The following is a 576,716-nucleotide window of genomic DNA, read 5'->3' on the forward strand; positions in this document are numbered from 1 at the left end:
AGTGGTTAGTATGTCTGCCTTGCAGTAAATGGGTCATGGGTTCGATTCCTGACCATGGCGCCTCCTGTATGGAGTTTGCATGTTCTCCCTTGCTTGCGTGGGTTTCCTCCATGTGCTCCGGTTTCCTCCCACACTCCAAAGACATGCTAGTAGGTTAATTGGATCCTGTCTAAATTGGCCCTAATATGTGTATGTATGAATGTGAGTTAGGGACCTTAGATTGTACACCCCTTGAGGGTTAGGGATTGATGTGAATGTTCAATATATATGTGTTAAGCGCTGTGTAAATTGAGAGCGCTATATAAGTACCTGAAATAAATAAATAGACAAAATATGCCCTTTTGTTGAATGAATGTGAAAATCTAAAATAAGGAAAGCACAGTAAGGAAAGCACAGCTCATATTTAGAGTAGTAATATATTTTCCAAAATATATCCGGCTTGCACACAGGCGGTTGGACTCATTCAGCATAAACCGATCTGGAGACACAAAAGACATACTCAAAATAGGAAAAACCAAACAATCAGGGTGAGCATCAGTCCTCCTGCATTGTGCAGTGTGTGATGGTAAGAGAAGGATGCCTATCTGTTGCAGAATAAAATACAGATAGGGATGATGATTGAAGTTATTGCATAGAAACAATCATCCTTCCTGTACTGCAAAGACTTAAGATTTACAATCATGGCAAAGAATCAGGGCTATCTTAATGAGTGGGCACTGCCCAGGGGCCCCATGTGCGCATGGGGCCCCAGCAGGGCCAGACAAATACGTAACAGAAGTGGGGCTCAGGAGTCAGGCTGAGTAGGCACTGGCAAGTAGCAGCATCTTCTGTTCCACCTGCTAGCTGGGCTGTCACCTGTCCTGAGCCTCCCTCAGTGAGTCACTGTGTCTGTGATCAATCATTGCCAAATGTCAGTGGCTCTGCCTCCAGGCTTCACCCACTGCTCAGCCGGTACTTCGTGGCTGGGAATGGGTTGGGTGCACAGTGAACTATGCTGTCTGTGGCTGTGCTGGTCCTGTCACTCAATATCTCACACAAATCCTGTGAGTGAGATATTGAGAGACAGAATTCAGAATGAACAGCTACAGGGGTACTGAGTAAAGAGAGCCCTTGTAAAGTAGCCAATCCCTGGTGTGCCTGTGTTAGCAGCCCCTCCCTCATGTGCACAGACACACAAAACATGGTAATAGCTGGTGTCTGTGTGCAGCTGCAGCGGCAAAAAAATCAGTTGGAGGATATTAGTAGATGCAAAATGGGTGAGTCCATAGTTCAAACAGGCTGACACACCCACCCTGTGCCCTACTGCACCCTATCTTGTGCCCTTCTGACTCAACCGAACAGTGCCTCCTAACCCACCCACACTGTGCCCTCTTGACCCACCCACACTGCGCCCTCCTGAACCACATACTCTGTTCCCTGCTGCCCCCTGTACTGTGCCCTCCTGACCTACCCACACTGTGCCCTGTACTGTGCCCCCTGAACCACCCAAACTATTCCCTACTGTGCCCTCCTATCCCACCCACACTGTGCCCTACTGGCCCCTGTACTGTGCCCACCTGACTTACCCACACTGTGCTCCCCTGAACCCCATACTGTGACCCACCAACCTACCGTGCTCTCCTGAGTCACCCACACTATGTCCTACTGATCCCCGTACTGTGCCCTACTTACTCACATACTGTGCCTCCTTGGCTCACCGACACTGTTCCCTACTGACCCCCGTACTGTGCATTCCTGACCCATCCACACTGTGCCCTAAAGACCCCCATACTCTCATGACCCACCCACAGTGTGCCATATTGACCCCTATACTGTGCCATCCTGATCCACCCACACTGTGCCCTTCCGAGTCACCCACACTGTACCCTCCTGAGTCACCCACACTGTGCCATGCTGACCCACTCACATTGTGTCCTACTGACCCACCCAAACTGTGTCCTACTTACCTATGTACTGTGCCCTCTTGCGTCACCCACACTGTGCCCTACTGACCCTTATACTGTGCCCTCATGACCCACCCACATTGTACCCCATGATCCGCATACTATGCTAGCCCACCCACACTGTGCCCCTAACCTACCCATACTTTGCCTTTCTGACCCATCCACACTTTGCCTTCTCTATCCTACTGACCCCCGTGCTGTGCCCTCCCAACCCACCCACACTGTGCCTTCCTGACCCCATATACTGTGCCATCCTGACTCCCTGTACTGCACCTAACTGACCCTCCCGCACTCTCGCCTCCTGACCCCTTGCACTGTGCACTCCTGATCCACCCACACTGTGCCCTACTGACCCCCCGGCACTGTGCCCTACTGACCTCTCGTACTGTGCCCTCTTGGCCTCTGTACTAGGCCTATACTGTGCTATACCGATCCCCCTGTACTGTGCCATGCTATGCTTTTATTCCTGAAAGTAGGTGCATAAATTGGGGTAGGCTGGTAGGGGCATTACTTTGCCCAGGGGTCCATTATTCTATTAAGAAGGCCCTGCGAACAATATTGGCACTTCTGCATTTTTGTCAGATAATGCATCACTTCACTTAAATTGAATGTGTCAGATTTGGCTCCTTGTTTCTCCACTTTTTTGTGTCATACCAATACTAACAAAAGAAATAAGAATACTTGAGGAAACATACACTATAAAGATGATATCTTCCCCACTTAACCACTTCAGGTCCGGACACTTTCACCCTTTTCCAGTCTTGAAGGACAATTGCGTGGTCATGCAACACTGTACCCATATGAATTTTTTTAGCATTTTTTTTAGACAGATAAAACTTTGTTTTGGTGGTATTTATTCACCACTGGGATTTTTTTTTTGCTATATAAATGGAAAAAGTCCAAAATGTTTTTTTAAAAAGTGTGTTTAAAATTTTGCAAATAAATAATCTTTCTTCATAAATCTTGGCCAAAATGTATGTATATCTTTTTAGAAAAAAAAATAACCCAAATTAGTTAATAACCAAAAATTATAATTTTTTAAAAATTGTTTTTACATTTTTATTTTATTTTTTTATTATTATTTATGTTTTTTTTTTAAACTTTAATAGCATCCCAGTCTTAGTCCGTTGGGTTCAGTATTGAGTTGGCCCACCCTTTGCAGCTATAAAAGCTTCAAATCTTCTGGAAAGGCTTTCCGCAAGGTTTAGGAGTGTGTCTATGGGAATGTTTGACCATTCTCCCAAAAGCACAATTGTGAGGTCAGGCACTGATGTTGAATGAGAAGACCTGGCTCACAGTCTCTGCTCTAGTTCATCCCAAAGGTGTTTTGTCAGCTATAACAGCTTCAACTCTTCTGTGAAGACTGTCCATACGTTTTAGGAGTGTGTCTATGGGAATTAGACAAAATAAAATAATGTATGTGTTGCGCTCCTCAAAATATTGTTTGGTGATATACAATATAATATATTATGACGTATGTTTGAGATAAATTAAATAAATAAATAAAATAAATATAATCTCATAATACTGTAATGTGGATTATCCACATTACAGTATTATGAGATTATATTTATTTTATTTATTTATTTAATTTATCTCAAACATACGTCATAATATATTATATTGTATATCACCAAACAATATTTTGAGGAGCGCAACACATACATTATTTTATTTTGTCTAATTTTCACACAATGTTTTGAGTATGTGTTTTATGTGTTGATGCACCACTTTATTTAAAATAATTAACCGAAAGCACCTTTTTTACACCATAGTAGCTCACAAGTATACACCTTTATAAAATTAGTGTCTATGGGAATGTTTGACCATTCTTCTAGTAGTGCATTTGTGAGATCAGGCACTGATGTAGGACAAGAAGGCCTGGCTTGCAGTCTCCACTCGAATTCACCCCAAAGGTGTTCTATAGGGTTAAGGTCAGAACTCTGTGCAGGACAGTCAAGTTCCTCCACCACAAACTCGCTCATCCATGTCTTTATGGACCTTACTTTGTGTACTGGTGCGCAATCATGTTGGAACAGGAAGGGGCCATCCCCAAACTGTTCCCACAAAGTTGGGGGCATTAAATTGTCCGAAATGTCTTGGTATGCTGACGCCTTAAGAGTTCTCTTCACTGGAACTAAGGGGCCGAGCCCAACCCCTGAAAAACAACTCCACACCATAACCCCCCAAGTACCGTTCTCATGGCAATTGCCAGACACGTCCATCTGATTGTCAGACAGAGAAGTGTGATTCATCACTCCAGAGAACATGTCTCCACTGCTCTAGAGTCTACTGGCGGCTTGCTTTATGCCACTGCATCCAACGCTTTGCATTCCACTTAGGGATGTAAGACTTGAATGCAGCTGCTCGGCCATGGAAACAAATTCCATGAAGCTCTCTACGCACTGTTGTTGTTCTAATCTGAAGGCCACATGAAGTTTGGAGGTCTTTAGCTATTGACTTTGCAGACAGTTGGCGACTTTTGCACACTGTATGTTTCAGCATGCGCTGACCCCACTCTGTCATTTTATGTGGCCACTTTGTGGCTGAGTTGCTGTTGTTCCCAGTTGTTTCCACTTTGTTATAATACCACTAACAGTTGACTGTGGAATTTTTAGTAGCAAGAAAATTTTATGGAAGGACTTATTGCATAAGTGGCAACCTATCATGGTACTACAATCCAAAAGACAAACAAACGAAACCAGCGCTCCAATCCTCATGCAGACTAAAAGAAATTAAAAATGCCAGACGAAGAGGTGCTGCCCTTCAAAGATCGGGAAATCTGAACACTGGTGAAAAAAAAGCAGACAAGGGCGCACTTTCATCGTGCATTACCGTGCTACACCACGTATTTATTGAATAGACAAATGGATATATACTCACAAACCAACGTAGATAAAGGCAGAATATGTGGTATAACAGTCACACAAATGCTGTGCCCTAAATAGGGATAATCTAACGCGTTTTGGGAGATGAACCCCCTTCCTCAGAGCTCTGCTTTTTTTTTTATAATGGCACTATGCTTGAATTCACCGAGTTCCAGAGAGCGACCCATTCTTTCACAAATGTTTGTAGAAGCAGTTTGCATGCCTAGGTGCTTGATTTTATACACCTATTGGCCATGGAGGTGATTGGAACACCTGAATTCAATGATTTGGAGAGGTGTCCCAATATTTTTAGCATTATTGTGTATATACATAAGAGCCTTCCTCCTTCCCACATCTGCAGCAAAATTTCAATGTATGTGGGAAGATCTTAGGCAGAGTGGTGGGGACCCTGTACCCTCGGGACAGAATTTTGTAGCCTTGCTGCTGGAACTTGTTGGCAATGGAAGACTTTTGGGCAAATAAAATTTCTTGTTCCACCTGGGCTGGCGTGAAGGTTAACTGTAGGTCGTCCTCCCATGTACGTATGTAAGACAGGAAAAAAACATCCCGAGGTGCAATCAATAGTTTATAAATTTGAGACAGGAGGTGTGCAATGTATTAGGTAGCTAGACACAAAATCTCTGTCATGCAATGCCTCATATTTGGGGAGAGAGGACTTCAAAAAGTGATATATCCGGTATGCAGACCAAGTATCTATAGAAGGGTTGAAGGAATACTGAATCTCCACTAGAGAAGAGCAGCAGGAAGACAGAGTCAGATGTAGGAGGCGAAATTGGCTCCCATCTAAAAGGAGGTCAAGCTTTTTATTGATATTAGCCACCACAAAGTCCAAGTCCCATTATTTTTTTTTTCTAACTTAAGATTGTATACCAGTATGCCTGATACATCAAATGAGTACACCACATCAAATAAATGCATACACTGCATCAATGAAATGCTGCAAGATATAGCAACACTTGACTGATTGCAACAACTGGATACGTGAGCATGCTGTCTATTAACAACTGATAAAGTGGGATCATAAGGTTTTAAGTATGTGTAATCTTCAGCACCTGTCACGATACCTCACAGTGCATGATCCAGGATCATAGTCAATATTCCACTGTAGGCTGATGTAGCATTGCATAACCAGAAGGAACCTAAAAAAAAAAAATAAGAGAAGAGAAAGCAGAGGAAAGGCCAGAGAGTTTGAATGAAATGGCTCTAGGTCAGCTCAAGAACTGCCTACTGCTATTCCTATCAATACTTATAGAAACAGAAGAAGAGGAACATGCAGAAGTTAGAAATCTGTATTTGAAGCCTGCCACAAGTTACACGGAGAGCAGTGCATCAATTCAATAAGAATCAATGATTTACCCACTGTAATCAGCAAAAAGAGAACAGGGCATGTATCTGTAGAATTTGTGCATTATAACTATGATTAATGTTATGGAGACTTAGATTTCCACTAAAGAATGGAAACAACTAATTTGACTTGATTAGCCAAATGAGCGAATGGCCTTTATGTTTGTGTACAAAAGAAAACAATTCAATAGGACAAGGAGCTGAAAAAGGATTTGCCCACAATTATCTTATTCATTAAAGTCTCACTAAACCCACATGATCAAAGAAATCAAAATTAGTGCATTGCATGCTATTCAGGCTCACTCATTCATTGTGGAATTAATTTTCTCTGATTTGCAAAAAACGTAGTTGATCCTGCTGTTCTCTATTTCCCCATTCTGTCCAAATGCGGTTGGGGATTTTGCAGAGCAGTGTTGGCAGCTACAGCACATGCTCAGTTTTCACTGAATTTTTATGCTGTGTATTTCCACTTTATTACATCTGAGCAGACCATGCGACTTACACCGTGGTAAATGACAGCCCACACCCTCCCTCTTCCTCCATGTCGACTAAACAACTGAACACAATGGGTGTGGGATATTACATCTTGATTGATGGAGGCTTCACCTTCCTGTTATTCTAAGACACAGGCTGGAGGGGCGTGGCATAGCCTGTGACTGGCAGAAATTCACCCACACCATGTTACTGCCAAAAATAAAGATTTTATTTAAAAAATATATTATTTAAAATATTTTATTGATATTAATCATTTATTTTTACTCTGTATCCCAAAGGCTGTTTTTTGAATATGTAACCAGCAGCAGGGGGCAAAGCCTCTAGTGTTTATGTTTCCCTGCAGACAGGCTGGGAAAGAGCTGGATCATGGGACAGCTGTATATCAATTAGGAAAAAGGTACTTAGATATTTTTTCTAAATAATTACAGTACCATGATCCATATAAAGAAAGGGATAATGTAATTTAAAACAGTGTGAGTTTAGTATCACTTTAAGGGACAAAGGATTTAGTTAATCTGAGACAACTGGGTTTCAGTGCTACCTATAGGAGGAGGATTTGTACACTGGCAATGAAAAGAGCCATTGCGCAACCATAGATATGTACACCCACTTTTAGCATGATTCTAAGATATCGAATATCAGTACCAAGGTGAAAAGCAAAAATTCTTTATCACATGCAAATAAACAATGAAAAAAAAAAAAGTTCAACAGAACTGAAATTTGCAGGTCATTGTATTAAAATGTATGTAAATGTAAGTTAAATTAAACAAAATTAACAAGAAAAAAAAAGTAATATGCTGCATAGAACGATAAACGCTAATGTTTTTCAGTCAAAAAAAGATAGTATTCTTACAAGAAAACTAAGACAATATATAGCAGTTCACCAACCCTACACACCCCTCCCATCAATAGCAAAAATTAACACACCTGCTAGGTATCTTAAGGTGGTATCTTAAGGTATCTTAGGTGGAAATGATCTGTGAGCTGCTATACTTTGGACACAAAACAAAATAAAAACTGACATCCACATTACCCACAAAAATACATATTAAAAAAATAAAAATATACTATAATACAGTGGAATTTGTATATGGGATGGTGGAAGGAGCATTTTCTTTTTACACACCAAACATGCTAAACATATTGATATGACCTTAAAACAATAAAGTGCAGCGCTTAACCAGGTGAGGAAGACAATAAGTAAGTAACCACAGTGAGTGCTTAACCAAGTAAAAAAGTCAATGTGTAGGTATCTGCAGTAAATCACTGCATGGATGCGAATTCCCACGGCCTCCACTCTGTCAAAATAGTAGAAATGCGCACTCACCGGAAACGCATAGGATATGCGCATGTGTGATTATGCATCACAGGCAATGGGAACATCAGAGGTTAGGCAGCCAGGCATCTCCCTCATGGTGGGTCATCACAGACTCTTTGATAAGGTCCAGGGGTCCCCTTAAGGTCAGCCAGGTGTAGTAAAGGAATCTCCTCTCAGGATGGCAAAAGTGTTTTCACTGTGGGAATGAAAGCTCCAATAGGAGCCCCAGAGACAGATGCCAGAAATAGTGTAGTATGTCCAAAAATCAGTGCTTTATTGAAAAAGGTAACAGGGCAGTAACAGGGCAGTATGCATGTAAATCATATATTAACATAGATATGCAGCAGTACTGACCCTTGATAGTGATGACCGCCGGGCCTCCTCGTGGCTCCGGCGGTGGAATGACGTCACGCTCTGCACAGCTCCTCCTAAGGCCTTTCGTGCTACAGGCACATCATCAGAGGGGAGGCTGTACAGGAGCGTGACCGACGTCAGTGTTAAAATAGAAAAAATAGAAAAAACGGCACATGCGCAGTTAGCCGCGGCCATTTTCCCGGAGAAAGCATCTACTGCGCATGCGCATCGACTACGTGAACACGTCTCAAACATTAAGAAGGGGTTTAGGGAGCACTCATTATCGAACCATTACCGCCTTCACCATAATAATGACCCATCTTCACTGAAATTCATTGGTATCGATGTGATCAATAACCATTGGAGGGGTATTAACAAAACTAGGGCGGTTTCCCAAGCCGAGACTAAATGGGTGTTTGAGCTCCAAACTTTACACCCTTTAGGCCATAACATTGAGGTAGACTTAAACTGCTTCATTGCTAACAGCTGAGTGGTTTATGTCTTTTTTCCATTTCTGCTTTATGTATTTTGAGCCTATTTTTATCTGACATGTATTGCTGATTAATCCTATTCCCTGCATTTAGTTGCACTCTTAGCGTGCTTCTTCTCCATGTGTTGGAACACCGTTTCATTTTATTCGGACATTCATTCAGCCTGACTGACTAATATTTATTGGTCTTATTTGTATTATGATCATTGCTTCTGCCCCGTTTGACTTCCTAATTTTTATGACGGTTGCAGGAATGATCACGACGGCCTTTTCTATGGGCTATTTTTAGGGTCTTTTTTATCTCTTTTTATTCCTTATTTGTTTTATATACACTTATCATGATTATTTGTTATGTATATAATTATTACATTTACCCCGGTTTGATTGGGCAGTATATCACTAAATATGTTATTTACTGCCCAGATCTTATACCTTGTTTTTATCTCCATTGCTTTTATATAAGTCTTAGTATGATTTCATTCATTATATTCATTATGTTGTTCTTCATCTTGCCGTGGTCCGTTATTGCAATCTTATGCCAATCACTGAAGGGGATTTCTGTACCCCATACATCATGCGCACAGGTACTGCTATTTTAGTTTCACTGTCACTGTCTTAAGGGTAATAATATCTGACATAGAGTCCCTGGGGTCTGCGGCATAACTAGCATACGGCACTGGGATCCTGTGTTATGAGACTTCTGTGTCTCCCCCTCGCTTTCTGTACGATCGCGGATCCACGGCAAAATGGCGCTGCCGTGCTCGCGCATGCGCAGTAGATGCTTTCTCCGGGAAAATGGCCGCGGCTAACTGCGCATGTGCCATTTTTTCTATTTTAACACTGACGTCGGTCACGCTCCTGTACAGCCTCCCCTCTGATGATGTGCCTGTAGCACGTAAGGCCTTAGGAGGAGCTGTGCAGAGCGTGACGTCATTCCACCGCCGGAGCCACGAGGAGGCCCGGCGGTCATCACTATCAAGGGTCAGTACTGCTGCATATCTATGTTAATATATGATTTACATGCATACTGCCCTGTTACTGCCCTGTTACCTTTTTCAATAAAGCACTGATTTTTGGACATACTACACTATTTCTGGCATCTGTCTCTGGGGCTCCTATTGGAGCTTTCATTCCCACAGTGAAAACACTTTTGCCATCCTGAGAGGAGATTCCTTTACTACACCTGGCTGACCTTAAGGGGACCCCTGGACCTTATCAAAGAGTCTGTGATGACCCACCATGAGGGAGATGCCTGGCTGCCTAACCTCTGATGTTCCCATTGCCTGTGATGCATAATCACACATGCGCATATCCTATGCGTTTCCGGTGAGTGCGCATTTCTACTATTTTGACAGAGTGGAGGCCGTGGGAATTCGCATCCATGCAGTGATTTACTGCAGATACCTACACATTGACTTTTTTACTTGGTTAAGCACTCACTGTGGTTACTTACTTATTGTCTTCCTCACCTGGTTAAGCGCTGCACTTTATTGTTTTAAGGTCATATTGATATATTTCTGAGGCACTGTGGTTGCCTATAGTGTTCTAGCTGCTGACATTGTTAGAGAGCGCTCGCTATCTTGTATACCAGTTTCATTGCACCATTTCCAGTTTGTAGCCGCTCTTAGATTACTTATTATCCTTCTGTAATATGGGGGATATCTTCGACCTCAGATCCTCCAGGTGTGCTATCCCTGAGGATTTTTTTACACTAGAGAACGAGGATAATGATGACTTAAAGGGACTGTTTGTACATTTGAAGAATTTAACTACTGCTGAAATAAAAACTTTATGGGATGTATCATTCTTGGATAAGTATATTAAGGAACAAATGGTTCCCAGATCACTCCGGTGGGATGTACGCCCAGATTCGGAAGATCCGAGTAGTCACCTTGAGTGGTATCAATTTTTTAATAATGCAGGTATTGATCTTTTAAGGTTTCTCATTATACGTAAAAAGAAAAAATTAGCCCACTTGGATAAAGAAATTAATTTAGTACGGGAGAAACTAACCCCTTTTAGAGATAATGAGAAATATAAATTTGAATCTGATAAATTGAAAGTTCATATGGAAGGGGTGGAAAAGGAACAAAAAATTAAAAAGAGGAAAAAAAAAAAATTTAATAGGGATTATAAGGATTATTCGGAAAAAATGGTCTTTGATTGGCAGAAACATAATGATCCTGTTAACCCACTGACCTCTAATCATGTACCCCCGTTGATGGGACATAATACAAACACAGGTAGATCCAATATGAGAGAATGTGACTATCAGCATTATGATCTACCAATCTCTAACAGGTTTGAGCCTTTGCAAAACATTCATGATGGCAATGTTGGATCACGAGATATGCGTTGGTATCCTAATACTACCAACACCCCAGCTAGAAGTCATCATCCTTACCCTTATAATGAGCGTGATAGGCCGTATGGGAATAATTACCACCCTGACTATTATGATCAATATCAATCCCAACAATACAGAGGACAAACCAAGAGACAATATTCATCTCCCAGGAATAATAAAGCGGTTAAGCATTCCACTAAAGGTACTCACCAGCAATCCAAACAGGACAATTCGAGGTCAAGGTCAAACAATCAAAATAACAATAAGAATAGTTATCAACCTCACAATGACAATTTTAGAGCACCACCTAATTCAGATTATTACTATAACCAGCAACAAAATTCGGATTATTATCAGCAAACTACAAATTATCAGCAAACTACAAATTATCCCCGGCAGCCTTTTTTAGGGGTAAGTGCCACACGAAAAAGAAGGGACACCGGAGGGGAAAGAGAGGAGGGAAGAGATCAAATGGACACACCCAAGAAAAGGAGGGTATAAAGGCACAAGGTATTTTCAACCTTAGTGGGATTAACCTTACAGAGAAAGAGCTTCACTTATTGGATAAAGGATTGAAATATGCGCCATCGAAAAAACTCAACAAATTTGAAACCTATATGGACATACATAAATTTGCACGACAATTATCCTTGAAAAGGTATTTCACCACTAATCCTATCACTAAGGATGCCCCAACTGATAGATATACTCATTCCAACTTACACAATGCATCCACTTATAACCCTCCTCCGCAAACCCACACTTACGTGAATTTATTCAGGGATAAAGTCCTGAAAGAGTTAACATTACTACCAGATAAGAGAACATTTGATAGATCAGGTGACTCTAAAGCTATCAAATTATTATTAGAAAGGAACAATCTGGTGATCAGGCCAGCTGACAAGGGTGGCGGCGTGGTTGTTCTCAATAAGGAGGACTACATTAGTGAAGTCAACCATATCCTGAGTGACAACACTGCATATGTCCGTTTACTTAAGGATCCCAAGATTGAATACAAACGGTCTCTTAAAATGATCATCAACAAGGGTTATGAAAAAGGCATTTTGAATAAAAAGGAAAAAGCCTTCTTAGTTCCAACAGCACCGAAACTACCAGTCCTATACATACTGCCGAAGGTCCACAAAGACCCCGTAAAACCACCGGGGAGGCCAATAATAAGCGGTATTGGCTCACTTTGCTCCAGGATTGGCGAATATGTGGACTTTTTTCTACAACCGCTTGTCTTGCAAACTGCAGCATACCTAAGAGACACTAAACAGGTTCTTAATGAGGTTAGCACCATTGTCACTTCACCTGATACGTTTTTAGTAACAGCCGATGTTGCTTCTTTGTACTCGAACATCGATCATAATGATGGTATGGAGGCAGCTGATTTCTTCTTGACGCAATACAGCTCCCTACATACCACCCAGAAGGATTTCATTTTAGAATTATTGGAATTCGCGATGTTCAAGAACTATTTCTGGTTCAATAAAGAGTACTTTTTGCAGATTAGAGGTGTGGCTATGGGGGCTAAGTTTGCCCCCAGCCTGGCTAACTTGTTCATGGCCCGGTGGGAGGAGGACCTCATTTTTTCCAGAGATTGGCCTGAGTTGTTGTTTTATAAAAGATATATTGACGATATCTTGCTTTTATGGAATGGGGAGGAGGAGTCTCTTAAGAACTTTTTTAATACATTGAATTATAATAGCCTTAATATTAAGCTCTCATATGTCTATAGTCAGGAAGAAATTAATTTTTTAGATTTGACACTTGTTAACCACATGGGTAGAATCATTACTAAGTCATTCTTCAAAACAACAGATCGCAATAGTTTCATCCCTCTTGGGAGTTGTCATCACCCTAAATGGCTGTCCAATATCCCTAAAGGACAGATGATGAGAATTAGGCGTAATTGTACAGAGGATGATACTTACCATATTCAGGCCGACATTTTAAAGCAGAGGTTTTTAGAGAAGGGATACAATGGGACAACCCTTGATCACACTATACGGACAATAGCGCAGATGGATAGAAACACCATGCTGATGGATAAATCAAAGAGTAATCAAAGGAAAATATGCCCCTTCATCACATCCTTCTCAACTCATTATAAGAAGATTAATAAGATAATGAATGATAATTGGGGCATTCTAAAAATGGACCCAGTTTTAACAACAATTTTACCGGATAAGCCTGAAATTGTATTTCGGAAGGCAACGGCTGTTAGGCATATGATTGCACCAAATGTCGTCGACCCTCCTCAAAACATATCTCTGTTTAATGATTTGAAAGGGTTTCACCCCTGTAACAAGTGCATTATTTGTAAGTGTGACAATACTAGAAAAAGGAGAGTCAGCACATTTCAATCTTTTATCACGGGTAGAACATATAACATTAAGCATTTTATCTCTTGTTATAGTAAATTTGTAGTGTATTTGTTGCAGTGTCCCTGCCGCAAACAATATATTGGCAGGACAACAAGACGCTTACGAGATCGACTACGTGAACACGTCTCAAACATTAAGAAGGGGTTTAGGGAGCACTCATTATCGAACCATTACCGCCTTCACCATAATAATGACCCATCTTCACTGAAATTCATTGGTATCGATGTGATCAATAACCATTGGAGGGGTATTAACAAAACTAGGGCGGTTTCCCAAGCCGAGACTAAATGGGTGTTTGAGCTCCAAACTTTACACCCTTTAGGCCATAACATTGAGGTAGACGTAAACTGCTTCATTGCTAACAGCTGAGTGGTTTATGTCTTTTTTCCATTTCTGCTTTATGTATTTTGAGCCTATTTTTATCTGACATGTATTGCTGATTAATCCTATTCCCTGCATTTAGTTGCACTCTTAGCGTGCTTCTTCTCCATGTGTTGGAACACCGTTTCATTTTATTCGGACATTCATTCAGCCTGACTGACTAATATTTATTGGTCTTATTTGTATTATGATCATTGCTTCTGCCCCGTTTGACTTCCTAATTTTTATGACGGTTGCAGGAATGATCACGACGGCCTTTTCTATGGGCTATTTTTAGGGTCTTTTTTATCTCTTTTTATTCCTTATTTGTTTTATATACACTTATCATGATTATTTGTTATGTATATAATTATTACATTTACCCCGGTTTGATTGGGCAGTATATCACTAAATATGTTATTTACTGCCCAGATCTTATACCTTGTTTTTATCTCCATTGCTTTTATATAAGTCTTAGTATGATTTCATTCATTATATTCATTATGTTGTTCTTCATCTTGCCGTGGTCCGTTATTGCAATCTTATGCCAATCACTGAAGGGGATTTCTGTACCCCATACATCATGCGCACAGGTACTGCTATTTTAGTTTCACTGTCACTGTCTTAAGGGTAATAATATCTGACATAGAGTCCCTGGGGTCTGCGGCATAACTAGCATACGGCACTGGGATCCTGTGTTATGAGACTTCTGTGTCTCCCCCTCGCTTTCTGTACGATCGCGGATCCACGGCAAAATGGCGCTGCCGTGCTCGCGCATGCGCAGTAGATGCTTTCTCCGGGAAAATGGCCGCGGCTAACTGCGCATGTGCCGTTTTTTCTATTTTAACACTGACGTCGGTCACGCTCCTGTACAGCCTCCCCTCTGATGATGTGCCTGTAGCACGAAAGGCCTTAGGAGGAGCTGTGCAGAGCGTGACGTCATTCCACCGCCGGAGCCACGAGGAGGCCCGGCGGTCATCACTATCAAGGGTCAGTACTGCTGCATATCTATGTTAATATATGATTTACATGCATACTGCCCTGTTACTGCCCTGTTACCTTTTTCAATAAAGCACTGATTTTTGGACATACTACACTATTTCTGGCATCTGTCTCTGGGGCTCCTATTGGAGCTTTCATTCCCACAGTGAAAACACTTTTGCCATCCTGAGAGGAGATTCCTTTACTACACCTGGCTGACCTTAAGGGGACCCCTGGACCTTATCAAAGAGTCTGTGATGACCCACCATGAGGGAGATGCCTGGCTGCCTAACCTCTGATGTTCCCATTGCCTGTGATGCATAATCACACATGCGCATATCCTATGCGTTTCCGGTGAGTGCGCATTTCTACTATTTTGACAGAGTGGAGGCCGTGGGAATTCGCATCCATGCAGTGATTTACTGCAGATACCTACACATTGACTTTTTTACTTGGTTAAGCACTCACTGTGGTTACTTACTTATTGTCTTCCTCACCTGGTTAAGCGCTGCACTTTATTGTTTTAAGGTCATATTGATATATTTCTGAGGCACTGTGGTTGCCTATAGTGTTCTAGCTGCTGACATTGTTAGAGAGCGCTCGCTATCTTGTATACCATGCTAAACATATTGGTTTGGTCACTATATAGACGACTTGCTGTTATGGTGGGAGGGTGACACTATTGTACTTAAAGCAGAGCTCCACCCAAAAGGGGAAGGTCCGCTTTAAGGACTGGTCCCCCGCTCAACATTAAGAATTGGCACCTTTGGGGAGCGGGCACCCGAAATTGACATGTACCCGCTCTAGGGTTGCCACCTCAGCCCTTTAAAACCGAGCACATATTAATTACATAGGTTCTGCGGCTGATTACGGTGGTAATTAAACTCACTTAGTGTCTTATCTGCATTAACCTCCCTGGCGGTATTCCCGAGTGTAGCTCGGGGTAAAGTTTCAGTACCACAAGCGGTAACCCCGAGCTATATTCGGGCTTACCATGCGGCGCTGCTCCGCGATCCCTCAATCACTTACCTTGTCCTGCATTCCCGCGATGTCCCTCCTGCAGTGTCCCCGGCAATGTAATCCGACATCTGTCATCTGGGTTCTGTCCACTGCGAGCGTCGGGACGTACGGGCGATGGAACGGCGGGAAATTTGAAAATGACTAAAAGTGACATTCACTAAAATCACTAAGTAAAACATTAGTGTATCAAACCATTTCACATACATTTTGTCCCTAGTGCTTTGTCCTGTGCCCTGCCTGCATTTTTACTGTTCTTTCTGCCTGGAAACTGAGAAATGTCCATGGCGTCCAAAAAATGTCCCTTTAGGTCAAAAGCGGTTTTAGACCAGCTAGAGAACAGCGATAGTAAATTAGAACCACTTGCAGAATTGAGTGATGATTCGTGGGGAAATTCATCATCAGACACTGAAAACGATTCTGCGACTTTGCTCAGTGATGTGCGAACTTGGTGCTATATTTCAAATTTCAGTGTTTTTGGTTTGATTATAGTATTGAATTAAATTTATTATTATTATATTATTTTTTATTATTATTTATTAAATTATAATTTATGATTTTGTGTTTCAAATTTTATCATACCCGGGATGTTTACTAGACTCTTGTTCGGACAGATTTCAGTGAGTTATTCCTAAAAATTATAGGCCTATAATAAAAAAACAACATATTTCCATGCAAAAAAATGTACCGCTTTGAGCACAGAAATATGGACATAATCAGACCGCTAGGGAGGTTAAATCAGCTTCAGAACCTGTTTAATTAATATGTGTTCGGTTTTAAAGGGATGAGGTGGCAACCCTAACCCGCTCCCACTTCTGCTGCAATCGTGTAGGCGATCGGAAGCGGAGGTTGTGCTCCCCCTCCCTCCATTCACAAAGCGGAACAGTAGTTGCACATATGCAGTGAGCACCCAGCTGTGAAGCCACAAGTTGTCACAGCTGGGCGCCCACACCGCAGATGCAGGGGCCGGGGACACAGGGTGGCCAGTGAAACGGGCTGCGGGGAAGACACCGTGGGATCGAGGGACAGGTAAGTGTCCGTTTTTTAAAAGTCAGCAGCTACAGTTTTTTAGCTGCTTTTATTTTTTTTTTTATTTTCACTGGGACTCTGCTTTAAGAAATTTGCAGAGTACCTAAATAATAATGATTGTAATCTCCAGTTTACATGTAACTATCATGCTGCTTCCATATATTTCTTGGATGTCACCCTCCAAAACAATTTAGAGATGCATTTGGTTACTTCCCCAACATTTTGTAAATCCTGCACAGGGAATATCACTTTGACACTAGTTGCCACCCTCTCATACTATCAAGGCAATACTGGTAGGAGAGTTTATCCAAGCGTGTAGAAATTGCTCAACAGAAGAACTCTGATAGAGAATGTGAAAAACCAGACTTTCGGACAGAGGTTGAAGAATTGATAAAGAGAAGGATCAGTATTATCTTTTTGGGAAGAGCAGCATTCAAGGAAAGGGTAGAGAAGGTTGTAATAGGAAGAAGAGTTATGAAAAGAATAGTTAGATATGTGACTGCTTTTTCAAAGGCGTACCATCATGTTATTAATATTGTAAAAATAAACTTTCCTATATTACATAAGGAATTGCATGCTGTATTAGAACAAGGATGTAGATTTTCAAGCTGTAGAGCACCAACTTGGGGCTCTTCTCCGAGCCTGTTTAATTCTAGAGAGAAGTCTTCCACTTGGTTGTCCTGTACAGGCTCTTATGCCTGCGGTGTTAAGACATGCAGATATTGCCGCTTGAACCTGCATATAAAAACCTTTGAATCTTCTCTAACAAACCTGAGGGCTTCGCAGAACAGCTATATTTATACTGAGATTAAATTACACACAGGGGGATTCTATTAACTAATTAGGTGACTTCTGAAGACAGTTGGTTCCACTATATTTTAGTTAGGGGTATCAGAGAAAAGGGGGCTGAATACAAATTCATGCCACACTTTTCAGATATTTATTTGTAAAATAATTTTAAAACCATTTATCATTTTCCTTCTATTTAGTCTACAGTCGCCTGAGCTTCCACCTCACCGACAACAACCTTCTTGACCCATTACAGTCTGGCTTTCGCTCACTACACTCCACTGAAACTGCCCTAATAAAATTCAGTAATGATCTACTAACAGCTAAAACCAATGGCCACTACTCTTTACTCTTTCTACTTGACTTCTCTGCGGCTTTTGATAGGGTTGACCATCCCCTCCTCCTCAAAAAACTCCACTCTCTTGGCTTCAGAGACTCTGCTCATGCCAGGGTACTAGGTGTAATCCTAGACTCCCATCTGTCCTTTCACCCCCAAATCCAATCACTGTCAAAATCTTGTAGACTTCACCTCCGCAACATCTCCAAGATACGCCCGTTCCTAACCACGGAAACCACTAAGCAACTTATTCACTCCCTTGTTATATCTCGCCTTGAAAATTGTAACTCCCTCCTCATTGGCCTACCTAATCGCAGGCTATCCCCTCTTCAGTCTATCATGAACGCTGCTGCCAGACTTATCCACCTTACTAACCGTTCTGTATCTGCCACCCTTCTCTGCCACTCCCTCCACTGGCTTCCCATTGCCCAACGGATAAAATTCAAAACATTAACAATAACGTATAAAGCCATTTATAACTCTGCCCCAAATTACATCAACGATCTTGTCTCCAAATATCACCCAAACCGTCCTCTCCGCTCCTCGCTAGACCTCTTGCTCTCTAGCTCCCTTGTCTCCTCCTCCCATGCTCGTCTCCAGGACTTTTCCAGAGCTTCCCCCATCCTCTGGAACTCTCTACCCAAATTTATCAGACTATCGCCTACTCTGCTCACTTTTAGGCGATCTCTGAAAACCTATCTGTCAGGAATGGACTCACCACTGGTGGTGCTGTGGCTCACTTGATCTGTGGGCTGCAGTACCAGCTCCTACCAGAGGGTGCTTTCAGCAGCCAGGGTCTCACTCCTGCAATCAAGCCATCACCTGAGGTTGATTGCAGGAGGTCTATTTAAGCAGGACCAGGCCTGCAATCAGTGCCTTGGTGTTTGTTTCCCATGAGCCCCTGTACCTGGTATCCTGTGAATCTTCTGTTGCCGACCTCTGCATTGTTCCTGACCCTCCTGAACGTCTCCTGTATAACCCCTGGCTTGCCTGACCATCCTTCTGCCTGATCCTCTGTACCGCGCTGCTCGTGAGTTACTGAACCCGGGTTGTGACCCTGACCATTCTCTGCCTGCTCCTCTGGTACCTTGCTACCCGCACGTTGCTGACCTGGCCTGCCTGACTACGCCTTATGCTACCCAGACGATACATCCATCCATCCCGCACGGATCTGTCCCTGTTACCAGGTCTGCCAGCCTCTTCATGTCAGGCTCCTTTCCCCGCACACCTCTGAAGACGCTCTCTACCATTGCCGGACGTACTCAGGGATCGCGACCTGGTCTCAGTCTGCTCCAAGTCCATCCCCACCATCAGGGGCCCTGGTGAATAAGCAGATTGGGACTTAGACCCCGCGCCCTGAGGAACCCCGTGCTGTGGGCTGCTAGAGACGCCGCCAGGCTGTGCTTAACATCACCAATCAGCCTGCCTGACCATTCCACCTCTCCAGCCCTAAATACACCTGTGTTCCCACACATTTCTGGTCATACCCGGATCCCTAACACTATCTCTTCAAGGAAGCCTATCCTGCCCTCAGCTAATAATGGAATCTTCTACTCTTCCAACCAGTCCATCCCCCACAGTTACTACCTTTTGTACCACTAGCCCCTCCCTCCTAGATTGTAAGTTCCAAGGAGTAGGGCCCTCCTAACCCTCTTGTATTGAACTGTATTGTTGCTGTATTGTCTCCCGTTATATTGTAAAGCGCTGAGCAAACTGTTGGTGCTATATAAATCCTGTATAATAATAATATTTCACAATTATGTGCCGCTTTGTGTTGGTCTATCACACAAAATCCCAATAAAATACATTTATGTTTTTGGTTGTAACAGGACAAAATGTGGAAAATTTCAAGGGGAATGAATACTTTTTCAAGCCACTGTACAGACTGATTTTACTGTTGTAGGTTTAGTAACACTTTAAACCACAAGTGGGACCTGAACTTACATTTAGGTTATCTTTTTATTTTTTCTTGTGACCGTCAATGTTTCTTATGTATACTATGGTCCTGCACAGTATTTGCTTGTCCTCCCAGTCATAACAACGTTATAATACATTTTTTTTAATGTATTGTTTTGGGTAATGTGGATGTCAGCTTTTATTTTGTTTTGTGTCTTAAGTATAGCATCTCACAGACCATTTCTGCCTTCATTGAGATACCTATCAGGTATGTTAATTTATGTTAATGATGGGGGGAGTGTGTAAGGTAGTTGAACTGCTATACAGTATATTGTTGTACTAGTTTTCATGTAACTAGACTATGAATAAGGTCTTTTTCAGACTGAAACTCGTTACCGTTTATTGCTCTATAGAACATTTTACTCTTTGCATATAATCTTTACTTTTCACCTTGTTGCCGACATTCGATATCTTGGATGGTATGCATGAGCAGGTGGAGACTGCTGGTCTGGCACAGTCAGTGAATTGAGCTTTAGCCTGAGACCTGCATGATCAGGTTGCAGCACCTCTCGTTTTGAAACTACACTTAGTATCAGTGCTGGGACAAGGTCATCCAGTGCCCAGGGCAAAGATGGCAAACTGCGCCGCCCCCATCATAATGTATACTTACATTTCACACCCACTGAGAATGGTGGAAGCTTTGTCTTCCCCTCTCTGAATATGTGATATGCCACATGACAAGGGGAGACAAGAAGGGCAGCCTGCACCCCCACTGCCTAGCGGCACTGTGCTGAGACTGAGGTATGCAGCTCATGGTATAAGGTGTACATGCAGGTAAGGAATTTTATTGTAGAATAGACACAGTATGCATCTTCTGCATTAAAAATCCTGCCTGTCTTGATGATTTTTTTCCCTAAAGTTGCCTTATAATTTAACTAAAACGGCATATAAAAAACCTATAAAAATCTGTGTTCCTATATTTTAAAATAACTCATAGCTGTTATCTAAAAAACACAAATGTTACAGACTACATAAAAAAAATAAAGAGCTTAAACACTAACACATTAAGGCCTTGATTGTATGGTGTACAGTGTAGTACCCCCTGTGTGCAAAGACTGTGTTTACTGGTATGGGAATGAACAGGTGTTGAGTGCACCCCTTAGCAGGCAGTCCCATTGATGTCATCTGGAATGCAGTGGATGCAAGGACACAGCCACTGCTCCCAAATTGTTATGGGTACGGGAGCATGGCCCCAAATGCAGTGAGCAGTACGCCCTGTATAAATGAGGCCTAATAGTGATAACAGAATGCTTTGTATATACAGTCTGTTAAAAGACATCATGATTAATAAAAGTTAATACTATATGTTTTAAATATTGTCAAGTACAACTTAATCAGCAGTAAGAGCTCGTTTACACACGTGGCAAAGACTGCTGCTCCTCTGAAAAGTGATCTGTGTTCAAATTGCTTTTAAGAGGTGTTTGCCAGGCAATAAGGAGGTGATATATCACCTCCTCACCACCTGCTTTAGCCCCTAAATGCTGCACTATTGTACTGCAAATGCAGGCATTGCTCGCATTTGCGCAGAGGTTTCAGCGTGGCCCCCATTCACTTGAATGGGTTGCATTTGGCAGGTGTATGTGCACGCGAAAAGTGGCAGAGGGTAAAATTCCTGCTGCAGGCTCAAATCAAAGTATTGAGGCCATGGTATCTGTACACCCCCCAGCTGCTGCCTAAATAGTCTGGTATAAGAAAATGCATAAAGCACATAGTCTCCAATATAACTAAGCAAAAAGCACAAAGTCACTTTAGGCACTATAAAAAGTCCACTGAGTACTCCTTGATTTAGCAATTAAATCCACAGTGCTCATTCATCAGATGAAAAGAGCAGAACACAATTGCACTATGCCTGTAACACTTCAGTGTTCCTAGATCTGCCCAGCTTTAGTTCCAGCATGCTGACTTGTGTCCCCAACTGCTGGCCCGCCTCCCATCTCTAATACGTATTCTTTCATCTGTTCAGGTGTAGTCCCAGCATCTTCTGGTGGCTCGTGTCCCCGCCTGCCGGCCCACCCGCCACCTTTAATGTTTCTGCATTCTTTCATATGCCAGTCTAGTCCCGGCATCTTCGGACAGCTTGTGTTCCACCCACCGGCTTTGTGCTACAGGTCCGATAGGTGGTGGGTGGACACAAGCCGTCAGAAGACTCCAGCATATGAAAGAATACAGAAACATTAGAGGTGGTGGGCGGGCTGGCAGGTGGGGACACAAGCCGCCAGATGATGCTGGGACTACACCCGAACAGATGAAAGAATACTGAAGTATTATCAGTGGTGGGCAGGCCGGCGACAGATGGCGACAACCATGGTGGAAGCATTGAGGTGACAGCCGTGAGAGGGATGTAGGAGGAGCTAAAGCTCCTGAGCCCTCCTCAACACTGCGCACGGTGCACAAGCCCCCTTGGCCCCCCCTTGTCCCAGCCCTGCTTAGCATGCTTATATTTTGCTAGTGTCCTAGATGAGTGGACCTCCCCTCTATTAAGAAAAGACTACCTCTTTTTTTTCTTTTAAACTAGTCATATTATATTGTTAATCAAGATGGCTTTTTTTCAGTTAAGATAACTACATGCTGAGCTGAGCTGTTTATGCCAGTAAATCCTTGGAAGCTGTACCTGGTTCCTACTAGACCAAAATTGTGGGGCTTGCCTAGAATGTGCCCTCCGGGCACTGTGCTCTGCCAATGGCTCTGTCCAGACCACTTGGTGATGTACTGGGTAATGAATATTGCAGACCAATATTCACTTAATGAGGATTTTCACTAGCAGGTCCTGCTATAGCCAACATGGCAGTCTGTCAGACTTTAGAGAAATGTTGAAAAAAAAAAAAAACATTACTAGTTGCGTTTATTGAAATCGTATAAAAGTATAAACAAACCAAGGTACATGAGAACAATCAAGCTTGTGGCATACAGTAGAAACACAATACACAAAGTTCCAATGCTGAAAAACATAAAGATTTAACCTGTCATCCTGAGCAAAGTCAGGAAAAGCATACATATTACAATTTAGATGGTCATTACCCACCAGATAGGAGTTGAGAAAAAGATCTCAGGGCATGAGCTGGAGCATAAAAAGAAAAGAGCAGATAGGACAAGATGGGGAACGGGGGGGGAGGGGTAAAGAAGGAGGAAGGCAGATCACAAACATTAGCCTGTCAGACAAATACTAAAAACTTCACACGCCCACAAAGGTAAAAACCACCAAGTATTATACCGTAAGGCCCTGTGCCTCCACCCACCCAGCCCATATTCTATCAAATTTAGCTGGACAGTTACGGCTCATACAAGTAAGTTTATACCAAGGAAGCGCATCGTTGATTGCCGTCTTCCAGCCTGAGATCGCCATCGAGGTAGACAGCTTCCATTTCAATAAAATTTCTCTTCTAGCATAAGAGAGAGAATAGAAGCCAATTTATTAAGCTTAGACGTCTCCACAAGGTCCAGGAGACCCAACAACATAATCAGCAGATCTATGGTAATAGACAGTTTACCAACAGCGTTAATAGTATCTAGTACCCCGGTCCAAAAGGGATGTAACTTTGTACATTCCCAAAACATAAGGTGAAACGTGCCTACCGCCAAAACACAATGAGTACATGTTGCCGATCTATCACGATATATCGCAGCCAACCGCTGCGGGGTGTAATATACTCTATGGATACATTTTAGATGTATGAAGTGGTCCCTGGCTGAGATCATGGTAGGGAGGCACTGTAAAAGACAATTCTCCCAAGCATCCCCCGTTAGAGATGGGAGGTCTGTGTGCCATTTATCGTAAAGCAAGTGCATTCTAGGGGTAGATAGAGGTAGCAACAGGGAATGAAGAGAGGATAACGGTTTAGGCAAGTCCTCCATTAACAACAACTTTTCTAAAGGGTCAGTCTGGATGGTAGGGGGAGAAGGAATTGAGCGGCCACCACATGTCGCAATTGTAAAAACCGGAAAAACATCCGGTTAGGCAGGCCATGATTGCATTTGAGTTCATCAAAGGAGAGCAGGACGCCACAAGGTATAATATGGTGCAACGTTTTAATGCCATACCGAGCCCACACCACAGGATCGGGTATCATGTGCAGATGGGGGAGGGCAGGATTGCCCCAGAGCGGTGTGCAAGGGGAGTAGGAGTTATTTACACTAAATTGAACTCTAGCCTGTCTCCACACCCTCAGAGTCATCAGCATCGGAAGAGTGATGGCCAAGTTAGATTTTGGACCTCTATGAACTAGGTTACGAACTTCTGCATACAAGCCCAATATTGCCGCCTCCAGGATCACCACAGCATTATCCCTAGGCCGGGAGAGCCACCAGCGCACCGTGACCAGAACAGCTGCCCAGTAATATAAAGCAATTTAGGAAGTGCCAGGCCGCCACGATTAATAGGTAAGTGCAGAGTAGATCGGGAAAGTCTAGGCCAAATAAACACAGAGACAACACCATCCACGTGATGGAAAAAAGGATTGCAGGATTTGTACCGGCATATGTAAAAAAAAATAGATAAACTTAGGTAGGAATGTAATTTTAAAAAGATTAACCTAGCCTATGGTGCTAATAGGATGGGAAGACCAAGCAATACATTTAGTCTGCAACTGTTGTAGGAGGGGATGAAGATTGTCCGCTAGATACTTCATCAAGTCACGCTGCACCGTCACACCAAAGTATTTAAATTGAGAGACCGAACTAATAGGGGCAAAGGAAATCTCAGGCAAGGGTCCCGGCACAAGAGGAAACAATATTGACTTCTCCCAATTTATGCATATCCCAGAGTATCTACCGAAGCTATCGATAAGACTCAGCGCCACGCTAAGAGACGAATTATAGTCCTTCAAATATAAAAAGTGTCTACCGCATACAGGGAAACTCTATCCTCCCAGTCGCCCACGGGTAGCCCATGCAAAGAATTGGAAGAACGGATCATGCAGGCCAAAGGCTCGTTCGCCAGGGCAAACAGGCCCGGCGAAAGCAGAAAGCCCTGCCGAGTGCCCCTAAGGTGAGCAAAAGGGGGGGAAAGGATATTAATATGTACTCTCGCAAGTGGCACACTATACAGGCATCTGATCCAAGATATGAAATTGTGGCCAAATTCGAAACGTCACAGAGTCTCCCATGGATATTGCCACTCGACTGAATTAAAGGCCTTTTTAGCATCCATGGACAGTACCACTCCAGGGTCGTTGCTGTCACGAGCCGCAGAAATGTGGGTGAACAATCTCTATATGTTGTCAGTGCCCTTAGCTGGCATAAAACTCATCTGGTCATGGTGTACCACCGTAGAGATAACCGAGCACAGTCTCCTAGCAAACACCTTAGCGAGTATTTTCGCATCAGTGTTCAACAGGGATATCGGCCAATAGGAGGATCAGTGGGTCGGGTCCATCCCTGGCTTCAAAATCACCACTATCACCGCTTGGAGCATATTAGATGGCAAGATTCCTGTCTCAAGTAGTGCATTAAAAAGTGTTTGAAAGCAGGGAGCCATTTTTTCAATGTATATTTTATAGAACGCAATTGGAAAGCCATCCGGACCTGGCATTTTGCTAGATTGGAGAGTGCCAATCGCCTGTTGGATCTCCTCCAAGGAAATTGGTGCCTTAAACTGCTCCTTGTGGAACAGGGAGAGAGATGGTAGGTCAACATGATCCAAATAATGGGACAAATCCTGTGACGTGAAGACAGCTTTGGAGGAGTATAAACTCGGGTGATAGTCGGCAAAACGACGGTTGATTGAGATTGGATCAAGGATCCTGGAACCGTCCTCAGCCTGTATAAGGAGAATATTGGATAGGGCAAATTGTTCCCTAGCCAACCAAGCCAACAGGCGGCCTGCTTTATCTCCCTGTTCAAAAATATGCTTTTTTTGATGGAGCATTGCCTTCCTGGAGGCCTCCGTGCTCAACAATAAAGCTTCCCTAGTAGCTAGTTGTAAGTCATGGTGAATAACAGGATCCGGGTTGAGCACATAATTGGATTCAGCTTCCTGCACCCTCCGGTCCACCAAGTCCACTTCCGCCCACCGTCTAACCTGCAGTCCACCAAAAGGAGTCCGATACTGTCCTCTAAGGGTAGTCTTAGAAGCCTCCCAGGTAGTAGTAGGCGTTCCAGTGCCTTCCCTTTAGGGGGTTCTACATCAGGATCAGTAATCCAATACCAAGAAAACCTCTAAATTGTTTCCTCCGGTGTATCATTAATACTTAAGCTAAGAAGAAGTACAGCGTGATCAGAAATCCCTCTTGGAAGAATAGAAATCTTCTGAACCCTCGCTAAAAGTGCATGTGTAACATAACAAAGATCAATTCTTTGTTGACATTGTTCGGTGTGATGTCAAGTGACAGGTATAGGCCATGGTCTCTGGATTTTTCCACCTCCATACATTAATGAACTGGTAAAGCCCCAACCACTTGGCCAACTCCAACTCCCCGTTGGCGTCAGGATATAATTTGTCAACACTAGGGTCTGGAGTAAGATTAAATCACCAGCAAGAAGAACATGGGATGTGGAATATCAGGCCAGGAGCGGGTCCAAGGCAGCAAACGAGCACGAGGAAGCAGGAGGCGGAAAATAGAGCTCAACAATTACCATTTCAAAGCAGTTGATCATCACATGAATCATAACGTATTTACCCTCGGGATCCAGCCTGAGATGGAGGAGAGTGAACGGCAACGATTTGTGTATAAGGACACTAACACCTTGAGCATAAGAAGAGTATGTGGCATAATAGTGACCAACCCAAGCTCTCTATAGGCCCAGTAGCCTACGGCCTGTTAGGTGGGTTTCTTGCAAAATACAAATATGTGGAGTATAGGATTTGAGAAATTGGAAGACCGAGGAGTGTTTCACAGGAGAGTTGAGGCCCCGCATGTTCCAGGAGATACATTTCAAATCAGGGGGTGCCATAAAATAAGTATTTGAAAACAAAGTTGTTCCAACTCAGACTGTACCCCGAGAAGAAAACATAGAACTGTAAAATTGGCATCAGAAGAATCAGTGTATTAGCTTGATACCATACACAGACTGAACCACCGAAGAAATCAAATGTACCTTGCAACAGAGAAAAAGGACTAAAAATTCCCAAAAAACATAACCCCCTCCAAAACCGGGAGAGTCATACTTCCCTGAACAACAGGCAACAGGCCAAAGGGATGTCCATGGAGCGAGCACAAAGAGCAAGTCAGAAGAGCTCACATGTCATAGAGATGCCACCTCATAGTTATTGGGGCAGGTCACTCGGCCATCGCCAAGGGCGCTAGCTTAAATTATAACTTGAGAAACGGATGATCTGGGAGTCCCGATTCAATATATAGACTGGGACAAAGGTAGCAAAAGGACTAATCTTCCAATGGTAAAACAAGATCAGCGCTGTGGTCGTAGGGTTTCCAGCCTTAACAGCATCAAAGGATCAGCATTGTCATTGGGTATCCACCGAGTAGTCAGGAAACAACATCAAATTGTGGTTTTCATAGCGCAGTTCCCCCTGGGCCATAGCCGCCCATAGCGCCAGATCTCGATCATGGTAGTTAAACAGCTTAAGAATAAAGATGCGGGGCGGCAAACCAGGTGGCCCCTGGCTGCTGGCATTCGATGGGCTCTCTCAACCATAAAGAAGCTGCAGAATGTGCCTCGAGGCAGCAAGGAGCAAAGGAAGATCATTACCGTCTGCCCACTCAGGAAGACCCACCACACGGAGGTTGTTACGCCTACTGCGGTTCTTTGCATCCTCTGTTCTGGTCTCAAGATTTTTGACCTTAACCCGCACTGTATGTATCTCTGCCGAATGGTGGCGGATGGTGTTTTCTGCATCGCTGGCGTGTTGCTCAACCACTGTCACTCGGCCCTGGAATGTGTCAAGATCTCTCTGGATCAGTCTGCAGGTGTTCTATTTTCATGGTGAGTACCGCCTGACAATTGGTAATTGCCGTCATGAGAGAATTAAGATCCGCAGGTGCAGCAGGTGGGTTGGGCTCCTGGGAAGGGGATGTGGCCGTGGTGGCACCTGCTTTAGCCCCCGAGGGCCGACTGGTTTTTGCAGCTTTTGTGGTTTCAGTTCTTCTGCTAGCGGTGGAAGGCTTTCCTCTAGTTATCCTCAATAGTCATTCGCACTGACAGAAAAAATGGTTACTATAACAATTGGCGCAGAATATGGGTATTTGACCCCCCCGGTCCACACATATGACTTAATAAGTATAAACGAAGCTGAACACATGCAGAAGATAAGCAACTCTGTCCGTGGTATTTCAGGACACTATCACTTCAAGGGGGAAGGGAAATATGATCTGTGGCAGGTTTTGGAGCCCCTCACGCAGACCGGAGACTCAGACCCCACAGGTGTGGAACCCAGCCGAATCCCAAGCCTGATACAGGAGCCGTGTGGAGGCTGCGGCAGGCCATGTAGGCCTCAGTAGGCAGCGAACCTCCGTCACTCAGATCAAACCGACCAGATTCCCCTCTCCAGGCATCAGGCCAAGTCCGTGAGGATCTCTGGTGCTGGTAGGAGTCCGCTACCCCTAGGAAGGACATGGATAGATGCTCTGAGGCTGCAAAGCTCTCTCTTATGCGGCTGCTCCAGTCACCATCTTGGACACACCCCCAACTAGTAATGTCTTTACTGATTCCTTTAAAGCACATTATTTTGTTCATGACATTATCCATTTTATCTCCTGCCAGAGTCTCCTGTTGCTCAAAATACAGAAATTGCAGCAGCTAAATGTTGATCTGCAGAACAGCAGTGTAAAAACACGTTATGCATGCCCTTTACTGATGAACATCTTTTTTGTTGTTTCTCTGGAAAATTGTTGATAATGGTTAGAAAGCATCTTGACTGACTGGGCAAGAGACGTAAGGACTACAAGCTACAGTTCCACGCTATGCCTCCACTGTACTTCATGTGTTCCAACCTTCCCATATCTTTGCAATGGTAAGCAGATCTTGGTTCTACTTGAAGCTCAGTTGAACCAAGAAGTTATTCCATAAGTAATATCACAGAAAACATGTCTTTGTGCTGGGAGCACAGTTCCCGATTGTGGGTCACCTGATCACTGTGAAAGCAACTGACTCTCACAGCAATTTCTGAATGGAGGAGAGAGATACATTGTATCTCCCTCTCTCCTTAGAGAGAGAAAGAAAAAAACAAAACAAAACATAACAGTGCTTAAAAAGAAAAAAAACGCAAAATGTGCATTATTGTTTCTGGGCTCTACTACGGATACAAACAACAAACTAACATACACATAACATACAGTATGTAGTATCGCTGCGGTCATCGGGAGGAGGAAAAAAAAATCAGGAGATATCCATTACCATTTACCACCAAATGAAAACCCTATTTGTCCTGAAAAGAAAAAACAAGGTATAATCCATCTGGATATACAAAGTAGTTGTGATGATGTACGTTTGCGCACGTTGCCTGTGCATCACCAATTGGCAGATGGGCTCTGTGATTGGCCTTTCTGATCACACGATGACTGTGACCAATCACAGCCATCATGTAATGTAAACATTGGGCTTGTCACTTGAGCGACTCTGTTTCTCCTCACACAGATCCTGCATGTGATGGGAAGGAGAGTCAATCTGTGTTTTGAGCCGAGGATCAGTGAATTTTGAAGCATTTTCACTGCTTTACACACTGATCACCCAGCCAATGTCCCCAATGTACATCAACATCTGTTAAAGTGTCCCATTGCCCATCATCTGCAATAGTGTCCCACTGCAACATCAACATCTGTTAGTGTCCGAAGTGGACCGTCAACATCTGATAGTGTCCCAGCTGATCATAAACAATTGTTAAAGTGTCTTAGTGCACAGTCAACATCTGTCAGTGTTCCAGTGGACCATCAAATCTGTTGGTATCCCATCTACATCTGTACCAGTGCACATCACCTGCAATAGTGTTCTATTGCAACATCAACATCTGTCAATGTCCCTAGGGGACCATTAGCATCTGTTGGTGTCCGTAGTGGACCGTCAACATCTGTTGATGTCCGTAGTGGACCGTCAACAGCTGTCAGTGTCCCAGTGACCAAAATCTGTCAGATCAACATCTGTCACAGTGTCAGCAGTGCAGCATCAACATCTGTCATAGCTGAGCAGCATCAACATCTGTCATAGTATCAGCAAGTGCAGCAATAACTATCCAAACATCATGTCTAAAAAATACACCATTGTGGAGGCATTGCAGATGCTGGGTATGACAAACGAGAGTAGTGGGGAACTTTTAATGTCAGACTCAGATTCGAAATATGAGCCATCTAGAAGCAGTGAGTCAGTATCGGATTCTGAAATGCCACCAGGTGATAAAATCTATTGGTAGAAAAAGGTATCCATTTACTTATTTCAGTTATCCCTGTACAATTCTCATGTCATTTTTTTTTAAGTGCACACCAAGACATCTATCCTACCTGAAATACCAACAGAACATTGTTACAGCCCTTCTCTATCTGGATGGCCATGCCCCTGAACAAATTCGCTCCGATTCAGTGAACAGACATCATGAAAGACATTTCCTTCCCTCCTACCCAAACAGGCAGCAAAAAATGCAGTGTATGTTCCAATAACACCCAATACAACTGTCCTCGATGTCTCTCCCAGCCAGCCTGAACTATCGACCATGTTTCTGCCTTCCACCTGATCTGACCTCAGCCTATTAATCGACCACGTTTTTTGCCTGCAGCCTGAACTGATCTTTTGCTCTGCCACTGTATTAGTGAGATTCAAGATAACAGGCGGATCTCACGTATGTGAGGGGCTCCAGCGTAGTTTTTCCAAGAGCAGAAAACTAAGTTTTTTATTTTTCCAGGGTTTGTAAGTCCTGGATTAGGATTGGAGACTTCAGAGAGATTTGGGTGGGAAGAAGCCTTTACCCCTGTTGTCCAGGTTTTACCTGACCAAGTCTCCAAGCCTGATGTTTCTACCTGCTGCCATCTGACCCTGGCCTGTTAATCAATCATGTCCATGCCTGTACTGATCCTGGCCTATTTTAAGACCATGTTCCTGTCTGCTGCCTGGACCAATACTTTGGCTGTGCTAATCATGTCTCTGCCTGCTGCCTGTATTGATCCTCGCCTGTTTATGGACCATGTTCCTGTCTGCTTCATGCATGTCAGCCTGCTGCCTGTACTGATCTTGGCCTGTTTATGGACCATGTTCCTGCTTACTGCTTTGACCAATTCTTTGTACTGACCATGCCAGACATCAGTCACACTCATCCTCTGTCGACAACTGACCTACTAAAACCACATGTGGGTGTTTCTATTGTCGTAGTGCTCCATGGCCATAAAAAATGTGATAGGTAGATGTGTAATTTATGCTGCTAGAATGCCTGAGGGTGATCCTTAGATGTTCAGCCTCTCTATATGGCTAAGCTCTGAAAAGTCTCATACATATGGTATCACCATACTCATGAGAAGTAGCAGAATGTACAGTTGTGTTCAAAATAATAGCAGTCAGACATCACTAACCTGATCAATCACTGTTTTTGGTAGAAATTATATTTCTACATGGCAAATAATTTACTAGCAGGTGTAGTAGAGTAATAGAAATCCAACAGACCCAACCGTCATGACATGCATGCTGCTGATTCTCTGTAATTGAATCACTAATTGAAAGGGGCATGTTCAAAATAATAGCAGTGTGGAGTTCTATTAGTGAGGTCATTCATTCTTTGAAAAACAGGTGGCAATTATTGTCCTTATTTAAGGAAGGAAGGCAGCAAATGTTGTACATGCTGGTTACAGTGCATTTCTCTCTGAAATTCTGAGGAAAATGGGTCGTTCCAGACATTGTTTAGAAGAACAGCGAACCTTGATTAAAAAGTTGATTGGAGAGGGGAAAACATATAAGGAAGTGAAGAAAATGTTAGGCTGCTCAGCTAAAATGATCGCAGATGCTTTAAAATGGCAACCAAAACCTGAAAGATGTGGAAGAAAGTGAAAAACTACCATTTGAATGGATAGAAGAATAGCCAAAATGGCAAGGACTCAGCCAACAATCAGCTCCAGGAAGATCAAAGAAGGTCTAAAGTTACCTGTGAGTACTGTTAAAATTAGAAGACGCCTATGTGAAGCCAAGCTATCTGCAAGAAGCCCCCGCAAAGTCAGAGGTTACAATTTGCCAAAGAGCACATTGACTGGCCTAAAGAGAAATGGCGCAACATTTTGTGGACTGATGAAACTAAGATTGTTCTTTTTGGGTCTAGTGGCTGGAGACAGTTTGTCAGACGACCCCCAAACACTGAATTCAAGCCACAGTACACTGTGAAGACAGTGAAGCATGGTTGCGCAAGCATCATGATATGGGGATGTTTCTCATACTACGGTGTTGGGCCTATTTATCACATACCAGGGATCATGGATCAGTTTGAATACATCAGAATACTTGAAGAGGTCATGCTGCCTTATGCTGAAGAGGAACTGCCCTTGAAATGGGTGTTCCAACAAGACAACGACCCCAAACACACCAGTAAACGTGCAACATCTTGGTTGCAGACCAACAAGATTGAAGTTATGGAGTGGCCAGCCCAATCCCCGGCTCTTAATCCAATAGAAAACTTGTGGGGTGACATCAAAAATGCAGTTTCTGAGGCAAAACCAAGAAATAGAGAACTGTGAAATGTAGTCCAATCATCCTGGGCTGGAATACCTGTTCACAGGTGCCAGAAGTTGGTTGCAACACAGATGTACAGCAGTTCTCAGAAACAGTGGTTATACAACTAAATATTAATTGATTCAAAAGGAAAGCAAAATCTTCAAACATTTTTCAGTTTATATAGTGAATGTTTGAGTTTGTAAAGAAGAATACAAACACTGCTATTTTTTGAACAGTCTAATATTCACTTTTCTTCAATTTTTTTAGAGGAACAACACAAATTTGATATATTTTTCTTCATGTTTTGATTTGGAATAGAATGTGTAGTGTTCCCAATGCATTTTGTATGGAAATAAAAGCTATTAGAAGGATTTTGAGCTTTATTCACTTTTTTCAACACACTGCTATTATTTTGAACAAAACTGTATTTCATGGTGTAATTCTTAGTATGTCCATGCTGTTTGTTAGAAATCCCTCATGTTTTGACAACCGTGTGTACAAAAAATAAGTTTTCATTTTCTTTCAACAAAAACTTGAGTCTTTTAAACAAGTAATTTTTTGCCAAAATATACTGTACATTGGGGTGTTTGCTTTCCAAAATGTGGTCATTTTGTGGATATTTCCATTGTCCTGGTGTTCCAAGGCTTTTAATAATGTGATAGGTAGTCAGAAAATTAAATGTGTAACTTATGCTCCTAATATGCCTGAACGTGCTCCTTGGATATCAGGCCTCTCTATATGGCTAAGGTATGAAAAGGTTTTACATGTGGCATTGCCATACTCAAGAGTGTCAGAATTTGGGGTGTAATTGCAAGTATGCCTATGTCGTATGTGATAAATAACTTCATATAACATTATTAAAGGAAAAAAAATGTCCTCATATTACAAAAAAACTGTGACATACTTACATAGTTAGTCTGGCTGAAAAAAGACAAAAGTCCATCCAGTTCAACCATAGAAAAAAAAAATTATAATCCTATACCCACAGTTGATCCAGAGGAAGGCAAAAAAACCCCCAGCAAAGCAGTTTGCTCCTGCTGAGAAAAAAATTTCTTCCTGATCCCCCGAGAGGCAATCGGATATTATTATTATTATACAGTATTTATAAAGCGCCAATAGTTCGCTCAGCACTGTACATTACAAAGGGGGACAGAACATGTGACAGAACAATACCAATACAATGCAAAACATGAGGGGATTGAGGGCCCTGCTCTTTCGAGCTTACAATCTAGGAGGGAGGGGATGGTGGCACAGGAGGAAATAGCTGTGGGGGATGGAGTGGTAGGAAGTGTGGAGGAAGTCAGCAAGTTAGCAGGGGGTGGGGTAGGCTTCCCTGAAGAGATGGTTTTTCAGGGTGCGCCTAAAGGAGAGGAGAGTAGGTGATAATCTGATGGGTTGGGGCAGGGAGTTCCAGAGGATGGGTGACACCCTGGAGAAGTCCTGGATGCGGGCATGGGAGGAGGAGACCAGGGAACCAGAGAGAAGGAGGTCTTGTGAGGAGCGGAGTGTGCATGCTGGGTGGTACTTGGATATTAGGTCAGTGATGTAGTTCGGGGCAGTGTGGTGGACGGCTGTGTACGTCAGTGTTAGGATTTTGAATTTGATCCATTGCGCAATCAGAAGCCAGTGGAGGGATTGGCAGAGGGGGATGGCAGAAACGGAGCAGTTGGAAAGGTGAATGAGTCTGGCAGCCATATTCAGGATCGACTGAAGCGGGGATAGCCAGCGGCGAGGCATGCAAGTGAGGAGGGAGTTGCAGTAGTCGAGTCGTGATATGATGAGGGAGTGGATGAGCTGTTTAGTGGTTTCTGGGGTTAGGAACGTGCGTATTTTGGCGATGTTGCGGAGGTGGAGTCTGCATGAGTTTGTTAAAAGATTGGACTTGGGGCTGGAAGGATAGGTTGGAGTCCAGAATGACACCAAGTACTCTGGCCTGCGGGGCGGGTTTGATGGTGGCGTTGTTGGATGTGATGGAGAAGTCAATGGGGGGTGGTGTCCGGGCTGGGGGGAAGACAAGAAACTCGGTTTTGGAGAGGTTCAGTTTAAGGAAGTGGAGCGACATCCAGTCTGATATGTCGCTGAGTAGGTGTGTGATTCGGGCGGGGACCGAGGGGGTGAGGTGGGGGGTTGATAGATTTGTGTGTCGTCGGCATAGAGGTGGTAGTTGAAGCCGTGAGAGTGTATGAGTTGGCCAAGGGAGGAGGTGTAGATGGAGAAGATAAGGGGCCCGAGGACAGAGCCTTGAGGGACCCCAACAGAGAGGGGGAGTGAGGGGGAGGTGGTAGCATTATAGGTAACGCTGAAAGAGCGTTGTGACAGGTAGGAGGAGAGCCAGGAGAGAGCAGAATCTCTGAGGCCGAGGGAGTGTAGTTTTTTGAGGAGGAGGGGGTGGTCGACTGTGTCGAAGGCCGCAGAGAGGTCAAGGAGTAGGAGCACTGAATAGTGGCCATTAGCTTTGGCGGTTAGCAGGTCGTTGGGAGAGTTTGAGTAAGGCAGTTTCGGTGGAGTGTAGGGGACAGAAGCCGGACTGTAGGGGATCGAGGAGGTTATTGTCATTGAGGTGAGAGCATAGGCGGGTGTAGACTAGGCGCTCGAGGAGTTTAGATGTAAATGGGAGCAGGGAGATGGGTCTGAGGTTGTTTGGGTCATTGGGGTCCAGGGAGGGCTTTTTAAGTATGGGGGTGACGTGTGCATGTTTCAGAGGGGAGGGGAAAGTGCCGGAGGAGAGGGAGAGATTGAAGATGTGGGTGAGGGAGCGTAGGATGGAGGGGGAGGGAGGTCGTAGGAGTTGTGAGGGGATAGGGTCGAGGGGGCAGGTGATGAGGCGGGCATCAGAGAGGATCTTGGAGACTTCCTCGATGGTAGTAAGGTCAAAGGTGCGGAGTGTTGGGGGAGCTTCAGTATGAGGAATGTAGGGTGGGGTGGAAGTGGAGGTCAGAGCAGTGGTGGGGCCGTGGGAGAGGAGTGATGAGGGGGTAGCTGAGTGAGGGGGAACGGGGTTGGAGGGAGTTTGAGCAGCGACGAAGTCCCTGCGGGTTATTGCGAAGGGGAGGGGGGATGAGGGGGTAGCTGTGTGAGAGGGGATGGGTTGAGAGGGCATGTGAGTTGCGGCGATGTCCTTGCGAATTGTGTCAATCTTGTTTTTGAAGTGATTGGCAATCTCAAGGGCAGTGAGTGAGGTGCTGGGTGGAGGTGGGGGTGGAGAGAGTAGAGAGTTGAAGGTGGAGAAGAGTCAGCGAGGATTGGAGGAGAGGGCCTTGATGAGGGTCAGGAAGTAGGCTTGTTTGGCTGCGTGGAGGGAGGAGGGGTAGGTGTGGAAGGCAGATTTGTAGCGGGTGAAGGCTTGTTGGGATTTGGTTTTGCGCCATAGTCGCTCCAGGGCACGACTGTGTCGTTTGAGGGTTTTGGTGTGATCAGTCTGCCAGGGCTGGAGCGGTTGGGGTCTGATGGTTCGTGTGGTTAAATGCACTAGTGAGTCAAGGGCTGTTGACAGCGCGTTGTTGTAGGCAGTCATAGCCAAGTCGGGGCAGGACAGGGGGAGGATGCTGTCATGGAGTTGATCAGCTGCAGAGTGGAGGGGGCAGGGTTAAGGTTGCGGAGGTTACGGCTGGTAGTAATGTGACATTTGGAGGGGTAGGCGTTGGAGGACGAGGAGATAGAGAAGGTAATCAGGTTGTGGTCAGAGAGAGGGAAGGGGGTGTTAGTGAGGTTGTGGGGAGCACAGTAGTTGAAGAAGACAAAATCAAGGATATTACCGTTGGAGTGGGTGGTGGATTGTATGCACTGTGCAAGTGCAAAGGAGGAGGTTAAGTGGAGGAGATGGGATGTGTCCAGGATATTCCCTGGATCAACTTTACCTATAAATGTTAGTATCCAGTTATATTCTGTGTATCCAAGAAAGAATCCAGACCTTTTTTGAAGCAATCCACTGAGCTGGCCAGAACCAACTCTTGAGGGAGTCTATTCCATATTTTCACAGCTCTCACTGTGAAGAAACCTTTCAGTGTTTGGAGATTAAATTTCTTTTCCTCCAGATGTAAAGCGTCCCCCCTTGTCCTCTGTGATGACTTCAGGGTGAATCGCTCTACACCAAGTTCACTATATGAACCACTGATGTATTTATACATGTTGATCATATCACCCCTTAATCTCCTTAATCAAGAGAGAATAAATTCAGTTCTTCTAATCTTTCCTCATAGCTGATCACCTCCATGCCTCGTATCAGTTTAGTTGCCCTTCTCTGTGAAGTCTTACTAATGATTTGTACAGGGGTAAAATGATATGTCTCTCTATGGAGTCTATTCCTAATACAAGAGAGGATTTTGCTCCCTTTAGAAACCACAGCTTGGCATTGCATGCCATTATTAAGCTTGTGATCTACCAGAACTCCCAGATCCTTCCCCAGCATTGATTCCCCCAGTTGTACCCCCCCCTAGTATGTATGATGCATGCATATTCTTAGCACCCAAGTGCATAACCTTACATTTATCAACATCAAACCTCATTTGCCACATAGTTGCCTAATTAAACAGTGCATTGAGGCCGGCTTGTAAATTGAAGACATTCTGTAAGGACATTATTCCACTGCACAGCTTGGTGTCATCTGCAAAGCCTGAAATTGGAATTTTTAATCCCAGACCCTAGATCATTTATAAATATATTAAAAAGTAAGGGTCTCAACACTGAACCCTGGGGTACACCACTGATGACCCCAGACCATTTAGAGAATGAATCATTAACCACTACTCTTTGAATATGATCTTTTAGCCAGTTTTCTATCCATTTAAATACGGATTTTTCCAAGCCCGTAGACTTTACCTTACACATTAGCCATGTGTGAGGATCGGTGTCAAACACTTTTGCAAAATCCAAGTATATCACATTCACCGCCACCCCTCTGTCCAAGGTTTTGCTCACCCCCTCATAAAAAGAAATCAGATTTGTTTGACAACTTCTGTCTTTCATGAATCCATGCTGTCTGTTGCTTAAAATATTTTTGTTTCCAGCAAGAACTCATCTATGTGGTCTTTTATTAAACTTTCCAACTATAGAAGTTAAACTAACAGGTCTATAATTACTTGGTAAAGATTTTGACACCTTTTTAAATATTGGCACATTGGCAAAAAAGCAAAAAAACAAAAACCACAACTTCCAAAACCCCCCATGCCTCTTACTAAATTCCTTGGACTGTCTACTTTCCAAAAAGGGGTAATTTGGAGGTATTTGTATTGTCCTGGCATGTTAGGGCCTTAAGAAATGATAGGCAGTCAGTTCACCAGGTTTGATCAATTTTCAATGATACATACCATAGCTTGTAGACTTTAGAACTTTCACACAGACCAAATAATATACACCGATTTGGGTTATTTTTACTAAAGAAATGTAGACGTATAACTTTTGGTCAAAATTTATGAAAAACGACTTATTTGCATAATTTAACGGAAACTGACAAATGCATTTTATTTTTCATTTTTGGTCTTTTGTCACTTATTTATCAAAAAATTTAAAAAGAACACTGCTTAAATACCATCAAAAGAAAGGTCTATTTGTCTCAAATGATAAAAAGTTAATTTGGGTACAGTGGTGCATGACCGAGTAACTGTCAAAGTATGACAGCACTGAAAATAGAAAATTGGCCTGGGCAGGAAGGGGGTGAAAGTGTCCAGTATTGAGGTGGTTAAAAAACAGATTTTACAATAAATTATCTTCTGAAGTTGCTTTATGAAATTTGCTGTTGGCCAAGTTATTATGTAACATAACATAATGCCATGTATAATCTAAAAGTAAATGAATGCAACGCAAACAGAAAGAAATTACACATTTTATTATTACCTATTATGTACTTAAAACAATTAAAACACACATTGTTCTGGAATAAAAGTTGTGAGTTAAGAACAGTAAGAACAAAAAATACATCTCATCCAATTTCCAGCATAAAGCCCAATGTTAAATAAATATATCTTGAAAAAAGAACAAATAAAATGTGGCAATGAAAAATAAATCATCTTAGAGTGAAAAAAGCAGATTTGTAAACTGTGTAAGTCATTTGGCAGTATGTTTGTTACCTGTTTCACCAAAATATTTAGTTTAATTATTAGGAACTGCAAGGCACTCTGCATCTCTTGAAAATAGGCTCAGGCCATAACATTGCTGCTTCAATTCTGGGTCATACAATTAAAAATATAAATATAAAAAAGTAAACGCTATCATCACAACACATGCAGCTGTCTGACACTGAAGATGGGGCATCAAATGGCTCAGGTATTGAAAAGTAGCTGTTACACTTTTATCAATTGTGTGTATGGTTGCATATAAGTGTTTATATCTGTAAAAAAATTCTGCTGTTATCAAAAATTTAAGTTATTTTCACAGACATTCACTTGACAATGTTTGAGCTTCTCTTCAGGTGAATTATATAGTGATCTTATAAATTCTCTTTATTATGAACTAGAATAAAATGCAATTTTCATATTCACCGAATCTAATTTTCCATATTTTAATTACAGATAGAGGACCCCCTGGCTACTTTTCACATTTTATTCCGTCTCTTTACAAGCCCATTTGCAGACCTTAATAGCTCAAGCCAAAATTTATGCATACAAGTGCTGCCTCTTTAGTGCAAATTGTTTGTCAGGTATTAAAAGATAACTCTTAAAATATGAAGTCATTTAAAACTACCAAAACAAAAATAACCCAAACCCATTATAGTTTCCCTTTTAGATTTCAACCACAGCCATGTGCCATCTACTTTTCAATTTGTTTCCCTGTTTAGAGCAACCAACAGCCAAAATTGCAATTTAAATCAATTGAAACCACTACAGTGCCAGATGAAAGGTATTGTCTATCAATCAAGCTCCCCACCAATTTCCATTATATGGAAATGATTTTGTCAGTGCAGAAAGCTGCACTGTATATAGAATGTTATGTACTGTACTACGTTATAAATCTTTTTACACAATCATAGGTTAAACAATTGATGGGATTCTTTTATGTTGCCAATTAATACTTCAGTTGTCCCAACTAGAAGCTATGACCTGTTATTGTTAACACAAGCACAATTATTCATAAATTTTCCAAAGAATCTATGCAATGTTCAGTATGAAATCTGTGTACAGGTGTAAGTATGTTTTGAGGCCAGTTCACACCAGAATATGTGCATTCTCGTAGTCTCTTTTGACAGTCCATTTAATTAAATGGGTGACAAAACTCACTGGGACGTGGAAATAGTAGTATAAGCAATACTTTTTCAGAACACACTACACCAAACTGCATGGTACTGTGGTACCATTGAAATTTGGTGCGAGCCAACATGATGCATTTGCAAGGTGAATTTGGGTGTCAATAAAAATTCACTGGCACCAACATGCTCTTGCAAGGGCAGTGCAATTACCTGCAGTGCAGGAAACAAGCATTTCCTGCACTGCGTTTTGGTGTGAACAGGCCCTAAATGGCATTACTACAGCAAATGGTATTGTTAACCATAAAATACTTCATGCTCACAAATCTCAGCTAATGCTTTATTTTGCGACTTTAAAATGATAACCCCAACAAAACAGCAAGATACTGTATATGTATTACATCTATGTATGTACATGGTTTAACTTGACAAACCATTAGTAAATCTGCTCAACCAGTCTTGTGGTTCACACACCTATGCGATATTGCATAACAAAGAACACTACTTCATCCTTGGTTAGCATTACAGCTTCCTAGGTCACCTGCCTTGTGAGTGGACTGAGGTGTTGACGATTTACTATCCAATGAGTGGGCCCAAGGTGAAGAGGTGACAAAGGAAGCTGCAAAGGTGAAAAACAGGGTTGTCACCTGTCTAGCAAATCTGTGGAAACAAAGGACTGGCTAAACAGAATTACAAATCCTTTGCCAAAAAAACAAACAAACACTGAGAATGCATGTATGTAAACTTTTTATTTGGTGGTTTGTAAAATTAAAAATCCCATTTAGAAAAAAAAAATCTACTAAAACACAACTTCATTTCAATCTAATACGTACAACTCACTTTTAGAGAATGCCTTTTTTTGATTTTCAACAATTTATATACATATCTAGGACCTTTTGCCAAACTACCACATACTTAAAGCTGGACACACCTGGTTTAGTTCCTTCATTCATTCAGCGGGCTGAACAAAAAAAAAAAAAAAACTGAACTGATTCCCCATCCACACATTCAAGGTGGATATGGGAATCCTCCCCACTGTGTCATTGTAATCTGACATTAGGAAAACTGCTCCATTCCACAGATCAGCACCTATTGCATGCAGTGCTGATTAAGAGGCTTTTATCCGACAAAGCGGTTGAACAAAAAGTCAACTTTGGTTCAACCAGAGTGGCCAAACTTGAATTGAAATTCGGCTGGTCCCTGCTAAGCCGGCTGAATTTTGATCCATGTATGGCCAGCTTATATGGGAAAAGTGTTACAATGGGTTTCTTAGTAAAGCTATTAACACAAGGATGGTCCACTTATCTGTTATTCATGTTAAGGCCACAGGGAGAAGAGATACCCTAAGCCGCTGTTAAGACTATAAGTCCAGCATAAAAGTTTCAGTAAACATCTTGTGTTGCAAGGATACTGCAATACTGGGACTTCTTCCAAACTGTTTTTACTTTCAATGTGGATCTGATTTGCCAAGTCTGATTGGTTTCTGTGAGCAAAAAGTCATTTTGACCACTCCAGGACAAATGCTTAAAGTAAATGTTTCCTCCTAAACATGTCTTCAACAATAGGTGCCAGCATATGTCGCTTGCCTACACAAGCTCCCTGAAACCTGCAGTGTTCTAACATACAAATCTCAACTTTGCTAAGAAAGTACTGGGCTGTCCCATTCCATAAATCCATAGGACTGGACGTTGAGGCTGTACTTTGAAGAAATATGCGGAGGCAGAGCCCATTCCTTTCTTGGCCAGATTTGTGATGTTTAAATTAGAAGTCCCCAGGTTGGGGAAGAGAAGTATAATAATAATGTTGAGGCATTTGCATGTGTTGTGTCAAGCCTGTTTTCACACGATTGCAGTGCAGTTTTCCAACACTACAGGTTACCTGTGTGTTTGGAGGACAGCTGCGCTTTCCCACAAAGTTATATTGTGTCCTGCATGTTTGGTGCTCATTCTGAAAGCGAACCAAATGTGCAGTGTACAGGAGTTTTGGTGTGCTTTCAGAACACAACATAACTATGGGAAAGCACAGCCAACCTGCTCCAAACATGAGAGTAAGCTGTGCTGCTCCTGTGGCACAGGAAAACCACACCTCATTGGTTTACTGGTCTTCAGTTACTGGTGTGCTTGAAAGTAAGACAGCTTTTTAACCAAGACAATGTAGTTAAAAAAAATTACAAAACACTTAACTACTGTATTGCCGATTACCAAAAGTACACGTCTTTAGGTACCATAGAAATAAATTCAGAATCAGAGCTGGACTCTGAAATAATGAATATAAAAAAAAAAAATTAACATTTCCTTACAGCTCCAAGACAAATCAGACAAGAACATTTTTTTTAAAATGCTTTTACACTTAAACTTCCTTCTTCTTTAAGATGAGTGGACCCACGTTGTCTCCAGTTAGTTCATTGTGCTTGTTATGGGATCCATCGCAAACAGGAAACTGGAAACAAGAGAACAAAGTTCATTAGAAAACACTTAATGTACTCAATTTAACAGTGAAAAAAAAAACACTTAAAATACTGTTAGGCTAAAGTTTGCTACATTTGAAACATTTTAACTGCTATATTGAATGAATCTGTATATGTGCCATTATTAGCTAGCATTGGTCTCAGTTTCAGAAGCTGCTCACAGTATTGACAGGCTATGTATAGTTTGGAGGGTGTTTTGCTTAGTAATCAAGTAAAATGTACTGCTTACAAGGAAAAGGCTTTCCTTGATGAACCAGAGTATTATTACTTTTATGAAGTGTGCCCAGCTGCTAGGACGTGAGCAGTGCATTTTCTCGGCTCTGTCCCTGCCCCCTCATCCTACCGACGCATCACCTTGCTAACTGGCATCCCAGAATTCCCTGGACCCTTATTTAGTCACTGATCCTGCTGAAAATCAAAAAGGTGGCATCCAAGGCTGCAGGAGGGAGGCATGCAAAATAAATCCAGGAGAAGATTCAAGATGGCACTGCCCCCCCAGCACCACAAGGCATGCAGCATCAGGGCACAGAGCGAAGAACCAGGCATGGCAAGTCCTCAAGCTCTGACACTCAGGATCAGCAGTCTCTACCTCAGGGACAGACAAATTATGAAGATACATATGAGGGGGACCAGCATCATATATTGCTCAGGGGGACACAGGGTTAAGTTACACTAAAAGATTTCCTTATTCTCCCAAAATAATCAATACACATCCACTATACAATGGCTCTGTAATTATTTTTCATTAAACCATTTCTTATTCTCTTTTTCTGCATTCTTGTAGCATCCTCGGAGTTCCCGAACCTCTCCTTTTCACTTCTGTTTGTTTGAAACAAGCAGTGCATGTTCTTTCTGGTCATGTGCCCTGCTCCATGCAAACTGCAAACCCCAAAGTCCCTCTTTGAAGCAAGTAAGAGAGGGTGACTACGTTCCTACATACAGCAAGACCATGGAGAATAAACGTAGTCACCCTCTAACAATCAGTTGAATCACAGCAGCAAAAGAAGGAATCTGGAGATTCGGAAGGGGCTGAGAACAACAGAAGGTACGTTCTGAGTTAGGAATACACATTTAAATGGAATTTTCTTTTTATAAAGCCAGAGTTAGTGTCATTTTTAACTTTCAAGCTTTTTTCAGCTGCAGTGCAGTGAAAAGGAGACTTTGGCACAGGTCCACATTGCTCTGTATCCAAAGGCACATTCTAGTGTGTATAAGGCACATAGAAAACAATTGTTTTCTGTGTGCCCTTGCAGAAACTTGCTTTTTTTTCTAATGCATACAGTGTGAACGAGCCCTCAATGTAGAACTACAGATGCAAAAGAAAAGAAAGAAATGGTTACAAAGTTTTGCCACACTGTCACAGCCAGAAAAGGCTAAACGTCTGCCATCACCCTTCTTAAATATGACCAGCAGAGACAGAGCTCTGAGAAAGCCAGATTTGGAGTATCCCTTGTTTGTATATCACTACTTAGATTAAGCCTACACAATATTACAGAAGATATTGAAGCAATCACAAAATGCAGAGTCGAAAGGACTGCCATGTTGCTGAAACTGTATGCATTTATTCTACAGAAAATTCAAGCAGCTTAGAATATCCATAAGGGTGGTTACTAAGGTGTGTAGACTCCACAACTTCCATAAGTTATGGGCCAAATATACATATAGAGTTTATGTCAAAGGCAGAAAGGTCTGGTCACACAACTAGACAAACTCATTTTCAAAATCATTAGAGAACTTATAAGTCAATAATTATTGGCCTTCTTGTAGTAACCCCCCAACCCGGAATAAAGCTTACCATAAATGGAGGAAAAAAATTAAAGATTACTGAAAATGGTGAAAAAATAAAGATTATTATAAATGGGGGGGGGGGGGGGGGGGGAGGAGAAATTAAAGTGAATGTGTTTTAATGCATGCAACTCTTTGCTTAAACAAGTATGTATGTCTTAATTTATCAAGCTGTACTTTTCTCTGCATCATAAAATTATAAAGAATGACTTACTAAGAATAAATTTCTATGCACCATTCTATCTATGGCAGAACAAATGCTGGCTGGTAAAAGAATAACAGCCACAAAAGGCCAGAGGACAAGATAATGTGGTCATGACACTGCAATAATAAATTTGACATTCAAGCTTCAGCTTCTTGATACAGAATGCTACAGCTTAAATTAGATCTTTCTACATGACAGCGGTGGTTCACTACAGTGGAATGCCCAATTACACTTTGATTATGTGTGGTCAGATTTATCAACTAGTCATATACAAAGTACCCACAATCTTTATGTTCTATGACATAGTAATATAGGAAAAGGCATTGTCTTGCCCTCTGTTATCCATGCCATTTCTGAATTAAACCTTTTCAGGGCCAAGAAGTAGAGATGCCCATTTAATGTCTTATAATCAGCAAAGTCCACCAACTGCACTCTCTGAACTACACCAAAATAAGCAACATTTTGCTTATCCCAAGCTCTGTGCTCCACATTCACATATATCATCTGCTGTGCCCAACTTTGCTGTATGTATGGGTATCAGGGAAGCACTATGAAATGTTCATAGACCTGTCAGTATGTTGAGGTGGAAAGCAGGGCACTGAGGAGCCTGTTGAATAGATCAAAATGCCAGTTTTTTTTGCTGCTATTTACACACTATCCAATGACAATTTAGAAGCGGTGTTCCCCAAAACACAACTAATAGCTTTTACTTTTAAATGGCTACTAGAAATCCAATTCCTGCACAGCCACTGCCAGATACTGACAACAACATATGTTGACAGATCATCATCACCCTGTAATCAGTAATCCAAGTGTTTATTTGAAATTTGATCACATAATAATATGGGGTTGATACCCCACCCCATATTATTATGTGATCAAATTTCAAATAAACATCAAAACCAGAAAGTGCAAAATTTGGTGCAGCTCTGCATAGAAACTAACCAGCTTTTTGTGAAAAAGAAAAATTTCACCTTTTGAAAAAAAAATAAATACACTCCCTTTTTTTGCAGGTAAGGAGCCTGCAGAGCATTGCATTCGCGATCAGCATAGCTGTCTGCCTGTAGAACAGTAAGTTACTTGAGAGCAAGAAGAATCAATGGACTATGAGAGCGCTCACCAGCGCCTTTGCAGTTCACAAAGAACTACAAGCTATCGGCCGCAATAATTGTAGGCAATCATTCACAAGAAGCTATGAATTAATGAATGAAGCAGCTGTGGGGAGGAGAAGCTGCAGCTCCTAGAACAAGTTACACCTTCCGGACCATGTAACATGTTCCAAAGAATGAACTTATTCTTTAACAGAGCAAGCTGAAGTTAGAAGCTGATTGGTTTCTATGCACAGCTGCACCATATTTTTTTTTTCAGTAAATCAACCCCTACATGTGCGAGTGCAGCAATTCAAGGCCACGAAGGACTTATTCGTCAGACATGACAACCAGGTCCTGCGCGGCCTCAAAAGGGTTGCAGCTGCACTTATTTTGACGTGATCAGTTTAAATAAACACCTGAACTATTGATTACAAATTCGTGGTGTGCTGACAACAAATATTCTTGTCCTTACTGATTCCATTCAACTTTCTGAAGGAAGCGCTTCAGCAATAGTTCTGATTTCAGGGTCACATAGATATTTTTAAAATAATGAAGAAGCAAACACACAGAATAGCATTAATCATTTTGTTATGCTAGGGTTTTCAGTTTTGTATGCGGTCCATAGTTCTACTTTAAAGCCTCAAATTTAGTATTTTTAAATCAGCACAAGGGACTGTACTTGTATTGAATGAGATGTGTCCCTTGAGCTGGTGGCTGCTCTTAGTTGAAATTTTCCATCCTTTGCCACATTCCCTCTCCCCACCCCATGCCACTGAATCTGTAATTGTACAGTGCTTAAGGGGTTAATACCCATACTCTACATTTGTCTGGGGATCAGGACTGTAGGTCAAGAGTAAGGCTTCATTTACACGGGCGTAGAGCCCCACACAGCACAAATACTCATTTATCTTTTTAAAGTAGCATGGAGCTGTGTGCAGACAAGGTGCATTCAGGGCCATGCATCTGTCCCTGTTTAGCCGTCAAACACAGCTGTGCAGGTGAGCCTGTACTCACTGTATTCAATTATATAGGTGCCTGCACACAGCCCCATGTAACTGCAAACAGATAAACAGCTCTTAACACTGTACAGTGTGCTACACCAAGTCTACAGTTAATGAAGCCTAAACGACAACACAATGCTGCCCAAGCCCATTCCAGTGATTGAGAATTACTGAAAACAAGATACCATACATTACTGCCAGCAGAATAAATTACATTGGAGGACTGCTGTGGATCACTTATTTTATACATCTCTGTGTGTGGGATTATGTTGCATAATGGATTCCCTTCACAGCAAAAAACACTCACCGTTTTAGAGCGCCAGCATCGGCAGTAGGCAACTTTGGCAATATGCAGGTCTTCTATATCAATTTCATTCACAACTTTAGGGTTCTCCTTTTGGATTTTCAGATTAATCAAACTGTCTTTCTGTTGCTTCTTCTTCGGTAGGAATGGTCGGATTGCAAGGTAGCCCAGCAGGGCAAGGACACCCAAGAAAGGCAGTAGTCGTAGCCATTCTGAAACTGAAGACAAGTGTAAGTTTGATTACAAGTGGAAGATGCTTATTATTTAACACTGTTCTTTGGAGATTTTTTTAGTGCAGAGTTCTGGTCATATCTGTACACCAACAACAGCTCTCTGTTGAAGAGGACCTTACATGGAAACGCAGTATCTGCTACTGTTATAGCACCCCCCAATGAGAAACACTGAGTTGAAGAAAAAGCAAAAAAGTCCTTCGGAGACAGCTGAAGAACCCAAATCTCTCAAAAAAAAAAAAAAATCAATCCAGCACCAAGCAAGATGGAGTTCTTATAACAGCTGGCATCCTCAGCTTCCTTGGGATCAAAGAGAAAAAAAAAAAAAAAAAAAAAAAAAAGGCTCAGCAACATCATCCTCACCTAGATGAGATTGTCAGAATACAGGGTGTAGCGGCTTCTATCATAGAGTGATGCAGGGAAGCAGCTGTGATAGTCCTGATTCCAGTGCGGTGTTCCCTGCCAGTCCACTTCTCTCAGGAGAAGAGAAGGGGCCAGCAGAGAACAGCGGTGAAACTTATTGCTTCATTGCGCCTGTTTGCACACGGGGGAGCGGCAGAGGGATAGTGTCAGCAATGGGGATGTGATCGACCTATCAGCTACCTGCAATTAAAGGGTAGATCTCAGCAAAACCCCTGGGTACCTCACATGGAACCTTAGGGTTCTGTGGAACCCCAGTTGAGAAACCCTGTGTTAGAGTAGAAAGCATCTTTCTTTTAGATTTAAAAATAGTTTCCTTTTAGTTTGACAATTTCCACATCCTTGCTGTGCCATTCACCAAAAATAACAGCTCTCAAAACCCTGTAACTGAGGTCTTCAAAACGTAAATGGATCCCAACTATGCACCGAGCTGTGCAAGTCACTCTACATTACAAGGTGTCCTCAGAGAATCAGGCTCTGGATTGCATACAGGGGAACACGTGCTACTGAACATGCACGGGACTGGTTTGCATCAGTTTTTGCAATCTTTCCAGGTCAACTCGACCCTCTGCTATGCCTTTTACCCACCAATATTACCAGATATATTATCAATATTACCAGAAAGCTTCTTAACCTCCCTGGCGGTATTCCCGAGTGTAGCTCGGGGTAACATTTCAGTACCAAAAGCGGTAACCCCGAGCTACACTCGGGAATACCATGCGGCGCTGCTCCGGCATGTGTTCTTCACTTACCTTACCCTGCGCTCCCACGATGTGTCCCCTGCAGCGTCCCCGGCCATCTCCTCCGGCCGATGCCGGCATCCGGCTTCTGTGTCCTGTCCCTGTGACGTCGGGACGTACGGGCGCCGCCGGCGGCGGGAAATTTAAAAATTTTAAAAAATGTCTTTTTTTTTTTTCATTTTACACAGTAAAACATTGCTGTTTCAACCCATTTCACATACATATTGTCCCTAGTGCTTTGTCCTGCGCCCTGCCTGCATTTTGTCTGTTCTTTCTGCCTGGAAACTGAGAAACGTCCATGGCGTCCAAAAAGTGTCCCTTTAGGTCAAAAGCGGTTTAGATCAGCTAGAGAACAGCGATAGTAAATCAGAACCACTTACAGAATTGAGTGATAATGATTCGTGGGGGAAATTCGTCATCAGAAACTGAAAACGATTTTGCGACTGAGCTCAGCAATGTGCGAACTTGGCGCTATATTTCACATTTCAGTGTTTTTGGTTTGATTATATTATTGAATTAAATTTTTTATTATTTTTATGATTATTTATTAAATTATAATTTATGATTTTGTGTTTCAAATTTTATCATACCCGGGATGTTTACTAGACTCTTGTTCGGACAGATTTCAGTGAGTTTTTCCTAAAAATTACAGCCTACAATAAAAAAAATACATATTTCCATGCAAAAAAATGGTACCGCTTTCAGCACCAAAAATCTGAAATAATCATACCGCCAGGGAGGTTAAATATCACCTTCTATTGTCCCAACCAAAATTCTTGTGAGGCTGATATGTGAAGTAGCCAGTACAGCACAGCATACACTGCAGAATTTGTGACTTTAGCATGGGACAGTCATTGAATGTTGTTGTAATGTGCAATAGTTAACCCATCAAGGAGCCAAGGATGCAACAAATGTTAAGGTGGACCTGAATTTTTTATTTTTATCTTAAATATGTTTTTAAAGGTTCCCCTAACTGTCCTGCATTTCTCTCCTAGGCTATAAGAGACATAGCCCGAAACTACCCATAGCCTCCAGGGATTCCCAAGTCACACATCCTAGGCTTCAAGGCAATCTACAGCATATGTGTGGCAGTGTGTCATCAGGAGGCCAGATGCAAGACCCAGAAAGAGATGTCTGAGGATAACTCAGCAAAAAAAGGCAAGAGAGAATTGAAAATAAAATAAAAGGAAAGGGGGTGAAGCTCCTCTTTAATAACCAAACTAGAACAAATGCTAAACAGTGTGGACAGAAGAATCAGCACTGCTTGCTGGTATATCAGACAGCCACAGTACTCAAGGAGCTGTCACAATGCCCGAACAGTGGCTGCATTTGATTTTTAAATCAAAGTTTTTTTAACCACTTGCCCTCCTGAGGATTTACCCCCCTTCCTGACCAGGCCTTTTTTTTGCTATTTGGCACTGCACTATTTCAACTGGTAATTGCGCGGTCATGCAATGCTGTACCCAAACAAAATTTATGTTCTTTTTTTCACACAAATAGAGCTTTCTTTCGGTGGTATTTGATCATCTGTGCGCTTATTATGTTTTGTGCTATAAACCAAAAAAAAAAAAAAAAAAAAAAAAAAGACCAAAAATTTTGAAAAAAAAACCCCGATACTGGCTATGAAAAATGTATAGTAAAGTCAAAGTTAGTCATAAATTTAAGCCAAAATGTATTGTGCTACATGTTTTTGGGGAAACAAAAACCCAATAAGTGTATATTGATTGTTTTGTGTGAGAGTTATAGCGTCTACAAACTATGGTATAGATACTGCAATTTACACCATTATTTGCTATACAGCGCTGCACTAGTTTAACTGACAATTGCACGGTCATGCAATACGCTACATAAATTTCATCATGTCATGTGCCACAGTGACAACTGAACTGTCATGCAACACAAAAAAATAAAATAAAATGAGATGTATATCATTTTTTCCACACAAACAGAGCTTTCTTTTGGTGGTATTTCATCACCAATTTGTTTTATTAAATCAATAAAAAAAAAAAAAAAAATAGAAAAATTTTGAAAAAAAAAACAAAAACATTTTGTACTTTTTGCTATAAAGCATATCTCATAAAAAATAAAATTTCTTCAAAAATTTAGGACAAAATGCATTCTGCTACATGTCCTTGGTAAACAAAAACCCAAAAAGGCTAGGTTCACACCTATGCAGTTTGCTCTTGATCCATTTCTGCAGTGCTTTTTGCGGTGCATTTTTGACAGGGTTTTTCTTCTTCTTGTTGCTAGGCAGATTAAAATACAAAACGCATCAAAAAAACATAAAAAACGTACTACATGCTTTTCTGCAGTGTTTCCATTGAAGTCTATAGAACCAAAAATGCAACTTTTTGCATTTAAAAAAGTCCGACCCTTTCCAAAAAATGCATCGGGTGAAAAACGCGGCGATGTGAACGTGTCCCATAGGAAATCACGTTAAATGGACTGTAGTGCGTTTCTGCAAAACGCTGCGGTGTGAACCTAGGGTAAGTGTATATTAATTGGTTTGCGTGAAAATTATAGTGTCTACAAATGACGGCATATATACTTATAGCAGGATTGCAATAATACAGTGGGCTTTCTGACACTGGCCAACTGTGTGCTGTTTTACTAAGTAATGTGACAGTGTTTGTCTCTCTGCATTTAGTAGAGCGATCTGTGTTGTTTACCAACATAGAGCTCTCCCCTGTCACTAGCTCCGACCCTTGGTGGGTCCCGGCTGTGAATCATCGACCGGAATCTTCTGATCGGCATGTCAGGGAACCAATGACAACGTAGATAGGTGGGCACGTGCCCCCAACTCAGAAAAGAAAAATCACACTATATTTATAAATACACACACACACACGTGATTTTGCACAGCCAGCCCGCACTGTAGCAGTAAAGCTATAGCGCAGTCGGCAAGTGGTTAATGTAGCGCACCTAAATACAAACACAAGATTGTGGCCCTAAAGGGTGCTTTGTATTGAAAGCGATATTGAAAGTTATGTGGATTATTGCCAAGTTACTATTATGTGCTTTGTTTCTGTTTCTCTTTTCTATACTGTTGAGAAAAGTTTGGATATCCAACTTCAGCCAAACTTTTTATTTAATTTTGGATAGAGTTGGGAAGGTTAGAAAAGGTGTCAGGTTTCGATTGCCATGTCCCATGTCAGAACAGGAAGTGAGGAAATTTCTCCAACAGGATGCAAACACTTTAGCAGATTGGGAAGGGTTAGGGTTTCTGACAACACTTTTTGCAGTTCGTGCCTCCCTGTGTCGATAACCCCCATCTCTTGTATGGGTGTCACAGGGACAGGAAGCCTCTGCAATCACCTTTAGATTTACCAAAATTATGTAATAGGAGATCATACAAATGTAATGGTTGTTTAGGTATCTAATCAAGCAGGCCCCTTGCACTATATCAGTGGTCTTCAAACTGCATCCCTTTGCTTACCTTTAAAATCGGTCGTTCAGGCATTATTCCTGCCACCAACAGTGGGACACTATTCCTGGCACTGGCATCAACTATTTCTCCCCCTAATACCAAAGATTTGGTATTGTTTACTCCCACTGGGCACAGCCGGAATTCCTAAAGTCTGAAGGACAGTAAACTGGTCCTTTCTTTGGAAAGTCTGGAGACACCTGCACTATACAGTTGACTGTGGATCCAAAGAAGATTGTACAATCAGTTTGTGTAGTGTTTGTACAGTGTGTTTGCATCATTTTGCATTAACTTTAATCTTGCCTGCATCATTTGGCAGAAGTTAATTTGTAAAGCTTGCAAAATGTCTCTTTTTCAAGTCAATGGAAGCACACAGCAGATGAGTTCTGAACACTCCTAAGGCATCTGGTACGTGCTTTCAGAGTGCTTTAGCAAGGCCCTTTACATTGTATCCTCCACTAAGAAAAACTACTTAAAACAGGCATTTGGAGAGCTTCAGAAATTCTGAAATGATACTGAAATGCATCTGAAAGGCAAACTAATGCTATAGGCATTTTGCAGTGCAGAGATTTGAATAGGGTGAAAAGCTGGACATTCACTAACATATTTGGCCAGTTTGGCTGCGACCAAATGTCAGTGTGAGAACTCCCCTGCTCAACAGAAGTCAAAAAACGACTGCAGTCAACCAGCCACCACTGTGTGAATACAATGTCCTGGCATGGAGGATTCCTCCATCCACCTGATTTGTGTGCATGGTGGAACCTGTTCATTTTTTTTTATTCAGCCTGCTGGAAGAATGAAAAGAAAGTTAACTGTGTATAACCAGCTTAAATTTGAATACTCTCAACACCACAGCCTTTTCACAAAAGAGACAACATTGCACACAAAAAAATGTTTTAGTATTATGTGAAAGTTATAGTGACTTATAGCGGGACTGCGGCAGGCATTCTGACACTGGGTGGGAATTGACTGACACTGATCTAAAGCACTGACACTGTACTAATGACACAGGGCAGGAAGGGTTAACATCTGGGGTGAGCAAAGGGTTAACTGTGTGCGTTTTACTGTGTGCTGCGATTTACTTGGGAGAAATGCGGTTTACAAAACAGCATGCCCATGCTGATAGGAGAGAGACCTGTGATGTTTACACAGGTCTCTCCAGTCAGCTTTCCCTGATGGTTGCTGAGTGATCGATATCCCTAGTCGCCAAAACAGCGTGGGTAGGGTGGCGTGCATGCGCCCACTACCCGGAAATGCAAATCACGCATATATACGCGTGATTTTGCACAGCCCTGCCGCCCTGTAGCAGTACTTCTGCTAAACTGTAATGTCTACCTTAATTTTGTAAAGTGCTACGCAAACTGTTGGTCCTATATCAATTCTGTATAATGATAATATATAGGGCAGCAGTTAACCACTTGCCCTCCTGAAGATTTACCCCCTTCGTGACCAGCCCATTTTTTGCATTACAGTGCTGCGTTACTTTAAATGACAATTGCGCGGTCATGCAACGCTGCACCCAAATTAGATGTATGCCCTTTTTTTCTCACGAATTGAGCTTTCTTTCTGTAGCATTTGATCGCCTGTGCGGTTTTTATTTTTTGCGCTATAAAAAAAATAAGCGACAATTTTGAGAACAAAAAACAATATTTTTGACTTTTTGCTATTAAACATGTCCAATAAAAAAAAAATGTTTTAAATCAAATTTAGGCCAAAATGCATTCTGCTACATGTCTTTGCTAAAACAAAATCCCAGTACGTGTAAATTATTTAGTTTAAGGGAACATTATAGCGTTTACAAGTGGCGATATATACACTGGGCTTTTTTATATATATATATATTTTTTTTTTTACTAGTAATGGCAGCGATCAGCAAGTTATGGAGGGACTGCGACGGATATTCTCGCACTGGGAGAAATGGACTTGGTGTCACTGACATCCCCAGTGACACCAATACAGTGATCAGTGCTATAAAAAAAAAAAAAAAAAAAAGCACTGATACTGTACTAATGGCACTGGGCAGGAGGGGGTTAACGTGAGGGGCAATCAAAGGGTTAACTTTGTGTTGATTCACTATGTGCTGTGTTCGTGTGCTTCACTGTATTCACACTGCACAAAACAGTGTGCAAGAGTAGACAGAGAGAACTGTTTTGTTTACAAACAGTTCTCCCCTTTGCAGATCCTGGAAAATCACCGGGAGCCGGCAAGTTACCCGGTGATTGACAGCCATGGCTCAGGTGCGTGCCCCCTACCCGGAAATGCTAAATCATCTATACATACGTGATTTTGCACACCTGGGCCGCCCTGTAACAGTATTTCTGCTATAGGGCGGTCAGGAAGTGGTTAGTGTTTTTTGGCTGGAAACCCCCCCCAGAACTAGTGGGTTTCGAGAGGAGGTTTTTAGCTGTAAAAACGCACCAACGCTGTAAAATGCAGCAATTCAGCTTTTTTGTTTTGGGGCTTTTTAAGCAAAAATTGTTTTATGTAAAAAAAACACTAAAAACGCAAACATGGCTAAACGCTAATGCAAAAATGCTGCTTTTTTAACGCGACTTTAAACAATTAAACCTACCAGTGTTATTAACCGTTTCCCCGCCGCCCTATAGCAGAATTACTGCTACAGGGCTGTGCAAAAATCACATATATATGTCATTTTGTATTTCCAGGTAGGGTGTGTGCCGCCCTACCTGCGCCGCCATTGGTGGCTACAGCTGTCGATCAACGGGTCCTAGACGGAGATTCCCCGCCGGCACCCGGCGATCGCCGAGGAACAGTGACAGGGGAGTTGTATGTAAACAACACAGATCACTCCTGTCAGAAGTTTACCTAGTAAGCCTCCATGTACACGAGCCTACCCTGACTGCCGGAAAATGCAAACTGTGGCAACTGCGGTACCGCGATTTTGCCACGTTTTACATTTACCCACGGCCGGCGGTCAAAACGTTCCTATCCTGAACATGATTCTTCTGCGCTCAGGAGAGGGAGGTTCAGGGGCGGACTGACCGTTTGGAAACTCGGGCACTGCCTGAGGGCAGTAGGGGGCCCCATGAGATGCCCCTGGTACCTTTTTCATAGGCTTTTTTGAGTTTGGGCAAGGAGATAGGGGCCCCATGATCCCCTATTGCCCGGGGGCCCCATGCGTTGTCAGTCCGACCCTGGGGAGGTTTAACCTCACCAAAATGCGGCAGCTCCTAAACTCTGGTAAAAAGGTACCAGAGACAGGTACATGGACACATAGGCTTTTATAGAGTTGAGTTTAGTAGCTTCGGCAAAAAAAAATGCCCAAAACTCCTCAACTCGAGTTTAGCAGCAGCTCGTGTACATGGAGCCTAAAACACACACAGTAAAACAGCACTTAACCCTTTGATTGCCCCAGATGTTAACCCCTTCCTGCCCAGTGCCATTAGTACAGTGTCAGTGCTTTTTATCGGCACTGATCATTGTGTTAGTGTCACTGGGGATGTCGGTGGCAGTTAGTCCCCCCCCCCGTATCAGAATGCCCACTGCAGTCCTGCTAGAAGTCGCTGATCGCCACCATTACTAGTGTATTAAGAAAAAATCCAGTATATATATTGCCATTTGTAGACGCTATAACCTTCATGTAATCCAATTAATTTACATGTATTTAGATTTTTTTCTTCTTTTTTTAAGCAAAGACATGAAGCAGAATACATTTTGACCTAAATTTATGACGAAATTTGTTTTTTAATTTTTTTTACTGGATATGTTTTATAGCAAAAGTCAAAAATAGTTTTTCTTTTTTTTTTTCAAAATATTGTCGGACTTTTTTTTTGTTTATAGTGCAAAAAATAAAAAAATGCACAGGCAATCAAATACCACTGAAAGAAAGCTCCATTTGTGGGAAAAAAAAGACAAATTTAATTTGGGTGCAGCGTTGAATGACTGCGCAATTGTCAGTTAAAATAACGAAGATGGAAGCCTCTACAGCAGTGACAGCGCGCTGCTGGAGGGCTTCGTTTTAACCTCCCTGGCAGTATTCCCGAGTGTACCTCGGGGTAAAGTTTCAGCACAACAAGTGGTAACCCCGAGCTACACTCGGGAATACCCTGCAGTGTTGCTTCAGGATCTCTTCTTCACTTACCTTGTCCTGCGCTCCCGCGATGTCCCTCCTGCAGTGTCCACTGCAATGTCCTCCGGCGGATGCCAGCATCTGTCTTCTGGGTTCCGTTCCCTGCGACGTCAGGACGTACGGGGACGGAACGGCGGGAAATTTGGAAGTTGTAAAAGTGACATTCACTAAAATCATATAGTAAAACATTACTGTACCAAAGCATTTCACATACATTTTCTCCCTAGTGCTTTGTCCTGTGCCCTGCCTGCATTTTTCTGCCTGGAAACTGAGAAACATCCATGGCGTCCACAAATCGTCCCTTTAGGTCAAAAGCGGTTTTAGACCAGCTAGAGAACAGCGATAGTAAATCAGAACCACTTGCAGAATTGAGTGATAATGATTGGTGGGGAAATTTGTCATCAGACACTGAAAATGATTTTGCGACTTTGCTCAGTGATGTGCGAATTTGGTGCTCTATTTCAAATTTCAGTATTTTTGATTTGATTACATTATTGAATTAAAATTATTCTTATTACTTTTTAATGATTATTAAATAATAATTTATGATTTTGTGTTTCCAATTTTAACATACCCGCAGGGGCAGACTGACCAACTGGAAACTCGGGCACAGTAGGGGGCCCCATGAGATGCCCCTGGTACCTTTCTCATAGGCTTTTTTGAGTTTGGGCAAGGACACAGGGGCCCCATGATCCCCTATTGCCGGGGGCCCCATGAGTTGTCAGTCCGCCCCTGCATACCCGGGATGTTTACTAGACTCTTGGTCGGACAGATTTCAGTGAGTTATTCCTAAAAATTACAGCCTACAATAAACAAAATACACATATCCATGCAAACAAAATGTACCGTTTTGAGCACAGAAATACTGACATAATCAGACCGCTAGGGAGGCTACAGTAAGTTTTATGTAATGTGCTGGTCTGTGATGCACACTAGCACATTATGACAGTACCTTGCAGGGGACTTTTTGTTTTCTGTGGTTTCCTATCGCTTTTACATGCCCAGCCACGTACACCATATCACAATGAAGCACAAAAGTGTGCGTTCAGCCCCTCTATGCAGCTACAGGTCACAGAATGCTAGTTCCCATCTCAGGCTTCCCAGGCAGGTGATGCAAATGCTGAGAGGACAGGTTCCATTTATACATTGCTTCCTATGTTCCCTCCCTCACAACCCACAGATGACCCCTAACTTCTCTGTAAATGTGGCCGGAACGTGCATATGCTCGGTGCTTCAGTAAAGACCTCCAGTCAGCAGAACGTACATTGATGGCAGCCTGTGGCCGCACTACCAAACTTAGTGTGTGAGAGAGAGGCGGGCCTGACTGGGAATCATTGCCGGCTCCGCTTACCTGTGAGCCTGACAAAGCCGGCGATACTGTCTGGGACCGGCAGTCTCTTCAGATAGGCGGGAAGCTGCAACTTGATGACTCGAGCTATGCTGTCCAGGACCATCTTGTTCCCGAGTTAGGAAAGCAGCACTTCACAAGCCAGCTCCGTCCTCCAGGAAGCTGCTTGCGCTGCTGCTTAATCCTCCGTGTTCCTCCTTCTCACAACCCCTCCTCCTGCACCGTCACCATACTGCACGCTGCAGTGGAACCTCAACACGGCTCTTCCCGCACTTTCCACACAGCTGCCAATGTGTGTGTGAGGCAGCTTCCACCTGTATACAAAACAGGAATAACTCCAGGAAAAAATACAAACCACAACTAGAAAACACTACAATGTGACAAATATATAAGAAAATCACATTTTATAGAACATACGGTTTGAAGTTTAACCAATTCAAGTCCGGACCAGGGGGCCTCCGGGCAATAGGGGATCATGGGGCCCCTGTGTCCTTGCCCAAACTAAAAAAAAGCCTATGAAAAAGGTACCAGGGGCATCTCATGGGGCCCCCTACTGACCCCGGGCCCTCGAGCAGTGCCCGAGTTTCCGAATGGTCAGTCCGCCCCTGGGCACTTTCACCCCCTTCCTGTCCAGGCCAATTTTCAGCGCTATCACACTTTGAATGACAATTGCGTGGTCATGCAACACTGTACCCATATTCCTATTTTGGCATTTTTTTGAGACAGATAAAACTTTATTTTGGTGGTATTTATTCACCACTGGGATTTTTATTTTTTTGCTATATAAATGAAAATGTCCACAAATTTTGAAAAAAAGTGTTTTTCTTATAAAATTTTGCAAATAAATAATCTTTCTTCATAAATCTTGGCCAAAATGTATTCAGTTATTTTTTTAGTAAAAAAATAAAAGAACCCAAATTAGTTATAACCAAAAATTATAATTTTTCAAACAATTTATTTACATTTTTATTATAGTTTATTATATTATTTATGTTTTTTTTTTTTTTTTTAACATACTGTCACCCTAGCAGTACAGTTTCGCCATAGTGACACTGTACTACTTGTGGGGGGTGATGAAGATTTTTTTTTTTTTACACTGATTGCTTTTACACCCATAAAGGCTGTAAAAGCAATCATTTCTCTTTCTCTTTGGCTGCATTCTTGCAGTCATTAACAAATACTGTGAGAGCTGTGATTGGTCACAGCTTGTCACATGGTACAAGGCTGTTGTGAATAGCCTTGTACCATGTGATCTTTGTGATTGCTTACTACTATTCATGTGATCACTGATTGGGAGGAAGAAACAGGCTAAAATGGCAGGCACCATTTATGAACGGCAACCCACCCTGGCACTGCTCCCATCTGGCCGTTTATATACATGGGCTGGACGGGGAGTGGTTAAAGCTGAGTTCCACCTGGAAAAAAAAAAAGTCAGCAGCTACACAAACTTAATTAAATCCTGTTGTAAGGAATTGTAACAGCATTGTCTCCCTTTGGTCTAGTTCACATTAGCATTGAAAGCAGGTATTTGATGGGTGTTATTAACGCTCCTCAAACACCTATGCAAATGATACTATGGGCCAGGAGCGGAGTGACAACTCATGGGGCCCCCGGGCAATAGTAAATCATCATCTCCCACATTCAAACCACACCCAAAAAAGACTATGAAAAGTACAAGGGGAATCTCATGGGGCCCCCTACTGACCCCGAGCCCTTGGGCAGTGCCTGAATGCCTAAATGGTCAGTCCGCCCCTGCTATGGGCAGCACACAGTGCTCTGTATATTATCAAAACATGACACCGTGTCGCTTCAATTAAATTAAATGTAGTAGGGGTGACCACTAAGCAGGATGTGTTCTCTCCCCTAGCAACAGTGGTTAAGGTAACCCGTGATAACTATGATGTTGCTCTGGTGGACCAGAGTGTGTCTGAATTGAGTGTTGAGAATTTGTTAGTTCAGTCTGGCAATGGTGAATCTAAAAGGTATGAACGTATTCATAATGATGATGGGTTAATGCAATCCACTAATGCAAAAGTTTTTGTAGTGAATGACACGCCACTAGGTCACGGTGGTGAGAGTAGGAAATTGCAACCTGCTATGCCTAGAAAAGGAGTCTCCCATTGTGATATGGATAATGAAGATATAGGTAATGGGTCTGATACAGAGCCACTCTGTCCCTCTGTGTCTCCTTCAGCGGTTGGAGTGGTACTGCGTAGTACCTCTGATGGGATCACAGGGACGATGGACTGGGACAGATGGGCAACAAGCTTGTTGGCATTAATAAAAGATGCCTGTGTGGGTAACAATGGGGTGGACATGGTTTCTGCTGTGCTGAATAGAGGGACTGTGGAGCAGCTATTAGTCCAGGGCGCTCCTGTCGCTGCTAAAATTAACCCACCACTGGTAAAAGGCACCGTTAAGGATAAACGCTCAGCAGGAGTTTTGCCCACAGCCCATAAAGGAGTTAATGGTTTAGTGTACCAAACTGATATCCATAGAGAAGCCGTGGAAGAGCTCATTGACACTGAGCCTCAGAGCATTTGGGTGAATCCCACACCTGGTTACGCTCTGGGAGAGCCCCAGGTTATTGTATTGGGTACCTCCAGCCGAGAGGAAGCCTCTTTAAGAAGCACCACCTCTGAGGCATCAGTAAATGAGTGTCTCCATGTCTCCAGGAAGGTCTTATGTGTGAAATCAGGCTGTCTTTTTATAACAGACCTGCTGAAGGAAATGTTGGCCTTCTGGAGTGTAGAGCCGGTGTATACCTTGCTGTCTCTTCCATGTTCGGGAGAGCTGGTACAGTGGAGTCCCGCTAATCGGAGCTGGGTATTACAGGCTATACAAAACAAAGAAGGTCAATATAGGAATTCTGTGATGCCATCCTTGTTGGTAATGGTGAAAATTGTCTTTCAGTGCATTGCTGGGTTGCTTCATAGCAGTAATCTGTATGAGAGGCACACCAGAGTATTGTTGGACAGGACAGAGGTTTGGGCAGAAGTGCCGGAAGACACATGTACATGTGATGTGGTTGGGGTTGTTTACCCAAATGCAGACTTATGTAAGGATGGTTTGGCCTCAGGACAGTTGCTGGCAGAGTCTTTTGTGACAGCGAAGTCAATGGGTAGTGACGTTTCCATGGGAGACACCCACTCCGCTGTGGGTGATTCCTCTCCAGAAACTGCCCTGCCAACTACTAGTGAACTGAGTTCTGACAAGAGTCTTTTGGCTAATGAAATGAAAGGGAAATGTGTTGATGAATTTGGATTGTCTGATTACTATGTGTGATAACAAAAAGAATGGTAGACCTGGTGGTGGAGTTGACATGGTAGCTGGTCATCCTGAAAAAGGTAATGAGTGCTTAATAGACACAAGAGAGGTTAAGAGTATAGTAATAGGCCCCCTACAGGTTCAGGAAGGTCACTCTGGAAAAGTTTTCCAAAGGTCCAGTAAACGCCCAAGTTGTAAGAATGAAAGGTCTAAGGGAACTGGCCCAAAGCTTAACAAGGGTATGTTAAAAGAGTTTGATGCCACAATAAAAGAGCCCATGTCTGTTACTAAAGGGTTTAAAAGTATATCTGCTGTAAAATTAAATGAAGCAAAAAGGGATGGTCTAGAGGAATTTGAGGGAGCACGTTGTAATATTACAGGTACCAGGCATTTAAAGCTTAGGTGTCAACCCCAGGTTACAAAGGGTACTGAGATTTGTAAACCCCCTAGTGGTAAAAGGACTAGAATAGTCTTAAGAATAGTCTTAAGGAAATTAGAAAGACCGCGCTTTTGGAAGCGCACTCGTAAAAAGGCACGGGGATGTCGTAGAGCCCAAGTAAGGGGAGACAGGGGAAGTCACCTCTTGGGGCAGGGAGTAGTGTCTCCCTTTGATGAAAATGAAGTCAGCCAGGATTGGACCTTTACAGGTGATAGCCCGCACAGACGGTCTAAAGCAAGGGTTTTAGGTTTGTGTGTTCCGCCCCCTATGGGATCAAAACAAAGGGGGGGATATGTGGCAGTGCTGTGTCCTGCCACGGTCAAAATAAAGCTGAAAACCCTGGATTCTCAACTAGGCAGGTTGAGGGGCTCCAGAGAGTTGATGTATTGCAGAGGAAACTGGCTTTTCAGTTTCCTCATATATTCATTAAGTCTGTTTTGGGATCTGGAGCCTGGAGATTTCAAAGAGATCTGGGAGGGATGAAATCTCCAATCCGGGGTCCGTGTTTTGAGAACCCCCAGCACACTGATTGCACAGGTGTGTGCAGGCCTTTTTATAGAGGCCTACCCATGGTTCTGGGCTCCACCCCGGCAAACGGAGTCAGGAGGGCTCCACCCCGGCAGACAGGAGGTCTCTGCCTTGGAGTCAGGTGGAAGCCAGACTAGCTGTGTGCTAGTGGCCATATTTTGGGAAGAGTCTGCAGGAGGCAGACTTAAAACTGCGTACAAGCCAGGAGGCTGAATACTGTTAATTTGTTTGATGGTGGATACCCCTGCGTGGGGAGCATTTTTGTTGAACTTTGTTCTTTTAAATAAAAGTGGGCAAGAAAGCCCTTAAAGAAGCGAGTTGCTGTGTGCTTTAACGAGACGAGCTCTACCACTTGAAGCGAGTTCCCACAATATATATATCATAAATAAGTACACCCCTTTTGAAAAGTAAGGGGGTAAGTAGGATTTTAATCAATATCTCACTAAACACAAGAATAGTTTCCGAAATTTTTACAAAATTGAGTTTTATAGAACATTTGTTTAGCTCATTACATGAAAGTAAGATTAATAATATAATGTAGATAACAAAATCTCTAGTTTTGCTCAAATTAGTTGATGCAAAAATAAATATACCCCACAAAAAAAACTACTACATCTAGTATTTTGTATGATCTCCATAATTTGTAAAGACAGCACCAAGTCTTCTTGGAATGGCATGAAATGAACAAGCTGGTGACATACTGCAACATCTATCTTTTTCCATTCTTCAAGAACGACCTCTTTTAGAGCCTGGATGCTGGATGGAGAGTGATGCTCAACTTATCTCTTCAAAATACCCCATAGGTGTTTGATTGGGTTCAGATCAGGAGACATACTTGGCCACTGAATCACTTTCACCCTGTTCTTCTTCAGAAATGCAACAGTGGTCTTAGACGTGTGTTTTGGATGATTGTCATGTTGGAAAAGTGCACAGTGACCAAAGGCACGGAGTGCTGGTAGCATCTTCTCTTTCAATACAGAGCAGTACATCTGTGATTTCATGATACCATCAATGAAATGCAGCTCCCTGATATCAGCAGCACTCATGCAGCCCCACAGAAGGACACTGCCACCACGTTTCAATGTAGGCATAATGCATTTTTCTTTGTACTCCTCACCTTTGCGACATCATGCAGTTTTGACACTATCCGTTCCAAAAACATTTATCTTGGTCACATCACTCCAGAGTACAGAGTCCCAATAGTAATCTTCTTTTTCAGTATGGGCCCTGGCAAATTATAAGTGGGTTTTTTTATGCATGGGCTTTAGGAGAGGCTTCCTTCGTGGATGACACCCATGCATGCAATTTCTCTGCAGAATACACTGTATATGTCACAGGAAACAATCACTCCAGTTTGGCTTTCTACTTCTTTAGCTTACTGCAGTGAACTTGCAAGGTGATTTTCTTCAACCCTTCTCATCAAAAGATGCTCCTGTCAAGGTGTTAACTTCAGTGGACGGCCTGGACGTCTCTGTGAGATGATTGCAGTTCCATCTTTGTTAAATTTTTGTATTACTTTTGCTACAGTATTTTGACTGATAAGTAAAGCTTTGCTGATCTTCTTGTAGCTTTCACCTTTCTTGTGTAAAGAAAATACTTTCTTTCTCAGGCTTTGTGACATTTCTCTTCCATGTGGTGCCATGGCTGACAGCAATGAATGAATAATTAGACTCACCTGTAGTTGAATTCTTGTTCATTAGGATTTTGTTGCCTAAAATTTAGCTTTGCTCCTAAGAATTTCATTGGGGTGTATTCATTTTTGCAACATGAACCTGAATGAATTTGTTAGGAAAAATACTTTTGTGTAGGGGAAAACTAACAAATCTTGTTTGCAATTAATGGCCCGCATTTGTGGGAGTATTTTGTAGTATAGTGTCCCATAGAAAATGTTGATTTGTTTTTCAGGAGCTCCCATGATTAAAGTCTATGGCAACAAAAATGCAAGGCCCTGCCCCAATTAATCTCCTATATGGCACATCACCATAAAACGTGCAAATTAGCACAAAGAAAACACCTGTAAAATAACCCGAGTATGCAACGTTGTAGCTTTAGCCCTGGTTCACACTATCACACATACTGTGGGCTGGTTGTGGGTGCAGGAATCATCCCGCAATGTGACCTTGGGTGCAGAAACCGCATGGTCAAAAAGGTCAAGCGGTTTCCTTGCAGATGCATTTTGGAAAAGGTGCATGCACTTTTCTTTGCATGAAAAGCAGGCACAGCAGCCTATTCAAATGAATGAGCTGCATGCCCATGCAAACGTGGGTAGCATAACCAGCACTAGTATGAACTGGGTCTAAGGCCAGGTTCACACTGGAGCGATGCGGTTTGGCCACAGTGCAGAGGTGTATCTGCAGTTTTTGTACATTTTATCCACGGTTTCAGCCATAGACACATAGACTTCTATTGGATCGAGCATTTTTGCCACATTTTCTGAAAGCGCACCAAAGATGCAGCTTGCAGAACGTTTGGTGCTCTTTCCGAAAACACAACAAAAGCACGTGACGTAATAGAAGTCTAAGGGACTGCAGCTAAAACCATGGGTGAAACACATAAAAACCATGGCTACATGTGCGCTGCAGTTAAACCACAGCGCACCAGTCCGAACCCAGCATTACAGTAATCGTATAAAAACATCTGAGCACAAATATGTTTCATAGAGTAAAGTACTGAAACAGTGACAGCCTCTCATGTGCCTTTGCTAGGCCTCATTCGCATGGGTGTAGTAATCTGTACACCTGTGTGAAGGGCCATCTTCACCCAACCAGGACGCACAGGTGTTCCATGCAGCCACATGCAGGAAGCCGTTCTAATCAATGACAGATAGGAAGCTGCACAGATCTCCAAACGCATCCCTGATTGTACATCTGTTTAGGACTGATGCACTGATCAGAATGCAGAGAGATTGGGGATGTACAGTCAGGGATGCGTACCTGTGTGGATTGGTACTCCAGTGTTAATGAGGCCTTACTTACATACATACAGGAAATTCTGGAAACATTGTTAAGAAGAGGCCTCTGTGAACAAGCCCCGGTGGGTGGGACAAAACATATCAGAGGGTGTGGCCAGAACGGCGGCTAAGGCCATTCCTCAACATTGGACTCCTGGGGTCCGTTAAGCAGCGTCCATCCCTTCACTTGTATTGGCTTACACTGTAATCGCTCGGACTCATGCTCCTCCCTTCTCACTTGCCGGTGGCGTGATCCTTTTCCTTCCATCCATAGCTTGGAGCGGTGCCATAACGTATACTTTTCACCATGCAGACATATTACCCTGGAAACAGACAGTTCTTTTATTATAAAAACTCAAAAGTCCAGGTTTAACTTGAACGCTCCTCGTAGATCGAACTGTTGAGTACAGGATCTAAGGTTTTAAAAACAGAACTAAAAGTTGAGCCCAGGATTTAAAATTGATCATATTATTGAGTCCAGGATCTAAACATAGATCAAACAGTTGAGCCCACGATCATAAAATAGATTGAACTGTTGAGCCCAGGATCTAAAAATAGATCAAAGAGTTGATACCAGGATCTAAAAATAGATTGAACTATGGAGCACAAGAGCTCAAAATACAACGAACTGTTGAGTCCGGGATCTAAAAATTCATCAAAAAGTTTAGCCCAGGATCTAAAACTAGAACAAACAGTTGAGCCCAGGATTTAAAAATAGATCAAACAGTTGAGCCCAGGATCTAAAACTAGAACAAACAGTTGAGCCCAGGATTTAAAAATAGATCAAACAGTTGAGCCCAGGATCTAAAGCTAGAACAAATAATTGAGCCCAGGATTTAAAAATAGATTGAACAGTTGAGCACAAGATCTGAAAATAGATTAAACAGTTGAACCCAGGATCTTTAAATAAATTGAACAGTTGAGCCCAGGATCTAAAAATAGATTGAACTGTTGAGCCCAGAATCTAAAAATAGATTGAACAGTTGAGCTCAGGAACTAAAAATAGATCAAACTGTTGAACTCAAGATCTAAAAATAGATTGAAAGTGTTGAGCCCAGGATCTAAAAATAGAACAAACATTTGGGCATAGGATCTAGGGATACAAAAACAAGAATGAACAATTGAGACCAGGATTTAAAATTGATTACAATATTGAGTCCAGGAAGCTGAGAATCAGCAGGACCAGTGGAAATGGTAGGTTGTCTTGAAGGTCCAACTTGTGGTCAGTGCATCTGTCCCCACCACTTGCTGGTGATGGGACCTGGAGAACAATTGTGGCAACTTGGTTACATAGTTAGTCTGGTTGAAAAAAGACACAAGTCCATCTAGTTCAACTAATAAAAGGGAAATCTAAATATTTACAATCCCATATACACAATCCAATACCCACAGTTGATCCAGAGAAAGGCAAAAACCCCAATAAAGCTTGATCCTATATGCTCCAGCGGGGGAAAAAAATCCTTCCTGATCCCCCAAGAGGCAATCCGATATTCTCTGGATCAACTTTACCTATAAATATTAGTATCCAGTTATATTGTGTAAATTTAGGAAAGAATCCAGGTCTTTTTTAAAACAATCTACTGAGCTGGCCAAAACCATCTCTTGAGGAGTCTATTCCACATTTTCACCGCTCTTACTGTGAAAAAGCCTTTCCATATTTCCTTTTTTCCTCCAGATGTAAAGAGAGCCCCCTTGTCCTCTGTGATGACCTAAAAGTGAATAACTCTACGCCGAGTTCACTATATGGACCACCTACAGTATGTATTTATACATGTTCTTGATCATATCCCCCCTTAATCTCCTCTTCTCGAAAGAGAATAAATTCAGTTTCTCAAATCTTTCCTCATAGCTGAGCTCCTCCATGCCTCTATTCATCAGTTTGGTTGCCCTTCTCTGCACTTTCTCCAGTTCCCCAATATCCTATTTGAGAATTGGTGCCCAAATCTGAACTGCATATTTCAGATGAGGTCTTACTAATAATTTGTACAAAATGATCTCTCGATCTCTCTCTCTCTCTCTGGAGTCTATACCTCTCCTATTACAAGATTTTGCTTGCTTTGGAATCCGCAGATTGGCATTGCATGCTATTATTAAACGAATGATCTACCAGAATACCCAGATTCTTCTCCACCATCTATTCCCCCAGATGTACTCCCCTTAATATGCAAGATGCATGCATGTTTATAGCCCCCAAGTGCAAAACTTTACATTTATCAACATTAAACTTCATTTGCCACATAGTTGCCAAATAAAACAGTGTATTGAGGTCGGCTTGTAAATTGGAGATATCCTGTAAAGACGTTATTCCACTGTATAGCTTGGTGTAATCTCAACACTGATATAGTACTTTTAATCCCAGACCCTATATCATTTATAAATATATTTAAAAAGTAAGGGTCCCAACACTGAACCTTGGAGTACACCACTAACAATTCTAGACCATTCGGAGTATGAATCATTAACCACTACTCTCTGAATATGGTCTTTTGGATGAGGAGGCAAGCAGATCCACATCCATTATGAAAGACCAGGCTACTAGGTCCTGAAAGACCTGCGGTAATAGTGAACACTTATTGTTGCTCAGTGTCATCCTGGACAGGTAATCTGCCTGAAGATTCTTCCAACCAGGCAATCAGACTGCTGTTACCAGCTGTAAGTTGACCTGAGCCCTCTATAGGATCGGCGAGACCTCCCTCAAGCGGGAGATGCTACGGGTACCCCCTGTTTAAGCATGTAGGCCACAGCTGTTGTATTGACCAGCTACCTGAGAACACCACCACCCTGGACTGGGTGCTTAAAAGTCAGCAGAGCCTGAAACACTGCCCTCAACTCCAGGGAGTTTGAGAACATCTTGGTGGTTTGAAAGATCCATTGGCCCTGAGCATCTGCAAGGAATGATTGAGCCTGAAACACTGCCCTCAACTCCAGGGAGTTTGAGAACATCTTAGTGGTTTGAAAGATCCATTGGCCCTGAGCATCTGCAAGAGAATTCCTTGGGGCCACCCAGGTCACCAGAACTAGTGTCCCCATTGGAAGATTTCCCCTCTATTACTTTTCTGGGGACAACCCAAAATGTGGGATTTTCTTTTACTTTCAATGATAATGGTAAACAGGACAAATAGAGAGGATGAGTCTCTCTAACAGGGACACAAACAGCAATAAAAACCGAACAGGTGTTTTAAATCCACCTCTACTCTATCCAAAACAAAAAAAAACATTTTTCCTTTAGTTATACTGTTTAAACTACAATAACAATTCACTTAAACATCTGTAGCACTACCCCCTTAGGAATTTCAGAAGTTTTGGGACCCCCTTTTAGTCCTACACAGCCAGGCAGCACACATTTCCACATAGACTTGCATTCAGGAGTCAGTGACCAATCCTTGAGCTTGTTTTGAAGTTTTATTAGGGGATTTAGAACTTGAATGGGGTAAGGGGTGTGCGGGATGCCCAATGGAACTGAGAAACCGAGGACAACTTCCTGAACTATGTACAAGTGGGTATAGTAAACAGTCTCTTCTGGAAAGCTAGCCAGCTTCTCCTGTAGTACCACCCCAGACCCCAGATGCTCCTCTGGATACCTGGAGGAATCCCTGGATAGGGGATCCAGTGCCACATAAAAAAGGGTGAAACAGTTCTGGGTTGCAGGCTTATCCAGTTTCCCACTAGAGTGCTTCCTTCCCCTATCTGGCCCAGGGGGTGCAGGTGTACTCACTTAAGTCTTTCTCCTGTGTTGCTAGTGGGTTGGTGGTTGCTACCAGGCCTTCTAGCTGGGCCACATAGATGCCTGCCACATAGATGGTCCTTTCTCAGGGGGCTGGTGAAGTTCCAAGCTTTCAGCTTTCACAGATCCTTCTGCCTGGAGGTGAGCCCCTCTCCCATCTGGGCCTCCTCTCAGGCTCCCGCTCTTCATCCTCACATCTTCCTCTTCCCCCCGAACTCTCCTGCAGCTGAGCAGGCTCTGTCACTTTAAGTGCAATCCTGACCCCATGTCAAGCCTCCTGTTTGGTTAGGATCCCTCAAGAGTGCAGACCAGCCACTCCTCACCCCTGCCCACTGCCTCTAGAACAGGGGTATTGAATTAAAGTTCAAGGAGGTCCGGTCGCTAAAATGTTCTTCTGGCCGAGGTCCGAATAGGGTGTGCTCATCAGTGTGCCCCCTTACATTAGGTGTCACCATCAGAGTGCAACTTTACATCATGTATTCCTATCACATCAGATGTGTCCTTCAGAGTGCCCCTTTACAGCAGGTATACACATCAGATTGCCCCTTTACATCAGGTATCCCCATCACATTGCCACCTTACATCAGGTATTCCTGTCAGAGTGCCCCCTTACACTCAAACTACCCCTTTCTATCATATTTCACCATCAGAGTGCCCCTTTACATCATATTCCCCATCAGAGTGCCCCTTTCCATCACATGTGCCCATCAGAGTGCTCCTTTCTACAGTATGTGCCCGTATGTGCCCCCTTAACATAAAATGGGCCTGTCAGAGTACCCCTTAATATAAAATGGGCCAGTCAGAGTGCCCCTTTCCATCACATGGGCCAATCAGAGTGCCCCTTAACTTAAAATGGGCCTGTCAGAGTGCCCCTTATCATAAAAGGGGCCTGTCAGAGTGCCCCTTATCATAAAATGGGCCTGTCAGAGTGCCCCTTATCATAAAATGGGCCTGTCAGAGGGGGAAGTCTGCAGAGCCTCTCAGCTCTCACCAGAATTTAACTTCCCTCTGACTGTTGCACCTGGGCTGTTACTCAGCCCCTGTCTAACAATTTGAGTCTAGTTCACCCTAGCTACCTACTAGGGTGCTACATATCCTATTCAAAGAAACAAATGTAAATCAAAATCAGAATTTAAAATCATGAGCTTGTAATGTGTTCTGATGCTCAATCCAAAAAAACTCTCATTTTTTTATGGTCATTTCCCTGTTGTCCCATCTCATGTTTTTAGGTACATAGTCAAGTACCATGAATTTCAAGTGTGCAGTCAAACGTGCATGTTCCACAAAATGTTGAGCAATGGGTAATTTCACAATTCACAGGTTCAGGTCAGGTTTACATCAGGTTCAGGACAGGATTAGAACAGTGCATTGAGGTCGGCTTGCTAGGAGACATCCTGTAAGGATTGTATTTTTAATCCTAGACCCTATATCATTTATAAATGTATTAAAAAGTAAGGGTCCCAGCACTAAACCTTGGGGTACACCACTAACAACCGTAGACCATTCAGAGTATGAATCATTAACCACTACTCTCTGAATATGATCTTTTAGACAGTTTTCTAGCCATTTACATACTGATTTTTCCAAGCCTGTAGACTTTACCTTACACATTAGCTGTGTGTGGGGAATGCTTTTGCAAAATCCAAGTAAACTACGTCCACGGCCACCCCTCTGTCCAAGGTTTTGCTCACCTCCTCATAAAAAGAAATCAGATTTGTTTGACAACTTCTGTCTTTCATGAATCCATGCAGTCTGTTGCTTAAAATATTTTTTTCCAGCAAGAATGTGGTCTTTTATTAAACTCTCCAGTATCTTCCCAACTATAGAAGTTAAACTAACAGGTCTATAATTACTTGGTAAAGATTTTGTTACCTTTTTAAATATAGGCACCACATTGGCCTTACACCAATCTAATGGTACTATGCCAGTCATTAAAGAGTCCCTAAAAATTAGAAACAATGGGTTTGAAATGACAGAGCTCAATTCTTTAAGGATCCATGGGTGTATGCCATTTGGTCCAGGTGCTTTATTCACCTTTATTCTGTCTAAATATTTCTGGATCATATCAGTTGTAAGCTAATGTGGATCATCTGGGGCTGTGTCAATACCATGCCCATTATGGACAAGAGCTCCCCCATGCTCCTTCGTATACACAGAGCTGTAAATTTTCCTTCTCTTTGTCCCCAGTCACCCAATCTAGATTATTTTGTAATGGGCCTATATACAGAAGTGAGTACACCCCTCACATTTTTGTAAATATTTTATTCTATCGTTTCATGTGACAACACTGAAGAAATGACACTTTGCTACAATGTAATGTAGTGAGTGTACAGCTTGTATAACTGTGTAAATTTGCTGTCCCCTCAAAATAACTCAACACACAGCCATTAATGTCTAAACCGCTGGCAACAAAACTGAGTACACCCCTAAGTGAAAATGTCCAAATTGGGCCCAGAGTGTCAATATTTTGTGTGGCCATCATTATTTTCTAGCACTGCCTTAACCCTCTTGGGCATGGAGTTCACCGGAGCTTCACAGGTTGCCACTGGAGTCCACTTTCATTCCTCCATGATGACATCACGGAGCTGGTGGATGTTAGAGACCTTGCGCTTCTCCGCCTTCCGTTTGAGAATGCCCCACAGATGCTCAATAGGGTTTAGGTCTGGTGACATGCTTGGCCAGTCTATCACCTTTACCCTCAGCTTCTTTAGCAAGGCAGTGGTCATCTTGGAGGTGTGTTTGGGGTCATTAACATGTTGGAATACTGCTCTGCGGCCCAGTCTCTGAAGGGAGGGGATCATGTTCGGCTTCAGTATGTCACAGTACATGTTGGCATTCATGGTTCCCTCAATGAACTGTAGCTCCCCAGTGCAGGCAGCACTCATGCAGCCCCAAACCATGACACTCCCATCACCATGCTTGACTGTAGGCAAGACACACTTGTCTTTGTACCCCTCACCTGGTTGCTGCCACACATGCTTGACACCATCTGAACCAAATAAGTTTATCTTGGTCTCATCAGACCACAGGACATGGTTCCAGTAATCCATGTCATTAGTCTGCTTGTCTTCAGAAAACTGTTTGCAAGCTTTCTTGTGCATCATCTTTAGAAGAGGCTTCCTTCTGGGATGACAGCCATGCAGACCAATTTGATGCAATGTGTGGCGTATGGTCTGAGCACTGACAGGCTGACCCCCCACCCCTTCAACCTCTGCAGCAATGCTAGCAGAACTCATACATCTATTTCCCAAAGACAACCTCTGGATGTGACGCTGAGCAACTTCTTTGGTTGACCATGGTGAGGCTTTTCTGAGTGGAACCTGTCCTCTTAAACCGCTGCATGGTCTTGGCCACCGTACTACAGCTCAGTTTCAGGCTCTTGGCAATCTTCTAATAGCCAAGGTCATCTTTATGTAGAGCAACAGTTCTTTTTCCAGATCCTCAGAGAGTTCTTTGCCATGGGTGCCATGTTGAACTTCCATGACCAGTATGAGAGAGTGAGAGCGATAACACCAAATTTAACACACCTGCTCCCCATTCACACCTTAGACCTTGTAACACTAACGAGTCACATGACACCAGGGAGGGAGAAAGGCTAATTGGGCCCAATTTGAACATTTTCAGTTAGGGGTGTACTCACTTTTGTTGCCAGCAGTTTAGACATTAATGGCTGTGTGTTGAGTTTTTTTGAGGGGAAAGCAAATTTACACTGTTATACAAGCTGTACACTCACTACTTTACATTGTAGCAAAGTGTCATTTCTTCAGTGTTGTCACATGAAAAGATATAATAAAATATTTACAAAAATGTGAGGGGTGTACTCACTTCTGTGAGATACTGTATCTGAAGAATTTTTGGGGGTTTGTCCTGCTATCTTTTGCAATCTGTCATTTGTTTTAAATTTTTGCAGCCTTGATTTCCTTTTTACATATTCTGTTATACTCTTTGTAATGTTTAAACAATGATAGCATTCCTTCATTTGTATATTTAATAAAAGCTCTCTTCTTATTATTTATAGTTTTCTTAACTTTGGCCGTAAGCCACAGGTTTGATTTTTAGCCTTTTAAACTTGTTGCCCATGGGAATATGTTTTGCAGTGTGCTCGCATACAGTCTTTTTGAAAAACTCCCATTTCTGTTTTGTGTTCATTGATGCCAATATTCCCTCCCAGTCTAAGTCTTGGAGAGCAGCTCTCAGCCTTGGAAAATTAGCTCTCATAAAGTTGAGCATTTTTATTATTCCCATGTGTGCTTGGTGATTACAGCTAACAATAAATGCTATCATGTCATGGTCACTGCTACCCAAATGTTCTTTTATATGGACATTAGTAACATTGGACAATGACTGTGCAATGCCTGACTTCTTGTAGTCTCCTCTCCAGAAGAATAAGGACCTTTATGTCAGGATCACCTGGTATTACTTAAAGAGGACTTAAATCTGGAAACTGTGCTTGAAGAAGTAGAGGGCAAAGGACTAGTTACCAGTATTGCCTGTGTTCTCCATGCATCTGAACTTTCCCCATTACTGACTTACAATACCTTGATTAACACTGCTTCTCTGTGTTAATGGGGCCATCTAGGTAGAGGCAGTGCTGAACTTCCTCATGGTAGAGCCTCTAGCAAGAACAATGAGCAGCATAGTAGCATTATCAAACCTTACTCCAAATTTCCTGAGACCAACAGTCGTAGGCACAGAGCAATAGATCTCACATAGCAGATATACAGATATATGAACCTTTATGCACAGGAAAATAAACTTCTGGTTCAGTTTTTTTAGAGGCTGACCGTCTCTTTAGGTCAGGTACAGCCAGGCAAGTAGCATTTCATTCAAGAGACCAGCAGTGGCAGACCCCATACTTCTTTCATTATATGCACTTTAAATTACTAAATGACAGCAAAGATAAAATTAAAGATTAGCAAATTGGACAGAAGAATTTCAAGAATCTGGCTTGTATGTCACTTAATGAAAAACCATAAGACCCCAGTCATGCTTATGCATTTTTGCTGTAGTAAAATGCATGATGAGTGCCATTATAATCAGGGCCTGCATGAAGAAACTGCAGAAGACTGTTGTTGACTATGACACAGATCCCATGCCTTTTGCATGCACTTTAATGTGTTTAATTGCACCACTATAATAAGAGTGAACAAAGTCTAATCATTCTTGAGACTATAAAGCTGGCCACACATAATAAATCGTATTGTACAATTTTCCTTTAGATTTACCGAAAACCATATAATATGAGGTCAAATCTAAACACTTTCAATTTGTATCCAATCAGTCAGGCATTTGAACTACATTAGTTGAAGGTAAATCTGAAGGAGATTGTACAGAAATTGTATGAGAAAATTGTATAATGTACGGGCAGCATGTTACAAAATACCCAGTATAGGTTTCTTTTTGTGTGCTACAATGTCTTTATTTGTCAGGTAACAATATACTCATTTTCAGTAAAAACAATTAATTATTATTGGAGAGTTTACCTTAAGGGCTCATGCACACAGGCAGTTTGGCTTGTACAGCATAAAAACGCTATGTGTTCAGACATATGTCCTGAACACAGAATTCTTGCATTTGGGGCACACATCCCTAAAGGCATACGGCTGTACGCTGAAAAAACTGCTGCATTTTATATTGTACAAGCTAAACCGCCTGTGTGCTTGAGCCCTAAAACTATTTTTGATGTGACTTTTTTAATCATTTTTACATGGTTGCATTGATATATTTGAAATTGTATTATATGTACAGACTTGTAGATTAGTTACAGTCAGAGATGCAGTACGTTAAACTAAAGTTTAGCTAAAGAAAGAAAAGTAAAATCTTTACAGCTTTAGTCACATCACTTACCTGAAATGAAGTATGTCCCAAATTGTGCAGGCAGGGATGTGTAGGTGTTGGAATACAATGTTCATGTATTTTTGTACAACTACATTAATCAGTATTCAGTAGAGATATATTCCTTATCTAGTAGGCGGTAGTGTTTATAAATTTTTGCTGCCTCTACAGTTAAACTCTATGTCTTTTCTACAATTAAGTTTCTTGTTTCCTGTTACCAGATAAGCAACAGATAAACACATGTGGACTATGCACTGTCTGTGCTGTAGGGCTATATACAAAATTTCTAACAGGTTGTTGGCCCAGACACCCAGTCATAGCTGACTACATCAAACGAGTGCAAGATACAGCAACAGAAAGCAAAAGAAAAATGGCCAGTAACACAGCTGCAACAAAGCTTTCTTTTGCAAATCTGACAAACCAGAACTACCAATCTTGGAAATTCAAGATGAAAATGCTGCTAATAAGAGAAGGTACATGGACATGTATAACTGACATCAGGCCAGAACACCCTTCAGATGAGTGGATAGAAAAAGATCATAAGGCTCAGAGCACAATCTCTGTTAGGATACAAGGTGATCAAATAATACATTTACACTCACCAGCCACCTTATTAGGTACACCTGTTCAATTGCTTGGTAACACAAAGTGATAATCAGCCACTCACATGGCAGCAACTCAATGCATTTAAGCATCTATATGTAGCGAAGATGACTTGCTGAAGTTCAAACCGAGCATCAGAATGGGGAAGAAAGGGGATTTAACTGACTTTGAATGTGGCATGGTTGTTGGCGCCAGACGGGCTGGTCGGACTATTTAAAAAACTGCTGATCTACTGGGATTTTCACGTACAACCATGTCTAGGGTTTACAGAAAATGGTCCAAAAGAGGTAAAATATCCAGTGAGCGGCAGTTGTGTGGACAAAAATGCCTTGCTGATGTCAGAGGTCTGAGGAGAACGGGCAGCAGTAAAACTCTATTTGATTAGAAGGTGATACCAAACCAAGCTAATGAAAGGCTAAGATATGCAGTATTATACAAAGGCACACAATTGGAAATGGTTAAACACCTGAGAGGTACTGTATAGGAGAAGTAATAGAAGTTTTTCATGTCGCAGCACTATTACTTAGTGGTTTACTAGGAAGGTATGAAACTCTTGTCACAGCACTTGATGCAAGTCCAGATGATGAACTGATATTGGAATATGTTAAGGACAAGTGTCAGGAAGCCACTAGCCAGGGGCGGACTGACCATTTGGAAATTCGGGCACTGCCCAAGGGCCCGGGGTCAGTAGGGGGCCCCATGAGATGCCCCTGGTACCTTTTTCATAGGCTTTTATGAGTTTGGGCAAGGACACAGGGGCCCCATGATCCCCTATTGCCCGGGGGCCCCATGAGTTGTCAGTCCACCCCTGCTACTAGCCATAGTACAGCTGAAGGACATACATGGCTGCACAAGCGCAGATATGCAGGTGCCCATTCTGCTATGCATAATTGTGTGCATTTGCATTCGCACATGCGCGTGTGTGCACCCGCGACTGCTGCTGCTAATGTTGGCGCCAATGGGACTATTTAAACCCAGCAGTTCTGTTAGCCTATGCTGTCTGATCTGCAGCTCCCCCTGTATTCCTGTGCCTGTTCCCGTATGTTATACCTGTGACTGACCTCGGCTTGCTTCTTGGACTCCACCTCTGCCTTTTGTATCTGCTTGATCTGCCCCCACCATTGCTGGCCTTGGCCTGTGACCCGACTATTCTGCCTGCCATTTATGCCTAACCTGCTCATCTGTTGTCTGACTCTGCATCCAGCTCTGCCAGCCTGCCTAGCCATGACGTCTGCCTGCTGCCAGCCTGCTCTACCATCAGCCTGTCCAGTCATGACGTCTGTGTGTGATGGAACGTGGTGCTCGACCCCTGACTTTCTCATCAACTCGTGACCAAAGACCAGCCAATCTCACACCGCGCTGTCACTTGCGTAACAATGCCACTCTCAGCTGCACCCTGCACAAAGCTTTTCCAGCTCGCGGGACGACAATCTATGTGCCAGGAGCCTGAGAGCGATAGTTACTGGGTTAGGTTAATTACTCAATTAAGGAGAAAACTCACAAATCCTAGCAATAACACTATGATTTTAGCATAAGCGTCTGCAACACAGAGGAGTATTATATACAGTAGCACTCTTCAAGAGACAGGATTTCTTTAGTTTGCATTAAAAGATTTAGAGACAGTTTCAACACTTTTCAAAATAGGGTTTATTAATGAAACGGTCAAAATGGTGCAATTAAAATATTTACAGAAAAAGATTTTACAAAGACATAAAGAGAACAATAATGCAACAGAGAAATAAAAGAAAAGAGTTAAGAAGGCTAATACTTGCAAAGTCTTGGTTTAGCAGAGTCCAATTGTCCGAGCACAAATGTTGCCTTGGCTCTCAAGTCTGTTAAGATTCATGTTAAACAAGAGCTCCCCTTCACAAGGCCTGTCAGTCCTTTTCTATGATATCAAAGGGGTGTCGCCTGAGAACAACTGACCACTCATCTGGTTTAGGGGATGGGTGCTAGGAGGTCCCCAAGTTTATGACCAAATCTCAACTACAGTGTCATACTAATATTAATAACTTCCAGTATGTGCAGGTGGTATTCTTGCAACTGGCAGATTAATATTCCAAATTATATTTAAAACCTAGGGATACCAAACACAGCGTACCTTTGTCACCCAGGAGGGAGGAGACTGCTTTCTCCCCTTTCCTATGTCATGTATGACCTTGATTTGTTCGGTATGATATTCCCCATTCAAATATATACCTAATATTAATGTGCCCTGTTCCTGTTGAATTCTAGAATTGTATGTGGAATTGTTACATGTAGAATAGATGTTTTATGGCACGCTCTGCATTCCTAGAGCTCTAATGGCCTAACAGGTCATATATGACGGCTGGACTGAGTTATTGTTTTACGATAGGGCAGAGGAAAGTGGTTTTCATGGTTCCTGAAAAATAGACATCCTGCCAAGACTAATTAGTAGTTTACAGCTCTGGACCTGGCATCTATTTGTGTTTTAATTAAGATAAGAGGCTACTTTGAAGTCCATTACAAGATACAGCTACAAATTTCATAGTTTGCAAAGGGGTAGGGGGGAAGAATAGGAACACTGCTCATGAAACCAAAATGGCTGAGACCTTAACAAGATGGCTGTAGCATACAGCTTCCATGTCTCTGTTGCGCATAATTGTTACACTGGGTACTGCCAGCCTGCCTGCTACCAGCCTGCTTCACTGTACATCCTGCTGCCAGCCTGCTCTACTACGACATCTGCCTGCAGACAGCTGTTCTATCTGCCAGCGAAGTGTCAGCTGTTCTACACAGACTACAGGACTGACAAGGCACTCATACCCCGCTGTGCTATTGTGGTTGCTGTTCCACCTTCATTGGTCCTTGAGCCGGAGCAGTACGAGAGACCTTCCTCTGCCATCAGGCTCACAAACAAGGTATGTGATAGCAAGCGTGTGGATGAATATAAGCATACAACAGAGAGCATTAATAGTGACGGTGCCTCTGTCGCAGAGTCTGCTTTAAGGACATAAATAGGAATAAAAACTCTAATATGCAATAGGAAACACGTGAATGTTTTGTGTGCAAGAACAAGGCCATTTAAAAACAGATTAGATAATATGGAAAGCTAGAATGCAAAACAATCTAAACTACAAAAGGCCAAAAGTGTGAAACTGATTTTTCTTTTTTTTTTTTCAATCCAAAAGTTGCACCTCATCTTTGCAGACATGGCGTGTAGATTTAGGAGCTACAAGTCACATGACAAATGACAGAAATTTCTTTATTCACCTTGACCAGAGTAAAAAAAAATAAATCACCATAGTTAATGGGCAAATGATAGAATCAGAATGAAATGGAGATGGTTTTTTGTACTGTCTTTATTTCCCAGAGTATCACCAGAAAGATACCTATAAAAAATGTCCTGTATGTCCCTGCTCTTGAAACTAATCTTTAGCCAGTGAAGAAGCTCAAAAAACAATGTAGTGATTGTCCAAGATGACAGTTGTACTATCAAAAAAGGAGATATCTTACTTGCAAAGGCTAAAATTACAGATGAACTGTATCAGTTGAACTGCAATGAGGTTGTTAACACTGCCAAGGAAGAAAAACATTCAAACTGCATTTACACATGGCACAGACAACTTGGGCACAGAAGTCCTGACATAATATAGAAACTAACTAAGAATGACTATGCAAGTGGAATAAAAATTTGTTCATGTGATCAAACAATGAAATGTACCAGCTATATAAAAGGAAACATTACAGGAAAATCCTTTCCAAAGCAGATTACTATCAGAGCTTAGAAACCCCTGGACTTAATTAATTCAAATCTTTGCGGTCCAATGGAAAAATTTACTCCAGGAAAGAAAAGGTTTTTCTCACTTTTATAGATGATTACTCCAGGTATACTACACTATATCTGATACACAACAAAAGTGAAGTACCAAAGAAACTTGAACAGTATTTGGCTCAAGAAAGCAACAAATTTAGCTAAATGCCAAGTGTATTGCACACAGACAATGGAACTGAATATACAGGTGATACTACGCAATTCTCAGAAAGCATGGAATAATACTGTATTTCAAGCTACTGTACCATACAATCCAGGAAAAAACAGGATGTGAGAGTGGAAGAACCATGCTTTTTTTTTGCAGATATGCCAACCACCTACTAGGGGGAGGCCGTTATGACTGCATGCTATCTCTAAAATCGACTGAGAAAGCTTCATATGAACTGTGGTATAGAAAAGCCCTGAATTTGAACTATCTAAAAATTTTTGGAAGCAAAGCATATGTGCACATTCCAAAAGAAAAAACCTACAAAATGGGATGCTCGTAGAAAGGAAGGTGTACTTGTGGGGTACAGTGAATCTCAAAATGGATACAGAATTCTACACCAAGACACAGACAAGGTAACCATCAGTAGAAGAGTAATTAACACAGACAACCCAAATATTGTAAAAGAAGAAACCAGGCCACAAGAGGCTTCAATCAGGAAATCCACCAGAAGCAATAAAGGCATTCCAGCCAAGAGTCTGATCTATGTTGCTCCCTTAGCATTAAAACCATAGTCAGATTCATGGGATGAGACTTTCAACTCATGATTGCAGATGCTTTGACAAAACTGATTACAAAAAGCAGATTTATAGAACTGAGATCTGAAATGGGACTACTAAAGGGAGTAGTTGTTGAGTGGGGGTACTGGAGTACATTGTATTTTTGTACAACAACTACATCAGTATTCAGTAGAAATATATTCTTCATCCAGTAGATGGCAGTGTTTATAAATTTGTAGCTGCATCTATGGTTAAACTCTATGTTTTTTTCTCTATAACAATGGTCTTGAACTGTGGCCCGAGGGCTGGATGCGGCCCTTTGTTTGCTTTTGTCTGGACCTTGAGGCACTATTCTTTCTATTGACCCTTTCACTGACACCGACAGTGGGGTATTATTCCTCCCACTGACACCAATGATGGTGCACTGTTTTTGACACTAATACCAAAGATTCTTCCCATTAACACCAATTATGGATCACTATTCCTTCCACTGATATCAATGATGGGGCACCATTTCTCCTCCTACTGACCACATTTTTTTAAATCCCACTGATGACCAAGCCTAAGGCATTGTGGACTACCATTGATGCTGGGGCATTTTCTACTTTCACTGGCCACAGTCCGGCCCCCCTAAAGTCTGAAAAGCAGTAACATGGCCCTTTGTTTAAAAAGGTTCTGAGACCCCTGCTCTGTAATAAAGTTTCCTGTGCACTGTCTCTTACATACAGAATCTCTGACAATAGCGATATATGTCCTTTTACTGTCCCAGATCTTCTAGAACTGTAAAGGTTAACAGCCTTGGGCCATCAAGCAGAACAACAATATACATGGTCTGATAAGGACATGTCCCCTCTTCCCTCCTCTTCTGCTGAATAAAATGATTTCCTTGATTACACTGCCTATAACAGGTTCTAAGAATGGGAGAGAGTCTAACCAATCACAAGATTCCCTCCCCCATCACAGATTGTGTTACAGCCTACCTCCCAACAGTCCCGGATTGTGTGGGACTGTCCTGCATTTTGACCCTGCTCTGTTTCCCTGTGTACAGGGGATGAGTCAACAAAGGCTCTGATCCTGTACACTGTGCCCACAGCTCCTTTGCAAATTTCTGCGGGATTTGCATATGACTGAACTGGCTTATGAATGAGACGTCAATCATATGGAAACTGGGGAAAGCTCCTCTCTGGCTCCAGCCAAGGGAAGGATTTCCTGCTGCCTATGCATCTCTCCATTCTACTACTGCATAAATGTAAGGTTAGGAAGGGGTCTGTACTGGAGGGAGGAGAGCTGTACTGCTGAGGAAGCAGGAGTCTATAGTGGAGAGGGACTCAGTACTGGAGGAAGGAGGTCTGTCCCTCTTTGTTGAGTTTTAAAGTTGGGAGGTATGTTACAGCAGTGAATCAGTTAAATACGTTTTTCTCAATGGAGCAGGAGGAAGAAGGGGTGTTTCCCCATCGGACCATCTGTAATGCTATTCTGCCTGAAGACCCAAAGCTAATACCCATTGTAGCACTGGAAGTTTAGAGACAGGAAGCAGACAGTCATCCAGTATCTAGCTTCCTGCACAACTTTGGACTACTTCAAATGCTTCTAAACATAATTTTTTTCTGTGAAATTACAAACCTGTCATTCTTACCTGCTCAATGCAATGGTTTTGCACAGAGCAACCTTAATCCTCCTCTTCTCGGGTCCCCTGCCAGAGCTCCTGGCTTAACCCCCCTTCTGAGTGTCCGCATAGCAAACTGTTTGGTATGGGGGCTTTTGTGCAAGCTCGCTCCCAAACCTCGCTATCTGTGTCTACTGACACAGACAACAGGACTTGGCCCTGCCACCCACTCCTTCATTACTGGTTGTGATTGACAGCAGCAGGAGCACTTTCTGAGCCAATGAGGAGGGAGAGAGCAAAGAGCCTTTGCAAAGCAAAGAGCAAAGAGCCTTTGCTCTCGTGCACATCGCTGGCTGAAGATCGTGCTCAAGTAAGTATAAGGGGGATTTTGTGGGGCGGGGGGAATTACATGCAGAAGGTTTTTCCTTAATGCATAGAATGCATTAAGGTGATTAAAAAACCTCCTACTTTTAGAACCACACTCATTACAGTTAAGTAATGTTATTAAAGCTATAGGATTTTTTTTTCTTAGCTAAACTTCAGCTTCAAGGTAGAAGAGGACATTTACAAAGCAGCAGCCCACCTTTGAAGATTTAAGCACCTTTCACACGTGCGGACCATGTGTTTCATCAGTTCAGCCACTTTTTTTCAAAGAAAAAATGGATGAAGCTTTTATCCGTTTTTACATACATTTTTTACATCAGCCAGCTAAAGTCCTTTTGTCCATTCTATTTTTTTTCAACAGAACAAAAATAGGGCTTTGATGCATTTCAAAAAATGGATGTTAACGAATGCAGATGTAAATGGATGCAGATGTAAACAAATGATCATCTGTTTACATCAGTTTTTCCATAGAGATGCATTGATATCCGTTTTTTGTCCATCAACAGATGGATGAAAAAAGGACAAACTGTCCCCATGTGTGAAAGGGGCCTTAGACTAGTATTACAACCAGGGGCAGACTGACCATTCAAGAACTCGGGCACTGCCCAAGGGCCCGGAGTTAGTAGGGGGCCCCATGAAATGCCCCTGGTACCTTTTATAGGCTTTTTTTGAGTGTGGGCAAGGACACAGGGGCCCCATGATCCCCTATTGCCCAGGGGCCCCATGAGTTGTCAGTCCGCCCCTGATTACAACCACAATGAAAATGACACTGATAATTTCCTCAGGAATATTCTTGATATGCCAGTGTGTTATCGCTAAAGAGACAACTTGATGCAGGTGTACTGCACTCTGTGAAATTGTGTGTATTCAGTCCTCCCAAATACTTTTTTTAACCTGTTTGTCAATAACAATTTGTGATTATGAACGTGAGTGGCTCTCCTCTACTCACACCTAATATAATGTGAGAAAACTATAACGTCCCTATTAAGTCAATTCCTTTCTGCTGACTTGAAAACTTATATGCAAACAAAAAAAAATCAGGCAGCCTATTTAGACGAGCTTAAAGTGGAACTTTAATCAGAAAATTAAGTCCTGCTAGATCACTTCATGCGGCCCCTGTTGCAGGCATAGTTATGTAAAACATTACAAATAAGTGCCTAAATACTGTTTAAAATCCAGTAATACACTGTCTCATCTTGGTCTGCACATGCTCAGTTCCGCTCTATTTTTTGGCACTGTGCTGACAGCCTAAACATTTACCACTGCTCAGGGGCTCTGGGCTTCAGCAAAATGGCAGCCTCCAGCAAGAAGAAATGGGAACAATGCTGGAGGCAATTTACAGAAAACACTAATTTTGGTAGAATAATTATTAATGTGGAATGTATGTTTCTTGCTAAAAAACATTATTTGTTATCAAGTTGTTATGGGTAAAGTATGGCTTCAAATAACACTGCATATTTATTCTATGAGCTGCCAAAATCCTCTTCAACTCTATCTTATATAGCAAAATCACTTGCTGCTCTTTTCCTGCTTGATAATCTTCTTCATGTTCTGATTTTTTTGCAAATTTTTGTATCCATTGTAGGGTTGCTGATATAGATTCCAGAAAGCAGTATTCTCAGGTATGGGTATTGAAGACTACTGTATATAGTGATATACTGTAAGGTTCTTAGAATTCTTTCAAATAACTGCTGGATTGGTTAATGATCTAGCCTCAGCTACTGGGAGGTGTTGGATATACAGTATCTTAAAGCGGAGCTCCACCCTCCGCCCTCCACTGCCATATTTGGCATTTTTTTAGTTGGAGGGGGGAGCGGATACCTCGTTTTGACAGGTACCCGCTCCCACATCTGGCTCAGTTTGCCACGACAAACTCAGCTGGAAGTCCACCCCCTTCCCCCCCTTAATCTTCTAGGACACTTCACAGGTCCCAGAAGAGTATGGGACCAATCACAAGGCACAGTGCATCTTGCGCATATACAGTAGAAAGCCAGCTGTGAAGCCACAAGGCTTCACATTCAGTTTCCCTTACTTGCAATGCCGGCACCGGGAACCCAGAGGCTAGTGAAGAACAGATGAGTGTCCTTATAATAAAAGTCGGAAGCTACAGTATTTGTGACTGTTGGCTTTTAATTTTTTGGAGGGAGCCTGGAAATCCTCTTTAACACCTTCCCACCTGGCCTATAGCAGATTGACAGCCGGGCGGGACACTCGCCCTTGTGACTGGGCGTCATATAACGTCCTGTCAAAACAAGCCGCGCAGGGGCGCAATCTGTCACCAGCTGTGTCCACGGAACACAGCCGATGACATATCACTACACTGGCCCGTTGCCAGTGTCATGTGACTGCTGTGACCAATAACAGCAGATCACATGTCAATTGTATACAACTGATAGCTTCCAGTCATGCCATCCATTATATACAATTATGTTGTTAGCTGTGACTTGTCAAGCAGTCACATGATACAGACAGGGCCATTCACAGACCATCTGTATCATGTGATCAGCTTTGCCCAGTCACAACTAATCACAACAAAAGACTGAATGAATCAGTTTCATTCAGTAACAATGATTGCAAATATCAATGAAGTACATTGGTATTAGCAATCATAATGTGTTAAAAAAAAAAAAAAAAAAATTCTGATCACTTGCCGAGAGTAGATCAATGTTACTATGGTAACATTATATTGCTTTGGTCACAGTGTGTTGAAAAAAAAAATAGTAAAAAAAAGGAAAAATAATGTAATAAAAAATAAAAAACATTATTGAAAAATTAGAAAAAAATACAAATAAAATTATTATTATTATTTTTATTATTTTCACCAAAGAAATGTAGCAGAATACATTTTGACCTAAATGTATGAAGAAATGTTATTTATTTGCAAAACTTTATAACAGAAACAAAGAAAAGTGCATTTTTTTTCAAAGGTTTCAGTTGTTTTTTGTTTTATTTAGCAAAAAAACAAAAAACGTAGTGGTGATTAAATAACACCAAAAGAAAGCTCTATTTTTGTGAAAAAAAGATAAAAATTTCATATGGGTACAGTGTTGCATGACCGCGCAATTGTTATTCAAAGTGCGACAACGCTAAAAGCTGAAAATTGGCCTGGACAGGATGGTGGCATAAGTGCCCTGTACTGAAGTGGTTAAGTAGTCAGACTCTGTAAGTGCTACATCATGGTTATTCTTACTTCTCACAATTTAATTACATAAGTTGGCTGACGCATTCAAAAATGCACTTCCTGTGTGCCTCATATTTGTATCAAGAGTATTAAAAATCCAACCCTAACCAAAACTTTTGTTTTAGTTTTGGATGGGGGGGGGGGGCTTAAAGCCTTTGTCAAATTTTTTCACATATGTGTCCCAATTGTGAAGATTTACCCTCACTTCCAGTCATGGCAGGAATTAATGAGAGATCTCTCCAGCAGAGCCACAGACAAAAACACATTTTTTTTAGAAAGGTTTTTGTTACTACTCATGGTTTCCTGTCATGGTGACAACCACACCCCTAATTTCATATACCGGCATCACAGGGACAAGATGAGAGGGATAATCTCCTTAGTAAGGTCACAGACAGGAGCAGACAACACTTGAAATAATGTGTAACTGTTCTCTCCAAAACTATATGTCATATGCAAAAATAAATAAATAAATAAAATTGGCTGGAATTAGGCTTTAAAGCAAATCTGTTGCATTGATGAGTTGAAAAAAAGGACCTGGGAAAAAAAGGCATATATAAACCCGTGCCTTGCCATCCATTCCCCCAATCCACTGATACTTTGATCAAGACATTCAACCAGATGAAGTATCTTCATGTTAGACACTTCTGGGAGTGTTAAAGAGTAACATCACTTTTGTTGAGAAAAAAAACTTTCCCCTCTGGGTGAGCAACGTACGTTGCTGGAATTTTAACAACTTTTTTGCACAATCCTTCCTTTTGTTATTCTGAAGAAATAGTTGTGTGTCTTTGTCTGTGTCCATGTGCAGAGTGAACCTAATGGGAGTGATTTTATAATTATCAATCAGCTGCAGTCTGCAGGGCTCTAATGAGGAAATTGGCAGGGTCTGCATCCCTTTAGACGTGATTTCCCTTGGGAGTATCATACCAAAAATTAATTTTTTTTGCAGGAAATGCCATAAATCTGACATATCTTTAAAGCCAATCACAAAAACATGAAATTACATTTTCAGGGGGTGTTCTGTACACCATCTGGGTACAGAACAACCTCCAGGTAGTTATACTGCATTGCATTTTACAGAAATTGAAAAGGAAAGGTTATTTTTAAAGTGGTAGTAAACTCTCGTTATTTTTACCTACAGGTAAGCTTATAATAAAGCTTACCTGTAGGTAAAATTAATATCTCCTAAACGTGCACCGTTTAGGAGATATATTCTCCAGAACTGCAACCGGTGACATCATTGGCTAATGCACTCTGAAGGAACGGCATACCCGTGCCATTCCTTCAGAGTTGTGTGCTGTGGCTAAAACTCCGACGCACATGTGCAGGACTGACGTCATCGGTGGCTCAGCCATTCAAGCACCTGCAGCCCAGGTACCCGGAAAGAACGGGTGAAGGTGGAAGCCCTGTCAGCGGTGACAGTGTGCCGCTGGAGGGTAAGTTTCACATAATGTGCTAGTATCCCATATGGAAGAAAAATATATTTGAAATACATTTTTAAAATATTCTTCCCAAATATATTGATATATATTTGAAATGCTACAATTTTGGCCACATTCAATATATTTTAAAATATATTTCAATATATATATATATATATATATATATATATATATATATACAGTCAGGTCCATAAATATTGGGACATCGACACAATTCTAACATTTTTGGCTCTATACACCACCACAGTGGATTTGAAATGAAACGAACAAGATGTGCTTTAACTGCAGACTGTCAGCTTTAATTTGAGGGTATTTACATCCAAATCAGGTGAACGGTGTAGGAATTACAACAGTTTGCATATGTGCCTCCCACTTGTTAAGGGGCCAAAAGTAATGGGACAGAAAAAGAATCATAAATCAAACTTTCACTTTTTAATACTTGGTTGCAAATCCTTTGCAGTCAATTACAGCCTGAAGTCTGGAACGCATAGACATCACCAGGCGCTGGGTTTCATCCCTGGTGATGCTCTGCCAGGCCTCTACTGCAACTGTCTTCAGTTCCTGCTTGTTCTTGGGGCATTTTCCCTTCAGTTTTGTCTTCAGCAAGTCAAATGCATGCTCAATCGGATTCAGGTCAGGTGATTAACATGGCCATTGCATAACATTCCACTTCTTTCCCTTAAAAAACTCTTTGGTTGCTTTTGAAGTATGCTTTGGGTCATTGTCCATCTGCACTGTGAAGCGGCGTCCAATAAGTTGTGAAGCATTTGGCTGAATATGAGCAGATAATATTGCCCAAAACACTTCAGAATTCATCCTGCTGCTTTTGTCAGCAGTCACATCATCAATAAATACAAGAGAACCAGTTCCATTGGCAGCCATACATGCCCACGCCATGACACTACCACCACCATGCTTCACTTATGAGGTGGTATGCTTATGATCATGAGCAGTTCCTTTCCTTCTCCATACTCTTCTCTTCCCATCACTCTGGTACAAGTAGATCTTGGTCTCATCTGTCCATAGGATGTTGTTCCAGACCTGTGAAGGCTTTTTTGATGTCGTTTGGCAAACTCTAATCTGGCCTTCCTGTTTTTGAGGCTCACCAATGGTTCACATCTTGTGGTGAACCCTCTGTATTCACTCTGGTGAAGTCTTCTCTTGATTGTTGACTTTGACACACATACACCTACCTCCTGGAGAGTGTTCTTGATCTGGCCAACTGTTGTGAAGGGTGTTTTCTTCACCAGGGAAAGAATTCTTAGGTCATCCACCACAGTTGTTTTCCGTGGTCTTCCAGGTCTTTTGGTGTTGCTGAGCTCACCGATGCGTTCCTTCTTTTTAAGAATGTTCCAAACAGTTGTTTTGGCCACGCCTAATGTTTTTGCTATCTCTCTGATGGGTTTGTTTTGTTTTTTCAGCCTAATGATGGCTTGCTTCACTAATAGTGACAGCTCTTTGGATCTCATCCTGAGAGTTGACAGCAACAGATTCCAAATGCAAATAGCACACTTGAAATTAACTCTGGACCTTTTATCTGCTCATTGTAATTGGGATAATGAGGGAATAACATACACCTGGCCATGGAACAGCTGAGAAGCCAATTGTCCCATTACTTTCGGTCCCTTAACAAGTGGGAGGCACATATGCAAACTGTTGTAATTCCTACACCGTTCACCTGATTTGGATGTAAATACTCTCAAATTAAAGCTGACAGTCTGCATTTAAAGCACATCTTGTTCATTTCATTTCAAATCCATTGTGGTGGTGTATAGAGCCAAAAATGTTAGAATTGTGTCGCTGTCCCAATATTTATGGACCTGACTGTATATATATATACTGAATGTTGAAATGTGTTTTTATTACAAAATATATGAAAAATATTTTTAAAAATACATTTCAAATATACTGTATGTCTTTAAAAAAATACAAATCTACATTTTTGGAATGCATTTAAAAATATTTTTAAATATATTCTTAATATTTTTTTTAACATATAAAAAAGTAATGTTAACATATATTTTTACATGTATTTGTAAATGCATTCCAAAAATGTAGATTTGTATTTCTAAAGGCATACAGTATATTTAAAAATGTATTTTTAAAAATATTTTTCATATATTTTGTAATAAAAACGCATTTCAACATACAGTATATATAAATATATATTTATTGAAATATATTGAATATGGCCAAAATTGTAGCATTTCAAATATATGTCAATATATTTGGGAAGAAAATTTTTAAAATATATTTCAAATATATTTTTCTTCCATGTGGGATACAATGCACACTAGCACATTATGATATTACTTTGCAAGGGGAAACTTTTTCTTTTTTCGAAGTTTACTACCTCTCTAACAACATTCAACTACATTATGACTTGAGTTGCAATTGTATAAGATATATATTTGATGCTTGTCAAAGTGTCTAATGCTTCTACAAGCGTTTAGGTGCGTTTACAGGCATCAAGCGCTTGGGCGTTAATTCATTTCATTGGCCAGAATAATAATTTATTCTGGCCATTGAAATGAATTAATGCTCAAGCGTTAAATGTGCCTAGGGTTAACACGCATTTTGACGCGTTTACAAGCATCAAGTGTTTTTTCTGCCAAAATGCTGCTGCTCTTAGACGCACTGGCCCTGGGTTTTTTTTCATGCTGGTAAATGCTACTGCTACTAAAAGCTTTGAAAAGTCTATGTGTACATGGACACATAGGATAACATGGAGGGCTGTTTGGAAGCAGTAAAGAAATGCCTGACACCCCTAAAAGTGGCTGTAAAATGCCCTGTGTGCATGAAGCCTTAAGGTCAGAGAAACAGGTAGTAGTATAGGTTAGTACTTTCTGATATGTTCTAAATCAGCGTAGGTAGACTGAGCCAAATACAGAGCTCTCTCTAGTGGTTAATCTACAAATCTCTACATGAATAAGTGCTGAAGACTAAGCAATTTTTGTTCACAGTGTAGAGGCCCCCCCCACAGGAACCACTGGATATGTTGGGCCCTTTGTTCTTACCTTGACCTTGTTGCCTCAGCAAAACTGACACCTCGGGTATAAGACAGAGATAAATATAGAGATAAATTAGCACGTTTTGTTAAAATGTTGGAGTCACCCTGAAATGAAACTTAAGACACAGCAAATAACAAAGTGTATTGTCAAGTAATTATCAGGTAAACAAGGTATTATAGTGGAAACTTTAGTAGAATAAACAATTTGCTGTGGATTAATTTTTAAACATCACACCAAATCAGCTGGGAGGAGGTGGGGCTAAGTTTCCGATGGGCTCTTGGAATGTGAGAGCTAAGCCAGGGCATTTGTAAAAGATGATTAACGATATACTGAGAACTGTGCTCAACAACAGATGAACTGTGTACAGTCTTTACATTTTGTCTTCTGCCGGCTAGGTTGGATACCTTGAACACGTTGACGCACTTATTATTGGTGGATGTCCCTGCACTAAGAAACAAACTCTTCAAAACACTGACATTGTAGGGGCTAGGTACAGGTTGAGGTTCTGTGGTCTACATACACTCACTGGCTTCTTTATTAGGTACACCTGTCCAATTGCTTGGTAACACAAAGTGATAATCAGCCATTCACATGGCAGCAACTCAATGCATTTAGGCATCTAGACGTGGTGAAGATGACTTGCTGAAGTTCAAGCTGAGCATCACAATGGAGAAGAAAGGGGATTTAAGTTACTTTGAATGTGGCATGGTTGTTGGTGCCAGACGGGCTGGTCTGAGTATTTCAAAAACTGCTGATCTACTGGAATTTTCATTCACAGCCATTTCTAGTGTTTACACAGAGTAATTAAAAAAAGATAAAATATCCAGTGAGTTGTGTGAATGAAAACGCCTTTTGAATGGGCATACTGGTTCAAGATGATTGAAAGGCAACAGTAACTCAAACAACCACTCGCTACAATCAAGGTATGCAGAATACATCTTTGAACGCAAAACACCTTGAACCTTGAATCAGATGGGCTACAGCAGCAAAAGACCACACTGGGTGCCACTCCTGTCAGCTAAGAACAGGAAATGCAGGTTATAATTCACATAAGCTTAGAGCACAATCTCTAGATAGAAGATGATCAAATAATACATATACAGTATTTAAATGTAAAACTGCTAAAGAAATGAGGGAAGGGTTACAAAAGGTGCATGAAAGATAACACGAAACGGAGGCTACAATGTGCACACGCTCACCAAAACTGGACAACAAAAAATTTGAAAAATGTTTGCCTGATCTGACAAGTCTCGATTTCAGCTGCGACATTCAGATAGTAGGGTCAGAATTTGGTGTAAACAACATAAAAGCATGGATCCATCCTGTCTTGTGGTGGTGGTGTAATGGTGTAGGGGATATTTTCTTGGCACACTTTGGGCCGTTAAGTACAATTCGTTTAAACGCTTGAGTATTGTTGCTGACCATGTCCTTCCCTTTATGACTACTGTGTACCCATCTTCTGATGGCTACATCTAGCAGAATAATGCTAATGAATGAACATGATAATGAGTTCACTTTACTCCAATGGCCTCCACAATCACAGGTCTCAATCCAATAGAGCACCTTTGGGATGTGGTGGAACAGGAAATTCGCATCATGGATGTACAGCCGACAAATCTGCAGCAACTGCATGATGCTATCATGTCAATATGGACCAAAATATCTGAGGAATGTTTCCAACACCTTGTTGAATCTATGTCACAAAGAATTAAGGCAGTTCTGAAGGCAAAAGGGGGTCCAACCCAGGATTAGCAAGGTGTACCTAATAAAGTGGCTGGGAGGAGGGAGGGGAGTGGCTGGCAAGGCACTGTGTGTTTTAATGGAGATACACAGCCCTAGCAGGGAGCGTACATGCATGGGTATCTCTTTAGCAGCCAACCAGCTAAAGGAGACACCTGCAAACAAGAGAGGGAAGTGGTTAAGAGAAAAGTTTTCAAGGAAGTAGACTATACACAATATTTAAGTCTGGTCTACCTTGAATGAAATCAAATACTTCTATTTGAGGATGCTACCCCTCCCCTCCAGTCCCTCCAAGCACTTTGCCTTAGGCTAAATTCACATGGCCGTATACCAGCAGAGAGTGGCGGCCATTGACAAGAATTTACTAATAAGTAGGAGAGCTTTTTATCCATTTTTATGTTAAAGCACAACACATATGAAAAAAAGCAGAAATTAACACGATGGCAACATTTTCATAGATGTGTGATCATTAAATTAACACATGACATTATGTTTGCTAATGTGAGCGTTTGACGCTCATGCAGTAAAATCAAATGTTACCCAGAGCATCCAATATATTTTGTGGGACCTGGAGTTTATATGGCAAATCTGATATTTTTTCTTTTTATTGCTTTGCTGATTTTTACCATTAAATTTGTTTTTTATTTAAATTTTTTTTTTAAATGGGAGCTCTGTTATCTGCAAACCATAGGTACTGCATAGCCATATTATCCTGTTCTGCTTTTGCTGAGGTAAGCAGGCTGCACATGCACACTGTAGCGACAGGAAGTATCAAGACATTAAACACTTCCCCATTAAACACAATGAAGAAGCATTGTGTTACCCTGCTTTGCTTCAGAGTGTTCCAATGTAGTGCTGGCATTGCTGGGACTTGCTGTTTACTGCACAGTAGCAGAACTAAAGACCATTGGAATCACTAGGGCTGAGCTGAGGCCCAGAAAAAAATGGGGCCACACACTAAGCACTGGCTGCATGGTGGGCACAGCTAACTCAGTGCAATGACAAATATATAAAACAGCAAGCATTTAAACTTGTGGGTGACAAATCAAATGCTTTCTTTAAGATAAACAATATGTTAATGCAAGATATATGTTTTACATAAATACGCTATAATTTCCCTATAATTGAAGAGACAATGAACTCCTAAGAAGTGAGAGAAAATCTTATCATATTAATATTATCAGTGTGCAAGCATCCACAGAAGATGTAGAAGACAATATCATGGAAGAGGTTATTAGAAGACGGAAGAGAGTTATGAATTTGAATGTGAATGCATTGACTGAACAAGAAGCAATAAACTGAACACACATAGATACACTAACCTAACATGTTTAAAGTAATGATAATGGAACAAGAGCAAATTCATTTGTCCATGAAAATGGAAAGGGTAATAAGTTTCACCTTTGAAAGAGAGAAAAGTTACACAGATTTCCACAGACTAAAGGAATTAAACCAACTAAATGATGATGATGACATATATAAGAACTGTAATGGGGTAAAAGTCAGTTATAAAGGGGTAAACTGTGAGTCATGGTTAGGATAGATGAGAGATGGTGAAAATGTAAAAAAGAAATGGGAAGAATACGTACAACAGAAGAATCAGAGGTAGAGGAACCAAATCATGAAATATTAAGGGGCCATTCACACCAGCATCTATTGGATGCACACTAGTCCGTGTTGCGTTAAGGCTGGTCATACTGTACATTATACAATTTTCCTGTACGATTTTCCTTTAGATTTACCAAAACAATATATGAGGTCGAACCAAAACATTTTCAATTTGTATTAAACAATTTCAGAAGCAAACGGCGAGTGCTATAGAGATGGGAACAGCTAGCACAAGAGATAGTGACATAAATCTCAATAAACAAAATATATAAAAAGTGCAGCGAGTGAAAACATATAAAGTAAATAAAGAAAGAATTCAGTGACAAAAAATATATGAATAAAATATGAATGAATCTCAGTGTAACCAATAAAATGGTTAACAATAAAGTCATTCCAATGTAAATCTGTATGTCGGTGGTGTTTTGAATTCAACCATGGCAAATAGTGTTCAGTCCCACATAGTGCTCTGAAATCCAATGTGCGATCCACCACCACTATGAACTCACCAGGGAGCTACTTGTTCAGTAGCATATATATCATGGGATCTACATCATCCACTCTCCGGTGGCTCTACTAGTCCAGTTCAATCCTAAAGAAAGATGCTCACCACACGGAGATCGATATATAATGTAGTATTTATTTAAAAGTAATCCATAAACACATTCCACGTGTAAAAGTAAAAATATCACATATGCCACATACCAAGATGGCAGCTGCTCCCAAACATGAACACAACCGCGTGACGTCAGCACGTAGGCTCCACCGGGTGGAGATATTTTTAGATGAATCGTTTGTCATGTATCTTGGCCATGCATTATGCTGGCTAAGATACATTGACGATATTTTGGTGATCTGGACTGGATCAGTTCAGCTACTTCATGAATTCATGGTTAAATTGAATTACAATTACAATCTTCATTTTACTTTGAATTATCATACCGATTCTATTTCCTTTCTGGATGTGTCCATATCCAAGGATGCCAATAATAGTTTGGTTACCAAAGTCTATCGGAAGGCCACGGTAAGAAATACTATTTTACACGTCACAAGTTCTCATCCTTCAGCTCTGATTCGGAGCATACCTTATGCACAGTACATTCGGTTAAGGCGGAATTGCACACAATTGGAGGTTTTTAAACGGCAGGCCATGCAATTGCGGGAGCTTCTACTATAGGCCCATAATCGAGCCTTGGGTAAAACACGGACATCCTTACAATCTCGACCCATTCAATCACATTCCTCAACTGTAAAATTTATTACCAAATTTTCAGCCCAGCATTTACAACTACGCTCACTTCTTCAGCAACATTGGCATCTACTCCTCGAGGATCCAGTTCTAACCAAATATGTTAAAAAACAACCAGAGATAGTCTTTAGGAAAACTTCATACATAGGAGATAAAATAACATGCAGTCTATACACACCACAAATTACCCCTAAGGTTTCCCTAAGAGGCACTTTCTAATGTGGCCAATGCTCTTTCTGCCCGTGGATACAGCAGGGTATGCATTTCTATTTATCCAATGGGAAACCTCTCACTCCACATTTTTATGCTGTGATACACAGGGGGTCATTTGTCTTATGCTATGTTCGTGCGGGGCTTTTTATGTTGGGAAAACTATTCGCCAATTTAGACAAAGAATCAAAGATCATATATATTATTCCAGTAAAGGTAAAATCTTAACCCCAGTCAGTAGACATCTAGGATTGTATCATAAATTCGATACCTCACAAATAAGATTTTTGATTTTGGATGTTGTGCCCAAGGACCCACGGGGTGGGAACTGGGATAAAAGAATACTTCAAAAATAAACATTGTTGATTGAACGTTTCAGTGCTACCCATCCCTCAGGTATTAACGAAATGTTATCTTATAAGCCTTTTCTGTGAAATATCGATCGGTGTTTCAAGGTATTAGGCAGAGATATAGGAACCTATTGAGACATTCTGACACATCTACAAACTCTAAATGCTAATAAATAAGTCTTGAACTGTTTGGCACCTCTGGTAAGATTTTGGAAAGGAAAAAAACATTTTCAATGTAAGGTACTGTATATATCAGTGGTTCTTAACCTGGGTTCGATCGAACCCCAGGGGTTCGGTGAGTCAGTCTCGCGGGTTCGGCGGAGGTGAAGACCCACACCCGACTCATATGATTTGTGCAGTAAATATTCATTATTATGTTTTTGTTTTTGTGTGGAAATCATGTTTTAATGGTTTTGTTCTTTGTTCTTAACGGTTTTGTTCATTTTGTGCACCTATGTATAAATATATACCTAAATATATACCTATGTTTTGAATTTTAAAAATCATATTTTATTTTTCCAATTAAGAAGGGTTCGGTGAATGCGCATATGAAACTGGTGGGGTTCAGTACCTCCAACAAGGTTAAGAACCACTGGTATATATATTTAAGACAATACTTGTTTAAATGCCTGAATATATCAAAAGTTGTATTTTGTTTAATCGGTTATTGATCGAAGGAAATAGTTGTGGCGGAGGCGGTTGTTTTGTCCAGGCATGTGGCTGGTGGGTGTACAGACATGTCTTTGAACGTGTTGGTCTTTCCCCTGCCATGCGCTCTGGCCCTCCCATGGAGGGTTGGGGAATGCCATGCCCCACCCTCAAGTGCAAGCACTTTGGTGGGGAGGTCCAGTCTCCAGTCATCCCTCCACGCATGCGCGGCACTTCCCAGAGCCGTGGCAGGCTTCTGGGAAGGCAGCCATCTCAATGCGCCTGCGCTGGCTCTCCCCGCGTGTGCGCAGTCTCTTTGGCTGGATCGTGTGACATCAGGGCCAGGCGGTGCAACGATGCTCATGGAGACACTATTGTGGCCTTATCGTCCAGGGTGGACACAGATTGGAAGTTTGATCCCAGGTAACAGAAATTAAGGCTATTTGCAAGCCTCATCTAGGGGTACAATTTGGATGTTATAGTGGTCTGCTATGCTACAAGGGAGAGACATTGACTCTGGGTCTTGTTCCTTGCAGTGTTGCCCATGCTGAGAGGTGAAGGGTGTGCAGGCTTTACTGGTGTCCATCATGCCCAGCGGGGATTTGGATAGTATGCATATACTGACATTGGGGTCTGTGCTGTTGACGGTCAGACACATATATATATTTTTTTAGCAAATTATCAAATTCATCACATTACTCAAGGTCTGTTTAGAGACCAATTACTACTATTCAATCTATTTGAAGTAGTAAGTACATATTTTTGGTTTATTATGTTTGATTATGCCTCATTTGAATGTGTTTGGTACACATAGTAGAGCATGTCCACATATTGCTGTCATGTTTAGAAATTTGCTAATAACACAATCTTGGTTGGTGATTTCATGATATACAGTGGGGCAAAAAAGTATTTAGTCAGCCACCAATTGTGCAAGTTCTCCCACTTAAAAAGATGAGAGAGGCCTGTAATTGGCATCATAGGTAGACCTCAACTATGAGAGACAAAATGAGAAAAAAAATCCAGACAATCACATTGGATGATTTGGAAACAATTTATTTTCAAATTATGGTGGAAAATAAGTATTTGGTCACCTACAAACAAGCAAGATTTCTGGCTCTCACAGACCTGTACCTTCTTCTTTAAGAGGCTCCTCTGTCCTGCACTCATTACCTGTATCAATGGCACCTGTTTGAACTTGTTATCAGTATAAAAGACACCTGTCCACAACCTCAAACAGTCACACTCCAAACTCCACTATGGTGAAGACCAAAGAGCTGTCGAAGGACACCAGAAACAAAATTGTAGACCTGCACCAGGCTGGGAAGTCTGAATCTGCAATAGGCAAGCAGCTTGGTGTGAACAAATCAACTGTGGGAGCAATAATTAGAAAATGGAAGACATGCAAGACCACTGATAATCTCCCTCAATCTGGGGCTCCACGTAAGATCTCACCCGTGGGGTCAAAATGATCACAAGAACGGTGAGCAAAAATCCCAGGACCACACGGGGGACCTAGTGAATGACCTGCAGAGAGCTGGGACCAACGTAACAAAGGCTACCATCAGTAACACACTACGCCGCCAGGGACTCAGATCCTGCAGTGCAAGATGTGTCCCCCTGCTTAAGCCAGTACATGTCCGGGCCCGTCTGAAGTTTGCTAGAGAGCATTTGGATGATCCAGAAGAGGATTGGGAGAATGTCATATGGTCAGATGAAACCAAAATAGAACTGTTTGGTAGAAACACAACTCATCGTGTTTGGAGGAGAGAGAATGCTGAGTTGCATCCAAAGAACACCATACCTACTGTGAAGAATGGGGGTGGCAACATCATGCTTTGGGGCTGTTTCTCTGCAAAGGGACCAGGACGACTGATCCATGTACAGGACAGAATGAATGGGGCCATGTATCGTGAGATTTTGAGTGCAAACCTCCTTCCATCAGCAAGGGCATTCAAGATGAAACGTGGCTGGGTCTTCCAACATGACAATGATCCCAAACATACCGCCCGGGCAACAAAGGAGTGGCTTCATAAGAAGCATTTCAAGGTCCTGGAGTGGCCTAGCTAGTCTCCAGATCTCAACCCGATAGAAAACCTTTGGAGGGAGTTGAAAGTCCGTGTTGCCCAGTGACAGCCCCAAAACATCACTGCTCTAGAGATCTGCATGGAGGAATGGGCCAACATACCAGCAACAGTGTGTGCCAACCTTGTGAAGACTTACAGGAAACCTTTGACCTCTGTCATTGCCAACAAAGGATATATAACAAAGGATTGAGAAGAACTTTTGATATTGACCAAATACTTATTTTCCACCATAATTTGCAAATAAATTCTTTCCAAATCAGCCAATGTGATTGTCTGGATTTTTTTTTCTCATTTTGTCTCTCATAGTTGAGGTCTACCTATGATGCCAATTACAGGCCTCTCTCATCTTTTAAAGTGGGAGAACTTGCACAATTGGTGGCTGACTAAATACTTTTTTGCCCCACTGTATGATTATATGATGTTACCCTTGTCTCCCTGATGTGCCTCCATGTCTGGATACCCACTTTGACACATTCTGTTCCCTCCAATGACTAACTACAATATGTGTTTTTATTGCAAGCAATTGTAAGTGGATATTTGTTTAATTCATGATTCTGTATGTATACAAGTTAATTTTCACACTTTGTTGATTATATATCTGTATATACAGGTCAACAATCAAATTCTGTTTTATTATAGATGCACCTTCTTCTAGCTCCTGAGGAAGCGACTGAGAGTCGCGAAGTTGAAGATGTACTAGCTCTGTACTATGACAAAATATCTGTGTTTAATCGACAACAATGTCATCCTAACCATCTGTGATCCATTTTGGTACCAATCAGGTTATATGGTCATTTGGAAGCAGTAGGATTTCAAATGATACAATTGTTGAGGTGCAATTTCTTCATGTTGTAATTGTGGTACCTATTTAGTATCATGTTTTAGAAATTATTGTTACTTGTCTTGTTGTAACTATGTGATTTGTCAATAAAGATTTTATAAGATTTTGAAGTTTAAGTGTCTATGAAGTCCATTTAGTTGCAATCACAATTTTGCTAATATTTAAAGCAAATGCACCCATCCATCTATGTCTACATGCTTTATTTTGCTGATAAATCATTTTGAAAAACACCCCCAGGCATTTCTGGCTGTGGCCATCCTGAGTAAGGGCAGATGATTCATGTATGATTTACTTCCTGGAATCCATCTGCCCTTAGCTCAGGCATAGGCTTAACTGAGAACCCTCCCTCCCTTCCTGAAGACTCCTGAGATGTGTGACATCATTTGCCTAGGCATTGGAACCAGGAAAATACATGAGAACTATTATGAATGAAAGTGAATGCCAAGTTTTTGATTGGAGCTAACTTTTAAGATAAGCTAAGTTTATATTTTTACAGTGACATTCGTTTTATTGTATGTAGCGCTTACCCCTGAAGGAGCTGCTTGATGTGTTGGGTCCCCTGTTCCTGAGCCCACGACTCTGCGAACAGCACCACACATACTGAGACTGGCTAAGTGGGGAATGTTTACTCAATGGCTCAAGGTGCATAAACACCAGGAATGACACAGCAACTGGTTCTAGTAATAGCAAGATATAACATTGAAATAAGGTAAATAAAAGAAGAAATATACTGTAATGAATAAAAAGCAACAGAAATACTGTACAGCGTGAATGCTGCAATTTTGTTTTAACAATAAACTTTATTGGAGTTCAATAAGGCATAACACATAGCAGTGGTACATCTTCATCAGTAAGCAATGATTACATAGGATTCAAGATACAAAAGCATACTAGGTTTGCATTACAGAACGGGCAGAATATACAAAATATATTGACTCAACACCGTCTTCACACAATGAGGAAAAGGACAGCAACTCTATTCCCATCTCCGCCTAGTCAGCTGGAGGACAGTCTCAAGGGAACAACCCACATATAGGTTACAGTGCAAACATCCAAAGAAGGGGGAGAGAAAGAGGTGGAGGGTAAGGGGAGCGATAGAGGAAGGGGGGAGGGGGGAAGAAAGAGAGCAGGAGTTACATGACAAGGGGTAAGAAAGAGAATAGGTCTCCTGTAAACCAGAAGAGGGTGCCATTCCTGTCATAGTCCATAGGGTTCAAAATTGAGTTGGCCCACCCTTGCAGCTATAACAGCTTCAACTCTTCTGGGAAGTCTGTCCACAAGGTTTAGGAGTGTGTCTATGGGAATGTTTGATCATTCTTCCAGAAGCACATTTGTGAGGTCAGGCACTGATGTTAGACAAGAAGGCCTGGCTCGAAGTCTCCACTCTAATTCATCCCAAAGGTGTTGTATTGGGTTGAGGTCAGAACTCTGTGCAGGCCAGTCAAGTTTCTCCACCCCAAACTCGCTCATCCATGACTTTATGGACCTTGCTTTATGCACTGGGGCGCAGTCATGTTAGAACAGGAAGGAGCTATCCCCAAACTGTTCCCACAAAGTTGGGAGCATGAAATTGTCCAAAATATCTTGGTATGCTGACACCTTAAGAGTTCCCTTCACTGGAAATAAGGGGCCAAGCCCAACCCGAGAAACAACCCTACACCAATATCCCCCCTCCACTAAACTTTACACTTGTCACAGTGCAATCTGGCAAGTACAGTTCTCCTGGCAACCACCAAACCCAGACATGTCCATCGGATTGCCAGACAGAGAAGCATGATTAGTCAGTCCAGAAAACATCTCCATTGCTCTAGGGTCCAGTGGTGGTGTGCTTTACAGCACTGCATCCAACGTTTGCACTGCACTTAGTGATGTAAGGCATAGATGCAGCTGCTAATCTGAAGGCTACATGAAGTTTAGAGGTCTTTAGCTATTGACTCTGCAAACAGTTGGTGACTTCTGCGCACTGTGCGCTTCAGCATGCGCTGACCCTGCTCTGTCATTTAGTGTGGTCTACCACTTCATGGCTGAGTTTCTGTTGTTCCCAGTTGCTTCCACTTTGTTATAATACCACAAACAGTTGACCATAGAATATTTAGTAGCAAGGAAATTTCACAGATGGACTTATTGCACAGGTTGCAACCTACAGTTGTGGCCAAAATTATTCAACCCCCACTGAAATTGAGTGTTTTGGCCAGTTTGACATTGCTTTTGATCATTCAGTCATCTTGCTTACATTTACATTAAAGAGGCACTTGTAGGTCAGACAAATATAACATAACAGTTATAATGAAATAACCACAAATGTCTTTTCTGTGCTCACAGCATTATCAGTTTTATTCAACCCCCAAGTGACATTCAATCTTAGTACTTAGTACAGCATCCTTTTACAGTTATAACAGCTTTTAAACGTGAAGCATAGCTTGACACAAGTGTCTTGCAGCGATCTACGGGTATCTTCGCCCATTCTTCATGGGCAAAGGCCTCCAGTTCAGTCACATTCTTAGGCTTGCGCACTGCAACTGCTTTCTTTAAGTCCCACCAGAGGTTCTCAATCGGATTTAAGTCTGGTGACTGCGATGGCCACTCCAAAATGTTCCAGCCTTTCCTCTGCAACCATGCTCTAGTGGACTTGGAGGTATGCTTGGGATCATTGTCCTGTTGAAAGGTCCAACGTCTCCCAAGCCTCAGGTGTGTGACGGACTGCATCACGTTTCCATCCAATATCTCCTGGTACTGAAGAGAATTCATGGTACCTTGCACACGCTGAAGCTTCCCTGTACCTGCAGAAGCAAAACAGCCCCAAAGCATGATTGACCCTCCACCATGCTTCACAGTAGGCAAGGTGTTCTTTTCATCATAGGCCTTGTTCTTCCTCCTCCAAACATAGCGTTGATCCATGGGCCCAAACAGTTCTAATTTTGTTTCATCAGTCCACAGAACACTATCCCACAACTTTTGTGGTTTGTCCACATGGCTTTTGGCATACTGCAGTCGACTCTTCTTATTCTTTGGAGACAGCAAGGGGGTACGCCTGGGAGTTCTGGCACGGAGGCCTTCATTACGCAGTGTGCGTCTTATTGTCTGGGCTGAAACTTCTGTACCCACATCTGACAAATCTTTTCTCAGTTCCTCAGCAGTCACACGGGGACTTCTCTCCACTCTACGCTTCAGGTAGCGCACAGCAGTCGAAGTCAGCATCTTCTTTCTGCCACGACCAGGTAGCGTTTCAACAGTGCCCTTTGCCTTGAATTTGCGAATGATGCTTCCTAAGGTGTCTCTTGGTATGTTTAACATCTTTGCAATCTTCTTATAGCCATTGCCCTTCCTGTGAAGAGAAATCACCTCTTCTCTTGTCTTCCTGGACCATTCTCTTGCCTTCACCATGTTTGTAACCACACCAGTAAATGTCTAGAAGGAGCTGAGTATCACAGTCATTTTAAAGCTGCCTAATTGGTGCTTATTATGCTTGATTGCTGCTCGGTGACATCCACAGGTGTTTTCAATACCTGATGGAAAGCACCTGTATGAACCTCTGTTCTTCAGAGTGGTAGTCTTTAAGGGGTTGAATAATTGTGGCAATGAAGAAACCACATAAGAACCATTTACTACTGTATTACATAAACAATTGATGTCATTTTAGTTGCATTTGGGTAGTTACAACGTCCTTGTAGGATTTGATTCTGAATACATTCCAAATGTACACTATAGTCCCTAAACCCCTTTACAGCATTGGGGGTTGAATAATTTTGGCCACAACTGTATCACGGTACCACACTTGAATTCATTGAGCTTCTGAGAACAACCCATTATTTCACAAATGTTTGTAGAAGCAGTCTGCATGCCTAGGTGCTTGATGTTATACGCCAGCGGCGATGAAGGTGATTGGAACACCTGAATCCAATGATTTGGAGGGGTGTCCCAATACTTTTGGCATATGGTTTGTGTGTGTGTATATATACAATTGTGTTCAAAATAATAGCAGTCAGACATCACTAACCTGATCAATCACTGTTTTTGGTAGAAATGATATTTCTACACGGCAAATAATTTACTAGCAGGTGTAGTAGAGTAATAGAAATCCAACAGACCCAACAGTCATGACATGCATGCTGCTGATTCTGGGTAATTGAATCACTAATTGAAAGGGGCATGTTCAAAATTATAGCAGTGTGGAGTTCTATTAGTGAGGTCATTCATTCTTTGAAAAACAGGTGGCAATTATTGCCCTTATTTAATGAAGGAAGGCAGCAAATGTTGCACATGCTGGTTACAGTGCATTTCACTCTGAAATTCTGAGGAAAATGGGTCGTTCCAGACATTGTTCAAAAGAACAGCGTACCTTGATTAAAAAGTTGATTGGAGAGGGGAAAACATATAAAGAAGTGCAAAAAATGATAGGCTGCTCAACTAAAATGATCGCAAATGCTTTAAAATGGCTACCAAAACCTGAAAGACGTGGAAGAAAGCGAAAGACTACCATTCGAATGGATAGAAGAATAGCCAAAATGGCAAGGACTCAGCCAACAATCAGATCAAAGAAGGTCTAAAGTTACCTGTGAGTACTGTTACAATTAGAAGATGCCTATGTGAAGCCAATCTATCTGCAAGAAGCCCCCGCAAAGACTGATGAAAGTAAGATTGTTCTTTATGGGTCTAGTGGCTGGAGACAGTTTGTCAGACGACCCCCAAACACTGAATTCAAGCCACAGTACACTGTGAAGACAGTGAAGCATGGTTGCGCAAGCATCATGATATGGGGATGTTTCTCATACTACGGTGTTGGGCCTATTTATCGCATACCAGGGATCATGGATCAGTTTGAATACATCAGAATACTTGAAGAGGTCATGCTGCCTTATGCTGAAGAGGAAATGCCCTTGAAATGGGTGTTCCAACAAGACAACGACCCCAAACACACCAGTAAACGTGTAACATCTTGGTTCCAGACCATCAAGATTGACGTTATGGAGTGGCCAGCCCAATCCCCGGATCTTAATCCAATAGAAAACTTGTGGGGTGACATAAAAAATGCAGTTTCTGAGGCAAAACCAAGAAATAGAGAAGAACTGTGGAATGTAGTCCAATCATCCTGGGCTGGAATACCTGTTCACAGGTGCCAGAAGTTGGTTGACTCCATGCAACACAGATGTACAGCAGTTCTCAGAAACAGTGCTTATACAACTAAATATTAATTGATTCAAAGAAAAGCAAAATCTTCAAACATTTTTCAGTTTATATAGTGAATGTATGAGTTTGTAAAGAAGAATACAAACACTGCTATTTTTTTTGAACAGTCTAATATTCACTTTTCTTCAATTTTTTTAGAGGAACAACACAAATTTGATATATTTTTCTTCATGTTTTGATTTTGAATAGAATGTGTAGTGTTCCCAATGCATTTGAGTGTATGGAAATAAACGCTATTAGAAAGATTTTGAGCTTTATTCACTTTTTTCAACACACTGCTATTATTTGGAACACAACTGTATATATATAAATATACACACACACACACATATACAGTATCTCACAGAAGTACACCCCTCACTTTTTTGTAAATATTTTATTCTATCTTTCCATGTGACAACACTGAAGAAATTACACTTTACAATGTAAAGTAGTGAGTGTACAGCTTGTATAACAGTGTAAATTTGCTGTCCCCTCAAAATAACTCAACACACAGCCATTAATGTCTAAACTGCTGGCAACAAAAGTGAGTAGCCATTTTCCATCCCTGATGTCATGTGATTCGTTAGTGTTACAAGGTCTCAGGTGTGAATGGGGAGCAGGTGTGTTAAATTTGGTGTTATCGCTCTCATTCATAATGGTCACTGGAAGTTCAACATGGCACCTCATGGCAAAGAACTCTCTGAGGATCTGAAAAAAAGAATTGTTGCTCTACATAAAGATGGCCTAGGCTAATAGAAGACTGCCAAGACCCTGAAACTGAGCTGCAGCACGGTGGCCAAGTCCATACAGCGGTTTAACAGGACAGGTTCCAATGAGAACAGGCCTCGCCATGGTCGACCACAGAAGTTGAGTGCACGAGATCAGCATCATCTCCAGAGGTTGTCTTTAGGAAAGAGATGTATGAGTGCTGCTAGCATTGCTGCAGAGGTTGAAGGGGTGGGGGGTTAGTCTGTCAGTGCTCAGACCATATGCCGCACACTGCATCAAATTGGTCTGCATGGCTGTCATCCCAGAAGGAAGCCTCTTCTAAAGATGATGCACAAGAAAGCCTGCAAACAGTTTGCTGAAGACAAGCAAAGGACATGGATTACTGGAACCATGTCCTGTGGTCTGATGAGACCAAGATAAACTTATTTGGTTCAGATGGTGTCAAGCGTGTGTGGCGGCAACCAGGTGTACAAAGACAAGTGTGTCTTGCCTACAGGCAAGCATGGTGGTGGGAGTGTCATGGTCTGGGGCTGCATGAGTGCTGTCGGCACTGAGGAGCTACAGTTCATTGGAGGGAACCATGGATGCCAACATGTACTGTGACATACTGAAGCAGAGCATGATCCCCACCCTTCAGAGACTGGGCCGCAGGGCAGTATTCCAACATGATAATGACCCCAAACACACCTCCAAGACAACCACTGCCTTACTAAAAAAGCTGAGGGTAAAGGTGATGGACTGGCCAAGCATGTCTCCTGGCCTAAAAACTATTGAGCATCTGTGGGGAATCCTCAAACAGAAGGTGGAGGAGCGCAAGGTCTCTAACATCCACCAGCTGCATGATGTCATCATGGAAGAGGACTCCAGTGGCAACCTGTGAAGCTCTGGTGAACTCCATGCCCAAGAGGTTTAAGGCAGTGCTGGAAAATAATGGTGGCCACACAAAATATTGACACTTTGGGCCCAATTTGGACATTTTCACTTAGGGCTCATTCACACGACTTTATTTCTAACTCTTGCCAAACACCCCTATAGCATTTGACAGGCGTTAGACAGGTGCTTGGGAAGTGTTTTTAACACTCCTCAAACGCCCTATGCGCGGTTTTGAGGCGTTTGCCAACTGTTAAAACCGCACCACAAACGCCTATAATGAAGTTAAATGGTATTAATGCTCCGCAAACGCCTCGCACCTGCACTGCAAACGCCTGCCAGGCATTTGAAGAGTGGCACCATAGACTTGAATGGGAGACTTCAACTCCTCCTGACTCCACAAGAGGCGTCAGTTATGCCGGGATGCAACATTATCGCTTCAGTGTGAACAGCACTGTGTGCTGCCATGTGCAGAATTTTCATAGGCATTTGAGAAGCCTTGAACACGCTTCCGAAATGCCTGATGCCTGCTGACAAAGCTAGCATGAATGTAGCCTTAGGGGTGTACTCACTTTTGTTGCCAGTGGTATTGACATTAATGGCTGTGTGTGGAGTTATTTTGAGGGGACAGAAAATTTACATTGTTATACAAGCTGTACACTCACTACTTTACATTGTAGCAAAGTGTCATTTCTTCAGTGTTGTCACATGAAAATATAGAATTAAATATTTACAAAAATGTGAGGGATGTACTCACTTCTGTGAGATGCTGTACACACACACACCCTTGAAAAAGTATTCATACCCCTTGACATTTTCCACATTTTGTCATGTTACAACCAAAATTGTAAATGTATTTTATTGGGATTTTATGTGACAGACCAACGCAAACTGGCACATAACTGTGAAGTGGAAAGAAAATGATAAATGGGTTTTCAAAATTTTTTACAAATGAATATCTGAAAAGTGTGGCGTGCATTTGTATTCAACTCCCCCGAGTCAGTACTTTGTAGAACCATCTTTCACTGCAATTACAGCTGCAAGTCTTTTTGGGGATGTCTACCAGCTTTGAACAGCTAGAGAATGAAATTGTTTCCCCATTCTTCTTTGCAAAATAGCTCAAGCTCTGTCAGATTGGATGGAAAATGTCTGTGAACAGCAATTTTCAAGTCTTGCCACAGATTCTCAATTGGATTTATGTCTGGACTTTGGCTAGGCCATTCTAACACATGAATATGCTTTGATCTAAACCATTCCATTGTAGATCTGGTTGTACGTTTAGGGTTGTTGTCCTGCTTAAAGGTGAACCTCCGTCCGAGTCTCAAGTCTTTTGCAGACTCTAACAGGTTTTCTTCTAAGATTGCCCTGTATTTGGCTCCATCCATCATCCCATCAACTCTGACCAGCTTCCCTGTCCCTGCTGAAGAAAGCCATCCCAACATGATGCTGCCACCACGTTTCAGTGGGGATGGTGTATTCTGGGTGATGTGCAGTGTTATTTTTCCGCCACTCATAGAGTTTTGCTTTTAGGCCAAAAAATCCAATTTTGGTCTCATCTGACCAGAGCACTTTCTTCCACGTTTGCTGTGTCCCCCACATGGCTTTTCGCAAACTGGACTACTTATGGCTTTCTTTCAACAATGGCTTTCTTCTTGCAACTCTGCCATAAAGGCCAAATTTGTGGAGTGCACGACGAATAGTTGTCCTGTGGACAGATTCTCCCACCTGAGCTGTCAATCCCTGCAGCTCCTCCAGAGTTACCATGGGCCTCTTGGTGGCTTCTCTGATTATTGCTCTCCTTGTCCGTCCTGTCAATTTAGGTGGACGGCCATGTCTTGGTAGGCTTGCAGTTGTGCCATACTCTTTGCATTTTCAGATGACAGATTGAACAGTGCCCTGTGAGATGTTCACAGCTTCAGATATTATTTTTAGAACCTAACCCTGCTTTAAACTTCTCCACAACTTTATCCCTGACCTGTCTGGTGTGTTCTTTGGCCTTCATGATGCTGTTTGTTCACTAATGCTCTCTAACAAACCTTTGACGACTTCACAGAACAGCTGTATTTATACGTAGATTCAATTACACACAGGATTCTGAATTTATACGTGGTTATGCTTTTCCGGGTAGGGGGGCGCATACCCACGCTGTCATTGGCTCCCTTACATGTCAATCATTGGGTCTTGAAAAGCGATTCATGACTGGGATCGGCGATCGCTGGAGCTAGTGATGGGAGAAAGATCTGACCTCTCTGCGGCTTTTGATACGGTTGACCATCCCCTCCTCCTTTAAAAAAAACTCCACTCTCTTGACCTCCGAGACTCTGCTCTCTCCTGGTTCGCCTCCTACCTATCTTAGCGCTCCTTTAGCGTTACTTATAACTCTGCCTCCTCTTCACTCCCTCTTTCTGTAGGGGTCCCTCAGGGTTCTGTCCTTGGACCCCTTCTCTTCTCCATCTACACCTCCTACCTGGGTCACTTGATAAACTCCCATGGCTTTAAGTGCCATCTGTATGCTGATGACACAAATCTATCTTTCTACCCCTCACCTCACCCCTTCAGTCTCCTCTCGCATTACTAACCTACTAAGCGACATATCGGCATTTCTCCAACTTTCTCAAACTCAATCTTTCCAAAACAGAGCTCATACTATTCCCTCCAGCTGGTACCCCCTGCGCTAACGTCTCCATCAAGATCAATAACACAATCATCAGTCCCTCCCCTCATGCCAGGGTACTACGTGTAATCCTAGACTCCCATCTGTCCATTCAGTCCCAAATCCAATCGCTGTCCAAATCTTGTAGATTTCCACAACATCTCCAAGATACGTCCGTTCCTAACCTCAAACTACTAAGCAACTTATTCACTCCCTTGTTATATCTCGCCTTGACTATTGTAACTCCCTCCTCATTGGCCTACCTAATTGCAGGCTATCCCCTCTTCAGTCTAACATGAATGCTGCTGCCAGACTTATCCACCTTATTAACCGTTCTGTATCAGCCACCCCTCTCTGCCAATCCCTCCACTGGCTTCCCATTGCCCAACGAATACAATTCAAAACATTAACAATAACGTATAAAGCCATTTATAACTCTGTCCCAAATTACATCATCAATCTTGTCTCCAAATACCACCCAAACCGTCCTCTCCGCTCCTCGTACGACCTCCTGCTCTCTAGTTCCCTTGTCACCTCCTCCCATACTCGTCTCCAGAGCTTACCCCATCCTCTGGAACTCTCTACCCCAATTTATCAGACTATCACCTACTCTGCTCACTTTTAGGTGATCTCTGACAACCTATCTCTTCAGGGAAGCCTATCCTGCCCTCAGCTAATAATGGAATCTTCTACTCTTCCAACCAGTCCATCCCCCACAGAACTGTATAGAGTCTGTATTGTCTCCCTTTATATTGTAAAGCACTGAGCAAACTGTTGGCGCTATATAAATCCTGTATAATAATAATAACCTGTATTGGTAAACAACACAGAGCTCTCTGCTGACAACAGGGATATGCTGGTTTTTGTCTCCCTCCCAAAGCAGGGAGACAAACTGTCACACCCCCTAGTAAAACAGCAGTCAACACATTACATATACTTAGGCACCCAGTTAACCCTTTGATTGCCCCAGATGTTAATCCATTCCTACCCAGTGTCAGTGCTTTTTATTAGCACTTATCACTGTATTAGTGTCACTGGAGATGTCAGTGACCGCTAGTTAGTTCTCACCCAGTGTCAGTATGCCAGCCTTACTATCACAGTCTCGCTATAAGTCGCTGATTGCAGCCATTACTAGTATATATATATATATATATATATATATAAAAAAAAAAAAATTCCAGTGTCTATACCATTGTTTATAGATGCTTTGATTTTCAAGCAAATAAACAATATAAACATATTGGGATTTTTTTAAAACCAGACATGTCTTATGAAAAAAACATGTTTTTAAAATGTTTATGTTATTATATCAAAAAGTGAAAAATATATTTTTTCACATTTTTGGTATTTTCGTTTATAGCACAAAATTTTTTTAAAAACCTAGTGGCAAACACCAAAAGAAAGCTGTATGTGTTAAAACATGATATAAATGTAATTATGTACAATGTTGCATGACCGCGCAATTGTCAGTAGCACAGCGCCTTCTAGCAAAAACAAAACGCCTGGTCATGAAGGGGAGGAGGGTAAATCTTCCAAAGGGCAATTAAGTAGGTTTTAAATGTGCAAGAGGCCAAAAAGCATATCTACAAGCTGCTGCCTTTTTTTTCCATTTCCAGTTCAAAATGGTATCTCTGGTATTGATGTTGGTGTAACACCTACAAAGCAACCATTGCTGATATTTTGTACATGTACGCCCTATTTACATACATATCTCCCTGACCTTCTGAGGATCGGGTACAAGAAGCACAAACTAGATGAAAGTGTGCAGGTGGCGACCTATTTGGACTCCCGCCACTCCAACTGAAGGCGCCGTCTCCATATCAACCACTGCAAGCGGGATGGAGACGTCACAGGCACTCTACTGAGCCCTTTCACGTGCACGCGCACAGCCGTAACCCGCGCGCTTCTCGACGTTTCTTTCCCTTCGCGCTTTCTTTCTGCAGCCGAGGACGTCATACGCGCTGCCTGCATGTACGCGGGAGCGAGCTTCCCATTCTAGAGCGCGCGGAAAAAAAAATCCGGACACTGGCCCTGCCCACCGGTGTCACATCGTAGCGGAACAGCACATAGACGTCAGTAAAGACCGGTACGGCAGTACTTAGCGTTCTGCTGTGTCACTAGGAGTATAAAACGAGCCTCCTTCCCCTAAGTAAGTGGCGCACTGCCGCACCTCATTGCATAACCGAGTGGGGGAAAAATGGTGTGAGGAACCGCCGCTTCCGCTCGTACACCTAACAAGTGACATCACCCACCACACATCGCCATGTTTTGTTCTTTCCCGCTGTACCAGCGTTAGCTGTCATCCCCTACAAGCCCCTCGGGCACGAGCACGCTCGCTCTTCCCTAGCGGACGCTGTGCGTCCCCGCAGACCACGTGAGGACACCATGGGCGGAGCTTACGTGGAAAGGAAGAGGCAAGAGCGAGCGCTACGCACTCTATAGAAGCCGAGGCGGCTTATCGAGCTGGTGACGTAGAGCGGCGCGTAACGGGGGCCAAACCTGCGAGCGGACTCCGGGAACTGAAACGCAAAAAAAAAAAAAAGCGGCCGCCCGAAAGGCTTGGGGGGAGGGGCGAACAGAGCAAGGAGCCAAACTCGGCCGGGTCACTGAGCTGCGGTCTGAACGCCCGCCTTCAGTCACCTCCCGCCGCGACGTGTGTGGGCGGCTCCTGTTTGTAGCGTGTCCCGGATATTGTAGAGAGGAGAGGGGGGGTATTACCACCGCCTCCTCTATCTCCGCCTCTTCCTCGGCTCTCTCCTCCTCCGCCCAGCTCACCCGAACAACCCGCCCGGCACCGGCAGCAGCGAGAGGCATCATGGCGCTGAAGCGGATCCACAAGGTGAGGCGGCGCCTGGGCTGTGTAGCGGGAGGGGGTCTACACCCGGCGGGGATGGGGAGCGGGGGGACAGTACAGGCCTCTACCGCATATCCTCTCTGCGCAATACTAGGCGCCCGCCCGGCGCTCCCTCTCCGGATTAGCTGAGGCCTCCCCTCAGGGATGAGTGTGAGCTCCTCTCTTCTCCCCCTCTTCGTATGGCCCTTGGTGCGTCCATTAGAACAGCGTGCTGTGTGTGTGGTGAGCTGTTTCTGCTCCCCTCCCCCCATGTCCTTCCGCCATGTATGAGGAGGAGGAGAAGAAGAATGGTGTCGGTGTGACTGAGCGGGAGCTGTGTGTAGTAGTGTGTGGCGTCCATAGCCAGGCTGCTCCCTCCCTCCTCGGCTCCTCATCCTGCAGTATAAGATGGCGGCGACGCTGCCTGTATCACACAGCGCGGTGAGGGGAGAAGGGGAGCACTGCTCCCGCGCCGCCATCCGCCTCACCCGGCTCTCACTGTGTGTGTCATGTGTGCCGGGTGTCCAGCAGTCACATGTGAGGAGGGGGTGGGGGGAGTATTGTCACCTCTACATACACCCAGCTCTATGGTGGCCATTCCATTTCAGGCTGGACTCTGCTGCTTTCACTTTCCCCAGGATGACGAAGGAGCCAACAGAGAACAGGGCTGTCCTCTGTATACCACCTACACAAACACATCCTAATAAAGTCACTTGTTTTCTGAGGGTGGCCCTCTGCCCCTATACCTACCCCTGGATGTGAGGTGTGAACACCTTCTGTACTGCTTACTACACCTGTAGCTTCTCTTGCTACCCCCATCTTGAAGACTTTATTAGAGCAGCATGCCACATCTACTGAGAACGCCTCTTTGTTGTCCATTTTTACCTCCTATTTCCTGGTGAACATGTACCGCCTCTTGATATCTTTTCAGTTATGCCCAGGGGCCACCTATGTTGATGGGTGTTTTCTGCTGTCATGCAGCTTTCGCGCTGCTATACAAGCTAATGGGAATGCCAAGCAGGTGAGATGCACCTGTCTATTTTCAGAAGCATCGCAAACTGACGTCATTGAAACAAACCCAAAGCCTGTCAAAACTGAGGTTGAGTAGCTGTTCTAGGCTATCACACAGAGCCAAAGCACAAAACGTGCTAAAAATGCAGATGGGTTTTTTCCACGTTTGCCATTAATCTTATACAGGACACGTAAGTAAAAAATGCAATGCAGGTGTGTTTTTGCCGCTTTTGCAGTGCATTTTATACAGGTGTTTTTGATGCACTTACCATGTATTTCAATGGGGAGGTGCGTTTTGGGGTTTGTTTTTTGTTAACCACTCAAACCTGCAGTAAAAATGCAGCAGGAAAGATTTTACTAAACACAGATCAGTGTGGAGACTTCCACAGGATTACATGGTCACACTTTTCCTTTTTTTTTCTTTATTGCAATAGCAGAAGAAAACCAAATCAACGTGAAAGCAGCCTAAAGCCTGGTGCACACTCATTTTTTTTTTTTTCCATGCAACCCAGCAGGCTGAATGAAGAAAAAAAAAACTGACAGCACAGGTGGAGCCACTGTACTAACTTATGTTAGTAAAGATCGTCCCTGCTGTGCTATTGTGTTCTGACAAGGTGGTGGTGGTGGGGGGGGGGTCAGCACACTTAGGTCAGTGCTCTCAGCCATTAGCTGGGGACCATTCGGCAGACCTTTCAATGATGCACCTTTGACAGAAACTGGCCAGCTGCCATACACACCAGCCGATGCCACCCGACATTCAGCCTGTGTGTACTTTGCTTAGGAAGGGTAATTGATAGCACTTCTCTTAGGTCTTGTATGTCCTTAGGTTGTATAAGAGCTATGTGTACAGCAGGCTTCTACAGTTGAGCTCTGACGCTTATGATGAGAGGACTGGTTGTTGCTAGCAGGCTTCAGCAAAGTTTCAAGTAGTGCTGAAGCTTTAGTGAGACTGCTAAAACCTGCTAGCAGTTTCTATAATAGGATAAACCGCATATCTAACACAATTAGTATACCTAAAGCTGACCATACATAATAGTTTTCCTATAGATTAACCAAAAACCATATAACAGGAGCACAAACCTAAACAATTTGTATCCAGGCAGGCCCTTGCATTGCATAGTTGAAGGTAAATATAAAGATTGTGCTGAAATTGTATAAGTATGGCCAGTTTGAAAAGTGCTTTAAGGGCATCAAGAATGCTGTTCAAAGCATGCCTTGTGAAAGCTTGCTGTTCAAACGGCTTCCGCAGTGTGAAGCCCAAGGCTTTCGCAATGAATGAGAGCTGACGCGTTTTACTGTTCACTGTTTATAATTAGGGACAAATGCCAAATTAAGCTTACTCTTGTTCAGATTCATTGGGGCATTGCTAGTTGCCCTAGAACGGGGGTCTTTCTGTACTTGCTAAAAAGCAAAAAAAAAAATTTCTTGAATGCAGCTGTGTTCATGACATTTTTCTATTCCATTGAATTTCCTTAAACCCATGGGTATGTGCAAAGTGCAGCGTTTGTAGCAGTGTTGGGTGCTTGTTTATGTTCTGTCCAGCCAGTTCTCCGGTGCTCAGAATTTGGTGCATCAGCATTTGTAAAATAAGTCATCCAGAATGGCCAATTACCACTTTTTCATGTTTTATGGTTGCTTTGCATCACATTTTTATGGAGATACCAGGCATCGCTTTGAAATATGCTCTTGATGGAAACCAAACCATGTTGAGGCCCCTTTCACATGAAGGGTTTGATTAGGTCCACTTATCAGTTTTTCAGGGGGACCAGATCGGACCCTCTATAGTCACCTCTTTGGACCAACCTCCAATCTGGTACGCTAAACACAAGGGGATCAGTCCCCCTCTGTCTACGCAGATCAGATGGCAGTTGGGTGTAAACACAGTGGAGTCCGTTTACACCTGGCTGCCCATGGAGCTCTGTGTCTACTCTGCATAAACTGAGCAGACATGGACCTGTCGTCCATGCACTCTGATCAGCGGACACGTCCTTTGCTGATCAAAATGGAGTCTGCCCCAAGTGAAAGGTGCCAAACACACCACCATAGAGCACACTAGTGCAAATTAACACTGAAACTGTAACTGTGCACAAAAACATTTATTAGCTAAAACATCCTTGAGCATAAAATTCATGTTTCCCCCACATCCAGGGACCCTCAGGTGCCACGTATAGCCACCAACACAAGTGAATGGCGCTACATCTGCGAACTATAGTTTCTACGTCAATGTTTACCTACACATGCATGTACGGCATATTTGCTCAAATGCACAACTTTTGTGCTTGGGAAGGTATGTTGAACACACATAGGTAATCACTGATGCATTCTGAACATTCTTAGGTATATTTAGAGAGTTCATGTGGTGTGCATACTCCGTTTTTTGTTTTTTCCAGTCTACCAATGGACTGCTGTAAAATAACTTAAGATGGTGGAACAAGACAGTGCATGGATGAGCGCATATCCCTTTCCAGGTGTTTAGTACACTTATTTTGTTGGTTGCCAGTATTAGGGATTAGTGTACAGTAGCCTTTCTTTTATGGTATTTTTCTCTTCCTAGTCAGAGGTCTGGAGTATGCAGAATAGTTTTTGTTTTCATAGCCTGTGGGAAGCCAGCCCACTGTGTACCTGGTGTTTTGTAAATGCAGCTTAATGCAAGTGAATAACACCTTGTCCTTATGACTTGCATAGAGCTGTGTTTAGGAATCCTTGTATGTACAGTTGGCTAGCTTCATATAGGCCAAATTGAAACCCATTTAGCAGCTACAGAAAGGTATGTTAAGCCTGCACTAAATGCCTGTCAGAAATCTCTTATGGCCACATAGAGCAGTTCTGTGTACACAGACTTGCATTGGAGTATTTGACTCGGATGTTGTTGGCTGAGTGGCTAGAAGTGGCATAGAATAGTTTACTACTGACATGGCACAGCTTTGGTTTTGAAAATCTTTTAGTTTTTACTTTCAGTGAACCTCTTTACATTGTAGCTAACCTTTTTCTATGCAAGTTATAGGAAAACAAATTTTACCTGACTTTGTTTTGCAAAGTGTAATGTATTTATATACAATATATTTAAATCAGGACTTCACCAAAAAGGGGAAGTTCTGCTTGTTTGCATCCCCCCTCTCCACTGCTACTTTTGGCACTCTTTGGGGAGGAGCAGATGCCTGGATTTGACAGGTTCCCACTTCCAGTCAGATGAGCCTTGGTGATCTGAGCTGTAAGTTCAAACCCCCTTCCCTCCCCCACAACCTTCTGGGACATATCACTGAAGACTGCTGGCCCATTCATAAAGCACAGTGCGCTTCACGCATGCGCAATAGAAACCTGGCTGTGAAGCCACAAGGCTTCACTGCTGGTTTCGCTTACCTAAGGTGCTGGCACCTGAAGCAGATTGAAGAATCGGCACGGGTGAGGACATCTCTGGCTCCTTGGACTGGCAAGTGTCCTTATATTAGAAGTCAGCAGCTACAGTATTTATAGCTGCTGATTTTTTTTTTTTTTTTTTTGAGCTGGGGGGGGGGGGGGGTCTGGAGCTTTAAAAGTGCATCTAAACCCCCCCCCCCCCCCCAGAACAAAAATTTAAAATATTGCGGAATACCACTGCTTAGAGCGAAACAAAGTTCTTCTATCCTTTACAGCCTAGGAAGCTGCCATTCTAGCCTCTTTAATCTGCAGTTGCCATGGTGCTGCACATGTGATCGGTTATGACAACAGCCATTTGATGACCCATCAGTTTGCTTGAGAGCACAAGTAATTGTGACAGTTTGCATTCCTGGCATACATAAAATTTTGGAAAATTGTTAGGTATAATCTGCTTTACGCCTCATGAACACAGGACGTTTTAAAAACGCTCTTCCTCTTGGCAGTAGCATTTTGGCAGAAAACGCCTGGCACTTGTCACTGTCAAACGCTTTTACAAGCATTTAGGCACGTTTATAAGTGGAAAGCATTTGGGCATTAATTCATTTAATTGGCCAGAATGATAATTTATTTGGCCATTGAAATGAATTAACGCTAAGCATGCCTAGCATTCACACGTTTACATTCGTTAAGCGTTTTTCTGCCAAAACGCTGCTGCCAATGGATGCACTGGCCCTGGGTTTTTTTTCCTGCTGGTAAACGCTACTGTTTCTAAAAGTCTGTGTGCATGGACACATAGCCTAACATGGAGGGCCGTTTGGAAGCAATTAAAAAAAAAAAAAAAAAGCCTGACACCCCTAAAAGTGACTGCAAAAACACCTTGTGCATGAGGCCTAAAATGTAGTAGCTGCATTTGCTTTAAAAAAAAAAAAAAAAAAAAAAAAGGTTTTTGGTTCAGCAGCACCTGGTTACCGGTCTAATGGTGGCTCAACTCAGTGTTAGAGTAGCATTGTCAGCATGGGGCAAGAATAGTGTCAAATGTGCGAATTTAGATGACCTTGTCTAACAATTATAGGCAAACTCCAGGTGGCATTCTTTTAAAGCAGTTAAAACATTTCCCCCCTTTTTGTGATTTATTTTACATAAATGAATAAAAACTGTCCGTGTTGAATGGTATCTCGACCCTTTAGCATCTAGATGGATTGGGTTGTTAAAGGAAGTTAAAAATAACGCTGGCAGGATCACCAGCTGAAAATAGGGGGAAAAAAAAACAAATGCAGCTACCACATTAGGCTTCATGGAAATTTAGCCCCTGTGCATGAGATTCTGACATTTTCATGCAGCAGAAGGCACAGGCTCACTGCCCAGCCTCGCTGCTAATAGCTTGTGAAACTCTGTGCATTGTCCAGCTGCCACAGCGTTCAGCCTCTGAGTGGCACTAACAATGATCAGGGACCAACTTATGTGATCAGGGACAAATGCCCAAAATGCAAAAACCCTGTATTATAGGCATATGTCTCTGGGCGCATGTTTTCCCTAAAATGTTTGCACCACTTGGTGCACTGTCCTTCCACAGAAGCTTTCAGCCTCTGTTTTACAGGCTGCTGGCAGCGTAGATGGGTGTTTTACCTGTGCCTTCTGCCTGCACAAATACACTGGAATCTTATAAACAGGTCTAAATATCCAGTGTGCACGAGGCCTTCGTGATATTAACCCTTTTGCTGCCAGGTCCATACGTGTGCGGACCGTCCATACGTGTGCGGACCTGACAGTGCTGGGTGTTATACACAGTGTGGGGCTGCAGGCACTGAGATTGTCTATAAAACTGACAGGCAGACTCCTGCCTGTCAGGTGGAAGCAGTCGGGCATGTTCCGTTCTTTATCTGAGCCTCGCTTGGCCATCTGCGGGCCCGGGAAGCGCAATGGAGGGGACCCGGAAGGCGACGTGTATGTCACTTTCAGGTCATGGCTGTCACTTTTTCGGCTAGCACAGCTGAGAAACAATGCATTGCAATGTGGTCTGCATTGCAATTCATTGGATGGAGGCCAGAAGAGAAATGCAGGGACTTTTAGACCCTGCATGTCCCAGAGAACCTGTCACCTAACAATCATCACAAAGTTACACAAGCCACGTCGATTTCGATACACATTGCATATTGCTGCGCACGTCCGTTTGAGAGACAACCTCGTCTTCTATATTTTACCAAAATTTGGGTCATTTGTGTTTGCCGTAACATTCATGTTTCTTACTGAAATTTTGAATTTCCTAGACCTTTGCAGTAATATCATGTGACATAAAAAATTGGAACTACCACTATTCTCTAGGGTGTCCCACTTCCAGAAAATTTTTTGTGGGTTTTGTGTTATCAGGCCTAAAGTGATTTTTTTTTTTTTTTTTTTTTAAAGAAAAAAAAAATAGCTTTAACTGATTATAAAGCTTTAGCTGGCATTTGGCTTCGGTTCATTATATTCAAATCTGCTAGTATGAGTTGTGTCCCTTGTCCTGAATTCTCTTATGATAGTAGAAACCTTTCTCTGTCCATATGATGCATATTCATTTAAAATACCTGGTGATTTTACAGTTGGTCCTTGTTCAGGTATTTCCAGTTATAAGTTACCCATCAATTCAGGAGGCTGTGGAAGATCAACAGCACAGATGTAGCAAAGGGTTTGTTGGGGGGGTAGTGAAACATACTGTATGCATTGTAATTGTTTGGTACGATGTTATGTAATCTAACCCAGTTGGCATTTAAAACCCAACTACAGGAAAAATAAATATTCTCCCTTGCAACAGGAATGCTGTCGCACTGCCAGTTAGATGCGTTTTTAAGTCTAGGGGAAGGTAAAAGTAGATTTACTTGCCTAATTCTCTGCTCCCTCAGCAGCCGGTGCTCTCCTATGCTCCAGTCGTTGACTGTCATGTGTGTCCTGGCATCCAGTGCAGGACCATGGTCTGTGCATTTGTCTTGAGGTCAGAGGATCTGCGACCGCTGGGGCATGAGGTATAGAAAGCTGCAGGGATCCGTCCTGTCTTTCAGCTCAGAGATGCTAGTGGTGACAGAAGGTGGAGAAAACAGAAAATGCTTTTCTTGATCCTGTATACCTAAATGAGCATTTTATTCCTTTCAGTGTCAGACAGTTTATTACAAAGGAGGATTTCTAGTTTCCTTGGAGTTCAGCTTTAAGAAACCGTGTACGGTTACGGAGCTATAGCTTTAACAGTTAATCGAAAGAGTTTAAAGCAGAGTTCCATCCAAAAGGGGAAGTTCCGCTTTAAAGATTGGTCCCCCACTGCACCTTTGGGGAGCAGGGGGGGAGTGGGTACCCGTAATTGACAGGTACCCACTTCTGCTACGATCACCTAGGCGATCTGAAGCGGAAGTTGTCGTCCTACCCTCCCTCTCTGTAGTCTTTTGGGACACGTGGCAGGTCCCAGAAGACGACGAGGCCATTCATGAAGCACAGCTGGGTGCCCACATTGAAGATGCTGGCACCTGGAACACAGGGCGGCCGGTGAAATGGGCTGGGGGGGGGGGGGGGGGGAGACCGTGGCACAGGCGAGTAGCGTTTTTTTTAAGTCCGCAGCTACTGTTTTTTTTTTTTTTTTTTTTTTTTGTAGCTACTGACTATTTTTTTACAGTGTGAGTGGAATTCCGCTTTAAACAAATTAGGACCTTGTGGCCACTGCAGCTCATTTTTAGTAGCTTAGCAGATTGGAATTGGGAAAATAAAGGCTTGACTGCCATGAACTAGTGATTTCCATCCCGTGCTTCATTAGCATTGATATTAGGTTGGCAGAAATTCTATAGATGCAGTTGGATTTAGCAAGACTTTACAGAGAAACTAAATTCTGCAAATACCTCCACTCTGAAACCTATGTCTGAGAAGTTCCTTGCTGGTCCCATCATTTTCTTCCCAGCTTCTTATGGGTGCTTGGTCTTTCCCATGCAGGAGTGCATTCATCCTGGCACACAGGCACCATGTTTAGGATATAGGCTGATCTGCTAATGCAACTAATGCTGCTACCCTGTCCCCAGACTGACAGTGCTGCTGTTCAAAGCTGTCTCTGTTGCTGCCCCCTCCTGAGTAGACCTCCTAAGACAGGAACTGTGACTGGCCAGATCACCTGGTGAATATAATGGAATAAAAAAGCCCAAAGAAAACTACTGTGGCCACCACATTTAACTGCTTCAGGACCGCCTACTGCAGATTTATGACAGAGCGCTCGCCCCTGCATCGGATCATACATGTACATGATCTGACATTTCCAGGTAGGGGGTGCACCCAACATGTGCTGTCATTCGCTACAGCCAATGGCGGACTGACAACTCATGGGGCCCCCAGACAATTGGGGATCACGGGGCCCGTGTCCTTGCCCACACTCAAAACACACCCAAAAAAGCCTATGAAAGGTACGAGGGGCATTTTATGGGGCCCCCTACTGACACCGGGCCCTCGGGCAGTGCCGAGTGCTCGAATGGTCAATCCGCCCTTGGCTACAGCACCAGCTGATCAGCAGGTCCCAGCCAATTATTTGTGGCTGAGACCTGCTGATTGGTTTAGTGAATGACAGTAAACACAGGGCTCTGAACAGACAGCAGTGATGTGCTTGTGGTGTTTTGTTTAACAAAAAAAAAAACACATTACGCTTACAGAGCAGCCCGGATCCTCCCCTTCTTGGGTCCCTCACCAGTGCTCCATTCACACACACAGCTGTGGCTTGTACCCACCAAATCCCCCACACGATTAGCTCACTTGCTGTGTTTGACAGCAGCACGAGCCAGTGGCTCTTGCTGACACAACCAATCAGGAGTGAGAGTCCCCAGACAACAGAGGCTCTGGTGGATTGGGATGGGGCTCAGGTAAGTGTTGGGGGGCTGCTACATAGAGGTTTGTTTTACCTTCATGCATAGAATGCATGAAGGTAAGAAACCTTGAGCCTTTAAAACCACTTTAAAGTAGTTCATTGCCAAATAGCAAAAAATGGCCTGGTCATAAAAGGAATAAAACCTCCTGGCGCATAAGTGGTTAGATTGGTAAACTGCAATATATTTAATTTGTCTTGCAGTTTAATACTTAGGATGACAGATGACAATTTGAGATTCTGCATTTCTTAAATATGTAAGTACATATTACCCAGCTTTGACAAAAAATGACAATGAAAATTGGTGTTCCCTCCATAACCAATAAATTACAACTTTCAAATGTAGTTTGAGTATCTAGGGCTAATACTTAAGAATTGTAATTCTAAACATGGAAAACATTGTACAAGCCTATAGATGTTTTGTTTAGACTGTAGTTTCATTTAGAGAGCTTACCTTTTTTTACATAGCTGATTATGTAATTCATACATGTATGTTTTAGGGACTGTTGCCCTCATGTGTATCCTTGTTGATAATCCTTTTGATAATATCTGTATTTACAGTGAAGACTGAGAGCCAGTAATAATGGCTTCCTGCTTTTGATCAGTGTCTGCAGGCAGTATACAACTGACAAGTATTTTTCCATTTGATGTTTACTGACATGTTCTGAGGGTTGTAGTTTCAGTAGAGTGCTGCATGGTGCTCCATTTACACCTTAGATTTGCAGAATTAAACAATGTTACACACTATCTTCCTCTGCATCTCACTTTTTCGTACATCTTTTTGGATATACAGCAAATTCTGGTTATCATTTGTTGGTGAGTTGCTGTAGTGATATCATTCTCACAAATGATACATTTGTACTCTCCTTTGTTCAGCTGTGCCTTCTGTATTCTGTTGAAAAACAAACTTCTGCTACAAATGTATTCTCTACCAGTTTTTTTAATTCAGCGGCACACCTTAGATTTGCTCTTGGATAGCTTCTAATTTGGCACATTTTTACTTAGAACCCCAACATGGGGGAGATTTATAATTAAACCACAAGCAGATGTACAGTATATAAAGTGATTTATCAGGATTTTACTTATCACTGGGACAAGTAAAACTATTAAAATTCAATTTTGATGAAAGGGAATTGGTAGTGTTGACTTATAAACTAACTTAAATCTGAACTCCATCCAAGCAGGTGTGTGGGTTCCCCCCCCCCCACCATATGCAGTGGGGCTGTGTCCACACTGCACAGGTCAACTGCTTGTTTTGTCTAGAGGTGGGCTGAAAGCATATACTCACTCAATCCTCCCCTACAGCCCAGCGGTGGACTGTTTCTGGTCTATGGAGCCTTCTGTGTGATGTCAGAAAAAGTCCACTTTTCAAGACCGTTGGAGTACGAGGGTGCCAGACAGGACCTGTGCAGGGAGGTTTGGAGGGTTAGGCAAGTATTATCTCAGCTCTCCTCTCCTTATTCAAAAAAAAAAAAAAAGAAAAGCAAGCAGTTAACCCATACAGGTGAAACTCGAAAAATTAGAATATCGTGCAAAAGTCCATTTATTTCAGAAATACAACTTAAAAGGTGAAACTAATCTATGAGACGCATTACATGCAAAGCAAGATAGTTCAAGCTGTGATTTGTCATAATTGTGATGATTATGGCTTACAGCTCATGAAAACCCCAAATCCACAATCTCAGAAAATTAGAATATTGTGAGAAGGTGCAATATTCTAGGCTCAAAGTGTCCCACTCTAATCGGCTAATTAAGCCATAACACGTGCAAAGGGTTCTTGAGCCTTTAAATGGTCTCTCACAGCTATTGGATCTGCTGCTGTCAATCAAATTCTTTGAGGAGGGGGCGGGGGCAAGGCGAGCCATGTTGTGTTGTCTGTAGACTCATGCACCCCGGTTCAAGAGCGCACTCACACGTGTGTCCCCATAGCATACAGCTTGCTATGGAGGGCACATGCAGAAGAGGTGGGGTGGAGGCAGAGGACTCCAGAACAGGAAGAAAGTCACTTTAAGCTTTATAAATCATCAAAATTTTTTATTAAGGCTCAATAAGCCACAAAAGTGTATTATGTCACAATATAAGCTTTAGATTGTAAGCTCCACGAGCAGGGCCCTCCTATTCCTTCTGTACTGAAATGTATTGTAATTTTACTGTCTTCCTTATATTGGAAAGTAGGAATCACAATCATGGGAAAGACTGCTGACCTGAGAGTTGTGCAGAAAACCATCATTGACACCCTCCATAAGGAGGGAAATCCTCAATAGGTAATTGCAAAAGAAGTTGGATGTTCCCAAAGTGCTGTATCAAAGCACATTAATAGAAAGTTATGTGGAAGGGAAAAGTGTAGAAGAAAAAGGTGCACAAGCGTGAGGAAAGTACTGCCGATAACCGGTAATTGTCAGAAAACAGATCAGCACTGGTTATCAGGGCACTGATGATCAGTGCCATCAGTCGGTGCCACCCATCATTGCTGCATGTCAGTGCAGCATCACCAGTGCCACTTATCAGTGAAGAAGAAAAATTACCTGTTTGAAAATTTTTATAATTGAAACAAACTTTTTTTTTTTTAAATTTGTTGCTTTTTTTTTTTTTTTTTTTTTTATAGTGTAACAAATAAAACACCCAGTGGCGATTAAATACCATTAAAAGAAAGCTCTATTTGTGTGCAAAAATGATAAGAATTTCATATAGGTACAGTGTTGCATGACACCGCAATTGTCATTCAAGTTGCGACAGTGCTGAAAGTTGGCCTGGGCACGAAGGGGGTATAAGTGCCCAGTAGGCAAGTGGTTAAAGCGGAGTTCCACTCACTTTACTTTTACTTGACTTTTAAAAAAAACAGCCACTCATCTGTTCCTTGTTCCCGCGGTGTCCTCCCCGCAGCCCATTTCACTGGCCTTCCGGTGTTCCCAGCGCCGGCATCTTCAGTGTGGGCACCCGGCTGTGACACGTGCGGCTTCACAGCCAGGTGTCCACTGCGCATGTTTGAGTAGCGCTGCACTTTCTGAATGGCCCCGTAGTCTTCTGGGACCTGTCATGTGTCCCAGAAGTTTACGAGGGGGGGATGACAACTTCCGATCGCAGAAGTTGGGAGCAGGTACCTGTCAATTTCGGGTACCTGTTCCCCCAAAGGTGCCAATCCTTATGGGGAGCAGGGAACCAGTCTTTAAAGCGGATCTTCCCCTTTTGGGTGGTGTTCCGCTTTAATAATTTAGACCCTTTACTTGGTACTTTGTTGACTCACTTTTGGCAGCAATTACATCCAAGTCTTTTTGGGTATGATGTGACAAGCTTTTCATACCTGGATTTGGGGATATTCTGCCTTTCTTTGCAAATCCTCTCAAGCTTAGCCAAGTTGGATGGGGGCCGTCAGTGGAAAGATATTTTCAGATCTCGATAGGGTTCAGGTCAGGGTTTTGGCTGGGCCACTCTAGGACAATCAGTTGTCCCAAAGTCACTTCTGTGTTGTCATGGTTATGTGCTTTAGGATCGTTGTCATTTCAGAAGGTGAACCTTCGGCCCAGTTGAGGTCCTGAGTGCTGTGAAACAGGTTTTCCTTGAGAATATCTCTGTACTTTGTCAGAGTTGAGGGAAAGCTGTATGGAGCAGTCTCCCAGTCCCTGCTGCTGAAACCCCTCCACCCCCCAAGCATGATGCTGCCACCATGCTTCAGTGTTTGGATGGTGTTGGGCAGGTGATGAGCGGTGCCAAGTTTCCACCAAACATAATTGAGCCCAACAGATCAATCTTGGTTTCATCAGACCAGATTATCTTGTTCCTCAGTCTGTCCTTCAGGTGCTTTCTTGCAAACTCCAAGTGGGCTTTCATGCACTGAGGACAGGCTTCCATCCAACCACTCTGCCTTAAAGCCCAGATAGGTGGAAGGCTGCAGTGATGATTATCCTAGAACTTTATCCCATCTCCACACAGAATAACTTTGGCCAGGCAGCCAGTTCTTAGATGTTTGGCACAACCAGGACTCTTCCATTTGAAAATTATGAAGGTCACTGTACTCTTGGGAACCTTCGGTGCAGAATTGTTTTAGAAGTCTAAATCTGTGCCTTGCAATAATCTTGTCTGAGCTCTGCAGGCATCTCCTTTAACCTAATGGCTTTTGCCCTGATACAGTTTGCATTGTCAGCTGTGAGGCCTTTTCTAGAGAGGTGTGTGCCTTTCCAAATTGTGTCCAACAAATTGAGTTTACTCCAATCCAGGTGTAAAACCATCTCCGCAACAATCGCGAAATGGGGGGGAACCGGAGCTAAATTTCAAATGTTTTTGCAAAGGACCTGAATGCTTCAGTTTTTCCTTTCATAAATTTGCAAATATTTGTTAGGATGCAATATAACAAAATTTAAAAAAGTGAAGGGGGTCTACGTACTTTATGAATGCACTGTATTGCCACACATGCCAGAGTGTAATAGTTCTAGCACCAAAGCTCCTGCGTAACACTAAACTGGTTACCTGACTGGGGTCTTTTAAAGTGTCGCCTATGGAAAATAGGGTACTGAAGTTTGATCCCATTTCTTGGGTGCAGGGAAATTTAAGGTTTTGACATATCGGGTATCTATAAAAGACATGTTTGCAGCAAGTAAATATTTTACCAAAAACGTGGGTAATTTTATTGCATTTGTGTTCCCAAAATTAACTATAGTGTATTTAACCTATCCATGTCGTTGGTGGTAGCTCGAGTTTTTGGTGTTACACAGTATTACCACAGTTTTATTCTCTAGGAGGTCTGCTTTCAGAAAATGTTTTGGGGTTTTATGCAATCTGTAGGCCTAAAATGATTTTTAACGTGTGCAAGAAACAAACGGCTCTGACTGCAAAAAGGGTTAGTGGTTCTATTCATTCATGTTGTCAATCACAGCCAGTGAGGAGAGGGGGGGGCAGAGCCTAGCTGCTGGTGTATGTGAATGGACATGCAGAGCAGCGGCTTGGGAGTGAGTCTGCTTGAGCGTTCCCATAGCAAGCTGCTTGCTCTGGGGGCATTTGGCAGGATGGAGGGGCCAGGAGCACTGGGCAGGGGGTACCTCAGAAGAGGAGGATCAGGGCTGCTCTGTGCATACAGCAGGTAAGTAGTGGGGTGTGTTAGGTGTGTTTTTATTTATATATTTTTTTCCTTGAGGTTTTCAGCCTTAACGCAAAAAAATGTATTAACAATATGTTCTAGTGTCCTCCTCCTCCCCCCCCCCCCCCCCCCCCCCTCCCATCCGTAAACACTTACCTGAGTCCTGTCACTGATCCTACACTGTCCTGGCTACAGTACCACTCTTTTCCTGGCCAGGACACTGAGGGTAGCAGGAGCCATAGAAAGGAGACTGAGGGAGCGGAGGCACAGCTTAGACACACAGCCTGGCTCTGGAGCACGTGCGCATGGTGCCTCTATAGCACGGAGCTTGCAAAGGGGGCACCCGGCAAAAGGAGCAGTATCATAGATAAGAGGGAGAGAGAGATATATACAAGGGGCATTCCAAGTCAAATCGGGACATTTGAGTTTATATAATAGAGCAAATTTCATGGAATGGAAACTGAATTTATTTTTGGACATACTCCCCTGCTACTATTATACACCTCTGCATTTAACGAATGCCTGGAAAGCTTCGGCATAGAAAGATTTGTCCGTACGCCTGAACCATCCTAGGACATTTGTGAATAATTGTGCTCACCTGTCCCACAGAAAGATTTTATATTTTTGTGCAATTTCACAACAGGTTATGCGTCGATTATCCAAGATCAGGCGTTCCACGCGCTGGATGTTCACACGAATGACTACTGTGGGCTCGGGAATACCACTGCCGGGATCGTCACTGATGGGCATACGGCCATCTTAGAAACATTTACATCATTCACTGCGGCTGAGCGTCTCATCACTGTACTGTGCTTGAGGTCTTCTGTAGATATCGGCAGGTTTTATGCCTTTGTTCACGAGAACCTTCACCACACGCTGTTCCACTGATGTCTGCCATCCTAACGGTCTCTGGACTGGCCCGTGACATGTGCGCCACCTATCAGTAATAGGACACTTTGTGTAGTACCACCACGCTGCATACCTATAAAATTTCAAGTCCTGGTTGGACTTGAAACACCCGGTGTGTGTGTGTGTGTGTGTGTGTGTGTGTGTGTGTGTGTATGTATATATATATATATATATATATGTATATGTATATGTATATGTATATGTATGTGTGTGTGTATATGTAGATAGATAGCTATATAGACCCTGGGTTCCAATTTTAAACTCAAGGGTGACACTACTGTTTTTGCATTTTTTTTTTTATTTTTTTTTCCTACAGCTTTCAGAGTTTGGTGAAGTATCAGGTGTCTGAATGACCCCCTGATGTCTTATGATTGGGTCAGAATGAAATTGAGTACACAGTTCCACAGTCCCCTTCTCTACACTGAAGAAACCATTAAGTGCTCTCGATCCTGTCTTCTCTGATTTTCCCCCCCCCCTTATTCTACTGTCCTCAATTCATCTGCTGATAGTACAGAACTCTAGGAGTCACTATGCACATGCTCAGTTTAGTGTGTATTGCTGGAGTTTTTTTTTTTATGGGGGGGGGGGGGTTGATATGCACAGGGCCAGTCAGCACTGTCCAGAGGGACAAAGGTTATGCGGTCTCAGAGAACGTCAGCGCAGAATGAAAACTTCTAAAAGCTTTAACCAGTGCTTAGATGGGCACCGATGAAGTCACAAGACTACTATATGCTGCTGATGAGTAAAGCTATTTGGCAGTTTATATTTACTAAAATAGCATTTCCATGAGAAGAAAGGAAGTCCGATCAGCTGCACTCCAAACAATCCACTTTATAGAATCAAGATAAAACCAATACAGACAGGCTACCTGCCAGTCCCCCACTGTATTTCCACTGTGTGCATTGGTTTCATTTCGGTTCAGTAAAGTGGGTTGTTTGGAGTGCAGGCGATCGGACCTCCTTTGTTCTCATCTATGCAGTACACGAGCTGGGCTAGCGCAGGAGAAGTTGGGCTTGGAAATTGGGAGTCTCTCTACATATAACTGCATATAAACATATAATTGCATTTCCATGTAGGGTCATGGGTTTATGAACACTAAAATAATATATTGCAGTAGATATCTGCAATATATGCATTTCCCTCTAAAGACCACTCAAGTACAAATAGAAATGTCTTGGGGAGCTTGGTATTGCTGCACATATAGCCCCAACAGTTTGGTGTGAACGATGGTATCTGGCATGAATGACAGCGATTATAAAAGGGTTTTTTTTTTTTTTTTGTAAAATAAACATGTCTATACTTTCCTACTGTGTGCGGTGGTTTTGCACAGAGCAGCCTGGATACTCCTCTTCTTGGTTCCTGCGCAGACTCCTGGCTCCTCTTGTCGGGTGCCCCAACAGCAAGCAGCTTGCTATGGGGGCACCCGCTGCTCCATGTGTCCATTTACACATGGAGCTGCGTCTTTTCCCTGCTCCCCTCTCTCATTGGCTGACTGGCTGTGATTGACCGCAGCGGGAGCCAATGGCTCCCGCTTGCTGTCTCAGCCAGTGAGGAGGCAGAGACCCGGGGCAGCCAAGGGTGTCATTCACAACGCTGGATCGCAAAGAGGCTCAGGTAAGTATTGAGGGGGCTGGGGGAGATGCTGCACACGAGTGTTTTTGTTTTTTTTTTTTTGTTTTTTTTTAACCTTCATGTATAGAATACATGAAGGTAAGAAAAATCCTTCAGCCTTTACAACCACTTGAAGCTAGGATTATGGTCTTACACAGCAGCTAACAGGGCCTAGGATAACCATCACTAGAGGTAATTTCTTTGCATACAAATATTTTTTTCCCCGGAGTTTTGCTTTAACCAACCAAAAGGAAGCAAATAGGTTTGTTAGGGTCAACATGCATGTTAATGGCAGTTAAAGGCTTTTTGCTGTTTTGTATGGGCTTTTATATATATTTCATCATGGTATTGGTGTCAAGGCACCCTTTAAAATTATGCACAATCTCAAGATTTTAATTTTTCTAAACTGTAAAAAAAAAAAAAACCCTAAGCTAATAGTTCTACATAACATTTACACATGTAGGACACACCAATGTTAGAGGTGATTTGTTCTTCCAAAGCAAATACACTTTGTATACTGGTGCTGACTAGTGTTCCAGTGTTTCTCTTCTGCCTTATTTTCTCTCCCTCACTCAGCTAATGGAGAGGAAACGAGGATTGTGCTTTCTCTCTCCATTTGGACCTGTGTATTTGGGGGGGCCAAATAAGAGACTTGTGCTTTGGCTGTAACTTAATTTTTTGCCTTTTTCACTTTGTTCATCACATAGGGGACAAAAAGTCCCCTATGTGCTGGTTTTTAGGTGACAGGTTTTCTTTAGTGAGACATACAGGTAGGGATGTTCAGTTCCTATTGCCTGATGCCCGGGACATTCCGTTCCAGACGCCGGGCAAAAAGTGTTTGGATTTTTTTTTTTTTTTGTTCATTTACAGGCAAGCACTATGGTTTACAGGTCAGGTGACGGTCGTCTCTCTTGTAAAAGTGATCCAAGGCAGCGGGAGGGAATATCGCATAATGCCCCCCCTTCCTGCCTTCCACAGGCTGTTCCAACGTCTGTAATCTCCCCCTGCTTGGTGGAGGCACATGTCTGCAGATTAATGTGTGTTTTTTTAAATTTTATTTACGGGAAGCAATGAGCATGCATTGCTTTCAGTTTCTCCGCGTGCAAACACCACCATTTTTAAAAATGGAAAGCCTTTGATCACACCAATTTTGGGTGTGATTATTTATTTTTTAAGTGTTTTAAGGACAGAGGAAAGATTTGTTGACGAATGCACACATCAGCCCCGCACGCAGACAAGCAACGATTGTCTCTCACATGTGAAGTATCACATAATTCTATCACCAGACCTCCTGTGTAGCTCTAAAGTGGTAACCGGTAAAAGCTATTAAAGCGTTGCCTACAGATAGTAAAATTTACACCATTGCACAGGCGTGCTCTATTTTTAAGCAATACCCGTTTGGTATCCATTTGGCATAATATCCACCCTTAACTTTCCCAAAAAATTTGGTTAAGATTGTGTTTTTCTTTCATTAAAATTAAGAAAAAATTTTTTTAAAACTGCGGCACGAATACCAAGTGACATTAAAAAAATTGCAACACCCACCAATGTATTCACTAGGACTTCCTGCTTTTAAAAAAACAAGTTTGGGAGTTCTAGGAAAAAATAATAAAAAGTTTGTCATCATAAATCGCCGTTCTTTTTTTATAAATCCCCAGACATTCCTAAAAGCACCTCTGCCTAATCAGCCCTTCATATTTTCCATCCTGGGAATTTTTTTTTTTTTTTTAATTTGGACAAGTGGATTGTCATGAGGGACAAATAGGTTGGGACCCTGATTTTTAGTCCTTATGGACAAGTTTTTTTTTTTTTTTTTTTAAATTTCCACACCCTTGTACAGGGTCTAAAAGACTGCATGTCTCCTTTGTGCTCCATTGAATGTAATGCTATACAGATTGCATTGCAACACATTTCTTCTAGGCTATTCTAGTTGGGGAAAGTGACGGGGGACCTGGAAGTGTTGTCATACACCACATTCCAGGTCAGTGCTGTTACCAGAGGTTTGTGGAAGCAATCAGGCGGCAGCAGTCTGCTTGTCAGATTTACACGCAATGTTGGCTGCAGCCACCGGATTGTGTTTTTAAAAACCCCTGCTGTCTGGTCCATATGGGTTAAGCAGGGCGGCACTTGTGGGAGATGAAAGGTGAACACGGTAAGGGTAAATCATGTTGAATAGGAGTCGGTACACACCTGTAATTTTAAAAATGCCTTTTGATTAACCCCAAGTAATGTTCAGCTGTTCTAGTAGGTCTTTCCTGACATTTTCTTAGTCGCATCCTACAGCAAAAGCCATGGTCCACAGAGCTTCCGAAGCATCAGAGGGATCTCATTAAGAGGTATCAGGAGAAGGGTACAAAAGAATTTCCAAGGCATTAGATATATCATGGAACATAGTGAAGACTAGTCATCAAGCTGAGAAAATATGGCGCAACAGTGACATTACCTAGAACTGGACATTCTTCCAAAATTGATGAAAAGACGAGAAGAAAACTGATCTGCAAAGAGGTTACAGCAACATTAAAGGAGCTGCAGGAATATCTGGCAAGGCTTCTGCTAGAAAGCTAAACATGAAGAGGAACTTCATCTTTCAGCATGATGACCCAAAGCATACATCCAAATTAACAAAGGAATGGCTTCACCAGAAAATTAGTCTCTGAATGGCCCAGACCTGAATCCGATCGAACATCTGTGGGGTGATCTGAAGAGGGCTGTGCATAGGAGATGCCCTCCAAATCTGACAGATTTGGAGTGTTTTTGCAAGGAAGAGTGGGCAAATATTGTCAAGTCAAGATGTGCCATGCTGATACTCCTACACAAGACAGAGTGCTGTAATAAACTAATGCTTTGTTGAAGCACCTTTTGATTTTAAGGGTGTGCACACATATGCAACCATATGATTTTAGTTTTTTATTTTTACTTCTCTCCACCTAAAAAGATTTCAGTTTGTTTTTCAACTGAGTTGTACAATTTATAGGTGACCTTAAAAGTTTGTGTGTATAAAATTGGTGTATATTAATTTTCTGTTACATGTGCTTCTATTCACTAGCTGTGGTCTTTTTTGTTTTTTGGAGTGCGAGTTGTCCTTGTCACAAGGCTAATATTACTGCATCAACAACTCTTCTGGAAATTTTAGTACTGATTTGTTGATGTAAATCTTTTTTGTGTCTTTTATGTTAGGGCATTTGAACAGCCTGTCAAAAGCACAATTGCTAGCAAAGCACACATTGTGAAAATGTTCCTTGGAGTCTGAATGCCCTATCTTTATCTGTCTATTTTTAATGCAAGTCAGAATTAAGACTTTTCTGACCTGGTGGTTTTTGGCTATCCATATCCTAGAGTGGCCAGTTTCTTACAGCATGTACAATTAGTCCAACACATCGAGGGCAAAGATGGACAAACTTACAAATCATAGCATTTTACTATCATACTATAATAATACCGTAATAAAGAGGAATTACTCTTAAAGTACCAAGACGGATCTTGGCAAGAAAGAGAGCGCTGGAAAACAAAATTTGTTTTATGAACATTTCTCCCCCCCCCCCCATTTCGCCATACCCGTTGACTACGCACACATGAAAAAAACCTACAAAGCATGGAACTGTTAAAGCACATCCTGTACACAAAGTACAATTGAAATATCTGGAGATCTAAAAGTAGTAGCCCTCCTGCTTGGAATGCTGTTTGGATATGCCAAGTACAGTTATTACATACGCAAATAGGACAGCTATGCAAGAGTCATGTTACATTAAAAATGACCATTCCAAAAGAAATGGATTCCAGGACCGAAATGTGGCACAGGAATCACTTGTTGACCCAATGTAAATATTTTTGCTTCCACTTAACATAAAACCTAGACAGATGAAAATTTTTGTGAAAGTGTTGAACAGAGAAGATGAAGGTTTTTATCATTTGATACAGATTTTTCCAGTAACTGATGCCAAGATTAAAATGGTTGTAAACCTCTGACACGAAAACTGAACAAATCATAGCCTATCCTATAGTGTACTTACCTCAATCCATATCACTGTTTTGTTTTTATTTGCAGTCTTGTTCCTCTATCTGTGTGAATATTTTTTGGCAGAATATGCAGGCTCCAAGGGATCGACAGGGAGGGTGCCTACAGCATGTAATAGCCTCAGTGGTGCATGTTCCCCTATGAGATTAGAGGGCAAAGTTTGTCCCTTCCAGCCACTCAAATTGCACTCCACACTCTCCTCTGAGCTGTGCAGTGTGACATCGGATCCCAAACCCCTTGCCTCTGGAAGCTCAAAAGCTGTGTAAATTCTGGACTCTTATCTGCAGGCATCTCTTCTCTACATCCATTTAAACAGATATAACTAGCAGAATGTTTCTTTTGTGTCTCTCCTGAGGCTGTTCACTTGCAGGGGTTTAAAACCGCTTTAAGGAAGGCATTTTTGTTGATCCACAGATCAGATACATCATCAATAACAAGGGAATGGAAGATCTGTTCGTGGGCTCAGAGAAAACTGTCTGCAAAGCATTCAAGGATGTCGTTGAGAGTTTTCTTGGCAACTAACATCATGTCTGAGGTGATTGTAGCAAGCATTAGCAACAAGAACAATTGGGTAGTGTCCATGATACTTTTGTTTGCCAAATGTTCAGGACACGCTTTTAAGGCTTTTTAGGACCTCTTCAAGGTCCAAACAGTACTAATACAAAGTTTTTTTTTTTTTTTTTTTATCAATGTTAAGACAGCACCAAACTACATTCAGCATTATGCAAGCTGCCCATTCTATACGCTCTAATGCACACCGTACCATCAGAGATGCAGGTTTTTGAACTGAGCACTAAGAAGCCAGAAGGTCCCTTTTCCTCTTTAGATGATGCTGCACCCATGGTTAAATTTCGTCTGACCACAGGACAATTTTCCACTTTGCAGCAAACCAGTTTAAATGCACTTTGGACCAGAAAAGATGGTGGTGTTACTGGACCATGTTCACATATGGCTTCTTTGCATGATAGAGCTTTACTTGCCATTTTTGGGTGGCATGGGGAACTGTATTCACAAACCGTAATTTTTGGAAGTAATCCTGAGCCCATGTAGTGATGTCCAGAATCATGCCTGTTTTTAATTCAGGGCCTGAAGATCATGGGCGTGCAGTAATGCATTTCAGCTTTGACCCTTGTGCACTCAGATTTCTCTGGATTCTCAATCTTTTGATATTATGAAATATATATTTTACAATCTTTGCAGTTTTACTTTGAAGAACATAATTCTGGAATTTTTACAATTTTTAGATGCGTCTTTTCAGATTACTGAACCTCTGCCCATATTTACTTCTGAGATACTACCTCTGTAAGGTGCTCTGTACCCAATCATGTTGCTGACCTGTTGCAAATTGGCCAAATTAGTTGCAAAATATTCTTTCAGTTCCTTGTCGGTATCACCTACTTTGCCAGCTTTTGTTGCCTTGTTACATCTTATGATGATTTGCTGCCATCAATTTCCAAATTACTTACTTTTTCTTCAAATGGTTTTATTTTCTCAGTTTAAACTTTTTTTTAATTTTTTTTATTTTCTATTGTGAATAAAATGAGATTTGCAAATTACTGCGTTCTGTTTTGTAGATTTTACACAGCATCCCAACTTTTTTTGGAGTTTGGGTTTTTAGGTGCAGTCAGTGGAAAAACATGGTGAAAGGTTTCACCTGGACATTGCCACAATTGGGGAAAAGCAAAAACACAGTATTGCGGAAACTGCTGTCCATGAATGCTGGCAAATTTTTAGACACTGCAGTGAGATGCACTGGGGTACAAATGAAAATCTGCAGCAAAACACTTTGATTCCAGTTAAACTCCTGCCATGTTGGAAACATTAACTTAAGATTTCTATGTGATAAGTCTTTCTATTTGTGTTCAATCTGAAGGGGTCTATCATAATCACCAAAAGTTTTCAGGAAGCAAAACTTCTGAAAAATATGGTCCATGTAAATGGGTGAAAGCCTGTTTGGACATTGAACTTAACCAGCCAGATGGAAGACCTCTTTAGGATGGAGAACTTTACTGTGCACCTGGCAAGTTTCAGTGATTGAAATGAATCACAGGTTCAGAATCCTTTCAGTCACAGTTGTGCTCAAAAGTTTACATACCCTGGCAGAAAATGTGAAATTTTGGCATTGATATTGAGAATGTCTGATCATGCCAAAAATGCTTTTATTGATCATATGAAGCCATTTATTATCAAATAGTTGTTTTGGCTCCTTTTTTAAATCATAACAGAAATCACTCAAATGGCCATGATCAAAAGTTAACATACCCTGGAATGTTTGGCCTTGGTACAGACACACAAGGTGACACACACGGGTTAATGTCCCACATGTGTTTTTTTAAATTGCAATTAGTGTCAGTGTATAAATAGTCAATGAGTTTGTTAGCTCTTACATGGAAGCACTGGCTTGTCTTATGTCCTTTTTCCATCTTTATAAAGTTCCATTACCTTGTTGACAGTTCTTTTCTGATCCCCATGGCTCAGTATCCAGCCTAGTCAGTGCTTCCATGTAAGAGCTAACAAACTCATTGACTATTTATACACTGACACTAATTGCAATTTAAAAAACCACAGATGTGGGACATTAACCTCTAATTGGCATTTTAACCCGTGTGTCACCTTGTGTGTCTGTACCAAGGCCAAACATTCCAGGGTATGTAAACTTTTGATCAGGGCCATTTTGGGTGATTTCTGTTATTATGGTTTTAAAAAGGAGCCAAACAACTCTTTGATAATGGCTTCATAGGATCCTCATCCTTCAATAAAAGAGCATTTTTTGGCATTGTCAGTCATATTTTCAATATCCGTGCCAAAATTTCACAATTTCTGCCAGGGTATGTAAACTTTTGAGCACAACTGTAAGTATCTCCTCCTCACCTGGCCATATAAGAAAGATGACTGACTTGTGGGAAGACCCAGGACATCACTGTCTTGCCATAGGATTGAAATATCATGCCAAAATAACCAAGTATTTTGGTGATGCTAATGCATAGGAAATATTGAGATACCTCCATACTGTTAAAAGGAAAAATATTTTGATCAAACTTCATACCAGTATCTCCAATCCCAGGCAGGCCACCTAGTTTCTGTATGGATGTCCAAAGATGCTCTAGGAAAGAGCTTCCAAGTCTGCTGCATCACATTTAGAATTCCCAAGCATTTTGTCAACAAAATGTGAGGTGAATTTGTTTTTTTTTTTTTTTTTGTTTTTTTTTCTCTTCTTCCCTTACTGCATCTGAGTGTGATTAAGTCTAATCATTCTTATCTCACATTTGTGGTAAAGTTTGACCCGTGTCTCCCATAATAGCGTTGCTGGTTTCAGATATGTGAATGATCTTAAAGGTGCAAGCCTTTGCTAAACTTATTAAAATTAGATCAAAAGTCTAACTGGACATTATTTAGTTTGCAATTGCTTATGATGCAGTGCATTAGCAATGTTCTTTCATAATAAAAAAATCCCCCCCCCCTTCACCCTGCTGCATTTTTTTTCCCAACAGTGGGGCCGATGGCCCCCCTGCAAAGTCCCCATTGGGTCTTCTAATTGTTACAGTACTAACTTTAGACCTCCTTTGATCATCCTGGAGCTAATCATTAGCTGAGTCTTTGCCAATCTGGCTGTTCTTTTATCCATTCAAATGGTAGTTTTTGTGTGTGTGTGTGTGTGTGTGTGTGTGTGTGTGTGTGTGTGTGTGTGTGTGTGTGTGTGTGTGTTTCGTCGTGTTTCGTCGTGTTTCTCGTTTTATTTGCGATTTTTTTTTTTTTTTTTTTTTTTTTTTTTTTTTTTTTTTTTTTTTTTTTTAAAAGCATTTGAAATCATTTTAGCTGAGCAGCCTCCTGCACTGTGTTCTCTTCAACTTTTTAATCAACAAAGGCTTTTCTTCTGAACAATATCTTGAATGACCCATTTTACCCAGATTTTCAGACAAATGCACTATACTTGGCATGTACATTTGCTGCCTTTGTCCTTAACCACTTGCCCTCCAGAGGATCCCCCCCCCCCCCCCCCCTCCCTTCCTGACCAGACCATTTTTTGCATTATGGCGATGCATTTCTTTAACTGACAATTGCATGGTCATGCAACGCTGCACCCAAATTAAATTTACATCCTTTTTTTGAACTTTCTTTCGGTGGTATTTGATCGCCTGTATGGTTATTTTTTGCACTATAAAAAAAAAAAAAAACAATTTTGAGAAACAATATTTTTGACTATTAAACATGTCAAGCAAAAAAAAGTTAATCTAATTTCGTCATAAATTTACACCAAAATGTATTCTGCTACATGTCTTTGCTTTAAAAAAAAAAAAAAAAAAATCCCAATTCGTGTAAATTTTGTTTACGTGAAAGTTGTAGCTTTTACAAATGGCGATGTATAGATACTAGATTTTTTTTTTTTACATTTTTACTAATAATGGCGTTGATCAGCGAGTTAGAGGGACTGCGGCGGACATTCTGACACTAGGGGGGAGCTGACTTGGTGTCACTGACATCCCCAGTAGCACCAATACAGTGATCAGTTCTAAAAAAGAAAAAAAAAAAGCACTGACACTGTACTAATGGCACTGGGCAGGAAGGGGTTAACATGAGGGGTGATCAAAGGCTTAACTGTGCAGGGAGTGTTGTACTAGGGGGGCCGTGTCAGTGTTCTTCGTTGTAACCACACTGCCCTGGATGGCTGTGCTGCGCACAACCATCCAGAGCAGTGTGCCCAATCTGACAAGGAGGATGACTGTCTGTCAGTAAACAAAACAGTCGTCCTCCCCATCTGGGATCTTCAGAAATCAGCGGGTGCCAGTGAGTAATTACTGGCTGGGACTCGGTGATTGACAGCCGTGGACGCAAATGGCGACGCGGGTAGTGTGTGTGTGCGCGCGCCCCCAACCCCGGAAATGCAAAATCGTGTATGCGTGAATTTTGCGCACCCGTGCCGCCCTGTAGCACTATTTCTGCTATAGGGCGGATGGGAAACTTAAATAATGGCCCACTGTTTGACACCTGTTTTTTCAGACTGACTTCACTAATTGAACTCCACACTGCTATGTTTAACATGCCCCTTGCAATTAATGATTCAGTTACACAGAATCCGCAGCATGCATATCATGTCTGTTGAGTCTGTTGGTTTTCTATTACTCTGCTACACCTACTAGTAAATTGTTTGCCATGTAGAAATTTAATTTGTACCAAAAACAGTAATTTGATCTGGTTAGTGATGTTGGACTGCTATTATTTTGAACACAACTGAATGCGTAGGCCATTGCCATTTCTTAACTTGTCGGATCACCATAAGCAGAGGTGAGATGTTTTTCTTAGATTGCCTTAACCTCCCTGGCGGTATTCCCAAGTGTAGCTCGGGGTAAACGTTCAGTACCAAAAGCGGTAACCCCGAGCTACACTCGGGATTACCCTGCAGCGTTGCTCAGGGATTCCGTGTTTCACTTGCCTTGTCCTGCGCTCCTGCAATGTCCCCCCCTGCAGCATCCCCGGCCGGTGCCGGCATCCGGGTTCTGGTCCCTGCAAGCGGCGGGGCGTACAGGGGCCGGAACCGGCAGGAAATTAAAAAATGTGAAAAAGTGACATTCACTAAATACACTAAAATCACATAGTAAAATATTACTGTATCAAAGCATTTCACATACATTTTGTCCCTAGTGCTTTGTCCTGTGCCCTGCCTGCATTTTACTGTTCTTTCTGCTTTGAAACTGAGAAACGTCCATGGCGTCCAAAAAACGTCCCTTTTTTATGTCAAAAGCGGTTTTAAACCAGCTAGAAAACAGCGATCGTAAATTAGAACTACTTGCAGAATTGAGTGATAATGATTTGTGGGGAAATTAATCATCAGACACTGAAAATGATTTTGTGACTAAGATTAGTGATGTGCGAACTTGGCGCTCTATTTCAAATTTCAGTGTTTTTGGTTTGATTATATTATTGAATTAAATGTATTATATAATTTTTTATGATTTATATTATAATTTATTATTTCGTGTTTCAAATTTTATCATACCCGGGATGTTTACTAGACTTTTTCGGACAGATTTCAGTGAGTTATTCCTAAAAATTACAGGCCTACAATAAAAATTTCCATGCAAAAAAAGTACCACTTTGAGCACATAAATATTGACATAATCATACCGCTAGGGAGGTGAATAGTTGCGATAACAGACCCACAGATGTTTTTTTTTTTTTTTTTCTTCCCTGTCGCCGACTTAAAAGTAAAGTTTGCGCTTGTGGAGATTAACCATGGGATTGGGTGTTTAACCACTTTCGGGTCTCCCTCCATGTACTGTGGACAGGTGGTAGCCACTGGACCAGAGATGTACCCATACCCTGTTTCCCCTAAAATAAGACCTACCCCGAAAATAAGACCTAGTTGTAATCAGGGCTTTTTTTTTTTTCACCGAACATGGCGGAACGCCATTCCGGCACTGCCCCTGTGCACACCCATATCTACTGTCTCTTATAAATGCAGAAGCGCAGCTGAAGTGACAGCACCATCCGCTCCCACAGAACCTCCCTACCTTTTGTAGTCACTGTGGGACAGGGAAGGAACAGATATCTGCGGGCGCAATATGCAGTGTTTAGGGGCGGGGCATCTCCTTCTGCAGCCTAATGTATGGAAGCCGATGCCCCAGGGGTGATCGCCGGTCAGTGGGGAAGAGCCGGAGCGGTAAGTGCGCTTGGTGCACTGTGTAGGTAGGTAGGACCCGAAGCGGGAGTTACTATAGAGAGGGGCCGGCTGCTGACAGCTGTGTTTTGCAAAACTAGCTAACCATATGAGGCCAGTGGAGGGGGAGGGGATGTGCAACGGTGAGCTGCAGTCAGGTGTTAGAGGTAAATTGAGTCAGGTGAGTTGCAGACGGTGCATAGGCGAGCTGCAGCTGGGGGGTGCAGAGGTTGCAACCTGGACACTTAAAAAATAAGACCTAGTCTGAGGAAGGGGGTTCAGCTCCCGAAACGTGTCAGCTCATTCGCATCATTAGACACAGATGTATTGTGACTGTCTTTGTGGACCACTTATACTGCTTTTAATCACGTTGGTTTGTGAGTGTATATATCCTCTTTTTATTCAATAAATACGTGTTTTACCACAGTAATGCACGATGAGAGTGCGCCCTTGTCCTTTTCCTCTAAGAAATCAGAAGCTACAAGCATTTTATTTCCCTTTTGCAGGATATAAACAGCGCTATTTTAAAACTGGGAAAGCATCTGATCACACTGATTTTGGTGTGATCAGATGCTTTAAGGGCAGAGGTGAGATCTAGAGCAGGGGTGGGCAAACTTTTTGACTTGAGGGCCGCAATGCGTTCATATATTGGACCCGGGGGGCGGACCAAGAGTAGATGAATGATGTGTGTGTTATCCATAGTAAGTATAGTAATATTCCCCCATAGTAAGCATAGTAATTCATCCCCCATATAGTAATTCATCCCCCATATAGTAATTCATCCCCCATATTAAGTGCCCAAGTCCCCCGTGTCAATTCACGTACCTGTGCTCCGCGCGTTCCTCTCGCCGTGTTCCCGCGCCGTTCCGGTGTAGCATGAAAATCTGTCTCCTATGAGGATCTGTCCCCCTCGACGTATCTGCGCATGTGCCAGTTTCAGGCATTAGCAGCCGATCGGCGATCTCCGGCACATGCACAGATACGTCTAGGGGGACAGATCCTCATAGGAGATAGATTATCATGCTACACCGGTCTTCAGGGCGGGCTGTGAGAGGAGCCTAGCGGGAGCCTAGCTCCGCGGGCCGGATTAAAAGGTCCGGCGGGCCATATATGGCCCGCGGGCCGTAGTTTGCCTATTGCTGATCTAGAGTCTAGTAGACCCCATATTTCACAGAAGAGAGTACCTGTTGCTGCTTATTGCTATCATGGGATATTTACATTCTCTGTGATAACAATAAGTGATCAGGGAGGGGAAAAAAAGCAAAATTTAAAACAAATTCACCCCTTTCCATGAGATGAGCCCCGTGCTCGCGCGCAAAGGCAAAAAGCAAGCGTCGCTCCATGGCAGTATGTAAACAGATTGCACCGTGCATGTGAAATATCACTGCGAACGTCCGAGGGCAATGATTCTAGCACTAGACCTGTAAATCTAAAGTGGTGACCTGTAAAGGCTTTTAAAGCATTGCCTATGGGAATTAAAAATGTGCGTTATTTGGTGCCGTTGCACTGGCATGCGCAATTTTGGTATCCATTTACAACGGCGTTACATCTTTTATATTTTATTGAACAATTAGTCATATTTATGTGCTTTTAAATTCTACAAAGTGTATTTTTTCCAAATTTCGAGTTTGAGATATCATTGCGCAAATACTGTGTGACATAAAAAAAATCAACACCCAGTGCTTTATTCTCTAGGTCCTCTGCTTTAAAAAGAAAATGTTTGGGGGTTCAAAGTAACGTTCTAGCAAAAAACTGTGTTTTTTTTTTTTCAAGTAAACAGTGTCAGAAAAGGCTTTGTTTTCAAATGGCTAGAAAAGTGGGTGAGGTGTGGCATAAGCTTCTAATGTTGGCCCTGAAATGCTGGGTTAGTAGAAGCATTCCCCCCCCCTCCAAATGACCCATTTTTGGAAAGTAGACACTCCAAGGTACTTGCTAAGGGCCATGGTATTTTGCAGATCTCATTAGTGCAATACGTTTTTGGAAAACAGAGGAAATTATAAAATGTATTTATTTTTTTTTCTTCTTCAAAACCCTGTGATGAAATTTGGAAAATACTCACCATGCCTGTTATCAAATTACTTTTGGGTGTCTGTTTTCCAAAAAGCGGTAATTTGGGAAGGGGTGTTTGTACTATCCTGGCATTCTAGGGCCTCCGAAACTGTGATAGGTAGTGTAGGTATGAGGAAATATACCCTTTTGAAAGCCTGGAGGTGGTCATTGGATTTTGGGGGTCTGTATGTGGCTAGGCTGCCGAAGTCTCTCACGTGGTATCCCTATACTCTGTAGAAGTTGCAGAACGTGTTTTGGGGTGTTATTCCACACATACCCATGGCATGCGTGAGCAATATATCATTTAACTGACAACTTGTGTGTTTGTGTCCTTTTCCAAAAACTTGTGGAAAAAAATAAAATGTTCCATGGACTCCACATGCCTCTTGGCAAATTCCTTGCAGTGCCTACTTTCCAAAAAAGGGTCATTTGTGGGTTTTTGTTCTGCCCTGGCATTTTAGCACCAAGAAGTGTTATAGGTAGTGAGTAAAAGCTGCGTAAATTCTAATATCTATACCATAGTTTGTAGACACTATAACTTTCACACAAACCAATATATTATTGTGATTTTTCTTACCAAAGACATGTAACGTAATACATTTTGGCCTACATTTTATGACTAACTTTAGGTTTACTATATATTTTTTTTTTTAACCAAAAGTTAAAAAAAAAAATTTTTTCCCCTTCAAAACTTTCGTTTTTTTGTTTTAAATCACAAAAAATAAACCCACAGGTGATCAAATACCACCAAAAGAAAGCTCTTATTTGTGTGAAAATAAGAAAAATTGTGTGGGTACAGCATTGCATGATCGCGCGATTACCAGTTGAAATAGCGCAGTGCTGAATAGCAAAAAATGGGTCTGTTCGTTACGGAGGGTAAATCTTCTGGATGGCAAGTGGTTAAGGATTGCCTTTTTTTATATAATTTTCCATATGGTTTTTATCTCCAGAAGTTAGAAATGGCAAGCTCTAGCTTAGTGGTGAAAAGCAATAAATCCTCTGCCTGTGCAGGCACTTTGTGCAGTGGACCTCTGACGTCCCAGCCCATAACATTAGGAATAGCTCGTATGTTGCCTTTTTAAAAGGGGCTCGAGTGGTGCTATGAAAATGAGGAGAAAGTGATCAGGACCTTTCCATTTCTATCTGCAACTGCTGAAATATTCAATGGGACCTCTCAAACAGGCATGCCCGTTTTATTAGCAGGGAATCTGTGAACAGCTGCCCCACTGAATCGAAGCAAAACTAAGGGTAGGTTTACTGTAGTGCAGATGCGGAAATGTGTGCAAGTGGTGCACACATCCAACACACGAGTGCTGTTAACTCTTAATGGCATCCCCAGTAACTGAAACTCTGCACAGTTTTTGGTACCAGTGAAGTATCCATTCAGCCCCATTCAAGTAAGTAGACTGCTGTGCCCATGCGAACACAGTATACACAACCCCACTAATGTGATCCTAGTCTAAATGGATGTTACTTTTGTGAGTTGTCTTGTTTTTGTTTTGTTTTTTTTTAAGGTTTTTCCTCCAGCCTAAAACCAGCCATATATTGGGCTGATAGGCAGCTGGATCTAATAGGACGTGTTCATTTACATGCTCTTGCCATCAGTCCATCTACATTTTAGATCCAAAGAACTGAAAGGAAGCAAACTCTGTACCATAAGTAAATTTTTTTATGTTTTCTCTCTACAATTGGCGTGGGTTTATGGCTGGCCCCTTTCTAAAGTGAAGCAGACACTGTAACTTGTCATTAGAGCATTAATGTTGCTTTTATTTAAATCCTTTATCAAAAAAGGAAAAAAAAAATGTTGCTGTAACTGAAGTGTGAGCTGGAGTTTGGATTAAATTCCTTAATCTATATCTACTAGTACATCTAACTCCCTCAAATAATAGTCCTGCTGCCCAAATATGTCCTTGTGTACCTTCATCCAGAGTGGTGGCACTGTTACGGCTGCATTCACACTTCAGTGATTTGTAGCTTGAAGCTCCAAAAACGCTCAAAGTTTAAAAAAAAAAAAATAAAAATAAAAAAAAATTCTCTGTCTGTTCACACCTGATCACGTGAACAAGCACCATAGACCGCAATTGATTTTTTTTCAAGTTAGTGTGTTTTCTGAGCTTCGAGCTACAATTCACTTAAGTGTGAATGTCTAGTAATACAGGTGGTGTATTGCTAGCCAGATCACCAGATGAAAATAGAGGGGAAAAAAAAGCCTGAAAAAAATACAAATGCAGCCATCACATTTAAAGTGTTACTAAACCCAGGATCCTACATTCACTATATGTGGTCTCCCACAGAACACAGAAGTGCAATTATTTTAGTAAATATAAACTACTAAATACCTTTTCTCATCAGCAGTTAGAGCAGTCTTGTGACTTCTATCAGTGTTTAGTAGAGCACTGGTCAAAGCTAGTAGTTTTCTTTCTGCTGTAGGAGGATGCGGAACCCCTGACCTCTGAACTGCTCTGATTGGCCCAGTGCTGATCACATGCGCTCCCAAGAAAAACCTCTCTGCACATGCTCCGTTTCATATGTATTGCTAGAGTGTCTTCACAAGATGTCTTATCAGGAGATAAGATGGGGGCACTGGAAGAAGGGGAGGATCAGAGAAGTCAGGATCAAACTGCTTTTTTACACAATGCAGAGGATTAACCTCTTAGGTTTCACAGTGAGTATATCAAGCATCAAAAAATGTATTTAAATGTGTCGCGCTCCACAATATAAATATCAATCATGAACATGTGACTTTAAATAATGCTATCGTGAATAAACCTTGTGCTTCAAACAGTGCAATATCTTGCGCATTCCAATATATACAGTGGGGCAAAAAAGTATTTAGTCAGCCACCAATTGTGCAAATTCTCCCACTTAAAAAGATGAGAGAGGCCTGTAATTGGCATCATAGGTAGACCTCAACTATGAGAGACAAAATGAGAAAAAAAATCCACACAATCGCATTGGCTGATTTGGAAAGAACTTATTTGCAATATATGGTGGAAAATAAGTATTTGGTCAATATGAAAAGTTCATCTCAATACTTTGTTATATATCCTTTGTTGGCAATGACAGAGGTCAAACGTTTCCTGTAAGTCTTCACAAGGTTTGCACACACTGTTGCTGGTATGTTGGCCCATTCCTCCATGCAGATCCCCTCTAGAGCAGTGATGTTTTGGGGCTGTCGCTGGGCAACACAGACTTTCAACTCCCTCCAAAGGTTTTTTATGGGGTTGAGATCTGGAGATTGGCTAGGCCACTCCAGGACCTTGAAATGCTTCTTATGAAGCCACTCCTTCGTTGCCTGGGCGGTATGTTTGGGATCATTGTCATGTTGGAAGACCCAGCCACGTTTCATCTTCAATGCCCTTGCTGATGGAAGGAGGTTTGCACTCAATCTCATGATACATGGCCCCATTCATTCTGTCCTGTACATGGATCAGTCGTCCTGGTCCCTTTTGTGGAGAAACAGCCCCAAAGCATGATGTTGCCACCCCCATGCTTCACAGTAGGTATGGTGTTCTTTGGATGCAACTCAGCATTCTCTCTCCTCCAAACACAACGAGTTGTGTTTCTACCAAACAGTTCTATTTTGGTTTCATCTGACCATATGACATTCTCCCAATCCTCTTCTGGATCATCCAAATGCTCTCTAGCAAACTTCAGACGGGCCCGGACATGTACTGGCTTAAGCAGGGGGACATGTCTGGCACTGCAGGATCTGAGTCCCTGGCGGCGTAGTGTGTTACTGATGGTAGCCTTTGTTACGATGGTCCCAGCTCTCTGCAGGTCATTCACTAGGTCCCCCCATGTGGTCCTGGGATTTTTGCTCACCGTTCTTGTGATCATTTTGACCCCACTGGGTGAGATTTGCGTGGAGCCCCAGATCGAGGGAGATTATCAGTGGTTTTGTATGTCTTCCATTTTCTAATTATTGCTCCCTCAGTTGATTTGTTCACACCAAGCTGCTTGCCTATTGCAGATTCAGTCTTCTCAGCCTGGTGCAGGTCTACAATTTTGTTTTTGGTGTCCTTTGGTCTTCACCATAGTGGAGTTTGGAGTGTGACTGTTTAAGGTTGTGGACAGGTGTCTTTTATACTGATAACAAGTTCAAACAGGTGCCATTGATACAGGTAATGAGTGCAGGACAGAGGAGCCTCTTAAAGAAGAAGGTACAGGTCTGTGAGAGCCAGAAATCATGCTTGTTTGTAGGTGACCAAATACTTATATTCCACCATAATTTGCAAATAAATTCTTTCCAAATCAGCCAATGTGATTGTCTGGATTTGTTTTCTCATTTTGTCTCTCATAGTTGAGGTCTACCTATGATGCCAATTACAGGCCTCTCATCTTTTTAAGTGGGAGAACTTGCGCAATTGGTGGCTGACTAAATACTTTTTTGCCCCACTGTAAATAACGATAAATATATGATCAAAAATTGATATAAAGAGACTGCGGACACAGTACAGGGATGACCAGAGACTGCGGACACAGTACAGGGATGACCAGAGACTGCGGACACAGCACGGGGATGACCAGAGACTGCGGACACAGCACGGGGATGACCAGAGACTGCGGACACAGCACGGGGATGACCAGAGACTGCGGACACAGCACGGGGATGACCAGAGACTGCGGACACAGCACGGGGATGACCAGAGACTGCGGACAGCAAAGGGGATGACTGCTGACCTTTGGGGAGGGGGGGGGGGGGGAGCGGGTACCTGAATTTGACGGGTACCCGCTCACACTTCCGAGTTGTTCTTTGCTATTACCTGTTCCTCTATCCAGCCGTGTGCTCTCTTCCCGGCTTCTGTAATGGCGCTCGGCATGACAGCCGGGTGCCCAGTGCGCATGAGCAAGAAGCACTTGCGCTTTGTGATTGGTCCGGCGGCTTCTGGGATCTGTCATGTGTCCCAGGTGCCGCCTTACCATTCACAAAAAGCACCGCTTCTTGCGCATGCGCACTTGGCACCTGGCTGTCATGCCCACACTACAGAAGCCGGGAAGACCGCGCCGCTGGATAGAGGAACGGGTAAGATGAAAGAACAACTCCACGGAAGTGGGAGTGGGTACCTGTCAAATTCAGGTACCCGCTCCCCCTCCTCCCCAAAGGTCAGCAGTCATCTCTGTAAGGTCCCGCTGTAGAGCTGAGCGGCCGGCCCGGTATTCTGACACGGCGGCAGTGGAAATACCGGACCGCCCGCTCCATATTCGCTCCATAAGACGCACTGACATTTTCCCCCCTTTTTTTGGGGGAAAAAAGTGCGTCTTATGGAGCGAAAAATATGGTACTTATTTCCTTATACAATTGGATAGGCTTGTGCTACCAATTTTCTGCCACCAGGGGTCTCCCTCACTATCCACACTGAGCCTCAGTGGATGGATGGGGTAAACCTGTGTATTACTTCCTCCTCCCGGTATAGTGTGGATATCATAGAAAAAAGGAGCAACAATAGTGCCTTATCCTTTTAAGGTTCAAGTGCTTTTATTAAACAAAAGTAGCACACTCACACTTTTCCAGTGTCGATATTATACAGATGAACTTGTGCCCAGATCCTCAGTTTGTACTTGTGGCTCGTTCACTTCAGCGTCGTGACGTCAGAGCCCCTCCCTCTGGTGGGAACGAGCCGCAAGTACAAACTGAGGATCTGGGCACAAGTTCATCTGTATGATATCGACACTGGAAAGTGTGAGTGCGCTACTTTTGCTTAATAAAAGCACTTGAACCTTAAAAGGATAAGGCACTATTGTTGCTCCTTTTTTCTATGATATCCCACTATACCGGGAGGAGGAAGTAATACACAGGTTTACCCCATCCATCCACTAAGGCTGTGTGGATAGTGAGTGAGGGAGACCCCTGGTGGCAGAAAATTGGTAGCACAAGCCTATCCATTCGTATAAGGAAATAAGTACTCAGCATGGAGATCACTACTTGGTCCTGATGGGACAAAAGCGGTATTAGCCACTTAGTCTGGCTAATTAGTAAGGTGAGCGTACATCTATTTCTTGACCACTGGGAGTGTGGCACGGCACATCAATTGGCACTGGCAAGATCTAAAGCACAAAGAGGACTTTATATCAATTTTTGATCATATATTTATCGTTATTTATATATTGGAATGCACAAGATATTGCACTGTTTGAAGCACAAGGTTTATTCACGATAGCATTATTTAAAGTCACATGTTCATGATTGATATTATTTATATTGTGGAGCACGACACATTTAAATACATTTTTTGATATTTTGATTTTTACACAGATAATGAGTGTGCTTGTTGATGCACCACAATTTTATGTAATAGTTTTATTTTTTATTTTATATTATAAGTTTATTGCACAGGGAGAATATCACATTTTGGCTCACGAGTACTATTAATTTTATTTGAGTATATCAAGCATGTGAGGAGGGGTTGATGCCATTCTACCGATCCCCCAGCAGTCAAATGGAAAGCTATGTAAGCTCTAGCTGGCTTCAGCCGTCACTCCGCCCACGCCCACTGATGCGGTTCACCCTGCCCGTCAGAGGCCTCTGCGACAAAGCTTCTGATGGGCGGGGTGAAACTCAAGAGGGTGTGGCTTGAGTGGCGCCTACCCCATCTCACATATAGCATGTCTCTGTTTTGACTCGGGACGCTGCTCCCCTCTTTCTCTGCCAGTGGGGTGATTAAATTTTTTGTTCAGCTTCGAATGAAAGTTTATCAAGCATGCTTTACTGCATACACAGACTGATTTTACTGTTGTGGGTTTAGTAACCCTTTAAAACTAACAGAAGGCAAATTTCCCATCTCTGTCCCAAGCAGGTCACTTGTTTTACCTCAGGTATTTTTCAGTATTTACATCCTCCGGTTGAAATTCCTCTGCTGGTGTTGCCTGCATCATGAGTTCTCATAAAATTATTTAGGACTATTTCGTGAGACTGAAGATGGTCCTATGCAGCTGACTGTGCAGGCAAGCTTTTGATGGAGTTTTTGGCTGGTGGGTGTGAAGATTTTGAACAGCCTGTGGCTGTCGTCCCTATTAAGGTTAGCAGTTGGGGTTCAGGATTTATAAGATGGTTCATGGAGGAATTGGAAAATATATGCTTGTGGAGGTACACTTGTACTTTTTAAAGTATATGTAAGCCCTCACCTTGTAAAACATTCAGTTTAAAACAGAAATGAAAAGCAAAACATTTGTGTATAGATAAAAACATAAATACTTTTCCCCCCCTTTTTTATAGTGAACACATATACCCTCTGTTCTCAGCTGCATGAGCTAGGGGAGGAGAAAGAGCAGCACAATGATCTTCCCAGTGAATGGCTCTGCAGAGGGGGTTGGGGGGGGGGTGAACAGAAGTCTGACCGTTGGAGGAAAACAGGCAGAGTTCTAAGCACAGCTAGAAAATGGACCATGTTTTGCTGTCCTGCCTAGTTTTGTCCTTTCTTAATAGGAAAGCAGAGGGACTGACAGAACAGAGATTTCACCCAAAGGAAAGCATACAGAGAACAGGGTACTTTTTCATACAAGTACATGGTACAGCAGGCATATAAGGAATATGAAATGTTGGGTTTACATTTTTTTTAACACTTGTCATCTGAGGCAAGAGAGCATTCTAGTGGCAGTGTCATTCAGGTCAGACAAGTTTTACCACAGAAACTCATTCCCAATGAGACCTTATTGTTACCCTAAGAGAAAGTATGCGCACGATTATTTTTTTTTTTAACTGAAGAATTTATAAAAATTGCACTCTTAATGGCAAAGTGATGTGAATTGGGCAGGGAATGTTTGTCTACATTTCTATAACTGGTACAACAAGGACCTTAGCAAGGGTGTTGAAGCCAACCTTCCCCTGAACTGAAGCATTTGCGTCTAGGAATTAACTGCTCTTTGGAAAGGCAGTTCTTCTGGGTAGAGATATTTTTCATATTTTTACTTTCCACCTTTTCGTTGAAATCCTAAAGGGTGTTTTTTAATGTGCTCCCTGTTTGTGTTTATTGCTGATCAATACATTCCCTGTAAGGTGAAGTTCACACTTGGCACTAAAAACAGGTTGCTCTGTGTTCTAACCGCCACTGTATCCACCTGCTTACAATGTAATATGGTGGGCACTCGGGTCTGTTCAGGTTATCCTGGCCACCAAACTTTTGTGTAGTCAACAAATTTGTCCATTGAAGTCAAATTTTAAAAATAAACATGTTCTATTCTCCTTGTTTTTGGTATTGCACAGAGTGGCCCCGACCCTCCTCTTCTGGGGTCCCCCACTGGCAATCTTGGCCAATGGCTCTTGCTGCTGCTCATCCTGTTTGAAGAGTAAGAGAGGGGAGAAGAGATGCAGTTCTGTTCCCCTTCACAGAGGGCATGGAAAGGACAGCCATAACTTTTTTTTTTTTTAACCTCCCATGTAGGGAATGCCTTGAGGTTAAAACATTTTGGCTTTAGAGCTACTTTAATATGTTGTGTATAAATGTAAACCTTTTATGCATTGGCTTTTTTTCTCCTTGTTGGTTATATTGAAAGTTCATTAAAAGTAGGCTTTTTTTTCCCCCTTCCCCTAGGAACTGAACGATTTGGCTCGTGATCCTCCAGCACAATGTTCTGCAGGCCCAGTTGGAGATGACAGTAAGCTTTTACATGTATTCTTTCCTGGAAAACTTAAGCTTGTGTACAGGTTGCTAGAGGCAGAAATGGAAACAAATTGACACAGGCAAGGTGCAATTGATCTGGATTGCTGTAGATCCACCTGACCACTTGTGTGGGCCTGGGATGCTATTCCTTCTGCGGAATGGCATGGGAAGAGAGATTGGCTGATATCCATTCCCTAATCCCACTTTTTGGTTAATGAAGCTGCAAACGAGTTTTTTTGTCACTTCAGGTTTTGGGCTGTGATCAATCCATCTGCTGTGATTGGAGAAGAGGCTGGTGCAGCATGATCTGTGTTTCAGCGGCTTCAGCCTGGTTCATAGGTGACATTAGGGGTCTTGGGTACAGACACTCCACTGGTTTCTAATTCATTATGAAATAGAAACTGGCATGGGTGACGCAGTTAGACCTGAAACAGGTCTATCTGCTTAGGTAATGTTGTGTACTTCACTCCCAGCAGTTTGTGGAACCATTCTAATTATGTGGAAAGCTTGCCTAATTCCCTAGATTGTTGGAAATTTCTGTTTTTAAAAAAAAAATAAAAAAAATAAATCTGAAATGTTGCATGTCATTCTCTGCACCCCTACACACCAGATCTAAAACATAGCCTTTGTTTAAGAATTTGTATGTTTTTATTTGTAATAATTATTGCTCCTCGTTTGCACTTCTAGTGCAAGTTCTAAATTCAAATATTTTTTTACCTACAGTTGGGGGGGGGGGAAAAAATGTATTTTCCAAAAAATTACAACTTCAAAAAACTCGCCATGTGTCTTAGTAAATACCTTGGGCTGTCTACTTTCCAAAAAAGGGGTAATTTAGGAGATATTTATACTGTCCTGACATTTTTGAGGCTCAAGAAATGAGATGCCGCAACATTAATTTATCCTTTTTTTAAGGTTAAACAAAACTTGCCACTACTTGGGAATGTGTAAGGGAAGTAATTTGTGCAAATTTTAGCTTCAAAATGTCTGCTGTAGCTTGTGAAGCTGCATTATAAATGGATAGAGGCTAAGGCACCTCATTGCACAGCCCTCATTCGTTTCACTTGAAGTGCAATTGATGGGCAAAGGTGTGTGTGTGTGTGTGTGTGTGTGTGTGTGTGTGTGTGTGACGCACAGGGAGAATGTCAACGTGTAAGTGGGTGCAGTTTGCTGTTGCAGCCTCTCATTGCTTTCAGTGGGGCTGTCGCAGCTAATTGCAGGAACCCCCATTGGGGCTGTCCAATCTAATTGCCTAGAGGGTGAATGCTCCCTGAAAATTCAGGAACTGACTCGTCCTGCCATACTCATGTGTGGACTGACATTTTAAATATCCTGTTGTGTACCATGAACATTGCTTGAGAAACTGGGATTTTTTGGGTAATGGCATAGTCTAACCTTTTTAATTAACCCCTTTGTAATAGGGTAAAATTCGTACTCTACCTGTGAATGCGTTCGCCTCTGCAGGCTGTCGCTTTTAATTTTTCTTTACTTTTGATCACTTCTATTAAGAAATTTAAACATCCCTTGTGATAATGTTAAAACACAACAGGTCCTCTTTATGGAGAGATCTGGGGTTTGAAATCTCTCTACCCTGGAAAGCATCAAAACAAAATAAAAAATTTGAGCCGATTTGTTTACATCCGCCCTTAACCAGATGCACCCATCCAAAACCATGATTTCGCTGCCAGCCTCCTAGATCTTAGAAGTGATCAGAGACTATCTGGTCTCTCCTCACATCTATGGCCAGCCTCGTGAACTGCCGGATTGTTTCCTGGACTCGCCAGTGAGAACAGTAAGCATGAGAAACACCAGCAAGCGGCCATAGGATGACCCCTCCCGCTACTTCTAAAAGCAGTCCAGTGGTTAATCGGCTACTCTGATCGCTTTTACTGAAACTAGAATCACCGCCTGGAAAAAGTAAACCCTGCTGCTTAACCACAGCAGGGCTAAATGTAAATAAACCCCCACTGCATGTCATCCTGGTCATTAGGGAATAGGATTTGTGCATCCCTGGGCAACAAAAGACTGCTGAAGGGATTGTTTATATTTTATTGTATCCGTAGGGGCTATATATTAATGGGGGTGGCTTAGGTAAGCCTTTTTTCTACCAGGGTGCCCAGGCACCTTTGATCCCATCAAGGAAATCCCTTTAAATCTCTTCTACACAGTGGCCTTCTTGGTTGCTATCACATCTGTCAGATGTTTGTGTTGCAGCTCTGTTAATAAACCATTGTTCATGCTTTGCAAGGACAAGATAGTATGTAGCCCAAGACCATCCTTACTTCCTAATGTGATATCACTCTTCCATCTCGGTGAAGACCTGTTTCCTCCCACTTTGTGCCCTGCTCCAAAGCAAGGATATTGTCCTCCACTGCCTGTGCTTAGAGCCATCAGTCTACCTCAAAGCAACCGCTTCCTTAAGGAACACAGACTCTGTGTTCGTCCCCCTCAGGACCTTGCAAGGGGCATCCTGCTTCCACGCCACAATCATTAGATGGATAAAACGTATTGCCAGAGCTTACTGTCCAAAGGACAAAACTCCTCTTGCGCTTTTAAGATATGAGGAATTTGACTTGTCTGTAATTTCCTAATCTTAATGTGACGTACAGGCCACCCTCCCCTATTCCTGGTTTACTCTGAATTGCTTGTTATAAACCTGAGGACTAACTGCTTGTGGTAGGATTATCAAGGTGTCCTCAAACCTTCCCTGGGTCTAATCAACTGGAGGTGGCCACGTAACCTATAACCCAGGGTTGATAAATATTCAGCCTGTGTTCTGTACTGTACTCGTATATGGAATTTATAGGAAATTCTTAGTGATCAAAAGCTATTACAGGGATCATGTGACTGGATACTATACTCCCGGTTCCCAGTAATTAGTATGAGACTCTAAACTTTCACTGTAAGCTCAGCCTCCATGCATAGGGCGTGCTGTTAAGTTCCCTTAGCATAAACACAGGTGCGTCTATATGCAGCATCATGGAAGAAGGCCCACTTCCTTGGGTGTAGAGAATGTTAAAGCGGAGCTCCACCCAAAAGGGGAAGTTCAGCTTTAAGGATTGCTCCCCATTAAGGATTGGAACCTTTGGGGAGGGGGAGCGGGTACCCGAATTTGACAGGTGCCTGCTCCCACTTCTGGTCCGATCGCTTAGGCGACCGGAAGTGGAAGGTGTCCTCCCTCCCTGTAGTCTTTTGGGACACATGACAGGTCCCAGAAGACTACAGGACCATTCATGAAGGGCAATGCTACTTGCACATGAGCAGTGGGTACCTGGCTGTGAAGCCGCAAGATTCTGGCGCCTGGAACACAGGACGGCCAGTGAAACGGGCTGCAATGGACACACCGCGGGACAGGTAAGTGGCTGTTTTTTTAAAAGTCAGCAGCTACAGTTTTTGTAGCTGCTGACTTTTATTTTTTGACAGGGTGAGTTGAACTCTGCTTTAATCCTGTACTGGAAGAGGTAAACTTGTGAGTGTTGTAATCTGTGATTTATTTATTTAATTTAAACTCTTTTATGCATTTGTTAACTTGTGGTTACCATGTTTTGTTTTCTAACATGCTTGTATGTTTGTTTGTTTTTTTTTTTTTTTTCTTCCCGCAGTGTTTCACTGGCAAGCAACAATTATGGGACCCGTGAGTATTACATGTTTGAAGGATTGAAAATGACCAAGTTCTCAAAATTCTTGCATTTTATGAAATATGTTCAAAGTTGGGTAAATTACAAGTGACAATGTAAACCATAGAGTGGTTATTTGACTTTTTTTTTGTCTGCGCACAGTCAGTGTGCTACACTTGTGTAATATATTTTTTTCATGCACAAGCTAATAAAGTTTGTACGTAAGAGAAAAATGCCTGAATGGATATTGAACCCCTAAAATGTTGACCAAATTCTGTAATAAAGTTTAGGAAAAGTAAATTGGGTAAAAGGGAGTTTCTTTGTCTTTTGAGGGACACGAGAATTCAGGAATTCTGATAGTTAAGTGCCAGGGGGTTGGTCTACTGGTAAACTAAGTTGAAGCATGCCCCTTTTGAAATCCCTGCCTCAATGTTTTGCTGGTGTCCTACCAGATTAGGTGTCTTTTTCCTCAGCTGTGCTGGAAGTTTGGTTTTGCTAGTCCAGCCTGAAATTTAACCTTGCGCTTTACAGACTTTATGTATTTAAGATTTGGCTGCAGTGTGTGTCCAGAGCAGTCTCTAGTGTGACCTTGCTCTAAAGACTTATTGGGTAAACCTGAAACATCGAGAGCTGGCTTAGTTTGCACTTAAAAAAAACAAAAACAAAAACCCTTATCGAGGCTAAGCTTACATCAAACCCCCCCCTTGTGTTTCCTTGATATCATCTGTTTTGGTTCTCTTTGTTTTGCAGAAATCACTCTTTAAATACATCAGTGATATTCCCTTAGATGACTTCACCTGCAAAGTGGCCTTTTTGGTTGCTTTCAAGTTTGTGAGACACGTCTGAGTTGGCAGCTCTATTGTAAGGAGCCTTTTCTCATCCTTCACATTAACAAGGAAGTGTTCTGTGGATTAAGCTTTTGGCCGCCAGCTTCTTGCAGCTGAACTCTGAATTTGGGTCTTTTGACCCTTGTTAGAACCGTGCCAACAGGCCTGCTTGCGTAAATGTTGCCTACCCTTCTCATTCATTGTCTTGGGATATGGATACTTTACCTGCATCCTGTACTGTAGGACTAGTATGAGAGGAAATTTGACTTGACTCTAAATTCCACAACTTGGAGCACAAGCGCCTTAAATTCCTTCATTTACGTTTCTTACCACAAAACGGAGGACTTGCGGAGGCGGGTAGGCTAATGGGAGAGGAGCCCCTTTGCCTGTGTGCAATCACCTGACAATGAGTTAATATAACTCAGGGTCTTGGAATCCTTTGCTTGTGTCCTGTATGGCAAGATATAACATTCACAGGAAGTTTAAAATTTCTGATCCCCAAAACATGTTGGCTGTTCCACAAGAGAGTCCAAATTGATTTGTTTACACTACTGCCCGCAATGTACTGTGGACAGGAGACCGCTGTAAGCAAAGTGGCGTACGGGTACTTCGCTGCCTTCTTCCAGGTTTCGCGCTTTCACTGTTTTGGGGTATCTTTGCTGCTTCAGGCACTGAATGTCTTCACCGTGCACATGGCATTATGAAATCTGAAGACGATCAAAGAATTCTGGGGTTCAATGTAGGGCCCAGTGTCCGAAAGTTGAGTCTACATCGGACATCATGGGTTGTACAGCAGGGCAATTACCCAAACAACGTGGCAAAAAGCACCCAGAAATGGTTTCAGAGAAAGCATTGGAGAGCCAGCAGCAAGTCCAGATCTCAATCCCATAGAGTACCTGTGGAGAGATCTCAAAACAATAGTAGGGAAAAGGAACCCTTCCAATCTGAGAGACCTGGAACAGTTGGCGAAAGAATGGTCCAAAATTCCAGTAGAAAGGTGTAAGAAACACATTGCTGGTTGCAGGAAGTGATTGATTTCAGTTATTTTTTTCCAAGGGGTGTGCTATCAAATATTATTATTCAGGATTTATATAGTGCCAACAGCAACGCTTTACAATATCAAAACACCATACAATTACAATACTTTTCACTACAGAAGGAATACTAGGGTCCTGCTTGTGGAGCTTACAATCTAAAGGAAGGGGGAGGTGATACAAAAGGTGATTGCTGCAGTGGATGATCTGATGGAGGTGGCTCAATTATAGTTCTTAGGTGGAGGTGGGGTAGACTTCCCTGAATAAGTGAGTTTTAAAAGATCGCCTTAAGGCAGGCAGGGTGGGGGCTGACCCTACATACTGGAGTAGGGAGTTCCAGAAGATGGCAGAGGCTCTTAAAGTCCTGGAGGCGAACATGGGAGGAGGTGACGAGAGAGCTAGAGAGCAGGAGCGGGCAATTTAGATAATCTGTGGATGAGGTTGGGGATTGTAGCTAGGGGCAGTGTTGTGGATGGCTTTATGTTGTGCTTAATATTTTGAATTTTATACTTTGGGTTAGTGGAAGCCGGTGATTGGCAGAGAGGGGCAGCAGTTACTGATCGTTTTTGCTGATAGTTTAGTAAGGTGTATATATCTAGCAGCAGCATTCATAGTAGACTGAAGGGGGACAGCCTGTGTAACGGTAGGCCAGTGAGGAGGGAGTTGCAGTATTTAAGGCAGGATATAACCAAGGCGTGGATAATTTTTTTTTTTTTTTTTTTTTTGTGGTGTCAGGCGGTTTTTGGAAATGTTTCGGAGGTTGAGGCTTCAGGATTTAGCCAGTGATTGGATGTGGGGCTCGAAAGAGAGGTCAGGGTCTAGGATTATTCCTGGCATGAGGCAAATATTAAATTGAGGGTTCCAATAATTTTGTCCAGTCCATTTTTGGAGTTTTGCATAGAATGTGTCAGATTTGGCTTTTTGTTTCTCAACTTTTTTTTGTCATACCAATACGAACAAAATAAACATGAGAATGCCTAAACGTTTGTAAGTGCAACAATTTTCTTGGGTGAAGTGGTGCATCGGACAGAAATGCAGGGGTGCCAATGTCTGTTGCCATGACTATTGCTGCTATGTTGAATTGCCAAACTGTTGCTAACTGGGCATGACATACAAATAGAGAACTTGAACTTGTCTTACTGCTATGGCTACTACTTCTCTCAACGAAAGACTTCATTTCACACTCTCCAGTGGTGTAATTCCAAAGACTTGGTACCTCCTTTTGTCACAATCCCTGGTTGTCCAAGTCCATCAAGTCTTTCTGGAAGTCCTACTCAGTGTAGGGGCACCCCCACTTCTAGGGGTTGGGCATCTGTTGCCATTTTTTGATGCAAGACCTCTTAAATCAGATTGGATCCAAAGGGATACAAAATAGCTTCTGTCTCTGCTCCATCTTCACATTTTTGCTTTCCAGTCTACCAGCTTCAAATCAAAATGCATATTTAATGACCACCTTTCACGAATTTCAGGTATAAGGAGTGGTTGTACAAGTTGCTTTAGAAAAATTGTTTAAAGTCAGACCTGTTTATTACCACAACCAAATGTGGGCATCCTCCCAGTGCTAGACTTAAGAGAAGTATTTGTTTTTTTTTCCTAGTTATACTTAAGGCAGATCGGTCCAATGCTGCATCTGTCCCCTGCTGGCTTTCTGCTCTGCTGGGGAATTTCTGGCATGAGTAGACATATCTACACATCCTGGTTGATGCCTCACATCAACACTTTCTGTGTTTGCTGTTGGATGCCGACCTTTCCAGTTTGTAGCTCTACCACTTGTGCTCACGTCTGCATCCCAAGTGTTCACAAAAGTGCTTGCCCTACTTCTGGCTCTTTTGCGAACCCAGGGCATTCATGTACAGATTACATGTATAACCATACACTGAAAGGTTGTTCAGCCCTTGCAACGTCCTGCAATCTTCCACAGCCCAACTCATAATTTTCCTTCCCCAAGAGAAATCTCCTTTACCAAGGTCTTGCACAAGGCCCTCAGGTCAAAATGGCACCACTGAGTTTTCTTCTGCATGAAGATTTGGGGCTTAAGGGTAGGCTCCTTCAAGGCAGTTCCCTTTCAGCCAGTTTCACGCCAGACCTCTTCAATCTAACCTGACCAAATAAAAGCCAATCCAACCTTTGGATTGCACTACGCTTGTGTCCAGCCAGCCACATCGCTTCCTCACTTGGTGTATCTCCACTCCTACCCTGGACTTGAAAGAGTGTTTCCCTCACATTACTTGGAGATTGATAATATCATATGCCAGCCTTTCAGCCCTGACTGTCCAGGGCTCCTGGTACCAACAAAAGTTGAAACTTTCAACATCCTGTAACGGAGAGCCATCAGATTTGTGCCTACAACACCCTTCTGCAAGGTCTCCCAGTCAGGCCGCAGTTGGACAGTGCCACACCAGTCTACATAACCTATCAAGAGAGCACCAGAAACTAGGTTTCCCTAAGAGGGAAAAAAAGTCTCATACACTCCTGGGCATAAATTCACATTCCAGCTCTTTTGGCCGTCCACATTCTTGGAGTGGCAGGTGGGCTTCCTAAGCCATTAACTCCCTGGGGATTAATCTCTGCACCCAACAATTTCCCATTGCACCAAATCGGCCCAGAACAATATGGCACACAGACGTACTCTTGACTTCTTGTGGATTAGCCTTATTCCAGACAGACCAGACCTTCAGGCCCAAGGTACAATTTCTCATCCTGCTTCTCAGTCACTGGCTTTAACAGCATGGCTGTTGAAACTCAAGTCTAAAATATAGAGGTAATTGACTGTTTTTCTCACCGTACTGTGACCAAGAAAATTCTCCACCTGTAAGATTTATCATTGCACATGGAAGAATTACTTTTGCTGGTGCAAGACCAAGGAATAGTTGAACACTCCTATTTTTGCCTTTCTTTAGTCTGGTCTTGGCCAGCATCTGTCCCAGAATACCCTCAAGACTTTGCAATTCCTGAAGACTTTCTTCAGGGAGTTGCTCATGATTCTCCCCCAGTTCAATCTCTTATGTCACCTTTGAATTGGAGTGCACCAGGCTTAGATCCAGGGACCTCTTTGATGCAGTCAGATTTTACATTGGAAGATCTCGCTTGTAATGTTGCCTGTCTGGTAGCTGTTACATCTGTTAGGCATGTTTTTCAGTTGGCAACTCTTTATGGTTTTTCACAAGGACCTTCCTACTGAAGGTGGTCTCCACTCCATTGTGGACATTTGTTCTTCCCTTTTTGTTCTACACCATGACATAAGGAAACTTCTCTGCATTACCTCTATGTGCTCATGGCTTTCAGGGTCTATCTGAAAGTCAGAGCCTTTCTTTGCAAGTTCTTCCTTGTCTTCTCTTGAGCCTGCTTTTTCTTCAACCATTGCTAGCTGGATCATGCTTCTCATTTACAGGGCATACGCCATTAGGGAACAGTTACTCCTTTCCCTATTGGAGCCCATTCCACCAGGGCTGTTGGTCTCCCTGTCAGGCATCGACTTCTCAAATATGCAAGGCTGCCACCTGGTTCTCCATTTTCACAGTTCTTCCAGATGTATGTGGTCAGTCCTCTGTTCATAGATGGCTTGAAGCACGTTGCAGCCGACGCATACAAGTGTGTTTCGGTCTGATTCTTAGAAGTATGCATTTAAAAAAAAAAAAAAAAAAAAAAATTCTATACATCTGTGGATGCAGCATTGATTTGATGCTGCATCTGTCCCCCACAGATTCAAGACTGAGAACTGACTTATCATAAACCAATAACCGCTCAGTTCTAAGTCTTCAGTGACAGTCGCCGACGCTCTGCTCCTCCAGTGCTCACTGGAGCACCAGGCTGTGGAAAGGGTGCAAGCAGCTGGCTCACTCTCGCAGCAGCTTGCTGAGAGGCTGAGCTGGCTACCGGTCCAGTTGGGATTGATCCAGGGCCTGGATGAGTGACGTCAGCTGTGATCCCCAGGAGAACTATATCCAAAATAGCTGTGGCCATACTTCTCTTTTTAAAGATTTGTTTCTTGTTGGCCTGTTGGCAGTTCTGTTTTGGCTATGTTGCACACACCTCAATTTATTGCTTGGGTATGTCCCATGGTCTAAGAAGTCCTTTTACTGTACAATCATCTGAGATGGCAACATATAACCTATATAATACAAGACCTGTACTTTACTAAAACATGAGGTTTACCCTCAGTTGGACCGCTTTTAGACATACTGTTAATTCTGGTGCCCCTTTAATACACAGAGAATTGTACTTTCATAAAGTCTATTGAGGGACAAGGGTCCCTCCCCCTTTTGTGTTTGGCCCTATGTACTGCTGGCTAACAAAACTTAGGAGTGAGGTTTTGTTTGCCAGTGTCTCAACTTCCTGTAGGGTGCAATATAACCCTACTGTTTCAGAATTCCTGTGTCAGTCAGTGGACTTCAAGAAAAGCGTTTGTAAAAGTAATAAAATCGTAAAGCTGATCTCCTTGTTTAATTTTAGATAGTTTGAACCAAGCTATTTCCTTCTAAAAGCTGCTACAGAGGCTGTTGGCACTGTATGAACTGCATGTAGCCTCGGTTATATGCAGTACACAGCACTGTTTCGGCTGGGAGACTAGAACTTCTCATCTCGCAGAACAAAAATTTTAGACTGAGTGGAGCTCAGCCATTCATAAACAGCTTTGTATTCTATGAATACAAGGCTTCCTTTTGGGTGCAGCAGAGTTTGTGAGGTCATCAGCCTGCCTCTCCGCCTTAGCCCATCAGAGGAAACTTTGTAGTCATAGAACAAAAGCCTATGAATGGATCAGCGCCGCTCCGTCTTTCTCCCCCCCTGCGTGAAATGGGAAGTTATCACACAGAACACAGCAATGTCTACTGTGTAGCAGAGGCAGCATACCGTCGATTATAGCACTGAGATTTGCTTCAGCAGTTACGGAAGGAAATGGTTTGTTTGGGCCAACTTGTTCCAAAGGATTTCTTTAAAGTTACAGAAAACATGGGAATCCGCTTCAAAGAAGTGATGAAACACAGAGGCTGAAGGGGCGAGCTGAGGGGTGGGGAGATTTGCATGGTACCAGATTAGGGATAATATTGAAAGTCATTAAGGTTTCAGAGGCTCTGTGCCTTGGTGCACCCCTGCGAAAAGAGGAGATAGATTTTATAGGTGACACTGAAAGCATACTTGGGTAGGAGGAAACCAGGAAAGAGCAATTTTAGGGGGTAATGGAATTGAGTGGAGTTTTTTGAGAATCAGGTAGCCTCTTGTGTCGGAGGCGGAAGAAATGGCTTATAGTTAAGCCTTTCAGTTGCATGGTGAAAGCACAGGTTTACGTACAATATTTTTGGGAGTTAGTGTTACTAAACCCAGGACTTTGCATTCACTATATTTGGTCTCCCACATTACACAGAACATTGAATTGCAATTACTTTAATAAATATAAATAATATAAACTGGTAAATACCTTTTTCTCATCACCAGTATATAGCAAATCTATACCAAAAAAAGAGACCTGAAAATGGGGCTTTTGAGGCACAACATAATCATAAAAACATGATTTATTTTATGTATTCTGTATCAAAATTCAATATATAAAATATTTTATTTCACAACAGCCTAAACTAAACAACTAAAATGGCCCAAGCAGATAAGAATGAACCCAATGTTTACAAAGAATTTTGGATCACATGGAAAGAGATTTGCTGCTCCTTGATATTGTAACCTTTGCATTTTCTACACGTTTTAGTACGGTTGTGAAATAGAATGTTATTTTATATATTGAAGTTTGATATGAAATAAATCATGATTCTGATGTGCCTCAAAAGTCCCCATTTTCAGGTCCTTTTTTGTATTCACAATATTAGGGATGTGGCACTTAAAGACAGATTTTAATATTCATTACAGCTGTATATAGCAGTCTTGTGACTTCTATCTGTGTTCATCAGAGCACAGGTTAAAGCTTGTAGGAGGAGTTTTCTCTAGGAGGATGTAGAACCCCTGACCTCTGTCTGGACAGTGCTGATTGGCTCTGTGCTGATCACATGCACTCTCCCAAGAAATAAAAAACCCTAGCAATACATACTAAATTGAGCATGTGTAGTGTACACACACAATATCAGGAGATAAGAGGGGGGGGACACTGGAAGAAGGGAAGGATCAGAGAAGTCAGGATCAAACAGCCTTTTTACACAATGCAGAGGATTAACCCCTTAGGTTCCACAGTGAGTATAACAAGTATGCTTTTACTGCATATACAGACTGATTTTTACTGTTGTGGGTTTAGTGACACTTTAAATGAGCTGTCTCAGTAACCTAAAACCTGTTTAATTTTCTTGTCTAATTTGGTCTATCTTTTTCTTCTCATAGAATGACAGTCCATATCAAGGCGGTGTATTTTTCTTGACCATTCATTTTCCAACAGACTACCCCTTCAAACCTCCTAAAGTATGTAGATTTCGTAATTTAGTTTATTTTTACAACTTCCTCTAGTTCTGATGCTTTTTTTTTTCAATGTTATGCTGTTTCAGTTAAGAATGTTTTGACAGTCTCACTCTTTCAGATTTGACAATTAACACTTTATTCCTTTTATGAAAAAAGTATATTGAATGTGGCATTTTTATTATGCATTTGATACTTTTTAACCTTTTTTTTTTTTTTTTTTTTGTTTTTTTTCCATCTTCTGTTGGATGATGGCTAGTACTATGGCCAACCACTGATTGAAAGCTTTAGTGTTTTAACTTGGAAGTACACCCCAAAAACAGTACAAATTAAATAGCCAAGTAGTGTTTATATGTGAACGAGTCAGGGCCTGTTCACACTTAAAGGATAAGTTTTTAAAAAAAAAAAAAGCACTTTTGTTTGCAAGTAAAGAGTACATTTAATAAAGCTGGATGTTGGTACTTGTAGTTCATTCACAGAACTCTGTAGATGAATGATGTGGGTGGAACCCCACACGGCCATGCTCTTTTCGAAAAGTGATAGCTGGTGCAGGGAGGTTCTCCCCATACTGCGTTCACACCCGGTGCTCATCTCTCGAAGATGAACTTATCCTTTAAACTTTAGTTTTCTTTTGCGGTTTTCCATTAGTGTATTACGGAGTGAATCACTGTTAATATGCATTTTGATGCATGCTGCTATTCAATACAGAGTGCACTGAAATGTGTAACCTGGCCCTAAATGTATTGAGGTGGCATTTAAATTTGCTCTTGCCATAATGTGTGAGTATGCACAGCCTGCTTGCACATTATTGCACTCTTCAGGCCCCATTCACACTAGAGCAGTGACTGGCATTTTTCTCTGCTGAAAGAATGCCAGTTATGGCTAGGGAGCATAGAAATCTATTGTTTTCTATGTGCCCTGTTCCTCACTACAATGTAGCTTTGAGGAGTGCTAAAATGCATGTGTGCTGCATGATATCACCCACATTGTCACTTTGTACACTTCAAATAAAGTTCTCGAAAAAAGGGAGCTATGTGATGTACGCATCACACCGCATCCTGCTGCACTTCACTGCACTCCAAAGTGGACAGCTGCCTGCACACCAAACGTCTCTGGTTTAGTGTGCAGGCAAGTGCCCTAATGGTTAGTGTGCTCTGACAGGTCTGGACCCAGTGCAGTCACCTGCCACCTTCAGCTAAGTTTCTGTGGCTGGTGTCATTCTTCAGCCATCAGGCAACCACTGATGACACAAGTCCTGTACATGTGAGTTACATTGTCCCTAGTACCCAGCTCCTTTCCCACATCTTAGATGCTGAGAGGCAGTTCACAGCAACTTCCTTTTTGTCCTCAACAGTGGTTTTTCAGTCGTGTTAAAGGGAACAATATTTATACAGGGTGTGCAATTTAATACTTGGCAAGGCATGGTGATAAAAGCATCAGCAGACCTGAGTCTGAGAAGTTTGCTGAAACATCTGTATTCTATCTTTCCAGAATCTTGTCTCCCAAATCAAACGGCATTTGGACACAGGCAATACAAGCATTGCTTGATTTGCAGGCTTTTTTTTTTGGTTTTTTTACAATCACTTTTCTATATACAATTCAAAAGAATCTCTGGCTACTTTTTTTTTTTTTTTTTCTCTCCACCCTTTCACTTTAGCATTTAGACATTTTTGGCAGATGCGGTGTAAAGCTTTGGGTTATGTTCTGCTCTGAAACTTTGGGTCCTGCAGTTCATGAGGATGTTATTTTTGTCAGCAACGATGTTTAGGCAAGTGGTAAGCGTCAAAGTACACCCATTCCTGGAAACGGTATTCCCTGATGACTGTGGCCTCTTTTAGCAGGATAATGTGTCCTGCCACTCTGCAAAAATGGTTCAAGAATGGTTTTCGGAACACGTGTTTGTGGTGTTGCCTTGGACTACATATTGTCAGATCTCAACATCACATCTGTGTGATGTGCTGGGAACAAGTCTGATACATGTATCCTGCACCTCACAACTTGCAGAACTTAAAGGATCTGCTACTAATGGCTTTGTGCCAGATACCACAGCATACCTTCAGAGGTCTATTGAAGTCTGTCTTAATGGGTCAGGGCTTTTTTGGCAGCAAAAGTGTGACCTACTCAACATTAGGTGGGTGGTCATAATGCTATGTTTGATTTTGTTTATCTTAAGGCCTTGTGCTTTACGGCAAAAATCTGGTATCACTGATGCATTGCTTCTGTGTATTGCTCCTGACAGTGGTTTCCGGTCATAAAACCATTGGTTTTTCTATTGTAACAGTGAGCTGGGCTACATCAGTTCTCCCATTTACTTATTGTGAATAGGCTCTAAACTACTTAATCATACATCTTTGCCATTTATCTGAGCAGGTTGCGTTTACAACAAGAATCTACCATCCAAATATCAACAGCAATGGCAGCATTTGTCTTGATATTCTCAGATCACAGTGGTCCCCAGCTTTAACAATTTCTAAGGGTGAGTTGTCATTGACTTAGGCCTGCTTGGTACACAGTTTATTAACTAGCCTTTTTTTGGAAACAATGAGAAAATGTTGAGGTTATAAACTTTCTGCAATCTTTTCTACAAATAAAACTAAACATTGATGCTGTAATATGGAAATCCTGTGAATGAGATGCAAAGCATATTTTATGCTTTGCATAAATTGGGTCATTCAAAAGCTAAAGTCTTCCTTGTATTTCAAGTGTGTTTTTTTTGTTTTTTGTAACATGTTACACCAAAATATTAAAGTGTAACACGTTCCTAAGCACCCACCCCAAGAGTCCTCTTCCTGTGACAGCAAGCAAGGGTTCCTCTCCCACGCAGCTGCTGTCGCATTTAAAATTGGCGCTGTTGTGTGAGGCTCTTGCCCGCACAGCTGTGTCATTCATTCTCAGATCTGTAAATAAATTACAGGGCCTTTCCCAACACAACAGACAAGACTTTACGTTGGACTACCAGTATGGTAATTGGCATGAGTGTCCTTTTTAGTCCTTTGACATTTCCAGCTTTCCAACTATAAGCCCATGCAGGGGTACGGGAAAAGAGCCTGACATTGCACCCATTATCCACAGATCACGGATGCAATGCTTTGCAGACTGCTGAGGGAAAATATAATGCACATTTTTTTCTTGCAAAAATTTTTGCAAGTACTGACAAATACAGTACCTGCTCTCACCAGAAATGTAGTGCCATTGTGCATTCCTAGTAGTTGAACAAGGATGTGGTTTGAAGTCCACTCTGGTTGACAGCCATAGCTTCCATCACAGATATAGTGCAGTGAGTGCCACCAAGGGGCAGGTTGTGTTTCTCACAGACTTACCTGGGAAACTGCAGGTTCCTCATATGACTGGGGATGCGCAGTATATTAAAACCTATGCTTTTTGGTTTTAAAATGCTGTAAAAATTAATATTGGGTTATGCTTAGATACAGCGGGACTGTGTTGGGTGGATAATAAAATAATATTCCAGCACTGTCCCACTGCATGAATAAAGCACAATGCCATTTCCTATGTGTCTGGTTCACACCACTTTTTTTTTATATTGGCACAGCATGGTGAGAGGCAATCCACTACCTTTCACTGGGTGGGGTTGATTTGCTAGAACTGGAGAGTGCAAAATTTGATGCACAGCTGCACCAGATTGGACATGCTTCAGTTTTAGTAAATCAACCACACTGTGGCCAGTAATTTAACTTTGAGATGTCCTTGTGAAATCTCAACGTTTTTTGTTTTTAAAAGGAACCGTCCAATCTGCTAAACACCAGCTGCTGTGCTGCAGTTCAGCAGCTGGTGTGAACCAGGCCTTAAAGCTGATGTATAGTCACTGCAGTTATATTTTTTATTTGATACCAGTTGTGTATTTATGAGCAGCGAATGGCAAAGCTTTAGAACCACACAATTTCCCCTAATGGCAAGTAATGCAAGGCAGCAGGGTAAGGTCTCTTGCCATAGTCCAAAACCAATAAAAATTGCTTTGATTTAAAAATGTTCCTTTTTGCCCAGTCTTGGAATGGAATTGTATAGAAAAAAAAAAAAAAACCTAATTGGGACTATCTAAACAAGGACGCACGCACACACTTCTTCTTCCGCTTTCCTTTCTCTCCACCTCCCACCTCTCACTCTCCCCTTAACCATACTATTACACCCATCTCTCCCCCCTTGTTTTTTTTTTTTTTTTTTTTTTCCATGTTCTTTGACCCTCCTGACCAGCATGTCATGAGTGTAAAATGTGTCCTATATTGACATAATTATGTTACTATTTTGATGCAGTTTTGGCATTTTGATAATGGATTATATTGTCCCCACATTAATTGTTGTGTGTTTTTAAATGTAAGCTTGGAAATAAAGTTGCTATGGACAAACCCTAGTTTCCCCAATCTTTGTTCTCCAAGCTCTTTCGGCTCTTATTTGAATAGGGTTGTATGATGTACAAAATATTTACTACTTTATGATTGATTCTTGCACAACTTTTCTTTCAGTTCTTTTGTCAATTTGTTCACTGTTGTGTGACCCAAACCCAGATGACCCTCTAGTGCCAGAGATTGCACGGATCTACAAAACAGATAGGGAAAAGTGAGTAGTGTGGTGTTTTGGTTTTTTTTTGTTTGTTACTATAAAATCTGACTTTTTTTTTTTTACTTAAATATGTAATATTATGTGCTTTGCCAGCTAGTGTGTGTTTATGTGTGTGTGTGTGTGTGTGTGTATGTATGTGTATGTATGTATATGTATGTGTGTATATATATATATATATATATATATGTGTGTATGTATGTATTTTACACATTGTCATTTTAATATAGAATCGGGCAGGACATTCGCCCTTCTGGGAGGATGTCATATGGGATTAATCACAATAGTAGATGCTGAATGGATTTCATTCTGAAAAAAATGGTTGTTTCTAATAAGGGTCTCCAAACTGCAGCCCGAGGGCCGGATGTGGCCCTTTGCTACCTTTTATCCAGCCCTTGGGGCACTATACCTTCCACGGAGACCAACAATGGGGCTGTACTTCTTCCCATGAAACCAGTGATGGCATACTATTCTTCCCACTAATACCAATGGTGGGGCACTCCGCCTCCTACTGACAATCAACCCTGAGGCCATGGTTATTCTCACTGATGCTGGGGTCAGGACATTTTCTAACCTCACTGGCCCCAATCCGGCCCTCCTAAAGTCCGAAGGACAGTATACTGGCCTTTTGTTTCAAAAGTTTGTATACCCCTGGTTTAAGATTGAAATTAAAAAAATAATCCTGATTACCTCCGCAAAGTAATACAGTAACTAGAGCAATATAGTGTTACCATAATGTTTAAAAAAAAAAAAAAAATTTAAAGAAAAATTTACTTTCTTTTACATATTGTCACCAGTAGGTGTCCCTGATCACCACCACACCAGTTATGATGCTGTAACTGCACTGGTGGCAGTGTTAAAAAAAATAGTTGTTTTTCACAACTTTTTTTTTTTTTTTTATTCCTCGCCATGCCTCTTACTAAATACTTTGGACTGTCTACTTTCCAAAAAGGGGTAATTTTGGGGGATATTTGTACAGTCCTGGCATTTTCAGGCCTTAAGAAATTAGATCGGCTGTCAGTACATCAGGATTGATCTCTAGCTATCTTAGCTATCCAGTGCTCAGCAGAAATGAGTACACCCCTTTTTGAAGAGTAAGATTTTAATCATTAGCTCACTGAACACAAAAGTAATTTCCAAAATTTTTACAAAAGTGAGTTTTATAGAATATTTAGCTCATTACGTGAAAGTAAGATTGATATAACTTGGATTACAAAATCATTTTTGCATCAACTAATTTGAGTAAAGCTGCTGAATACACCCCACAACAAAAACTACTCCCATCTAGTATTTTGTATGATCTTCACGATTTGTAAGGGCAGCACCTAGTCTTCTAGGCATGGAATGAACAAGTTGGTGACATACTGAAAAATCTGTTTTTTGTTGTGTTTTTTTGGGGGTTTTTTTCCTCCATTCTTCAAGAACAACCTCTTTTAGAGCCTGGATGCTGGATGGAGAGTGATGCTCAACTTGTTTATTCAGAACTCCCCATAGGTGTTCGATTGGGTTCAGATCAGGAGACCTACTTGGCCACTGAATCACTTTCACCCTGTTCTTCAGAAATGCACGGCAACCAAGGGCACAGAGTGATTGTAGCATCTTCTTTCAATTTAGAGCAGTACATCTGTGAATTCATGATATCACAAATGAAATGCAGCTCTGATACCAGCAGCACTCATGCTGCCCCACAGAAGGACACTGCCACCACCATGTTTCACTGAAGGCATCATGCATTTTTCTTTGTACTCCTCACCTTTGCGATGCCGTACTGTTTTGATGTCGTCTGTTTCAAATACATTTATCTTGTTCTCATCACTTCAGAGTATAGAGTCCCAGTAGTCTTCTTTTTCATTATGGGCCCTGGCAAATTCTAGATGGGCTTTTTTGTGCATGGGCTTTAGGAGAGGCTTCCTTCATGGATGACACGCTTGCATGCCATTCCTCTGCAGTGTATGCCGTATTGTGCCACTGGAAACAATTACCCCAGTTTCTTTCTACTTGGCTAACTGCAGTGAACTTGCATGGCAATTTTTCTTCACCCCGTCTCGTCAGTAGACACTCCTGTTGAGGTGATAACTTCTGTAGACTGTCTGGACGTCTGTGAGATGGTTGCAGTTCCATCTTTGTTAAATTTTTGTATCACTTTTGCTACAGTATTCTGACTGATAAGTAAAGCTTTGCTGATCATCTTGTAGCTGTCACCTTTTTTGTGTAAAGAAATTTTCTTTCTCAGGCCTTGACACACTTCTCTTCCATGTGGTGCCATTGCTGATGGCATGAAATGGGAAGGGTTTTCTTAAATCACTTGCCTTCCAGAGGATTTACCCCCCGCCCCCCCCTTCCTGACCAGGCCATTTTTTGCGTTATGGCGCTGCATTACTTTACCTAACAATTACTCGGTCATGCAACTCTGCACCAAAATAAAATTTACAAAATTAAACAAAAAGGGAAACTATTTAGTTTTTTGGGTTTTGTTTTTACTTTTTGCTATTACACGTGTCGAAAAAACAAATTTCGTCATAAATTTAAGGCAAAATGTATTTTGCAACATGTATTTGCTAAAAATAAAATCCCACTTTGTGTAAATTGGTTTAAGTGACAGTTATAGTGTTTACAAATGGCGAAATAATAAATACTGGAATTTTTATTTTTTTACTAGTAATGGCGGCGATCAGTGACTTAAAGCGGGACTGTGGCGGGCATTCTGGCACTGGGGGTAACTGACTTGGTGTCACTGACATGCCCTGTGACGCTAATACAGTGATCAGTGCTAGTAAAAAGCACTGACACTGTACTACTGACATTGGGCAGGAAGGGGTTACCATCTGGAGTGATCAAAGGGTTAAGTGTGTGTTACTACGGGGTTGTGTCAGTGCTTTCCACTGTAAGCAGTGTGCTGGAGCCGATAGGGGAGAGAACTTTGTGTACATACAGTTCTTCCCCCCTGTCGGTATTAATTGACAGTGACCAGATAACAGCGAGTAATCACCGGCTGGGACCCGGTGATTTACAGCCGAGGCCGCGAAAGGCGGTGCAGGTACGGTGCACGCGCCCCCTTCCCGGACATGCAAAATCGCGTATATATACCTGATTTTGCACACCCCTACCACCTTGTAGAAGTGTTTCTGCTATAGGGTGGCGGCCAAGTGGTTAACGCCCTTTTATAATCAACTGTCTGCCTGTCACCTGTTTAATAATTAGACTCACCTGAATCTTTTTTTTCCTAAGACTTTCATTGGGATGTATTCATTTTATGCAGCATGGTCTTGAATTCATTTGTTAGGAAATACCTGTGTGTACAAATTAACAAATTTTGTTTGGAATCAATGGCCCGCATTTGTGGTAGTATTTTGTAGTATAGTGTACCATAGAAAATATTGATTCTGAAAGGAAAGGAAAGGTTTTCTGACAAATCTGTTTGGGTGCACTCGCTTATGCTGAGCAATGTGTGTGATGGGTAATACATCTGTCTCTGTTTGGTGAAAGTAACCCAAATCACACAAACAACAAAGAAATTTAACAGTATACAGGGATGTTGAATTTGTATCGCCCGAAACCACGGACATATAGTTCTGGGCACTGGGCAGGTAATTTTTTTTTTTTTGTTTTGTTTTTTTTTTTTTTTTACCTTTTAGCCCTGCTGTGGACAAGCAGCAGGGCTCACCTGTTGGGTGGAAGCATTCAGGCGACTGCGCTGCTGCCCGATTGCTTCTACGCAGCCCACAGTGCCTGCCTCTTCCTTCCCATGTGAACCTCCCCTCTTGTGAAGGCTTCGCTTGCTCATCTGCTGGCCCGGGACCGGTTCACCGCTGTCTGCAAGAGGGGAGGGTGGAGAGCAGACATATCTCCTCCCCTCCCCTTCTCCAGACTCGGAAGTGACGTTATGATGCCACTTCCGGGTCCCCGTTGACAGATTTTTTTCTTGCCATAGAGGCCAGGAAAGAATGTAATGCGGTACGATGTGCACTGCATTATTCAGTGGAGTACAGGGGAGACATGCAGGGTCTTTTAGATCTTTAATGTCTCAATAAAGAGAACCTGTCACCAAAAATCATCACATAGGGGACTTTGTCCCCTATGTGATGGCAAAATTGAGCAAAAATTTTTTTCTTGTTTTTGATTGTAAAAAGTTGGTTACACAAAAGCACATGCGTACATAAAAGCACGCTCTGGGGCGTCTATGCATGAAAACGTAGTTTGCAATACACATATTGCATATCGCCGCACACGCCAGAATGAGCAATAATTCTAGTACGAGACATCCTCCGTAACACTATACTGATGACCTATAAGGGTCTTGAAAAAGTATTGCCTTTAGAAAATATAGGGTACTGAAGTCAGTCGCCATTTCACGAGCACATTCTAATTTAAGGTTTGACATGATGGATATCTATTTACTTGGTTCAACCTCATATTTTACAAAAAATAGGGTAATTTATTTTTTATTTTTATTTTTTTTTTTTTTTGCCCTAAAATGATCAAGTGCATTTTTTACTGAAAATGTGCAGTAATATCATGTGACATTAAATTCAAACTACCACTATGTTATTCTCTAGGGTGTCTGCTTTAAGGAAATGTTTTGCGTAATCTTCAAACCTAAAATTATTTTTTACATTTGTGCAGGAAATGCAAAAATGGCTCTGGCAGTGAACGGGATAAAGGATAAGCCCGACACTGCCCTTTCCTGAGGAACACCCGATCGATGCTCGTTACACTGCAAGTTCTCTTGCCTCCCTGCTAGTCCCTGGGTGCGGTGCTGCAGACAGGCGGGGAGGAGGAGATGAACAGCGTAATGTTAAAAATATTAAATGTGCAAGTCGCCATAAAGCCCCTTTTTTGTTTTAAAAGTCCCACATAATCCTAAAAGCACCTTCAGATTTAAATACGGTTTTGGTTCAAATGTTTTTTCTTATTTTTATCTGGACAAGTAGATTGTCATAATAGAAGTTGATTGGAACCCCAATTTAGTCGCTGGACAAGTGGCTTTTTCAAAAAATTCCACACCCCTGAGAATACTTTTTTTTTTTTTTCTTCAATATAAAATGCTATCACTCCATCTCCCCCACAATTTTTGTTTTTATTGTTTAGCAAAAAAAAAAAAACCCAGTGGTTTAACCTCTTCCCGCCCAGCCTATGGCAAAAACCCCTACCTTTCCGGGTGGATGCCATAGGGCATCCTTTCGGGCATGCGCAGTTTACGTGCCTGCAGAGCCGCGCAGCGGCGCAATCTATCACCGGCTGTGCACCTTGGACACGGCCGATGACAGATCTGAGTACCGGCCCTGTTGCCAGTACCATGTGACCTGCTGTGACCAATCACAGTAGGTCACATGACAGTTGTATACAATGGATGGCTTCATTCATGCCATCCATTGTATACTAGTGTGTCTAGCTGTGAATGGTCATAGCGATCACATGCACAAGCTGGGCCAATCACAGCCCAGCTGTGTCATGTGATTAGCTGTGGCCAAATCACAGCTAAGCACAAAAAACAACTTAAAACCCTGAATGAATCTATGTCATTCAGGTAAATGCTTGCTTATAGCAAAGTAATTCTTTGCCATAAGCAAATTGTGTGGGGGAAAAAAAAAAATTACTGATCACTTCCCCAAAGTAGTACAATGTTACTATGGGAACATTGTACTACTTTGCTCATAGTGAAATATGAAAAAAAACTCGCCATGCCTCTTATGAAGTACGTCGGACTGTCTACTCTGCAAAAAGGGGTCATTTGGGGGATATCTGTACTGTTCTGACATTCTTGGACCTCAAGAAATTAGATTGGCTGTCAGTACTTCAGGATTGATCAATATTCAGATCTATACCATAGTTTGTGAACTCTATAACTTCCCTACACTCTAAATCATAACTACTAATTTGGGATATTTTCACCAAAGACATGTAGCAGAATACATGTCTGCCTAAATTTATGAAGAACAATTTATTTGTAAACTTTTATAACAGAAACAAAGAAAAACGTGTTTTTTCAAAATGTTCTTTTTTTTTTTTTTTTTTTTAGCAGAAAATAAAAACCCCAGTGTTGATTAAATACCACCAAAAGAAAGCTCTAGTTGTGTGAAGAAAATGATAAAATTTTCGTTTGGGTGCAATGTTGTATGACCGCGCAATTGTCATTCAAAGTGTGAGAGCGCTGAAACCTGAAAATTGGCCTGGCAGGAAGGGGGTAAAAATGCCCGGTATGGAAGAGGTTAACTAGTTGCTGACCACAGATAACCAATTGACGGCTGCACTGTGGCCAGCCAGTTCTGGGAGGGCATCATATGACATCCTCCAAGAATGTGCTCTCCTACGCGCCCCCGGCGATCTCTGTGATCGCTGTCCTATGGTCATAGCTGATCACGTGATGTGGTAAAAGTCCAATCACAGCATCCTTTTACCACGTGATCAGCCGTGTCCAATGACACGCTGATCACTGGGAAATGCAATTGCCGTTCTCGGCTGCACTTTCCTCACGCTGTCAGAGCGTGAGGAAAGTACTGCCGAGAACAGGCAGTTGTCAGAGCAAGGATCGGCGCCCAGCAGTGGCGCCAGTCAGTGCCACCAATCAGTGCAGCCTCATCAACGCACATCAGTGAAGGAGAAAAATTACCTGTTTGCAAAATGTTATTATAGAAACAAAGAATTTTTTTTTTTTTAATTTTTTGCTTTTTTTTTTTTGTTTATACTGCAAAAAGTAAAACGCCCATCGGTGAGTAAATACCACCAAAAGAGAGCTCTATTTATGAGAAAGTTAGAAAAATTTTATATGGGTATAATGTTGCATGACCATGCAATTGTCATTCAAAGTGCGACAGCGCTGAAAGCTGAAAATTGGCCTGGTAAGGATGGGGGTTTAAGTGCCCGGTAGGCAAGTGGTTAAATACCACCAAAAGAAAGCTTTTTGTGTGAAAAATAATTTCATTTGGGTACAGTGTTGCATGACCAAGCAATTGTCATTCAGAGTGCAACAGTGCTGAGAGCTATAAATTTGCCTGAGGAGGAAGAGGGTAGAAGTGCCTGGTTTTGAAGTGGTTAATATATTCAAATTTCTTTTTTTTTTTTTTTGGTGACAGTATCAGGTTTTCTAAATGTGATAGTGTTTGTGTGTCTGCATATTTTTTTTTTTATTTTTTTTTTTTTATTTTTTTTTAGGTAGCTTGTTCCAAAAGCTATGTGTTTAAATTGTTAGGTACAATAGGCTAGCAAGAGAATGGACAGAAAAATACGCTATGTCTTAGGGCTCGTTCACACTAGGCTGTTTTGCCAACGCTTGCCAAACGCCCCTATAGCGTTTGGCAAGCGTTGGTCCGGCGTTTGCCGAGCGTTTTTTAACGCTCGGCAAACGCTCCGCAAATGCCGCATGCGCGGTTTAGCGGAGGTTGCTAGGCGTTTGCCGAGCGTTAATAACGCCCCACAAACGCCTATAATGCAGTTTGAGTGGTGTTACCGCTCCGCAAACGCCCCGCAAACGCGTCGCAACCGCACCGCAAACGCCGGCCGGGCGTTTGCGGAGCGGCACCATAGACGAGAATAGGAGGCTTCAAAGCCTCCTGACTCGTCCAGAGGTGTCCGTTTTGCCGCGACGCGACGCAAACGCTCCCGTTAGAACAGCACCATGTGCTGTAATGTGCAGAATTGGCAGAGGCGTTTGGGAAGCGGTAAAAACGCTTCCCAAACGCCTCTCTGCCGCCTGCACACAAGGCTAGTGTGAACGTAGCCTTAGGGTAAGCGTTTTGGAAATCTTGCAATATTGAGTGATGCATGGATTTAGGGAACTTTTTTTTCCCATGCACCTGTGAGGGTCTGTTGGTTTCGTGTCTGTTGGAATTCTATGCTGCTGCATGGCTAATCAGTTAACTGGCAATTTGCAGATGCCTGCAACAAATCAAAAAGCAGCTAATTGACCCGTGTATGGAATTCTTGTTGATGTCTGTAGAACTTATAAAGTGTGTTGTGTTTTTTTTGTTTTGTTTGTACCTGCTGACTTCTGTAGTGTGCACTTTTGTTACTTCAATGTGAATACTAGGGTATAAAATTAACCAGAACTCCCTGTTTGATTTGGATAATGCACAGAAATAATGCTTTTTTTTTTTCTTTGTAAATGCATACACACATTGCTTAACTTCCAGTGTGTATGTACCCTAGGTTCTAAATTATTCAGTATTTATAAAGCGCCAATAGTTTGCTCAGCGCTGTACATTACAAAGGGGGACACAACATGTGACAGAACAATACCAATACAATGCAAAACATGAGGGGATTGAGGGCCCTGCTCTTTCGAGCTTACAATCTAAATGCTGTATCATGATGAACATTGGAGACCACCTAAGAGCATGTGTCAGCAGGCTTCAGTGGGCAAATGCAGCATGTTTCAGCATTTCTGAGAGCGTTCATAATTCCTTTCTTTTGCACTTGACCAGCTTCGGCTGCTTTTTGCACTCTTGTAAGCTTGTATGGGGAAATAGTTCTGAAGTCAACACTGGCCCTGAAACATTGTATGTGGTTCTTATATTATATTAATATATAGCATCTGTTACCTGTGTATCTTAGTGGTTGGAAAGCATGAAGGTTTTTTTACCTTAATGCATTCTCTGCGTTAACATAAAAAAAACCTTCAGTATGCAGCTACCCCTAGCCCCCTCTTATACCTAAATGAGCCTGATCTGGATCCAGCAATGTGTTTGAGCAGAGGCTATCTCTGTGCTACCTTGTCATTGGCTCAAACAGCAGTGGGAGCCATAAAATGACCATTTACAATCACTTTTATTGTACAGTACACAGGCTTGTTCTTTCAGGTGACTGGACACTGGGAAGGTATTTGAGGACACACCCCTGATCACTTGCTCTCTAACCCTTCCCCTTTAAGTTTTCAGTTTTTCACTAGTGTGCCAAGTTGATTGGCCTCTCTTCCTTTACTGAGACACAATTCTTAGCCTAGCTACTTTGTTTTTCTATCTTTTTTTATCTTTGAATTCTTAAAATTCAACTCCTCACTGCCTTGCAATGCCACAAATTGAAGCCGTGCATCTGGATCAGTGCAACCTCTGTAAACCATGGGACCTGTACCCAAACCCGATGATGCAGAGGTGGCCTATAATATTTTGGGCATTTGCTGTGCATGGGTGTTCACCTTGGCAACTTATGTAGTTTGTTGCAGGATCCTTTTCAGGTCCAGGACTGGTCCATTCCTATGGAACCCAGTCCCTAAAGACCACTTCAGGTTTATGACATCCATGACTGGTGAAGCATGGACTTTTTATATACAGTATAGCATCATAAACTGGTAAGAGTCACTCTGTATGCTTCTGACCATTACTGTTTGAAGACTGAGGCGATTTGAAATGGTGCAAATTTTCTGATTTTTATGCTAAAAACATAACCTATCAGAGCTTAGTCTTAGGTGGGTGACCAGGTGTGACATCACACAATAGATTGCAGTTTCCCTGCACTTCTGCCTAGAGCCCTTTATAGGGTACTCGGACACTTCCTACCGCCCTTTTGTAATAAGGATTCGTAACAGGATGGTCTATACCAGGGGTATTGAATTAAAATTCAATGAGGTCCGGTTACTAAAATTTTCTTCTGGCTGAGGTCCAAATAGGGTATGCCCCCTTACATTAGGTGTCGCCATCAGAGTGCAACTTTACATTATATATTCCCATCACATCAGATGTGCCTATCAGCGTGCTCCTTTACATCAGGTATCCCCATCACATTGCCACCTTACATCAGGTATTCCTGTCAGAGTGCCCCTTTACACCCTATTGCCCCCATCAGAGTGCCCCTTTACACCCTATTGCCCCCATCAGAGTGCCCCTTTACACCCTATTGCCCCCATCAGAGTGCCCCTTTACACCCTATTGCCCCCATCAGAGTGCCCCTTTACACCCTATTGCCCCCATCAGAGTGCCCCTTTACACCCTATTGCCCCCATCAGAGTGCCCCTTTACACCCTATTGCCCCCATCAGAGTGCCCCTTTACACGCAAAAGGGGCACTCTGATGGGGGTATCCATCCCCCATCCATACCATGCCAAAATATTTTTTAAAATGCAATCAGGGAGGTCAGGAAGGGGGGGACGAGCGAGTGCCCTTCCCCAAACCATATTAGGCCACGTGCCTTCAACATGGGGGGTTGCTTTGGGGCAGGGGGTGTCTCCCCCTTCCTCCAAAGCACCTTGTTCCCATGTTGTTGGGGACAGGGGCCTCTTCCCTACAACCCTGGTTGGTGGTTGTGGGGGTCTGCGGGCAGGGGGCTTATCAGAATCTAAAAGATCCGTCCCCCCCCATGTGAATGAGTATGGGGTACATGGTTCCGATACTCATTCACAAAAAGTGTACTGTGAAAAAAGACAGGACACTGTTTGACAAGTCCTTTATTAAAAGAACAAACAAAAAATGTCCCCCACAATAGATCCAACGTCAATCACTATGCCCACCGCCGACCCAAAAAAGGCTCCGCCTCCGATGATGGCTCCCGCCGTCTGCCTGCTCCAGTGATTTGACCGTCCTTAAATAGGTAAGGGGCAGGGCCACCTGGGGACATCACCTGAGCGACCCCGCCCCATTGATGTCACATGGGGTGTGGTCACATGGGGTGTGGTCACATGCATGATGTCCCCCGGGTTCCCTGCCCCTTACCTATTTAAGAACTGTCAAACCACTGGAGCAGGCAGACAGCGGGATCCATTGTCTTAAGTGAAGCTTGTTTTTTTTCAGGTCGGAAAACTGTGGGGGACATTCTTTTAGTTTCTTTTAATAAAGGACTTGTCACAGACCGTATCCTGGTTTTTTTTTTTTCACACTACACTGTTTTTTGTGAATGAGTATTGGGACCATGTACATGGGGGGGCTTGGATCTGAGGGCCACCTTGTTAAAGGGGGCTTCCAGATTCTGATAAGCCCCATGCCTCTAGACCCCCACAACCACCAGCCAGAGTTGTGGGTAGGAGGCCCTTGTGGGTAGAGTTGTGGGTAGGAGGCCCCCCTACCCCAAAGCACCCCCCCCATGTTGAGGGCATGTGGCCTTGTACAGTTCGGAGGGGGGGGGATGCCATCTCGTCGTCGTCCCCCCCCCCCCCCCCCCCCACTTTCCTGATCTGCCGGGCTGCATGCTCAGATAAAGGGTATGGTATGGATTTTGGGAGGGACACCCACGTGTTTTTTGTTTAATTTTGACATGGGAGTTCCCCTCAAAATCCATACCAGACTCTAAGAGCTTGGTATGGATGGGAGGGGGGACTCCACACTGTTTTTATATTTTTTTTTTATTGCTGGCAATTTTACATTCAGTTGACCATGGGGAACCCTGCTGACAGCTGAAACATTCATACATGGTTGTCACTACTAAAATACTGCCTGACTTGATGAAAACTCGTGCGGTATTTTGGTAGTGTTTACTTTTTTCTGACCTCAGAAATGGATTAATTGGTTTTCAGTGCATTCCTATGGGAAAAGGCATTTAGGTTTATGAATTTTTCACTATACAAAAAGTCACACAGAGCAAATTAAAATCGTAAACCGAGGTGTGTTTGAAAACACATCGGATCTCAATAGGGAAAAAGATGCTCTCTACACATACAAAGTGTTCCTTTAAATTTTTTTGAGGGTGTGTATGTGTACAATTTTTTTTTTTGCATTACCTATTGTGACTCCATTGGCCCCGAGGGAGCTGATAACTCAACAAGCCTTTTCCTCCCCCTCCTGCTGTTGCAGTTACATTGTACCATTTGTGACCGTATAGTCTGTTCACCGTTGCTATTTGGATATTTCCATTTTCAGTGTTTTGCATTTATGCGTTAACTGGGGATGTACCTCCTAAATCTTCTGTGGTCTACTCTTTTGAATGAGCCTAATATAGTGGTGTTACTAAAGAATCCTGTCTCTTGCATTATTCCATATTGTTGAAATGTGTGAACCCAGTGTGTCAGAAGGCTTGCAAGGTCAGGGCAACATCTGGGGACAAGCATTATCAAGTGGCCCCTGCGGTGGTAGTGCAGCATACATATTCTCATTTATCCTCTATCCTTTTTGGGCTGTGTACTGACAGAAAATCGCTTCCAGTTTGTCGGACTGCCCTTTTTGCAAATCTCCTGAGCTTTTACGCACTCATTCCTCCAGATTGGTGGTAGTTTTCTGGGTTTTTCTGCATCAGGCCTCATTGCCTCAGGTGTGTAAAGCCACCACTTTGCCTGTGCCCTGTACTGGACTCAAGGTAAGGAGTTTACTGCCAAGGCAAAATTCTGTTTTTGTAATCTATACTTTGGAAAGATCATTTTTACTGTACGTGGTTTAAAATAAACTTTTGTGGTGTACTCTAGTGTGCAGCAATTAAATCAGAGCTGAAGACAAAACATTAATTTTAGATAGAGTAAGAGAGGCATATAAACCTCTGTGGGTTTTTTCTTTGGGGGGGGGGAGGGGGGGTCGCCATGTTCCAATGGGGAGATATCCCTTCATTTCCTGTCCTGTTGCCAAAACGGGAAGTGAGGAAATCTTTCCAAAGTGACACACACCTTAAACTAGACATGCTGTCTGAACCCTCTCCACTCTGTCCAAAACTCATGTTTTTCGTGTTATTGTGTATACATTATACAGTGATATGGCATTAGTATTGCTTAAAGACCTGTTAAATTGGACTAATAAAAGCACACTATTTAATATTAACCATTGCGTCCTATCTGCCAGTAATGGGGGGGGGGATTAATTTAGCATCACAGATGCTAATAAAATGTTATGGTGGCTGTACACTAGACAAATCGTTTGAAAATCTGTTGTTTGGACAGTTCATTTTTAATGGGTACAAATCAAAAATCAGTAGTGACGTTTTTGAGCTAATAAAAAAAAATCAAAGGAATAATTTGGAAAACTTGTGCTAAAAAGACTGATAAATGGAAAGGTTAATGGTATCTCGCCCCTTAAAAATCTAACTGTTGGTACTGCGTATGTGGCCCAAAAAAAGAAAAAACTGATGTCCATTGAACGATATTTCTTTTGACATTTGGTCATAATATGGCAATATTGTTTGCTCTCATGACCATTTGTTTATTTTTCAAAAACCCCCTTTTGAATGACTTTTTGACTAGTGTATGGCTTGCATTAAAATGAAGCCAAATGTTTGTCAAAGAAGTTGCCTTGTTTGAAACCTTTTCTTTGGTCTAGACCTGTCGTGTTCAGTCCAGATCCTTTTTGTTTACGTGCTTAGCAAGCTAATTTTGTCAAATTGCCCACCGACTGTTCTCCAGCATCTTTAGGTTATCACCGTGACTGCCAGAGCTAGAGTCCCAGGTTAGACCTTAAAATCCCAGGTGCCTATTTGGAAATGGGAGACGGAAGATGTGAAAGTTATCAATGTATGATACAACTGAGTATGCAACACAGAGTAGAACAAGGAAGAAAAGTACTTATCTGCCCTGTCGGGAGAGATAGGTGATTGGCTGCTTTAGCTTTCATCTTCTCTTGTGTGATAAAAATGACTGTACTGACCTCTAGCGAGAATGCTAGTTTGTTGGTTGCCATACTGTTCTAGTGGTTTTAAAGTGATTCTAAAGGATGAAAAAAAAAGTCTACTTACCTGCTGTGTGCAGTGGTTTTGCACAGAGCAGCTTGAATACTCTTCTCTGGTCCCCCGCCGGTGCTCCTGGCCCCTCCCTCCTGTCGGATGCCCCCTCAGCAAGCAGCTTGCTATGGGGGCAACTGAGCATGCGCAGTCTCCAGCCACAGTTCCGTGTGTACGTTAACACGCGGAGTTGCGGCTCAGCCCTGTCCCCTCTCACCCACACTGTAATTAGCCCTCCACCAAACTTTACACTTGCAATAGAAAAACATATAAGTGGAAAAAGCGCCAAAAGATGTTCTTATATAAACCAGATTAACACAAGCTACTAAACCTTACCCTTAAAACAAAGGTTACAATAATAAAACAGGGTAGCGCTACTATCAAATTAAATGTACAGATTAAATGGTGATAAAAATTAAATGTGATAAAAAATTATATGTGACCAAAAAATGTCTGAGAATATTTTCTTTCCATCAACAGTGAACAATGTCCATCACCACAAAACCAATCTGTGCAAATCCACCACCAACAGAAATGGATAAACTCACCAGAGCAAATTGTAAGTTAAATTATGAACCAGCAATTGCACTTCTTTGCTCAGGGAGCAATACTCTGCAGGCAGACTCAGCGGTGACCAGCTTGTAAAATCATTTCACTCTCAGCTTATTGGTGTAAGACTCTGCAGGCCAGGGAGACCCAGATATCCAGACACTTATTTATATATATTTATATATATATCCTATTTGGGAGCAATACTCTGGAGGATTTCGCTGCTGAGTTCATAGATCTGCAGAGTATTGCTCCCAAATAGGATACATAAAAATAAGTGGATATCTGGGTCTCCCTGGCCTGCAGAGTATTACACAAATAAGCTGAGTGAAATGATTTGACAAGCTGGTCACCGCTGAGTCTGCCTGCAGAGTATTGCTCCCAGAGCAAAGAAGTGCAATTCTATTTTAACTGGCAATTTGCTCTGGTGAATTTATCCATTTCTGTTGGTGGTGGATTTGCACAAATTGGTTTTATGGTGATGGACGTTATTCACTGTCGATGGAAAGAAAATATTCTGACATTTTTTGGTCACATATAATTTTTTATCACTATTTAATTTGTACATTTAATTTGATAGTAGCGCTGCCTTTTCTGTTGTATTATTGTAACCTTTATTTTAAGGGTAATGTTTAGCAGCTTGTGTTAATCTGGTATTTATATAAGAAAAATCTTTTGGTGCTTTTTCCACTTATGTTTTTCTATTTCAAGTAAAAAGTTTGGTGGAGGGGTGATTTATGGTGTGGGGTTGTCTTTGAGGGGTTGGGCTTGGCCCCTTAGTTCCAGTGAAGGGAACTCTTAAGGCATCAGCGTACCAAGACAATTTCATGCTCCCAACTTTGTGGGAACAGTTTTTGGGGATGGCCCGTTCCTGTTACAACATGACTATGCACCAGTGCACAAAGCCAGGTTCATAAAGACATGGATGAGTGGGTTTGGGGTGGAGGAACTTAATTGGCTTGCACAGAATTATGACCTCAACCCAATAGAACACCTTTAAGATGAATAAGAGTGGAGACTGCAAGCCAGACCTTCTTGCCTGACATCAGTGCCTGACCTCACAAATGCGCTTCTGGAAGAATGGTCAAACTTTCCCCATAGACAGTCTCCTAAACCTTGTGGACAGCCTTCCTAGAAGAGTTGAAGCTTATAGCTGCAAAGGGTGGCCAACTCAATATATAACCCTATGGACTAAGACTGGGAAGCCATTAAAGTTAATGTATGTGTAAAGGCAGGCATCCCAATACAATATATTTTTACAATATAGTGTATCCTTTATTTGCTCCTCTGAACTGTGGGCCACACCCACCTCTTTGTTGACATGCTGCAGTGTGGACAATAGCTCATTGGAGTAAAGTTCAGAATTCCACTAGAGATGAGTACATGGACTTTCTGTAACATGCCTTTTTGGCCTTTGCACACTCAGAATGTAATTGAGGGAACATGAAGGTTGGAAATATGCCTTTCTTGTGTATTTTTTACCTTCTGTATTTTCAATATAAAGCTCGTGCACATTTCACATGTAGTGGTCCGCTTTCTTGCACATTGACACGCATTTTGATTGGACGTTAAACCATCAGGTTAATTTTCATAGGTGTTTTTCCAGTCTTGTGTAGAGCATGCTGTTATTGGAGTTTGCCTACACATGAATGTGAAAAAAAAAAAAAAACACTTGGAGGAACTACACTGTATCGGAGCGCCACAAATCAGAAGCGCCGTTCAAGTCCTTTTTAATATTTAAAGCAAACTCACCCATTCATCCATGTCTCGATGCTTTATTTTGCTGAAAAACCACTTAGAAAAACACCACTCTAGCATTTCTTGTGGCCTTCTTGAGTTAGGGCAGATGATTCATATAGCATTTACTTTGTATCAAGGGGACCTAACAGTTATGGTCTCTTTAAGAGCTTTTAATGCCAGGTCTGTTTTTAAAAGAAGTATGGAGTTTAAAAACCAACATACATTATTCTCAACTAGGTTGATGACAGGATCAATTTGGAGCTACATCTGTCCCCTGGTGGCTCTGCACAGAGAACTGAGCAATTAAATTGATGATTGCACAGTTCTCCCCCTCCTTCTCTGAGTAGAGAGCGGTGATTGTCCATCTATGGCTCTCTGCTCTGCCCTTCATGGTCACTGGAGTGCTGGGCTGTGGAGGGAATGGGAGAGGCTGGCTCAAGCTCTGAGCGGATTCTGAGAACCTGAGCCAGGTGTTGGTCCAGGTTTCTACGTGGATCCTGACCATATGACAGTTCTTTCAGAGCCTGAACCAGCTCTGCTGCCAGCCCACAGCAGGCTTTAGCAAAACTATAATTCTCTAATGAACAATGACATTTGCTCATTATACAGTTCTTTTAGTAAGTAAATGCTTTTCGATTAACCTTGTTGTACCTGATACTTCATAGGAATACTTGTATTGTTTGCATTGCTAGCAAAAGTAGTAATTTTTGACCCATGTAAAAAGCAATTGCCAAGCTGTTATTTAGATGTGATTTTTAGGATTGAAATGCATGTGACTTTTTTGATTGTCTTCTTTTTTTTTTTTTTTTTTTTTTTCTTTTGTGTAATTTTTTCCAGGTACAACAGAATAGCCCGGGAATGGACTCAGAAATATGCTATGTGATGCTACCTTCAAGTCTGAATAAACCTGCATTATAGCTGGAATAAACTTTAAATTACTGTTTTCCCCTCCCTTTCAGACCTCATCTACTTACCTTCCCCTCTCTATTTTTTTTTTTTTTTTTTTAATTTTTTTTTTTTTTTCGTGCTGCCTCCCTTCATGCACATGCTCACATGGGAAGACTTTTAGCTCAATATTGGACAGAAACTGCTCTAGACTGTCAAGTAGTTACCAGAATACAATTGCCCAAGATTCATAATTGTATCAAACGGAGCATGTGTTAAAATGTGGCCAATGTCTTCACCGTAACTTGGTTATGAGACTAAATCCATCTTTCATTTCTCACTGAAATGGTGAAGATAGCGCCTCTGTTTGGGCTAGGGAGGGGAAGGTGCTAAGCAGAAATAAATTAAACAAAAACAATGCCCAGTTGTCATTGTAGAATACAGGACCATGGAATTGCTCTGGATATTTTGGTCAAACCCTTCAGCTATTTCAGACTTCATGATGTACTTTATGCTCATAACTGATGTTTGGGTGGCGAGTTGGTGAAATTTATATAGCGGAACAGAAGTAATGTATTTTATGCATGTCAATAAATATGACAAATTGAAATTGGAAGGTGAAACCCCATTTAATAACAGGATCAAAAGTTTTGTAATTTTTCATTGAGAATTTTTTTTTTTTTGGAGGCCGAGCTATTAGTTGATCTATCTTCCAAACACTGTTAATATAGCACTGAATAAAACAATTCAAGCGTCAATGGATGACTGATCAACTAATAGCTCTGTTAGTCTTTATTCTTCAATAAAGTTGCATAAACCAATTTGTTAGCAGCCTGAATTAATCAATGTTTGCAACCTTACTTTCTTTGTAAATTCAAGAAATGTGTGTGTGTGTGTATATAAAGTATGGATTTTGTTCTGTTTGACGTCAAATGATAGTGTAAAGTTCACAAGAACAAAAATATTTTTTTCTCTGTTCTTTTAAAGTTGTTTAAATCGGCGTAGTATCATAAGCAGAATTGGCTTCTGCCCTTCCTGGGTAGAAATTACAACTGGTATTGACTGGCTGAGGAGGGGTTATTGTGATTTAAAGTTTACTGGTCACGTTAACACTCAACGTTCATGGTATCTTATTTAATAGGTTTTTACTGAACTCTGCAACATTCTGCTGGTGACAGCTATCAACCCACTTATAATGTGTGGTTGGCACGATCAGAACTTGGTGAAAGCTCACACGGCCGTACTAATTTTCCACGACAGAATCCTGCTTGGCCATTGGCATGGGGGACTGGTGTCGTGAAGCTTGTTTAAAAGTGATATATTTTTTTTTTTTTTTTTTTTTCTTCCTTGTGGGATGTTCTTTAGATCGAAAGGATTATTTGCTCTGCTGTTTACAAAATACGTATTTTAGTGCAAACGACAAGTTTAATCTCTAGATGACTTATCATGAATGAATAAAAGCAGTACTGTTGTTTTTTCATTTCACAATAAAAAGCTGTCTGTGCCACTTTAGTTCCTCCCTTTTTCTTAAAACTGGAATATCCTTAGCGTATATAAACAGGCCGTAAATGTGACTTAGGGCGCTAAAAATTAGGCGGCATAATGCTGAAAGTAATAGGGTTTGCTTGGTTAGGACAGACACAAGTGAATTTTTAATTGGTTTATCTATATGGTGGCATTGCATGCTGACATGAGGCTCTAGCAGCTTGCAGAGCCGGAGCAATGCCTCCTAATCTATTTTTTTTTTTCTTTTCCCCTAGTTTTCAGATACAAGGATAGGAAAAAAATAACCTTGCTGATTTTATTTGCTCAAAGCTGGAAAGAGTTGACAAAGCAGAACACTTGTCAACATATGACCATCTACTCCCAAACAACCCCCTTCTCCCCCTTGTTTTTTTTTTTTAATTATTTTAAATCTTATTTACACTTCAAAATACTGAGGCATACACCCCCCCATATAATGTTAACGTGAGTTGTTTAATATTTGTTAAAAGTAACGCAAACCTCAAAGGCAGGTTAAAAATGTTCCCCAAGCGCCCTATGCATGTTTGACTAGCATTAAAAATGCACCCCAGATGCCTAGGGTTTTTATTGGCTGCTGTGAACAAGGCCTAACATGCCACAAATGCATCAGAAACTCCTCAAACACATGCCGATGTGTTTATGGTGCATTACCATAGATTTGAATAGGAGTTAATATGCTTCAAAAATGAAGTCTCGTGTGGAGTTTGGAAGAAGTTGAAGTGTAGTGATGAAACGCTTCATGTTGTGATAATGTGAACAACACTATGTGCTGTCCATTTTATCAATTGCAGACTGCTTTACTAGGAGTTTCAGGAGAGTAAAAAATGTGCTCCAAACTCCATTTTTTAATGCTGGTATGAACAAGACCTTAAAGTCAACATAATTATACCTAAAACTGATTTAATTCAAGCATAGTTTTTATTTTGTCACATGGTTATTTGAAGAAACCTTTTCCTAATGCTATACTTTGCCCCTGAGTTTTGTGGTCTATCTTCCATAGTTTTTGCCAGTGTAATGGGATGTGACTTTTTTCATGGTGAAATGCAGAATTCCTGGAAATATGTGCTCTGTGCTAGTATGATAATGTACAGGCCATTTTATTGAGCTACAGAGTGACAGTGTTCTTACAACAAGCCTCCAGGCTAACTGAAACATGGAGAATTGACATTTCTGGTAATAATTTGTTCCCTACACAATGAGTGGTTTTGCTATATTTGCATACATTAAACTCTTAAACATTGACAAATGCATTTTAGTAGCACAAAATATAGGGATATAATACTCGTGCGCTGCCACAAAGCTGCCCTCTAGTGACCAAAGAAATACACAAATGAACACCCTCCTGAGCATCAAACCCTATGTGTAATTGAATAAATCTATGACAGTCAATAGTAAAAAAAAAAAAAAAAAAAACTGGCTGAGCCACTCAATCCAAATTTATATGTGAAACATGTATCAAAAATAAACACTGAAGTAGCAGTAACACCTGGCCAACCTATAAACACCCATCTGAGCTGAAAAATAAAGTATAAAAACCAACAAAACCGTAAATATGTGAAACGTATATCATAAATAAAACATGATCACAGTAGCGGTAAAACCCAGCTGAGCTGAAGCATAAAGTGTGAAAATCAACTAAAACAGTATTAAATAATTGTAAAACGAATGCCCAGCTGAGCAATCAGCCCCCCAGTGAAATAAATGTGACTCCAGTATATGTTCAACTGGGCTTATATATTCACAAAAAGTGTATAATAAAATTGGAAAAGAAAATGTATAAAAAATGCCACTCGCATAGATACAAGGTTCTGTGAACCTTGTATCTATTACAAGTATTTAAGGGAAAAGCAAGGTGAACACAGATGGCAGCTCTCGAATGTACCAAAAAAGACATCGCAAGCTTCCGTCCTACGCGTTACGCCACAATTTCCGTGTCTTCTTCAGGGATCGGAAGCGAGTGACAAATGACTTGTGTAAGCAATAATTGATATGCAAACAAAATTTGCATATCGATTCTCATTGCTTATATAAATCAGCGTTTGTCACTCGTTTTCTATTCCTGAAGAAGCCACGTGACTCGTGGCGTAATGCGTAGAACAGAAGCTTGTGATGTCCTTTCTGGTGCATGTGGGAGCTGCTATCTGTGTTCACCCATTTTTTTTTTTTTCCTTTAAATGCTTGTAATGGGTTCTGTGGACCTTTTGTATCTATGAGAGTAGCATTTTTTAAATACATTTTTATGGTAATAAAGCCTTACTACACTATAGGTAGTTCCTTTTTATCTTTTGAGCACCTATCCATTGGAGTGGGGGTGTAAAGGATTGTTCCTGAGAGTGCCTGGAGAGACCTGTGGAAGCAGAGGATCCAGTTAGGATTAATATTTGGGCGCATGTTAACCTATATTTTCTGTGGGTCAGCTGTTACGGTGAGTGCATGCCTGAAGGTGGAGGAGCGCAATAGATTTGCATACCTGTTGAAGTCGGTGCATTACTTTAATTGTTGAAATACTGTTATGCCACTTTTGGACTGCATTTTGCACTTTAAGTGTTATCTATCATTCACCATTTATGTTTTTAGTATATATTCAGTACAACTTTTTTTTTTTGTTGTTTTACGCCCTTTGTGAATAACTAGCCCAGTTGAACATTTACTTGATTCGTCACATATTTATTCCACTGGGGGTTGATTGCTCTGCCAGGCATTTGTTTTACAGTCTTTTAATACTGGTTTTGGTTTTCACACTTTATGCTTCAGCTTTGCCAAGTGTTTCCTGCTATTGTGATCATGTTTTATTTACGGTTTTTACATTTTTGATTATGGTTTATTTTTGATGTTTCACATATTTGGATTTAGTGGCTCAGTCAGTTTTTTTTTTTTATTCTGTTTCACAGCTTTATTCAATTACACGTTGGGTTTGATGCTCAGGAGGGTGTTAGTGGTTTTTTTTGGGTCACTAGGGGGCAGCACAGCACTATTCTTGGGGAATAATAGCAAAACTGTACTGGTTAAAGAAAATTAAACTCTATTGGAATAAGTATTAAAATGAGCTAATAGCTTATGTAAGGTTTTGCATGCTCTGCCATTCTAGTAATGTTATAAATTTCTCAAGATTTCAATGAAGTCCTGTTCAGTCAACCACAGCCTGCATTGTTTACTGCAATATGTTTGATGCAAAAGGAGAATGTCCTATGATCATAACAAGTAGTACACCAAGCAGGAGCTGACCGTGTGGGACTGCAAAGTACACCTTTTTATACTGTGGAGGGTTGTGTATTAAATGAGCCTGTGTGTGGAGATTAAAAAGCTTTCCTGAACTTCTCCAGCATATGATTCAATGTTGGTGGTATTGGTGATTTTAAGTTGCTTTACATTTGTAAATGTGGCTCTTAGGAGGGTGTATGAGGTGTATTCTATTACCACCTCTCGCCTGTAAACCCTTGACATACATCAAAACATGTAAAAGCCCCTTTAATTATATGAAGTGTCTACTACTTTTTATAGTACAAAAATGCTGTTGATAGGCTGGCGCTGTGAGACTGGTGTTTGTTATCCATGTGAATATTTACAGTACAATTCTTAAACACTACAGGGAAGTGTGGTTTTATTAATCAGATTTTGATGGCCAACTCTGTTACCGCATCCAATCTAAAATGTAAGTTAACAGCTTACAGGTGAAACTTGAAAAATTTGAATATTGTGCAAATGTTCATTTTTATTTCCGTAATGCAACTTAAAAGGTGAAACTAATATACAGTTGCAAGAAAAAGTATGTGAACCTCTTGGGATTACGTGGAGTTTTGCATGAATTGGGCATAAAATGTGCTCTGAACGTCATCTAAGTCACAACAATAGAAGAACACAGTCTGCTGAACATAATACTGCACAAACATTAGATGTTGCCATGGTTTAATTGCACATAACATGTAAACATTCACAGTGCAGGGAGGAAAAAGTATGTGAACCTTTGGACTTAACAACTGGTTGACCCTCCTTTGGCATCAATAACCTCAACCAAACGTTTCCTGGAGTTGCAGATCAGACCTGCACAAAGATCTGGAGTAATTTTGGACCACTCCTCTTCACAAAACTGTTTCAGTGTAGCAATATTCTTGGGATGTCTGGTGTGAATCGCTCTCTTAAGGTCATGCCACAGCATTTCAATCGGGTTGAGGTCAGGACTCTGACTGGGCCACTATTCTGTGCTGTTGCAGCCATTGGTTTGTTGAATTACTTGTATGCTTTGGGTCATTGTCCTGTTGCATCACCCATCCTCTGCGGAGCTTCAGTTGGCAGACAGATGGTCGTACGTTTTCCTGCAAAATGTCTTGATAAACTCTGGAATTCATTTTCCCATCAATGACAACAATCCGTCCAGGCCCTGAGGCAGCAAAGCAGCCCCAAACCATGATGCTCCCTCCGCCATGCTTTACAGTGGGGATGAGGTTTTGATGTTGGTGTGCTGTGCCTTTTTTTCTCCACACATAGTGTTGTGTGTTCTTCCCAAACAACTCAATCTTTGTTTCATCTGTCCACAGTATATTTTTCCAGTAGTGCTGTGGAACATCCAGGTGCTCTTTTGCAAACTTCAAACGTGCTGCAATATTCTTTTTGTACAGCAATGGCTTCCTCTGTGGTGTGCTCCCATGTACTCCATTCTTGTTTAATGTTTTCCTTTATTGTAGATGTGTCAACAAAAATGTTAGCATGTGCCAGAGATTTCTGTAGGTCTTTAGCTGACACTCTGGGATTCTTCTTTACCTCATGCAGCATTCTGCGCTGTGCTCTTGCAGTCATTTTTACAGGACGACCACGCCTAGGGAGAGTAGCAACAGTGCTAAACTTTCTCCATTTGTAGACAGTCTGTCTTACCGTGGACACATGAACATCAAGGCTTTTGGATACTTTTGTAACCCTTTCCATCTTCATGAAAGTCAACAATTCTTGATCGTAGGTCTTCTGAGAGCTCTTTTCTGCGAGGCATGGTTCACATAAGACAGTGCTTCTTGAAACCAGTAAACCCAAAACAGGTGTGTTTAAGGGCAGGACAGCTGTCAGCAACACATCCGATTATCATCACACTGATTGGAGTCAAGGTTGGCTCACTCCTGGCTCCTTTTTAGCTCTGGGAGAAGTCATTAAGCTTGGGCCTCACATACTTTTTCCTCCCTGCACTGTGAATGTTTACATGTTATGTGGAATTAAACCATGGCAATATCTAATGTTTGTGTAGTATTATGTTCAGCAGACTGTGTTCTATTGTTGTGACTTAGATGACGTTCAGAACATATTTTATGCCCAATTCATGCGAAACTCCACGAAATCCCAAGGGGTTCACATACTTTTTCTTGCAACTGTATGAGACTCATTACATGCAAAGCAAGATAGTTCAAGCTGTGATTTGTCATAATTGTGATGATTATGGCTTACAGCTCATGAAAACCCCAAATCCACAATCTCAGAAAATTAGAATATTGTTAAAAGGTGCAATATTTTGGCTCAAAGTGTCCCACTCTAATCAACTCATTAAGCCATCACACCTGCAAAGGGTTCCTGATTCTTTAAAATGGTCTCTCAGTCTGGTTCAGTAGGAATCACAATCATGGGAAAGACTGCTAACCTGACAGTTGTGCAGAAAACCATCATTGACACTCTCCATAAGGAGGGAAAAGCCTCCCAAGGTAATTGCAAAAGAAGTTGGATGTTCTCAAAGTGCACATTAATAGAAAGTTAGGTGGAAGGGAAAAGTGTGGAAGAAAAAGGTGCACAAGCAGCAGGGATGACTGCAGTCTGGAGGGGATTGTCAGGAAAAGGCCATTCAAAAGTGTTGGACTTTCACAAGGAGTGGACTGAGGCTGGAGTCAGTGCATCAAGAGCCACTACACACAGACGGATCCTGGACATGGGCTTCAAATGTCGTTTTCCTCTTGTCAAGCTGCTCCTGAACAGCAAACAATGTCAGAAGCGTCTTACCTGGGCTAAAGAAAAACAGACCTGGTCTGTTGCTCAGTGGTCCAAAGTCCTTTTTTCTGATGAGAGCAACTTTTGCATCTCATTTGGAAACCAAGGACCCAGAGTATGGAGGAGGAATGGAGAGGCACACACTGCAAGATGCTTGAAGTCCAGTGTGAAGTTTCCAGTCTGTTTTGATTTGGGGAGCCATGTCAGCTGCTGGTGTTGGTCCACTGTGCCACAGGCTGATAGCTTCCATGCCACGCCGCATTGAGGCAGTAATTGCTGCAAAAGGGGCCCAAACCAAGTACTGAGTACATATGTATGCTTCTACTTTTCAGAGGTCTGATATTGTTCTATGTAAAATCCTTGTTTTATTGATTGCATGTAATCTAATTTTCTGAGATTGTGGATTTGGGGTTTTCATGAGCTGTAAGCCATAATCATCACAATTATGACAAATCACGGCTTGAACTATCTTGCTTTGCATATATTGAGTCTATCTCGTATATTAGTTTCACCTTTTAAGTTGCATTACTGAAATAAATGAACTTTTGCACGATATTCTAATTTTTTCAAGTTTCACCTGTAGAAAGGACTGACTTTAATGGTACCAGAGTATATCATTTTTATTATTTTGTATAACTTTTAAGAATGCTTTGGTATCTGTAAACCATATATGGTGTTTTTAACAGTTATATTCTAAAAAAAAACTTATCTGATAAACATATATATTGTATCGTTAATGTCTGCTTTCCAGTTTGTTTTAATACTGCATTAAGGGAAAACTACAAATCAAATCAGTGATTCTGTGTTAGAGGTGGGTTGCCAACAAACGGGACTTTTATTTTTCCTTTTAATCAAAGTCCTGATAAGTTTGTAATCTTAGTGTGATTTTGTTAATAGAAGCGGTTTCTTATTCAGACACATTCTAAATATATCCTGTTTTGTGGGTCTCATCTCTAAAAACCTTTTTCTTAGAGTGCATTATGGGGCACAGGAGAAGGCTTCTGGAACATTGTATTATACTGCTGTCTGCAGGAGATTGGACACTGGCAAATGAGCTGTAAGGAAAGTTCAGTATAATCCCTACCAATCCTATTTTATTTTTTTTAATAGCAAGCATAAATAGTTGATGCTTAGGAATGTGGAACAATCAAACTGAGCCTGCTTGTCCCACATTGCCAGAATGTGGAATTGCAGTGGTCTGGAGGGAAGCTGGGCCCAATTTACTGCCTTGACATAGGGCCACTATTAGACCTACTATCAGGTTTGGTATCTCCTGGCATCTAAATGAGACACAGGAGTCTTTCTGGGGGGGAAGAAATACCTAGGATCGTTGGTTATGTCCAAAAACTAGGTTCAATTGCTATTATTAAAAATTCTTCCTGCGCCAAGTGAAACACCCTACTACAGGATCTATCGTGCTGCTGTGCAATGTGGTGAACACAAAATGTGATAAATATAAATAAACAGCGCAAACATAGACCTCTATATCAAATCAATACATAAAGTGCAAACATATATAGAAAATTATATTAATAGTGAAAGTCCATCATAGTTAATAGACAACAAAAGTTCAGAAATCTCAAAAAAAATATTTTTTGTGCAAAAAAATCACAAATTCTTCTTCTAATGTAAAGAAAAAACTTCCACCTTCCACCCGTGCAAACCAACATCAAATGCACTCACCAAATTTAGAGACCAAACATGCACAGATCCCAAAAGATGGCCGCTGGAATGCACCGCTCAGCGTGCGCTCCACTCACCGGAAGTGACGTCAGGTCTTGAGAACGCCCGATGGGAGGGGCGAAACGCGTTGACGCATTTCCGGTTTTTACCCCGTACGTCTGACGTCACTTCCGGTGAGTGGAGCGCATGCTGAGCGGTGCGTTCCAGCGGCCATCTTTTGGGATCTGTGCATGTTTGGTCTCTGTGGAGCTTCTGCTGTATCCTGGAGCTGTGATGTGAGATTCCTGAGGAGGTTGTCTGACATTCATTGTCCATTTGGAAGAAGCTTGTCCTAATAAATATGCCTTTTTAAAGTGATTTAAATGTGAGTGGCCTTAATCCTTGTTTTTATTTAAAAACGGTATTTTGCAATATCACACTATCTGAGATTTTTCTCTCCCCGATTGTATGGTGGAGCCTACACTGAAGGTGAGGATTCCTATAGAGTGGATACGAAAGAGGGTTTAGGATCCCATACAAATTCCTAAAAGGCGTTTCATTCACCTAAATTTGGTGAGTGCATTTGATGTTGGTTTGCACGGGTGGAAGGTGGAAGTTTTTTCTTTACATTAGAAGAATTTGTGATTTTTTTTTTTGCACAAATATTTTTTTTTGAGATTTCTGAACTTTTGTTGTCTATTAACTATGATGGACTTTCACTATTAATATAATTTTCTATATATGTTTGCACTTTATGTATTGATTTGATATAGAGGTCTATGCTTGCGCTGTTTATTTATATTTATCAATTGCTATTATGGATGAGGTGCAATGGGCTGGCCAAAGGGAAAGGTGACAAATTGGGGAAGATGTTGCATGTCCACAACAAAGCACAGTTATTACTGATTTGCTGTGAACGAAGGTCTACCACAAGACAGATATTGAAGCAGAGACTCCTTTCTTGATGAGGGCCAACCCTGAAGTGGTTGAGGGGGAGTAGCAACTCTGAGAATCTGGATTGAGACTAGGAAAAGCTTCAGACAATCCCCTCCCCCTTACAACTTTTAGCTGGCAGGGCCTGCTGACTCACCCCCCGTGTACTTATGAGCTGTCTTTAATATGTGCTGCAGAGCAGGAAAAGTTAAAGGCTAAATTCCCCTTTTAAGAATAAATGTACTTTTGTGCAGGAAACAATAGTGTTACCCCACACACACTTGCCTGCAAAATATTGCACCCATAATCATTGGATTGCTGGTACAATGTCAGGCTCCTGCACACTTTCCCTCCAACTTTCTGCCTGCAACTCTGTATGACCTTTTTAAAAAATCTTTTTTTACATATGCAAATAAAGGGGGAAATTATACAGACACTCCCAAATAAATTACCAGAGTGGTCAACAAAGGCACCATCAAAATAAAACATGGGCAAAAATACACCTTTAGTCTGTCAAGAAAATGCGGAGAGCTCACCGTAAGAGAGTAAGTGTGTTATAGGGAATGTGGGGGATAGAGGGAGTGGGGGCATGACCAAGAAGGGATAACCAAAGGAAGGAGAGGAGGGATCTTATCCTGCTCCAAGGAAGAAGAGAGGGGAAAAAAAAAAAAAGACTATCCACACAATCCACTGACACTGTATTCATGTTGCGTCCTGGTCAACAAACCTCTCTAGGAAGTGTAAAAAAATAAAATAAAACGTCTAAGTACTGTATATTTTATAAGTATGTATGTTGTCATTTCTTCATTTTCCCTTCCCCATGTAGATAATGTGACCCTAGTGCTGACAGAAATTACAGTGGAGAGGTCCTCTTGTTGATGGGACTTTAAAGGCATATCAAATAGTGGATTTACAGTTAAAAGGCAATCAATTTTTATTTATACAATCTTAGAAAAAGACATGGGCTACAGTACAGAATATGGCGGTGTAGTCAAAAGCTCATATTCCAGTAACAATGTAGAGATAGGTCATGCATGTATTGCACTTGATGCGTTCGAGACCAATCACAATCTCCTTCAGAAGTGCTTAAGAGGCACGATGCCTACAATAAACCTACATAATATACATTTCTATACATAGGAATTTTCATTAGTATTGATAATATAATTAGCTTAGAATGTAATTATGCACTTACATAGCCCCATATAGGGGTGGGAGGAATAGAAAACTGCCAAAGGGTTAAAAGACGTTGTTTTCTATAAATACAGCCTTTTCTAGTGCTGACAAAAAGGGGCAGGAGGGGGCTTAAACAAGGATGCGGTGCAGGTGCCTGATGTCCTCCTTATCAACCAATCATGTCAGGACACTGGTGGCTGGCCTGCACAGCACCCAAGGTTATAATGCTGCACAATAAAAACCTGTGGCTTTATCCAAGCATTAGCTTGTACATGGTTTTTGAGAACATTTTTAGACATTTTGCTAATGCATCCACTGAAGAACCCAGAAGGGCACCCTGGTTGAAAAAGGCTGCTCTAGGGAACTAGAGCACAGCACACCCAGACCATTCTGGCTTAGTCCAATGGTGTTTATCCTTTTCCCCGTGGCAGAGGAGTAGGATGTTGGGGGCAAGTCTCGCCCAGTGGTCTTCATCCTCCTGATGGGCATACTCCCTGAAGAGTCTTCAGAGACAGGATTTCAACAGGTAGGTGTACCATGGTCCTGGATCTGTAGAGCAGCTAACTCAGCTTATAGCACCATGTGTCTGTGAGTGCCTAACAGTGAAGTTCCAGAGCAATATTATAGTCCAGTCCTGCATTTTCTTCCAGGCGAGGTCTAGGTAAAGTCCCCCAGGGCAAATTTAAGGAGTAGATCTGGAAGTTTGGCTGCAAAGAAAGCATTACATGACACTTGGGGTATGTACTAAGATCTTGAAAACTGAAGATTTTTCAGTGGGCAGTTCTGGAATCCTGCATTTACCATATAAAAAGGATGAAATGGCTTAAAGCCCTCTTCCTGATTTGGACCAGGACAGCACATAAGACTTTCTCCTGCTCTGAAGTGGTTTAAGACATGGGTAGGAGGATGCAGTTTGACATTGGTTGCACACTGAATTCTGTAGCTGGAGATAGTGCTCTCTTCCAATGTTAAATCCTAACTCCAGTTTTTAGTGAACTTTAAACAGTTTGGACCAAGCTGGTCCAAATGAACTCTTTCCTTGACTAATACATGCAGCGGCGGTCGGCTATGTAGCCTCAGCTTTAAGCAGTATATGGTGCTGTGTTCTGGCAGAAGTATGATGATTTCCTTTCCGGCTCCTGAAACAAAATAGAATTCGGCCGAGCGCTGCTCAGCCATTCATGGAAAGGTTTGTATTTTCTGAATGAATACAAGGGTTTCTCTGGCTGAGGTGGGCAGAAGTGTCATGATCAGAGCAATCTTTTTGTATTCATTCAGAAAATACAAATCTTTCTGTGAATAGCTAAGCAGAGCTAAGCTTAACTATTTTTTCTCGGAAGCAGGATGGGACATGTTCGTATCACTGCAGAAACGCGTTTTATATGGAGTGTAGCTGGTGGTACTGACAACTATTTGTGTTGAAATCATTTTTGGCCAAGCTGCTCCAAACAATTTCCTTCAAGTGCACGAAAATGTGGAGTTAGGCTTTAATTCCCTCGTAATTTCTTGTGTTTGACGGACACAGCCTCTTCTTTGTTATCCATGACCAAACGGTTTTATAGCCCCACATACAGGAATAGGACATTAAGTGGAAAAAACTCAGCACGTGCTATGGGCAGTCTTCTCTGGGCATAAAACCTGTCCCTGCTCTAGGTCTCCAGTCATTCTGCCTAGTATCTTCAGCAGGAGTATGGATACAGTTTTATGCTGGGACTTGTGTTCCCAGCTTGTGGTTTTTTTTTTTTTAACTTTTCATGCTGTGATCTATCAACAGTTAGGCATGACAATGGACTGCATAATCTAGATCCAGTGGTTACCAGCGAGTTTTGTGTAGACCACTAGCTCTGTGCTTGGCTGGCCATGACAGCCCCATTCTGGATTGGGGTGGCCAGCGAGTTAAGTGCCTCGTGGGGACACATGACTGGGCACCTATAGTCTGTCAGTGTTACTCAGGCTGACAGCCCCCTCCCCTCCACACTTTGGTAGAGAGGAGGATCTGTCATGGGAGCCTTATCCACGGACTCCAATGGATCAGTAGATTGCCCCTCTCCGGATGTGGTATGGGGTGCGAGTACTCCCTGGAGTGGTCGGTCCTTTGGGGTAGTCTCTGCAGACCTTCCCCAGACATGGGTTTTGCCTGCCTGTGTTCAGGCTGGCTTACTGTATTGCCCTGGGTTCTAGTGTGAAGGTTTGCTGGGCACCCTTTTAATGTGCTGTACTCCATGTTCATGGGGTGTGTATAGCGTCTGGTTTTCTCCCATGCTCCTGGTGTAAGTCTCAGCCTGTGTCCTGCTGTGTCAGGCTACTTACTAGCTTCTGGTCAGAACTATGCAAGGCGCACCTAAACCCCCCTGTGAGTGAGCGCTCCAGGTGGTTGAGCTACTCATAACTTTGTACCATGGCTTTGCACCCTGCTGGGTGGACTGTTGCACCTGCCTTTTTGCCTTTGGGCATCTGCCCTTCTTTCTTTACCTTCACTCCACCTGTATGGCTGGACTAGGGGGAGGGCCTGGGCACTGCCCTGTTGCCTTTCCCACTTCCCCTCCTGCTATGGCCAGTCTTTGGTGTAGAAGAGTCTGCCGTTGGTGGCCATTATACTGGGGCCCAGCCGGCGATCTTGTATCGATGGCGGCTTACAGTCTGAGTAAGGACAAGGGACACATGCACACATGGGTCCAGATCTCTGCCGGCAGTGCACAGTGGCTACAGGAGCCTAGGACCTTTTATCAGTGGCTGTTTTACTGAAACGCTCCCATACTATGAGTGCAGGTTGGTAAGTGGGGTTCCCCTTCCCCTGTGCTTGTGCCCTGTGGAGACAGAGGACAGCTCAGTGGGGGAATAGGCCATGGCTATTGGTAGAGTTGCTGCAGGTGCCTGCAACCTTTACTGATCCCCACAGATCCTGTTGCCGTATCCTCCCAGTCCTCAGATGGGGCCTCTGCCTCTGATATTGCATTGGGGAAGTTCATAGCCACGCTCACTGCTTGGGGCAAGAGACTCTTCATTTGAGGATTCTGTGGGGGAGGGTGCTGTGTCAGAAGTGGTGCCTGTCCTTTTTGGTACACATAAGCTAGCTCAAGCTACTAATGGTTTCCCTTACCCTGCGTACTTTGTAAAATTGTCTACCAGGATTGGGTCATCTGTATTCTTCTTTTATACTCACTCAGCGCTTCATAGTATGTTACTCCCTTTGAGGAGGCCCTTCTGCAGCAGTGGTCCTGTCCTGTGGTGGATCCTCCTATATCCCAGCTTAACTGGCCACGGTGATCCCTGGGCGTCTGTGACACATTATATTGATGCAGCCCTACTTCTTTCCAGACTTTCCGTTTTAGAGGTGGTTTTGCAACATGTCTTTTGGCTCAAGTGTTGGTCAGCTAACTAGATTTCTAAAATGGCCCTGGTGGATTTGCCCTTCCTGGAAGACTGTTAGGGACCCCTTCCTGGTTCCTTGTTGAAGGACCCCCCCCTTCAAGATTTCCATGGGTGATGTCAAGTGCCCCTGGACCCAGAAACCCTCCAAGCTCATGAATAATTCTGCCTCAGCATGCAGGTTTGCCCCTGCTCGTTTACAAATCTTTGCTAGTTTCTGGGCCTGTGGACTTCTCTCATTCAAACTAGTGGGTCAGTGAATACTTTCCTACTGGCTACAACATTGAATTTCATTCCTTTCTGCTACACTGGTTTGTTTCTTCAATCTGCTGCTCATGTGGGGCTGTGCAGGATGATCTCCTTTGAGAAGTGATTGTTCCCAGTGATTGGAGGAAAATCCCCTTAACCACTCCGACTCAATCTGGTCACAGTTCGAGGCTTGGGTGAATCCCATCCGTCTGGAGAAGCCCTGAATGTCTTCATGCAGATTTTCCAGGTTAAACTGGAATCCATTTCCTTGGTGGTGGTCCTCAATCAACAGGGAATCTTCTGGGCTCCATGGACATTCAGGTTGCTTACCCATCTGCGAGGGACTTCAGCATTTCCTACACTTCACTATCAGGGATGCACATTGTCAATTTGTAGTGCTGCTCTTTGATCTGGCCTCTGTTCCCTGGGTGAACAAGGGAACCAAGGTCTTGGTGCTGGTCCTGGCTTTGCTGCCATAACAAAGGTTTGCTGTGATTGGTTCCCTGGGTATGGCGACCACCATGCGTTCCTTGCAGGACTTTGGGTGGATCCTGATCTTGGGAAGTCAGTGTTGACCCTGCCAAGTGTATCTGGAGCCAATTCTCGATTCTGAGTGGGCCAAAGTTTTCCTCACAGTTGGTTAAATCTCTGCTCTGGCGATTTTCCTTTTGGCATCCTTTCACCACACATTCCATGGTTCACACTTTCTTTTAAGAGGTTTATCGTGTGCTCCATGTTGCCACCGTGGGACTTGAATTTGGTGCTGTTGGCTCTTCAAAAGCCTCCCTTTTGAGAGCATTTGAGATATTTCCTTATTTGTACTTTCACAGTAAGTTGCCTTCCTAGTCGCTATCCCCTCGGTTCGGCAGGTGTGGAGTTTGTCCTGTAAGCTGCCTTTTCTGGTTTACAAAAGGATAAGGTGGTGCTTCGACATTCCCTTCCCCCCCGAAGATGGTGTTGGACTTTCACTTGTATGAGGACATTCTCTGTGTCCTTGGCCATCGCACCCTAAAGTGGTGGCTCTGGACTCCTTGGATGTGGTTTGCGCGATCGTGGGTTTTCTTTCTATGACGGCTGCTTTTCGGAGGTCTAATTTTTCTTTGCTCGCTGACTGAAGAAAGGCTTAGCTGCCTCTTTTGCCACTATTTTCCATTGTATTTGACAGATGATTGTGCAGGCATATGTCATTACAGGTCGGGAACCTCCCTTCCATGTGGTGTTGCAATCCACCAGCATGGCTAGCTCCTCCTCAGCATGCCGACCTCAGGCGTCTGTTTCTCAAGTTTGCAAAATGCTAGTTTTGGCCACAAAGCTTTTCCAGGCGGCTGTTTAGGAATCTCGAGCACTCCTTGGGGTGGGTTGGAGTGGTTTCATGTTGTCCTGGGTTGTTTCTCCAGTAGTTGGTGTGCCCACTCCTGTTTGTGGCACTGCTTGGGGACATCTGTTTGGTCATGGATAACGAAGAAGAGGCTGTGTCAGTCAATGAGCATAAGAGAAAATGGGATTTTGTTTGTTACACACTGTAAAATCCCTTTCTCTGAGTTCATTGATAGACCCAACACCCACCCGTCTATGGTGTTTTCTCCTTTTTTTTGTCACTGTGTGTGACTGACTGGAGACCTATAGCCAAGAGAAGTTTTATACCCAGAGGACTGCCCATAAGAGGTGCTGAGTTTTTTTTTCTGGCTCTAGTGTCCTGCTCCTGAAGGTTGAGTTATAAAACTCTGGTGATGGATACAGAAGAAGAGGTTGTATCAAACTCAGAGAAAGGGATTTTGCAGTAAGTAGAAAATCCTGTTTTTTCAGGGTGTGATTTGTGAATTTTCAGGTATCTGTTACTTTTTTATTAACTAGCAAATCTCTTCAAAACAGATCTTTAAAATGGTGAAGCTTCCAAAAAGTATCCATATCCTTAAATTTTTTAATCTCTTTAAAGAGAATTTTTTTGTCTATTAGCATTGGTATTCTGTTTAGCTTTTTTTCAACATGGGTCTGTTTCTTTCCAGAAATATACAGTGACAATTTGGTTCACGAACGCCTCTGTTCAGGAATAACTCTGTTTGTGAACAGAAGAGTTCACAAAAATTTGCTTTGGTTCGCAAATTCTGCTTCGGTTGACGAACTTGAACCGCTGCTATCTTTCCTGCTCTGACACGTGGTCGTGACTTCCTATAGGTGAGATTGTGGTCACAGACAGACACTGGAAGTGTACTGTGAAGACCCTTACAGTACTGAATAGCTTTGTGATATACTTTTTAGCACATACTGTACAGTACTGTATATGCCTGTGCACACTTGCTGTACAGCTTTGTTGCATGATGTTTAGCACATACTGTACAGGACATCCAGTATGGCTCTAAAGAAAATTCAGCACAAGCATGATGGTAAGAAAGTGTGGATCAGTAATGAAGGGGACAAAAATGTGCAGAGCAAGCATGGTGGTAAAGTGCAGAGCGGTAATGAAGGTGACCAGAACAGGTACAGTGGCAGTGAAGGTGAAAAGAACGTGCAGAGCAAGCATGGTGCTAAAAATCTGCAGAGCGGTAATGAAGGTGACAAGAATGTGCAGAGCAAGAATAGTATGAATAAGGTTGTGAACAAAATAACCATTGAGTGGAAGAAGGAAATTGTAGAAAAGCATGACCGTGATATTCGTGAGACTGATCTGGCCTCGGAGTACAAGATGATGAAAATCTCCATCATTATTATTATACAGTATCGGTAATGAAGTACAGTATGATAATAAAGGAGATCTCCCCAATGTCCTTATGGAGGGTGACTCTCCCTCCGAACAATAACTGCCTCCCACCTGCCTTCCTGTCCTCCTTGCCAGAAGTCGTCTCAAGCAAAGTTAGTGTTCTTTCTTCATACTGTACTTTGTTTCATATTTTTGTGGTTAAAAAACAAAAAAAAAAAAGTTCAGAACAGATTAACCTTATTTACATTGAACCTTATGGGAAAGTTTGATTCATTTGGCAACCGAATTTGGTTCGTGACCACATTCATAGGGGTCAGAACAGATTAGCCTGATTTACCTTGCACCCTGTGGGAAAATTTGCCTCGGTTCGCGATCAACGTTATGGAACGAATTAATTTCGTGAACCGAGGTATCTCTGTATTAAGTTCATTTCAAAATACATCTAGGGCCCCTTTAACCACTTGAAGACTAAGCCTATTACAATCCTTTTGTTTACATGTAAAAATCAGTATTTTAGCTAGAAATTTACTTAGAACCCCCAAATATTTTTATTTTTTTTTTTAAGCAAAGACCGTAGAGAATATAATGGGTTTTTTATCTTGTCACACTATTTGCACACCAGTTTTCAAATGCACTGTTTTTGGAAACAATACACTTTAATGAATTTTAATGCACAAAAACACAATATAATACCCAATTTATGGTAAAATATAAAAGATGTTACTCTGAATACATATGTCACACTTTAAAATCGCACTAGCACACAGTCGGTCTGGTGCTAGAAATATTGCTCTCACTCTGATGTTTGTCGTGATACACAACTCGTGTGGTGTGTTTGCCTTTGTGTGTGAGCATGGTGGGACAGTAACTTTTAAAAGTTTGGGGATTTTTTTTTTTAATTTTTACATGGTCTCTTAAAACTTATTTTTTTAAAATCACTTTTATTGCTGTCACAAGGAACATAAACATCCTTTGTGATTGCAATAAACCATAATCTATTAGACTTCAGGTCTCTCATCTGCCTTTAAAAGCAACTGATCCAAACAAGATCAGTTTGAACCAATGCTTTCCTGATCCAAAAATAGATTGTTTACATTCCGCCCAAACCGGAAGTGACTAAATACTCATCACTTTTGGTTTCTTAGATTAGTGGTCTCCAAATTGCGGGCTGGGAGATGCGAGTCTTAGCTTGCCTTTATCCGGCCCTTAGAGTAACTATTCCTCCCACCGACAATAACAATTCATTCCACTCAAAATCTGAAATATTTTGCTGTAGCAGGAGGCAGTTTGCTGAAGGGTTGGAGAGTGGTACAATCGATGTCTGCAGGCAACAGTGAAGCATGGTGGAGGTTCATTGCAGGTTTGAGGCTGCATTTCTGCAAATGATATTGGAGATTTGGTTAGAATCAGTGGTGTCTTCAATTCTGCGAAATACAGGCAGATGCTTATCCATCATGCCATACTATCAGGGAGGCATGTGATTGGTCCCAAATTTAATCTGCAGCAGATCAATGACCCCAAACATACAGTCAATGTCATTAAGAACTATCTTCAGCGTAAAGAAGAACAAGGAGTCCTGGAAGTGATGGTTGGTTTGTGTTTGGGATTACATGAAGAGACAAGGCTATGAGGCAGCCTACATCCACAGAAGATCAGTGGTTAGTTTTCCAAGATGTTTGGAACAACCTTACCTGCTACGTTCCTTTGAAAACGCTGCAAGTGTACCTAGAAGAATCGATGCTGTTTTTAAGGCAAAGGGTGGTCACACCAAACATTGATTTGGATTTCTGTTCATTTGCTTGTACTACTCCTGTGCTTGTAGTAGAAATTGTGGGCAGTAATACACCTCTATACAGTCCCTATATAAGAGTGTTCTGTGTCCTCTCCTGTGTGCAGACCAGGGGTGTATTTTTTTGTCAGACTAAAAACTAAAAGTGGCTTTTTAGAGCTTATCCTAAAAGACTGGATGGATATTTCTTGTACTAGGCTGCCTTTCCATTTGATAACTATTAAATGAGTGCTAGTTATAAATCCTGTATTATAAAAATGGTCTGTCAGCAAAAATTATCTTTTTTTAATGCAAATATCTTTGGCATGTAACCTTACTTTCAAATGGGATGAGCACTTTTCTAATGTCTAGGGCAGTGATAGGCAACCTTTGAGAGGTGGAACTCTACCTGAACAACATGAAAGAGATCAAAGATCACTGAGCTATAACTAATGCAGGCCATAGACGGTTTGTTTATTGTTGGTTCTGTAAACTGATGTTGCCACCAATGATTACGAAAATCGGCCGTTTTTCACAAATTTTCCAGCATGACCGATAAGCGAAATGAGGAGGAACCGCGAAAATTGGCCAATGCCATTGCCCCACTAGCAGTGTGAAAATCGGACGATTATTCTCTCGGACGAAAAATCGGCAGATAAATGAACCGTCTATGGCCTGCATTAGACAAGAACTTTTTTTTGGAGAGGAATTGGCAGATGGGCTGTCTAGCGTAGCAGTCCTAATCACTGATATTGTACCAGCTATATTGAGGAGGTGGAGATTGAGGCAAGCCAAACCGCACTATTCTTTCGGTCGAAAAATCGGCCAATAAACGAACAGTCTATGGCCTGCCTAAGCCCTGGTGGGTGGGGCAAACTGCTTTAAGGTGTGTGCTTTGGAGGCATGCAAGCTGAGTCTGCTTTTTATCATTCACTGCATTATGATGCATTAAAGCAGACCTTCCTCTGGGTGGATTAGTTTTGGATTGATTGAGTTTTAAGTGAGCCTGTGTTCCAGGCATGCATTGGAAAGCAACAGGTTCACTTTATGGCTGCTCCACTAGCAATTTATTCTACCCTTCACTCTGCTGCTACCCTGTATAAGTTCTAAGCCTGTTCACCGCATTATAATGCATTAAAGCAGACCTTCTCCCGGGCTGTCACAATGGAAGTAAAGCCACTATGCAAACGTTATGAAACCATTATGCCTGGTACACACTGAAAAAAACTGAGGAGCTCGCAAGGAGGTCTCTGTACTATGTGAAGTTAGTACAGCAATCTTCCTGCTGAGCTCTTGTGGTCTCACACAGGGACTGCCCCCAGCCCAAGCATAACGGTCTGCGCTTGCAGTGCTTGGCATAGTATGAGAACAAGACATTTCTCACAAGGTACATAATCGTATGATAAAGAAGATATATACAGTACAAAGTAAATATACAAGCATGGCAGATTATTACAAAATAATTCAGCATGGTTGGGGGAAGGAGTGAGGCTCACAAATGAATGTTTTGGGGTTATTGAACCTTTTCATCAGCAAAGTCTTAGGTAATCTGCCATTATTGCATTGCAGAATGCTGAGTTCCGAGAAAGAACAGTCTGCACATGATTGGGTAGGGAACAAAGCCAATTGCTTGTTTCCAGATCCTCACATTCACTGCTAAGTGTGAAAAACTAACCATTCTATTAGAAAACTGAGAACTGCATGTTAATGTAATGAGAACATTGAAATGCTTGAGATGTTTTTGACAAAAGTCTGTAAAAATGAATTAACCATTTAAATTTGGCTCCATTTATGGCCCATGCACCCCTAATGAGTTTGTGCAGTCTCCCTTCAGGTTGGTTGTACTGCGCATGCTTAGTCATTTTTCCAGAATGTGCATGGACGTGCTCAGCCTTTCCCCATCTCCTTCAGCCACACTGCAATCCTCTAGGATGTTTGGTTGAGCTCCCTGCTGCCTCCATTGACAAGCAGAGACTGCCCCAACAGCGGTTTATTGCGAGTACCTTGTAAGCAATCCCTCTCCTTATACCTACTGTGGTGAATCAGAAGTGTAAAAGCAGTGGGCCTGGGGGCCTTACCAGTTTGTGCTCTGCTAACAGTGCCAGAAGGACTTTCACAGTCCTCCCTAAGGGGCCTGACACAGCTTTCAGGAATAACTCCTTCCTCAATTTTATCTAGGGAGAAGTTCTCAATTACTATAACTGAGATTATGGGAAAAAAATTCAGCCTTGAAATCTGACTCTGAATACAACCACTCCCTCTCCTGAGTCGATCTCTGAATTCTCTAGAGGTGCAATTGCTTTTGAACAGTCAGCTGGGAATGAGGGAGCTTGTTTCTTATTCTTACTAGAGGAGATGGTGTCTCAATTTTCAAACATAACTCCTAAACGCTGCGAACTGTGCAACCTAATTAATCCATCAAAAAGTGTCACACACTCAAAAGGGATCTTCAGTATCTCCGGTTCATACAGCTGCACCTCTAGTAATGTTGTGTACCTTATCCAGTGCAGAAAATGTAACAAAGGATCATATGTTGGTGAAACAGGACAGAAGTTGCAAACAAGGATGAATTTGCACAGACATACCATCAAGGAACATAAAGAAGATAACTTTTGCACACCTGTGGGACACCATTTCGCACAACCGGACCACACTTTGGGAGACCTCAATGTTTTAGTTCTGAAAGGAAATTTAATATCCATTCAGGAAAGAAAAACTTTTGAACTAAGAATGATAATTCTATTTGACACAAGAGATAAGGGCCTTAATTTGGACATGGGATTCCTCAATCATTATCCGACATTTTTATGACTCTCTCTGTGATTGTTGTTCTTTCCCTACTGCAACTGCTGCTGTTTAGTGATTGGCCTAACCCAGATAAAATCTTTGCTCTTCCAAACTGTTTTGCCCTTCAATTCACAATGGGAGGGTTTACTGAAAGAGTGGACCTTATTTTCGCTGCTCTGCAACCTGCTATTGGAACTACAGTTGTGCTCAAATGTTTACATACCCTTGCAGAAATCGTGAAATGTTGGCACTGATATTGAAAATATGTCTAAGCATGCCAAAAAACTGTCTTTTATTTAAGGATAGTGATCATATGAAGCTATTTATTATCACATAGTTGTTTGGCTCCTTTTTAAATTATCGTTACAACAGAAATCTCCCAAATCCTGGCATGTTTGGCGTGGGTGCAGACATACAAGGTGACACACAAAGGTTAAAATGGCAATTATATGTTAATTTCCCACATTTGTAGCTTTTTAAATTGCAATTAGTGTCTGTGTATAAATAGTCAATGAGTTTGTTAGCTCTCACATGAATGCACTGAGCAGGCTAGATACTGTGCCATAGGGAGCAGAAAAAACTGTCAAAAGACCTGTGTAAGAAGGTAATGGAACTTTATGAAGACGGAAAAGGATATAAAAAAATAGCCAGTGCCTTGAATATGCCAGTCGGTACTCTTCAGTTACTTATTAGGATGTGAAAAATTCAGGTATCTCTCGATACCAAGCCAAGGTCAGGTAGACCAAGAAAGATTGCAGCCACAACTGTCAGAATAATTGTTCGGGATGCAAAAACAAAACCTCAGGTAACCTCAGGAGCAATACAGGCTGCTCTGGAAAAAAGACAGTGCGGTAGTTTCAAGGAGGACAATACGATGATACTTGAACAAAAATGAGTTGCGTGGGCGAGTTGCCAGAAAGAAGCCTTTACTGCACCAATGCTACAAAAATGCCCAGTTCCAATATACCCATATTGGAACTGGGCATTTTTGTAGCATTGGTGCAGTAAAGGCTTCTTTCTGGCAACTCGCCCATGCAGCCTTGACAAGCCTCCCAGCTTCTAGCATACTTTAATCTGGAGTGACGAGACCAAAATAGAGCCTAATATCACAACCATAAGGGCTATGTTTGGAGAGGGGTTAACAAGTCCTATAGTGACAAGAATACCATCCCCACTGTGAAGCATGGTGGTGGCTCACTGATTGTTTTGGGGTGTGTGAACTCTAAAGGCACAGGGAATCTTGTGAAAATTGATGGCAAGATGAATCAGCATGTTATCAGAAAATACTGGCAGATAATTTGCATTCTTCTGCAGGAAAGATGCACATGGGACGTTCCTGGACTTTTCAGCACAAGTGACCCTAAGGACAAGACTGTCGACCCTCCAGTGGTTACAGCAGAAAAAGGTGAAGGTTCTGGAGTGACCCTCAGTCTCCTGACCTTGAGATCACCCCAGATTGGCTTGACATTACATGATCTGGAGGCATTTTGCCAAGAAGATTTGGCAACTGTACCACCTGCAAGAATTTGGGGCCTCAGACAACTATTACAAAAGACTGCACTGTCATTGATGCTAAAGGGGGCAATACACAGTACTAAGAACTAAAGGTATACAGACTTTTGCGTGAGATTTCTGGAATAAAATTCAGAGAAAAGAATTTTCAGGTGTTTGCGGATGTAGCTTCCAAGACTATCCAGCAGAAGAAGAGCATTGAAACCGTTATTAGATCAGATGAGAGAGAAAAGAGTTTGGTACAATTGGGGGTTCCCGGCGTGTTTGATTGGGTGGAAATATAGGAAATCAGCAAGATTGAGATTTCCAGAGGAACTAAGACTTTTGTGAAAAATTGGAACTGCAGAATGTTGATATAGTGGAGTGGTCAGAGGGTTCTAATGAGAGAACGGAGTTAAGAAATGAGAAATGACAGCAAGTTAATAAAAGAAGAAGGTAGCTGGAGGTGGGGTCGGGGGGGAGAGGAGGGATGAGGAAGGGGAAGCCAATTTGTAGCATTGTCTTTAGGTCTCCCATGCTAAGTGAGGTTCCCCCCCCCCTTCTTTTTTTTTTTCCTCCTCTCCTCTCCTTTCCTCCCTTCATCTACCTTCCCCTTTGTTCTCCTTCTGGCTCCCTAGAAGTTGCTCGAGTAAGATATTTTAGTAATGGTGGGGTGTCTGGAGGCCTATCAGGTCATGAAGTAGAGGAAAAAGGAAAGGGAAGCCCCATGTTGAGAACAGGGGGGCAGGATTGGTGTGCATGCTCAGAGCCATACCCCAAATTAGGAATCACTAGTGGGGAGTCCCACGTCAGATTCCAGGTTAATATATAGGCCAGGGGGTTCTTATGGGTGGGGTGGGTGAGGGATGGGGAGGGAGAATGTGGGGTAGGGTTGCTGTCCATGAGTGGTATTTTTTAGAAGAGACACATCTTTCTTATGATACCAACGTTAAGTTATATTTGAGGTACCATCCAACCTGGGATTACGTGGATTCACCAATGAACAAGGCTAAAAGGAATCGCAATTGGATTTGCAAAAAATATAGGTTTTGAGGTTGAGGAAAAACTAGAAGATCCAAAAGGGAAAATGCATGGGGTGCAGGGACAAATATACACAGTGGTAAATATTTATTGCCCAAATAAAAATCTAGAGGTTTTCCTTCTAGATGTGCTTGGGAAAATTATGGAATTTAAGATGGGTAGACTGATTGTGGCAGGAGATTTCAATTGTTGTTTGGACCCATGGATGCGTCCTCAAGTGCGCACAGGGAGTAATGTAAAAAAAATTAAGAAGGCTTAAAAGGTGGTTTAATCAAAATCAAATAATAGACACTTGGAGAGTAAACATCCCAGAGAAAAAGATTATACCTACTTCTCTTCTGCCCACAGATCATATTCCCGATTGGACTATGCATTAATAGAGCACAGAAGCTGGAATCCCTGGTTAAATCTGACAAAGAGGTTATGTCTATCTCGAATCATGCCCCTGTCATGGTGAGACTATGGTTGGGAGGCAAAGGAAATATGAGGGCTATGTGGAGACTAAATGAGACACTTATACAAGACCCTGAACAAGAGAAGAGGCTAGAGGAGGAGTTGGAGCAATTTTTTGCTCTGAATGAAACCGAGGAATTATCGGTGGCTACTATATGGGAGGCACATAAAGCCTATATGAGGGGAATCTTGACTGCCACAGGGACAAAAAAAAAAGAGAGAACGAGAGAGGCAATTAAAGGGGGTAATTGAAGAGTTATATAAACTAGAACAGGCACATAAAAAAGCAGGATATAGATTTGCACTGGAAGATTACCCTTAAAAGAGAAGAACTGAAGGACCTATTAAAACAGGAAATGAGGAAAGTCTTTAATAGAGTCTCAAAGGAAAGATACCAGTGTGGGAATAGACCAGGAAAATATATGATGAAAAGATTGAAGGAAAATAAATAAAAAAATGATATAGAAAAAATTAAGGATGACGACAAGGAATTGATCTACTCTACCACTGGTATTGCTAATGTTTCAAAAGTTTTATAGTAGGCTTTATGAGGTGAACCCTATAAATCAAAAAGCAACAGAGGAAGAGAAGAGGAGGAAAAGGCAAGAATTCTTAAAAGTGGCAGACTTACCAAGAATTGCAGAAGATAAATTAGCATTCCTAGAACGAGTAATTTCCCAGGATGAAGTGGCCCTGAAGAGTTCAGCAGGAGGAAAGAGCCCTGGCCCTGATGGTTATATGGTGGGGTATTATAAAAGATTTAAAGAGTTATTGTTCCCTAGACTTTGTAGATATATGAATGCGTTGGGAACGGAAATGAGAGAAAAATCATTGCACGCATATATAACATTTATTCTTAAAGAGGGAAAAGAGAGTTCACAATGCACTAGTTATAGACCTATATCACTATTAAATACTGATACTAAACTGTTCACGAAAGTGCTATCTGCCAGGATGAAAGAGGTTATGCTGGAGTGGATACACCTAGATCAAGTGGGATTTATCCTAGGAAGGGAAGAAAGAGACAATGGTTTAAGATCACGGCTCCTTTTGCAAAAAGAGACAGGCAGCTGACAATTATACTGTCGATTGACGCAGAAAAAGCCTTTGATAGGGTAGATTGCGGATTTATCATAAATACGCTAGAGGCAGTAGAAGTAGGGGAAAAAATGGTGAGGTGGATAAAAGGGCTTTATAATGGCCCTTCAGCAGCTGTGAAGGTCAATGGGTCCCTGTCAGGGACCTTTAGAATGTATAATGGAACTAGACAGGGATGTCCATTATCCCTGTTGCTATTAGTGTTATTCCTGGAATCACTTTTGGCGTTGGTAAGAAAGAGCACAGTTATTAAAGGAATTAAGATGGGAGAAGTAGAACATAAGGTAGCAGCGTACGCAGATGATATGCTGTTTTACATTGTGAATCCTTGATTGACATTGCCTAACTTAATGGCATTATTAAAACACTATGGAGAGTTATGAAATCTGAACATAAACTCCACAAAATCTGAGATCTTAAATATTAACGTGTCAAAGGCCAAGAGGATGATCCTGCAAGAAGAGTTTCCATTTACATGGAGGTAAAAAGAATTAGGCTATTTGGGAATAAAGTTAACATCCTCAATAAATAACTTGCCGTATTTTCCGGCGTATAAGACGACTTTTTGACCCTTGAAAATCTTCTCAAAAGTCGGGGGTCGTCTTATACGCCGGTATACGGCATGCTGACACTTTTTAGGGGGGCGGTGCGGTGCCGCCGCCGCCCCCCCCCCTTCCAACGGAAGTGAAACTAAGTACAGGGGTGGGCAGGGGCTTCTGTTTCTTACCTGGCTCCGGTCCCACGACGATCCGATCCAGGAAGCGCGGCTGCTCCTTCCTTCAGTTCGGCCACTGGATGTTCGTGCGGCTGCTCGGCTCCGCCTCCTCACCGGTGATTGGCCGCCAGAACTGTAGCTCAGGAAAGGCACACAGGCGGCCAATCACCGGGGAGGAGGCGGAGCCGAGCGGCCCCGCGAAAATCAAGTGAAGGTAAATGTGCCGTGCACAGGTGCTGCTGCAACCATATATGCTTGCTGCAGCAGCACCATACTGGACAGGGGTCAGCAAGTGTCAGTGGGAGGAATAGTGCCCCATCATTGGTGTCACTGATACCAATGATGGGGCATTATTCCTCCCACTGACACCGACGATGGGGCACTTTTCCCCCCCCCCACTGACACCAACGATGGGACACTATTCCCCCCCCCCACTGACACCAATGATGGGGCACTATTCCACCCCCCACTGACACCAATGATGGGGCACGATTCCTCACACTGACGCCAATGATGGGGTGCTATTCCTCCCACTGACGCCAATGATGGGGTGCTATTCCTCCCACTGACACCAATGATGGGGTGCTATTCCTCCCACTGACACCAATGATGGGACACTATTCCTCCCACTCACACCAATGATGGGGTGCTATTCCTCCCACTGACACCAATGATGGGACGCTATTCCTCCCACTGACACCAATGATGGGGTGCTATTCCTCCCACTGACACCAATGATGGGACGCTATTCCTCCCACTGACACCAATGATGGGACGCTATTCCTCCCACTGACACCAATGATGGGGTGCTATTCCTCCCACTGACACCAATGATGGGACGCTATTCCTCCCACTGACACCAATGATGGGGTGCTATTCCTCCCACTGACACCAATGACTGGGCACTATTCCTCCCACTGATACTAATGATGGGGCACGATTCTTCCCACTGGTGTGCATTGGAAGAGGAGTAGTCTTATACGGCGAGTATAGCCCAAACACTACATTTTAACAGGAAAAGTAGGGGGGTCGTCTTATACGCCGGAAAATACGGTATATCAAGTTTATATCCCACTAATGAATTAAATTAAAAAGATGAGTTGAGAAGACTCTCAGTGGGGTGGGTCTCATGGATTGGGTGTATAAATCTGGTCAAGATGATAATAGTCCCAAAAACCCTGTATAAATTTCAAATGCTCCCAATATATTTACCTGGATCTTTTTTAGGATAATAAGAAAATTGATACTGAGATTCATATGGGCTAATAAGAAACCAAGAATTAAATATGAAACTTTATGTTACAACAAAGAGGAGGATTAAATCTGCCAAATATGAGGAAGTATTACATGTCGGTGTTATTATCACGGATTGTAGATTGGACACATAATTCACAAGAGAAAGGTTGGGTTAAAATGGAAGGTATATTAACCACTTGCCTACCAGGCACTTATACCCCCTTCCTTACCAGGCCAATTTTCAGCTTTCAGCGCTGCCGCACTTTGATTGACAATTGCGCGGTCATGCAACATTGTACCCATATGAAATTTTGATCATTTTTTTCTCACAAATAGAGCTTTCTTTTGGTGGTATTTAATCGCCACTGGGCGCTTTACTTTTTGCGCTATAAATTAAAAAAAGTGCAAAAAATTTGAAAAAAAAAAAAAAGTTTATTTGTTTCTTTTATAAAATTTTTCAAACAGGTATTTTTTCTCCTTCACTGATTTGCGTTGATGAGGCGGCACTGATGGGCACTGATAGGCGGCACTGATGGGCACTGATAGGCAGCACTAAAGGGCACTGATAGGCAGTACTAATGAGGTGGCACGGATAGGCGGCACTGATAGACAGCACTAATTAGGGGTCACGGATAGGCGGCACTGATATGCAGCACTGATAGGCGGCACTGATAGGTGACACTGATGATGGGTACTGATAGACGGCACTGACTGGCATCACTTCTGGGCACTGACTGGCGGCACTGACTGGCACAACCCCTGGGCACTGACTGGTGGCACTGACTGGCAGCACTGGTGGGTGGCACTGGTGGACAGCACTGGTGGACAGCACTGGTGGGTGGGCACAGGTGGGTGGCGCTGGTGGGCACAGGTGGGTGGGCACAGGTGGGTGGCACTGCTGGGCACAGGTAGGTGGCACTGCTGGGCACAGGTAGGTGGCACTGCAGAGTGGCACAGGTGGGGGCACTGCTGGGCACAGGTGGGGGCACTGCTGGGCACAGGTGGGGGCACTGCTGGGCACAGGTGGGGGCACTGCTGGGAATGGGTGGGCGGGGCTAGTGGGCGCACAGCTGATCGGAACTTGCGGGGGTCACTGCTGGGCACCGATCATCAGGGCACTGATCATCAGTGCCCTGATGATCGGTGCCGATCCCCGCTCTGACAACTGCCGGTTCTCGGCAGTACTTTCCTCACGATCTGACAGCGTGAGGAAAGTGCAGCCGAGAACCGGCACTTGCATTTTCCTGTGATCAGCGTGTCATTGGACACCGCTGATCACGTGGTAAAAGGCCGGTGGGATCGGCCTTTCACCACATCTCGTGATCAGCTGTGTCCGTAGGACACAGCGATCACGGAGATCGCCGGGTGCGCGCCCCCTGGGGCGCGCAGGAGAGCGCGTTCTGGGAGGACGTCATATGACGTCCACTCAGAACTGGCCGGCCGCGGTGAAGCCGTCATTCGGCTATGCGCGGTCGGCAAGTGGTTAAGTTACACACAATTAGAGAGGATCATTTGGATTCCACAAAAGCTTTGGGGTATAGACGAAAATAGTAGCACATTGAGGTGTTGAGAGTTTGGGATGGTTTGCATACGTCAATGGGTTGGAAGTACAATTAATTATTGTTGCCTCTGGTGGACACAGAGTTTTTTCTTCCAGCAAGAGAGAATATTTTAGGGAAATGGCTTAACCACTTGCCTACTGGGCACTTACCCCCCTTCCTGCCCAGGCCAATTTTCAGCTTTCAGCACTGTCGCACTTGACAATTGCACGGTCATGCAACACTGTACCCATATGAAATTTTTATTATTTTTTTACACAAATAGAGCTTTCTTTTGGTGGTATTCACCACTGGAGGTTTTTTTGCGTTATAAACAAAAAAGAGAGCAAAAAAATTGAAAAAAAAATTTTTCTTTGCTTCTATTATAACATTTTGCAAATAGGTAATTTTTCTCCTTCACTGATGTGCATTGATGAGGCTGCACTGATGGGCACTGATAAGGTGGCAAGGATAGGCAGCACTGATGGGCACTGATGAGGTGGCATGGATAGGCAGCACTGATGGGGACTGATAGGAGGCACTGATGAGCTGGCACTGATAGGCAGCACTGATGGATGGCACTGACTGGTGGCACAGGTGGGTGGCACTGCTGGGCACAGGTGGGCGGCACTGATGGGCACAGGGACTGTTCATATATTTGCTGGCTATTGCACCCCTTTCTCCCCATATCGCTTAGGCCTGTTTTTAGACGCAGTAATATAATGGCACAAAATGAGCCTTATTTTCATCCACTTTATTTGGTGGTTCTTAGGGATGCTTCCTATTCCCTGATTTGTTTTCTTTAAGCTCTAACTCAGTCTAAGCCCCATGATAATCACCCTCTCTCTCTGTAGCCTCTAATGTTGTGGCTCTATGGTCTTTTATAGCGGTTCAACCAGTAACCAGGGATGCAACTTTATACACTCTGACAGTGAGGGTGCACCCTCCTCTGATCTCCTTCTGGTTAACCAAGCTATTGGCTAGTCAACTTTGCTTAGACTCAAAGATTTTCCTTCGGCTCTCTCCGGGCCTAGCTGCATACAAATTTAGGACATGAAAATTAATTTGTCTGGTCATATAACATTCCCCTCCAAGTGATAGACATGGTTATTGTCAGGATGAGCGTGTCCATGATCATTCATGAGGAGGATTATCCCTTCTTCAAGGATCTGACAGATAGGAAGGCAGAAACTGTGGTGTGATCTATGTATGTCCGGCTCCTTGTATGTCCTGTCTTGCCCACACCCCTGGCACACAGATTTTAACTAGTGAAAAAGCCTTACATTAGGGTTTTTTACATAAACAGGTATCTGTTTTTCTTGTTGACCTAGCAGATCAACTGATCAAGGGTCTGCAACATATGTATACATTTCCACAGTAGATACCTGTTGCCATAATTCTTTCTAGGTTCCTTTGGTTCTAGTGTTTATCTAAAGGCCAATTCCCTATGGATGTTTTCCCTGACCTTTCCTGATACCTCTGTGCTTCTTCAGATGGTAGGAGGCATGTGTTTTTTTTCCCCTTGCGACTTCTGATTGACCCATATATCAGGAAAGTGGGTTTGTGAGCTAATTTTTTAAGAATACTAGACAGTGTTCCTCTTCACTAGTTCTGAGTGTTTTTATCTTCCCAAACTTAATAATCCTTTTCAATGATTAGCAGATTTACATTGGCGTAATATTTTAAAGTTTTGCTTCAAAATTGTTCACTGTCACAGAGAAGGATCAGATTTGGTACACCCTGGACCTCAATCAGCTAACTGTGTTTCAGAGTATTTACAAAATCAGGATGAAGTCTGCTTCTTTGCCTTGGTAACTGTACTTCGTGACGGGGAACAACATTGCCAGCTTGTGGATCATCTTTTTGGCTTTTTGAAGGCCTCCTGGGTACTCACAGCACTATTAGCTCCTATTGGGACCTTATTGAGGCTTTGAGAGATCTTGAGAGTCTGGGGCCTGGACAACAACCTACTGCTGTGAGTGTAGTCTGTTATGACCCTGGAATATACTTATATCCATATAGCTCCTGGAGCAATTATTTTGGACTTTTAATCTCAAGAAGTCAGTTTTTGTGCAATCTTTGTGCCTGTAGTACTTGGGTCTTAACAAGGCAAGATGTTTTTCCAATCCTCATGCATGTGCCAGCCCACTGCTTGCAGAGAAGAAAAGAGGTACTGTCTCAGCAGGATTGAAAGAGAGAGGTCACAGCAACTTTTATTCCGGTCTGATTTGAACTGAACATTTTCTGAATGTGCTTGTGTCTGGAGACCCAGAGGAGGGTGCCCTGGGTCTGGTGAGAGACTAACATTGCACAAGTTAATCTGTTAACTGCTGGGAACTGTTGTATATAACTGTCTTTATATACTGTTGCTAGGTAAATGTTGTTTAATTCTGTTAACTACTGAATACTGCAGGTGTTTAACTATATCTCTCAAAGTATTGCTTTATTGATTGTAGAAGTACACTTGCTATTCCTCTCTTCTTTTAGCCTATGCCTAATAAACTCTTTGAAATACTTCAAGGTGTGTCAGTAAGTGCTGGGTGAGTGAGGTGTGTTATCTTCAGGTATACAGAGAAATCACAAAACGATTCAACGGCCCCTTTTGAGATAGCGCTACATATATTAAAGTACCATTCTTCCATTCATTTTTTTATGTGAATTGGGCAAGTAAATATACACTATATTGCCAAAAGTACTGGAACACCTCTCCAAATCATTGAATTCAGGTGTTCCAATCACCTCCATGGCCGAGGTCTGTAAAATCAAGCACCTAGGCATGTAGACTGCTTTTACAAACATTTGTGAAAGAATGGGTCACTCTCAGGCGCTTAGTGAATTCAAGCATGGTACTGTGATAGGTTGTTACTTGTGCAATAAGTCTATCCATCAAATTTCCTTGCTGCTAAATATTCAACGGTCAACTGTTAGTGGGATTATAACAAAGTGGAAGCAATTGGGAACAGCAACTCAGCCACAAAAAATTTTAGTGCACAGAAGTCATCAACTGTCTGCAGAGTCAATAGCTAAAGACCTCCAACCTTCATGTGGCCTTCAGATTAGCAGAACAGCAGTGTGCAGAGAGCTTCATTGAATGGGTTTCCATGGCCGAGCAGCTACATCCAAGCCTTACATCAGCAAGTGCAATGCAAAGCTTCAGATGCAGTGGTGTAAAGCACGCCATCACTGGACTCTAGAGTAGTGAAGATGTGTTCTCTGGAGTGATGAATCACGCTTCTCTGGCACTCCGATGGACGTGTCTGGGTTTGCTAGGAGAACGGTACTTACCTGACTGCATTGTGCCAAATGTAGTGTTTGTTGGAGGGGGGATTAGGGTGTGGATTTGTTTTTTTAAGAGTTGGGCTTGGCCCCTTAGTTCAAGTGAAGGGAATTCTTCAAGCATCAGCATACCAAGACATTTTTGACAATTTCATACTCCCAACTTTGTGGGAACACTTTGGGGATGGCCCCTTCTTGTTCCAACATGACTGTACACCAGTGCACAAAGCAAGGCCCATAAAGACATGGCTAAGCGAGTTTGGGGAGGAGGAACTTGACTGGCTTGCACAGACTCCTGACCTCAACCTGATAGAACACCTTTAGGATGAATTAGAGTGGAGACTGTGAGCCAGGCCTTCTCATCCGACATCAGTGCCTGACCTCACAAATGCGCTTCTGGAAGAATGGTCAAACATTCCCATAGACACACTCCTAAACCTTGTGGACAACCTTCCCAGAAGAGTTGAAGCTGTTATAGCTGCAAAGGGTGGGCTATCTCAATATTGAACCCTACGGACTAAGGCTGGCCATACATTATACAGTAATTGTGAAGTGGAAGGAAAATGATAAATGGTGTTCAAACTTTTTTTTACCAGTAAATATCTGAAAAGTATGGCATGCATTTGTATTCAGCCCTCTGGAGTCAGTACTTTGTGGAATCACCTTTCACTGCAATTACAGCTGCAAGTCTTTTGGTTATGTCTCTACCAGCTTTGCACATCTCGAGAGTGAAATGTTTGCCCATTCTTTGCAAAATAGGTCAAGTGCTGTCGGATTGGATAAACAAGTCTTGCCACAGATTCTCAATTGGATTTAGGTCTGGACTTTGACTGGGCCATTCCAACACATCAATATGCTTTGATCTAAACCATTCCATTGTAGCTCTGGCTGTATGTTTAGGGTCATTATCCTGCCCCAGTCTCAAGTCTTTTGCAGACTCTAAGAGGTTTTCTTCTAAGATTGCCCTGTATTTGACTTCATCCATCTTCCCATTAACTCTGACCAGCTTCTCTGTGCCTGTTGAAGAAGAGCATCCCCACACCATGATGCTGCCACCACCATGTTTCACGGTGGGGATGGTGTGTTCAGGGTGATAATCAGTGTTAGTTTTCCTCCACAAGTAGCATTGTGCTTTTAGGCCAAAAAGTTAAATTTTGCTCTCATCTGACCAAAAGCACCTTCTTCCACGTGTTGTTTCCCCCACATGGCTTCTCACAAACTGCAAATGGGACATCTTATGGCTTTCTTTCAACAATGGTTTTCTTCTTGCCACTCTTCCATAAAGGCCAAATTTGTGGACTAATAGTTGTCCCATGGACAGATTCTCCCACCTGAGCTGTGGATCTCTGCAACTCCTCCAGAGTTACCATGGGCCTCTTGGCTGCTTCTCTGATTGTTTTCCTTGCCCGGCCTGACAATTTAGATGGACGTCTATGTCTTGGTAGATTTGCAGCTGTGGCATACTCTATCCATTTTCGGATGATGGATTGAACAGTGCTCTGTTAGATGTTCAAAGCTTGGGATATTTTTTTCTATAACATAACCCTGCTTTAAACTTCTCCACAATGTTTTCCCTGATCTGTCTGGTGTATTCCTTGGTCTTCATTAAACTGTTGGTTCACTAATGTTCTCTAACAAACACTGAGGAATTCACAGAACAGCTGTATTTACACTGAAATTAAATTACACACAGGTAGACTCTATTTACTAATCAGGTGACTTCTGAAGGCAATTGGTTCCACTAAATTTTAGTTAAGGGTATCAGCATAAAGGGAGCTGCATACAAATGCATATCACACTTTTCAGATATTTATTTGTAAAACATTTTGAAAACCATTTATCATTTTCCTTCCACTTCACAATCATGTGCCACTTTGTGTTGGTCTAGACTCTATACTATAAAATCCCAATAAAATACATTTACATTTTTGGTTGTAACATGACAATATGTGGAAAATGTCAAGGGGTATGAATACTTTTTCAAAGCACTGTATGCTTTATAGCAGCAGAGAATGTCTGAACTATGAATCTGTGTCTGCAATTTGCTGATTGGTGCTCTGCCAGTCACATGGCATAAAAAGAATCAAAATAAATAATGGCAACAAAGTGTTTTAAAGCTTATAGCAAATCTATATCTTAAAGGAAATGTTTACTATTTTTTGTAATAACATGGTGTAGGCAGAGTTTAAGTTAATTGACAATAGCTTTCACGCTCTAAAGATATCTGGGGGAGGTTCTGCCAATCACAGGCTCTGTCACAACCCTGTAGCCTGTGTCTATGGTATGTATGTGCTGGGACTAACAGGGAGGAGGAAGGAAGGGGACTGTCATTCACTCTACAATGCTGGTGACATATGCAGTGTGGTGCGTTGTGTTAAAATACTACACAACATCATACCTCCCAACTTTCTGAGACGTGAATAAGGGACACCTATTAGCAAACGTATGCAGGCATATCCCCCTGCCACGCCCCCTTATAGGAGAATTCTACAAAAAAAAAAAATGTTGGTTAAACCCACAAGTTGTTTTTTGATTACTACTATTCCTGTATAGTGGCTTTGGAAATTTCCAAATGCAGCAATTGTAACACTGTAAAACACCTTTTGATAGGTAAATAGTGCAATGTATATACAACTATATAGATCAGACAAAAATGAGGGACAAACGATGAGGAAAGAGGGACAGAGGGACTTTGTTCCAAATTAGGGACAGTTGGGAACTATGCACAACATACGTAAATACATGTAAATGTACAGTAACACAATGCAAGTCTATTGAGAGAAGAAAAAAAAGAAAAAAGCTTTGTATTATTTTGTCCTCTACAAGGACCCATCCTGCAGCTATCTTAGAGGGGAATTGGAGAATGTGCAGGGCAAAGCTGGTTAGTGAGTTGTCTCAATGGCGGGGTTTATTCAAATAGATAAGTGATATCATAAATCCTGGTATGAGGTCCAAGACTCCACCTTACTCTCATGTTGTGTGGGCAGTGGATGGGCTCAATAGTGCGGTTTGGCTTGCCTCAATCTCCACCTCCTCAATATAGCTGGTACAATATCAGTGATTAGGACTGCTACGCTAGACAGCCCATCTGCCAATTCCTCTCCAAAAAAAAGTTCTTGTCTAATGCAGGCCATAGACGGTTCATTTATTGGCCGATTTTTCGTCCGAGAGAATAATCGTCCGATTTTCACACTGTTAGTGGGGCAATGGCATCAGCCGATTTTCGTGGTTTCTACTCATTTCGTTTATCGGTCATGCTGGAAAATGCATGAAAAATGGCCGATTTACGAAATCGTTGGTGGCAACATTGGTTTACAGAACGAACAATGTTAAAAACGCTCGGCAAACGCCTATAATGAAGTTTAAATGGTGTTACCGCTCCGCAAACGCCCCGCAACCGCGTCGCAAACGCTGGCCGGGCGTTTGCGGAGCGGCACCATAGACTAAAATAAGAGGCTTCAACGCCTCCTGACTCGACCAGAGGCGTCTGTTTTGCCACGACGCGACGCTAACGCTCCCATTAGAACAGCACTATGTGCTGCAATGTGCAGAATTGTCAGAGGCATTTGGAAAGTGGTAAAAATGCTTCCCAAACGCCTCTCTGCCGTCTGCACACAACGCTAGTGTGAACGTAGCCTAACACACTTCCACTGTATACATTGTGGGGAGGGTACGTGGTGCTCTATTCAGTTGAATGCTCATGTTCAGTGGGTGATGCTGCCCGCTAAACATGATAGTGAGGATAAGTTTTCCAGGATGTGGTGCAAAGCATCACAGTAGGGTTACTACCTCATCCCCTTAAAACCAAACACATTAATTCCACAGGTTCTGAGGATAATTTAATGCAGATAAGGCACTAAGTGAGTTTAATTACCACTTTAATCAGCCACAGAACCTGTGTAATTAATATGTGTTCGGATTTACCCTAGGGTCACACCTAAGCGTTTTCTGCCCTGGTTTACATTTGCAAAAACAAAGTACAGTCCATTTAACATGATTTCCTATGGGACAGGTTCACATCTCCGCGTTTCACCCGGTGTGTTCTTTGGAAAGGCTCGGACTTTTTTTGAATGCAAAACTTAGTTTTTTTGGTTCTATAGACTTCAATGAGAATGCTTCAGAAAAGCATGTATTGCATTTTTGCTGCGTTTTTGTTGCATTTTTTATGTATTTTGCATTTAAAATCAGCCAAACAACCAGAAAAAAAAAGAGAAAAAAAGCAAAACACGTCAAAAACACAAGTGCAAAATGCAATGCAGTAATGCCTCAAACGCAACATGCATAGATGAGAACCTAGACTTAGCCACGGCATTCGTAAACACACTTCAGCTGCCTTTGCAGGTAAAGGAAGAGTGATGCGGAGGGCGTAAAGTTGCAGCTCAGCGCTGGTTTTTACTGCCCCCTTTCCATGTAAATTAGGTCTTAAAATGTGTAGAGTATCATCCTTCCATATTCTGAATGACAGTGTTGATAAAAAAAAAAATACCAGCAGATGGCAGTAACAGTGCTCAGCATTTATAGACTGGGCAGCAGGGAGCGCATGCCTTTTGTACAAAGTAAAGATATTATTATATTATTATTATTATACAGTATTTATAAAGCGCCAATAGTTCGCTCAGCGCTGTACATTACAAAGGGGGACAGAACATGTGACAGAACAATACCAATACAATGCAAAACATGAGGGGATCGAGGGCCCTGCTCTTTCAAGCTTACAATCTAGGAGATTTCTTTTATTAATAAGCTAGAGCCTGCCGTAGCTTTTTATTGCTGCTTGTGTTCTCAGTGGATATTGTCCCCACTTCATGTATCAGTGAATGTGTTGTCCTCAGGACATGTAGTGAGACAGCAGCACTGGAGGATCTTTCACCTAACTCTTGTACTATTATACTATTTGGCTAGAGTTGCACTTTTAGACTGCTGCTTATTAAAACACTCCCATCTACACGGCATCGTTCTGGCAGAAGCTTGCAGAAATATCCAGTGTTAAATAAACTTGTTTTTATTTTATATATTATGAAATATGCATTATTTCACGTTATCATGCTCCAATTATGTGTTTACGGCTGTATGACATTTAGAAGCATGAGATAGACTGAAGAATTAGATAGAATGACATTATGCATTTGTACACATTTACATGCATATGAGCGTAAACTATGCCAATAAGCTCCTTTCCGAATGCAGGTATGGGGCAATTATTTGTGCTCCTTAAAGTGTTACTAAACCCACAACAGTAAAATCAGTCTGTAGATACAGTAAAGCATGCTTGTTATACTCACTGTGGAACCTAAGTGGTTAATCCTCTGCATTGTGTAAAAAGGCCATTTGATCCTGACTTCTCTGCCCCTTCTCTTGTTCAAATGTCCACGCTGATAAGACAGACTGAACCCGTAGCCACATGCACATGCTCAGTTTGGTGTGTATTGCTAGAGAGGGTTTTTTTTTTTCTTGGGAGAGTGCATGCGATCAGTACAGGGACAATCAGTGCTGTCCAGAGGTCAGGGGTTTTGCATCCTCCTAGAGCTGAAAGAAAACGCCTCTTACAAGCTTTAACCAGTGCTCTGCTGAAGTCACAAGACTGCTATATACTGCTGATGAGAAAAGGTATGTAGTAGTTTACACTTACTAAAATATTCGCATTTTCATGTTCTGTGTACTGTGGGAGACCAGATATAGTGAATTCAGGGTCCCAGGTTTAGTAACACTTTATCTGTGGTCTAAAATATGAATCTACACTAAATGCCAAAAGGTGCATGAACACATTGATATTGATTTACTAGAACTGGAGAGTGCAAATCTGGTGTGGCTGTGCATAGAAACCAATCAGCTTGCAGGTTTTATTGTCAATTCTTAATTGAACAAGCTGAAGTTAGGCTGGCCATACATTATACATTTATCTTCCAATTTTCTGCCCAATTTCCTTTAGATTTACCTTTAACTGTGTAGTACAAGGGCCTGCCTAATTGCATACAACTGAAAGTGTTGTTTAGGTTTGTCCTCCTATTATATGGTTTTTGGTAAATCTAAACCAAAAATCTCCAGATAATTGTATAATGTATGGCCAGCCTTAGAAGCTGATTGGCTACCATGCACAGCTGCACCAGATTTTGCACTGTCCAGTTTTAGTAAATCAACCTCATTGACTGAAATAGATCTGCATTCAGAGGCATAGAAAAAAAAAGGAAAAGAAAGGTGTCTCTAAAAGTGGTGTTGTTTCTGTTTGTGTGCATTAGGTCTTATAGCTGCAAAGAAAAAGAAACCATTTCACAGGCATGGACCATTATATATTTTTTCTCTAGCTTTCTGTCATGAGAGCACGTTCTACTGAAATATCCTCTACACAAACAACGTTTGCTCTCTTGTCCTTAAAAAGCTAGCTACCTGATTGTCACCTCATCCTTTGTTCTTCAATACTTTGTCAATCACTGACACGGGACAAGCAGTAAGATGGTTCTTTTCATTTTGCTTTCTGCATATTTATTCTAGGCCAGTGACTTAGAATACACCAAGGCCAGACGGTATGTAGGCTGGTTGAGTATTATGCTGCCCTAGCCAGAAGGATTAATGTTACCCTAGGTCAGTGTTTCTCAACTCCAGTCCTCATGGACCCCCAACAGGTCATGTTTTCAGGATTTCCATTATTTTGCACAGGTGATTTGATCAGTTTCACTGCCTTAGTAATTACCGCAGCTGTTTCATCTGAGGAAAATCCTGAAAACATGACCTGTTGGGGGTCCATGAGGACTGGAGTTGAGAAACACTGCCCTAGGTTCACACCTAAGTGCTTTCCGCAGTGTTTTGCAGAAACCCAGTACAGTCCATTTAACATGATTTCCTATGGGACACGTTCACATCTCCGCATTTTTTGGAAAGGGTCAGGGACTTTTTTTAATGCAAAAAGTTGCGTTTTTGGTTCTATAGACTTCAATGGAAACGCTGCAGAAAAGCATGTATTGTGTTTTTGCCACATTTATGATGTGTTTTGATGCGTTTTGCATTTTAAATCTGCCTAGCAACAAGAAAAGTTTTAAAAAAAGAAAAAACGTATCCAAAAACGCAAAACACGATGCACAACACAATGCAGAAACAGCTCAAACGCAACCTGCATAGGTGTGAAGCTAGCCTTAATCTGTTTCTAAGGTCTTTCTAGGCAGGCTTTCCTGGCTGCAACCCACTGGTCCTGTCAGGGCTGTAGATAATTTTTTCTTCTGCATTTTTACTGCCCCCCAACTTCTCCCCCTTGAAAGAAGGGAGGGGTGGGTGGAAGGAAGGAATTAATGAAGGAAGGGGTGGGTGGGTGGAAGGAAGGAAAGAAGATGTGGATGGAAGGAAGTGGTGGGTTGAAGGAAGGGAGGGGCGGAAGGAAGGAAGGGAGGGGTGGGTGAAAGGAAGGAAGGGGTGAATGGATGGAAGGGGAGGATGGAAGGAAAGGAGGGGTGGGTGGAAGGAAGAAAGGGATGGAAGGAAGGAAAGAAGAGGTGGAAGGAAGGGAGGGGTGGGTAGAAGGGTGGGAGAAAGGAAGGAGGGGTGGATGGAAGGAAAGGAGGGGTGGGTGGAAAGGAGGGGTGGGTGGAAGGAAGGGGTGGATGGAAGGAAAGGAGTTGTGGGTGGAAGGAAGGAAGGAGGGTGTGGAAGGATGGAAGGAAAGGAGGGGGTGAAAGGAAAGAGGGGATGGAAGACAGGGGAGGGTAGAAGGAAGGAAGGGAGGGGGGAGGTAGAAGGATGGAAGGGAGGGGGGAGGTAGAAGGATGGAAGGGAGGGGGGAGGTAGAAGGATGGAAGGGAGGGGAGGGTAGAAGGGAGGGGGGAGGTAGAAGGATGGATGGGAGGAGGGTGGAAGGAAGGGAGGGGATAGAAGGATGGAAGGGAGGGGGGGGTGGAAGGAAGGTTAGGTCAAACTCACCATGACTCCTTCAGAAGCATCAAAGCTGTGACTGTTGGCTGCTGTTTTCAGCTTCCCACCCACACCTCCTCTGAAGCTGCATGGACTGGAGTGTGGGTGGACACAGGGGGGAGGCAGAGCAGATCCAGCCTATCTCCCCTCTTCTCCTATTGGTGCGGAGGATGGAGGGAGGGGCTGGGCTACTGGGCAGTGAGAAGAACACTGCAGCTGGAACACAGTGGGAGGGAGGGGGTGAAAGAAAACTGTGCTGTGCAGCTGTGTAATCGGCGAGCAGCGCTGGGGCTAGAGGTGTGTGGGAGGGGTGGTGGTGGTTGTGGTGACAGGCAGCGATCTCCTGTATGACTTTCAATGAAGCAGCTGGAAGCTGATTCTCCTTCTCTCCCTCCCGTGGCTTCCAGCTGCTTCACTGAAAGCTATACAGGAGATCACTGCCTGTCACCACAACCACTGCTGCCCCTCTCACACACCCCTAGCCCCAGTGCTGCTTGCCGCCTCCACCGCTGCACAGAACATTTTTTTTCTGACCCTTCTCCCTCCCACCACCGCTCTGTTATTCTCACTGCCCAGCCCAAATTTTGAGGGCTACAGCCTGCAGCCAGGGATGGCAACTCTCCTCTGGGGCTTCAGACCCCTCTGACTCCCCCATTATCTACGCCCCTGGGTTCTGTACAACATAAATTGGGACAGGGGTCCGTCTCAAGGGATGCAATTGCACACACGTCCAATGAACAAGTAGGTGCACATCTTGTCTACCATTTTGCTGGCACCAGGATCCATCCACACAGCCGTCTGCCGATTCCAGAGCACCCATGAATCCACAGACTAAGGGGACAATTAGAGCGACAAAATTCCTGAAGACAGTGAAGCTGGTGTTCTGCCATGAATGGACTTTCATCCTTTGTAGGTATGCTGGGGCAGCCACAAGCCTAAGTTACATTGGGGAGTGAAATAAGTTTAGGTAGGGAGTCGGGAGAACAGGAGCTGGCCACCATGGAACTTGGTGGGGCCCATTCTACAAAGATGTAGTGCTACCGTTATTGGTATTCCTTGGCTATCCCCAGTGGATAGGAGGGAGTTGGGGATAGGACATAGATGGCCCGACCTGGAAAATTGTTGACAACTGTTACCATAATTGGTGAAAAGCTGTATACCCTGAAGTTGTCTACCCTAAAGTTGCAAAAGTAAAGCTTTAAAAATCTATTGGACTCACCACTTCTTGCTATGCTTGGCCTATCTTTGAACTGGTACCTGGCTCAGCCAGGAAGGTTGCGGGATAATGTTACTAGTACATGTGCTGGTGAAATGTACACAATTTGAATCCCTCTGGGAGTGGGGACTCTTGCTAACGCACACTAAAGCAAGAGGCCTGTTCATGGTATCTGGGAATGGAACATTAAAGAGAAGAATCAGTCATGTTTAAAAAAAACTAAAAGTCAGGAGCTACAAATACTGTGTAGTATAGCTATGATCCAGCGCTGTCCTCACCTGGGCCAGTTCTGAGACGCTCTTTGGGTTCCCAGTGCCGCCATGTTGACTGTGGAAAGCCAGCTGTGACTTCCCATGGCTGCACAGTTAGCTTCCCACTGCGCAGGGGTAAGTTGTACTGAATGGTCCTGCAGCCTCCTGAGACCTGTGATGTTTCCCAGGAGACTGCGTGCAAGGGGGGTGAACCTCCTCTTGAATTGCCTAGGTAATCTGAGCGGACGCGGGGGCAGGTAACCTGTCAAAACTAGGTATCCACTAATTGTGTTTTTTTTTTAAGGGGGGGTTGTGTGGGGACCCTTGGTTTCCAACAGCCCTGGGTACCACACAGCCTGTACCCACTTCACCAGCACAGAACTACATGACACCTCACTCCCAGTGACATTATGAGACTTCTTCTTGAGCTATATGTTCCTGAGCTTCTCTTCCGTTACACCTTTGGCTGGGTACACTTGATACCCTGTAGTGCAATGTCAGTCCCTGTATGTGGGGCACCAGTGGCTAGGGAAGGGGCAAAGCTCACAAAGCCCCTCTCTACTGGACACCCTTGACATGTCACCAAGACTCCTGCTAACTGGCTGCTTAAGCACACAACATTGCTTCAGTTGCCCCTAGGAATGGCCATACGGTCTCTTTTCCTTCCAATGCAGGTTAGACCTCGTAATGTGTTCACATTGACTTCTCTTCATCCCCCTTCTAAGTCCTGTTCTTTGATATGCCATGCATGCACCTCTTTAGTGACTTCAGACAGGGAGATTGATTTAACAAAGTTCTTTACTGAATCAGTTAAATATAACAGATAACAGTTTTCAGCAACATCTTCCAAAATCTGCTCCACAAAATAATTATACCCTAATTAGGTGAGAAAGTCTTTAAGTCCATAAGTCCATGTGGCAACATAAATCCATATCCCCTGAAACCACGGCTGGGTTCCCAAAAGGGGTGGCAAGGCAGCAAACTGGAGATCACATCCTCAGCAGCACTCTCATTCTTTTCCCAATTAAGAGCAAAAAGCACTATCTTACCTGAATACAGGTTCCTTTTTTATATGATTTGTCCAGCACAAGGCAGTACTCCTCAGAAAAGATTGGGAAAGTCTGGCTAGCAGAGTTAAAGTGATTGTAAAGCTTTGCATTTTTTTTTAAAATAGGAAACATGTCATAATTACCTGCTCTGTGTAATGGTTTTGCACAGAGAAGCCCCAATCCTCCTCTTCTCTGGTCCCTCCGCTTGAGCTGTCTGCTTCTTTCCCCTGCCGAGTGCCCCCACAGCAAGCCACTTGCTATTGGGGCACTTGTGCATGCTTGCTCCCGAGCTGGCTCTGTGTGTCCATTGACACACAGAAAGTGGCTCGTTCCTGCCCCCTGCTGCCTTCCCACTGTCTGTGACTGAAAGCAGTAGGAGTCAATGGCTCTCGCTGCTGCCCCTCTGTCCAATGAGGAGAGAGCTGCCTTTGTCGTGTATATCGTTGGATTGAAAATTACTCAGGTAAGTATAAAGGGGGGCTAGGCGGGTGAGCAGCACACTGAGAATACATTAAGGTAAAACACCTTTAGGCTTTAATCCACCTAGCGGTTTTCCCAAGTCTGGCTCGGGGTTAAATGTAGCTGTCAAAAGCGGTAACCCCTGAGCCAAAGTCCTGAGCCAAATGCATACCTGGTCCTGCGATCCGTGTCCCGGGTCCTGCAGCCGCCTCGAGCCATCTCCTCCAACCATCCCCTGTCTCCTTCCCGGCTATCTCACGCTGATCTGTGTGATCCTTTACAGCGGTGACAGTGCACCACTGGAGGGATTTACAGGTAAGCCTTACATAATGTGTGATGCACACTATAGCACATTATGACATTACCTTGCAGGGGACTTTTTTTTTCTTTTTTTCCTTTCTTGCTGTTTACTGCCACTTTAACTGACAACTATGTGTAAAAAAAAATTGGGGGCAAAAAAATAAAATGCTCCTTGGTTCAACATACCTCTCAGCAAATTCCTTGGGGTGTCTACTTTCCAAAAAGGGTCATTTGGGAGGTCTTTGTACTGCCCTAGCATTTTAGCACCTCAAGTAATGTGATAAGCAGTCAAAGTATAAACTGCGTAAATTCCAGTATACAGTATATAGCATAGTTTGTAAACACTGTAACTTTCACACAAACCCATTAATATACATGTATTGGGATTTTTGTTTACCAAAGATGTAGCAGAATACATTTTGGCCTAAATTTATGACTAACTGAAAGTAATTATAACCGAAAGTAGTTTTTTCAAAATTTTCAGTCTTATTTTGTTTATATCACAAAAAAATAAAAAAAAAAACCCATTAGTGATCAAATACCACCAAAAGAAAGCTCTGTTTGTGTGAAAAAAGGACATAGATTTCATTTGGGTACAGCACTGCTTGACCGCGCAATTACCAGTTGAAATAGCGCAATGCTGAATAACAAAAAATGGCCTGGTCATTAAGGGAGGGGGAGTAAATCGGCAAGTGGTTAAAGATCATACAATCTAATTGAATAGTGTATGGTCAGCTTATAGGTGGCCACACAGGTTTTGATATGATCATTCAATCATTAACTTAATGCAGCTAAAAATACCAAATAAGAATTATAAACCGCAGCCCCACCAGTCGATCAATTTAGGGAGTTTTTAAAGGATAAGTTCACTTTTGGGAATATGTTACATGTTCCGCCCGTTTTTAGGGTGGAACACATAACATATTCCCATAGCTCAGTGTTTCTCAACTCCAGTCCTCATGGACCCCCAACAGGTCATGTTTCCCTCAGATGAAACAGCTGTGGTAATTACTAAGGCAGTGAAACTGATCAAATCACCTGTGCAAAATAATGGAAATCCTGAAAACATGACCTGTTGGGGGTCCATGAGGACTGGAGTTGAGAAACACTGCCATAGCTGCAGCCTCGTTGCCGCCCCCCCTCTCCCTCTGACAGATAGTATGGGGAAACTTCTCCCTGTACTATGTCAGATTTAAAAACAGCGCAGCCGTGCGGGGCTCCGCCCACACGACCGCATCATTCATTTGTGAATGAGAGACTACAAGTAGGGCTGCTGTTAGAAACCACGGGGCCCCATACAGCCAACCTGCAGGCCCCCCCCCAAAAAAACACACACAAAACCCTCAGTTATGAATGAACACAGCGAGCGATCGGTACTGATTATTCATTGTGTTCATTCAGGAACAAAAGGGGCTGGTAAATATGACAAATTTACTGGACCCTTCCTCCACTCTCCATCCTGAAGGATCCTATTATGTTTTTTCAGCCTGGGCAGCAGGGGGAAACGCAGAGGGAGGGTGATGGGTGCAGCAGGGGGTGGGAGCAGTTATTGAAACTGATCCCCTGTATGGCTCTTTCTGCGCCAGCTGAAAACCTGCAGGAGGGAGAAAAGAAGAAACCAGCTTTCAACTGCTGCAGAGAGCGCCATGCCCCACACCATGCCCATCGCCCTCCCTGGCCACATCTGATTCATCCTGCTGCCTGGGCCCCCCTGTGTGCACCAACCCCTGGATGGGCCCCGTACAGGAGAACTGGTGGTACCCCCTTATCCGCGGCCCTGACTACAAGTCCCGACAGCCATAACGACTGTCAGCTTGTAATCCTCAATGAACTACCACTGTGCTGTGGAGCGCCGTGGTAGTTCATTCATTCTTCCTGTCAGAATATCTGCTTGGCATCCAGGGTTGCCACCTCATCCCTTTAAAACCAAACACATATTAATTACACAGGTTCTGCGGCTCATTAAAGTGGTAATTAAACTCATATAGTCTAGATTCACACCTAAGTGTTTTCCGCAGCGTTTTGCAGAAACGCATTACAGTCCATTTAACATGATTTCCTATGGGACAGGTTCACATCTGCGCATTTTCACCCAGTGCGTTTTTTGGAAAGGGTCAGGGACTTTTTTGAATGCAAAAAGTTGTATTTTTGGTTCTATAGACTTCAATGGAGATGCTGCAGAAAAGCATGTATGTGTTTTTGCTGTGTTTTAAACCTGTCTAGCAACAAGAAAAAAAACAAGAAAAACGCATCAAGGTGCCTAAAGCTCCATTCACACCTATGCAGTTTGCGTTTTGTCCGTTTTGCAATTCGTTTTGCATTTTTCTACATGCGTTTTCATGTTTTTTTTACAGTGTTTCGTGTTTTGTTCAGCTCTTTTTTTTTAAGTGGAATTTTTCTTTGCTGGGCAAAATAAAAATGCAAAACACAAAATGTGGCAAAAACGTACTACCATGCATTTCAGCAGATTCTTCATTGAACTCTATTGTAGCAAAAATGCTGCTTTTTGCTTTTAAGAGTCCCTGACCCTTTCCAAAAATGCAGCAGCTCAAAAAAGCATAGATGTGAACATGTTCCATAGGAAACCATGTTAAATGGACTGTAGTATCTGCAAAAAGCACTAAAAATGCATTGGTGTGAACAGAGCCTTAGTGCCTTATCTGAATTAAATTATCCTCAGAACCTGTGTAATTAATATGTGTTTGGTTTTAAAAGGATGAGGTGGCAACCCTACATACATCCCGTACGGCATGTAGGTACTCTGACAGGTCTGCAGGAGACCTACATGGCATCAATGCTCTACTGATCACTGGTGCAATGCTTTACAGGCCCCTGTGGATAAAAATAATAAATGCACATTTTTTACCTGAAAATGTGCATTTATGATTTGTGTCAAAAAGGAGAACTTATCCTTTAACCCCTTCACGCTGACGTAACACAAATATGCGGCCTCACAGAACTGGGCTTTTTTCTGTGGGGCCACATATTTGCGTACCTGTCTTTGTGCTGGGAGCTTGCCACACAGCTTGCTCTCAGCACAAAGATCGGGGTGTCACTGAGAGCCCTGGGTCCCGTTCTAATGATCAGGACCCGGGACTCCTGATTCCGGGTCACATGATTGCTGTGATAGCCTCTGATTGGCTATCACAGTGATCAGTCACTGTACATCCTGCCCCCTTGTTTGTTTATTTTTCTCTGAATGGAGGAGAAAAATACATTGTATCTCTCTCTCTCTCTTTGCATAGAGGAAAAAAACAACTGTTTGTTAAAAAAAAGAGAAAAGTAAATAAATACTAAAAAAAATAAAATAAAAAATAAAGAAAAAATACCTAGATCAAGGTTTGATCTAGTTCAGTGCCAGGGTTAGTATTTGAGTCAAGGTCAGGGTCTAAGGTCAGGATTTGTTTTTTTAATTGGTTTCAGTGTGTTTTAGGTAAAAAAACAAAAAAAAATAAAATGCACACTGTTGTTTCTGGGCTGTACTGTGGGTACAAACAACTGACATACACATATATGGTATTGCTGCGATCGTCAAGAGCTGAAAAATTTATTTTGGGTTGTTATTTGGAGGTAGGTTATGGTTGTAACAAGAAACACACAGCTAAATTAAACAAAAAATATTTTTTTTTACTATTTTGGGCCAGTTTTCCTTTGCTAATAAAAAAAAGTCAGGAGATATCCATTACCATTTACCACCAATTTGTCCTGAAAATAACGCGGTATAATTCACCTGGATGTGCAAAGCAGTTGTGATGATATGTACGGTTTTACTAACACATGTCAACGTTGAAAAATTGTGCTTAGGCATTAAGATTTGCTTTACCCTTAGGCGTGAAGGTGTTAAACAATTTCAATGCTGGCAAGATGATCATTCATGGCAGAATTTTATTGATTGTTGCTATTTAATCAAATGTATATATGCATGTGTATTAGACAACTGATCATGATCAGGGGCGGACTGACAACTCATGGTGCCTCCAGGCAATAAGGGATCATGGGGCCCCTGTGTCCTTGCCCACACCCAAAAAAGCCTATGAAAAAGCCAATGAAAGTTACCAGGGGCATATCATGGGGCCCTCGGACAGTGCCCGAGTACTCGAATGGTCAGTCTGCCCCTGATCATGATACAGATCAGATGATTTAAATCATTTCTAGTAGATTGTATTTTCAATAGATACCATGAGTGTAGCATTGATACGTTAATAGATAATAAATCTCTTGTTTGCGATCGCTCATACCTAGCTCAATCAGAAAATGATACTTGTGTGTTAGACAACTGATCATGATACAGATCAGATGATTTAGACCATTTCTAGTAGATCGTATTTTCAATTGATACCATGAGTGTTGCATTGATACTTTAATAGATAATAAATCTCTTGTTTGCGATCGCTCGTACCTAGCTCAATCAGAAAATGATACTTGTGCGGCACTTTTCCATTTATGAAAGGTTCCGTCAGTAAAACTGCTTGTCTTCTGTAGGCATGACCATGTAGCAGCTTTTGTTCACTTCCTTCTATATTAGACAGAAACACCGCCCCTGGAATGGCAGTCAGCATGTTAACCCCGCCTGGATCACATACTAGTCATGACACATGACTCCACCGGAGAAGGAGGAAGCCAGTATCCCTTTATCTGAAATAAAGCCATTACAGCTACCAATCTGCGAGACCCTCCCCAGAAACATGGGGGCGACTTGTACATTCAGCTGACTGCAGATTTCAGCAATTGGACATCAGCTACACTGCTAGCAGATAATAGAGTCACTCTGGCAGCTCTGGTTAAAGCCATGGCTATAGGATTGGATTCAGTACTAAGGTCTGTCAAGTGTTGGATGGTTTTGGGACTGCTGCAGATTACGTACGGAAGTTTGCGGGAGCGTAATGTTAATGGACAGGTGTACAGCTTGAATGGGAAATGGGCTCTCCGGAATTCAAACAGCTCTATTAAGTTGTATGGGGACGTGCCTGGCTGTGTGCACACTGCATTATTTTCCTGGGGGCTCATTGAGGTATGGACTTTCTACTTCTATTCATTACTTCACTAAGGTAAAACTCTGAAAAAAGAACACGTGAAGGTAGAAATACAGTTTCTGCTATTGCTGGTCTCTTTATGAAAATGCTAGTTTTCTGGCCTCAGCACTTTGAATCACTGGAGGATGCCCCAAATCATCTTTATTTTTCAAACTCCTATCTAGCAGAACTCAAAACTTGTGCTGGTTTTATACTCCGATGAGCTGCAGGCCCCAGGTCATTCCCACCCCACAGCTCGCCATTTTGTTATGTGAGCTGCGGGGGTGAGAATGGCCCTGGCCGCAACTCATTGTAGTTTAAAAAAAAAAAGAGTGCAAATTCAGCTACAAGTGAGTTCAGAGGACACGCAAGCTTATCTCTACTGACAAGAAAGTATTGAAGTCTTTATAAGCCCTATTTTGTCAGTGCTTAGGCCTCATGCACACTTAACCTCAAAAATACCTTCAGTTGTGAACGAACACAGTGAGTGATTGGTACTGATTACTCATTGTGTTCATTCAGGAAAAGGGGCTGGTAAATTTACTGGACCCTTCCCCCACTCTCCATCCTGAAGGATCCTATTATGTTTTTGCAGCCTGGGTAGCAGGGGGAAACGTACAGGGAGGGTGATGGGTGCAGCAGGGGGTGGGGGCAATTACTGTAATACCCTGTATGGCTCTCTCTGTGGCAGCTGAAAACTGGCAGGAGGGAGAGAAGAAGCCAGCTTTCAGCTGCTGCAGAGAGAGCCACACAGGGGATCGGTTCCAGTAATTGCCTCCTACACCATCCCGATTACCCTCCCTGGCCACATATGATTCATCCTGCTGCCTGGGACCACCTGTGTGCACCAACCTCTGGGTGGGCCCTGTACAGGAGAACTGGTGGTACCCACCTCAAAAATGGCCATTTTATTTTCTACCTGTAAATGCCCCTTCATGTTAGCCTATGTGTCCATGCACACACAGGCATTTACAGGAGTTTATATGCTGGGGAGTTTTAAAGAATAAGTTCACATTTAGCACCATATTCAGGGTGGATTATGTAACGAAAGGACTGGCCCCTCCCCCCCCCATTGTGACAGCTAGCGGGGGATCTTCTCCATCCCCCTAACTAGCTGTCACAATTTTTAAAAAACCCGGAGGTGTGGGGCATTCTGTGAATGGGAAAACTACAAGTTCCGATGGCTTTTTGCAGCTGTCGGCTTGTAGTTCTCAATGAACTGTCACGGTGCTGTTGAGCGCTGTGGCAGTTCATTGATTCTTCCTGTCACAGTGTATCTACTTTCCTGTACAAGCCCACAGATACACTGACAGGTATGCAGGAATATGCAATGCTTTCCAGGCTCACAAAACATAAAAAGTAAATGCTATTTTTTTTTTTACCAGCACAAAAATGTGCATTTATTTATTTTTTTTTTTTTGATGAGTTTTTATCCTTTTTTTAGGGCAGAAAAAAAACACTTGTGTGTTCAAGAGAAGCGTTTTGGCAGAAAAAGCTCCTAAACGCATCTAAGCCTTAGGCACATTGAGCCTGGGTTCACATATGTGGGCTATATTGCATGTGATTCGCACAGGAACCGCACCACATTCCCATGCGATTTGTGTGTGGTGCGATTGGAGCCATTTTGTATGGCTCTAATCTTACCGCACCAAAAACGCACAGGACCCTTTTTTTTGGTCCGCACTACAATTGGATTGCATGGGTATTCACACTTATGCGATCCGATTCTGTACATCGCACTGCATTTTGCGGACTGCTTTCGGGGTGTTGTTAACGTAACATACACATCCGCAGCGGTTCACATGAATGGGGTGCGATTCTGATGCGGTATGGAATTTGCACAGAAAACGCGTGAACTAGGGCTTTGTACTAACACGTTTATTAATTTCAATGCCCTGAATAAATGAATATACTGGCCAATGATGCAGCTAAAGTATGTGTGTGTGTATATATATATAGCGGCTTCAGAATAGGAGGATAGGAGGCTTCAACGCCTCCTGACTCGTCCAGAGGCGTCCATTTTGCTGCGACGCAAACGCTCCCGTTAGAACAGCACCATGTGCTGTAATGTGCAGGATTGGCAGAGGCGTTTGGGAAGCGGTAAAAACGCTTTCCAAACGCCTCTCTGCTGCCTGCACACAGCGCTAGTGTGAACGTAGCCTTAAAGTGATACTAAACCCAGGACCCTGCATTCACACTATCTGGTCTCCCACAGTACACACAACATGGAAATGCACTTATGTTTGTAAATATAAACTGCTAAATACCTTTTCTCAACAGCAGTTAGAGCAGTCTTGTGACTTCAGCAGAGCACTGGTTAAAGCTTGTAGGAGGAGTTTTCTTTCTGCTCTAGGAGGATGTGAAACCCCTGACCCTCTGTCTGGACAGTGCTGATTGGCCCTGTGCTGATCACATGCACTCTCCCAAGGGGAAAAAAAAACCTCTCTAGCAATACACACTAAACTGTGCATGTGACTACAGATTCATTCTGTATCAGGCGTTCATTTCAACAAGAGGAAGGGCAGAGAAGAAAGGGTCAAACAGCTTTTTTACACAATGCAGAGGATTAACCCCTTAGGCTCCACAGTGAGTATAACAAGCATGCTTTACTACATTTACAGACTGCTTTTATTGTTGTGAGTTTAATAAAACTTTAATTACACAGGTTCTGAGGCTAATTTAATGCAGATAAGGCATCAAGTGAGTTTAATTACCACCTTAATCAGGCACAGAACCTGTGTAATTAATATGTGTTTGTTTTAAAGTGATGAGGTGGCAACCCTACTTGCAAAGTGAAATTTCCCTTGAAATGTGTACAGCTTATTTGCCTTTAGTAAATCAACCCCTTTGAGTCCCTGACCTCAAACAAGTATGCAGATAAGGCTTATTTGTTAAATCAGAGGATGATCATGTGATACACCACTATCAGGGGCGGACTGACAATTCATGGGGCCCCCGGGCAATAGGGGATCATGGGGCCCCTGTGTCCTTGCCCAAACTCAAAAAAGCCTATGAAAAAGGTACCAGGGGCATCTTATGGGGCCCCCTACTGACCCCGGGCCCTCGGGCAGTGCCCGAGTTTCCAAATGGTCAGTTCGCCCCTGACCACTATGTCCCGTTTTAGCCTCAGTTCACACAATGAACGCATGTGAATCGCCTAGGAACCACATCACATTCGTGTGCAATTCACATGCGATTCAGGGTGATGTGATTTGAACGGGCTCAACTTGCACTGCATTGCACCAAAGACATGAATGCACTTTTTTTTTTTTTTTTTCTGAAGCTGCACTGCAGCTGGATCGCATGGTCGTTTTGTGCCATGAGATCCAGTGCAAGCAAATACACTGTGTGACCTGCATTTGGGGTGTCATTAACTTTGTATTGACACCCGCAGCAGATCACAAGGGCAACGTGATTGGAATGCGGTGCAGGAAACATGCACGGATCGCTGCATTTCCTGCATGGCATTAGTGTGAACCAAGACTCAAATTTCTTTTGAGCTGTAATTTATTGATGATTGTAATACTTGTAACACTTGTCAATGACTACTATACACCTCCTGAATCTGCTATATGACTCTATTGATCACTGATGGTACCTTTTTAAAGCCTATAACATGTCAAAATAAATAATTGTAAAATAAGAAAAAAAAAATCAGAGGATGAGCGTAATAGCACACAAACTAGTATTTTCAGAAGGTCAGCAGTGGCAGCCTGATATTTCATTTACAACAGATTTATTTAAAGGAAACCTACACAGAAAGAATATGGAAGCTGATTACTTACTAATGTATCTTTCTGAAAATGATAGCCGACTGGTTGTTGTGATTTCAAAAGCTTCAGTTTATTAAAGGCATATACTGTGTCTATAACATGTATTCAGCTCTGAAGCACTAACTTCACTTCTAAGTGCATAATCTGGATGCTTGGTTTGTGTCGGAAAGTGTAGACACAAGAAATTGACATCAAGGATTTGCATCAAGAGTGGATTTAGAGAAAAAAACAATTTTTAGTTTTTTTTTTTTTTTTTGTTTTGTTTTTTTTTCTACCCCCCTAAAGATTGGGCTCTCCATGGTTCCAAACTGATCATTGGATGAACTGGTAAAGACCCAACAGTCACAGTACACCTAAAAAAAAAAAAAAAAAAAATGTCAGGGTTTTAGAATTAAAATTAATCCAGAGACATCTGAGGCAGTATTTTGAAAAATATTACTGAAGCAGGGGCGGACTGACAATTCATGGGGCCCCCGGGCAATAGGGGATCATGGGGCCCCTGTGTCCTTGCCCAAACTCAAAAAAGCCTATGAAAAAGGTACCAGGGGCATCTCATGGGGCCCCCTACTGACCCCGGGCCCTCGGGCAGTGCCCGAGTTTCCAAATGGTCAGTCTGCCCCTGTACTGAAGTATAGTACATGTACAGGGGGTATAGAAAAGAATCTTTGCTGCCTAAAATGATGACACACAGTTTTTGTTTTATCCAGCTGTGTTTACTCTTTTAGAACGTATAACATCCAAGAAAGATAATTCCACATATCAGAAAAAAAAATAAATAAAAAACGTAATAACTGAGTTGGAAAAAGCATCACCCCCTTGTGTCAGTATTTTGTTGAACCATCTTTTGCTTTAATTCTAGCCTTTAGTCTGTTGGGATAATCTCTACTATTTTTGCACATCTAGATTTTGCAATGTTTGCCCACTCTCCTTTGCAGAACTTCTCAAGTTCAGGTAAATTTGAGGGTGACAGTGTGTGGACTGCAGTCTTCAAGTCATTCCACAGATTTTCAATGGGGTTTAGGTCTGGGCTCTGACTAGGCCATGCAAGGACATTCACCTTTTTCTCCTTCAACCACTGTGTGGTCATTTTTGCTTTGTGCTTTGGGTCATTGTCATTTTGGAAGAACCTTCTTCCCATTGACAACTTTCTGGCAGACGGCAGCAAATTTTCCTCAAGAATTTGACAGTTTGACAGTATTTTGCCCCATCCATTTTTCCTTCTATCCTGACAAGTGCCCCAGTCCTTGCTGCAGAGAAATCCTCCCCCTTACCAAATACCTTCCACTTCTTAATAATAGACTTCACTGTGCTTCTAGGCATTGATAAAGCCTTTGAAATTTGTTGTATCCATCTCCTGACTTGTGCCTATCCACAACTTTATCCCGGAGATCTTTTGACAATGCCTTGCCACAGTAGTTGATTGTTTGCTTCATTGACACTACCAGAGACTGAAATGCTCCAGGAAAGCTCCTTTCATGCTGAGCAAATCAAAATGACCACAGCTGATCAGTTGAAAGTCAAATGGCTTTGTGTGTAATTGTAAAGGTGATTAGCTACACAGATTGAGTTTACAAGTCATTTTTAGGAGGGGGTGATCCTTCTTCAAACTCGTTGATTCTGTTTTTGAATGCTTTTTTAGACTCTTCCTGTCTACATGCATTTGGCAATCACTGCATTCCTTAGGGTAGGTTTCCTAATGCTGACAACAGTGGACCAAGCCTGTGTAATGTGTGTTGAAAAAGCTACTTGTAGCCTCCATTTTAAAGCCTGTGTGACAATGCAGGAGTGCAGATGGAAGACAGGTACAGAGTGTTGTCATCCTTTTACAGGAATGTCATGACAAGATCACTAGGTATTATTGCTGCAGATTTAAAATTACTTTTAAAATGTTACAAAAACATGTTAAAGCTTATATAAGTATTTTTTGTGATTTTGAGTTTATACTGTATGTACTTTAACTTAGATGGTAATGTGAGAGGGTGAAGAGAAAAGCAAGCTGTATGTTTTTGAACACTGTTACTATATATAACTAGATGGTGTACAATATAATGGAATCATTCCTTTACAATTGTAGTGTTGATGTGTTGTGCCAAGTAATTTGTTCTTTTACTTTTTTAAGGATCCTTACTTACGTTTCAATGATATTGCTTACAAATGGATTGCACATGAAGAATGGATCTACAGCAAGAAATTCACAATTCCTGAAATCAGGTACACTTTTTTTATACTGTGGTCTCCAAATTGTGCCCAGGAGCCATATGAGGCCCTTTGCCTCCTTTTATGTGGCCCTTGGGGCATTATTACCCCCATTGTCAACAACAGTGGGGCACAGTTCCTGCCATTGACACCAATAATAGGGCACTATTCCTCTCACTGACACCAGTGTTGGGTCACTTTTTCTCCCCCTGACACCAGTGATGGGTGATCCTGTGTACGGTTTAAAGCTGGTAAATTAATAAGACTAAAGGACAAGGAATGGAATTTAGTGGATAGAATAGATCCCATACTGCTATTTGCTTGAGGTTTGCTTTACAAGTGTGCATTAATACATTTCTTCAATATCACAATACAGCAACTATATAATTTTGCCTCAGCCTAGGCTGAGATTGATCTGTATACTGCAATTAGAAGTAGGCATTTCCGTGGTTCCTTTATCCCCAGTGATCAGATTGTTGCATTGTAGTAAGTCAAAAGGTGAGAGGCTACAGCAGAGGGCTGATCTGTGGTAGACAGTTGTGAACACAACCACGAACTGCCCAGACACCACGATTTACGTAATTATGCCACCCTCGAATGAACATCTTATCCCCTTCTGGAGAGAAAAGCAGATATGGGCATTGCCAAAGGGAGTACTGTGAACTGTTTAAAGCGGAGTTCCACTCGACCTATCAAAAAATAAGTCAGCAGCTACAAAAACTGTAGCTGCTGACTTTTAAAAAAAACAGCCACTTACCTGTCCCGCGGTGTGTTTCCTGCAGCTCGTTTCACCTGTATTCCAGGAGGCCGGCATCTTCATTGTGGGCACCCGGCTGTGATAGCTTGCAGCTTCACAGCTGGATACTAACTGCTCATGCGTGAGTAGCACTGCACTTCATGAATGGTCCTGTAGTCTTCTGGGACCTGTCACGTGTCCAAAAAGACTACAGGGAGGGAGGACACCTCTTTCGTTTCTGGTTGCCTAGGCGACCGGAAGTGGGAGCGGGCCCAAAGGGGCCAATCCTTAATGGGGAGCAGTCCTTAAAGCGGATCTTCCCCTTTTTGGGTGGAGCTCCGCTTTAAGTGGTTGTAAAGGCTAAAGGTTTTTTACCTTCATGCATTCGATGCATGAAGGTAAAAAACCTTGTGTGCATCAGCTCCCTCCATACTTACCTGAGCCGCATTGCGACCAGTGTTGTGAATGACAGCCTTGGCTGTGATGGGTTTCTGCCTCCTCATTGGCTGAGACAGCAAGCGGGAGCCATTGGCTCCCACTGCTGTCAATCACAGCCAGTCAGCCAATGAGGAGAGAGAGGGGACAGGGACAAGCTACGGTTCCATGTGTGAGTGGACACACTGATCAGCGGGTGCCCCCATAGTGGGGGCACCCAACAGACAGGAGGAGCCAGGAGAGCCTGTGGGTGACCCAAGAAGAGGAGGGTCCAGGCTGCTCTGTGCAAAACCACTGCACACAATAGATAAGTATAGACATGTTTTGTTATTTTACAATAAAAAAAATGAACCTTTTGGAATCGCTTTAAATACTGCCTATACTTAACTTGGTAAAAATGTACCTGATGTTAGATTGGCCATAATGAGTTTTTTTTTTCTTTAAACCAGTAAGTTGAAGGAAAGTGACTCTGTTACATTACCCACACACTCAATGTAGATGGGAGAATCCCTCCCACTGAGTCTTTGTATTCTGACAGCAGGGAGACTTCCCACGCCATCAGAATACACTGATCAGCACCACTGGCTATGGCCAATGTGTAAGCAGGTGCAGTTAGCTAGTCTACCACTAGGTGGCTCTGTTCTAGAATAGTGTGTGGTGACAGAAAATAGTGTAATCAGGTGCTAGGTCTCTTTTTAGCTAAAGCCCTCCTGTAGTGATGTCATGGTTGAGTCTTTGCCCATATACAGTATAAGCCTTAGGCTGTTGGGGCATCAGTCAATTACCCCACATCTATGCAGATGTAGTCACCTATTGCAGGGGCCCTGGACAATGCTGGAGGACAGGGTGAGAGAGTTCTGCACCCAGAAGAGCCAACTCTAGTCATCCTGTGTAGTGTATTTTTTTTTTTTTCTGTGTGTTCAGGAAACCACTGTAGGCTGAGCATTACTTTATTTGGGGATGGGGCATTCAGTTATTATGGGTGTGGCTCCACAAGAAGAAAAATTAGAAAATGTGCCACGTGGCGAAAAGTGGGCATGGTTTAAATTACGCTAAATATTGGGCATGGCGTAAACAGGGGTTTCTTAAATAGTCTGATATGACTTGCATCTGCATGAGATACGGACTACTCTCCCACCCCCAAAGAAAAGACTCCACCCCCCCATCACAGCCATCCCCATGGGATACAGACCACCCACTGCTGCTTAACCCCCCCTCCCAAAAAAAAAAACAAAAAACAAACAAACACAGGCCAAAAAAAGACACTCCACCATCACCGCCATTAGCCATCCGTGTGAGATACTACCACCCACTGCCATGCCCCCCCCCAAAAAAAATAAAAAAATAAAAAGGCTCCCATTAGCCCCCATTCAAACCACCCATTGCCACACTCCCCCAAGAAATTTAAAAAAAAAAAAAAAAAAAAAAAAAAAAGCTCCCATTAGCCCCCATGCAGACCATCCACCCTCACTACAGAAGAAAAAACAAAAACTCCAAGATTACTAGACCACAAGCCACAAAGACCCTCTCTAGATCAGATGAGCAGATAAGGGAGGCTTGACAAAGTGGATGGAGCAGGCAGTCACTGTCTGTCCCTGCGCCTCTCTGGTCCGGTCCAGTTCACCTTCTGCCCGAGACCAGCTCTGAGCAGGGCATCTGTTCAGGCTGTTGGCAACTAGGCTAAGGCTAGCCAGAGTCCTCTGAGTAAGTATTAATGACCCTGGGAAGGGGGGTGCTCTGTAAAGGGAAGATGGTTTAAAGTTTTACTAAACCCAGGATCCTGCATTCACTAGATCCCACAGTACACGAAACATGGAAATGCAATTATTTTAGTGAATATAAACTGCTAAATACCTTTTTCCCATCAGCAGTATATAGCACTCTTGTGACTTACAGTAGTCCAGTAGACTGGTTAATCTTGTAGGAGTTTTCATTCTCCTGACTGTCCTTTGAGGCTTCATGACCCCTCTGTGCAGAGGATTAACCCCTTAGGTTCCACAGTTAGTATAACCAGCCTGATGTACTTCATATACAAACTGAATTTACTGTTGTGGGTTTAGTAACACTTTAAGGATGAAGTGTTGTATGCTGCTTTCACATGTGACTGCTGCGGATCGCCCACTTTATGTGATTGGCAAAGTACTGTCAGGTGACCCCATTTAGTATGTCTATGTGATGTTACTTCAGAAGCTAGCAATTAGTCACATTAGTAAAGTGCAGCAACTATATTTCTCTTGTGTGGACATTTCTTTCATCGGAATATAAAGACTAATGAATGGGACTGTTATGGGAAGGGCTTTGGCAAGGAGGGGTCACATTGTGGCGGATGTTTAGAGCTTCAAGCAGGAGGAGTGTTGTTCTAGCAAGAAGGGGGCAGGGACTTGTATCAGTTGGAACCAAGCATCAGCTATTCCCAAACCCTCTTACAGGTGGCACTGATAGAGAGAATATTTTCCAACAGGCAGATCGACTTATGTACAACCAGCTTGCCCATACATAGATCGAAATTTTGACCCATGTATGCCTGGCTTTCAGTCCACTTTAATGATTATAATGTATCGTTGAGGAACAGTTCAGAATCCTTAACCGTCATTTTGAGAAAAATATAACCTTTCCTATTCCAACTCCCCATTTTCAGTTTCCTGCTTTTTTCCTCCGGGTTTTTTTTTTCTTTAATCCTGGTCTTAACTAATTTTGAAATTCCTAGAATGGAATGACGTATTAAGTGTAAAGCTTTCGTGGAAAGATTTAAAGACTGTATTTTGTTCCGGCCTTGACAGCAAAGTCTTTGCCATTTCTACTAACTGCATCTGTCAAGCGGTGATAATTTCTGTTCTTGTATCTGAGTTAGTCTCAGCAAATGCTTACGATTTAACTCCAGCAGATCAGAGATTGCAGCTATAATCTAGTAATTTTTTTTTTTTCTCATACTCGTGAAGTAAATGTCTGTATTGTATTTAACTTTCTATAGTCAAGAAGAGACGAAACTTAAAATGAGTGAGTATCTTTACTTAACCACTTTCCTGCCACCCTATAGCAGAAATACTGCTACAGGGCAGCAGGGGTGTGCAAAATCCTGTGTAAATATGTGATTTTGCACTTCCGGGTAGGGGGTGAGCGCCCTACCCGTGCTGCTATTCACGGCCTCAACTGCCAATCACTTGGCTCCCGGTGTTTACTCACCGACACCCGGTGCTCACAGAGTATTGCCAATAGGTCAGGAGAACTGTATGTAAACAATACAGTTCTCTCCCCTGTCCGCTTCAGCACACTGCTTTGTATGGCTCTACAACACCGTGTACTTACAGTTGAAAGCACAGACACAGCTTACTATGAAACAGCACACAGTTAACCCTTTGCTCGCCCCATGTTATCCCCTTCCTGCCCAGTGCCATTAGTAGGGGGTCAGTGCTTTTTATTAGCACTGATCACTGTATTGGTGTCACTGGGGATGTCAGTGACACCAAGTCATTTCCCCCCAGTGTTAGAATGTCTGCCGCAGTCATGCTATAAGTCGCTGATCGCTGCCATTACTAGTACAAAAAACTCCAAATATTCCAGTATATGTACCACCATTTGTAAACGCTATAACTTTCATGTGAACCAATTAATTTACATGTATTGGGATTTTTTTTTTTTTTTTTTTAGCAAAGACATGTAGCAGAATACATTTTGACCTAAATTTGACAAAATTTTACTTTTTTTCTTATTGGACATGTTTAATAGCAAAAAGTAAAATATATATTTTTCCGCACAATACATAAAAAAAAAACCACACAGGAGATCAAATACTACTGAAAGAAAGCTCTATTCATGGGGAAGAAAGGACATAAATTTCATTTGGGTGCAACATTGCATGACTGCGCAATTGTCAGTTAAAATAACGCAGCGCCGTATCACAAAAATTGGCCTGGTCAGGAAGTGGGGTAAATCCTCTGGAGGGCAAGTGGTTAAAATGTTGAAATCTAGTGACCGAGTTGTTCTTTTAAATGGGAGAGCTTTACACTGTTTGTAGAATTAAACTAGAGATATTGCAAAAAGGTTGTGATAAACCAGGGCAAGAGCAGACACTGGGATTGTAGTGAAACTACATATTTTGCTACAGACATTGATAGTTAAATTGCAAATACAGCAAACCGTAACTGTCAGAGAAAAGCAGTGATATTGCAACAATTTATTTTAAGGGCCCATTCACATTAGAAACTGCACATCTACATTGTGTTTTGTCTTTGCACAATAGCATGCTTCATGAGTTGCTGCGTGTTTACATGCAGTTGACGTGCATTTTTTTATCTGCATTTGTCCTTTTTGAGGTCACTTCGTTTTTATTTCCTTGGGCTTCTGTGTGCACTGTGATTCGTTGCAGTGTTTTGCATGTGTTTACATGTATTTGCATGCTTTTTTTTTTTTTCTGTTTTCTGTTGTTTTTGCTATACTGCAGTGCAATGGTGTGAACTAGGTCTATTGGGTAGCCTGGATTTTGGACTGTCTATGCAGTTTCGAGTGCAGTCAAAAATTATATCCAACTGCACCTTGTGTGAATGGGTCCTAACAGGCCAGTTCACCCCAAAGTAGTATTTCAGTAATAGTCAGAATCTGATGAAATGAGTTACCTTTTTGGCTTTGTATACTTTCAAAGCTGTCCATACACTATATACAATTTTATAGGATACTCTCATCTTTTTGGTCTTTCCACCACTGTTCCTGGCTGTGTTCCCCCTCTTGGATTTTGGGCTATTTTACCTTAGGGTGTTCCTACTCACCCTTTTTTTTCTATTGTCCTTGGTGTAAAAAGAAATAAATAGAAATTAAATATATCCAAAAGGGAGAGTGGCACATATCTCCTCCTCCCCTGCACCCAGTGGGAACTGGAGCACAAAGATCTCATCAAAAGACCCTGTGAAATGTAACTAACTGTTCTTTAAAGCAGAACTGGGATTCACCTGATTTAACCTTTTTGTAGTGGGTTTTACTTTATGGCTGGTTCACACAAGAACATGGTGCAGGAAAGCTGCATTCTGTGTCCGCTTCCTGCACCGCATTCAAAACTCACTACCTTTGCAATCTGCTGGTGGAGCCAATACATTGTTAACCTGTTCTCCCTCCACTCTATAGCAGTTTTACTGCTACAGGACTCCCTGTGCAAAATCACGCGTGTGTGTGTGTGTGTGTGTGTGTGTGTGTGTGTGTGTGTATGTATATATGTATATGTATATATATATATCTATCTATGCTCCCACCTTGTTCATCACTCACCAGATTCGGGCCAATGATGTTTGGCCTGGACCTGCTGATCGACTGTACCAAATCAGGGGTCTTCCTGTGCCTGTGTTTGCATAATTTCCTGTGCAATGTAATCTTCTCTCCCTGGTTGTTAATGTCATAGTTCAGATCAGTGCTTGCAGTTCCAGTGCGTTCCGAGTGCAGGAAAACAAAGTAGAACAGGCTGCATTTTTTTTCTATACAGAACTCTACTGGAAAGCGGTAGAACACACAGACCCCTATTTAAATTGAAGAAAAAGAGAGGGGGGAAAAATTAACTGGAATGCATAAACGCACTGCAACATGTAAAAACGCATAAAAAATGCACCGACCACATCAAAAACGTGCATGCAAAAACACATCTGGAGCGCATCTTGGACTGCATTTCTATAGTGTGAACCAGCCCTAAGTGAATATGAATGGGGGTGACTTTATCATTTTAAATTAGCTGCTGCACTTGTAGGACTTTAATGAGGAAAGTGATGGGGTCTTTATCTCTCTAGACATCCCTCTTCCGCCTGGCAGTAATAGGGTCATTGGTTCGAATCCCAACCAAGGCACAACCTGCCTGGAGTTTGCATGTTCTCCCTGTTCCTGCGTGGGTTTCCTCCGGGAACTCCAGTTTCCTCCCACACTCCAAAGACTTGCTGGTAGGTTAATTGGCTCCTGTCTAAATTTTCCCTAGTATGTGTATGTATGAATGTGAGTTAGGGACCTTAGATTTGTACACCCCTTGAGGGTTAGGAACTGATGTGAATGTACACTATGTATGTAAAGCGCTGTGTAAATTGATGGCGCTATAGAAGTACCAGTAATAAATGAATATGCACAACAATTTATTGCTGCCAACCCAAATTCAAACCATGCCAGACCATTTGCATGGAAACCTATCATGGTTTCTGAATTTAACTTTTTTATTGGGCCTAACCCTCAACGTGCATTACTAAAAAGAATGAGTTGCAGTTGTATTGGTCCTCAGACCCGATACATCATATGCCCGGGTTCTCTGCTGCCATGGCCAGGCATAGATATGAGAATATAATGCGATTTATGCATTTCAACGACAATACACTGTTGTTTTTGGGGTGACCCTGAATATGATAGGCTCCACAAAATTTGGCTCCTTGTAAACCACCTTAACCAAAAATTTGCAGATGTGTATACTCCCCAGCAAAACATCTGCATTGATAAGTCCCTCATTAATTTTTCTGGCCACTTGCTTTCAAACCGTTTCACCCCAGCAAGCATGTCAGATATGGGGTCAAAATGTGTAAGACCTGTGAGAGAGCAACAGGCTATATATGTAATTTCTGGATTTTCGAGGGAAAAGAGTCATGTGGAGCCCCCTGGATGCCCAACCTACGTGGGGAGCAGTGGCAAGATAGTTTGGGACTTTGTGTCGCCCTTTCTCCATATGGGGTACCACGTGGACAATTTTTCTACAAGCATGCCTCTGTTTAGACATTTGTACAATCTTGGAATTGGCGCATGTGGTACCTTGCGACCTAATTGCCGGCGCTTGCCCCAACTGCTTGTAACTACCCATCTTATAAAGCGGGAGAAAGCCTGCTTGAAAAATTAATTGCTCGCAGTGAAGTGAAAGGACAAACCGTCATATGCATTTTTAGCTAATTTGTAAGTATTCAGGTCCCTCTGGTGACCCTTGAAATTGGAACTACTTTATATATTACAAGATACCAATAGGTTGTTATATACTTGATGTTTTACCTTGCAGATATTATATATGCATCTATTCCTGAAGAAGTGAAGTACGAAACGTCACTAAACACTTGGAGATTTTGGATGCAATTTGAATGTAATTATGTATTGACATCTGGATTGTATATGGTCAATTGCACATCCAATTATGTATGAAATTCATTAATATTGTTTTAATACAAATCAGCTTGTTACCATTTTATCCTCTTTTTGTAAGCAATGAGAAGTTTACTCATTTATTAAAAATTAATGTTGGAAAGTAGTTATTCATTGGTCGTGTGTGCTGTGCCTCATTTAATGTCCCCAGACAAAATAAATTAGTTGTATGGATATATTAAGGGATGGAAGCATAGCACTTTGTGCATCGGGTCACATTCTATTTTTCCTTTTTGGAAAGTAGACACCCAAAACTAATTGCTGAGAGGCATGTTAAGTCAATAGAAGAATTTATTTATTTTTTTTTTTTTTTACCACAAGTTTTTGGAAAATGCCAAAAAAAAGATTGTGGTTTTTTTAAGTTGTCACTTAAATTATATATTGCTCACACATGCCATGGGTATATGTGGAATTACTCCCCAAAATACATTTTGCTATTTCTCTTGAGTATGGAGATACCACATGTGAGAGACTTTTTGGGCAGTCTAGCCATGTACAGGGCCTTGAAATCCAATAAGCACCTTCAGGATTTTAAAGGGCCTTTTCTCATTACACTTATTGACTACCAATCACATTTCAAGAGGCCCTGAATTATGAATTGATATGAAGTGTTGTATGTACAAGGGAAGTTGAGATGTATTGCACTTTATCGAGAATTATCATCAGTTTTTATCACTAATTGTGTTTTTATGTATTTACATGCATTCGTCTTTTTATTTTTATAATTTTCTTTGCACATTTTATCGTGAGTTTTACTCCTTTAGTTGCACTGCGTTGTGGTGTGTGTTTTTTTTTTTTTTTTTTTTTTTTTTTTTTTTTTTTTTTTTTTTTTCTACCCTTGTACTACATAGCTGATGGGAGATCTAAAGGACATTGTATAATCCGATAGTATAGGAAGGTAGTATTATGAGGGAGGTTTGGTCCAGAGTGGGTGAACACACCCTATCACATCCCCTTCTGTGATGGAACAAGGATGTGAAGGCTTCTGGGAAGTTCCCTACAGGAAGTTAATGCTGAGAGACCATCTACAGCACAGGTGTCAAACTGGCGCCCCTCCAGCTGTTGCCAAACTAAAAGTCCCATGAGGCATTGCAAGATTGACAGTTACATGCATGACTCCCAAAGGTGATGGGACTTGTAGTTTTGCAACAGCTGGAAGGCCACCAGTTTGACACCCCTGATCTACAGGAAATGTTGCGAGCTTAAAATCCATTTTAAACATTCAATTAAGCTGACAAAAAAGTAAACCTCTTGTGGATAAGGTAAATTAAAGAAAAGCACATTGGGATGGCTGGGCAAGAAATGGCTTTGGAAAACGCTTCTACTTATTATGAAAAGTGAAAATTCGCCAGAAAAGGTGAACTAATCCTTTAATGTTTGCCATACAATTACCCTTTGATCAGGAAATGGTTGACATTACTCTCATTTACTTTGGATGTTTTTTCTGGTTTGAGTATTGGTGTCACAGGGTCATAGGTGGGGGGTGCTTTAGGTTATGTACAAGAGGTTTGGTGTGAGTGGTCTAGATGCACAGAACATTTTCTGGTGACAACGTTCATCTTTAAACTTGGAGGAAGGTAACAAAATTGTTCCAAAAAATGTTAATTGCATACAATGGGTGTTTTTTTTTTTCCCGTTTTGTAATGTCTGTGAGCCATCTAGGGGTCCTGTATGTCTTTGGCACAACGCACTTTTAGTCCCCTTCCCTGTACTCGCTCTACCCCGTTATTCTGCTGTCCTAATTCTGTTTGTTACGTATCTGACCTTGCAGGTAACAGTTCTTGGCCATAGAGATTAGCTGCTAGGCCTGAGCACTGAATCATGGGAGGAGGTCACATGCTCCACCATAGCTGGAGTCAACGGGTATTATGTAGCAGCTCTGACAGAGTAGAGTGGTGTGGAAGCATGGGGAAGGTTAAATAGGTTAGGAGCTGGTATGCGGATCTTTGTTAGGAGGCATGTAATTGAGTAACAGCAATAACTAATTATTAGGAGGACTAATGTGGAAAGAAATTCATTTTAGGTGGAATTTTTTAAAAATTAAGTAATTTTTTGTCGTCCTTTTTGTTTTTGTTTTATAGACGTTGGCAGAAGATTGTTTTGGTTTGCGAAGGGATTGATACCATTTCTACAATTCTTTTCAATCATATTCCTGTTTTGAAAAGTCGAAACATGTTCCAAAGATATGTGAGTAGATAGCTTAAGTGTATTTCATGTTATGTTGAGGTTCGTGGATATTTTTCCTACATAGAAAAATGTATGTGCTTCACTCTAGGCAAGCTGTAACACTTCCAAACACAAAAGACAGGAAGCAACTCTCCATTAAAGTGGTAGTAAAGTTGTGGTTTTTTTTTTTTTGGTTTTTTTTCACTTGTACCTACAGGTATTCTTATAATAAGGCTTACCTGTAGGTACTGTAAATATCTCCTAAACCTGGACCGTTTAGGAGATATTTACTTGTGTAGAGCACTGGCGCATGCGCTCTGAAGGAACAGCATGCCCGTTTGTTCCTTCAATGCTGTGTGCTGTAAAAAGTGATTCCCGTGTGCATGGTGAGAGTGCTATTATCTCGGATCGGCCATTCAGGCAGCCGAAGCCTTCGAACCCAGAAGCAGGACTGGGTGAAGATGGAAGCCCTGTCAGCAGTGACAGTGCGCCCCTGGAGGGCTTTGTTTTTAAGGTAAGCTTGACATAACATGCTAGTATGCGATGCAAACTAGTACATTGTGACATTGTCTTGCAGGGGTTTTTTTGTCCTGTCTTTTTTTTTTTTTTTTCTTTTCTTTTTTAAGTCACGGTCTCGCTTTAAAAACCTTGTGTATATTAATTGACATATTTCATGAAGTATTTATTGAAGTATTTCAGTCTCTATTAATAAGGTCTGATGGAATGAAACGCGTTAGTGCTTGTGTGACAGGTGGATTGGCTTGTGCATGGAATACGTAGGTTTTAAATGGAGAGCCGTCTTCTCTATTTTGTGTTTGGTAACAGACTTTTATGGAGCAGCCAGCGATCACTGGAAGCTTGCACCCATTTTCAAAGGTATAAAGGGGTTGTAAGCCTACAGAGGGACTGGACTTTTTGCTGTACAAGATGTAACAGTGGCTAAAGCTTTTTTATATTAAGGGAAAAAAGAAAAGTCAACCTTTTTAAAGTGTGTTTCCACTTTGGCAATCAAAATGAAGATAACACCTACTTTATATTTTTTTTTTTTTACATGTTTCCATTCACATAGTATAACTTTAAATAAATATTTAAAAATACAGCTCTACCCTTTTTAAATGTTTACTGAAAACTGAAGGGGGCTGGGGAGTTAATGTGTACTCTAGTTAACCCTGTCTGAGCTGTGATGTCAGATCTCATTATCCATTGTAAATTGGATTTGTACATGGTCTGTCCTGACAAACATTCAAAAGTTAAGATTTAGAAAAAAAAAAGAATTTTTAGCTATGCAGAGTGAATGAAACACATACAAACATAGTGGGGAGGTAGAGATCTCATTGTTTACTGAAAAAGTCAAGCCCTTGATACAGCAAACGTACATAAACTTAAATTGTTGCCCCCTGTAGCTGTGTGCTGTTAGTCAGCAAGATTTGAATTTCTGCAAAGACACTTGCACATTCGATTATCAATTGCAATGTTTTTAAAACTGTAATTCTGTCAGCCTCTTAGTCTATCCATTCCTATATTTAATGTGCATGTTAAAATATCACTTTGAAGATTTTTTATTTTTTTTTTCCTGTTAATTTCATTTTGGCTTGTGTTATAAACTCTGCTTATGCCAAAAATTATATTTAAGTAACCCGATACTTCCATGACTAAAGCGTTTAATTTTTTTTCAGACAATTAATGTCACCAAATATGTACTAGAGACAAATTATATTGAGATTAAATTTGAGTCGCCTGTGGATTGGGCAAAAGAGAGAAGCATAAATCATCCTTATGTTATACCTCCTAACTGTCCTCCAGATGAACAGAAAGGAGAATGTCATGTTAACTTTATAAGGAAGGTAAGTAAGAAATCTGAAAGGTGTTGGCTTGTAAGCAACTGAAATATCCTATTTGGTCTGTCCCTGAATTAAGCTCATCTGATATTAACAGTATTTATTATTAATAATGTTTTATTAGTGCTAGAGGAAGCAAAGGTTTTATTTCATTACAAAAGAAAGGAAAATCACTAACAAGTACATAAATCTGAAAGCTGTTCCAGAATAGAGTAAGAGAGCAAAGATAATACATTACCTAGAAATTCCATCCTTAAGTTTTGGTATCTTGGCTGGGTTCGGAGAAAGGGAGAAAACTGTCAGATTGCCCTTTTCATAATACACAAGCATACTAAATACATACCTAAATTGACACCCCTCATCCATGTTTTGATCCTGCCCTTGGATCTTGGTCTCCTATCCAATCATCATTTTTCCTAGAATTCTGCCACAATCGCTGACCTCCCCCCAGCAAATGGCGCCATTACACTGCAGGCAAACTTTCTGCTATAGGTCATTCTCCACAGCCACAGACTGTTGTCTGATCTCTCAGTGATGGCAGCTCATAAGATGTTAATTTCCAAATAGTGGCTATCCAGAAATGTCTGATGTAAATACAGAAGATTTTGCACAGTCCAACAGCAATTTATTTTATTGCAGTGTTGTTAAGCATTAGTTTGTAAACTTCAGTTTTGTATTTAAAATGTTTTTCCCTAAATACATTTTTTTTTTTTTGTGTATTTTATAAATCCTAGTCTTATCATTTGCATGTACTTCTTCTATTTGACATATCTGGTTGACCCAGTCATCTTTCTTCCTTGTTCTAAACTGACTGCACAAAGCACAGGAGCTGATCTGTGTTAGCGTGGTCAGTTTTCATCCTTTGGCTGGTCATTCAGACAGAGCTACAGGACACTGTGCAGACACACAACTAGCCTGTATTAGGTGGTTTGTTTAGCCACCATGCCTCATGGCCAATGACAACCTGGCACACTTGCCCTCCTGATCACAGCTTGCTTCTTGAACATGCCCCTTCTCAAGCACAGCCTCATATCTTGCCTCAGACCGAACAGACTATGGAATACAGGTACATGGTGTGTCAGCACAGGGTCCTGTAACCCCACCCCCTGCTGTCAGTAAAAAGAGATGCATGGTCACATGACAGAACTTTTAATCTTGTTAAGGTAAGAGGGATCATTTCTGAAATTAGGAAAAAGCAGTTATGGTGCCTGAGTAGTTATAACTGTATTAAACTACTGAATAACTGTATTCTAAACTACTTTAAGGCAAAACCTCCTATAGTTGCCCTTTGAATTATGTCCGTTAACAGTAATTAATTTAATATTTTAAGCAAATTTACATGCTTTTAAGGGGCAAAATCTACCAGATGACTGGCTCTAATTTTCAACAGCATTCATCTTGCATCTGCCAATGTCTTATATTCTGAATGGCTATTTATTCAAGCTTGCATGTTTTCAGGTACTTGTCAACAGTGGCCTCTGACATCCTGGCTACCATGAGCCCTGTCATATTCATGACCATTTCCCAGCACACAATGTCCCATGTTGAGTACTGGTATCTCCCTGTATGCCAGGTTAGAGTTGACTTTAATTACTGGTAGTCTCCTAATCTGTAAACTGGTGGCAATCTGTCACAGCCATAGTGACAAGCTCATAAAGTGGCTGTAGTAAGAACTACCTGAATTTGTTGCACATGTCAGATAATGTTCTGGAAACTGCTGAAAATGCCGTGTGTGTGTTATACACGTGTGCTCAGAAGTTTGCATACCCTGGCAGAAATTAAGAAATATTGGTGTGGCATTTATATTGAAAATCTGACTGATCGTGTCAAAAAGCGGTCTTTTTATTTAAGGATAGTGATAAAATGAAGCAGTTTTATTATCACATAGTTGTTTGGCTCCTAATCCTAATGATGACCAAAATTGCCCAAATGGCCCCGATCAAAAGTTTAAATACCCTGGAATGTCTGGCTTTGGTGCAGACACACAAGATGACACATACAGGTTAAAATGACAAGTAAAAGTTAATTTCCCACACTTGTGTAGTTAGTGTCTGTGTATAAATGGTCAATTCGTTTTTTTTTTTGTCACGTGGATATACTGAGCAGTCAAATTTTTTTTATATCTATGCCAATATTTCCCGATTTCTGCCAGGGTATGCAAACGTTTGGGCACAACTGTATGTGTCTGTCTAATCTTTTCTAAATCTGGTTTGTGATTGTCAGTTTTATCTGCACTCCAATTTTGAAATATTTTTCATAAAGTATATTATCTTGAGCTTTATTTCTTATATTTTAATGTTCTAGGCTCAGTGTTCATTCAGCTGGGACTGGGGTCCTTCTTTCCCTACACAAGGCATCTGGAGAGATATTAGGATTGAAGTCTATAATCTTGTCAACATGGATTCTATTTCTTACATGACAGTCTTTGGTAAGTGTTTTGTTTTTTGTTTTTTTTCTTCAGGGATGGACATATACCAGCAGAATTCAATATTCAGAGAACATGCCTATCTACTGAGAGTTTAAACTTTTTGGATAGGGCAGTGGATGCCTTATTATAACAATCATACCTCTGACAGCGGCCATTACTTTAGCAAATGGCCAAAAATCAGCCTTTATCTTATCTGCCTGACTGTCTATCTCTCTGAAGTTACAGGACTACAAGCCAAGTGAAGTCAATATTCATCTACTGCATAACAGTTTGGAAGCCCCAAATGCCGAAGCATGCAGTTGTGCTAACATTTGTTCTAATCATTTGAAGTGCACAGCATGTACATATGTATAGTCCACCTGTCCTAAATACCAAGTACATTAGCCAATGGGTGGACTATCTTGGTTATTGGGCATTATACAGCAAGATCCTTGATGACCAGCCTGCCCATTTAGCATTATTCACAGGAGTAGACAATCTACACATTTGTTTAGAGTTGCAGTTTGAGCAATTCTATATTGTTTTGCATTTTAGATCCGAAAATGTAGTTTTAATAGCTTGCTAAGGCTCCTGATTAAATCCATCTCCCATAAGGCTTCCTATAAAAAGTAATTTCAGGGAAAATACCCTTCTTTTTGCTTTTATGGTAGGTTAAAGCTCCAGTCCCTTTACCAGCTAGGTTTTTATAGGTTAACTCACCAATTCTAACAAGACTACTATGCCCAGTCTGTTGGAAGTCAATAGGATGAAACAATTCCATTCACAGGTCAGTATTCTAAGTCAGTCGTAAGCCCTGAAGTAGCTCATATCGGGAGGCCCACTTATACTCAGCATTTTTTTTTTTTTTAAAGCCTTGTAATAAGTTGCTTATTGTGGTATCATCTGTATGATGATTATTATTATACAGGGCTTGTTTAGCACTGAAAGTTTGCTCAGCACTTTACATTATGGAGGGAGACAGTACAGTAACAATACAGTTCAATACAAGAGGGATTAGAGGGCCCTGCTTCTTGGAGCTTACAATCTAGGAGGGAGGGGATAGTGATACAAAAGGTAATTGGCTGTGGGGGATGGAGTGGTAGGAAGAGTAGAGAATTCCAGTATTAGCTGGGGTCGGGGTAGACTTCCCTGAAGAGATGGGTTTTCAGAGTGTGCCTAAAAGTGAGCAGAGTAGGCGATAGCCTGATAGATTGGGGTAGGGAGTTCCAGAGGATGGGGGAAGCCCTTGAGAAATCCTGGAGATGAGCATGGGAGGAGGAGACAAGGGAGCTAGAGAGTAGGAGGTTTTGCGAGGAGCGGAGAGTATGGTTTGGGTGGTATTTAGAGAACAGGTCGGTGATGTAATTAGGGGCAGTGTTATGAATGGCTTTATACGTCAGTGTTAGCGTTTTGAATTTTATCCATTGGGCAATTGGAAGCCAGTGGAGGGATTGGCAGAGAGGGGTGGCAGATACAGAGCGGTTAGTAAGGTGAATGAGTCTGGCAGCAGCATTCATGATGATGAACTGGAGTGGGGATAGCCTGCGATGAGGTAGACCAGTGAGTAGGGAGTTACAGTAGTCAAGGCGTGATATAATAAGGGAGTGAATGAGTTGCTTAGTGATTTTCCGAGGTTAGGAACGGTCGTATCTTGGAGATGTTGCGGAGGTGAAGTCTACATGAGTTTGTCAGAGATTGGACCTGGGGCTGAAAGGACAGATTGGAGTCTAGGATTACACCTAGTACCCTGGCGTGAGGGGTGGGACTGATGATAGTGTTGTTGATCTTGATGGAGAAGTCGGGGGGCACAGGCTGGGGGGAATACTAGGAGCTCAGTTTTGGAAAGGTTGATTTGGAAAGGTTGAGCTCAGTTTTGGAAAGGTTGATTATCTAAATATACACCTGGCTGGCACATATGGTAAATTTAAGAATAATATTAACTCTGTTGCCATGTTTTTAAGATGATTCTTTTATTGTTATATCTGTTCACAATATCTTCACATGATACAATACAGGTGAAACTCAAAAAAATTAGAATATGGTGCAAAACTTAATTTATTTCAGTAATGCAACTTAAAAGGTGAAACTAATATATGAGATAGACTCATTACATGCAAAGCAAGATAGTTCAAGCCGTGATTTGTGATAATTGTGATGATTATGGCTTACAGCTCATGAAAACCCCAAATCCACAATCTCAGAAAATTAGAATATTGTGAAAAGGTGCAATATTCTAGGCTCCAAGTGTCCCACTCTATTCAGCTAATTAAGCCATAACACCTGCAAAGGGTTCCTGAGCTTTTAAATGGTCTCTCAGTCTGGTTCAGTAGGAATCACAATCATGGGAAAGACTGCTGACCTGAGAGTTGTGCAGAAAACCATCATTGACACCTCAAGGAAAGCCTCAAAAGGTAATTGCAAAAGAAGTTGGATGTTCCCAAAGTGCTGTATCAAAGCACATTAATAGAAAGAAAGTTATGTGGAAAGGAAAAGTGTGGAAGAAAAAGGTGCACAAGCAGCAGGGATGACCGCAGCCTGGAGAGGATTGTCAGGAAAAGGCCATTCAAAAGTGTTGGGGACTTTCACAAGGAGTGGACTGAGGCTGGAGTCAGTGCATCAAGAGCCACCACACACAGACGGATCCTGGACATGGGCTTCAAATGTTGTATTCCTCTTGTCAAGCCGCTCCTGAACAACAAACAACATCAGAAGTGTCTTACCTGGGCTAAAGAAAAACAGATCTGGTCTGTTGCCCAGTGGTTCAAAGTCCTCTTTTCTGATGAGAGCAACTTTTGCATCTCATTTGGAAACCAAGGACCCAGAGTATGGAGGAAGAATGGAGAGGCACACACTGCAAGATGCTTGAAGTCCAGTGTGAAGTTTCCACAGTCTGTGTTGATTTGGGGAGCCATGTCATCTGCTGGTGTTGGTCCACTGTGCTTCATTAAGTCCAGGGTCAACGCAGCCGTCTACCAGGAGATTTTGGAGCACTTCATGCTTCCTTCTGCAGACGAGCTTTATGGGGATGCTGACTTCATTTTCCAGCAGGACAAGGCACCTGCCCACACTGCCAAAAGCACCAAAACCTGGTTCAATGACCGTGGGATTACTGTGCTTGATTGGCCAGCAAACTCGCCTGACCTGAACCCCATAGAGAATCTATGGGGCATTGCCAAGAGAAAGATGAGACATGAGACCGAACAATGCAGAAGAGCTGAAGGCTGCTACTGAAGCATCCTGGTCTTCCATAACACCTCAGCAGTGCCACAAGCTGATAGCTCCCATGCCACGCCGCATTGAGGCAGTAATTGCTGAAAAAGGGACCCAAACCAAGTACTGAGTACATATGCATGCTTATACTTTTCAGAGGTCCGATCTTGTTCTATGTACAATCCTTGTTTTATTGATTGCATGTAATATTCTAAGTTTCCGAGATTGTGGATTTGGGGTTTTCATGAGCTCTAAGCCATAATCCTCACAATTATGACAAATCACGGCTTGAACTATCTTGCTTTGCATGTAATGAGTCTATCTCATATATTAGTTGTACCTTTTAAGTTATAAAAGGTTAGAAATAAATGAACATTTGCATGCTATTCTAATTTTTCAAGTTTCACCTGTATAATGTTCTCTCCTTGGTGCACAACTGTTTGCCCCCTGTGCCACAGTCGACCAGCCTCCAACTAGAAGATAGGGTTTTAGAATCTGATTGTAAATCAAGAGCAAACAATGGTAAAATTTTAATGCAAATGATAAAATGTACTATCCAAATAGTCTAACTAACAAAATGGTAGAGCTAGAACTTCTGTTTCCTAAGGAACACTTTGACTTGGTTAGGAGTATCAGAAACCTGATTAGGCAACTGACATGCCTGGGCTGTTAATATCTAGGGGACAGGATTAATAGAAAAGGTGATGTAGTATGCCTGTATGTTAGGAGTGATTTGGAAGTGAGTAGAAGTATTGATTTTACTATTGCGAGTGCAAAGCCATTCATAAGAGTGCAGCAAAGTGCACTAAACTGCACTTTGAGCAAAGACTTGTCAGTTCTTGAACTTATTGCAGGACAGTTTCATGGTCAAATGGTGGAAGCTCCAATTACAATTAAAAATGATCTGCTGGATCAATTGGTTTCAAATAACACAGGGATTGTTACAGATGTGCAAATGTTAGAGACAATTTGAGTAATAGTGATCATATGGTAATTTATATTTGTAATTATATTTATATATGGTTTGAAGAAAGAGAGACAGGTTGGTACGAAAAGTACAATACATTTTTAAACGGCCAACTTCACTAAGCAGCACTTTTTACTACAAGTGGAAGTGTGGGTTTTTTTGTTTTTGTTTTTTTAAGGACAAACTGTATTTACCTGTGTATTCCAATAGGCAACACAGAATATAAATATAAACTTTGGTGGCTCATTTTTAGTGGAACAAAAAGTGAATTCATGGGATTATGTGACTTAGAGGAAAAAAAAGGAATGCACTTGTCATTTCAGAGCTACAAGACTTGCAATAAGAGCTGCAAAAAAAAAGAAATCCGGGCAGCTAATCTAGAATATGAAAAACTCCTTGCGCCTGAACAAGCACTTTGTAATAACCCCTTTTTACATTGATCTTTGTGAAGAGACTTTACCTTTGATCTGCACTCCAAGAGTGAGCCATGATACAAATTATGCCTACCCTATATTTGTAATGCGGTATTATATTGTTGAATATTTGATTATACACTGTTACGATACACAACCCCACCATGCTACAATACCGTGACATTTATACCCACTGATGTGCTTTTAGGGAACGTTCTTCTAGGGAATGCCTCTCTGGTACACTGGATCCTCCCATTTTTGTCTACCATCCCCAGTGTGGAATAAGACTAATTGAGCTACTGCATGTCATTCATCTACATTGTGATTACTCCCCATACCTTCGCCCATCCCATAATCCGCTAAACTCTCCCTACAGCATTATGATGATTTCTCCTTACCTCCGTGTGTTGTTGCTACCTTTTTACCTGATCCCAAGACACCCATATTTACTTATATAAATTAGGTGCTGGGACGTCCTTGGAACTCGCCCATGACCCCCCACAGTGGACTCCCTTGAGTTCATATTGGCTACATCTTTTTCTGTAAATATGGTGCACCCTTTTGACCTTTTTAGTAATAAATCCTATTATCTGAAAAGTGTTGAACTGTTTCTAAAGCTCTTTAATGCAAACTAAGAATCCCTGTCTCTGAAGAGCGCTACTGTGTGTGTTTAAACCTCTGTATATCCCTGCCTGCGGTAACAGTGGTATACAGACGATTATTCAAACATTATAGTGTTATTGCTAATATTGCCGAGTTTCCTCTTTCTCTGTACAAAAAGGAGGTGGTGGCAGTGTGAAGGGTTAATTGTGTAATTAACCTGACCCAGTAACAATCACTCTCAGGCTGCAGGTACACAGATTATGGTCCATTAGTTGGAAAATCTTTGTGCAGGGTGCAGCTGAGCGTGGTATTGTAATGCACGTGACAGCGCGGTCTTAGATTGGCTAGTCCTTTGGTCACGAGTTGGTGAGAAGGGCTGGGGGTCTGACGCCGCAATCGTCACAATGGCCAACCCTAAACTTGACGCCATGGATGTATAGGCAACTCCACCACTTCATACATAGCCCGTCACGTCCAAAAGAGCATACCAGACCCCTTACCACATTTTAGAAACTCTGCTCCACAGATTCCCCACAGAGACATGTGATCTCCAAACTATACACTTGCTTGGAAAACCTCAATGAAAGCACGTTTAGAAAGGCTTGCATAGCCTGGAGTAATGACCTACAACTGCACCTAGCCCCCAACGATTGGGACCATGTGTATGGCCATATACACAAAGGTTCCATGTGTGTTTTGACCCAGGAAAATAATTATAAACTGTACTCAAGATGGTATAGAGTTCCATCTCTACTCCACAGATTTGATCCTAACATTCCCGACTCTTGTTGGAGATGTCACCAAGCGACTGGTACACCTCTACACATATGGTGGGACTGCTCAATGATCCAACCATTCTGGGGAAAAATAGTGTCAATAATTGCTCAAGTAACAACCTACTCCCTAGTTCTATCTCCTGTGCAATTCTTACTCTATAATTTCTCACTCCCCTATAAGACATATTGCAAATCACTCGCCATGCATATGGTAAATGCGGCCAAACAATGTATTCCAATTCACTGGCGCTCAACACATATCCCCTCAATTCGAGAATGGTTGTCACGTGTAAACAAAATTGCCGCCATGGAGGAACTCGTCTCTGTAGGAAAAGATTGCCCCGAGAAATTCAGGAAGACGTGGGTATGTTGGAGTCACTTCCAAACCACTTATCACCTACTGCTGCTTGACTCCTCCCCTTCCCCCACTTAAACATAATGTGATGACCAATAGGAATAAATAACTTTTTCTCGAGTTTCATCCATATAATGTATACCTTACCTGACTGAGACTGAATATTGCGACCCAAATATCACGGAAACTGACCTTCATATTGGACTACTACACACACCTACCTAGATTGCCATATGAGACATCCCATTCTTTCTCGAATTATCTTAACCGGTTTGACCTGGAGTAGTTGCAGCTGCTTCCACCCCCCCCCCCCCCCCTTCTTCTTCTTTTTTTTTTTTTTTTTTTTTTTCTCCTTCTCTTCCATCTCTCTCTTCTCTCCTTCCTACCTTCCTCTCTCTCCCTCTCTTTATCCCGCTTCGCCATATCCTACATTCTTAACATTACCTTCTCATTTCTCTGAGTTCAAATGAACCTAGAATACTAGCAGACCTACAGGTACAATTGCAGCTCCTCAGCCTCTGCCCCTTAGGGGTGGACATCCTATTATCTAATGTTCTCACCATCCTCTCACTTTGTACTACGTTACATTTGTTATTTAAAGGGGCTCATATGAGGTTTGGCTGATGTCTATACCCATCTGATCTGTTCATTTTACTGTATGTCAATCCTGGTTTGGAGCATTTTCTCTTCTGTTTTACTTGTTTATGTCCTCTTGAATCAAGCAATGTTAATTAATGACATTATATATGTTCCAGATTTGTGCCCCGTCAGAGATATGAGCATTTACTGAGCTCTTATCTATGATCTGAAAAGTAACCTTTATTTGTTTGACATTATATTTAAATGATGACGTGCATAAACTGTGCCACGTTGCAGACGATATCCTTGTGGTCATAACAAACTCCTACTACTTTAACTTACAAAAACAACTGAACAACTTTCAATCTATATCTGATAATATCTTGATATAATCTATATCAAAACAAACTTTTCTTTCCCCTGGGAATATACCTCATTATCCTATTTAGGTGTCCATCTTATAAGTCTCTATAAGCTGCAATCTACTCTTGTTATTTTTTGAATTTTACATATTTGTATATAGTACCTTAAACGTCTTTATACTGTGACTGTTCTTACTCCTCATTTGTAACCCCAACAGTTTTTTTTTTTTTTTTTATGTCCTTTGTAAAAATGTATTTGAAAAAATAAAAAATCAATTTAGGTGTTTGTTGATGATACCAAATTATGCAAAGTCATTGTTGCAGGAGGTTCTAGATAAAATAGTGGGTGGGCAGCTATATGGCAGATGAGGTTAATATTAAAATATAAGGTTATGCACAGGGTTGCTACAAATATGCATGCAACATACTTTTTGGGGGGTCTGCTTTTTGTAAATCTGATAGAAAATAATTTGGGGTTATAATACATCAGCCTTAGCAACAGCATGCAAAGCCAGCAGAATTGTCCCCTTACATTAGTAGTCATTGTGGGTGAGGGGTTAATCTATAATTGACCATTACTCAAGGACCGATAGGAGCCTCTGGGGGAACTCTAGGGTTCCAACTTACCCTAGCTGAGAGTCTGGAACTATGTTCTCAAGAAAAACATTTAGAAATCTTCCTCAGCATAATATACAGGGTTAAAGGAATTCTGACATTGTTAGAAGATTGATCCAGGGATTTGTCCAATTTTCAGTATGGGGTCAAGAAGGATTTTTTAATTTTTACCTTCTTTCAGCAAACTGCCCTATGCATGTAGATTATTATGATTTTTTATAGTATTTTTTTTTACTTTAAACTTGATGGATATGTGTCTTTTTTAACATTATCAGCCTTGTAAGCTATGGGCTTTGATAGTAGGCAGCTGGTAGTTCTTTGTTGTTTTGTAGCCAACGTCTGACTATTTGGCTGAAACAGTTCTGGTTTTCTCTGCCCTGCATCATGTTGAAATGCTTTTTGTATAACCTGTGCTTTACAGATAATACCACATCACAATGGATGATTATTATTGAGCCTGTGTTTGATGTTCTTGCTAAAAAACCTCTTCAAGGATATGTGACAATCAAGGTGCCGGACCTTCATATTGATCAGTCAATTTATGTAATGTTAGCTCCCGGACAGCAAACGTATGAACAGGTGCTAAAAATCAGTGAGGTAAGCAAGTCATGAGGTTGGCATTCTTTCTATACTTTCAGGAAAAATGGTGCAAGGTGTTTGTGTACATACGTATCCCAACTGCTGGAAAACCTTGTCTCCATATACACTCACCGGCCTCTTAATTAAATACACCTGTTCAATTGCTTGGTAACACAAATTGCTAATCAGTCAATCACATGGCAGCATCTCAATGCATTTGGGCATCTAGACATGAAGACAACTTGCTGAAGTTCAAACTGAGCATCAGAACAGGGAAGAAAAGGGATTTAAGTGACTTTGAACGTGGCATGGTTGAAAAATTCAGACCAGCCCGTCTGGTATCAACAAAAACTGCTGATCTACTGGGATTTTCACATACAACCATCTCTAGGGTTTACAGAGAATGGTCTGGTCTGAAAATATCCAGTGAGCAGCAGTTGTGTGGATGAACATGTCTTGTTGATGTCAGAGGAGAATGGGCAGACTGGTTCAAGATGATAGAAATGCAGCAGTAACTCAAATAACCACTCGTTACAACCAAGGTGTGTTCAGAGATGTTGTTCTGCATACAACACGTTGAAGCAGATGGGCTATAGAAGCAGAAAACTACACCGGGTGCTACTCCTGTCAGCTAAGAACAGGAAATGGCAGCTACAATTTACACAGGCTCACTAAAAATTGTACAATAGAAGATTGGAAAAATGTTTCCAGGGCTGATGAGTCTTGAGTTCAGCTGCAACATTCAGATTGTAGGGTCAGAATTTGGCGAAAACAAAAATCTTCTATTTTGCTTGAGGTGATTGTAGCCGTATTAGTGCATTTGCGGCAGAAACAATTGAGTACTGTCCGTGATACTTTTTTTTTTTTTTTTATTTGCACTAACAAACAATTTTGAGGACAAGCTTTCGGGGAATGTCCCCTTCTTCAGGTCTAAGCAGTACTGATCACAAAGGTATAGCAGAATGTTAGAAGAGATGTAAAAAAGAAAAAGAAAACAGAGATAAGACACAGCAAAAGCAAAGTCTGGGGGGGGGGGGGGGGGAAGACAACACTCAGAGGCAGTCATGCTTGAGGTGATAAAACTGTTGGATAATGATTGAGGAATCCCATGTCCAAATTAAGGCCGTTCTCTTGTGTCAAATAGAATTATCATTCTTAGTTCAAAAGTTTTTCTTTCCTGAATGGATTTGAAATTTCCTTTTTAAGAACTAAAATATTGAGGTCTCCCATTGTGTGGTCCGGTTGTGCGAAATTGTGTTCCACAGGTGTGCAAAAGTCATCTTCTTTATGTTCCTTGATGGTATGTCTGTGCAAATTCATCCTTGTTTGCAGCTTCTGTCCTGTTTCGCCAACATAAGATCCTTTGTTACATTTCCTGCACTGGATAAGGTACACAACATTACTGGAAGTGCAGCTGTATGAATCGGAGATATTAAAGATCCCTTTCGAGTGTCTGACACTTTTTGATGGATTGATTAGGTTGCACAGTTTGCAGCGTTTTTTATTGCAGGGTTTGCTTCCATTATTTGTGACATCTTGATCAGAAGGAAGTTTCCTACTGATTCGTTTATTTCTGAGGTTGGGGGGTTGTCTGAAGGCCAGTACAGTATTGGTGGTTGCTGGAATATTTCTTTCAGAGTTCCATCCTCTTATGATGGGTTGTAAATCTTTGATTATTTATTTTTCTTAGTCCTTCTAGTGCTGGGTTGTATGTGGTTACTAAAGGTACACGGTGTTTTGTTTTGTTTTTTTTCTCTTTGCACTGAAGTAGATTTTCCCTTCGGGTCCTCAAGGCTGTGCTATGCTGTTGTTGATAGTTTTGTCCTTGTAACCTTTCTTATGGAAGGAGTATGCTAGTGTCCCGAGATGTGTATCTCTGTCTCTTGGGTCAGAACATATTCGGTGGGATCTAATGGCCTGACTGTGTATGATGGCACGTTTTGTGTGTTGGGGGGTGGAAGCTGGAACTGTGCAGGTAGTTGCAGCTGTCAGTGGGTTTCCTGTATATTGAGGTGTGAAGCGTATCATCCCTGATGTATACTGTGGTGTCTAGGAATTTGTGGTTTGGTGAGGATAAGGATCTGTGACATGCAGCTAATCCATCCATGTGAGGGATATTACTATACAGGGATACTACATCCATAGTCACTATATGTTCTGACCCAAGAGACAGAGATAAACATCTCGGGACACTAGCAGACTCCTTCCATAAGAAAGGTTAAAAGGACAAAACTATCAACACCAGCATAAATACAGCCTTGAGAACCCGAAGGGAAAATCTACTTCAGTACAAAGAGAAAAAAACAAAACAAAAAACAACCGTGTACCTTTAGTAACCACATACAACCCAGCACTAGAAGGAATAAGAAAAATAAATAATCAAAGATTTACAACCCATCATAAGAGGATGGAACTCTGAAAGAAATATTCCAGCAACCACCAATACTGTAAAGGAAATTTCAAATCCATTCAGGAAAGAAAAACTTTTGAACGAAGAATGATAATTCTATTTGACACAAGAGATAACGGCCTGAATTTGGACATGGGATTCCTCATCATTATCCAACAGTTTTTATCACCTCAAGCATCACTGCCTCTGTGAGTGTTGCCTCCCCCCCCAGACTTTGCTTTTGCTGTGTCTTATCTCTGTGTTCTTTTTTTTTTTTTTTTTTTTTTTTTTTTTTACATCTCTTCTAACATTCTGCTATACCTTTTTGTGATCAGTACTGCTTGGACCTGAAGAAGGGGACACTCCCCAAAAGCTTGTCCTCAAAATTGTTGGTGCCAATAAAAGAAGTATCACGGACAGTCCTCAATTGTTTCTGTGAAAACAAAAAAGCATGGATCCATCCTGCAGTTCAGGCTGGTGGTGGTGTAATGGTGTGGGGGATAATTTCTTGGCACACTTTAGGCCCCTTAGTACCAGTGAGTATTGTTTAACCACCTTCCGTCCGCCCTATAGTACAATGACGGGCGCAAGGTGGTTCTCTTGTTCTGATAGGCCGTCATATGACGTCCTTCCATTCTCACCACGCATGCGCGGCTCAGGGAGCGCGCAGCGCGGCGATCGCCGGTGCACTGTGTCCCTAGGACACAGCGGATCACGGAAAGAGCCGAAGATCACAGCTGATCACATGTAAACATGGAAATGCCGGTTATCGGCTTTCCACGGAGGGGACATGTACACTGATGATCAGTGTGCCCTGATGATCAGTGTGGCCCCAGAAGTGCCACCTGTCAGTGTCCATCAGTCCCAGCAGTCAGTGCTCATCAGTGCCACGTGTCAGTGCCACATCAATGCTACATATCCGTGCATACCAGTGCACATCAATGCCACATATCAGTGCCCATCTGAGCTGCCTTTCAATGTCACCCGTTAGTGCCAGTCAGTGCTGCCTAACAGTGCCAGTCAGTGCCGCCAGTCAGTGCCATATATCAGTGTCATGTATCAGTGCTCATCAGTGATGCCTGTCAATGCCCATCAGTGCAACCTACCAGTGCCACCTATCAGTGCCCATCACTGCAGCCTCATTAGCGCACATCCGTGAAGGAGAAAAATCACTTATTTACAAAACTGTATAACAAAAACTAAGAAATTGTTTTTTTTTTCAAAATTTTCAGTGGTTTTTGGTTTGTTTAAGAAAAAATAAAAATCCCTGAAGTGATTAAATACCACCAAAGGAAAACTCTATTTGTCTCAAATGATAAAAATGTCATATGGGTACAGTGTTGCATGACCACGCAATTGTCATTCAGAGTGCGACAGCGCTGAAAGCTGGAAATTGGCCTGGGCAGGAAGGGGGTATAAGTGCCCTGTAGGCTAGTGGTTAAACGCCACAGCCTATCTGAGTACTGTTGCTGACCATGTCCATCTCTTTATGACTACAGTGTACCTATCTTCTGATGGCTACTTCCAGCAGTATAATGCCCCCTGTCACAAAGCTCAAATCCTCTCAAACTTGTTTCTTGAACATGACAATGAGTTCACTGTACTCCAATAGCTTCCACAGTCACCAGGTCTCAATCCAATAGAGCCCCTTTGGGATGTGGAACAGGAGATTTGCATCATGAACGTGCAGCCCACAAATCTGCAGCAACTGCGTGATGCTATCATGTCAATATGGACCAAAATCTCTCAGAAATGTTTCCAGTACCTTGTGGAATCTATGCCAAGAAGAATTAATGCAGTTCTGAAGACAAAAGGGGGCCCAACCCGGTACTAGCAAGAAATACCTAATAATAAAGTGGCCGGCAAGTGTATATAGGTTTGTGTTGGTGCCTTAAAAGTCATACACCCACAAAGTTTTTTTTTTTTTTTTTTTTTTCTTTGGATGTTTATTTTGACCAGGGAGTTGGCACCATTTGCAGTCTCGGGTCACACTTTATATGCTGGAAGTTAATGTTTGCAAAGTGACATTTAACCACAATAGCTAAACTTTAGGGAAAATTTATCTTTCAAAGTGCAACTTTCCTTGCAGAGTGACCAGCCTTTTTGCCTTTAGTAAATCAACCCCATAGTCTCAGCACAATAATACATTTTTCTTTTTTTTTTTAGAATGTATCAGTAAATTTGTGGTGGCCAAATGGATATGGAATGCAAAGTGGCTACAATATGTCTGTTGATTTTAACATTGAGAAATTTTACATTTTTCAGACAACAACCAAGGTATGAAGATGTGTCTGTATCTACTTTTTGTAATTGTACTGTAATTGATTTCTTTTGCTGTTTTTAAGATCACCCATTTCTAAATGTGAAATTGCACCTTAAAGAAACATTTTGCTAAGTACAAGTTTTTAATAGCTGCCTGTTACATTCACCATATATGCAGTACAGGGAACTTTGTCTAATCTATTTTGTGTATTTCACAGTCTATCTTGAATGCTGCGGCCAGACTCATCCACCTTACTAACCGCTCCATATCCGCCACCCCTCTCTGCCTATCCCTCCACTGGTTTCCGATTACCCAACGGATAAAATTCAAAATACTAACATTGACGTATAAAGCTGTTCATAATACTGCCCCAAACTACATCACCGATCTGGTATCCATATACCACCCAAAACGTACTCGCCGCTTCTCACAAGACCTCCTACTCTCCAGTTCCCTGGTCTCCTCCTCCCATGCCCATCTCCAGGACTTCTCCAGGGCTTCCCCCATCCTCTGAAACTCCCTACCCCAATCCATCAGACTATCACCTACTCTCCTCACCTTTAGGCGCACTCTGAAAACCTATCTCTTCAGGGAAGCCTACCCCACCCTCAGCTAATTACTGAACTCCTCCACTCTTCCTACCACTCCATCCCCCACAGCTATTTCCTCCTGTACCACTATCCCCTCCCTCCTAGATTGTAAGCTCCAAGGAGCAGGGCCCTCGAACCCCTCGTGTATTGACTCGTATTGTTGTTGTACTGTCTCCCATTATAATGTACAGCATTGAGTAAGCTATATAAATCCTGTATAATGACAAAATCATCAATATTTATCAATTTGTAATTGATTCCTATGAGTGACCTGCCACATTTTGCTTCTATTCACTCGCTCAAATGCATTCACCAGACAATCTATGCCCTACAATAAGGACTCTGGGCTCAAAATGGTATTCTCTACCACAACTGACGGAGGTTTAGAACATTGTAGACCATGAAGGGTAAAGAGTGATATGTATAATGCATGTACATGCAAGCAAATCTAGGCAGGCTGATAGTTTACAGGCAAGATCACTGTCTATTCTCCTACTTCCTCCTATCAGTCTTCACCAACTTCAAAAACAAAATTAACAATTCATACTGGATTTTTTTTTCTACAAAAAGACAATCTAAGATCTTTTGTTCAGTTTGCGTTGCATGCATATCTAGGTGTGCCAGTATATTTTGTTAGCTGTTTTCAGGCTGATCATTTTAGCTGTTACTGTTCTTCAAAGCCATTACTGGACAGAAAATTATCTTTAGGTAACAAAATATCACTTAACACAACTTAATTTGTTAAGGCTTATTCACGACTACAGTGCAAGGAACGGTGAAGATACTCAAGTATTTTGTAACCCAACCAATGTAACTGTCCTTCTCTGAAGTCAAATGAGTGAAAAAAGGAATCTGATTGTATTTTTATTGCAAGATACATTTTTGCATTCTGCCATATCGAAGTATTTTCAGCATTGATCCACTCCTTAAATGTTTGGACAAATGAAAGTATCTGTTGCCATAAATGCCATGTGCTTGTTGCTTCCTGTGAGCTTAGAAAACCAACAAAAAAACCCCATATATTACAGAGGCACTCACCAAGGCTGCCCTCTCTCCATCATACGGTTTGCATTACCCCTTAGCTATATGATTAGGTTCAGTCTTAATATCCCTGGAATACCTGGGCCAGCACTTAGTCTGTTTGTGGATGACTTTATGCTGTATATAACAAGTATAGTAAAAAGTACATCTCTGGACATACCTGTCTGACAGTGTGTGTTCCAGATATTTCCTTTAAATTCATAATTATTCTTGCTACTATTGTGGACGGGGGATAGGCCAATCCTATCTGGTAGCAGTTTGGAGTTTATAGAGTTAATTGCATAGTTAACTAATGCCAGTGACAATTGCTCTTAGTCTGTTGGCACCTAGATTGTGGACCCACAAGCTGGAAAATCTTTGTGCAGTGTGGGGCTGAGTGTCATTGTTGCATATCCGTGACAGTGTGGTGTGAGGTCGACCAGTCATTTGTTGGTGAAAAGGGCAGTTGTCTGACCCCGGTCACAGTCTCAGTCTATCACTTCTAAGCAGCACAACCAGCCCAAATACATAAATTCCAGGCTTTAGAAGCTCTCAATTGTGACCCTTTCAAGGCCAACAATTTTTTTTTTTGGCTCCACCCATCTAGTAGACAAGATCTAACCAACACCATCACAAAACTAACTTTGCAAGTTTGGGATGCTGTCAAATATTCTGCCAATCTCCCCACAAATGTGTTATGACCTTTAAAAACCTAAGGGAGAGGAGAGGCCTGGAGGGAATGTGACATTCCTGTCAATCCATTCTTTACACATGATCCCAAACAAGTGAGATACATTGCCACTAAAGATGGAGTCAAATTCTTTATACTTTTACAGTAAGAGTGCTACCACATCAATAACTTTTTTAATTAATTGCCACTTAAACATTTTGTACATTCCAATATCCGTTATCCAGATAGCTCTAAGATTCTCTCATTTTAAAGCTGAATGTGCCAACACCACCACATTTCAACACCTCCCTGTCTATTCTCAAAAATGGTAAGCTGATTTAGGTGCAGAGTTAATAGCACCTGACTTGTCTCAAATTTGGGAGATGACCATATCCTGTTTGACCATTGTATTATCCATTGATGTAAATACAAGGTCCTGACTAAATGGTACCTAATCCTCATATAGAATTACTCACTATGCTCCAGGTTCTCCTACTAGGTGCTTTTGGGTTTGTGGTCAGGTGGGCACTTTTTTTCATGTGTGGTGGACATGTCCTGTAGTACACAAATTTTGGAAAGAAGTCTTTTCAGACGATCTTAAAATTCTCAGGTGCCCCAGTTCCTTTGTTTTGGCTCCACATGCTCTCCTGAATCTTAAACCTCCAGGTAGAACTAAACCCAGTGTTAAATTGATATTGCATCTCCTTAGGGTGATGAAGCGGATGATTGATTGCTAAGGCATGGAAGACACTAAATCCAACCAAAAAAAAGACGCCACATGAAACCAAATCCAGGATTAATTCAGTCCCGCAAAAAACTGGACATTAAACTCCATGATAAAATGGAGACATTTCTCCTTTACTTGACTACCCTGGACAACTCTTTCTCCCTGTGGGATTTGACCAAGACTGTTTGTAAACTGTATACTGTTTTTTGGAAAGAGCCTTATTTATAGCACCTATTTTATGCTATTCACAGATTTATAGTCCACTGGTCATCGGGGTGAACCTGACAATATATGCGTAAAGCACATATAATCGCCACCTTGGAGTGCCTAATTATGCAGTTAGTGGCAGACTAGGAAGCCCCTGAACCCAGACAGTGCTTTGCACACACTTTGTAGTGCTAGAGAGCCCAGAAGTTAGTAAAGAGATGGCGGCGTTCCAATGTGGGATCTAGAAGTGGGAGGAGAATTTCAGGGCTATAACATGGGAATAAAATTGAGCAATACACAAATATATGAAGAAACACATTTGCTGATTACTATTATTATTTTTTTTTATAAATATATTGGGGGAAAGTACTAGTTTAAATTTATGTCTATGTATCAACAAGACTAAATTCACATAATGGCTCAGAATTTATGCTGCCCTCAACTGTATTTAATAAGATGAAGCTTGGAAAACCACTGAACAGCCCCTTGTTTAGATAAATTACATGGTATAATATTTTCCCACTTTGATTTTCCACAGATTTACTTTCGCACAGTAGAGCTGATCGAGGAGCCGATTCCAGGTTCTCCTGGCCTGTCTTTCTATATGAAAATTAATGGAGTTCCAATATTCCTGAAAGGCTCCAACTGGATACCAGCTGATTCTTTCCAAGACAGAGTGAACATCGAAGGGTAGGTGCAATGTTCAAGGGGAACATAAAACAGGTAGTGCAGTGCTAAAAAATAGAATGAAATAAAATATTATGACGCACATAGCAGCCGGACGTCAATGTGAATCTATTTATAGCAAATGGACTCTCATGCCAATTAAGCAGGCACCATTTGTTGATTTTACCATTTCCGTGCACGTCACCGAACGACAGGTGTCACTGGGATTAGAGAAGTCATCACTTTTTGCACTTATTTGGACATTGATGTATCCGTTTACATATGTATAGTGCATGGTTGTTGGGACATATATCACTCATTCCACATTTGATACGGACAATATTTTATATGTCAAAATATTTTCTATGGTTTATCGGCTATTCTTAATGTGCATTTAAAACTTTAGATATCTGCGTCATAATATTTGATACTATTTTATTTCATTCTATTTTTTAGTGCTATTTTTTATGTTTACTCTTAGAAGGTTATAGCTTTTCTTTTTTTAGTGTTCTAGCTGCTTTCTACCCTTAAGCGCTTGCTGAACCCCATTTTTTTTACAATGTTCATGGGAGATTATGGTGCTTTCAGTACTATAATCCGTACTTTCAGTCTGGAAGCTGAAGCTAGGAATGATGTCTTGAGTTGCAAGTATTTGGCATGTATAGGTTTTAACATTTTATAAATGTCCTCGTTTCCTGGGTGGTAACAAGGGGAGATACCAGAACAAAGACTTGGGTATTCAAGGTACTGGAGAAAATGGGAACAATGAAACTACCGTGTCAAAAACAAAGCTGGGGTTAATGCATACATAGTTTTTAGTAAAGCAGGTTTTTCACTTTCAGTAAAGTATTGTACTCATAGATAACAATAGATAGCAACAGAGAAGTAAAAGGTACTGGATATATTTTGTTGGCTAACTGGCTGGCTTTCAAGAATATTTAGTTTGTCAAGCATGATGTCATACAAATAACCTAAACTCAGATTCTAATATATAAACCAGATACTAAAATTGAACAAATTTTTTATAGTGTATGTAAAAACCTTTTTTAACTTTGGTCAAGACTCCTCTTTTTTGCTGTTGGCATTGTGCTGGGGAAACATATTTTTTTACTTTAGGAAGTTAGTGGAAATCTCTCCAAAACTAGCTGAAATTCCCTCTTGACCAATTGTCCATGAAACAGATGTTACTATTTAAAGAATCCCTTCACTTTTTAAATAGGGTGCATTTCCCCAACAAGGACACAGATGGCAATAAACACCTGACTGTGTGTGTGTGTGTGTGTGTGTGTGAGTGTGTGTGTGTGTGTGTGTGGAATAGTCCTGTCCTTTCAGCCCCAAATCCAATCGCTGTCCAAATCTTGTAGACTTCACTTCCGTAACATCTCCAAGATACGCCCATTCCTTACCTCGGAACCTACTAAGCAACTTATTCACTCCCTGGTTATCTCTTGCCTTGACTATTGTAACTCCCTCCTCATTGGCCTACATCATCGCAGGGTATCCCCTCTTCAGTCTATCATGAATGCTGCTGGCAGACTCATCCACCTTACTAACTGTTCTGTATCTGCCAATCCCTCCACTCGCTTCCCATTGCCCAACAGATATTATTATTATTATTATTATAATACAGTATTAATATAGCGTCAACAATTTGCACAGCGCTTTACAATATAACGGGAGACAATACAGTTCAATATAAGAGGGATTTGAGGGATAAAATTCAAAACATTAACAATAACCTATAAAGCCATTTATAACTCTGCCCCAAATTACATCACCAATCTTGTCTCCAAATATCACCCAAACCGTACTCTCCGCTCCTCGCACGACCTCCTGCTCTCTAGATCCCTTGTCTCCTCCCATGCTTGTCTCAAGGACTTCTCCAGAGCTTCCCCTGTCCTCTGGAACTCTCTACCCCAATTAATCAGACTATCTCCTACTCTGCTCACTTTTATGCGCTCTGAAAACCTATCTCTTCAGGGAAGCCTATCCTGCCATCCACTAATAATGGAATCTTCTACTCCTCCTACCAGTCCATTCCCCACAGTTACTACCTTGTTGTACCACTAGCCCCTCCCTCTTAGATTTTAAGCTCCAAGGAGCAGGGCCCTCCTAACCCTCTTGTATTGCACTGTATTGTTACTGTTTTGTCTCCAGTTACAGTTGTGTTCAAAATAATAGCAGTGTGTTGAAAAAAGTGAATAAAGCTCAAAATCCTTCTAATAGCTTTTATTTCCATACACACAAATGCATTGGGAACACTACACATTCTATTCCAAATCAAAACATGAAGAAAAATATATCAAATTTGTGTTGTTCCTCTAAAAAAAAATTGAAGAAAAGTGAATATTAGACTGTTCAAAAAATAGCAGTGTTTGTATTCTTCTTTACAAACTCAAACATTCACTATATAAACTGAAAAATGTTTGAAGATTTTGCGTTCCTTTTGAATCACTTAATGAATATTTAGTTGTATAAGCACTGTTTCTGAGAACTGCTGTACATCTGTGTTGCATGGAGTCAACCAACTTCTGGTACCTGTGAACAGGTATTCCAGCCCAGGATGATTGGACTACATTCCACAGTTCTTCTCTATTTCTTGGTTTTGCCTCAAACTGCATTTTTGATGTCACCCCACAAGTTTTCTATTGGATTAAGATCCGGGGATTGGGCTGGCCACTCCATAAGGTCAATCTTGTTGGTCTGGAACCAAGATGTTGCACGTTTACTGGTGTGTTTGGGGTCGTTGTCTTGTTGGAACACTCATTTCAAGGGCATTTCCTCTTCAGCATAAGGCAGCATGACCTCTTCAAGTATTCTGATGTATTCAAACTGATCCATGATCCCTGGTATGCGATAAATAGGCCCAACACCGTAGTATGAGAAACATCCCCATATCATGATGCTTGCACCACCATGCTTCACTGTCTTCACAGTGTACTGTGGCTTGAATTCAGTGTTTGGGGGTCGTCTGACAAACTGTCTCCGGCCACTAGACCCAAAAAGAACAATCTTACTTTCATCAGTCCACAAAATGTTGCGCCATTTCTCTTTAGGCCAGTCAATGTGCTCTTTGGCAAATTGTAACCTCTTCAGCACACGTCTTTTTTTCAACAGTGGGACTTTGCGGGGGCTTCTTGCAGATAGCTTGGCTTCACATAGGCGTCTTCTAATTGTAACAGTACTCACAGGTAACTTTAGACCTTCTTTCATCTTCCTGGAGCTAGTCCCCCCCTCACTGGTGTGAGTGGGAGGAATGGTCCCCCCCTCACTGGTGTGAGCGGGAAGAATGGTCCCCCCCTCACTGGTGTGAGCGGGAGGAATGGTCCCCCCCCTCACTGGTGTGAGCGGGAGGAATGGTCCCCCCCCTCACTGGTGTGAGCGGGAGGAATGGTCCCCCCCCTCACTGGTGTGAGCGGGAGGAATGGTTCCCCCCCCCTCACTGGTGTGAGCGGGAGGAATGGTTCCCCCCCCCTCACTGGTGTGAGCGGGAGGAATGGTTCCCCCCCCTCACTGGTGTGAGCGGGAGGAATGGTTCCCCCCCCTCACTGGTGTGAGCGGGAGGAATGGTTCCCCCCCCTCACTGGTGTGAGCGGGAGGAATGGTTCCCCCCCCCTCACTGGTGTGAGCGGGAGGAATGGTTCCCCCCCCCCTCACTGGTGTGAGCGGGAGGAATGGTTCCCCCCCCCCTCACTGGTGTGAGCGGGAGGAATGGTCCCCCCCCCCTCACTGGTGTGAGCGGGAGGAATGGTCTCCCCCCCCCCCCCCCCCCTCACTGGTGTGAGCGGGAGGAATGGTCCCCCCCCTCACTGGTGTGAGCGGGAGGAATGGTCCCCCCCCTCACTGGTGTGAGCGGGAGGAATGGTCCCCCCCCTCACTGGTGTGAGCGGGAGGAATGGTCCCCCCCCCTCACTGGTGTGAGCGGGAGGAATGGTCTCCCCCCCCCCCCCTCACTGGTGTGAGCGGGAGGAATGGTCTCCCCCCCACTGGTGTGCGCTGGAGGAATGGTCTCCCCCCCCCCCCCCCTCACTGGTGTGCGTGGGAGGAATGGTCTCCCCCCCCCCCCCCCTCACTGGTGTGAGTGGGAGGAATGGTCCCCCCCCCCCCCTCACTGGTGTGAGCGGGAGGAATGGTCCCCCCCCCGCCCTCACTGGTGTGAGCGGGAGGAATGGTCCCCCCCCCGCCCTCACTGGTGTGAGCGGGAGGAATGGTCCCCCCCCCGCCCTCACTGGTGTGAGCGGGAGGAATGGTCCCCCCCCCTCACTGGTGTGAGCGGGAGGAATGGTCCCCCCCCCCCCCTCACTGGTGTGCGCGGGAGGAATGGTCTCCCCCCCCCCCCCTCACTGGTGTGAGTGGGAGGAATGGTCCCCCCCCCTCACTGGTGTGAGTGGGAGGAATGGTCCCCCCCCCTCACTGGTGTGAGTGGGAGGAATGGTCCCCCCCCCTCACTGGTGTGAGTGGGAGGAATGGTCCCCCCCCCTCACTGGTGTGAGTGGGAGGAATGGTCCCCCCCCCTCACTGGTGTGAGTGGGAGGAATGGTCCCCCCCCCCCTCACTGGTGTGAGTGGGAGGAATGGTCCCCCCCCCTCACTGGTGTGAGTGAGAGGAATGGTCCCCCCCCCCCTCACTGGTGTGAGTGGGAGGAATGGTCCCCCCCCTCACTGGTGTGAGTGGGAGGAATGGTCCCCCCCCCCCCACTGGTGTGAGTGGGAGGAATGGTCCCCCCCCCCACTGGTGTGAGTGGGAGGAATGGTCCCCCCGCCCTCACTGGTGTGAGTGGGAGGAATGGTCCCCCCCCCTCACTGGTGTGAGTGGGAGGAATGGTCCCCCCCCCCCCCTCACTGGTGTGAGTGGGAGGAATGGTCCCCCCCCCCCCTCACTGGTGTGAGTGGGAGGAATGGTCCCCCCCCCCCCTCACTGGTGTGAGTGGGAGGAATGGTCCCCCCCCCCCACTGGTGTGAGTGGGAGGAATGGTCCCCCCCCCCTCACTGGTGTGAGTGGGAGGAATGGTACTCCTCACTAGTGTGAGTGGGAGGAATGCCCCCCCCCCCACACTGGTGTGAGTGGGAGGAATGGTCCCCCCCCACTGGTGTGAGTGGGAGGAATGGTCTCCCCCCCCCTCACTGGTGTGAGTGGGAGGAATGGTCCCCCCCCCCACTGGTGAGTGGGAGGAATGGTCCCCCCCCCCCCGCCCTCACTGGTGTGAGTGGGAGGAATGGTCCCCCCCCCCGCCCTCACTGGTGTGAGTGGGAGGAATGGTCCCCCCCCCCCCCGCCCCCCCGCCCTCACTGGTGTGAGTGGGAGGAATGGTCCCCCCCCCCCCCGCCCTCACTGGTGTGAGTGGGAGGAATGGTCCCCCCCCCGCCCTCACTGGTGTGAGTGGGAGGAATGGTCCCCCCCCCCCCGCCCTCACTGGTGTGAGTGGGAGGAATGGTCCCCCCCCCCCGCCCTCACTGGTGTGAGTGGGAGGAATGGTCCCCCCCCCCCCCCCCGCACTGGTGTGAGTGGGAGGAATGGTCCCCCCCCCCGCCCTCACTGGTGTGAGTGGGAGGAATGGTCCCCCCCCCCCGCCCTCACTGGTGTGAGTGGGAGGAATGGTCCCCCCCCCCCACCCTCACTGGTGTGAGTGGGAGGAATGGTCCCCCCCCCCACCCTCACTGGTGTGAGTGGGAGGAATGGTCCCCCCCCCGCCCTCACTGGTGTGAGTGGGAGGAATGGTCTCCCCCCCCCCCCCCCCCACTGGTGTGAGTGGGAGGAATGGTCTCTCCCCCCCCCCTCACTGGTGTGAGTGGGAGGAATGGTCTCTTCCCCCCCCCCCCCCCCTCACTGGTGTGAGTGGGAGGAATGGTCTCTTCCCCCCCCCCCCCCTCACTGGTGTGAGTGGGAGGAATGGTCTCCCCCCCTCACTGGTGTGAGTGGGAGGAATGGTCCCCCCCCCCACTGGTGTGAGTGGGAGGAATGGTCCCCCCCCCCCACTGGTGTGAGTGGGAGGAATGGTCCCCCCCCCCACTGGTGTGAGTGGGAGGAATGGTCCCCCCCCCCCCCCCGCCCTCACTGGTGTGAGTGGGAGGAATGGTCCCCCCCGCCCTCACTGGTGTGAGTGGGAGGAATGGTCCCCCCCCCCCCGCCCTCACTGGTGTGAGTGGGAGGAATGGTCCCCCCCCCCCCCGCCCTCACTGGTGTGAGTGGGAGGAATGGTCCCCCCCCCCCCCGCACTGGTGTGAGTGGGAGGAATGGTCCCCCCCCCCGCCCTCACTGGTGTGAGTGGGAGGAATGGTCCCCCCCCCGCCCTCACTGGTGTGAGTGGGAGGAATGGTCCCCCCCCGCCCTCACTGGTGTGAGTGGGAGGAATGGTCCCCCCCCCGCCCTCACTGGTGTGAGTGGGAGGAATGGTCTCCCCCCCCCCCCCCCCTCACTGGTGTGAGTGGGAGGAATGGTCTCCCCCCCCCCCACTGGTGTGAGTGGGAGGAATGGTCTTCCCCCCCCCCCCCCCTCACTGGTGTGAGTGGGAGGAATGGTCTCTTCCCCCCCCCCCCCCTCACTGGTGTGAGTGGGAGGAATGGTCTCCCCCCCTCACTGGTGTGAGTGGGAGGAATGGTCCCCCCCCCCCACTGGTGTGAGTGGGAGGAATGGTCCCCCCCCCCCACTGGTGTGAGTGGGAGGAATGGTCCCCCCCCCCACTGGTGTGAGTGGGAGGAATGGTCCCCCCCCCCCCCCCCCCCGCCCTCACTGGTGTGAGTGGGAGGAATGGTCCCCCCCCCCCCCCCGCCCTCACTGGTGTGAGTGGGAGGAATGGTCCCCCCCCCACTGGTGTGAGTGGGAGGAATGGTCCCCCCCCCGCCCTCACTGGTGTGAGTGGGAGGAATGGTCCCCCCCCCCCCGCCCTCACTGGTGTGAGTGGGAGGAATGGTCCCCCCCCGCCCTCACTGGTGTGAGTGGGAGGAATGGTCCCCCCCCCCCGCCCTCACTGGTGTGAGTGGGAGGAATGGTCCCCCCCCCCCCCGCCCTCACTGGTGTGAGTGGGAGGAATGGTCCCCCCCCCCCCCCGCCCTCACTGGTGTGAGTGGGAGGAATGGTCCCCCCCCCCTCACTGGTGTGAGTGGGAGGAATGGTCCCCCCCCCCACTGGTGTCTGTAAAAGGAATGTTCCCCCCCTCACTGGTGTCTGTAAAAGGAATAGTCCCCCCCCCCCCCCCCCACTGGTGTCTGTAAAAGGAATGGTCCCCCCCTCACTGGTGTCTGTAAAAGGAATGGTCCCTCCCCCCCCCCACTGGTGTCTGTAAAAGGAATGGTCCCCCCCCCCCCCACTGGTGTCTGTAAAAGGAATAGTCCCCCCCCCACTGGTGTCTGTAAAAGCCCCCAGGCCGCAGTTTGAAGACCACTGCTCTAATGGATGAATGGTGCGAGAGCCGTTGCTGAGTAACCCAGACCAACCATGTCAATTTTACCAATCAGAGCAGCGGTAGAATACCGGAAGATGACACGGGAGAGGCTAACCTGGTAGTGGCAGTGGTAGACTGTGCAGGAGACAAGGACACCCAGGTACAGTCCAGGCAGGTTCGTCCTGCAGCATTGTGGATTGATCCTTTTGTACTATACCTGTGCACCGATCGCTCATTTGGCAGAGTGTGCAGGAGCTGAGTAATCACATAACAGCCTATGTGGAACAGAGCTGTAGTAATGAAATTGGGAGAAGTGTGTCCCTGAAAGTCTGTAAAGTTCACCATACACTATACAATCTGATTGTACAATTCCCCTTTTTGATCTACCATCAGTTATGTAGTTCAAGGGCCTTCCTGACTGGATACAGAGTGATTGGATAGATCTTCCTTTTATTTAGTTTTGGTAAATTTAAAGGGCTATTGTAAAGAAATCTATATGAGGAAACAAGACCAATAAGGATATAAGTTGATTGAACAAGGAAGTTATTAAAATAAAGTCCAGGTAATTATATAGAGGTGTATAATTAGCACTTTTTTGATGATAGAACATTGTTCCTTTATTTTCTACTACAGCAGCTCGAATGATTAATCAGTTTAAAAACATTGCATTTTTTAATTTTTACCAGGCTCCGTGTTCTGCTCCGTTCAGTTGTCGATGCCAATATGAACACTCTACGTGTCTGGGGTGGAGGAATATATGAGAGTGATGACTTCTACAACCTATGCAATGAATTGGGAATTATGGTAATCGCACACCATGTCATGTGTACAATTTTTCTATAAGTATTAGTGTTTTATGGGAAAATGGCAGTCTGCTAGAGTATATTGGCTAGAAAGAGCTATGGGACAATACATTTTTTCTTCACCTTTTTCTAGTTCTATATAACTAAAGATACTTTTGTTTTTTAGTCTTTAACTCCTTTTTAATATAGCATGCACCAAATAAGTTATCCATCTTGGTGTAATGGGTTAATTTACTAAAACTGGAGAGTGCAACATCTAGTGCAGCTGTGTATGGTAGTCAATCAGCTTCTGACTTCAGCTTCTTCAGTTAAGCTTTGACAATAAAACCTGGAAGCTGATTGGTTTCTATGCAGAGCTACACCAGATTTTGCTCTCAAGTTTTTTTCTTTTTTTTTTTTTTAGTAAATCAACTTCAATGTCTCACACTGGTTTTGGCCAATAGATTCCAGTTTGTTTAAAGAGAATATTTACATATGTGTATAATTTGTTGTCTTGGTAGGTCTGGCATGACTTTATGTTTGCATGTTCTCTTTACCCTACTGATGGCTGGTTTTTGGATACAGTGAGAGCAGAAGTCATCCATCAGGTAAAAAAAGTAATTGTTTTGTTATATTATAATTTTAATAACTTTCAACAAAGTACTTTATTTTTTACGTATGTTATATACGTTACTGTCATAAATTGAATACAATAACATTGTGAATGGTGCACTTTGCAGTCAGGGCCATAACAAAAGATCATGGGGTCCCATAGCAAAATTTTGAATGACCTCGCTACTGTCATTGAACTTAACATAAAGTATATCAAAATCAAGTACAGGTAGCAGGACCGCTATCTGCAGTCAAGACATTCCTAGGGAGCAGAACTGTGGAAAGACAAAGTTAGGGAAGAAGGGGAACATCAGTTCAGGAAACTAACCTTAATGTAAACTTTTCCAGCTGACCACTCTGTTCTCAGTAACTAACCAGACTTTTTCAGCATCTTGAATTTAAAGTGGTTGTAAAGGCTCAAGATTTTTTACCTTCATGCATTCTATGCATGAAGTTAAAAACCCTCTGTGCAGCATCCCCCCTAATACTCACCTAAGCTACCTCTCGATCCAGCGACGTGTACGGAGTCTTGGCTATCCTGGGACTCTCTCTCCTCATTGGTTGAGACAGAAGCGGGAACCATTGGCTCCCACTGCTGTCAATCACAGCCAGTGAGCCAATGAAAAGAGAGAAGGGGCAGGGCCAAGCTGAAGCTCTGTCTGGATGGACATACGAAGCAGCGGGTGCCCCCATAGAAAGTTGCTTGCTGTGGGGACACCCGACAGGAGGGAGAGGCCAGGAGTGCTGGTAGGGAACCTGAAGTAAAGAGGAGGATCCGGGCTGCTCTGTGCAAAACCACTTCACACAGTAGGCAAGTATAGACACGTTTTTGATTTTTTTTTTTTTTCTTAAAAAAATAAGCCTTTATAATCCCTTTGCTGTGATAGTTGAATGGGTGGAATTTACCTTGAGACTATTAAACAGGAGGTGGTGTAATAGGAAAAGTGAAAAAAATATTTAATATTATGACATCATTATTAGTACTTCTACACACAATTGTGTAATGGCATTGAACTCAAAAACAAAAATGGATTAAATTGTGACCTACCATTTCTTAGAAAAGAAAACGATTGCAGCTACCACATCTATTTTCACCTGGTGATTCTGACAGTATGTCTCTTATATTTCAACTTGCTTTAACAGTCCAATCTGACCAGACAAAGCAGCAATTACATGGTTCAGACAAACCATTTACCACTGACAGGGGTGCTTACAATTATCAGCTTTTATTCATTTATTTACAACCTTTTATATCAAAAGGAGAAAAATTGCTTGCTGTAACTGCTTATAAAGTGTTAGCTTGAATTTAGCTTCAATTTGTTAGTCAAGTCCATCTAAATCTGCTAGTCTAACACTGCCCTCTCCCCAGACTGACAATACTTCTGTCTAAAGGTGTATGCTTTGTTACTTCACTCTAAATTCACCCATACATGGATCAAAATTGAGCCAGGGACAGTTTCGATTTCGATCCATGTATGGGCAATTTTGTTGTACAGAAGTCAATCTGCCAATGGACTTCTGTACAACCACCCTATTGGGTTTTTGCCAAACAATCAGTGCCTCTGGCTATAGCCAGCAACACTGATCAATGTGTTCTGACGGTGGGGAAGAGATCTATTTCATCTTCGTTTTTAGGGTTAATATAGCTTTATTAATAAAATGATGGATATGTGTTCTCTTCACCTGTGCAAAAGTTTTCTGTATTTAAATTGTCTCAACAACCACTCACATGGGACCCCCTTCTACTCCAGACCGCATAACAGCCATGTAGGCTGCTATGGCTTTTGTTATGCACTGATAATAGTACTAATTCTGATGTATAAAAACAAACAAGTGTTTAAAACTTTAACCGCAAAGCTTTTACACTTTTTTAACCATGTTTTTTTTTTTAATAGTGGTCTTGGTACTGTTGTGCTTGAAAGTAGTTTAAATGTATAAAGTTTCTGTATTTTTATAGCAGTTCATCATACTTGTGTGTGTGTTTTTTTTTTTTTTTTTACAATGCTGATCTAGATCAAAAGACTTAAATCTCACCCCTGTATTATTGTTTGGAGCGGTAACAATGAGAATGAGGCTGCAATTGCCAGTAATTGGTTTTCAATACCTAGCTCTAAGAAAAAGGTTTATGTACACGATTATATTGCTCTTTACATACGTACCATTCGAGAGCTTGTTATTAAGGTAAGTAATAGTCGAACATGGGAAGGTTTTCATGTAAATCTAATTTTGTACATGTTATACAAATCTGATGTTCTGTTTTTATGGCCGGATATTAAATTCTATAAATCTTTGGCTAATCAAAGAACATTACAGTGGAGCAATGTAGAAGCCATGCAACCTAATAGGAACAAGCTACTGTACCAGTGGTATTTTGCAGTTCTGATCAGTCACTTCCATGATTGAGTAGTTAACAGTGGCTACATGCTACCATGTAATTTTCCTTTTATTGATTTAAAGGCTATTTATTGACTTCCAGGTCACAGAATTAGAACATGTTCATATAGATTTATTGCAATCTGTGCCAGATCATCCACTCAGCAACCTAGGCAGGAGTCTAGGGCCAGTTGGACTTTAGGGGGCCCAGATACAATCTTCATGCTCCTGCTGTAAACCAGGAGAATAGTACAGTTGGCCAAAACTGTGCACCCACCTGCCATTTCACAAGGAGGATACACATGTAGGCAATTTTTATCTGAGCCCATGTCAGTACAGCCATTGCAAATTGGAAATAGTGAACTTGTCTGTTCCATTTCTTCTATTGACTTTTGACATCAATAATGCTTGCAATAGGGAGACCAAAGCTGCTACCTTGCCTAGAGCCTCATTCTACCTTAATCCCTCCGATTGCAATAGTCTGTATGTTAAAAGAAAACTTTAATTTTTGTTCTATTTTAAATATTTAAAAAAAATGTCAAATGGATCCTTTTTGTATAATTGTTTTGTAAATAAATGTTTTGTCTCTCCAATCTAAGCATTGAAAGTGTGATCTGTGTAACTTAGTTGTGATAAGATAGCGATAACTCCAATCTTAATTGAATAATATAGATAGTGACTTGATCAGATGACTCCTTGTAAGATTCTCTCAGTTTATGGAATAAACTTCACAAGATCTACAACAATGAACATCGGATAGGTCAAAAGATCATAATGTGATCTGCTTCCATAAGACATGAAGCTGAAATGCATTTCTGGGAAAGGGGGTGGGCTATCTATACAGCATGAACTAAACCAGAGGAAAGGGAGGAGCAGACACAAAATACAAAGAACACTTAAAGGTACAGTTGTGTTCAAAATAATAGCAGTCAGACATCACTAACAAGATCAATCACTGTTTTTGGTAGAAACGATATTTCTACATGGCAAATAATTTACTAGCAGGTGTAGTAGAGTAATAGAAATCCAACAGACCCAACAGTCATGACATGCATGCTGCTGATTCTGTGTAATTGAATCACTAATTGAAAGGGGCATGTTCAAAATAATAGCAGTGTGGAGTTCTATTAGTGGGGTCATTAATTCTTTGAAAAACAGGTGGCAATTCTTGCCCTTATTGAAGGAAGGAAGGCAGCAAATGTTGCACATGCTGGTTACAGTTAATTTCTCTCTGAAATTCTGAGGAAAATGGGTCGTTCCAGACATTGTTCAGAAGAACAGCGTACCTTGATTAAAAAGTTGATTGAAGAGGGGAAAACATATAAAGAAGTGCAGAAAATGATAGGCTGCTCAGCTAAAATGATTGCAAATGCTTTAAAATGGCAACCAAAACCTGAAAGACGTGGAAGAAAGCGAAAAACTACCATTCGAATGGATAGAAGAATAGCCAAAATGGCAAGGACTCCGCCAACAATCAGCTCCAGGAAGATCAAAGAAGGTCTAAAGTTACCTGTGAGTACTGTTACAATTAGACGCCTACGTGAAGCCAAGCTACAGTGAGGAACAGAAGTATTTGAACACCCTGCGATTTTGCAAGTTCTCCCACTTAGAAATCATGGAGAGGTCTGAAATTCACATTAGAGGTACATTCCCACTCTGAGGGACAGAATTAAAAAAAAAAAAAAAAAAAAAAAAATTCAGGAAATCACATTGTATGATTTTTAAAGAATTTATTTGTCTTGCACTGCTGAACATAAGTATTTGAACACCTGAGAAAATCAGTGTTAATATTTGGTACAGAAGTCTTTGTTTGCAATTACAGAGGTCAAATGTTTCCTGTAGTTCTTGACCAAGTTTGCACACACTGCAACAGGGATTTTGGCCCACTTCTCCACACAGATCTCCTCTAGATATGTCAGGTTTCAGTGCTGTCGCTGAGCAACATGGAGTTTCAGCTCCCTCCAAAGATGTTCTATTGGATTTAGGTCTGGAGACTGGCTAGGCCACTCCAGAACCTTGATATGCTTCTTACGGAGCCACTCCTTGGTTATCCTGGCTGTGTGCTTCGGGTCGTTGTCATGTTGGAAGACCCAGCCACGACCCATCTTCAATGCTCTGACTGAGGGAAGGAGGTTGTTGCTCAAAATCTCACAATAAATGGCCCCATTCATCCTCTCCTTAATACAGTGCGGTCGTCCTGTCCCCTTCGCAGAAAAGCACCCCCAAAGCATGATGTTACCACCCCCATGCTTCACAGTAGGGATAGTGTTCTTGGGATGCAACTCATCCTTCTTTTTCCTCCAAACACGAGTAAAGTTTAGACCAAAAAGTTCTACTTTGGTCTCATCTGACCACATGACTTTCTCCCATGCCTCCTCTGGATCATCCAGATGGTCATTGTCAAACTTCAGACAGGCCTGGACATGTGATGACTTGAGCAGGGGAACCTTCCGTGTAATGCATGATTTGAAACCATGAAGACGTAGTGTTCTACCGACAGTGACCTTTGAAACTGTGGTCCCAGCTCTCTTTATGTCATTGATCAGCTCCTCCCTTGTATTTCTGGGCTGATTCCTCACCTTTCTTATCAGTGATACCCCACGAGGTGAGATCTTGCATGGAGCCCCAGTCCAAGGGAGACTGACCGTCGTCTTTAGCCTCTTCCATTTTCTAACAATTGCTCCAACAGTTGATCTATTTTCACCAAGCTGCTTGGCAATTGCCCCGTAGCCCTTTCCAGCCTTGTGGAGGTCCAGAATTTTGTCTCTGGTGTCTTTTTGACAGCTCTTTGTTCTTGCCCATGGTAGTAGTTGACGTCTGACTGACTGTGGGGTGGACAGGTGTCTTTAAAGAGCTCAGACAGGTGCTACTAAGTTAGATTAATGAGTGGAGTAGAGGTTGACTTTTTAAAGGCACAGTAACGGGTCTTTGAGAGCCAGAATTCTTGCTGTTTCTTAGGTGTTCAACTACTTATGTTCAGCAGTGCAAGTCAAATAAATTCTTTAAAAATCATACAATGTGATTTCCTGAATTTTTTTTTTTTTAATTCTGTCTCTGAGTGGGAATGCACCTACAATGTGACTTTCAGACCCCTCCATGATTTCTAAGTGGGACAACTTGCAAAATCGCAGGGTGTTCAAATACTTCTGTTCCTCAGTGTATCTGCAAGAAGCCCGCGCAAAGTCCCACTGTTGAAAAAAAGACATGTGCTGAAGAGGTTACAATTTGCCAAAGAGCACATTGACTGGCCTAAAGAGAAATGGCGCAATATTTTGTGTACTGATGAAAGATTGTTCTTTTTGGGTCTAGTGGCCGGAGACAGTTTGTCAGACGACCCCCAAACACTGAATTCAAGCCACAGTACACTGTGAAGACAGTGAAGCATGGTGGCGCAAGCATCATGATATGGGGATGTTTCTCATACTACGGTGTTGGGCCTATTTATCACATACCAGGGATCATGGATCAGTTTGAATACATCAGAATACTTGAAGAGGTCATGCTGCCTTATCCTGAAGAGGAAATGCCCTTGAAATGGGTGTTCTAACAAGACAACGACCTCAAACACACCAGTAAACGCGCAACATCTTGGTTCCAGACCAACAAGATTGACGTTATGGAGTGGCCAGCCCAATCCCCGGATCTTAATCCAATAGAAAACTTGTGGGGTGACATCAAAAATGCAGTTTCTGAGGCAAAACCAAGAAATAGAGAAGAACTGTGGAATGTAGTCCAATCATCCTGGGCTGGAATACCTGTTCACAGGTGCCAGAAGATGGTTGACTCCATGCAACACAGATGTACAGCAGTTCTCAGAAACAGTGAAGATTTTGCTTTCCTTTGAATCACTTAATGAATATTTAGTTGTATAAGCAAACATTTTTCAGTTTATATAGTGAATGTTTGAGTTTGTAAAAAAGAATACAAACACTGCTATTTTTTTGAACAGTCTAATATTCACTTTTCTTCAATTTTTTTTTAGAGGAACAACACAAGTTTGATATATTTTTCTTCATGTTTTGATTTGGAATAGAATGTGTAGTGTTCCCAATGCATTTGTGTGTATGGAAATAAAAGTTATTAGAAGGATTTTGAGCTTTATTCACTTTTTTCAAAACACTATTATTTTGAACACAACTGTATATGACGGTCATGTGAAATATGACAAACATTTTGTCACCTAGATAAAGAGGACCTATGTGTCCTGGAGAGATTGGTATTTGACAAACTGCACAAAATGATGACATAAAAAAGTTAGAACCTCTTGAAGGTGTGTGTGTGTGTGTGTGTGTGTGTGTGTGTGTGTGTGTGTGTGTGTGTGTGTGTGTGTGTGTGTGTGTGTGTGTGTGTCTTTTTCATCGCCATTTCCCTCCTCTTTTTGTCTTGTTGTCACGAAGATAAAAAAAAGAGTAACCTCCCCAGTGAGGGTCACATGCAGCATTAAAAGCCTCTTTCCCATGTCTTTCCACTGTCTTGGAACACTGCCTTTTCATTTGTCCCAATCTACTGCAGGCATTCCATAGTTTTTGGATGCATGAATATCTGCTTCTCCTAAATTAAAAAAGAAATTAAGCTCCTCACAAAAAGACACCTCTTCACTAATCCGCGAGAGAAGCAGGTATTTGATTCACTGAGAAGGGTCGAACACCTGCAGTAGCTGAGAAGCAGTGAAGCTGCATCTTTTAGTAACACCTGTGTGCTTCTTGAAAATATAACTACATTTTTGCTTTCTTTGCTTTTCTTTACATTTAATATTGAGATTTTTTTGTGCTTCTGCACAGATGGATCGGACTCGTCCTTTTATTGCTTCAAGCCCTACTAATGGGAAAGAGACCATCAAAGAGCACTGGCTTTCCAAAGATCCTTATGACAATCACTATGGTGACACACATTACTACAACTATGTCACAGACTGTTGGGATTGGAAGACATACCCTAGGCCTCGCTTAGCTTCTGAATATGGTTTCCAGTCTTGGCCATCTTTTAGTACAGTCGCTCAGGTAAAGCAAGTCATTCCATGTACTTTTCTGAAAAATATTAACTATTTATTAGCGTTGTATGGAGTCTTTTAAGTATACCCACATTTAAGTCACTAGTATAGTTTGTTGAATAGATTAAAAAGTTACATTCAGTGTGTCTGCCTTTGATACAGCACATTTAGTTTTATTCATCTTAAGAACTAAAGTAGGAAATCGTAGTGTAAAAAGCAAGAACTGCCAAACATTTTAGGCAAGTACCAAATTTGCATGCTAATGCTTGGCCTCATTGCTAGTTTGTCATAGAAAACATCATTGTACAGCACAAATTTAACAATATTGTGCCTCAGATAAGATTTATATTTTAATTCAATATGGAAACCTTATTAATCTTACCTTGAGGAGAAAAATTAGTGAATCTTATGTGTATACTTTGATTCAGTACAAATGGAACCAATTCGTAAACAATATTTAACTCTTCTAAATTGCTTTTCATCTTTTTTTTCAACAAGTATTTCAGTAAGCTTGAGTCGTATAGAGGTGTAATGAGTGTGCAGCCTTGACTATACTGATACCAGAACACTTGCCAGTGTTGTGGTGTTTTTTGATGAAGGGTTTCAAATACATATCTACCAATGAGAAAAGCCAGCTGAGGTGTCCTGAAGGCCTTCTGTGCCTCAATGGGCAATCTAATATGAAGGTTTAGCTACTATAGAAATGTGTTTGGGACAGAAGAGGACTGAGCTAGAGGGTGGGTAAGAATTGAACCCATGGGACTAATCCAAATAATATATATCGACCCAGTGACCCTAGTGGATATGTTCCTTCATTCAGAGCTTGATCAGAGCAGGATCTGCAGTGAGTGACTACTATTGGGTATTATATATGCATCTCTTCCCTGTTCAGACTTGTGATCATAGACTCAAAGGCAAGCCTTCCAACATCAATGGTCTTTTGTGGCTCTGAGATGTCATGCCACCAAATGCAGAGGAAGTCCAATGCTGGATTATTTGTGATGAAGGCTTTAGATTTTACCTAAGAAAGTCCATATCATTTTCACACAGCAGCAGTACTCTTGCTTAGTTCACATAGTACTTAATTTACAAATTATCACTAAAGCGGAGTTCTACCCAAAAGTGGAAGCTCCACTTGTTTGCCTCCTCCCCCCCTCCACTGCCATATTTGGCACATTTTGGGGGGGGGGGCTTACCTGGTTTTGACAGGTACCCGCTCCCACTTCTGGCTCAGTTCGCTGCAGCAAAGTGAGATGGAAGTTCGGCCCCCTCCTTCCTCCCACACTCTCCTGGGAATCTTTACAGGTCCCAGAAGACTGCTGGACCAATTGGGATGCGCAGCACAACTCGCGCATGTGCAGTGGGCACCCAGCTGTGAAGCCACAAGCTGTCACAGCCTGATGCCTACAACTGAGATGCTGGCGCCATGGAGAGAAGGGATGGCGCGAGTGAGCACATCACTGGACCCTGAGACAGGTAAGTGTGTGTTTATTAAAAGTCAGCAGCTACAGGAACTGTAGCTGCTGACTTTTTTAATATAAACAAAAACGGCTGGATCTCTGCTTTAAGTTAATCTTTTCTGCCATATGTTATATATGGGAAACTATGTGCTACAACACCCACATATATGGCCACCGATCAATGCAGCATACTTTGTGTGCTAATTTTTGTTTAGCTTACAGAAATCTATCCCTGCCATGATAGGATGGACCAGTTGGTGCCATATGTGGCACCTGTGGCTGATCATTTTCTGATACCCCCCTCCCTCCACTTGCCTTCCAGGTCATAAGTTCCCAGCCCTTTTTTGTGTGTGTGGTTTGGGCAGTGGCATACCCAGCATATCTGGCACCTGTGGCTGATCATTTTTAATCCCCCCCCCTTTACTTGCCTTCCAGGTCAAAAGTTCTCAGTACTTTCTTGGGGGGGGGGGGGGGGTTTCGGGCAGTGGCCCAGCATATCTGGCACCAGTGGCTGATCATTTTTTGACACCCCCCCTCCATAAAAAATACATTGTCACTAACAAAGCTGAATGGTGGGCGTGGCCACATTGTGCTGCTATCAGCAGGAGGTGGTTAATTAAAACTTAAGCCTACTGGCTCTGTACACAGCACATACAGTAAATGCCAGTCTTTTAGACCCATAAAATGTTTTAATTACAGACAAAACCTGAGCACAATCGGCGCAATAAAAATTCTCCGTTGAATAAGTATTTCTGCACACAGCCTACCTTTAAGAGTGTATAATGTATACAGAGTGCACTGGTCAGGAGTTTGTCATATATAGCCCGGTGTACATAGTGTTTAAGGCTCAGGCGTGTGTAATGCAGAAAGTTCAGGGGCAAGGAGTACAGGGCTCCTGAGTGTGCAATGCAGTGGTCAGGTGTACCTAACACAGGAAGTTAATGGGTCGGGATTGTGCGACAGAGAGTACAGGGCTCAGAAGTGTGTAATGCAGAGAGTGCAGGGTACAGAATAAAATACAGCAGCCCTCATTTTCCCTCCGTAAAGGCCCACCAACCACCTCAGTATAGACCCCCCCCCCCATCCAACAGAGACCCCCTATCTATACAGATCTCCAGTGGTACTGAGATGGACAGAAGTAGTGCTATAGTGCAAATACAATAGGCACTGTAGCAGTAGGCAATACACACAGTGAAAATTTACTAGCAACTCTTCAATAATCATTTGTTGATAACTCTGCAGCACCTTTCCTCCCCAAGCGTTGGCACCTGATGTGGACCACATCCCCAGCACCCACCTAGGTAAACCATTGGTTTTGGGTGGTTTACAGTGGGGATCGAAAGTTTGGGCACCCCAGCTAAAAATTTGTATTAATGTGCATAAAGAAGCCAAGGAAAGATGGAAAAATCTCCAAAAGGCATCAAATTACAGATTAGACATTCTTATAATATGTCAACAAAAGTTAGATTTTATTTCCATCGTTTACACTTTCAAAATAACAGAAAACAAAAAATGGTGTCTGCAAAAGTTTGGGCACCCTGCAGAATTTATACCATGCACTGCCCCCTTTGCCAAACTGAGACCTGCCAGTGTCATGGATTGTTCTCAATCATCGTCTGGGAAGACCAGGTGATGTCAATCTCAAAGGTTTTAAATGCCCAGACTCATCTGACCTTGCCACAACAATCAGCACCATGGGTTCTTCTAAGCAGTTGTCTAGAAATCTGAAACTGGAAATAGTTGATGCGCACAAAGCTGGAGAAGGCTATAAGAAGATAGCAAAGCGTTTTCAGATGTCAATATCCTCTGTTCGGAATGTAATTAAGAAATGGCAGTCATCAGGAACAGTGGAAGTTAAAGCAAGATCTGGAAGACCAAGAAAAATATCAGACAGAACAGCTCGCAGGATTGTGAGAAAAACAATTCAAAACCCACGTTTGACTGCACGATCCCTCCAGAAAGATCTGGCAGACACTGGAGTTGTGGTACACTATTCCACTATAAAGAGATACTTATACAAATATGGTCTTCATGGAAGAGTCATCAGAAGAAAACCTCTTCTACATCCTCACCACAAAAATCATTGTTTGAACTTTGCAAATGAACATATAGACAAGCCTGATGCATTTTGGAAACAAGTTCTGTGGACCATAAGAAATGCAGCGCTCTTGAGAAAAATGATAATAATAAACACAGTCCAATGAAAAAACAGTGCTCCTTGTTTCCCAGTGTAAATGGTAGAATTTTGCACTAACCAGAACGCGCATAGGTAATGCGCATATGTGTATATATCCTGAAGATCCTTTCTCCACTTGAGTCTGGTCAGATATACGGCTTGGAAGAATGGAGATCCTACGCCCTCATGTGGTGGAAAGTGATCCAGCAAGTCAGAGCAATAACGATCTAGGTGAGCCTCCAAAGGAACTGGCACAGGAATCCCCAGGGCTACAAGGATGGAAGAAGCTCCTCACAGGAGACACAGGGGAGCACTCATAGTGTAGTAATTAAAACTTTATTTGAAGACAGCACAGGTGCAGAATACAGTAGAATAGCCAAGTATGGGCAAACACACTGACCCTATTAGATGTCAGAATGGCCGCCGGGCCTCCTCGTGGCACCGGCGGCTTGGTGTCAACGGCGTCCTGGGTCCCACCTGACGCGTTTCGTGCGCACGCACTTCTTCAGAGGTGGAACATACTCTTCCACCTCTGAAGAAGTGCGTGCGCACGAAACGCGTCAGCTGGGACCCAGGACGCCGTTGACACCAAGCCGCCGGTGCCACGAGGAGGCCCGGCGGCCATTCTGACATCTAATAGGGTCAGTGTGTTTGCCCATACTTGGCTATTCTACTGTATTCTGCACCTGTGCTGTCTTCAAATAAAGTTTTAATTACTACACTATGAGTGCTCCCCTGTGTCTCCTGTGAGGAGCTTCTTCCATCCTTGTAGCCCTGGGGATTCCTGTGCCAGTTCCTTTGGAGGCTCACCTAGATCGTTATTGCTCTGACTTGCTGGATCACTTTCCACCACATGAGGGCGTAGGATCTCCATTCTTCCAAGCCGTATATCTGACCAGACTCAAGTGGAGAAAGGATCTTCAGGATATATACACATATGCGCATTACCTATGCGCGTTCTGGTTAGTGCAAAATTCTACCATTTACACTGGGAAACAAGGAGCACTGTTTTTTCATTGGACTGTGTTTATTATTATCATTTTTCTCAAGAGCGCTGCATTTCTTTTGTTTATGTATTTTGGGACTTTTATGTGTTTTCCTATATGTTCAGCTGCTTGCATTGTTTATGAGCGCTTACTATATATCATTATTTCCAAGTTCTGTGGACCAATGAGGTTAAAATTGAACTTTTTGGCCGGAATGAGCAAAGGAACGTTTGGAGAAGGGGCACAGAATTTAATGAAAAGAACCTCTGTCCAACTGTTAAGCATGGGGTTGGATCAATCATGCTTTGGGGTTGTGTTGCAGCCAGTGGCACAGGGAACATCTCACTAGTAGAAGGAAAAATGGATTCAATAAAATTTCAGCAAATTTTGGATGGTAACTTGATGCCATCTGTGAAAAAGCTGAAGTTAAAGAGAGGATGGCTTCTACAAATGGATAATGATCCTTAACACACCTCGAAATCCACGGGGGATTACATCAAGAGGCGTAAACTGAAGGTTTTGCCATGGCCTTCACAATCTCCTGACCTCAACATAATTGAAAATCTATGGATAGACCTTAAAAGAGCAGTGCGTGACAGACAGCCCAGAAATCTCAAAGAACTGGAAGACTTTTGTAAGGAAGAATGGGCAAAGATACCTCAAACAAGAATTGAAAGACTCTTGGCTGGCTACAAAAAGCGTTTACAAGCTGTGATACTTGCCAAAGGGGGCAGTAAAAGATATTAACTCTGCAGGGTGCACAAACTTTTGCAGACGCCATTTTTTTGTTTTCTGTTATTTTGAAAGTGTAAATGATGGAAATAAAATCTAACTTTTGTTGACATATTATAAGAATGTCTAATCTGTAATTTGATGCCTTTTGGAGATTTTTCCATCTTTCCTTGGCTTCTTTATGCACATTAATACAAATTTTTAGCCGGGGTGCCCAAACTTTCGATCCCCACTGTATATTCTTTTTTTAATGTTGTGCAGGGGTCAGTGTGTAATGCAGAGTGTAGGGTTCAAGAGTGTAGAATACAACCACAAATGACCCCGTCCTCCCAGTATAAATTTCCCCCAAGCTCATATCCTCCACAGTACAGACCTTCTCCCTAATAGAGAGCTTGTTTCCTCCAGTAGAGGCCCACCTCCCAGTCCACCCCATCAGTACAGAAATCCCAGTACAGACCCCTTCCTGGCCATTGGAAATCCCCTATCTTTACAGATTTCACCCTCCCTCACCAGATACAGCAGCAGTTCAGAGTGAGGGAAGTCCTCCCCTTCCTCTTCTCTGAAATGCCACTGTCAGGCAGCCAGAAGCAGTGCAAATACAATAGACACTGCAGTGGCAAGCAATAAACACAAAAAAAGTTGTTGAGCAATTGGTGAGAAATCAGTGGCAGCCCATCATGTGTTTGGTCTTGGCCCCACAGCACCCCCCACCATATTGGCGCCCAGTGTGGACTGCACTCAACATCCCCCCCCTTTCCCCCCACACCGTTGAGCTACAGGTTGTGGGTGGTTTCTCACATACTTTTTTTTAAAAAACCTTTTTTCCCAAACAGGAACCCTAGAGGTTCTCCAGAGGTTGCAAGGACCAATGAGCAGTTCTGCCTTTCAGATAAGTAACCACTGACAACAGTGATCTTTTAAGTTCACTCTAAGGGGGATAGCTACCAATGAGCACAAGTGTAAGGTGCATTCTACCCAGTTACCACCACATTAATGAACTGTGAGCTGTATATGTAGTAATTAGCAGGGATTCCCTGGGACTGAAAAGTTCTTTTTAAGGGCTTCTGTGTTAAAGTGGTTGAGAAGGGCTGTTTTGGACCATAAACTGCACTGCCATATCCTTGAAGATCTGTCTAAAACCAATGGCTAGTACACACAGTACGAAAATCGGACAGGATCCAGAGAACAGCATACAGGGCAGGGGCATAAATAAGATATGGCAACAGTATCTGGCAGGAGCAAAGCAAACCGCATATAAGGCAAGAGAATCAATACACTGATTCAAGGTGAGCTAGTATAAGAGACACTTAAGTGCCCTCCCAGCAGGTGAGACCAGGTGGAGCTAGTTACAGGAACCTGCTGGCTGCTGGGAGACACCTGTTGGTGGCCACTAGAACTAAAGCTATCAGTCCAGAGAATCACAGCACCACCTGAAAGTGAACCAGGTTCTGACCGTTCCCCCACCTTTTTAAGAAGCAGCCTTCAGACACTCTACCATGCCCCACTGCTGGGGTCTGATAGCTGACTGGGTATCTCACTGCTGGGGTCCAGAAACTGGCTAGGCTCCCCGCTGGTCAGATCCCTGAGAAGCACAACACTTGGAACTTGTAATTCCGGGTGTCCCATCACAACTGGACCTTCCCCATTTAGGCAGCTAGAGACCGCCACTCATTTTATCTGGTACTCAGGTCTTACTAGGGCATAGGTTACCCAACCTGTGTCCCTGAATGCACCAGGATTCATAGAGATACTGCCTAGGTCAGGACAAAGCTCAAATGCAACTCTGCCCTTCCCTAGAAAACAGTTGCATCCCCTGCAACAAAATGGAATGTTGGTGAGATATTCCCAAACGGAAATCATGTCCTAAAGAGATGCAAACCCTGACAATTTCATCAGAGCCCTGCAAGTGCAGAAGCTGATTGATAATTAAAAAAAAAACAAAAAACACTACTGTACATACAAATTCGCCCTGCACATGGACAGAGACAAACCGCTATTTCTTCAGAATAACAAATGTAGGAATTTGCAACAAAGTTTGATAAAAGTCTTTGTAATAAACGTTGACCTAGAGCGGAATGATTTTTTTTTTCCCTCAACAAAAGTGGAGCTACTCTTTAACCCCTTGGCACTGACGTAACACAAATATGCGGCCTCACAGAACAGGGCTTTTTTTTCCATGGTACCACATATTTGCGTATCTGTCTTTGTGCTGGGAGCACACCACACAGCACGCTTTCAGCACAAAGACCCAGGGTGTCAATGGGAGCCCCGGGTCCCGTTCTAACAATCAGGACCTGGGACTCTCAATTCTGGGTCACATGACTGGCTATCGGTGATCAGTCACTGTGAAGCCCACCCTCCTTGGTTTTTCTTCTCTCTGAATGGAGGAGAGAGCTACAAAATGTATCTCTCTCTCTCTCCTTGCATAGAGGAAAAAAATTGTAAAAAAAAGATAAATATTAAAAAATAAAGAAAAAATACCTAGATCAAGGTTTGGTCTAGTTCAGTGCCAGGATTAGTGTTTGGGTCAAGGCCAAAGGTCAGGATTTTCTTCTTTTTTTTTTTTTCTTTCCAAATTGGTGTGTGTGTGTGTGTGTGTGTGTGTGTGTGTGTGTGTGTGTTTTGGCTAATAAAAAAAAAACAAATAACAAAATGTACACTATTGTTTCTGGGCTGTAGTATAGGTACAAACAACTAACATACACATATGTGGTATCATTGCGATCGTCGGGAGCTGGAAAATGTATTTTGGGTTGTTCTTTGGTGATAGGTTATAGTAGTAACAAGAAACACACAGCTAAATTAAAAAAAAAAAAATTTTTTTTTTTTTAGTATTTTGGGCCAGTTTGTCTTTTTGATGATAAAAAAAAAATCAGGATATCCATTACTATTTACCAGCAAATGAAAGCCCACTTTTGTCCCGAAAATAATGCGGTATAATTCACCTGGATGTACAAACTAGTTGTGGTGATATGTACGGTTTTACTAACACATGTCAAAGTTGCAAAATTTTACTTGGGCTTTAAGATTTGTTTTACCCTTAGACATGAAGGAGTTAAGGAACCATGCCAAAAATTGAACCTTAAGCATATCATGGCCATGAGATGTAGCCATCAAAAATAATTCAGAACAGACTTGAACCAAAGGCTGTATTTCATTAAGTGAAAATCTGCCCTGATCTGAAGTATGTACTGTTTTCTGTCAATCGCTCTGCATCTTGTGATCTGTTTCAAGGTGTCATTAATTTAACATTGACACCCGCACCAGATTGCAGTTCCCGCACCGCATTGCATTCATGCGCACAATTAATTTCCTGCATCACATTAGTGTGAACCCAGTCTCAAGGTGAGCTAGTATAGGAGACACTTAAGTACCCTTCCAGCAGCTGGGACCAGGAGAAGCATATTACACAAACCTGCTGGCAGCTAGGAGACGCATAGCACGCGGCTTGCTGGTGGGGGGTACTTGAAGGTGGGAGGAGCCAGGAGTGATGGCGGGGGAACCAAGATGAGGAGGGTTAGGGCTGCTCTGTGCAAAACCATTGCACAGAGCAGGTAAGTATGACCTGTTTAAAAAAAACAAAACAAATCTTCTGAAACTTTAACATAATTCTCAGTTGCCACTTTGTGGAAAATCAGATGATCGTTCATTCTAATAGTGTGTACTAGGCTTTTTTTTTTTTTCTCACAAAGTAATCCTTTCCCTGTCCTTGTATTGAGACATTTTTGAACATGAAATTTTTTCACACTCCATTGTTACTGGGAGCTGTCAACAACTGAGAGGCTATAGTCGCATACATTTTCTCTTGCATTTCACCTTTTTTACTGCATTCTAAAGGGGGCATGTAATTGGTTCTTATGATCCATACTATCCAGGGGTGGACTGACAACTCATGAGGCCCCCGGGCAGTAGGGGATCATGGGGCCCCTGTGTCCTTGCCCAAACTCAAAAAAGCCTATGAAAAAGGTACCAGGGGCATCTCATGGGGCCCCCTACTGACCTCGGGCAGTGCCTGAGTTTCCAAATGGTTAGTCCGCCCCTGATGCTATCACTTTGATCCATACTATCATATAATATCATATATCTTTATTCTTAGATCTCTTCTCCTGAAGACTGGTCCTACAGCAACAGTTTTACTGAACATAGGCAACATCACTCTGAAGGCAACAAGCAGATGATTGAGCAGGCTGCTCTACATTACAAATTACCAGTGAGCAGTAATCCCATTAAAACGTTTCAGGACACATTGTACCTAACCCAGGTAAATCTGTGACTGGTTCACCAAACTTGCTCTGTATGTTGCAGACACAGTGCCATTTTATGACTATTAGTCAAAGAAATATGCAATATTTTGTATAGATCTGATTATGCCAGTGGGGTAGATTTACTAAAACTAGTGCACTCAGAATCTGGTGCAGATGTGCATAGTAACCAATCAGCTTCTAACTTCAGCTTGTTCAATTTAAGCTTTAGCATAGAAACCAATCATCTTCCAGGTTTTATTGCCAAAGTGCACCAGATTTTGACCTTTCCAGATTTAGTAAATAAACCCCAGTGTGTAGAGCTTTAGACTCCTTTTTACCTGTTCTCCTTCCCCCGGTGTAAAAAGCCTCTTCATATTGTTAAAAAGATTAAAGTCCAACTATCAGGTTTTTATTGCTGTCTGTCCCTCTGTTACCCTAGGTTCACACCTAAGCATTTTGCAGAAACGCAGTACAGTCTTTTAACATGATTTCCTATGGGACATGTTCACATCTGTGGGTTTTCACCCGGTGCGTTTTTTGGAAAGGGTCAGGGACTTTTTTGAACATAAAAAGTTGCATTTTTGGTTCTATAGACTTCAATGGAAATGCTGCAGAAAAGCATGTAGTACGTTTTTGCATTTTAAATCTGCCTAGCAACAAGAAAAATTAAAAAATTAGAAAAAAAAGCAACGAAAAACACAATGCAGAAACGGTTCAAACGCAACCTGCATAGCTGTGAACCTAGCCTTAGGGAGATTCACCCTCTCTATTTATCCTGTTTACCATTATCATTGAAAGTGAGTGTAAAAGAAAATCTCAGATGATATCAAAACACTAATATACAGTGGATAAATAAGGTACCGCGCTCTAATCAATCATGCATATAGAGACACATGTGAGCACCTTCCAGTGGCTCACAAGTAATTGCACTAATATATAGTGGATATAAAAAGTCTACACACCCCTTTTTAAAATGTCAGGTTTCTGTGATGTAAAAAAGAGACAAAGATAAATCATTTCAGAACTTTTTCCATCTTTTTAATGGGACCTATAAACAGTACAACTCAATTGAAATGGGGGGGGGGGGGGAGTAAACCGAGAAAATGAAAATAATGCGGTTGCATAAGTGTGCACACCCTGTTTAACAGTGGATGTAGCTGTGTTCAGAATTAAGCAATCACATTCAAAATCATATTAGAGGAGTCAGTACGCACCTGCCATCATTTTAAAGTGCCTCTGATTGTGCAATAAGAGTGGGCAAATATTGCCAAGTCAAGATGTGCCATGCTGATAGACTCATACACAAAAAGATTGAGTGCTGTAATAAAATCAAAAGGTGCTTCAACAAAGTATTAGTTTAAGGGTGTGCACACTTATGCAACCATATTATTTTAATTTTTTTTTATTTTTACTTCCCTCCACCTAAAAAGATTTAAGTGTGTTGTTGAACTGAGTTGTACAGTTTATAGGTCACATTAAAGGTGGAAAAAGTTCTGAAATGGTTTCTTTGTCTCATTTTTTACACCACAGAAACCTGACATTTTAACAGGGGTGTGTAGACCTTTTATATCCACTGTAGGGGAAATCTTCCAATGGGGACACTAGTTCTGGTGACCCTGAAGGAATTCCCTTAGGATTTTCTTTCCTTTTGCTGTTTGACTATGGGACAGGTAGTGAGGGAAAATCTCAATGGGACACAGATGACGAAAAAAATAAATTTTGACGAGTTATAACTCTCCCTTCCCCCTTTGATTGAATTGTTTTGCTGCTGTGGTGGCCTCTCTTTGTAGGTATGGCTCTTCCCTTGGTGAAGAGGATATATGAACAGAAGGAGTAGCAAGTCTGGGTGGAGTGAAGCTGGGAAAAGATGTAGTTGCTATAGGGAAAGTGTTATCCCCTCTGCGGGCACCCATAAAAGGGATTGATGGAGTTTTTGGGACTTCTGTTCTGAGGATGCCCTACTCTTGGAGAGATAATCATTACACCGCAGCAGCCACATATTTGTGGGGGGTGGGAACTTTGATGTCACCTTTTTGAAGCCAATATTTAGAACTGTACTGAAAGGAGTGGGCCAAGGACAGTCAGGCTGGGTAGCAAAGAGCTAGATAATGCTGGTTGTCCTAAAGCCAAAAAATGATTTGGGCTCTAAGTGACTTGCTGCAACTTCTAATGTACACTGTGAGAAGCAGTGATAATTTTCACCCACAGCCAGATTTAGTTTTTTGTTTTTTTTTTGTGTTTTTTCTTTTGTTTTTTTTCTGGGACATTAGGCAGGTGACTATTTAAAAATTCAAAGCTAGCTGTTGTGTGTGTTTTTTTTTTTCCTGATCGAGAACCATCAAATGAGGATTTTTTACAGATACACCAGGGTCATTTTGATCATCATTGCATTGTTATAGGATCATGTGTTTCAGGTGACGGTCCTTTAATGCCTTTGATATCCTTTCTTTAAAAAGGCACCCAACTCTTTAAATGCGGGCCGTATCTGTAAGACTAGTTGTCCAGAGCACCCCATCCCCTTACATCAGATGTCGAGTCCCCACTATAAATCAAGTATCCCCCACCCTTCTTTACATCACGGTGCACCCCCTTATCTTGTGCTGCTGCCAAGATGAAGCTGAGGGCAGAGCTGGATCGAAAGGGTCTGGAGAAGGACCAGAGGGAGGCTAGAGTCAGCTGAGACCAGGGGAGGAAGAGATAAGAGGGTGCTGTGGCCGCACAGGAAGGGGCAGGATCTGTAGCGCTCTCTTCCTCTCTGCTGCCGACTGTTGACATGGGGGGCAGAAACGAGCCTCTCCTTGGCTGCAAAGAGATGCACAGGATCTGGCAGAGAAGTTATGTGCTCCTTTCTGCTGCCAACTGCTGAGACAAGGTGGGGGCTGAGACGAGGGAGGTGCTACAGCTGCAGGAGAGGTGCGAGGGCCACATGAAATGGCCTAGTGGGCTGGATTCGGCCTGTGGGCCTTGTGTTTTTGAAACGTGCTTTAAAGGATATGGATAGAGAATTTTATGGAGCATTTGTGCCTTCTCCTCTCCAGGTCATGCAGGCGCAGTGTGTAAAGCTCCAGACTGAGTTCTACAGACGCAGTAGGAGTGAGATTGTGAATGGCCTTGGCTTTACAATAGGGGCACTCTACTGGCAGCTAAATGATATTTGGCAGGCTCCTTCATGGTCATCCATAGGTAAGCAAGACATCTGTGCATGCCAATATAATGCAAACCATAGCTCAAAGTATTATATGTACTTCATCCAAGCCAGCAGCATTTGGCAGGCAACTCTTTGTATCTGCAAACCAGCTCCATGCATTTGAGTAATCTGAATGCCTGGTCAATCTGATGCGTACATATTGAGCCTTCTTCCTAAGCCAAACATTTGACTGTGCCTGTGACTCCCACCTTAGACTTACTGTTAGTCATTGTGAATACCCATCAAACTGATGGACCAAAGTAAGGCTTTAGCAGGAGGAAGGGAAGCTAGGTCAACATCCGCATAACAAACCTTAATGCACCTATTGTGGATTGGGGATCTGATTGGAGCTAAAATGGTCCAACTTTCTTACACCATTTTCTTCACCTACAATGACCAATCAAAAGCCGTACTTTCATCCCTGCTTTGAGAGAAGAGAAAGCTGTGTGGTTTTCATATCCATAGCTTTTCCCACTTTTGCAATAAAATTCAGCAGCGCTACACCCCCACCCCATGTCTGTACCTTGCTAGAGAAGGTGTCCGGGCTGCTCCAGGCTGACAGTACAAACTCATTGGCATCGTCATCCAGAAACTGCTCTAGCTCTGGACAGTCCTTCACCTTCTCCCTGCCTGGAGCCTGAAGTAATTGCGCATGGTGGCGATGAGGAAACGTTTCCCCAGGGCCAGCCAGCAAGTTCCCTGCAAACAAGACACCTCACTCCCAGTTTGTAGAGGACCAGTCGCAGCAGAGGCTCAGGGGCCATCGCTGCTGAGCTCTGGTGGGATTTGAAACCACCTCTGCCGCTTCACAGGTCAAAGTCGTCTAGCCTATACTGTCATCCCTGCAAGGAGAGGAGTGAAGGCTGCTTCACAGGTCTGGGGATTTGAAAGCCCCGTGGCTTTCTCTCCTTTCAGTGCAGGGATGACAGTACGGTTTTTGATTGGTCAGCACTGTCATGGTGCTGACCAATCATAAGCCATGTAGCCTGTACTGTCATCCCTGCAAGGAGAGGAGAGAAAGCTGCAGGGATTTCAAATCGCCAGACCTGTGAAGCTTTTTTTCTCTCCTCTCCTTGCAGGGATGACAGTATGGGCTTGATGGCTTTTGATTGGTCAGCACCGTGAGAGGAGAGAAACCTGCGGGGATTTCAAATCCCTGGCTTTTCCTTCTGTGACAGCATGGGTTCACACATGAGCAATTGGGAAACCACATGTGATTTTTGACAGGAATCGCACCACATTCCTGTTCAAATTGCATGCTATACTTTGCAGTGTGATTTGTGTCAATACAAAATTGCACCACAAAGTATAGGTTTCAGGTATCGGGAGCATTTTCACAAGTACTTGTGCATCCCTAGTGGTTAGTGGTTTTTTGTTTGACTCCTAATGACCAGTTTATGTTTTGGAAATATCCGCGCAGACAGACAATGGCAGGTGTGGGAAATATTGGTATAGTGAAAGTAGAAGCCAGCTGACATAGCGTTTGTGTCCTGAACCATGGGCTGGGTTTCATAAACTAATACATGGACAAATCTGTGAAGTTTTCTAATTCCATCAAAATAATTCAATTAAAGACACAAACACAGATTTTCAGTGGAGCGAGCTACATGACCGTATAAATGTATGAGGATACTGGATCAAAACCCACAGAGGTACAGAATCTGTTCTGAATCTGTTATTCAAACAAGTGGAAGTGTTGTCAATTACAGCAAACACATGCTTAAAAGATAGAGCCATGCATTCATAAGGATGTAGCACAAGATGATAGGTGATTGGATAGCTATATATAAACTTTTATATGGTCTTGCTGGCTCCTTTTTACATTTTCTTTAACAAAGTCCAGTAATTCACACTTAAAGTAGAACTTTAGTCTTCCATTAAAAAAAATATACGTTGCAGCACTTAATGCATCTGCATCCCCCAGGAAAATCTAACCGATATCTAGGGTTTATAGAGTAACTTCAGATGGCTGCACTCCAGATATCTGTAGATCCCGCCAGTGAAATCCATGTAAAGCATCTTTCTTTGAGGGTGTGGCAATGACACTGCACTGCTCCTGAATTCAGAGCAGAGTTGCCACTCTCATGTAAGGTGTGCCTGCTTGCACTACCGGGAAGATATCACAGGGATCATGGCTATCCGCATTGTCACTGCTGATTCACAAGCCTGTAGCTTGTCCATCAGCAACTGGCCACACCCAGTCCTACCCTCTGCTTTCTGGAATGACAGCACTGCCTTTGATGCTGAAACCTACCCATTGTGAGCTTAAGTATCTGGAAGGGGGAGTGTCTGAGACAGAAATTAAGGAGGAGTCAGGAAAATGTAACCACTTGTCCTCCTGAGGATTTACCCCCCCCCCCCCCTCCTGACCAGGCCATTTGTTGCATTACGGCGCTGCGTCACTTTGCACCTAAGTGAAATTTACATCCCTTTTTGTTTTTCCCTACAAATTGAGCTTTCTTTTGGTGGTATTTGATCGCCTGTGCGTTTGTTTTTTTGTTTTTGTGTTTGTTTTTGTGTTTTTTTTTTTTTATATAGAGGAAAAAACAGAAACAAAAAAAAACCAAACTGACAATTTTGAGAAAAAACAATATTTCTTTACTTTTTTGCTATTAAACCTCTCCAGTAAAAAAAATAAAAAAACAAATTTCATCATAAATCTAGGCCAAAATGATGTATTCTGCTACATATCTTTGCTTAAAAAAAAAATCCCAACACATGTAAATTAATTGGTTTAGGTGAAAATGCTAGCGTTTACAAATGGTGATCTAATAAATATATAAATACACACACACAAGTGTGTTTTTTTTTTTTTTCCATGTTTACTAGTAATGGCGGCAATCAGCAACTTATCGTGGGACTGCGGTGGGCATTCTGACACTGGGGGGGGATCTGACTTGGTGTCACTGACAATCCCCAAAGACACCAATACAGTGATCATTCCTGAAAAAAATTAAATAAATAAAACACTGACTTTGTACTAATGGCACTGGGTAGGAAGGGGTTAACATGAGGGGCGATCAATGGGTTAACTGTGTGCTGGGTGTTTTTTTACTTGTGTCTGTGTCCCTGTTCTTCACTGTAAGCACACTGCTTTGCATGCAAAGCAGTGTGCACGAGCTGACAGGGAGAACTGAGTTCTCCTCCCCGTCGGAGATGCTTGGCAATCACTGGGCACCAGCAAGTAATCATCAGCCGGGACCAGGTGATTGACAGCCGCGCCCGCTAATGGCAGTGCTGACAGGTCGCTTGCGCGCCCCCTACCCGGAAATGCAAGATCACGTGTATATACAGTATACATGATTTTGCACACCCGTGCCGCCCTGTAGCAGTATTTTGGCTATAGCGTGGTCGGGAATTTGTTAGAGGAAGTTTTTTTGTTTACTTTTGTGAGGTTAGTGCATCACATAGTAACTGTATTTGGTACTTGTTTAGACTGTCATACAGGAGCCTTTAGTGCTGGTTGTAGATTTTACATGGTTAACTATTTGAAAAGCATCTGTTAGTTAAACACCCCTGTCACAGACACGTACACACTCATCATGTACAAGTATTGTACTGTATGTGTTGGCTGGTGATGGGTCTTAACACCATTTTATCTGTGAAAATGAGGAACCACAAGCTCAATATTAGAAATTACTTGGCAAGTAGATTTTTTTTATTTTTTTTTTCCCCAAGAAGGATTCCAGAGGCAAATTAATAAATAAACACTGGCAATATTAAAAGTACTGGATGATTTATTAATGTATGCTTGTCTTCTTTTATCTATAAGAGTATGGAGGGAAGTGGAAAATGCTTCATTACTATGCAAAAGATTTCTTTGCCCCTGTTGCTACAAGTGCATTTGAAGATGAAGATATTCTATACATTTATGGAGTGTCAGATCTTTCAAAGGACTGTTCTTTCAATCTTGCAGTAAGTGTTTTTTTTTTTTTTTTTTTTCCATGTATAGATACATATGTAAAGACCAGGGGCGGACTGACCATTTGGAAACTCAGGCACTGCCCAAGGGCCTGGGTCAGTAGGGGGCCCCATGAGATGCCCCTGGTACCTTTTTTCATAGGCTTTTTTGAGTTTGGGCAAGGACACAGGGGTCCTATGATCCTCTATTGCCCGGGGGCCCCATGAGTTGTCAGTCTGCCCCTGTTAGAGACCTTGTTGGCACTTGTGAGCAGTTGATTGATATGGCGGAGGTCAGGGCAGTGCTTCATGACTTGTAAAAAACTGTATTTTTAAAAATATGATTTTATATTGAGAAAAAACAAGATCTAGTGTTCAAATACAGACACTGCTTGTCAATGCTTTTAAATGGTTGCATTGCAATCTTCTATTATACTAGATTGCAGTTTTTAATACTAGGGACAAAGAGCAGTTCTACAAACCAAAAAAAAGGTGACGGCACAGTACATTCTTGCATACTTTACATTCTTCTTGTAAGGATTTAAAAACAGACTTGGTAATAGGACTTTGCTGACAATAAATAAAACTAGGGCCATGCTGATTGGAGGAGTGAATAGTTTGATGGAGGGATGATCCCATCAGGCTACTGCTTCCCCTTCACCATCCAGTTGCAGGCTGGGAGAGGGACATGACTTGTAATTGTTGAGAAATACAGCATAAGAAAATTAGGTCTCCTGCCCTGCCAGACAGGGCTGTAATGTGTGGCACAGCTGTGTACATTTTCGAACTGGATACAGTGTCAGGCGACTGGTGATTTTGTTTATATTGAATAGAGTTCCCCTTTTAAACTAACCGTTTCTATTGTGCAACACATCTTTTGGTGTTATTTTTTTCTTCAGCTTAAAGTCTATAATTGGAATTCTCTGATACCAGCATGTGAAACTGTTACGGAAGACTTTGTTATAAAATCTCGGAGTTCTGGACAAGTTTACCAGGAAGCTGTTTCAGGATTACTAAAGAGATGTAACAACTCCACCAGGCTGAATGCTGTGCTTGTTTATTACTTGTTACATGAGGGAGAAATATATGGCACTAAAAACTGGCATTTCCTAAGTTCACCAAAAGAAGCTGAAGGACTCCTGAAATCCAATTTTACAGTAAGGATAATCTTTTGATTAAATACTGTACATAGATTTTTTTTTTTTTTTTTCAGGTCCTTAATGAACTTAGATTTCAAAGTTGAAGAGGGTATGTTCTCATTACAGTGGACGTTTCATCCCTGTATACGAATATCCCACTCAAGATGGTATGAGGGCAGTGAAATATTATCTTGCTTAGGCTAATAATATCCCTACATTGCAAAAGGATTTTATTTTAGATTTACTTAATTTAGCCATAACACATTTTTGTTGGATTAACAATCAATTTTATTTAGGAGGAAGAGGGGTCACTATGGCGGTAAAATTTGCCCCCAGTTTAGTAAACCTCTTCATGTCAAGGTGGGAACGGAATGTAATTTTTAGCACTAGATGGAAGAATCTGGCATTCTAGAATTGTTTATCGATGATATGCTATTTATATGGAAAGGGGATGAAATATCTTATGAACATTCTCATTCAAGCTTGTCAAAGTGTTCTAAACATTATTATTATTATTATATAGGATTTATATAGCGCCAACAGTTTGGTCAGCAATTTACAATATAACGGGAGACAATACAGCAACAATACAGTTCAATACAAGAGGGATAGGAGGGCCCTGCTCCTCGGAGCTTACAATCTAGGAGATTAAACAAACCTTTACATACAGTTGGAGTGAAATTATTTTTTTTGGATTTGTCATTAAGGATAAAAGAGTGAGATTTATACTAAACCATTTTTCAAATCCACAAGTAGAATCCGCTACATCCCGTTAAATAGCTGCCATCACCCACGTTGGCTTCACAGTATAATGAAGGGCCAATTTATAAGGTTAAGGCAGAATTAGAGTAGAAAGTGATTACATTGAACAATATTTGGTGTTAAAAGATTGCTTTTTTTTAGAAAAAGGTTATGAGGAGAGAATTTTTGATAACACTATTGAAGATATTAGGAAAACGGATAGAAATGTGTTAATTGGCCTAAAAAAAAAATACTGACCTGAAATTGTTTTGCCCTTTTTTTTTTACAAACTTCTCCTTACAACACCATCAGATTAAATGGATTTTGGAAAAAAGGTGGGGTATCCTAAAAATAGATCCAGTTTTAAATAAAGTACTACCTGATAAACCAAAAATAGTACACTGCTCAAAATAATTAAAGGAACACTTTGAAAACACATCAGATCTCAATGGGGAAAAATGCCATGCTGGTTATCTATACCGATATGGACTGGGTAAGGTGTTAGGAATGTAAGGATGCCCCATTGTTTGAATTCAGTCCTCTGTAGGTTGATTTTCAGGGTGCCTTTGGAAATGAAAATTATCAAAGTGAAAAAATGATGCAGCAGGGTAGTCCATTTTGCTGAAATTTCATTGCAGCAACTCAAAATGGTACTCAGTAGTTTGTATGGCCCCCACGTGCTTGTATGCATGCCTGACAACATCTGGGCATGCTCCTAATGAGACCACGGATGGTGTCCTGGGGTATTTCCTCCCAGATCTGGACCAGGGCATCACTGTGCTCCTAGACAGTCTGAGGTGCAGCCTGGCGACGTCCGATGGACTGAAACATGATATCTCAGAGTTGTTCTATTGGATTTAGGTCAGGTGAGCATGGAGGCCATTCAATGGTATCAATTCCTTCATCCTCCCAGGAACTGTCTGCATACTCTTGTCACATGTGGCTGGGCATTGTCGTGTACCAGGAGGAACCCAGGACCCACTGCACCAGCGTAGGATCTGACAATGGATCCAAGGATTTCTGCCCGATACCTAATGGCAGTCAGGGTGCCATTGTCTAGCCTGTAGAGGTCTGTGTTTCTCTCCATGGATATGCCACCCCAGACCACCACTGAGCCACCACCAAAACGTTCATGCTGAACAATGTTACAGGCAGCATAACGTTCTCCATGGCTTCTCCAGACCCTTTCACATCTGTCACATGTACTCAGGGTGAATCTGCTCTCATCTGTGAAAAGCACAGGGTGCCAGTGGCGGACCTGCCAATTCTGGTGTTCAATGGCAAATGCCAATCATCAAGCTCTATAGTGCCAGGCAGTGAGTACAGGGCCCACTAGAGGACGTCAGGCCCTCTGACCAAACAATCAGAAACAAATCTCATGAGGTTGGCCTGAGACATTCACACCTGCTGCCTAACTCAGTAACTGCCTGTCTCCTGGAATCTCCTCCATGCTCTTGAGACTGTGCTGGGAGACACAGCAAACCTTCTGGCAATGGCACATATTGCTGTGCCATCCTGGAGGAGTTGGACTGCCTGTGCAACCTCTGTAGGGTCCAGGTATCGCCTCATGCTACCAGTAGTGACACTGACCCTAACCAAATGCAAAGCTAGTAAAAAACAGTCAGAGGATGAGTAGGGAAAAAAATGTCAGTGACCTCCCACCTGTAAAACCATTCATGTGTTGGGGGTCATCTTATTGTTGCCCATCTAGTGCACCTGTTGTTAATTTAACACCAAAGCAGCTGAAACTGATTAACAACCCCTTCTGCTACTTAACTGACCAGATCAATATCCCAGGCGTTTAATTGACTTGATGCTATATTCCATTTATTTTTTTGAGGGGTGTGTGTAGATTTTTCTATCTCTGCTTTTATAAAGGTTTTTGAAAGTTTTTTTAGTTAGTAGGGTTATTTCTATATTTTTGTTATATGTTGTGAAGTGTAGCCTACCCTGATCTTGATATTTATTTTTAATTTAATATATACTTTCTATTCTATTTTATAATTTTTCTTTTCTTTTTCAACTTTTGTTATTTTATCTGTAGATATCCTTTTTTTTTTTTTTTTTTCTTTTTTCTTTTTTTTTTACCACTAGATGGTGCCAGACTAATCATTGAATTGAGGTATTGTAGTGGATACTTTTTATTAGTGATCACTCTGGTCAGGTGAATTTTAATATATTTTTTTTTTCTCAGTATGTGTGACCTGAGGTCAATATTCATGTACCTGGAATATTTATACATTTTATTTTGATTCTACTCAAAATGAGTTTATTATCAATTGGTCCAATACAAAATGGCAGCCACTGAGTTTTCAATGAACTCCACAAGTACGGCGCCAAACCAGAAATGTTTAATGAAGATCTGGTCATAGGCTATGTTAGCATGGCGGCTGAGTTAGACACTAGAGGCCCCTGAGGATGCACAGTTGTGTGAAACGTGTGTAGGGCGATACAGAAAGGGAGCGACATATCGAAACGCGGTTTTCCCAATGCACACGCTTCTGCAAGTGGCCGTTTAATAGTGTTTGGTGCTGCAGTGATCACTAGCTGGGAACTGCAGACAATCCAAGAAGAAATAATGTCACAGGAACACCAAGGACTCCTCAGAAGGGTCCAAACCTTTATTTACTGGTCACATAATAGAAACAGCGGCAATGTTTCGGAAACGTTGCTGTTGTTTATATTATGTGACCAGTAAATAAAGCTTTGGACCCTTCTGAGGATTCTTTGGTGTGCTGATTACATTTTTCCTCTCAAAAAGAGGGGTCGTGCCTCCACATTGGTTATCCAAATGGCAGTATTTGATGTAAGTGCCAGTGGCTTTTTTAACATTTTATGCTGTGTGGTTTTAACGCTTTGCTATAAATTTCTGGGTACAATAAATGCTACGCTACATGGCAATCTTGTTCTTATTGCCTTGTGGTGATGTTTGAGCACAAGAGCAAGACAGCACCCCCCTATGGAAGAGAATAGAAGAATGGAGTGTTGATTCTCAGTGACGTCCCTAGGTGGGTGCGGGGGGTGTGCACTGCACCGGGTGACACCTATCTCACGGGGTGACACCAAAACGTTTTAAAGCAAGCCGACGATCCCCATATGATGGATCAGATCTGCGGTATCATGTGGTGTCACCCCTGCAGAGTTGGGCGGTCCCTGTCATGTCTTGCTGGAATTGTCGGCTTCCAACCTATACGGGGTTAAATGATCTTGCAACACTGGTCCGGGGGGTGCGATGGGGACACAGGGAGGGGAAGAGCCAGGCTGTGTGTGCATGACAGGAACAGCCCACCTCTGGAGGGGTGACACTACGTGTTACCGCACCAGGTGACACCAACCCTAGGGACGCCCCTGTTAATTCTAAAGGGAGAATCGTGACCTGCATCCTATTAATCTGAAATGCTATCTTGCTGCACATTCAGCGGGCAGCATATGTGGGCGGTGCGCACTGCATAAGTGTGGTGGAGGAAGCTGTGGTTATGCACCTTACAACACCAATGCACATGATTCACAGGTGTTTGGGAATGTGGTTTAAGTAGAAGACTACACTATACGGTTTTAAATAAAAAAATGGGGGATGCATTAGGAGTTTAAAAGTGGATGAAGCGGTCTACTTCAAGTTGGAGGACTGGAACGCCAGTACAGAAATTGCTGTCTAATGCGTTGATGCTGCACTTTTGAATAAGGCATTCTTTATCTTTGGTGTGTTGGTAATGTATCAAATTTACACAGGATAGATCTGAGATCACCTGTGGAATGTTTTCTTTTCCTGGAATAATCCCATAGAGTGACTTGGAAATTATTTGAAATTTTTTTTTTCTTTAGGTCTCTACACTAGTAGTAGTTAGTAGTAGTTTATTTGTAAGGATTTATTTTCAGTGCTGCAGTCTTTATTGTTTTGGTTTAAGGTTTGTAAATGTAAATGCTGTCCCTTGTGCTGATTTGATGTATTTTTTAATTTTACCTACTCTGGCTTTAGTGGCTACCCAACCCGATTTTGTTTTTTGACTGTATAGCTATACTGTTATGGGTTTTATTTTTTGGTGTTACAATATACTGTACAAATGTGTGCTCATGACCATGAAAGGGGATGTACCCATCTGATTGGACAGGAAACTGATATACCGCCAGCTACTGACCAAAAGACAGATACCTGCAGGCTAGTCTAAGTACTCCATTACATACAGTTGTGCTCTAAAGTTTGCATACCCTGGCAGAAATTGTGAAATTTTGGCATTGATACTGAAAATATGTCTGATCATGCCAAAAAATGCTTTTTATTGAAGGATCATGATCATATGAAGCCATTTATTATCAAATAGTTGTTAGGCTCTAATAAGTGATTTAACAGTACTGATTGGCATATTCAAGGCTTTTGACCTCTTTTTATGTCCTTTTCCATCTTTATAAAGTTCCATTACCTTGTTACGCAGGACTTTTGACAGTTCTTTTCTGATCCCCATGGCTTAGCTCTTACGTGGAAGCACTGAGCAGGATAGATACTAACAAGCTCATTGACTATTTATACACTGACAATAATTACAATTTAAAAAGCCACAGATGTGGGACATTAACCCCTAATTGGCATTTTAACCAGTATGTGTCACCTTGTGTGTCTGTACCAAGGCCAAACATTCCAGGGTATGTAAACTTTTGATCATGGCCATTTGACCATGATCCTTTTTAAATCATAATAACAGAAATCACCCAACTATTTTGATAATAAATGGCTTCATATGATCATCATCCTTCTTCAATAAAAGAGCATTTTTTGGCATGATCAGTCATAATTTCAATATCAATGCTAAAATTTCACAATTTCTGTCAGGAAGACACATACAGTTGTGCTCAAAAGTTTACATACCCTAACACCACTAGCTAAAAAGAGCCAATATCCCATGAATCGGCTTACGTTTTGAATTCAACTGAAATTTCTTGCAACTTTACAGACAGTCTAACTCTCAACATGCCAAGGCTTTATCTGGTTGGAGCATATTTAAAATGTTTCATTTCAAGCAGGCATTGGCATATCCAATTTTTATGAACACATTCAATCCTATGCGAGGCTTCACATATATTTTTTCAAAGTTTCATGTAATCCTAATAGATTCAATTGTATCATCATCTGCAGCCTGTTGGTTATTTTGAGCTATTAATCATTTAGGTACACATGGCAATAGGGATGGAGAGGGCAGTTATCCATAGCAACCTGTTCTACCTTTCTGCTGTCATATTGCTTCTATTACTCCCTTCTGAATGAGCCATTCAAGGAACTGGCACACATTTACTAGTAGTAAAACAATGGTTGCGAGAAGAAAAATGTTTTTATTCCTAAATCACTGTATGATGAAGCTTAAAAGATCATTACTGTGAAAAATATTGTATTTGGATACCTTTTTATGCAGCTCATGTAATTATACATGAATTCCTTTTTTGTTTCACATGCATGTATTTATCCCTTTTTATTTACATTCACACCAAGCTTTCCAGCAAAAGTACCTGATAGGGGTTAGGATAAACATGGAACAATTTATTTGCTGGCTTTACTAAATGCATGTAGTTATCAAATTCAGTGGTTTATGTTACAATTGAAGTATTGGGTATGGATATTTTTGCCTAGCTTTATTTGGTTCACCTTGGTCCATGTAAGTATGCATGTGCCATACCTGGTGTTCCCCAAAACAGCTGGACATCACCACCCCATTTCTACATCTCATCCACTCAAGAGAATGCTTTACATTTAGTGAGATGCAAAATGTTCCCTGAACAGTGCCTGTGCCAAGCAAGTTACCTCCTAGCAGCAGGGCAGTTGCTCGGAAATGGACCTGGAAGTAAGCAGTGATCACTGTAACAGCGGTGGCAACAACCATGATCTCCAGTTCCAATGGGGATCTGCCAGTTATGACACTTGCAGTACAAATGTGACTATGCAAAAATATCCATCCCTAAGCTTTAGCTTTAAAGCTAAACTCCTTCCTTGCAGGAGGCAACACCCATGCTGCAAGGGTTAATGTCGTTAGGTCTAGGGTATTTATAAATGCACTTTTTTGTTTACCTGATTCTCTCCTCCTTCAGGCTCTTATGCTCTGCTAAACCAGTCCCCACAGCCACTTCTCCCCTATGCTTTGGTGGTCTAAGTTCATGTCATTAATAGTCCATACATTGGACATCAGAGAGACAGTCCACCACTGGCACATGGGGGAGCACTGTCTACCAGGGATTGGAAAATTAGGTAAGTGCTTTTATTGTCTCCTAAATCTGAGCATTTAACCATTGAAATGCGGGGGCAGACTGTGCTCTTCCTGTAAATTTAGGGAAATTTCAGATCCATAGCTCAGCCTTTGAAGTGGTTGCAAGATAGTGGAAATGGCAGAATTTATTACATCATATACAGTGTATCAGAAAAGATAGGTGCTTTTCTAGAAAGTCTATGGATTGTAACTTTTTTTTTTTTATACAAGACTATCCAGCTACAGACTGTTATGACACAATTGTCTTGGAGAGAACCGTCTTTATATCATTTGTTCAAGCTTTTATTCACAGATTTAACAGCTTTCACTATTGGAAATACTGTACATGTAAACTACAAGGGAAATAAGCGCTGGTTTTGCTGCTGGGAGTCTTTCAGATACTTTGTTTTAGTCTGCTCTGTAGAAATGGATATGAAATTCTGGTTGCAATGAACAGTGCAGATGATTTTCTTGATTGTTTCCCCTTGAGGTAGAACTAAAGTGAAAGGGTTTTTTTTTTCTTTTTTTGGATAGAATGAACATTTCTCTAAAAATTTTTTATAATCCTCCTTTACTTTCTGTCCCATAGACAAAATAAGAAACGAGATGAAATCCCCCCTGCAGTTTGCAATTCCAAGCACTCAGCAGAGTCATGGGACCAGTTTGCACTCCTATCTGCCAACACTAAAAAATAGCCTAATGAACCTTGTTTTAAAAAATAGCCTAATGAATCTTGTTTCAAATAATTTATTAAGAAATTAAACTAAGATTAATACCCCGGTCACACCGGGTGCAACTTGCCATGCGACTTGTTGAATGGCAAGTCATACCCTGTTGTCTGCAAGTAAAGCGGTCAAATTGGAGCAAATCCGACTTGGTCGGAGCTGCACCGATTTCTTAAGTAGTGCATGCACTACTTCAGGTGTGACTTGCATCAATGACATCTGACTTTGACATCATGCAACTTCAAATAGAAGTCGCACGATTTCAAAGTTTGATCGGTGTGACCGGGGGGGTATAGACTAATTGATAATGTGTTGAAGTCAGAAAATGTATTCAATTTGGTGAATGATGACTGGTATTTAGAAGTTCCGAACATTTTTTTCAGGGAGAGAGTTTTTGGCAAGATGTCATTTTTGAAGAAAATGATTTGTATCATTAAGTAATCGTGCAACTTGTGTTTTTCTCCAGGTATCCATTTATCAGATGGACCAGGGGACCTATGCGTTTACTCTAATTAGTCCTTACCCAGCTCTTTTTGTATGGTTGGATGTTGGAAACATAGCTGGAAGGTTCAGTAATAATGGTTTTCTTCTAATAGAGCAAAAGACTGTCATTTACTTTTTTGCGCGAAAACCAACTACGGTTACTGAACTGGAGAAGACATTACACATAACTACTCTTAGAGATATATACTGATATTGAGCTGGATACGGAGCAAAGCAGGAGTCACAACATTTTCTGCTAATAAAACTATTAATTTACTGATAAATCATAAAGTGTCATTATCTATTTGTCCAGTGATGGAAATGTAAAAAGGAATATCCCAGAGTATATATTTCATCTGTAAATGAAAAACCTAATTGTATGATTCTCTTACCGCCTTTGTTAAAATCACGTCATCAAAAAAAAGGACAACATAAAGCCTGATAGTTTGGGATATATAAAAAATAGCTATGTTGCTGGTGTGTATTAATCATAGGCAAGATGTCATCTAAAGCAGTGTTTCTCAACTCTTTTTTCACTCAAGGCACCCTTTAAAATTAAGGACCGTCCTGAGGCACCTTTAAAAGTATGGACAGTCTTGAGGCACCTCATTCTAAAATGGAGGGCCTCAAGACTTTCACATTTTAGAATGGGGTGCTCTTTTAAAATTATGGACAAACTATTCTAAAAACTTTTTATATAACGCAGCAACATCCACACATATAGGATACCAAACATTAGAGGTGATTTATTGTTCCAAAGCAAATACACTTTTGTGCACTGGTACTGACTAGTATTCCAGTGTTTCTCTTCTCCCTCAGTTTTTCTCAATCACTGAGCTAATGTCACCCCAGCACTGATGGAGGGGGGGGGATGCTGTGCAGGCAGCCGACATCCTCCTTATCAACTGATGATGTCATTGGTTGACAGGACGCTGGTGGCTAGCAGGCTGTAATGGTGCACAATTAAAACCTGCGGCTTTGTGTAACTAAAAGGCAGGCTTGTTCCACCTGCTGGCTTGTATACAAGTTATAGGCAATTTTTAGACATTTTTGCCAAGGCACCCCTGCAGAAACCTCAAGGCACCCTGGTTGAGAGGCTGATCTAGAGGAACCTGTGAAGACAGACATTTGGGAGTATAATTGCTAAATTGTTTTCCAAGGTGCAGGCAATACGGCTGTCATCCTTGTCCTAGCTTTATGACTTAAAGTGGTTCTAAAAGCTCAAGATGTTTTTACGTTTTATTCATTCTGTACATAAAGGTGAAAAACCTTCTCTGTGCAGCATCACCCCCAGGCCCTAATACTCACCTAAGCTCTCTCTCGATCCAGCGACATGCACTGGAGTCGTGGCTCCCTCTTCTCATTGACCGCAGTGGGAGCCAATGGCCCCCGCTTCCATCTCAGCCAGTCACAGCCAGTGAGCCAATGAGAAGAGAGGGGGGCAGGGCTGAGCTGTGGCTTCATGTGTGAATGGACACATGGTGCAGCTGGTGCCCCCAGAGCAAGCTACGTGCTCTCGGGGCACCCGACAGGATGGAGGGGCCTGGAGAGCCTGCAGGAGACCCGAGAAGAGGAGGATCTAGGCTGCTCTGTGCAAAACTACTCCACACAGCAGGTAAGAATAGACATGTTTAATTTTGCTTAAAAAAAAAAAAGCCTTTAGAATTAATTTAAGGTCACTGATCTCAGACATCACTGCTTGCATACTCAAGTGTGAATTGCTGTCCTTGACCTAAAATGTGTCAGCATGTCTACTCACTATGTACTGAAAGGCAGGATGCCAACACCAGAACCATCAATGGCTGCTTACATATGTCAATTCTCACATAGCATGATGATCTTAGTATGTGAGAATGGCCATATAAAAACTGCCACTGCCAGATTTGACATCATCCTATGAGCCTTGGCCTCCTCATGATCATTCTAAAAGGCTTGTTTTAATATAAATTCCTGCACATTAAATCTTTTCAGATTGCTTCAACTTAGATTTTTATGCTGTGATCAACTGTTTCAGAAGGACTGTGCATTACAAATATTCTTTAGCCCGGCTTCTAGTATTTAAATGGCTTGGTTTATTTCATTAATACTAAACCCACAACAGTAAGCCTGTATAGGGAGTAGGGGTTAATCCTCTGCGTTGTGTAAAAAGGCTATTTGATACTGATTGCTCTGTTCCTCCCCTTGTTTAAGTGACCACCTCTTCTCTTCTGATAAGACAGACTGAACCGTAGGCATTTTGCACATGCACTCTAAGCAAAAAAAAAAAACTCTTGCAATACACACCAAACTGAGCATGTGATCAGCACTGGTCAGACAGAGGTGAGGGGTTTTGAATCCTCCTAGAGTAAAAAGAAAACTGCTCCTACAAGCTTTAGCTAGTGCTGGGCTGAACACTGATAGAAGCCACAAGATTGTGCTACCTTTTGATGAGAAACTGTATTCAGCAGTTTATATTTACTAAAATAATTGCATATCCATGTTCTGTGGGAGAACAGATATAGTGAATGCAGGCTCCTGGGTTTAGTAACACTTTAATATAGTCTTGTCTTTCTATGCTTTATTTTACTGTTCCGCTGCCTCTAACAGCTTCTGTAGCAATATAGTCATAATTTTAGTAAGCTGACCTTGACGGCTGTATATAGTCAAACTGGTGGCATTTTGGTAAAGGCTAATTCCCAAAAACGTAGTTGGACTTAAGGATTTTAAAATGCACTCCGGATGCTTTTTTGCTTACAGTCCACATGCTGTTCTGGTGCGTTTTTGATGTGTTCCAGTACAGTTCTGTGCAGAAAAAAGGCAGCATTTTTTTAGTTTTTTTTTTTCTGCATCGGAACATACTGGAACCGACTGCACTGATGTGAACTAGTGTCATTTGAGTAGATGGAAAATACTGGGCATGCATTTTTGATGCAGAAAAAAAGCACTGGACTGCATCTGGTGTGAACTAGCCTAGAGGGTTGGCATAAACTCAATGCAGGAATCTTAGGCAATAGTACAAAAGGGGTTAACATTTTTTATAGTATGAACACAGGTTATTGTAAACATTTTGAGTCTAGAAGTAAACCTTGTAGACAGACATATTTGGTTTCACCACCAGTGTGAGTTCTGTGCTATGCCATTCCAGTGCTCACTGGAATGCTGGGCTGTGGTGGTGGCTGGCTCTGGCTCTGGCTCTGAATAATGTGCTGAGTGGCTGAGCTAGCTGCTGGTCAGGCATTTGACAAAGTCAAATGCTGACCTTATTGTTGGGATCCCTGCACAGCCTGGACCAGCCCTGTGATGTCCACCAACAGCGGCCTTTAGCCTGCTGTCAGCTGAATCTGGGTCACAGTCGAGCAGAACTAAATGTGCTCCTGTGATCCACAGGGGAAGTAGGGCCAAAAGAGCTTTGGCCATACGTCTTTTTCAGGGCCAATAATCCAAGTAATAATATTGTGCCAGAACACTCCAATAGGAAGTTGGTATATATTTCTGAGGTCTTTTTTTTTAGGTCCAATACAACTGGGGACTGCTGAGACAGAACAATACCTCCAAAAGCTTTACACTGTCTACTCTAAATCATTTCCTAATGTGCTTAATTTAACCACTTCCCGTCCACCCCCTGTATATAAACGGCCAGACGGGAGCAGTGCAGGAGTGGGTTGCCGTTCATAAACGGTGCCCGCCTTTTTAGCCTGTGCACGCTCCCTGGGAGCGCACAGCACTGCAATCCAGTTCCTGCTGTGTCCTCTGGACACAGCGGAACACTGATCGAAGTATGAGACATTTGGCCAATCAGTGATCACATGATCGGAACCTCACACAATCGGTGATCACATGAATAGTATAAGCAAGATGTCATTTCTGACATTGCTTACTACATGTGAAATCTGTGAATGATCACAGAGATCACATGGTACAAGGCTATTCACAACAGCCTTGTACCATGTGACAAGCTGTGACCAATCACAGCTCTCACCGTATTTCTCAATGGCTAGGAATGCAGTCAGAGAGAAGGAGAAATGATTGCTTTTACACTCATAAAAGGCGTAAAAGCAATCAGTGTACAAAAAAAAAAAAAATCTTCATCACCCCCACAAGTAGTACAGTGTCACTATGGGGATACTGTACTGCTAGGGTAACAGTATATTAAAAAAATATAAAAATGTAAAGCTATAATTATATAAAAATTTTTGGTTATACTATTTTGGATTTATACTATTTTGGGTTATTTTTTTTCCTAAAAAGATAGCCGAGTACATTTTGGCCAAGATTAATGAAGAAAGAGATAGATATATATAAATATATATATATTTTTTGGGGGGGACTTTTCATTTATGTAGCAAAAATAAAAATCCCAGTGCTGAATAAATACCACCAAAATAAAGTTGTATCTGTCTCAAAAAAATTCAAAGTGTGACACCGCTGAAAGCTGACCTGAACAGGAAGGGGGGTAAAAGTGTCTAATCTTTGCCTTTAACTTATTTAGTGTATTGTGTTATAAATAAAAAGCATCCAATATTAGATGGTAGGAAAAGAACCTGTTAAAATACATAGACAGCCATTTTTGCCTTTATCTTTTTTATTACAAAAGGCACAATAAAAAATTACTTAAAATATATAATATTTATACTGTATTAAAATAAGATATGATTACTGGACATGACATTTAACCCACAGCAATATGTAAATATATTTAAAGTTCAACATCTTCTACTCACAAGTGTAAAAAATAATATGCAGAAAAGTCTGTATATTTTAACTTGTACATTATGTGCAACACCCAGTAAGATTCAACAAATCTCCAATTAAGCGGCCTAGAAAATCACCTGGCCTATTTAAATTAGTAAGTGCAAAGTGGACATTGGTGTGAGACACCAATATCTTTGGTTGTAGTTCCTACACTATTTCCCAAGCTGGGGTAAAAGAGCAATGTCATTACAGTGCTAGCAGACCTTCCCACCGGTAGCTTAAAGCTTGGAGTAATATATACATTCATATTGATCTGCTAAGTGCTTTTGCTGCTTAGATAAGTTAAGGAGCCAGACAGTAAGGGTCCCCATAGCAGTGCTGCAGTAGGCTATGGTCTAGTGCTGCACCTGTATCAGGATGCTGATATGATATAACACCTTTTTATTCATTACATTGCATTCACACCAGCCTCTTCTCACCATTGCTGGCATGTTTTGTGTAACATTGACATTTCTTGTGAAGCCAGTGTTTTACCGCACTATAAATATGCCTAAAAGTACAGTCTTTTTCTGTGTGAACATCAATTGTTGCAGATAAGCTCAGAAAGAGGGGCTACATGTTCAATCTCTGCTTTCTGCAGGTCACAATATGAAAGGCTCAGCTTTTTGAACGATGTCTCTACTCCGCTGTCACACATACTGTCATGATACTGTTGAGTGTACTCATCAGATGGTCCTCTATGATGATCTATGCAAACAAAAAGATGGTAAGGTTTAATTTTAGTACTGTACACATTAGACAAAATAAATTGACATCTTTCTTCTAAAGGCTAAGGTTGGTAAAAATGATTATCAAGTTTTAGTAAAAGCTATCATATACATTCTGAAAACAGATTTGACTTCCTCCAGGACCATTACAGAAAGGAAGTAGATCATACCATGGTGAGGGAATGGGGGTGGACAGATCAACACATCCACATCTCCTGCCAGAGGTATAACTCAGATCACCTATCACCTCTCCCTAACTCCCCTGCAAAGTGACACCTGCATTATGAAAAGGTCAAATAGACCCTTCAATAATCTCTGCCTCCTACAGTTTGTTTACCCCACCGCCAGCCCTGACTTTGAGTGCCAGGGTTAGGCAGACAGTGACAGTGTGGCCACCTACAGAACAAATTGAATAGCAGGAGCATCACTGTCTGAGTATAACCACACATAGGGTTTCATAACCAGAGTTGCTACTCTGTTAATACTGATATTGTAGAGTTGTTCTCGGTTATCATGGGAAACCAATGACGTATTGGCACCACTTTTCTGCTGTAGGAACCTTTTACATGGACCTATGGCAGAATCAAAAAGACCAGCTGTCAGTGTCAGAAGCTTTAATAAAAAGTAAGTCAGTTTAGCCAGTTCTTAATTGCACCAGTTTTACAAAGTTAAAAAAATTATTCCTTCCAATTAGTAGATAACACAAATGGAGGTAATTAAGGTCAAGAGATGAAGAATAACTTGGCATCCAAAAACTTCATTGTTGGGAAGTTAGGATAAACATTCAATATCTGTAGAGTTTGGTTTCATGAAAGCTTTCCAATATGACCTCCACAAATTTCTTAACCACTTAAACTACTAGCTTGAATATACTCCTCCATTAACAGTTTTCAGTGCTGATCTAGTTTGGATTACTGGGTCATACAACAAGATACCTAAATTAATTTTAAATCATTCTTTGTACAACACCGTTTTTGTATATATTTTGGAAAAAAATAATTGCATGTATCATATTTTTGAGACCTTAAAATGCATCCAAATTGTCACAGTGTTGTACTCAGATCACAGGCATACTAGTCACCAGAGGGTGTTTTCTGGAGTGACCTTTATAAATGGCATTATGGAAATACACTTCCACCTTACCCTTCTTTTTTTTTTATGGTATGGCTGTAGAGAGGTGGTCAATCAAGACTGTATGTACTTCGTATAGATAGGCATACCATTTTTTCAATGTTTAGCATTTTCTATAAAACTGCCCTCTGAATTACATTTCCCTTATATTCGTACCACAATCACCTTTTTCCTGTGAGATTTCAGCAGCAGAAGAATCATCCTCTTGAGATGCATCAGAAAGGTTTGGCTGTGACTTTAAAATGATTTCAATAGCTTCAGTGAATGACATCACTTTTAAGGCAGCAAGAAGTTCGGAGATCATCCCTCCAGATACCTACCAGAATAGAAAAACATGTCTGTCACATAAAGAAATCTCAGCTTTTCTTGTCACAGGTGCTCCTGCTTTCAGTATTACATGTAAATTTAAATGTCCATACGTTTGGGTTACACAGTTATAAAAAGTCACAAAGCTAACGAGTGTTTAGATATCAGCGCATGATAAAACATCAGTCATAATGTTATGTTTTACAACATATCACAAGCGCTTACAGTGCTATGAAAAAAATTGGATGGTTGTACTTCCCATGAAATCCATTTCTTAGGACACAGAAATTCAAAGGATGTTGGGGTAAACTGCTGCCTGCAGCAGAGTTTGGACACTGGCAAACAAAAAAAGCAGTGGCCAGCCTGGTATAATCCCTCCTACTTCCTACAAATGTGAGGGCACAGGAGTAACAAGAATATGATCATGTATAGAGGGGTGGGTCCTGTGTATCTCAATAAACACCAAGAAATTATTTTTATGATAAATGCAAAAATTCTAATTTCTTTCACATTCATTGAGGGACACAGGAATTTAGAGACTGTTTTGTTGTCCAAAAGCAGTCCAATTGAGGAGTGGGCAACAGCTTCAACACAGTAACAGCCCCACAAGGAAACCTCTAAACTGGGGACTGCCTGCATCTCAAATAGCTGCCTGATGGACCTTATGCCCAAGGCTGGCATTAGATGAGGCCTTAACATTTACTTGGAGCATGTATGAACAGAAGACCAGGTGGCAGCCTTGACGATCGGGGAAACAGTTGCCAGATGCCAAAAAGTCCAAGAAGCACTCCAAGATCTAGTGTGTTTTGACAGGAAAGGATGGAACCCGATTCTTACAACCATAAGCTTGAATGATGATCTGTCTGAACCACCAAGAAATAGTGAAACAAGAAGTGGGAAACCTGCTTCTTTTTGCCAACATTTCACGGTGGGGCCATCAGTGATAACAGAGAGTCAGTATTTCTAATGGCAGCAGTAAACGCACACGGTGTGAACCATATCCAGGCAATGGAAGGGGATGTCCTTCTGAGGAACTGAAGCTGGACAAGAGGACAGAATAACAATGTTCAGGCTGAAGTGCTGAAACCACATAAGGAAGGAAGGAGGTTCTATGCCTTAATACTAGCTTGTCCATTGTCCCAAGAAAGGTTCTCTCCATGACAAAGCCACCAGCTCAGACACAAAATGTGGCAACAAGAAATACAGTCTTTTGAATGAGAGTGTAAAAGCTAAAACCCTGATAGGATCAAAAGGCAGTTTTTGAAGTGCTGAGAGACAACCTGAACAAGTTTGAATTGAAGAATAGGAAGCTAGTGATCTCAATACCACCATGAGAAGAGGCAAGATCTGCCTCTTGATGGTATTCAGGGTCAAACATTGATCCAGGTCCAACTGCAGAAATGCCAGGATTTATCCAACAGAGTATTTTTTTGGGGGGGGAAATAACTTTTCTTTCCTTACATTAAGCAAGGTATGCCTTCCAGATGAGATGTTAGCCTCCTTTTGGTTGTTTACTTTCAAGCTTTTACCAGAATGGAAATCACTGATTCAGGAATGCCCTTTTCCCTCAAAACCTATTTTTTCAACAGCAATGCTGTGCCCGTGAAGCAGGATGGTAAGCCAGTCCCTGGGACAGAGCAGCCAGAAGATCTGGAAGAGCCCATGGCGCATCTGCCTGGATTCTTGAGTAGAGTACTACATCTAGCTAGGATAGTCTGGAGAGGTGGGGATCAATGGAATGCCCCCTATTTCAATCCTGAAAATGAGGAGTGTAGCAGGGTGAGAACTAGGGCCAGTGAACACTTGAGGTGTGAAAGGTAAACCCACAAAGTAAATGTTCTGGGGACCTAAAACAAAGCAAAGGAATCACTGATGCCATGGACAAATGGTGACATGCTTATTTGTATTCTTCGTGTCCACAGAGAACAGAAAGTTTCCTTGATGGAGAGAGGTTGTGACAGACCTAGTGGATTCCATGCAGAATTTCTGGGGCCAAACATTTAGGACCTTGGGATCCAAGATGGGGCAGATGCCTCCTTGTGGTTTGGGGATTGTGAACAGGTTGGAGTATAACCATTGGATTTGCTGCACTACAAGTATTGATGCAATAACCCCTTACTCTAGAGCAGGGGTCTCCAAACTATGACCCTCTAGCTGTTGAAGTACTACAAGTCCCATCATGCCTCTGGGGGTCTTGCCTGTGGCTGTCAGAGTCTTGCAAGGCCTCATGGGACTTGCAGTTCCTCAACACCTGGCCATAGTTTGGAGACCCCTGCTCTAGAGGATCTGCAAGGGCTGCAATTGAGAAATGCTATTCTGTGCGGTTACAAAGCCAGGTTGGAAAACATGAATGAAGGTGGGGGCTGAGATTGGAATTTTAGCTTGTAGCCCCTGGAAACCCCCTCTGTCCCCCAAGCATTGTTGGCTGACCAAATGGTAATATCTGTGCCCTAATTTTAGAAAGCAGAGGTGCCTCTTCTTGCTAAGGAAGACTTCTCTGAGGGCCTGGAAGTTCTGGGTTCGTGGGTGTACAGGGTGCCAGGCTTGAGCTTGGCTTTGGAGGTTTAGGTTTGCGAGTTAGAAAAATAACACTTCTTAACCTCAGAGGAGGAAAGAGCCTTTTCCAGGCTGAGCCCTAGGATTCTTACGTTTGCAAATGGATACTCTTACCCCCAGTGACATCCATGATTAGGTGTCCAGAGCAGCTCCTCAGAGATGCTCTACCGTAAAGAATATGTGAAACAGGTGCTTTTTGCATGCTGATTCTGCAGCCCAGCACTTCTCATGTCCACTGTCAGGAATCTCAAACATGAAGTTAGATGGGAAACCTCTAACAACTTCATCATTGAGTAGTTCATAGCTGCAGTCATGAGCTCCAGATCCTGTAAAATTAAAGGATCAGCTTGAATGGCAACAAGATCACGTCTGATGGCCTTAGCACAATCCGCTAAAATTTTGCATATTAAAGTCACAGCCAGGGAAAATTGCAAGGCAGGGTCTGCTAACAAGAACAAGGTTTTAGGAAAGGCCTCCAATCGATTATAATCAGGGTCCTCAAAACCAGGCACACCCTCCACCAGAATGGTTAAGGCTTAGTTAAAAAGTGGGCTGACCCTGCTGTGGATCCATCAGTTTCCCATATAACCCATCTCATACATGTACAGGACTCATGCCACTTGGGAAGGATGAACATCTTGTCAGGGTTCTTCTAGCCTCTGCAAAAGACAGCAGTCTTGGGGACCCTGAAAAAGCGTAGCCTGGGAACCGCACTGTTAGAATCTGCAGGCTCATTCTTTGGCTTCAAAGTGATGCAAATGGTGCCAATAAGAGTTGATACTGTTTCTTTAAGTCTGGCAGTAATAGCAGTGACTTCTAAGGTGTAGCATCATCCGTTAAGGATTTAAGAGACTCAGCGTCTAATAGAGTCTTGGCAGCTGATGAATTAGAAGCTGCTAAAAAAAGACAAGGTAAAGTGTGGAAGCATGCTTACAGCCTCTGTGGTCAGAGTCAGGACTTAAAGTTGCAATTTGGCTCATAAAATTCTGCACAACTGCAGTGAAATCTTCCCAGGATAGAGCAGAGGAAGGGCCTTTCCCAACAGAGCTCTAAGGATATCATTGACCCAAGCAGCTTTCCAGCAAATTCCAGGTTGTCTGTGTCAGACCCTTCATGTGATGGTGCCCTGCAATTGTTGGATTGTGAGCTGAAGGCACCCGAACAGTGGGACTGTTCCTTATGTGTCCAGGATCTGACATGTTGTATTGCAAGGCAGGAGCAGCATACTGTAGCTCAGGGTATAAAATCCAGGCCTTTAATACTCATGAACTGACTGCCAGTAGCAGGAAAAGGCAACAGACATGGGATAGCAGGAATATCTGACCTCCATTCTTTGCAACGATTATAGAAATAGCACATCTGCTGAAAATGGTATTTAAGCACATTAAATGAGAAAAAAAGTTGTGATTGGCTAGGAATATTAATTCTGTCCAATCAACCTACAGTAACTGCACAGGCTCCATAAGGTCACCTGATCTAGCCATTCTTTTGACAATACCCAATAAATAAAACAGAAGGCTCTTATTATATGGGAAAATACTGTATAATCATAAAGGTGCGTGTAAAGTAGAAACATGCACTAAAGCCGCTTATGAACAAAAGCAAAAAGTAAAGATTGGGACAAAGAAAACATCAAGGAAGAGAATATTCTGCTACCAGGTGTGAGGAAGGGAAAGCTGCCTTTAGCTTAACCTCTTCACGCCTAAGGGTAAAACAAATCTAAATGCCTAAGCACAATTCTGCAACGTTGACATGTGTTAGTAAAACCGTACATATCATTATCATCAACTACTTTGTACATCCAGATGGATTATACCTTCATTTTTTCAGGACAAATTGGGCTTTCATTTGGTGGTAAATGGTAATGGAAAGCTGATTTTTTTTACTATCAAAGGAAAACTGGCCCAAAATAGTAAAAAAATTTTTTTTTATTTTATTTAGCTGTGTGTTTCTTGTTACGACCATAACCTACCACCAAAAAAAAACCCAAAATAAATTCTCCAGCTCTTGACGATCGCAGCGATACCATATATGTGTATGTTATTTGTTGTTTGTACCCTTAGTACAACCCAGAAACAATAGTACGCATTTTGTTTTTGTCTTTTTTTTTTTTTACCTAAAACACACTGACACTAATGACAATTTTTTTTTAAAACCTGATAGTTGACCCTGACCTTGACCCAAACACTAACCCTGGCACTGAACTAGATCAAACCTTGATCTAGGTATTTTTCTTTGTTTTTTAATATTTATCTTTTTTTTTTTACAAACATTTTTTTTCTCTCTATGCCAAGAGTTAGAGAGATACAATGTATCTCACGTCTCCATTCATAGAGAGAGAAAAAAGCAAGGGGGCCAGGCTGTACAGTGACTGATCACTGTGATAGCCAACCAGAGGCTATCACAGCGTTCATGTGACCCGGAATCTGGAGTCCCGGGTCCGATCGTTAGAACGGGACCCGGGGCTCTCAGTGACACCGCAGTTTCTGTGCTGGGAGCGTGCCGAGCGGCGCTCCCAGCACAAAGACAGGTACGCAAATATCCAGCCCCACGGAAAAAAGCCCAGTTCTGTGAGGCCGCATATTTGTGTGACGTCGGCATCAAGGGGTTAAAGTGACACTAAACAATATCCTACTGGCTACTTTCCTCCATGGAGAATGAACATAGCCATCCTCTAACAGGAAGCAAGTTCGCAGCAGCAAAAATAAGTAATTTGAAGATTTGGAAAAAGTTGAGAGCAACAGTAGGTACTTTTTTAGAGTTTTTTTTTAACCAGAGTGTCAACACAGTATATGGTCCAATGTCACCTTCCTCAGGAGACTGTCATAGTACTTTATTAGGATTGTTATGATACACACTTTTGTGTATTGTTTTTATTTTTTATACAAAGAAACTGAAGTATAATACTGAGGTTATGACTGACTGCATACAGAGGGATTATTTTTGCCTTCTTTCTTTCTTTTCCATTCAACTTTTAAGAAAAATTAGAACACAGTTTATCCTGTCCAATCGCTAAATTTCCTTAAACAGTGGCAGCCGGCCACATTTTAGACATGCAATCACGTACCCATATCCAGCTGGATGGTAACATCTCATATCTACATGCAATTTAAGATATACTGGTCTTCAAATTAATAAATTACTCCATACTAAAACTCTTAACCACTTGGGCTTATTTAAACACTCTATGGCTATTCAATGTGGAAAAAAAAGGTCACCGTGTAAAATGTTGCTTACCTCAAAATTGTCCAGTAAGGTTTTGGAAGGCTGAGGACTTAACCTGAAAGCATTGTTCAGTATTCCCAGGCCAAGCTTTTGTGCCAAAGTGGACCAGTTCTTCTCTGTGTCTTCACTTTGTAACAATGTATACAGCGTCTGTTTTGTCTCCTCACTCAGGTCTTTCATGTCTCCTACACAAACATATTGGATTAACACTTTGCCCCTTGCTCGGGTAATTCTGTAACCTTACAAATAACTCAAACATGTGATTAAATCTGCTAAGATATTTAGTATTCTCACCCTGGCTGAAGCAGTAAATGTCTCTTTCACTTGGTGCCGTACACCAATTAGCCATAACATTTAGACCACTAACCGGTAAAGTGAATAACATTGATTAGTTTGTGGCAATGGAATCTGAATGCTGGAGGGCTATGTTAATCAGCAAGCAAACATTTTGTCCCTGAAGTTGATGTGCTGAAATCAGAAAAAAATGGGCAAGCATAAGGATTTGACAAGGGCCAAATTGTAATGCCTAGATGACTGGATCAAAGAAACTCCAAAACAGCTCTTGTGGGATGTTCCCGGTCTGCAGTGGTCAGGACCTATCAAAAGTAGTCCAAAGAAGGAAAACTGACAAACCAATGACAGGGCATGGGTGGCCAAAGCTCAATGATGCACGTGGGGAGCGATAGCTGGACTGTGTAGTCTGATCCAATAGAAATGCTACTGTAGCTCAAATTTATGAAAACGTTCATACTGGTTCTTACAGAAAGGTGCCAGGATACACAGTGCATTGCAGTCTGTTGCGTATGGGACTACCTAGTTATAGACCGGTCAGGGTGTCCATGCTGACCCGTGTCCACAGCCAAACGCGCCTACAATGGGCATGTGAGCATCAGAACTGGACCACGTAGCAAAGGAAGAAGGTGGCCTGGTCTAATGAATTCAAGAATGGTTTGAGGAACACAACAATGAGTTCAAGTGTTGACTTGGCCTCCAAATTCTCCAGATCTCAATCAAATCAAGCACCTGTGGGATGTGATAAAAAAATCGATCTATGGAGGCCTCACTGCAAAACTCACAAGACTGCTACTGATGGCTTGGTGCCAGATACCACAACTTCAAAAGTTCTAGTGGGGTCCATGCCTCAATGAGTTATGTTGGATAGTCATAATGATATGGCTGATCAATGTATATGATACATAAGTAGACATGATTGTGCCAAGGTGTTGCTATAATCTGATACACAGATGAAAATGGATTGCTATGTTTCCTCATATTTCCTTTACGCTCATAAATCCATAAGTACTGCTGATAAGTAGCTGCTAAAAACCCCCAGAATGTCCCAGGTTCAGAGGCTCCAAAGGCACTCTGCTGTCTGGAGAGATGTATGGTGAAGCAGGTGGTACAATTAACAGCGGCCCTCCTAAGCTACACATATTTACCTATTCTTTGATCCCCTGACAGGAGAGAGGAAAAATAGCCAACACTTCTGGGTATGGGATTATTGGACTCATTCCCCTCTCGTCTATGTGACAGCACTGGTGATTGGCCACTTATCTGTGGTGTACAGCTTGCACAGAGCTTCTGGAGAGGCAGGGGAGAAATGGTGAGGGGGAACTTAAGTGAACCTTTTGCTTTACCCTGCATGACCAAAGCACAGATATACGTTAAAAGTAATTTTATCAACAGTGTTTAGTGAAATGACCAATAACAGATGACAGCAGTGTACTGTTATATACAGAGCAGGGGTGTGGACATTTTTGAAAAAACTAATTGTCCAGGGACTAAATCTGGGTCCCAATCTACTTGTCCTGCATGACAGTCTACTTGTCCAAAAAATATAACTAAAACATATTTAAATCTGAGGTGCTTTTAGGAATGTCTGGGGCTTTATGGCAACTTAAACATTTAATTTTTTCAACATTGTGCTGTATGTCTCCTCCTCCCCTCCCTGCTTGTCTCCAGCACTGTACCCAGGGACTAGCAGGGAGGGGAGAGACCTTGCAGTGTAATGAACACTGATTGGGTGCTCCTCAGGAAAGGGCAGCATCGGGCTTATCCTTTATCCCTTTTGCTGCAAGAGCCGTTTTTGCATTTTTTGCACAAGTTTAAACAATCATTTTATGCTTGAAGATTACACAAAACCCCCAAGCATTAAATATTTTCTGAAAGCAGAGACCCTACAGAATAAAATAGTGGTAGTTCCAATTTTTCATGTCGCACGATATTACCGCAAAGGTCTAGGAAATGCCAAATTTCAGTAAAAAATACACTTAAAGTGGAGTTCCACGTGAAAAAAAAAGTCAGCCGCTACAAAAACTGCAGCGGCTGACTTTTAAAATACAGCCACTTACCTGTCCCTCAGTCCAGAGGTGTCCTCACCACAGCTGGTTTCACCGGCCATCTTCTCTCCCTGGCGCCGGCATCTTCAACGTGGACACCTGGCTGTGACAGCTTGCGGCTTCACAGCTGGGTGCATACTGCGCATGCGCGAGAAGCGCTGCGCTTTGTGAATGGCCCCGTAGTCTTTTGGAACCTGTCATGTGTCCCAGAAGACTACAGGGAGGGAGGGGGGAGGACAACTTCCGCTTCCGATCGCCAAGGCGATCGCAGCGAAAGTAGGAGCGGGTACCTGTCAAATTCGAGTACCCACTCCCCCGCGTTCCCCAAAGGTGCCAATCCTTAATGGGGAGCGGGGGACAAAGGCTTAAATTTATATTTTATTCTTTACATATATTTTCATTTTTTTATTAATATTATTTTTTAATCAATTATTTCAATTAAAATTTATTACATTTTATTTTATACTGTGATGGCAATATACAGTATAAAGTGTTACATTTGAGGTAATGGAAACTAGATATGTTCCAAGGATGTAACAATATGTATCTATTATATATGTTATTTGTTTATGCAATTATCTTTGTAACATTTTGTTTGGTGTGAGCCGCAAGTTGCTTGCAAGTCCATTAGGTGGAGTGACATGTAGTATCTATTTATAGTAACTCATTCTCCTTATCATGATCACTGACAGAGGTGTTTGTTGTTGGTGCAGTTTTTGGCCCCAAAAAGATGGCCGCGCCTATATGTAACTTCGAGAAAATGGAGGATACTGACTATATAAGGCAGTAAGGGTGAAGTGAACGTCCAATCATAACCCCCTGATGAAGCCACGTGACCTGTGGAGTAACGCGTAGAGGTGGCGCTACAACGTCACTACACACCCGTGGACAGCGAGTATACTATGTGTGAGGCGCACACAGCAATCTGCAGTTGTTTTTAAACAAAGCAGTTTCTTATCTTACTGAATGTGAGTGTAATTGGGCATGCAATAAAGCCTTTTAACCTCAAAATGATAAGACACTATGTCTGCATTTTTTCTCACCGAGGGTTACCTAAGGAGGAGATAAGGAGCAGGAGAAGGAGCGAAAGATAGTGGCAAGCAGAATAAGAGCATTGGGAAGCAATTAAGGGATACCCACCACTCTTCACACGGTGCAACAGAATATCTAAAGTTCCATATGTGAACAAAAAGTGGAGTAAGCCTGTCCACAGGCCGAAAAGGAGGTGAGCGCATAACCTAATCACAATAAGGAGTCATTGGGAAACGCAATCACTTATTTTGATCACGTTTTTTGGGATTTATCACTTTTGTATCAATAGAATTAATTTCATTGACTTTCACAATTGTTTTTGGATCACATCATATTTTGGGACTATCAGCAATAAGTGGTTATTAGTGACTTTATGTTTTTTGTTTTGTATTTACCTTTATAATTTATTTTATTTTTTCAGATTTTTGTTTTAAATCATATATTTTGATTGCGTTATCATTATATTGGTAACAATTGATAATAATTAGGGGCGCAACATTTATTGAAAAATATTTTTTTGTTATGCACACATGATATGAGGATGTGTTTCATGTCAGCGAACCTTATCTGATTACATTAAGTGGCTCACAAGTAATATTTAAATTTAAAAGGCTTAAAGAGGAACTTCCCCTTTTGGAAGTTAATTTTAGGGCAGAAAAAAGCTATAAATTACCCTATTTTTTGGCAATGTATAAAAGATGAGGTTGCACCGAGTAAATAGATATCCAACATGTCAAACCATAAATTTGCGTGCACTTGACAACAACTTTCAGTATCCTATATTTTCTATAGGCGACCCTTTTAAAGCCCTTATAGGTCATCAGAATAGTGTTACAGAGGAGGTCTTGTGCTAGAATTATTACTCTCATTCTGGCATGCGTGGCGATATGTAACATGTGTATCACAATCGACATGTATATATGTGGGGGCCTCCAATTTTATTTTTGTTTGAGGGGATGTTATGTGCTTGGGTGTAACTTTAATTTTTTACAATTAAAATAAATGCTTTTGTACTTAACTTTTTTTTTCATCACATATATATTTTAAAACGCTGAGCAAACTGTTGGCGCTATATAAATCCTGTATTATAATAATTATAATAATACACAGGGGACAAAAAGTCCCCTATTCAAGGATTTTTGGTGACAGATCTAAAAGACCCTGCATGTCTTCCTTGAATGTAATGCAATGTACACCACACTGCATTACATTCTTTCCCGGCCTCAATGGGTGGAAAATCTGTGAACAGGGACCCAGAAGTGACTTCATAACATCACTTCTGGGTCAGGACAATAGCGGGAGGGGGGAGGTTTGCACGAGAGGGAGTGGAGGCTGGCACTGTTGTGGGCTGTGTGAAAGCAATCGAGTGGCAGCGCAGCCGCCCAAATGCTTTCACCTGACAGGTAAACCTTGCTGCTTGCCCACAGCAGGGCTAAAGGTTGAAAAAAACTACCTGCCCGGTGCCCGGAACTACATGTCCTGGGCATCAGGAGATACAAATTCAACATCCCTGTAGCGGTATTACACCTAATACCAAAAATTATTATAGTGCAGTTTACAAATTCTTAGATGTGGTGGCTACATTCGTTTTCCTTTTCCAGGCCAGTAAGTATGTTATTTTTCAACTTCCTTTAACCACTTGCCAACCACGCTATAGCCTAATGACAGCTACAACGCATTCGTCCAGTTCTGGGAAGGCATCATATGACGTCCTCCCAGAAAAGCACCCCCCACATGCCTGGTGTGGGGTGCACCCAGCGCTCTCTGTGATCACTGTGTCCTTTGGACACAGCTGATCACATGTCATGGTAAAGGGCTACTAACAATGGCCATTTACCACGCTAACCGTCAATTGTCCCCTCCCTCCTAGATTGTAAGCTCGACAGAGCAGGGCCCTCAATCCCCTCATGTTTTGCATTGTATTGATATTGTTCTGTCACATGTTCTGTCCCCCTTTGTAATGTACAGCGCTGAGTGAACTATTGGCGCTTTATAAAAACTGTATAATAATAATATTAATTGTGAAAGGAGACATCTACACTGATAATCAATGCCGTGATTATCAGTGCAGCCCCAACAGTGCCCATCATTGCCAATCAGTGCTCAGCAGTGCTGCCAATCAGTGCCCACCGGTGCTGCCAGTCAGTGCCACCTATCAGTGTCCTTCAATGCTGCCTACTAGTGTCCTTGAGTGCTGCCTATCAGTTCCACCTATCAGTGCCCATCATTTCCACCTATCAGTTCCACATGTCAGTGCAGCCTCATCAGTGCCTCCTCATCAATGCCCACCAGTGCCGCCTCATCAGTGCAAACTATCAGTGCCCATCAGTGCAGCCTCATCAATGCACTTCAGTGAAGGAGAAAAATTACCTGTTTGCAAAATTTTATAATAGAAACTAAGAAAAACGTTTTTCTTTCCAACATTTTCGGTATTTTTTTGTTTGTTTAGCAAAAAATAAAAACCCCAGTGGTGATTAAATACCACCAAAAGAAAGCACTATTTGTGTGAAAAAAAATTATAAAAGTTTCATATGGGTACAGTTCTGCATGGCAACGCAATTGTCAGTCAAAGTGCGACAGCGCTGAAAGCTGAAAACTGACCTGGGCGTGAAGGGGTAAAAATGGAGCTAAAGTGAAGCTAAACTCTGCGATAACTTCCATTCAATGGTCTGGTGTGCCTCACTGGTACTGGCATCTTCTACCTGGTTTCTTCTGGGTGCCGACTATAGTTGTTTTCATTGGCTGGTGCAGAGATTGCATGTCTCTTCTGCAATAAACAGCCTGCCTGCTCACAGCTCTTGAAAAGGGACTTTAGTTCCGCTTTAACAGACCAAGCTGTCCAGCAAAAAAACCCAAAACATTATACTTCCCTAGGTGGATGCAGCAGCAACCCGATGTTCCCCACCAGCTCTACACTGAGAGCTGAGCGATCAAACAATGCCAATTGCTTAGTTCTCCCCCTCCACTCTGAGCAGACAGCCGTGACTGTCAGTCATCAACTCTCTGCTCTACCCCGCCAGCGCTCAATGGAGCGCACAGTTGGGGAGGGATCGACTGTCTCTGTCTCCTAGCGGCACGGCTGAGCTAGTTGCCAATCCAGGCTTCTGGGAGGATACCAACCATATTGCAGCCCACTGTCGGCTGAAAACGGGCCACAAGAGTGCAGAATGATCTGCATGCCTGTGATCCATAGGAGAAGTATAGCCAAAAAAGCTTTGGCTATACTTTTCCTTGAACTATTTTTAATCCTTCTGTTGCTAACCTTACTAAACAGGAAGGTATGTTATACTTACTTTCTTTTTTACATTTCCTCAGTTGATTCCCAGCTTTTAGCCTAGGCCAAAATGATGACATACATCCCAGCAATCTTCACGATCGTTTTTTTCTTTTATCTGGAGTAGGGGAGGGGGCATTCTCAGTTAAGCATACTTTCCTGCCTGCATACCTGAGCTAAGGGCAGATGGATTTCAGTAAGTAAATGCTGCATGAACCATCTGGCCTTACTCCAGATGGCAATGACTAGAAATGCTAGGGGGTGGTTTCTCAAAGTGATTTCTCAACAAAACTAAAGCATGGGGACATGAAAGGAGGGAGAGTTTGCGTTCAGTTTTTGTTAATCAGATACAGTTTATTTCTGCTTGAAAAAGTTTAGCTGTTTGACTTTAAACCATTGCTGCTATTCAAAGGCTGTTCTCCTCCATCCAGAGTGAAGACACCCTAAGAAAGATAATGTGCTAACACCCAGTGAAAATAAGGCCCCCTTTCACACAGGTGGACCTGATTGAAAGGTCCCTGGAGCACTATGGACAGGTGCGTGTAAACTGATTTTTGTCTGTTTACACCCGACTACCTCCTGGTCTGACAGGTATGGCAAAAAAATGGAAAGGGACTGCATTGGGTGTAAACATACTCCGCTGTATGCTGTACTTTAAGCCTAGTACACAATATCAGAAAATCGCACGAAAAGTACCGCTTTCAAAGTGATCGTATGTTAATCTGAACGTTGGTACGCAGCTTTCGTCTGAAATTAATCAAAGGGATAACCACGACATTTTTTTCATACGATACCAGATCATACTATTTTTGTTTAATAAGTACAGTTTTTGCTCGAAAATCCAATACAGGACATCACTTCCGAATTTTTATTGAGTCATACGAGAATTTTCGTAACCTAAGTAACCTATTCGTTTCCGATATGGAGTCTAGCATGCAAACAAACAAACCAAAGAATGGACGATCTTTCTTCTGATATGATTGTTGTATGTACGGAGCTTTAGAGCTCCATGGGGTTTGCCAGTGTCCAGCTGAAAACCTGAAAGATTTGGATATGACACCTGTCCTACTGGACTCCAATCAGCAGGGGATCTTCTTACAGATCCTTTGCTGACACGACCAAACCCCTCTCCATATGGAAGAGCCCTAAGGGGAAAAGATCTAAAAAGAGAACTAAAGCAGCTGCCACATTTAAAGACTGGTAAGCTACAATATATGACTTTTTTCTTTTTGGGTTAACCCAATGTACAGTATCTCACAGAAGTGAGTACACCCCTCACATTTTTGTAAATATTTTATTATATCTTTTCATCTGACAACACTGAAGAAATTACACGTTGCTACAATGTAAAGTAGTGAGTGTACAGCTTGTATGACAGTGTAAATTTGCTTTCCCCTCAAAATAACTCACATTAATGTCTAAACCGCTGGCAACAAAAGTGAGTACACCCCTAAGTGAAAATGTCCAAATTGGGCCCAAAGTGTTAATATTTTGTGTGGCCACCATTATGTTCCAGCACTGCCTTAACCCACTTGGGAATGGAGTTCACCAGAGCTTCAGAGGTTGCCACTGGAGTCCTCTTCTACTCCTCCATGAAGACATCACGGAGCTGGTAGATGTCAGAGACCTTGCGCTCCTCCACCTTCCGTTTGAAGATTCCGCACAGATGCTCAGTAGGGTTTAGGTCTGGAGACATGCTTGGTAAGTCCATCACCTTTACCCTCAGCTTCTTTAGCAAGGCAGTGGTCATCTTGGAGGTGTGTTTGGGGTTGTTATGTTGGAATACTGCCTTGCGGCCCAGTCTCCGAAGGGAGGGGATCATGCTCTGCTTCAGTATGTCACAGTACACGTTGGCATTCATGGTTCCCTCAATGAACTGTAGCGCCCCAGTGCCGGCAGCACTCATGCAGCCCCAGACCATGACACTCCCACCATCATGCTTAACTGCAGGCAAGACACACTTGTCTTTGTACTCCTCACCTGGTTGCCGCCACCCATGCTTGACACCATCTGAACCAAATAAGTTTATCTTGGTCTCATCAGACTACAGGACATGTTTCCAGTAATCCAAAAACTGTTTGCAGGCTTTCTTGGTCATCATCTTTAGAAGAGGCTTCCTTCTGGGACAACAGCCATGCAGACCAATTTGATGCAGTGTGCTGCGTATGATCTGAGCACTGACAGGCTGACTCCCCACCCCTACAACCTCTGCAGCAATGCTGGCAGCACTCATACGTTTATTTCCCAAAGACAACCTCTGGATATGACACTGAGCACATGCACTCAACTTCTTTGGTTAACAATGGCAAGGCCTGTTCTGAGTGGAAAATGTCCTGTTAAACCGCTGTATGGTCTTGGCCACCGTGCTGCAGTTCAGTTTCAGGGTCGTGGTAATCTCCTTATAGCCTAGGCTATCTTTATGTACATCTTTATGTAGAGCAACAATTATTTTTTTTCAAATCCTCAGAGTTCTTTCCCATGAGGTGCCATGTTGAACTTCCAGTGACCAGTATGAAAGAATGAGAGCAATAACACCAAATTTAACACACCTGCTCCCCATTTACACCTGAGACCTTGTAATACTAACGAGTCACATGACACCAGGTAGGGAAAACGGCTAGTTGGGCCCAATTGTGACATTTTCACTTAGGGGTGTACTCACTTTTGTTGCCAGCAGTTTAGACTTTAATGGATGTGTGTTGAGTTATTTTGAGGGGACAGCAAATTTACACTGTTATACAAGCTGTACACTCACTACTTTACATTGTAGCAAAGTGTCATTTCTTCAGTGTTTGTCACATGAAAAGATATAATAAAACATTTACAAAAATGTGAGGGGTGTACTCACTTCTGTGAGATACTGTATGTATATTGGTGACAACAGGGGGTTTTACACACATTCCCAGTGGCTGCTTGAAATTTTAAAGCCTGACATGTTGGGCATCTATTTACTTGGCACAACCTCATCTTTTATATTTTGCCATAAAAGTGGTTAATATGTTGCATTTATCTGCCCTAAAATTAACTTTAGTGTATCCTTTACCAAAAGTTTGTGTTTCATAAACCGTTGTGTTAATAGTGTGACATAAAAAACAGAACTACCAGTATTTTATTCTCTAGGGTGTCTACATTCAGAAAATATATAATGTTTGTGAGAATTTACTTAATCTTCAGATTTAAATTAATTTTTTAAACGTGCAAAAAAAAAAAAATACGCAAACACAGCTAAATGAAAACCTTTCTGTACATGTCTGTGAATGCCATTACATCTTGTTCCCTCTAAGTTACATTTGTGATTTTAGTTTGCTGGACTTTTCACTTTTAGTTGATCATCAACTTTATATTGCATAAAAAGCAATATAAAGTTGAATGCAAAGGCACTAACACTGGAAATTATTAACGCTTCATAAAAGACAGATAATATACCTTGTGGGCAATCCAATGAAAATGCTGTTGTGTATGGCTTTCCATTCAGTATTTCCAGCACCTGTGACATAAAATAATGAAATTGAACAAAAACTGCAGGGACAGCATAACACTAAAGCATAATAAACTGTCATTTTCCATGTAAAGCAGTATAAATAAAGGCAGTTAATACCTGAGTGCACTTACATACTGGGGCTGATTTACTAAAACAGCAGAGTGCATCTGGTGCATCTGTGTGTGGTAGCCAATCAGCTTCTAGCTGCAGCTTGTTCAGCTGACTGTTGCCAAAAAAACTGGAAGCTGATTGGCTTCTATGCACAGCTGCATCATAGTTTGCACTCTCCAGTTTTAATAAACCAAACCCGTTGTCACCTGCTAATGTATCTGTGCAAGAGATAGTAACATTGAGCCTCCCTCTGGGAATACATAAGCCTCCTGTAAGCTAATGAGAGGAGAGATTTGCATAGTAAAAACAAATTTTTTTTCCCCAACAGTTGGCCATGAGTATCATATGAAAAGTGTAGGTGCTGGTTCTCGCCAATTCCTTGCAGTGCACTTTGAAAATATCAAACATACCGGTTTGCATGTGTTAACCTACATTTTCCCAATTCAATGCACAAGTTTAAAACTCCATGTAAAAACAGGTGGCATACAGACATCAAATAAACTTCACTGATCGTTTATAGTAGCTTTATAGTGGACTTTTAATTTGCCTATGCAAACCAATGTAATAGGTGTTTAATAGCACCTCTCTCCTACATACTCACCTGGGAAAGTAAGGTTATATACCTGGCATTTCTAGGTATGGGGACATTTCCCTTCCTTACATGTGACAATACTGGTTCTTGGCAGCTCAGGCAAACTGCACTGCCAGCCTGTCATAGGCAACACTATGCAAGCTCCAAGTCATGGAGTTTAAATACGGCTTTTTTATGATATACAGAGGTGAGCAGTTGACAGAGGAGTGAAAGTATATATAAGCAGCTGTTGGAGGCTGGCATTAAAGTAAACTTGTCTGCTTGGGCAAACCACAGATTCACAGCAAGGTACCTAAACACTGTGCTGTATGCTGTGTTGCATTTGAACATACATGCCTGTAGTTACTTGGGCAATAATCACTATAATGAATGCAGCTGCAGTATTTACTATTACTGTATATTGCTCAACATGCATCAAAATTCTGCATGTTCCATCTGGTTGGAAGGTAAACCTAACAGTATTCACATTAAAAGTTTTCTTAAAGTGACCCAACACAAGCATACCCAAACACAAACACAGTCAAATGACCAATGAGCGCATGCCCTAATCTATTGTTTTTTGTAAACCAAACACATTTGTTTGGTTTATTACAATATATAAATACCTAATTCTCACAACATTAATTAATTTAATGTAGAGAAGAATGTACACCAGACTGCGCCTCAAATCTCAAATTAGTGGCCTGCAAGGTGCATAATACTGGTGTTTTAGTAAACACCAGGGTGGTCTAGTTAAGTCCATTGTGGTTTATGTGGCCGCAAATCAGATATTGCAAATTAAAGTTTACCAAGGTGTTTTAACCGCTTCCCAACCGCCCTATAGCAGAAATACTGCTACAGGGCGGCTTGGGTGCGCAAAATCATATATATATATATATATATATATATATATATATATATATATATATATACACACAGGTAGGGGGCGCACATGGCTCGCCATTCGTGCCTACGGCTGTCAATCACTGGGTCCCAGCTGGTAATTACTCGCCAGCGCCCAGTGATTTCTGACAATCTCCGACGGGGAGGAGAACTGTTTTGTTTACTAACAGTTCTCCTCCCAGTCAGCTTGGGCACAATGATTACAGTGAAGCACACTGACACGGCCCTCTAGTAAAACACTCCCTGCACACAATTAACCCTTTGATCGCCCCTCATGTTAACCCCTTCCTGCCCAGTGCCATTAGTACAGCGTCAGTGCTTTTTTTTTTAGCACTGATCACTGTCACTGGGGATGACAGTGACACCAAGTCAGTTCCCCCCCAGTGTCAGAATGTCTGCCACAGTCCCGCTATAAGTCACTGATCACCGCTGTTGCTAGTAAAAATAAAAATCCCAGTATTTATACCATTTTTAAACACTATAACTTTCAAGTAAACCAATTCATTTATACGTATTGGGATTTTTTTAAGAAAAGACATGTAGCAGAATACATTTTGGCATACATTTATGAAAAAATTAGATTTTTTTTAATTTTTTTGCTGGACACGTTTAATAGCAAGAAGTCAAAAATATAGTTTTTTTTCTCAAAATTGTTGGTCTTTTTTTTTATAGCGCAAAAAAACCCCCCAAAAACGCACAGGCGATCAAATACCACCAAAAGAAAGCTCAATTCGTGGGAAAAAAGGACGTACATTTCATTTGGGTGCAGCGTTGCATGACTGCGCAACTGTCAGTTAAAGTAACGCAGCACCGTAAAACAAAAAATGGCCTGGTCAGGAAGGGGGGAAAATCCTCAGGAGGGAAAGTGGTTAAAAAAAATGTCAAATGACAACAGAGAAATATCTAATGCAAATCCGTAAAAGGTTTCAGCAGTTAACCTCATCATTGATTGCCATGTCTGTTGGTTTTGTTCCAGGAACAATGCCTTCATCTATATCATTCTCATCCACATCCTCAGGGTTGTACAGTGGTTCACAGTTTTCAATGAATGAGTCCGCACCTTATAGCAATAAAAACAGATGTACAATAACATTAATTATTAGCTCTTAAAATGAAATCTGATTTTCATCTAAGATAATAAAAGACAGTTTTACTTAAAGTGTTACTAAACCCAGGACTCTGCATTCACTATATCTGATCTCCCACAGTATACTCAACATGGAAATGCAATTATTTTAGTAAATATAAACTGCTAAATACCATTTCCCTTCAGCAGTTAGAGCAGTCTTGTGACTTCAGCTGAGCACTGGTTAAAGCTTGTAGGAGGAGTTTTCTTTCTGCTTTAGGAGGATGCAGAACCCCTGACCCTCTGTCTGGACAGTGCTGATTGGCCCTGTGCGGATCACATGCACTCTCCCAAGAAAAAAAACAAAAAACCTCTCTAGCAATACACACTAAACTGAGCATGTGCAGAAGGGCTACAGGTTCAGACAGACTGATTTTACTGTTGTGGGTTTAGTAACACTTTAACAAATAATGCAGGCAACACTTTATAGCACCATCATTTTATAGAAAGAATGGTTGAACAGTTACAGCCATTGATAAAAAAAATGGCTTAAAGTGTTACTAAACCCACAACAGCAAAATCATTCTGTATATGCAGTAAAGCATGCTTGATATACTCACTGTGTAATTAGGTGTTAATCCTCTGCATTGTGTAAATGCTGTTTGATCCTGACTTCTCTGATCCTCCCCTCCTTCCAGTGTCCTCTTATCTCCTGATAAGACATATAGTGTGGAGACACTCTACACATGCTCAGTTTGGTGTGTATTGCTAGATAGTTTTTTTTTTCTTGGGAGAGTGCATGTGATCAGCACAGGGCCAATCAGCACTGTCCAGACAGAGGTCAGGGTTTCTGCATCCTCCTAGAGCAGAAAGAAAACTACCCCTACAAGCTTTAACTAGTGCTCGGCTGAATACTGATAGAAGTCACAAGACTGCTCTAACTGCTGATGAGAAAAGGTATTTAGCAGTTTATATTTACTAAAATAATTGCTTTTCCATGTTATGTGTACCGTGGGAGACCAGATATAGTGAATGCAGGGTCCTGGGTTTAGTAACACTTTAAGCCTTTAATCCAATTGTCAATGGAACTTCCTTTCCTTGCAATAACCTGACCTAAATTCTTTCTGTGGCTGCATTTCAGCTAAGGTAGCAAAGAAACACTCCACCATTATACTTGCACTAAAACAGGCATGAGCTTTTGGTGCTGTTGTGCAGTGTTGTATTTTTTTCAAACATAGCACAGTGCATACTTACTGAAAAAAATATATTTCTGTACCTGTACATAGATTAGTGTCCTAACAATGCTGTGGAATATTCATTTCTTTTTGTTTGTAAGTGCATTGATTTCTTTCATGTTAATCACCTATGAACTTTACTCTTGTTCAGTATTTTTCCGATGGTTGAAATAACTGTTATCAAATGCACCAAATGCTCGGAAAGGCGTAATCTGTCTGAGCGTTGTACAGTGTACCCTGACTATACCTACTCCTAGGGAGAGTGGCAATGGTGCTGAATCCCTTGCATTTGTAAATGAGCTGCTGACTGTGGACTGATGATGACTCTGTCTTTATGAATACTGTCACAGGGCACAGAGAAATCTGTTCAAAAAGAGCATGCAACCAAAATATGGTAAGAGGGCAGTTTACATCCATACATGAACTGCCTGAAACATCCTCACTCTATTTACTCTTTTTAAAAATATCATTATCCTATATATTCACATGTTTTTCTACTAGTTACCTTGACTGACTGAACCACCTTTTCAATAAAAATATTTCAATATATTGCATGTGTACTATTTACTAAAAAAAAAGACTATCGCTACTATTATAACATATTAAACACTAGCTAACATTTAGGTAACAAGTATAAATTCAAAAAACCTGTATGATAAAGTGTAAATTTACCCAAAAGTGATTAAAGTGTTTGTTGGGTTATCTCGCTTGCCTAAATTTCCTTCAGGAGGTTTGTTTGCTGTAGAGGCTATACCTGGCCAGCTCTCTTTTAAGTAGCAGTGACATTATCTCATCCTCCTTCTGCTGGATCTTCCATACATACTGTATATATGAAGAATCCAAAACATATACTGTATATCCAACTGCTACTACTCACCATAATGCTGAACAAGTAATTCCACTAAGATTTTGTTGATGGGGAAGGTAAGTATATGGCCCCTAATATCCAGGGCAGTAGCAGTGGCACATTTCCCCACTGAAGTATTTGATATCTTTATTGATCTGCTGGAAGGTGAGTACATTCAGCACGATATATAAATGTATCAACTTTTATCAATTTTTAAATATTTTGTATTTGTATTTTTTTTTATAGAACTCAAAGGGTTGTTGTACACATAGTATAATCGTAGTTGTATATGACAGGAATGTAGCCTTGTGCATGTAAACTTTCTTTCTACAGTTACTTTTATCTCAAATTTAATTAATTCTAATTATTATTATTATACAGTATTTATAAAGCGCCAATAGTTCGCTCAGCGCTGTACATTACAATGGGGACAGAACAATAACAATACAATACAGTGCAAAACATGAGGGGATCGAGGTCTCTTTCGAGCTTACAATCTAGGAGGGAGAAATGGTGGCACAGGAGGAGAAAGCTGTGGGGGATGGAGTGGTAGGAAGAGTGGAGAAGGTCGGCAAGTTAGCAGGGGGTGGGGTAGGCTTCCCTGAAGAGGTGGGTTTTCAGGGTGCACCTAAAGGAGAGGAGAGTAGGTGATAATCTGATGGGTTGGGGCAGGGAGTTCCAGAGGATGGGTGACACCCTGGAGAAGTCCTGGAGGCGGGCATGGGAGGAGGAGACCAGGGAACTAGAGAGAAGGAGGTCTTGTGTGGAGCGGAGAGTGCGTGCTTTGTGGTACTTGGATATTAGGTCTGTGATGTAGTTCGGGGCAGTATGGTGGACAGCTTTGTACGTCAGTGTTAGGATTTTGAATTTGATCCGTTGCACAATCGGAAGCCAGTGGAGGGATTGGCAGAGGGGGGTGGCATAAACGGAGCGGTTGGAAAGGTAAATGAGTCTGACAGCCGTATTCAGGATCAACTGAAGTGGGGATAGCCAGCGGCGAGGCAGGCCAGTAAGGAGGGAGTTGCAGTAATCGAGTTGTGATATGATGAGGGAGTGGATGAGCTGTTTAGTGGTTTCTGGGGTTAGGAACGTGCGTATTTTGGCAATGTTGCGGAGGTGGAGTCTGCATGAGTTTGTTAAAGATTGGACTTGGGGCTGGAAGGATGAGTCCAGAATGACACCAAGTACTCTGGCCTGCGGGGTGGGTTTGTTGGTGGTGTTGTTGGACATGATGGAGAAGTCAATGGGGGGTGGTGTGCGGGCTGGGGGGAAGACAAGAAACTCGGTTTTGGAGAGGTTCAGTTTAAGGAAGTGGAGCAACATCCAGTCTGATATGTTGATCAGTAGGTGTGTGATTCGGGCGGAGACTGAGGGGGTGAGGTGGGGGGTTGAGAGATAGATTTGTGTGTCGTCGGCATATAGGTGGTAGTTGAAGCCATGAGAGTGTATGAGTTGGCCAAGGGAGGAGAAGGCTGCGGAGAGGTCAAGGAGTAGGAGCACTGAATAGTGGCCATTAGCTTTGGCGGTTAGCAGGTCGTTGGAGAGTTTGAGTAAGGCAGTTTCGGTGGAGTGTAGGGGACGGAAGCCGGACTGTAGGGGATCGAGGAGGTTGTTGTCGTTGAGGTGAGAGCTTAGGCGGGTGTAGACTAGGAGCTTGAGGAGTCTGGATGTGAATGGGAGCAGGGAGATGGGTCTGAGGTTGTTCGGGTCATAGTGGTCCAGGGAGGGCTTTTTAAGTATGGGGGTGATGTGTGCATGCTTCAGAGGGGAGGGGAAAGTGCCGGAGGAGAGGGAGAGATTAAAGATGTGGGTGAGGGAGCATAGGATGGAGGGGGAAGGAGGTTGTAGGAGTTGTGAGGGGATAGGGTCGAGGGGGCAGGTGGTGAGGCGGGCATCAGAGAGGACCTTGGAAACTTCCTCAATGGTAGTAAGGTCAAAGGTGCGGAGTGTTGAGGGGGCTTCAGTATGCGGAATGTGGGGTGAGGTGAAAGTGGAGGTCAGAGCAGTGGTGGGGCCGTGGGAGAGGGGTGATGAGGGTGTAGCTGAGTGAGGGGGAATGGTGTTGGAGGGAGTTTGAGCAGTGACGAAGTCCCTGTGGGTTATGTCGAGGAGTTGTGAGGGGATAGGGTCGAGGGGGCAGGTGGTGAGGCGGGCATCAGAGAGGACCTTGGAGACTTCCTCGATGGTAGTAAGGTCAAAGGTGCGGAGTGTTGAGGGGGCTTCAGTATGAGGAATGTGGGGTGGGGTGCAAGTGGAGGTCAGAGCAGTGGTGGGGCCGTGGGAGAGGGGTGATGAGGGGGTAGCTGAGTGAGGGGGAACGGGGTTGGAGGGAGTTTGAGCAGTGACGAAGTCCCTGCGTGTTATGTCGAGGGAGAGGAGGGATGAGGGGGTAGCTGTGTGACGGGACGGGTTGAGAGGGAGTGTGAGTTGCGGCGATGTCCTTGCGAATTGTGTCAATCTTGTTTTTGAAGTGATTGGCAATCTCAAGGGCGGTGAGTGAGGTGCTGGGAGGAGGTGGGGGTGGAGAGAGTAGAGAGTTGAAGGTGGAGAAGAGTCGGCGAGGACTGGAGTAGAGGGCCTTGATGAGGGTCAGGAAGTAGGCTTGATTGGCGGCGTGGAGGGAGGAGGTGTAGGTGTGGAAGGCAGATTTGTAGCGGGTGAAGGCTTGTTGGGATTTGGTTTTGCGCCATAGTCGCTCCAGGGCACGACTGTGTCGTTTGAGGGATTTGGTGTGATCAGTCTGCCAAGGCTGGAGCGGTCGGGGTCCGATGTTGCGTGTGGTTAAAGGCGCTAGTGAGTCAAGGGCTGTTGACAGCTTGTTGTTATAGGCAGTCATAGCCAAGTCGGGGCAGGACACGGGAAGGATGCTGTCATAGAGTTGATCAGCTGCAGAGTGGAGGGGGGCAGGGTTAAGGATGCGGAGGTTACGGCTGGTAGTAGTGTGAAATTTGGAGGGGTAGACGTTGGAGGACGAGGAGATAGAGAAGGTAATCAGGTTGTGGTCAGAGAGAGGGAAGGGGGTGTTAGTGAGGTTGTGGGGAGCGCAGTGGTTGGAGAAGACGAGATCAAGGATATTACCGTCAGAGTGGGTGGTGGATTGTATGCACTGTGCAAGTGCAAAGGAGGAGGTTAAGTGGAGGAGATAGGATGTGGCCAGGTTGTCGAGGTTGACAGGGATGTTGAAATCCCCAAGGATGATGGTGGGTAGCTCAGAGGAGAGGAAGAAGGGTAGCCAGGAGGAAAAGTCATCCAGGAAGCGGGATATGGATCCAGGAGGCCAGTATATCACAGCAATCTTCAGGGGGGTTGGGGAGAATAGTCGGACGCAGTGGGCCTCGAAGGAGGAGAAGGATAGAGAGGGGGGGTTTGGGAGGACTCGGAAGATGCTCTGTGGTGACAGGAGCAGACCAACCCCACCACCTTTACGACCGTTGGGTCTGGGTGAGTGGGTCCAGGTGAGACCTCCGTAGGAGAGTGCAGCAGGGGAGGTAGAGTCCGTGGCCTGGATCCAGGTTTCTGTAATCGCTAGGAGGTTGAGGGAGCGGGAAACAAAGAGGTCGTGGATGGCGGTAAGCTTGTTGCACACCGATCGGGCGTTCAGGAGTGCACATGAAAACGGGGGGACGATTTTAGGAAGCAAAGGGACAGATACTAAGTTGCGGGGGTTGCGGCAGGACGTGGAGGCGGGAGGGTGTTGTGTGGGTGAGGGAGGTGGTGGAGGGCCAGGATTCGGGGAGATGTCCCCTGCGGTTAGGAGGAGGAGAAGGGTGAGAAAGGTGGCATGGGAGCGGGATGTGCAGGAGCATGTGAAACTACTAGTGGAGGTGTTGGGGTCAGTGGGAGAGTGGAGTATTAGGAGGAGGTGGTGGGTGCCGTAGAGGGGTGAAGGAAGCAGTGAGGACACAATATACAATTGTTTGGGAGGAGCAGAGGGATATAGTGAATGGATTTTGGGAACGGAGGAGAGGAAAATGAGGAGGAGTGGAAGAGGCATTTTAGGGAGGTGCACGGGGTGGCGCATAGGGGTGGTGGGAGGCTTGGTTGTCGATACGCCTCTGCCCGCTGGACTATCTCATCTCTTCTGGTGGCTGGAGTTTAGGGGAGAAGGGAGAGGGGATCGGGTGTGGATATACGGTTTCCAGGGGCGCTTGAGTGGCGACAGTCTGGGGTGCAGAGGGGTCTCTCGTTGTGGTGGCAGTCAACAAGGGTTCAAGTCTTTTAAGTTGAGCTGGGGGTTGGTATGAGTGGAGGTGCTGAAGGCCCGGCGTCTGGAGGTGGAGTGGCCTAGGCCTTGGTAGGCGCAGTAGGGTCCGGCGTCAGTGGGTGTTGTGGGCCAGTGCATGTGGATGCTGCGGGCCAGTGACTGAGGGTGCTAAAGGGCCCAGCGTCTGTGGGAGCGGTAGGGTGCGGCGATCGTAGGTGTTGTAGGGCCCGGCGTCAGTGGGTGCAGGAGGCCGCGCGGCAGGCTTGCCTCTGCCGGATTGCACGGGGCTCGGGGCTGTGCGGTGGCAGGGGTACGGCTGTGTGGTACACAGTGGGGAGCAGGGAAGCAGATCTGGTAGTGGTGGCTTGCCCTCTTGGTGCTGGTACACCAATTCTAATAAGGTCTTCTATTTATTAATCAGATTTTTCCCTACTAAAACTTTATAAAATCTTTACAAAAACAAAACTTTTTACCCCCGTCTTACTGGTGGACCAGAATAAAACCAGTGTAGATATATTGCAGATGTACTAACTCACCGAGATCTCTCTGCATTATTTACTACTCCATATGAGAAAAAAATGGGCCTCATTTATTAAAGTGTTTGACATTTGTTTTCTATTGGTCATTGATCATTAACAATTCTGTGTAGAAAAATGAGCATACCTGCTGCTTTCAAGAGAGCTGTGAGTTTTGTAGAACCTCTGCCAGCCGCTATATGAAGAGGGGTGCTCCCATCATACGTTGTACTATCTACACATGAATCTCCCTGTGGGAAGGAAGCAAATACTGAAGGGAAAGAAGAAAACAGACTATGCAACCCCATGCCAGGGATAGCAACACAACACAACATGTTGTCAGAAAAGTCTCTTTATTGTATCTAAGTCCTCATGCACACTAGGCATTTTAAAAACACTGGTAGTGTTGGCTGTATAAAGTCATGTTAAAAACAAGAGTTTTTCCGCATTTTTTTAAGCATTTTTGCATTTGCATCTAGTCACATTTTTACACATTTGCGGTTTTTGGATTTTTTTTTAGCGTTTTTTTGCACAAAAAAAATAAATACAATTTTGCTAAAAAAAAAAACACCCAAAAAATGCTGGTTTGCCACATTTACCAGCATTAGAGTGTTTTTACAGCTAAAAGACTCCTCTACAAACTCACTAGTTCTGTTTTTTTTTCCAGTCAAAAAATGTCCTTGCCAAAAATGCTGATTAACACATAGGATAACATGCTGGGGAGTTTACTATCTGTAGGAAAAAACGTCAAAAGCCAAAAACAGCAGCTGCGAAAAACATCCAGTGTGCATGAGGACTTAATGTTAAAATATTCAACATTCAAATACAGTGAGGAACAGAAGTATTGGAACACCCTGCGACTTTGCAAGTTCTCCCACTTAGAAATCATGAAGGGGTCTGAAATTCACATTGTAGGTGCATTCCCACTCTGAGAGACAAAATTAAAAAAAAAAATCAGGAAATCACATTGTATGAATTTTAAAGAATTTATTTGTCTTGCACTGCTGAACATAAGTATTTGAACACCTAAGAAACAGCAAGAATTCTGGCTCTCAAAGACCTGTTACTGTGCCTTTAAAAAGTCCACCTCTACTTCACTCATTAATCTAACTTAGAAGCACCTGTCTGAGCTCTTTAAAGACACCTTCCACCCCACAGTCAGTCAGACGTTAACTAATACCATGGGCAAGACCAAAGAGCTGTCAAAAGACACCAGAGACAAAATTGTGGACCTCCACAAGGCTTCAAAGGGCTACGGGGCAATTGCCAAGCAGCTTGGTGAAGATAGATCAACTGTTGGAGCAATTGTTAGAAAATGAAAGAGGCTAAAGACGACTGTCAGTCTCCCTCGGACTGGGGCTCCATACAAGATCTCACCTCGTGGGGTATCACTGATGATAAGAAAGGTGAGGAATCAGCCCAGAACTACAAGGGAGGAGCTGGTCAATGACATGAAGAGAGTTGGGACCACAGTTTCAAAGGTCACTGTCGGTAGGACACTACGTCGTCATGGTTTCAAATCATGTATTGCACGGAAGGCTCCCCTGCTCAAGTCATCACATGTCCAGGCCCGTCTGAAGTTTGCCAATGACCATCTGAATGATCCAGAGGAGGCATGGGAGAAAGTCATGTGGTCAGATGAGACCAAAGTAGAACTTTTTGGTCTAAACTTCACTCGTCGTGTTTGGAGGAAAAAGAAGGATGAGTTGCATCCCAAGAACACCATCCCTACTGTGAAGCATGGGGTGGTAAAATAATGCTTTGGGGGTGCTTTTCTGCGAAGGGGACAGGACGACCGCACTGTATTAAGGAGAGGATGAATGGGGCCATTTATTGTGAGATTTTGAGCAACAACCTCCTTCCCTCAGTCAGAGCATTGAAGATGGGTCGTGGCTGGGTCTTCCAACATGACAACGACCTGAAGCATACAGCCAGGATAACCAAGGAGTGGCTTCGTAAGAAGCATATCAAGGTTCTGGAGTGGCCTAGCCAGTCCCCAGACCTAAATCCAAAAGAACATCTTTGGAGGGAGCTGAAACTCCGTGTTGCTCAGCGGCAGCCCCGAAACCTGACAGATCTAGAGGAGATCTGTGTGGAAGAGTGGGCCAAAATCCCTGTTGCAGTGTGTGCAAACCTGGTCAAGAACTACAGGAAACGTTTGACCTCTGTAATTGCAAACAAAGGCTTCTGTACCAAATATTAACACTGATTTTCTCAGGTGTTCAAATACTTATGTTCAGCAGTGCAAGACAAATAAATTCTTTAAAAATCATACAATGTGATTTCCTGAATTTTTTTTTAAATTCTGTCTCTCAGAGTGAGAATGCACCTACAATGTGAATTTCAGACCACTCCATGATTTCTAAGTGGGAGAACTTGCAAAATCGTAGGGTGTTCAAATACTTCTGTTCCTCACTGTATACTATCAATTTTTATTTATTACAGATACAGGTATAGCGCCATCAATTTACATATTTTTTATACATTCACATCAGTCCCTGCCCTCAAGGAGCTTACAATGTAACGCCCCAAACCCACATTCATACATATACTAGGACCAATTTAGACAGGAGCCAATTAACCTCCTAGCATGTCTTTGGAGTGTCGGAGTAAGCCCACATAGGCACAGGGAAAACATGCAAACTCTGTGCAGGTAGTGCTGTGGTTGGGATTCGAACGGACGACCCCGGTGCTGCTAGACAGAAGTGCTAGCCTCTTAGCTGCCCATTTGTATCCAAAATATAAAAGAAACTGGTAGTATGCACAAGACCCATGTGTTTTGTTCACACTACCTGTTGCTGCCACCCCTGAAACCTTTATGGTGGTGGCTGCAGTTGATACATACTGCACAGACCATCTGCTTAACAGTGAATGTTAATCTACATCATATTAGAGCCCTCATTTGCTATTTAGGTTGACACTTGTGCGGGTGGTTGCAGGTGCGGGACAGCGGCAAATCGCACCTTTTCCTGCACCCGCAACTACACTGTCCTGTGCTTTTGCAGAAGCATGGGGCTACGATTCGTTCTTAACGGCACCCCCACACATCTGAAAACACAGCGCGTTTTCAGTTGCAGGAAATCACAAGGAATAAATGTGTGCTGTTGTTTGGTTACCTAGCTCAGTGGTATATCTAAGGGAGGATGGCAAGATTTATCTCCCCAGACAAAAAAGAATAGTTGGAGTCAGGGACAGACTAACTATTCGGGCATTGCCTAAGAGCCCGGGATCAGTAGGGGGCCCCATGAGAGGCTCCACTGATGTCGTTATGAGGGTAGCATATTTAGGTCTGTCTGAATAATGTGTCTGCCTCAAAACCCAGACACATTATTCAGACAGGAATGTGGCTCTGAGCAGGACCTGGCAGGATGGAGGGGATGGGGAGGCAGGAAAAACGTGTACCCAAAGAGCAGAGGACTGCCGGTGACAGTGTGGAGAGCAGAGGAGGAGGCAGTCTCAGGTCCCGGGCCATGTTAGTGCCTTGCTACATGCTGCTGGTGATGGAGTCAGTGGGCAGTGGGAAGGTGAGAGGCAGTGGCGTATCATCCATGGGTGCAAGGTGTTCACTGCACACACCCTGCACCCATGAATGACAAGCATCAGGAGCAAAGTTAGGGATGATCGGTGCAGCGGAGGGGACAGTCACAAGCCTCGATCTGCATGTATGGCTTTCAATGAAGCAGCTGAAAGCTGTGGAAGGGAGAGGAGGAGAATCGGCTTCCAGTTGCTTCATTGAAAACCATAAAGGGAGATCACTGCATGTAACTGTCCCACCGCTGCACCGATCATCCCTAACTGTGCATCGGATTTCCCTTCTGGATCCCCTCAGGTGCTCCTCAGCCCCCCGCAGGTCTCTGATGCCTCGACTTCTCTGCCAGTGCTCAGCCCCTCCCCCCCATCCTCCACAACAATAACAGAGAGCCCAGATCTGCTCTGCCTCACCCTGTTCCTGCCCACACTCCAGTCATGCAGCTTCTGAGAAGAGGATGTGTAGGTGGGAAATTGTGTCCAGATCAGCCGGCAGCTCTGTGATGCTTCTGAATGTGCCTCCTTTCCTTCCTTCCTCCATCCATTCCCTCCCTCTCTCCCTTTTATTCCTTCCCTTCCTTCCTCCATCCCCTCCCTTTCTTCTTTCCTTCCTCCATCCCCTCCCTCCCCTCCTTTCCTTCCCTTTCTTTCATTCCTTCCTTCATCCATTCCCTTCCTTCCTTCATCCTTACATTCCCTCCCTTTTCTTCTTTATTTCTTCCTTAATCCCCTTCCTTCCCCCATCCCATTCCTTTCTCCTTCCCCTTCCTTCCTCCCTCTCATCCCTTCTTCTTTCCTCTATCCCCTTCCTTCCTCCATCCATTCCCTTCCTTTCTCCCTCTTTTCCTTCCTCCATCCATACCTTTCCTTCCTTCATCAATTTCCTCCCTCTCTTTTCTTCCTTCCTGCATCCCCTCCCTTCCTTCTTTCCTCACTCCCCTCCTTTTTTTCCTCCCTTCTTCCCTCCCCTCCTTTCCTTCCTTCCTCCCTCCCCTCCCTTCCTTCCTCCCTCCCCTCCCTTCCTTCATCCATTTCTTTCCTTCCCTCTATTCCCTCCCTTCATTCATTCCTTCCTTCCTCCATCCATCCCCAATCTCCCTCCCTCCCCTTCCTTCCTTCCTCCCCTCCTTCTTTTCTTTCCTCCCCCCACCCCCTTCCTTCCTTCCTCCATTTCCTTCCTTCCTTTCCTCCCTTCCCCCATCCATCCCCTCCCTCCCTTCCTTCATTTCTTTCCTTCCCCCAAATCTCTCTCCCTCCCCTTTCCTATTTTGTCCTCCAGCAATATCATTCATGAGTGCAGCCAAAGAAGTTTAGTTTTGTGTCATCAGAATATGGTAGTAGTTGGTCCCATGTGGGGACATCTGATGTAAGAGGGACTTGATAGGGACGCATGATATAAGGGGGTACAGGTTCTGTTTTTTCATCCGAATCTCATAACAGCCCAACAAATACTAGTGCTCCCTGTCCACTCCCTACTGACACTGTCCACTGCCCACTGCCCACTGCCCACACAAAATCATTGTAAAAAAAATACAAGAATAAATTATAAAAAATAATTAAGAATATAAATAATAAAAATAAAAAAATTCTGACACCCACTCCATTGTTCTACTGACAGCACCCAAAAGCATTCTGAAAAAATTATAAAAATAATAAAATATTAAATTGTAAAAAAAAATCATAAAATTGTAAAAAAAAAAAAAAATAATAATAATAATACAAATAAAGAACTACTGACACCATTCACTGCCCTACTGACACCATCCTGCACATACTACCCACCACCATACACTCCACACTCCTCTCCACTGTCATATACTTCACGCTGTACATTCCCTATTTAACATTACCACATTCTACACTATGTAAGTCATCTCAGACACTATTTAACCACACCCCTTTTAAGCCACACCCAATTTTTTTAGTGCAATTTAAACCACACACTACCTCTCTCCCCTTCCTCTCTCTCTCACTCCTCCTCCTCTCTCTTTTTCACCCCTCCTCTCTCTCACACCTCTATCTCCCTCCCACCACATGGCAGCCATCTTTAAACCTGGAAGTTCCCAGTGGCTTCTACGGAAAGAAGCCAGGAACATTCATGCAGACTTAGCTGCAGTAAATATCTAAATGCCCCTTCTTTGCAGCTGAGCTGCAATATGTAGGTAGGGGGTTGTGTGGGTGTAGCTTAAGTGTAGGCAGGGAAACAGAGGGCCCCATTATTTCTTATTGCCCGGGGGCCCCATGAGTTGTCAGTCCGCCCCTGGTTGGAGTACATTATCAAACAGATAAAGACCTTTAAGCACTGTGTGTGTTGGTGACAGATGAAAAAGACACTTACAAAAGAAAACTTCAACAATGTTGCTTAAAAGAGAATGCTGGGGCAACCAAGTGTTATCACCAGACTCTAGGAAGCAAACATTTCCATGTTCTCACCTCAAGAAGCAGACAGCCTGCCAGAGAAATGTTGTCTTGTTCAACAGCAAAATGCAAAGGGGTTCTCCCTGACTTCTGCTCCTGGGCATCCACATCTGCCCTTGCTAATATTAACTGTCGAAGGCAGCCCATACTGTTTGCAATTACTGCTATGTGGACTGCACTTAAGCCTGGTGGAGAACAAAGACCTGTTATGTTCTGAGGAGCATTTTCATTTGTTTTAGATACATTGGCAAACATGAATATTTCATTTCACTTTTTTTTGTAGCGATCTGCAAATTTTATGTCCATGCAGAACTCATAACCACAAAAATTCATATTTAACAACCAAACTTAACACTACTGATTACTTTAATGCTACCACGCACAATTAGGACCAATACCGAAAAAAAAATTCCCACAAAACATGGGTTAACACCACAGTATTATCTCACATATTTCAAAAATATAAAAAATGCAAGAAAATGACATGTATACATAAATGTATTCTCCACATGAACCAGTAGCATGCATTACTAAACCACATCACTAAATCATATTGTTATTTAGGAGTAAAAAATACTGCTTTCTTGGTTCTCTGCATACATGCGCACACCCCATTATGGGACAACTCGAACCTCCCTGAATCTCCTTCTTCTGCCCCCTGCATCGACATTGGCATATCGACTTAAAACCCAATGGGAGGTGGACGTGGGGGAGCTGGATGATGAACTGTAGGAAGAGGTATTGACTGCAAGCAAATTGGTCTCCCCGAAAGTGTCGGATTGCCTCACCCAGCTACACATATTACATAGAACCTATTTAACGCCTATTCAGTTATCTAGATACAGACCACAAAACTATCCACTCTGTCCTAGATGTGGGTTTTCGATGGTACCTTTTTTTTATCTCATATGGTCTTGTCCTCTTATCCAGGGTTACTGGATTCAGGTGGTTCAGTTCCTCCATGATAAAATGGGCTCCCCCCTAATTTATGCCCTAAGCAATGCTTACTTGGTCTTCTTCTTACCTCAGAAACTGACAAATTTCAAACTATTTTCTTACAAAAACTCTCTTTATGGACAGATTATTGATTGCCCGTACTTGGCTTTGAGCACTCCCACCTACATTTCCACAGTGGGTTGCCGCAATAAATAGTACATTACCATATAAGAAGGTTATTTATATGCATAGAGGATGCCCTGCTAAGTATCATAAAATTCAGGTTTAAGTGGCTTGACTCCATGTCCACTTGTGATGTGGAGGAGGATGTGTGATTGCGGTTTATTTTGCCCTTTCCTTGTTACATATATTTATCCCCGCGGTAGAGGAGCCATGTTAGCTGATCTTTGTTAGTTGTCTTTTACTTGCCCGGTGGCAAGTGGTTTCTTGTTTGTGTACTTATAATTCTTTTTGCCATTACTTTGTCTCCGTTCCCATTGTATGTATGATGTGACTACGTGTATTCTTGAAAAAAAATACCGCTTTCTTAAAAAAAAAAAAAAAAAAGAAGAAAAATTATATATATATATATATATATATATATATATATATATATAGGGACTGGCTTAAATTCAAACGAGCCGTGGCTGCTCCCACTCAGCCATAGTTGACCTAACAATTTACTTTTGTTGAGTGGCGAGTCTGCACCAGCAGAATACAATGTCTCAGCAGGGAGGATTCCTCTATCAACTTCTCTTGCTTGGTGAGGGAATCTTTTAATTTTTTTTGATCAGCCCGCTGGCTGATCTAAACAAAAACGAGTAATCTTTGGTCAGCTTAAACTGTATAGAATGTGTTGTTTGTGGAAAGACTCTAGATTTGTATTTAGATAAGGTGCACAAAGGAAGCAAATACAGCTGTTTCTTTGTAAGTAGATAATTACAAACTACTCCAAGGAACACAGATTTTAATACATTAAAGAATATATTAAAAGGATAAAATTTCCATATAAATATTATTGTGAACCTGTAACCACAGGGTTACTTGTAAAAGAAACCTGGGCTGTAAAAGATGATACTGCATACTTACCTTTCCGCTGTCTGTGTTTTCCAATGCTGCTTTGCTGCTCCCTGGCTGTTGTACGTATTCCACACTTCCATGCATGTGAATACCTGCTCCTCCCGCCGCAGGCAGTATTTCCTTTAGCCAGATTATATGTCACAACAGGACAAAGCGGTGGAATTTGAAGGCACAGCCTGCTGGAAATATATACATGATCTTCTTCTACTGGTCAGGCTTCTTTTGCTAGTGTTCCTGTGGTAACAGGTTCACTTTAATGTTTCCGATATAAATAATTTACTTCTTCACTTCAGTATTCTTACTATCTTACCATCATTGTTGGGAAGATTGATAATCTCAGTTAATTTTGGGTGTTTAAGAAGAATGCTAAGAGTGGTTGCATCTCCTTCCTTACATGCAAGGTGCAGGACAGAATTCCCATTACGATCTAACATTAATGGATCTCCTCCTGCTTTCAGAATATCTTCAACAACATCAGATTGACAAGTGATGACAGCCAAATGCAAAGGAGTCTACAAATGTAGAAAGAGATTATTAGCATAAACCATATTATGTACTGAGCAAGAACCATTTATAAACAGGGATCTTCCTCAACTGTCACCTAATAACAGTAAATGAAAGTGGAAGTCCTGGAGCCTTATCCTTATTCCCTGTCAACATGATGCAGGGAAGAACCCTTGTTATTGTGTGAAAGCTTCAGGCATGGAGTTGATACACACTGCACATGTCCACTGCCAAACAGTGAATATTGGTGATTGTGAGTCTGGAGCATGCAAGAGCTGCCAGTTGATACTGGTACAGAGTTCAGTGGATCCACTGTATTACCAGGGTTGACAACTGGTTAACAGGCAGGGCAGATGCAAGAGTGGTACAAGTCTTCAAACATATGGTCAGACCAAACAGCAAAAGAGTCAGAAGGCTGATGGTCAGATAGAGCAAAAACAAACCAATCCAATAAAACAGTTTAGGTTCCAAAAAAGGCAGACAGAGTGGCAGTAGCAAAGCAAACTGATGCTTACTATAAGCACAGGCAAACTGCATGGAAACATAGTTCAGACAACTTGCAGGTGTAATCTAGGGTATGATCAGTCAAACAAATGTCACACAGATCTGAATCCAGGGCATGGACAGGTAAATTAATCTATCAGGCGCAGTCTGAATGTCCAGCAGTCTACTTAAGCACTCTTGACTAGGGCAGGAATGCAGTGCAGAAACATGAGCTGCAGTAGTTGAGAAATACCCTTGTTCTTCTAGTCAGGCTGTAACTGTAAAGAAACTGCAAGACTTTGCATACATTTTGTTTTCTTATGCCAGAAATGTATTTAGCCGATTTAAACTGAAAATTCAGTTTTGCTTTATATCACTCTAACAAAAGAATAAACAAACTATAGATAAAGACTAAGACTAAACAAATGTATGCGATTCTACAATTAATTCCTCTTGAATTAAATATTAATTGTAATAAAAACTCAGACAAATGGTATTACTGCTCTTTCACTGATACAGTGATCAATGTGTTATTGTGTGGCATATTTTTAAACAATATTTTGCTTGCTACATATAAAAACTCACTATACTGCACGTGTGTGTAGTGGACATGAAATTTGCTGGATAAAGCAAGGTGATTACAAGTGATGAGGGTGACCAAAGTAGCTGAAGGCAGACAGCAGGAATGGCTCTTTCGAGTGGAAGCAGCAGCCAGGAGATGCTTCTTTGATGCTCTTTGGTGGGACAGAAAGTGCGGAATGTGACACTCTACCCGGTGGAATGACATCAATGCTCTGTCCCACAGGGTTAAACCCCTGCTGCGGTGCTACATCCAGCAAAAGATGGGGAATAACAGTCCTCGGCAACCAAAAAAAATTAGAGCACTCCTGGTGCCTGGACTCTACTACTAGTGATTTTGCGTTTGTTTTTTTTATATCGCATTCACATGATGCCATAGTTCCAAGACACTTTTCTACTTTCCAGGTGGTCAAAACGATTTATTGCATTCAAGAGCTCAATACTAACATGGTCTCATATTTACAGCTTTTTATTATTCAAAATATAAATGACACATTTTTTATTGTCTTATGCCCAGACATATTCTAATTACATAATGTGACTAGATTAAGTAGGAATTTATTTTCTATTTGTGTGCTACCAAATCAACACAAGATCAGAAAAATATATACAAAGTGTACACATTATCTAGGTGTACTGGTAATTATGTAGGTTTATTGGTAATTTTTATACTGGAAATTTCCCTTTAGAAGGGGTTTTCCAGAATACATCCTCCCATTAAAAAATGCTGCAGAACGTAATTAAAAATAAACCTGCGCACAAAGTCCAACAAATACTTGTTGAGCCTGCCAGTAATGTTCACCAAATAGAACTTCCTATGATGATGAGACAATGATCCTGCACTGCACTGTTGCCACTCTTATGTAAGCTGTGCCTGCTTGCACTACATTGGAATGAAAAAAATGTTGCAGGGGACATGGCTATCAACATTGATGCTACAGGTTCACAAGCCTTCAGCTTGTCAATGAGCAAAAATATAAAAAATTATACAGTGTCTACGCAGCTGATGCCTAAATTCCCTCTCACTCCTAGCTGCTAGCACACTTTTGATTCACTGCACAAAATTAAGAACAAAAATTAAAAATGTGCAGCGCTTATCTATTAAAAATCAAATATTAAACTATATATAACAATTATTGTGGACAAAAATTGGCATATTGCATCATACAAAATGCACAGACCAATTAAAAAAAATGTTTCTCAAAAATCTCCTAATAATCATAACCAAATACACTTAAAAACATTTATCTCCGTGTGCTTATATTGTTTGTGACATTCACAATTAAAAGTCCAAAATGCTTCAATGCAAACCACACTCAAGTCTTTAATGTGCAATTGTGTGCGATCCAAATCTTATGCAATCTCCTCCTTCTATAGTCTGTGACATTCAAAAATAAAAAGTCCAAATTGCTTCAGTGCAAAACACACAAACATCTCCTAATAATCATAAAAGAATACCCTTAAAAACATTTATTTCCATGTGCTTATATTGCCCATGGTATTCAAAAGTCCAAGTGGCTTCAGTGTGAAACACACTCATATGCAAATCTTGTGCAATCTCCTCCTTAACTACCTGCCGACCGCAGATAGCCGAATGACGGCTGCACTGCGGCCGGCCAGTTCTGAGTGGACGTCATATGATGGCCTCCCAGAACGCGCTCTCCTGCGCGCCCCAGGGGGCGCGCACCCGGCGATCTCCGTGATCGCTGTGTCCTACGGACACAGCTGATCACATGATGTGGTAAAAGGCCAATCACAGCGGCCTTTTACCACGTGATCAGTGGTGTCCAATGACACGCTGATCAGAGGGAAATGCAAGTGCCGGTTCTCGGCTGCACTTTCCTCACGCTGTCAGATCGTGAGGAAAGTACTGCCGAGAACCGGCAGTTGTCAGAGCGGGGATCGGCACCGATCATCAGGGCACTGATGATCAGTGCCCTGATGATCGGTGCCCAGCAGTGCCACCCGCAAGTTCCGCCCACCTGTGCCCAGCAGTGCGCCCACTAGCTCCGCCCACCTGTGCCCAGCAGATCACCCACCTGTGCCCAGCAGTGCACCCACCTGTGCCCAGCAGTGAACCCACCTGCGCCACTCTGCAGTGTCACACACCTGTGCCCAGAAGTAATAGAAACAAAGAAACTTTTTTTTTTTTTTTCAAATTTTTTGCAATTTTTTTATTTATAGCGCAAAAAGTAAAGCGCCCAGTGGCGATTAAATACCACCAAAAGAAAGCTCTATTTGTGAGAAAAAAATGATCAAAATTTCATATGGGTACAATGTTGCATGACTGCGCAATTGTCAATCAAAGTGCGGCAGCGCTGAAAGCTGAAAATTGGCCTGGTAAATAAGGGGGTATAAGTGCCTGGTAGGCAAGTGGTTAATCAGTGCCGTGTACCACTTGAGCATCCAGTGTCACACAAAGTTCAACAACGGTGTTGGTCTAGCCCAAAAATTGTTACATGACAGAGACAGGGATGTCATCACTCTCCCTAACATACGGCACCAACCAGCACAGTGGGCTCCTTTGCAAAGACACTGTCACTTTGATAGGAATGGACAAGGTGAAAAAATTTTGAAAGCATTATTCATGTATCAGAAATCTGTTGTAACACAGACCCCTCCAATATATCCAGTGTATACAATGGCAACATTCCGCACCTTTGACGTGCTTTTTAAGCACCAGTTTATCTGAAAGGTTGGGTTGTTCAATTAGCCAGAGGATGTGAAATTGGAGTAAAAAAAATCTAAAATGCCAGGACCTCTCCTGCTTTATGGTGGGGTACTGAACAAATGTTAACATGGCTTGGCAAGCCAAGTGAATGAATTGTTACAATAAGTATTAAAGCATTAGCATAAGACTCAATTCACTTAGGTGTCCGCTTATGAACCAGCGGTAATAGATCTCTGCTCAGTTCTCCGGCATTCTCGGAGAACACAGTTCTCCTGTGAATGCAGTTTATGAAGCAGTGTAGATCAGTTCTCCAAACGAAGGGAGAACGGTTTACAAACGCTGGAGAATGGTCAACAAACACTGGAAAATGGCTGATTTTACTATAATCTCGCGATTCTCTCAGCTATTCTGTGTCATAAATGGACACCTTAATTGGTTCCTTAACACACGGATAAGTACCTATATTTTCACCCATGTGACTGTAATTTTCAAATCTTACTAGATTCAGCTGAAAATAACTGCCACCTTTTCAATCTTCAGTTTTATATTATTCTTAAAAATAAATTACCGAGCTGTTTTAAACATAGAAGTTGCAGCTCTTACTGCCAGCACCATTCAACCAAATTCCTGTGAGCACAAGCTGTCATAAATCAAGGGAGTTAAAAACAACGACAGGTATGGGAGGGAGGGCTTTAAAAAAAAGTCCTGTTTTAAGATTCTCTCTCAACATACACTGATAAAACATACACTGATTGCATACCTGATAAAGATCATTTCGCACATTGATGATATCTTCACATATGACTCCAGATGTTATTTCCAGAAAGATCTTAACCAGTGCAACATGAAGGTGAATAACAGAAAGATGAAGGACACTGCAAATCGAACAAACATTATAGAGGTTTAAAAAACCTGTTGTATTAAAAACATGGAAAGTGCGTTGTTGAGCTCTCCTGAAGATGCCAATTGTTTTGCTATCATACTGATTTGCTTGTTACAACCCCAATTCCAAACAAGTTGGGATGCTGTGTAAAATCTACATAAAAACAAAAAATGCAATGATTTGCAAATCTCATGGCCCCATATTTTAGTCACAATAGAAAACATATCAAATGCTTAAACTGAAAAATGTACTATTTTAAGAAAAAAAATTACCATATTTTTCGCTCCATAAGACGCACTTTTTTCCTCCAAAAAAAGGGGGGAAAATGTCAGTGCGTCTTATGGAGTGAATGTAAAGCGGCCGGTCCGGTATTTCTGCCGCCACCATGTCAGAATATCGGGCCGGCCACTCAGCTCTTTTCTCCTGCAGGACCTTACCTGTTCCTCACTCCAGCGCTGCAGTCTTCCTGCGGCGGCTTCTGTGACAGCCGGGTGCCCACTGCGCATGCGCAAGAAGCGCTGCGCTTTGTGAATGGTCTGGCGTCTTCTGGGACACATGACAGGTCCCAGAAGGCTCCGGGCCATTCACAAAGCGCAGCGCTTCTCACACATGCGCAGTGGGCACCCGGCTGTCACAGAAGCCGCCGCGGGAAGAAGAAGGAAGAACAACTCCACGGAAGTGGGAGCGGGTACCTGTCAAATTCAGGTACCCGTTCCCCCTCCCTCCCCAAAGGTCCGCAGTCTCTGGTAATCTCCTTTACTGTCTGCAGTCTCTGGTCATCCCCTGCACTGTCTGCAGTCTCTGGTCATCTGTACTATGTCCGCAGTCTCTGGTCATTCCCTGTACTATGTCCGCAGTCTCTGGTCATTCCCTGTGCTATGTCCACAGTCTCTGGTCATTCCCTGTACTATGTCAGCAGTCTCTGGTCATTCCCTGTACTATATCCGCAGTCTCTGGTCATCTCCTGTACTATGTCCGCAGTCTCTGGTCATTCCCTGTACTATGTCTGTAGTCTCTGGTCATTCCCTGTACTATGTCCGCAGTCTCTGGTCATCTCCTGTACTGTGTCCGCAGTCTCTGGTCATCCCCTGTACTGTGTCTGCAGTCTCTGGTCATCTGTAGTGTATCTGCAGTCTCTGGTCATTCCCTGTAATGTGTCCGCAGTCTCTGGTCATCTCCTGTACTGTGTCCGCAGTCTCTGGTCATCTCCTGTACTGTGTCCGCAGTCTCTGGTCATCTCCTGTACTGTGTCCACAGTCTCTGGTCATCCTTTGTACTGTGTCCGCAGTCTCTGGTCATCCCCTGTACTGTGTCCGCAGTCTCTGGTCATCCCCTGTACTGTGTCCACATTCTCTGGTCATCTCCTGTACTGTGTCCGCAGTCTCTGGTCATCCCCTGTACTGTGTCCGCAGTCTCTGGTCATCCCCTGTACTGTGTCCGCAATCTCTGGTCATCTCCTGTACTGTGTCTGCAGTCTCTGGTCATCTCCTGTACTATGTCCGCAGTCTCTGGTCATCCCCTGTACTGTCTGCAGTCTCTGGTCATCCCCTGTACTGTGTCCGCAGTCCCTGGTCATCTCCTGTACTGTGTCCGCAGTCTCTGGTCATCTCCTGTACTGTGTCCGCAGCCTCTGGTCATCTCCTGTACTGTGTCCGCAGCCTCTGGTCATCTCCTGTACTGTGTCCGAAAGTCTCTGGTCATCTCCTGCACTGTGTCCGCAGTCTCTGGTCATCCCTTGTACTGTGTCCGCATTCTCTGGTCATCTCCTGTACTGTGTCTGCAGTCTCTGGTCATCCCCTGTACTGTGTCCGCAGTCTCTGGTCATCCCCTGTACTGTGTCCGCAATCTCTGGTCATCCCCTGTACTATGTTCGGAGTCTCTGGTCATCTCCTGTACTATGTCCGCAGTCTCTGGTCATCTCCTGTACTGTGTCCGCAGTCTCTGGTCATCCCCTGTACTATGTCCGCAGTCTCTGGTCATCTCCTGTACTGTGTTCGCAGTCTCTGGTCATCTCCTGTACTGTGTCTGCAGTCTGTGGTCATCCCCTGTACTGTGTCCGCAGTCTCTGGTCATCCCTGTACTGTCCGCAGTCTCTGGTCATCTCCTGTACTGTGTCTGCAGTCTGTGGTCATCCCCTGTACTGTGTCCGCAGTCTCTGGTCATCCCCTGTACTGTGTCTGCAGTCCATTGGTTCAGAATATTTTTTTTCTTGTTTTTCTCCTCTAAAACCTAGGTGCGTCTTATGGTCAGGTGCGTCTTATGGAGCGAAAAATACGATAAGTAATTTTGAAACTGATGACAGCAACACTCAAAAAAGTTGACAGCTGGAGGAACATAACTAATTAGGTTAATTGGCAGGTCAGTAACATTATTGAGTATAAAACAAGCAGTTTAGAGAATTAGAGTATCTCAGAAGTAAAGATGGGCAGAGGTTCACCAATCTTTTGCAAAGACTAAATATATCATCATCTACAGTACATAATATTATCAAAAGATTCAGAGAATCTGGAGAAACCTCAAGAGAAATGTGGGCAAGGGACAAGGCTGAAACGCAATATTGGATGCCCGTAATCTTTGATACCCTCAGATAGCACTGCATTAAATACAGGCATGATTCTGTGATGGACATCACTGCATGGGCTCAGGAATAAAAATCACCATCTGTGAACACTGTCTGCCATGCCATCAAAAAATGCAAAGTAAAGCTCTATCATGCAAAGAAGCCATATCTGAACATGATCCAAAAATGGCGCTGTCTTCTCTGGGCCAAAGCTCATTTAAAATGGTCTGTTGCAAAGTGGAAAACGTTGGTCAGACAAATCAAAATTTGACATTCTTTTTGGCAAGCATGGGTGCCGCATCCTCTGAACTAAAGAGGAGAGGGACCTTCCAGCTGGTTATCAGCATTCGGTTCAAAAGACAGCATCTCTGACGGTATGAGGGTTCATTAGTGCGTATGGAATTGGCAGCCTGCTCATCTGGAAAGGCATCATCAATGCTGAAAGATATAGCCAGGTTTAGGAGTAGCATATGCTCCCTTCCAAATTATTTTTTTTTTCAGGGAAAGCCTTGCATATTTCAGCAGGACAATGCTAAACTGCATACTGCATCTGTGACAACAGTATGGCTTCGTAGTAGAAGAGCCCGGGTGCTTAACTGCCCTGCTTACAGTCCACACCTTTCAGCAATTGAAAATACTTGGTGCATCTTGAAACAAAAAATACGACAAATAAGACCCAGGACTGTTGAGCAGTTCGCATCCTACAGCAGGCAAGAATGGGACAACATTTTTCTCCCAAAACTCCAGCAACTGGTCTCCTCAGTTCCCAGAAAAATTTGCAGAGTGTTTGTAAAAGAAGTGGGGATGCTACATCGTGTTAAACATGGCCCTGTTCCAACTTTTTAGAGACGTGTTGCTCTCATCAATTTTAAAATTACCTTATTTGTTTTCTTAAAATGGTAAATTTTCTCAGTTTAAACATTTGATATTGTGAATGAAATATGAGTTTATGAGATTTGCAAATCATTGCATTCTGTATATATGAAGATTTAACACAGTGTACCAACTTCTTTTGGAATTGGGATTTTAATTAGTGTCATTTCTGTAGATCTTCCACGCAAGGGCTAAGGCAATTGGCTTCTGCAACCCCTTATCGATCAGCCAACTAATCTATATAATTTGACTGTAGAGGCACAAAAAATATGCCAATCTGAATTGAAGATTTTAACTGCCATATTGTTTTCATTTATACTGGGAGTAGAGAATGTAAAAAAGTTTTTCTTTACATGCAACGATATTTTTCCTTGGAAAATACATAACAATTATTGAACAGAAAAGGAACTTTTAAAAACAGAGTCAGCAAACTCAAAGAGGCAGCCTATTCATTTCTCTCATAAAAACGTTACGTCTATAACCTGATGTCATGCCAGTAACACACTGGATATCAAGCAAAGCTATGGTTTGTAATGCAATTGTACTTATAAAACAGTTATTTATCATAAAGTAATAAGTAAAAGCGAAGGAGAATAAAAACACAAACAAAAAAGAAAAGAAAAATAGGCAAACAGTAATTAGTTCTTACTTATCCCCATTTTCATCCTGAGCTGCTGCTAGGTGGCGCTGTACTGCCAGTAACATTCTTACATCTCCTGACACAGCATAGTCAAAAAGGGAAGCAGCATGGTTCTTAGCAATGTGCATGGCCTTCTGCATGAAGAGACAACCTGTGAATAAAGACAGTAAAATATCTGTAAGATAGCAAAGATTGTAAATGTGACATAAGAGACAGCATCTGCTTTTACTATCTATGCTATGATTTTAATGTGATGTGATAAAGTACAATGTCGGCTGCTACAACTTATTCCTTGTCTATGTCACAAAATATTTAAATACAGTCTGTAAAACTGGCAAAGATAAGACCTTTGTAAATGGTGATAAACTTGTAACATTTAAAAAATACAGATGACTGCAGTTCGAAATGTAAATGATTTCTCCAAAAAATTATTCTAGTTTGTTTTAGAGGTGTAGCTGATTTTGCACATCACAGTGACTCTACAGCTATTTTAATCCCTAAGAGATTGTTCGTAATGAAAACATCTTTCTTTGAAATCTACTAAATAAACTCCTGTGATATTGGTTATAGTTTTTGAATACAAAATAAACCATGCAACTCAACCCTTCTACTGTTGCCCTTAAAAAAAGATGGCACAATATCTAAAAAGCTGGCAAATATGGGTAAAACTGTAAACCTTGTGATTGGGAACTGTGCTGATTGGTTCCCAAATATTAAATAAAGATCAATCACTGTCAGTGACAGTGCAGCCTCCAGCTAGAAACATACAGTGCTGTGTACTACCAGCTGTCTAAATGGAATGTAGAATAATGTACCCTCTGCACAGGGATCGTTAATCTTCAAATTGCTGAAAGGAAAGGTTTAAGGTTGCTTCATTTTTCAAGTTCTGATTCTCTGCAGTTCCACAGGCCAGCTCTCTCGCCACCATGGCTGATACACTTGAAAGCTATTATTGTAAAATTTTCTTGGCAAATTCTTTTACAAGGTAGATCACCAGGTCTTTCTTCACCAGGTTCCCCTCAAAATACATACCAGACCTGAAGGGGGGACCCGCACACTGATTAAAAAAAAATGTTAATGTCAGCAATTCCTTTGGTTATATTCTGCTGTCAGCGTGGGATCCCGCTGACAGCGGTTGAGCCATGGTTGTTAAGGACACAGCGGCCTCTTGCTCCTTAACAACCTACAGTTTACTGGTTAAGGATGCTGCCGGCTGTCGGCTCCTTAACAAACAGCTAAAAATAAAATGTATTTGGGGAAAAAACATTTCAGGTCACCTAAATACTGCATGCTATCTGCTTTAGTGAATGAAGCCCAGTGTCATAACATTATTAAACATTTTTTAATTGAATTTGTCATTTGGAGCATTTTGTATGCATTGAATTTCTAATGCTTATTTATCATCCCTATGGGTTTTACAGTGAAGTTAGCAAATGTTTATAATTTTAATTAACCTATCACCTATATGGCTTTGGTGTTGTTTGGTAAGCACTTTGAGTTTGAAGTGAAGCTGTTAGGCACCCCAAATGCAGGAAAAATGTTGAGGAACCAGACATGAACCAGAATGAAAACAACAGTGGTGAACAGCTTTCTAAACTCTTTAATATTACCTGCTGGCTAACCAATTTAATTTTTCTGAATGAAGCAAGTGATGTAAGCGCAAGTTGTTATTTATGGCTGACTGCCACAAAGTGCAGCAAAAGGAGCACTCTGAAAATTTCTTGAACAAGAAGTAGTTACCAGGACAGAAAGTGGGTAGAAATCCCTCTAAATGAGACAAAAATCAGATAGCAGTTCTAAGCTTTGACCACTGTACTCGAAACAACACAACAAAGCTTTGGCACAGGAATCTCTGTTGTGAAATCGGTATATTTATATTAAAAAAGGGATCTCTCTACAAGAAATCAGTACATTTAACAGCCTCTGCTTCATATATATTTACTTGAAACTTTGCAAATTTCTTCTCTTGTAAGTTCTGTTTCTTTGTCACCTTCTGTGAACAAAGCCTCCAGGCATTTCTGTTTATGCAGGGAACACATGGCTTCAGTCTCTTCCTGGACTCCTTCGCACTGGGGCTGTAATACTGTAAGTACACAAAGGATTTGCATATTATATCATGCTGCCCATAGTTTTTATGTATTTAACAGCTGTCACCTCTTAGAAAAAGATTTTATCTAATACAAATGGCAAAGAGTTAAGTTACCCTTAACAAGGAAGTTGATTTTATTGCCGGTAAAAGATGGGGTCTGTTTACATGCTTTATTATTATTATACAGTATTTATAAAGCGCCAATAGTTCGCTCAGCGCTGTACATTACAATGGGAGACAATACATGAGACAGTACAGTAACAATACAATGCGATACACGAGGGGTTCGAGGGCCCTGCTCCATGGAGCTTACAATCTAGGAGGGGGGGATAGTGATACAGGAAGAAAAGCTGTGGGGGATGGAGTGGTAGGAAGAGTGGAGGAGATCGGCAATTAGCAGGGGGCGGGGTAGGCTTCCCTGAAGAGGTGGGTTTTCAGGGTGCGCCTAAAGGAGAGGAGAGTAGGTGATAGTCTGATGGATTGGGGTAGGGAGTTCCAGTGGATGGGTGATGCCCTGGAGAAGTGCTGGAGGCGGGCATGGGAGGAGGAGACCAGGGAACTAGAGAGAAGGAGGTCTTGTGAGGAGCGGAGAGTGCGTTTGGGTGGTATTTGGATATTAGGTCGGTGATGTAGTTTGGGGCGGTATTATGGACAGCTTTGTACGTCAGTGTAAGCATTTTGAATTTGATCCATTGGGCAATCGGAAGCCAGTGGAGGGATTGGCAGATAATGCACATCTGTGGTATTTGTATTTCTATGCCAATAGGAAAGTAAAGTACTGCTTATAACGTGCTTATTTAAAACAACTCTAAGTTATTGTATTAATCTGCAAATAAAAGCAAAGCATTAAAAATCTTTATCTTGATCTAAAATGTTATATCATATTATGTAAATATAAATCATTCACAGGACATACCTAACCCCACTGAAGTCCTCAAAATTTGTACCTTCTCAAAGCCCCTCTGTGGCCAAAATGCAATGGATCTTGGAGTACTCTTTCTTATTAGCTTGTCTATAATCCAGGGATACTTGCAATAAACAATATCGTTTCTAAATATCACATAGAATCCCAATGACTCTAGACCCAAGGGTATGTCTGCTGGTTATACAGGGGCCTAGGAAATCAACAAATATGATACTATAGTTATACAAAATACCCCGTTTATAGCTTGTGAACATATAATTAAAACATTTTTAAAAAGTTGGATTTCTGCACTGTCCTCAATGAAAAAGTCCTGTATCTCTAAAATTAAAGTGGTTGTAAAGGCCGAAGGTTTTTTACCTTCATGCATTCTATGGGGGCAGGGCAAAGCCGCAGCTCCATGTGTGAATGGACACATGAAGCAGCGGGTGCCCCCATAGCAAGCTGCTTGCTGTGGGGGCACCCAACAGACAGGAGGAGCCAGGAGAGCCTGCGGGGGACCTGAGAAGAGGAGGATCCAGGCTGCTCTATGCAAAACCACTGCACACAGTAGGTAAGTATAGACATGTTATTTAAAAAAAAAATATTAACCTTTAGAATCGCTTTAAGATGACCATTCACTATAAAAAATATCTATAGAGGATGCCAAAAAAAAAAATCATAAAATATGACACAGATCGCTTATACAACTCATATGTAACATGGTCACCTAAATACTGATACAATCCTAATAGCTTATAAAACTAGAAAGCCATGCTACTTATATGGAGAAAAGAGAAGTTCTGTTATGTGATGTATGCAAAAAAATCCCAAATTGAAACAAGGTACACAAAGCTAAATAAATCCCCACTAACAAATAGAAAAGAAAGACGTGAGATGTCAGACGGCGTGGCTTGTGCAGTGGTGCAAGGCTGAGGCCTTCTTATACTGTACATAGTAACCACATAGATGGATTGGGTTGAGCAGTGATTTTTCGAAGAAAGACGCAAGAGACACAGAATTGTTCATAGATGTTACTATTCATTGTTTTTTTAACATCTCCCGAGAGATTTTTTTAAGAGTATCTCTATGATTGTAAAACTAATTTAGTGGTTGAAAAACATACTGTATACAAATGTCAAATTCTGTAAAATGCCCTTCCAATGCTGTGAGGGGATTACAATGTTCAGTATTTTTTTTGTCTTTTTTTTATGCTTATTAAAGTCTAAAAGTTGTCTGCTGATGTAATAACCCAACTCAGTGCTCCCCCATGGTTAAGTGTAAAAAATTATTTTAAAACTATGATTTCATTTTTTTAGTCAGGTAAACATAAAAACTGCATTATGTATTCAAAGCCAACAGGAAGGGGAGCTATAAGCTCTTTTTAAATGTTTTCCTTTATCTTCTTAGCTTCGAGGCTTTTTGGCAATTCCAACCATAGTTTTACCAATTTGTGATATTTGAAAGTGGGTAAAGTAAAAACGGGTTTAAAAAATTATTCTCTCAAAAAGTCCGGACTTATATGTCAACCACGACCCTCTCTCTTCATATTTGGCCACATCAGGCGATTCTTGGTATGGGCATATCAGGGTATTCACCAAGTGCTAGAATGGGTGATCCAAAAAGTGCCTCTGAAGCTCAACTTGGTAAAAAAACAGATCAGTGCAACATTTTCCCAACTGCAAAATCTATACATCTGCAAGTTGGACTATATTTAAAGTAGAACTCCTGATTCTGTCATTCCAGGAATACAAGCATAGCATTTGACAGACAATATTTTTAGAAAACCACAAGATGCAGGAAGATGAAGCTTATAACATCAAACAGATTTAGACACCTTGGGTGAAAAAATCACCTCCCTGCTTACTTTGAACTATCATGTCTATCAATAAAATCTTTTATTCCCCTATGGAAGCTAGGCCAGCCATTCAATAGAAATTCTTCTACCTCCCCCTACCAGGGTCCCTCTTACCTCCCCCTGACTTTCTTCTTCTGTACTCCACTTTCCTTCTCTCTCCTCCCTTTTAATTTACTTTCCCTGACATTATTTTTACTGTTTTGTTACTACTACCCCCCTGTCCTTCCTGTCTCTTTTCTACCCATCATTCTACCCAATATTCAAGATATTCATTTCAAGAGCATGTGCATCAACCCCTTAAGCAAAGAACACTCAGTGTATATGCCTTAACCTCTCAATTTCCTTTTCCCAGCATATAATCATTAAAGCAGAGCTATACTCACCTTCAGTTCAGCGATGCAGAGTCCTCAAGCTTCCAGAAGGCAACTGACATCTTCAGGCGGCCGGGTATTGATCGCTGACTGCTTTCATTGGCCGGGCTGAGATGACACCTGCACATGCTGACAGTTCAGTCATCTCGGCATTGCCAAATTTGTACAATGAGTTGTGCGTGTGCAGCTCACTGTACAGGGGTGGGCAATCAGGTAAGTAACTTTAATGCAGAAGAGACATAGCATGCATTAAACTCCTTGCCCATTTAATTTAACCCTTTAGTGTCCAGTCCCAGCTATGGTGTACTAACCCCTCAGCACTCATTTCTCTGTGCATATATGATAACCTCTCAATGCCCAGTCCTCAACCCATAAGCATTATCTTCTCAGTGTCAGGAATGGACTCAGCACTGGTGGTGGGACTCACCTGCCGTGTGGGCTGCAGTACCAGAGCTGACCAGCGGGTGCTCTCAGCAGCCAGAAGCTCACTTCTGCAATCAGCCAAACTTGGGGCTGATTGCAGAAAGGTGTATTTAAGGCATGACCAAGCCTGTGATCTGGGCCTTGGTGTATGTTTTCCCATGAGCCTCTGTACCTGGTATCCTGTGTTCCTGCTTCGTTGCTGACCCTGCTTGATCCTGGCCTCTGCTGACCGTCTCCTGTTGAACCCCTGGCTTGCCTGACCATCCTTCTGCCTGATCCCCTGTACCGCGCTGCCCGTAAGTTACTGAACCTGGCTTGTGACCCTGACCATTCTCTGCCTGCTCCTTTGGTACCTTGCTGCCTGCACGTTGCTGACCTGGCTCGTCTGACCACGCCAACTACTCTGCCATCCATCCATCCTGCACGGATCCAGCCGTCCCTGCTCACACCTTCTGCCTCTTCACATCAGGCTTTCTACCTGCACATACCTCTGGCGGATCCCTCTACCACTAGCAGGTGTACTCAGGGGCCGCGATCTGGTTCCTGTCTGCTCCAAGTCCATCCCCACCATCAGGGGCCCTGGTGAATAAGCAGACTGGGACTTAGACTCCGCGCCCTGGGGAATCCTGTCCTGAGGACCGCTAGAGGTACCACCAAACAGTCATTACAGAACCCTACGGCCGGCCTGACCGTTCCACCTCTCCAGCCCTGACTACGCCTGTATTCCTGCACCTCCTAAGATTAGTGGAAGGTTGGTTTGCTCACTGTGCGTTTATATATATATATATCTGGGTGGCTAATAATAAACTGTATTATACTGTACCTGAGACCTGCGTTTCCCTGTGTCAGTCCACACCTTTCTGGTCATTCCTAGATTCCTGACACTCAGTGTCCTCAGGTATGTATGCTAACCTCTCAGCACCCAGTATCCAACTCATGTAGGTTAATCACCTCAGCACTCAATACCCAATGTATGTGATGTAACAACTCAGAACCTATTCTTCTTGTTACTTGCATTAATCTCCCATCTGGCAGTACCAGTACATGTATAATAACCCCTCCATGCCCATCCCTAAAACTGGAACACTACTGCTAGCTGATTTAATTGATGTTACTGTACTATCTCAAATATCTTTCCAAAAATGTTTATTCTGTTGAAACCACTTAACAACAACATTCTAAATGTACTGTACATTACCAACTTGCTGAATATAATGTCCAAGAAATATCGTTTTGATAAAATGCGGCCAGCATTAGTTTGGGTGTGCCATACCTGTGTTGGAGTTCATTGTGCCGACATGAAAATTTAGTCCTCCATAATTATTGGTGTAGTTGAATGTGGAATAATTATAACCTGAAAATAAAACAATTGGAGGTTAAATAATGTATCTGCCTCCACTGCCTTTTATGGTACCAAGACAATTATAAACCCTTATTTTGTACACCAATTTTCATGCACTGCTATTTTATTGAAATACCTATTTCTGAATATTCAGAAAAAACAAGTATAAAAACATGTACAATGGGAATAAAACAGTGAAAAAGTAAATAGTTTATCTGCTTACACTGCCCATTATGGGACATGGACAATTTTATACCCTTAATTTTTAGATCTTTTTTATACATCAAAATTTTATAGCTATTTCTGAGTATTCAGAAAAAAATAGTATAAAATCATGTAAAATGGAAAAAATAGTTTTATTAGCAGAAAAGCCATCACTAATAAATTCTGCATAATTAATCTGCTATTTCAGCTACTGTACCAAATATGCTTTATTTTAATATAAAACTTCTTATGACTACACCGCATTCCAAATTATTATGCAAATTCTATTTAAGTGTCACAAAGATGAAATATTTTGTTTTTCAGTTTAACTCATGGATGGCATTGTGTCTCAGGGCTCTTTTGATCACTGAAAACAATCTCGGACACCTGTGATAATTAGATTGGCAGGTGAGCCCAATTTAAGGAAAAACTACTAAAGGAGGGTGTTCCACATTATTAAGCAGAGCACCATTTTCAAGCAATATGGGGAAGAAAAAGGATCTCTCTGCTGCCGAAAAGAGTGCAATAGTTCAATGCCTTGGACGAGGTATGAAAACATTAGATATTTCACGAAAACTTAAGCGTGATCATCGCACTATTAAGAGATTTGTGGCTGATTCAGAGCACAGACGGGTTCGTGCAGATAAAGGCACATTGAGGAAGATTTCTGCCAGATCCATGCATCGGATCAAGAGAGCAGCTGCTAAAATACCATTACATAGCAGCAAAGAGATATTTGAAGCTGCTGGTGCCTCTGTAGTCCCACGGACATCAAAGTGTAGAGTCCTCCAGAGTCTTGCAACTGTGCATAAACCTTCTATTGGGCCACCACTAACCAATGCTCACAAGCAGAAACGGCTGCATTGGACAGAAAAATACATGAAAACTAATTTTCAAACAGTCCTGTTCACTGATGAGTGCCGTGCAACCTTGGATGGTCCAGATGGATGGAGTAGTGGATGGTTGGTGGATGGCCACCCTGTTCCAACAAGGCTGCGACTTGAGCAAGGCTGTGGCGGAGTCATGTTTTGGGCTGGAATCATGGGAACAGAGCTGGTCGGCCCCTTTAGGGTCCCCGAAGGTGTAAAGATGACCTCTGCAAAGTATGTGGAGTTTATGACTGACCACTTTCTTCCCTGGTACAGAAGGAAGAACTATGCTTTCCGTAATAAAATCATCTTCATGCATGACAATGCACCATCTCATACTGCAAAGAATACCTCTGCATCAATGGCTGCTATGGGGATAAAAGGAGAAAAAGTCATGGTGTGGCCTCCATCCTCCCCTGACCTCAATCCTATTGAGAACCTTTGGAGCATCCTCAAGCAAAAGATCTATGAGGGTAAGAGGCAGTTTACATCCAAACAGCAGCTCTGGGAGGCTATTCTGACATCTTGCAAACAAATTCAAGCAGAAACTGTCCAAAAACTCACAAGTTCAATAGATGCAAGACTTGTGAAGCTGTGATCAAATAAGGGGTCCTATGTTACAATGTACCGTGACCTGTTAAAATGTTTAAAAAGTTAAAATGTTGTTAAAAGTTTGATTGAAATAGCTTTTGATTTCAGTAAATATGCTGAAAACGCAACAAATGACAATTTTCAGTTCTTTACAACCTATAAAGTGTTTTGAAACTTACTGTGCATAATAATTTGGAACAGTGCATTTTAAGTGTTTTATGTTTAAAAAAAATACTGTTATCATTAGGAGGTTTGTTCAATAAAATTGTACTCCTAATAGTTGATAACATGAGAATTATGCTGACTGTTATTTACATAAATTATTTAGGTAAATGAGAAAAATATCATTTGCATAATAATTTGGAACACGGTGTATATTGCATTATAACATATACTTCCCTTTTTTTGAACAGGCCATGATAAATATTTGTGGTCATAATAGACAATGTTTTCTCCTTGCAAAGGGATGGTAGATATTTGCACCTTTGAAAGTACATAATATGATTGCATTTATAGTAAAGAGAAAATAATTTAAACTACTTTGTTTCTAGAAGAGGGCTAGGTTTAAAGAATCATGTAATATCAACAGGTCACCAAAAATATCAGCAGAGATTTGGTCAAAATTGGCTGTGATCTAGACTACCATTGCTGGCCTCCTTTAAAATGCTAGTTGCCTGGCTGTGTCTAGATGCTATACTTCGCAATCAACTGGAAAAAATGCAGGAAATAAAAGTCACAGAGACGTCAGTATCCCTTATCTGTTTACCTAAAGTGGAACTCTAGGAATATTTTTTTTTGTAAATGAACAGTGTTCAGTTTGCCTCAATGTAAATATTAATATCTGATATCAGGAAGGCTACCGGGAATGCTGAAAATCACTGTAGAAGTCTGTGCTACATACACGGATATCTGTGATATTTTGAGTGTTGCTCAAGTGGCTTCTTCTCTGCTCACTTAAAGTGGTTGTAAAGGCTCAAGGTATTTTACCTTCATGCATTCTATGTATGAAGGTAAAAACCCCTGTGTGCAGCAGCTCCCCCAGCCCCGCCAATACTTACCTGAGCCCCATCACGATCCATAGATGTGCACAACAGCCTCGGCTTTCCCGGGTCTCTGCCTTCTCACTGGCTGAGACAGCAAGCAGGAGCCATTGGCTCCCGCTGCTGTCAATCACAGCCAGTCAGCCAAAGAGGAGAAAGGGGGTGGGGCCAAGCCGCGGCTCCTTGTTTAAATGGACACACAGAGCAGCAGCTTGGGAATTTGATGCCCCATAGCACGTTACTTGCTATGGAGGCATAAAGGAAGAGCCAGAAGCGCTGGCAGGGGACCTGAGAAGAGGAGGATTCAGGCTGCACTGTGCAAAACCACTACACGGAGCAGGTAAGTATAACATATTTGTTGTTATTTTACAAAACAAAAATTAACCTTTAGTATCGCTTTGACACAGGGGGTTGCTCACTCAGCATCTCTGCCATTTAGAGAACCTCTTGTAATTTTTTCAATGAATAAAAGGTGTTCCCTGATTGGACGAGGTGGAGAGGGAGGGGGATGTCAACGATCTCCACCTCATCCAACCAGAGAATGCCTTGTATACACTGAAAAAATACAAGGTGTTGTCTGAATGGTGGCAGTGTTGAGCAATTGACCCACTGTGTTCAGTGTGCAGAGGGGAAAAACACTCAGAAGGTCAAGGCTACCAATTTACATAGTGTGGATTACTACAGTGATTTTCACCACCCCAGCAACCCTCCAGATAACAGACATGGGTACTTACACTGGGCCAAGCTGGACCAATGTAATTTTGCAAAAAGATCATTCCTGGAGTTTGGCTTCGGGGCTTTTGTTTGAAGTTGGCACCCCAGCATGTACGGAATCCAAAGCATCAGCATGATAGCTAGACATTTACCATTTTCAAAAGCAGCAGTTAGCAATGGCAACCTACATAGTTGCAAAAAAAGTTAATTTCAGTGAATACTATTTTTTTTCAGACAATATAAAAGATAAAATTTATTTTTTCTATATGCAAATATAAACTATAGTTGGAGATACAAGGTGAAAAAGGCATTTGTGATCTTCATTTCATCAATTCTATCCATTTGTATAACCTTTTCTAGTGCAACGCAAGACAGCACCCAAATCCTCTAGGTCTATTGCCTTTCAATAAGAAATCGTCTGATGATCCTTGATGTGTTTAGTGCTCTAAACTTCAGAATGTGGACTTGAAAGAACTGCACCAACTGAGCTGTCTACCAACATACAGGATGTTCAGTTACTATAAAGGTATCCTGTGAGCTGTATTCTTCAGTATGTGGAAAGATTATATTTTAATTGGCAAGGTTCAGGAGGGCAAATGTTAAATCAACAGGTAAAAGCAGAAAGTCCATAAAGCAATCCTTTCTTTTTTACCGATGTTTATAGACACCGTTGCCAGATATGAATTATTCAGTCTATAAACTTGCCCGTACATGATCACTCTGCTCTAATCTGTCTCTGATACCCAGTTGTATGCCTGCTGGGTGCTGCCATCTAGCCTATCACACAGCATATAGAAAGGAGAAACACCAAATTATCCATCACAGCCCACATGTCAAAGACATTTTAGACCCCTGGTTCTTAACACACAACATTCCATGCTCAATGTGCAGCCCACTGTGCTCCAGACACCGATTTGGAGCACAAGGAGTTAAAGACTGAGTGCCAATGCCTTCAGAACATCAGCCCATGTGAAACTGCCATAAGAGGATTGCTATCAGACTAGACTTTGCAAGGTTTGCTTCTGCTTTACATCCTTGGCTGTAGGCTCCTTCCTAGACTGATGCTGTCTCTTTTTTTTGCCGTACTTTATTATTTAAATCTATTCTGAATTTTAAAGAGGGACACCAACACAAGCCTACAACCAGTGTCAAAAGTTGCTTTTTTATACAAAAATAAAGTATCACAGACTAAATATAAGTTGAAGTGTATTGTATAGGTTGATATTAGCCATAATACTCTGCTCTTGTGAATTAAATGCCATGGGAAAAGATTAAACTGTACAGCATTTAATCATTCAGAACCAATCTGAAATCAATGGTGCTTGCTGGGATCTTTTTATAAAAATGCAGAATGCTAAAAAAAAAGTGCAAATGGTATAACCTTGACAAAATCAGTGAAATACATGTTTATTTATATAAGTCCTATCCAGTTGTGCTGCTCTATGAAAGCAATAGGTAGAGTATGCTTTAAAAGGCATCTTGTATCGCAGGCTTTGTGATCCTGAGATTATATGCATAGCATACAAGTCCATTTCTAAATTATATTCAGTCATCACATAACTTCATGTCACAGCTTGTTGAGCCAAAGTTAGGTACAGATGTAACAGCCAATCAGAAAACAAAATCCTTTTCATGTCGGGTAATGTGCAAGTCATTGTAGACTGGTTATTTTTATTGTGAATTCTCAAGTAGTACAAGCTACAGCATGCAGCACATAGTAAGATCATTAAAGAAATGCTTTCAGTAGTAGGAACAGCATTTACATTACCTGCAGCCTTCAATTCTAGGATTCAAGTTTACTACCAGCTCTGGCAATATTAAGCTACTGTATCATAATAAAACATAACCAGATGAATCCTCATTAGGGGAAAATGAAATTCAATACAGGTAATGTTTGTGAGTACTTTCCAATCACCCAAATAGTGTTTGACAAATTCTTCTGGCCCTTTGGTAAACTAAAACAAATGTCACTCCCAATCAGGGGCGTATTTACCACAAGGCAAGCAAGGCATTTGCCTAGGGCAGCATTTTTCAGGGGGGCAGCACCGCTCCCCTGGAAGAAGGGACAGAAGAAGGGACACATGCGGTTTGGGGACCAGGTGGGATCTGAGAGAGACTACGCGCTGCTTGACTCTCGTTCCCGGGGATGTCCACAGCTATGAAGGTGAGTGTCATCCTCTCTCTTGCTGGGAGGGGAGTGGCTGGTGTATGGGGGCGATAGTAGTGGAAGGCTCTCTCGGGTGGAGAGGGGGGCAGGGGTGTTGTTGGTCAATGTCAGGCTCTCTCTGGGGGGGGGGTGGCAATTACGTGTTGCCTAGGGCAGCACAAAACCTTAATACACCACTGCTCCCAATGGCTACACTTAAGCTGACCATAGATGGTTAGAATCGTTCAGCAGGAACGAGCCGAGATTTGAACCATGTATGGACAAGCTGAATATGTACCCAAGTTGACCGATTAATCAATTTGGTTACAACCAGCCTGCCGGACTTTACATGCGATTATTGCTAGTGGGTGTTATAGCGGGGATGACTTTCCCTGTGGGGAAAACACAATGGCTCTGTGGGAGGGATTCCCATGTCAACAAAGACTGTGCTGATAAGGGAATTTCATTCCTGTAACCCATGGTTGTAGGAAAGAAAATAGCTCCGTCTATGTCCAGCCTTACACCCACCGTGGGGATGGGGGAGTTCTTTGTACTAACGATTTGAAAACATACATGGGTAATATGATTTGCACTTCTGTGTAAGATAATATGGTACCTTTCCTTTGAAACACCATACAGTCAGGTCCATAAATATTGGGACATCGACACAATTCTAACATTTTTGGCTCTATACACCATCACGATGGATTTGAAATGAAACGAACAAGAGGTGCTTTAACTGCAGACTGACAGCTTTAATTTGAGGGTATTTACATCCAAACCAAGTGAACGGTGTAGGAATTACAACAGTTTTCATATGTGCCTGAATCAATTTCAGAGTGCAGGGGTCTTTATTTGTAGCCTGCTGCCTGGGGAACCAACTGTTCAGCTGGCACTGGGACCGAATTATAAAGAAAAAAAATAAGATATATACAAATCAGCGTTTTGCTGTGCCCTCAGTTTACTTATATACTTCTGAGACTTAAATTGGGATTTAAGTGCAAAGACCCTACCCTAAAAGCTATAATAAACATCTAAACTGTGGTTTACAACGGTGCGACTTGTCATGCAGTTTGACAGTTTCAAATCACAGGACAAGTCGCACCCTATTTGTGGCTATCGAACCTTTCAAATCAGTGCGACTCCAACTTTCATTGTGACACTGATTTTGAAAAAAGGTTCCTGCACTATTTTTAGCAATTTCATGTGCGACTTACATAGACATCTGTGCACGAAGTCGCACAGATGTCAGGCAAGCTGCACATAAAATCACATTGACCAGCCGCAAGCCGCACATAAAATCACACTGACCAGTGGCTGTGAAATCGCGCTACTTCAAGTGAAGTAGAGTGATTTCAAAGCCGCATTCAGTGTGAACCGAGGCTAAGTGTTTTCTCTTTTCAACATCTACTAAACATTAAATAATCAATATTCCTTGGAAAAGGTCAATTATTATTTTAAAAACTATTATAGAAATAGAGAAGAGTCTTAAAGGATCATTATCCAAAGTCATTTAACAAAACAAAGGTGGAAAATATGGTTATGTTTACCACCACCAGATCCGGATGCTCCTGCACCACCGTACATGCTGCCACCACCTCCTCCACCACTGCCGCTTCCTCCAGATCCTGCTCCACTTCCACCAAACCCATCAGCAAAGTTGGGCATAAGTTTTAGACGCTTTCGAAGAACTTCTTCTTTGTCTAGTGAGAACAGATTATGTTGTTAGTAAAGCAATACTGAAAATATCAGAATGAAAACAATGCTCAATTCAGTGCTTATAATTGCTAGGAGGCTCTATGATAAAAAATAATGATATAAAACACCCACAATGTGCTAGAAACATGGAGACCATGCCCAAGCTTTGGGTCACAAGATAAAGCTCAGGGTCAGTGTTTCCTTATTCATTGCAAAGAAAAGTTTGTTTTTTTTTAACTTAAAGTGGAACAGTGGATAAAATAAAAAATGACATATTTGATGCAGTGTGTCACTATTTTCCTGAGTACTCCTTCCCCATAATGTAGCTTTATTACCTGTTGTTCCTGCACAACAACAGTGTTACCCTGTGGGCAGGGTAGTCTTAGATGGAATTTAAGTAGGAGACAAGTAAGTAGTTACAGCTACACACTTTACTTTCTTTAAGAAAAAAGGGCTTGAACCATATGAACAAATTACTGATTTAGGAACTCCCAGCAGTGTTATATAAAGTTGTCCCATACCTGCAACTAAAACATTTGCTGGACAGCTTGGCCTGTTAAGAAAGTGGAAAAATGACAGAAATACTGGTGGAACCAACAGGTAATAAAATTGTATGTCTGTGTTACTGTTATTGTCAGACTGTATCATATATAATTAATGTCAGATTCACACGATTAGACAATTGAAGTGAATATTCACATTTTGTGAGTCAAAATTCTCAATTCCTTTAGTGAATTAGTCCCAGCAATACAGGCTATACGATAAGCAGAAAGAAAGAAATCTCATTCAGCTCAAACCTTTTTTGAAGAAGGGAAAAAAACAGGCATTAGTTAGCCACTATTGCCAAATCCCAGATGCCTCCTGCTTATATATCAGCTTAGTCAAACTTTTAGAGACATACTCCTTCCGGAGTTACTTTCTAAAATAAGGACAGTGCTGACCAATCAAAAGCAGTCTAGCCCGTACGGTCATCCCTGCACGTAGAAGAAAGAAATCTGCGGGGATTTCAAATCCCCAGACCTGTGAAGCAGCTTTTACTTCTGCGACAGCATGGGATCATTGCAGTGAGGTTTCCCGTACCGGTCCTGTGTGAACTCAAGCTATGACAAGTCCTGGTTCACACAGGAGCAGTGGGGAAACCGCATGCAATTTGGACAGGAATCCCACCACATTCCTGTTCAAATTGCATGCAATTCTTTGCGGCACAATTTGCATCCATATATTTTGTACTGACGCAAATCGCACTTCAAAGTATCAGTTTCGGCTCATCCCTACATCAAACCAATCTTGGTTTGATCAGATGCTTTGGAGTCCAGAGGAAAGATCTAGGATCTAATAGACCCCAGATCTCTCCATAAAGAGGACCTGTCACAGCCCATGCTATCACAAGGGATGTTGATCATGCATTGTGATAACAATAACATTGATCAAAAAAACAACCAAAGGTTCAGTTAAGAATGAGAGCAATAATTCTAGCATTAAACCTTGTGTAACTCTAAACTGGTAACTTGTAAAGGCATTAAAAGCATCAACTAAAAATTGCAACAACAACCATTTCATTCTCTAGAGCACAGGAGTCAAACACAAGGCCAGAGGGCCAAATCCGGCTCTCCAGGTCATTTCATGTGGCCCTTGCACCTCTCCTGCAGGTACTCGCTTGTCTCCACCCCCAACTTGTCTCAGCAGTTGGCAGCAGAGAGGAGAATAAAACTCCTCTGCCACATCCTGCACCTCTCAGTGCAGCTGCAACACCCCCTCATCTCTGCCTCCCCTGGTCTCAGCATTCAGCAGACTCTGGTAACAGACTCCACTCCTCCTCTGGTCTTCTTCCAGACCCTGCACTTTCTGCTTTCCTGCTCTGCCCCCCAAGGGGGGTGCGGGGGGGGGGTGCACGATGATGTTAGGGAGGGTGTGGGAATCTTGACAGCTGATGTAAGGGGAGGTTTGGATAATCTAGTCGTACAGATACAACCGGCCCTTTGAGGGCAACCATAATGCTGATACGGCCAGTGATGAAATGGAGTTTGACACCCCTGTTCTAGAGCCTCTGCTTAAAAAAAAAATCACAATATTTGGGGGTTCTAAGTAATTTTCTAGCAGAAAAATGCTGATTTTTACATATACAGTACGACAGAAATGTCAGAATTGGCCTAGACTGAAACTGGTTAAAACCTGACTCTGACTCACACAAAATAAAAAAGAAAGTTTTGAAATGATAGATACTTTACATACGTCACCCGCAATGAGCAGACACCTGATTCATCTGCATCTTACTTGATGAATTGCTCCCATGTATGAATAATATACCGAGTGAATCAATTTTACTCAAACCTGTTTTCACTTTAAACACTCCATTATTTTTCAGATCAGTTAAAAAAAAAAAAGGAATGAAATTCACCCAGAACTTAATTTGTGATATGAAGAAAATGGTCTGGGGTGAAAAGATTCCATTAGTTCTGTTATATGTTTAAAGAAGACATCCACATGTGATAATTGTTCACCTTAATACTATATTACACAAAACCAGTTTCATTGGATCACACACCAAATTTTAAGGGCCGGTTCACACCATAGAAAAGCAGTCTGGATGCGTTTCTGGATGCGCAATTTTTATGCATTTTTGATGCATTCCAGATGCTTCTTTTCCTCCTTTTTTGGGTCATTTGGGGTTCAGTGCATTTTTTATATGTTCTGGTGCGTTTTTGATGTGTTTTACCACGTTCTAGTACAGTTCTGTGCTGGAAAAATGCAGCATGCTCTACTTTTTTCTGGGACCGGAACACACTGGAACTGCAAGCACTGATGTGAACCATGCCATTGACAAGCATGTAAAGTACTTTCAGTGCGTTTTGGATGCAGAAAAAAAAATGCACTGGAACGCATTTAGTGTGGAAAAAGCCCTAAGGCAATGATAAAACTTGCAGTGGGAGAAGAGAGACAGAGAATATTCATTCTGAATCCTTACATTGAAGTTGCAAACAGAAATCTGATTTTATACACTAGATGCCCCCACTCAAAATAACATCTTACATGTGGATGGAGGTCTTCATAATTCCAAAGCTGGTCTGGTCCGGTCCCAGGCTAAGCTGTCAGTGATGGCTTCTGTGTAGCGCAGAGGCAGCTGACAATGGATGCCCAATAATAAGTCTATAGGTGACATCATCTCCTCTTCATTTCCCAGCCGCTGTCTGGGACCGCACCGGAACAGCTTCAGAATAGGTAAGTACAGGAATCTTTTCCTTACGGGGTTATATAGATTAGGCTTCGAATGGGGCTGGGAGTAGGTTTAGTGTTAGTGAAGTTTTGGCTAAACTTTCACTTTAAATAGGAATGAAAAGCACCTGTTATCTCAAAGCCGCTCAGACTCATCATTTCACAAGATGTTGATCATGAAATAGGTATATCATTATAAGGCTCTGTTTGTTTGAAGTACCTGTTAAGTAACTCTGACAATCTACAAATGTAGCAAGAGGAATATGGCCAATGGCAGTTTTACTGAGCTTGTTTACTGACTGAATCACACTTTATATATATATTGGATCACAAATGACACAAAACTGATCAGTGAAACCCTCTGACGCCTTGACTCCCACAACATTCCCTTTGTACCAACATTTCAAGAAGGTAAATGCTATCAGGTTTAGCGATGAATACTTGACAGTTGATGTGGTCATACAATTTCTTACCTTTAATTTCTGGATAATACAGAAATGGTTTGGGCTCACTGGTCTCAAAATCCGATTTTCTCCGAAGTTGAACAAACACAGAAACTGGTTTTACAATATTGGGATCCCTGTATTTAGGAGTTTTAAATACAATGGCAAACTAAAGGAGACCAAAACATTGTTACTGTAAGGATAATAATTCTTAAACTGAATTATAGACAAATTAAATAAAAAAACATTTTCATCCAGTTATATATTCATTTAAACAATTTTTACATTTATTTTATATATAACCTGAATCTGTTTTTATCTTAGCCTCTTGCCATTCCCTGCACAGCATCAGCAACACTGGAGAGAGAGGGACAGTGCTATAATCCAAACAGAGATCTACTGCTTTGTCACTGCTGTCAACATAACACATAAGCATGCTCACAGGAGGGAAGAGAGATGACCTCTTCATTAGTCTTCTGGTCCTTTATTATCTAGTTATAGAATGCATCATGGACTAAGCTAAAATGCTCAATTGCATTGTAGTATGCAGAGAGTATGATCTGCTAATGCAGTCTGGCAGAAGTGGCTGATCACAGGCCATCTAACAACATCACAGGCAGCAGTAAAACATGTCAGAGGTTCAAACCCTTCCCCAATTTATCTAAAACTAAGGAAAAAAGTTTTGACCTGAAATACACCTAAAGATACATCCAGATATCAGAAGGCATAATATAACCATCAATGTTTCAAACACTCTAACAGGACATAAGTATGCATGTTCATATTTTACAGTCATCGCCATACTGTTATTTTGAGAGATTCATATTGTCAAAAGTCCAATTCTTTAACCTGTTTTTATGCAGTACTGTACTTATATATTAAAAGACTAGTGTTCTTTGTCTTTTGGGAAGCAACTGAAAAGATGCATTTAAAATGCATATTAGTCTGCCTGCTAAATAAATGGTAGAGGTGACACTAAGAGGCTGGTTTAAAATTGTGGATCCACAAATGAATTCTCTGTTTTATTTGCATTGTAGTATGCTGCTCTTTGCAAACTAATGGTTACCTGAGTGTGGTCTGAGATGAGACCCATAAAAAAGTATCAGTTTTTTGTTATTCCTTGAAAAGATGAATACCCTCATCATGCTCAATGACCCCTGGCCCCTGACCTGCACTGCCGGTTAACATATATGCGGATTGGATGAGGTCTGAACTGCATCCAATCCACATAACATGTGAAATAACATTGCTTCCTATGGTGCCTGTTCACTTATGTCCGGTGCAATGGCATTGCGGATTCAGTAAGGTTTGAAAAAGAGTCATATATAGGATAACTGAGCAGTGCCGTCAGGTTCAAATGTGGATTACAGGCTATTGACTTCTATGGGAACTGTTTCTAAACTGCACATTTGTGAACAGGATAAAATCCTGACATAATCCTGACCTGAACCTGATGTAAACCTGACATGAACCACTGAACAACTATTGTCATTTAACTGTGAATCCTGAGCTTTAATCCACACTGCACATGTGTGAATCAGCTCTCGGAACCCTAAAACATTTCCCAGCCTGCACTGAGTATGTGTTTTTCTGCCTCTGATGTCTAAATCCATACCTAGCTTGATCATAACCCCTGATTTCCATTTTGTCCCTAGTTGTGATTTGATTCTTATCTGGTTTATTTAGCTGAGATTTTAATTTCTAAGATGATATACAGTTATGTCCATATATATTTGGACACAGGCACAATTTTCATACTTTTGGCTCTGTATACCACTAGAATAAATTAAAACGAAACAATTCAAATGCATTTGAAGTGCAGACTTTCACCTTTAATTCGTAAATATCAAGTACAAATGATAGGAACTGCACCATTTTTATACACAGTCCCTCCGTTTTCAGGGGCTCAAATGTAATTGGACAAATGAATATAATTGTTAATAAAAAAATTTTCATTTTTAATAATTTATTGAGAATTCTTTGCTGGCAATGACTGCCTGAAGTCTGGAACCCATGGAAATTACCAAAGACTGGGTTTCCTCCTTTCTGATGCTTTGCCCGGCTCTAACTGCAGCTGTCTTTAGTTGTTTTTTGTTTGTGGGTCCTTTTGCCTTTAGTTTTGCTTTCAGCAAGTCAAATGCATGCTCAATTGGGTTGAGATCAGGTGATTGACTCGGCCATTGTAGAATATTCCACTTATTTTCCTTCAAAAGCTCCTGGGTTGCTTTTACAGTGTGTTTTGGATCATTGTCCATCTGTACTGTGAAGCGCCGTCCAATCAAGTTTGCTGCATTTGGCTGAATCAGGGCTGACAGTATATCTCTAAACACTGCAGAATTCATCCGGCTGCTTCTGTTTTCTGTCACATCATCGATAAACACCAGTGACCCAGTGGCACTGGAAGCCATGCATGCACATGCCATCACACTGCCTCCACCATGTTTTACAGATGACATTGTGTGCTTTGGATCAAAAGCTGTCCCTAGCCTTCTCCACACTTTTTTCTTCCCGTCATTCTGGTACAGGTTAATCTTAGTTTCATTTGTACAAAGAATGCTTTTCCGGAACTGGTCTGTTTTTTTTAGAAGTTTTTTTGTCAGCCTAATCTTGCTTTTCTATTCTTCAGGCTTATGAATTGCTTGCATCTTGTGGTAAACCATCTGTATTTGCTCTCGTGAAGTCTTCTCTTGATTGTAGACTTTGACAATGATACGTCCACCTCCTGGAGAGTGTCCTTCATTTGTCTGGATGTTGTGAATGAGCTTTTCTTTACCATAGAGAGGATCCTGCGATCATCCACCACTGTTGTCTTCTGTGGACATCCATGCCTTTTTATGTTGCTGAGCTCACCAGTGCATTCTTTTTTCCTCAGAATGTACCAAACTGTTGATTTTGCCACTCCTAATGTTGCTACTATCTCTCTGATGGATTTGCTTACAATGGCCTGTTTCACTTGCATGGACAGCTCCTTTGAACGCATGATTCCAAATGCAAATACCACACTTAGAATCAACTCCAGACCTTTTACCTGCTTAACTGATGAAGAACTAATGAAGGAGTAGCCCATACCTGGCCATGAAACAGCTTTTGATTCAACTGTCCAATTACTTTTGGTCCCTTGAAAAAGGGGGGATGGCTACTCTTAAGAGCTGTAATTCCTAAACCCTTCCTCCAATTTAGATGTACATACCCTCAAATTAAACCTGAGAGTGTGCACTTTCAGCCCATATTCATTATACAGCTATGGCTTCAATATGTTTTGGTAAATACCTGAAAAGATCTAAAATTATGCCTGTGTCCAAATATATATATGCACTTAACTGTAATTATTGGCTGTCTGTCTGATCTGATTCTGGGCTGTTTAACTGATTATGTACTTTGATCACTGGCTTTCTGGACCTTGGCCATGCTCCTTTTCAACCACTTTTCTCTTTTGTTTGTATGCTGAACTCTGTTTCTAGTACAGGCACACTACACTGGTTAGTATATGAAGTGGTTACTTTCATGCATCTCAAGTACTATGGAGTTAATTTGCTAAAGACAAATATGCCGTTCGCTCTGCAAGGGAAGTTGTACTGTACAAGGGAATTTTCCCTAGTGAGTGCAGTAAAATTTGGCTTTGCAAGGAAAATGCACTCACCTTTAAGGAAAATAGAAAAAAATTAATTTTTGCCTGCAGATGGTTGGAGGATAGAAGGCAGCAGAGCTTCACCTCATTCACTAAGCTCTGTGGAAGATTATCTTAGAAAATGAAACTTCCCTTGAAAAGTGAGTAGCCCATTTGCCTTTAGTAAATCAACTTCTATGTTTTACTTTTTTTATGTTATTAAACTGTTATACTATATGTAGTATAATATTCTGTTTTTTATGCTGGTGCTACTGTTTATGGGGGATTCTATACAGTTAGGAATATATGTACAGCCTGACAAAGCCTTGTTGTGACAACCAATAACTGTTACTTCAAAATGTACCATTCATACTTCTTGCTTGTAGCTTGTAGAGCTAATCTCAAACATGCACAAAACAAGCAAAAACCTATTGTTTTCAATAGCCCTTGTTCAATCCGAGTGTCCTGTCACTTGTAGCAAAACACCTGTCACTGAAAAAAGTGCATGAGCTACCTTTCAGACAGAATTGATGCCTGAAAAGTGCTCAAGCAGCAGTTCTCTGCTCCTTTTTCATCAGCACTCCACACCGTTCAGTTGAAAAACGCCTGAAAAAATGCAAAAAAGTGCAACTCTGCTCTAAAAAACTATGCTTGAAAAAATATACTTAGGTGTGATTGTAGCCTCAGGAGTGCATATCAAGCCTGTCTGCTCTATGGTACAGCACAGACATCTAATGCCTATTGTTATCTTTAATAACAGTGAAAACTTCAAACACACTTCCCATCAAAGATGTGAACTGATATTTATTGTTTTCTTTTGCTGTAGAACAGTACATACCTGCCTGTGAACATCTGTGGGTGAAAAGTCTCCAAAACCTTCCCAAATATGGCCATTCTCATCTTCTTCATAAAAACGTATTTGAATGTCATCTACAACAGACAAACAAAATTACTAATGTATCAAGTAAAAAGGGACAATAAAAAGACATCTCATTAACTTTAGAACAATATAAGGCCACATTACTAGGAGTGGCAGTGCATAAGACAGCTGTTGTAGCATTAGTTCACAAGATTATTGAAATGCTGAATTCTAAGGCTTTCCACGCAATTAAAATGTTACCAAACCCATGACCCTGCATTCACTATATCTGGTCTCACACAGTACACACAACATGGAAATGTAACTATTTTAGTAAATAGAAACTGCTAAATACCTATTCTCATGAGCAGTATATAGCAGTCTTGCGACTTCTATCAGTGTGAGGTCGAGCACTGGTTAAAGCTTTTAGGAGGAGTTTTCATTCTTTCCTGAGCGTCCTATGAGGCTGCATGACCCCTGTCTTCTGGACAGTACTGATATGCCCTGTGCTGATCACATACACCCCCCCCCCCCAAAAAAAGAAAAAACTCTACACACACCAAAACTGTGTATTCCTCCTGAGGCTCTGTACTATCAGCAGATGGATTTGGGACTGTGGAAGACGGGGAGGATCACAGAAGACTGGAGCAAACTGCCTTTTTTACACAATGCTAAGGATTAACCCCTTAGGTTCCACAGTGAGTATAAAAGCATGATTTACTGCATATACAGACTGATTTTACTGTTGTGGGTTTAGTAACACTTAAAAGTATGATCCATCTCTGATATATGTGGTCATTTTAGGATGTTAATCATTAGTAGTTTACTGTATGTACCTCCTGCCATAAAAGTGTTAATGATCATTTCACTGAGAACCTGCATATATTAGCATTAACTGTAAGATATGGAAAATGTTGTTATATTCAAAGCAGCCGTTATGTTGGGCTAGCGTGCATCTATTTATCTAATTTTCTAGATCAGGGACAGTAAACTTAAGAATAAAAATTATGAAAAAAGTTTTCAACAGAACATGTACATTATTTTAGTATCAAATACCTAAGTCAAAGAAGAATAGGTACTATTTAAATCACAAAGTTGCACATACCCTTTTGAACTTTGTCACATAGAAGATAAATCTCTTCACCTCCCGTCACACAGCCAGAGGTCCTGTCCATTCTCACAATTTTCAAATTAGAAGCATTTGGAGCTTCTGCCAAAAATAAGGACCAATAAAACAGGTAAAAAACCACAGATAAAAAATACCCATTCTAATTCATTAAATTAAGGCAGATGGCACCAATAAAGTACTATATACAGAACATTAATACACTAAACTGATTTTGTTTTAATACATGTTTAATTCTGGCAATATAAACAGCTCATAATATTTTTTTTATTTAATCATAGGAATATGTAGATTACTCCTGCTGTAGGGCTATAGTTTACAGTTCTAATAGTAATAAAGTTTGTTTTGCACTGCAGTATGTCAACAACAAAGAAAAAACCATCAGGGAAGCAGGTAACATGAAGAGGAAGAGCTAGAGGTGAAAGTGCTATGGGGACTTAACTTAAATAAAGGAATGCGCTAAAACCACAAACTATTCCTAATTTAGTGTAGAAACATTATTGCAAAAGATATATATATCTATTCTCAATTAATATCAAAATTATGTGCAAAACTATTTTTTAGTGCATAAGTAATTTAAATAATTAAATCAGTGAATATAAAAATTGTCCAATTTTGAATTTCTTCAAATGTCCAAACAAATCCTTTTCAAATTCAAGTGCTCTCAAAGAAATTGTGCCAAATTTTTTTTGGCACAATTTCTTTGAGAGCACTTGAATTTGAAAAGGATTTGTTTGGACATTTGAAGAAATTCAAAATTGGACAATTTTTATATTCACTGATTTAATTATTTAAATTACTTATGCACTAAAAAATAGTTTTGCACATAATTTTGATAGTAATTGAGAATAGATATATATATCTTTTGCACTAATGTTTCTACACTAAATTAGGAATAGTTTGTGGTTTTAGCGCATTCCTTTATTTAAGTTATAGCACTAAGAAATTTATTTGGTTTCTTTGAGGTGGAATTGCTGCTTTAAAGTATTAAGAGTGTGGCGCTTTTATTACACTTGTGCTATGGGGACTTAACCTGGCCAGACATCATACAATTTTCTTGTTCAATTTCCATTAGATTGACCTTCAACTATGTAGTGCAAGGGCCTGCCTGATTGCATACAAACTGAAAGTGTTTAGGTTTTGCCTCTTATTAAATGGTTTTGATACAGTAAATCTAAAGTAAAATTGTACAAGAACATTGTATAATGTATGGCCAGCTTTAAATCATGTCAATGTGGGTATGTTTAGAATAGTAAAATATGTGAGGTCACATAAAAAAGTTGGTAGCTAGGGCCTACAGGTTTGCTCACAGAATGTACTATGGTGTTATATTTGAAGAATATCATGCTTACTGCTATCATAGATAGGGACTGATACAACAGGTTCCAGTCTTCTTGTGAAGCTTCCATTGCTATCAGGTAGGAAAGCAGTGAACATGAGTCGTACCACACTCAGGTCTATGTCTTTCGATTGCTGATAAGCTGCTTGACGAATAATCTCTTTTTCTCGCTCTACAATACAAAAATGACAATTTGTAAATGTACTATACAATCCAAAATAGATTTGTCCATGCAAACTCTGAATCAAAAATAATCTGTGAGGATAGAGAAAAAATGTGTAAACTCACAATGACTTGTTTGGAGAGGTCACTCCTAGTCATTTCAAAATGAAAAGTTGGCAGGTCCATGACTGACTATGTAGTGAAGCCAGGATCAACATGATAGCCCCAAATCCACAAAAGGCAAGCAACGTCAGTTTCCGTATATGTATATTAACAAGTACTCTACAGAAAACCTCTTGTGAATGCTTAGGTATTTGGAGACTAATGACACATTTCAGGACAAGGGATTATGGAACCTCTTTCTTTACTACTGCCATGTAGTACTATTTCTGGCTAAATTCTAGAACACATTTGTGAAATCCTCTGATAGTAGCGTGTTACATAACCACCCAAATTCTTATGGGCAGAAATACCACTTTACCAAACTGCTTTTTGGGGATAGACAAGGGTTACCTGTTTATGATAAAGGAAAAAATTAATTGAAACAGTGTCACTATGCTAGCATACAGTCTACTCAATTTATTTAAACTGAAACTAAATATTTCAATTTGCATTAACTATTTGTAATCTTTATGCTGCTAGCAGTAGTAAATAGATAGGAAAATATATTATATTTACTTGTTTTAAGCTTTTTTTTTTCTTTTCCTCAGCTGCATCCTATTTTCTGGCCTAGGCCAAAATGATGTCATACATCCCCTGGTAATTTATTTTTCTTTCATCTGGAGGAGGGGAGGAGGAGCCTTCTCAGGTAAGCACACCCTTCTGCCTGCATACCTAGCCTAAGGGCAGATGGATTCCAGGGGGTAAATGCTACATAAATCATCTCCCCATACTCAAGATTGCCATGACTAGAAATGCTGGGGGAGTGTTTTTTAAAGCGATTTCCCCACAAAATAAAGCAGGGAGACATAGATGAATGGGTGAGTTTGCTTTGAATATTAAAAATAAATTAAATCACACTTTCAGTTTGTGGTGTTCAGATACAGTTTCTTTTCTGCTTTAAATTTTCATTTTACAACAATTTATCAAATGAAAGTAAGCTTTCAGAGAGCTTCTGAGTAGGACTGCAGACTCGTTGAGGTCAGGGTAAGCAGTAAGTTGGGGACTGTAGGAAAAAGAAGTGGCTTTCTAAAAGGGCCCATTCACATATAAGATATCTGGAATCAGGGGCAGAATCTGTGCAATTCTGAATTGTGACAAAATGCCCACAACAAAAAACCAAATACAAAATCGCTCCTGGCCCAGGAACAAAATTTGATCTGAGTATCTTTTTAGCGACAACCATGCATCAGCCAGCCCGTTCAAGTGAATGGGCTGTCCTATGCACAACATGCATTCCATGTCAGAAAAACAAAATCGCGAGCAGGAAAGCAAGTTTTCGCTATGGGTAGAGTGAACAGGGCCAAAAAGTAGCAATGAGTGAAGTAATTTTGTTAATAATTTTGCTGCTGTCTGCAAGATTTTGCCAATAGTGGAGACTTTCAATTTTGCTCACTGAGCTACAGTGAAATTTGCCTAAACAAAGAGAACATGGTTTTTCTATTTTTTTTGTATATTTGACTGTTACTTGGTTACTGTAACATTTATTTTTTTCATTTTCACTTTGTTTACATTTTCTGCACAAGAAAAAGTCTAGGTTAGTTGAGATTAACTTCCATAACCCCGCAGGAACCATTTAAATCCTATTATACACTTAACAATAACCTTAATTTTATCTTCCACAATGACTCCGAAGCATCTTTCCAAAATGACATTTTGCAGACAACTATGGATTTTCACAAAAATGTTATAGAAATAGCTCTCAATTTTGCTCATCTGTAGTCTTAGGGTATAATGGAGGCTAGACGGAGCCTAATCTAGAAGAGAGCTAAATACAGGTGGCCTAACATGGCAGACTCACTCAATGCTGAGAACTTCTCTGTGAACCATTTGGGGAGCTTTGAAATGTTTTGTAAATAAGGTACATTTGTAACAGGATATTTAAAAAGTGACATATTCTTTTTCAGTTAGTGTAATCCATACTTTAAGTTGCACTGATACTTTTGTATGTGCATTGTGATCAGCACGTAACCCCATGGTACAATACGCTTTGTATGCACTATGGGGTGCACGCTTATTAATTTTAAAGGTGAGCTCTGGGGAACAGAAACAACATGACCGTTTTTAGCACTTTATTCCATACCTTTTCCCTCACTTCTGTAGGCTCCTCCTTCCATGCAACTAGTCCTCTAAAGGCTTCTTTGGCTCTGTGGCTAACAGTTTCAGCTGTGGAGTCATTGTTTACAATGCAGGACCAACAGTCATGTATTGTAAGTAAGTGAGGATAAAATGTGTGGTTTTTTTTTTTTTTTTAGCAGAAATATTGTTATTCGTCAATTAAAAAAGCATAATGCTACAAACAATAAAGCACATAAGACAGTGATAAGCATTAAGCAAAAAGCAAGACATCTGAAGATACAGGGATATCTGACAGAGTATTCCACAATGCATAAGAGCTGCGATGGTTACACAGTACTCCATATAGAAGGTGGAAGGCCAACATGTCAATAAAGTCACCATCAGCAGGATGCATACAAGGATCGAGCAGAAGTCAAGCAGGATAGACTCCAACTCAACTGGGTATCATAACAAAGTAAGGTAATCCACACAACCTTCCCTCAAGTTCACAAAAGAGAAAAGACAAGGAGAAAAGGGAGAAGAAAAAAAGAGGAAGAGAAGGAAGGTTGAGAGGAGTGTTTGCACAATGACAGGAAATCGAGTGGGAGGGAACCCAAGGTAAAATGAGTAACAAGGAGGGAATACCTAACTCCATAGAACCATAGGAATAGCATCCAAATAGGAAGGGTAATATTCCAACTGCTATACCCTGGCCATTAGAGGAAATACTAAGGGTTTAGATAGTCAAGGTTATAGTTGCCACGTAGCCATCCTGTATTTTCTCAAAATTTTGAGGGCACTTACAGCCCATTTGGTAAGCTTATAAAGAAGCAATATGGAGTCAATTAGTGATCACCACTGAGTGGTCGTAGGGGGTTTGCCCCAGTTTTTTATTTTCCCAAAGTTCAGCTTTCAATGGTATCCTAAAGTGTGTATCCGGTCAATAAAAAATGCACCTTATAATCAGAGCTTTGTTGTGCTCTGGAAGAAATAAGTCAGGCACCTTTTTATGGTCCTGTGATGTGCGGATGAGAGCCCACTGAAAATAAATGGGCATGTTCAATGCAAAAAAGCGATGAAAGTGCCAAAAACACATTATTGTGCATACAGAAATGTGTGCATGTATGGATAAGTTGATAGGGGTGTTTGACTAGCTTAATAAATTCTTTAATGGAAGGTACAGTTATTGATGTAATAGCAATAGGCAAGATATTTTGAAAGCAAACATGGAGGTGGCAGACAAATCAAAGGAGAAATATTGGTAAAGTAGGCACAGAAAAGAAAAGATAGACACATTAAGACATACAAAATGTTAGCAGACAAACACCACTCAAGAAAAAGGTCAAGTTTGCTACTTATTCATAAAAACAAATGCATCCATCAACATTAAAAGATAAAAAATAAAGGGAAATCATGATAAATAGAAAAGTACAACCCACCAGTCAGTGGCCTATCCCCCGAATACTGGTAGTTTAACTCAGGATGAACCAAAAGACCAGCGTTGTATCCCTTCTTAAAAGCGTCAATCATACGTGTTTCCAGTATCTCAATCACTTTTTTCTTTGTGACATGAAGAATTCCTAGATTGGGGAACCTGCAAGTTATTCAGCACACAAAAAATTATTATTATATATCATGTTTTGCAGTATGCTACACTTTCAAACCGTATGAGCATGGTTTACTATGGGAGCAGTTTTTCTTTTTCCTCCATTTAAAGATGAAGGAAGTGTATAATTAAAGGCAAAACTTTTTTTTTTTAATTTTGTCTGTGTGTCCATTAAGGAGATTCACCCTCTCTATTCATCCTGTTTACCATTGTCTACCAGGACTTCCTTCTTTTCTAGGGTAGTTTCTGCCTTTCACCTCAACTAGCATATCTAATCAACAAATCAAATGGAGCAAGGTATGATAAATGTGCCCAATATCAAACACCGTAAATATGTGACAGTCTATATGATGGAAATATCGTGAAATATGACTTCAATCCAGTGGGGGTGCTCCCAGTGGTAAGGTAAGAATTACGCACTCACCAGAAGCGTCATTAAATTACGCAGTGTGTATATCAATAGGGATCCCCTTCACAGGTATAGGACTGGACTGGAACACAAGGTGATTCTCCCTCCAGTTAATAGGAATATGAGCCCTCAGAGGATGTGAGTAGATCGAGCTGGCCAGAGGTCCCTTTAAGGGATAGGTGGGTACAGATGCCTGCTTACAGGTGCTTCCCTCTCTGGATAAGGTGGACTGGAAACTGGATCGCAGTAGGGCTCTATAAATAATATAGCTCCTCAGGTTTCTCTCCTCTTTCTCCCTGGGCCACAACCATCAACAAGCAAGCCACCAGCAGACCCAGCTCAGCCAATCACAACAGAAGAAGCAGCTACCCTGCCTCTTCCTACACTAATCGCGTCGTACGTGGGCGGGTCATCTCTTCCATTGGTTCCACACCAAGAAGCCTTCTTGGCAGTTTAACATGAGGTTTAAAGACTTCCTGTGTACCTCAAGGAACTCCAAGAAAATAATTTTACAGTGAGTACAAAAATTCTATATACACTACAAATTGGGTAGATTTTGGCTTTCCTAGAGTTTAAATGTTAAACTGACTAGGTGTTTGAAACAAACAAAAGTTTGCCAGGTAAGAAATTACTGAGTATTATCCCTTACGTGCTTATTTTCAATAAAATCTACAGTGCAAGCGTAGCAAAACAATGTGGTCAAGCTCATCATGTGTAGCAGGGGTACTGAATTAAAATTCACGGGGGTACAATGAGTAAAATTTTCTTCCAGCGGAGGCACGTGTCATGTTGGTTTCTATTACTCAGATCCTTCTCATCACAACCTCCCGTTGACGTCACAGCCCCCACCTCCCCCTCCACTTTTAGGGCCCAAACATCCTGGCCCTTATGGTAAAATGCAGGGCTCAACTGAGTGGGCACCTGTTAGTGTGAGGTCCAGGAACTGGTAAGGCAGTACGCATTTATGTGCATTGCACTTTGACCTCTTTTTGTTTCAAATTTATTGCAATTTCAAAATTACATTTATTTAATTTTTATGCACCGCAGCTCAGTTGCAGTGCATAGAAACAAACTGTACATGGAGCCTTCAGGTGAGCTCCAGTCCACTGCCAAAAAATGCACAGTATGCATTTTGCACTGCACTGCTCAACTCAAGTACTGTTGCAGTGTGAACAGGTCACACAGAAAACAATTGCTTTCTATTGCCCTTGCAGAGACCTGTGTTTTTCTAGTACAGAAAAATACAGATCTCTACACAAGTGTGAACAAGCCCTTACATCAGTGTCCTCAGTCCCCCACAGACCCATCCCATCCCAGACCCCCCCCCAAATGACAGGCCACTTCATCACAGACCATCTCATCACAGACCTCCCTAATCAAAGAACCTTGCACATACAGCCCCCCTATCACAGATCTTGCAATCACAGACCCCTCATCACAGATCTCCCCATCATGGAACCCTCATCACAGATTTCCTCAATCACAGACTCCTCATCACAGATCCTCCCATCACAGATTCCCCCCAATCACAGACCCCTCATCACAGGACCCCCCCAGTCACAGACTTCCCTCATCATAGACCCCCCCATCACAGACCTCCCCATTACAGAATTCACTCAATCACAGACCCCCCCATCACAGACCCAACCCATCACAGACCCCTGACTGCAGATCCCACCCCCCCATCACAGACTTTCCCATCACAGATCCCCCCAATCATAGTCCCCTCATCACAGTACCCCCCCAGTCACAGACTCCCCTCATCATAGACCCCCCCATCACAGACCTCCCCATTACAGAATTAACCCAATCACAGACCCCCCCATCACAGACCCACCCCATCACAGACCCCTCACTGCAGATCCCACCACCCCATCACAGACCCTCCCATCACAGACCCCCCCAATCACAGATCCCCCCATCACAGACTCCACATCGCAGACCCCCCCATCGCAGACCCCACCCCTCATCACGGACCCCCCTCATCACAGACCCCCTCCTTAACAACCCCCCATCACAGACCACCAAATCGCAGTCCTCCCTCCATATTACAGACTTCTGTCCCTTTCATAATATCACAGCACTCCCCCCTCCCCACACTGTCCCACTTTATTTACACAAGACCGGAAGCACATCAGGTCTGGACAAAGGGGTGGGACATTTCATGTTAAAGGTGGGTGAATGATTGCTTGGATTGCCCTACTGCATAGAAACCAATCACCTTTTTCTTAACTTGAAAATTCCAGCCCTCTGTGTAGACCTACCAGGCTTTCCTTCTTGTGTAGGTAGGACGGTATGGGGAGGGGGGAGGAAAGGGGGAGTGCTGCGATGTTATGAAAGGGGCAGACCTGCCGCGCCTTCCATGTTGTGCTCTTCCTTGAGGATGATAGCAGCGGGCAGGCGAGCCAGCAGTGGGGAAAGGACACTCAGACAACTATTTGAGGAGGCTGCAGTCCGGATAGGGCTGTCATTGGGTCCGGATCCGTATTGATGGCTGCCATTTAGTGATGTCTGATGTATAGTATTGACAAAAAGCTTAAAACTGAACACTAGGCAAACAATGACATACACAAGTTTTACCTACCAAAGAATTTATATTTCTATCCATCCAGTACAAAGATTTACACAGCTCTGTACACAGCACAGCCCTGTCTGCCAAGGCAGAAGACCTGATTTTTTTTTTTTGCTGCAGTTAAATCATTTTTACAAATTAGAAAAGGACAGGACAGGAGAGGTAGCACATAGATCAGCTCATGCCAGGGAACCAGGCACATAATAGGTATCCTGTAAATAAACAATAATAAACTGTATAACACATTGACTAACTTCTGTTCGGTGTCCCCAAATAAACAATAATAATCTGAGGTGCTGCTAATTTTCTGTTGCCAGCTTTGAACAGCACTATTAGTTCACAGTCACAGCATAGGTGGCACTTATTAGTTAAAGAGGATTAAATCTGCATAATAGGCTAAAAACAAGTACAATTATTTATTTACTTTTTTGCTGTAAATCTGTTTTTTTCAGAGAGAATTGGACAAAAACACACATATTTTTACTTTGCAGTGCTTAACCAGTGAACAAAATTATCATTACTTCCTGTACTAAAAATTTCTGTATTACAAATGCACCTTATGTACTGAAAGTATGGTTTCACACAAAGGGCATCAAAGACAAACACTGGTAGAAAGTAAAAGTGGATTTTGCATCTGCATTCAATCACCCTATAACCTTTACAGCTATATATACAGTTGCAAGAAAAAGTATGTGAACCCCTTGGGATTCCGTGGAGTTTTGCATGAATTGGGCATAAAATGTGCTCTGAACGTCATCTAAGTCACAACAATAGAACACAGTCTGCTAAACATAATACTACACAAAGATTAGATGTTGCCATGGTTTAATTGTACATAACACGTAAACATTCACAGTGCAGGGAGGAAAAAGTATGTGAACCTTTGGACTTAATAACTGGTTGACCCTCCTTTGGCAGCAATAACCTCAACCAAACGTTTCCTGTAGTTGCAGATCAGACCTGCACAACGATCTGGAGTCATTTTGGACCACTCCTCTTCACAAAACTGTTTCAGTGTAGCAATATTCTTGGGATGTCTGGTGTGAATCGCTCTCTTAAGGTCATGCCACAGCATTTCAATTGGGTTGAGGTCAGGACTCTGACTGGGCCACTCCAGAAGGCGTATTCTGTGCTGTTGCAGCCATTGTTTTGTTGAATGACTTGTATGCTTTGGGTCATTGTCCTGTTGCATCATCCATCCTCTGCGGAGCTTCAGTTGGAGGACAGATAGTCGTAAGTTTTCCTGCAAAATGGCTTGATAAACTCTGGAATTCATTTTCCCATCAATGATAACAATCCGTCCAGGCCCTGAGGCAGCAAAGCAGCCCCAAACCATGATGCTCCCTCCGCCATGTTTCACAGTGGGGATGAGGTTTTGATGTTGGTGTGCTGTGCCTTTTTTTCTCCACACATAGTGTTGTGTGTTCTTCCCAAACAACTCAATCTTGGTTTCATCTGTCCACAGTATATTTTGCCAGTAGTGCTGTGGAACATCCAGGTGCCCTTTTGCAAACTTCAAACGTGCTGCAATCTTCTTTTTGGACAGCAATGGCTTCCTCCGTGGTGTCCTCCCATGTACTCCATTCTTGTTTAATGTTTTCCTTATTGTAGATGTGTCAACAAAAATGTTAGCATGTGCCAGAGATTTCTGTAGGTCTTTAGCTGACACTCTGGGATTCTTCTTTACCTCATGCAGCATTCTGCGCTGTGCTCTTGCAGTCATTTTTACAGGACGACCACGCCTAGGGAGAGTAGCAACAGTGCTAAACTTTCTCCATTTGTAGACAGTCTGTCTTACCGTGGACACATGAACATCAAGGCTTTTGGAGATACTTTTGTAACCCTTTCCAGCTTCATGCAAGTCAACAATTCTTGATCGTAGGTCTTCTGAGAGCTCTTTTCTGCGAGGCATGGTTCACATCAGACAGTGCTTCTTGAAACCAGTAAACCCAAAACAGGTGTGTGTTTTTTAAGGGCAGGACAGCTGTCAGCAACACATCCAATATCATCACACTGATTGGAGTCAAGGTTGGCTCACTCCTGGCTCCAATTAGCTCTGGGAGAAGTCATTAAGCTAGGGCCTCACATACTTTTTCCTCCCTGCACTGTGAATGTTTACATGTTATGTGCAATTAAACCATGGCAACATCTAATGTTTGTGTAGTATTATGTTCAGCAGACTGTGTTCTTCTATTGTTGTGACTTAGATGATGTTCAGAGCACATTTTATGACCAATTCATGCAAAACTCCACGGAATCCCAAGGGGTTCACATACTTTTTCTTGCAACTGTATGTATATATACACTGCAAAAGAAATTAAAGGAACACTTTTTTAAGTCAACTAAACTCCTGGGATATTGGTCTGACCAGTTAAGTAGCAGAGAGGGGGTTTCAGCTGCTTTGATGTTAATGAAATTAACAACAGGTACACTAGATGGACAACAACGGGTTGATCCCCAAAACTGGAACGGTTTTACAGGTGGAGGCCACTTACATTTTTTTCCCTATTCATATTTTCTGACTGTTTTTCACTAGTTTTGAGACACAGACCTCTACAGGCTAGACAATGGCACCCTGGCTGCCATTAGGTATCAGGATGAAACCCTTGGACCCATTATCAGACCCTATGCTGGTGCGGTGAGTCCTGGGTTCCTCCTGGCGCACGACAATGCCCAGCCTTATGTAGCAATAGAATGCAGGCAGTTCATGGAAGATGAAGGAATTGATACCATTGAATACCCCCACACTCGCCTGACCTAAATCCAATAGAATACCTCTGGGATATCATGTTTGAGTCCATCCGACACCACCAGGTTGCACCTCAGGACACCATCCGTCTTCTGATTAGGAGCGTGCCCCGATGTTGTCAGGCATGCATACAAGCACAAGGGGGACATACAGACTACTGAGTACAATTCTGAGTTGCTGCAATGAAATTGCAGCAAAATAGACTAGCCTGCTGCATTATTTTTTCACTTTGATTTTCAGGGTGTCTTTAAATTCAGTCCTCTGTAGGTTGATAATTTTCATTTCCATCAAATGATGGGGCATCCTTACATTCTTAACACATTATCCAGTCCATATCAGTATAGATATCCAGCATGATATTTTTCCCAATTGAGATCTGATGTGTTTTCAAAGTGTTCCTTTAATTTTTTGAGCAGTATATATATATATATATATATATATATATATACACACACACACAGTGTCGCAATGTGCTCATTCAGACTTCTGCAAGTGGCAAGTCAGGCAGCAGCAGAGAGGTTAGCACTGGGGTCCCAGGTCGTGCACATTGATGTTTATTTATTTATTTATTTATTTATCGAGTTTATATAGCGCCAAAGGGTTTGCTCAGCGCTGTACAATAGAGGGGGGACAATACATGAAACAGTACAGTAACATCAAACAGCACACAAGGGGTAAGAGGGCCTTACTCTTTCGAGCTCACAATCTAGGAGGGAGGGGGTAGAGGTACAGGAGGAAATGGCTGTGGGGGATGGAGTGGTAGGAGGAGGGAAGGGCAGCGGCTGTTAGGTGAGGGTGGGGTAGGCTTCCCTGAAGAGGTGGGTTTTCAGGGAGCGCCTGAAGGTGAGGAGGGAAGGTGACAGTCTGATGGATTGGGGTAGTGAGTTCCAGAGGATGGGGAGAAGAGAAGGGGTCCAAGGACAGAGCCCTGGGGGACCCCAACAGAGAGGGGGAGGGAAGAGGAGGTGGCGCCGTTGTAGGAAACGCTGAAGGAGCGTTGGGATAGATAGGACGAGAACCAAGAGAGAGCGGTGTCTCTGATGCCAAGGGAGAGTAGTTTATTAAGGAGGAGGGGGTGGTCGACTGTGTCAAAAGCCGCAGAGAGGTCTAGGAGGAGGAGGACAGAGTAGTCGCCTTTGGCTTTGGCGGTTAGTAGATCGTTTGTGATTTTGAGGAGGGCAGTTTCGGTGGAGTGTAGGGGACGGAAGCCGGACTGTAGTGGGTCAAGGAGGTTGTTGTCAGTTAGGTGGGCGCTTAGGCGATCGTAGACCAAGCGCTCAAGGAGCTTGGAAGTGAGTGGCAGCAGGGAAATTGGTCTGAGGTTGTTGAGGTCAGTGGGGTCCAGGGAGGGCTTTTTGAGTATGGGGGTGATGTGCGCATGTTTTAGGGGGGAGGGGAAGACGCCAGTAGCGAGGGAGAGATTGAAGATGTGGGTAAGGGAGCGGATGAGGGAAGAGGGGGGTGACCGGAGGAGTTGAGAGGGGATAGACTCTGGTGACTTCCTCAGTGGTAGTAGGGCTGAAGGAGTGCAGTGATGGGGGGGTTACGGTAGGCAGGGCCTTGGGTGTGGTGGGGGGCAGTGCCGTTGCAAGGTCAGAGGAGGGGAGAGATGAGAGGGTGATGGAAGGGGAGAGGCTAGATGGGGAGGTAGACTGCAAGTTGACTATGTCCTTGCGGATTGCGTCAATCTTGCTATGGAGATGAGTGGCAATCTCGTGGGCGGTAAGTGAGGTACTGAGTGGAGGAGGGGGGGGAGAGAGCAGGGAGTTGAAGGTGGAGAAGAGTCGGCGAGGGCAGTTTGAGAGGGTGTTGATCAGGTCAACGAAGTAGGCCTGCTTGGCGGCGTGGAGGGAGGAGGTGTAGGTGAGGAAGGCAGATTTGTAGAGGGAGAATGCATGAGGGGACCTGGTTTTGCGCCATAGTCTCTCCAGCGTACGACTGCGACGTTTGAGGCATTTAGTGTGGTCGTTCTGCCATGGTTGGAGCGGTCTGGGTTTGATGTTGCGTGTGGTTAGGGGTGCCAGAGAGTCTAGGGTGGCTGATAGTGAGTCGTTGTACGCGGTGATGGCTAGGTCAGGACATGACAGTGGAAGGATGCTGTCGTGCAAGCGGTCGGCAGCCGAGTGGAGGGGGGCCGGGTGCAGGTTGCGGAGGTTGCGGCTGGTGATGGTTTGGCGCACTGGGGGGGGGGAGTTAGGGGAAGGGGAGATGGAGAACGTGAGGAGGTGGTGGTCGGAGAGAGGGAAGGGGGTGTTAGTGAAGTGGTTAAGGGTACAGAGGTGGGAGAAGACGAGGTCCAGGGTGTTCCCATTGATGTGGGTGGAGGATTGAGTGTGTTGTGTGAGCGCGAAGGAGGTGGTTAGGTGGAGGAGTTGAGAGGTAGCTGGGGTGTGGTCGTTGATGGGGATGTTGAAGTCCCCGAGGATGATGGTCGGTAGCTCAGAGGAGAGGAAGAAGGGAAGCCAGGCGGCGAAGTCATCCAGGAAGCGGGCTATGGATCCGGGGGGCCTGTAGATCACTGCGATCCTTAAGGGGGTGGGTGAGAAGAGCCGGATGCAGTGAGTCTCGAAGGAGGAGAAGGTTAGGGAGGGGGGGTTAGGGAGGACCTGGAAGGTGCTCAGCGGTGATAGGAGCAGGCCGACACCACCACCTTTGTGACCGCCCAGTCTTGGTGAATGGGACCAGATGAGACCTCCATGAGAGAGTGCCGCAGGGGAGGTAGAGTCGGTGGCCTGTACCCAGGTTTCGGTGATGGCTAGGAGGTTGAGGGAGCGGGAGATAAAGAGGTCATGGATGGCAGTTAGTTTGTTGCAAACCGAGCGGGCGTTCAGAAGTGCAACCGAGAGAGGGGGGATGGATGTGGGGAGGAGGTGCACAGGTATGAGGTTGAGGGGGTTGCGGCGGCTGGCGGGAGCAGGGGGGTCCCTGGAGGGGGGGAGAGGTGGTGAGGGGCCAGGGTTCGGGGAGATGTCCCCAGCGGATAGGAGAAGGAGAAGGGTGAGGAGGGTGGCATGGGAATGGGAGGTGCAGGAGCGTGTGGGTCTGGTAGTGGTGGCACGTGGGTCGACCGGGGAGTGGAGTACCAGGAGGAGGTGGTGAGTGCCGTAGTGGGGAGAGGGCAGAAGTGAAGGGGCAATGTAGAGCTGTTTTGGGGGGGTGGGCGGGTAGAGGGAGGCGATTTTTGGGATGGAGGAGAGGAAAACGAGGAGGAGAAGTGCAGGTGGCATGCTGGGGTGAGTGCAGTGCTGTTCGGGACAGGGGAGGTGAAGGGATACGGGTCAGGGCGAGGTGATGTGGAGAGTCTATATCACCGTGGAGGAGTCCACTAGAGTCCTTCTGTAGGGGGAGAGTGGGAGTAGAGTCCAGCAGCTGGCTGGCTGCAATCTGTGGGTGCAGTATGCTGGCGTCCGAGGGGGCATCAGTGGGTCTGGTGGATCGGCGAGTGGAGGGGACGTAGGGTGCGATGTTGGGGGGCGTTGGCAGGCAAGGTGTCTGGTGATGCTGGCGGCTCGGTGACTGGAGATGTCCTGAATTAGTTTCCTTGGGTATCCTCAAATGACTTGGCTGTCACTCCACCTCATACTACAGTTACTAGATGGCTCTGCCGCTTCTTGATCAGCTCTGTGTCTGGAATTTATTAGCAACTCTCCTCTCCCACCACCCCTGTATACAGAACAGTGCTGATTCAGTGTAGAAGATGGGGAACTCTGGGGACCAGTACAGCTACTAACACAAAAGATAGCATTGTGACTGATAGCAGCTCACTGTGGTGAGTACCAACCTACTGAATGAGGCATACCTATCTCTTCCCTACCATCTACCTACCTGCTATCTACTGTGCAACACCTTATCTTTACCTTCGCAATGAATCAACTTAGCTACCTGATGAATAACCTTATCTACCTCCTGTGTACCTAACATACTCTCTGTTCTCCTCTACTGTTTATACTGCCTTCTTTAAAATTATCCATTCACAAACTGCCTGCCATCACACTTTCCATACTCCTTTCCTGCACATACAGCCCACTGTAACACAATCTGCACTTCTCTTCTGCACATAATTCCTACCCTCTTATCCTCTGCACTCCTTCATTGTACATATGAGCTGCTGTCACACCCTCAGCACTCCTCTGCTGCCTGGTATTATACTTTTTCTATGCCCATACTGCCTACTGTTTTACTCTACATACACCTCCTGCACATACTGCCGGCCATAATACCCTTCACACTCTTCTCTTGCATGTTTAACCTTTGCACTCCTCCCCTGCACTTTTTACCCACTATCAATCATTTCACACTATCCAGCACATATGGGTTTTCATCATGCCCTCTGCACTCCTCCCCTGCACATACTAGCTGCCATTATACCCTCCACCTAAAAACTTCTTCATTGTTTGTAATATCTCCAACCCTTTTTACTAGTGCCATTAAAATTTAAGTCGTAGTAATTTAGCTAAATTATTAACTAGTACTGAATGACAGTGATCAGTCCAAGAAGCTTACTCTGGCCCACAAGTGTCCTGACAATGCATTGGTGCTGCCAAATAATGATAGACTGCAAACCCAGAATGCGTTAAATCCTAAACGTAGTAATATGTAGTTTATTACTACTTAATTAGCATGTTTGTAGAGTACTAAATGTATGCATGCCTTTTTTATGTTAAAAGGACAACAGCAAAATACCTAAGGCAAAAAAAAATAATGGGTTGATGCTTTAATTATATATTATATAAATATATATAAAGTTATTATAATTTCCAGCCCATGTCAGCTTAAAGATAAGCAACACCTTTCTAGCATCACAGGAAGAGTCAGTGTGAATATTGGTGTTGCTAGTCATCTAGTGTGGGAAGTGCCATTTTAGTGTACATTAACTTCAAAATAATGTCATGCAAGTGTGAAGCATGCTGTGGTTTGGAATATTTGAACAGCTCATGTACCAAAGCTTACTAGTTATTTCCTGCTCTTGTTTATTTAACTCTTTAACCATTAGCAAACACATGTAAGAAAATTGTATTACATAAGTTACTCCAGAAAATGCTTACCCAACTACCATGTCTTTAGGACCCATATTTATAGAACAAACTCCATCTTCACAATGCCTCCCTACCAGGCTGTGGGCATGTAGTCGGACATCTTTGCTATTGGTTACCAGCTGGACAATGATTTTAGCATGGCCACTGTAATTGTGGATCTGTTGAATGAAAAGGAACATATTTACCAGAATAGTATATCCAAACAGTATACTATAACAAAGATAAAGTAATCCATCACATGACTTTTAAAGTTGAATTTCAGGCAAACAGTTATTGCAAAGCTGAAATACCCTTACGGGTGTTATTTTACTTGCCAAAAAAATTTGTTGTGAGATTTACACAGCTCTGCCAGATAGCCAAGGCTGGTTACTTTACTTTTCCTTACTGCAGTTAAAAGTAGACCTCAACTCAAAAAGTGAAGATTTGCTATGTTATAGGCAACATCTAGAAAGGGTACTTGCATCTTAAAAGTACCCTGAAAAATGTACCTTTTTTATAATTCCTCCTGAAAATAGTAGTTTAGTTTCTGTGGCTTGTACAGGTAAACCTGCTCCTCTGACTTCTAGTTTCATAAGATTTGTTGGTGCTGTTTCTGTGGTGCTCACTGTTCTCCTTGCTGGAGACAAAGCTGAACCTAGAGACCTAAAAACAACCATCTTCTACTTCATACATTCTGAGGATGTGTGCTTTCTGAACCACTTTTGCTGCTGCTTGATTATTCCTCCATCAGGTAACAGACCACCAACCATCCTCTGACATGAGGAATTATGGTCTATCACTTTACCAAGATGGCTGCCTTCAAACAAAAAAAGGCCTGGTATGTCAGTAACTACAGGTGAAACTCGAAAAATTAGAATATTGTGCAAAAGTTCATTTATTTCAGTAATGCAACTTAAAAGGTGAAACTAATATATGAGATAGACTCATTACATGCAAAGCAAGATAGTTCAAGCCATGATTTGTCATAATTGTGATGATTATGGCTTACAGCTCATGAAAACCCCAAATCCACAATCTAAGAAAATTATAATATTGTGAAAAGGTGCAATATTCTAGGCTCAAAGTGTCCCACTCTAATCAGCTAATTAAGCCATAACACCTGCAAAGGGTTCCTGAGCCTTTAAATGGTCTCTCAGTCTGGTTCAGTAGGAATCACAATCATGGGAAAGACTACTGACCTGACAGTTGTGCAGAAAACCATCATTGACACCCTCCATAAGGAGGGAAAGCCTCAAAAGGTAATTGCAAAAGAAGTTGGATGTTCCTAAATTGCTGTATCAAAGCACATTCATAGAAAGTTATGTAGAAGGGAAAAGTGTGGAAGAAAAAGGTGCACAAGCAGCAGGGATGACCGCAGCCTGGAGAGGATTGTCAGGAAAAGGCCATTCAAGAGTGTTGGGGACTTTCACAAGGAGTGGACTGAGGCTGGAGTCAGTGCATCAAGCCACCACACACAGACTGATCCTGGACATGGGCTTCAAATATCGTATTCCTCTTGTCAAGCCACTCCTGAACAACAAACAACGTCAGAAGCGTCTTACCTGGGCTAAAGAAAAACAGACCTGGTCTGTTGCTCGGTGGTCCAAAATCCTCTTTTCTGATGAGAGCAACTTTTGCAGAAGAATGGAGAGGCACACACTGCAAGATGCTTGAAGTCCTGTGTGAAGTTTCCACAGTCTGTGTTGATTTGGGGAGCCATGTCATCTGCTGGTGTTGGTCCACTGTGCTTTATTAAGTCAAGGGTCAACGCAGCCATCTACCAGGAGATTTTGGAGCACTTCATGCTTACTTCTGCAGACGAGTTTTATGGGGATGCTGACTTCATTTTCTAGCAGGACTTGGCACCTGCCCACAGTGCCAAAAGCACCAAAGCTGGTTCAGTGACCGTGGGATTACTGTGCTTGATTGGCCAGCAAACTTGCCTGACCTGAACCCCATAGAGAATCTATGGGGCATTGCCAAGAGAAAGATGAGAGACATGAGACCGAACAGTGCAGAAGAGCTGAAGGCCGCTATTGAAGCATCCTGGTCTTCCGTAACACTTCAGCAGTGCCACAGGCTGATAGCTTCCATGCCACGCCACATTGAGGCAGTAATTGCTGCAAAAGAGGCCCAAACCAAGTACTTAGTACATATGCATGCTTATACTTTTCAGAGGTCCGATATTATTCTATGTACAATCCTTGTTTTATTGATTGCATGTAATATTCTAATTTTCTGAGATTGTGGATTTGGGGTTTTCATGAGCTGTAAGCCATAATCATCATAAATATGACAAATCATGGCTTGAACTATCTTGCTTTGCATGTAATGAGTCTATCTCATATAATAGTTTCACCTTTTAAGTTGAATTACTGAAATAAATGAACGTTTGCACGATATTCAAATTTTTCGAGTTTCACCTGTAAAAGCGGTTCTAAAGCTAAAACTGTTTTTTACCTTAATGCATTCCTTGCATTATGGTAAAAGACGTTTTAGGACTTAATGTGCCCTCCATCCCAAACATTTATTTCACTCCTGGATCAATCCAGTGCTGTGCCTGGCTGTGGTATTCTCTCCCTCTTCACACAGGGACTAACAGGCAGCAGTGGAAGCCAGTGGATCCTGTTACTCTCAGTCAAATTCAATGAGGAGGCAGGGCTGAGCCGTGCTGTGTGTATCAATAAATGTACACAGCCTGGCTTGGGAGCGAGCCTGCATGTGTGACCCTATAGCAAGAGGCTTGCTATGGGGGCACTCATAGAACAGGAGGAGCCCAGAGTGCTGGCAGGGACACCAGAAGAGGAGGTTTGGGGCGAAAGCAGGTAATTATAACATGTTATATGACAAGTAATAGACAATTGTCTAGCCCACGCAGGGGCAAGCAATGATAATCATAACCAGAATAGGTATACATAAAGACAAAGGTGGCAGTCAAAGGTACTATATAGTAGTCAAAAACTAACATAGCATTAGCAATACAACACATCTCAGAGGGTTCCAGGGGTAGAGGATCAGGAAAGACCACACCACAGCGACAGAGGGTTCCCTAGGGCCGCCAACACCCATGCAGTTCACACATTGTGCACAGCTCATGTAGATAAGGAAAAATATGGGCAAGGGGCCCAAGCGTAGAAGAGGCAAAAGTAGAGGATAGGGTAGCAGGTAGGAAGGAGCTCATACCTATAGATGAGACAGAAATAGAGGACAGAAAAAGGAAAAATATAGGCCCGAGGGCCAGAAAGTAGGAGAAAAGAGGATGACTAGGTCTCAGGAAAAAAACAGGGCTCCCTGTCAGAGCAGGCTCAAACTGGCTCGGAGAAGGGTGGGGAAAGCATAAGTCAACCATAGTTCCCAGACTTTGAGAAACTTACGCTTGCGAGTCATTATGAATACTAGACATCTGCTCATTGAGCATCAGGATAGTCATACGAACTCTCACCCCTTGAAAGGGGACAGATGGCTTTTTCCAAGCTTGGGCTATTGTTCTGGTGGCTGACAAGAAAATGTAGGAGGCAAGCCTCCGTTGATGAGCATACAAACCCGGTATGGGGCAATGTAGTAGAGCAAACGTGGCCTCTCTCTGCATATGTGTAAGTGGAATAAAGTAAAGAGGAGGCCAAATACACGGGACCAGAACCCAACTAATTTGGGGAATGTCCACCATGTCCAAGTATGCAAAACATCCCCTCGCAGGTCACAACCCCGGAAGCAGCATTCACTGTAGGCAGGGTTTGTATGAGCGATATGGGCAGGAACCCAATACCAACACCATAGTACCTTATAAGTGGCCTCCAAGGTAGCTGTCTTAAATGAGCATTTAGCCACAGAAGACTAGGCCTTCCTTCAGTCCGCTAGATCCACCTCAATTGCCAGATTCCGTTCCCATTGAGTGACATAGGAAAGGGCATATATGGGAAGAGCGACTTGTCAGAGAAGTATAAAGGGCTGAGATAAGACCTGCGTAGACAGGGAAGTGTTGGCAGGTATGCTCAAACGCAGTTTTTCGGAACGGATAAGTGGAAGTCTTACGCAATGAATTTACCCAGCATTGAAACTGGAGACAGCGAGAATTCTGATTGAGGGATGTCACAGGACTCCCGAAAAAAGAGGTCCATATGGGAAACGACCTAGAGGTCAAAAGTGTTGGACCTGAGAAAACCCATTATTGATCCACCAGGAGAATGCCTGAGGCTGATCCATGCGGGGAGAGAAGAGAGGGTTGTTTATGATAGGGAGCAAAGGCAAAAAAGATGACTCGAGACCACCCGAATACTGCACAGAGTCCCAAACTTGGAGACTGTGATGCACAAGTGGACTCAATGCTGCAGGGCAGAGGTTGGAAGGCAACATGTTTGTTTTTTTATGGAAAAAAACTTTTACAACCACTTTAATTAGCTGCAGGGAGCCTATAGGCAACAATGATGACCAGTTCTTTAGCCCCTGCTGCTTTTTTAGGCCATAAATTCCACAGTTCAGGTCCTCTTTAGGCAACACAGGCTGACCACCTTACTGCCTCTGCTCCAGCCTGTGATTGGACAGCAGCGCATTGATGAGCTCATCCCTCAGCTCAATCTGTTCTCTCCTTCTATTTCTTCTTAACTAATGGGCACACAACACAGCCTATTGGCCGCTAGTGCTGCCCCTCTCTCAGAAGTGAAAAGGATTGTAGGAACTCGATACCCAAATAATATCAGGTAATGTACACAAGCAGCATTTAAAAATAAGTAATGAATTTTTTAAAATACATAAGTGTATAAAAATGTTTTAACTAGTGTTTTTTTCTATTTGGAGATTAGATTTAACCGTCTGTTACTATTGGATACCAAATCAAACAAATAATAAAAGAAGTAAAAAAAAGTACATGAAAACCTCTACATGACAAACATTCGAAACTAGGAGGTAACATCTTCATGCCTATTGATGGAAATGTCTGGTTTCATGACGATGTTAGTAGGCAGATACAAACATCTGCTTTCAGATATTTGTCAAACAAAGCATTTAACATACCATATTAACATATAAAATATTTCCTATACTACAATCACTTATATTTGTGACAATATGACACATTAACAGCTATTTAATATTCTAGTCTGAATATTCATTATGTCATCTCCCCATTTTCCATGTACAGATGACTGATGTGAAACAAGTGTGAAGGTTTCCCAGAAACAGACAAAGAAGACCTAAATTCTAACTGGACAACACTTAAATGATTATGCTTTTTTTCTGAAAATGACTGAAATGACATAAACATATTTTATATAAGTTTTTTTTTCCATATTTTATATGATATTTTAGTAAACGGGTTTAATAATTTTACTCCTAAAGATGAGACTGGGAGTCCTGTAACCTGTTAAAGTGATATTAAACCCAAAAACAAAAATATATTTTAGCTTTCCAATCCTTAAAAGTAGTGTCTGCATTCATTTACTGTTTTTAACTTTGTTCTTTTATTTTCACCTGGTGATCTGGCCAGTAACACACTTGCTCAACTAAGAGTGGACGAGACACTTTTAGATAGCAGCATTGCCAATCTGGGGAGAGGGTAGTGTTATATGCACTAGCTGATTTAGATGGACGTGACTAACATATTAAAGCAGAACTCTCCAGCCAATGCCTTATAAGCAGTTACAGTCACAGTGGTTTCTTCTATTTGGTATAAAGTATCTATTAAATAATTGCAGAAATAGCAGGACATTTGAGGCACTGTACAACATCAAATTATACATAAAACTCCCGGTTTTTAGTTATTATTTAGAAAAGATAGTCACGTTACCTTTAGTAAATAATAAATAAAAACTGAGTTTTATGTAAAATTCAGTGTTATACAGTGCCTTAAATGTCCTGCTATTTCTGCACTTTTTTTTATAGATACTTAATATAAAGGAGGTGGCAAGTCTTTTAGAGCCAAATCATGTTAATATATTTGGGATAAAAGTTTTACATAAATGAATAAAAGCCAACCATTATAAGCACCCTTGTCATTGGTAAATGGTTTGTCTCAGCCCTCATAACTGCCACTTTTGTTTTTGAGTTGAAAAGTAACAGACTTAATGGCAGGATCAATAGGTGAAAATAAAGAGGAAAAAAGCCTAAAAAACAAAACTAATGCAGGGCACCAGATTTAAGGATAGGGAAGCTGTAATATATTCATTTTTAATGCCACTTTAACATTTTCCAGTCTCCAGGAAATATTTTATTATTGTCGGTAATTTTTTAAAAAATTTGTAAGCTGCAATATATAAATTTTTTTGCTTTTGGGTTTAATACCACCTTAAGCAGAATTAAACTATATTCCAGACCACTGTTGACTGTCTTCAGTTCCTACACGCAGCCCAGTACAAGCGATGTGAGGAATCATTTTGATTGATGGCTATGCGCATGTTATGCATTTAATACTTCGTGAGTGCATTTTTACCTAAAATAAAGTGTAGTTGTTTTTATGAGGTTGCACTATGATCTATTCCTTTCCTCTTTAACCATACACATCATAATCCCACTGGATATCCTGGAGTCTGTTTCCTTAAAGGGCCAGAGCTAAGGAAATAGTCACTAAAGATCGACAGTGGATAAGCAGAAGCGATAGTATCTCTAAGCGTGTATGACCTAAACTGATGGGTCAGGGAAGAAGGTGAGTGCATGGTGCACCTATTCGGTGATGGGAAACACTACAGTGGAGTAATGTAATTAATTGTTCACTAAAATTTGAAGCACACAAAATATTTTTTTAATGTGAGTGGATAATGTAATATGTTCATTTTTTTGTTTATAAAAACAGTGTTGCACTACAGTATTTTCTGTTTTACTTTTCATGGATTTGGATTTCAAAAACCCATTGGAGATAAAGCACGTGGCAGGAACACCCTATGGGTCAGAAATTTGGAGGCACATCATTTTGAAGCGTGTTTGGCCTATTATAATTTATACAGTGAAGGAAATAAGTATTTGATCCCCTGCTGATTTTGAATGTTTGCCCATTCACAAAGAAATGATCAGTCTAAAAATCGAATGGTAGGTGTATTGTAATACTGAGAGACAGAATAGCAACAAAAAAATAAAAATAAAATGCATGTCTAACAAATTGTGCACTTATTTGCATGTTCATGAGGGAAATAAGTATTTCATCCCCTATCATTCAGCAGAATTTCTGGCTACCGGGTGTCTTTCATGCAGGTAACAAGCTGAGATTAGAAGCAGTTTCTTAAAGGGAGTGCTGCTAATCTCATTTTGTTACCTGTATAAAAGACACCTGTCAACAGGTTCAATCAAACAATCAGATTCCAAACTCTCCACCATGGTAAAGACCAAAGAGCTGTCCAAGGATGTCAGGGACAAGACTGTAGACCTACACAAGGCTGGACTGGGCTAGCAAACTATCGCCAAGCAGCTTGGTGAGAAGGTGATAATTGGTGCAATCATTGGCAAATGGAAGAAACACAAAACAACTGTCAGTCTCTCTACGTTTGGTGCACCATGCAAGATCTCACCTCATGGAGTGTCAATGATCATGAGAACAGTGAGGAATCATCCCAGAATTACATGTGAGGATCTTGTCAATGATCTCCAGGCAGCTGGGACCACAGTCACCAAGAAAACAATTGGTAACACAGTACGCCGACAAGGACTGAAATCCTGCAGTGCCCACAAGGTCCCTCTGCTCAAGAAAGCACATGTCCAGGCCCATCTGAAGTTTGCCACTGAACATCTGAATAATGCAGAGGAGGACTGGATGAAAGTGTTGTGGTCAGATCAGACCACAATCGAGCTCTTTGGCATAAGTAGGAGGAACGCTGCCTATGACCCAAGAACACCATCCCAACTGTCAAACATGGTGGTGGAAACATTCTGCTTTGGGGGTGTTTTTCTGTTAAGGGCACAGAACAACTGCACCGCATCAAAGGGACGATGGACGGGGCAATGTACCGTCAAATCTTGGGTGAGAACCTTCTTCCCTCAGCCAGGACATTGAAAATGGGTCATGGATGGGTGTTCCAGCATGACAATGACCCAAAACACACAGCCAAGGCAACAAAGGAGTGACTCAAGATTCTTCTTGAAGCACATTAAGGTCCTGGAGTGGCCTAGCCAGTCTCCAGACCTTAATCCAATTGAAAATCTGTGGAGGGAGCTGAAAGTTCAAGTTGCCAAATGTCAGCCACTAAACCTTAATGACTTGGAGAGGATCTGCCAAGAGGAGTGGGCCAAAATCCCTCCTGAGATGTGTGCAAACCTGGTGGCCAACTACAGAAAACGTCTGACCTCTGTGATTGCCAACAAGGGATTTGCCACCAAGTACTAAGTCATGTTTTGTGAAGGGGATCAAATACTTATTTCCCTCATGAACATGCAAATCAGTGCATAATTTGTTAGACATGCATTTCTTTTGAATTTTTGTTGCTGTTCTGTCTCTCAGTGTTACAATACACCTACCATTCGATTTTTTGACTGATCATTTCTTTGTGAGTGGGAAAACATTCAAAATCAGCAGGGGATCAAATACTTATTTCCTTCACTGTAGGTCAACATTTAAGGTGAGCAGGGAGTGGGGCCACAATTAAAGCGCGGCGTGGAATATTACTGGATGATAGCACACCATATATTGGACTGTACTATTGCACTATATTAAAGATTTCTTTGGACTATTACTACATGTTTACTTATTTAAAATTTATGGTTTTATATGAGGAGGTAGCACATCACATTTTTGCTTTATAGATGTCAGTAATGCTGGGTCTGATTGTCTGTTTTAAATGACACTGTGGCTTCATTCAAATCATCAGAAAAGTGTGATTCTACTACTGTATGTTGGTCAAAATGGGAAACACTGCATTTTGTTTTGCTTCACGATTGCTATCTAATAATCACTACAAATGAAAAGACTTTCAAACCAAAAATACATACAATCTCACCAATCTATTTTATGAAACAATCTATTTAAAAAAACATTAGCAGCAGTTTGAGTATTGGGTTTAGCTTCCACTATTTTTCATGTTACCCTATGGCTCAGAAATTCCTAGCAGTTTTTTTTAATATAAGGTTTGAAAAATTAGTTCAAATAATGTTATCAAGCTTCGTATAACGTCATCTGGGGAGACTACAACCACTGGTCCCATAATTCTATGCAACCTCACTTTCATGCTTTTTGTGTATTTAAAACGTTATGAATTTTAAAAAAAAAGGTAGTACAGCAAGCTCACTGGTTTGTATTTTAGCAGGTTAAAGTGGAATGTCACTTAAAATCAGACATTCCGCTGTTCCTATTTCTTCCTCCTTCTCTGCCACTAATGCAAACATTTTTATTTTGCCAGGTACCTGCTCATTGGGATTGCCTAGGATTCTGGTCAATTAAGAATTTAGACAGCAGAACAGTAAGATACAAAGGATGGATAAAAAGATGACATTGAAAAATTTGTAGTGTACATTTAAGGAAGTACTGTATCGAAAGCTGGGGTAGGCAATCCCCGACACTAGTGCCGAAGGTGGCACTCAACAGCGTCAAGGAAGGCACCCAAGGGGAGTCCTGGGAGACACCTCCCAGACAATTATTATTATACAGTATTTATATAGTGCCAATAGTTTGCTCAGCGCTGTACATTATAGTGGGAGACACTACAGTAACAATACAATGCGATGTTCGAGGGTCCTGCTCATTGGAGCTTACAATCTAGGAGGGAGGGGATATTGGTACAGGAGGAAATAGCTGTGGGGGATGGAGTGGTGGGAAGAGAGGAGGAGACCAGCCATTAGGTGAGGGCTGGGTAGGCTCTCTGAAGAGATGTGTTTTCAGGGTGCGCCTAAAGGTGAGGAGGGTAGGTGAAAGTCTGATGGATTGGGGTAGCGAGTTCCAGAGGATGGGGGAAGCCCTGGAGAAGTCCTGGAGATGGGCATGGAAGGAGGAGACCAGGGAACTGGAGAGTAGGAGGTCTTGTGAGAAGCAGAGAGTGCGTGTTGGGTGGTAGAAATATATCAGTTTGGTGATGTAGTTTGGGGCAGTGTTATAAACAGCTTTGTACGTCAATTGAATATTTTGAATTTTATGCGTTGGGCAATTGGAAGCCAGTGGAGGGATTGGCAGAGGGGGGAGGCGGATACGGAGCGGTTGGTGAGGTGGATGAGTCTGGCCGCAGAATTCAGGATAGACTGAAGTGGGGATAGCCTGTGCTAGGGTAGGCCGGCGAGGAGGGAGTTGCAGTAGTCAAGTAGTGATATGATAAGGGAGTGGATGAGTTGCTTTGTGGTTTCTGGAGTTAGGAACGTGCGTATTTTGGAGATGTTGCGGAGGTGGAGTCTGCATGAATTTGTCAGTGATTGGATCTGGGGCTGGAAAGACAGATTGGAGTCTAGAATGACACCTAGTACTTCGGCTTGCGGGGTGGGGCTGATGGTGGCGTTGTTGGTCGTGATGGAGAGGTCAGGGGGGGGGGGGGCATGGGCTGGGGGGAAAACTAGGAGCACGGTTTTAGCAAGGTTTAGTTTGAGGAAGTGGAGTGACATCCAGTCTGATATGTCGTTCAGAAGGCTAGTGATTCGGGAGGAGACTGAAGGGGTGAGGTGAGGGGTGGAGAGATAGATTTGAGTGTCATCGGCATAGAGATGGTAGTTGAAGCCGTGGGAGTGTATCAGTTGACCAAGGGAGGAGGTGTAGATGGAGAAGAGAAGGGGCCCGAGGACAGAACCTTGGGGGACCCTAACAGAGAGGGGGAGTGAGGGGGAGGTGGCAGTGTTATAGGTAACACTGAAGGAGCGTTGTGATAGATAGGAAGAGAGCCAGGAGAGAGCGGAGTCTCTGAGGCCAAAAGAGTATAGTTTTTTGAGGAGGAGGGGTGGTCGACCGTGTCGAAAGCTGCAGAGAGGTCAAGGAGTAATAGCACTGAGTAGTGGCCTTTGGCTTTGGCGGTTAGCAGGTCGTTGGTGAGTTTGAGTAGGGCGGTTTCGGTGGAGTGTAGGGAACGGAAGCCACACTGAAGCTATGTCAAGTCGGATTACCAAGGCTGCTTGTTCTCACTTTGAAAGGGTAATTATATTCAGTATTTTTCCTCCTCTGTGGTACAGCTCTCTTTTAGCCTGAGCTGGCTCATGGCCAGGCTTTTACTATCGGTGTACCTGCCCTCGCTCTGAACATTTCTCTCCCTCAGCATCCATGTTCCTGGCTCAGTTTGCAGGGGATATAGCCAGAGAGGTTTATCTTCAAATGGCTAGTAACCCTTTCCACAGCAATCTTTTATGAGTAACAAGTGCAGGAATTGGGGTGGGCTGAGGTGTGAAAGTGCATTAATTATGTGATCAGAGGTGTGAAGGTGCAGGAATGAAGGTGATCTGAGGTGTGAAAGTGCACTGTTTGGGGTGAGCTGAAGTGTGAAGGTACAGTAATTGGGGTGATATGAGTTGTAAGGGTGCAAGAATTGGAGATGATCAGAGGTGTAAATGTGTAGGTATTTGGGTGATCTGAGGTGGGAAAATGCAGGGATTGGGACAGACCTAAGGCCTGAAGGAATAGAAATTGGGGCTGATCTAGGTTGTAAAAATGCAGGAATTGGGGTGAACTGAGGTCTGGAGGTGCAGAAACTGGGACTGATCTGAGGTGTGAGGGTGAATGAATTGGGGCTGATCTAAAGTCTGGAAGTGAAGGAATTGGGGCTGATGTAAGGTTTGGAAGAACATGAATTGGCGTGATCTGAGGTGTGAAGGCGCAGGAATTGTGATCAGAGTTCTTGGGGGGTTCAAGAATTGACTAAGCTCTGGTTTACAACGATTTGCGATTCCTGTGCATTTCCAGCCCCACATCACAATTACACTCCGTTCATGCGAACTGCTGCAGATGTCAATGTTAACGACACCCCAAAAACAGTTCGCTAATGCAATGAGATTGACTGAACACCCGTTAAATCTGAGATTCTGAGCTGCCATCAGTTCAGGAATTTATTCTATTTATTTATAGGTACTTAAATAAAGGAATAAAGGGGAAATCTTCCAAAGGTGATATTTGTTCCCCCTCCCCCCCAAAAGGTGCCAAATATGGCAATGAAGGGAGGGAAAAGGCAAACAAGCAGAGCTTCCACTTTTGGGTGGAACTCCGCTTTAATTGCATGGTTATCACGCAGTAAATAAATACAGATTACAGCAAAAGCCTCTGTACTGAGTTCAGGTTTACTTAGAGATGTAATGTCAATTCCATATTTCACCTGCTTGTGATGGTTCAGCTCAATTGCTTGCTTTACACCTCTCCGTTAAAATCAAAATAAATGCTATTTACAGAAGATTACTATAGCACACAACATAACAGTGATACAGAAATGATGTAGCACAAGAAATGGAATCTACAAATTCCAGAGCAATATTTAAGCATGCTGAAGAAAGCTTGGAAATAAATATATGCATCTGGAAGGCAGCCAAAATGTTTCAACTTCCTTGTAATGGAAAGTACACAAAACGCTGTACTTTCCCAATTCAGCATAGAACTATTCCAACATTTTTTTGCTGACAGAGGAATACAGCATCAGGCAAACAGAAATCAAACTTTATACACTCACATATGAAAGATTATATAATCAGTTGTGTTAAGTAGTAAAGACCTATGACATAAAGAATATGAAACGAAGAGAACTGTCTCTGCTTTATTGCAGTTGTGTCAGATGATGTTTTCAGTGCATTGTGCAACAGCATTTTTTTACTCTTTTTTTTTTTTACACAGTTTTTTATTTCAGGCTGAAAAGTTTTATAATTGATGTCCTGCTTTTATGCTGTTACAGGCTCCTGTATCAGTATTGCTATAAAGCTCTACAGCAGCCTTCTTGCTGTCGGAATACATTGCTGCTGGCTATAGTCGGTGGTGCTGATCAAGCTGGGAAAACCTAACAGGGTGGTAGCACAGAAGTCGATTGGCAGATTGACTTCTGTACAACCAAAGTGCCCATACATGGACTGAAATTTGGCTGCTCCCTGCTGAACTGGATACAGTTGCAAGAAAAAATATGTGAACCCCTTGAGAGTACGTGGAGTTTTGCATGAATTGGGCATAAAATGTCACAACAATAGAAGAACACAGTCTGCTGAACATAATACTACACAAACATTAGATGTTGCCATGGTTTAATTGCACATAACATGTAAACATTCACAGTGCAGGGAGGAAAAAGTATGTGAGGCCCTAGCTTAATGACTTCTCCCAGAGCTAATTGGAGCCAGGAGTGAGCCAACCTTGACTCAAATCAGTGTGATGATATTGGATGTATTGCTGACAGCTGTCCTTGCCCTTAAAAAACACACACCTGTTTTGGGTTTACTGGTTTCAAGAAGCACTGTCTGATGTGAACCATGCCTCGCAGAAAAGAGCTCTCAGAAGACCTACGATCAAGAATTGTTGACTTGCATGAAGCTGGAAAGGATTACAAAAGTATCTCCAAAAGCCTTGATGTTCATGTGTCCACGGTAAGACAGACTGTCTACAAATGGAGAAAGTTTAGCACTGTTGCTACTCTCCCTAGGCGTGGTCGTCCTGTAAAAATGACTGCAAGAGCACAGTGCCGAATGCTGCATGAGGTGAAGAAGAATCCCAGAGTGTCAGCTAAAGACCTACAGAAATCTCTGGCATATGCTAACATTTTTGTTGACACATCTACAATAAGGAAAACATTAAACAAGAATGGAGTACATGGGCGGACACCACGGAGGAAGCCATTGCTGTCCAAAAAGAATATTGCAGTACGTTTGAAGTTTGCAAAAGAGCACCTGGATGTTCCACAGCACTACTGGCAAAATATACTGTGGACAGATGAAACCAAGATTGAGTTGTTTGGGAAGAACATACAACGCTATGTGTGGAGAAAAAAAGGCACAGCACAACAACATCAAAACCTCATCCTCACTGTAAAACATGGTGGAGGGAGCATCATGGTTTGGGGCTGCTTTGCTGTCATTGATGGGAAAATGAATTCCAGAGTTTATCAAGACATTTTGCAGAAAAACTTACGACCATCTGTCCGCCAACTGAAGCTCCGCAGACGATGGGTGATGCAACAGGACAATGACCCAAAGCATACAAGTAATTCAACAAAACAATGGCTGCAACAGCACAGAATATGCCTTCTGGAGTGGCCCAGTCAGAGTCCTGACCTCAACCCGATTGAAATGCTGTGGCATGACATTAAGAGAGCGATTCACACCAGACATCCCAAGAATATTGCTACACTGAAACAGTTTTGTGAAGAGGAGTGGTCCAAAATTACTCCAGATCGTTGTGCAGGTCTGATCTGCAACTACAGGAAACGTTTGGTTGAGGTTATTGCTGCCAAAGGAGGGTCAACCAGGTATTAAGTCCAAAGGTTCACATACTTTTTCCTCCCTGCACTGTGAATGTTTACATGTTATGTGCAATTAAACCATGGCAACATCTAATGTTTGTGTAGTATTATGTTCAGCAGACTGTGTTCTTCTATTGTTGTGACTTAGATGACGTTCAGAGCACATTTTATGCCCAATTCATGCAAAACTCCACGTAATCCCAAGGGGTTCACATACTTTTTCTTGCAACTGTACATTTCAATCTATGTATGGCCAGCTCAATAGTACATTACAAATCTTCCCTTATTGCATATGCACCAAATTATATACCACCCACTTCTCTCATTCCACTCCTACAAAGTTCTCTCTTAAAGTGATGCCATGCCCCATATTAGTTTGTTTAACTTTTATGTCTTCTTAACCTTTTTTGTTTTTAATACTGAATACTGAAACATTGACAGTCACAAGTGATACTCTTGTATACGCATGCAGCTAAGGCAAAATATAATGTAACAAGCAGTTATATCATTTAAATAAATAAAAAAAATCTTGTGCGCTTCTATGAATCAAAAACAAACTTACTCCTAGTAATCGTGTAAAATACTGTAAGGGCTCATGTACACTGCAGCTCCTAAACCAGCAATGGGCAAACTACGGCCCGCGGGCCGTATACGGCCCGGCGGACCTTTTAATCCGGCCCGCGGAGCTAGGCTCCCGCTAGGCTCCTCTCACAGTCCGCCCTGAAGACTGATGTAACATGAAAATCTGTCTCCTATGAGGATCTGTCCCCCTCGACGTATCTGCGCATGTGCCAGCGATCGCCGATCGGCTTCTAATGCCTGAAACTGGCACATGCGCAGATACGTCGAGGGGGACAGATCCTCATAGGAGACAGATTTTCATGCTACACCGGAACGGCGCGGGAACACGACGAGAGGAACGCGCGGAGCAAAGGTAAGTGAATTGACACAGGGGGGACTTGGGGGCTTAATATGGGGGATGAATTAATATGGGGAATGAATTACTATAGGGGGGGAGAATTACTATAGGGGGGATGAATTACTATATGGGGGATGAATTACTATATGGGGGATGAATTACTATGGGGGATGAATTACTGTATGGGGGATGAATTACTATGGGGGATGAATTACTATATGGGGGATGAATTACTATGGGAGATGAATTACTATATGGGGGATGAATTACTATGGGGGATGAATTACTATGGGGGATGAATTACTATGGGGGATGAATTACTATGGGGGATGAATTACTATATGGGGGATGAATTACTATATGGGGGATGAATTACTATGGGAGATGAATTACTATGGGGGATGAATTACTATATGGGGGATGAATTACTATGGGGGATGAATTACTATGGGGGATGAATTACTATATGGGGGATGAATTACTATGGGGGATGAATTACTATATGGGGGATGAATTACTATAGGGGGGATGAATTACTGTAGGGGGGATGAATTACTATGGGGGATGAATTACTATAGGGGGGATGAATTACTATAGGGGGGATGAATTACTATAGGGGGGATGAATTACTATGGGGGATGAATTACTATATGGGGGATGAATTACTATGGGGGATGAATTACTATATGGGGGATGAATTACTATGGGGGATGAATTACTATATGGGGGATGAATTACTATGGGAGATGAATTACTATATGGGGGATGAATTACTATATGGGGGATGAATTACTATGGGGGATGAATTACTATGGGGGATGAATTACTATATGGGGGATGAATTACTATGGGGGATGAATTACTATGGGGGATGAATTACTATATGGGGGATGAATTACTATATGGGGGATGAATTACTATGGGAGATGAATTACTATGGGGGATGAATTACTATATGGGGGATGAATTACTATGGGGGATGAATTACTATGGGGGATGAATTACTATATGGGGGATGAATTACTATGGGGGATGAATTACTATATGGGGGATGAATTACTATTGGGGGGATGAATTACTGTAGGGGGGATGAATTACTATAGGGGGATGAATTACTATGGGGGATGAATTACTATAGGGGGGATGAATTACTATAGGGGGGATGAATTACTATGGGGGATGAATTACTATATGGGGGATGAATTACTATGGGGGATGAATTACTATATGGGGGATGAATTACTATGGGGGATGAATTACTATATGGGGGATTAATTACTATGCTTACTATGGGGGAATATTACTATACTTACTATGGATGACACATACACATCATTCATCTACTCTTGGTTCGGCCCCCGGGTCCAATATATGAACCCATTGCGGACCTCAAGTCAAAAAGTTTGCCCACCCCTGTCCTAAACTGATGTTCAGGAGCTGTTCAGCATTTTTTTCAGCAGCCCCTGAACTCTCCCTAAATGTTTTCCTATGTGTCCATGTACACATAGTCATTTACAGTCGTTTACAGGCAGTTGAGTTTACAGTCATTTTTTTGAATGCACCAAACTTGAGTTCAGGAGTAGATTTTACTGGCGTTTCAAACGCCAAATGCTTGTAAACGCAGTTAACCGAAAAAATGGTAGAATGTGCTGCATTATGCTCATTATGGGATCCATAGTGAATACAACCAGAAAAGACAGGTCATCTCAACACATACTGCTGTCTCTGCTTCTGCTCTCTCTATTTCTCTCAAAATGTTTGAAATAGTTCATTTTTTACTATTTTTCAGTGCTATCTTTTAAAAACGCTTCTAAACGCAAACGCACATAAATGCGTATAAACGCGGTATGTAAACGTGGCTAAACTGACTTTTTTTAACCTACGTTTTCCAGAAGTCAGTTTCCATCATTCATAACAGTTTTCCAAACACCCCGTGTACATGAGCCCTAACATAAAACAGTTTTGTTGCCGCTATTACACACAACCCCTACCTCAAATAAGGCAAAATCAATCATATAGTGAAACCAGGGCAGCGCTACAAACCAAAACCCAACCTAAAACCAAATGTGTTAAAGAGAAATTTATTACATTGAAATAAAAACTACAAACATTTCTTCTTCATGGTGCTCCCTTCCTCCTGTGATCACCAAGTGCTTCAAACACAGGAGTGCATAATTCCACCACCAGATGTCTGCTCACCTCCAGCAGTGTGACCTCACATAATATTATGTTTGGTCTAACTGCACATTTGGTCCCACAAAGGACACTGAAGATCAACTTGATGGATTTCAGCTTTTAACACCTTGTTCAGAGTACAACTCTCACTACCAATTCACCTCATAAATAAGAAACTTCACACAGTGCGTAAAACTTTAAAACATTTTGAATTAGTGGAATAATTTGTATAGTGTGCCCATATTTCCTTATCTAGTATACTGAATATGCAAATCTTTGGAGAAAAAGGAATGAAAGCTACAGTGTGGACGTTAGCAAATAAGCTACCTGATTCCAAAATCAGAAATTACCTAACAGTTCCATTAGCAGGTGCACAAAATCAGCTTTAGGCTGAGTACATCTCAAACAGGTTGTGCTCCCTTAAACTGTGCTCCCATAAACTTACCAAATGTTGCGGTCCGGGACAGTGGTAAATTGTTTAAAAAAACTGGGTTTTCCCAGAGAGAAATGTCAGCTAGGAAACCAGGGAAGGAAGACACCATGGTTGTAAAGGCAGAAGATTTTTTATTGCTGCTTGCTGCAGTCTATGCCACTTTATTAGGTACACCTTGCTAGTGCCAAGAAAATATCCTCCACACCTTTACACCACCAGCCTAAACAGTTGATACAAGGCAGGATGGATCCATGCTTTCATGTTTGTTTACACCAAATTCTGACCCTACAATCTGAATTTCGCAGCAACCAGTCTGCCCATTCTCCTCTGACCTCTGATATCAACAAGGTATTTTTGTCCACACAAGTTATACTCACTGGATATTTTTTTGGACCATTCTCTGTAAACCCTAGAGATGGTTGTACATGAAAATCCCAGTAGATCAGCAGTTTTTGAAATACTCAGACCAGCCCGTCTGGCACCAACAACCATGCCACGTTCAAAGTAACTTAAATCCCCTTTCTTCCCCATTCTGATGCTCGGTTTGAAGTCATTTTCACCATGTCTACATGCTTAAATGTGCAGTTGCAGCCATGTGATTGGCTGATTAGCAGTTTGTGTTACCAAGCAATTGAACAGGTGTACCTAATAAAGTGGCCAGTGAGTGTATATCATAAACTGATTGTTTATGCTATACAGTTCAATAAACTAAATGTAATCCAGACAGAGTTTGCATGAGTGGTGATCAACTTACTTGACATAGGGGGACCTCAAATGTGGCCTCTGACATCACCATAGGACCACACATAATGTACAGTGTATGTAATGCAAAGACTGAAACATGGTATAGGTGGGGATGAAGAATAGGGACCTACTGCAGGGGGCTGTCAAAGAGACTTGAGACTTTTACAAGGTACTGTAAGGCACCATATTTGCTATTGCACTTAGTAGCAGCTAGTTTAAAATGTAAAATAAGAAAAAATATTGGAAGTGTGAAATTAAATGTAAAAAAAAAGTGCTAATAGATTTCAGGTTAAGAAATATTTTCCTTAGCTGTCTTTATGTAAGCACCTAGGCAAATTATTATTATTATTATACAGTATTTATATAGCGCCAACAGTTTGCTCAGCGCTGTACATTATAATGGGAGACAGTACACGAGACAGTACAGTAACAATACAATTCAATACATGAGGGGTTCGAATAAAATACTGTCTACAGCCCAGTGGGGCCTGGAGGCCATGCAGTAAGTAACAAATATCCCCATGCAGCCCTGGTGCCGCAGGTTGGACATTAGGGGTTTACATCAACAGTGGATATAAAAAGTCTATACACCCCTGTTAAAATGTCAGGTTTCTGTGATGTAACAAAATGAAAAAGATAAATAATTTCAGAACTTTTTCCACCTTTAATGTGACCTATAAACCGTACAACGCAACTGAAAAACAAACTGAAATCTTTTTTTTGGGGGGGGGTTAAACATAAAAAACTAGAATAATGTGGTTGCATAAGTGTGCACACCCTCTTATAACTGGGGATGTAGTTGTGTTCAGAATTAAGCAATCAGATTCAAAATCATGTTCAATTGGAGTCAGTACACACCTGCCTTCATTTAAAGTGCCTCTGCTTAACCCCAAATAAAGGTCAGCTGTTCTAGTAGGTCTTTCCTGACATTTTCTTAGTCCCATCCTACAGCAAAAGCCATGGTCCACAGAGAGCTTCCAAAGAATCAGAGGGATCTCATTGTTAAGAGGTATCAATCAGGAGAAGGGTACAAAAGAATTTCCAAGGCATTAGATATACCATGAAACACAGTGAAGACAGTCATCAAATGGAGAAAATATGGCGCAACAGTGACATTACCAAGAACTGGATGTCCCTCCAAAATTTATGAAACGATGAGAAGAAAACTGGTCTGGGAGGCTGCCAAGAGGCCTACAGAAACACTAAAGGAGCTGCAGGAATAACTGGCAAGTACTGGCTGTGTGGTACATGTGACAACAATCTCCCGTATTCTTCATGTCTGGGCGATGGGGTAGAGTGGCAAGACGGAAGCCTTTTCTTATAAAGGAAAACATCCAAGCCTGGCTAAATTTTGCAAAAACACATCTGAAGCCTCCTAAAAGCATGTGGGAAAATGCATTATGGTCTGATGAAACCAAGGTTGAAATTTTTGGCCATAATTCCAAAAGATATTTTTGGTGCAAAAACAACACTGCACATCACCAAAAGAGCAACATACACACAGTGAAGCATGGTGGTGGCAACATCCTGCTTTGGGGCCGGAACTGGGGCCTCAAAGTAGAGGGAATTATGAACAGTTCCAAATACCAGTCAATATTGGCACAAAACCTTCAAGCTTCTACTAGGAAAATGAACATGAAGAGGAACTTCATCTTTCAGCATGACAATGACCCAAAGCACACATCCAAATCAACAAAGGAATAGCTTCACCAGAAGAAGTTAATAGAAAATAGTGCTCATGTGCTTATGGATGTGCAATATAATGCGATTGGTATAAACCAAACACTAAAATTAATGCAGCAGTCCCAAAAATATGTGATACCACCACAATACGAAAAAAATTGTATATGTTTGGACTGTGCATCTAGATTGTGCATTTTTTTAATGTATTTTCAAAAAATTCAAAACATCTATAAATCAAACACACCATCACAGCCGTTCACAGCATAATTGCCATTATTTAAGTCCCAAATGGTGACATAAGTGCCAGTGCTTGTGTTCCAACTTGATTATGGTGCTTCATTTATTCCTCTAATTTTAAGTGCTCCACAGTGCTCAAAGGTGCCCCACATGGACTAAAACTCACCCTCAGCAGCTGACCATCTATTTCTAGAGCGGTCTACAGTGCTTGTGGGGCATTTCCCAATGAAGCTGATTATCTCCAGGTCTCGGCAGTCATGGAGTATATATATCACAAAAAAGAACAGGAAGGGGAATCCCATAGTGTAAAACGGTAATATATTTTATTGTAGAATAAGTATATAGAAAAACATTCACAAATATAGTGCCTCTGCCCAGCACTTGGTGTACTCAGCCTTATTTGTGTGTATGGAAGCCGCTGTACTAAGTGCTCCTTAGAGTAGTGTGATGAATGTATCACATGGATTGGGGGGACCCCCCACGCTTTTTTTTTCATAATTTTTAATTGCTGGCATGTTTTGCTTACATTGAGCTGTCAGAAGGAAACCCGCTGACAGCTGATGAGTCATCCGTTGTTAAGAACGCACTTCTTAACAACCATCTACTGTGCGATAAATTACTGCATCAAAACATGCGGTCATTACCGCAATAACTATATTTTGCCGCAAGAGTTATTTACTGCAAAATTCTTAGTGAATTGCACATTTGCAAAAGATTTACTCATTTTTTCAGTTGTTATTTAACTCTTAGCGAACTGACCCCATTGTAACATAAATGTTTTTTCTATTAAAGTGTTTATTGACAAAATTTAAAAAAAAAAACAAAAAAAACATGGCATGGGGTCTGATATGGGTCCGATATGGGTCTGATATGGATTTGGGGGGAGACTCCACGCTGTTTTTTTTAAAGTTTGTCATTTGGTTCCCCTTAAAATCCATACCAGACCAAAAGAGCATGGTAAGGACTAGGGGTGGGGGGAAACCTGCATCGGAAAAAGTACTGCATGTGATACCACCAGCAAAACCCTAGTCACAAATATTGCATTTTTTTTTGTACTTTCTGTTCTGTTTGTGCATTGGACTTAACAGCTTACCGCATTTTTTTTGCAATATTTACCGACACATATTTCATTATGCATTAAATACCGCATAATTGTTATTTTGTTTGTGAATCAGACATTTTTTTTACCGCATGCGATAATGTATGCAAATGAGTCACATGACCATGTTATTGTATGAATAACCTTTAGTGAATTGATTTCAATGTATATAAACCTAATGCGTATGGCCACTTATTTTCTCTTCATGGGACATTTCTGTGCCTTTACAAGCACTATGTGATCTCACTTTTCTCTCAGTCTGTTGTCCTGTGCTTTTTTGTAGAACATTATAGTTTCTCTAAATAGTTAATTCTAATTACATAACAGTTTTTCTTGTCCTCTATAAAAAACCATGTCTGGAGTGTTGGTTTCTTTTATGACATGACAGTGTCTTGTACTATGTGTCTATCCAACATAAGAATCTTTGGTACTGGCTTCTCTTATGAAATGGCAGTTTATTGTACTGTGTGTCTATCCAACATAACAGTCTCTGGCATTGACCGCTTTTAGGACATGGCAGTGTCTTGTACTGTGTGTCTAGCCAACATAACAGTCTCAGTATCGGCTTGTCTTGTGACATGAATGTGTCCAGTATCAAGACAAGGTCATCCAGTGCCCACGGCAAAGATAGCAAACTTGTGCCTTCCCTTACTCCAGTTTATTATGTATGTGTCAATGTCAGTGCATGCCTGACTGCCTTCTGCAGCTGGGATTCCCATACCAGCACAATTGTCTCAGCATCACTGCACAGCTTTGGTTCTGACAACTGGGTTTCATGTGGAACCAGAAATGCATAGTTGAAGCTCACTCTTTCTAAAGCTTTCTTCTGAACCACTGTCCAAAGCTTACCTCTACACCCCACCATCCAAAGGTCACCTCTGCATCTTCCATCCATGACTCACCTCTGCAGCCCACAATCTAAAACTCACCTCTGCACCCTTGTCCAAAGCTCACCTCCACACCCCACCATTCACAGCTCACCTCTGAATCCCCAATTATAGCTCACCTCTACACCTCTCATCCACAACTCACCTTGGCACATTCCTCCTCTTGCACAGCTCACCTCTGCACCCTCCTCCACACAGTCCTTACCTCTGCACACCCTACCCTCCACTGCCCTCATTTTTGCACCCCCATCCACCTTCAAAGCTTCACTGACGTCCACATGCTTACCTATGTACAAGAACCTCTCAGCAACCAGCCTAGTTATAGTACCTTCTGTGACCACCTGTTTTGTTCCCCTCACAGTGCACTCAGTGCCCACTCATTTGCGGTTTTGCATCTCTCACTCGGCCAGCATTGGCAGTGAGATCATCCTGCGGGGGCATCAGGATCCAGGCACTGGGCAGGAGATGAGGATCAAGGAGGCTCAGCTTAGCACGTGGCACCCCTCTCCCACACTTGAACACATTGTGCCTGTGTACTGCTCCTCCTCCTCCCTTGTCCTGGCTCTGACGGTGTATTGTACTGTGGTCCTATCCAACATAACAGTCCCCTGTATTGGCTTCTCTGCATGAAAAATATATATATATGTTTTAGAGAACAATAGGCAGTTTCCTTTCACCTAATAATATCACATCAAGTCATCTTAACTGAAGGATCGCCCATATAAACAGTGCCAATGCATCAAGCAGTGTCCAATGTAAATAGTCCATTCGAACACAAGTCCAATGAATAAAGAAATATTCCTTCCACCATTGTGTGACTAATCAGATGATGTCAATCCCCATAAAAATGAAGCTCACCATTATAATTTACCCCCAAAATATGGAAGGTCTAACACTGCTTAATAATTCAATCCACAGTACACATATCACAGATGCTTCCCTCAAAATTCAGATCCCATCCATACATAACATTTAACCACTTGCCTACTGGGCACTTTTACCCACTTCCTGCCCAGGCCAATTTTCAGCTTTCAGTGCTGTTGTACTTTGAATGACAATTGCGTGGTCATACAACACTGCACGCAAATTCAATTTTTATAATACAGAAAGAGCTTTCTTTTGGTGGTATTTAATCACCACTGGGTATTTTATTTTTTGATAAACAAACTAAAAAAGACTGAAAATTTTGAAAACAAAAAAGGTTTTTCTTAGTTTCTATGATAAAATTGTGTAAATAAGTACTTTTTCTCCTTCACTGATGTGTGCTAATGAGGCTGCAGATATGGGCACTGATAGGTGGCACTGATAGGTGGTACTGATAGCAAGCACTGACTGGCACTGATAGGCAGCACTGAAAGGCAGCTCTGATAGGCACTAATGTGCACTGGTATGTGGCATTGATGGGCAATTACAGGTGGCATTGATGGGGCTACACTGATCATCAGGGCACTGATGATCAGTGCCCTGATGATCAGTGTAGATGCCCCCTTTGAGGAATGCCGATTATTGGCTCTCTCCTCTCCTCAAGCGCTGTCAGCGTGAGGAGAAGACTGCCGATAACCAGCATTTCCTATTTACATGTGATTGGCTGTGATTGGAGACAGCTGATCACATGACAGAGCCTACGTCATCGGCTCTTTACTCTGATCGGTGATCTGATGTGTCCCAGGGACACAGTGCACCACCGATCGCCACACTGTGCGCCCACGGGGGCAAGCATACGCAATTAGAGTGGGGGGACATCATATGACGTCCTCCCAGAAGGAGAGAACCGCCACCCGCCCGCCACTTCCTTATATGGCGGGTGGGAGGTGGTTAAGTACCGTAAAGAAGCTTCATTAAGAAATAAAAAAGGTTAAACTCACATATACAAATATCACATCAGCATATCAGATATGCATTATGCTGCATGTGCAAATTCTGGAATCAAAATGCTCTCACAGTTCCATCTCCTTTTGTGATGACACCAGTAGTGTAACTTCCTCAGGCCCCCCCCCCCAAACATAAGGGGCATGTACCGTATATTTTAACATGAATCTTGGTGTGCTTTGTGTTTTTCTTTCAGCCCTGTACAGTAATCCTGAATGAAAGTTTTCCTTTGTGCAGGAGCTTCCTTTATTAAAGTGATATTAAAGACAATCTTTTTTTAAAAAAAAAGGAACGTGTTATACTTACCTGCTCTGTGCAGTGGTTTTGTACAGACCAGCCTTGATCCTCCTCTTCTCGGGTCCCCCATCTGTGCTCTTGGCCCCTCCCTCCTGCCTAGTGCCCCCATAGCATGCAGCCTGCTATATGGGCACCCAAGCAGGCTCACTCCTGAGCCGCTGCTCTTTGTGTCCTTCACACACAGAGCCGTGGCTCGGCCCCACATCCTCTCTCTCCTCACTTGACTGGCTGTAATTGACAGCAGCAGGAGCAAATGGCTCCTTCTGCTGGTTCAGCTAATGAGGAGGGAGAGTCCCCAGAGAGCTGAGGCTCTCATGCACATTGCTGGATCCCGATGGGGCTCAGGTAAGTATTAGGGAGGCTGTTACCTACAGAAGGTTTTTTACCTTCATGCATAGAATGCACAAAGGTAAAAAAACCTTGAACCTTTACAACCACTTCAAGGCCAGTCACTGCTGTTCTGTCTCTTAATGCAGGGTGACCTGTATCCACCCCCTCCTGTAGTTTTCTGCAGGCAACCTGTAGTGGTTGGTTTGGTTGGGTTCCTCCCACAGCTTTGCTTTCTGTGCAGGTTATGTACAGCACAGTGATGATGCTACCTTCACCAGGTAATACTTGATTTTGCAAAGGCATCTGGTGCACACAAAGTGGATTTGTATACTTTGGCTATCAAGAAGAGTATTTCAATAAAAGCTTTTGTTCCTGGGGCCTGACAGTGAGCTTTCCTCCACTATCCTGGCCACTGCCTCGGACCCCCTCTGGGTTTCTGGAGTGGTCTCCAACTCCGACATTTCCTTTATACAAACAAACATCTGATGGCCGCACATCCATGAAAATCACCTATATTTCTTCTTATAGCATATTCCAAAAATATGACAGTAAAACAGGACTCCAGCTAAAGGACTTGTCAATTCACGGAGCTGCAGAGTATCTGCCAATGGAAACCAATTCACCATAACCTTTGTACCATTTACGTGGCTCTGATTCAACCAGCGGTGGACTGTACCCCTTCCTTTCTCTCTAGGTGAGAATCTGATCTTGCCATGCAAGTAGAAAATCTTCCATTTTGCCCAGAAGTTCCCTATTACCACTAAAGGTAATTGGACTAGTTACAATATTCTGACTAGATGGTACAGGGTGCCCACGAGTCTGCATCACATTTTTCCATAGGTATCAGACAAATGCTGGCGATGAAAAGAAAAAAAAGTTTTTGTGCCTGGAGTTAAACTGTTTTGTGTGCTGCTGCAGAAACTACAGCCTACACTGACCACCACTTACACAGGGGAAAAAACGTGTGTATTCTCAGTGCTTTTAGATATCATGCTCCAGAGCTACTGAGCACAGCAATAATTCAGCGGAAAGTTCCCCAGACACTTGTTAGGTATGAGAATGATTTCTGGGTAATTTCTATCTGTGCTAACAGCAAACATCTGACAATTGTTAAACTAAGTAAAACTACTGACTGATGGCAGCCATCCAGCCCCCTTCAATGCTTTCACCAAAACATTACAAAATGCTGCAACTTTTCTGTAACAGACCATAACTCCAAAGTATAAATAGATTACTTATTTGATTCCTAAGTTCCTTCTATTAGCACACCATTTACAGAACTTAAGACTTCCCCTTTCTCAAAACAGTTAAGATATGACCATATAACAAGCAGAAATAATACTATACTACAGTAGCTATCTATACCTGTAAATATAAAAATAATTTGCTTTTATTTTCTTTTTAACCACTTCCCGACTGGCCGTTGCATATAAACGGCCGGATGGTGGCAGTGCAGGGTCGGGTGGCCGTTTATAAACAGCCTCCCCGCACCCTGCTTGTGCGCGCTCCCTGGGAGCACGCAGCACCACGATCCGGTGCCCACTGTGTCCTCCGGACACAGTGAAACACCGATCGTTGGACGGGACCTCTGTACGAGGTCCCGATCATGTGATCACTGATTGGCCAATCAGTGATCACATGCAAAGTAGTAAGCAAGATGTCACTTGTGACATCATTGCTTACTACGTGTGAAATCTGTGAATGATCACAGAGATCACATGGTACAAGTCTATTCACAACAGGCTTGTACCATGTGACAAGCTCTGACCAATCACAACTCACTCAGTACTTCTCAATGAGTGCAAGAATGCACACAGAGAGAAAGAGAAATGATTGCTTTTACATCCTATATATGGGTGTAAAAGCAATGTGTAAGAAAAAAAAAAAAAATCTTCATCACCCCCCACAAGTAGTACAGTGTCACCATGGTATGACCATGGTGACACTGTACTGCTAGGGTGACAGTATGTAAAAAAAAAATAAAATAAATAAAAAATAATAATATAAAAAAATAAAATAAAAATGTAAAAAAAAATGTTTAAAAATTATAATTTTTGGTTATAAACTAATTTGGATTTTTTTTTTTTTACTAAAAAGATAACGGAATAAATTTTGGCAAAGATTTATAATGAAATATTATTTATTTGCAAAATTGTATAAAAAAAACACTTTTTTTCAAAATTTTTGGACATTTCATTTACATAGCAAAAAAAATAAAAATCCCAGCGGTGAATAAATACCACCAAAATAAAGCTTTATCTGTTTAAAAAAAATGGTAAAAAATTCATTTTGGTACAGTGTTGCATGACCGCGCAATTGTCATTCAAAGTGTGATAGCGCTGAAAGCTGAAAATTGCCCTGGTCAGGAAGGGGGTAAAAGTGTCCGGACTGGAAGTGGTTAATAGTATCACCATTTTATGGCATAATCCTATAAGGCTAATGTGACTTGCATCAAATAAAGTGAAACGCCAGGCACAGAGGTTTCTGTGATATGTAGTGTGTAATACATCTTCATCAAAATAATACCTGCCAATCTTGCCATGAAGTTCCTTGTTAAAGTGGAATTCCAGAATCAATCTAACTAAGCTTAAAACTGCCAATCTAACCAATCAGCTTCTAACTTCAGCTTGTTCAATTAATCTTTGACATTAAAACCTGGAAGCTGATTGCTTTCTATGCAGAGCTGCACCAGATTTTGCACTCTCCAGTGTTTGGAAATAACGCCCTTGCTGTTATGCGGTGACAACTCTGTCCTTGTTTCTCAACTGTGCTCTTGCATTGTCACTTGTCACATAGGCTTCCTATGGAGACTACACATAACTGTTTCAACATATTATGCAGGCGTGGTCCACTGTTGTCATCATTAGGACACCCTTCCTGCGAAATGACATGCAGCTATAACTAGAGTGCACGTACAGTATGTAAAAAGAAAGTGTATGTAAAGAGGCTTTAAGAGATCAGCAGGCAAAATGGCACTGTTTATCTTGCATTATCTGTGTTCTAATAAACAAAATGTCATTCAGTCAGGGATAAAATCTGTTTTCATTCTAGCTTTTTAATCTCTCTCCCATTTCATCACTAAGAAACTGAGAATAGTGTTTTTAAACTCCTTTTATGCTGCTTTCTTCTATTTTCAACAGCCCCATTACCACTGCTGTTTACAGACAATTTTAGCATGTACAAGCTGAGCTACATGAAAGTTAACAGGAAGGATTTCCTCACTTTGATAAGTACGCAAGGGTATTGGTGAGTAGATAATGAAACTTCTATACAAGTACATACAGAGATTCTTTTTTTTTTAACTCTGCTACATAATTTAACCTATGTATTTTAGGTTTACCGGAAAAACATAGACTGAGACTACTGTCACAGTTTATTCTCTGTTGTGCAGAATCTTTCAATTTGCTTTGCACAAGAATGACTAAAAGATTTCTGGCAGACAAGTCAATGTGATTTGTGACAGTAAAGATTCCTAGCAGCTGCAAGAGTGTTAGGGCCAGTTGACACCATAAATATGGCCTCCAGATCCATTCCAGATGCATTTCTGCATGAGCTTTTTTAACGCTTTTTTGATGCATTCCAGTGCATTTTTATTTTTTGTATGCATTTCCGGATGAGTTCCAGATGCTTTTTTCCTCCTTTTTTGGGGGTCATTTCAATTGCAAAATCTTCATTTCCATCAAGGCAATGCTTTTCGTTTGCTTCCTTTTCCTGTTGTTTTTTTTTTTCACTCTACTGGGGTCTAGTGCCTTTTTTGATGTATTTTTTATGTGTTTTACTGCATTCCAGTACAGTTCTGTGCAGGAAAAAAGCAGCATGTTGTCCTTTTTTTTCTGGAACTGAAAAGGACTAGAATTCACTGCAATGGTGTGAAGTGTGACATTGGAACCCTACTTTCCAATCTTTTTTGATGCAGAAAAGAAAGCACTGCATTGCATGTTGTGTGAATGGGCCCTTACACTTTACCATCCAAAAAGACAAGTCTGATAAAAATTGAATACTAATGACTTTACTTAAAGGGATAGTTCACCTGTACAAAAAGCTACCTATGCAGATAAGGGGTGTCTGTAGATAAAAACAAACTGTGCAGCTCTGACTAAAGTTGAATAATGCCCTTGCTATAGGTGTAGGCTATTTACATACCTCCTTAAGCCTGACTGCCATACATCCAGGGCACTGTTAGGTGAGGCCTAGTCATTACTGTTCACCTTCACTATCATAGTAGTGAGCACTCAGATGCTGAGCTCAGAGCTACTGCATCAGTGGAGAGATAGAGCTTTAATTCAGAGAAAGAGCTCACTCCTGTGATTGTGGAGGTGAGCAGTAATGACTAGCCTCACTTAGCAACGTCCTAGCAACGTCCTGGGAGTATTTCAGTCAGGCTTCATAAGTTACATAAATGGCCTACAGCTATAGCAAGGGTATCATTCATCTTTAGTCAGACACACATGTTGTTATCCATACACACACACACACACCGTATCTGCATAAGCAGGTTTCTAGTAAAGGTGAACTAACATTTTAAGTGCTATACTAGTGATTTAATTAAAGTGTATCTAAACCCAAAACCAAAAATGTAATTTATTGCAACTTACTAGTGCTTGGTGTGGTGGATGTATTTGTTCTCAATTTTGAAGCCTTTTTCTATTTACTTTCACCTGGTAATCCTACATGTAACACAATTCTCGTCTCTGGCTGACTAGGTCACTCCTCCACTGTATCTTCAGTATGGCCACCAAGATGTGTTGGTTTGACTGCACTGAAGGATGGTAAATGGTCCAGACATAGTATAGTATTTAATAAGCATGTCTGGATAAGAAAACTGTCTGAACAGAATTACAACTCTTTTAGGAGACAAGATAGTTCACACGTACCAGGGCTTAAAGTCACAAAGACAAGAAACAGTATGTGATCCATTTTAATCATGAAAATCAAACCTTAATCTGTGGATAGGATTTCTTGTTTTTTTCACTGGAAGCTCCGGGCAGGCCTCCGTGGGATGGTCCTTCACACACATATCGGAAGCGAAACCCTCTCTGCAACATTTTCATAAAAATTAATGAATTTGAAAATATATGAACGCATACAAGCACGACTAATACATGAACAGATAGGGGTTGATTTACTAAGAGAAGAACGTAACCAATTTCAAGGTGATATTTCACTTATCTCAGGGGGCTGTGGTTGGCCACTGAGGGATCTTGGCAGGTGCAAACATATCAGATTGGTAAACCTTCCTGAGTATATGGGTGCACAGGGTTCTTACCTGTCCCCTGTCTCCAGGCAATCCTCTGAGACATTTACTGCTGAAATACAGTGACAAGGAAAACATTCTCCTTTGATCCAGAGATCTTACTAAAGATGTTACTTTTAATGGCAACAGAGTTATGTTTTTTTTTTATTCTCACCTAAGAAGCAAAAGCACAGGGCAAAATTTCCATAAGCCAATAAACATCTCAGGAAATTAACGGTATGTCTTCAGTATACATTGCTATATCCTGCCAAGCTGTGGTTGATTGCTAATGGCAAGGTATAGTTTTTCTATATGCCTGGAGCAGCTAGAGACTGGTTGGACAGACATTACAACAAGAGCGATTTTTCACTTATCTTAGCCACTTGCCCTTCGGAAGATTTACCCCCCACCCCCCTTCCTGACCAGGCCATTTTTTGCGATATGGCGCTGCGTTACTTTAACTGGCAATTGTGCGGCCATGCAACGCTGTACATAAATTAAATTTATGTCCTTTTTTCCCACAAATAGAGCTTTCTTTCAGTGGTATTTGATTGCCTGTGCGGTTTTTATTTTTTGCGCTATAAAAAAAAAAAGGACCAACAATTTTACTTTTTGCTATAAAACATATCCAGTAAAAAATTTTTAAAAATCAAATTACTTCATAAATTAAGGTCAAAATGTATTCTGCTACATACATGTCTTTGCTAAAAAAAATCCCAATACATGTAAATTAATTGGTTTACATGAAAGTTATTGCGTCTACAAATGGCGGTATATCTACTGGAATTTTTGTTTTTATACTAGTAATGGCGACAATCAGCAACTTATAGCAGGACTGCGGCGGGCATTCTGACACTGGGGGAAACTGACTAACTTCCACTGACACGAATACAGTAATCAGTGCTAATAAAAAGCACTGACACTGTACTAATGATACTGGGCAAGGGGTTAACATCTGGGGCGATCAAACCTGTGTGCTGTTTTACATCATGTGCTGTGTATGTTTTACTAGGGACACATGCTGCTGTGCATTTCTCTGCTGTTCACAGCAGCATGTCCTTGCTGGCAGGAGAGAGACCTGTGTTGTTTACACACAGGTCTTTCCCCTGTCAGTTTTACTCAGCGATCACCAGGTACCCTCAGGGAATCTCTGGCTAGGACCCGGTGATTGGCATCCATAGCCGCCAACGGCGCGGGCAGGGAGGCGCGCACACGCGCCCCCTATCCGGAAGTGCAGATCACGTATATATACACAGGATTTTGCACAGCCCTGCCGCCCTGTAGCAATAGTTCTACTATAGTGTGGTGGGCAAGGGGTTAATAAACTAGATGAAACAAAGTAAAAATGTATTTAAAATGAAACAGGATTTTTGCTTACACATGATTGGGTGACTGCATTCATTTAATTCACAGAGTTTAAGTGACATTTCTCTTTGCAAGGTTACTTTTCTATTAGCTTAGTTTAGGAGGTTAAATTGTGTTGACTTCAATCATCTGACCATGTGTGCACAAAAATCCTGTTTTTTTTAAATGTCCTTGATTGGATAATCTTTGCAAAATTAATTTTTATTTTGTTCTACCCTAGCCACTAAAATAAGTGAAAATTCACGTTGTTAAGTGAAATTGACTTTGAAGGTAGGCGTGCTTTACATTATTAGCTAATCAAGGTCATAGAGCTCCTAGTAATGCCGGCCATAGACGGGTCGAAGATTTTTCATCTGAAAGATTAATCAGCCGATTTTCGCACTGTTAGTGGGTTAATTCGTCGGCCGGTTTTCGCGTTTTTTCCACTTTTGGATTATCGGTCATGTTGGAAAATTTGTGGAAAACGACTGATTTTCACGTCAATGATGATGACGAAAAAACGCCCGGTTTTTGAGCCGTCTATGGCCTGCATAACTGGTTCAGTGCGGCTACATGAAGGCAGGGAGATAGTTAGCCCTGTTTAATCTCCAACCAAATAAGAGATTTTAGCTTATACAGAATGGACGTTCTTCATTCTAGTAAAATCCACCAAGAACTAAAAATTTCTCTTATGAGCGAACTATCCCATAAAGATAAGCAGCAATACAGCAAATATTTGTACGTCTGTATGAAGGTGGGATTTGATATTTTTGACTATCTGTAGAATGCTAGAACAGTTTACAAAAATCATTATCCTGAACCTTGTTTACTGTTTAAATAATATCAAAAATAGTTGATTGCCAAGCTTTATACATGACCCAGGCACCACAAGATCACCGCACAATATCAAGGTATGTGACAGATCCAAAATTAATAGTTAGGAAAACAATGGAGTAAAATGGATAAATCAGCACTTCATTACCTGTTTAGGCTGCTCAGATACTTCAAGGTATGGCCCATCCACTGTAGAAGAAAAAATAAAGACAATCACAACACATTAACTAACAAGATAAAATGTTAATGATAGCAATCTCTGACAAAGTTTTTAATGTAAACACTAATTGATGCATCTCCAAAGCCATGATGGTGTATAATAACTTGTTAAGATGTTTAGCAGGACCATCCATGGTCCTAGTGATCATAAAAGCTATTGAGTATGCCAGACCTGTGAAGCCTTGACTTGTGAAAATAGTGGATGCGTACATTTATAAATATATCAACATTGTGTGCGATTGAATGGTCTGAATTCCTGAAAATCTCATCTTGGTCACTTTTTGAATACATTATTTTACTTTAAAATGATGTGTAAGAAATTAAAATTATATTAAATAAAACATTTTGCTTGTCACTGAATTCTCTTCTTATGTAATAAATCAACTCTTCTGGCTACTTACGGGCACATAAAAGTGATTCTTAAAGTGAGAGTTTAAGTAACAGCAAAATGTTTTTAGTATTGGATAGAGTGGAGAGGTATTAGAACACCTGTCCATTTTTATTGCTGTCTGTGCCCCCATTAAGGAGATTCACCCTCTCTATTTGTCTTGTTTACCATTATCATTCAAAGTTGAAGTAAAAAAAAAAAATCCCACATTTTGTGCTGTCCTCAAAAAAGTAAAAAAAAGAAAAATCTTCCAATGGTGACACTAGTCCTGATGACCTGCAGGACCCCAAGGGATTCCCTTATTTTGCAAGGATTTCCTTTCATTTCCTGTTTTGGCTATGGAACAGGAAGTGAAGGGAAATCCCCCCAATGGAACACAGATGGAAACAAAAAAACTGGTAGGGGTTATAACCCTCCCTTGTCCAAATTGAAAAAAAAAAAAATACCAATAGTTTTACCTTATGTAAAAACAAATGATGAATTTTGAGCATAGTATGTCTCTTCTGTAACAAAAGAAACGCATTGTCGATTCGCAATCTTCTTCAGAATGTACGCATGCAACGTTCAGTGTAACAGTCTCAGCACTGCTTGGTACCGTAATGAATGAACCCCATGTCTAAGTGCTCCTGAACTCTCATTGCCTAATTGCAAAACTAAATTCGGCCCCCTTTCACGGTACAGTGCAGTTTCCTTGTAGTAGGGATCTAGCACAGTGTACCCATGTTTTCATGCAGGTTACTCGTGCTTTGCCTTAGACTTCAATTAGATCCATCGAAACTGTCTAATCTAATGGAAGTCTATGACAAGGTGCGTATAACCCTCACGAAAGCTGTGGGTACACTGCACTGCACCTGCACTGCGGGAAAACTGCACTGGAGCCGTGTGAAAGGGACCTAAAAGGTACTTACAATATGCTAGTTGTATGCAAACAACATTTACTATCAAATACTTTTTTAATGTGTATGTAAACCTGAACATTAAGCGTCTCTTAGTTGCTCCCTATCAGTCTTATTTATATAATATTAGAAGCAGTTTGTTACATATGTTTGATAAGTGCAGCTTAAGATCAGTTGATCCTCTCCTACATGCTTATCTCAAAGACTCTGTTAAGACATCCTATTTGTTATCTTGGACTACAGAATTAGTCTTGTGTTGTAGAAATACAAAAGATTCTAGGCAGGGCTGACACCTATTGTCCACCAAAAAAGCAGTGTGTTCTTATGCAGGCCATAGACGGGGAGAAAACCGGCCGATTTTTCGGCCGAAAAAAACAAATCGGCCACTTTTCGGATCGTTAGTGGGGTAATGGGTTGGCCGTTTTTCGTGATTTTGACACTTTTTTTTTGTCGGTCATGTTGGAAAATAAATCGGCCAATTTTGTCGTTTGGCCGATTTTTGCGGCAATGATGGACAAATCGGCCGATCTTTTTACTGATTTTAAAAATGCGCATGAGCAGTGACCAGCAAGAAGAAGGAAAAGAAGAAAAGAAGAAATAGAATATGAATAAGAGGCAGAAAAAGAAGAAATAGAATATGAATAAGAAGGAAAAGAAGAAATAGAATATGAATAAGAAGAAAAGGAATATGAATATGAAGAAGAAAAAGAAGAAATAGAATATGAAGAAGAAATAAAAAGAATTTCAGTCCGATATTACATTTGACATTTAAAAGTATAGCAACATTGTATCTATTTGTATCCGAATAGAAACATCTGTATCCAAAATGGATACAAAAAGATACAATGTTGCAACTTTCCCTTCTTATTCATTTCTTTTTCTTATTCATATTCTATTTCTTCTGTCAAATATAATAGCAGAGCTCTCTGCAGAGACACCGCTATTATATTTGCCGGCCGTAGACGGGACGAAAATCAGCCGACTTTTTTTTACCAATGGTGGTAACGTCGGCTGATTGAACGACCGATTTTTCGTTTTTCTAAGGAAAAAAAAAACGGCCGGTTTTCTCCCTGTCTATGGCCTGCATTAGCCCTCAACAGGGCTTAAGGGCTGAGTGCATTTCTGTGTTTATGGAAGTTTTTTTTGTAATTTATAATTACAAAATTATAAAATTTATAATTGTTTCTTTTGCTCTGTACCCAAGTTTTCACAGTATGTTTTTGCATACCACATATGACACACATCCTCTATATGCATCTTTATCTATCATAGTAGTGCTACTTTTATGTTCAACATAAGAGTGCAGTGGTGAATTTTGTTCACATCCTAGCAAGTTTAGATGTCGAGGCCCTCTGCACAAACATAGCACATAATCTGGAATTGAGGGCTTGTACTGTAAATACTTTCTGTCAAAAAGGGGCATTCACATTCAGAAACATTTGAACTTTGTCCTGAGACTTCTGGACTTTGTATTAAAACACAATTACTCTCTATTCAACTAAACAATTTATAAGCAACAGAAGGGCATGGCACAGGCTACAGTATGTGCTGTGTACCCACCTTTGCTAATTTGTTTTTTGAATGGTGGGAGGAAGAAAATAGTATTTGCTGATGAGTTAAGGGAGTATACATCTCTAATTTCACTGTGGGTTCATTTTACTGATAAAACCTTCATTTTATGGGAAGGCTCTACAGAGAAATTCTGTGAATTTGCATGAATCCTAAACAACAATCAAATAGGGATGCCCTTACAAGTGATATCCAAGAAGAAAAGCTAGATTGTTTTGGACCTAACAATCTACAGAGATGAGAACTAGGTGCTACAGACAAATATTTTTCATAAACCTACTTCACATAACACCTTCCCCCATCAGGATAGCTACGGCAAGAGGGTATCCTGAAAAGATTCTTAAGAGAGCCTATTACAGGGCAAAAGATAAAAATGGGGATTGCAAAATTGGAATTGACCAAGGCAGAAAATAGGGACTGGAGAAAAATGATCTGGTTAATTGGAAATTTCTCAGCACAGTCCAATAGTATTTATAGAATCTTCTATCAATATTTGCCAATTTTGACACAGGACAATGATATGAAGGAATGCCTAGAAACTGGTGATTACATATCATAGTGGTAGGAACTTATGGGATAGAATGGTACACAGTCATCTCAGAAAACTCAGAGTAGGAACTGGCTGCTGAGTTCCCTGAGTTCACCAAAAAGGTCCATATAAATGCAACTTGATTTAAATCAAATCCACCCTGGCTGTTATAAAGCACTTTCAATGTATATACATACAGAGGTGCATTTATAAAGCAGTGAATGTACTACAGGTGAATCTTCTTGGCTGAATGTATACTAATAAGCTGTACTGTATTAGCAACCAACCTGTCGTGAAGTTGTGAGATGCAACAATGTACTGTATTAGCAACCAACCTGTTTGAACTTGTGAAATGCAACAATGCACTAACAATCCCGATGCAGTAGGCCTTAAACAGGAAAAGAGGAAAATTGCTCTTGATACTATAGGCCTGAGAAATGGGCTGATGAATTTACCTAGAAAAAGTGCATTGAGAAGAAGACTGACCCTTACGAGGACTCTCAAGCAGAACAAACAGGAAACAGACCGTCGAAATTAAGCTCTAGATTTCGGATAGACTTAAACAGCTTGAACAACATCCCAAGAGTGAAGCATATTCCCCTTAGGATGGTTAGGAATAGGGCAAAAAGATGGCAGCATAATGTCCTGATTCAGGTGGAACAGAGAAACCACCTTGGGTAGAAAAGAGGACCGATGCCTCAACATAACCTTATCCTGGTGAAGAACCAGGAAGGATTCCCTGCAGGAAAGTGCAGACCCTGGAAGCTGAGGTAATAGCTACCAAAAGCACCACGTGACATAAGTGGCAACAAGAGGATCTCTCAGAGAGGTTTAAAATAGACAAGCACTAAATTAAGGTCCCATGGAGATGAGGGTCTGTACAGGTGGAACAATCTATGTGACACTTTGTACAAAGGTTCCAAATAAGGAATGAGACACGATCAGTCTCTCAAACATAACAACCAAGCTTGATATTTGTCATTTAATGGTAGTCAAAGCCACAGACATCTCCAAATAGGACTGGAGTGCACTCCTCCCCCTATCATACTTTTGAGGAAACTTACAAGTCTCACATCAGATGAAAAAACTTTCAATGTACAATGGTACACTTTCCTGGTGGTCCACTTTCTAACCTTGATGGATGTAGGAATTGCAAAATCAAAAACCACCCGAGCTCTCAGGACTTGGGCTTCAACAACCACATTCAGCGTCTCATGCCCTGAACCTCCCCTCTTGAACTATGCCTCTGATACACAACTACCCCAGAACACAGGGAAATACTGACAGAAGGGACTGCCACACAATACACTATTACATTAGAGGCACTCACAGTCCATAGCTGCAACGCCAGCAGGCTCAATCTTCATTCATTATTGTGAGTGCACCCAAGGGGCTTTCAGGGTCTCAATTTCCCTTCGGGGATCAATGCCCTGGACCTGTATAGCATCCTGCCAGTGAGATCAAAGTATACACTTTACACCAAATATTGCTGTCCATAGGATCCAGTGCTGACAGGCAGACATTACAGGCTGTTCCTTATTTTATGCTTGGGTGTGGATTCCTTTCTTTCTTTGCTAATGTTCATTCCCCTGAAGATGTCAGCATAACCCAAGTAGTCATGAATATCAAGTCTTTTGTGTCCTCTTCTGTGTACAATTAAGAAAACCACATTACCAAACAGGATGCATAGACTGCACGTGTAGTTTTCAAACTTGACTGGCCCCATGTACTATATGTTTATATTTAAAAATTCCATTAATTATATTATCATAAATTAACAATTGTAAAGTGATAATAAACCCTTACATAAGATTATTGAAGTGACTAGCCTCAGGTAATACACTGTGATGAAGCAAATGCTCCCTTGGATTGACTGATCTTGGAGAAAACTGTCAGTAAGGTATTTTTACACAGAAATGAGAGAGCAGCCAGGATCCACACTAGCTGCTATGGACTGAGGCAAGTACACTTCATATGGGGATATGTTTGTAACCACTTTAACTACATTAAGTAGTTGATATTCACAATTAAATATACAAGAAAATCTGATGAATAAGTAACTATGAATTTTTGAGCTTACCTGGTCGAATATGATGTTCATGGGGCATCAAAATTTGTTCATCATATACACCCACTGTATTAGTCCTGAAATAATTTTCGAGCATCTGCTTATTAAAAAAAAGGAAACTATAATTAAATACAGTTTAAAGTTCAATAGCAAGTGCATGCATAGTTTCTGTCATTCAAAAGACAAACTGCATTTAATTATATCATTTTTAGTTCTGCTTTATTAAAATTAGATACTTTTTTGAGTAGGTATAATGTGTTTTTAAAATGCTATTGCACAGCTACCAAGCTAGGAAGGCTTTAAGATACAATGAACAGATACAGATACGATCCAGCTGCCCTGTGACATTTATGACAGTCACTTACTGGATGCATGTGCAACTTTTTGCACTCAGACTATGAAGAAGGGATGTGTAGGCACAATGCAATGTAAATACCCCCTGGCGCTAACTTATTAGGTAGAAGGACAAGGTTTTTAATATCTTCAGTACCTATTCTGTACCACAAGTCTCAGACACCAAAGTCTGCTGGTGACCCATAGACATTGTCTCTCATCTTGTAACATCTAAGGGCACATAACAAGGCCAGCTTTTAAAGTGGTTGTAAAGGCTGAAGGTTTTTTACCTTCATGCATTCTGTGTGCAGTGCCCCCCTTCTGTGTGCAGTGCACCCAGCCCCCTCAATACTTACCTGAGCCTCATCGCGATCTAGCGATGTGAACAACAGCCTTAGCTGTCCCAGGCTTCTCCTCACAGGCTGAAGCAGCAAGCGAGAGCCATTGGCTGTCAATCACTGCCAGTGAGCCAATAAGGAGAGAGAGAGGGCGGGGCTGAGCAGCGGCTCCGTGTGTGAAGGGACACACGGCGCACCGGGTGCCCCCATAGCAAACTGCTTGCTGTGGGGGGTACCCAACAGGAGGGAGGGGCCAGGAGAGTTTGCAAGGGACCAAAGAAGAGCAGGATCCAGGCTGCTCTGTGAAACAGCACTGCACACAGTAGGTAAGTATAGACATGTTTGTTATTTTCCAAAAAAAAGTGATTTTTGCTTTAAGTAACAAGTAGTAACAAGCAGTCATTTAAAATCTGGACTGCATTGAATGGGAGTGCGCTGACCTGTAGATCTCATGAAAAGAGCGGTGGAAGGTGTATGGCCCAAAAGCGATTTAGACCATTTATAATTTTATGGTCCAACAAATTTGATAAAAAGCCTATATTGTTGATCACACACGGTGGTGGAATACATTGAAGCATATTTATATGATTGGTAGAATCACATATTTAATCTTTATGCACTAGATTTATTCAATTATTTTGATTAAGGCGACTTTATATATAACCTGTGTGATATGTGATGATTGGTTATTTAGAGCTGCATATTTTTAGTTTCGAACAAGTAGTTATTATTGGGGCTGATAGATAGCATTGTGCAAAGTTGTTTCTCTATCTGCAACAGTCTTTAACCACTTGCCCTCCGGAAGAATAACCCCCCTTCATGAACAGGTCATTTTCTGCTGTTCGCCACTGTGCTATTTCAGCTGGTAATTGCGCGGGCATGCACTGCTGCACCCAAACGAAACTTATGTCCTTTTTTTCACATAAATAGAGCTTTCTTTTGGTGGTATTTGATCACCTCTGAGGTTTTTACTTTTAGCGCTATAAACAAAAAAGACATGACAAGACAAAAAAATTATATTTTTCACTTTTGGTTATAAAAAATATCCAAAAAACTGAAATTTAGTCACAATTTCAAATTTAGGCCAAAATGTATTCTGCTACGTCTTTGGTAAAAAAAATCCCAATACATGTATATTAAGTGGTTTGTGTGAAAGTTACAGCATCTACAAACTATGGTATATATATATTGGAATTTACGTAGCTTTTACTTTCTGACTGCCTATCACATTTCTTGAGGTGCTAAAATGTCAGGGCAGTATGACCCCTTTTTGGAAAGTAGACACCCCAAGAATTTTGCAGAGGCATGTTGAGTCCATGGAACATTTTATTTTTTGGCACAAGTTTTTTTAAAATGACACATTTTTTTTTCACTTAAATGCCGTGGGTATATGTGGAATAACATTGCAAAACACGTTCTTCTACTTCTCCCGAGTATGGGGATACCACATGTGAGAGACCTTTTGGCAGCCTAGCTACATACAGGCCCCCAAAATCCAATGACCACTTCCAGGCTTTCAAAGGGCATATTTCCTCATATCACTCCTCACTACCTACCACAGTTTCAGAGGCCCTAAAATGCCATGATAGCACAAATACCTCCCAAATTACCCCTTTTTGGAAAGTAGACTCCCAAAGGAATTTGATAAGAGGCATGGTGAGTATTTTAAAGGTATCGTTTTTGTCACAGGGTTTTGAAAAAGAAAAAATACATTTTTGTTTTCTTTCTTCGTTTTCCAAAAACATGTGGCAACAAATGAGATTTGCAAAATACTCAGCAGTCCTCTTAGCAAATACCTTGGAGTGTCTACTTTACAAAAAGGGGTCATTTGGAGGGGGTGCTTCTACTATCCTGGCATTTCAGGGACAACAATAGAAGCTTATGCTACACATCACCCACTCTTGAAGACCAAGCCTTTTCTGACACTTTTTGTTCACATGAAAAAACAGGGGGTTTTTTTTGCTTAAAAATATCTATGAATCTCCAAATATTATATATTGTTTTAAAGCAGAGGTCCTAGAGAATAAAACGGTGGTTGTTGAAGTTTTTTACGTTACACAGTATTTGTGAAGCTATTTTTCAAGCACAAATCTTTTGCGAAAAAAACAGAATTTTAATGCACAAAAACACAATATATTGCCCAGTTTTTTGATAAAATATAAAAAATGATAGGCAACGCTTTAAAAACAATTATCAACAATTTATATTTACACAGGAGATCTAGTGCTATAAGTGCCCTCGATCTGACGTTCGCGGTGATAACTCACATGGATGGTGCAACCGCTGTTTGCATATTGGCACGGGATCCCCACGACCACCATGGGAAGGGGGGAGGGGCAGGGGTGATTTTTTTTTTTTAATTAGATTTTTATTTTTATTTTTACACTGTCCCTTTCTTCTTTTTTTCCACTTTTATTGTTATCACAGGGAATGTAAATATCCCCTGTGACAGCAATAGGCAGTGACAAGTACTCTTTTCTTAGAAATCTCTGGCCTGTTAGACTCTAGATATCGCCTCTGCCCTTAAAGCATCTGATCACATCAAGATCGGTGTGATCAGATGCTTTCCCAATTTAAAAATGGCACTGTTAAAGTCCAGCAAAACGGAAATGATGAAATGCTTGTAGCTTCTGGTCTCTTAGACCATAGAGATGATTGGAGCCATTTTGGTCTCTGATCAGCTCTGTGGTCAGCTATCAGAACTTCCGGCAGCATTCTCGGATTCCCCTGTGGGACAGGAGAGCCCAAGAAAACTGTGGAAGGCTGCAGGAGTGGGGGGGGGGGATGTCCCTTCCCGCTGCTTGTAAAAACGATTCAGCAGCTAATTGGCCACCATGATTGCTTTTACATGAAAGTCAACCGCCAGCTGAAAAACACAATACCAGAATGATGGCTGTAGCTGCAAGCATCATCCTGGTATAGCCACTCAAAGTCCAGTGACGTACCAGTACATTGCTGGTCTATGTTGGGCATACAGTATATGTAACAGCAGAGAACACAGGCATATGATGAATCGAGTCTGTGGACCAATATGACCACAATTCATTTAAATTCAGAAACCATGATAGGTTTCCATGCGAATGGTCTGGCAAGAGCCAAATTTGGGTGAGTGGCGATGTATTCTTGTGCGTATAAATTGCTTTGACCCACAATCAACTGGTACAAATCTTCCATGAAAAACAGCGGAGGGGATAAACGCTAGTGCTGGCAGCAACCGGGGCTGATCCTGCTAACACTGTGTTTTTGGGGACAGTATACAAAGGAGGCACTAGTATAGTTCTGTTCATGATCTATATATTGATCTGTACAAACACTATACTAGTAATGACGATGATCAGCGACCTATAACGCGAGTGCGATAGTGTGCGGGCAATGCTAGCTGACCCTGACGCTTACTGATGTCGCTTGTGGCAGCAATACAGTGATCAGTAAAAAATTCTATATATTGACACTGTAATAATGGCACTGGCTGGGTGACGGGGTGATAAAAGAGTTATTAGAGGCGATCATAGGGTTAAATGTGCTAATCTAAAGTGTGTGTGTAAAATGTAGTGCATTTACTCGGTGCGGTGTTCTCTCTCTTCTCTTCCTGAACTGACGGGGGCAGCGGGGGGCACAGACGTGTTCACACCCCAAAATAGAAAGCGACGCAAGATTACATCACTTTGCCCAGAGCTGCAAAATGCGAGTAAGCGGTCGGCAAGTAGTTAAAAAAACCCTTAAAAATGTTTTTTTTTTAATTCTCAATACAGTATTTTTTATTTTATTTTAACATTATTTATCTTACTTTTTTTAAAAATACTTTTATCAGAATAGTACAATGTTACCATAGTGACATTGTACTACTGTGGGGGGGGGGAGGGGGTGGTCATCAGGAAATTTTTTTTTTTACACTTTGCTTTGCAGGAAAAATAAAGATCTTTTCTCCTGCAATGCAAAGCTGGCTGTCATGAACCTAACTCAGAGGTCTGCAACCTTTAAGACATAAAGAGCCACTTGGACCCGTTTCCAAGGGAAAAAAAAGACTGGGAGCCGCAAAACCATTGCAACATTTAAAACAAATCCGACACTGCATATATTGTTTCTTACCTTAATGCAGTGGTGGGCAACCTTTTTTTTCAACTGAGCCAAATCTCGCCAAAACCACGATTGAAATTTATTTTGAGAGCCACATTTTTAAAACTGAAAATACATCCCCCATATAGTAATTCATCCCCCATATAGTAATTCATCCCCCATATAGTAATTCATTCCCCATATAGTAATTCATCCCCCATATAGTAATTCATCCCCCATAGTAATTCATCCCCCATATAGTAATTCATCCCCCATATAGTAATTCATTCCCCATATAGTAATTCATCCCCCATATAGTAATTCATCCCCCCTATAGTAATTCATCCCCCCTATAGTAATTCATCCCCCATAGTAATTCATCCCCCATAGTAATTCATCCCCCATATAGTAATTCATCCCCCATAGTAATTCATCCCCCATAGTAATTCATCCCCCATATAGTAATTCATCCCCCATAGTAATTCATCCCCCATATAGTAATTCATCCCCCATATAGTAATTCATCCCCCCTATAGTAATTCATCCCCCATATAGTAATTCATCCCCCATATAGTAATTCATCCCCCATAGTAATTCATCCCCCATATAGTAATTCATTACCCATATAGTAATTCATCCCCCATAGTAATTCATCCCCCATATAGTAATTCATCCCCCCTATAGTAATTCATTCCCCATATTGTGTCAATTCACTTACCTTTGCTCCGCGCGTTCCTCTCGCCGTGTTCCCGCGCCGTTCCGGTCTTCAGGGCAGACTGTGAGAGGAGTTCTTCACGCTGCCCCGCCCACATCCTGGCTGCCCCGCCTACATCCTGACAACCAATGTTTGCCACGCTCCGTGGGCCGGATTAAAAGGTCCGCCGGGCCGTAGTTTGCCCATTGCTGGGCTAGCTGCAGAGTCCTGACTTTTGGGGCGGCCTCCCGAGAGGAGGGAGAGGAGCGGGCGCCCGGCACACAGAAGAGCGTGTAAGGAGGCCGCATGTGGCTCGCGAGCTGCGGCTGCCTGTCACCTGGTGGGCAGTGTGCTCCGGAGCCGCAGCAAAGGGGAAAAAGAGCCGCATGCGGCTCAGGAGCCGCAGCTTGCCGACACCCGGCCAAACTCATTCATGAACTAAAATGAGTTAGGTTTTTGATAGCTCAAGATATTGATCTGTGATTGGCTGGAGCTGGTCACATGGTACAGGGGGCTGTGATAGTATCATGTGACAGCTGTGGGTTAATCACAGCTCACTAGGAAGAGAAGCAGAGCTGTTATAAATCAGATTGATTCATAACAGCTCTGCTTACATTGTGATCATGTGATCACATAGCAATCACCGGGTCTTGTTTACTGGGATCTTCATTCCGCTGTGTCCGCTGGACACAGCAGACGCAGGTGGGGAGTGCTGCGCGTTGCCTGTAGCTGCCGCCAGTCCGCAGTACATTGCGGGCGGGTAGGTGGGAAACAGCTAAAATGCCTGTGTCATGAATGTTAAAGAGTAATGCATTAAAACAAATCTGTACAGCATTTTAACAGTTTCATACTCTACAGTATACTGAATATTGAACCCAAGCATAAATATCTTCAGCTCCAAGCTGTCAACTTGTGGAAACACTACCAAATATTATCTTGTCAATTATGCTTCAATGACCTTCAAGCATGGAATTTGTTTCTTGCCTTCAGAAATGAATGAAAGAAATATGTACCATGATCACCGACATAGTTTGCACTGTAACATATTGTGTGTAGCCTAAGGATACAGTTACCTTATATAACTGACAAAATGTATGAGTGAATATAATCCACCCATGCTGCACATTCAAGTTTTTCTGCTACGTGGATGTGAATAGTTAAGAGCTGTGATGATTAGTTATTTCTATGAATATAGTTCTGCCTATTATTGACTGTCAATGATAAAACAAAAGAAAATGTGTCCAGCCTATCTGATCAAATTATTATAGATCTAGGTTCTCAGTGTACCAACTGAACAGCCATATTCATTTGTGTGTAAGCAAACCCTCCAAAGCAAAAAGTTATAGCTCCAGCCTCAACCAGCGCATTGTTTAATATATGAACCAACATAGAGCTACACGTGGATCAACATTTATCTGTTCTCTGTTAAACTAGCCAAATTTCAATCCATCTACGACCAGTATAATAAGCTTTTATTGTACAAGAAACATTTAGGGGAAGATTTCTATGCAGAGCAGAGCTGCACCAAATTTTGCACTCTCCAGTGTTAGTAAATCAAGTTTCTTCTGCAAGCAAATCCTACCCACCAGCATTTTTCAATGCAAAATTTCTTCATCAAAATAGGAAAATAACACCGTGTTTAGGGTGAAACATGTAAAAATGTTCCAGCTCCTGCAGTCTGTCCCCTTGATGTCTCTTGCATTGTGCAAGCGAGCAGTCTTCTCCCTGCAAATGCTGTCACAATTCAAAAACAGCGGGGCTGTGCGGGGCTCCCCCCACATGGCCGTGTCATTCCTTCACAGCATCCTGTGAATGGATGAACTACAACTACCATAATTGTGGCTGATTGTAGTTCTAAATGGACTGTGAGAGCGCTGGCGATAGGTCTTGTAGTTCAACAAGCCCTGCAACTTGTAAACAGTCAGCCTGTATGAAGGTATGGGCTGAAAGCTGCAGGGCTTGTCTGCAGAAGCCTGACACTGCACCCCTAATCCACTGATCGCAGGTGCAATGCTTTCCAGGCTCCTGCAGGGAACATTCATTGGTTGCATTTATTAGTTTTTTTCTTAAAAGCTGAACTTATCTTTTAATGCTGAACTCAGGGTAAATTGCATTTGGGCTACCCCTGTATTGCAAAGGTTTAGTGCTCATTTTCCCTAGGGAACCATTCTTCCTCCATGTTTGACTGGTTCCCCAAAGTCACTTCTCCTCAGTGCTCTGTCCCTCTGATGTCATCTTGCACAATGCAGAACCAACAGATCTGAATTGTAAGTGAAGACACTCAGGGCCAGCCCACAAATAAGAGCGTCAGAGGAAATTGCCAGCTGCTGGGATTGTGAGGGATTAGATAAGTAAAACTGCTCTTTATGGGTACCCTAGGCAAATGTGAACATTTCAGAAAGCTCCGCTTTAAAATAGAAGTATGGGAATAGTTTTTTCCCCCCAAATTATACTTACCTAGGTGGATGTAGCATCGGTCCGACGCTGTCACTTTCTCCGTCTGATGTGGCTGGGTAAGAAGCTAATGGAATGCAATCTAGGCTAGATAAGTTTAATATGAGTGCAGGGAAGACATTAGGGGTCTAACATGCTGTTTGGGAGTTTTAACTAATCTAAAGGCCTAAAAGAATTTTTTAGCATGTGTGCAAAACAACTCAAAAACACCTTTGATAGCAAAATGATTATGATAGTTTTTAAAAATCAGACTTAATACTTACTGGGTCATCCAACTCAAACATATGTCTTGCCATGTTTTACCTGTAAAAAAAAATATTAAAAGCTATTCAAAAACTATATTTGCTATTATTTAACAAACCTAATACAATTAAATTGTGTAGGAAAATGTGGGAGACTGCACTGCCCATGATATCTGCTGGTCTTCTCAATAGTGGACACTGACAGAATGGGACAATGATGGGTGAGGAGGATACAGTCTGAAAGCTGTTGAAATGAAATTGAAACCTTCTTTATCTAGTGCAAGGAAACAAAACAGATTGACTGCTGTTTCACACACACTAAGGCTCCATGCACACTGGGCATTTTAGTAACGCTGGTAATGTTAGCTGTGTAAAGTGACGTAAAAACCGTGAGTTTTTTAGTGTTTTTGTATTAGCGTTTAGCAGCGTTTTTTTCGTTTGCATTTTTAAGAGGTTTTTTTGTACCAAAACAAAATTATTTTTTTTGTATCAAAACTAAATTTTTTTTTTTGGGACAAAACAAGTCCGAAAATGCTGGTTTGCCGGGATTTACTGTGTTTTTTTTAGCATTAGAGCGTTTTTACAGCTAAAAAACTAATCTAGAAACTCACTAGTCCTGGGGGTTTTTTTCCCTGCCAAAAACGTTGATTAAGGTCTATGTGTGCATGGACACATAGGATAACATGCTGTGGAGTTTACTGACTGTAGCAAAAAATGTCAAAAGCCAAAAACAGCAGCTGTAAAAACGTCCAGTGTGCATGAGGACTGAATGCTGGCACAGCATCAAGGATGTTCTAGCAGGACCGAATGAACGTTTCAGTCAAAATAATCAATATTAGGTTATATTGTTAAGAACCTGGTGCCACATTCCCCCCCCATCTCACTTTCGAAAGTCAAAATAAAGTAAATTAAATTAATGATGGATCAAACAGGGGAACTCATAGCATGTCTGGAAAACATGGTTCTGCTGGATTTAATGTTTTTCTACTTCTGAGTAAGAGGTCCTCTTATGCAACAACTTAGCAAAACCAAACTAGCCCAGCATAAGCTCTGATGCTGCCTGCTTGACATAATTTTAGGGTGGAGAAGAGAGCCTTCTTGTCCCCAACCTATGCAATTTGGTTCTCAATCTCTCCCCCCTTACTACCTGCTTACTGTCTTTAAGTGATTCCGTTTCCACCTTACCTCCCTAAAACCTAATACAGTTTCCCATTCATTTAAAATAACTGGGTAGAGATGAGCTTGGGCTGGTTCCAATGAACCAAATGAGCAAGTTCGGACTCAGAGTTCAGCTAGAGATGAATTCAGAGGACACCCAACCTCATCTTTACAATCGAATAATCCAGAGGTATGCCTAAAGGTCCTTCAAAATTGCAAGTAGACTGAACTTGGAAATCATGTGAAGAGTTCACAGCTAAAAAGCTTGAAAGACATAAAAAGCTAGAGTGCGATGTAAACTATCCACAGACAGCCATCTATAACTAAAGCTTTGGCTGCCCACATTTAGACTAAAACTAAAGATGGACAGACAGTCAATAATATCACAGGAAATTATGGACTACAGTGTAGTAGACTGAGGGGAGTATAATAAAATAGGTCTTGAGCTCCAGCCAGAACTTCATTATCATTATGATAACCACAATTTATTTTTCTATTTGGGAGCTAAAGTAGCTTATAACTCATCCAAAAAAACCTTACATAAAAACACAAATTATATTTTATTTACAATTTACCAGTAACAGTATTTTACAACTAAAGCTTTTATTGCTACATTAATGAATAGCAGTACTAAATTGTTACATTACTTACTCAGCACTGCAGATTACACTGTGACATCTGCCCTCTGCATATCAGGAGAGGTTCTGGAGCTGCTGATAAAAAGTGCAGAGGGTAGCTGTCACATGGATAGCAGTGTCCTATTGATCAAAATGGCATAGCTTCAAAAAACTGATCAGTTTCACAGATTAGTCCCGCAGAGGTAGGATATACCAAGGGAAATGCTGTGACAGAAGAGTCCCAGCTGCATTCCCTCCCCCCATCCAGAACCTCAGCACCCCAGGAGGGAGACTCTCCTGCCTCTGGGTTGTATCCTTTCTTGTGCACTGGGAGTGACTAGCCTGTCATCATTGGGCAGTGGTGTTTTGGAGGGGTACCCCTTTGCATGCACAGTACTGATAAACTACATACTGTATACAGTGTATTGCATTTCATCACAATGACTTGGTAACCCCTTTAAGAGATTTAGGGCTCATGTTGATGGGCGTTGCTTTTCAGAGTTTAATATGCATTCCAAACACAGGTCATCAAAATCCCAATGACATCAACTGGCCAGCATATATGTCAGTTCATAGGGGTCTGACCTGCTTTGTGTTAGGCTAGGTTCACATCTAAGCGTTTTGCGGTGCGTTTTGCAGAAATGTACTAGAGTCCATTCAAGATGATTTCCTATGGGTGAAGTGCACATCTCCGCGTTTTCAACTGGTGCGATTTTTTTAAAGGGTCAGGGACTTTTTTATACACAAAATGGCGCATTTTGGTTCAATAGACTTCAATAAATATTCTGCAGAAATGCATGTAGTTAGTTTTTGACATTTCTCTTATGCCCAGCAACAAGTAAGCCAAGAAAAAAAAAGCCCACTGGAATCAGATCGCATGGGTATTTATAACCATGCAATCTGATTCAGGCAAACGACCTGCTTTTGAGGTGTCGTTATCTTTTAACTGACACCCGCAGCAGATCACATGAACACAGTGCGATTGCTATGTGGTGCAGGAAATGCAAAGGAATCGCTCTGTTTCCCGCACTGCATCAGTGTGAACCTTGGCTGAGAAGTAAAATGGTAACTGCACTTTTTTTACATTTACACCTACTTTACTAACCTCCTCCACACCTATTCTACTTACCTGTCCCAAATTCAGTCAGATCTTGGCTGTGTGGGCTATTCAGAGCCCACAGTGGGGGCTATTTACTAAAACTGTAGAGTGCACAGTCTGCTGCAACTCTGCATAGAAACCAATCAGCTTCCAGGCTTTATTGCTAAAGCTTAATTGAACAGGCAGAAGTTACAACCTGGTTGGCTACCATGCATAACTACATCAGATTCCGAGTGCTGCAGTTTTAGTAAATCTCCCCCAGTGCCTTCATATGTACTTTGCAATCTCCATTAAATCCCATCTTCTTACTATGAGCTCTTCATAGAAATGAACACACATGCGCTGGCACAACATAATAGATTGTAAGATATTGTGTAGCACTCAGTAGGCCAAAAATTCAAGATCTTGCTAGATTGGTGACTGGTGAGTATAAGATAGGGTTAAAAAAATAAGTGTATCTGCCCAAGAAATGAAATCTAAGGGCTCATGTAAACTGCAGCTGCTAAACTGAAGTTTAGGAGCAGTTGAGCTTTTTTTTCCAGCAGCCCCTGAACTCTCCTTTATGTTTTCCTATGTGTCCATGTATACATAGTCGTTTACAGTAGTTTACAGGCAGTTGAGGTTACAGGCATCTTTTTGAAAGCACAAAAATTGCATTCAGAAGTAGAGTTTACCGGCGTTCCAAATGCTTGTAACCATGTAACGTGTTTATGCATGTTTGCATTTAGACGCGTTTTTGGGCTCGCCCATTTCCAGATGCTATCCAGAGTCTTTTTTTTCATCAAAATGCATGCACAGCATTTTCCATGTATTCAAATGGACCTAGTACACCAGCGCAGTCAGTTCCAGGTTTCGCATGAAGGAAATAATGGTAGAACGTGCTGCATTATTCTCATGATGGGATCCATAGTGAATACAACCAGAAAAGACAGGTCATCTCAACACATACTGCTCTCTCTATTTCTCACAAAATGTCTGAAATTGTTAATTATTTACTTTTTTTCAGTGCATTCTGGGCATTTGGGAGGGTCTCTTGAGGTTATCTTTTAAAAATGCTTCTAAATGCAAACGCGCATAAACGCAGGTAAACATGCATAAACGCGGTAGTTAACTGACGTTTTTAATCTATGTTTTCTAGCAGTTTCCAGCAGTCAGAAAGGTTTTTCAAACGCCCTGTGCACATGAGCCCTAAATTCAAAAGTGAACATAGTAAAAAGACACGTTAGTCAACCTGCATCAGCATGGTCTCTCCCACACAGAAAATCTGTGTCAGACTTTCAGATGTGCCATTCTGTGAAAGCACAAACAAATCAGCAAGGTTGGGAATCAGCAACACAATGGTCCAATCAGCTCAGAACTGGCAGAAACCACTGGGACCATGGTACATCCCTCCAAAGTCCAGACATTTCTTATCAGAAGTGGTCCTGGTGGCAAAGTTGGAACCAAAATAATATTCCTCTAAGGAAGAAACAAAGCCAATGCATATGTGAACTAACAAGTCCTGATCTGAAATAACTGGCTGTCGTAGAAGGCAGCTTGTCTGCCAAAGGGCTGGAGAATGATAGAAGGCTGAATGTCTACAGGCTGGGTTTCCCCAGACACAGCTATTTCAGGGGAAAACAGCGCCCAGCTTTGTATTGAGATATGCTTTATATTCTTCCTAATCTTGTGGGTATGTTAAACATCATATCAGTGTTGCAGCGGTCTGTAATTTGGTTGTGTAATAATAGGAAGTGACAACTGCCTTTGGTAAACGTAAAGTGTGGTCGGAGGTTTTCCAACTGCAGCATGCTAGTTAAGATTACATGTATAGTTCCACTAGGCTTCTCCAGGTTGCAGTTTTAAGGTGTTATTTTTATTGTATATATTATATTCGATTTATGGGTCTGCACACTGTGCCTATTCACTCCTGCAGCATTTAACCACTTGCCCTCCAGAGGATTTACCCCCCTTCCTGGCTAGGCCATTTTTTGTGATATGGCGCTGCGTTACTTTAACTGACAATTGTGCGGTCATGCAACGCTGTACATAAATTAAATGTATATCCTTTTTTTTTTTTTACACACATAAAGCTTTCTCTTGGGGGTATTTGATCGCCTGTGTGGTTTTTATTTTTTGCGCTATGAACAAAAAAACACCGACAATTTTGATAAAAACGTTATTTTGACTTTTTGCTATAAATCATATCTAACAAAAACATTTAAAAAATCTAATTTCTTTATAAATTTAGGCCAAAATGTATTTTGCTACATGTCTTTGCTAAAAAAAAATCCCAAGACGTGCAAAATAATTGATTTATGTGAAAGTTATAGCATCTACAAATAGTGGTATATATACTGGAATTTTTATTTTTTTATACTAGTAATGGTGGCAATCAGCAACTTATAGCAGGACTGCTGCGGGTATTCTGACACATGGATGGATGAGAACTGACTAGCTGCCACTGACATCTCCAGTGACACTAATATGTGATCAGTGCTAATAAAAAGCACTGACACTGTACTAAGGACACTGGGCAGGAAGGGGTTAACTTTTCGGCGATCAAAGGGTTAACTGTGTGCTGTGTGTTTTACTATGTGTGCTGTGAGCTGTTTTACTATGGAGACATGCTGCTTTGTATTTCTCTGCTGTGCAGAGAAATACAAAGCAGCATGTCCTTGCTGACAGGAGAGAGACCTGTGTTGTTTACACACAGGTCTCTCTCCTGTCAGCTTTACATGGCGATCGCCGGGTGCCAACAGGGAATCTGTGGCTCAGACCCAGTGATTGACATCCCTAGCCGCCAATGGCGGCATGGGTAGGGCAGCGCACACATGCCCCCTACCTGGAAATGTAAATCACACACAAACATATATATGTATATACACAACTTTGTGCAGCCCTGCCGCCCTGTAGCAGTACTTCTACTATAGGGCGGCGGGAATCGGTGAAGTCAAGTTGCAAAGATTTTGTTTGTAAGGGCTTGTTTACACCAGTCCCTACTGCCCCTCTGAAAAGCAACCCGCAGTGAATCACTTTTCCTAGAGTGGTAGAGCAGCAACTCTAAGGTATTCAGGTGGTGATACTGTCGCCTCCTAAATGCCTTTTTTTGGCTGTTTTTTTTTTTTCTGCTGAAGGGGGATTTTGCACTTAATTACCATGCAGCAGTGTTGTGTTGCAGCCCTTTTGGCTTCAATGGGCGAGTTTTACAGTCAGTGAACCCTCTCAAACTAAGCATGCCAAATTAAATTTGCTGCGGCCATGAAGCAAAGCATGGTGGCTGCAGCATGTGTATGCAGCTGCAGCATGTTGTGTTTTAGGTTGGGCTCAACTGCTTAATTTTACTGCCTCCTTGTTGTCTATGTAAATGAGGCCTAAATTTGGTTTTTTTGTAATACCTTTTTTTAAATCTACAAAGCATACACAACACAGTGTCATCAGATGGAACAACAAAATGACAATTCGCTTACAACATATCCAACAGAAGCGGTCAATACTGGAAGGGAAATATATATTCAAATAATACTTTGATGACATCACTGTGACAAATAAAGGGAGGCCATAAAGGTTTCCTTTGAAACTTTATGACCTGTGATTTAGACTAGGTTCACACTAGGGCTGCTGCAATTTGATCCGATTTTCAATGTGATTATGTAATGCGAATTGGTTGCCATACTGGTTGTTAAGGAGCATTAACAACCTGAAAAAATGCACGTGTTTTTTTTGGTGCATTTCCACAGAAGTTTGAGGCCAAAATCATGCTGCACCAGTATTTAGCACCAGATCCTTTCCTAAAAATGTGCCGCACTGTGCTGCATTGATGTGAGTGGGTACCATACAGAATAAAGCGATTTCCTTGTCAGATTGTGATTCTGTGTGACTCAAGTTACGTATGAAATCACACTAGTGTGAACCAGGCCTAAATTGATGAAAGGATATAGCATAGAAGGAACTATACAATTAAGTATGCAACAATGGAATAGAGCAGTTAGGAAAGAAGATAAGTTGATGAGGAAAGGAGAGGGAAGAAGGGATGAAGGGTCAAAGGCTAGAAGGGGTGAGTGTAAATTTGAATTTTTAGGGCTCATTTATACCAGATGCAGTCAGTTATGTTTTTAAATGCAGCATAAATGCATATACAAGAGAAATAATGTATTCCAATGAGACTAGTTTACACCACTGCAGTGATTTCATGTGCGTCTAAAAAAAGTACAGCATGTTGCATTTTTTCCACACAACAAATGCAAACGAAAATGCACAAGTACACAGATACACATCCATGCACACAAACGCATGTAAATGCAACTTCCTGAAAGAAAATACATTGAAATAAGTGAAAAAATAAGAACACACTGCATATGCACTGAAAATACACCACAAACGAATGTAAACACACATGCAGAAATGCACTGTGAATGCAGAAATTGTGGTGTAAACAAGACCTTTAAGATTTTGTAAGCCAAACAAAACAGGATGTTCTTATAAAAATAGGAAAAACTGGCCTTTTAGCCATTCCATGACTCTAGTGACCCTCTGATTGCCATCCTTGCCAAAGCAAAGCAGCTTTGCTACAGCTTTCTATGCTGCTTGGCCTTTTCCTGACTGACATGGTTTCAGGTTGGAAAACCAATGAATACAAAAAAAGGAGGACAACCTACTTAGGCTCCATGCACACTGGGCTTAAAATTTGCTGTTTCTACAGGAGTTTTGTGTTTTGCCTGTAGAAGCAGCTCAGTGTTATCCTACGTGTCCATGCACCAAAAATACAATTCGGTACAAGAGGAAACAGAGGGCCGTGCTCCTTAGATCTTACGATCTTTTGCCCTCTGTCAGATGAAAATGGGTCAGAGGAGAGCAGAACTAAGTGCACTCCTGTGATCCATAGGGGAAGCATAGCCAAAAGAGCTTTGGTCCTACTTCTCCTTTACACAATAAGTTCACTTTGAGTTTTAGGAGATTTTCTTATCATGAGAGTTGCCAACTTCCATGAGTCACATGAGACTAGAGTGACAAACCATGCATACACAATTAGCTAGTTTGAATAAATCCCAGGGTTGTTATTACAAGGAAGTAACACAGATAAATGGTTCCTATTCTCTAAGATGAAGTAACAACAAAGGGAAATGGTTCCTATTCTCTAGGATGTCATGTATGCTACTGCTGCTAAAATGTAAAAATACTGATGTTTACTGCTTTTTCTGAACTGTATGAAAAGTACATTTCTGTACAGTGTCTCAGTTTGCTGTTCCGTTTAGGATAGCTTGTTACTTAAGTTTTTTTGAACATCACAAAATCGTTAAAAGTGCAAAGAAAAGAAAACTATTAGGTTTATCATTCCTAGGCCACTATCCCACCTGGACAGGTAAGTTACATTGCGTTTGATTAGGTTCAGCCTATTTCCCCATAACAGTTGGAAAAAAACAGCTGTAGACCCTTGCATAGAGAGATACCGGCAAGATACAGACAAAGCTGACATATAAAAAGATCAGGATCAGGTAAGTTTTGATCAAGTCAACCCTCTCCCTCAAGGAAAGCCTCCATTTCTTCCAGCTTGCTACTTTGGCATTGGCATCCACAAGCCTGCTTTCCCAGTTTTGATGACCACAGTCACCAGGACCAAATTTAATGCCCAACTCTTTAATTTCCTGCTGGGGCACCAGGAAGGTATTCGGAAGTTCGAAGCTTTCACCCTCCTCACCCATCCAGAAAACTTTGCTCTTTTCATGGTTGACTTTAGAGCAGTACACTGAGGCTTCTGGCTCTATCATAGAGACCACCTCCTGTGCATCCTCAGTTCCAGAGATAATAACAGACACATCATCAGCATAGTCCACGACCTTCAAAAGCGGCGCACCAGCAAGGCCCAAAGGCACTCCGCACAATGATCCACCCTCTAGCCTTCTTACAAAGGGGTCGACTGCGAAAGCATATAGCAGGGGCTCAAAGGACATCCCTGATGCACATCAGAGCCAACCTCAAAAGGCTGTCCAACCCAACCACTAACAAGTGGGAAGCTCTCAGCCCCTCTATATACTGTTTTTAGCCAATCTATAAACCTCCCCTGCAGGCCGTATCTACCAAGTAGCAACCACAGATATTCTTTATTCACTCGATCAAAAGCTTTTGCCTGATCCAATGCCAGAAAGTACTCATCCAGCAGCCCTGCAACGCTCCAAAGCCTCCCGGACAGCCAAAACTGCTGAAAAGGTACTTTTACCTTGGACCAAACAGTGCTGATGGCTGGACAACAAATCGCCTGCTACTGACGACAAGCTCCAAAATAGAATAGCTGCCAAAATCTTTCTATCAACATTGAGAAGAATGATGGGGCACCAGTTCTCAATCATTAAGGGGTCTTTACCTTTTGAAAGAAGAATCACCGCGGATTGCCTCATGGAGGGAGTGAACCCTCTACTAGACAGCTGTTAAAAACCTCAGCTAAAAAGGAAGCAAGAATGGACTTAAAACACTTGAAAAATGTAGCTGTCAATCCATCTGGCCCAGGCGATTTTTTGTTAGCCAGCTTGTCTATAGCACAAACTACCTCATCCGCTGAAATTGGTTCTGTCAAATCAATAAAAAGCAATGTACCATTTTCCAATCCTGGAGTAGAATCCAGAAAGCTTTCCATCTAGTCCCGACTAAGGTCCTTTCTTTCCAGAAGGTCTGCATAATCCCTGATCTTGATTTCATCGGTGAACCTGTACTGTCTTGCAGTCCAGTAACTGTCTTAGCTGCTATGCCTTGCTTACAGTTCTGGTAAGGATCAGGTGAGTGATATTTCCCATAATCCCTCTACGGAGAATTGATACTTCCTAAAAAGAAGCTTCACCTCAGAGATCTCCCCTGGATCTCCTCCATAAGAGACAAGACGATCAAGCTTCCTCTGCTAATGCTGTTAGGCAATTTATATTCCAATCTGCTTCTTCTTACTTATGGCCTTGAAAAGTCCAATTGTCCTTTGTGTCACAAGCTGTGCCTGAAAAAAATCCTCAAAGGATTGTCTTACTTCTATATCTTCCAGGACAGCCAAATTCAGTTTTCAGACACCCATTCCCCTAGGTGGAGTGTTGAGGCATTCAGAGTCACAGACAGCATACAGTGGTCAGAGAACTCAACCACCCTCAACCCAGGAGCCGAGAAAGCAGCGTTCTCCTTTTTTAAAAAAAACCTGTGTAACAATCTCTTAGAGAAAAACGTTTTCATAACACAGCCTGTCTATGAAGCCTATTCTGTCTTCAGGCCTAATTATGGTATTAAAATCACCTCCAAAGACAACCTGCTGGGACATAAACCAGAAGGGCTTGATTTTTGTGATTTGTGACCATTTTGAGTGTGGTCCATAGATATTGATCAGGCACAGGTCCTGCCCCCTAACAGACACATCTAAGACTATGCATCTCCTCATTGCTACCTCAACTACCCGTCGGCACATTTTTTAAAACTTTTTTAAACTCTGCTACAAAGCTCAGCTGCAAGAGGCCAAAAGGAGGGACCACATCTCCACTCCCTTTTTCCTAGATGGCATCAAACTCACTGAGCAAAAATAAGGCCATATCATGAGATATTACAGATTTATTGCTGGCGACATTAATTGTCGCCACCTTTAACTGAGCGGGAACTGAGCGGGAACTGCCATCAGGATGATTGGGGTAGTCGTTTCTTAACCTCTACCACACTCTCGTTACCCAAAACAGCTCTCTTCAGAGTATGTGACTCCCCCTCATCCATAGATAATAAAGAAATTGATAAATCAGATACCATCTCATCACCTGAAAAAACTGATTATGTGTTGCCAAGAGGGACCCCTCCTGGGTCTGATTCTGAGGATGCAAGGACAGCTCTTCTCATCCTCTTCTTCCCCTTAACCCTCTCCAACCCCTCATCAGCTAAATCCCCTTCAGCAGGAGTTAAGACATGGGACATGGACACCCCTCCCTCAGCCCCATCGGCACCACCCCCATCCAGCCCCTTCACACTCTCCTGACCACGTTTGCGCTGTTGTTTGCACTCTCCCACCCCCCCCACAGCCCAGCGCTCCAATGAGTGCTGGAGGGGCCAAGCAGAGAGACGGTGACTGATAGTCACCATCTCTCTGCTCACTGAAGACCAAGAACAGAGTGAACAGCAGTCTTTTATGGCTCAGTTCTCGCTCATAGAGGTGGCGGGGGACAGCAGCTGGGATGCTGTCCTTTATGTGATGAAAAAAATGTAAACAGTTCTTTAAATTGGAAAAAACTAAAGTTAGACAGCATTTAAAATCCCCCCAAAGAAATTTTCAAGCCCCCACCACACATATATACACGTACGAACAGAAACACATGCGTCGGGGCAGTTGCACGTGAACACGTCGATTGCGATATACATGTTACATATCTTGTTGGTGCTTCAACAAAGTATTAGTTTGAGGGTGTGTACACCTATGCAACCATATTATTTAATTTTTTATTTTTACTTCCCTCCACCTAAAAGATTTCAGTTTGTTGTTCAACTGAGTTTATAGGTTACATTAAAAGGTGAAAAAAGTTCTAAAATTATTTATCTTCGTCTCACTTTTTTACATCACAGAAACCTGACATTTTAACAGGGGTGTGTAGTCTTTTTATATCCACTATATAGGGGGCTTTTAAAGTGTCACCTATAGAAAATATAGGGCACTGAGGTTTGTCGCCATTTCGCGGGCTTGCGCAAATTTAAGGTTTGACATGTTGGGTATCTATTTACTCGGTGCAATCTCATCTTTTATATTTTACCAAACAAAATGGGCAATTTAATTGCATTTGTGTGCCCTAACATTAACTCTAGTGTATTTTTTACTGAAACTTTGAATATCCTAGACCTTTGCAGTAATATCGTGCAACATAAAAAATTTGGCACTACCACTTTTTTTTCTCAAGGGTGTCTGCTTTCAGAAAATATATAATGTTTTGGGAGTTTATGCAATTTTCAGGTCTAAAATTATTTTTTAAACAAGTGCAAAAAATGGCTCTGGCAGCGAAAGGGTTAAATTTTGTACATACTTGTAGTCTCATAAGATACTTTAGTAATAATGAAACCTGTGGGAGTTGCAGGTGAAACTTTAAATAGTGTTATGTTTTGCTATAAGACAAATTACATTTGAAAAACCAGATGTGTTTGGTGTACTGAAAAGCAACAATGTGGGTTATATGTAGTAACTGAGAGCTAAAAAAAGAAAATATACGCATAACATATAGTAACAACTGAATATAATTTTTCAGTTAACATATCTCAAAGTAGTAAAAAGAGAATTCTGATTTGGCTGCCATGACCTAACTGGACTTAACACAGGCCTCAAAATTTCCACTCGCTTGCTTACATTTGGCGAGTAATAATAACATGGGGGCAAGTGTGCCCCAGCATCAGAGGGAGCAGACGGGTCTTCTCTGAGGTAAAAAAAACAAAAACTGAGATGGCGGTAATATGTGAAGGAGGATGTGTCCCTTCTCTCTCTCTGCACAGGAAACGACTGGGGGTGCCAAGCTGTCAGAAGCGCCAATAGGGAGCCTCAGCTAAGCATTTCAGTCCCTGCCCTTAGTTACCACGCAGTGCAATGTGGATAAACAGAGTCATCAGGGCGCTCTCTGTTTGCTCCCCGGTACTTGTATGGACTACACTTACCAGAGCTGGTGTGCGGCACAGCTCCAGTTGGAAGCGGCAGGGCTCTTCTTATCTGCTCACAGAGCTGCTGGACCTAGCAGAGCTGCTAACATGAAGCTCTGGTGGACGGGGTGCTGTGCCACCCTCTGCATTCTTGTGGGAGCCGGAGCAGCTGGACTGGTGTGATCCTGTGCCTCGTCTTTTTTTGACATACCCCCCTGCTATATTTATACACTTATCCCAGCGTTTAACTAATGCCTGGAAAGCTTCAGCATAGAAAGATTTTTCAGTACACCTGAACCATCCTCAGACAGCCTTGTTTCACTCCGTCATCATTGTGTTCACCGTTCTTACAGAAATATTTGTCTCTTGTGCAATTTCACAACAGGTTATGCGTCGATTATCCAGTATTAGGCGTTCCACCCTCTGAATGTTCACAGGAATGACTGCTGTGGGCTGAGAACCACAACGGCTGGGATCATCACTGACGGACGTATGGCCATCTTTGAAATGTTTACACCTTTCAAATATCTTACTGAGCGTCTCAGACTTCATCACCACACACTGTTCCATGCACGCGCTAACACTGTTGTCTGCCATCTTGAGAAATGGGCTGGCCTGCAACATGTGCGCCGCCTATCAGTAATAGGACACTTTCCACTTACTACTTTGTGTAGTATCTCCACGCTAGCATCCCTTTTATACCTGTAAAATTACAAGTCACGGTTTGACTTGAACGTCCCTTATCAATCATATTTGATTAACTTGTCCCAAAGTTAAAAGATTCTGGACTAGGGTGTTCACCATGACACATTCTGTAACCAACGTAAATGTACCCACAAATGCAAATACAGTACATTTGAATGAGTCACCGGTGGATATTCCTAAACATACTTAGTCTCTTAAACTTTATGATTTCTTGGAGGCCACAATGACTATTGCAAAGACATGAAAATCACCTGTCATTAATAGTGCAGCAACGAAAAACAAAATCTCATAATGTTACACAAAAAGCTGGCTGGGAATTATTCACTTTTTCTTCTTACTTAATTTGCTCATTCTTTCTTTTATCATCCCTTTTCGTTTCTTTTTCTTTTCCTTATATTTCTCTTAATGTTTTTTTTACACGTTCCAAATCTTAGATCCAAGAAACAATACATATTTTTAAACAAACTTTTATTTTAATTATTTTACCTAACTTTCCTACTCTCACAATGAGGTTTTACAGCTACTGGAATTAGTTGTACTAGAAAGCTGACAGCCCAAACAGAAAATTAAGGCAAACTCCCGGCTGGAGTCTGTTTACATGTCAGTGTTTCTATTGATGGAAGTCTTTCATCGGCAGTGGCAAAAAGTCTGAAGACTATACGATTCTTGTGTTAAGTCATATGTAAGAACCAAAGTACTTAAATACTTTGCTTGCCCCCTACCCAATGAGAAATGACTTGATCTCTGACTGTCATATCCTTTTGTTCTTACTTTCAGCCAAAGGATGCTATCTGACAAGTTCCCAGGAGACTGCAGGAACAAGGAGCAGGTCGAACTTCTGGGTCCGGGTCAAAACCAGGTACCTTCTCCCCCCTCCCCCCAAAAAGGTGCCATATATGGCAGTGGAGGAGGGGAGGAGGCAAATAAGCAGAGCTTCTGCTTTTGAGTGGAACTCCACTTTAATAAATTGAATTGTCATAGTTCTACAGAACTGAATTGCAGTTGCAATGTGGCCAATCAGATTGATTGGCAAGCTATTTAAGTCCACCCTTTTTCCTTGCCAGATTATTGTGCCTCACACATAATCCTGTCTGCTGTTTTGAGATACTTTTATTGCTACTTGTAACTGACCTTGTCTTGTGACCCTGATGCTGATTCTCCGCAGCCTACACCAACTCTGCCGAATCTCCACTGCCTGAACTGATCCTGGTTTCCAAACCTAACAATGATTCTGTACATTGTGATTTGGACTACTCGATTTCTCTTTGAAGTTTTGAGTCACTGGTCTCCACTCTCTACAAGTGAATTCCTAACACACATAACCACATTGTCATCCACATGCTGACCCTTAAAGCGGTAGTAAACTCTTGTATAAAAAAGGAAAAAAAAACTTTTCCTTGCAAGTTAAGGGAATAATGTGCTAGTATGCATCACATACTAGCACATTATGAAAGACTTACCTTAAAACGAAGCCCTCCAGTGGCGCACTGTCACCGCTGACAGGTCTTCCATCTTGACTTCTTCCTTCCGGGTTTGCAGGCTTCAGCCGTTTTAATGGCTGAGCAGCGATTACATCACTCCTGTGCATGTGAGGTAGAGTACTATGGTGTCAAGGTCCTACCTTTTCCCAGAGGTTATGTTACTCCATGTGCTAGCATCCATCTTGGATTTCTGCTGAGCATGATGGGAATCTTTTATGCCTTCAGGTCTCTGAGGTCCATCCCCCAGAGGGGTGTGGCTGAGTACATATAAGCCTGGGATCTGCACATGCTCTTTGCACTTGTGTCTTGTGTCTTTGTCTTGCTACAGCTCTGTGTATACGCTCGTGACTCTTCTGGTATTCTGACTCGGCTTGTGACTAAGACCATTCTCTGCGTTTCCCTTTGATCTGACCTTCCGTTGCTGAACCCGGCCCGTGACCTGTGATTCTCTGTCTACTGTTCTGTACTGTTTTGTCCTGTTGTCATTGACCCGGCTTGTCTGACTACGCTATTGTCATTCTCACCAACTACACGCCATTGGCGGCGGCCATTACCGCAGCTGGGGTGTCTCGGGGGCCGCGACCTGGTCCCTGGTTGCGTCAAGTCCATCCCCACCATCAGGGGCCCTGGTGAAGGGCAGCCTGGGACTTAGACTCCGCGCCCTGAGGGACTTCAGTCTGTTGGTGGTGGTTGTCGTCAGCCAGTGCGTTACCCTGCCACTAGGCCTACCTGTCCGTTCCACAGCCCTGCCCTGACATTTGGCTCCTGCTGTGTCTGAGCCAATGAGGAGGGAGAGAGCCAGGAGAGCTTCTGCTCTTGTGCACATTGCTGGATTGAGTTTGGACTCAGGTGAGTATTAGATAAGGGGGGGGGGTATCTTGAATCCCAGTAAAGAAACATACCATGTCATGCAAAATATTTCATATTTGTAAAGCACACTTAATAAAGAAAATCACTTACATAACACAATGATGTTGATGCTTGATGTGATGCTGCAACATTCCATGAGACCATACTACAGCACAGGAAGTCAAGCACAAAGACATAAAACTTTCACTTTCGCAGCACAGGTTCACACATTGACCACAAGAAGTCAAGTAGTCAGGAAGCATGGTTACTCCAGCTGAAGTTTCCATTTTTATGGTTTTACATTAAAAAACAGCATAGCTTTGGACCCAGCACAGCAAAGACTACTTTGTTTAATGGAAACATGCCTACGTCATCAGCAGTATTGCTAGAAATGTCAGCATTTTTAATCATATTAGTATGTTTGTGACTGCATATTTGATTTTCAAAGCAATAAGCTGCCAATGGCTTTTGGACATGGGTGCCACAAATGTCACATTTTTAGGCATTCTGGCATTTTTTTTACTGATTTGAATAAAGCACATTGCTTTCAATGGTCAGTAAACTAGCACCTTGTCTAGATTAGTAAAAAAAAGATAAAAAATCTGCTATACTGGTCACTATTGTACTCATCAATTTTCATGTAAATTACAACTCTTCTTTGAGTTGGAAAAATCACTCTAGAATTTTTGTGTGCATAAACATGTACAGACGTTTACGCGTCTCTAGACATGTGAATGGCCTGAGGGCCCGACGACCTCTAATGCGCCCTGTGCTCACTGCCCGGCATCATAGAGCTCGATTGGCATTTGCCATTGAACACCAGAATTGGCAGGTCAGCCACTGGTGCCCTGTGCTTTTCACAGATGAGAGCAGGTTCACCATGAGCATGTGACAGATGTGAAAGGGTCTGGAGAAGCCGTGGAGAGAGTTATGCTGCCTGTAATATCATTCAGCATAACCGTTTTGGTGGTGGGTCAGTGATGGTCTGGGGAGACATATCTATGGAGGGACGCACAGACCTCTACAGGCTAGACAATGGCAACCTGACTGCCATTAGGTATCGGGATGATATCCTTGGACCCATTGTCAGACCCTACGCTGGTGCACTGGGTCCTGGGTTCCTCCTGGTGTGCGACAATGCCTGGCCTCATGTGGCAAGAGTATGCAGGAAGTTCCTGGATGATGAAGGAGTTGATACCATTGAATGGCCCCCACACTTTCCTAACCTAAATTCAATAGAACACCTCTGGGATATCATGTTTCGGTCCATCCGACGCCGCCAGGTTGCACCTCAGACTGTCCAGGAGTTCAGTGATTGCCTGGTCCAGATCTGGGAGGAAATACCCCAGAACATGTATATGAGAGACCCCTAGGGCAATGGACCTCTTATGAAACAAATATTGCAGGTAGCATATACTGTGTTCCCACATGTAAACCATAGATCAAAAAAAAAATGCAGCGTAGTACTATAAATACAAATGTAGTACTCCTGAAGAAGTTACGTGACGTGACGTAACTCGTAGGACACGCCGATGACATCAAGCCGTACACCGGAAGTGCACGTGCCACCATTTTGGATAAGGGATCTATGCACTTTGATTCAACAATTATACTGTATAATGAGTCTTTGATCCTGTAGTGTCCCATGTGGACACTTTTAAATGTGAGTGTATTTTGATCAGTTTTTAATAAAGCTGGCCGGCCGAACGCAAATGTGCGGCTTCCCTGCATCTTGGCTATTTACGTTCTATTAAAAAAAAATATGTGCCAAGAGTGTGTGCCCTGCGCGCTCCCAGCACATGTTTGGTATTCACGGAAAGGTCCCGATCTCCTCTTTCGATTGGGACCTTTCCCAATCATGTGATCACAGCGAATCACAGCGGTCACATGACCCTAAAACCCCGCCCCACCTCCCAGCTTCTGGAACCCTTAAAGGGCCGGGAGGTGCCGGCGCCAAGGGGTTAAGGGCTCTTTCACATATCTGGCTGTAATCCTCTGAAGTGTGAAACACGGTGGTTCACTTTTCAGAGGGCATTTGGAAGGTAAAGAAGAGGTGATATGTTACCTCCACAGTGGTGGTCAATGCCTATAATATAGATGTAATGTATAATATTGTTACGAATATGTAAATAATTAACTGTCTGCGCCTTGGCCACAGTTCACTTTAAATGACACATTTTAGTCAATGTTTGTCTGACTTCCGTAATACAGACCATACAAGTTCCTGTGTAAATACCCATTTTACACCACACTGTAGCAATCCAGCTAATTTTCATTCTGAAATCCTGTTTTATGTAGCCACTTTCACTCTTATATTACCATTGCTTACTACACAACTCTCAATTGTGTCAACATAAAACAAACAAGAAAACAAGTGCCACATCCATCAAAAATACTTGCTGTCAAAGCCAAGGTCACAATGCAGAACTTTTTTTTTTGTCAAAAGAATGGTAACAAATAAAATCTATAAATAGCATATACTGTAGGTACTATTTATACACTGATGGGATATTTCATACAGTGTTACACAGAGTACTTCAGGTTCATCAGCAGCAAAATTTAAAGGGTAAAGCTAAAATGTTACATAATTCATTTTGCAGTAGACTTATTGCTACGCTAACTCCTCACCACATTGCAGCCAAAAGTAAATGGTAAAAATGTCTATACTAACTGCCAGTCCTGTAGAAACTCCTACACTGACTGGGTCACAAGAACAAATGTACTTGGTTACATGACCTCAGCTTAAAGTGGTTCTAAAACGAAAATGTTTTTTACTGTAATGCATTCCCTGCATTAAAGTGCTGCTAAATCCACATCAGTAAAATCAGTCTGCATATGCAGTAAAGCAAGCTTGTTATATTTACTGTGGAACCTAAAGGGTTAATCCTCTGCATTGTGTAAAAAGGCTGTTTGATCCTGTCTTCTCTGATCCTCCCCTTCTTATACTGTCCACAATTCATCTGCTGATAGTACAGAGCCCTAGGAAACACTCTGCACATGCTCAGTTTAGTGTGTATTGCTAGTAAGTTTTTTTTTCTTTGGGAGGGTGCATGTGATTAGCACAGGGCCAATCGGCACTGTCCACACAGACGGTCAGGGGTAATGCAGTCAGAGATTAATGAAAACTCCTCCTACAAGATTAACCAGTGATCAGCTGGACACTGATAGAAGTCACAAGACTGCTCTAACTGCTGATGAGAAAAGGTATTTAGCAGTTTATATTTACTAAAATAATTGCATTTCCATGTTCTGTGTACGGTGGGAGACTAGATATAGTGAATGCAGGGTCCTGGGTTTAGTAACAATTTAAGGTCAAAAACATTTTACCACTTGCTGTGCTCCCCCACCTCCCTAAATACTTACCTGAGCCTTCAAACAATCCAGCGCTGTGCATGGATGGATTTCTCCTCTCCACTCTACACCTACTCACAGGAACCGATGCAACAGCAAAAACCATTAGTTCGAGCTGCTGTCTATAAAATGCTATGAGGAGGGAGCAGGGGGCACGGTCAAGCAGTGCTGTGTGTGCCAATAGACACACACAGCCTGGCTCGGAATTGAGCCTGCTTCTCAGTCCCCATAACATGCAGTTTGCTATTGGGTCACACGGGGAAAAAAATAGCCAAGCGTGTTGATGGGGGACTCCAGAAGAGGAGGACTGGTGTCGCTTTGTGCAATACCACTGCACAGAGCAAGTATATATAATTGGCTTATTATTTGAATTGAAAAAATTTACCGAAATACTTTAAAATGACACTAAACTGTGGTTTAGAAAAAAATTCTATTCAACTATGTATTCTTCATGTTCAATATGTATATTAGATTTTACAAATAAGGGATACAATAAACGTGCACCCCTGGACATGAGCTTTGTAGGTTAAAGGTCCGAAGTGTACATAAAGAATAGTAGCATCACAAGTAGGCAAACAAGCAGGGTTCCTGCCAGGGATGGACTGACAACTCATGGGGCCCCCAGGCAATAGGGGATCTCGGGGCCCCTGTGTCCTTGCCCAAACTCAAAAAAGCCTATGAAAAAGGTACCAGGGGCATCTCATGGGGCCCCCTACTGACCCCGGGCCCTCGGGCAGTGCCTGAGTTTCCAAATGGTCAGTCCGCCCCTGGTTCCTGCAGAAATGGAGGGAATCGTTTCAATGACAAACATAAAATGAGCAAAATGACAGCCTAGATGAAGGAGAAAAGGGATAAAATAAATGGAGGGAGGAGGGAGAGTAGGGAAGGCCATTGTCTCTCACTGCTGTCAATTACAGCCAGTGAGCCAATCAGGAGAGAGCAGGGGGTGGAGCTGAGCCACAGCTCTATGGGTCTTATAGACGCATACAGCCGGGAGCAAGCACAAACCAGTGCCCTCATAGCAAACGGCTTGCTGTTGAGGGCACTGGTCAAAGGGGAGGAGAAAAGAGCACCAGCGGGGGACCTGAGAAGAAGATTGTTATTTTTTAAAAAAAGTCTAACCTTTAATACCACTTTAAGGTTCACCAGAACACATTGGGGCCCAAAAGGAACAGGGGTATCAGTGAGTTCTAAGATCATCCAATATATAGTGGACCAAAAGAGGCGCGAGATGGAATATCAAGTGTGAAGAAACGAACCAATCTGTCCCAGTTGTGGAAACACTGATTACTGTATTCTGACATCGGAGGAGTCTCCACCGTCAGAATACTATGACACAGTGGGGAGGATTCCTCCATCCAATTCTTGTGTGGATGGGGCAATTCTTTCAGGTTTTCAGCCTGCTGGCTGATCGAAAAAACTGATTCATGTATGGCCATCTTTTAGGAAAATAAAAAGTAGACAGCAATGTGAAAAGCAAAACATGAAAAGAGAAAGTTACGTAACTAAAAAAAATAAAGATATGGAAAGAAAATTTTGTCCATTATGTTAAAGCCCAGTGCAGCAAAAAACAATATTTCATTTTTTGGTGGGGGCTTGAAAGTTAAAGCTGAAGTATGGCCAAACATATTTTTGTATATTTCCACAATAAAAACAGGTTACCACTAATGAAGTGTGACCCATCTCTGGCTGGTGCAACATTTGGAAAATCTTCTTTTGAGCCGGCACTGAATGGCACCGAATGTCCAAAGGTGCAGTACAGTTATCACAGGAGGTCATACGCTCTGCACTTCATTCATTCTGAAAATAAAAATGTTCTTTCAAACTTTCCACTGAATACAAGGTTTTCTGTGATAGGAGGAGGGAGTTTGTGATGTTCATCAGCATCCCCTCCTATCACACAACAACTGTGGCAAGAATGAAAAGAAAGGTTTGTTTTTTTTCCCCTGAATGGATGAAGTGCAGAGCGTGAGGCTTCCCGTGATATCTGTACTGCACCTGGAACTACAATTCTCAGTGCCGGATGTTTGGTGCCAACAGGGGCGGTGTGGGCTGAATAAAAGGTATACCATATGCTGCAGCAACCAGAAATGGGGCACCATTTACAAGCGCAACTTTTTTTTTAATGTGCAAATGTACAAAACTAGCTTTTGCCCTTACCTCAGCTTTAAACCACCTATAGGTTTTATACATCCTGCAAGGCATGCATACTTCCTAGATGCGTTATAATGACTTCCACTCACCTTGCTGGTTTTTAAACTTATTTTACAGGTTGTTATGAAGACTGCAGAAAGATGTACCTTTATGTGAAAACCCCACGGCTGGCAGCAAGGCATTATCATGGTTGGAGTTCACAAGAAATTTATCAGAACTGAGACTTATCCCACCAGACTCTATAAATGAGTTGTCAATTTCGGGTGTAAAAGCATGAAGGAGGTGTTGTAAAGAAGCTGAATATGGAGCTGATGCCCATAACAACCAAAGAAGTTGCAATAAAAAAAATGGAAATGCAACAGCCCCAACTTTGTTAACTTTTCCATAAATTAACTCCTCTGCTTTAAGTGCAATAACCAACTGTAATAAAAAAGAATGAACATTTTTTCAAGTTTTCTGTGTTTTTTTTGGTAAGGTTCCTGCTAATCATTGTTCTGTTCCATTATTTAAATTCCATATGTACCATGATCAAGTTACATATTGTTGCAATGTTTTTATGCAAATCGCCTTTTGTCAGTGACTAAAAGCTTTCTTTCCAGAAAAAGATCCACAAAAATATCAGAAACTTGAACATCTTAAAGAGTATTTTAAATGCTTACTTGCAGTTTTTTAATTTCCAAAAACAATGTTTTATTGGCTTGCGATGTGCCTCACATACAGAACGTGGAGGTCCTTCTCCCGACTGGCTCCACCACAGCAGAGGGACTGTAGTTCTTAAAGTGGACATTCCCCCATCTTCTACTACTTCCCTCCACTCCACCCCTCCTCCTCAACTCAACAGGTATTGCGCTCTTTTTTTTTTTTGGTAAAAAGGTCCAGCCCGCCTCCCCATGCATGTCATTCACCTTAGGCTGCCCACTGTACCTCCCAGGATATGCATGTGACATATCCCAAGAGGCATAGCCTTCCATAGAGTTAAGGAGGATGGGGCAGGCCTATCGGAGTGTCATCGGGAGGCCTGCCTGCTAAACCAGGAAGAGCTGGAAGACCTCTCGATGATGTCAGAAAGACAACATTGTCTGGTCAATGCTGGATGGCTGAGTATCTGAAATCTGCAGATACCACCTTAAGGTGAGCAGGGCTGAAAAAAAAAACAAAAAATGGGGTGGGTCAGGTGCAGATCCGCTTTAATGAAGCACAAGTGAAATTACGTTGACGCACTTGAAGTCTCCTGATTCTCTCCAGTCCTATAACTGAGGGCTTCAAAAGTTATAGGTACAAAGGAACACAGGACTGAAAGACAGCGAGGATTACTGTAGCAGCTACTACAGTGAATCTCCACTTCCACAGAGAAAAGTCACGTATGAAATATGTAACCCTTGCTTTGGTCCAAGCTGGACCAATGTAATTATGCAAAAAACTATGGTGTCCGTTTATGACACAGAGAATAGCTGCGATTCAGAGGATCGCAGCTATTCTCTGGTCATTCACAGTTTATGACGCTCAGGAGATCAGCGGAGAACATGTTCAGCCCTTCACTGGAGATCCGTGTTCTCCCTCCAGATTCTCCAGCCCAGAGCTGGAGAATCAGAGGAACCGAAAACTAAGCAGAGATAATTTACCTCTGTTTAGTAAACTGATCTTTTACTGTAATCTCGCGAGATTATAGTAAAAGCAGCCGTTTTCCAGCGTTTGGAGACCGTTCTCCAGTGTTTGTAGACCATTCTCCCTTCGTTCGGAGAACTGCTTCATAAAAGGCATTCACAGGAGAACTGTGTTCTCCGAGAATGCTGGAGAACTGAGCAGCGATCTATTACTGCTGGTTCATAAATGGACAACTATACCTGGAATTCAGCTTTAGGAACAGTTCTACAATATATGCCCTATAGTCACCAGCTGCATGACAGCTGAAACAAAAAGTCTGAGCTCTGGGTAACACTGATGTGGTGCAGGAAGCACAGTGATTCCTGTGCATTTCCTGCACCACATAGCAATCGCACTGTGTTCATGTGATCTGCTGCAGGTGTCAATTTAAAGGTAACAACAACCCAAAAGGAGGTCGCAAAATGCAGTGGGTTTGCTTGAAAACACCCATGCAATCTAGTTCCACTGCAAATGAAAAAGGCTGTCTGCTCATTTTTCATGCAGATGCACATACAAAATTAATGGGCTCAAATCGCACCACACAGCATCGCATGTGAGTTGCACAGAAATGCGGCGTGATTCCTGATGTGAATCACATGTAGTGTGCAGTGTGAACCTAGGCTTAATTTAACTGGCTGCTGAGGAGCAATGCATAAAATGTTTTTGTTAAAAGTGACCCTTTCGTTACATAAAAAAGGCCTACCTGCAATAAAAGAGGTAAAATACAAAATTCTCTTGGGGGTGGTGCCACAGAACTTTGCTGCTTGAGCTGCAGCCACCAATAAATATTTAGCATTTGACACATTTCCAGGTGTATCAGTTGGTTGGTCCCCAATTGAGTGCTATCCACCAGCTCCTAGGACACAGGAAAGATCATTCAGCCACCATAATTCCTGAAGACAGCCAAGATCTGAAGGCACCATGCACTGAGAAAGTAAGGATTTCTAGGCCTCTTGCAAACTAGGCATTTAGCTCCTGTAGGTGAGATTTTGGTATTTTTGTGAAGACGGAAGGCACACACGTACAAGACTATGAGAGGCTGAAAAATGTCTTGTAATGGTTTGGAGGTTTGAAGGAGACCTGGGAAAAAAATACTCCAACAAGCACACCAATCTATATCTTATCTCTTTTATGCCCGGTATCTACCTTGTTACCTTAAGCTGGCCTTACACTAGTAGAATTTTGTTTAAAAATGTTTGTTTTCAGAATGTTTGCCTGATCTTCTAATCATTAATGGGGTCAAATCGATAATCATTTTCGACTGTAAAGATGAGAAAATTCAAAGGAGCAGGATTGAAAATTTGTATTGAACAAATTTCTAACAATGTATGCGTTCAGGAAATTAAATTATTTCCAAAATCAAATGCTAAAAGCAAAACAAAATCGTGAAGTATTTTCAAATGACATTTGTTAAGTCTCTTGGCATTATCAAATGCACTGTTGAGATTTTCCGTATGAATGTTTACATCATAACCACTGAAGGACCAGGCATTTCTGGCACTTTTTGTTCACATGAAACAATCAGGGTTTTTTGCTAGAAAATTACTTAGAACCCCCAAACATTATATTTTTTTTAAAGCAGAGGCCCTAGAGAATAAATTGGTGGATTTTGCAATTTTTTATGTCACACGATAATTGCACAGTGGTTTTGCAAACGCAATTTTTTGAGAATTTTTTTTTTCACAACAAAATGTATACACCAAATTTTTTGTAAAATGTAAAAGTTGATGTTACACAAGGTAAATAAATACCAAACATGTCACACTTTAAAATTGAGCATACCCGTGCAACAACAACAAACGCAGTAAATTTTACTATTCACAGGTGACACTTTAAAAGCCTTTACAGGTTACCACTTTAAATTTACAGAGGAGTTCTAGTGCTAGAAATACTGCCCTCGATCTGATGTTTGCAGATATACCTCATGTTTGGGATGATAGCTGTTTGTGTGCATGCAGGAACGCCACATGCATTTGCCTTTGCACGCAAGCAAAGGGGGGGCGGGGGAACTTTTTTTTTACCCTGTCACTTTAAAAAATGTTTTTTTGATCACTTTTATTGCTGTCACAAGGAATGTAAACATACCTTGTGACAGCAATAGGCCTGTGGTAGGTACTCTTTATGGAGGGATCTGGGGTCAATAAAATTGCTATTACAAGAAAGTCGTCTGTCTGTAAATAGCGGTGCAGCTGCAGGCATCATCCCAGTACAAACACTTGAAGACCGGTGATGTACTAGGTATGTGACTGGTCGGCAAGTGGATAAACTTCCAGTATATGGTCAGCTTCATATGGCCTAAAGCTGGCCATACACTCATAGAATTCTTCTGCTCGGCTTGAAGGCTGAAGAAAAGAAATTGAACAGATTCCTCCACCCACACAAATGGCATGGATGGGGGAATCTCCCCCACAGGAATATTGTATTTTGACAGTTGCAAGCACCAGCTGTCAGAATACCTAAACAGTCCCTGAAGCTAACTGACACTGAAGGTTCTGCATAGAGCACCACATTGGCAGACCATTATGCCTGAAAAAAGGTCACATGACAAGAACCAAATTGCTTACAGCATATATAAAACCCACCCTTTTTTCTTTTTAAAACTTTAGATAGTATATAGAAGAGTTAGAACCGTTGGGCGATTCCAGTCAGAAATCTTATGAACTGATAATTTCCTGTATGTTCTGCCTCAACACTGTTAACAGTTATTGTTCTCTGCAAGCCTTCTGGGCTAGAAAACACCTCCCCCGTTTTTGAGAAGAAAGGAAGCTGTCATGCAGTTCTAACACACTCCCTCTGTCCTAGGGTGGCAATGCTGCTCAGTACGGTTGTCACCTCAGGACAGGAAGAGAGTTAATGGAAGGTTTTAAAAAAGGAAGAAAAATGTGAAAAAAAAATCTACTGCAGCCACCACATCTAAGCTGGAATACTATTCATTTATGTTCTTAGGTTTAGACACACTTTCACTTTTTGTTTCTGTGTTATAATTAGAATAACCTGTTTACAACAAGAGAAGACAAAAGTGCAGCAAGCAGCAGTTCTACTTTTTTCATTTTCTAGAAAAAAAAAAAGACTAAAGAAATGGAGAAGTGGTTAACAGAAAGGTGGCAGTTTCTGAAAACTTCAACAAACCTGGACTTGATAGCAACAAATCACAATGATCCCTTCACTTTTCCAGAAAATAAACAAAACAAAAAGAAAGGACAAGTGGACATGGTCCAGGACCACCCCAATCTGAGACAAGGCTACTCTTTATTCTGCAGTTCTAGTGCCATCAATCACCCCAGCAATATGGAAGGCCAAACTGAGCAAGACAGCATGGCATAGAGGTGGCCACAAACGTAACAATATGATCATTCAATCAAACATTCAATACGACTAATATGATCAAACCGAATAATGATCTATGAACCATTGCTCAGCGTCTAAACTTAAACATGAATCCTTAGGCTTATAATGTCAGTGGGTACGTTTATGTTTCTTGGGTTTCCACCATGGATCTCTCCGTGCTCAATTCCTATATCTTCACAGTGATGTAATCCTCTTCCTCTTTACCCCTCATAGGGGGCGACCAGAGGTTGTGTACCATGTGGATGAATTTATAGTTTACACATATTGCATTTTGTGCTAAAACAATGTTTGGGGTTTATTTTTGGTATTGGAGTTCACATAGTGAATCAGGATCTAAACCACACACCTTCCATTCAGTCCATTGAGGGAGCTTTCAGGCCGTTAACTTCCCAGCATGTGGCATATCGATTGACTGGGTGGTTGACTATAAATTGATTAGTCCCAAAAGGGAGATGTGATAGCTGATTTTTGATCGTATCTTCCAATTATCGAATGAAACTTCCCAGTGTGCAGCATATCAGTCGACTGCGCTGTCAACTATTGATCGAAAATTCCCATTGGAAGATAACTTACAATAGTATCTTCCAACTGTTGATTGCAATCCACTTCCTAGCATTTGGCATATCGAATGTCTGGGTTGTTTACTGTAGATTGATTTTTCCTGATGGGAGATATGACTGATGACTTATGATCGTATCTTCCAATTATTGATTGAAATACACCTTAGATTATAAGCTGCTTGAGGGCAGGGACTAATGTGAATGTGCAATATATATGTAAAGTGCTGTGTAAACTGATGGCACTATACAAGTACCTCAATAAATACCTAATACTTGATAAATAAATAAATAATAAATAAATACACGTCAAATACACTTCCTAGTTTGTGGCATATTGGTCAACCGTGCTGTCTAATATTGATCGATTATTCCCATCGGAAGACAGGGTTTATACATTCCAATCGCATCTTCCAACTATCAATTGCAATCCACTTGCCAGCATGTGGAATATCGTTTGACTGACTTGTTGACTGTGGATCAATTATTCCTTTTGGGAGATGCACTTGATGACTTATGATAATGTCTTCTAATTATCGATTGAAATACACTTCCCATATTAGATTTTTTTTTATGACATATGCAGTTATTCTAAGCCTGTATAAACTAATAGGCGCTTGATGGAAACTCTTATGCTGGCCAGACATGGATTGAAAGTAGGCCGGTTCAGCAGGGACAGGCCAAATTCTGATCCATCTATGCGCAGGCTGATTGTACTGAAATCGATCGATAGATCGCCTGTCACTTTTTTTCATTCGATCACTGCTGGTGGCTATAGCCAGCAACAGTGATCACTGTATTCTGACAGCTGGGAAGCCTTCCACGGTCAGAATACAATAGCTCAGCTGGAGCGATTCCCCCATCTGTATTGGTGGTGGATCGAGTGATTTTCTTTCTTTCAGCCTGTAGTTGAAGGAAAGAAACTTGCATAATGTATGGCCAACCTAATACACTACACTAGATGAAAAATCATTTGAACTTGTTTTCGAATAACGAACACTGCTGTGAGAGCAAATGATATTGCCATCATGTAATGACCTAATTTAGAGCGATAAATTACTTAATGAACAGAAATGGATCAGTTTTTCATTTGTTTTGTCACACATGCGCAGTACGATTTCTAAAGTGGAGTTCCAGCCGTTTTTGTGTTTATTAAAAGTTAGCAGCTCCAAAAACTGTAGCTGCTGACTTTTAATAAACACACACTTACCTGTCCCGGAGTCCTGCGTTGTTCTCACCCACCCCGTTCCTTCTCCCTTTCTTTCCTCCATGGCACCGCCATCTCAACTGTGGGCACCAGGCTGTGACAGCTTGAAGCTTCACAGCCTGGTGCCCACTGCGCATGCGTGAGTCGCGCTGTGCCTCCTAATTGGTAAAGCAGTCTCTTGGGACCTGCGGGAGGCAGGAGGGGGCCAAACATCCAGCTCACTTTGATGCGGCGAGCTGGGCCAGAAGTGGGAGCGGGTACCTGTCAAAACCAGGTACCCGCTCCCCCCGCCCCCCCAAAAGGTGCCAAATATGGCAGTGGAGGGGGAGGAGGTAAATAAAAGGAGCTTCCGCTTTTGAGTGGAACTCCGCTTTAGCAGGCAAGAAACACTGTTTGGCAGAATTTTCCCAACCTTTTCCTTTGATTTTTTGGCTCAAAAAAGTAAAAAGCATTGTTCTATTTGTGCCCATCAACTGGATGAAATGATGGATTTTTCAAACAATTTTTTGTCTAGTGCAGGGTTCCATAAACATTCTGAACAAAGGGCCAGTTTGCTGTGCTTCAGACTTTAGGGGGGCCGGACTGTGGTCATTGGGAGTAAAAATTTACTTGGCCTAAGTGAGAGTAAACAATGCATCTTTGTTATTAGGGGCAGGAATAGCGCCCTATTGTTGGTGTCAGTGGGAAGAATAGTGCCCCATCATTGGTGTTTGTAGGGGAAAAAATGCCCCATCATTGGTGTCAGTGGGAGGAATAGTGCTCCATGGTTGGTGTCAGCGGGAGGAATAGTGCCTGTTGTTGATGTCAGTAGCAGGAATTATGCCCTGTTGTTGGTGTCAGTGGAAGGAATAGTGCCCTGCTTTTGGTGTCAGTGGGAGGAACAGTGCTTCATGGTTGGTGTCAGCAGAAGAACCAGTGCCTGTTTTGTATGTCAGTTGCAGGAATTATGCCCTGTTGTTGGTGTCAGTGGGAGGAACAGTGCTCCATGGTTGGTGTCAGCAGAAGAACCAGTGCCTGTTTTGTATGTCAGTAGCAGGAATTATGCCCTGTTGTTGGTGTCAGTGGAAGGAATAGTGCCCTGCTTTTCGTGTCAGTGGGAGGAACAGTGCTCCATGGTTGGTGTCAGCAGAAGAACCAGTGCCCGTTTTGTATGTCAGTAGCAGGAATTATGCTCCATTGTTGTTATCAGTGGGAGGAATCGTGACTTGCTTTTGGGGTCAGTGGGAGGAATAGTGCCCGTTGTTGATTTCAGTAGCAGGAATTATGCCCCATTGTTGTTGTCAGTGGAAGGAATCGTGACTTGCTTTTGGTGTTAGTGGGAGGAATGGTGCTCCTTGGTTGGTGTTAGTGGGAAGAATAGTGCACGATGTTGATGTCAGAAGCAGGAATTATGTTCCATTGTTGGTGTCAGTGGAAGGAATCGTGACTTGCTTTTGGTGTTAGTGGGAGGAATGGTGCTCCTTGGTTGGTGTTAGTGGGAAGAATAGTGCACGATGTTGATGTCAGAAGCAGGAATTATGCCCCATTGTTGTTGTCAGTGGAAGGAATCGTGACTTGCTTTTGGTGTCAGTGGGAGGAATGGTGCTCCTTGGTTGGTGTCAGCGGGAGGAATAGTGCACTTTGTTGATGTCAGTAGCAGGAATTATTCCCCATTGTTGTTGTCAGTGGGAGGAATAGTGCCCTGCTTTTGGTGTCAGTAGGCAGAATACTGTTCCATGGTTGATATTAGTGCGAGGAATAGTACCCGCTGTTGATGTCAGTAGCAAGAATTATGCTCCGTTGTTGTCAGTGGAAGGAATCGTGACTTGCTTTTAGTGTCAGTGGGAGGAATAGTGCTCTGCTCTTGGTGTCAGTGGGAGGAATAGTGCTCCATGGTTGGTGTCAGCGGAAGAACCAGTGCCCGTTTTGTATGTCAGTAGCAGGAATTATGCCCCATTGTTGTTATCAGTGGGAGGAATAGTGCCCTGCTTTTGGGGTCAGCGGGAGGAATAGTGCCCGTTGTTGATTTCAGTAGCAGGAATTATGCCCCATTGTTGTTGTCAGTGGAAGGAATCGTGACTTGCTTTTGGTGTTAGTGGGAGGAATGGTGCTCCTTGGTTGGTGTCAGCGGGAGGAATAGTGCACGTTGTTGATGTCAGTAGCAGGAATTATTCCCCATTGTTGTTGTCAGTGGGAGGAATAGTGCCCTGCTTTTGGTGTCAGTGGGAGAAATAGTGCTCCATGCTTGGTGTCATCGGGAGGGACAGTGCCCATTTTTGATGTCAGTAGCAGGAATTATGCCCTGTTGTTAGTGTCAATGGGAGGAATAGTGCCTAGCTTTTGGTGTCAGTAGGCGGAATAGTGCTCCATGGTTGATGTCAGTGGAAGGAATAGTACCTGTTGTTGATGTCAGTAGCAGGAATTATGCCCCGTTGTTGTTGTCAGTGGGAGGAATAGTGCCCTACTTTTGGTGTCAGTGGGAGAAATAGTGCTCCATGGATGGTGTCAGTGGGAGGAATACTGCCCTGCTTTTGGTGTCAGCAGGCAGAATACTGTTCCATGGTTGATGTTAGTGTGAGGAATAATACCCGCTGTTGATGTCAGTAGCATGAATTATGCTCCATTGTTGGTGTCAGTGGGAGGAATAGTGCCCTGCTTTTGGTGTCAGTAGGCAGAATACTGTTCCATGGTTGATGTCAGGAATAGTGTCTTGTATCAAGGGAAGGAAAAGTGCCCCAAGGGTCTGATAAAGCAACCAAAGGGCTGCATCTGGCCCCCAGTCCAGAGACCACTGGTCTAGCGTATGGCCACCATAAGATACATCCTTTTTGGATGTGTCTACACTGTACCTTGTGCATGCTGCTACTGAAATAAACAGTTTGTAAATGAAATCCACTTGCCAGCCTGTGGGATAGCAGTTGGTTGGGTTGTTGACTATAGATCGATTATTTCCATCCAGACAGATGGATCAGGAAAGAAGCAGATCATTTATTGAAGTATGTATGGCCACCACAGAAGAGATAGCCCAATCAGAATGATAATCCTGTGCTGTCACAGCCATCCATACAGAATAATGAAAAGCAGAGTGTACAATCAGATTGTCCAGTGTGTGAGCTGTCACTACTATGGGTAGTAGGTAGTTCACTTCCTGTGCAGTGTCAGGGGTGTCATGCTGTCACATGTGCTCTGTGTATAGAGAAGACAGTTGTAGTACAGCGGACTCTTCTACTAGAATCATGTCATGTGGTATAATGTGGACAATGAAATAAAGTTTCTAGAAAAGAAGCCGCCTTCCTAATAGCAGGCCGGTGGCAGGCTCCTGTAGGGGCTGTGCTCTCACCTTGGTGTAGTCAGTCCTTGGCCCGGGGCGGTGATAACGCTGCTGCTCCCTCTCCCTCCGCTCTTCTTCTTCTAAGGCTCCATTGTCACCAGTCCAGTGTGACTTCAGCCCGGTGCTGCCTGTTCCTCTTTCAGTTTCCTTGTTTTCTCTGGCTCCTGGGCGGGTTTTGGGGTGAGCTCATCACACAGCTCTCAGAGGTCCTCCTCCTCCCTCCTCCCTCCTCCTCCCGGGCTGGAGGTGTGTGCGGCTTGTGTGCTGCCACTATGTTCTCTCACTTCCTGACTGGAAATTCCCATGTCAGTGAATGTAGCAGGACGGCCTATCACACAGCACCTCACATCACGTCATGGGGATTTTGGATGGCAGCAAGTGATGCTGAGCTGCTCAGAGAAAGTGTGTTCTGTGGAAATGTCCCCTCACCAAATAATAATACGACTGTATTACAATAGTGCCTGTCAGGGCAACAAACAATCATGCAGTGCCTCTCCTCATCACCTTCGCCTCTCGCTACGTCTGACCCCTTTAACCACTCGCCCTTCGCAAGACTGACCCTTCCCACTGCGTGGCCAGGCCATTTTTGCGATACGGCACTGCACAATTGTGAGGTTATACAATGCTGCATATGTATGGAATTTATATCATTTATTCCCCCACAAATAGAATTTTCTTTTGATATTTGATCACCTTTTCATTTTTTATTTTTTGCTCTATAAACAAAAAAAATTACAATTTTGGAAAAAAAATATTTTTGACTATAAAACATATCCAATAAAAAAATACAATTTCATAAATTTAGGCCAAAATGTATTCTGCTACATGTCTTTGGTAAAAAAAATTAAATCCCAATAAGTGTATATTAACCTCCCTGGAGGTATTCCGAGTGTAGCTCGGACAGGGGCGGACTGACCATTTGGAAACGTGGGCACTGCCCGAGGGCCCGGGGTCAGTAGGGGGCCCCATGAGATGCCCCTGGTACCTTTTTCATAGTTTTTTTGAGTTTAGGCAAGGGCACAGAGGCCCCATGATCCGCTATTGCCCGGGGGCCCCATGAGTTGTCAGTCCACCCCTGAGCTCGGGGTAAAGTTTCAGCATCACAAGCAGTAACCCCGAGCTACACTCGGGAATACCATGCAGCGTTGCTCCGGGATCTGTTCTTCACTTACCTTGTCCTGTGCTCCCGTGATGTCCCTCCTGCAGTGTCCCCGGCAATGTTCTACAGCGGATGCCGGAATCTGTCTTCTGGGCTCCGTTCCCTGCGACGTCGGGGTGTATGGGGACGGAACGGCAGGAAATTTAAAAATATGAAAAAGTGACATTCACTAAATTCACTAAAATCACATAGTAAAACATTACTGTATCAAACCATTTCACATACATTTTGTCCCTAGTGCTTTGTCCTGTGCCCTGCCTGCATTTTGTTCTTTCTGCCTGGAAACTGAGAAACGTCCATGGTGTCCAAAAATTGTCCCTTTAGGTCAAAAGCGGTTTTAGACCAGCTAGAGAACAGCGATAGTAAATCAGAACCACTTGCAGAATTGAGTGATAATGATTTGTGGGGAAATTCATCATCAGACACTGAAAACGATTCTGCGACTAAGCTCAGTGATGTGCGAACTTGGCGCTATATTTCAAATTTCAGTGTTTTTGGTTTGATTATATTATTGAATTCAAATTATTATTATTATATTATTATTTTCTATGCTTATTTATTAAATTATAATTTATGATTTCGTGTTTCAAATTTTAACATACCCGGGATGTTTACTAGACTCTTCTTCGAATAGATTTCAGTGAGTTATTCCTAAAAATTACAGGTCTACAATAAAAAAAATACATATTTGCATGCAAAAAAATGTACCGCTTTGAGCACAGAAATACTGACATAATCAGACTGCTAGGGAGGCTACTTGAAATGTGGAAAATATGTAGTGAGCCAAAAAGAAGAAATTCACAGGCAGCTAGCACAAAAGGACAACCCGCTTCATTCACAAAAACATATACTAAAAAGAGAGAGTGCAGCGCTAATGTGAATACATAAAAATGTGTGATTCTTGTGAGCTACTATGATGTATTTTATATTTCTAAAGTGAATTATAGAATAAAATAAAAACTTTTTCTACTAAATGGTAAAAAATTATCAATAAATTACCATTTCAGGTTGTGTAAGATGTGAATAAATATTAAAATATAAATCAAATATGTGGGTCGCTATTTATTTTATGCTAGTATTTGTGGCGATCAACGACTTATAGCGACACTGCCGTAGGCATTCTGAACACTAAGACTGGGTGGGAACTAACTGCCACTGACATCTCCAGTGACACTCATACAGTGATCAGTGCTAATAAAAAGCACTGACACTGTACTAATGACACTTGGCAGGAAGGGGATAACATCTGGAGCGATCAATGGGTTTACTGTGTACTGCTTTGTGCTTACTGTGTGCTGTTTTACTAGGAGATGTGCTGCTTTGCAGAGAGATAGAAAGCAGCACATCCCAGCTGGCAGGAGAGAGATCTGTGTTGTTTACACACAGATCTCTCCCCTGTCATCTGCTCTGCCGATCACGAGTCCTGGCCATGAATCGCTGTCCGGGACCCATTGATTGACATCTTTGGAAACCAATGACAGTGCGGGTAGGGCAGTGTGTGCGTGCGCCTCCTACCCAGAAATGCAAAATTAAGTATTTCTACATTATTTTGCACTGTGCGGCTGCCCTGTAGCAGTACATCTGCCACGGGCAGTCTGCAAGCAGTTATACACTTTTTGAGATTTTATTTACCAAATAAATGGAGCAGAATACATTTTGCCTAAATTTATGAAGAAAGATTATTTATTTGCAACATTTTATAACAGAAACTAAGAAAAACGTTTTGTTTTTTTTAAATTTTCATTCCCCCCCCCTCCACTGCTACATTTAGCACATTTTTTTTTTGGGGGGGGTAGCAGGTACCTGGTCGTGACAAGTACCCGCTCCCACTTCTGGCTCAGTTTGCTGGAGTTCACATCCCCCTCCTGCAGTTATTTGGGACTTTTTAGAGATCTCGGAAGATTCCGGGACCAATCACAAGGCACAGCACGACTCGTCAACGTGCAGTAGGAAGCCGTCTGTGAAGCCACAAAGCATTCACTTCTGTTTTCCCTTTCTTGCAATGCACTCATTGAGAGCCAGAAAGCTAGTGAAGAATGACAGTGACAATGGCACTGGACCCCTGAACAGGTGTCTTATATTAAAAGTCAGCAGCTACAGTATTTGTAGTAGCTGACTTTGAATTTTTTTTGGGGGGGGGGGAGCCTAGACCTCCTCTTTAAATACCATCAAAAGTTAGCTCTATTGCAGGCCATACATGGGTCGAATTCCGAATGAATTTTCTTTAGAAAATTGGAAATGTTGAACGTTTTGTAATTCGACGGTACCACTATTGACTTCAAAATTTGACCAACCAAGCCTTCAGTTTCCTCCTCATGTTGCTACAGAAAAGAAAGTTTGTTTCTACAGAAAAGAAAGTTCCAGGTAACAGCTCATGCGCATTTCTTTTACGATGATATTTCTTGCTTGATTCTCCCATCATTGATTAGAAATTTGTTTGTTTTTAAAAAAATTTCCAAGATGTCTGATTCACTCAAATTTGATGGCTGCACGATAAACAGATATTGCTGAGGCCCACTAATGGTGTGAAATTCGAACGAAAATGCTTATTTGTTTGAAAAAATTATATAAATTTCATTTGGGTACAGCAGTGCCTGACCAAGCAATTGCCGGTTAAAGTGATTGTAAAGGAATTTTTTTTTTTAAATAACAAACATCTCTATACTTACCTGATATGTACAATGGAATTACACAGAGTGGCCCCAAACTTACTCTTCTCGGGTCTCCTGCTGGCGCTCCTGGCTCCTCCTCTATGTCCAGTGCCCCCATGGGAAGCCGCTCCCTATGGGGGCACTTGTGCGTGCTCGTACATTAAGGTGCATTAAGGCAAAAACTGTTTAGGCCTTAGAACCGGCTCAGCCACTTGCCGACTGCCTTAAATAGAAGTACGGCAGCAGAGCTGCTCTCCTGTCCCAGATGACATATCTAGTACGTGATCTGGCACTTTTGGGTAGGGGACACATGCAACACTGCCGGCACGCCAGCTGTGCTGTGATTAGACACAGCACAAGCCAATCAGAGGGTGCCAGACATACCGACCTGGCAGTAAAAGGGTTAAAGGTACCAAACACAAAAAATAACAAACATGTTACACTTACCTGCTTTGTTCAGTGGTTTTGCACAGAGCAGCCCTGGTCCTCCTTCTTGGGTCCCCCGTTGATGTTACTGGCCCCTCCCTTCTGCCGAGTGCCCCTAGAGCAAGCAGCTTGATATGGGGGCATCCAAGCAGGCTCGCTACCAAGCCACTGCTCTGTCTGTCCATTCACATACAGAGCTCACTGGCTGTGATTGTCTTAGCCAATGAGGAGGGAGAGTCCCTGGAGAGCCGGGATTCTTGTGCACTTTGCTGGATCACGATGGGGCTCAGGTATTGGGCGGGGGGCTGCTGCACACAGAAGGTTTTACATACATAGAATGGATGAAGGTAAAAGAACCTTCAGCCTTTATTTCCACTTTGACACCAGAACACAATTTTGCAACTTTGACATGTGTTAGTAAAACTGTACATATGATCGCAACTACTTTGTATATCTGATGGATTATACCTTGCCTGTTTCAGGACAAATTGGGCTTTCATTTGGTGGTAAATGGTAACAGATATTTCACATTTTGTTTTATTATTTTTTATTATTATCAAAGGAAAACTTGCCAAAAAAGTAAAAAAAGATAATTTTTTGAGATGCAGCTGTATATTTCATGCTATTACAATAATGTATCGCTACCCTCTTGAGGGCCGCTGTGTTTCTGGATCTCTCTCAGCTTTGCACAGCCAGGCAACATGCATTTTCCACACTTGCATGCACAGTCAGTGAACAGTCCATGAGCTTGGTTTTTGTTATTTTATTAGGGGATGTAACTTGGATAGGATAATAGGGATTATGGGATGCCCAACTTAACTGAATCAATGCACAGGGACAACATCCTTCCTATTTACAGAAACAGATCCTGGACTGTTCTTTTCCTTGAAAGTGGTCATTACGGATCTGTAGCAACTGCCCCTTACAGGCAAGGGACTTCCAGCCCTTCTAAAAGTTAGCTTAGCTTGTTGCAAACTACATGCAGAGATGTCTCCTCTCCCCTGTAGAACTGCTCCCAGCTCTACAGCCTGCTGACACTACCAGCCCTCCTGGCTGCTCTGAAGATCTGCCAGGACAAGGATAAATTATAAAGCACAGTGCTATCCTTTGAAAGCTTGCTATATGTGGCAGTCTTTCCCCTTGTAGATCCCTGGGTGAGCTGATGTACTCATACTGTCCTCCTGTCTCTCACTGCTCCAAGGCCATGATCCTGTTCATGTCGTACTGCTGAAGGAACCCTCCTGAGCCCAACCTGGGGGCCAGCCTTCCTGGACATAGGGACCCCTGCCAGCCCACTGATAGTCTCCTCAACACTCCATCTTCCACCCGACTCCCCTGCAAGCTTGACTCTCTATTTATGGGTCAGTCTCACCACTCTACCAGGGCCCCCAAACCTGATATTGGTTAGAGTTCCACCTTTTCTGCCCACTGGCTTCTGGAAGGTTCCATGGTCCTCCAGAACCAGCTGGAGGCGATAGAGTCCCAACCTGCTAAGCCATACAACCGCACCTGCAGTAACCGGACCTAATTACAGACTCACACAGTTGCTATAATTTTACCTAGACTATTCTAGCAGCACACTAGAGGGTGCTACAATAACTTATTACCAAAGAACAACCCAAAACAAATTATCCTACTCCTGGTGACCACAGTTTTCCAAATATGTGTATGTTATTTGCTGTTTGTACCAGGGGTGGACTGACCATTTGGAAACTCGGGCACTGCCCGAGGGCCCAGGGTCAGTAGGGGGTCCCATGTGATGCCCCTGGTACCTTTTTCATAGGCTTTTTTGAGTTTGGGCAAGGACACAGGGGCCCCATGATCCCCTATTGCCCAGGGGCCCCATGAGTTGTCAGTCCGCCCCTGGTTTGTACCCATAGTAGGGCCCAGAAACTAAAGAGCACATTTAGTTTTTTCACCCTACCTAAAACACACTGACTGATATCAGTTTAACAAATGTGTTTTTTCTTTAGGTCTGGTTCACACTAGTATGATTTCAGATGTGACTTGAATCACACAGAATCACATAACAAGGGAAATCACATTATTTTCAATGGTGCTTGTTCACAACCATGCGACTCCATGTGGCTAAATTTTTGTATTTTGCAAAAGGTTCTTGCACTACTTGTGCAATTTACAGTGCAGCTTGGCTCCATAGAATATGCAAGCCACATCCAAAACACAACCAAACGCAAATGCAACCAAGTCGCAACACAGTCACACTACACAGCCGCACTAAAATCGGATCAAAATCACATCACAGTAGTGTGAACCTAGCCCTTATCCTACCTAAAATACACTGACCCTGGCTATGACTCTGAGCAAGACCTTTGACCCTGATCTTAACACCTAAATCAAACTCTGATCTAGCTATTTTATCTTTATTTTTTGTTTACATTTTTTTCCTCTAACAAGTAGAAAAAAGATGCAATGGGTTGGATTTACCAAAGGACTGTGCACTTTACAAGTGCAATTGCACTAATTGTTTTCCAGAGTTTAGTAAATCAGGTGAAACTCTGCTGATTTCCGCCATCCAATCATGAACAAGCAAAATGTTTTTGTTTTATTTTCCTTGCACCTGATTGGGTATTCCTTACAAAGTGAAAGTAGAACTATAGGCAAAACATTTTTTTTCATGTTGGATATTGCAAGGGAGGGTTATAACCCTTGTTAGATTATTTTCGTCATCTGTGTTCCATTGCGAAGATTTCCCTTCACTTCCTGTCCCATAGCCAAATAAGAAGTGAGAGGAAATATCTACAAATTAACCACTTGCCCCCCTGAGGATTTACCCCCCTTCCTGACCAGGCCATTTTTGGCGTTACGGCGCTGCGTTACTTTAACTGACAATTGCGAGGTCATGCAACGCTGCACCCAAATGAAATTTACGTCCTTTTTTTCCCACAAATTGAGCTTTCTTTCTGTGGTATTTGATCGCCTATGCGTTTTTTATTTTTTGCACTATAAAAAAAGACCAACAGTTTTGAAAAAAAAAACAATATTTTGGACTTTTTGCTATTAAACATGTCCAGTAAAAAAATTTAAAAAATCAAATTTCATCATTGGTTTAGGTCAAAATGTATTCTGCTACATGTCTTTGCTACAAAAAATCCCTATACGTGTAAATTAATTGGTTTACGTGAAAGTTACAGCGTTTACAAATGGTGGTATATATACTGGAATTTTTTTTTTTCACTAGTAATGGCGGCGATCAGTGACTCATAGCGGGACTGCGGCGGGCATTCTGACACTGGGGGGAACTGACTTGGTGTCACTGACATCCCCAGTGATACCAATACAGTGATCAGTGCTAATAAAAAGCACTGACACTGTACTAATGGCAAAGGGTTAACTGTGTTCTGGGAGTGTTTTACTGGGGGGGCGGAGTGTTGGTGCTTCACTGTAAGCACACTGCTCTAGATGGCTGTGCTTTACACAGCCATCCAGAGCAGTGTGCCCGAGCTGAGAGGGAGGAATACTGTTAGTAAACAAAGCAGCCCTCCTCCCCGTCGGAGATCCTCAGTAATCACCAGGTACAAGCGGGTAATCACCAGCCAGGACCCGGTGATTGACAGCTGCAGCGGCGAATGGCAGCACGGGTAGGATGCTCACGCGCGCCACCTACCTGGAAATACAAAATCATGTATATACACGAGATTTTGCCAACACCTGCCGCCCTGTAGCAGTATTTCTGCTATATGGCGACGAGGAAGCAGTTAAGGAAAATTCTTGGGGCACCCAGATCACCAGAACTAGTGTCCCCATAAGAAGATTACCCTTCTATTACTTTCTCTGGGACAATGCAACATTGGGGATTTTTTAACTTTCACTTTCAATGATAATGGTAAGCAGGACAAATAGAGAGGGTGAATATCCTTAATGGGGGGCACAGACAGCAATAAAAACTGATAGGGGTTCTAATCCTGCTCCACTCTGTTCAAAACAAAAAAAAGTTTTGCCTTTAGTTATATTTGAAGCTTCACCACATTCACTAATAAAAAAAGAGTGCAACTGCACTTGCAAAGTGCACAGTCTGTTTACCTTTATTAAATAAAACCTAATGTATCCAATGTAGTCATAACAGGGGCAGACTGTAGAGCGACTGAGCACTGTGATAGCCAATCAGAGGCTATCACAGGGATCAGATGATCAGGAGCCGGTCCTCCTGGTTACTGTTCCTTGGCACGAGCCCCGAAGCTGTCCATAACAGCTCGGTATCTGTGCTGAGAAGGTGCTGTGCAGTACACTCTAACACAGTAGCACATATATGAGGCCACACGGAAAAAGGAACCACTTCCACAGGGCCGCATACTGTATATGTGTAAACTCAGCAGAAAGCGGTTAAAGTAGAAGAAAACACTAACTATAAGTAACCTTAAAAATTTTCTCCCTTCTCCTCCTATCTGTCTCGGCTAATTTGTGTAAAAGATCTGTATACTTACCTATGTTTATTCTGCTCCGGTCAGGTCATGTGATACTGCAGCTTTCTGTGTAATGGCTCTGAATTCTGGCAGCAGTGAGATCACCCATAGGCTCCCAGGACCTAGCCGTTGTCAGTGCTCCCTCCTCTTCCCTGCAGCAGCTGTGTACTGACACAGGTAAGCAGGAGCTGTATGACCACGTAGCCAGACTGGAACAGATTAAAAATAGGTAAGTATACACCTCTTTTTTTTATACAGAAAGAGGGGAAGAGAACATTTTTAAAAATATGTATATCATTAGGCTTTTCCTGGAGTTATTTCTTTCAGGATTTTTTTTTTTATTTGCTGGCCAGTAACACACTTTTTGCCTTAGGATGTCTCCATTCTGGACTGAGGATGGAGCAACAGAGATACCTCTTGACCGCAGCGCTGTCAGTCTGGTGAGAGGATATTGTTAGATGCATTGGAATATTTAGATAGCAAATTAAAGTGGAACTCCAGTGAACACTTTATAATCACAGCAGCAATTTTTTCTTTTCCTTTTAGAATACGGCTACTTTAACACTGATCCCAGCAAAAACACGGCTAAAACACATATGCATTTTTACCACGTTTATGCGAGTTTACCTTTTTTTTACCACATTTTTTAGAGAATATGTGACTCAAAAACAAACCAAAAATGCACCGCAGGCACGTTTTGCAGCAATTTCCATTGATTCAATTGGGAGGTACGTTTTTAGTGTGTTTTTTTGCCACACCAAACCTGCACCTAAAATGCAGCAAGCAGGAATTAAAAAAAACGCACCTGACCCACAGCGGATCAGTGTGTAAAGTTCCAAAGGAAAACATAGTCACACATTTTTTTACGCTTTTTTAAGCACAAAAGCAGAAGAAAAATGTATCAGTGTGAAAGCAGCCTAAGTGCATTTTCACAATGATCTGTAGCTAAAATACATATGCGTCTTTGCAGCAATGTTACCACGATTGCAGTGTGTTTTTCACAGGACATGTGAATCAAAAGACAGATAAAAAACTCAACACAGGTATGTTTTTGATGTGCTTTTGCCACATTTTCAATGCATTTTAATGGGGTGGTGTGGCAAGCAGGATTTTTACACCATAATGGAAGCACAACAGACCAGTGTGAAGACATACATAGACATATATAGGGAAGCATTTTTCTTCAGCTTTTCTTGCTCTTTTTTTAAACAGAAAAGCGCTTCAAAAACTCCTCAGTTTGAAAGCAGCCTAAAGGTTTTGCTACTAGGTTTCTTCAAAAAATTTCCGCACTTTTTTAGCACCACTAGAGTGCCTCCTTCTCCCATCTGGCCCAGGGGGTGCAGGTGTACTCATTTAGTCCTTCTCCTGTGTTGCTGGTGGGTCGGTGGCTGCTACCAGGCCTTGTAGCTGGGCTGCTCCTTTGTGCTCAGGGGTCCGGTGAAGTTCAAAGCTTTCAGCCTTCGCAGGTCCTTCTGCCTGAAGGTGAGCCTCTCTCCATCTGGGCCCCCTCACAGGCTCCTGCCTTTCAGCCTCACATTCTCCTCTTTCACCCGAACTTTCCTCCAACTCTCCTACTGCTGAGCAGACTCAGTTAGTTACTCTTAAAGGCTGTCCTGGCCCCCTGCCAAGCCTCCTGTTGGGAATCGGCAAGGATCCTCTAAGAGAACAGATCAGCCACTCCTCAAATCCACCCACTGCTTCTAGATCTTTCCCCAAAGTTCTAGAGCAGGGGGAAATTCCAGAGGGCTGGTCTGCAGAGCCTCTCAGCTCGTATATGGAATAAAGGCTGATTATGGAAAGCACCACCGTCAGTAGTAAATGGTTAGTCTCAACTCTCTATATTTGCTGGACAGCTTGGTCTGTTATAGGACGTTGTAAAATAATGGACAAGATCACCTGGTGAAAATAAAAAGCCTATGAGTGCTGACTTTCAGTGCCCATCAGTGATGCCTGTGAATGCCCATCAGTGCCACCTACCAGTGCCTCATCATCAGTGCCCATCAGTGCCACCTATCAGTGCCCATCAGTGCCACCTATCAGTGCCAATCACTGCAGCCTCATTAGCGCATATCAGTGAAGGAGAAAAATCACTTATTTACACAATTATAAAACAAAAACTAAGAATAAACTCTTTTTTTCAAAATTTTCAGTTGTTTTTGGCTTGTTTAGCAAAAAATAAAAAAAACAGAGGTGATTAAATACCACCAAAAGAAAGCTCTGTCTAAAAAAAAAGGATAAAAATGTCATATGGGTACAGTGTTGTATGACCGCACAATTGTCATTCAAAGTGCAACAGAGCTGAAAGCTAAAAATTGGCCTGGGCAGGAAGGGGGTATAAGTGCCCAGTAGGCTAGTGGTTAAAACCTTCTACACTTAGAGTGGCTCCACTGTCTCTTCTCTGCCTGCATATAGGAGTATCTGCAAGCTCTTACAGCTGATTGCCTCCTCCTACAAGCCCACATACCAACGAGCCTTCCAGTAAAGATGGACTTGGATGATATTTTCATATGGACCTTTCACTAACTTAACCATCCATGGTCCACCCCCTACAGTGTAGATGATCCAGTGCTCCCTATTCTCATTTATCTCTATATGATGTTTACCCCTGATGTCTTTTCTGCCTTCCACTAAAACCCATGGAGTGCAGCAGATGACCCTCCATTAACTTCTTTCCAGTCATAAAGGTTGGGGAAAGTGACAAGCAAACCTGAAAGTGTCATAATACATTTTGCTTCCATGTTCATTCTAGCCAGGGGATATTTGCAAACAGATGTTTGCTGGTCTCCCTCCCCTCTACCCAGCGACACCACCCCCATATGCAGTGGAGGCGTGCGGGGAGTGCACTACTAGCAATGGAAGTGATTGGGTGGCCGTAAAGCCACCTGCTTGCTTCCACCTGACAGCCAACAGTTTTTGTTACATTGGTACATAGTTGTTACCATGCATCACACTGTGTACTTATTTTTTTTTAACTGTGTTGAAGTGTCACAAACTGATAATTAATTAAAAGAGAAGTATGTGCTGTATAAGAAAAACCCCCCCATTATACTCTCCTAGGTGGATGCAGCATTGATCTGATGGTACATCTGTCTCCTGCTGGCTCTGCACAGAGAACTCAGTGATCAAACACTGTGATCGCTCAGTTCTTCCCTCAACTCTGAGCAGAGAAGCCAGGACTGTCAATCATTGGCTCTTGCTGTGCCCCCCCCCCCCCCCCCCGCAGTGCTCACTAGAGCACTGGGCTGTGGAGTGAGAGGTAGGGGCTGGCTTAGGCTCTTGGCGGATCCCTGGGAAGCTGAGCCAGGTGCCGGTCCAGGCTTTTGCATGGATCCCAACCATATGATCAGAATCTTTTCAGAGCCTAGACCGGCTCTGTGACGTCAGCCAACAGTGGAGTTTAGCCCACTGTCAGATGAAAATGGGTCACAGGAATGCAGAACTGACTGCACCCCTGTGGTCCACTGGAGAAGTATAGCCAAAAAAACTTGGTCAATACTTCTCCGTTAAAGTCTATGCACCGTAGCGTAACAATGCAGACATGCCTCATTATTAAACAGCACAGTGCACCTCAATGCACCATTATGGTGTAAGCCTGGCACATAGAAAACCATTATGCCCTTCCTTTGAGCCTGCGTTGATCTATGCAGCTCAATGGATATGGTGGGCCTAAGCCCTAAGAGGTATCTGTTCTTCACTGAATGAGCCCTTTAAGGTACAGCAGTCATGTAAACCCTATTATGTCCATGGTGTGGCACTATATTCAATAATAATCCGAACAATTTCAGTTTTATGTTAACTTGCCATTCACAATTGATCATCGAAGGTTTGTATTTTCAGTTTAGTAGCTTGATCATTGTCCTTTTAGGTTAGTAAACTGTAATCTGGGAAGTGCTGCCATCTCCTGGCTTTTATATATTCCTTTATTCCTAGCTCTAATCCGCACAATTTTTGCCATAGGTCTGCTTTTTTTACATTTTAAAATCATTTATAAATTATGCTTTTCTTTAGTTTTTTTTTAAAGGGGAGCTATAGCCATTAACCACTTTAGTGCCAGAAGATTTTACCCCCTTCTTGACCAGGGCATTTTTTGCTGTTCGACACTGTGCTACTTTAACTTGCGATTGTGCGGTCATGCGACGCTGTACCCAAATAAAATTTATGTAACTTGTTCGACACAAATAGAGCTTTCTTTTGGTGGTATTTGATCACCACTAAGTTTTTTGTTTTTTATTATATAAACAAAGACCGAAAATGTTGAAAACATTTTCTAACGTGAAAGACATTAATTTTGTGTAAACATTTTGTCATTGTGTGTTGGCCTAGTTCACACTAACTTTTATCTCTAAAGAGTGATTTGCATTTGGATTGCTCTTCTGAGAGCATTTGACAGGTGGTGAGGAGGCATTGTATCGTCTGCTCACCGCCTGCTTTTATCCCTTGAATCCCACACCAGCGCATGGCAAATATGAGCATTGCTTGCAGTTGCAAGGAACTTGCAAATTGCTGGTGGCCCCATTTACTTGAATGGGCCGCATACTGCAGGTACTATGCCCACTGAAAGCAACAGGGGGAATAATTCCTGCCATGGCTGCAGTACTTTGCTTGTATATACACCCCTAGTCACCTCCCCTGCAGCCAAAGGTGGTAGAGGTTGGAGAGTGGTAAAAGTGTGGCTCAACCACAGGGTTTGCCACCCCCAACCTCATGAGTGGAGGAGTCCATTTGTGGATATTAGGTGTGATGTATGCCATAAATGCTTCATTTAATTACTTTGAGCAAACTTTCAGGGCTAGCTCTTCCCCTGCAGCAGCTCCATCCCCATTTGCAGGCTGCATTGATATATAAGTTGTAACAACAATATTGTGATAGTGTATTTATACAAATTATTATATGTGAAAGTGAAAAGACATTGTTTATTACCCAAAGTAACTTCACAAATGAAAAAAAAATGGTTTTGCTTTTAATAAAGATTGCTGCTATTTAGCAAGTTTAGGTATAGCCGTTATTACAGTCCAGCAATATGTATGTGCCATACCTGGGATTCCTGCGGAAGTTGGAAATCACTGTAGTAGGCACCGCTACTACAGTGACCAAGACTAGTTTCCAAGTCCTATGCCAGATGTCTGTCCTGCTGCATTGTGAGGAGGTCACTCACTCGGCACCGCTGTCATTCAGAGAAAGCTCTGCATTTCCTCAGTGAATGCAAAGCATTTCACTGATTGGACTAGGTGGAGCGATGTCCAGTCTCGGCCTCATCCAATCAGAAAATGCAAAGTTTTCTCTTAAATTGGTTGTAAACCTCAGACATGAAATATAAACAAAGCATATCCCTCTATAGTGCATTTCTGTATGCTGCTTTGTTTCTCTGCTATCAGCATTAATCACTTCTGACAGGTTTTCCTGGCACCAAGAGATGAAAAAGTGACAGGGGAAGGAGCGCCAGCACACAGCTTGTGATTGACAGGCTTAGCTCTGTTCTTGTGTGCTGTGTGAAGGAGGGTGTGTCCTTTCCCTCCAATCAGCTCTTACTGAGCTCTGCAGAGTGTAATATTAGCTCTCTGACCCTTGCTTTCTGAAAGCTCAGACAAGCTTAAACAATTCTGCACTTTGAACAGATGCAGAGAAGTAAAGATTTCAGATAAATAGGTACAACTTATGTAGCAGGATTTGTTTCATTTCTGGTATAATGTGAGGCCAGTCACTTCACTGGGTATATGTAAGGGTTTACAACCACTTTAATGGCACCTGTACCAACTGGTTGACCTCCTGTGCTCAGTAAGCAGTAGAGCAACCACTCAGCACACGACCTGAAAGCTAGTGGACATGGATATTGCCATACCTAAGCTTCAATTTCAACCGTAATCAGCCCTAATGAACTATTTCTTCCCTATCACCTCTTAGGTATAATTTTTAGCTGTGTTTTTGTACTATTCATTTGTATTTTTTCCTTTAATTTGTTTTGTTCTGCAGCTTTTTTTAATTGATGGCCACAAAAAGGTACTTTCTTGAAATGTCAAACTAATTCATGTGGGTTTTATTGGCAGGTACACTTTGAGACAAATGATGTGAAGCTTATTAACCATTTCAATACCGTGCAATTTTACACCTTCCTGCCCAGGCCATTTTTCAGGTTTCAGCGCTCTCACACTTTGAATGACAATTGCGCGGTCATACAACACTGTACCCAAACTAAAATTTTATCATTTTCTTCACACAACTAGAGCTTTCTTTTGGTGGTATTTAATCACCGCTGGGGTTTTTATTTTTTGCTAAATTAACAAAAAAAGACCAAAAATTTTGAAAAAAAACCCACATTTTTCTTTGTTTCTGTTATAAAAGTTTACAAATAAATAATTGTTCTTCATAAATTTAGGCCGAGATGTATTCTGCTACATGTCTTTGGTGAAAATAACCCAAATTAGAATGTATTTTTTAGTTTGTAGGAAAGTTATAGAGTTCACAAACTATGGTATAGATCTGAATATTGATCAATCCTGAAGTACTGACAGCCAATCTAATTTCTTGAGGTCCAAGACTGTCAGAACAGTACAGATATCCCCAAATGACCCCTTTTTGCAGAGTAGACAGTCCGACGTACTTCATAAGAGGCATGGCGCGTTTTTTGAAGTTGTATTTTTATGTCAAAATTTTTCGGAAAATGGAAAAATTAAAAAAATAATTTTCACTATTTTTTTTTTTACATACTGTCACCAGTGCAGTACAGCGTCATCATATAACTGGCATGGCGGTTAACAGGGACACTGACTGGTGACAGTATGAAAAAAAAAAAAATATATATATATTTTTTTTTTTTAATTTTTTTATTATATTTAATTTATTACATTTTTTTTTATTTTTTTTAAGATTTTTTTTTCATATTTTACTATGACCAAAGTAGTACAATGTTACCATAGTAACACTGTACTACTTTGGGGAAGTGATCAGTATATATATATATATATTTTTTTTTTACACAATTTGCTTATAGCAAAGAATTACTTTGCTATAAGCAAGCATTTACCTGAATGAAATTGATTCATTCAGCTTTTTTTTTTTTTTTTTTGTGCTTAGCTGTGATTTGGTCACAGCTAATCACATGACATGTGCATGTGATTAGCTGTGACCATTCACAGCTAGGCACTAGTATACAATGGATGGCATCATGAATGAAGCCATCCATTGTATACAACTGTCATGTGACCTGCTGTGATTGGTCACAGCAGGTCACATGGTACCAGCAACGGGAGCCGGTACTCGGATCTGTCATCGGCCGTGTCTGAGGTGCACGGCCCGTGATAGATCCCGCTGCTGCGCCGCTCTGCATGACCGCAAACGGCGCATGTGCGGGAGCACGCCAAATGGCGTGCACCCGGAATGAAGAGGCACATCTGAAGCCGCCAAACGGCCATTGGCCGGGCGGCTAATGGTTAAAAAGTAAGCCAATGGGTTGGTTACCTTGGCACAAGAGCCAAAGGTATATTAATCACTTGCCCTCCAGAGGATTTACCCCCCTTCCTGACCAGGCCATTTTTTGTGTTACTTTGACTGACAATTGCACGGTTATGCAATGCTGCACCCAAATTACATTTACATCCTTTTATTCCCAAAAATTGAGCTTTCTTTCGGTGGCATTTGTGTTTTTTATTTTTTGTGCTATAAGCAAAAAAAAGACCTACAATTTTGAGAAAAAAAACTATATTTTGGACTTTTTGCTATTAAACAAAAAAATTTTAAAAATCAAATTTTGTCAGAGATTTAGGCCAAAATGTCTTTGAAAATGCCCTGTGGGAGGGGCGAAATGTGTTGACGCACTTTCGGTCTACTCACTATTTTCCAGGGGCCATCTTGTGGATGAGGAATAGTCTTGCTGTCATCTACTGCTTACTGGGGATTTCTAATCTGAGTATCTTGAGGTCTTTGGAAATATGATGTCTATGGAGGCAATAAAAACATGCTCCAAATTAAAAGGTATGCGCTAATAACAAACTTATACAAAAGTGTATGTCATCATCCAAAAAACATTAGTGTTTTAAATAAATTAGAGTGTCCAAACATAAATTAGTGTCCAAAAAAAAATATATATCTTCAGTGACTTGAACCAATTGTGAGAAATCCACCACCAAAGGAGATTAAATGAACTCACCAGAGCTAATGGCTGGTCAGATTATAAACCAGCAACAGCGCTTGTGCTCTGGGAGCAATGAACCCGATGTCCAAATAGATATGGTGATGTTTCAGATACTTCCAGATAATAATCACAGCCAAACAACTTTGCAGCCCAAGCTCTTATGATGAACTTCTCCACTCTGTCTCATACCTCCATGAGAGCATGCAGTACACTCAGGGACAAAAAAGAGAACATAATGGTGCAATACGTTTTTTTCATTTATCTCTTTAATAAAAAAGGTATAAGGAAACTCACAAACAAGGTGTCCAACAGATACCAGCTTCAATCGCAAAAAAGGGTTGAGATACAGTTAACGCTCACCGCAGATCTCTCCCATACAGCACAGACCAGCAAGGCTCTCTAACGTCCACATCAAATAGGCTACGCCCAACCGGTTTCGTCACACCGACGTCATCAAGGGGCGGTACAGATGGGAACGTCAGACAGCTCTTATAAATACCACCCTTCATCTACATAGTTTTAACACCCAGCCAATCACTGCGTTCCTAGTCTCCTTAATCACGCCGGCTAGAACAGGTGTTTCCCAATTTTATTATACATATACTCTATTATATAAACAAAAAAGCTAAATATATATACCCTGCAGGTTTGAATCAGCACAATACCGTTCTCCTTCAAAATCACCCACAAAAAAATATAAATATAAAAACATAAATATATGCAGAAAAGCAATATATACCATCCTGTGCATGGCTCTTCAAACCACAGAAAAACCCTTAAAGGGCCATGCACAGAACTTAAAGCACAACTCTTCTCATACACAAAAAAATTAAAAAATAATTTTTTTTTTTTTTTTATAAAAATATAAACCAAATTAAAATAAACTATATATAACGATCACTACATGTAATCAATATTTTAAAATATTTATCTTAAAAATTAGTCAAAAAACAATTTAAATCAATATCTATGTTTAAACCTCTTGGTACTAAAGACTCCAATTCATATATCCAAAAAGTCTCCTTTTTTTATATTTCTTTAATCAGATCTGAACCCCTCCAATGACTTTTTACTCTCTCAATTCCATAAAATGTCGCTAAACTCGGATCACTATTGTGTCTTAATTTAAAATGTCTTGAAACACTATGTTTGTCAAACCCTCTCTTTATATTGTTCAAATGTTCATTTATCCTAGTCTTCAACTGTCTCCCTGTTCTTCCAACGTACTGAAAATGACACGGGCATTCCAAAACATAAATCACATGAGAGGAATTACATGAAATAAGTTGTTCGATCTTATATTCTTTCTTAGTTATATTTGAAATAAATTTCTTCCTCTTTATTTTATTCGATCTATTTATCGTTCTACATGCTTTACACCTGTTACAATGAACAAATCCCTTCAAATCGGGAAAAAAATCCACCTTCTTTTGGTGGATCTAAAATATTATGCACTAATTTCGTCCTTATAGATCGATTTTTCTTATAAATAAATTTAGGTTTTTTTGGGATGATCTTTTTCAATACCTCATCTTTTAACAAAATCGGCCAATATTTCTTGAAAATACCCTCAATCTCTTTATACTGATTATTAAAGTTGGTAATAAAAGCCATATCAAAGTTGTTATTCTTTATCTTTCTATTAGACAGAAAAGTACTTCTATCCTTTTTATCAATCATTTCCCTTTCTGTTGACAAAAAAGGTTTTTTATATCCTTTCTCAATAAACCGATCGATCAATACATCAGTTTGATCAACAAAATCTTTCCTTAAACTGCAATTCCTTTTAATTCTTGTAAACTGACTTCTTGGGGTATTATATAGCCATTTAGGATGATGTCCACTTGAAACCGGGATATAGCTATTTTTATCAATATCTTTAAAAAAAGTTTTAGTATAAATCTGTCCATCATATTTATATAAGATCAAATCCAAAAAATTAACCTTTTCAAAATCTTTAGTAACAGTAAACTTCAACCCATAACGGTTTTTATTAATATAGTTTGAAAATCTTTCAAGATCTATTTCAGAACCCCTCCAAATTACTATAATATCGTCTATGTAGCGCCTATACAGCGCCACCTGTGGCCATTTTTCAAATATACATTCTTCTTCCCATTTATCCATAACGATATTAGCTACACTGGGAGCATACTTAGCACCCATAGCAACGCCCCTACATTGCTGAAAAAAAGTAATATTATACCAGAAGAAGTTATTCGACATCACAAATTCTAGTAATTCACAAATAAATGCTCTTTGAGTTCTTTTAATATGTGATTTATGTTTCAATGCCCATTTAACTGCTTTCAAACCATCATCTTGTTTAATGCTGGTATTTAAGGACTCAACATCAATAGTGACCAAGTAGCAACCTTCAATATTCTCTAAACTCGCCAAAATACCAATAAGTTCTCCACTATCCCTTAAAAAGGAACGATTGTTCTTCACTATCGGTTGTAAAAATGAATCTATGTATTCTCCGACTCGAGAGAAAATAGAATTAATCCCACTCACAATGGGTCTACCAGGGGGTGTTTTTTTATTTTTATGTAATTTGGGTAGGTAGTATATAGTAGGAATTCTTGGATTATTAATACATAAATATCTCGCCTCTTTCTCGTTTAAGACTCCTAAGTCTTTACCTTTATTAATCAGCAGTTTTAATTCACCCATCAATCTTTTAGTAGGGTTTGATGCAAGAATTTTATATGTATCTTCAACTTTAAGCAATCTATCCATCTCAAGTTCATAATCTTTTTTATTTAAGATAACAATGCTACCACCCTTATCAGCCCCTCTAATAACAATCTCTTTTCCTTTTTCTAAATCTTTAATACCTTGTCCGAGTTCTTTTGAAGTATAATATCTCTTTTTAAGATTCATATCTTTAATTTCAGTCTCAACCATTTTTTTAAAAACATCTAAATATTCATTCCCTGTATTTTTGGGATTAAACGTAGAAGAATTCTTCAGATTACTATGCATGTAGACCTTTGCAGGTACTTTACTGATCCCTTCTTTCTTATTATCTTTATTTTTCTCAAAAAAATTTTTTATATTCAACTTTCTAACGAACTTTTGCAGATCGATAAAAACATCGAATTTACTTACATTTTTTCTGGGTATATATTTTAGCCCCAAATCTAAAACTTTTAGCTCTTTTTCAGTAAGACAAACATCACTTAAATTAAAAATTCCAGTGCCTATAGATCTCTTTTCCTTTTCTTTTCGTTCCAATTCCAATTACAGGGGATGGAATCAAAGAGGTACATATGGTATGAAAAACAATGGAGGAGGTATAGAGGAAAAAGAGGAGGTAAACGAAAACGAAAAGAAAAGGAAAAGATATCTATAGGCACTGGAATTTTTAATTTAAGTGATGTTTGTCTTACTGAAAAAGAGCTAAAAGTTTTAGATTTAGGGCTAAAATATATAACCAGAAAAAATGTAAGTAAATTCGATGTTTTTATCGATCTGCAAAAGTTCGTTAGAAAGTTGAATATAAAAAATTTTTTTGAGAAAAATAAAGATAATAAGAAAGAAGGGATCAGTAAAGTACCTGCAAAGGTCTACATGCATAGTAATCTGAAGAATTCTTCTACGTTTAATCCCAAAAATACAGGGAATGAATATTTAGATGTTTTTAAAAAAATGGTTGAGACTGAAATTAAAGATATGAATCTTAAAAAGAGATATTATACTTCAAAAGAACTCGGACAAGGTATTAAAGATTTAGAAAAAAAAAAAGAGATTGTTATTAGAGGGGCTGATAAGGGTGGTAGCATTGTTATCTTAAATAAAAAAGATTATGAACTTGAGATGGATAGATTGCTTAAAGTTGAAGATACATATAAAATTCTTGCATCAAACCCTACTAAAAGATTGATGGGTGAATCAAAACTGCTGATTAATAAAGGTAAAGACTTAGGAGTCTTAAACGAGAAAGAGGCGAGATATTTATGTATTAATAATCCAAGAATTCCTACTATATACTACCTACCCAAATTACATAAAAATAAAAAAACACCCCCTGGTAGACCCATTGTGAGTGGGATTAATTCTATTTTCTCTCGAGTCGGAGAATACATAGATTCATTTTTACAACCGATAGTGAAGAACAATCGTTCCTTTTTAAGGGATAGTGGAGAACTTATTAGTATTTTGGCGAGTTTAGAGAATATTGAAGGTTGCTACTTGGTCACTATTGATGTTGAGTCCTTATATACCTGCATTAAACAAGATGATGGTTTGAAAGCAGTTAAATGGGCATTGAAACATAAATCACATATTAAAAGAACTCAAAGAGCATTTATTTGTGAATTACTAGAATTTGTGATGTCGAATAACTTCTTCTGGTATAATAATACTTTTTTTCAGCAATGTAGGGGCGTTGCTATGGGTGCTAAGTATGCTCCCAGTGTAGCTAATATCGTTATGGATAAATGGAAAGAAGAATGTATATTTGAAAAATGGCCACAGGTGGCGCTGTATAGGCGCTACATAGACGATATTATAGTAATTTGGAGGGGTTCTGAAATAGATCTTGAAGGATTTTCAAACTATATTAATAAAAACCGTTATGGGTTGAAGTTTACTGTTACTAAAGATTTTGAAAAGGTTAATTTTTTGGATTTGATCTTATATAAATATGATGGACAGATTTATACTAAAACTTTTTTTAAAGATATTGATAAAAATAGCTATATCCCGGTTTCAAGTGGACATCATCCTAAATGGCTATATAATACCCCAAGAAGTCAGTTTACAAGAATTAAAAGGAATTGCAGTTTAAGGAAAGATTTTGTTGATCAAACTGATGTATTGATCGATCGGTTTATTGAGAAAGGATATAAAAAACCTTTTTTGTCAACAGAAAGGGAAATGATTGATAAAAAGGATAGAAGTACTTTTCTGTCTAATAGAAAGATAAAGAATAACAACTTTGATATGGCTTTTATTACCAACTTTAATAATCAGTATAAAGAGATTGAGGGTATTTTCAAGAAATATTGGCCGATTTTGTTAAAAGATGAGGTATTGAAAAAGATCATCCCAAAAAAACCTAAATTTATTTATAAGAAAAATCGATCTATAAGGACGAAATTAGTGCATAATGTTTTAGATCCACCAAAAGAGGTGGATTTTTTTCCCGATTTGAAGGGATTTGTTCATTGTAACAGGTGTAAAGCATGTAGAACGATAAATAGATCGAATAAAATAAAGAGGAAGAAATGTATTTCAAATATAACTAAGAAAGAATATAAGATCGAACAACTTATTTCGTGTAATTCCTCTCATGTGATTTATGTTTTGGAATGCCCGTGTCATTTTCAGTACGTTGGAAGAACAGGGAGACAGTTGAAGACTAGGATAAATGAACATTTGAACAATATAAAGAGAGGGTTTGACAAACATAGTGTTTCAAGACATTTTAAATTAAGACACAATAGTGATCCGAGTTTAGCGACATTTTATGGAATTGAGAGAGTAAAAAGTCATTGGAGGGGTTCAGATCTGATTAAAGAAATATAAAAAAAGGAGACTTTTTGGATATATGAATTGGAGTCTTTAGTACCAAGAGGTTTAAACATAGATATTGATTTAAATTGTTTTTTGACTAATTTTTAAGATAAATATTTTAAAATATTGATTACATGTAGTGATCGTTATATATAGTTTATTTTAATTTGGTTTATATTTTTATAAAAAAAAAAAAAAAATATTTTTTAATTTTTTTGTGTATGAGAAGAGTTGTGCTTTAAGTTCTGTGCATGGCCCTTTAAGGGTTTTTCTGTGGTTTGAAGAGCCATGCACAGGATGGTATATATTGCTTTTCTGCATATATTTATGTTTTTATATTTATATTTTTTTGTGGGTGATTTTGAAGGAGAACGGTATTGTGCTGATTCAAACCTGCAGGGTATATATATTTAGCTTTTTTGTTTATATAATAGAGTATATGTATAATAAAATTGGGAAACACCTGTTCTAGCCGGCGTGATTAAGGAGACTAGGAACGCAGTGATTGGCTGGGTGTTAAAACTATGTAGATGAAGGGTGGTATTTATAAGAGCTGTCTGACGTTCCCATCTGTACCGCCCCTTGATGACGTCGGTGTGACGAAACCGGTTGGGCGTAGCCTATTTGATGTGGACGTTAGAGAGCCTTGCTGGTCTGTGCTGTATGGGAGAGATCTGCGGTGAGCGTTAACTGTATCTCAACCCTTTTTTGCGATTGAAGCTGGTGTCTGTTGGACACCTTGTTTGTGAGTTTCCTTATACCTTTTTTATTAAAGAGATAAATGAAAAAAACGTATTCCACCATTATGTTCTCTTTTTTGTCCCTGAGTGTACTGCATGCTCTCATGGAGGTATGAGACAGAGTGGAGAAGTTCATCATAAGAGCTTGGGCTGCAAAGTTGTTTGGCTGTGATTATTATCTGGAAGTATCTGAAACATCACCATATCTATTTGGACATCGGGTTCATTGCTCCCAGAGCACAAGCGCTGTTGCTGGTTTATAATCTGACCAGCCACTAGCTCTGGTGAGTTCATTTAATCTCCTTTGGTGGTGGATTTCTCACAATTGGTTCAAGTCACTGAAGATATATATATTTTTTTGGACACTAATTTATGTTTGGACACTCTAATTTATTTAAAACACTAATGTTTTTTGGATGATGACATACACTTTTGTATAAGTTTTTTATTAGCGCATACCTTTTAATTTGGATTATTGTTGCCAAAATTTATTTTGGGTGGGATATGCTGCTGACACTTTGGTGTTTTTTGTAAGTGGCGCTTTTTTTCTTCTTTTTTAATTTGGTAATAAAAACATGCTGTTTTTTATCTTACCTAATGTGAGTGGCCTGGTGTTTCTGGCAAGAGGAGTTTGATGGTGGTGGAAGCTGGAGGAAAATTCTTTTGTGGCAAAAGCTGGAGGTCTGAATATAAAGGGTCTAGGATCCCTAAAAATTGCTTAAAAGGAGTTTATCTCACCAGAGTCTGGTGAGTGCGGTATATTTTTGTTTTGAGCACTCTTCTTGGTGGAAGCACATCTTTATGGAGAAAGGACTTATCTTGTTGTTTTTCCACTATCATATTGTGCACTTGTGATCAATAATATTTTTTCACATATAATTTTTCATTTATGTTGGAGTGGGACAAGGATTATTATCATATAATTGTATATATTTTTCTGTATGGTGATTAGGTACAATGTAAATTATTTGCACTTTTTTTTGATATTTAAATTTTTTTGGTGTCAAAGACACTTGGGTACAGCAACATTTCATTTAATTATAATTTTTTATTATTATATATATTTTTTTTATAGATATTTTTCTGTATATTTATTTCCTTGGCGCTGGTGATTTGTGGCTATACACTTATTGGGATGGCTGTGCTGTGTACAGCCATCCCGAGCAGTGTGCCCAAGCTGACAGGGAGGAAGACTGTTTGTAAACAAAATAATCTTCCTCCCCATCGGTGATTGTCGGTAATCACCGGGCGCCAGCGAGTAATCACTGACCGGGACCCAGTGATTGACATCCGCAGGTGCAAACGACGGAGCGGGTAGGGCGCACGGGGCTCACCCTCCTCCCAGAACTGCAAAATCACGATATACGTGATTTCGCTCACCCGTGCCACCGTGTAGCAGTATATCTGCTATAGGGCGGTGGGAAATTGGTTAAAATATGCTGTGTGGTTTTAATTTTTCGCACTACAAGCAAAAAAGACCTACAATTTTGAGAAAAAAACTATATTTAGGACTTTTTGCTATTAAACATGTCCAGTAAAAAAATTTTAAAAAATCAAATTTCGTCATAGATTTAGGCCAAAATGTATTCTGCGACATGTCTTTGCTAAAAAGAACTCCCAAAACGTGTAAATTAATTGGTTTACGTGAAAGTTATAGCGTTTACAAATGGCGGTATAGGATGTGATTTAAATTTTTTTCTCTTACTAGTAAAGGCAGCGATTAGCGACTTTTAGTTTAGCGGGACTACGGTGGGCATTCTGACACTAGGGGGGACTGACTTGGTGCCACTGACATCCCCAGTGACACCAATACAGTGATCAGTGTTAAAAAACAGCACTGACACGGTACTAATGACACTGGGCAGGAAGGGGTTAATGCAGTGGTTCTTAACCTTGTTGGAGTTACTGAACCCCACCAGTTTCATATGCGCATTCACCGAACCCTTCTTAATTGGAAAAATAAAATATGATTTTTAAAATTCAAAACATAGGTATATATTTAGGTATATATTTATACATAGGTGCACAAAATGAACAAAACCATTAAGAACAAAGAACAAAACCATTAAAACATGAATTTCACACAAAAACAAAAACATAATAATGAATATTTACTGCACAAATCATATGAGTCGGGTGTGGGTCTTCACCTCCGCCGAACCCCCGAGACTGACTCACCGAACCCCTGGGGTTCGATCGAACCCAGGTTAAGAACCACTGGGTTAATGTAAGTGGCGATCAAAGGGTTAACTGTGTGTAGGGAGTGTTTTACTAGGGGGCGGGGGTGTGTGCTTCACTGTAAGCACACTGATCGGGATGGCTGTGTTGTGCTCAGCCATCCTGAGCAGTGTACCTAAGCTGACAGGGAGGAAGACTGTTTGTAAACATAACAGTCTTCCTCCCCTATCGGTGATTGTCGGTAATCATCGGGCACCGGCGGATAATCATCATCCGTGATTGATATCTGTGGCCGCGAATGGTGGTGCAGGTAGGGCGCGTGCCCCCTACCTGGAAATGCAAATCCACATATATATATATATATATATATATATATATATATATATATATATATATATGTGTGATTTTGCTCACCGGTGTCACCATGTAGCAGTATATCTACTATACGGCGACAGGTAAGTGGTTAAGAAAGCAAGCAAACTTTATACTGATTTCAGGCCCACATGAGGCGGCAAAGGTAAGTATTGATATCTCATATGCCTCAGATGTTACATATACAGTAGCTTACAGCGAGCAAGGACCATGAATTTATTTATTTATTTCAGGTACTTATATAGCGCCATCAATTTACACAGTGCTTTACATATATATTGTACATTCACATCAGTCCCTAACCCTCAAGGGGTGTACAATCTAAGGTCCCTAACTTACATTCATACATACACATACTAGGGCCAATTTAGATGGGAGCCAATTAACCTACCAGCATGAATGCAGGGCTTTTGAATCAGCCTGTGGTTGGAGGTTCACCCTTTTATGAAAATCAAGATTATTTGAAAACTGCATTGGTAAGCTGAAAACAAGAAGGGAGAACAGCATGTTGGGCTTTCCAGAAACACTCACAGTATGTGGACTATGTGTGATTGGAATGTAAGGTACTTTCCTTCAGGTCTACAAGGAATTGCATCCATACAGAGATAGAAATGACATCACAGATACACGTGTCCTTTAAAGCAATTTACATAGCATACTATCAACAGGAAATTTATGGTTGTTTTGTAACCAGATGTAGCTTCCTCCTGTTACTGAAATCAACATACACAATTGTCCATAAAGCCTCATTCACATATTGACAGTATAAAGAAATGTTCATGAGGCAGTTATGATCCCTACAAGGTACCTCCTGGTGTAGTGACTGCCCAAATCTCTTCTGGTGCATTCAAGGCATGAATTAGCCAGTCAATTGCTTGGGTTCATCTGTTGGGCACCCACACCATTGAGCAGGTATAATGCATTTGGACTGATATGCCAGCAACAAGTGAGCTGGATGATCTCTTAACCACTTCACGCCGGTCGCACGCAAATGTGCGGCCTCCTGGCGTCTGGGCCTAGACGCGAGCGGCCGCACATTTGCGTTCTATTAAAAGAGAACATATGTGCTGAGAGTACTCGCCCTGCGAGCTCCCAGCACACATGCCCGGTACTCACGGAAAGGTCCCGATCTCCTCTTTCGATCGGGACCTTTCCCGATCATGTGACCGCCGTGATGGTCACATGACCCTAAACCCTGTCCCGCCTTCCGGCTTCTGAAACCCTTAAAGGGCCAGGAGGCGCCGGCGTAAAGGGGTTAAAGTGGCATTAAACCCAAAGCTAAAAATGCAATATATTGCAGTTTACCAATCATTAGATGTGGTGGCTGCATTTGTTTTCTTTTTTTATTTAGGTCTTGTTTTCACCTGGTGATCTGGTCATTAGCACATCTCCAGTATTAAAGTGTCTCCACTCTGGATGACGGAGCACAGGGGCCACATTTGGACAGCAGCATTGTCAGCCAGCGGAGAGGGGAGTGTTAAATGTAATCGCGGATTTAAAAACACATTGAAGCTAAACTCCAGCTAAAACTTTATATGCAGTTACAGCAAATATTTTTGTTCCTTTTGGGATAAAGGTTTTATATAAATGAATAAAGGCTGACCATAATAGGCACCCCTGTCAGTGGTAAAGAGTTTGTCTCATCCCTATAATTGATACATCTGGAAGAAAGCTTTTTCTTTTGAAAGATAACAGTCTTACTTGGCAGATCACCAGATGAAAATAGAAGAAAAGAAAGCCTAAAAAGGAAAACAAATGCTGCCATCACATCTTGGTATGCTATAATGTAATAAATGTTTGCTTTTAAGACCCCGGTCACACTGGATGCGAATTGGCATGCGATTTGTCATAACATGCAACTTGCAAATCGCATGGCAAGTCGCACCCTATTGTCCGCAATTACAGCAGTCATATCAGTGAGATTCCAACTTGGTCAAGCTGCAGCAATTTCTAAAGTAGTGCATGCACTACTTTAGGTGCGATTTGCATAGACATCTGTGCCTTGCAAGCCGCGGATGTCTTGCAAATCGCACCTCAAGTCAGAATATCATCCGACTTTGAAATCATGTGACTTCACTGGAAGTTGCACGATTTCGAAGTTGGATTGGTGTGACCAGGGTGTAATACTGCTTTAATACCAGTGCTCATGTAAATCCAGAATTATAAACTGGGGTATTTTGGATTTTAAAGTGGTTGTAAACACTTACATAAACCCAGTGAAGTGACTGGCTCTAGGTCAGTGGTTCTCAACCTTTCTAATGCCGCGACCCCTTAATACAGTTCCTCATGTTGTGGTGACACCCAACCATAAAATTATTTTCGTTGCTACTTCATAACTGTAATTTTGCAGTGGGAGGACTAGCGCCCCATCACTGATGTCAGTGGGATGAATAGTGTCCCATCGTTGGTATCAGTGGGAGGAATAGTGCCCCATCATTGGTGTCAGTGGGAGGAATAGTGCCCCATCATTGGTGTCAGTGGGAGGAATAGTGCTCCATCATTGGTATCAGTGGGAGGAATAGTGCCCCATCATTGGTATCAGTGGGAGGAATAGTGCCCCATCATTGGTATCAGTGGGAGGAATAGTGCCCCATCATTGGTGTCAGTGGGAGGAATAGTGCCCCATCATTGGTGTCAGTGGGAGGAATAGTGCCCCATCATTGGTATCAGTGGGAGGAATAGTGCTCCATCATTGGTGTCAGTGGGAGGAATAGTGCTCCATCATTGGTGTCAGTGGGAGGAATAGTGTACAATCATTGGCGTCAGTGGGAGGAATAGTGCCCCATCATTGGCATCAGTGGGAGGAATAGTGCTCCATCATTGGTGTCAGTGGGAGGAATAGTGCTCCATCATTGGTGTCAGTGGGAGGAATAGTGTACAATCATTGGTGTCAGTGGGAGGAATAGTGTACAATCATTGGTGTCAGTGGGAGGAATAGTGCCCCATCATTGGCGTCAGTGGGATGAATAGTGTCCCATCGTTGGCATCAGTGGGAGGAATAGTGCCCCATCGTTGGTGTCAGTGGGAGGAATAGTGTCCCATCATTGGTGTCAGTGGGAGGAATAGTGTCCCATCATTGGTGTCAGTGGGAGGAATAGTGTCCCATCATTGGTATCAGTGGGAGGAATAGTGCCCCATCATTGGTATCAGTGGGAGGAATAGTGCTCCATCATTGGTGTCAGTGGGAGGAATAGTGTACAATCATTGGCGTCAGTGGGAGGAATAGTGCCCCATCATTGGTATCAGTGGGAGGAATAGTGCTCCATCATTGGTGTCAGTGGGAGGAATAGTGCTCCATCATTGGTGTCAGTGGGAGGAATAGTGTACAATCATTGGTGTCAGTGGGAGGAATAGTGCCCCATCGTTGGTGTCAGTGGGAGGAATAGTGCCCCATCGTTGGTGTCAGTGGGGGGAGGAATAGTGCCCCATCGTTGGTGTCAGTGGGGGGAGGAATAGTGCCCCATCGTTGGTGTCAGTGGGGGGAGGAATAGTGCCCCATCGTTGGTGTCAGTGGGGGGAGGAATAGTGCCCCATCGTTGGTGTCAGTGAGGGGAGGAATAGTGCCCCATCATTGGTGTCAGTGGGGGGAGGAATAGTGTCTCATCGTTGGTGTCAGTGGGGGAGGAATAGTGCCCCATCATTGGTGTCAGTGGGGGGAGGAATAGTGTCTCATCGTTGGTGTCAGTGGGGGGAGGAATAGTGTCTCATCGTTGGTGTCAGTGGGGGAGGAATAGTGCCCCATCATTGGTGTCAGTGGGGGGAGGAATAGTGCCCCATCGTTGGTGTCAGTGGGGGGAGGAATAGTGTCTCATCGTTGGTGTCAGTGGGGGGAGGAATAGTGCCCCATCGTTGGTATTAGTGACACAAATGATGGGGCACTATCCCTCCCACTGACACCAATGATACTTACCTTGCTGACTCCTGCTCCAGCCTGGGCTCGCTCTCTCCCTCTCCCATCTACAACCTGCATACCTGCCTGCAGCAGCAAAATTTGCACTTACCTGTCAGCTGTCTTCCTTCTCTGGCCTCTCTCTTCACTCGCTCCTGCAGCTCCCTCAATCTTCTTCGATCTCCGCGCACTGCCGCTCGGCTCCTCCTCTCCAAGCTCCACCTCCTCGCCGGTGATTGGCCGCCTGTGTGCCTCTCCTGAGCTACAGTTCCGGTGGCCAATCAGCGGCGAGGAGACGGTGACAGGGACAGCATATCATCCCGCCCACACATCGCCGGAGACAGGAGCGGTGTCTCGGTTCCTAAAACCATCGGAAATATGTGTTTTCCGATGGTCTTAGGCGACCCCTGGGAAATGGTCGTTCGACCCCCAAAGGGGTCGCGACCCCCAGGTTGAGAACCGCTGTCCTAACTTGTAAGTTCTAATAAGCAGGGCCCTCTGTTTCCTCTTGTACCAAATTGTATTGTAACTGTAATGTCTACCTTCATTTTGTAAAGCGCTGCGCAAACTGTTGGCGCCATATAAATCCTGTATAATAATAATAATGTCCTGAATGCAGAGCTTCACTGTGCATGCGCGGGTAACATTATCAGCTATTGCCAATGTGAATATCTCCTAAAAGGCATACCTTTAGGATAAATTCATTATACCTACAGGAAAGCCTGATGGTAAGCTTACCTGTAGGTACAAGTTAAAAAGTAGAGTTTACTACCACAAACTTCAGAAACACAGACACCTGTACAGGCTAATCTAAGATGGAGGTAGAGTTTCACCATTGACACATCACATGGGCTCATTTATTTGAAAGATTGCAGTATATTAGAGGCATCATACCCAGATGAATCAAAGAGTATAGTGAGTGGTCTCAGATTCTCTACAATGCAACATTTCGTGGTGTTGACCATCAGATTCTGCAGTTTGAAAGCCATTTTTTTATGAAAAGTTCACTTAAAAGGAAATGTAAGAGGGGTTATTTACTAAAACTGGAGGGTGCAAAATCTGGTGCAGTTCTATATAGAGACCAATCAGCTTCCAGGTTTTTTTGACAAAGCTTAATTGAACAAGCTGAAGTTAGAAGCTGATTGGTTTCTGTACAGAAATGAACCAGATTTTGCACCTTCCAGGTTAGTAAATCTGATTCGGAGTTGTTTTCGTAGATATATTTATCAGGGAATGTGACTGATCATGACCATTTTGAGAATGGGTGCAGATTTCTCTATAAACTCATTATAATGCTTTAGGGCAGTTTCCTGTTGTGTTCTTTTAGTTGTAAAAGTGGAACTGCACTGCATCTGAGCACCACAAACCAAAAATGCTATTTAATTCATGGTTAATATTCAAAGCAAACTCACCAATCCATCCATGTCTCCATGATTTGCTGAGAATTAATTTTGTAAAACACCCCCTGGTATTTCTGGCAGTGGTCATCTGTAAGGGCAGATGATTCATGTAGCATTAACTTCTTGGGCCCATCTACCATTAGCTGTTGGTTTGTAAGTGCTTTTCCTTTTATTAAATTTTGTTTGTCCTTAATACTATGCCATGAGGAGCTTTTATTTCTCTCTTGCATGCATCCTATTGTCCTGAGATGGTTTAATGGAGTGTATTTTCATGTTACTAACTGAAGAGTTGTCCTCGGTTGGAGAAGCTCTATGGTTCCATATTTCCATGCCTATGCTTTTTAAAGCACCAATTTGATTTTTATTGCTTTCTATATTTGAGACAGTGATAAACCCTTGAAGAAGAGGATGACACTTTTTCCTCAAAATGTGTTGGGTTCACTGCCCCATTGTTTCATACTCAGTAGAAAGTAGGGGGCTGTTCACTAGATTGTTCACCCCATGTGGGGGCAGGTGATACATGGTCTCTGTATGTTATAGACATTGGTTTTATGCTATTTTATATTTTTGGGAATTTATATATGTGTATCACTACCCCTTTAGGAGTTGAAGTTTTGGGCAGCCCCTATAGTCCTGCAGAGCCAGGCAACACACATTTTCACATTAACTTGCATCCAGGAGACAGTAACCAGTCCTTGAGTTTTGTTTTGAAGTTTTATTAGGAGATTTGATCTGGGATAGGGTTAGAGGTGGATGGGATTCCCAATGGAACCGTGAAACCGAGGACAACGTTCTGGAACTCTATACAAGTTTTTTACAGCAAAAATCCTCTTCTTGGAGAGCTAGCCAGCATCTCTGATTGTACCACCCCAGATCCTAGATTCTCCTAATCCAGCAGATCTGGGTGAATCCATGAGCAGAGGATCCAGTGCCTGCCCTGTAGTGACAGTCCTGTAGTTGCTAATCTGATTTCCCACTATAGTGCTCTTCCCCTATCTGGCCCACGGGGTGCAGGTCTACTCACTCTGTCCTTCCTGTGTTGCTGGTGGGTCAGTGGCTGCTACCAAGCCTTCTAGCTGGGCTGTTTCTTCCCTGTCACACAGGTGGTTCTCTCTGTTGGGGCTGGTGAAATCCCAAGCTTTCCTTCTTCTAAGCTTCCTGCCTGGAGGTGAGCCCTTCTCCCATCTGGGCCCCCTCCCAGGCTCCTGCTCTCCAGCCTCACTTCCTCTCCATCTTCCACCCAAACTCTCCACCTCTGCTGAACAGGCTCGTTTACTCTAAAAGACTGTCCTGGCCCCTTTTCAAGCCTCCTGTTGGGGATTGGCCAGAATTTTCTAATAGCACAGACTAGTCACTCCTTATCTCTGCCCACTGCTTCTAAATCTTTTTCCAAAGTTCTAGTGCAGGGAGAACTATCAGAGAGCCAGTCTGATGAGTCTCAGCTCCGGACCTAAATTTGACCCATCTGGCTATCACACCCAGGCTGATACTCAGCATTTAACTAGCAATTTGAACTACAGCTCATCCTAGCTAATTAGGAGGGTGCTACATATGATTAATACAATTGGTTATTTTTTACTCTTTCATACTCTTTTTACACATTCTCTGTTTACCTATGAAATCCATGGGGGTCAATTTTCTTTTGGTATTGCTATTTTGGAATGTGGGTCTATATTAGGGTTGGTCTATTCCTCCCATTCATTTATATAGTTGAACAGAGTGGGGATTATTTTGCCAGTCTTTGTCTATGGATTTATTACTACAGGCATAATGTATTTTATAGCATTCAATGGTCAAGTTTCAGGCTATTTACAATATGAAATATTAAATAATAACCATGGCTTGACCATTTGCTCTAGCATGTAGGAGAGACTTGTATATGCATTTTCATAACTAAAAAATGTGTCTGGTGCTGTTCATATTTCTCTTCCCACACAGTTGGGTTTAAGAAGTGCTTTCATACCACTGACTGCCACCTCTGCTGAAGAAGTGCTTAGGACACACACTCATGATACAGCTTGCAAAAGACTTATGTATATGACAGCTGACAGAGAACGGGAATCATACATTACACTTTACAAATAGAGAGTGTGGGCTTGTAATGTGTCTTATTTAACTATTAGCTCATCGGCGAGTATAACAATCCACTACTCTATAATCCACTGCGGTTTTCGCAGACCCGTGGGTTGCGTCTGGGTGGTAGTTATTCTTTTGTTGATAAAGTAACAAGAATCAACATGAAGTAGCAAAAAAAAAAAAAATAAGGTTAGCTGAATAACGGTATTCTGAATTTACAGACACAGAAATTACTCAAATTATGGCCTGAGGTAAATTCAGCAAATACATACAGTACTTCCTGTTAGTCTTATCCACTGAGGCCTAATAAAATGGCATTAGCAAAGCTGTTTACAATGCACACACTCTAGGCACGTACACTGCCACCAACTTTCTGAGACGGGAAAAAGGGAAACCTATGTAACACAGTTAAAGTGGAAAAGAAAACAGAATATATCAGGGCATAGACACGCTGGTTAAAGCCGCCACCATGCTACAGACCCATGCAGCATGTACACAGTCTTCAATACACAAACATATTTTTTGTATTAAAAATATACTTTTACTACAAAACGTATTTTATCAAATAAATAGCAAAAATCTAAAAATCACACCCTTCACCTCACCCAATATAAAAGACAACATTGTCTTTGCCATTACAAATTGAGTACTGTCCGTGATACTTTTTTTATTTGCACTAACATACAATTTTGAGGACAAGCTTTCGGGGAATGTCCCCTTCTTCAAGGTCCAAGCAGTACTACTCACAAAGTTAGCAGAATGTTAGAAGAGATGAAAGAAAAAAAAAAAGGAGGCTAGAGATAAGATTCAGTCAAAGTGAGGGGGGAGGGATACTACACTCACACAGAGGGAGTCAAGCTACAGCTAATAGTCATAAACATGTCGGATAATGAGTGAGGAATCCCATGTCCAAATTAAGGCCGTTATCTCTTGTGTCAAATAGAATTATCATTCTTAGTTCAAAAGGTTTTCTTTCCTGAATGGATTTGAAATTTCCTTTAAGTACTAAAATATTGAGGTCTCCCATTGTGTGGTCTGGTTGTGCGAAATGGTGTCCTACAGGTGTGCAGAGGTCATCTTCTTTATGTTCCTTGATGGTATGTCTGTGCAAATTCATCCTTGTTTGCAACTTCTGTCCTGTTTCGCCAACATAAGATCCTTTGCTGCATTTTCTGCACTGGATAAGATACACAACATTACTGGAGGTGCAGCTGTATGATCCGGAGATATTGAAGATCCCTTTTGAGTGTCTGACACTTTTTGATGGATTGATTTGGTTGCACAGTTTGCAGCGTTTCTTATTGCAGGGTTTGCTTCCATTATTTGTGGCATTTTGATCAGAAGGAAGGTTCCTACTGATTAGTTTATTTCTGAGGTTGGGGGGTTGTCTGAAGGCCAGTATTGGGGGTTGCTGGAATATTTCTTTCAGCGTTCCATCCTCTGTTATGATGGGTTGTAAATCTTTGATTATTTTTCTTATCCCTTCTAGTGCTGGGTTGTATGTGGTTACTAGAAGTACACGGTTGTTTGTTTTTTTTCTCTTTGTACTGAAGCAGATTTTCTCTTCGGGTTCTCAAGGTTGTGTTTATGCTGGTGTTGATAGTTTTGTCCTTGTAACCTTTCTTATGGAAGGAGTCTGCTAGTGTCCCGAGATGTTTATCTCTGTCTCTCATTACAAATTAAAAGATAAATTCACCTTTAGACCTTTTGCAGGTAAAAAAATGTGCATTTATTATTTTTGTCTACAGGAGCCTGGAAAGCATTGCACCAGCGATTATTAGATCGCTGATGCCATGCAGGTCTCCTGCAGACCTGTCAGAATATCTGTTTGCCGTGCGGGATGTACGAGCAAGCAGATATTCTGACAGGAAACTTTAACGAACTACTACTGCACTCCACAGCTAACAGCTACTAAGGCTGTCAGGACTTGCAGTTCATTCATTCATGAAAGTCTGTGAATGAATGATGCAGCCATGTTGGCGGAGCCTCGCTTGGCCACGCTGTTTTCAAATTTGACAGATATTACGGGAAAACTTATCCTCGTACTATCTGTTGGGAGGGGGGGGGGCAGCTGCGGATATGGGATCATGTCACACGTTCCACCCTAAAAGTGCGTGGAACATATAACACGTTCCCAAAGGTGAACTTATCCTTTAAGTCCAGACATTACAGACCAATTATGCTTGGGCTGCGATCTCCCGTCAACACGCGCTCAAAAGTGCATCTTAATTCAGGTAATCCAGCCCAAGCACAATGCCCTTACTTCAGTCAGATCATAAAACTTTACATTCACATGAATATTAGACAGAAACAACGCCATCCCACATTAATTGTGCTGGTACATTACACAATCTGCGAACATGGCTGTGGGGCACACTCGCTACTGCCATTCATGCCACAACAGTGAGTGGGCCCTGCGGCCATGTTCCCGGACTGTGTAATGTCCCAGCACAATTAATGTGGGATGGCGTTGTTTCTGTCTAATATTTATGTGAAAGTTTTATAATCTGATTAAAGTAGGGGCATTGTGCTTGGCCTGGATTATCTTGTCTTTTGAGCACGTTGTTGAGAGGAGATCACAGCCCAAGCATAATTGCCCAGTTCACTGGTGCAGTATTGGGGGTACATGCATGGGAAACCGAACACAAAATGAGAAGGTCTGCACCCTTATAGTCAATAGCACCATTCACATCTTTGAATCTTTATTCAATAAGTTTTTGATGGATGCTGCAAATAGCAATTTTCTGCATATTGAAAATAATGAATCTATTATAGAGGTACCGGCTACTACATGAAAAACACACAATACATATTTTACAAACGCTATATGGATACATATCCCTAAACAGTCAAAAGTATGTAGATACCCTTCCAATTTAATTTTACAATATCTTATATTATTACAAACTTATATAATATTTAAATGTTTACACTATCAGATCCCACTGCTGTGATGTGATTATGACATATTATACGCACTGCCTCAGCCTGCACAGAGAATGTGCAGCTCTGGGACAAGTGCTAGCAGACTCAGAGTGATCATCACTGGGGCAGGGCAATATAGCGGTTATGGTACCTTTCACACATATATGGAAGCCGCCACTACTTAACAAAAAATGTGTACTATTCACAGCTCCTGCTGTTGCAATTCTGGTGATGTAAAAAATGTCTGTATTACTAATTGCCACGCCCAGACAGGAATGTCACCGAGACAAAGGTTCTTTTAACTTCTAATTAAGAGCAAGTATGCTTATCTTGTTTGCCCTTTTAAGGTGACCAAACAGATCCCACCCCTCCCATCTCCAGAGATTCATATTTACCTCGATCCCATGGCTGCAGCCTCCAGGGATTGTTTACATCCCATGCTGCAAATCCTCAGTTGGCCACACCTGAGCCCCATAGAAGTCTATATGGGCCCATCTCCCTGCATCTACCAGCTGGAGACAGAAGTAGACCCTGGGAGATCAGCTTGTAAGCAGATCCTCCACTGCTGCTTCACCATGGCTAAACCTTGCAACTGGGGCCTCACCTGAAAACAGGGCTATTTAGGGCTCACTGTATTTTGTAACTGTCCAAACCCACATACACTTAAAGTGGTTGTAAAGGCTCAAGGTTTTTTTTATCTTTATGCGTTCTATGCATGAAGATAAAAAACCTTCTGTGTGAAGCAGTGTCCCCAGCCCTCTCAATAATTACCTGAGCCCCATCGCGATCCAGTGATGTGCACGACAGCTTCAGCTGTCCCGGGTCTCTGCCTCCTCATTGGCTGAGACAGCAGGGAGCCATTGGTACTGCTGTCAATCACAGGCGGTCAGCCAAAGAGGAGAGGGGGGCGGGGCCAAGCCACAGCTCCATGTGTGAATGTCACACGATGCAGTGGCTCGGGAACACGCCTGCTCAGGTACCCCCATAGCAAGCTGCTTGCTTTGGGGGCACTTGACAGAAAGGAGGCACCAGGAAAGCTGGCATGGGACACGAGAAGAGGAGGATCCAGGCTGCTTTGTGCAAAACAACTTTACAGAGAAGGGAAGTTTACATGTTTTTTATTTTGCACAAAAAAAATTAACCTTTTAGTATTGCTTTAATTGTGTACAACACATGCACAGATGTTGGAATGAGACCAGCTTACCCCATCGTCCTGTAGCAAGTCCATAACAACCGCACATGGTTGGATACCTCTCACGCAGGGCCCTGCAATATATCATGGTCCAGATTAGGGCTCCAGGAGTTCAACTGAACACCCGAGGTCCAAGTTACATGGTAGCCCAGGTCACCTGGCAAGCGTTGCATGAGAGGGTTCTCGATCACTGCCAAGAGGGTGACTTCTTTCCCTTAACCACTTGCCTACCAGGCACTTATACCCCCTTCAAGCCCAGGCCAATTTTCAGCAATTACAGCAAAAAATTTGAAAAAAAAAATGTTTGTCTTTCTTTCTATTATATAATGTTGTAAACAGGTAATTTTTCTTCTTCACTGATGTGTATTGATGAGGCTGCACTGATAGGCACTGATAAACAGCACTGATGGGCACTGATAGGCAGCACTAAAAGGGCACTGATAGGCCGCACTGATGAGGTGGCACAGATAGGCGGCACAGATAGGCGGCACAGATAGGCGGCACAGATAGGCGGCACAGATAGGCGGCACAGATAGGCGGCACAGATAGGCGGCACAGATAGGCGGCACAGATAGGCGGCACAGATAGGCGGCACAGATAGGCGGCACAGATAGGCGGCACTGATAGGCGGCACTGATAGGCTGCACTGATGAGCTGGCACTGCTGGGCACTGATAAGTGGCACTGATGGGGGGCACTGATGGGCACGGGCAGGTGGCACTGCTGGGTACAGGTGCGTGGCACTACTAGGAACTGATGGGCACAGGTTGGTGGAACTGATGGGCACAGGTGGGTGGCACTGCTGGGCAGTGATCATCAGCGCCCATATGATCGGTGCCAATCAGTCCTCTGACCATTTCCGGCACTGGACGGCACTGCTGGGCACAGTGGGCGGCACTGGTGGGTGGCACTGATCATCAGGGTACTGATCATCTGTGCCCTGATGATCGGTGCCGATCCATCCTCTGACAATTGCTGGTTATCAGCAGTACTTTCCTCACGCTGTGACAGAGTGAGCAAAGTGCAGTTGATAATCGGCAATTGCATTTACCAGTTATCTGCTGTGTAATTGGACACTGCTGATCACGTGGTAAAAGGCTGCTGTGATTGGCCTTTTACCACATCACGTGATCAGCTGTGTCCGTAAGACACAGTGATCACGGAGCCCCCTGGGGGTGCGCAGGAGGGTGCAGTCTGGGAGAACATCATATGACGCCCTCCTGGAACTGAACAACCACACTGTAGCCGTCATTCAGCTATAGCGCGGTTGGCAAGTGGTTAACCACCATCCACTTCTGCTAAGTACGTTGTGCACAAATATTCACAGTTAAGCTGGCCAGACATTATACAATTGTCTTATTCAATTTCTATTAGTTTTACCTTCAACTCTGTAGTGTTAGTACCAGGGGCGGACTGACAACTCATGGGGCCCCCGGGCAATAGGGGATCATGGGGCCCCTGTGTCCTTGCCCAAACTCAAAAAAGCCTATGAAAAAGGTACCAGGGGCATCTCATGGGGCCCCCTACTGACCCTGGGCCCTCGGGCAGTGCCCGAGTTTCCAAATGGTCAGTCCGTCCCTGGTTAGGACCTGAATGGTTGCATACAAATTGAAAGTGTTTAGGTTTGACCTCATATTATATGGTTTTGGTAAATCTATCGGAAAATTGTATAACTTATGGCCAGCCTACTCTTCTCCCTAGGTTTTGGCAGTGCACACCGATTCACGCTTCTAATCAGTTCTCAGTATACCACATGGAGGCTTCTTTTTGCATTTTAATCAAGTTCACCTGAAACAAATAAAAACATACCACAACAGTGGGACTAGTACAGCTCCAGATAACAAGTATATAAGACAGGGGTGAGCAACCAATAGATTGTGATCTACCAGTAGATCGTGGCCAGGTGACTGGTAGATCACGATCCGGGCTTGCTGACCTGCCATCCCAGAGCATCAAACAGAGTGCAATGCAGAGGGACTACTCAAAGAGCTGTAGTAGAGAGTAAGAGCTACATAAGCTGATGCCTCCTCTGTAGTGCTGGCTCCTGTCCCATGCGAAGTGATTCCAACTGCACTCCACCTCTTACCCCAGCTAGTGGTCGTCTCCAGAGAGGTGCCAGCAGCAGGAAACAAGAAATCTTCAGGTCAGTGTGAGGGAATACATTGGACAGTAGTATGGCAATTAGAAGTTTAAATCTGTGATCGATGATCTTTGACTTCTCTCATGTTGTTCAGGTAGATCTCCACATCTTTCAAGTTGCCTGCCCCTGATATAAATGTTAGAATTCTAAGAAAGATTATTTAAAGTGTTACTAAATCCACAACAGTAAAATCAGGCTGTATATGCAGTAAATCATGCTTGTTATACCCACTGTGGAACCTAGCGGGTAATCATCTGTATTATGTAAAAAGGCTGTTTGATCCTGTCTTCTCTGATCCTCCCCTTCTTCTACTGTCCTCAATCCATCTACTAATAGTACAGAGCTCTAGGCGTCACTCTGCACATGCTCCGTTGGGTGTGTATAGCTATAGAGTTTTTTTTTCTTTGAGAGGGTATATGTGATCAGCACAGGGCCATCAGCACTGTCCAGACAGAAGGTCAGGGGTTTTTCAGCATCATAACAGTCAGAGGAGAATGAAAAATCCTCCTACAAGCTTTAACCAGTGCTGGGCCGGACACAGATAGAAGTCACAAGACTGCTGTAACTGCTGATGAGAAAAGGTATTTAGCAGTTTATATTTACCAAAATAATTGCACTTCCATGTTCTGTGTACTGGGGGAGACCAGATATAATGAATGCAGGGTCCTGGGTTTATTAACACTTTAATGTTTCTTATGTCCAGCAAAGCAGAAGAAGGGAGTTTTGTGGTGCTCATAGTTAAATACACAACTTTTCTTGTCCTGTTCCATTTTAGACAATTGTGTGCTTCCAACCTCATGGTAAATGTTTGGGGAACTGTTTCAACTTGATTGTGTCACACGCTGACTGCCTTCAGGGCCATGCACCTGGACTTGCACATCTGTGGAATTTGGAGCAGTGGTGGTGTCTGTGCACCCGCTCTGTCAAATTTGAAATAAATGTGCAGAGAAACACACACATCTTACGCAGATGTGCCAGTGTAAATGACAGAGCACCATCACTTGCTTCTCTGATGCCTGGCTGAGCAGACATATCCTCCACTCCAGTTACAAAACCCAGCTTTGCCTCCTTGTTAAAATGACGGCACCTCTTAATCCCCTCAGAACCTCACTACATAGCCAGAAACAGTTATGCGGAGTAATAAAATAAACTAAAATCTCTGCTCCTAATGTAAATTACCAGTAGTGTTTCTAAGCTGTTAGAAACTGAATGAAACCTCATTTCAGACTTTGTTGTGATCTTTGAGGATTTTTGAGAACTAATTACTTCACAGTACAAACAGCTAGAGAAGTGAGTAAAGCCTTGTTTTAAAGCTATTTTACTATTTAAGAATATGCAAATACTGTGATGTCAGTAGTCTGGGTATAGGGGCACTTTAAGTTCTTTCAAAGTCAAAGGAAGACATATGAAATACTAAAAGAAGAGCTTCTGTTGGTGTTTGAGAGAGTATGCTTTATTCCTGATTCAGACATTTTCAGTGATGATATGCTGATTTCTATTTTTCCCACATATATTAAAGCCCATGACCAGCAAGTATTTTTTAACAACTTATATGGTTATCTCTGTTGTTTTTTAAACAAAATAAAATATGTATTTATAAATATTAGGATTAGGTCATTCATCATTCCACTTTAATCTTGGTAATAAAACATTTGTATTCCTTGGATTGTTATAAAGCTTGTAATGGCAGAGCTTTAGAAACATGCCCCAGCCTGTCGTTATGAGGAACATCAAGAGAAGAGTGCCGTTTCACACCCATGCAGCTTTTTTTCTTTCCACGTCTTACAGCAGAACAATACAAAGTACAAACAACTAAAACCTAAAAATGACCTTCAAAACTCCAGAAATGGAAACCTTGTCAGTTTTTTCTTTTTCTGGTAATTAATATGACACATGGCACCTCAACTGTATGAAAAAAATGTGAAAAACACCCCAATGTATGTTTAAATGCTATTTTGTCCCAAAATACATGCTATTGTACAATTAAGTATGACTATATAATTACAGAGAAATAGATCATGGCAACTAGCTCAGAAATGTAAATAGTTTGTGGCTGTAAATTTTGCAAAATGTTATGTGGTTATTAATAATGCCAAATATGCAGGGTGCAGCTTAATCGAAAACTGCCTAAAATTGGCAAATAAAAAACACTAATTGAGATATATAAAGTTTTTGGAGAGTTACTCCTTCCTGAATTACTCAATACAATACAGGCCACTAAGACTCAAAAATCTCTTCCATCCTCCATGAACAAGGCAATAGTAGTTCTTCTGAAGCCAGGGAAGGACCCTACTCAGGCAGGTCAAATCATACCACCAAATTTCACTATTGCCCACAAATTTAAAGATTTTAACAAAGGTACTTGCAACACGGCTTTCCAAAGTAATTGCTAAACTCAAACACCCGGATCATTCGGGGTTCAATCCCAACAGATCAACTGCCATTAATCTGCAACGCTATACCACAATTTGCAAATACCCCCGGAGAACATGGGCAACAAAGCAATTCTCTCCCTTGATGCCATGAAGGCATTCAATAGTGTTGAATGGCCTTACTTATGGTGGGTTCTCAACACATTTAACTTGGGGGCTGGATTTATCTCTTGGCTTAACTTCTTCACGCCTAAGGGTAAAACAAATCTAAATGCCTAAGCACAATTTTGCAACGTTGACATGTGTTAGTGAAACTGTACATATCATCACAACTACTTTGTACATCCAGGTGAATTATACCTTGTTTTTTTTCAAGACAAATTGAGCTTTCATTTGGTGGTAAATAATAATGGATATCTCCTGATTTTTTTTTATCAAAGGAAAACTGGCCCAAAATAGTAAAAGAAAAAATCATTTTTTTATTTAGCTGTGTGTTTCTTGTTACTACCATAACCTACTACCAAAGAACAACCCAAAATAAATTCCCCAGCTCCCGACGATCGCAGCAATACCATATATGTATGTTATTTGTTGTTTTTACCCGTAGTACAGCCCAGAAACAATAGTGCACATTTTGTTTTTGTACCTAAAACACACTGACACTAACTGACACCATTTTTTTGTTAAATCCTGACCTTTGACCCTGACCTTTTGATCTTGACCTTTGACCCTGACCTTGACCCAAACACTAACCCTGGCACTGAACTAGATCAAACCTTGATCTAGGTATTTTTTCTTTATTTTTTATTTTGTTTTTTAAGATTTGTTTATTTTTCTAACCAATACCCGCCCGGCCAATAGCCGTTTGGCGATCAGGAAAAGGCTGTAGATTTCCGGGTGGACGCCACATGCGCAGTTTTCGTGCTTGCAGAGCCGCGCAGCGGCGCAATCTGTCGCCGGCCGTGTGCCTCGGACACGGCCGATGACAGATCTGAGTACCAGCCCCCATTGCCGGTTCCATGTGACCAATCACAGCAGGTCACATGACAGTTGTATACAATGGATGGCTTCATTCATGACCTACATTGTATACTAGTGTCTAGCTGTGAATGGTCACAGCAATCACATGCACATGTCATGTGATTAGCTGTGGCCAAAGCACAGCTAAGCACAAAAAAAAATAAAAAAAAATAACCCTGAACAAATCAATGTCATTTAAGTAAATGCTTGCTTATAGCAAAGTAATTCTTTGCTATAAGCAAATTGTGTAAAAAAAACATTGTACTACCTTGGACATAGTGAAATATGAAAAAAAAATCTTAAAAAAAAGAGAGAAAATTTAATAAAAAATTAAAAATAATAATAAAAAAAAAAAATACTGTCAGTCAGTGTCCCTGATCACCGCCATGCCAGTTATATGATGACGCTGTACTGCACTGGTGACAGTATGTAAAAAAAAAATGGTGAAAATAACTTTTTTAATTTTCCAAAAAATTATGACAAAAAAAATACAACTTCAAAAAACTCGCCATGCCTCTACTTTGCAAAAAGGGGTCATTTGGGGGATATCTGTACTGTTCTGACATTCTTGAACCTCAAGAAGAAAATGATAAAATTTTAGTTTGGGTACAGTGTTGCATGACCGTGCAATTGTCATTCAAAGTGTGAGAGCGCTGAAACCTGAAAAATGGTCTAGGCAGGAAGGGGTAAAAGTGCCCGGTATGGAAATGGTTAAGAAACATTTTTTTTTCTTTATGCCAGGAGTTGGAGAGATACAATGTATCTCTCTTCTCCATTCATAGAGAGAGAAAAAACAAGGGGGCCAGGCTGCACAGTGACTGATCACTGTGATAGCCAATCAGCAGCTATCACAGCGATCATGTGACCCGGAATCGGGAGTCCCGGGTCCCGATCATTAGAACAGGACCTGGGGCTCTCAGTGACACCTCGGTCTTTGTGTTGGGAGCGTGCAGTGTGCGTGCCTCCAGCACAAAGACAGGTACGCAAATATGCGGCTCCGCGGAAAAAAGCCCTGTTCTGTGAGGCTGCATATTTGTGTGACGTCGACATCAAGGGGTTAAATTAGTCTATAAAGCACCCACAGCTCGATTACGGGTCAATAATGCCCTATCTCCATCCTTTGAGTTAAAAAGAGGCACAAGGCAAGGATGCCCACTGTTGCCTTTACTCTTTGCTCTGGCAATCAAACCTTTGGCAGCAGCCATTAGAGCTGATCCAAATATGCATTGTCTCTCAATTGCAGAGCAATGGTCCACTGACTTGGGAACTATCTCAGATGAGGAATTGTCCACAGTACTAGAAAATGCAATTAAGATCTCTGTCACCAACCCAGAAGCTTACCCAGCTTTTTATCATTCACCGTACCCCTCAAAGATTGTATGCCTGGCATAGGAGGGACGCTCCCCTCCATCCCAGATGCAAAATTAATAATGGCACCCTTCTCCATATGCTGTGGAAATGCTCTAAACTAACAAGATACTAGACATACATTGTTGAAATGATAAATAGAATTTAGAATCTTAATTTTCCCCTGGACCCTAAGATTTGTTTATTGGGAGCCCTAGATGTGAAACTCTATACCCTGCATATTTACATCGCAATTCTTTAGTGCTGTTTATTGCCCAGAAACATATAGCCCAGAAATGGCTGTTTCCTGCACCCCCTTCTCATATGACATGGATTAAAACTATCAATGACACTTTCGTCAGAGAGAAATGAATTTATCGACATAGGGGATGTATGCAGAAATTTCCAACTATTTGGGATGCATTAGGCACACTAGGGCTAGCACAGAATACTAAGTGGAGGAGTTTCTTCTGGCTTGATATGACACTGCCCTTACTCCATGCTTTATAGCGTAGTGTCTGTGGAACAGATATGCATGAACATAGTCAAAAACTATTATCACAAATATCCCAAACTTCCATCCTGTATTTCATGCACCCTTAGATAGGCAATAGAGTGACTTGTATGCCGAGTGTTCTTCTTAAGGACTTACAGCCTCTACTTAAATCACTGAAAATTGGGTATACTGAGGCAGCTTGTTTAAGGGTTAGTTTAATTGATGAGTGTTGTTTTTTGCTGTTTGTTTTTCTTTTTTTCTACCTCTATTTCTAACAAAATAAAAATGTTTTGGGATCTATGCTCATGTATTTACACACTCTGATGTATACACCGTGTTCATTTCAGTTATCAATTAGCCTAAGACTATTGTGATATTACATTGGTGTTTGTACTTGAATAACTATGCATGTGTATGGACCCAACGTTCAATTAAAAAATGTATAATAATCTGATTAAAAAAAAAAAATACTAATGGTTGGCAGTAGGCTCAGATTGGTTCACTAGGGCATCAGAGCATCTACTGGTGGGCCCAGATTATATAGCACACAAATGCTATTTAAACCACTTAGTGAATGGTATTGCTTAACATCTCACTGCCTTCTAGTTGTGAGGAGATGACAATGTGATGTGCATTTATGTGGTCCAGGTACTTTGTGATGCAGTACGTAGCAGCAGTCTGAATCCTGGAGTGAGTGTGGTAAGTTGAATAGATAAAGGCCAGGAGATTTCTGTGTACAGACTGCTGTCACTGTGTTTCCTGCTAGCCAGCCACCTGTCACCATGTGTAATAGGCAGCTGACGTTGGCCCTAAAGAGCAAAGGCCTAGATGTCGTCAAAGAGTGTATTGCAGGGTTTAGAAGTACTGAGTGACTGGCTACTGTCACTAAGTGAAGGGAGAAATCTGTATGAAAAGGAAACGGAGAAGATGATATTAGTGAGGAAAGTGCTTTCTGTTGGTGTCAGTGGCAGAGGGTGCCTGATTCTCCTGTCAATGTTAGTGGGATGGGATGCCTGAGTCTACTGTCAATGTTTGGGTTGGACAAGATCTAAAGTCTTCTACTAATGGTAAACTCTCCTGTAGGTGTCATTGTGTGTGTGTGTGTGTGTGTGTGTGTGGTTATATAGAGTCTCCAGTGTCGAGGAAGAGGTGGAGTCTCCTGTCAGTGTTGGGAGGGTCTCCTGTCAGTGTTGGGGAAAGGAGTGCTGGAGTCCCCTGCCAGTGTTGGAGATGGGGGGATAAGCTGAAGTCTCCTGCTAGTGTCTGGGACACAGGTGCTGGATTCTCTTGTCAGTGTCAGAGAGAGGGGATTAGTGTCAACATAATAAGGGAAGAGGGGTGTTAGAGTCTCCTCTCAGATGTTAATGTAGAGTGATTTCATATCATCATGCAGAACTGTTATTTTTAGAAAAAGGAGGGGAAAGGTCCACTTTATTGAGCGAAGAGGGCTTTGATATCAATAAAAAAAATAAGGGCAATGCCCGCATTTTTTCCCTGTCCACTTCCTGGGAACATATGATTTTGTATACTACTGATCTACCTGAATAGGACACTTTACTGCCCATACATGACACTGATCTTCTGGTGTTTGTTGTCTATCAATCAATAAATATCACTGATTTGCCAGTATATACCACTAGGCTGCTTGTATAGCGTCATAATCCTGTCAGTGTTAAACCATGCCATGTAAAAAACACCAGTACTTACTGCGGACTCTGACTTTAAGCCTCTACTACTTTTAGATTCAATTTGGACACATTCACCATTCAACATGGTGCTTGCCCACCATTCCGCCCCCTACTCCACCCCCAATCTCTGTAATTATGATATTCAAAAGTTTGCAGGTTTACCAACCCCGGCCTCCTTCAATAGTTTTAGTCCCCATTCAGGCAGTCTGCGTCCATGAGCGATCACGTCTGAGTGGCCACAGATAGCTGTGGGAGCTGTCACCTTCCCATTATTTTCAATGGGGCTTCCACCTGCATCTTAGAAAAAATGGCCCCATTCGCAAGTGTAAATAGGATCTTACAAGTAAGAGCTTTGCCAGGGAAAAATGTTTAATATTATTTTTTTGTAGACAGTTCTCGTTATCACCTGCTAGGTACTTTCCTAAACAGTCCAGTTCTTGTTTGAGTTTTACATTTCCAGACATGCAACTAATAATAGTTCAAATGCTCTATATTGTGCTAGTTTAATATTTTCTATGTTTCTATATATTAGCCCATGATCCATTACTATCTATAAATTAGTTCTTCATTAGCCCTCACTTAATTCAGAACTGTGACTAGAATGTAGACATAAATAAGCACTACAGATACACAAATCTAAAAATTAAAAAAATTACATAATTTTAGATCAGAAGTGTTGTCAGGATTTAATTATTATAACCTCAGTCATACACAGGCATGTTTTCATACAGGCTAGGAGTTTTTCCTTTGTTTCAAAGAGGTTACACCGAAAACAGGATGCATTGTGGTGAGTCTTTGGAGATTACTCACTGACACATATTGTGGTTTCTAGGTATATGAGTGTGCAGCAAATGTTGAATCTGATCAAAGGTATCATTGTCTAAAATTAAATCACACAGAAATACCAATGAATAATTATCAACTGTTTGAAACTTAGAAACATGTTTATATTAAAGGAGGAATATAGCCAAAGCTTTTTTGGCTAAACTTCTCCTTTGGATCACTGGAGTGCAGCTAGTTCTAAAGCCCGCCGTCGGCTGACGTCACAGAGCCAGTCCATGCTCTGAAAAGATCCCGTTCATATGGTCGGGAACCACCTAGACGCCTGGACCAGCACCTGTCTCAGCCTCTCGTTCATCCGCTGAGAGCCTGAGTCAGCCCCTCCCGCCCCCTCCACAGCCCAGCACTCCAATGAGACTGACAGCTCCAGCTCTCTGCTGAGAGCAGAGAGGGGAGAACTGAGTGATCATGGTCTTTGATCGCTCAGTTTTCTGGGCAGAGCCAGCGGGGGATAGATGCAGCATTGGACCAATGCTGCATCCACCTAGCTAAAGTGTGTTTTTTTTTTTTCTCCACTCCTACAGAGGTCTGCACTGTGATGATGCCACAGAAAGTTGATTTTATCACCTACTTTTTGACATAATCCTTTAACATAATAGATAAACAGATGAATGATAAGCCAGGCAGTAATTTTAATATGCAGTTTACTAAACAGGTGCAAAATTGGAAGCAATATAAAACAGGCTCAGGATGGCAAAAAATAAATACCCCTGCCAGGTTGCCTGCATGCTGGTTTTGACAGTGGAAGGCCATTCACCTGGTTGCAAATCATTTGCCCAGCTACCTTTGCCTCATCAGCTGTGGCTTCTCTGAACTGCTGAGGGAAGAAGGCAGAGAATATATCTTGTTTGGGTGTGTCCAGGAACCTAGCGAGTTGTAGAAAAAGAGTTAAAGGGGCCTGCTGGAGGAAAGCTACAGAAGACTTTGCTACTGTGATCCATGCGCCTTCTCTGCTACTTCTGGAGTGAGTGTGCTAAGGAGCCCCCAAGGCCATGTGGGATTATCTTCTCCTGCTGCTGCAAAGTGTTTTATTGACTGCTGCGCCCAGGAACACTGTCTGCTACTACTGGAGAGAACATGAGCCTGAAGCAGCTGCCACCCAGGACCATGGAGCTGTTGATACTGCTGCCCAAAGAAAGACTGTTCCCTTGCTGCATGGACTTGGATACTGTATCATTTACTGCTGCTGCAGGTGGGTCCACTGAATAACTGAGAGACTGCTGCATCAAGAGATCCAGAGCTGCTGGGAGAGAGAGCTAATGTATTCATCTGTCACCATCAGAGACTGGGGACCAACTTCATTAGTGGTGAGAGGAGTCATGGCTACCATCCACTTTAATTGAGAGCTTCACCACAGAATCGGGGCCCCTCAGCTGGTAGGACCGTATTGCGGCATATCTAGTTTCACTGGCCAGTGGAGTACACAGGGCTTTTGTTCAGGTAGGCCCAGAATTTGAGATTTTATATTTTACACAGTGTACCCTGCATTTGAAGTTATATTTATGTTTTTATTGTTTTTATGTATTTTTGTTATGTTTCTGTCTAACCATTTTCCTTTTGAGGGCTTTACTTCCTTTAATGAAGCCCATTTTTAGATTTCCAGGTGTGTTGGTGGCATTTGGGTCCAGATATAGGGCAAATTATCACTCATGCATGGTAGAGAGACCCCAAAAATCCAGTGGCACCTCCAGGGATAGCGCTATATATGAGTATATTATCATACAATATACAGTGAGGATCAGAAGTATTTGAACACTCTGCGATTTTGCAAGTTCTCCCACTTAGAAATCATGGAGGGGTCTGAAATTCACATTGTAGGTGCATTCCCACTCTGAGAGACAAAATTAAAAAAAAAGATTTAGGAAATCACATTGTATGATTTTTAAAGAATGTATTTGTCTTCACTGCTGAACATAAGTATTTGAACTCCTAAGAAACAGCAAGAATTCTGTCTCTCAAAGACCTGTTACTGTGCCTTTAAAAAGTCCACCTCTACTCCACTCATTAATCTAACTTAGTAGCACCTGTCTGAGCTCTTTAAAGACACCTGTCCACCCCACAGTCAATCAGACGCCAACTACTACCATGGGCAAGACCAAAGAGCTGTCAAAAAACACTAGAGACAAAATTGTGGACCTCCACAAGGCTGGAAAAGGCTACGGGGCAAGTGCCAAGCTGCTTGGTGAAAATAGATCAACTGTTGGAGCAATTGTTAGAAAATGGAAGAGGCTAAAGACGACTGTCAGTCTCCCTTGGACTGGGGCTCCATGCAAGATCTCACCTCGTGGGGTATCACTGATGATAAGAAAGGTGAGGAATCAGCCCAGAACTACAAGCGAGGAGCTGGTCAATGACATGAAGAGAGTTGAGACCACAGTTTCAAAGGTCACTGTCGGTAGAACACTACGTCGTCATGGTTTCAAATCAAGTATTGCACGGAAGGTTCCCCTGCTCAAGTCATCACAAGTCCAGGCCCGTCTGAAGTTTGCCAATGACCATCTGGATAATCCCGAGGAGGCATGGGAGAAAGTCATGTGGTCAGATGAGACCAAAGTAGAACTTTTTGGTCTAAACTTCACTCGTCGTGTTTGGAGGAAAAAGAAGGATGAGTTGCATCCCAAGAACACCATCCCTACTGTGAAGCATGGGGGTGATAACATCATGCTTTGGGGGGGACAGGATGACTGCACTGTATTAAGGAGAGGATGAATGGGGCCATTTATTGTGAGATTTTGAGCAACAACCTCCTTCCCTCAGTCAGAGCATTGAAGATGGGCCGTGGCTGGGTCTTCCAACATGACAACGTGGCTCTGTAAGAAGCATATCAAGGTTCTGGAGTGGCCTAGACAGTCTTCAGACCTAAATCCAATAGAACATCTTTGGAGGGAGCTAAAACTCCGTGTTGCTCATCGACAGCCCCGAAACCTGACAGATCTAGAGATCTGTGTGGAGGAGTGGGCCAAAATCCCTGTTGCAGTGTGTGCAAACCTGGTGAAGAACTACAGGAAACGTTTGACCTCTGAAATTGCAAACAAAGGCTTCTGTACCAAATATTAACACTGATTTTCTCAGGTGTTCAAATGCTTATGTTCAGCAGTGCAAGACAAATAAATTCTTTAAAAATCATACAATGTGATTTCCTGAATTTTTTTTTTTTTTTAAATTCTGTCTCTCAGAGTGGGAATGCACCTACAATGTGAATTTCAGACCCCTCCATGATTTCTAAGTGGGAGAACTTGCAAAATCGCAGGGTGTTCAAATACTTCTGTTCCTCACTGTATGTGTAGCGCTACCCTCGTGAGGGCCGCTGTGTCATGAGTATCCCTAAGCTTCCCTATGCACAGCCAGGCAACAGGTATTTCTTTCACACAGATTTCCAGTCAAAGACAGTAACCAGTTGACCAGTGACTGTTCTTTTCCTGAAAGCTGTCATTCGTAGCGGATCAGTAGCAGCTGCCCTTTATGGGCGAGGAACTAGCAGCCCATCAAAAATCACTTTACTTCTACATGTAGAGATGTCTTCTCTCCCCCTATAGAGCTGCCCCAAGCTCCATAGTCTGCAAGCACTATCAACCCTCTTGGCTTCTCGGAAGATCTCCCAGGACAAGAATTGAGCATTGAGCCTAGTGTTCTCCTTAGAATGCTTGCTATGTGTGGCAGTCTTTCCCCTTGTGGATCCCAGAGTGTGCTGCTCTACTCATACTATCCTCTTTGCTCCCTGCTGCTCCAGGCCTTGATCCTATTTGTGCCTCTCTGCTGTATACATCCTCCTGAGCCAGCCAAATCCCAACCTAGAGGCTACCCCCCAAACCTAGGGGACCCCTCCACCGACAGTCTCCTTAGCACTCTATCTTCCACCCAACTCCTCTGTCAGTCTGACTCTCCAATATTTATAGGTCAGTCCACCACTCTACCAGGACCTCCAAACCTGGGATTGTCCATACCCCCCAAGAATATACAGATTAGGCCTCCACCCCTTCCTGCTAACCGACTTCTGGAAGATTCTATGGTCCTCCAGAGTCAGGAGGAGGCGATAGAGTCATCCAGCTGACCAGCAATAACCCAACCTTAATCACATGACTCACGCAACTACCATGAGTTATACACAATGATTTTGCCTATTAACATGCTACACTATTCTAGTAGTACAGTAGAAGGTGCTACATATGTACAGTAGACACTGTGCAGAGTTGTTGAGAGATTAGAGCCCATAGGCCTGGGCAGGCCCTTATCCAGGAACAGCGCCAGGAGAGTGCTGGGGTTCATCCCCATCTCGGTGACCATCTCTGTTACTGGGTCGGTAAGGGCTGCCTTTGACTTTCCCCCCCAGCTGTAGTGTCCCTCTAGTGCATCATGCTGAGGCTTGCAGCGGGCAGGGACTCTCAGCTGTGCAGTATCTCCCCAGGCTGAGGAGGTGGTGGGTGGGACAGGGGTGTGGCCGAACTCTTCCTTCTACACACCCACATGTGGCTGTTATGGCTGATTGAGAAGCTAAAACTGGAAAGGAGGCATAGCACAGATGGCAGCCCTGGAATCTTCTACTTACAGCCATGTGGTAAGTGGCCAATAGGGAGAGGTTTACATTTACTGCTGCAGGAGTCCCCTCCATGTTCCATCTGTGCTGCTTCAAGCCCAGTGGTGTATTTTGGTTTTGTGCTGCCCTAAGCAACACTAAAATTGGGCTCCCCCACCCACATACAGAGAGAGAGAAGAAAACCCCAAAACACTGCATTCTTCCAGCTTCCACCTTCACAGCTCTCTGGACTGTTCTCACCGTACACTGCTCACTGACTGACTATCCTCATCACTCACTGTTAAATGACTTTCCTCACTGCACACTGCTCACTGACTGACTATCCTCATCACTCACTGCTAAATGACTTTCCTCACTGCACACTGCTCACTGACTGTCCTCATCACTACCTTCTCACTGACTGTCCTCATCGCACACTGCTCACTGACTGTCCTCATCACTACCTTCTCACTGACTGTCCTCATCACTACCTTCTCACTGACTGTCCTCATCGCACACTGCTCACTGACTGTCCTCATCACTACCTTCTCACTGACTGTCCTCATCGCACACTGCTCACTGACTGTCCTCATCACTACCTTCTCACTGACTGTCCTCATCGCACACTGCTCACTGACTGTCCTCATCACTACCTTCTCACTGACTGTCCTCATCGCACACTGCTCACTGACTGTCCTCATCACTACCTTCTCACTGACTGTCCTCATCGCACACTGCTCACTGACTGTCCTCATCACTACCTTCTCACTGACTGTCCTCATCGCACACTGCTCACTGACTGTCCTCATCACTACCTTCTCACTGACTGTCCTCATCACTACCTTCTCACTGACTGCCCTCATCACTACCTTCTCACTGACTCTCCTCATCGCACACTGCTCACTAACTATCCTCATCACTACCTTCTCACTGACTGTCCTCATCGCACACTGCTCACTGACTGTCCTCATCACTACCTTCTCACTGACTGTCCTCATCACTACCTTCTCACTGACTGTCCTCATCACTACCTTCTCACTGACTGTCCTCATCACTACCTTCTCACTGACTGTCCTCATCGCACACTGCTCACTGACTGTCCTCATCACTACCTTCTCACTGACTGTCCTCATCGCACACTGCCCACTGACTGTCCTCATCGCACACTGCTCACTAACTGTCCTCATCACACATTGCCCATTGACTGTCCTCATTGCACACTGCTCATTGACTGTCCTCATTGCACACTGCTCACTGACTGTCCTCATTGCACACTGCTCACTGACTGTCCTCAACGCACATTGCCCATTGACTGTCCTCATCGCGCACTGCTCACTGACTGTCCTCAACGCACATTGCCCATTGACTGTCCTCACCGCACACTGTTCACTGACTGATTATCCTCATCACTCATTGCTAAATGACTTTCCTCACCACACACTGCTCACTGACTGTCCTCATCACTACCTTCTCACTGACTGTCCTCATCGCACACTGCTCACTGACTGTCCTCATCACTACCTGCTCACTGACTGTCCTCACCGCACACTGCACACTGACTGTCCTCACCGCACACTGCACACTGACTGTCCTCACCGCACACTGCTCACTGACTGTCCTCACCGCACACTGCTCACTGACTGTCTTCACCGCACACTGCTCACTGACTGTCCTCACCGCACACTGCTCACTGACTGTCCTCACCGCACACTGCTCACTGACTGTCCTCACCGCACACTGCTCACTGACTGTCCTCACCGCACACTGCTCACTGACTGTCCTCACCGCACACTGCTCACTGACTGTCCTCACCGCACACTGCTCACTACTGACTGTCCTCACCGCACACAACTATGGTATATATATTTGAAAATTGATCATTTCTGATGTACTGATGGCCTATCTCTTTTCTTGACCTAAAATGTCAGGACAGTACAAATTCCCCCCAAATGACTCCTTCTTGGAAATTAGACAGTCCAAGGTATTTAGTAAGAGGGATGGTGGGTTTTTTGAAGTGGTAATTTTTTGTCACTTTTTTAAATGAAGAAATTAAATACATTTTTTTCATATTTTTTTCTTTTTACATTTTGTCAGCAGTGCAGTCCAGCATCATCACATGACTGGCGTGGGGGTGATCAGGGATACTGAATGGTGACAGTATTTTTTAAAAAAAATTAAATTGTTTTTATAAATTTGTTTTAAAATTGTTTTCTTCTTGTTCTTTTTATCTTTTGTAGATATAATCAGAGTAGTTAACACTGTACTACTCTGGGAAAGGGGGGGGGGGGGGGGATTTTAGAGCCATTTGGAGGAAGCCTTATATTCATTGATAAAAATGCAAGGCTTTTTATTAGCACCTGAGAAGCAGGGGCGGACTGACAACTCATGAGGCTCCCGGGCAATAGGGGATCATGGGACCCCTGTGTCCTCGCCCAAACTCAAAAAAGCCTATGAAAAAGGTACCAGGGGCATCTCATGGGGCCCATACTGGCCCCGGGCCCTCGGGCAGTGCCCGAGTTTCCAAATGGTCAGTCCGGCCCTGCTGAGAAGCTTTCAGCCCAACTCAATTTTGTTCTGGCAGCAAATGAAAAGTCCCTGTACCACTACTGGTTCACAGCTGTTTACAGCCCTGACAGCATCTGCAGCAATTAGCAAAGTAAATAGTTTCTTTGGGCCAGCTTGGCCCAAACCAGCTATTTAAAGTGAAAGGAAAGATGGAGTACTGCTCTAAGGGAAAATCCCTTGTTTGAAGGCAGACCAGGAGGGGATGAAGTTATTTTGTTTTTTGGCATTAACCTTAGCCTTATGCTATTTTTGACAATTAATGGTACATCCACCTCCCTTCTTTCCTATTCTGCCATTCCTTTACAGTATGTACACCGGCAAAGTTATTTCCCAGTTATTTAAATCCCTGGGTTTCTTTCAAAGGGAACACTTGGTGCACATTTCTGGACCCACGTGAGCTCATCCCAAATACCAGGTGCCGAAAACTGAACTGAGCCAGAATGTGGTATGCAACATTTGTTTCTCCTAGTGGAGACCATCCAGAGTGTGGGTGGAATGTTGCCGAAGCAGCTTTTAGCCACCCAGTGCCAGTGTGAGCAAGCCCTTCTACCAGCTGTATACTTAAAAAAGATTGAACACTAAGATCTTTGCTATGAATGATGCCTACATAGATATGTACAAGTATTAAACACTAAGCAAAAACCCACCTTTTCTTAGGAAAACAGCAAACTTTTTGCAAAGTCTATTCTGAACAATCACCACCTTCCCCAAAGATCAGTAGGCCAGGAGTTGTCTGCAGATGTAGCAGTCCACTCATAGGCATGCAATTATTTTCTAGTCAATTGGCTGATTAATTAACAATTAGTGAATGTTAAAGGGTAACTGTTTCTACAGAAGAAAGAGGGGCACTGAAAGCCTTATCAAATGTGAACTGAAGTTTGGAGCAACACACACAATAGCTTTCTTCTTATTGTCATTATTTTCCCCCAAACATTTCTAAATATATTTATCTTTATCAGTAGAAAGCTCTGAAGTTCATGGTCATACCTAGAATAACATAGCATCCGATATGATGTTGGTGCCATCTACTGGTGAATTGAAAAAATGGACCTGTTCTAGATGACCATACACTGTACCATTCATTGGGCAAACAGAAGTACACAGTTGCATTTAGACCAACTCCATATTTATAAGCTATCTCGTCTTAAATATTTTAAATATTGTTTATAAGTGTGTGGCTATAACAAAGGTATACTGTTATGGGTAAGCTTTCTCCATATGTTATTTTAGTATACTTAAAGTCTTAACTGAAAACCATTGCAGTGTTTTTTGTGTGTTTTTTGCTGTTTTTTATTGTTGTTAGAATTGATGTAACCCAGTGATGATAAAAGTGATTCTAAAGGCTTTTTTTTTTAAAAACATACCTATACTTACCTTCTGTGTGCAGTGGTTTTGAACAGAGCAGCCTGGATCTTCCTCTTCTTGGGTCCCCCGCCAGCGCTCCTGGTTCCTCCCTTCTTTCAGGTGCCCCAACAGCAAGCAGCTTGCTATGGGGGCACCCATTGCTCCTTGTGTCCATTCACACATTGAGCCGTGGCTTAGCCCTGCCCCCTCTCTCTTCTCATTGGCTCACTGTCTGAAAGTGACAGCTGTGGGAGCCAATGGCTCCAAATTCTGTCTCAGCCAATGAGGAGAGGGAGTCCCGGGATAGCCGATACTCCAGTTCACATTGCTGGATCGAGAGGGGGCTTAGGTAAGTATTAGGGGGGCTGGGGGGGATGCTGCACAGAGAAGGTTTTTTACCTTCATGCATAGAATACATGAAGGTAAAAAAACATGAGCCTTTACAACCACTTTAAGGTTGTTGTAAAGTCTTATTTTTTTTATAATAAACATGTTATACTTATCTTAAAATCAGAAATAGTGTCGCGCTCCACTGACAATTGCAAAGATTATGAGTGAATAAGATTTAAATAAATAAATAAAAGTTCCACATGAAAAGCATATGTAACATTATCACTGCAATTATATTGCTACTACAATCATGTCCTTAATGAGTCCGTGCCTTTGGTACTTCTTCTATTGCTGTGATGCTAAATAATAACCATGCAGTTCACCAAGTATAAAAAAATATTGTGCACCTTCACCGGTTGTGCTCTCACCTGATGTATATGACCAAACCATTAAGTGAGGTCATAAAAAGCTTGTGTCCCTTTATTTGGACTTAGTGGTAAATGGATAGGATTGTCCCTCTTTCTCTATTATTCTTTTCAGCCAGCCCAGGGTGCAATCTACCAGTCACCTGGCTGCAATTGACTGGTGGATCAAGATCGATGGGTTGCTGACCCCGCATTAAGGTAAAAAATGTCTTGACTTTAGAACCAATTTCACAGAAATCTAGTTTTAACATGTACTACTATGTAGCCTGCTTTCATTATATACTACTGATTATATCAATTATGGCAACAATGTTAAACATATTGTCAGAGGACAACATTTGTTGTTTATTTTTAAAGTGTATTTAAACCCAAGAACAAAAATGAAATTGTTAGAGATTATGTGTATAGCCCTGCAGTACAGACAGTGCACAGTCCAAATGTGTGTATCTGCTGCTTCTCTGCTAACAGGAACTTTATTATAAATAGAAGACCTATAATTTACCAGAGATGCAGCTACAGGTTTATAAATACTGCCATCTACTGGCTGAACAATATATCTCTACTGAATACATAAATATTGTATTTCAACAGAAATACCCGTATTTTTCACTCCATAAGACGCACCTGACCATAAGATGCACCTAGATTTTAGAGGAGGAAAACAAGTAAAAAAAATTCTGAACCAATGGACTGCAGACATAGTACAAGAAATGACCAGAGACTGCAGACATAGTACAGGAGATGATCAAAGACTGCAGATGTACTGCAGGAGATTACCAGAGACTGCAGACACAGTACAGGAGATGACCAGAGACTGCAGACACAGTACAGGAGACGACCAGAGACTGCAGACACAGTACAGGAGACGACCAGAGACTGCGGACACAGTACAGGAGACGACCAGAGACTGCGGACATAGTACAGGAGATGACCAGAGACTGCAGACACAGTACAGGAGATGACCAGAGACTGCGGACATACTACAGGAAATGAGCAGAGACTGCGGACATAGTACAGTAGATGACCAGAGACTGCAGACACAGTACAGGAGACGACCAGAGACTGCGGACATAGTACAGGAGATGACCAGAGACTGCGGACACAGTACAGGAGATGACCAGAGACTGCGGACATACTACAGGAAATGAGCAGAGACTGCGGACATAGTACAGGAAATGACCAGAGACTGCGGACATACTACAGGAAATTACCAGAGACTGCAGATGTACTGCAGGACATGACCAGAGACTGCGGACACAGTACAGCAGATGACCAGAGACTGCAGACATAGTACAGGGAATGACCAGAGACTGTAGATGTACTGCAGGACATGACCAGAGACTGCGGACATAGTACAGGAGATGACCAGAGACTGCAGACATAGTACAGGAAATGACCAGAGACTGCAGACATATTACAGGAGATGACCAGAGACTGCGGACATAGTACAGGAGATGACCAGAGACTGCGGACATACTACAGGAAATGACCAGAGACTGCGGACATACTACAGGAAATGACCAGAGACTGCGGACATAGTACAGGAGATGACCAAAGACTGCGGACAAAGTACAGGAGATAACCAGAGACTGCGGACACAGTACAGGAGATGACCAGAGACTGCGGACATAGTCAGGGAATGACCAGAGACTGCGGACACAGTACAGGAAATGACCAGAGACTGCGGACATAGTACAGGAGATGACCAGAGACTGCGGACATAGTACAGGAGATGACCAGAGACTGCAGATGTACTGCAGTGCATGACCAGATACTGCGGACATAGTACAGGAGATGACCAGAGACTGCAGACATAGTACAGGAAATGACCAGAGACTGCAGACACAGTACAGGAGATGACCAGAGACTGCGGACATAGTACAGGAGATGACCAGAGACTGCGGACATAGTACAGGAGATGACCAGAGACTGCAGACATAGTACAGGGAATGACCAGAGACTGCAGATGTACTGCAGGACATGACCAGATACTGCGGACATAGTACAGGAGATGACCAGAGACTGCAGACATAGTACAGGAAATGACCAGAGACTGCAGACACAGTACAGGAGATGACCAGAGACTGCGGACATACTACAGGAAATGAGCAGAGACTGCGGACATAGTACAGGAGATGACCAGAGACTGCGGACATAGTACAGGAGATGACCAGAGACTGCAGACATAGTACAGGGAATGACCAGAGACTGTAGATGTACTGCAGGACATGACCAGAGACTGTGGACATAGTACAGGAGATGACCAGAGACTGCAGACATAGTACAGGGAATGACCAGAGACTGTAGATGTACTGCAGGACATGACCAGAGACTGCGGACACAGTACAGGAGATGACCAGAGACTGCAGACATAGTACAGGGAATGACCAGAGACTGTAGATGTATTGCAGGACATGACCAGAGACTGCGGACATAGTACAGGAGATGACCAGAGACTGCAGACATAGTACAGGAAATGACCAGAGACTGCGGACACAGTACAGGGAATGACCTGAGACTGCGGACACAGTACAGGAAATGACCAGAGACTGCGGACAGTACAGGGGATGACCAGAGACTGCAGACACAGTACAGGAGATGACCAGAGACTGCGGACATAGTACAGGAGATGACCAGAGACTGCGGACATACTACAGGAGATGACCAGAGACTGTGGACAAAGTACAGGAGATGACTAGAGACTGCGGACACAGTACAGGAGATGACCAGAGACTGCGGACATAGTCAGGGAATGACCAGAGACTGCGGACACAGTACAGGAAATGACCAGAGACTGCGGACATAGTACAGGAGATTACCAGAGACTGCGGATATAGTACAGGGAATGACCAGAGACTGCGGACACAGTACAGGAAATGACCAGAGACTGCGGACATAGTACAGGAGATGACCAGAGACTGCGGACACAGTACAGGAAATGACCAGAGACTGCGGACAGTACAGGGGATGACCAGAGACTGCAGACACAGTACAGAAGATGACCAGAGACTGCGGACATAGTACAGGAGATGACCAGAGACTGTGGACATACTACAGGAGATGACCAGAGACTGCGGACATAGTACAGGACATGACCAGAGAGTGCAGACCTTTGGGGAGGGGGGGGGGGCAGGTACACAAATTTGACAAGTACCCGCTCCCACTTCTGAGGAGTTGTCCTCCCCCCTCTCTCCCCGGAGTCTTGTGGGACACATGACAGGTCCCACAAGACTACAGGACCATTCACAAAGTGCAGCTTCTCGCGCATGTGCAGTGGGTACCCGGCTGTGAAGCCACAAGCTGTCACAGCTGGGTGCCCACACTGAAGATGCTGGCACCAGGGAGAGAAGATGGCAAATGGAAGCAGGACACTGCTGGACCAAGGAACAGGTAGGATGGAGGAGCAGGTCCTACTGCACAGTAGAGCCAAGCGGTATTCTAATGCGGCGGCGGAAATACTGGGCCGGCCACTCCATATATTCGCTCCATAAGACGCACAGACATTTTCCCACATTTTTAGGGAGAAAAAAGTGCATGTTATGAAGTGAAATATATGGTACATTGCAGTGTACCAATCCTTGGATGTAGTGACTGTAGGACTGATTAGATCTGCATGTCAGTTTTTCAGATGAACCTGATTGGAAGATCCATTCACCTCTCTTGTGTTCGTTTACACCCACCTACCTCTGATCCAATCTGATCTGCTAAAAAACATGGAAGGGGATCCTTCCCCCTCCACAAAAGTGGATTGGATTGCAGGGCAGTTGGGTGTAAATGGACAACGGAGTCCATTTACAACTGGCTGGCCATAAAGCAGAGTGGGCTCTGTCAATGTCCGCTCTACATAAACTGAGTGGACACAGACCTGTCATCTGCTCGCTCTGCTCCGATCAGAAGAGATCCAGTGGACAGATTGTCTTCTAATCAAAACTGAGTCCCCCCCATGTGAACGGTGCTTAACAGATTTCTTTTTTCAGACATTTTCCCCTTTTTATCAGGTGGTGATTCTGGAATATTGGAGGCTATTTATTAAGCATTTGTTGAACAAATCGTACACACATTTGTGCATGTTCAATGGATTTTGACCATAATTTCAAAAACAGATTGATTCCTATGATTATCAGCTCCATTTTGTGGCCAAAATGCTGTATATTGTCATTGAGGTATTTCAGGAATCTATGCCCCATTTTGGCCACTAAATAGAGTTGACCATATAGAAATGAATCCATTACGGAAACCACAGCCAAAACTCATTGACCATGCACAAATGTTTGTGACATTCACCCAACAAATGTTTTATAACTAGACCCCTTTCTGTCCTACGGTGACAATGCTCACTCAGTGTACTGCAAAGAGCAAACTAGGAACAATGCAAACTGATAACAGTGCAGGAGAGTCAAAGTGTGCAGGAAGTTATCAGTTCATAAGATTTCTGCTTGGATCAACAGGTAGTTTTTTGCACTTATCGAACAGGTATTGTAACATGTTTTCAATCATCATTTTTACCAAAAGAGAACAAATAAAAGACATTTATTGTTACGGTTTACATGCATCTCAAATAATCTCAGCACACATGCTATGATTCAGCTATACAGAACAAAAGAAGAGGGTTCTAAAGCCCAAGTTATGTAAAGTAGAGTTAAGAAAGTCTCAGAAAAATTTGAAGTGCATATAATTAACCCCATAACACCAGGTATTTGCTATTTTTCATGGCAATTGTAGGTCTTAGAACTCACTTTAACGTGTGGGCTGCTGTTCCACTAAAGTCCACTGTGATGCACTGTTTACTTTTTTCAGCTTTATTGAATTTTCACAAAGTGACACCTCATTTAAGTCTACATTTCAGCGATATACCGTGACAAATGGTGCCATGTAATGCACTACGGCACTGCAGCTTCTCTTCATTTTTACGCAGGGCACTGCAGTGCACATCACCACTCTGTTGTGGTGTGAATAGGGCACATAGAAACAATTGTTTTCAATGTGCCCCAGCAATGACCGGCGTTGATCCCTCCACACATTATATGAATTAGCCTTTATCTGTGTGCTGTGCACACGAACAGAATATTGGACGAATGGTCGTCCTTTGTTTTTGCATGCTAGTCTCATATTGAAAGTGAAGAGGTTACTAAAGTTATGAAAATAGTTGTAGGACAGAAAGAAAATTCGGGAGTGATATAATGTATTTGTATTGTATTTTTGGACAAAAACTGTACTGATTAAACGAAAATCGTACAATCTAGTATTGTACAAGAAAATTTTTTGTGCTTGTGCCTTCAAATAATTTCAGATGAAAGCTGTGTACTAACAATCAGATTATCGTACAATCGCTTTGAAAGCGGTATTTTTCATACGATATTCTGATTATGTGTACTAGGCTTTAAGCTATACTATAATGAACAACAAAAGTAAAATGAAATTATGCTAATGCTCCATCCTGCACAATACTAGCTTGCCCTGATCTGCAGATTCATCCCAGAAACTCTTATGAACATGTGACTTAAAAGAAGCCCCCCACTCCAAAGTTCAGCTTTAGGGCACCAAGCACTGCATTATAGGAAGTAGTGAAGAGTGAAGAAGGGTTTTGGCCTCTGTCTATGTTGAGGGAATTTCTCCTCATTTCAAATACAAAGGCAGAAGTGACATTTCTTATGTAAAATTGGCAGGCTTTTTTTTGACACTTTTTTTTACATATGAAAATCAGTATTTGTTTGCTAGAAAACTACTTAGAACCCCCAAATATTATATATATATATATATATATATATATATTTTAGGTAGAGGCACTAAAGAATAAAATAGCGGGCGTTGCAATTTTTTATGTTACACGATAAATGCACAAACCGCAGTATAATACCCATTTGTCTGGTAAAATTTAAAAGATGATGTTACATCGAGTAAATAGATACCAAATATGTCACACTTTAAAATTGTGTATGCCTGTGCAATGGCAACAAATGTACATTTTATGTAGCACTACCTCCTTAGGAGTTGCTGAATTATTTTCAGGCTCCCTGTTGTTCTGGACCCCTATCTGAAAGCCCAACCCCTGCTGACACCACATTATACTCTAATGCAGGCCATAGATGGGTCGAAAATCGGCCGATTTTTCGGCCGAAAAAAAATCGGCCGATTTTTGCCCCGGTAATGGGTTAATTGGTCGGCCGGTTTTCTGGATTTTGTCAGATTTTTTTGATCGATAAAGTTGGAAAAAAATCAGCCATTTTTGCCGATCGCCCAATTTTCGCGGCAATAATGGGCAAATCGCCCGATCTTTTTACCGATAAAAAATCTGCACATGAGCCGTGACCTGCAAGAAAAAGAAAATAAAGAGGAAGAGGAAGAAGAAGAAGAGAAAGAAGAGAAAGAAGAATAAGAGAGAGAAGAATAATTCCAGTCTGCTATTATATTTGACATTAAAAAGTATTGCGGTTGCAACAATGTATCTATTTGTATCCTAAAAACATCTGTATCCGAAATGGATACAAATAGATACAATGTTGCAACCGCAATACTTTTTAATGTCAAATATAATAGCAGAGCTCTCTGCAGGGACAGAAGTAATTAAATGCCGGCTGTAGACGAGAAGAAAATCGGCAGACTTTTTTTTACTGTTGGTGGTAACGTCGGCCTATTGAGCGATCGATTTTTCGTTTTTCTGTTAAAAAAACGGCCGGTTTTCTCCCCGTCTCTGGCCTGCATTAGCCGGAATAAATCAACACCAGTAAGTAATCTAACACACTGATTGGAGTAAACTGGTGAGAGGTTTATAGCAAACTTTAATATAGCTTGATTACACAACATAAACAGAATTGGCATGTGCAAAGTCAGTTGTTACTTGTGTTAACTTAAATTAAGAAAAATACAACACTTATCACAGAGTCTCAGCTAGTGTTAGCAGGCCTGCTTTTCAGAAATGAACTCGATACCTTCAACCTGAGATGGCTTAACAGTCCCCCAGTGAGTAGCGAGTGCTATCAAACAGGTATACTAGCTCACTTTAGTCCCTCAGGACCTGATGGCAGGGATGTAGCCGGACATAAGAAAAGAGCTCTCTACCCCAAATAATCAATGTTCACTTAAATGCAGTGAAGAGTCTTCTGCATGCATGATGGGGCCCAGTTGGTGCACAATAAGAGGAAGTGTGAATAATGGTTCTCTGAAGAACAATGCAATAAAACAAAGGAAGAACAGCACTCATTCTTGAAAGCAGCAATTGACTTGTATAATGTCCCTTTAAAGCACTAGTCTCTAGTAGATCTAAAGCAGTAAGATGTTAAGCTGGCAGAAATGATTGTTGAGACAGGGCAGCTCCTCTCTAATTAAAAATGGTGCCGTTTACAATTTGCCAAAACTGGAAGTAATGAATGCTTATCGCTTCTGGTTTGCTATACCATAGAGATGATCGGAGCTGTTCCAGTCTTCGATTGTCTCTATGGTAAGCCAGCAGAACTGCCAGCTGGTCACTCGGCTCACCTGGTGGGAGGGGAAAGTCCAAGAGAGCCACTGAAGTCCCCTCCTGCTGCTTGTAAAAGCATTTAGCCACTAGAATTGCTTTACAAGAGAGCCAACCATTGGCTCTAAAAAAAAAAATACTGGAATCGGGCCTGCAGCTGCAGGCCTCATCCCAGTATAACCACGGGAAGTCCAGTGATGTACTGGTACATCGCTGAAAGTCAAGTGGTTACAACCTCTGTCAGGTTTTTATTGCTTTAACAAAAAGGTAAAATTGATAAGCCCTGATGCTGTGTGCTAATAAATAAACAAAACGTATCAATTACCAAATGATTAGGGGAGTACCCTGATATCTAAAATACAATTTAAAGTGGTATAAAACTTAAAAACAAAAACATAATACACTGCAGCTTACAAATCCTTAGATATGGTGGCTGCATTAGTTTTAATTTTTCAGACTTTTTTCCCTTTACTTCACCTGGTGATCCTAGCAGTAACACACTTCTTGTTTAAGGGTGTATACATTCTGGATTAAGTAATGTAGCACTACCCCCTTAGGAGTCGCTAGAGATTTGGGTCTCCTTATAGTCCTGCACAGACAGGCAACATGCATATCCTTCTGGCCTTCCACTCCAGAGACAGTAACCAGTCCTTGAACTTGTTTTTTTTTAATTATATTAGGGGTATTGAACTTGGATGGGGATGAGGGATACATGGAATGTCCAAGGAACTGTTTAACCGAGGACAACTTCCTGAAGCTTTTTACTCGATCTGGACCTCAATGCAAGATTTTGCCTCATGGGGTAAGGATGATCATGAGAAAAGTGAGGGATCAGCCCAGATCTACAAGGGAGGAGCTTGTGAATGATCTCAGGGCAGTTGAGACCACAGTCACCAAACAAACCATTGGTAACACAATACGCCGCCATGGATTGAAATCCTGCAGTGCCTGTAAATTCACCCTTCCTTAGGAAGGCGCATGTACAGGCCCGTCTGAAGTTTGCCAATGAACATCTAAATGATTCAGAGAAGGATTGGGGGAAAGTGCTGTGGTCAGATGAGACCAACATTGACCTATCTGGCATTAACTCAACTCACTGTGTTTGGAGGAGAAAAAAATGAAATCTTGGTCAGAAAATCGATTAGTTACTTCTGGATGCTGGGGGGCATATTCTATCACTTGAATATATTGATGCCTCCTAGAGGACCTCAGGAAAGGACAACCAAATCCATAGTGATCCTCTTGTAAGGAACCTCGGTGACAAAAAGGGGAACCAAAGGGCTACAGAAATGTGGCATTGGTGTAGATATACTGTATATCACATAGGACAGGAAGTACATTTCCACCTCCTTTGCACCCCCAGGTCAGTAAAACCCCTCTACTGTTTTCTCTGTTTTCTCTGCTCCAAATGCTCTCCTGGAATGTGCCCATGGACCAACTCTGATACCAAAATTCAATAAGGTTTTTAGCACTACCAGTTGCTCAGTACTTTCCCCATCCTGAGTATAATGGGTGCTTTTTATATGATAAGGTATGGGAGGGAAAACCTCTCCTCTGGGTTAACTATCTCTCTATCTACTTTTACCACATTCTCCTGGGTACTTATTAGTGTGGGGTCTTTCAGTTTTTCAGTGGCAACATTTTATCTGTGAACTTATAATATGGCTATAATATGGCTAACCAGTTTCCTGGTTCTCTTTTGAGAACGGAGGCTCATTCCTAGGCTCTGTTGATTCCCTTGCTAACACAGACAAGGGAAACTCAGAAGACTCCTAAAAACCATCTGATGATTTACTAGGATCACATTTACATTCCAAAGGAACAATTAACTGGTGATCTGGATTATCTAAAAATTTTGGAAACTCCTTCCCACAATGGCATCATGTGGAAGGTGGGAAACTAGACCCATCTGTTAACAAAGGTTACCTAGGGAGATCTGAAAGGAAACTTTTGCCATGGTACTCTTCAGTTTCCCCATGTACATGAGAGAGCTCTGTAGCCACTAAGTCAGCTTTTCAAGCTACTTTAATCCAGCAATACACATTTCTAATACATTTTTTTAATTTCCCCTTATTTCAGTGCACGCAACAGCCACAAATAGCAGTTGGTGTTTGTCTCATCTACAATTGGGCAATGTTCAGCAATATGTCCCTTTTCCAGCAGCAGTAACAAATGATCTTTCTAGACTCCTACTGTAGAGTTGGCTTCCCAGGCTGTTGCTGCCAGACATTGGAATGAGACTTCATAGTATCTTGGTTTCCCCTTTTCCACTCTCTCTACCCTCAACCATTGGTACAATCTTTCTCTGGTGTTTGAGTGGAAAGTCTGCAAGTCTCTGAGAGGTTAGATTCTAGGTGGATATATAATTTTCAGACAAGTCAACAAGTCCGGTTATGAACACACTGTGCCTGGAAAACCAGGATTACACCCAGCCATGTCAATATTTACACTTTCAGACAAGCATAGTCCTTTTTTCTGCAGGTTCCAGGTCATGTTAGTCCTTTAAGATGTACCCAGAAAAACAAAGTATTGCTGACCATAGGGGTCAATGACACACACAGGTGGCACCCCTCCTACTACATCTACGTCTGATTTTTTTTTTTTTAAAAAGCTTTTTGTTAAAAATTTGTTAGATTTCCCCTACTACTATCTAAATGATCACCTGAAGTAAGCTATATACAAAAGCAGGGCCATGGAGTATGGCCATAAAGGCAATTACTGCTCAGACCAACATGTAGCATGAGCCTACAGTGCAAATGAATTCTTATCCGTTTATTGCCCAACAAAGCTCGATATGTCGAATACAATTAGATCTGTACAAGGATAAGGGAATGTAACAAATAGACGTGATTTGCAGGCAGCTAAAAATCTTTTACATTTATTTATCTACAAAACACTTTAACATATCATTTAAAGTAATTATTCATCTTTAAACTTACTGTAATTAGTACATACAAAATAATAGATTTTACACAGTTGAGATAATGTCTGGCATTCCCACAGATTTGTTTCTGGTTAATCTAGTTACATCTCAATAACATCTTTTTCTTTTTCCAAATAATAACTGATGAAGCCATGTTTCTGATCAGGGTTGCAATGTTAGCCTTCTGCAGACAAGTCCTGCAGCTTTCTGCCTGTACTTTCATATGGAATGTCTGTTTGAAAGCTTCAGGGCTTGTGAATGAACTATGAAACTACGAAAGCACTCATCAGCGTGTAGACAGGTGCAGTCAACTCTCTCCACTGAAGATGGTGCTCAACCGTAGTGGCATCGCAGGAGGAGAGGAGGTCAGGAAGAAACTGTTCCTCTATGGTTTCCTGGGTCTCTGAGGAAGTGATCTGGTTGGATGCTGCTGCCTCGTGTGACCCTGGTGGCTATCTTGGGTGGGGCAGAGTCTATTTAGTCTATTCTGGATTTGGCATGCATTTTGCGAATGGACAGGATAGGGACAGGTCACCCATCCATCAGGGAAAGTGACTACTGGTAGGGAGAGATTCCACAATAGAAGGGACATGCCATCTTTCCTGGAATCCTCCCGCTTGGGTACAGACCAGCCAGGCTACATTCCACCCTCTGGGACAGCTCAGTTCTACATTGTCAGACATACTTTTAGTGTTCCCAGTAGTGTGCCTTCCCGTAGAACTTTATCTTCAATATATTTGGTTACTGCACCTGGGCTCTGTGTAATCACTAATGCTGAACCACGCTGGACCAACCCACAAGAACCCTCGCAATTCATTCAGAACTCCAAGCTGTCAACTACGGTGAATGACGGTACTTGTAGTTCATCCTTTCACAGGAAACTGCTCTGCACACACAGCCACGCTCTTTTCAAAGAGTGACAGCCGATGCGGAGAAAAGATCTAGTGCCTGCTGTCACACTGAGAGGGAAACTGGAGGATCTGTTGGCAGGAGCTGGAACATGTTACATGTTCTACCCTAAATATGGGTAGAACATGTAACATGTTCCAAAAATGTAACTTTAAGCTTTGACAATAAAACCTAGAAGCTGATTGGTTACTATTCACAGCTCCACAAGATTCTGTGTGTACCAGTTTTAAGAAAATCTCCCAAACAGAATCAAGTTGAGAATCACTAGTTAAGTGAAACAATGCAGAACACACAAAGCTACTTGCTATACCCTCATGAACAGCAGTGCTCTCCATGAAGTTCAGGGTGACTGTAAACATTGGTAAACAGCTGGAGGGATTCAAGGCCTGAGGACAGGGGCCACCCCACTGAAAATGGAGTGCTCTGATAGCAACTGGAAAGGTGCCCCCACACACAAAGTGCACCCAGCCACAACCAAAGTACGTAATTGTTAAAACAATGCCATATATATATATATATATATATATATATATATATATATATACAGTACATTTAGGGTATATATATATGTGGACACAGGCACAATTTTATACTTTTGGCTCTGTATGCCACCAGCATAAATTAAAACAAAACAATCCAAATGAATTGGAAGTTCAGACTTTCAGCTTTAATTCAAGGGGTTGAACATAAGTATCAAGTACAAATTTTAGGAACTGCAACCACTTTTGTACACAGTCTCTCCATTTTCAGGGGCTCAAATGTAATTGGACAAATGCAAATGTAATTAATAATAAATAAAATGTTCATTTTTAATATTTTGTTGAGAATCCTTTACTAGCAATGACAGCCTGAAGTCTGGAACCCATGGACATTACCAAAGACTGGGTTTCCTCCTTTCTGATGCTTTGCCAGGCTCTAACTGCAGCTGTCTTCAGTTGTTCTTTGTGGGTCTTTCTGCCTTTAGTTTTGCCTTCAGCAAGTGAAATGCATGCTCAATTGGGTTGAGATCAGGTGATTGACTCAGCCATTGCAGAATATTCCACTTCTTTTCCTTCAAAATCTCCTGGGTTGCTTTTGCAGTGTGTTGATCTGTACTGCGAAGTTCCGTCCAATCAACTTTGCTGCATTTGGTGGAATCTGGGCTGACAGTATGTCTCTAAACATATATATAAACAAACAATCTGTAAAAAGATAATATTTTCCTTTTAAAATGGCAGCAATAGGTTAAGAAGAATTGATGTTTCACTTTTTTCTTGACGCATTTTGTTCCTTGGTATGTTTTGTTTTGGTTGAGTTGAAAATACTAGCATTTTTGGAAATTTCAGTTCTTAAACATGTCTCACAGAGAACTAGATCTTGTAGATAATCTGCTAGTAATATGGGTGTAAACATCCCGATTCTTCTTTATCTCACATAGCAGGCTCTGAAGGAAACAAGATGTGTACAGGACTGTATTCCCTTTAATGCTGGTTTCCAGAATTGCTTGCAACATAACAAAGACAATTTATATGATAAACTGGCTATTTTGTAGCTGCAAGGTGGTAACATTTTAAGCATTTTTTTTATGACTTTGGTTAAGATTTGTATGTGTCGGTTGTGTCAACTGTCATAATGGTTTCATTTGTTGATAATTATTATTAATTCATTATTAAATATGTAGCCCTACTCCCCCAGGATTGGTAATTTGAGGTGTGTGCCTTGCCTCCAAAAACAACCTCAGGCCCTCTGACACACCTGGTTGAATGAAAGTTACTGCAGGCACTTGAACATGAAAATAGCTACATTTACATCAGCTGTGAATTAGCACCAGGAAATAGAAACAAAACTGTTTAGTGGTAAATTAACTCAGGGTATTGGTTAGAATAAATAGTACCTTGAGCATGAGTCCTCATGTTTTTACAGCTGCTGTTTTCTGTGTTTTTTTATACAGCTAGTAAACCCCCCAGCATGTTTTCCTAGGTGTCCATGCACACATATGTGAGATGGGGAAACAGCTCTTATTGTTTGAACACTGTTTGTGTGGAAGTAAATTATTGTGTGGAGTAAATTAAATGTTTTTTTTTTCTATTATAAATGTTTATTAATTTATCAATCCAAATACAAATCACATTCACATTTCTATTAAAAAGACATTAAAACAATATCTTCCTATTTGCATAAATTATTTTCAATCCCTCCCCTCCACCCTCCCTCTTCCCCCCCCCCCTCTCCTCAGCCTCCCACCCTCTTCCCACCCCACCTCCCTCTCCCACTCTGCGTTTTCTCTCTTCTCCTCTACACCATACATTTCTATTATTTCTAAATCCATTTCCATTTCAGGGGGTATTATATCTTCATATATTTCACTTTTCCTCTATACTCTTCCCATTTTTTCCACTTTGTATTATACATCTCCATCTTATCTATATGCATGTAATACGGTCTTTCTGTCCCGCAGATCTGATTCATTCTACCCATCCAGTCCTCCTCAGTTGGCACCTCTTTTTTTTTTTCCCAAAACCTAGGTATCAAACTCTTCGCTGCATTCAAATAATGCCATATCCCCAAGACCTTATATAATTTCACTGAAAGCATTGTGATATGGAGAAGACATAACTCTGGGTCTAATCCAATATTAATTGTAGTGATTTTCCTTACTAAATAAACTATTTTCCGCCAAAACACCTGTATTCTTGGACATTCCCACCATATGTGGTACCATGTGCCCTCCTCTCCACAACCTCTCCAACACATCCGTGAAATCTCCCCATTCAATTTATGCTCTATATTAGGTGTAATATGCCATTTCACAAAACACTTGTAATTTATTTCCACCTCTCGCATACTAATGTTTTCGTGAATTAATCTAAACATTTTCCTTTGCTCCTCCTCGTCTATTTCCCTTCCCATATCTCTTTCCCATTTCTCTATGTGTATCAATTTTGTGTCAGTGTCTAATTCAGTTAATATTTTATATATTTTTGCAATTCTGTGTCTCCCATCTCCCCGTGCTTCCAACAATCTCTCTAATGGATTCCACTCTTTTCTAGTTCTCATAGGCTTTGGGAGGCTTTCGAAGAAATGTTTCAGTTGGTAGTATCGTAATCTATCCATCCTATTGAAAACTTCTCCCTTTTTTTTCTCCAACTCTCCATATGATCCTAATTCCTCCCCCACCATTATATCTCTCAATTGCGCCTCTTGTTTTATAATCCATTTCCCTGCGATGTTTTCCTGCCCTGGGGTAAAATATTCTGTGTTCCTTAGTGGCATCAACTGTGAATTAAAAACCCATCCCTTTTGTCTGTGTAACATTTCCCACACTCTTAAAACATTAAAAGTATACGTACTTGTGCTATCCTCTAATCCCCTATATTGTGCAGGCACCCATATAATTTTACTTAAATTTATTCCACTCAGTGTATTTTCAATTTTGACCCAACTTTTCTCTGGTTTATGAGTCCAATCAAAAATTCTCGCAATTATCACCGCTTTATAATATCTCTTAAAGTCTGGTACACCCAATCCACCTATTTCTTTACTACTAGTCAACATTTCATAGCATATTCTAGGCTTTTTATTCCTCCATATATACCTTATTATCATTTTTTTAAGTTCTTTAAAATATGCCTTTGGAAGTTTGATTGGAATCATTTGAAATTTATATAATACTTTGGGCACAATTACCATTTTTATCAAGTTTATACGACCTATCCAAGATGGATTTCCTCCTCCCACTCTCTTCAACTCCTCCTTAAGCTTGTTTAGTAGTGAGATATAATTAGCTTTATACAGATTCTTAGTTGAGGCTGACAGTTTTATCCCTAGATACTTTAATTCTTTATTTCTCCAAACAAATGGGAATTTGCCTTGTATTTTTTCTTTTTCACTATTTTTAAGGTTTATATTTAAAATTTCAGTTTTTGTCGGGTTAATTTTTAAATTTGATAATTCCCCATATTCCTTCAGTATCTTCATTAAATTTGGGAGTGACATTCTAGGATTTCCAACAAAGAACATCAAATCATCCGCATAAGCCGCCACCTTATGTTCTTCCTTATCGTATCTATGTATTGTATCTACGTTCTTTCTTATCGTAGACAACAATGGCTCCAATGATAAAACATATAACAGTGGGGATAATGGGCATCCCTGTCTTGTACCGTTTGACATCTCGAAAAGCTCCGATCTTCCTCCATTAACCATGATAGCGTCAGTAGGCCCTCTATATAACTCTCCGATCCACTTTCTCATTCTGTCTTCTATCCCCAACACTTCCAAGTTGTCCATCATAAAACCCCAACTCACTCTATCGAATGCTTTCTCAGCGTCAGTTGACATCAGTATCACCGGGGCTTTTCCCCTTCTACCTTCCTGTATGAGCAACAGTGATCTCAAACCATTGCCTCTACCCTCTCTCCCTGGGACAAACCCCACCTGATCCCCATGCATCCACTCCGGCGTCAGACCTTTCAGTCTATTTGCCAAAACCTTTGCGTACAATTTAGTATCTACATTCAACAGCGCTATTGGTCTATATCTCGCACACTGCGAGGGGTCTTTATCTTCCTTATGGATTAGAACTATATTAGCCTGTAAGGATTCTCCCCTTATTTCTGTCTCATTTCCCAGAGCGTTCATATATACTGTATCTTCAATTTGGGTATTAATAACTCTTTATATTTTTTATAATATTTTACCGTATAGCCATCTGGACCCGGACTTTTCCCCACCACAGTGTCTTTTAACGTTATTTCCTCTGATGTAATTTCTGCTTCTAGGGAGTTCAATTGTATTTCGCTTAATTTTGGTAGACCTGCCTCTTTTAAGTATGTTCTTCTTTTTTCTCTATTTACTGTTGCAGTTTTATTTATTATATCCTGGGGTATAATATTATATAACTCGTTATAGTAATCTTTAAATACTCTAGCGATATCCTTAGTAGAGTGCACTAATTCCCCCTTGGGATTTCTTATTTTCTCTATATAATTCCTATTTTTCTTTTTCCTTAAAGTTCTTTCCCGGCCTATCTCCCCATCTATACCTTTCACTTATTACTTTATTAAAAACGCTTCTTTTTTCCTCCTCCATTACATTCTCTAGTTCTTCTTTCTTTATTATTTTCTGCATTATCTCCTTAGGCATTTCCCTTTTATGAGCCTGTTCAAGATCATATATTTCATTTAACAGTCTATTAATCTTTTCCCTCCTTTCTTTTTAACCCCGTTTCTAATGAGTAGTCCTCTAATGTAGGCCTTATGGGCCTCCCACACTGTTGCAACCGACACATCCTCTGTTTCGTTCTCCTCAAAAAAACATTTAATTTCCCTCTCGATCTTTCGATCAATCTCTTCATCCATAAGGAGTGCCTCATTCATCCACCAGACAAAACCCCCGCTTTCCTCTTTACCCCATCAAGACTTCATTGCAACAGGGGCATGATCCGACAGTGTACTTCCTCCAATTTTTACTTCTACTATAGACTCTATAAATCGATGTTCTACCAGTATATAATCCAATCTAGAGTAAATCTCATGTACATGTGAAAAAAAGGTATAGTTTCTATCTTTCATATTCCTGATTCTCCATATATCAACTAATTGACTCTCATGCATCAGTTTCTTTAATAATCTCAGAGACCTGCTCTCCTCCCTCCTCACATGGGAAGTGGTATCCATCCGCGGGTCCATACAGACATTAAAGTCTCCAGTTATTATCATACAACCCTTTTTAAAATCCATCAGTTTCTTCAATATACCTCTCAAGAATATCTCCGGTTTCTTATTTGGACAATATATGTTAGCTATTGTACACTCGATTCCCTGTAATTTACCCCTCAAAAACAAAAACCTTCCCTCCAGATCCATTATTCTCTTCTCCACCTCAAACCTTATATTCTTTGTGAAACCTATAGCAACCCCTTTTGCTCTTTTAATTGGTGAGTCCGCATAATACCATGTCGGAAAGTATCTAGTCTTCAGCCTAACCTTTGACTCCATCTCTAGATGTGTTTCCTGTAGAAATACCACCGAAGATGTTCTATGTTGTAGTTCTTTAACCTGAATCTCTTCCCAGGACAACACAGCCCCTTTACATTATAGGTTATAAATTTTATTTCTTCCATCTTACCCTACTTCTTTTAACTTCTTCTTCCTCCTACCCTTCCTCTTTCTTATTTCTCTTGTCCCGCAGAGTGTTACTACCCCACTACCCCTCCATCCCATTCTCCATAACCCCCTCCACCCCCCCTTCCCCCTCCCCCCCATCCGCCCCCATCTGTCTCCACCCCCCCTCCTCCCCACCCCTCCCCCCTCTCCCCTACCAGGCCTACTATTTGCTTTCCAATCATTTGTGGCCCTAATGCCACATTTGATTTTTAATCTTGGGGTTGGGCTCTGTCCATGTGCAGCTCACCTTCCCTCCATTACCCCCAATGTCCCCCTATCTATCATTTCTCTATTTCTCCTTCTAACTAGCTGCCATTCCTCTTTTCTCATAGCACATATCTCCCCTTCTTCCTCCTCCCAACCTGGGATCTCTATTTTCTGAATATTAAGTTTATCAAAAAAGTCTCTTAGTTCCTCAGGAAATCTCAGGTATGCAGTGACTCCATTCTTCTATCCAATTAAACACGTCGAGCTACTCCATCTATATTGTATATTCTGTTTTTTCATCTGTTCTAGTAGTGGTTTCAATGATCTCTTTCTCCACAATGTCTCAGGTGTCAAGTCTGCAAACACTTGTATATTTTTTCCTCCATATATTATACTGGTTCTTCCTTTTATCTTTTTCCATACTTCTTCTCTATCTCCATATATATTGAATTGTACAACTACATATCTTGGTCTCTCTTCCACCTGATCCCTTTGGAACCTTCCTATCCTATATACATTGTCCAATTCATATTTCTCAGTATTGGGTTTATCCATAATGGAGCTTAAGATTTTACATATTGTCCCTTTTAGATCTTCTCCTTGTGTAAACTCTGGGACTCATTTTATCCTGAGATTATTTTTCCTATTCTTATTACCTTGTATCTCCAACTTATAATGCAGTTTTTTTTGTTCTTTCCTCATCTCCATTATCTGATTTTTTAATTCTGGAATAGCTTGAGCATGTTTTTTAATTTTTTCTTCCAATTCTTCTACTCCTTGCCACCTCCTTTTTATTTGGGATTTGTAATTCTCCTTCATTTTCTCTTAACTTTGTTCCCTCTGATGTTTGTTGGCTGTTGTTATCCATTTCCTCAGAAGACCTGGCACTCTTATCCAAACTGTTTTCCAATATACTCCTTTCACATGCCTCCTGAGATCTTTCTGGGGTCACATTTCCCTGGGACGTATATTTCCTGATCGTTCCAGATTGGGGTGCTTAGGACCACTCCCTTTACTATTTTTACTCTTCATATTTGCTGTAAATACAATCCCTCTTCTCTAAGCTCTAGGGCTTGTGCTATAATTACCCTTTGGGAGGATTCAAATTTTCTTCTGTTTCCTTGGGAATCCCCCTTTTCCTCCGTATATTCCTCCTCTACTTCAACCTGAATATTCCATACACAGAATCAATATACAGTCCAGCCACCCTCATTCACCCTCCTTCTGACTGCTTTTTCAGTGAGGCATTCTTCCAGGTTCCTTATCTGTTGTCTGTATTTATTTCCTCTCTAGGGGAATTCCTCTGGGTCACACTCCTCTCCCTCCTCCTGCTCTCCTTAACAGGTAGCAGGCAGGGTGTCTCTCTGTCAAGCCAGCATCTCCCAGCTCCTCGACACACCTAGCCGGCTATACCCTTCTCTTGCTCACCCTTCTCTTGCTCTCTCTCCTCACAGGGTCCTGCTTTTGTCTGTCTCCACTTGCAGCTGTTAGAGAGAAGCCGATGCCTCCCCTCTGCCTGGGAACGCCGGCCGGCTTCCCTTCCTCCCAGTAGTCCTTTGCGGGGGGTCATGTGGCCGCCTTGTGTCCTCCAGGCTCTCAGCAACCCGCTGTCTCGAACGGGAACCTCCAGCCGTCCTCCTCACTTCACCGGTGGGATCCTGCTCACAGGTAGGGCCTCCCGGGCATCTCCAGCGGTATTCACGGGGCACATTGCGGGGAAGGTGACTGCCTTGCGGAAAGAGAGCTTACATCTCTCTCTCCCCTGCCACCATGAACAGGCTCCTCCCCATAGCTGCCATTATTTCCATTCGGGAGATCCCCGTAAATTAAATGTTTTGACTGACATTCTGCGGTTTAGCCACAAGATGTCACTGTTTTTCTAACACAGCCTCAGACTGCATAGATATTTGTATATTCATGAAGAGGTGGGGTTTTCACACAGAGTGGAGAGAGAACAGGAAGGAGAGGGAGAAGCCATGTTTTGGAGCATGGTGAATAAGGGGCCCTGTAGGCTGAGAATCTGATGACATCCAGGTGTGAAAGCATCCCTCAGTAACCAGAGCTGCAGCTAAGTGAAGCTGATTGTGTCCAAGACCCTGATCCTGTACAGAGAGAGGAAGACTGCTGCCTGGAATGCTGATGAGAGCAGAGGAACTAAGCAGCATATGCTGCGATACTGCATGCCTGCTGGAGAGACATTTGTTCTCTTCAGAGTCACCAGCGGATGAAAAGCAGACCCGGGTCGGTAAGATCGTGCACGCACCTCATTTCAGTGTTGGCGCCTAGAGACTGAGGCCAGGCCTATAGTTAGTTAGTTAGGGTCTCTGTTTGTGTCAGGCCACAAGTGTTGTTACTGATTATTGGAAGGACTGCACAACTTAAAGTGGCATTTCACATTGGAGAGCTGATAAAATCCCACAAACTCAAGCCAGACTGGCGTTTTGCTCAGAAGGAATACTCAGGCACGTGCTACAGGACCAGTTATGGGAGGGGGAATACTGTAGATTTGTGTAAGATTGTAAGCTGTTGTGCTGCACCGTAGGCTAGCCCATACCATACACCCATACACTGATTCCTGCTCTTTTAGGGTAATAACGGGTAAGGTGTGGCAGCTTAGTTGTGCCCGCCAATAGGTAAATTACTTCACTTTCTACCTTCATCCATCAGAAGGCTCAGTGCTGTTCAGCACAAGAGTCTCAGCCTTTGGGCTGGGTGTATGTAAATTTATTGTATGTTCCCAGCATTTGTGGTTGTGTTTATTTGCCACATCTAAGGAAAATTCTGTTGTGGCAAAAGCTGGTGTTGAGGTTGCTTTCCTCGTTCGTGACTTCACTGTATCCTGGGGAGCCCACCCCGGTACACGGCTTACATATAGACTAATCAATGTTTTTTGGCTGGAAAATAAACAGGACTAGTGGGTTTGTCAGGAATGGACTCAGCACTGGTGGTGGGACTCACCTGCCGTGTGGGCTGCAGTACCAGGGCTGACCAGCAGGTGCTCTCAGCAGCCAGAAGCTCACTTCTGCAGTCAGCCAACACCTGGGGCTGATTACAGCAGGTGCATTTAAGGAATGACCAGACCTGTGATCTGTGCCTTGGTGTAAATGTTTCCCATGAGCCCTTGTATCCTGTTCCTGTGTTGCTGTATACTCCGTTGCCGACCTCTGCTTGTTACTGATCCTGCTCCTCTCCTGTTTAACCCCTGGCTTGCCTGACTACTCTTCCGTCTGATCCCTGGTACTGTATTTGCTCGCACCCTGCTGAGCCTGGCTTGTGACCTGACCATTCTTAGCTCGCTCCTCTTGTACCTCGCTGCCCACATAATACCGACCTGGCCTGTCTGACCACGCATACTGTAACCGACCTTACATCCATCCATCCGGCTCGGATCAGACCAGTGTATCTATCTGCCTCTTCCAAATTAGATTCCGTTCCTGCACTCCCCTGTCAGTACTCTCTACCACCGCAGGTCGCACTCGGGGGTTGCGACCTGGTTCCAGTCTGCACCAAGTCCATCCCCACCATCAGAGGCCCTGGTGAACAGCAGGCTGGGACTTAGACCCCGCGCCCTGAGGGCGTCCGTGCGGTGGGCTGATAGAGACTCTGCCAGGCGGCTTAACAGTACCAAATGGCCTGTCTGACCATTCCACCTCTCCAGCCCTGACTACGCCTGTGTTCTTGAAGCATGCTACTTCTCTGTGTCAGTCCACACATTTCTGGTCACACCCGGATCCCTAACAGGGTTTCTAGAGGAGTTTTTTAGCTGTAAAAACGCGCTAATGCTTAAAAATGTGGCAAAACATGCTAAATCGTGGCAAACCAGATTTTTTGTACTTTTTTGAACCCCCCCCAATTTAAAAAAAAAAAAACCTTTAAAAAATGCTAAAAACCGCAAATGTGAAAAAACACGGCATAATGCCGCTAAACGCTAATACAAAAATGCTAAAAAAAACGCACAGCTAACGTTACCAGCGTTGTTAAGATGCCCACTATGCATGGAGCCTTAATGAATACACAAAAGGTAGGTTCAGGCACAGTGTTGTGCCAGACAGTATAACTACTATGCCAAGGTAACTTAGAATTCTGTACCACTAGACTGGGATTAACTCAATGAACAGTGCATATAAGCATTAACTGAAAATAATAATATTATAACTAGTCTAGCGTGCACTCTAGGAGAATGACTAGGAGAGGATGCAATATCCCCTGAGAGGTACCTCTGAGCATAAGCAATAGGTGAAGGTCCTTGTGAAGCAGATGGAAAGGGACAGTCTTTAGCCGACTAGCATTAGGGCCCAGTTGTACCGTAGTTGTATGTGAGAATAGTCCCAGTAAAGCCTGTAAGCTCCAATAAGGCTGCTAGATGGATGTATGGTCAGTTCAGAGCTCACTCTTTCTAGCAGCAGATATAAATCCCCACAGCAGCAGTTCACAAGTCCCAGTGATAATGCAGCTCTATTCTAATATACAGCTGTGATGGTGTACACTGGACTCTCCAGTGTATGTGATGGTGAATGTGCACTCTCCGATTTCCCTCACTGCAAGAGGAAGCTGTGTCCTGTACAGACTGAGAAAAATTAAGCTCTTTGTCTCTTCCTGACAATCTCTCTTAGGAAAATGCAGTTCAAAAGTTCTTGAACAGTAGAGTCGCTCTCCCCTGGACTACAGTTTCCACAGTGCAGTGCTGCCTAAATCAGTGTATTGATCTCTTCCTGCTTAGCACTCCCTCCTCCTGCTGATATGGCCATTAACCAGTTCAGCACTGTGGGGCAGCAGCTACAGTGATCAGCTGCAGCCAGTGTTTCTCTCACTCTCTTTTTTTTTTTTTTTGTTTACAAACGATTTTATTGAATATAAGTAGACTGTAAAACAACAGCACACTTTCAAGTGTTATTTTCAACGAAAACAAGGCACTTTTGAAATGTACAATACAGAAAAGTATATTAACATAAGAAAGAGAGAAAAAAAAAAAGGAAAAGAGTAAATTACGAGTGCATGAAATACGTGAACAATAAGATAAGTTAAAGATACATCCGTCAACAGTACATGTCAGGCAACTTTTACTGAGAATATTGTTAAACATGCAATAAGTGTCTACAATCTCTCCATGACTCCCATTTTTTATCATATAAGTGCATCTTATCCAGTAGGGTATAATGAATGCGGTCCATGAGCATTACAGTATCAATTCTGTGTAAAACGGAGTCCAAGGGTACAGCATTGGACCTCCAGTGTAAGGCAATAGACCATAAGGTGGCAATACATAATGTATGTATCAATCTCAGATTGGCATCAGAGACCCCTGGGATATTGGCCCCCAATAAACAGGTCTGTATGGACAATCGTATCGGGGTACCCGACAGTGAGGTAGCCACCTCAGATATCTTACACCAAATCAAAGATATGGTCGGGCAATCCCAGAATATATGAACCAAAGTACCTGTGAGGCCACAGCCCCGGAAACATAAAGGGGACGTTTGTGGGAACAATACATGTAGTCTCGATGGGGTGTAATACCATCTGGTTAAAACCTTAAGGGCTGTCTCACGAACCGAAAGAGATCTAGAACTCTTGCATATATTATCCACCATGGAATCCCAATCCTCCTCTGAAAAAGTGATACCACAATCCTCCTCCCATTTTTGTCGATAAGAGGGGGGTGTATGAAAAAGGCAGATCAAAAATTGGTGATAAAGATCTGAGATAAGACCCCTACCCCTAGGAGAGTCACGGCTGATACGTTCAAAAAAAGAAATCGGGGAAGATGGCATAAGGCCAAAGTGTGAATTAAAAAAATGTCTAATCTGTTGGTAGCGAAGGTACTCGCGAAGAGGAACATCAAACAACACACGTAGCATATCAAAGGTAATATACGATCCTCCTCTTTGAAAATCCGATAATCTGATAAAGGATCGATCATACCACCAACGAAACTGTTGAGGGGAAGAAAAAGCTACAACAAAAGTGGGGTCACCAAAAAATGAAACACCTGGGGGGGTAAGAGAGACTAGATTCAATTTAGATTTGTATTTGGACCAGAGAGTCAGCGAATGAGTCACTATGGAGTTATGAAAAGTAAGCGATCGGGGGGAAATTTTAGACCATAGAATTCCCGGTAAATAAAATGGGCGTATTGATTGAGACTCAAACTTGATCCATGGGATTTGAGAATTAATAGTAGCCCATTGTGATAATTGCGCAAAACGAGCAGAGAGGTAATATAGCCAAAAGTTGGGGAGGCCAAGACCTCCCGTCCGTTGTGAGCGGTACAAAATGGATGAAGCAAAACGTGGATGCTTATTTCCCCAAATAAAATTATTAACAGTCCGCTGAAAGTGATCCAAAAACGTTTTTGAAACTGGAACTGGCAGTGATCTAAAAAGATAAAGCAGTTTGGGCAAAATATTCATTTTAACAGCCGTGACTCTACCCAGAAAGGAAATATGATAACCATGCCAAATCTTCAATAGAGTAGAGAGACGTGATACACATGATGGATAATTAGCAGTAAACATATCCGAGTATCTAGGGGTGAGATTAATCCCCAGATAGGAGATCCTGTCCTTGACCCAACGAAATGGGAAAGAGCTACGGAGAGATGCACTTAGGGAGTCAGGAACATTAACCGGCATAATCACCGATTTGGTAAAATTAACGGTGAGACCTGACACTAAGGCAAAATCGTTCAATACAGCACATAAATTAGGCAATGAAGTCAATGGGTTAGTAAGAAAAAGCATAACATCATCGGCATACATGCTCATTTTAAAATGTGAAACTAATAATGAGTAACCAGAAATATCCGAATGTGATCTGATCGCCAATGCCAAAGGTTCCAACACCAGCGCAAATAGAAGGGGTGAAAGAGGACAACCCTGGCGGGTGCCTCTACCCAATGTAAAAAAGTCAGAGTTACAACCAGGAAGCCTTATTCTTGTTTTAGGAGAGTCGTATAGGGCGTGCACGCCTGCCAAAAACCCGTCACTAAAGCCCATTTTCCCTAGCAGGGAGAATAAATATGGCCAAAGAACACTGTCAAAGGCCTTGTTTATATCTAAACTCATCAACAGAACCTCTTTGGAATGTAAATTAGCATCTTGAATAACATTTAGAGTGAGGCGAATGTTATCAGTAATAAATCTGTCGGGAATAAAACCCGACTGGTCTGGAGAAACCAAAGAGGAGATGATAGGGGCCAACCTGTTCGCCAAAATACGGCTAAATATCTTCAGATCGTTATTCATTACTGAGATTGGTCTATAGTTTTGTGGCAAACAGTGGTCTTTCTGCGGTTTAGGTATTAGGGACATATTAGCCAATAGCATCTCCTCAGGGAACCTACCCCCCTGCAAAACATCATTGAATAAAGTTATCAAATAGGGAGCCAGCGTGGGGGCAAAATGCTTATAATAACTAGCGGTAAATCCATCTGGACCCGGTGCAGTAGAGCGTTTTAGCGCACTAATCGCACAAGTTATTTCCTCCAAAGTGCAAGGGGCATTAAGGGAGGCAATCTGAGAAGGTGTAAGAGCAGGGAGGGATATAGAATCCAGCCATGAGTCTGATGGAGGAACAGAATCTGACTGCGGAGAAGCTAGTAGATTAGAATAAAAGTTTTCAAAAATACCTAAGACTTCCTGAGGTAGAGATGAGATAGTACCCGAATTAGTGCGTAGCTTATACACGTGTGGGGGGCGCAGAGAGTGGTTCAATTTCCTTGCAAACATGGTAGATGCTGAGTTGCTATGTAATAGGAACGAGGCCTTCGACCAGCGGAGGGCCTTTTCAGTCTTTTGAGAAAGCAGGGTATTCAGTTCTAAGCGTTTTTGGGACAATAACTGTTTATTGAGGAGAGATGGATTAGCAACATGACTTCTATAGTGTGCTTCTAATTCTCGGGTAAGAAGTAGTACTTGCTGCCAATGTTTTCTATTTCTGGATGAAGCCATGGAGATAAGTCGGCCTCGTAGGACCGCCTTATGGGCTACCCATAGTGTGGACGAGGATATATCAGGGGTTGAATTAGATTGAAAATATTCCCGGATAGATGTAACCACCTCTTGACGAGAGTCAACATCAGTTAGCATAGAGTCATTAAGTCTCCAAGAGAAGGGAGTAGGTGCCAATCCTATAAATGTGATAGATAAAGCCAAGATATTGTGATCCGACCAGGGGCTCAAGTGAATACAAGCTGTCTTAGAATTAGCTAGTAAAATCGGGGTACAATAGATATAGTCTAATCTGGCATAAGAGTCATGTGGGTGAGAATAAAATGTGTAATCCCTGGCTCCCATGTTGTGCGCTCTCCAGGCATCCACCAACTGGAGGGCATCCAGTCTCCTGGTAAGGGATTTTGGGAAAGCTTGGGAAGAGTGTGAGGAGGAGCTACGATCCAAAAGAGGGTTTGCCACTAGATTAAAATCACCACCCACCAATAGATGAGGGGATAAAAACCTATCCAGAGCACCAAAAAATTTAGAAAAGAAGGAAGATTGTGCCGAGTTCGGTGCATAAAGATTAGCAATCGTAAGTTCTCGACCGGAAAGGGTGCCTTTAAGAATGATAAACCTACTGTCCGGATCACGATACACATGTTGAACCTCAAAGGGGAATGAGTTATGTAGAAAGATGGCTACTCCCCTACTCTTGGAGGAATGTAGGGTATAATACCCCTGCCTATAGGATTTATGAAAATATGTTGGGTGTTTTGTGGCTGCAAAATGTGTTTCCTGTAATAATATAATTTTAGCTCCTAGACGCTTATATTGAAGAAAGGCTGTTTTGCGCTTATTTGGCGAATTGAAACCCTGGACATTATGCGAGATACATTGAATTACCATAGTAAACAAAGTTTGACACTATCAGCGTAAAAATACACACTGGAGAGATATCTCCTAAAATTATTTGGCTAGACATGATGACCCACAGGTCCACATCAGACAGATCTACCTGCAGCAGTACCAGCCTAGGGGACCCCCAGACCCCAACATGGGGGTCGTGACGTCCACAGACCGGCACAATACCAACGTCATACACTAAAGTTTTGTGAAGAGAATGAGCAAAAAACAATAGAAACGAAGCTTTAATAGCTCCTACAGTTGAGAGGGTAACTAAAGAACATGGATCAGGCAGGAAATTTACCATACCTGATAAAACAAAAAATTCAGACATTAACGGGCCAAATGGGCCCAGACCCTGTCTCCGTAAAACATGGAAAACGGAGCCGTCACCCCTCAATCGGGCGGCAACACCTCCGGCCATGTCAGGAGGCAGGGTGGGGAAACGTGTCCAAGAGTTGTGAGACCATGGTTTAATGGGCGTAATTAAGAGGGCCCGCAGACCCTTGTAAAACTTAACTCGTCCAGCTATTAATACAAGGCACACATAGTTCGCAGAACCACAAAGATATCAGAGCAGCGACCACAAAAATGCATATCCTGACAGTGTAAGAGATAAAGAGCAAAATCCCTGTGTCCCAGTTCCTGTCAAAGTCATAATATACAATAGGCAGGACCAAGGACCGTCAAAACAATGGGTATCAGGCATGTGAAAATGGTCCTGTCAGCCCGGTGCTTGTCTGACTCTCCTTCTATCCCTTCGTGGAGATGGAGTATGCCAAATGGGAGAAACACGAGGGGTGGAGGGTGGACGCCGAGGCGATGGGGCATCCGCCAGGCCCAATTTGGCCAAAATTTCCCTACCTTCAAGAAGGGATGTGGCTATATATGTGCTCCCATTATGTGGAACTATCAGCTTAAAAGGGAAGCCCCACTTGTAGCGGATACGAGCTGAGAACAGGGCAGTGGTAACTTCCTTCATTTTTCTACGTTTCTCCAACGTGGCCGGGGAAACATCTGGAAAGATTTGTAGAACCGAGCCATCGAAGGAGATTGTTGGGGTATTACGAGCAGCTCTAAGTATGTCTTCTTTGGTCAGGAAATCCTTCATACACAGGACAATATCTCTAGGCGGCTTGTCATTAGGAGGTTTAGGGCGCAGGGCTCTATGGATGCGGTCACAGGCAAAAGACCCAGGGTCGCGATCCGGAAGGAGTGACTTGAATAACTTGGTTGTGGTTAATGAGAGGTCAGATATAGACTCCGGAATTCCCCTGATTCGCAAATTATTCCTGCGGTTGCGATTATCTAGGTCCTCTACCTGCGCCTGCAATTGTAAAAAAGCCGTTTGTAGATGGTCATGCTCTCTGGATAGTTCACCATAGGCTAAGCTAAGTTCATCGTGTTTGGTTTCTAAGCGGTCGGTCCTGGAGCCCAATGTGGCTATTTCCTGAGAGAGAACATTAGTGCTTTTATGCAATTCTGATTGGAATTTGGTGGCCAACTTGGTGTACATAGATTCCAGACAAGACTCCAGATCCCCCTTTGTGAGTTGCTGTGTATTTTCACTGACGAGGGCTAAGGAAGGAGCTATGGTATCCTGTGTGGGATCGGACAGGGATGCTCGTTCTGTAGTGACTGGAGACATGCTGCAAAGCTCTTGTGCCTTAAGTAGGTATGTCGTGAGGGACTTTTGAGCTTGTCCCTTTTTTTTCTTGGTGGACGGCATACAGGGAGTCTCCTGGGGGTGATCAGCTGTAAATTGGATAAGAAATGGAGAAAATAACCCCAGGAGACCTATAACGCCCAAAATAGATTAAAGGTTGTAGTTACATGAATGCTGTCGGGGTCATCCGCGGAGACGTTATATTGTAAAAATATTTAGCAGGCCGTGAAAAGGCAGAGAGGACACAGGCCGCAGTAACCACTTTATATCTTGCAGGAGCAGGGTCACAGCACCAGGTCCCACCCCAGGGCCTGAGAGGGATGCAGAGTGTGGAGCAGAGGGCCCCCAATATCAAGCACAGGGCCCTCCAGGGCAAATCCAAAAAAACACCCCTCGAAGCAGTATCAGGGCTCCAGTAGGCCACGGAGCCCGACAGGGGCCGCTGCAACGGAGGCAGATGGCGTCTGGGGCCGCAGCTGTGAAACCCAGTCCCCAAATCACAATGGGGGGACCTGAGGACTGTCAGCCCGTCCCCCCTTACTCACTGTGACCGGATGAGAGGAAGGCCCCGTCAGATGGTGCAGGCCACAGCTGCCCGCCGCAGTGGGGAGTGGCAACACTGAGCGGCGCCCTCTCACAGATCCAGCTGATGCAGAGGGCGCCTCGGATGTCCCTGGATGATCCCCCACCACCCGGATGGCAGCGGGTGTGGATGTGAGGCGTCGGAGCCCCGGCCCACGCGGCCGCACCAGGCCGCAGATATCCGCCGCCACGGAGGGCAGAAATATTACCCGGAGCCCCTCTCCCAGGTCTAGGAGATGTCCCCAGGGATCTCCGCTGCCTCTCCGTGATCCGCTGCTGCACGGATGACAGCGGATTGAACACTTCGGCGCCGGAGCTCAGGATTATGCGGCCGCTCCGGTCGCCATCTTGGACACGCCCCTCACTCTCTTTTTTTAGCAAAGCACTTAGCTACAAATACTAAATATGTTACATTATTATAAGCTTAATCTGAAGTTTCTATTTCTAATTATAAAGGAGCAAGCAAAACTGGGATCCTAGCTGCCTTAGGCTACGTTCACACTAGCTTTGTCAGCAGGCGTCAGACAGGCATTTGTGAAGCGTTTTTAACGCTTCTCAAATGCATATGAAAATTCTGCACATGGCAGCACACAATGCTGTTCACACTGAAGCGTTAGCATTGCATCATGGCAAAACTGGCACCTCATGTGGAGTCAGGAGGAGTTGAAGCCTCCCATTCAAGTTTATGGTGCAGCTCCTCAAACACCTGGCAGACGTTTGCACTGCGGTTGCGACGTGGTTGTGAGGCATTAGCAAAGCGTTAATACCATTTAACTTCATTATAGGCATTTGCGGTGCAGTTTTAATGCTTGGCCAACGCCTATCAAATGGCTTAAAACAGTGCATAGGGCATTTGAGGAGCGTTAAAAACACTTCCCAAACGCCTGTCAAACGCTATAGGGTCCTTCGGCAAGAGTTAGAAATAACGTCAAGTGTGAACGAGCCCTTAGAGCTACATAGGTACATAGGAGCTCTGATGCCTCCTAATGTCAGTAGTTGCTTGCATACATATTCATCGTAGTCTTTCTTGGCAACAGACATAAGAAAGGAGATCCAGTATGGCAAAGTGTGTGTAATACATATCATGAGGGGTCTGTTGAAGTCAGAGCTATAGTGAGGACGCAACTGGTACACATACCTGTATGTGGACTGCAAATGGAACAGTTAAAGAGAAACTATAATATTAAGGGGTAGTTTTATTTTTTTTTCCTTTTAAATTTACATGTTTAAAGTTAATGACCTGTCAGCCATTGCATTATCAGCCAACCAGTAGTATGTGGCCTCACCCTGAATTGCAAGGTTTAAATTAGGAAGGAGTCACAGTTTAGCCTGCAGTTTTGAAAAGTTTCAGTTTTGAAATTCTTACCTCCTTTTTGCAGTGCTTCTGCTAGACTTGTGTTTTTATTCACATGTGCTGCTCACTTATGTTCACCAATGGGCATTGCCTGCTCTGCTGTTGATTTAGATCCCTTTCCCTTCTATCACTTCCTTGCACACCTCCCAGTCTGCTTCCCTGTATAACACATGTTCGTAGCGGTCCGCACTGCCTGAGCAACTTCCCAGTTTCTCTGAACTCCTAGTTTGCTGTGTATTACAAGCATTCTCTGTCTGACTTAGCGTGTACCAACCCTGGCTTTGTTTACCATTTTACTTGCCTGCCATCCGCCCTGACCTCAGCTAGTTTCTTGAATCCTCTTCTATCTCCTGCTATCTGTACTATGCACATGCGAGTGTTCTCTGAATAATCAGCTGGGCATACTGGGGGGCCATGACCTGGTTGCAGCTTGCTGCAAGTCCATCCCCACCATCAGGTTCCCTGTTGAAGAATCAGGCTGGGTCTTAGACTCTGCGCCCTGGGGAACCCCAAGTTTGCATTCTACAAGAGCTCACTACCATAGCAACCTGACAGGAGGAAGTTCCAGTTCATTTCTACCATGCATCTGTGGCAGATCCTGGGGTTCAGAATTTGTGGTCACTGTTGTGAAACTCCAACCACAGCCCGGCGCGCTAGTGAGCACAGGAGGGTCAGAGCACATAGCCGGTGACTGACAGTCACTGACACTCTGCTCAGTGAAGACAGAGAACTGAGTAATCAGTGGTCTTTGATCACTCAGATCTTGCTTTTAGAGGTGTCAGGGGACGGATGCAGTATAAGGCCGTTGATACATCCGCCTAGGTGAGTATAAATGTTTTTTTTTTTTTTAAATTCCCGAGCTTCTCTTTTAACCACCTCCCGCCCGCCATATAGTAATATGACAGACACAAGGTGGTTCTCTCGTTCTGGGAGGATGTCATATGACGTCCTCCCATTCTCCCTCGGACACAGCGGATCACCGATCACGGAAAGAGCCGAAGATGTCGGCTCGGTCATGTGATCACAGGGAAAAACAGGAAATGCCGTTATCAGCATTTCTCTCCTCTCGAGCTGTCATGCTGACAGCTCGAGAAGAGAGGAGAGCCGGCAATCGGCTTTCCGCGGAGGGAACATGTACACTGATCATCGGGGCACTGATGATCAGTGTGCCCAGATGATCAGTGTAGCCCCATGAGTGTCTTGTATCAGTGCCTCATGCCAGTGCCCATCAGTGCCACATCAATGCCACATATCAGTGCCTACCAGTGCACACCAATGCCACATATCACTGCCCATCTGAGCTGCCTTTCAGTGTCACCCATCATTGCCAGTTAGTGCCACCTATCAATGCCAATCAGTGCCACCCATCAGTGCTGCCAATCAGTGCCACCTATCAGTGCCAGTCAGTGCCGCCTATCAGTGCGCATCAGTGCCGCCTATCAGTGTGCATCAGTGCCTGTCAGTGCCACCTAATAGTGCCAGTCAGTGCCGCCTAACAGTGCCGCCTATCAGTGCCATATATCAGTGCCATGTATCAGTGCTGCCTTTCAGTGCCCATCAGTGATGCCTGTCAATGCCCATCAGTCCCTCCTACCAGTGCCTCCTCATCAGTGCCCATCAGTGCCACCTATCTGTGTCCATCAGTGCAGCCTATCAGTGCCCATCAGTGCAGCCTCATTAGCGCACATCAGTGAAGGTGAAAAATCACTTATTTACAAAATTGTATAACAAAAACTAAGAAAAAATTTTTTTTTTCAAAATTTTCAGTGGTTTTTGGTTTGTTTAAGAAAAAATAAAAACCCGGAGTTGATTAAATACCACCAAAATAAAGCTCTATCTGTCACAAAAAAATGATAAAAATGTCATATGGGTACAGTGTTGCATGACCACACAATTGTCATTCAAAGTGCAACAGCGCTGAAAGCTGGAAATTGGCCTGGGCAGGAAGGGGGTATAAGTGCCCTGTAGGCTAGTGGTTAAGGAGGTACAATACATATGTATAAATTAAGAAAGATTCAAAGCAATCAATGTAATATATAATTAGTTGGAAATTGTTTTCATCTGGTACGTTTTTCATGTGCAGATGAGCGAAGGTGACAGATGTTCTTCAAGCAGTGATCACAGAGTGGTGTTGTCTCTCTTGACTTTTCATGATAAACTTTTTTGTTGAAAACTGTTGGAATCTTGAAGCTGACTAAAATCTCTGAAATATCTTAAACAGATAAATCAAATAAACAAAGAAATTCTCAGCACACAGCACAACATGCCTTCATTCTGATTAGAAACACATTAAAGAAGAAAAAAGTCTTTAAAGTAGATGTAAACCCCAGCTAAATGAAATGTATCATGAACAGCTGTTATGTTTTTTTAAATGCTTTTTTCACCTTTTTATTTACTCTTTGTTGCATCTCAGTGTTACTGGTTTCCTGTGGCTACTTTGTAGTCAATTTCTGCCTACATGCATTTACTCTAGTAATGGTTGCATGGCATTTTGTAGGGTGGGTTGCCTGATAGTGACAACAGTGGGCCATGCCTGCATAATGTGTGTTAGAGAGTAACTCCACTTTTGTTGAGAAGAAAACATTCCCCTCTGGGTGATCTATGTACATTGCAGGGATTTTAATAACTTTGTTGCAGTTTCCTGCCATTTGTTTTTCTGAAGAAATAGCATGTGCAAAGCAGGGTGGATTTGATTTAAATCAAACTGATTTAAATCACGATTTAATTCACTAGTCAGTAAGGCTTGATTTAAATCATAGTTTTCTACATAAAGACTAATTCTTGCTGGTATAATTTTAATATGCAAGTAAATGAAGATTTTTAGAATAACAACTTTTCATATTAGTTTTTTTATCCCCAGTTTAATAGGTTAATCATTCATATTTGGACAACTTTTCTGTTGTACTTAGGAAGGAGAAAAATAATCATTACCTTAATAATAACAATTTAAATAGATTTATTCAACTGAAACAATAATAACTAATTTGGCTAAACAAAATATATATATTTTATGAAACTTAGACTGTCAGCCCCTTCCTCCTCACACATAGTTTCACTTTCTTCTTGTGCAGATCTATACACTCCAAACAATCAGAAAAATATTGTTTCTATTCTATTCACTGAACTTCTTGAAACTTAGCACTGAAGGGGTTGATTCTGTATTCATAGGTTTGTAGAAGTTAGGATTAAGGTCTTTTTCGTAACTCTGTTCATGTTATAACATTTTTGCTGTGAAGAAGAGGCATGTGATCTCCGCTGAGTCAAATTCAGTTTTGAGAACTGCAAAAGTATCTGTGATAATATCTTGTAGGCAGAGAAACTGCCCAATAATCTTACAAAAACGTCTGGAAGAGCATGACATTGTGAATGGATTAATGGAATTTATTTACCAAAAAAATTAAACATATACAGCCTTATTCTACATAATTAAAAAACTAATCTTTATTTCATGATGGAATAACCTTTGGATGGTAATATATTTTCCTCAAAAAGCATTTTATTTAAAAAAAATCCTATTTAAATAAAAATAAATCTGATTGAAATCAAAAAAATCCGATTTATATTAAAAAAAATCCAATTTTTTTAATTTTTTTAAAAAAAATCATTGATTTTTATCCACCCTGGTGCAAAGTGAATGTTAATGGGGGTGACTTTATAATTATCAATCAGCTGCTGCAATTGCAGGGTTCTAATGAGGAAAGTAGCAGGGTCTGCATCATTTTGAACGTGGTTTCCCTTTGAGTTCATCTCAGAAAAATGACATTTTTGTTGCAGAGGATGCCTATAATTTGATTTGTATCTTGGTGAAGACTTCTGAGAAAATCAGTAAGCTGACCACACAAGCAGGAAATAAAATTCCTGGGGGAAGCTCTAAATATCATCTGTGTACAGAACACCTCCAGGTTGCCATATTGCATTTTACAGAAAATTACAGAGCTGCAGAATGAAAAGGAAAGGTAATAAAGTTCAATTACAATATGGCTTGTGTAGCAATTATATATGCCATATTATCTGATTGCTGACCCGCCACAATACATATACTGCGGATTGGCGGCTTGTACAGGCACTGTAGCTCTGCCCGCCGATTGAACACAGCAGGTCTTAGTCAGCAGGTCCCGGCCAATGATTCATGGCTGCGACCTGATGATTGGCTGTGTCAAAACACAGCCCAGAGCCCTGTGTTGACAAACAACACAGGGCTCTGTACGGAGGGTAAGATCTTTGTGTTTCTTTTGTCTTTTTTTGTTTATATGATAAAAAAAATAAAAAACACCTTGGTGATCAAAAGACAGCTCTATTTGTGTGTAAAAAAAATTATATAAATTTAATTTGGGTACAGCATTGCATGACCACGCAATTGCCAGTTAAAATAGCAAAGTGCTAAATAGCAAAAAATGGCCTGGTCGTGAAGGAGGTAAAATCTTCCAGAGCTCAAGTGGTTATTATTATTTCTTTTTTTTTTTTGCAATTTTTTTCCCACAAATTTGGAGTAACTCCTTAAAACGCCAACAAACGCCTTAAGATTGCAAGCTCCATGAGCAGGGCCCTCCTATTCCTTCTGTACTGAAATGTATTGTAATCGTACTGTCTCAGCTTTATATTGTAAAGCGCTGCACAAACTGTTGGCGCTATATAAATCCTATATAATAATAATAACATTCATAAGAAGCCCCTGTAGCAGGAACACAACTGGGAAAGAATGGGACAGAATGCTGTCACCCTGTATGAGAAAGTGCTTTCATGGCACTGGGTATTATTTTAATGAAAGCTGCAAATTTAACAATATTGAAATTACATTAACATGTTAAAGCTTATCTAAAATTCAGTGACTGGGTATACATACAGTATTTGTATATAAAACCTGTAAGTAACTACTTGTGCTGACCAAGTTATTTTGAAAATGCAATAAAAATGAAGAGTTATGCATAAAGATATGGAATGGAAAATAGGCATATTTGTAAATGCTATGGGTGTTGCATTTTGATGGCGCATTAAAATGTCATCAGAAGATAAATATAAAGCAAATCTACATATTATAGGATCAATAGACATCATCATCATAGCCTTGTGCAAGGTAATGTGTTTTCTTTGAAATTCTTGTTTTCATAATAAATCTCACTGTAGCGAGCTGTACAATAATGCTGATAACAGGTCACTAATGCCAAGAACAAACAACAGCCAAACATTCAGCTACAAGTAGAGTACAAGCATCTGGGTAAATAAGAAAAGAAACTTGTACGAGTGTGAAAACTTTCAGATACAGAGTAATGCAGTCAAATGTACTGTAGATATCTGGACAGGTAATAGCATTTGTCATATGCCATTTGTCTCAGTGAATAACCCACTACAAAAAGATGTTGCTTTAAACTTCCATTTTTTTTAAATATACAAATGTTATGTTATTGGTAGTGGTGTAAAAAAAACTAATACAAATAACATTGTTAGTGTAAAAACTTTAGGATTCATTCTTAGATTGTAAGCTCCAAGGAGCAGGGCCCTCCTATCCCTCTTTTATTGAACTGTATTGTTGCTGTATTGTCTCCTGTTATATTGTAAAGCACTGAGCAAACTGTTGACGGTATATAAATCCTGTATAATAATATTAATTAATTTGTTGGTAACCCTTGCCGCCCTTATGAAACATGAACCACGGTGGATTGCTATTCGGAGGCATTTGACAGAGGATGAGAAGACGATATGTAGCCTACTCACTGCCAGGTTTAACCAAGAAAATGACAACCAACGGTGCTGCAACTGCATGTTTGCAGGCATTTGTGGTGAAGCCTTGGTCACTTAAATGGATTGCATTTTGCGAATCGAATGCATACAGTCCTGAATGGCTGAATGCCCTCAATTACGTTGGTGGTTAGGTTACATATATAGTTAGTCTGGCTGAAAAAAGACAAAGGTCCATCCAGTTCAACCATAGAAAAAAAAAAGTTATAATCCTATACCCACAGTTGATCCAGAGGAAGGCAAAAAAACCCAAGCAAAGCACAATCCAATTTGCTCCTGCAGGAAACAAAATTTCTTCCTGATCCCCAAATGGATATTCCCTGGATCAACTTTACCTATAAATGTTAGTATCCAGTTATATTCTGTGTATCTAAGAAACAATACAGGCCATTTTTTGAAGCATTCCACTGAGCTGGCCAGAACCAACTCTTGAGGGAGTCTATTCCACATTTTCACAGCTCTCACTGTGAAGAAACCTTTCCATGTTTGGAGATTAAATTTCTTTTCCTCCAGACGTAAAGAGTGCCCCCTTGTCCTCTGTGATGACCTCAGGGTGAATAGTCAGGGGCAAAAAAAGCATTCCCTTGTCTGCCTGTTGGAATAAGCCCTTAAAGACCCGTGTAGCAGTGGATCCATCAACAGATTCCCTGCTGAATCAGAGCAGAACAGAACAGATGTCACTTTTGTGAAATTCATGTCAGTTCAATTTGTTTCCTCCATCTTGTAACAGACCTATGTTAGGCCTTTGCACAGGTATAAACTGATGTGCATCTGTTTGCATGCTTTTGCATCCAAGACATCACAAAGGTGCTTAATAAGGAATTGTTGCCTGTGTTAATTATATTTCTGGGTTAAGCGTATTTTGTGCTGTGTTAATGTTGCCTGGCAGAAGTGGTGCTACCTGAGAAGTAAGGGTTGACACTGCTGGCAAGGATTTTCTGGGCTTTTCTGAAAAGTACCACCCTCTGCTGGACAAAACATATAAAAGGGGAAACTGTATCTAGGTAAAAGGTCTCCCTCGCTATGGGAAAATAAGGAGGGTGCTGCTAAGAATGTAGGAGCCACTTCATCACCCCTTGTGGGAGGCCAGTCTGGGTTCCAAGGAGTATGGACTGGATCTGCTGAAATGAACTAATGGATCGAAGGACTTTCAAAGTGTGACTAACTCATGGGGTACTGGTGAGCACCTGGGGAACAACTAAAGGTCACTTGGAGGAATGTGTATGGTATATGCTTTGAGAACTGTTCATCTTTCATCTGTTATGTTTAACTACTTCAGTAAAGGAACTTAGTTGTTATTTACTCTGCCAGGCCTGAAATCACTAAAATCAATGTGTATTCAAAGAACAAGGTTTAGCAAAGGAATGAAGAGAGTTAGTAAAGATGATGTACAAAGCTTTAATGAGCAAAGAAGCTATCTGGAGGAGGCTATATTGCCATTGATAATGACTATTGTGCTACTCTTGTGTGCATAAGCAGCCAGCCAGTTGGAAAGGGGCTGACATGGCAGGAGTGATGTTAGCCTTGGTAGTGAATGTGCTTGGTGCTTAGGCTCCTTCCCTATTGACTGGTTGCCCACATACTGAGACTGACCTCATGGCACAGGATATCCTAGGGACCCAACATGGGAGTCATGGAAGAAGATGTAGTGGGGCCTCGGGAGAAGTATAAGTACGGGATTATGTACAAGTGAACTTCCTATTATCCAAGTGAAACATATGGATTGATGTCACTGGGAGTGAGGTAGTAGGTTACTTGGTTGGTGGAGTCCAGTACAAGCCCAGCGGTACCGACTGAGAAATACTGCACAACTGAGAAAAAGTATTCTAAACCATAATGAGCAATGTGAAGTGTTACAGTCAACCACGGATTACAATAAGTTAGCTGTGTTCTTGCAAAGGGACCTCACTTTAAGGTTGGAATGCCGACTTACCTCTACATCAGTGTGAAAGTCTGCCACTGGGGGGTGCTAGCAAAAGCTCTCTTTGGGTCCCGCACTTGAGCGCCATTCAATTTCCCCTAAAAAACTAACAGGCTGAACTAATAGGAATGCTCATCTGAAAGGACCCTAAGGAGATAACAGGTTTAACTTGAAGTGCATTTGTCCCCAAACTATGTGTATCGCTCACCCCTGAAAGGGTGCTCTGTTTTGGTCCCAAGGTTCTTTCCAGATTAGTGCATAGGCAGCCAGGCACACTGAACAGTCTAGGGCGATTTTCTTTTTTTACTTCTTTCTATTTTTGGGGTAACTTAGAGAATTGTATGGGATACTCCAAAACTATCTACAAACAGGAGAACATGCTTACTATTGTTGAACTTCAAGAACAGATGTCTTCCGTCAAAGTCAGAACAAAATCCTCTTGTGAGAGAGTAGTAGAGGCCAGAGGTATACACCCCTGAGAAAAGGAACTATTTGACTTCCAGGTTAAAGAACAGTTAACACTGAAGAGGCTGACAGTATGATTTCCTCTGTAAAGGAACTTCTTAGCTCAGGCTTAACAGTCTTTTACAAACTAGAGGAGACTGGTTGATATGTACAGGAGAAACTCGAAAAATTAGAATACAGTGTAAAAGTTAATTTATTTCAGTAATGCAACTTAAAAGGTGAAACTAATATATGAGATAGACTCATTACATGCAAAGCAAGATAGTTCAAGCCGTGATTTGTCATAATTGTGATGATTATGGCTTACAGCTCATGAAAACCCCAAATCCACAATCTCAGAAAATGAGAATATTGTGAAAAGGTGCAATATTCTAGGCTCAAAGTGTCCCACTCTAATCAGGTAATTAAGCCATAACACCTGCAAAGGGTTCCTGAGCCTTTAAATGGTCTCTCAGTCTGGTTCAGTAGGATTAACAATCATGGGAAAGACTGCTGACCTGAGAGTTGTGCAGAAAACCATCATTGACACCCTCCATAAGGAGGGAAAGCCTCAAAAGGTAATTGCAAAAGAAGTTGGATGTTCCCAAAGTGCTGTATCAAAGCACATTCATAGAAAGTTATGTGGAAGGGAAAAGTGTGGAAGAAAAAGGTGCACAAGCAGCAGGGATGACCGCAGCCTGGAGAGGATTGTCAGGAAAAGGCCATTCAAAAGTGTTGGGGACTTTCACAAGGAGTGGACTGAGGCTGGAGTCAGTGCATCAAGAGCCACCACACACAGACGGATCCTGGACATGGGCTTCAAATGTCGTATTCCTCTTGTCAAGCCGCTCCTGAACAACCAACAACATCAGAAGCGTCTTACCTGGGCTAAAGAAAAACAGACCTGGTCTGTTGCTCAGTGGTCCAAAGTCCTCTTTTCTGATGAGAGCAACTTTTGCATCTCATTTGGAAACCAAGGACCCAGAGTATGGAGGAAGAATGGAGAGGTACACACTGCAAGATGCTTGAAGTCCAGTGTGAGGTTTCCACAGTCTGTGTTGATTTGGGGAGCCATGTTATCTGCTGGTGTTGGTCCACTGTGCTTCATTAAGTCCAGGGTCAACGCAGCCATCTACCAGGAGATTTTGGAGCACTTCTGGCTTCCTTCCACAGATGAGCTTTATGGGGATGCTGACTTCATTTTCCAGCAGGACTTGGCACCTGCCCACACTGCCAAAAGCACCAAAACCTGGTTCAATGACCGTGGGATTACGGTGCTTGATTGGCCAGCAAACTCGCCTGACCTGAACCCCATAGATAATCTATGCGGCATTGCCAAGAGAAAGATGAGAGACATGAGACCGAACAATGCAGAAGAGCTGAAGGCCGCTATTGAAGCATCCTGGTCTTCCATAACACCTCAGCAGTGCCACAGGCTGATAGCTTCAATGCCACGCCGCATTGAGGCAGTAATTGCTGCAAAAGGGGCCCAAACCAAGTACTGAGTACATATGCATGCTTATTCTTTTCAGATGTCCGATATTGTTCTATGTACAATCCTTGTTTTATTGATTGCATGTAATATTCTAATTTTTTGAGATTGTGGATTTGGGGTTTTCATGAGCTGTAAGCCATAATCATCGCAATTATGACAAATCACGGCTTGAACTATCTTGCTTTGCATGTAATGAGTCTATCTCATATATTAGTTTCACCTTTCAAGTTGTATTACTGAAATAAATTAACTTTTGCACGATATTCTAATTTTTCGAGTTTCACCTGTACATTTGAGGAGAGGAACTATGGGGCCCTACAATTAGTGGACAGTCACAAAAGAGAAAATCCCAGGTCAGATTAGTATTCACAATGTCCTCTGGATAACTGGATGCCTCCTTCCAATCCTGGCAGAACATGTTCCAGTAAGGGAGGAGTTAAAGCTCAAATTAACTATTTCTACTCTTCAGTAACTTCTCTGACCGGATTTTTGAGCAGAAATCAAACTCCACATATGGGCTTGAGTATAGGTCCCCCCCCAGCAAGCCCTAGCTGGGACCTCGATGAATAGTGGCTTAAGGAGAGGGGTAAACCCCCCCCCCCCAGCTGAACAGGTGGAATCCCTTGGCAGGAAGACAATGCTGTTCTGCAGTTCAAGATATTTATACTCCTTCCCAGCCACCATCTGGGACATCTTTCATAGAGATTGGCTGAAACCGTATAAATATCCATGATGTACATTTGCCCCACTCAACACCTATTTTCCAGAAAAATCCACAGATTTCTAGAAAGCAGGAAAGAGCAATCAAGCAAAAAAAAGCAATCACCAATCACCAGAACAAACAAAAGCAATTACCAATACTCCACTGACTACAGAGGAGCCAAAAACTAAATTTACCTAACAACTTGGTAAACTATCTAAGCAGGTGCCATAAGGATATTACCATTTTCTCACAGCAAAAGTGCTTTATCACAAGCCATCCCCAACCTCCCCAGTGGGTTGCACTCTAACGTAATTCATTCTCAAAGATTCCCATGCATTCCCATGCATTTCAACAAAGATTGCAAAGTTGGCTTTTAGTTAATTTCTAAAGCCTTATTCCCATGGGCGCTGAAGCCAATGTTAGTGATTGAGCGGCTCTGAATGCACAGTGCCTGTCAAACTTGGATAAGTGGCTGTGTTTGTACAGCTGATGTATCTCCCTTTTTTAACCCCTTCCTCCCAAGCATACTCATATATATGTGGCCTCACAGTAGTGGGTTTGTATCTGTTGGGGTGCATATATGTGGAACTGTGTTTGTGCACGGAGACCAAGCTGTTATGGACAGCTCCAAGTCTTGCAATAACAAACCGGAAGGTCACTGTATAGCCTACCCTTGTGTTTTATCTCCTTTTGAATAGAGAATAAAATACATTGTTCTTTTTTTTCCTTGCCAGAGGTAAATATATTATACAAAATAAAGATATAATAGCTGGATCAGGGTTTGATCTAGGTCGATGTCAGGGTTAGGGTTAGCATTAAGGCTAAAGTTAAAAGTCTTGGTCAGAGGCAAAGTTGAGGTCAAAGGTCAGGGTCATAGGCCAGGATTGGTGTATTTTAGGTAGGATTAAAGTATATGTAAACCCCCACCTTGAAAAGCAACCCATTCAGTTTAAAATAGAAAGACAAAAGATTTGTATATAGATATAAAACACATTATAAAATACCATTTTCCCCTGTTTTATAAGTGATCACATACACTCTAAGCTCCTTATGCAGTTGAGAACAGAGAGTTGGGGGTGAGAAACAACAGTACACTGAACTTCTCAGTGAAAGACTGTGCAGGAGGGCATTGCAGCAGAAGTCTGATCATTGGAGGAGCGCACACTGAGTTCACAGCACAGCTAGAGAACTGACCACACTTTGATCTCATGCCTAGTATGATCAGTTTTTAATAGGCAAGCAGGGGGACTGAAAGAAACACCAGGGATTTCACACAAAGGAAGCAATACAAAGAGAACAGGATACTTTTTCATACAAGTACACGGTACAGAAGATGCATATCAGGAATATGAAATGTTGGGTTTAGATATTCTTTAACCCCTTTACGCCTAAGGGTAAAACAAATCTAAATGCCTAAGCACAATTTTGCAACGTTGACATGTGTTAGTAAAACTGTACATATCGTCACAACTACTTTGTGCACCCAGGTGAATTATACCGCGTTTTTTTCAGGACAAATTGGGCTTTTATTTGGTGGTAAATGGTAATGGATATCTCCTGATTTTTTTTTATATTATCAAAGGAATACTGGCCCAAAATAGTAAAAAAAATATATATATTTTTTTATTTAGCTGTGTGTTCCTTGTTACTGCCATAACCTACCACCAAAGAACACCCCAAAATAAATTCTCCAGCTCTTGACGATCATAGTGATATCATATATGTGCATGTTGTTTGTTCCCGTAGTACAGCCCAGAAACAATAGTGCGCATTTTGTTTTTGTCTTTTTTTTTTTTTACCTAAAACACACTGACATTGACACTAACTGACACTGATACCATTTTTTTTTAAATCCTTTGAAGCCTTTGTGTCAGGGAACCCCTATCTGGTGTGCAGAAATGTGCATAGTATTTCCCACAGAACGGTGACAAGGCACGTGCAAGAATGCACATTTGCGCACATGCACAATTCCTGTTAGTGCCCGACGAGCTATTTAAAGGATGCTCATGCCCATGTTCTGTGCTGACTGACCTTCAGCTGTTCCCTGTGTCCTGCGTTTGGCTTGTATGATTTCCTTGTTGGTGATCTGGTTTGCTTTTGACCTGATCTTGCATTCTGCTCCTGACTTGTCACCAGTTCCTGACCTGGCTCGTTCCTGACTGCCGCTCTACTCATGATTTGATACCTCGCTGTCTGCCTGTTGATGATCCTGGTTATTCCTGTGACCACACTTCTGTCACTGATCCTGGCTTCCTGCCCTGTTCGCGTGTGTGCCTGGATGTCAGCTGTACAAGCTCTGTGCACCACTGAGTATTCTTACCTCAAGTCTGCTGCGATCTCTGATAAGCCACACATCCTGAACTTGCAGCACCAGTGGAGTGCCCCTTTAACCTGGGCTAGACTACTGAACACAGCTACTGTTCCTGACCAGTTCGCCTACCTTGGGACCGCATCTCCAGCTGCAACTTCTCCTGCTGGCACTCGTGTTCCTCCTGTCCCTCTGTACCGTCTGTTCCACTTCCAGTGGGGCCTGGGCTGAAAGATACAAGAGAGGCCAACATAGTCATTTCAGTCTCCTATCAGGTACATAACACTTTATCAGCTTGGTAAAGGACAATGGCGATGCCAACAATCAATTACCATTGTCTGGAGGAATGACTGGACTTATCTATGATTCCAGTGAACAAAGCGATCAGGTTTTATATTTTACGCTTCTTGCTTCTTATTGGTAACATTCAATTTTTTTTCAAAATTTGATCAAAATAGTCCTCTAATTTCGGCAAAACTTTGAAAATGAAACCACTAATTGTGTGTTGAAATCTGCCCTCCCTACAATCCGCACAAATAAAACTCTAGCCTGTTCCTTTAGTCAGTCTGCCAGTCTCCTTGGGACCATAACCATAACAACGCAAATAAAATTATTAGCAATACAAATGCCGCACTAATCAACCAGCCCGGTTTCACGTCTTTTGGCTGTTGTAGGGGGCTCAGTGACCTTTATTAAATTGTTATTAACACAAAATGAAAAAAAGACAGAATGGAGATTTAAACAGTGCAAAACAGCACAAACATGGTAGTAACCAACCAGCCCGGTTTCGTGTCTTTTGGCTGTTGTAGGGGGCTGAGTGACCTTTGGTGACCTTTAACAAATCGTTATTAACACAAAATAATAAAAGACAGAACGGAGATTTAACCCCTTGGCGCAGGCTCCTCCTGGCCCTTTAAGGGTTTCAGGAGCCGAGAGGCAGGGCAGGGTTTTAGGGTCATGTGACCGCCATGATTCGCCGTCACGGCGGTTACATGATCTGGAAACGTCCCGATCGAAAGAAGAGATCAGGACCTTTCCGTCCGTGAGTACCAGACATGTGTGCTGGGAGCGCGCAGGGTGTGCGCTCTCAGCACATATGTTTTTCTTAATTGCACACAAATGTGCGTTCACTCAGCGCCTATGCCCAGACACCGGGAGGCCGCACATTGGTGTGCGGCCGGCGTGAAGAGGTTAAACAGCGCAAACCAGCACTAACGTGGTACTAATCAACCAGTCTGGTTTCATGTCTTTTGTCTGTTGTAGGGACACTGGCTGATGTCATTATCTAGAAAAAAACAATTGATAATATCTTAAAAATAAAAGCAGCACAAATGAAAATTTTCACTGCACAAAACAGCACAAACCCAGCACTGATTGTCGGGGGGAAGCTTTGTACTGATTGTCGGGGGGAAGCTTTGCTGAGCTTTTAAAATCAAGGCCAAAAAAATGTAGCACTCATCCCTATGATGAACAGTCAAGGAGTGACAGACACAGACATTGACAATGATAGGCAGGGAAAGCATAGTAGGGTAAATTCCTTGGTAAAGTAAGGTCAATACATATTAGACAACGCATAACCCTATCAAACTCTTCATATTTGATAATATAAGATTTAACGGGGGGAGGGGGGGGGAGAATAACATACTGATGGGAGGATCTTAATTCAACCCAGTTAACAATGTTGAAACTGATCAGCATAGCTTTTAGGGCTTGTTTACTCTTGCTTCACAATGTGGCATTTGACACACTTTTTTTAAAGCTCTTTGAATGCTAGTCTAAGCACCTTTCACTAAATAAAATGGTTAGTTTACAGTCTTGTTCACACTGTTGTGTTTGCTTTGCTTTGCTTCAAAAATGATATCCCATGTCCATGCCCATGTGCACAGAGGTCTATCGCAACGCTTGCCAACAGCACCTGCAGCATTTGAGGGGCATTTATTCAGAGTTAGCTTTGCTTTGTTTTGGAGGTACTGCAGGCATGAGATATCCCAGGATACTGGGAAACCAATGAGTGAACCAGAAAGACATCATCAGCAGTCACTTC

At 42.1% G+C, this 576,716-nt stretch overlaps 4 protein-coding genes and 1 long non-coding RNA gene across 8 annotated transcripts; 2 read left to right on the plus strand and 3 right to left on the minus strand.

Moving 5' to 3' along the window:
- Positions 1 to 38,413: 38,413 nt before the first annotated feature.
- On the minus strand, positions 38,414 to 57,098 carry CISD2 (CDGSH iron sulfur domain 2). Its single transcript, XM_089680533.1, has 3 exons — positions 56,894 to 57,098; positions 46,642 to 46,856; positions 38,414 to 42,224 (listed from the first exon to the last, which is right to left on the minus strand). Exons 1-3 carry the CDS (start codon positions 56,994 to 56,996, stop codon positions 42,135 to 42,137), a joined length of 408 nt encoding a protein of 135 aa, XP_089536659.1. The 5' UTR covers positions 56,997 to 57,098; the 3' UTR covers positions 38,414 to 42,134.
- A 51,799-nt stretch (positions 57,099 to 108,897) lies between these two features.
- Positions 108,898 to 182,158, plus strand: UBE2D3 (ubiquitin conjugating enzyme E2 D3). Its single transcript, XM_089680534.1, has 7 exons — positions 108,898 to 109,345; positions 147,410 to 147,473; positions 151,078 to 151,109; positions 159,272 to 159,349; positions 161,714 to 161,819; positions 163,822 to 163,915; positions 180,599 to 182,158. The coding sequence occupies exons 1-7, from the start codon at positions 109,322 to 109,324 to the stop codon at positions 180,642 to 180,644; spliced, it is 444 nt and encodes a 147-aa protein (XP_089536660.1). The 5' UTR covers positions 108,898 to 109,321; the 3' UTR covers positions 180,645 to 182,158.
- Positions 182,159 to 229,381: 47,223 nt separating this feature from the next.
- MANBA (mannosidase beta) lies at positions 229,382 to 309,909 on the plus strand. 2 transcript variants are annotated; one of them, XM_089680536.1, is made up of 17 exons: positions 229,382 to 229,800; positions 235,694 to 235,785; positions 246,160 to 246,265; positions 247,921 to 248,088; positions 250,387 to 250,510; positions 258,791 to 258,966; positions 263,504 to 263,614; positions 267,353 to 267,504; positions 275,548 to 275,665; positions 276,165 to 276,251; positions 278,269 to 278,436; positions 283,410 to 283,628; positions 293,069 to 293,233; positions 296,255 to 296,399; positions 300,176 to 300,318; positions 301,203 to 301,460; positions 309,602 to 309,909. In XM_089680536.1, the coding sequence occupies exons 1-17, from the start codon at positions 229,579 to 229,581 to the stop codon at positions 309,827 to 309,829; spliced, it is 2,682 nt and encodes an 893-aa protein (XP_089536662.1). In that variant the 5' UTR covers positions 229,382 to 229,578; the 3' UTR covers positions 309,830 to 309,909. The 2 variants fall into 2 exon arrangements, with proteins under 2 accessions (XP_089536662.1, XP_089536663.1); XM_089680537.1 differs by lacking the exon at positions 278,269 to 278,436.
- A 4,252-nt stretch (positions 309,910 to 314,161) lies between these two features.
- NFKB1 (nuclear factor kappa B subunit 1) lies at positions 314,162 to 476,068 on the minus strand. 3 transcript variants are annotated; one of them, XM_089680539.1, is made up of 24 exons: positions 475,836 to 476,068; positions 444,768 to 444,807; positions 436,642 to 436,726; positions 431,109 to 431,149; positions 428,487 to 428,585; positions 398,601 to 398,749; positions 387,659 to 387,813; positions 383,854 to 384,012; positions 382,481 to 382,585; positions 381,355 to 381,446; positions 376,940 to 377,078; positions 373,106 to 373,258; positions 365,923 to 366,003; positions 360,950 to 361,090; positions 359,017 to 359,158; positions 354,812 to 354,926; positions 350,125 to 350,326; positions 347,814 to 347,983; positions 342,001 to 342,103; positions 334,924 to 335,045; positions 332,346 to 332,406; positions 322,287 to 322,459; positions 316,353 to 316,503; positions 314,162 to 315,036 (listed from the first exon to the last, which is right to left on the minus strand). In XM_089680539.1, exons 2-24 carry the CDS (start codon positions 444,798 to 444,800, stop codon positions 314,870 to 314,872), a joined length of 2,838 nt encoding a protein of 945 aa, XP_089536665.1. In that variant the 5' UTR covers positions 444,801 to 444,807; positions 475,836 to 476,068; the 3' UTR covers positions 314,162 to 314,869. The 3 variants fall into 3 exon arrangements, with proteins under 3 accessions (XP_089536665.1, XP_089536664.1, XP_089536666.1); XM_089680538.1 differs by having other exon boundaries at positions 436,642 to 436,729; XM_089680540.1 differs by lacking the exon at positions 444,768 to 444,807.
- A 68,000-nt stretch (positions 476,069 to 544,068) lies between these two features.
- Positions 544,069 to 562,261, minus strand: LOC149459852 (uncharacterized). The gene is made up of 2 exons (XR_016313192.1): positions 562,078 to 562,261; positions 544,069 to 544,696 (listed from the first exon to the last, which is right to left on the minus strand). It is a non-coding gene; the product is annotated as an uncharacterized LOC149459852 (long non-coding RNA).
- Positions 562,262 to 576,716: the final 14,455 nt, after the last annotated feature.

The sequence above is a fragment of the Staurois parvus genome, unplaced genomic scaffold, assembly GCF_062004578.1.
Source record: "Staurois parvus isolate SC_StPar_1 unplaced genomic scaffold, SC_StPar_1.0 ptg000244l, whole genome shotgun sequence".
NCBI lineage: Eukaryota > Metazoa > Chordata > Amphibia > Anura > Ranidae > Staurois > Staurois parvus.

Excerpts from the sequence above, each read along its gene's own strand:
- CISD2 (XM_089680533.1), bottom strand. The coding sequence starts at position 56,996 with ATGGTCCTGGACAGCATAGCTCGAGTCATCAAGTTGCAGCTTCCCGCC. Across the intron at positions 46,857-56,893 it reads CGGCTTTGTCAGGCTCACAG|TTTCAGAATGGCTACGACTA; the intron begins GTAAGCGGAGCC and ends ACTTGTCTTCAG. Across the intron at positions 42,225-46,641 it reads GATGCTGGCGCTCTAAAACG|TTTCCTGTTTGCGATGGATC; the intron begins GTGAGTGTTTTT and ends TCTTGTTTCCAG.
- UBE2D3 (XM_089680534.1), top strand. The coding sequence starts at position 109,322 with ATGGCGCTGAAGCGGATCCACAAG. Across the intron at positions 109,346-147,409 it reads CGCTGAAGCGGATCCACAAG|GAACTGAACGATTTGGCTCG; the intron begins GTGAGGCGGCGC and ends CCCTTCCCCTAG. Across the intron at positions 159,350-161,713 it reads ACCCCTTCAAACCTCCTAAA|GTTGCGTTTACAACAAGAAT; the intron begins GTATGTAGATTT and ends TTATCTGAGCAG.
- MANBA (XM_089680536.1), top strand. The coding sequence starts at position 229,579 with ATGGCTATAGGATTGGATTCAGTACTAAGGTCTGTCAAGTGTTGGATG. Across the intron at positions 263,615-267,352 it reads TTTTTCAGACAACAACCAAG|ATTTACTTTCGCACAGTAGA; the intron begins GTATGAAGATGT and ends GATTTTCCACAG. Across the intron at positions 296,400-300,175 it reads TCCTTCATGGTCATCCATAG|AGTATGGAGGGAAGTGGAAA; the intron begins GTAAGCAAGACA and ends TTTATCTATAAG.
- NFKB1 (XM_089680538.1), bottom strand. The coding sequence starts at position 444,800 with ATGGCAAGACATATGTTTGAGTTGGATGACCCA. Across the intron at positions 428,586-431,108 it reads TATCTGAGCAGCCTAAACAG|AGAGGGTTTCGCTTCCGATA; the intron begins GTAATGAAGTGC and ends AAAATGTTGCAG. Across the intron at positions 335,046-342,000 it reads AGCTCTCTTGAAAGCAGCAG|GTGCGGACTCATTCATTGAA; the intron begins GTATGCTCATTT and ends TATTGCTATAAG.